The 501,179-nt window shown below is 48.8% G+C and overlaps 14 protein-coding genes and 2 long non-coding RNA genes across 51 annotated transcripts; 10 read left to right on the top strand and 6 right to left on the bottom strand.

Annotated features, from left to right (window-relative positions):
* Nucleotides 1-2,274: 2,274 nt before the first annotated feature.
* Nucleotides 2,275-5,567, top strand: PCYOX1L (prenylcysteine oxidase 1 like). Of its 2 annotated transcripts, none has more exons than XM_029998462.2 (6): nucleotides 2,275-2,380; nucleotides 2,721-2,927; nucleotides 3,415-3,589; nucleotides 3,679-3,890; nucleotides 3,989-4,129; nucleotides 4,746-5,567. In XM_029998462.2, the coding sequence occupies exons 1-6, from the start codon at nucleotides 2,290-2,292 to the stop codon at nucleotides 5,402-5,404; spliced, it is 1,485 nt and encodes a 494-aa protein (XP_029854322.1). In that variant the 5' UTR covers nucleotides 2,275-2,289; the 3' UTR covers nucleotides 5,405-5,567. The 2 variants fall into 2 exon arrangements, with proteins under 2 accessions (XP_029854322.1, XP_029854321.1); XM_029998461.2 differs by having other exon boundaries at nucleotides 2,353-2,380; nucleotides 2,789-2,927.
* Nucleotides 5,568-6,090: 523 nt separating this feature from the next.
* Nucleotides 6,091-8,790, bottom strand: IL17B (interleukin 17B). Its single transcript, XM_029998072.2, has 3 exons — nucleotides 8,422-8,790; nucleotides 7,173-7,459; nucleotides 6,091-6,945 (listed from the first exon to the last, which is right to left on the bottom strand). The coding sequence occupies exons 1-3, from the start codon at nucleotides 8,440-8,442 to the stop codon at nucleotides 6,690-6,692; spliced, it is 564 nt and encodes a 187-aa protein (XP_029853932.1). The 5' UTR covers nucleotides 8,443-8,790; the 3' UTR covers nucleotides 6,091-6,689.
* A 33,591-nt stretch (nucleotides 8,791-42,381) lies between these two features.
* CSNK1A1 (casein kinase 1 alpha 1) lies at nucleotides 42,382-80,421 on the bottom strand. Of its 5 annotated transcripts, none has more exons than XM_029997756.2 (11): nucleotides 79,827-80,421; nucleotides 78,852-78,958; nucleotides 65,006-65,132; nucleotides 63,123-63,221; nucleotides 60,617-60,700; nucleotides 57,082-57,221; nucleotides 53,661-53,739; nucleotides 52,568-52,642; nucleotides 51,256-51,362; nucleotides 50,261-50,409; nucleotides 42,382-45,076 (listed from the first exon to the last, which is right to left on the bottom strand). In XM_029997756.2, exons 1-11 carry the CDS (start codon nucleotides 79,947-79,949, stop codon nucleotides 45,069-45,071), a joined length of 1,098 nt encoding a protein of 365 aa, XP_029853616.1. In that variant the 5' UTR covers nucleotides 79,950-80,421; the 3' UTR covers nucleotides 42,382-45,068. The 5 variants fall into 5 exon arrangements, with proteins under 5 accessions (XP_029853616.1, XP_029853618.1, XP_029853619.1 ...); XM_029997758.2 differs by having other exon boundaries at nucleotides 50,297-50,409; XM_029997759.2 differs by lacking the exon at nucleotides 60,617-60,700 and having other exon boundaries at nucleotides 79,827-80,419.
* An 18,320-nt stretch (nucleotides 80,422-98,741) lies between these two features.
* On the top strand, nucleotides 98,742-118,082 carry ARHGEF37 (Rho guanine nucleotide exchange factor 37). 4 transcript variants are annotated; one of them, XM_029998281.2, is made up of 14 exons: nucleotides 100,563-100,807; nucleotides 102,477-102,618; nucleotides 102,958-103,175; nucleotides 103,598-103,721; nucleotides 104,136-104,283; nucleotides 105,204-105,403; nucleotides 105,943-106,073; nucleotides 106,623-106,727; nucleotides 108,799-108,909; nucleotides 110,146-110,475; nucleotides 111,433-111,561; nucleotides 111,920-112,115; nucleotides 112,554-112,726; nucleotides 113,126-118,082. In XM_029998281.2, exons 3-14 carry the CDS (start codon nucleotides 102,972-102,974, stop codon nucleotides 113,333-113,335), a joined length of 2,061 nt encoding a protein of 686 aa, XP_029854141.1. In that variant the 5' UTR covers nucleotides 100,563-100,807; nucleotides 102,477-102,618; nucleotides 102,958-102,971; the 3' UTR covers nucleotides 113,336-118,082. The 4 variants fall into 4 exon arrangements, with proteins under 4 accessions (XP_029854142.1, XP_029854141.1, XP_029854140.1 ...); XM_029998282.2 differs by lacking the exons at nucleotides 100,563-100,807; nucleotides 102,477-102,618 and adding an exon at nucleotides 98,742-99,047; XM_029998280.2 differs by lacking the exon at nucleotides 102,477-102,618 and having other exon boundaries at nucleotides 100,563-100,806; nucleotides 102,956-103,175.
* LOC115334268 lies at nucleotides 114,146-118,082 on the top strand. Its single transcript, XM_029998284.2, has 2 exons — nucleotides 114,146-114,772; nucleotides 114,813-118,082. The coding sequence occupies exons 1-2, from the start codon at nucleotides 114,146-114,148 to the stop codon at nucleotides 115,443-115,445; spliced, it is 1,260 nt and encodes a 419-aa protein (XP_029854144.1). The 3' UTR covers nucleotides 115,446-118,082.
* A 16,336-nt stretch (nucleotides 118,083-134,418) lies between these two features.
* Nucleotides 134,419-188,998, top strand: PPARGC1B (PPARG coactivator 1 beta). Its single transcript, XM_029998225.1, is given in 13 exon segments — nucleotides 134,419-134,602; nucleotides 170,747-170,920; nucleotides 173,485-173,697; nucleotides 175,583-175,699; nucleotides 176,520-176,750; nucleotides 176,752-177,673; nucleotides 178,295-178,331; nucleotides 178,760-178,824; nucleotides 179,270-180,041; nucleotides 180,532-180,607; nucleotides 181,463-181,584; nucleotides 182,019-182,173; nucleotides 183,871-188,998. Coding segments are annotated over 13 exon segments (3,072 nt in total). The 5' UTR covers nucleotides 134,419-134,518; the 3' UTR covers nucleotides 183,975-188,998.
* Nucleotides 188,999-194,645: 5,647 nt separating this feature from the next.
* LOC115334150 (probable E3 ubiquitin-protein ligase MID2) lies at nucleotides 194,646-202,520 on the top strand. Of its 3 annotated transcripts, none has more exons than XM_041119347.1 (6): nucleotides 194,646-195,459; nucleotides 196,097-196,192; nucleotides 197,262-197,495; nucleotides 197,606-197,628; nucleotides 198,671-198,813; nucleotides 202,437-202,520. In XM_041119347.1, exons 1-6 carry the CDS (start codon nucleotides 194,824-194,826, stop codon nucleotides 202,451-202,453), a joined length of 1,149 nt encoding a protein of 382 aa, XP_040975281.1. In that variant the 5' UTR covers nucleotides 194,646-194,823; the 3' UTR covers nucleotides 202,454-202,520. The 3 variants fall into 3 exon arrangements, with proteins under 3 accessions (XP_040975281.1, XP_029853863.1, XP_029853864.1); XM_029998003.2 differs by lacking the exon at nucleotides 202,437-202,520 and adding an exon at nucleotides 200,219-201,013; XM_029998004.1 differs by lacking the exons at nucleotides 197,606-197,628; nucleotides 202,437-202,520 and having other exon boundaries at nucleotides 198,671-198,807.
* Nucleotides 201,339-209,648, top strand: LOC115334151 (E3 ubiquitin/ISG15 ligase TRIM25-like). 8 transcript variants are annotated; one of them, XM_029998005.2, is made up of 9 exons: nucleotides 201,340-202,989; nucleotides 204,913-205,008; nucleotides 205,584-205,817; nucleotides 205,935-205,957; nucleotides 207,139-207,275; nucleotides 207,727-207,757; nucleotides 207,997-208,028; nucleotides 208,848-208,898; nucleotides 209,245-209,648. In XM_029998005.2, the coding sequence occupies exons 1-9, from the start codon at nucleotides 202,354-202,356 to the stop codon at nucleotides 209,289-209,291; spliced, it is 1,287 nt and encodes a 428-aa protein (XP_029853865.1). In that variant the 5' UTR covers nucleotides 201,340-202,353; the 3' UTR covers nucleotides 209,292-209,648. The 8 variants fall into 8 exon arrangements, 6 of the variants coding, with proteins under 6 accessions (XP_040975282.1, XP_029853865.1, XP_029853867.1 ...); XM_041119348.1 differs by having other exon boundaries at nucleotides 201,339-202,989; nucleotides 208,848-209,648; XM_029998008.2 differs by lacking the exon at nucleotides 208,848-208,898 and having other exon boundaries at nucleotides 201,343-202,989.
* A 5,519-nt stretch (nucleotides 209,649-215,167) lies between these two features.
* SLC26A2 (solute carrier family 26 member 2) lies at nucleotides 215,168-233,560 on the top strand. Of its 10 annotated transcripts, XM_029997773.2 has the most exons (4): nucleotides 216,227-216,490; nucleotides 216,802-216,925; nucleotides 221,591-222,244; nucleotides 224,606-233,560. In XM_029997773.2, the coding sequence occupies exons 1-4, from the start codon at nucleotides 216,486-216,488 to the stop codon at nucleotides 226,109-226,111; spliced, it is 2,289 nt and encodes a 762-aa protein (XP_029853633.1). In that variant the 5' UTR covers nucleotides 216,227-216,485; the 3' UTR covers nucleotides 226,112-233,560. The 10 variants fall into 10 exon arrangements, with proteins under 10 accessions (XP_029853635.1, XP_029853638.1, XP_029853633.1 ...); XM_029997775.1 differs by lacking the exons at nucleotides 216,227-216,490; nucleotides 216,802-216,925 and adding an exon at nucleotides 215,168-215,246; XM_029997778.2 differs by lacking the exons at nucleotides 216,227-216,490; nucleotides 216,802-216,925 and adding an exon at nucleotides 216,028-216,214.
* Nucleotides 233,561-233,688: 128 nt separating this feature from the next.
* LOC115334043 (sulfate transporter-like) lies at nucleotides 233,689-259,219 on the top strand. 3 transcript variants are annotated; one of them, XM_041119287.1, is made up of 9 exons: nucleotides 233,689-234,656; nucleotides 234,858-236,926; nucleotides 237,228-238,668; nucleotides 240,554-241,184; nucleotides 242,024-243,791; nucleotides 252,212-252,436; nucleotides 252,575-252,641; nucleotides 255,572-255,856; nucleotides 256,806-259,219. In XM_041119287.1, exons 3-5 carry the CDS (start codon nucleotides 238,646-238,648, stop codon nucleotides 243,617-243,619), a joined length of 2,250 nt encoding a protein of 749 aa, XP_040975221.1. In that variant the 5' UTR covers nucleotides 233,689-234,656; nucleotides 234,858-236,926; nucleotides 237,228-238,645; the 3' UTR covers nucleotides 243,620-243,791; nucleotides 252,212-252,436; nucleotides 252,575-252,641; nucleotides 255,572-255,856; nucleotides 256,806-259,219. The 3 variants fall into 3 exon arrangements, with proteins under 3 accessions (XP_040975221.1, XP_040975220.1, XP_040975219.1); XM_041119286.1 differs by having other exon boundaries at nucleotides 237,228-241,184; nucleotides 242,024-243,659; XM_041119285.1 differs by lacking the exons at nucleotides 252,212-252,436; nucleotides 252,575-252,641; nucleotides 255,572-255,856; nucleotides 256,806-259,219 and having other exon boundaries at nucleotides 237,228-241,184; nucleotides 242,024-244,149.
* Nucleotides 259,220-261,282: 2,063 nt separating this feature from the next.
* On the top strand, nucleotides 261,283-410,537 carry HTR4 (5-hydroxytryptamine receptor 4). Of its 6 annotated transcripts, none has more exons than XM_029998258.2 (8): nucleotides 261,283-264,667; nucleotides 307,736-307,817; nucleotides 331,756-331,881; nucleotides 332,865-333,065; nucleotides 347,553-347,706; nucleotides 349,631-350,199; nucleotides 376,768-376,843; nucleotides 407,613-407,699. In XM_029998258.2, the coding sequence occupies exons 2-7, from the start codon at nucleotides 307,792-307,794 to the stop codon at nucleotides 376,826-376,828; spliced, it is 1,137 nt and encodes a 378-aa protein (XP_029854118.1). In that variant the 5' UTR covers nucleotides 261,283-264,667; nucleotides 307,736-307,791; the 3' UTR covers nucleotides 376,829-376,843; nucleotides 407,613-407,699. The 6 variants fall into 6 exon arrangements, with proteins under 6 accessions (XP_029854118.1, XP_029854119.1, XP_029854116.1 ...); XM_029998259.2 differs by lacking the exon at nucleotides 407,613-407,699 and adding an exon at nucleotides 380,352-380,924; XM_029998256.2 differs by lacking the exon at nucleotides 376,768-376,843 and having other exon boundaries at nucleotides 407,613-410,537.
* On the bottom strand, nucleotides 404,018-418,548 carry LOC121232529. The gene is made up of 3 exons (XR_005931138.1): nucleotides 418,126-418,548; nucleotides 408,707-408,872; nucleotides 404,018-405,067 (listed from the first exon to the last, which is right to left on the bottom strand). It is a non-coding gene; the product is annotated as an uncharacterized LOC121232529 (long non-coding RNA).
* A 3,175-nt stretch (nucleotides 418,549-421,723) lies between these two features.
* Nucleotides 421,724-448,678, bottom strand: FBXO38 (F-box protein 38). The gene is given in 24 exon segments (XM_029998160.1): nucleotides 421,724-422,369; nucleotides 423,692-423,805; nucleotides 424,078-424,181; nucleotides 425,023-425,168; nucleotides 426,343-426,509; nucleotides 427,563-427,665; nucleotides 429,989-430,089; nucleotides 433,141-433,860; nucleotides 435,673-435,852; nucleotides 438,082-438,201; nucleotides 438,896-439,103; nucleotides 439,105-439,119; nucleotides 439,990-440,132; nucleotides 440,387-440,557; nucleotides 440,875-441,005; nucleotides 441,433-441,526; nucleotides 441,951-442,088; nucleotides 442,393-442,530; nucleotides 442,879-443,044; nucleotides 443,445-443,608; nucleotides 444,744-444,877; nucleotides 445,758-445,899; nucleotides 446,545-446,651; nucleotides 448,641-448,678. Coding segments are annotated over 22 exon segments (3,564 nt in total). The 5' UTR covers nucleotides 445,886-445,899; nucleotides 446,545-446,651; nucleotides 448,641-448,678; the 3' UTR covers nucleotides 421,724-422,190.
* A 211-nt stretch (nucleotides 448,679-448,889) lies between these two features.
* Nucleotides 448,890-485,365, top strand: LOC121232535. Its single transcript, XR_005931152.1, has 4 exons — nucleotides 448,890-449,066; nucleotides 456,955-457,006; nucleotides 484,496-485,126; nucleotides 485,238-485,365. It is a non-coding gene; the product is annotated as an uncharacterized LOC121232535 (long non-coding RNA).
* Nucleotides 462,299-469,007, bottom strand: LOC115334336 (ovomucoid-like). The gene is made up of 4 exons (XM_029998428.2): nucleotides 468,893-469,007; nucleotides 466,733-466,752; nucleotides 464,407-464,534; nucleotides 462,299-463,874 (listed from the first exon to the last, which is right to left on the bottom strand). Exons 1-4 carry the CDS (start codon nucleotides 468,954-468,956, stop codon nucleotides 463,829-463,831), a joined length of 258 nt encoding a protein of 85 aa, XP_029854288.1. The 5' UTR covers nucleotides 468,957-469,007; the 3' UTR covers nucleotides 462,299-463,828.
* On the bottom strand, nucleotides 475,798-488,593 carry IL12B (interleukin 12B). 3 transcript variants are annotated; one of them, XM_029998426.2, is made up of 8 exons: nucleotides 488,331-488,592; nucleotides 485,820-485,901; nucleotides 483,661-483,942; nucleotides 482,386-482,503; nucleotides 481,167-481,360; nucleotides 480,237-480,382; nucleotides 478,824-478,945; nucleotides 475,798-477,449 (listed from the first exon to the last, which is right to left on the bottom strand). In XM_029998426.2, exons 2-8 carry the CDS (start codon nucleotides 485,899-485,901, stop codon nucleotides 477,446-477,448), a joined length of 948 nt encoding a protein of 315 aa, XP_029854286.1. In that variant the 5' UTR covers nucleotides 488,331-488,592; the 3' UTR covers nucleotides 475,798-477,445. The 3 variants fall into 3 exon arrangements, 2 of the variants coding, with proteins under 2 accessions (XP_029854286.1, XP_040975324.1); XR_005931151.1 differs by lacking the exon at nucleotides 475,798-477,449 and adding an exon at nucleotides 479,047-479,633 and having other exon boundaries at nucleotides 478,866-478,945; nucleotides 488,331-488,593; XM_041119390.1 differs by lacking the exon at nucleotides 475,798-477,449 and having other exon boundaries at nucleotides 478,830-479,633; nucleotides 488,331-488,593.
* Between the last annotated feature and the right edge of the window lie 12,586 nt (nucleotides 488,594-501,179).

The raw sequence follows: 501,179 nt of genomic DNA, 5'->3' as shown, positions 1-501,179 counted from the left end.
TTCCATGCCTGCTTCTGTGTCTGTTCCTAGTAAGTCTCCTCACGGACCATTGTGTAGAGAAGTGCTCTCTGCCAGCCTTTGGTAGTGGTTCATTCTGCAGAACTCTGCCAACAGTTGCAGTCTTGATACCTGGTTTTATTTTAGCCATTCTATTCTCTCACAGCTTGGCTTTGCTGCATTTTTGCCCTTTTGCACGTGGTATGTCGTAGCAGGCATACTGTATGGCAGCTGAATTAAGGATGGCTTAATATACAGTGTGTATTAACGCTTGTGGTATCTGCAGGCGGGTTACGATTTCAGGGATTTGTTGGAGAAAAAAACAGGCTTTCTCTGTAGGGGTGTGATTGTAACAGATCTCATTATCCCTTCCTGCATCCTCCACAAAAATAGCCAGGCCTCCATTCCTGGTTTTGCCTTAGTTTCGTAACAGTTGGTGCTGTGTCGGTGGGCCTTGCTTGTCTTGTTCTCCTGAAGCTCTGAATGCTCCATGGCACTTCCCACTAGAAAAAACCTTTGCAAAAGACAATTTACAAATGGCCTTTCTGGGATGAGCTCTACATTTTTGTGCTAAAGATCTGCCAGCGAAGTCCTCTTGTGATTGTGGACTCGTTCTGCCTAAAAGCAGCTGTGGTGGCATTGCTCGGTGTTCGCTAACCAGACTAGACCAGGAAATACTGCTGCCTGCTGCTGTGTTAGTAATTTCTGGCTCTGCTGGTTTTTCTCTGTAGCAACAGGGAGAGTTGGGAGTTTTCAAACCACAGCCACCGCCATCTGCAGAAAAGCATCGGAGGTTGTGAGCAGGGGGAAGAGCATTTTGCTTATGGCACGGTATTGCAGAACGCCTGCATGCAGGGCATGGTCTGCCGTGAGAGGGAGGCGATCAGGAGCGGTGCTCACCCGGACTCCTAGAAGCGTTGCTGCATGTACAGCCAGATTTTTTGTCGCCCACAGCCATGGTGAAATCAGGCTGGTTAAGTAAGAGCTTGTTAAAACCTGAGGCGTGCTGCAAAGATATTTGTGTGCTGTGTCTTAAGCAGCTTTGGGAACGTAATCTCCCCATCCTGGGTGGGTTGATACTGCCCATTGTAAGGGCTTGGGTGAGCTGAGCTATGGTAGTTTTTGTCTGTGGCCCTCCCCTCCCCCCAAATGTTCATGCCTGAGTTTCTGGGTTGTGCATGCTCTCCCATGCGGGAACTCTGAAGCGGTTGCTGGCTGGAGGAAAGGAGGGGGCCTGTGCTTGTGTTGTGTTTCTCCTGAGACAAAGTTCAGATGACGGATTCTCAAACTAAATTTTGTCCCTTGGTACAGAGCCAGCCCTGGGCTACAGCAGGCTCTGGGTCTGTCATTACATGTCCTACCTGTTCCAGTTTTTGCTTAGTCTTTGCTATCCTTTGTAATCTGAGTAGCACCAGGCTCTCGGATGGCATGCCCATGGCACAAGCTGCTGGCTGTTGGGCACCTTGTTTTGCCCAGGGCAGAAAAGTGTAAGCAAAAGCTTGAAATGCCCTTGCTTGATGCATGAACCACCGCAGGATGCAGCCTGTTCCCCTCCGCCGGGTACTGAGCCCTGCGTGCCGTTGCCCATGTACAGACTGAGCATGTGGAAATGTGCTCCGGCAGCAGCTTGGCCCGAGTACTGCCCTACGGTGCAGCCCCAGCACGCTTGCGGCGGGACAGAGGTGGTGCTGGGGGGGGAGCTCCCGGTTTTGGGCCCTCGGTTCCCCATTGGGTTGATTGCGAGTGGGATGCCGCTGAGCATCCTGGTGGGTGCGCAGCCGGCGTGCGAGGAACAGAGGGCACTGAGGATCCTCGCTGCGGCCGTGCCAGGGGTTGTTCGCGTGCCGCACCCAGCACTTCTGGATGTTGAGGGTCTCCTCTGACCCCCAGTGTCGTTCTCGGAGGACGAGTGCTGGGAGATAAGTTGTCACAAGGCCTGCTTTTATGCTGCTGCCGTGTCTCCGGCGAGCCCGGTGCTGCCCCTGTACCGCTCCCCCGAAGCCGGGGAGCAGTCCGAGGCTCCCCGCATCCCTCCGGCTCGGCGGGAACAAAGCCCGCTCCCCTCCCCGTGCTCGCCCCGCTCCTCCTCGCCTTGCCGCCGGCGGCCGGGGCAGGCCTCCCTCCGCTCGCCAGCAGCGGGCTCCCTGCCCGGGCCGGGCCGGGCCGGGGCGGCAGCGGGGGGCCGAGCCTGCGGTAAGGGGCGGGCGGGGCCGGGGCGGGGCCGGGGCGGGGCGGGCGCTGCCGCTGCCGGGACCCGCTCTCCGCGCCGCTCTCCGCGCCGCCGTCCGCGCCATGGCCCCGCCGCCCGCCGCGCTGCTCCTGCCGGCCCTCGCCGCCCTCCTGGCCGCGCCCGCCGCCGCCCGCGCCCCGCCGCGCAGCATCGGTAGGAGCCGGGGGCGGGGGGAGCGTACTGAGGTGGGGAGGGGGCACCCATGCCGGGTACCGGCGGCACCCGGCCTCCTCCCTGCTCGCCTGCTGCCTGCCTCCGGGGGCGGGAGAGGGGAGCTCCGGCATCCCTCCGCGGCGGGAGCAGGGCGCGCTGCCGTGCAGCCCTGCGCCGTCCCCGCGGCATCCCCACGCTCGCACGGGGCGCTGGCCTCTTCCCCAACCCCCCCCCACCGCGGCCGGGGAACCCGGCGCTCCGGGCGGGGGGGCAGCGGCGTCCCCCTGCTCTCTCGGGGCGCGCTGCTGACCCGGCCGCCCTCGCCCCTCTCCGCCGGCAGCCGTGGTGGGCGCCGGGCTGGGCGGCTCGGCCGTCGCCTATTTCCTGCAGCAGCACTTCGGGCCGCAGGTGCAGCTGGACGTGTACGAACCGGCGGGCGTGGGCGGGCGGCTGGCCACCGTCACCGTCAATAAGCAGCAGTACGAGAGCAGGGGAGCCTCCATCCACGCCCTCAGCCTCCACATGCTGGACTTCGTCAAGATCCTGGGTGAGCGCGGGCACCCCAGCGCTTGTAGGGCCTCCCTCCCTGAGCCGGGGGGCTGGGGCGCCCCCCGGGCCGTGCGCTTGGGGCAGCGCGGAGGGCTGCTTCCAGTCCCCCTCGGCACCCCAGGCTTGCGGTCACCCTCTTGCTGTCCCTGCGCCCCAGCCCTGTTGTCCCCTGGAAGAGAAAGTGTCGAGGTGGCACAGGATATCATCGGGGCGAGGGGTCCTGGTGGAATTGGGGGGGGGGGGTGTTCAGAAACTCCCACCAGTTTGTCCCAGTAGGCAGCAGCAACTCCATGGGATGCCTCAACATATAGGATCTGCCTGGGGTCCCAGTGCCCTGGGGTCTCACACTCCCTGATGCTCCTCCGAGAGCGTCTTTGCCCGCATCCCCACCGCGGCGGTGTTTGGCGCTGGCCTTTCCCAGCAGCCGGCCAGCCCCAGGGAGGCGTGCCAGCCCGGCGGGGCCGGGGCCCCTCTGCTCCCTGCAGGCCTCAAGCACCGGCGTGAGGTGGCAGGGAAGAGTGCCATATTCAGCGGGGAGCATTTCGTCCTGGAGGAGACTGACTGGTACCTGCTCAACCTTTTCCGTCTCTGGTGGCACTATGGCATCAGCTTCCTGCGCCTGCAGATGTGGGTGGAGGAGGTGATGGAGAAGTTCATGAGGTAGGAGAGCCTGCGGGGCTGGGGGGATGCAGGGGGTCTTCCCTGGCACCGGAGCATCGCCAGGTGCCCTGTGCTCCTGTCCCTTCCAGGATCTACAAGTACCAGGCGCACGGCTACGCCTTCTCCAGCCTGGAGGAGATGCTGCGCTCGCTGGGGGGAGATGCCTTCGTCAACATGACGCAGCGCTCAGTGGCCGAGTCCTTGCTGGAGGTGGGCGTCACGCAGCGCTTCGTGGACGACGTCATCGCGGCCGTCCTGCGCTCCAGCTACGGGCAGTCGGTGCTGGTGCCCGCCTTTGCAGGTTAAACCGGGGACTCCCTCTCCTCCCCGTGTGACTCTCCTTCCTGGCGTCCCCTCCGCGGGCAGGCTGTTGAGCCACCCTCCTCTTCCTCTCCCCAGGAGCCATGTCGCTGGCGGGGGCCCAGGGCAGCACCTGGGCAGTGGAAGGAGGCAACAAGCTGGTGTGTTCAGGTCTGCTGAAGCTGACCAAAGCCAACGTCATCCCGGCCAGGGTGACGGGCGTCTCTCTGCACAGCTCGGGTGAGCCTGGGCACGGGGTCTGCTCTGGGTGCTGCTGGCCTGGGCGTGGGTCTGGGGGTGCCAGGGCAGGAGGTTGGTGGTGGCAGTGTGGGGATGCTGGGGCAGAGAGCGAGTGTTGGGAGACTGGAGAGCATCCTGGTCCTGGTAAAGCATTTGGGCGAGGGTCTGGGAGTCTGTCCATCTCCTCCCCTTGTCTGATGCGGTGGGGGCCCCGTGGTACGGATCTCGGCCCTGAGGTTCCCCTCTCTCCCTTCTGAGGTCCCTCAGGTCTCTTCTATGGTATCAGCCTTGTTGCAGGCTTGCTCCCCTGTCCAGCACAGCAGAAGGGCTGGGTAGCTGGGGCTTGGGGAGTGGGCTGTGCTGCCCCAATCCTCCTTGCCCCACTAGGCTGGGCAACTTCCCAGCAACTAGGCTGGAAACTTTCTCCCACAGGCTTGATAAAATCTTTCCACTGCGCTAAAGCATCAGCAATTCATCCGTAACCATCAGATGCTATGGTCCAGCACTGGTGTGTACTGGAAAACCAGGGGATGGAGGCCATGCTAGAAAAAAGGGGGCCAAGGCAATACCATCTGGGGCTCAGGGCTACTCCTAACTGTCCACCATATCTTTTCAGAGGGGAGAGCCCTGTACCAGGTGCACTACGAGGGTGGTGAAGGCCATGGCTCAGCTTTCTATGACATGGTGGTTGTGACGACTCCCCTGCACCCCAGCAGGAGCAACTTCACCTTTGAGAACTTTGAGCCGCCCATCGCCGACTTCCCCGGAGCCTTCCAGCCCTCCGTCACCTCTGTGGTGCATGGCTACCTCAACTCCTCCTACTTCGGCTTCCCCGACCCCAAGCTCTTCCCCTTCGCCAGCATCCTCACCACCGACACCCCTGACCTCTTCTTCAATGCCATGGACAACATCTGTCCTGTCAACATCTCAGCAGCTTTCCGTCGCAAGCAGCCCCAGGAGGCCGCGGTGTGGCGTGTCCTCTCCCAGCAGCCGCTGGACAAGCAGCAGCTGAAGACCCTCTTCAGGTCCTACTACTCGGTGCAGGTGACAGAGTGGCAGGCGTATCCCCGCTACGATGCTGCCAAGTCCCTCCCACCCATCGTGCTCCACGAAAACCTCTTCTACCTCAGCAGCGTGGAGTGGGTGGCCAGCTCCATGGAGATGATAGCAGTGGCGGCCAAAAACGTGGCCCTGCTGGCTTACAACCGCTGGCATCAGGACCTGGAGAAAATCGACCAGAAGGACTTGATGCACAAGGTGAAGACCGAGCTGTGACGCCCAGGGGAGGCGGTGGGCTGGGAGCTTCTGCGTGTAGTAGCCTGGGGAGTATTTATTGCCTTGGGGACACCAGGGGGTTTGGGGCTGGGGGAGAAGGGACGGGCTGTGTCCCACATGACTTGAACGTGTGTCACCTTCAGGAATAGAGTCCTGCCCAGTGTTGCTGTGTGTCTGTGCCACGTGCCTCAGTTTCCCTGTTACCCCTCCCCAGGCTCTACTGGAAAGGAGCCTGTGCCTTTTCTGGTGAAAAAGGGTCACTATGCATCTGGTTTTGAGAGGGACCTCAGGGGGCTTTCAAGGATGAGGCTGGCTGGTATCAGCAGCAGATGGGTCCCCCCCAGTAAGCTGCCTGGCTCCCACGGCAGCCTCTCCTGCCTTCCTGGCTTTGTCCCCGGGGAGCTCGGTGGTAAGGCTGGCTCCGGCTGGGGCACGATGTCCCGTGGCCTCTCCCGTGCCATGCGTGCATGGATCCTAGCCCCGCTCGCTGGCCCAGCACCCCGGGAATGGGCGTGCGAGGTGGGCTGTCACAGGTCCTGGCTTGCAGGGAGAGGTGCCTGCTGCAGTGCGCTCCCTGTTTCCAGGGGTGTCCAGGCTTCCCTGAGCAAGGTTTTGGGGGGTGGAAGAACCTCGCCGGGAGAAGGCTGGGCAGCACCCACCCCCGGGCAGGCAGGGCCGGAGGGGCAGCGCGATGGGCCGAGGCAGGGGGCGGCTCAGACGGGGGCCAGCAATGCGCTTTATTGAAGACCTCAGAAGCTGCCAAACCACCGTCCGCTTGCCCCGCTCCCTGGGCTGCCTGGCCCTGCGCAGAGGAACTTGTAGGTGGGCTGGGGAGGGTTGGGCGCTCCCGGAGCTGCTGCACCGATGAGCGAACAAAGGCAAACAGGGACTTTGGGGAGGGAGGAGGCCCGATCCTGCCCAGCCAGAGGGACTGGCGGGCAGCTGCCTCCTTCTCTCCCCCAGCCTGCCCTGCTGAGCTCCTCCCTGGAGGTGAGGGGGCTCGGGGCAGTGTCTTGCTGCAAGGCCGGCCGTGGGAGTGCGTAGCTGGGTGACTTGCAGGGGCTTCCCCCACACTGGGTGTCACAAAGTGGCTGCTTGGTCTGAGGTTGATGGAGTCTGCAGGGGAATTTTGGGGAACTCTTGTAGCTGGAATTGCCTTGCACAGGGGCTCTTCTCACCCTGATGCTCAGCTGGTGACCCTCTCCGAGAGGGCTGGACAAGCTCAGGAAGCAAGAGCAGGCTGGTTAGATGCCCACAGGTAGCTGCAGCGGTTAGTTTTGCAACCTCAGAAGATGCAGGTGCAGCCCACAGCGATGGTCTCCATGACCATCTGGTACTTCTTTTGACACTTCTTCCCAGAAGGCTTGTGCCCCACGTCGTCCAGCACCTGGCAGAGCAGCCGGCGGACGGGCAGCCGGCTGTAGATGGGAATGCTGGCCATGGTGCGGTCCTCCTGCATCGTGAAGGGGTTGATACAGCCAGTGCAGAGGCATCGGGCCTCAGGGATGTCTGCCGGGATCCGTGTTGCGTCGTGGTTTATGCTGGAGGAGAGGGAAAGCAAGATGATGCTGGAGAGACGGTGAGATGGGGGGCAGTGGGCAGCTGGGGACAGGCAGGGCAATGCCTCCGCAGGGTGAAATGGGATGCTGCGTTGCATCGCACTCCCCGGCAGCCACCGCAGCCCCATGATGCTGGAGCCGTGGCCACCGCGGCGCTTGCTGGCACAGAGCCACCGTGCGTGTCCCCGAGGTCCCTGCCCCAAGCTCACCTGTAGGCCCAGGGGGACAGGCTCCTCCGGTTGGACCTCCAGAGCCTCAAGTTGACCTGGCACTTGGTGTCGCCCGGCTCAGAGCTGTTCCTCAGCTGGCGCACCATGTCCTGGATGCTGCGCTCGTAGTCTGCCATGGTGGTATAGGGGTCGTCCAGAGCCCAGGCGAGGGCAGGGGCAGCCGTGGGGGGCCGCGTCAGACCCCTTCTCCTGCCCTTCGCTGCCTTGCTTTGGTCCTTCGCTTCGGGGACCAGGACCATGGCAAAGGTGAAGATGCAGAGGAGAAGCTGAGGAGGAAGGAGGATGGTGCATGGCTGCCCGGGCTGCAGGGCTGGCACAGAAGGGGAGCTCTCCTACCTCCCATGGGTCACTGGCTGGTGGCAGGACCGCATTGACTTTGGGGTGGCATGTGCAACCCCCAAAGGGCAACGCTGGCCTGTGGGCGAGACCCGTGGAAGCACGCGAGGGCAGTGTGCAGGGGTGGTGGGCACACGGTTGTGGTGAGACCCTAGCCCAGGCCCCAGCGGATGCGTGTGGCTGCAAAGTCCCTTGTCCTGGTTGCAGCTGGCAATCTGCATTGCCCAAAGTGCCCCTGCCCGAGCCATGCCCGGTCCCTTCCCTGTCCACCCCGAGGCAGCTGTGTGCTGGGAGGGATGGGGACGCCCTCGGCTCAGGCTGTACCTGGGCAGCCTCTGGTTTAAAAGGAGCTTTAGAGATGAGACAGTCAAGAATGGCATCTTTATCCAAACTCTCCTCTCCCTCCCTCTGTGCTCCGAGGACGGTGAGAGAGAAAAGAAAGATGCTTTTTCCTTTCCTTCTCCCCCTGGCGTCGCAGGGCCAAGCTCCCGTGTGCTGACACCCGGCACGGTGCCCAGCGGCAAACAAAGTTGCTTTCTGTAGTGCTGCTCCCTGCTATTCGTGTCCCTGTAGCCAGCCGCAGGCAGCCCCGCACCCTGCCCTCCGTCCTGCAGCCCTTCCCATGGGTGTGCGGTGCCCCGGGGCAGGGACCGCTCAGCGGGGCCGTTTTCCCCCTCTGATGCCAGACTGTCCGGTCGGACTGTCACGGCTTTGCTCTCCGAGGCTGTTGCATCCTCACCGTGCCAGGCGTGGGAGCGATGGGCCTGGCAGGCCACAGCGTGCATCTCCAAAGCAAACAAACCTAGGTAGCCACCCGTAAACAAGCGTGCAAATAATTACATTAAAGAAGGAAAACGAGGAGCAAGCCGTTAGCTGCCATGCAGTCACCTACCAGGTTTGGAGCCCGCTCCATCGCCGCGGAGGGGCTGCCGGCTGCCGTCCTGCAGTGTGGCTGGCACCAGCGAGCCGGGGAGCTAAAAAGGGAAAGCCTCAGCCCCTGGCTCCGCTCTGCCGGAGGTGTGTCCGGTCCCCGAGGTGCCAGCGAGCCTCGGCGCCAGCAGGGCGAGGGGCCAGCATGGTCTGGGACTCGGCCACCAGCCGCCTCTCCCCGGGTGCTGGCTCCACCTGCGGCTGTGGCTGTGGACGGTGGCGGGTCCCCTCTGGACCAGGCAGCCCGGAGGGGCTTGCTGCGCAAAACCTTGTGCCGGGGAGGGGGTTTGGGCTCTGTTGGTGCCACCAGCGTGGTCACAGCCCTGCTGGGGCCAGGAGGGACGTGGCTGCTGGGCTGGAGGAGCAGGGGCTTGCGGGAAGACCGGGGGCGGGATGTGTCCTGCGCTGGCAGCAAGGTGTGCAGGTAGCCTGGGGCTGTCCTGCTGTCTCTGTGGGGACAGCTGAGGGCCTGCAGTCATCCGTGTGCCACCGCCAGCTCTGCTGTCCCTAGGAGCCACCAGACCCTTCTGCCCAGCGGTGAGGCTATGGCAGCCATCACTTCTTGGACCCCTGGTCTGTCTGTCCCAAACCCTTCCCCTCCTGCTGTCCCCAAACCCGTCCCCAACCCCTGGCAGTGGGGACAGACCAGCTCTGCTCACAGCCGGCCTTGGGGCTGGGTCCCAGAGCTGCAGGGTGGCTGGTGTTAGCGGTGGGGTGCTGCCCCTGCCGTGCTTGCCCCGGCTTCCCGGGGCCAAGCATTGGGATGCAGGCTGCTGCGGTGGGGGAAACTGAGGCACGGGAGGTGCCGGCTGCGACGCCCCGTCCCAGGGAGGGGGGAAAAGGGGCCTCCTTCGGGAGGGGGCTGGCCCGGGGCGTGGACTGGGGGCTGCAGCACCCCGGCATTGCAGCCCCTCCCCTGCCCTGGGCTGTCCCCGTCCCTGCGGCCAGGCAGCCGCTGTGCCACACGATGGTGCTGTCTTCCACGCAACCGCACCGCCAGCCCTCCGTCCTTGCCCTCTGCATCCCTCCTCCGCAACTTCCCTCCCTCCATCCCTCCTCCCCTCCATCCATCCCTCCATCCCTCCTCCCCTGCCAGCCCCCGCCGGCCGCGGGAGGCGGCGGTGCCCGGTGCTGCTCCCCACGCTCACGGACGGCAGGGTCTGCCCCGCTCCTTTGGAGGGGCCCTTTACATCGTTAGGGCTGCTGCCCCCGGAGGCCGGGCGGCGCTGGGGGGCTGCTCCACCTCTCTTTGGTGTTTTCTGCCTCCCCTTTCATCCCTCCCCAGCACCACCACCTTTTGTGGCAGCACCAGATGTTGAGTTTCCCTCTGCCTCCCGACTTGCTGTACATCCCCAGGGGTTTGAAGGCCCTTGTGATTTGTAGGGCGGCGGGAAATTTCCACCTCCTTTTCCTAGTCCAGGAACTGGGCCTCTAGAAAACTCCGCAAATAGGGTAAAACTCACTGCACCCCCAATTCACACCACCCCTCTCCTCCTCCCAGCCCCACCATCCCCGGGATGCAGCAGGGAACGCAGCCCAGCTACTCCCACCCACAGGGGAGCCCCAGCCCACGTTAACATCTCCAAGAACAGCCCCAGAACAGCATTTCAGGGGCTTTGCCATCCCCTCGGGTGAGGTCTGATGCTGTGCATTGAGCACAGCATGTCCCTTTTGTCACCTCGGGGATCTGGCCGAGGGGACCTGGCCGTAGCAGGGGTCCTGCAGCCACCTTGCCTTCGCTGCACCGGCTGGTACGGCAGTGCCCGGCCCTCCACTACCAGCCTTTTCTGGGGTGCCGAGCCAGCCCCTGCCTGCACCCCAGCAATTTCACCCCCTATTCTGTGATACCCCAAGAAGGACCAGCGAGCAGCCCTGGGCCCAGGGAGCCCGGAGGGTGCCGGCCGCCTGCGTGTGCCGCAGCCGCCTGCGTTGTGTCAGCACTCGGCAATGCTGTTTACACATGAGAGAGACTCAGAGGCATCTGCGCCGGCAGCCAATTACCCAGTTTTGATCTTTTTTGGTGAAAAGGAAACCAGGGCTTTTCAGACATGGCCAAATTTGATAAGCTGGGGGAGGCGGGGGCGGGCACGGGCGGCTTTTCCCCACCAGCCTCATGCAAGGGAAGGGGCTGGGGTGCGTGGGCGGCTGGGTTATGGCCAGCCCCTGCCTCCCGGCTGGGACAGGGCAGCCAGTGGGATCTGTGTGCCCGTGCCAGCCGTGGTGTCGCCCCTGTGGGAGTGGGGTTCGCTGGGGTCAGTCCTGTGCGGGGAGGCAAGGGAGCAGGTGGCCAGGAAGGGCTGGAATCCCCCGCATGGCTCTCCTTGGATTGGGCTACCTGGGGGGGAGAGGGGAATGTGCTTTTGGGTTTTGTTGTCTGTGCTCATCCCTGCTACCTCCCCACCACATTGCCCCACTGCCACGGGAAACTTGGGTGGAAAGCAGAGCCTGGAGAGTGGGAACAGGCCCCCAAACAGGGCAGGAGGTGCTGTGAAGATAGGCTCTACCTGCCCCGAGTAAACGCAGGCACATATTTCCCAGGGTCACCGTCACAGAACCTGCTGCCATGCCCCAAGGCAAGCCCGAGCTCCTGGGGTAGGGGGATGCAGGGCAGCTGTGCTGTGCCATGCCATGCTCGGCAGGAGGGATGCACTGGCCAGGGAGCCTGTGGCAGAGCACACGACAGGACCTGCAAGTAGGGGAATGGGGGGAATCAGACCACAATTCCCACCCTGGCAGAAAATAGCTTTTTGCCTTTTTTCAGAAGAAGGAATGGCCCTGCCAGAGCGGGAGCCACTGGCGTGGGGTCTGTGGTCCCCTCCACCTGTGGTGGGCAGTGGGCAGCATCACTGCTGGTGCCACGCTACAGGGCATGGCCACTTCTCCGGGCACCAGGCTGCTCCCGAGCCCGGATCCTCCGTGCTGGGATCAGGCCCCAGCACACCTGAGCACACACACACCCATGGACCCGGCGGCCAGGGCCGGTGGGAGCTGCCGGCACAACCACGGCACCTCCCATCTCTGCGTGAGCAACATTTTCCACTCATCAAACATAAGCATGCTCCAGTGAGCTGGCCTCGCCAGAGCCAGCCCCGCGCCACGGCAGGGAGGAGGGCTGGGGCCGGGGACCTCCCGTGTCCCCCCACCGCTCCCCGGCAGGTAGCACCCGGCCGAGCCGGCAGCGCGGTGCTCACATCCATATTTGCACAAAGGCCCGCTCAGCGCGTGAGTGGCTCCGCAGACGCCTGGGCCAAAAAGGCTTATTTTAAGCTTGCTGGAAAAAGAACATTGTTTGGTGGGAATTAAAACTCCTCGTTCTCAAAAAAGGGAAAAACAAAAAGTGCTTAATTCTGCCGGCTCCTGCCGTTGCATAAACACAGAGCCACAGCCTGGCTGGCGAGGGTGGCCAGGAATTCGTTGCTGGCATCGAACGGGGTGGGTGCCCTCCCCCGGGCAGCTGTCATGGGACACGGACCCATCTCCTCCCATGCCCCTGTGCTGCCGGCACTGTCTCCAGAATCCCCTCCCTGGTAGGAAGGGTTTTCCCGTGGGAGGGAAGAGGCATCCCCCCATGTGGGTGCTGCGGCTGCAGAGCCACCCTGAGGTGCCGGGGTGCCGTGGGCAGGAGGGGTGACCGTGGTGGCTGTGAGAGGGGCTGGACGAGCTGTCGGCAGCCCGGGGTCTTGCCGCACCTGGGTTCTACATCGAAGGACAGTATTATTCATATAACCCTCATCCAGCTGTCTCGGCGGCCCTTCTGCCTTCTTGGATGGGGAGCTGGGTGACGCTCTGGGCTGTCTGTAAATCACGCCCTTTGGATCACACGTGTGAGATAACAGCCGGGCTTTGGCATCGGGAGGCAGAGCTGTGCAGGGTTGTCCTTTGGGGCTGGGGGCCGTGGGGGCAGCAGCACCCCAGCCTGCCCAGCCCTAGGCAGGAGGCTCACGGGGGGCCAGAGGCGTCGGGAGAGCAGCCGCCGGCAGCGCCGGGACGGCGGGGCGGGAGGGAAGGTGCACGTCCGGCACATCCTGCTGCGGCCCCGCCGGAGCATCCATCAGCCGCCCAGCGTTTACAGCACGTTGCTGGTTACACGATCCAGATGCACAGGTTCCTCCTGCCCCGCTCCTCTCCTGCTTTTTGTTTTCTTTTGCTTTCTGCTCCTGGAGATGGACCTGATGGAAAAAGGCTGCTCTCCCACTCCCTGTGTTGGAAACACCCGCTTCCTTCCGCCCCTGCCCGGCACAGCGCCCGGTGCAGTGCGGACAGCTGCCCCGGCGGCTCCCTTCTGCTGCTGCCCCACATCTGGCTCACCCTATGGCAGCTGGGGCGGGGGGGGGGGGGGCGGTGTGAGGGCACAGCAGGGACAGACCCTGATCCCAGCGGGACCCCTCTGGGTGCTCTGCGTGGGGCAGCCCCAGCTCCCCATAGGATGGAGCAGGGCAGAGCTGTGGTCTTCTCCAGGCAGGGAGGCTGCAGGAACCGCCGAGGCACTACCCGGGCACAGATCCCGTCAGCCTACCAAACCTGATGGGCACCTGGCCCTGTGCTCTGCTCCCCCCATGTCCCCCACGCTTACCCTCCTGCCTTCCCCAGCCCTTTGGGCTCCTGGCCTCAGCCTGTACTGGCTGTGCCCCACTGCCCACCAGCACACAGCATGGGTGGGAAGTGTTGGGTTTCCAAATAACTCGGTTTTGCTTCCCCCTGCAGCCTAAGGCAGCCACCGTGGTGGTCAGACACCAACCCCTGAGCGCTTTGGAGGGGTGGCTGCATTTCGTGCTGGATTGCAAAGGTGAGACACAGTCCTGCCAGGACACCCTCTGCATCCCAGCTCCTGGCCACGGGAAGGGCTGGCCCTCCAGCCCCGTGTAGGAGCAGCCTGGAGCCATCCCTGCTGCCCGCCCTGTAAGGCCACGGGGCTGGAGGGAGCTCCCAGAGATGTGCTTCCAGGGCAGTGATGCCCTCCGGGTCTGCGAGGAGAAAGCCTCTTATTTTTAGGGCTTTGGTGACTTTTGCTTGTGGGCAGGCATCCAAGTTCCCAGTTTCTCAGGGCAAGGCAGAAGGCGGAGGTAAATGGAAAGTTCAGCGGTGACACTGACGTCTGCCCTGGCAGGTCATGCTCAAGTCAAACCTCTCCTCCCTGCAGCCCTGGGCACGCAGCCACAGAGTCGTCACCGGGGGGGAACTGGTAGTTTGAAGTCAGGGCAGAAAGTCATCTGCCCTGGTCCCCATCCTCTGTTCCTACATGCTGCTGTTTCAGCAGTCCGTGGAGAGAAGGGATTTACAAAGCAGCACAGGCCAGTCCTGAAGGTGACCTTCAGAGCTGCTCCAGCCCAGCTTGCCCATTAATCACACCGTCCTGCCCCTGCAACGGAAACGGCGCATGCATGAGGGCGAGGGAGGCAAGGACTGCCTGCTCTCGGGTGTAATAATATACGGGCTCAGAAATGCCCGCCTGCCCCCCAGCAGCCCCCTCTGATGTCAGGCAGCAGATGAAAAGGCTGTATATTCGGTGTGTTTGGATGTTAGCAGGGCTCATGGGAGAGAGGTTTCTCTTATTGCTCCCTGGGCTCTCGGGAAGGTGGGAGCAGCCCCGCAGAGCCTGCCCGGGGGCTCTCTCTCCATCGCTGCCTTGTGGCATCACCCCGTGCACGGCAGCCAGCGGTCCCCTCACCACCTGCCTGGGACGGGAGCGGGGCTGTCCGGGACCACTCGGGCCCTCACGCCCAGCCAAGGGGGCTGGAGGTTGATGGAGGGTGGGGAAAAAAAGAAAATCACTTTTGTGGAGATACTGAAACTGAATCTGCCATGAGGAGGGATCGCTGGGCAGCATCTTAGAGAAGGAGTAACAAAAACAAACCCGCGCCAAGGAATCCTGCTTTGCCCCAAATGTTTTTCTTATGGAGTTGTAATAAGACAAGAGTTGTAAAGATAGTAACCTCCTAAACATTACCTTATTAAGGCTTCTCAGAAACCACAGGGCACGACCCCTCTGGGTCATGGAACAAGAGAGCAGCATCCAGCGAACAAACAGAGGCTAACGTTACATTTTTCACTTCATTTAGGAAACCTGGTTTCTAATTATAGGGTTTGTTTAATGGCAGCAGTTAGTTGTGCTTCACTCAAAGCCAGCCCACCGAGAGCAGGGGCTGTGTGGCCATGCGGAGGGGAGAGGGGACTGAGGGCGGCGGGGACCAGGAGTTGCCGGCTCCGTGCTGGCTCCCAGTGAGGCTGCTGGGCTCCCAGGGCACGGGATGGGGATGAGCTCGGTACCCTTGGGCATGGGGTACCCGACACAGCAAGGGGTATGGGGGTCGGATGCGGCACGGGAGGGCTCCGTGCCCAGGGAGGAGCCCCAGCGTGTCCTGGGGACACGCCACACGTGCTGTCCTAGCTCTGTGCCGCACACCAAGGCTTATCTGCAGCGGAGGGAGGGGGATGCCCCTGCTGCGGGGTGGCATGCGGCAGGGCTGCGCGCTGTACAGTTCCTTTCACATGTCCAGCCCAGCCCGGGCTCGGCCCCGCACCCCAGTGACTGCAGGCAGACCCGCTGGGAGCTGGCTGCTCCTGGGCCATGGCAAAATCGAGGCTTGTCCTGCCACGGGGCTACTAGATCTCTGTGCGTGCAGGGATTGAAACAAGCAGGGTTGGGGTTTTTTTTCCAGTCTGCTGCCAGCAGCTGCAGGAAAGTCCTTCATATTCCTGGCCAGGTACCTCGATGATGGCTCTGGCTCCTTGGAGGACACCAGCTGCCTCTCTCCCTCCTCCCCGGTTTGGGCATGCTGCGGGCAGGTTCAGGCACTGCCACTCCAGTCCCTGCTCTCCTGGCAGATGCTGAGCATCCCCCGGGGCTGTGCTGGCATTTGCTTTCCCATGTTTTGTACTCACCCCCGCCGGGTAGTGCTGGCCTGCCAGCCCTGCGGTCCCCACTGCAGAGAAGGGAGCAGGGCTGAGCACATGGTAGTTCCCGCATTTCCCTGTTTTGTGATGGCCTGGCCGTGGTGTTCATTGCTGCAGGGTGTCTGGAGCGGAGAGAGATGTGAGTGTGTGCACGTGAGTGTCTGTGTGTGTGTAGTGGTGCAAAAAGCACAGTTTGGTTCCCTGCTTCTCCTTTACCGCAGCTGGCAGGGCAGCAACCTCCCGGACGACTCGCCCCCTCCCTCCCTGAACCCTGTTGCTGGTACAGCTCCTCTGCACTGGTTTTGCTCCCCACTGTCCCCCCGCTCGCACCTCAGGGCACCGTCCCCAGAGCCAGCTGGCTGGCTGGGTGCTCCGCAGCAGCCTGGCCAGCCGCTGCCTCTCCTCCTCACCTCTTTAACTCCCAAAGCGACTTGCCCACGCTCCCTCTTACCAGCTGTGGGTGTTTCTCCAGCAGCTGAACAAAACCAGGCTAGCCAGTTCAGAGCTGGCTTTGCCAGCTTGATTGCTTTCACCTCCCCCAGGTGAGCTGGGTGACTCTGAGCACCCATCTCCCTGCCAGCCGAAGGCAGCAGGGCTTCATTTCCAGCCCTGACCCTCCAGAGATGCCTGCAGCCATCCAGAGCTGTGCTGGGCCGGTGGCCACCCAGTTTGCAGGGGCGCAAGGCTAGTGGGGCGAGGGGGCTGGTGGCCAGCCATGGCCTCAGTGTGGGAGGGATGTCTCGGGGCGGGGGAGGGACACAGAGGTGCTGCAGGGATGTTTGGCTCCTGTAGCAGGGGCTTCAGTGCTGAAGTGGTGCCTAAGTCTGGGGCAGCCGGAGGGATGCCAAGCACTCCACACCATCCCTGTACAAAGCCTGGCACGAAGGCAGAGGGGCCCCGGTCCTGGCTTTGGGGCTGTCCCCAGCTCCCAGGCTTGGGGGTCCGGGGACGGTAGGGCCCCTCTCCTTTCCTGGCCCCTCCGGGATGTGTCGCTGGTGGAAGTCCTGCCCCACCAGACTCTTACTCTGTTTGTCCCCCCTGAGACTAGGGCAGTGCATGAACGTCCCCAGGCACCAGGAGTGCTCAGCAGCCACTGCTGCCGCTGTGCCTGTGCATGGCTCAGGATCGAGCTCCTTCCCACGAGCCAGGGGACCTCTCAGGGCATGAGACCCCAGAGACCAGCTCTTTGCTCCCCCCAGGGAGTGACACCACCTTGGAAAACCCGGAGGAGAAGCTGTTGGTGCCTCCCCCTGGCTCTCCCTCAGTTATCGCTCGCTGCAGAGGACCCCGCAGCGGCTGCTTCCTCCTCCTTCGGAGCCGTGCTCCGCTGCTGGCTTCACTGCCTGGGGGGATCCCAGCACAGCCCTGCAAACAGCTGTATCACCCGGAGAGCCTCGGGGCAGGGCAGCGGTGTCCGGAGCAGAGGTGACCCCCTTCCCTGCCATGCTGGGGGCTGGAGACCAGTGCAGGAGAACGAAGGCGCTTCGGTGCCAGGTGTTTCCCAACTGGCCAACTGGCCGCTCGTTAAGAGGGCCCCAGTGCCGGCTCGAGGCCATACATGGACTCACGGGCCAGGAGGGGCCAGGAGGGGCCGGGGCCGACGCAGCCCCGCGGTGATGGAGCTCGCACGCCGGCTCCCCGTGCTGCTAAAACCTGGGGGAAGGTGCCACACGCATCTGGCCCTGCAGCCCTGGCCCTGCCACCACCGTCCCATGGGGGTCCCAGCCCCACCGGCACCCAGGGATCTCACCCTGCACACCCAGGCAGCCTGGCGAGAGCCCCGTGGCCGCCGAAATGCCTTTTTTCCCAGGCCAGATGGAGCTTTTCAAAGTAATGGGAATCACGAGCCACCTCCAGCCGGGCCAGGGAGCATCTCCGCTTCCTTCCCCCGGCCGGTGGGACAGACGCCAGCGCCGCCCCGGCTCCCCAGCCCCACGGCCGGCCCGCCTCGCCGGACCCCCACCCCACCGGCGGTGGGATGCGCGTGTCCCCCCCCCGTGCACGGTCTCGGGGCCGGGAGGAAGTCAGTTATTGCAAACAACTTTCTCCGGGTGGGATGGCCTGGGTTCCCAGGCGCGTCGCTGGCAGCCGGCACAGCCCTGGCCGCTCTCCTCCCCCCTGCTCCCCCCAGCCCTCCTTCCCTCGCTCCCCCTCTCCGACTTAATGACTTCCACATGGGCCTCTGGCATCCCAAGCCAAGCCTCCCAGCATTGTCTGAAATCTCCAAATTTAGAAGAAATATGAAAATTGTCAAGCAGCCCTTCCTTAGGGGGTAAAAGCAACACTCGGCTGCGCGGCGGCGGGTCGCGGCGGCGGGCCCACGTGACGGCACCCCAGCCAATGGATCCCCTCGGCGCCCCTGACAGCGGTGCCCGTCGGCAGCCTGGCCTCCTCCTGCAGCTCATATAAGGTAAAAAGAAAAAGGTTTTCCAGCTTCTGAGCAGCCTGGAAGGAGTTTTTTGCCGAGGGCTCCTATGCCAGCCGCTTAAAAATCCCCGGCTGGCGGCACCGGGGTCCCAGTGGCGGGTTATAATGTGCCGGGAGGAGGTGGCCGGCGTGTGCCCACGTCCCCGCGGTGCCCCGCCACAGGTGCGGGGTGGCAGGTAGGTGACCGTGGATGGAGGGAGCGGGTGGGCACGCGGGTGGGCGCGCTGGTGCGCGGGGTGGCTGGCTGCGTGGGGCGGGGGGGAGGTTGGTGCTGAGGCTCCGTGGCGGGATGGGTGCTCCTGCTCTGCCCGGTGCCTGCCCGGGCGTGGGCAGGGACGGGCAGGCAGGAGGCGGGGGAAAGCATGGCTCCTCCAGCATCCCCCTCTGCCAGCCATGGGATGCTCGGCCCAGCTGGCTGCGGGGAGGTGGGCAGAGGTACCCCCACCCCAGGTGCATGGATGCTGTGCCTGAGGAGGGAGGGAGGCGAGCGGAGCACGGCCACAGGGTGCCGGTGGGGAAACCCCCTGGGCACAGAGCTGGCGAGGAGTGACCAGAGCCACCTCGGGGCCAGGCGGTCCCGAGCAAAGAGGTTCCCCAAAATATGTCCCCGCAGCTCCATGCTGGCCCTGGGAGAGGGGCTTGGTGGGGCTCACCCAGCTTTTTGGAGGTGGGCAAGGGCCCTCCCGGGACTGGGGGAGGAATTGCTTTCTGCTCTGTGTACATCTAGGACGGAAAAAACGGGAAGCCGGAGGCGAGCCCGGGCAGGCTCCCCGCGCAGCAGGGGCCGTGGCCCGCTCGCTCAGCTCCTCTGGGCGGCCATGCTGCTGCCACTTTGGGGGGAAAACAGGCCGAGACTCGCCGCCAGACGCTTGCAGGGTGCCGAAGCCCCCCTACTCGGTGCACTCGCGCCGACCGAGAATATTCCGTGGCCCGCAGCTCTTGGGACCCGAATGCCAGCCCAGCCTATGCCGCTGCCTCACTCTGTCCCCCTGGCCGCGGCCCCTAGCTGGCACCGCTGGCATGCTCCCAGCCGCTGGCCTTCCCCGTCTCCATCGCTCACTGGGTGAACGGTTGCTGCGTCCTCATTCCCGTGGAGTTGCAGCAGTGGCTGCGGAGCATGGTCACCCTGTGGGAGCCAGCGGCTGAGCCCCGGGCCGGCCACGGGGCTGGTGGGGAGGGCACGGGGTGCGCAGCAGGCGATGGCAGGGCTGCCGGCCCCATGTGGTGTGAGGGGATGGACGCGGCTTGTTCCTAGACAGCCTTGAGCTTAGGCATTGCAAAGGCTCCCCGAGGCTCTCCAGGGCATGCCTCCTTCCTGCCCATCCCTCGCAGGCTGCCGTGCTGCCTTTGCCTGGGTTATGGCTGGCTCCGCACCATCCCTCCGCTCCCAGGGCGCCAGCAGTGGCTGTCCCCTCCCAGCAGGTCACTTGGGGACACCGTGCCCGGCGGGCATGTGGCAGCAAGCTGCCATGTCCCCCTGCCTCCTTCCTCTGTAGAACGGCTCCCACCGCTACAGGGACAACCTCCAGCTGTCACTCGGGTCCCACACGAGGACAGTGGGTCCAGCCAGGGTACAATGCCATCCCTGGGGGTGCAAGCTCCTGTATGGGCTGTGTGTCCCTCTGCAAAAGGACGGTGACAGTAAGCAGGGCACTGTAGGCTCTCAGTGCAGCCCTGGCCACCACGGTCCCAGTCTGTCCCCATCCCGCTGTGCCTCAAGGGCTCCCTGCTGTCACTGGCTGCTCCCGGGGAAGTTGCGGCATCTCGGCACTGGGATGCTGCACATGGGGATGGGGAGCCACCAACGCGACACGGCCTGCATCCCCGTCCCAGCGGCGGTGTCCCCGGCACGGGGCTATCCTGCCTGCGCCTGTCCCAGCTCCCCAGCCTCTGCGCACCGGCCAGGGTGTCCTGCTGAAGGGCAACGCCATTGACTCTCCACTGCCGGCCAACGGGAGAGGAGTTAATTTCCAACAAACAGGCAGACGCCTCCGCCAAAGATTTCCCAAGCAGTTATCAGCAGGAATTCAGGGAAGGCTGTGTCTAGACAGGCTGCAGCTCTGGGTGGCTGTTGGATAGAGTGGCATTTCCCTCCATGCTTGTCAAGAGGCAGTCTGGAGATGATTAAGGGCTTTTTTTTCTTTTCTTGGTCTCCTTTTCTATCTGAGAACCAGGTTTGTTCCTGATCAGGCTTTTCCAAGGCTTGTTCCTCCACACCCGGAGCGAAACCTGCCTTTGCTCATCCCCGGCATCCCACTGCTCCTCTTCTCCTGGGGCTGAGCCGGGGACAGCCAGTGCCTGGGGCCCAGCGGTGCAGCCTGCTGCGGCTCCCGGTGAACGGGGCCACGATGAGCCATACCATCAGCCTGTGGCACGCTTTGCCTCCCGGCAAGTGAGGGCTCCTGCCAGCCGCGGGCAGGCGCTCAGTCACTGCTGTGCCTTGGTGAAGGTGATGGGCAGTGGTGTGGCACAGGCATGCTGCAGGCAGGAGCGCAAGCAGGAGCACAGGCAGTGCAGGGGGCTGAGCGCTGGGCTGGGGACCCCAGTGCACTCTCCGGGGCGGCCCCAGCGCCTTAACCTGCGTGGGGCAGAAGCAGCGAAAGCTTGTCTTCATGAGCAAGCCAGCTTCGAGCAGCGAACAATGAGGCAAGAGGCTGGAAATCTGAGCTCTGGAGCCATTTCACCATCCTTTGACCTTGGCTGGGAGCACACAGAGGAGGCGAGCAGAGCAGATCCTGCACGGGGGGAGGCTCCAGCCAGGGGGGATGAAGCCCAACACACGTCCCGTGGCTGCAGGCCAGTGGGTGCTGGGGAAGCACTTGCCGCTCCTGACCCCCAAAACCCTTTGCCTGCCCAGGACCATGTACGTTCACAGGGCTCATCTCAGCCCTGCCTCCACGCCTGGCTCTAGCCCCCCCCGGGCAGTGGGGACGTGCTGCCTGCCGCACTTTGGGGATGTCGAGGGGAGCCGGGGCAGTGTCTGCCCGCCGGCAGCACCCCCCAGCCGGGCTCAGGGGGGGCACAGGGGAGTGGGGCCGCCTCCTCCTCCCCCACCAGACACCAAGGGGGTCACTGGCTGGGAGGTGCCGGTGCTCCCCCAGCCCCTCGGGGCACCCTGTCCCTTTGGCTGCGGGCAGGGACAGCAGGTGTGGGGCCAGGCTCGCCTGGCACGGTCACGGAGACAAAGGGCAGAGGCTGGAGTCAGACCCCATGTGGAGCCAGGGACACGGTTACCTGGGGAGGACCGGGCTTTTCTGTCCCACACCCCACCGATGCCAGCCTGGGCAGAATATGGGGCCGGTGGGTGCCCCGGGCCATCCCAGGGACGAACAGGGACCCTTCCCGGCAGCGGCAGCCAAATCCCTGCTGCACGTTCAGCCCGTGCAGCTGGCGGAGCTGAGCATGGAGCTGATGTGGCCATGCAAGGCCGTGCCAGCTCTGTCCTGGCGCAGGGAGAAGCAGCGGCATGAGAGCAGAGCTGTCCTCTGCAGAGCAGCACGGCGAGAACCCATTGCAGTGCCGGTGCAGCAGGCCCGGGCTCCATCCAGTGCTTGGGCTGCGGCTGCTGCGAGCAAGCACCTTCCCGCTGCTGGGTGAGGGACGAAGCTGCTTTGTGCTGGCGGACAAGCTGGGGATGGTCACGCTGCCCGTGGGGATGGGAAGGGGGCTTCTGGAGGGCTGGCAAGCTCCCGGGGCCAGCCCTGTGCCCGCATTAGTTGCGTGCTGTGTGCGGCTGTCAGCTCGGCAGGTGAAGAGACACACGTGTGGTCAGGCTGAGCGAGAGGCAGCCAGCCTGCCCGGGCTCTGTTTGATGTGAGACATCGAAATAGGAGGTGCTGAGCACCAACGTCTTCCCTGTCGCTGAAGCAGGGAAGCACGGTGCTGTGCAGTGCCAGAGCTGCAGGAGATGGGCAGCGTGCTGGTGGGACTGCCCGGGGCACGGCCAGCCCTGCAGAGCACCGTCCTGCTCCAGGCAGCAGGCAGTGCCGTCTGCCCCGGCAATCTGCCCCCCCGTCAATCTTGGGGGGCTCAGCCCCAGCTGAGGCTGTGTTGGGATGGGGGTGCAACAGCTCTGTTAAGCTCCTTCCTCAGTGGCTGCAGGGAGATGGGACGTGCTGGTAATGCTGGGGGCTTCCCACCCCAGGGCTGGAGGGTCTGTGGGTGCCGGCTGGCAGCGTGCAGGCAGCCAGGTCTTTGCCTTGAGGCTGCTGGGAGCGAGTGCATCTCCCCTGCTCTGCAGGGACATCCCTGTCATGGTGGGCAACACAGGGCCAGGAGGTGAAGGATGGCGCTGCCTCTCCCTGGGCTGAGCTCTGCTGGGAGGTGGATGAGCAGCTTCCCTTGGACAAGGAACGGCAGTGGACAGGGCCTGGGGATGGGGCTGTGGGACCCGCCGTGCCACGCGTGAGGCAGATGCTCCGTGGTGACCAACAGGTCACCCTGGTGCTCACTGTGGGACCGACTTGCTGGTCGCTGGTCCATAGGGCAACGTCTCTCTCTTCCAGCCTGGCCTTCTTACCTGGGATCCCTCACTGCAGATTTGCCCTTCCTTGTTTTCCCCTTCCTTTTCAACCTTATTTTTTAAATTTCATTTTTATTATTTGCCGCCTCCAGCCCCCACGAGCCCGCCGCACCTGAGCAGAGGAGCGGCACCGCTCACCCCACCGGCTGGGTGCTCCCTCGCCAGTCCTGCCCGAGGGTCTGCCGGCACGGGGGAGCCCAGCTCCACGGTCCTGCGGGGAAACGGCACCCGACTGTCAGCCCTGATGTAACTTTTGTGCTCGATCTTTTTCTACATCTCATCTCCTGCTTGCTGGGAGCTCAACCCATTTAGGGCATTTTCTTTTAGTGTCTTTTACTGCTCGGCTGGGCGGGCAGCAGGCAGGGCTGGGAAAGCTGGGGCCTGCGGGGGAAGTGATTTACTAACTGGGCTCCTCTCATGTCCAGGCGATGCTGCACACACATCCCCACTCCCCCTCTCCCTTGCTGGAGCAGAGATAAGATGATAAAGCTTGGATAAGCAGCCAAGAGCGCTGGCAGCTTAATGAGCTCCAGCCACACCATGGCTGTGCCTCTGCGAGAGGAGAGGGAGCCTCGCTGCTCCCTGCCCGTTCCGGCTCCAAGCTCTTTGCTGGCCTCGTGTGAGCTCCTGCATGCCCGCCATGCTGAGGAGCATCCCCTGCGCCAGCTCCTCCGGCCAGCTCCAGCTGGGAGCCGTGCAAGAGCAGGGTGAGGAGCAGAGCCCAGGGAGCAAGGACAACGCTGGAGCAGCCGCCCCGCACCGCTTGGGAACAGTGTCCGTGGGGAGCTCTCCCCGCGGCGCTCTGGGTTCCCACCAGCCCTTCCCAGCGAGGGCTGGAGGCCGGTGACGTGACGGCCTGTCCCCGCTGGGACTTCACCCCTGCACCACTTCCTCCAGACGGGGAATGTGACGTGTAAACAGAGCGGGAGCCCTGGTGCCGGCACTCGCTCCCACGCTCCGTGTGCCCCGGGGCCGGCACCGGGGACACCAGGCGTCAGCCCTCGCCGGCGTGCTCCCTGCACCCCCAAAACACCTTCCAGCGGTGGGCTGGGGAGGGGGGCCAGGGCCGTGCTGCCCCGTGGAGGGGGACGCCGCTCTGGGAGAAGGAAACCAGCTAAGGATGGGGAGATGGTGGTCAGCGGGCTGGGGGCAGCGGGGGAAGAGCTGAGGCCGTGGGAAAGGTGATGTTCGGGCTGCTGCGTGCCTTGGCTCTTCCTTAGCCGTGCTTCTTCCAGCCACGCATGGCCTTCCTGCCGCTCCTGCCCCTCTTTCTCACCCCCGAGCCAGGCTCTAGTGTTGCTGGAGGGTTGCAGCCCCTCGCCGCAGCGGCTGGCACCGGCGGCTTTGCAGGAACCCGTGGGTTCTGCATGGCGGCACAGGACTGGGCGCAGCGGTGGCCAGGCAGAGACGGTGGGGTTGGTCCGCTGCCTCAGGGTGACAAACAGGGAGATGCCAGCTTGCGTTTGCAGCCCGGAGGTGGCAGAGGCCTCGTCTGTCCCTGGGGTCCCTCCCACCATCCCCACCGTGCCACCACCCTGCGCCGCAAGCGGGGTGCGGAGGAGCCTGGCTCTCCACAGAGACACCAAATTAGGCGATTTCTCCCTCGCTCTGGCACCAGGAGAGGGGCCGCCTGCCCAGGAGGAAGGAGCACAAACCAGATGCGCTCTCCCCTCTGCATCCATCCCCTGCTCTCAACCCCCCAAACCTGCTCCTTTGTTCTTGGCATAATTTATCCCAGCAAAACCCGGCGAGAAAGAGCAGCATCCCCCTGGGCCCCCTTGGCTCGCCCCCAGCATGGGAGATGGGGGCCGCTCGGTCTCCAAATCTGCCTTTTTGACCATAAAAGGGCAGGCACGCCGCAGCCCCGGCGGGAGGATGGGAAAGGGAAGGCAGAGCTATTTATAGCTGAGCATCAGGACCTCAGCCTGAACTCGGGGTTAATCAGCCTGCGACCAGATTAGGATCTCCCTTGGCCCCTCCATTTTCTCATAAACCTTTGATTTAATACCAGCCCTGGCGAGGGAGGGAGGGAGGAAGAGAGAGAGGAGGCACCTCTCCTCCACAGAGGCCACCATGGTCCATGGGGGACGGGGTGGAGATGCTGGGGGACAGGATGGAGATGCTGGGAGAGCTGGAAGGCCCCGGTGGGATGGAGCGTTGGAGCTGTCCTGCCACCAGCTTGTGCTGCAAAGCGACAGCGAGCAGCATCCCCGTGTGATCCCCTGTGAGGGACACCCAACAGGCAGCAGAAGCTGCCCTGGGGTCAGTCCCTTAAATTTCTATGGAGTTGAGTGAGTCCTTCCAGCAAGAGCACGTTTCCCTCCATCGCCTGGGCAGGGTTATCTGGGGGGGGTCCTTGGGCAGGATTTACCTTGCCTGGTGTGACCCAGCAATGAGTTCCTCAGCCAGCGGGAGGTGGCATCAGGGCTGCTTGGGCAGCTGATGACCAGAGCTGGATCAAAGCTCGGCTGGGGCAGGGATGGAGCCCCGGTGGCTGGTGGAGATCAGGCTTTTGGGGGCCAGGAGGATGGGAAAGGGTACCCGCATGGGTCTGAGCATCACCCAATGCCTTCCGCCCTCCTCCAGAGAGCAGGGCAGCCTGGAGCCACTCGCGGCAGAGCCCTCCTGGCCGGGCTGTTCAGGCTTTCCTCAAAAACCCAGGTCTGGCCTTGCGCTGGCCTCGTGGGGCCGAGGAATTTCAAGGAGGAAACAAATCCCAACTGCTATTAAAAAAGGACATTTCCTGCAGCGGCAGCCTGCCTGGAGAGGGGAAAGGGCGCTGTGTTGTAACTGCGGGGAGGGCTGAGCTCTGACTCAGCCCAGCACCGCCGGGGAGGCAGCTCGCAGCCGCCGAGAGCTCTCCCGCCTGCTCCCATCCTCCCAGCACCCACCGGCAGCGGCAGGGCAGGCGAGCGGGGGAAGCGACTCGGCAGAGGAGGTGAGCAGCGGGTAGGAGCAAGGGTAATGCCGGGCAATGCCAGGCAACGCTGGTGTGACTAAGGAAGGAGCCAGGGGACTGCCTTGGGTGCGCACACTGTGCTCCGGGCACCCTCCGGAGAGCCTTGGCCGGGGATGCGGTGGTGGCCAGTGGTCCCCCCAGCGTTGGCGGGACCATGAGTCCAGCCATTTGTTATTCTGGTTTCTTCTTCTGAAGCCATGTGGCATGTTTGTACCCACGCGAGCAAGGGGGTGAGCAACCTGGGGCCATAGCTCTCCTCCTGGCAAGCACCGCTCGGGGGACACTGGTGTCCCCCAACACAGAGGTCCCCCAGCAGCAAGGTGAGCGCTGGGGAGCAGAGGGTGATGGCTGCATGGCCCACTGGTGGCAGCCTCCTTTCCTCGGGAAACCAGGACAAAACAGAGTGGAGACACGGGGGAAAGGGCAGGCCCTGCAGCACTGGCTTTTTTGCCCCATCTTGGGGACATGTGATGGGGACATTGGAGGGAGGATGGGGGGTGCCTCCTCCCCCCCCCCCCCGAGACCTCCCCTTGGGCAGGGCAGGCGAGCCCCAGCAGATGTTTTGCCTCCAACCTGGCGCAATGCGCAGCCCGGCGCATTCCTCCAGCCTTTCTCGATGTTTCTTTCCCCGCCGCCACCTCCCCAGGGATGGCAGCTGAGGTCTCCCAGCCCCACACCATGAGGGCAGAGAAGGCTCCATCCTGTCTTTTCCCACCAAGGCAGGACAGTGGCAGGGAGAGGACAGGGGCCATCCCCAGGGTCCATGGCAGGGCTCCCCGTGCATCTGGGGACCTGCCAGCCACCCCACACGGCTTCGAGCAATCAAAGGGAGGCCTTTGAGTGGCTATCGTAGGGCTTCTTGTGTGCACAGAGGTGTTGGCATTGCTGTCCTCAATCCCGTGGGGTGCTGGGCACCCAAGGGGGCCCCATAGCAGAGGACTTGTGGCTCCACACCAGTCCACACTCGGCTCTGCACCACCACGCTGACTGCCATCCTCTGTGTCTTACAGGCTCAGCCGTGGGAGTCCCTGGGGACATCGAAGCTACCGAAGGCACATGTTGACTGTACAGCCCCAGAAACATGGCCAGCAGCAAGACACGGGCAGAGCCAGCATGCTGCCAGCACAGGCACCAGCACGTGTCCTTTCCTTGGGCACAGGCAGCCGCACATTGAGGGCAAACCTACCCCTGTTCCCTGTTGCCCAGCCGTGTAAAGTGGGGCTGTCTCCTCGGGCACACTGCAGTGCCACACATCGCTCCCTGCTGAAAGCATGGCAGCCCCTTCGGGGGGGTGTGCACGGGGCCGGGGTGCTGCCCAGAGGGCCCAGCAGCGGGGCAGAGGCTCTGCAAAGGCATAGGGTGGCATGAGGGTCCCTGCGGGACCTCCCCTTGCTCTGGGTCTCTGTGGCTGTTCCCACACTTGGCCGGAGCTCAGGGCTCTCCTGGCCATGGCCGGGATGGAGATAACCTCGCGTCGGCCAAGGCTGCTCCCAAACCTCGTTCCCGACTGACGGATGCCGCAAGCGTGGGGCACCACGGGGCTCTTTTCGCCACTCTTTCCTACCAAGAACCAGGGACAGCTGATGGGGGAGCCCGGCACATTGCGCAGGATGGTTTCTGCCCCGGTTCCCAGCTGGGTGCACCGGGCCGGGAGGGCCGGATGCAGGGGCTCACGCTGGAGATGCGCCATCTGCTTCTCGTCAGGCTGCTGGGAGCGCCGCAGCTGCCGGGGCCCAGCAGCGGGACTCGGTTGTGATAGATGGTCTGTTTATCACGTTTCGGCTCTGCTCAGGATGTTAGTGTTTGCCCGTGAAAAGACATTTTTGGGCTCGGCCGCTCCCTCCATCCTTCCTCTCCTCTCGCTTCCCCCTGGATCCTCGCCCCTTGGATCTGGATGGGCTTCAGCCCATCTGAGGTTGAAGGTGCAGGCAGCATCCCTCCCGCAGCCCCTGGTCCTTGCCCATGGGAAGGGCTGGGCTCAGCCCTGCCACCCTGGGAACGGATCAGGCTGATGTCTGATCTTGGGAAGCCAAGGTGCTGGCCAGCTGCAGGCTCTCCTCTGATGGGGACTGGGACAGGGACAAGGGTGGGGAGGGACGGGAGGAGCTTTCACATGCTCCTCATCTCCCCAGGCGGGGAAGGGGCAGAGGGCAGCAAGGGAGGGATGTGCTGTGTGACACCTATGGCCCCACACCATCCTGGGGTGTCCTGGCCCTGCTGAGTGGCAGCCCTTGGGGGGGACTCTCATCACCCTCACCCTTTCACCCAGCTCTGCACTGGTTCTTGGCAGGGGGGTACACGGATTTGGGGGCAGAACCACCCCCCCAGTCTGCCCCTATCCCTGTCTGTCCCTGCGGAACTGGGGCCATGCTGAGCTACCAAGCCCAGGTCTGTCCTGCCATCATGTTAGGACCGGGCACGGGGGACGCGGGCAAAAGGCTTTGGGGGCTGGAAGGGGACACCTCTATGCCTGCACCCAGGGGGCAGGCAGACACACAGCTTTGCCGTGGCACGACCCACGGATGCGTGCCAGCCACAGCGAGGGTGACAGCGGGCTCCTTCATGTCTCCCAGCCCAAGGTGCAGTGCTGCATCTCTGGTCAATTGGGAGTCTGAGATGAAGCACTGTAGCTCGGGAAGGGAGGAACTGCACACCCTGGGGACCTCTGGGCCCACCCACCTGCTGGGACGAGTGACACAAGGAGAGCTGACCTCTGGCTACAGGAAAGGGCTCACCCCAAAGCGCCAGATCCCTGCAGAGAACAAGGGTGGAGAGGAGGGTAGGGAGGTTTCTCCTTGCAGCAGAGGGACCCCTGTGTCTGCTCGGGACCCCCAGCCCGGTGCTGGGCACCAGTGGGATGGGTCACACAGAAATGTGGGAGCCTTGTGCGGTGCGGGGGGCAGCAGGGACGCGGCAGCGGCACCCCCCCATCAGCCATGTGTGGAGCCCGGTCGGCAGCGAGGACGTGTGGGGCTGGTGGAAAGCCTGGGTCGCCGTGCCCTCAGGGTCCAGTTTTCCCAGGAATCCCTTAGGCGCTACGTTGGGGATTCCTGGAAATACTGTTCTTGGGGCCACGGCTTGGCAGCTGGAGACGGCCCATCCCGTGGGGAGCTACAGCCTGTGGAAGAGCTGTTAAGGTATGGGGCCACTTGGTGGGCTGCGAGTGGGAGGGAGAGCCCCCTGGCTACCCCAAACATGGGGAGGTGGGCAATGCAGCCCCAGCTGCCCCACACCGGGGGGTGATGGATGTCCCCGTGGTCACCACTCACTGCAAGAGGATGCGGCTGGTGGGCAGATGGCCTTGCACACCGCTCCTGCTCTGCATGTCAGGGGTCAATAGCCAGCCGGGGGTCAATAAAGGTTTCGACTCCCAAGTGACTCTGTCCTGGCCGATCCTTTGGGGCTGGGAGCAGGGTGGGAGCTTACAGCCTGGTGCCAGCACAGTTTGGGTCAGAAAGGGGGGACAAGAACCACCTGTGGAGCATAGCCCCTGGGGGGGGGGGCTGCTCTCTCCCTCCTGCGCTATCCCCTGCCACGTTCCCCCCCCCACCTCCCGCCCCTGCCATGCTCCTGCAAAGGGAACTGATGCACCGCGTCCCTGTCCCGGCTGCCGCTGGGCAGCGTGAGCATCCCGGCCAGCGGCTGCCTCGGCCGGGAGCTGGGACCTCTCCCTGCAGGTCCACCCCACACCGATCGCATCCCTGCCAGCGCCGCAGCCCCCGGCCCGCCGACCTGACCCGACCTGACCCGCAGCCCGGTGGGCAGCGGGACCACCCCCCCCCTACACGCCTGCTCTGCCCTGCGGCCCGCTGCCCGCGCGGGGCCCCTGCCTGCCTGCACGGGGGCAGGTGCAGGCAGGTGCAGGCAGGTGCAGCAGGCAGGGGCAGGCAGCGTGGCCGGGCAGGGAGGCCGGGGCGGACGGCAGGTGGCGGTGCTGCCTAGGCGGGAGCAGGCGGGCTGGGCTGGGCTGGGCTGGGCTGGGCTGCCCACCCCGCCAGTCCCACCAGTCCTGCCCGTTCCTGCCTTATCTGCCTGCTCCTGGAGAGCCCCGCCAGCCCTGGAGGCGGGGAGCACCCAGCAGGCAGGCCCTGCGGCTGCCTGGCTTCCCCCCCCCCACCCCACGCAATAGCAGAACCGTCCCCACGTCGCTGGAGAAGCAGCCGGTGTCCCCTCCTTCCCCACGCACCGCTGTCCCCGTCCCCCCTCTCCAGCTCATGCCCGGCCCTGACCCGATGCCAGCCTTGGGTGCGGGAGATTCAAAGCCTGTCCCGGGTGGGTGCCGTGGGGACAGGGACCCCGCTTGTCCCCGCTCCGCTTGCTGTACACGGCTGAGCAGCGGATGAGCCCCCTCCCGGCTGTAAGAACAGTGTGGGGCGAGGGGCAGCACTGGGCGCCAGGGAACGTTGCGGGGTGGCCGGGCTGGTCCCCACGTCCCGGTCAGGATAGGCCAGAGGCCCTAATCCTCCAGCCACCCCCACCCCCAAAGGCAGCCAGACCCATCCACCCGCAAGGCGGACAGACACCCGCATCAGGGACAGGTCCCCAGGGACAGCCACGCGATGCCGACGCAGCCGTCGTGCCGCGCCGCCGGCGTGGCGCACCCTGCGCATCACGCAGCCCTGTTCCCGCCCGGCCCGTTCCCGGCACCCCAGCCGGTGCCGAAACGCCACAGGGCTAACCGCCTCCGCGCCCGTCCCGCTGACTCAGCGGGGTGCAGCCAGCAGCACCCGGCCCACCCCGCTGAGGCTCGCCGCTGACGCAGGGCCGCGCATCGCCCGCGCTCCCCGTGCCCGGCATCTCCCTGCGGGCACCCTCCCACACGTGCTGGCGTGTCCACCCCACAGCTGGCAGGGAAGAGCCGGGCAAACCATGCCTGCGTGCGGCTGGTGCTGCCTGCGGTGCCGGCTGCCCGCTCTGTCGGGACCCGGAGGCTGGCAGCCCGTTTGGGGAGCTGGAAGGCGCACCGGGCTGTTGCCGTTTGGTTTCCTGAGGCTCCCAGTGGGGTTTTGGGGTGCCTGGGTAGGTGGATGAGACAGGGGTGGGAGGGTGAGGAGATCCCACCCCAAAACCCAGCCAGGAGAAGGCAGGGGTGGGGAAAGTCCTTCCCATCGCTCACGAGGAGGAAAAGTGGAAATCGCAAAACCTGTCTGGAAATGACAAACCAAAACCCACACCCAACCTCCCCCCACCGTGACAGCACTGTTGGTTTGCCATGGCTCCAACTGCTCTGTTTCAACCTTTTCCAAGCAGTTTGTTTTGATTTTGGTTGTTGGGGGGGGGGGGGGGGGTTACATGACATGCCGGTGCAGGATGGAGAGCCATGTCTCTCTCACACACACCCAAATTAAAAAAATACAGCACTTAGTTCAGGAAATGCCAACTCAGAGATTTTTTGATTGTTTCCTTCTTTCTTTTCCCCCCTTTTTTTCAGCCAGAAAATTTATCAAGGCTGACCCTGTCCCTGAGCGAGATTTAGGTTTGGACAATATTGGCAATTTCTGGCCAAAAAAAGCCCTTTAACTGAAGAATTCCTGACCTGCCTCCAGCCTGCCCATGAACCAGCTGCCCCCGCCACTGCGGGGAAGCACAAGTCTCCTCCTTGTCACCAAAGCAGGGCTGCGGTTCAGCTCCCCACCTCTCACTACCAGCTTTCAGCCGGGCAGTTGCCAAGCCCACCCGAGCAGCAGCACTGGTACCAGCAGCTGTGAGGGGAGAACGGAGACCCCACGCTCAGCAAATGTCCCCCTTGGGACTCGCCGGGTGCCCTCCCCAGCCCCAGGCACATAGGGTACCAGCAGCTCCAGGAGCTCTGGGCATAAAGCCTGGAGCGCTGACCCATCTACCCGATAGAGAAACTGAGGCACACATCTCCTGCCTGTCCCTTGCCTCAAGAACAACACAGACAGGGCTTCGCTACCCGCCCCAGGATGGTGAGGATGAGGATAGCTGGGGTGAGGACGGCCGGGTCGCGTGGGATGGGGGAGCAAAGCCTCTCCCCTCCATGAGGCTCAGCTGGGGCGTCTGGGCAGCGCCGGGGTTTGCAGAGCGGGCACCGGGCAGCACCGGGGCCCAGGGCTGGGTTGGGGCGGGCAGCCATGCCGCTCCGTGCCAAGGGCAGCAAGGGGAGTCATGCCGCCCAGGCAAGACGCCACCATGGCATCAGTCACCGGCGTTGCACGCTCCCTGCCTCGGTTTCCCCACTGGTGAGACGGCGTTGGCACGGAGTTGCTGGGTAGCGCTCAGACGCTCAGCACAGCTCAGCCTCCGCCGGCTCAGTGCTAGCGCCGGCCCAGGACCAGCCCACCCTGCGCCGCCGGCTGCCGCGGCGAGGCCTGCCATGCCGGGAAGGGTGTTGTCCTGAGTCAGCCGGCACAGCCGGCACCACCTGGGAGCAGCACCCGCTGGCATGGCCCCACGCCCAAGCATGGAGGAGGGAGTCGGGACGCGGCAGGAATGGCAGAGCAGGGCTCCTTTCCCCAGGCTCGCGGGCAGACATGCTCATTCCTCCCTCATTCCTGGCACGACAAGCCCCCCATGTTCCCCGCTCTCTGGAAGGCACCCAGGAGGGGAGGCCGAGCTGCCACACTCCCTTTTTTGGGCAGCTTTTCCCCCTCCAAGAATCCTGCACAGTTATTGTCTTTGCAGAAACTCGGCAGCCATAAATCCTCCTCTGCCCGCAGGGACGGCCCGCTTGTGCTTCCCTGCCTCCTCTCCATCTCCTCCCAGAACCATGCGTGGTGTGCCACATCCCTCAAAAAAAATATCGGGGGTCTCTTACTCCCTAGCAAGAGAGAGAAGAGGCACCGTGCTGGAAACCAAACCCCAGCTCCCGCAGTCATCCCTGCCCCAGCACAGGGACCCTCATCCCCGCAGGTGCCCAGGGTGGAGGTGGGCAGGAGGCTCCTACGAGTGTCCCACCAGGCCACTGAGCTGGGGCAGGACAGGGACCGGTCACCCTCACTCCTAGAGGCCATCGGGCCGATGAGCCCTTATAAGCTGTAGTGGCAAAAACAAATGGATCGGGGAAGGGGCAAAACCTCCTCCTGCCCCACCGGGGTGCGGTGCCAGCCCCACGGCGGCCACGCTCCCCCCGTGACCCACCAACTGCTGGGGGAACCACAGCCGAGTACCTCAGCACTTCCCTAACGGGCAGCAGCAATCGGCTTAAAACTAATCCCCATGGCCTGCGCTGGCCTCCGGTGCAGGGCCCCCGCAGGGGCCGGGTGATGCCACCCGCTGCCAGGGTCTGAGGGGAAAGAGGGTGATTTTAAGCAAGAGGGCGGTGGGTGCTGGCATGACAGCCCTCAGACGGCCACTGGCATCTGCGTGCCTGCACCCCATCAGCTCCACCGGCACCCACAGCAGGGCATCCCATCGCCCTCCTCCAAGCTCCCACAGGCTGGCATGGTGTCAACATGCCGAGGTGCCAGCCCTGAGTGCCCAGCATGCTCAGCATCGCGGCTGAGCACTGTACCACCATGCTTCCGTGCTTAGCCCCAAGGGGGTTTGGAGTACCTCGGCTTATCTCCTGCCAAGGGCAAGACACCCCTGAGCTGGGGAAAGGCTCCCGGGATTAGCGCTTTTTGCATAGGCAGATTTTCAAAGAGCTCAGCAGAGCTGGGAGGAGACGAGGGTGCGTGCACATGCACACATACGCACACGCACCCAGTGAGAGGCAGATAAGCAACGGAGCCCACCTGCATCCCCAGGGGCCCTCCCACGCACCCCTGGTCCTGCCTGCTCTGCGCGGCCCTTCCAGGCGCCCTCCACGGCGCATCCCCCCTGCCCCACGCCCCCCACCTCCCCGGAGCTGTGCTGGAAACACGGGGGTGTGGGCTTGCAGCTCCATGCAGGCAGGATTGCGTCCTTCGGATCCTGGGGGGCTCACGGTATCCCAGGACCCCCAGCTCCGGAGCTGCGCCCGCAAACGCAGCCCCGCCAGGCTTGAGCCGCTTTCGCTGAGCCACTCTCGCTGCTGCAGCAGGACGGGATTAGCGTGTTCGTGGGAAGCTGGAGGAGGAGAGGAAGGGGGCAGGCACGGTGCCCTGAGGAGTCCAGCCGCGCGGGAGTCACGGAGGAGGGTACAAGCACGGAGGTGGCTGCCAGCCCACGTGCGGGGCCGGGGGACGCGAGCGCCTGTGCCCACCGAAGGGCCACACTAGCTCCCAGTCTGGGCTCGCAGCCGCCCGCCCCGCTGGGTCAGCACCCAGGACGGTTGTGTCGGCAGCTGGTTCTCACCAGCCTGCCCGGCGTGCCTGGAGCCCCGCAGCGCCAAACCCGGCGGGGTGAGCTCAGCGGCCACGTCCCGGTTGAGCGAAGCGTAGGCAAGCAGGCAGGGTGCTGCCAGCACCCGCATGGCCAGCCCCCACGTAACCCTGCTGGGCTGCGGGGGGGGGGGGGGGGGGGGGCAGCACGAGGGGTCTCGGTGGGAGCCCCCCACGGCACAGACCCACGGGCGCCCTGAGCCGTGCCCAGCCCAGCCCTGGGGCAGGAGGCACGGCCCTGCACGCTCACCCCAGACCGACGCACCGCCCGAAAAGCCCCTCCGTCAGCAGCTCCCGGCCCTCCCTGCCCCGGCGAGCAGGCCCAGCAGCTCCAAACCTGCTCGGCGTGGCACAGCACCCAGGTGGGGCCGGCTCGCCCTGCCCTGCTCCCCCCTCTGCCCCCCCGGCAGCCTGGGAAAGCAAAACGCACCCAGAGAGGGACGAGGCGGCGCAAGCCGATCGCCAACAGGGCAGTTTCCCACCACCTTTCCCTCCTCCCCCAAAGGACTGGCTTTGATCCTCCTCTGGCTGGCCCTGCCCTGAGCGCAGAGATCGCGCACAACTCGCTGCACAGGCTCAGCCCCGGAGGGCAGGCGGGCAGCAGCTGCCTGCCCTGCTCCCCTCGTCACGATCGCCCACAGGCTGTTGCGAACCAATATCGATTCAAGGCGCACCCCAACCTCGGCGCCACAGGCTAGGCTCCGGCTTTATTTTGCCTCCTCCTCCGGGGAAGCGGCCCGAGCCCTTGCGAGGCTGCGTTAGCCCCTACCCTGGGGCTGGGGATCAGCTCCTGCGCAGGATAAAAGCTCGGGGCTGCTTCAGCCACCCCAGACCATCCAGGAGCAGGGTAATGCCATAACCAGGGTGGCAGGACCCTGAGCCATGGCTTGTCCCGCTCCAGCAGACCTCTCCCCGGGCAGCAAAAGGTCCCGCAGCCGCCAGCGGGCTGTGGCTGTGCTCCCAGCTGGACTTCGGTCCATGGGAGCCGGGAACAAGGAGCTGCAGCTGGCTCCCTCCGTCCACCCTCGTTTACATGGAAACGAGCAGGGAAAGCTAAACACACACATAGAGACTGGGAGTCAGAGCCTGCGCCGGGCAGGAGCAGGCAGCTGCCGGGATGGGCCCTGCGGGCTGCCCGGCTCGTGGTGCCCAGCTGCCCCAGGATCCCCTTACAGCCGGGGCACCTGTGGGGTCTGCACAGCACAGCGACAACACGCCATGAGGGAGGTGAAGAGCAAAGCTCACGCTGTCCCCTTTCCCCAGCACCGAGCCCGTGCTGGGGTCGGCACCCCCGCTGTCACTTCCCCCAGCACCAGCGTCCCTATGCTGAGCAGTTTTCAAGGGCAGGAACACATGCAGCACTTGCCTCCCCTTTGCCATGGACGTGTACCACCCCATCCCACCAGACCAGGACTCCTCCCTCTCTCATAACAGCCACCACCCAGACTCCTGCTTTTACTATCTTCTTCCTGCAAACGAGCAAGGGTCAGGCTTTTGCGTGGCTGTTGAGAAAGAGTCAGCCCCAACCTGCCCTCCCTGGCTTCACACACCAGCGACCAAAGTCCTGGAGCTGGAGAATCCAGCCGGAGCTGCAGCAGCCACGGAGGATTTCATCACTCAGCCTTGCCCCAGGTCTCACAGCTTCTGAAGTGGGTCTGTCCAGCCTAGGAGGACTAGCAGAAACAGAGCAACTTTGTACTTGCCCTCAATTAATGAGTGACCTATTTAGAAGAAAATCTGGGCTAAGTGGGATGAAGGAGCTGGAGGTGGCTGCTTAGGGGTGGCATGGCACAAAACAGGCCGAGCCCAGGAGCTCCAGATTAGTATGGGACAGAGAAGCCAGTTCAGAGCATTTTAAGAAACGCCCTAAAAGTTTTTATAGCTGGGGAAGAGAAAACCAGTCTGGAAACACCCTCACACTGCACCCTCCTTCCTGAGCCCACCAGCAAGGGGACATCCCCTGCCACCAGCCAGGGCTCAGCCAGCCCCAGTGCCTCCAAGGCAGGCAGAGGGACCAGGAGAGAGGCACAGAGAGGGTGCATGGGCAGGGGCAGCCCCCCCAGCAGTGGCAGGGAGGCTCTCAGCTCCTCTCTTGCCAGGGGCCATGGTGATGCTCTCAGCTGGGAGGTGGGGGCTGGAGCCTCCTCGCGTGCAGGAGCAGACGTTCCCCAGTGGGTAGAAGAGCCAGAGTACACGTTCGCCTGATGAAATCCTGCCGACAGCGGGAGCAGTGTTTCAACTCGATGGCAGCTTTGAAAGGTAGGCGTTGGTCCTACCCAGCAAGTGCGTTAAAAGAAGTGCTTATCTAACAGGACGTGCGAGTCAGATGCGTATCTCTCCTTCTAGAGACGGCGCTGCCCCGAGCTGGCAGCCTCCCCTCCTGCTCCAGAGCCTGGGAAAGCCAACTGCCCCGGACCGACCCCGGCAGGAGCAGACACGGCACCTGGAGGCCTCTCCGCAGAAAGGAGACTGGGTGGCAGCTCGCATGTTTTAAGCCAAAGCACTTCCCACGCTGCACTCGGCTTTCCATCAGCAACACCTCCATACTCCAGCTATGAGGCAAAACCAGGCCAGACACTAGGGATCTGCCACACTTCTCCTGATGCAAGCTGAAGCAATGAGCAGCTTATTCTCTCCCCATCTGAAAGAAAAGCAGTGCTACTTCTCAAGCTGGACCGTGGGGACCCAGGAACTGGGTGGGTGGATTTGAGAGGGCCGCCAGACTGAGCTTCGTTAACCAGCAGATACAAAAAGGTCTCTTTCAATACTTCATTTTGAACCCACATGGAAAGTACCACAGACATTTGCCTATGCCCCAAATGGCAGCAGCAGGTTGGCCAAGCAGGCGGAGACACAGCCGACCTGGCAGACCCAGAGAGGAGGCAAGCCCCGACCCGGTTCTGCCATGCTCTGCCCATTCTGCCAGACCACCCGTGTCTCCTTTACAGGCTCTTGCAGCAGAGCTGTTAAACACTTCCACCAGCCTCCAGCACCATTGCTAGCCTGGCACAGCGGTACCCCCAAACCCCCTCCACACTCAGACAAAGCGCTGCAGAAAACCTTTTTCCTGGGGGGGAAAAAGACATGGCAGGTCCCCCAGCAGCCGTCCCACTTGGGGCACAGCTCCGTGGACTGTCACAGCCCTGGCAGCCAGGCACAAGGATGATCTTAAGGCTTCAGCTGCTTTGTGTTCACCTAAGATTATCCATGGGCGGTTTAGCAGAATCAGGGCTTTTACCAAAGAGGCTGCTGGCCTGCAGCTGCAGGTCCAAGGACGGCTGGGCAAGCCCTGTGGAGCCGGCCCTGCTGAGGACATCCCCAGCTTTCCGTCCCCCCAGGCACGCTGACATGCAGGCTGGGAGCAGACAGAGCTGCTGCAGCAGTTTCAGTACCATCTCCACAGCAGCTGCCCCCACGCAGCCAGGATGCTCACAGCTGCTCCCTGGCACCAGGGTGAGGACCCAGCTGGGGCCAAGGGGAGCAGGGTGCAGACGGGACCAAGCTCTGGGCTGGGCCAACACTTTTGAAGCCACTCCAGAGTAGACATGCAGGTCTCCAGACCAGGGCAACACCCTCGACGCCAGCAGTAAGCTCCAGGGCAGCTGGAGAGCTGTCAAGAGAGCTGACGTGGAGCTGGTTCAGCCTTTAGCTCCCAGGATGTTGGCAGAGAGGCTGAGATCAGGACTTCAGCCCCAGCTCTCAGTTACTGCAGCGAGAATAAAAGCAGCTATAGATCCACACAGGAGGCTGCCCTGCCCTTCTAGAAATGGCATTTAGGCACAAGCACTTCTTTCCTGGAAAGTGTTCACTGGTGTTTGGGATTCCTTTCCATCCCACAAAGCTCCCCTCGCAACACTGATCCCGAGTACCCCACATTCCCACAGTTCAGCCATGTTAACAAACACCAGCAGCTGGCAAGCTATTTAGAGTAGCAGGATTGCTCCCAGCACGGCTTTCCTCTCCCATTACCTGCCAGAGGCACAGCCTGCCAGCACTGGAGGCGACAGCCCCACTGGAGCCCCGCACGTGCTAGAACCTCGCAGGCTTGCCACACTCCACGCAAGCCACCGTGTCATGCCTAGGAAGAGTTAAGCGTGCAATAGGCTTGTCTGTGCCCCGCTTGCTCCAGCATCTTGTATTTAAACGTCTTCCTAGAGGTTACAGAGAAGCTGCTGCAAACTGGGTGTTTGACCCGAAGGGATGTGGCAGCTCTGGGACCCTCTGTGTTGGGCTGGCCAGCCCCAGGGAGGCTCAGCACACGGCTGCTCCGGCAGTGGAGCTCCTTTGGGCAGCCAAACTGAATGCTGGGGCAAGAAACAAGCCTCCTCCCGCAGCCAACAGCCCCCTCGGCTGGGGCAAGGCGCCCTGCAGAGGGTCACCAGCGTGTGCCGCGTGCCTGGCTGGGGTGAGACAGGCTGCTCTCGCCCGTGAACGGAGGCTCACCGTGCCCCAAGCGCCGGGCCATGTGCCCCTCAAGCCAGGTCCCTCGCTGCCACCCCGGGTGCCGGGCTCCGCTGGGCACAGCTGTGCCCCGGTTCCAGGAAGGGGGGGGGCAAAGGGCAGCCAGCCCCCCCGCCGCTGCCTTTGCTGTGTTTACCAGTCACCCAGCAACCCTGCCGAGGAGAGCAGCCCTGGCTCTGCTTTCACAGCCTGCCCAGCTGCTGAGCCCCCAGGAACAGCAAGGCAGGGGAGAAGGGGGGAGGCCAGCAAGCAGGCAGCACCAGGCTTTCCCTTGGCAGCGGATGGGGGCAGGGGCCGGGCAGCTCCCCCAGGACTTCCCGAGGCGAGGGACGCACCAGAGTTCTCTAGGAAAGAGGAGCAGGCAGCTGCCTGCACGATCTTGGCACTGGGATCCAGCTTGTGTTAGAGCAACTGCTTCCTCCCCCTGCTCCCGGTCCTGTGAAGGGCCATAAATACATCTAAACACACTGCACATCCTGCAGACGCCCAGGTGTCCCTTGTCACCCATGTTCAACTCCTTCCTTGGAAAAGCCAGCCCTGGAAGAGCTGCCCAGCCGCAACTGGGCCAGTCTGTCCAGTCCCATGATTCCATCTCTCCGCAGCCACAGAAGGGATCCTGCCCACGCAGCTACCCCTGCCTGCAGCTGGGGTTTTGGGAGACACAGGAGCGGGAGCAGCAGGCTGACAAACCCCGACAGTCTTTCACTAGGAAAGGCTGAGCGCAGCACAGATCGGACCCCGCGAGCCGTTTGCATGTTGGGAAGCAAAAACAAGCCACTTCCAATCAGCGTCAAGTTCCCAAGCCCGGGCTTTGCCTCCTGGGAACGCGCTGCCAGACTCTGGCAGAGCCTGCTGGTTGCTGGTATGCGAGCCAGCCCTGGCCGGCAGTGGGCAGAGGACGGCTCCATGCCCAGCTCACGTCCCACCTGCGCTGCCCCGCGGCTGGGAGCCCCCCGCCAGCAGGTACGGGGAAGGTCAAGAGGCACAATGTAAAAAGCTGTCAGTGAGAAAGAGAAAGGTCACCGAGCAGTGACTTACGCCCATAATCAGTTTATGGGATTTGTTAGCAGCTTCAGGCTAGCTAGCCGGGAACTTGCTACGACCGCATCAGCTTGGCTTTAGCACAGCAGCACCTTCCCACGCAGGAGGAGCAACGCAAACAGGGTTTATTGATGCTCCTCGGTTACCCAGACACAAGCAGCACAGCAGGGCCATTGTAGCACGAGCCCATCTAATAAAAGCCATCAATTAATACTTCCTGGGCAGCCCAAGGGAAGAATGGCCACAGCTGGGTTCCTTGCCTTTCCTCCCCCAGAAGAAAGGAGTCTCAGGGAAGGAAGGCAAGCACTTCCAGGATGTGAGTCAGCAGGAATTTCTGGCCATACCTGCTGTTCAAACAGTGCCATGCAGCACTGAGGTCCAACTGGTATAACGCGAGGTCCGACTGGTGTAATGCGAGTGTCAGCCCCGAAGGAACACGAACACACGCTCCACCGTGCAAACACTCCTGATGCTATTCGCAGGCTTCGCCCCACCAGGTAACCCCGACCCAGACACGCCTGCTGCAAACAGTCCCAGTCCTGGCCAACACCAGCTGCTGCCACACTGGCAGCCACCAAGGAGGAGGAACGAGCTCAGCACAAGTCAGAGCTGTGCCAGCTGGAAGGCTTCAGCACACAAGAACAAATCTATTTGCTGCCCAAGTGATTTTCTCAGCTCAAAGGACTTGCACCAGTTTCTAGCTTTACCTCTCTGCTCTCCTCCCCCACTGCCTGACTGTACCTGCCCGTATGCCAAGGCAGGCAAAGGCTTCCGTGCTCCTCTCGGGTGACCTGGGCAAAGCCCTACCTACAGCTGCCACCAGATGAAGATCTGGTAAATCCTATCAGCAGAGGCCAGCCAGCTTGGTCCAGCTGCAGGCCAGCCATGAGAAACTGCTTTTGAACACTGGAGCCAACTGCAAGCCCCAAGCTGGGCCTGGGGTCAGCCCACTGTACCTACCTGGGGACAACAGGATTTGTGAAACATCAGTCCTTGTAGTCATCTAGAGATGGGCACGAGGCTCTTTAAAACTACCCACGCTGCTGATAAGCAGTTACCAGTTGGTGTACAAAAACCACGAGAGAAGCGCGTGCAGCAGCGAGGGCCAGCCAGCCAGCCATCGCGGTAAGCTCTGCCAAAGAACCGCGGGGGCTCTCAGTTAAACACATCTGATGGTCTCATTGGGAAAAGTCCCATTGCGCCGCTTTGGCGTCGGTATGTGCCACAGCAACACAAGGGACTCGTTCAAGGTCTGAGGAAGGGAAAGGGACGATTTGTTCATCACGCCCCTGGTCTGGGGAACCATGAGGTCCCACAAAGCACAACTGAGTCATGCAAGTACCACTGCCCCACCTCTGCCAGTTATCTGAATTGTGCTGAGTCAAGCACCTGCCCTGTGTATTTACAGGGCTGTAAAGGGTTAGGCCAAGATTTATCATTACACACAGGGGCTTCGACTGCAAAAATGAAAGCTCAAAAGCCAGTCTACCCTGTACGACAGCATGTACACTCCTTCAAGGTCTTCTGATGATCTCAAATTGCTCTCATTCAAAAAAAAATTCAAAGTCCATCACCTGCAAAGTAGCTCAAGGCTTGCTATTATTTCAAGGGTGGTGAACAGGGAGCAGCGCAGGCATCCAGGAGCCTGCTCTTTGGGACACAACCAGTGCACACAGTAACTCTTAAAGAGCTTCTCCACCAGCTACACATATTGATGCTACCCTTCAAAGTTGGAGAGAGAAAGAAATGAAGACCAGCTGTGTTTACAGAAACCAATCTGCATTATCAACAGGAACAAAAGGCTCCTTGGGAGGGGAGGGAAAACAAGTTAGGACTGAGTGTGCCCAGGTACTTCCAGAAGCAGCCCCCGATACCAAAATGCCAAGCTGTTCTCTGGAAAAGGAGCTACATCACCTTTGCGGTTACTTTATGGACAAAAATACTTGGAAACCTATCACTCAAGCCTGGTGTGAGAATACTCCCTAGCTCCTCCTGATTTCCAACTACCCGAATTCAGCACTAGCAATAGTCACATCTCACGTGATGCAAAAAGTCAAGTTAGCATCTTAATTTAAAAGATTGCACACCTTTAGTACTGAGCTTTGCAAAGCAGCCGAGCCCACTGTGGTTCTTTTAAAAACAAGGACACAGTGCTATGTTTTGGACACAGGCTTCCCTTAACACACCACCTTTCCATCATGGCTAAGGACAACACAGTCCTGGGTCCGTTTTGAAAAGCTTCATTAATGCAGCTGTGAACGATGAACATCCTTGCATCCTAGCACAACAGTCAAGCTCCATTCTTTGCATGCAGACCTGGTACCACCCTCCCCCCCTTCCTGTTTAACCCTGGATAACAAGGATTACATTAAAGAGCCATTTCCACATTAGAACATGCCATGAACACAGTCCTTCTGCTCAGGCCCTATTAGGAGGGTGGGCACTTCCTCTGTGTCATCCCTTGCCTCATGCTTCCAGAGGCATTAGTGCTCTGAGCAGACAGCTCTTCCTCCCAGCCCACTTTTCCTTTTTGTCTGGAGCCTGCTGTGCTCATAAACTTGTATTATGACATCAAACTGATATGAAATCATGATTTCACTGCGATTAAGGAGCAGATGGGGCTGACGGAGCTGGCTAAGCAACAAATCTTCTAAATTGGAGAATGCTGTCAAGAGAAATTAAAGCCTTATGCAAAAAAAGCCAACTTGGGATCACAGACAAATTCCAGCTAGAAGGGACTGCAGGGAAGCATCTAGCCCAACCTCCTGCGCAAAGCAGCACAGATACAACTTGGGCACCTTCACCTCTGCTGCACTCCGTTTTAGGAAAGGCAAGCACACAAAGCACGTACAAGTTCCTGCAAGTTGTAAGCAACGCACCTGAAAAAGCCAACTGAGAGAACAGGCAGAACAATGCAGGAGCAGAGCAAGCTGACACATAAGCTTGAAAAATAACTCCTATACAGATAGAATTCAATAGAAATCAGCCAAAAAAAAAAAAAAAAAAAAGGAACCAGTATGCTGCACATGAGCACTCCAAATTAAGCAAGCATTTAAAAGGTGGCCTTGGGACACCTCTCAGAATTGTTAGGAGGTTAATAAATTTCTTTGAAACCCCGTACACAGCTTAGTAAGATGACTAAGCACCTGTTGTCACAGCCTAATGTCATTACCTGAATTCTAGCACTTTCCAGGGAGCACGAGGTTGTAGTTCTTGCGCTTTACAGCCTCTGTTATAATGATAATTACTTGTAAAGGGCCTGGGATTGCTTACAAGAGTTTTTCACTTTGCATCAGGACAGCAGATAAGAATAAACCTCCCAACACAAAACCTTTGCAGAGCTGCAACCAGAAGTCAAGATCCACATAGTTTTTAATGCTTTCAGTTTTAAGTCTGTTACAAACCAAATAGATTATACAGCAAATGAGTGTTCAGTATCACAGCATCTCTTTAAGGAAGGTTGCCATCTTCTTCGTTGTTCAGCATGTCTGGTGCAGGCTGGTTTTCTGCAAAGCAGCATGACACAGCCGACAGTTTAAGCCCACACTTCTGTGCAGAAGTAAACTCTATTAACACACCATGTCTGAAAGACTAACTGGACTCCACGCTCCTCCGTAGGACAAGACTTGCAGTTTTAAGAACTACAAACCAATGCATTTTGACACTCCAAGCATATGAACTGTTCTTGCTTACAGTGCTTATCAAGGGCAGTTTTGTTTCTAAAATTTGACAACCCTCCTCAAAGTCATGAGTAAATTTAATGGACAGAGGAAAAAATTTCTTCTGAAACCAAATCATTTCCTCCGACTTTCGAATATCTCATGTCAAAGCAAGAAAAGTTGTGCCAAAACAATTCCAAGCAGCCACTCTGAAAACAGCTGCCAAGACATTTCCATTGATGCTTCTTCCCCTTCTGCCAATGCATGTTGTCAGATGCATTGCCTAGACAGTAGAAATCATATATAAGGACATAACATAGTATTCTAGATACCAGTTCTTAGAAACATACCAGTTTTCATATGAAGCATTGCTTGTAAAGCATCCTTATTCGGATGGGGTAATACTCAGAGTCTAGAAAAACACCCTAGCCAGAAGAATGAGCTACGTTTCTTCTTCCACCTTCCAGGTAACAGAGAGAGACCGCTCTGACTCAGAAGAGAAGTTTCCAAATGTGCACCGGTATCTCTGAAGCCCGGAAGACTTTTTGCCTCCCTGTACTCCCAGATTATCTATACAAATGTTTATTAGCACACAATGTTCTCCAGCTAAAGTTTAACATCTTCTCAGGGCAGATCCTTCTCGTAAAGAGAGTATGCATAGTGACCGCAGGACAGTGCGGCCTTGATCCAGATTACCACTCCGTGATGACAGAGAGTGCACAGTGTAAATATTATGATCTTGAAGAAATGGTTTTAAAAATGAAAGACCTTTTCAAACAGTAAAAATATGAACTGTGAGCAGGAACTCTGCTACATGCATGGAAACTGTCTAAAAAGCTAACATACAAACAACATTTACACAATAGGCATCTGGCAGCATTTTCAGACATTTTTTTAATTTATTCTGACATGCTATAAAGGAATAAATTACACTGTTAAAGAATTACCAGCAATAAAAGTATTTCTTTCTTTCAGCTGGGCTAGAATAGGAGTGAGAAGGAAGACAGCCCGGGGCAGTAACCAATGTGAACTCTGCATGGTGCGAGGCTGTCCCCAAGAACAAGAGTAAATCTGGTCATATCCACTTCACAAGAACTTGAAAGAAAATGCCTTGGTTTAAAACCATCCAAATACTCCATTCAAATTTTTCTCAAAACTAGCAATCACAAGTCAGTCCAGCCGATGCATGACATGGCAATGCTCAGAGGCTGCCAATACCAGGTCTGCAAAAGATGCCATTTCATTTAAAAAAAATCCAATCTTAGTATAGAGGGCTGGTCTCAAACAACAAGTTATAAAAATGCAAGACTGCCCCTTCCCCCTCAAGGGAAAAATACAAAATTTATTTAAAAACAAAATGAGGAAGAGTTACAACACTAAATCTAAAATGATTTAGAAAGAAATATGACTTCTTTTGCTTAACAAATGGCCTCGAAACTTGGTTTAAAAACAGGGTAATGTAGATTTCTTAAACTGAATTAACAAGGCAAATTAAAAAAAAAAATCTCATTTCCTTACAGAAACAGTTTTTAGTTTTTAATGAACTTGTAAACAAAAAGCTCCCGCTTCAAAATAAAAACAAAATCCCAGATCATATAGATGTTTACAGTGATTACATTTATCTAAGCAACTTACATACAGGTTCAGTTGTAAGATGTTAACTAAATTTTGTGACAAATATGCTGTTTTTCCTTTTATACCAAGAACATTATAGAGTTAATGCAGAGTCCTAAAGATTATCTAGTAGTCGCTAAGTTTCTCTTAAGTCTTCACTTTAGATGCTGTTATTTCTAGCACAGGTAAGCAGGCAGAGTCTTTCATACGCTTAAAAACTGGAATCTTTGGTTACTACCATGTCAGCTGGCTTGGTATGTTGCACATAGAAGCCAACAACTTTAAGAATGTTTTAAGTGTACAACTTTCAAAACCCAGGGAGGAATAACCAGAAAAGAGTGCACAATTGTGAGCATTTACAATTATCACAACTGTTGCCGAAGACTGTTCATGCCATTCTTCCAAAACAATGAGATCTCATAAGCAGTGTAGTTCAAAGTAAAAAGGTAACAAAAATTGGCATATGCACAATTTTCTCCACTTGTGTGTCAACCATTAGTTAACTTTTCCACTTGAAAAAAATGCAATAGAAAACTGGACACCATGTTTCACTATCTCAGTAATATTCACAATTACAGCTGCTACAACTCAAAGTGCAGCATCACTGACACTGCCCAGAGCCAGTTTATACTGATAGTAAGTTCTTTACACCAAGTAAATGGTTGCCCACAGCCACTGGCAAGTGTACGTATGAACTAAAATTTCTAGGATTTGGGGAGTGACAAGTCCTGCTCCGATCTGCTCTGCTTTGTCCCATCCTCGCCATGCTCAGAAACCTGCAAGATAAACACAAGGGCAACTTACTGATATGGGATGAAAATGAGAAATAACCTTCACAGTAGGAGAATTAAACATCAGTTATGGTCATTCAAAGGGGAAAATGCTCCTCCATCTCAGAACTGCAGAGCTCCTGGCATCCATTTCCAAAGCTAACTAGCATTTGCCACCAGCCTTTAGCTCAAACACACACCTCTCACTCACACCTACTGCTGCACTGGAAAACAGGCTTATGCACCAGCTGGATGTCACATTCCTCAAATAGGAATTCAGACCAACAGTTTGAAAACAAGATGTGTTATTGCCACTAGGAAGCAGGATGTAATTTCATAGGATTGTTTTCTACTTGTCTGCAATGTCTCATGTTTATACCCTTGAATGTCAAACTGTCATCTGATTGCAGTGGTGTTCTTCAGAGACTCAGTACAGCCATGTCACACAGACAAAAGGAAAAGGAACAGGAATAACTTACCTTACAGTAACTGGTGTTCACTACATGCTCACATGTATGACACTCTGGGCAACCAGAACAGAAGCGAGAACCTTTGACAGCAACTAGGAACCCAGCATACCTTCTGTCCTTGGAAGGACAAGAGTAACAACTCATGTGACGTGGGGGTGGGGTGTCACATCATGGAAAAGGGAGAGTGAAGGAATATATATGCAGATCTCAAAGAACCAGTTACTGCAAGCTAAGCCAGTCTTCTCTTCATGTGACTGCTTATATACTCATTTCTGGTGACTGAGGTAGTAGCACTGTGCTTTAAAGAGGTAACAAGAGTCTCAATCAAAGACTACTTTGCCAAGCAAGTTTCCGTTCTGGATGCCCTCCAAACAGCATGGTATTCTGTCAATGTATGAATTCATCTGAGCAACAGCTCTGAGTTTTTGCAACAGAAACCTCTTCAGAGTGAAATACAGACAAAGCTGACCTCAGCTATAGCTTGTGCTGTCATCCAGAGAGAAGCAGGTGCAGACAAGTCTTAAACATAGCCTGACATTCAATCAAAAATGTATCTGGATAGTACCCAGAAGACAGTTTATATCTTCCAGAATAGGCTACAGGTAATTTAGAAGAGATTAAATAGCTTTGTTTGAACCCAATCTTAATGCACTGATGGACAATTCTCTTTATTGAGCTCTAGTAATTCTAAAAAAAAAAAAAAAAAAAAAAAATTCCTGCACCAGAATGAAGACAGTCATTCCCACTTGAGTGCAAATTCTCACAGAAACCCTAGTGGTTCCTTAGTTCCATTGGCATAAAGTTGTCCATAAGCCTTGATGCATACAACCAAAAGTTACACCATTTTTCCATTTAGTGTGTTGAGTAGTGAACATTGATTCATCATTTGAACCACTTTCTCCATCAAAGAAGCCAAAACTAAGTCCACAAAGGAGGAGTGTGCTCCCAGTGTGGAAACAGATCAACTCATTGCTTTAGAAGCCTGGACTTTTCAAATGAAAATGGGATCTTGAACCTGAGGACAAAGGACATGCTAACAAATTATATGCTGCTATTTGTTAGAATACCTCAAATTCAAGGTATTATGGGCAAGAGAACGCCCAACTCTACAGAGAGCAATAGGGAACTGGATTCAAACCACAACATCCCTTTCGAGTCCTATTAAGACTACATAGAAGTGTTCCCAAACACAGCCTAACCACAGCTGTCAGATGTTGAGACTTCACATAGCACACAAGATTTTGCCAGTATGAAGAACATGCTGAAGAGTTTATGCCAGCGTCTCTTCACTATATACAGGGCCAGCTCAAATCTGCACATTCATCACTCCTTGTCCTTCCGGGGTGTTACCCAAAACTTTGATAATCTCTATGCTATGTCAGGGATACTCAAATTGCTTTATTACTACCATAGCTGGAGATCTGATGAACCGGGGAAGAGTAACTGTACTGTCATACTTTAAGAAGCACCTCTACTTGAGAAGTGTTCAAACCTTTTCACTATTAAGTAGCTGTAGAGACAAACAGTGAAAAGTATTTAGTTGTCAATTGGCTAAATCTCAAGTAGTGAACTAATAGTCTGTTCTGAGAAATACTGCCACAACCATAGGCGTCCAGTGAATGCTAATGGCACTGCTGACAGGCTTACAGAACTCTACACTGAAGTGAATTAAAAACACCTCTCACAAATGGAACTGATAGACTTTATTCTGGAGATAGACTGCTTGAGTCAGTTTTATGACTGAGGGAACCTGACTGTAAGCATTGTAACAAATCACACCTGAACAACTGCTTCACTGTCAAGAGATCAAGAGCTAAACTTCCCAGAGTCAGCAGAGAAGCTCTGTCTGTTCAAACAGTTCACCCCTCCCAAGTTAAAAAAAACAGCTGACCTTGCTGTTACAAAAGACACTGCACAGGGTTCCAGAGAGCGACAGGAAAAAAAAAAAAAAAAAAAAGAAAAAAGGCCATTGACAGAACAGGCTACCCTGGAACCAAACAGAATATTCAGTCTGAATAACCTATAGGATTCAGTGAGATGGTTTAATATGGATCTGAGTTAAGGTAGCCAGGAAGAGCTATAAATGAGCACACTGTCCAAACAACCTAAGTCAGGTAAGTCTCTGGACATTGTTTGAAAGAATTAAGGTTTCACCACCCTCCCCAGATACACATCTTCAATAGTACTTGCACTTTATACAGTATATTTTAAGATCTTAACCAATAAATGCACCTGTAAATTGCTATTTCCAGTACTCTTGTTAAACTGGATATGGTTACCAGAGGGGTATAATTTGCTATCATGAAGCCTTTTAAGCCACTTCAGCATAAGCTTTGCTACAGCAACTACATGAGAATTTAACTGAACTCTGGAAAAGATAACCAGGTATTTCATTAATCTTCAATGTGGCAGCAAAATATAAGCCATACAGCCTCCTGCTTGAGCTTAGCTGGTTTCAGAAAATCTTCATTAACAGGCAATATTCCCCACAAAAAGGCATGTAGGATTTTAGAAATCTGGAATCTTTACTTTGATGAAGAGACTAAGGTAACTATTTCAGGAAGCTGAGGAAGTCTTCAGATGTTTGACAAGCACTACTTTAACGCTTTGCTGACATTACAACTTGATTGATCCAAAGGTCACAAGCCTTTTCTTCATGATGGTGAGGGGAGAGAAGGGAGTCATTCCCCCAAAAGGCTGTTACTTTGTGAAAGAGCCCATGAAATTCTGCTAGAAAAACAGCAACTTCTCCACAGCTATAGTGATGAGCCTTGTTACCAAAGGACAGTGTGATGAGGAATGTCCATCAAGAGAGAGAAATAGTCTATAAGGTTCAACTGCAAGACCACTTCCCCGTTACTCATGCTTGTCAGTCAGCTGCAGCTTTGTACTCTGTCACTAAATCATAACTACAAGGTGGAGGCAGGTAATCATTATAATGACTTTTTCTTCACTTATGGTATAGCACTTGGTCAGAGACCACCTGAGCCAGGAGAGTAGCACATTAAACCTTGGAATACTTCACCAGCAAAACAATATTTCAAGTGCATACAACTTGATTTTCAGGGCAGTGTCCATTTACAGATCATCACCTCCTGTAAGACCTTCACTTCAAGCACGAGCTGTTGTGAAGAATCCACATTTTTTCTCAGATTATTTCCTCCTGCTCTAACAGCCAACCTCTCCACACCCCGACATCAGGCTGGGTTCAGTAGTGGGTTTTGAACACCAGTCAGAGCTTCTTTATTTCAAGAAGCAGCCTAAGCCTGGGTGCTTAATCATCAAGTCTGCTACATACTGGCTTTTCAGCTGAAGGAACTGGTTTATAGCCTTCAGTGTTGTAATACCTGTCAGCTCCAGCAAAACAAGTTGGATTCTTTATGCCACAAAGCATCTGACATTTAATGGTATCCTATGGAAATTTTTTTCTTCAAGAAACCATTTCAGATTGAGCCTTGGGAAGACCAGCAGGTTATTTCACTTTATATTTTTCTGGATGAAGCGTTATATTTTTGGATAGCTATTTTGACTAAAGCCACCTGGTAATGTTCGAATGCTGCCACAATACATGAAAAACAATGTTTTGATAAGTTTATTGTAAACACTTTAGCATTTCTTTGACTCCCAAGTCTGTCATGTTAGCTTAATATATAGTTTTATACATACAAAAATGATAGTCAGGACAAGAATGTCCTGAAGAATAGCAAGTACTAGCAATACCTCAGTACATAACTTAAATCTAGCTTCTCTATTCTCACTTGAACAACCTCAATAGCTTCAATTTTATCCACAGCTCATCTTGAGGAATCAGTTTCATTACAAGACTGGCTGTAATAGTCACTAGCTGTAGCAGTTTCATTCTAGTGACTTACTAGATTAACACTGGCAGATTTACAACACAAAAAAATTTAAAAAGCTTCTAGAATGTGTTAAAAAACCAACAACCCGTGCCTTTTCAGAACTCAGTTTTCAGTTTTTGCACAATTACATCTTGAACATTTCACATTTCCCTTTGAAACCATAACCTACAAACATTAAAAATAGTCAAGAAACCTGAAGCCCCACCCCAGAGCATCCAGATACTTGAGAAAATTGTGACTTGGCAGTCCACAGCAGTTCCTTGATTTAGGCAAGACATTTTGATCTCACTAGTCCTCTCCTTTAACTCTGGACCAAATGCCTGAATGTAAACCCACTGGAGGAAGCCAGATCATTCACAATTTTCTGTTTACAATGTTCAAGACATACAGAAGCAAACTCACAGCACTATACCAGCTGGAACACAGTAGAACCCAAAGTCTCTAGATCCTTGCCTAGTTAATGAGAATTATCCCTTAAGAAGTGTTAGGTCTAGGATTTTGGATTGTATTATATATTTATATATATATAAATATATATGTATATATATATAAATAAAAATGTCACATTCCCAACACCAAGTCAGTTTCTTGTTTTTGGAAAGTGGTTAATGCGGGAGCAAAAGATGCAGTGGTTAAAATGACCCAACATCCCCAGAAGAAATGATATGAAGAACAAGGACATTTTGGTATAAAGTTAGTAGTCAAATTCTCCAAGGACGTCTTTTGTTTTTGCTTTTTAAATTAACAGCCAAATACATTTTTTAAACCACCTCCTTGATCTAACACTTAAATTGCTGACATTGTCCAAATTAGTGTAATTTTTTTTTTCCTGTAACGTCACTTGGTTCTTGGCTACTAACCTTTCATGTTACTCTTGGATTTGTCAGTTTGCTTGCCTGTGGGGGTTTGGGCCTGCTGCCCCTGCCCACTGGAAGAGGCTGCCTGCTGTGCTGCTTTCTGCTTTAACATTGTCCAGTCGAATGTGTAGTCATATTGGTGGTTCAAGGTCCTAGAAAAGAGTGAAATACTTTGCTGTAATACATCATAACTTCCTTATTACTAATACCAAGCCTTTGCTGAAAACCCAGAACTAGAGGTTAACTCTTTTTGTAAGCTGCTTTGGAGATTAAGAATGCTATACAAATGCTAAGTATTACTAACTTAAAGGTTTCTTGAAGCAAGCCCAAATACCATCAAGCAGTGTTTTCTTTACTGTTTACACAAAAGTCTGTAGAAGAAGCACTTCCTCACAACCCAGCTTACACATTTGTCTGCACTGAGGTTCTCAGCTTTTCTTTTTTCTTTTTTTTTAAATATATATAGTTTTAAAGAGAGACTGCAGTATCGTAGAACGTAGAAAAAAAATTGCTTTAGATTCCAGAAACCTGGGGGAAGACTTTTGAGAGATCAGTACCAGCTCTTCTTTTAACAGATGCTGTTCACTCCACAAGGCTCAATGAAACAGCACTATTTCCCTCCATTGAGATCTATCTCCTGGGCACCACTGCTAGTCCCATCACCAATCTCTAAACACAAAAAGCCTCTAACACTTCTACTGAGGGGTTGATTTCTTAAACTACTTGCAACAGAACTTGAAGCATGGGCTCAACCCTCTAGCATTAGTGGTCAGATCATGCAACACAAAAACAAGGGAATCTTTCCCTTCATGTTTAACATTGAACAATATTTTTCAGGTCCTTCAAACAGCTTTTCTAACTGAAATGAAAGAAAGTCCCAGAGGAACTCCCTACACCATACACATATGGAGCAGCTTTCTGCAGTGCAAGTCCCACAGAACAGTTACCAACTGGTAAAGCACTAACAAATTTCTGTACTTTTCCACTTTGAGACTGACCTGAAAAGAATACGGAATAATTGCCTCAGATACATGTAATCTGGTGCCTCTTCAAAGCGCAGGCCACGACAGTAGTTCAGATACATGGCAAATTCTGCAGGGAATCCCTGTAAATCAACAATGTTAATCAAGCCATGGCTTGCAGCAAAAAGCTTCTAACAACCCGTAAGAAGGCAAAAAGCTGTATTTCTGTCTATATGGCAGAGAAAAAATTGGCTGAAGATTCATAAGTCTAAGTTCCACTTTGCCTCTAGTTATTCATTTATTCTGTATTTCAGGAAGTGGATTTGATCAGCAGGTTACCAGGTACACATTCCTTCCCCAGAATTGTTACCTGATGTATGTTTTGCAGTCGCAAGTCCTCTGCTACCAAAACCTTCAACATACAACATATTTAAAGCACTTCATTCGTCCTAATTAAACCTAGTTTTTATTAACTAGGTCTCTGAAACAAGTACTAATTGTCTCTTAAAAGATTCCACTTATGTTTCCTTGATAATCTACTTCAACATACTAGAGGCAAGGTCAGTTACCACTATAAAGTGTGAAGACTTAAACCATAAAAACCTTTTTCAAAGATTCCCTGCTTTACATATTTGTACATTTAATGCTATATTAAAGCCTACACACGAACAGGTAATAGCATGCAGCATAATGCTGTACTACAAGAAAGAAAACACAGGGTATAACAGTTCAGCAGTTTGGAAGATGCTGTCAGACTGTAAGGGTGTATAAATGTGCCTGACTATAAAGTGCAATCCTTGGTGCTGCTGTTTGATGTGCAAGAATTACCATGTGTTCTCAAGGACCTTTGTTAAGAAGCACGTGGCTGCCACGGTTCAAGAGAAATCTTAAGACCCAAAGGATAGCATTAGAAAAATCATTCTGTGACATGGCTTTAAAGATCACTTGACATCCAATTTCACTACAGCCTCTATTTGAGATACAGAAGACAAGATGAACAATCTTGAAGAGGCAGAAACAAGCATATACAGGCAAGCTATACAGCTCTATCTTGACGAAATGAACAAGCCTCACTTAAGAGAGCTGGAGAGCTTGCACAGCCAACAGTCACCAAGAACTGGTATGATGGTGGCATGAACTATGCCAAGAAACAGCAGCGAATGCCTGCCCTGTTACACACATACAGTCTTGCTGGGTGGCCAAACCCAAGGCACCCATGACTGCCAGAGAAGTATTATTCAGCAGCAAATGCCATGTGAGACTATCTAATATATTGGCTCTAGTTTTAAAAAAACAATAAAGAAAAGACCTTCCATTTCACAGTATGACATCATTTGGAAACTCTTACCTTACACAAAACCTCAACAGGAGTGGACATTTTCTTTTCACTAATCTTTTCATACTTTTGCTTCTTTGTTGCAGCCTGTGGAACATGTAGGTCACAATATAAGAGATATTGTGCAACACTGGATGAACAAGGACAGTAGCAAAAAAAAAAAAATGACAAAAATCCTTTGGTCAACCGTAAGTATTTTATGTGAAATCTCCAAGTCCCACACACTTATTGCAAAGGGAATGAAGGTCAATCTGGTATTAAGATTTGGACTCAGTTTAATACCATTTGTTGCAGACTAATGCTTCGATCACATGGCACAGCTCGTGTAGTTCTAGCTGCTGCTTTTGTCTGTTAAACAGACCAGACTTGCATTTACATTTGCCAAAGTTCTATTAATTCCCACTCAGTACCCCATTCAAGGGTTGCCTGCGTGTTTCAGTAAGCAGCCATTACATTCATTTGCAGACGAAGAGTTCTAGTGCTTCACAAGCTGCTTGCCTTTTTAGAAAACTTGCAGCTGCAACACCATTTGAGTTACACAACTCTCACATGGAGGAAGAAAAACAATTACAAACATGAAAACAAATCACTGAAGTCTATATAACAGAAGAAAGAAATATTTGCCATGCTTGTACTTGGCTACCATACATGCAAATACTTGAAACAAGTCTGTTGTGGCTAATAATTATTCAGTTGTGCCATAAACTGGACTGAAGATATCGCTAAAGCTGAACTTGCTAGGCGAGAGATTATTTCCATGCTCTCTACATCAATTCAAAAAGCCACTAACAATGTTATTCTCTGCTTCCCAAAAAGGGCCTCAGCCTACAAGACGACAATAATAATTTGCAAAGATGACGTAAGCTATTGTTTAGTATAAATTTTAAGACAGTCTAACAATACACATTTTGCCTGCTGCATGAGAAGCAGAAAGAACTTTTCTTCTACATTCTATAAATATCATGCCTTGGGAAAAGCCGTTTTGTATAACTGAAGCTAAACATTATATACAACCACCTATCCGGACCAGCAGGCAGAAGCACAATACCCAAACACTAAAAAAAAAAAAAGGAAGAGGGGGGGGTGGGAAGGCAACATAACCTACCTTTAATCCTTGCCAAGGCAGACTGGTTCTGTTAAAGTACATCAATACATAGCCTAGAGACTCCATGTCATCCCGACGACTGGAGAAAGAGGAAGAACATGATGAATTACAAATTTCAGCATTTCATACTTTTTTCCAAATAGTGCAAGCATTCCAAAATTAAAAAAAAAATAATAGTAATTAAGGAACAAAACCTAAGCTTTGGTGCAAAGGAAGGTCTCTTTCTAATACAGCTAAGACATCTAGGTGTTCAGGATTCCACTGGCAGGCACGTAACAAGTCTTCACAAGCAGGAAGATCCTATTCATTTTTCAAGCAAGGAATAGTCAGTAGGTATTGTGTGTGGTAAGTTTCCATCTGCAGTTACATTAGAATAATTTGGGAAACATAAAAACTTTGGAAAATAAAAAGTGAAACGTTAAATGTCTTTCCCATTTAATTAAGTAGCTTGGATAGAAACGGAAGTTTTACCTGTAGGAACCACAGAACACATTTTAAAAGACACACGATGTTAGCCTTAACTTTGTTAAGGAAGATTTTTCCCTGAACCTTGCCTCAGTCTGGGACCAATGCTGAACATCTAGCCTCAGAAGGGCATAATTCCTTTCTTTCTTCACTTCTGTTAAAAAAAACCTGAACTGTCTCTGTGATTTTTGAAAGAAAAGCAGTATTAAGAAAGGTGCATGCATCAATCTGAGAGGTGCCTCTACTTTCTTCCCATATGAAGCCTGTTTCAAGGCAGCTAGAGAACTCCAAAGTTATCCATCCATAGACTTCAGTGAGAATTTGCATGCAAACTCTCATCTAAAAGGCTTCAAATGTCTTCTGTACTGCATATGCTCCAGATCCACACTTCAGCCACATGAACACCATCATACTTTGCTACACAGCTTTCGTGATTACTAAGGCTAGTACAGTTCACTGAAGTGGAAAAAACACTCCATGATTTTTTTCCTCTTGGCAAAGTTGCCTCTTCCCAGCTGTGGCAGAATCAGATTTTTCCTCTGACTGCCCCTCTGCAGCTGACATCTATTTAACAGGAGACAGAAAAATAACTTATTTTTCTCCTCCCAGCTTCCTTATCAAAAGAACCTGACGGGTATTGCCGCTGCTTTGCCACCCAGGCAGATCTGCAAGAAAAGCATTTAAATGGTGGCAAGAAAGACTACGCACCTACTACCCCCACAAGGGAGCAAAAGGCTGAGAGCGGTATTGCAAACAGGATTATACATATGGGTGAGAGTAAAACAGCTCCCTTTAAATGAGAACAATCTGTAAAAACCTGGACAGATCCACCTCCAGATCTTGGTATGAGAGGAAAGAAGTGGTAAGTGATGCTTTATGTTATAGCCAACCCAGTATAACCACTAATAATCACCAGAATGGCCTGCCTGTCAGCCCCTCAACTCATGTTCCAGCTCTCTAACCCTTTCAGGAACCTGTTCAGGGAGCTATCCAAGAAGAAAATCAGCTTGGCTTCCTAAACTGTTTCACCACAAGGCCAAAAAAGCACTAGCTGTGCCCAGGGGTCAGGGAAGAGAAGATTGCTTTACTTCTCTTGACAGCAGCTAGCTCTGAGGTCATCTCAGCTATAACATGAAACCACAGCCAAAGTGAGGGATGAAAAATGATACTAAGACCACAGATTTCAGCCTGCAAAACTTGCTAATTCTATTAGAATTGCAGATTTTAATCAACAGGATTCAGTGAACCAGTATGGGGTCATGACATAAAATTACATTTTCTGAGAAGGCAGTGGTAAATTCAGAAGCAATAAAGGGATTAATAGTTTCCATCCCCCATCCAGTTCATTGTTTCAATGTTTATTTTCATGATTTTTTAGTAGGAAACATTTAGTTCTGTAAATCTGTAATGGATATATTACATTTGATCATATATTGATAAAAGTGATTTTCAGGATTTGGAAAACAGGACAATACTGTCCATTACTAAAACATGAAATGGATAACACTGCAAACAGCTCCCCGAGAATAGCTGTCATCTCCCCGAGAATAGCTGTCATTACATATAGGAAAACATGTTCTGTAACAGTTGAAGTACAGCACTAACAGTTGAAATATTCTGCCATAACCTTCAGGACTGGTTTTCTCTTGATTACAGGAATATTATTTGTTTGCCTCACTGTTGGCTTGATCTAGACAGTCTAATAGCTTACAGCATGCACCAAGCTACATTTCTAATTATATTAGAATTCCCAGTACCAGCAGAAATGGTACAAAACCTCCAACTAAATTAAAAAACAATAGTCCTTTGCAGTTCCCTCCCTTCACTGTAAGGTGCTAACACACCTATTGCCTTACAAGAAAGGCTTGGGTTCTATGAAATGTACTTACTTCAGAAATGACACCTGTCATTTATTCTACTTGACCCACATGTTAAGTAGGCTTAAATAATGACACTGACAGACAATAAAATACACTTAAGGAACCTTAAGGAAATTAAGGCAAGGAGAAAGCATGAAGCATTTTAAAGCACCAAATATTTGTAAGTCACATGTTCTGTTGAAGTTGACCACTAGGAATTTAGTCATTCCTGTCCTGATTAAATTGAAGGTCAGAGGCACAGACATTCATGGAAGTTTTAACTATGTCTAAGCAACCTCAGTACCACGTGGTAAAGCCACACTATTACACTTATACATTACAGTATCTAGGCATATAGGTAAGGAAGAGAGGCATCACTTCATATCTCACGAGTACCTAACATACACTTCCAAACAACCCAAAGTACTATCACCACTGGACCACTGCTAGGATACTGTAGTAGCAATATGCTTTTGATCCAGATGACAAAAATGTGTTTGTTGATTAAGCAAAGCTGAAACATATAAACATATATATACACACATATACATGTGTACATATATACATAGAGCACCACAACTATGGTTGCATGTACCAGAAACCAAAATACAGTATGAGTGAAGTAGATCTTTAAGTCTTGCTTGCAGGCAAAAAGATAAACAATAGTGTACTCACTTGAAGGGAGAGTGAGAAAACAGGACACAGACACCAGCTTTAGAATACCCTTTCTGGCTACAGAATTGCATCTCAAGCCAGTCAGCGGTGGCATCAACAGGTACCAACACAATCAGGAAAGTGCACCATTTTATTTGTGAAGGTCCTCTGACAGATCCACATGAAAGCATAGCTTATACTTAAAAAAAACCAGAACAATATGCAGAATATCCACCTCATGCCTGCAAGACTTAGACTCTCTTCAAGAAGAAAATTAGGTGCTTGGATTTTCCCCCCACCCTTGTTTAGACAGCCAAAAAGAAAAGCATTGCAAAGGGATAAATACACTTATTCATATAAAATTAGTTCAGACACTTCACAAGCTTACAAATAAGATCATCTTGCAGCCTCCAAAAGCACAGCAGTAATCTCCTTGAACTCACCTCTGCTCAATGCCAAGATGTGCATTGATACTGGCATATCGAGCTGTGCCAGTGAGATTTTTGTCTTCTCTGTATGGTATGTGTTGCCTTGTCCTGTTGTCCCGGTACTTTTTGGCCAAACCAAAGTCAATAAGGAATAACTTAAAGAAAAATGAAAATAGATTATATTCCTATACAGTGCAAGGAATCCCCAACCTCTTTCACTAGGCATTAGCTCCATTTAAGACATCCACACAATGTAACAGCCTACAGTTAAGAGGAAGCAAAGTAACAATGCAGAGTCACAACTAGCTTTAACTAGCCAGTTCAAAAACTTAATAGTGAATTAGTTCAAGCCTTTTCTCAATCCAGTGGAATAGATTAGATTGTGCTACTCAGCATCTGTAGCCTAGTTCTACAACTATTTTATGTTACTGTTGTAGTTTGTATCACATTAGCTCAATAACTACAGTGCACAATTTAGGAAGGAAACTAGTATGTGCAAAAGCACACTTCACAAAAACCCACTCACACTAGCAGTTTACACATACAGATAGTTAATGGCAGCTCAGCAGCTTAATGCAAATGATGCACATCCTGTATTCTTCTCTATGTCTCAAAGAATACTGGCCATTCTGCAGAGCATAAGGCCAAAACCTTCAACAGCAAACAAGACACCTTGCTTTCAATCATATGCTCATTTTAAAACTACCAGAACACTACCACAGCAGCATGACACACTTGCTGATGACATTAATACAGCCAGGAAGCTAGAGCCTTGTACATGGAATCCAGTTTAGGTTTCTAATAACCAAGCTTGCCCAATGATGTGATATTTAGCAACAACTGAGTGTGTGCTAATTAGTGTGCTAACAGCCAGCCTATCTACAAAGGTTAATACAGACTGTACCTTCTTGCGACAAGATTTCAGGACTAGGCAAAAAAAGCTGAGGCAGAAGTACATAAGGAACATTTCAAATTCTAGCAATCAGTCTTCAAGCTACAAATCATCAGGCTGAGCTCCCGATTCCAACGCTGGATTAATGCTACAGGATCAGGGACTACAACCCCTACAGATTAATGAATACTGCAAAAGTAATTTGGGTGGGGGAAGGAGATGATGGAAAGAAGACATAAGGTTCAAGAAATTCTCAGTAAAAACCTATTCAGTAACACCTTAAAAGTGATTCCAGAACGGAAGATGCAGCTTTAAATGCAGACAAGTACTAGAGATTGATATGCAGGTACACCTGCATCCAAGACTGAAACAAAGGGTCACTGGCACACTGGAAGTGCTGTGAATGATAAAGTGACACTGAACATGGAAGTACCAAAGATACTGAAAGACTGAAAGTTTCCAAATTGAATGGTAGGCATGTTTTAGAATTCTGGTTGAAGAAAATTTTCTAACTATAGTAATCTAGACAGGAAAAAAACAAAGCTAAAAACCTCTTAAACTACTGATTTTGGAGCAGAAAACCTTGAGTTGATGTCTTGCCGTGATTTATATGCAACCACAAAGCACAGCAGTTCTACCTTTGCTGTTCTACTGAAAGTCATCCTGAAAATCCAGAATGCTTTGAGCAAGAGGATGTAAAACCAAGTTTTTAAATCAACTACACTGGTCAGACAGTTCAGGGAAGTGGAGGGTCTTGTCTTTGCTGCACCCACCACAGCTACCACTAGAGGTAGTTATTCACTTAGTGAGCACGGACATGTTCTCCATCTACCAGGAAATTAGCTATTTTGATACTAAACTCCTAAAGCAGATAGTATAAAGCTTCTATGTGATTACTATACTGCAAATGCAACTTTCCTAGAAGCAAAGCCTGAGCTCAAATGCAATCCCTTATTTTCTGATTAAAGCCTTCTGATCTGATGACAGACTGAATGTATAGTTTGCAATAGCTACTTTTACAGGGCCTTTGCCCACTAGTTTAAGCAAAATATTATGCCTTGATAAGGAGGGAAAACCAAACACTATACACATCAGTCAGAATATTTTCACTGCACATTTAGTTACAAACACTTTAAACAATTCATTCTTTACATGCTTTTGGTAATTCTGGGGATCTTGCTGTTAATTAATGGTATGAAGGAACGAAGTCACAGTTCATGAATCAAAATAGTTAACACTGGAAGCATGCCTGTAATACATAAATAGCTGGTGCCTAGCCCTGTTTAGCACAGACATGGTTAGACTACTTTCTTCAAAAGTTATAAAAGTAAATGATGCTCTGCCTCTTCCACAGCTGCTACAAGCTCTCGATACTAGACCTGAATAAGGTAATTCTGCCTTCTCTCAAGAGGTATGGGCAGAACTTCTTAAAAAAAAAAAGAATCAATTCAGCAACACAGACCTGCTTTACGCTAGTCAAGTAACTGGATATTATTTTACAGCACTGATTTCTCTGGGGAATTTTACTCTGTTCCCTAGCTTAGACTCATTCTGTATTTCCCACTCTAGATGGATGGAAGGCAAAGGAGTAAGTCCATCTTGCAAAGAGTTAAGTTGGAAGATGCAGCCTGATTTGGATGAGCACAGAATGTACCGATGCCAGCCAGCAGGAACACAGATGTATTCCCACAGATAACCTCGTACCACCTTAATTCTGTCTGTTGCATGATCAGCAGGAAACTGGAGAAGTAGGGCAAGATTTTTGCCAAGAGCAACTAGAGAAGTAGATCAAAGTCTCTGCTTCAACTGATAAGAAAGTTTCAGAAGCAGACAACAGAAGCCTGTCAACTTGCGTACAGCAGCTAGCTGCCTGGAATTTAATACACGAAGACTATCATTGTGGAAAGCTACAGACTGATTCTATGGCCAAACTCCTGAGCTATGATTCATATTCAGCAATTTCCAGGTGTCCTGCTACAAACTGGCATATGTCTTCATTTCTCTCCAATTCATCTTCTCTTAAAGAGTCACGAGTACTACATTTAACACTACAAGATAAGCTCATGCTTCTCCAAGACCCAGCTTGTTGGAGTAATTTCATTTTGTAAGCACAATGGATGAAAAAATGAGAGTCCTCATTACACATTTGGAAAGATTTTTAACAAAAACTGCAAGGGAAGGAGTCTGGCTGAAGCAATAACAGAACTTCTCCATGTGCATTCAAAGACACTGCAGGAACCCTACAGCAAGGCAAGCAGACAGCCCTATGCAGAAGCCCTGCTATTTCACTAGGGTGGCATGTCTATCCTTCAACACATTCAATAGACTGCCTTTAAAAGTCAAAGGACAAAAATAAAAACTGCTTCTGCATATGAAATCAAGCACGTACATTTAGCCCTTTTTAATATCAAGTTTAGAAATAATTCCACGATTTAAACAAGCGCCACAGGGAAACATCTTAGTAATGTTACATGTTTGCCAAGTATGTCTGAATAATGCCAACATAAGAGGTGCTTTTGCAAGGTCTACATTCTCCAGAAAAAAACAAAAAAAACCAAAAAAAAAAAAAAAAAAAAAAAAAAAAAACAAAACCAAAAACAAAACAAAAATAAAGCACATGAATTTGGGGTTGAGGTTGGAATAGGAGACAGTTCAGACCTGGTTTAATCCTGAGAAAGATGGGTCCTGAGAAGTACTAACAGTCATGCTTCTTTTCCTCTTCCCCACTGGAGATTCTAAACACTGAACAAACAATAGAGGGTGGCAGTGCATCAAACAGTATTGCTTACATTGCAACAATGGCTGGCGCAGACAGGCAACACCGAGGCGTTCGAGAAAGAACAGGGTAGCCAAATGCCATCCTTCTTCCACCAAGCACTGTAGTTTTCAAAAAACTATGTATGTTTGGGGTTTTTTTTGGTGTTTTGTTTTGGTTTTTTTCCAAGGAGAAAATTTGTTAGATGTGACAAGGTAAATTTCAACTGTGAGCCGCTCCAAAATGGCACTGCCTTGACCAGGGATAACAATGGTGACATTTGGCTCTATTAAAAAAGGAAATTGAAGTTTTGCTTACAAAAGCATCCTTTGGTTCCACAAACTGCCCTTCCCCCAAAAGACATTTAGAAAAAGTAAATCTTCAGTAAGGAAGAGGTAGAAGGCATTTAGTCACCTTAAAGTTTACTTTCATAAGCATGCAGGGCTTACTTCTAGCAGAGCTGAAAATTCATCTTTTAAGGTGGGAGCAAAATTTCTCCCAATCACCAAATCAAAATTTGAAAAAAATCAATTTAAATTTTTTAAAAAAATATAACTGACAGGAAGCTACTGGAACAAGATTACCATACTATTCTAGTCTTTGTGGCTGATTTTCTTTGAACTGTGTATAGTCATCTCTAAAAAAACTACACTTAGTTACAAAAAGAAACAAAGTAAATTCTGTATGGTGGCAAGTGTTCCCTAGATAAAGCACTTGGTTCCAAACTGAAGCAACCCATTCCTCATTTTGCTCCTTGTAAACCTATCAATTTGCACTTCAGTCAAGAACTCACTCCCTAATCTCTAAAACCCTGCAACAGTAACAAAGCCCATGCCCACAGACAGTGTTTACCACCATATCATTGCATGGCTCCCTAACTAGTCTACTAATGGGGGGAAAAAAAAAAAAAATGGTTTACAGGCAATTTTGTTTTTCATTTCAGCTGATGCAAATCTAATGTGTTCCTCCACTAAAGTAATCACAGCAGCAATTTCTAGGCCATTAATCCACATCAAGATGAAACAGAGTGCAGCAATGCCAACCTAGCATGACCGTGCAAAAGTATAGAAAAATGGCCCAAAAAGAACAATTGGAAATCAGAAACTAAAACTAGGAAAAAAAATTAAAGTTTTCAAGTTATACTCTAAGTCATGCCAGAAAATTAAGGAGCCTAACTGCTCGACACAGCAGAGAAAAATAGAGTGAAAGTATGAAACTTGGGAACAAGCAAAGTTTAACAGCAACAGGATTACATAAAGACTGCCTTTCAGCTGGACTTACAAGCTTTTCCAACAATGGTTGTATCTAAACATTCAGTGCACTGCACCTCTTCAGACAAGAGCTGTTATCTCATGTTAATCAAGCCTTCCCCTTCTAATGTTCATGGCCCTGAAGTTGGCATTCATACAGGCAAACAAAGGTAAACATTTTAAATACTAGTAGTGCCTAAAGAGATGAGACATTCTCAGATGGCATATAGAGAAGATAAGTGGGAATCTTGCTTCCAATAAACAGCTTGATCACATACATTTGTCCTGAAGTTAATTTCTATTAAGTAGCATGCTTAATGCATTGCCAATGCTGCCTGTCTGCCCGAGCTCGACATACAAATTGCAGAATTAAGCATATTTCACTCAAGAGAACTAAAAATAAAATGAAAAAGTTTTTTCTATATAAGGTTTTCAACAGGAAACATGCACTTCTGACTACGTTTACCCATCCAAACAAGTGCAACACCCTCAGCCCACCCCTCACCCTGCTTTTTTTTTTTTCCCACAAAGCAAATTGAGAGCAGTTTTTTGTTGTACAACATATTTGGGTACTCTACAACTTAACAGTTTTCCACCAACATATTTGCATAATTTCATTTATTTATAAAGACAATTGATTTACACGCTGGCTATTAGTCATATCCACAATTCTGATGGCTGAAGAGTTCTCTTTGCCAGTCTGTCACTGCAAGATTTAATGCCCTGATGACCTGTAGGTCAGGAGCTCCCACATTGGCATGAATTCTTTTTATCCCAGGAAGTCAGCCCCAAAGCCAAAGATAAGATTTTACTTTATCATTGAGGAAAAAAAATGCTATTACAACAGTCATCTCAATAATGAAACTCCATCGTTGATAAAAGTAGCTAAGTATTCTCTAGGGTTAGTTTATAATCTTGTTGCAAGCCTAGAAATCATCTTGCAATCAAGTGCATCTCACAGGGTGGGTCAGAGACCCACATGTGTATGCCACTGCATTTAGAAGCAGACACTGAGAAATCCAAGTTCTCACATCAAAGAACCATGGTTTAGCATCCAAAACATCAGTTTTAGCAACGAGTTTTAAAAAGGTTGTGCAGCTTGAATCAAGTAACATAGTCATTCCCTTTGGATCTTTTAAACAAAGAGCATTAGACTAACCTTATTACAGTGACGCCCAATACCCATTAGGAAGTTATCTGGTTTAATGTCTCTGTGTATAAAATTCTTTGTGTGCACATATTCAATTCTACTGATCATCTGTAAAAAAAACAGCAACAACAAAACAGGTAAGATTTCAATGAAAGCAATACAATTCACTTAAACCTTCAATGAAAGCATGAATTTTTAGTGTTACCTTCCTCTGCAACTTAAGTTTATGAATTTGCTTAATGAAAACCAAGTTGTTTTTTTTTTTATGCTGTTCAAATTAACATATAAGAAAGATAAATTTAAATCCCATAATGTTGGTCAGGCAATGGCAGATTAAATACCTGAAACTATTTCTTAGACATTCACGTTCATGTTCTAACTATAGCGTTCCATTAAAGAGTAATTTCTTTTTCTTACTTCAAACAAAGGTTTTCTATACCTACTACAAGACAATTTTAAAGCTCTTTCCCTCCCCCTGTCCCAGTTATTCATTCATCTGGTTATTCATTCATCACCAAGCATCACTTTTCCAGTTAACAGTTTTCACAGAGCAAGGAACAACTTGACTGTGGCCCACACTGTCATATCTAAGCTACCATGTCCAGGAATAACAGTCGGCAATGAAGACACAGAGAAACCCTGGCACACCTGCATCATCGTATACAGTCATGCAATTTCCTGTGCGTGAGATCACAGCACATGCATTTATGAGGTAAAGCTTTCCAGCTACTAAAACACTCTTCACACAGCCTTTATTGAGTTGAACTGTTACAACATCATACCCTTGATAGCTGTTCTACTGGACTATGCCCTAAAAGCCAGTTCCATGCACTGATATCATACATCCCATCTATGTTTCCCAGATGACAACTAATTAGTGTTTATCATCTAAAGGAATATGGCACAAAAACCATACAGATTCCCTGGAGATGCTGTAACACCCGAACTCTAGCTAACTGAGCAGGCAAATGGCTCTCTACAGCAAGCGTACCACTCACTTAAGGCAGCTGAGAATAGGGACAGCTGACCTTGTCTCCATACAAATGCCGTGAGCTTCCTTGGCCAAGAGCCTGGGATTCTACGAGCATCTGGCTAAGTGACAACTTGGTACTAACATCAATTACGTAATATTAGATGAAATTTAAACTACCATTGAATATTCAACTCGAGAAGCCCTTACTGCCTTTCAAGTAGCTGAAGACAGCACAATCAAGCTATTTAATAAATAGCGAGAAATAAATATGGCTGGCCATTTCAAATGCTGCACTCTGACAAAGCTGAAAAAATATCAATTGCTAGAAAGAGACTTAATGGACCTCAGTTTTAGAGGCCTTGATTGAGTTTGAGGTAGAGTGGCATCTCCACCAACAGCTTTAAGAACTGTCTTTAAGCACCACAACCACCAAAACAGTTTATTAGCTTGTGGTCTGGTACTAGAAGTTACAGGAGGTTGTCGGTGCATAGCGACATTCAGTAAGAACAGACCCGTAGACTTGCATGTTGCCCACCTGTCACCGCAGCTGGCCAACACGTAGCAGGTTTCCATTGAACCAGATCAACCATAACCAGAGACTGCTTCAGACCTTCTAACACCACCCCCACGGCTGATATTGGGAGTTAATCCACCCATATTAGTCTCGATACTTTAATAAAGTTGCTCTTGTTAGATCTGCAGCATCAAGAAGCTGGTACCTGCGCTGTCGTCCCACTACAGGCCTACGTTCATTTTGTATGTCACAGCACACAGAAACCACTACTACTTCATTCCTATATAGGTCAAGTGTTCACTTAGCTATACACAACACTGGATAACACATTAACACACTTAGAGAACCACACCGCACAAAATGCTTTAGGGTTTTTAACTTTCTCACAGTGAGATTTGTACGTACCTGGTCTGCTAACATAAGTACTGTTTTCATCGTAAACCTGCGAGAACAGAAGTTGAATAGGTCTTCGAGGCTGGGACCAAGAAGATCCATAACTAGAACATTGTAGTCCTTTTCTTGACCATACCACCTACAACAAAGAAAATTATTCAGCATTAGCAGGAATCCTAATGCAGCCCAGGATACCATTAGCCCTCTCAGCTACAAGGGTACATTGCTGAGTAAAGTTCAACCTCAAAAAGCTAACTAAAAGCTAAGGCTAGTAGCATCTTACTTTCCCTGGAAGGAAAGTCTGAAGACAAAACAGAATACACATGTTGGCAAGTGTGTGCGCACATGTTTAATTTACCCTTAAGAGGAAACACCACTACACTTTAGCAGCAACTGAAATACCAAACACCAAAATCAAAATGCAATCAAAGTAGAAACCACTACATGTCAATATACTGAGGTATGTGTACAAAGTCTGAGCTGAAACTCATCTGCAGAACACCTTACACGCCCGTCTGTTTCCTGCATTATTTGACTTCATAAAAACATCTTTAAATGCTTTAAGCTTTGTTTTCAGGTGTGACTTCTCTGCAACAGACCAAAGCAGCTCATTCAGTTAACTCATACTACCAGTTTGTTCGTTCACCCAAATTCAACAAACGGCAATCAAGTTCTACTGTCTATTAAGTAGAAGATAAAGGCTCTTTACCACGTTTTCAACATCATAAAGTAAAAAACACTTAAGTGTCATAAAAGCAAAAAGAAGAATGTAGCAAAATATCACTTGCAGCCAAACAGACTGTGATATCCGCCCTTAAGTGTCGATAGATCAATTTGGGGCAAAAAATTAAATGTTAACCAATGCTGTGAGGACAAGCAGAAGGCCTCCCATGCGTATTTTTCCTTCCAATACACATCTAGCATTTCCATCACAGCATTGCTTTATGTTATCTGCAACTTGGGGATAGTATTTCACTACCTAAGCTACCTGAGAGGACCTGGAGTCACACCCTTCACTTCCGCAAATCTCAGCTGTGAATTTCCATATTTTAAATGGGCACTGAAAGACAGAACCTGAATATTCTTCTCTACAGTCCTTCTGTACATTCCAGATACCTACAGTTAAGTGTGAGGTGTGTGTGAAAAACTGTTCATGAAGCTGTGCTGAGTACTAGTAGTACGCAACAGTAAAGATCCAACACCTTATCAATTGGAAGGCTACATTTTGCCTTTGCTAGGCACCTAGTCCTTACAACAAGGACCTAGTACCAGCAGTCAATGGATAAGGCACTGACCAGCTCTCTCCTGGAGGAGTATTAAGTTTCCAGCAACAGAGGTGCAGACAAGATACACCAAGAATACAACAATATACCCCACAATAAGAGCATGCAGGTAAAAAAAAAAATAAAAAAAATCAAGATTCAGCTCAAACACAGTAGTAGCTGAGGCTTAAACATCTGTTGTATTGGGTTTGCGTGGCAAGGTTTTGGTAGCAGGCGGGTTGCTACAGGGGTGGCTTCTGTGAGAAGCTGCTAGAAGCTTCCCCTGTGACTGACAGAGCCAATGCCAGCCAGCTCCAAGACAGACCCGCTGCTGGCCAAGGCCAAGCCAAGCCAACCAGCAACAGTGGTAGTGCCTCTGGGATAACAGATTTAAGAAGGAAAAAAAAATGTTGCTGCAGCACAGAAATTGCAGCCAGAGTGAGAACACATAAGAGAAACAACCCTGCAGACACCACGGTCAGTGAAGAAGGATGGGGAGGAGATGCTCCAGGCACCACAGCAGAGATTCCCCTGCAGCCCATGGGGAAGACCATGGTGAGGCAGGCTGTCCCCCTGCAGCACATGGAGGTCCACGGTGGAGCAGATATCCACCTGCAGCCCACGCATGGCCCCATGCCAGAGCAGGTGGATGCCCGAAGGAGGCTGTGACCCTGTGGGAAGCCCACGCTGGAGCAGGCTCCTGGCAGGACCTGCAGATCTGTGGAGACAGGAACCCACAGAGCAGGTTTTCTGGCAGGACTTGTGACCCCACAGGGGACCCACGCTGGAGCAGTTCACAAAGAACTGCAGCCTGTGGGAAGGACCCACGTTGGAGAAGTTCATGGAGAACCGTCTCCCATGGGAGGGACCCTGTGCTGGAGCAGGGGAAGAGTGTGAGGAGTCCGGCCCCTGAGGAGGAAGGAGCAGCAGAGACAACGTGTGATGAACTGACCGTAACCCCCATTCCCCATCCCCCTGTGCTGCTGGGGGGCTGGGGCTAGGTAGAGAATTCAGGAGAGAAGCTGTGCCTGGGAAGAAGGGAGGGGTGGGGGAAGGTGTTTCAAAGATTTGGTTTTATTTCTCATTACCCTACTCTGGTTTGATTGGCAATAAATTAAGTTAATTTTCCCCAAGTCGAGTCTGTTTTGCCCGTGATGGCAATTGGTTGAGTGATCTCTCCCTGTCCTTATCTCTGCCCACAAGCCTTTTGTTATATTTTCTCTCCCCTGTCTAGCTGAGGGGGGAGTGATAGAGCGGCTGCGTGGTGTTTAGTTGCTGGCTGGGGTTAAACCATGACATCTGTATAGACATTTTATTTCCACTTTAGGCAATGACTCCAGGAGACTAATGCACAGTTGTCCGGAAAGTAGTTACCACTGGTAAAGCTGACAAATTCCTTGTTACTCACAGGATTCCAAGCTTACCCAGGATAGTAGAGTAAAACGTTTAAAAACCACAGAGGAAAGATTCTATATTTCGGTTTGTTTCAGGAACTACTGGCCTGTACCTTCCCACTGTCAGGATTCTAGTAGAAGCCGTGCACTTTGTAATGCATTGTTATAAATTTGATAAAAGTCATATATGAGCTGTGGATCATACTTGTTGTTTTACAGGTCAGTCTAGGACCTTTATTCATTCCCTACATCAGGAGAGGATGGATAAAATACATATTTTGAAAGCAGTCATTCAAATGAAATGTCAACAAAACAGTTTTCCTCGAACATGTTAATGATCATACCAATACTGTAAGTACTATTTATCAGTTTTTACCTTGTCAAGAGTCATTGAATGTACTATGATGTACAAAACCCCCCAACTTACAAGTGACTCAACTAAGAAAGCATGCTGATGGTATTATTTGATAAAGTCTGCAATTTATGAAAAGGTTAATATTCACACTGCAATCTGACACCGAGCCATGAAACGTAAGCATTTTGAAAAGACCTGCCTAGCTAAGGCCTTTTAAGGAGTGATCAGAAGCTAGTTTCAACTGCAAGAGCAGCCAAGAAGAGTATTTTAAAAATGCAATGCAGGGATGGAGAAAGAGTCAAAATGAGATGCTGCTGAGAAAAGTTCTTAACTACAAACCAACTTCAGTTCAAGAATTACTGACTATGCCTGTAAATCTACTTCTTGGTTCCTATCAAAGTCACCTATGCAAACGGCTGAGTAGTTTTGACAAGGCTTTATAAACAACTCAGTAGGTCACAGCTGAAAATTAAACATTATGGTCACCTAGAGTAATGAAAACTGGACCAAATGACCTGCCTAGTTGTTCTGTCATATGAAATTTAGGTTTGTTGTGAAAAAGTCTAAAGAATAACAAGCCGAATTGAAGCAGAGGAGTAAATCAAGATCTAGATAAACTAAGATTTTCTTCAAGAATTGAAGTCCAATTCAAATGCTGAGCATAACTGTTCAGTACAGTAAAGGTTCAGTGCCCAAGAGACTACAGTATAAGGGAAAAGAATCAAAGACCAGTCTTCAACTGAGCTAAGAAAATTTAGTTATAGCATCACAGAAAAAGTGAAGCTGATGAAAAAGAAGTCTACCCTGGGAGCTGTATTTTAAAAAGCATTTGGTTCCTCTACAGGGATCTCTGCTTAGTAAGTGCAGTAATTCAGGTTGATTGCACAACCTCCATTTGGCCTACTTCTACATATGCACGTGAAAATTTTAAGCTCCTGACCATTTTGCACCGGTGGAAAGCAGAATCAACTCTGCAAGACAAAGAAGTAAGACAGGACCTCTTAACATTTCATTTTCATATCTACCTGCCTGTAATTCCTCACAGAAGACTGCTACATCTATTCCTTTCAGTACTGGCAACTGAAACTTCTGCTAGGGTATTGGAGTAACTTGTGCTTTATTTACTTTGCTAACACTGGAAGTAAGTTTTCATTTCCCTTGGAACATTTCCACGGAAAATGGGATTAAGAAGTAAGGCTACATCATGTCCATTCAAAGTCCAGTAGCTGCTACTACTGGCAGCTCTGAGTAAAAATGTTGGAAGTCTTGGCTCTTCTTAGGAACCTTGGATATTATGATACATAAGAGCTTGGCAAGTACTCCTTACTCCCATATTTGCATAATCAATTTAAGATGGCATATAAGCACACATTTTGGATGAACACAAATTCAGAGCACTTTGGCATGCATGTTTTAACACTACTGGGTTAAAGTGCAAAACAACATGGCAATGAAGTGAGCACAACTCTAAAAAAAAAAAGCTAGCGTCTCAGAGAGAAATCTTCAGGAGTTCTAATACTGCATCAGCAATGAAACTTGGAGTGAACTTCTAATATGAAAGAATGATCCATACAAAGCCCTGGGCAACTATTAGAGGACACTAGCATCTCAGAGCACAAGTGTCCCACGTCTGTTAGAGCTCCATGGACTTGTTTTGTTTTGAAGAACAGTTGGAACTACTCACTCATACTAAAGTTGAGGAAGCAAGAGCAGCAATACCTTTTAAGCAGGGAGAGTTCTGGAGGGGAGCGGAAAGTGGGGGCAAGAGATTTACCTAGACAGTTCACTTTGGGTAGGTAATGACATCGCATATAGTTACATACAATGTATTATTTCAAAAAGAAAAGCTGAATTACTAAACTAGGAAAACTCATTATTTCTCCAATTTGTTCCCACAGTGCTGTATGTCCCATTAGCACATATTTCCTAAATGGAGAATTTTGATTCTGTAGCACAGGCCCATTTATACCTCCTTATGCCAAAAACCCACACCAAGTACAGATTATTATCAGCTTTCCTGAAGAACAGCAGTAGATGATCTTACTGAAGACTACACGAAACACTAACAGGACAACATTATTATTGAAGAGCTAAGATTTATCCTTGAACTGGCAGTGTAACACTGTAACATCTGATACAGCTGTTAAGAACCTTAGTCCATATTCAAGCTCTAAGGCGTGCCCAAGCTCACGCATGCATAAAAATGCTTCGTCACTCTCCCTTGCCTCATCTGTTTAAAGCTACAGATCAAATTACTACAGATCAGTTAGAATACAGTAAATATCCTTTATGAAGCTTTCTGTCAAAGCATGGTTAAAGATTGAACAGTGACCTTAATTTGACTTCAGTGACTTGTCTAATGTGAAAGACCAAGACTCGCCACATCAACAAGTTGTCAAATCAAGTGGTTTAGCCGCCTGATATATTGTCCAGTATACCTATACAGCTGAAATTTTGTAACATCTTGAATTTCAGTATTTGTAGCTCTATGCTGAACAACTAAGTCACATGGCACAGTGGTCTGAAAGTATTCAGTTTCCAAATCCCATACAGTAAAGTGGGTATGATGCCAGATCACATGACAAGTGAATGTTTACTTGAACTCATGTGGGGTGTTTTTTTAATTCTCTTGACTAACCTTGAGACAAGCAACTGAAATACCGACACACATCTAGCACTTAGTAGCAAATACTGTAGTCAGGTCTACCCAAACTTAAAATCCCTTTCTGTTTTCAGAGCTGCATCTTTCAAAAATTGTATGTCTATTTCAGCAACTGCATATTTCATAAATGTCAATGACAAAAGAAATGTTTGAGAAAATTTGTTAGAAAACACAAACAAAAGCTATTAACTGAGAAAACATTTCATTTGGTTATTATAATATTCTCTTCACATCTCGTTTATCATCCTTTGAAAGGGTCATATTGAGGTAGGTCAGCTAGCAAAGAAAGGTAGGCAAAGGGCTAACAAAATTCAGACGCAGGCCATGAAATTATAGGCTCAGTTTCAGACTATGGTACCACTTACACAATTTTAATAGGCAACCAGCAGTTTAATCCATTACACTGGCACTTGTAATTACAACAAGATAACAAAACCAGCGCAATTATCAAAGCTGTGTGAGAATAAAAGGATTCAGAAGATTCACATGAAAAAAAATCTCAAATTTAGATCAAGAAGAACTAAATTACTGAATAACTGCACAGCTGCTCATCACTGGTAAAGAAACCCCAAATACCATGCATTCTGAAACCATGAAGGCAGTAAAGGCATTGTCACCATTAGCATAATGGCATGTCATTTTGTCAACTTATTATATACAAAACCAGAACATCAGCTCAGTGCCACAAGAAAGTGTTCCTACTAACAGAGCAACTATAACAAGACTATTTCATTCCAGCTGAATAAAAGCTCTCCTTGACCAACATCTGCTTTGCCAAGTAACCTATCCTCCTCTAAGGCTTCTGTCAGTTAGATCACTGACCATGCCAGTGGAGGCTGTGGCAACGTGAAATTACAAACAGAACCGAAGAAGGTCAGGCTTTCGTAAGACAAAAAAAAAAAAAAAAAAAAAAAAAATCTCCTGGTGTCTCACTGCAAGGAAGTACAATGCTTCTGTGACAAGACCTGAGTAAACTCAAACCTTTAGACTTCCAGAAACCTTTGCAGTCACATAAAAAGAAAAAAAAGGCCAATTTCAACTTCCTTCAGATTACATAAACTTTTGCCACTTTCATAATTCATGATATGTGACCCTATGATTACCCTGTCCTATGCAATTAGTCTCCCAGCAGTTGGGCTTTCAAACACTAAGTGGAAGAGTTCACATAACAAAAATGGAGATTGTCAGAAGAACTAAGGTGGATAAGAAAGCTATTAAAAGCATACAGTGAACAAGCAAGCTGGAAAGAACTTACTACTAGAACTACCTGACATCACTTAGAATTACCTGAGATCACCTTGTTAATAAGTTTGACAAGTCAGCAGGCACATGAGGGTGAATATGCAAGTCTGGAAGGCCTCATGAACACAAAGGATTCAGACATCCTACAGAAAACCAAATGACACTGAACTGATGAACACTCTAGAACTGTATTCCATTTCTGCAAGCACCAAGTCATTTATACAAGTCTCTGAACTAGGCATTAGTCAGATGATGTGACTAAAAAGAAAACACAGACCTCCCTATAATCATACAGTTCTAGTACCAGGCATCACTGAAAAATAATAAGTAATCCTAACCAGGAAAAGTACAGGTATTCTACACAGAAACTGTGAAGCAATCTATATCAATGCTTAAGGCACTGATGTGCAAGCCCTGTCAACAACATTCAGAAAAGGAAATCCCAATCAGAACAGGGACGGGAAAGAGACTTCAAAAAAGATGGGAAGGTGGTGACCTCTGTAATCATGTATTCAAACAGCTCAGCAAGGCAGCTACGGAGTTATACAACTATTCTTTATAGATACAGAAGGACGGTAACTCGGAGAAGTTTATTAAAAAAAAAAATTAGGGAAGAAATAAATAGGAGCTGACTGCCTATAGGTACAAGCATTTATCTTTAGGCACAGAAGCTCTCCCTCTGACAACAGAATCATGAGTGCTGCCATGCTAGCCTAGAAAGTTTTAACACTGCACCTGACTGATTCACAGAAAAAATAGCATGTTGTCCAAAACAGGTGCTGGATTTGGACCAAAGTGGTTCCTTCCAGTCCCACATTCTAGACTTCTCAGGACAGACATCTCCTGACAAATAATGAAGTTTCAGACAAATTGGGAAGTATATTCTGCCTGTAAAAATATACTAATTTGAGTCTTAACAGATACTGAAGCAACACATATAAGAAAGGTAATCTAGCATCATAAGATTCATGTCTAAATTGACACATATTTTGTATTTCTAGTTTATTTCCCCTGAAGCTGGAAAAGCACTTCTTAACTGTTAGCCAGCTACGAGTAATATAAATGAACTTAACATAATATGGCATGACTGAAATACTGAAGTGGAATATTTAGCAGATGTCATCTAATGTTAGTTGCCATGGTGAGTATGAATTAGGCCACCCAAGTACTAAAGAAAGAAACAGCAATGAACACCCTACGCTATGAAGTTAGATAGACTCTATAAATAAAATTCTGTATCATTTTTTGTACAGTTATGAGAGAAACACGAATACGTGAAGTATGCCAGTGCAACTCATCTCCTAAGCAGTAAGGTCATTTCATCTGTCTAGTCTTACGTTGCATACATACATACTTCCATGTAGCTGACTCGCTGTTTTGCGAGCTGTTTAATGAGGTATACTAACACCTGGTAGGAAGCGAGAACCAAAGTCAAGTTTCTTCCATCAAAGTCAGAAGGTTCAGTTCAGTTGAGAAGGTAATCCATTAATCCACAGTAGGTACAGGGAACATTGTTGAGGAAAACAGTGTTTCAGTAGTACCTCTGCTCATCACCTATTCCAAACAGTAACACTGAATGGAAACTGCAGACTTTTGCAGCTCCTTCTGCAATGGCTGAGCTAAGGCAAGGAGAAAAAAGAAAAAAACCCCACAAAGTGAAAAAAGGGTAGCCTCATTTGTTTTCAAACTGTGGTCTCTCTTGGATGCTTCTAAGGGGTCCATGAAGACCAATTAAGACAGAAGTTTAGATTGTTATAAAACATGAAATATATTTTGTTTCAAGATACTCATTCTCTCAGTAGAAAAATTTTGGCTATCAATTTAAAAGACTAGCTTCCAATTTTACTTTTAGCTACCAGAACAACAGGCTTCCCCTTATCCACTACGGTGGTTCTGCCCTTCAGTATGCAGCCTTAAGTAATAACAGAAGGTTAATTAATAGGAGGTTGTATTGCTAGAACCTTCCTCCTCATTACTTGCAGACCTAGATGAAAGTATCAGTCTTACCAATGAAAAGAAGACAGAAAACTTTTCAGACTTTACCTGACTACTAGTTTTGGGTTGTTTTTTTTTTTCTTTTTGTTGGGGGGGAAGTGTTGGGGGGGTAGGGTTTTTGTTTGTGGGTTTGGTGGGTATTTTTTCAGTGGTGGTTTTGGGGTTTTGTGTGTGCACGTGTTTTGGTTTTTTTATGCTGCAGGAAGTTATTGGGAAAACAGTTTAAAACTAAGGTGTTTGAGAGGTATATTTACAGATTTTTAAGCACTGCTGAAAGAGATCAAAATCTGAAGTGCTGAAGGAAAAATCCATTGTGAAAACAACCCTAAGATTACCAAACTTGACCACATTTTTTTCTATTACATGTATTACTTAGTGAAGGTGAATACAGACACAGTCTGTTATTGATTATCCAACACCATGGCAGTAAGCAACCAGAAGAACAAAAATTGTAGATGCTTTTATAGATATTTTTTTTTTTGCCACAAACTTTACAATGTTTCACTATTTAGAAGATTGCGTAGTGATGCATGGGTGGCAATACTGAATTTCTCAACATCAAAATATTTTGCAAGACATTACTGCATTGAAAAGTTCAGAAACCTAAGTATTTACTTGTTCAGTTTGCAAGAGAAGGTTAAAAAAAAATCACTAAGTTAGTAGCTTTTGTTTTTTAAACTTGCAAAATTACTAAACTTAAATATCACCTTGATTAGCCTCACATGCTGTACAGTATCTCTTTGGCCTTGCCCACACAAGAATACATGCAGTATCTGTTTCACATTCACTAGGCTCTCTTCCTGCTCTTAAGTGCAACACTTCTAATACATCACCAATAGCCACAGCTGGTTCCATCATAGCTGTTTTCCATTTGAAACGGATGATAATGAAAACAAGTTATTCCATGATACTGTCAGGAGAAAAATCTGAAGCCCACTTTTCTTTCAAAAGTATGTCTAAAAGAGTATCTAAAGGTAACCTTTGCAAAGGACACAAACAATAGTCGATAAACACCATAAATGGCAAAAATCAAGAGTGGCTGTAACAGATAACTTGAAGAATTGCTTTTGTTAAGAGTGGTTTAACACTTACAGTATGAACAGAACAACATACAAAATCAGCAAACACTCTGCTGCATTCCTCCAAGCCAGAACCAAGAATTCAGGAATAAAGGTAGATAGTCCAAACTAACAGGATCAGTGCCCAGTTAACAAGATTACAGCTAAAAATGCTGTGCCACTGAAAAAGAGAGGAAAAAAGAAAAAGACAGCTGATGGCTGAGAACAATGAGAATAAGCCCAGCAGAATACTGCAGACTTTGCATTGGGTCCTAAAGGCAGATCAGATTGTTAGAATGTTAAGCTTGGTTCAAGAGCCTTTTGTGAAAAATGAAGGTAATAATTAACCAAAATTTGTACATCAAGAACAAACCACAGCTTAAAAATCTGTAGAGCATTTATATAAGGTTTTGTGAAACTCTTCAGACAAGTTCCAAAACTTTGCTACTGTTCCAGGAACCAACAGTAAGTAATAAAGTCAAAGATTTGCAAGTCTAAAAGGGTTTAGAATATTCAGAAAATAAAGACACTCCAATCTCAATTTTTACTATTTTATGTGCAAACATGTTCTGTTACAGTGGGAGTACCAAGGCCCCTTGTTCACCCGTCATGACAAGTGAAGGCTCACAGCTGATTCCACAGAAGCAATATTAAAAAACTTTTAACTCCAAACCTGAGATTTTCCTCATTAGCTTTCTTGCAATCAGCCAGAAAGGCCATCAAATCAACCTTAAAGACTATAAAAAAAATTGCTTGGTTCTAGATAATTTAAGTGACACTCCAGATACACTACCTTATCATTACCAAGTTTGCAATCACATCTAAAGGGCAGAATTCAGAACAGGTGCCCAAAATGAATGAGCAATCCATACCTCACCTATTATTTCAGCTTTGTGAGTCAAAGAACCACAGCAGACCACTTTAGTAATCAAAGCCACATAATGCAACTTCTAGCACATTGATTTTGGCCAATGCATTACTCAAGTAGATGAAAAATAGACAAGTCCCTCAGCCTTAAATGAGGAATGCAAGATTATGTGGCTCTGTTTGCCACATGTGTAGCACTGAGATAAAAATGCTGCTGAGCCCAGCTTACACAGCATGGCAACGGGAAAAGCTTAGAATGATTCCTCAATTTTCTATCAAATGCTCTGTTTGTGCTGCTGTTGTTTAAAGGTGTCACATTACAGAAATTTTAACAAATGTATTGAAAGATTTTCCTTCAACTTGATTCATCCTTCTAAACATACTGAGCCAAGAACAGCTTATTCCAACTTGACAGCATACCATTATAAAACAATGGCAGAATGTGTATTATCAATTACACATGCAAAGTGACCTAAGTACAAAGTCATACATTCTCCCAGCTTAGCTGCTGCCAAAAATGCATGTCAGAAAAGCTTGAATTGTCTGAAACAATATGCACAGTTATTTCACTTTGGTCTTACTCTTTGTAATCACCTATTCAAAGACATATCCTTGTTAAGCACCACAGTGATACATCTCATTTGGTAGGCCAAATCCTTCTCCTTAGATTCACAATACCATGGATTCTACTTCTACCGAACACATCACATTTTAACATTTGCCACAAGAACTGTGCTGGGTACTCTGCTCAGTTTCCTTTTAAAGAAGATAAACGTAAAAATATTATTTTAGATTTCTTCAAGCCTCACCAGATGCCACACAGCAAGACAACAACTAGTAACAGAAACCTAGTCAAAGAACCTGTCAAGCAGCATCTGATACATACAAAGATTTAAAATTCATGCTGCTTCTGAAGACAAAAAAAGGTGTTTCCAAAAATTTTCTGAAAGACACTTTTCTACAAGAATACTACGAAGATTAACACTGTGAGAACCTGAAAGTGAAAAACTTTTAAGACTCACTGACATTATTAAACAGATCACATACCTTTAGCACAATGAGTCTATGAATCAATTTCAGTTGTTTTGAGTATTGCCTCAGTTGTCTGTTCTTATTCAGAATCTTGTAATCTTGTATTATTGGGGGGGGGGGGGAAGGGGGGGAAGTGTGTGTTAAAGAAAGGTTGTAGTTCCCCTGTGGTGGTGAGACTTCTAAACCACGGTCACTGGTTATACAGAAAACAAAGTCTGATACAAGAACATCAAATACAGAGAAAAGAAAACTTAAAGGTGACTGCTGTAACTGAAGCTAGAAGCAAGTTTCTCAACATGCAAGATTACTTCCAGTATTTCAGCATTAAATAAAACACTCTCGCAGGGCATTTTAACCAAATCCAAGAACTTAAAATAGTAGTTCACTTCTGTAACATGGAAAAGTTGAAAAGTTTGCAACTCAGGCCTTGTTATAGCACCAAATGTTCGTTTACTTTTTAAAAAAAAAATTTAAGAATGTCTGCTTTTCCAGTTTTGCGATGAAACACCTGATATCCACTTGCTTTGGCTGTTTTCCCAGTTATCCCTGGGTTTGCACATTAACTATACTGTGATAGCTTTCCAAAATGCAATTTCTATTCTTTCAGTTGTGAAATAAAGGCACCCATTTGAAGAAAAGAAGGAAACTGTAGTCTAAAATAAAGACTAAATCTGTTTTCACATAAGCAACTCTGTTTAAGCTGCAAGTATTCTGCTTAATTCAGGTGTGTTTATTCTATTCCTGCAAAAGGCTGTAGTGAATGAGGACATATGGCCAAGACAAGTCTGCTATATAGCTCCAACTTACATTCAGGACTACAGCCAGTTGTGTTGGGGGAGGGAGGAGGAGCTATTAACCTCAGAAATGCAGACTTGTTTTAGGTTTTGTTAAAATTAATACATCATCTAGAATATGTCATCACTATGACCTTACAGTAAGACTCTACAGGCCACTATTGATATAGATGCACACACAACAAAGTCAGGGAAGGGTTAACAGATTAAATCCACAGTTTGACCCAATATCTAAATTGAAACCATTTCTGCAGCTCATGGAAAAAAAATCCTTTATGCCATAGCGCAAACATAAGAAATACTAACTTTAAAACCAATTATTAATAAAGTTTAAAAAAAGAACAACTTCTTGTACAAAGTCTTTCTGGAGAAAACTGAAGTTTTATTTAATCTATTCTGATGCATAGATTCAGTAGTTGGGAACTAACCCAGTATAACACCTCAATAATCTCAAGAGAAATAACTCCTCCTAGAGTCTGCTGCACCACTGATTTTCTTCCAGATCAGGAAATTATTAAACACTATCAAAAGTTTCAGAGAGAATATGAAACAAGGAAGCTGCATAAAGAGCAATTGGGAGGGATTAATCTTGGCACTTTAACTGTATGGAAATCCTAGTGACGCATCTGTTGCGGGTCACAGAAAGGGGCTGCCATTTCATTCCCGGTTGAGGTTCTCTGTAGTCTCAAGCCTTGCAGCACATAACTATGAAAGGAAAAGATACATGCCTGAGCACGTCCCTTGTCCCAACACGAGAAGGGGGAGGGTTAATCACGTCCATCCGCCATTTTCTGAGCGGAGGAGGAAGACATGTTGGAACAAAAAAAAAAAAAAAGAAGAAAAAAAGCAAGCAACAAAAGAAAGCAGCCATTTCCAGTACCGGCTCCAAACTCTCTGCCTTCATCAAGAACATTGGCTCTCACCAAAACAGTCTCACACTTTGTTCTAATCACGACAAGAATTTCTCATAGCTCAGGAACTGCTGAAGATCTCACTTTCAAAGCACAGTATGTACGGGTAAGAAAATACAGCAGGCTGGTGTGGAGGATACCCAACTAGTTGTACAGCTTGGAATGAAGCATTTTCCCCCCCAACAGCTCAATCCCTCCCACATAAATCTCTTTTTAATGGTGGTGTCCTGCCTCACACTAACGTTAAAGAAAACTCACTGTACTGGCATACGTGAATGATTCCTACCGTATATGTGGGATGCCAACTCCTCCCTGCAGAATCTTGTATAGTTTGCTTTCATACAGCAGCTGGGGATGTCTAGCCTTCTGAGACTCCAACTTTACAGCAACTTCCTACAGCGAAAGGGAACAAGGAGTCAGAGCAGAGTGTTCATCAAGCACAGCCTTGCCACTGAGGTTTAAGGGGCACAACACTTCAATATCCCACACACACCCCTGCTGCAAATGCTTTGAAGTATAATTTTTTTTTACGCTCTCAGTGCTCAATGTCCTGCATTTTGTAGCATCTTCAAATAAAATCCATATCCTGATGATTTGTACATAAATATCCATCCCAGGTCATGAAACTGAGCTGGAGATGTAAAGTCTTCAGATCCATATAACTGAGGAAGAACATACGTGGGTGTTTCTTCTTTACAGCTCAGAGCCGTGAGGGGGAAGAAGATAAAAAAAAAACCAAGGAAAAAAAGCTGAATAAACAGGGGATCTTCTTTGTTTCTATTACTGTTGACGAAAATGAGATAAAAGTGTTCCCCAGCTGAGAGAAAGGGGGATAGGTGATTGGCGGGAGAGGGGCGACTTTGGCTGCTCATAAAAGACAAAGTATGTTTTCCCACAATGGTGTTCTCCTCTCCCTAACACTCGCAAGCAAGCTATGCAACTGCTGGATGGGGGAGACCAAGATCGCACGGCTCTGCTATCGGAAAGGGCAGTGCCCCCCCCCCCGGCGGTGATGGCCCTCGGGGCGGAAAGCCCCTCAACCCCGGGGTACACACCTTCACTCCCCCACCCTGCGGAGGGCGGCTTAGCCACCCCTGGCGAGACGGGGCCGCCCGGTGCCTCGCAGGCAGCGGTAGAGGGGGCAAAACCAGGCTTCAAGTCGGCCTCGGGAAGGTTATCGCTGGTCTTCGGTTCCCCCCGAGCTGCGGAAAGGACCGCGCCGACGGGCCCGAGGAGCTGAGGGAGTGCGAGCCGCCCTTACCTCCCCGTTGGTGATGTTGATCGCCAAATAGATGTCCCCGAAGGAGCCCGACCCGATCTTCCGCACCAGCTTGTATTTGCCTCCGACAATGAACTCGGCCTTGGAGCCGCTGCTACTCGCCATGGCGAGGGGCGGCTGAGGGGCCCTCCCGGCGCTGAGAGGCTCGGGGGGAGAAAGAGGGCTCTACCGCCGCCCCAGAGCAGGGGAAAGGGGCAGGGGAGGGAAAAGAGGGGAGGGGAGGGGGGGGCAGAACAAGGAAGGCTGGTCCCCGCTGCTCAGCTCCAGCCGGGCCCCTCCGGCGGGCGCCCCCCTGCGCGGCTCTGTCCCGTTCCCCGGCCGGGCGGCGCTCGGCTCTCGGCGCCCTCCAGAAAAGACGAGGGGCAGCCACCGAGGTGCTGTGAGGGCAGGGGTAGGGAGAGGGGGGAGGGGAAGGGAAACGCGAAGCCCGCTGGCTCCGCCGGGTCGCGGCCGCCGCCGGTCCCTCACTCGGCCGCCGCCGCCATCTTGTCTCTCAACCGCTGCTACCGCGGACACAAAATGCCCCCAGCCTGCAGCCGCCGCTTCTTCACCGCGCGGGGCACGCTGGGAACGGGGCGGGGCGGGCGGCACGCATGCGCCAGGGAGAGGCCGCCTCCTTCCCACAGCGCGCCTGCGCGCGGGGCTGCGCGGGTGGGGAAGAGGGAGGAGAGAAGGCGGCGATCCTCCCTCTGCGCATGCGCACGCACCGCCCGCCCTCAAAGCCAATGACCGGCGTCGCTCTTCACCCGCCCCGGCCCAGCGACTCGTCGCGTGCTGGCTAAGCGCATGCGCACCACTCCCAGCCGAGCCCGGGCGGAAGAGGAGAGCGAGAAGCATACGTGCCCTCACCCGCTTCTTAAAGGGGCAGGCGCCCCAGCCCACCGCCTGGCGGGCCCTGATAGGGCCTGCTCCGGGCGCTGCCCCACTTGGGGCTGGGAGCCGGGGGGCCTCAAAGCCGCGAGGCTCCTGCTGAGCCTCCCGGGTGTCTGCTCTGCCCACCTGCCTCCGCGTCCCTCGGGCGGTGGGGAGCTCCTCGCCAGCCTGGGCAGCGGGGCATCCGCCCTCGCTGGCGTGGCCTTTGCGGCTAGGGAACAGGAGATAAGGCCGGGCCGGAGTCACCGCTGTGACGCACGCTTCACGCCTCTTTTCTGCGGGGTTGTGGCTGGGCTGCTGGCACTGTTTCAAGGCTCTTACCAAATCCCAAACCCCGATCTGCGTGCACATTAATGGTCTGGTTCTGTATATAAATGAATCCGCAACAAGCTGTCTCCTGTCCTTGTGCGGTGCCAAGGCCCTGCGGTATCCGCAGCCCGGTGGGGTGTAGGGCTGAGCTGAGGGACAAGTGGCGCCTTCCCTACTTCTGTGCACACACAACATCTGCTTCATTACCCTTCCCTGCTCGGCCTGCCACGTCTGATTTATCCCTCCGACCTTCAGCCTTGGCCTGCTCGGATTGCAGCGCACAGCACTGCAGATCCTGGACGGGCCGCGCACGTTTCTGCCAGGCATTTCTCAATCCAGGTGAGTATTCAGGAGGAACCTGAGGAGGCTGTGGCCCCCCCATAAGGACCACATCATGGGCAGAGCCACCTGTCATAGCCACATCTCTTGGCCTTGCGGCCCCCACCTTCACGTGACTGTTACACTCAGTTCCTCTCCTTCCCTAGATTGCTTTGACCCAGCAGCTCGTGCTCCAGGAGCTGTTTCTTGCTGTCTGTCAAAACCGAGATCTCCTCCGTTGCCCCCCTCACTTGGCGCTGTGAGTTCTTCCTTTGCAGGAACACAAAACTGTGAATTCCCGGTGACTCATCATCACTCCCTGTCAGAGCAGCGTCTTCTGCTGTGCAAGCCTACATTTGGGAAATGATTCAGTCTGCAGAAGAAAGCAAGCTCCTACAGTAATGTAGCTCATGTATGTAGAAGGAAAGCCTACTCAGGGTGTCTGCTTTTAAGGGGAGCAGTCAGAGAAACTGCTTTCCAGCCTGCTGGTGCATACAAAGCCATGAAAATAATAAAAAGTTTGATTTTAAGACTGGTCTGCGCACAGATTTTTTCTCAATAGCTAACTATTTTGGAGAAAAGTGAGATTCAGAGGTCCAGGTTAGGACACTGCTATATTGGTAGGAAGTTGTTCATACAAAGGTAGAGGAGTCCTCTTAACAGAACAGCATCCACGCGGTGATAGAGGCTTTTATTGCACTCACCATGTTGCTTTCTAGCTTGGGAAAGGCATTGTGGTACAAACACTTTCTGTCTGCACAAGTGCAAAAAAGTCCTGGCTTGTGTCCATCTGGCTGTCAGGCAGTGAGGGAAGTCTGTGATTTGCCGGTGTTTCTTCCTGTGGTGGCCTCAGTCAGCTACAGGATGACTCCATAGTGAGAGACCAGGAGGAATGGAGAGGGAAGATTGGCAGCCAGCAATGCCCTGAACTGCAAATATCAGCTCCAAGTTCCCCTTGTGTTTCAGGGAGCTTAGATCCAAGGTTTTACTACAGGTCTCTCTGCATCTCTAATAAAAATAAAATGTGAAGGATTCAAAATCAGCCCGGACTGTGCCAGATGCACCAGAATGAAAATGATGCTCCGAGAGCAAGCTAGCCTCCAACTCATTCCCACCTCGGTTCTGTGAAGGAGCATTTGCGCAAGCAAGAATATCTGCACTCTTGTCACTCAAAGGGAATGTGGATCTTGTGCGGAGGAGCTCAGATACATTGCACACTAGTTAAGGGGGCTGGAGTTTCAAGGGCAAATGAGGTATCTTTAAACATCACACTCATTTCTAAATGCAGAGCTCCTGTGTCCTCAGTTGCCCTCACTTTGCTGTTAAGGGTGATTTGCGCACAGCTTAGGACTGATGTGCACTTAGCGGCCTTTGGGGTTTAGTTGTTTTTAATGGTTGCTCTGGATGGGATTTGAGCAGTTTGGAGGCATTTGGCTTGAGTCACGTATCCTTGGAGGAGCTGGAAAAACAGGTCTGCAGCTCCTGGCCAGTAAATAGACCATGCATGGGTATGCAGGAGAGCAGGATTTCCTGGGCTATGCAATGCTGCCACCTCCTGCCTGCCGGGGGACATCTCTGTGTCCAGGGGACGCTGCCGGTGCCTCGAACCAGGGAACATCCCACGGGACAGAGACTGGCAGAGCCGAGCCCTGTGCAGACGCACCCAGGCACACATCTTCCCCAAAGTGTCTGGAGTCTAGTTGGGTGTTGTGAAAAAAAAAAAAAAAAAAAAGACCAGCAATCAGCATTTGGTATTTTTTTGTCTTGGTTATTTTTAACAGGCATTCACTAATGGTCCTGCAGGAGGGATGGGAATGGGGGGATTCAAAGGAGGATCAGTCTAGGCAACGTGGGAAGGACTGCAGGACAGGCTGGAGGGTAGCAGAGAGATGGCAGAAGTCAGCCAGCATAAACGAGGCTAAGACCAGGACACAGAAGAGAAGAAAGACCTACCAGCACACCTGCAGCTCCATCACCCCTGCCCAGGAGCAGTGAGGATGCCTGTGAACACCCTCCCGCACTGGGACCAGGAGTGTGGGGAAAACCACCCCATCTCCAGCTCTGGCTGCTCCGTGACGGAAGAGCTGGAGAGCCCCGTGCGCCAGTGTCCCACTGTGTGCCACACCAAGATGACCTCAGCCTGTTTCCCATTTCCTCACTCCCGTGGTTGCAGACCACATCTGTTTGTGGGCTGGGGACACCATGTTGAATCCTACCTTTCAGATTTACATCTCAGCCACCCCAGGGCTGTTTACATCTCCACAGTAGCAAAGAGACCTTCGTTCAGTTTCAGAGAAGAGGGAAGGTGCATGTGTATTTCTGTGTGGGCAGAATTTAACCCGGGAAATGAACAGCACTATTCAGAGCATGAAGTTGGAGAAGACTCATAGCCTGATGGATCCTAGATGCCCAGAAGGTGATCAGATCTGGACGTGGGTCTCACCTGGTGTGTTGTGCCCTCCTGTGTCAGGACGAAGTCCACCTGTGCAAAAGCTTTTGCTGTTTTTCATTTTGGCCAACAGATCTGTTCTGTCTTCACGCCATGGTGCAGGAAAATTCCCCTTGTAGCCCCTAGCAGAAAACCACATCCTATGGCACCGTGTTTGGGGTTTGCCTTGCTGAGCAGTGAAGATAGTGACAGTCTGAAAGCAGTCCTGGCCTTGTAAAAATCCTGCCACAGCCTCTGCCTTGAGGTTTGTGTCCTGAGTCTTTAGGAAAGCACAGAAGTTGGTGAAGACAAACACGAACAATAGCAAGATCTGCACAAACATAAAACCCACGGAGATACCGACTGGATTAAAAATGATACCAGTTAAAAGCACTGAAAATGTAAGTCAGAAGGGGAATTTTAGGCTGTGGTTTCACAGCAGCTGGCCTGATCTAAGGACTCACTGCTGCTCATACAGGGTGGTCTCACTTCTGTGTCCTTCTCCCCTCCTACTCAACCCGCTCCCAATGCCCAGCTTTGGCCACTCGTCAGACTCTCTGTGGTCGGTTGAGTGACTCAAGTGGCTCAAGTTGTCCCCTGTTGGCAATGACATGCTGTCAGCCAAAACACCAGACTGGAGTGGTCAGATGGGAAAACTGAAGAAACATCCCCTGCTGCCTGGAAAGGCGCTCTGCAGACACCCAGGAAAGAACATGAGAATCGTTGAATTCACTGCTAACAGGGAGAACACCAGCCTCAGCATCACCACCAAAGAAGACAGGGTGAACTGGACAGCTAGAGCATCTGCAAGCTATTCTTTAGCTCCTGTTCATTATTATTTTTCACATTTTTCAGGGACACTGGGAGAATGAAAACCTGTTTATAGCTGCATCACTTGATAAAGTGAAAAGAAGAAATCCCCTCTCTTCTCTTTCCAGAAGATAGGCCAGAAGTTCTGCTGCACGACCAAGCCTCCAGCGTGACCAGCCCTCCTTGATCCCAGCGTTGCTCATCCTTTATTTGTGCCTGCTTTGGAACTGAGCATCCCCAAACCTCTTAATTTGATCCCAGCAAAGGAGAGGAGTGTTTTCGGTGTAACAAACCAGTTGTTTCATGCAGCACTGATGGAGCAACATCCTCTTTGCATGCTTGTAACCATGTCAGAAAATATGTGCTGCTGTGAAGCTGGAGCAGGAGGGAACTGCTCATCCTCCTGGGCAGCAGGGATATTCTGGGCTTCTGTCTAAAGGCTCCTGGGGTGGCAGGAACAGTGAAATGACAAGCTAAGCAAAGTCATGATTGGAAAAGTAAAAGAGCATGGAGCACTTCTGCTCCGGAGCAGTCAACTCACATTCAGGTCAAGTTATAATTTCAGAGCCTCTCTGGAGTGGAGCTACCATCTTACAGGGCTTTCCTCCTGCTGCTGTGGGTAGGACCTAGGAGCACCAGGGATGCACAGCCTGAGCACTTCTGCAATACAGACCGCAAAGGGCAAAGTTACGGACCGCAAAGGGCAAAGTTACATGCCACAGCTGAGCTGAGCTGACAGACCCCATCCCCTGCCCAGCAGCAGAGTCCTGCTCACTCCTGGCCAGCCGCTCCAGCAGTCCGGCCCCTCACTGAGATGATGCACCTCGTAACCTGGCAGGAGATGATTCCCTTGTTTTGCCAGGCTAGTTTTCTGATGGTTTAGGGAATCAAATTGTCTCACAGCAAGGTTCAACAAAGCTGGAGCTGATGCAAGGAAAAAAGAAGAGTGGGATCAGCAGTAGCCCAAGATCTTCAGAACTAAAACTGCTGTCTTCTGTCTTTTGACTTGTCCCTCCAGCCACCTAGCATCAGCCCCTCTCCAGAGGGGCATGTTCACCCTGTGCACCCTGCATAGCCAAGAAAAAACAAGGTCCATATCTTCAACCCGAGGTCTGCTCTGCTCTCTGAAGCATTTATTGTCTCAGGGAGATGGAGAACCTGTCCTGGTTTTGGCTGGGATAGAGTTAATTTTATTCTTAGTAGCTGGTACAGTGTGTTTTGGATTTAGTATGAGAATAATGTCGATAACACACTGATGTTTTAGCTGTTGCTAAGTAGTGCTTATACTAAATCAAGGATTTTTCAGTTTCCCATGCTTTGCCAGTGAGGAGGTGCACAAGAAGCTGGGCAGGCACAGAGCCAGGACGGCTGACCCAAACTAGCCAAAGGAATATTCCATACCATAGGACGTCATGCTCAGTATATAAACTGGGAGGAGTTGGCGGTGGGAGCGGATCGCTGCTCAGGAACTAACTGGGCATTGGTCAGCAGGTGGTGAGCAACTGCGTTGTGTATCACTTGTCTTTTCTTGGGTTTCATGTCTCTCTCTTTTTTTGTTATCTTCCTTTTCATTACTATCACAATTATTATTATTATCATTATTATTATTATTATTATTTTATATTTTATTTCAGCTATTAAACTGTTCTTATCATCTCATGAGTTTTACTCTTTTTTCCGATTTTCCTCTCCATCCCACCAGGTGGCGGGGGGGGGGAGGAGTGAGTGAGCGGCTGCATGGTGCTCAGTTGCCAGCTGGGGTTAAACCACGACAGAACCCAAGGCAGTTTTGCCCTTAATTTTCCCTGTAAGTAGCAAAACCTGGGTGCAGATGAACAAACCGAGACACCACCAATGGGTTTCACTGAGTCCTGGGCAGCCAAAGTCATGTCAGTATTTCTTTGCTCTTTGGCAGGAGGGGCAAGTGAGCTTCTGGCACAGCTGAGGGATTTGTGTTTTAAATTAGATCTGGATTGCAGGTTTGTAGACACAGCAGGTTGCTTGTCTGGGGACACCCATTCTGCTCTAGCATCTCCTCGCAGTCCCCCTGCCCACGCCGTCCCACCAGCAGCGTGCCCTTCACGCAGGGGCCTTTGCCCTCCCTCCTGAGCCCCTGGGCTTCAGCTTTGCGCTGACCTTAGCTGATTCTGCATCCAGCTATTTTTAGCAGAGCTTACAGCGTTTGGGAAAACAGTTGGAGAGGAGCAGCTTTTGCCAGTAGGAACCAAACCAGGCTTGTTCTTGGACCTCACATGAGGTAGGTCACCTTCAGACAGTCCTGTCTGCGTGCCCGAGGACACCTCATGGCGTGGCTTTGCCACCCATCCAGCCAAACCCTGCTCCCCCGCAGGTGCCTCTGGCAGAGCGGGGTGATGTGGCACTCACCGGGGCATTGCAGTGGGGTGGGAGGGATCCGGTCCCTCCGCATTCCTTGGGCAATGTCCTGCCTGACACCCACCCACATCAAGGGCATCCACAGGCACCAAAGAGGTGCTGCTGGCCACCCCTGCCAGGGCCACTTGTCCCTGCCCTCCCGCTGCTCCTTCCCTTGTACTGGCAGGGCCAGGCACGGGGCTGCGGGGAGCCAGCCCAGGGAACTGGTCCAGGTTGAAAATAACTCTGTTTTTCCGGAGTAGTCTGACACTGGCTGCATTTGCCAGGCTGGCGCTCAGCGCAAAGCTTCAATGCCAGTGCTGGCACAAGCCAAGAGGCACCATTATTTTTGGCAAGGGTGCCTGCTTTAAGTGTTCGCGCATAACCCTCAGAAAGTTGTCATATCCCTTGTAGTCCAGGGTTACAGCCAGCACAGGTGATGCCTTATTGCATCAGAAAAGATATGAAGAGCTGTGCCATGTCTGACCCAGAGCCTGGGATTTTGTCTCTGGCACTGCTGCAGGAGAAAGACAGCAGCGACAGGCAAGGCTGGGGTGAGCCTTCCCCACTTAGGCCAAACACTTGCATTTAACCACATCATGTCTCCAGACAGACCCCGTCATCTGCAGCCACGACAGGATGGGTGTAGCATCATGCCTTGCTCGTCCTCCAGCAGGGAAGGGACATGGGGGACCTTGGAGCTGGACCACGGCTCCGACTGTTGGGGCAGAGCCTGGAGAAGGGCTGGGACAGTGGGACAAATATCATTCCTGCAGCGCTTGAATTGAACCAAAGGTATCTGGGTCTGGGGAGAATGTGTCTGTGAGCTAACAGTGCCATTTCCGAGCCTTCCAAGAAGTTGGAGGGGAATTCTGTGGTCTGGGACATTCCTAGCTGTTTGGAGAGGGGGTTTTGTTAAGTACTGCAGGAAAAGGGGGATTTTCAAGTAATTTTGGTGATTCATAGGAAATGCCGTTAGTGCACAGCTGAAGCTCTACCAATGAACTTGTTCCCTGGAAGACTCTTTCCTGGAGAGTTTCTCTACTGAACATATTAGTGCCAAGCAGCAGTGTCTGCAGGCTGCTGGGATTGCCCCGGCTCTGCTGCCGAGGTTGGACTATCCACCCAGGCAAAAAGGTTCAGAGACATGAGATCCCTCAAAGTTTATTTCCTGATGGAGCTCATCTGATTTCCTTTGGGATACCTTGTTTTACCTTGCCTTAACTCTGTGAAAGTCCACGAGATTTCAAAAGCAGGTTCCTTCCCTAATGCAGTGCCAAGAGGCTGTGCAGCACCAGAAGTGTTTGTCGGTAGATAGAGGAACTGCATCTCCTTCCCTTTGGCACAGCCTCAATTTGCTGAATGGGGGTGAAGCTGAGGTCCAAACTTTCCAGTGATGTCAGACTTGAAATTGCTTTGGGTACTTGAGCAGATGCACTGGGAGGTGGGGCGAGATACTCGAAGAAGTCATGGGCCAAAAAAGATGTAAATGGCAGCACAGCTTATTCACTGCATGTCAAGTGCTATGGATAAGTCTTCAGCAGCAGTTTCTCCAGTGCGTTTGAATTAATTACCCTGCTAGTGCAGAGTGCTGGTATTTGGCATCCAAGGCACATTTCTTCTGTGAGACTGCTTAAATCAGTCAGGTTTAAATCACGGAGGTGAGTCTCCTCTAACACAAAATAATTCAGCTTGTGGATGACGGCTGATGCACCTGGGAGTAAATCTTCCCCCTAAGTATAATTTCTTGAACTGTTTTAGGGAACATGGGTTTTATACATGCCATGTGCTGTGGTTTAGGATGCCACGGAGGATAAGAGGAACAAAAGCAGGTGGTGCAGAGTGTCTGCTGCAGCAGCAGAGCAAAAGCCTGGAGTGCAGGATGTGGCCAGCTTGGTCCTGTCTGCCCAGTGCAGGCTTTGGCTGTGCTGGGTGGACGCTGCTGGTCTCTGGTGGCAGGAGCCAGCTAAGCACAGTCTGTTGCAGTGGGCTCCCCATCACCCTCTTCTTGGGATGTGCTGGATCTCTTTAAACATTGGGGGAGAAATGTCGCAGAGGCTGTGTCCCCCTGTCCCCCAGGCCCCTCTGCAGCAGGGATGCTCCCTCTGCCTCCCACCTCCTGAATCTAAAAACACTTAGAGGCTGCCTCTGGATGAGGATCAGCACTCGAGCAGATTGCAGATGAGGGACCCAATCAAGGGCTGCTGAGTCCAGTGATTTTATTGCTAACAGCACATCATGTGGTGGCTTTTATCAGCACCTCCTCGGGGGTCATGGAGTTAGTCCTGTGGAGTCAGGGCATTACAGTTCCTTCCATTTTTTTTTAAAGCAAGTTGCTTCCTCCCAGGGTTGGAAAGCAAAACATGTTTGAGAGCACCCCAGAGAGCCTGCAGAGCATGGCACAGTGGAGAGGAGTCCCAACCCTCCAGGAGTTTGTTTGTAAATGTCTCCATGATTTTAAACACGATATTTCCTAGGCCACCCTCCTGATTTCTAAATCCTGGGGGAGATTTTCACTCTGACGGATGCTGAGTGCTGTCCCATCTCCCAGAAGCCATGCACAAGGGCATGGCACTGGGATGCTACTGGGCAAAGTATCCCAGGATTTGGACTCAGGCCAGAGCACCTGATGCCAGACAAATCATGGCTGGAAACCTGAGGCTCCAGTGCCTTCATGAGTGTGTCCTCCCAGGGGTAGGATCCACTTGTGTCTTGTCCCTTCTAACAGTCACCTGCAGGCCTGAACATCTTCTGTACTCAATGGAGCAGCTTTTCATGTCATTCAAAAGCTGATTCTTATTGAGATTAAAAAAAAAAAAAAAAACCATGGGCTGAGAGATGCTGTTTGATTATGCCTAAATTTTTTCTCTCCCATCCTCCAAAGATCATCACGAGCTCCGGTTCATTAGCATTTGTGAAAGGCACAGGGCGGAAAGTGCCAGATAAGGGGAAAGGCTCATCACATGTTATTGTCACCACAGTACTGGAAATATCACTAACAAATCAATCAGCCCCTTGATGCGCAAGGCCCTGCTCCACATCTCCTCTGGAGTAGCAGTCACGCCATGTGGGTCCCACTTTATCATCTGAGGAGCAGAGTGAGCTGATGAAAAGGGTGCAGGCTGTCCCGCTTTGATGCTCTTGAGAGCGAGCTCTTTCAAGGGTTCCTTTATTGATGGGCCTTTGGCTAATTTTAGCACCAATGAACAGCAGCTCGGCACAGCTCAGGGGAGCAGGGGCCATGGTTTGCAAAAGCAGGTGTCCGTGTCAGACGCTCCAGCCAACACGTGGGCAGCCACAGAAATGGCTCTGCGGGATCTTGCGGGCAGCCCTGAGCTTGCCGTGCCCGTGCTCCAAACCAGCCGGGGACATGCCAGCTTCGGTCCCAGAGCTGGGTGGCAGGGAGACCCTGTGGGGACAGCTTAACCTGGGCTCTGTGACACAGCAAGGCAGCTTTTGGCCACCTTGTTTTCTGGCAGTAGACTGAATTGCTGCCTGCCGCTCAGATGCGCAAGGCCAGTCATCTGAGTGCCCTGGGAAGTAGCTGGGTGCCTTGAAGAGCAGGGTGCTTTGCTGACACCCACGATGCAATTTTGGGAGCAGCACCAGCTAGGGGCGAGCCTCCCTTCTGCTCTGCACCGACTGCAGCTCTAGCATGAGCGGCACAAGCTCCCTCTGCATCATCCTCCACGGAGGGGGAGCGGGTGCTGGTGGGGACTGGTCCCTGCTGCGGGGCAGGAGGGCACCTCCGACAGCCCGTGACCAGATTCAGCTGCAGAGCAGCTTCATGAGGGGAACACAGCTCTGCTAGTCGCTGCTCTGTGCCTGGTCTTGTTGGCATTGAGACTGAGTGAAAACACAGGAGTTTTTATTATCACTGCGTGAGTCTCCGGGTGTGGAGCTCTCGTACCCAAGCTCCTTTCTGCAGCCATCTCCTTTGGGTCTGTGAGGCCACGTCTGTGCGGTGGTGACTGACACCTGGCACAGGAATGTCACCCAGCAAGGATGGCTCACCGTGATTACAGGTGCTGCTGGCCTGGTCCAAAGCCCTCTAGTACCTGGGGAGCAGACTGAAATCTCGTGTGGCTGAGGCACAAGACTCATCACCTCTGTCCTACGTGAGGCAGTTCCCCTGCTGTCCCAAGGTGTCTTGTGATCCTGCCTCCGGCGGGACGCAGCGTCCCACTGGGTCCCCAGAGGAGGGGAAGGCATGCAGTGGCTGAGCTGTGGCTCCCCATGGCAAGCCTGTGCTACTCGGGCTGATAGTGCCAGGCTCCTAGGACTGGCACGCAACCTGCTGTCTGAGACAGGTGATTTACATCACTCTGAATCTTCCCAGGAAAATTCAGACATGTGGGACCTGCTTCCCCTCTGCAGGGAGACAAAGAAAGGTCTGACACCAGAGAGGAAGGAGTGAGTGTTTGACATTGACCCAAGGGTGGAACTGCCGCAGCCATGGGGTGCAGCAGGTGACAGCGTTCCTCTGTCCTGTGTCACCGCTGGCCAAAAGGTGGGCAATGCATCCAGAGCATCCCTTGGATGCTGCAGCACGAACTGCAGCAGCAATGCACTAAGTCCAAACAGGCACCAGGTCCTGGCTGGGAGCAGCTCTCTGCCAACCACAGTGCTGGATATCCCCAGCATCTCTGTGCTGCTGTACCAGGATAGTTTCTCGTGGGAGGTCGGGATGGGAGCTACAAAAACAATCATTCCCCCCGAAGTGTCCTGTTCACTTCCCAAGGGTCAGGTAGCTGCCAGAGTGACCCACACCCTGACTGGTGTGTTCAGTCTCTGGAGGACATGATGCCCTGTCAGTCAGCTCTCTGAAAAATTATCCTGAAAACAAATGTTTCTAAAAATAGAAATTTATCCTTGTTTCACCTCTGCTGGACCCTCTCTCAAACAACAGAGAAGACAGACCAGAGTCAGATCTTCCTGTTAAAGCCGGTGCAGTCACATCTCCGTACCCAGCAGCTGGTACCCAGCTGCTGAGAACTGGTGCATTGCAGGGAACTTCAGGCACATGACAGATCTCTCTGCATGCCCTTGCTGTGAGATTTTCTTTATCACCCTGGGGAACTGGAGATGGTGGTCTGAAATCTCCAAACTCAGACTGAATTCAGTAGGGCTGCCTGGCTATCACAATGATCAGATCGTATCATCAGACCGTGTGGCAGCAGGCAAACAGAATACATGGGAGTCAGCCACTGTGCCCGAATAGCCAGTTCCTGCCACCTCTGAGCTGATTAAAACTCTTGTGAGCATTAAGCAGCGGAGGGGAGATGTGCACGCAGAGGTGCGGGCTGGTGAAAGAGGCGGGACTGGGTTCTAGCAAAAGAACTTTTTTAAAATTATTTTTTGTGACCAGAACATGTATTGTGGTTTCCATGAATTCCCAGGCTGTTTTCCCCTCCTCTGTCTCAAGGACAGCACCAGATGGCTGTTAGCAGCAGATGTATTTGCTTTTGTTAGTCTGTATGCTGCCTGAAAATCCAGAGGAGACCGGGCAGAGGGATGTGCCCTGTGGTGAGGCATTCCAAAAAGTGCTTTAAGAAAAACAGTGAACTTCAGTTGATTATTATCGAATATTCTCTTAAAACCAAAGGGAACAGGACCATCTCATGGTGGCATGGCCAGTCCAGCATGTGGCACGGGTAGGGCTGAGCCCCCCGCGTGGGGCAGCCTCCCTGCAGGGCTTGCGACCGGAGCAGCCCAGGCTCCCCTCGGGTGAGAACACGGTGTGCCATGTTCCCGGGGAGCTGCCCAGTCTGTGGCTTCATCTCAGGGCAGTGGTTTGACAAAATGTAAGAACCATGTGACAGCTCATCTAGGCCAATATCCTGGCTCCAGCTGTGGCCCATGGCAGATGTTTACAGGGGAACAGAGTAAGGTGCAACAAGGCTTCCCGAGAATAGTCCCTCAGCTCCCACCAGTCCGCCAGCCTTAAGGAAGAAATGGTGTTTCTTTGTATTTAATAATCCAAAGGATTTTTCTTTCATGAATACATCCTGTTTAAATGCTTTGCATCTGTCACATCCTGTGGTGAGGAGCTCCACGGTTTAACTATACGTTGCACTGAGAACCACTTCCTTTTCCTTGTTTTAAACTTCTCTTCAGGTAGTTTCGTTTGGAGCTTGTACTCCTATACTGGAAGAGATGGTGAGTAATCACCTCTCCATACCCTCATGTGCCTCCCAAGATGGTGCAGATCTGTATCACACCCATTTCTGTCATCCCTTTTCCTGGCCATGGAGCCATTCCTCACACAGAGGCGGCTCCAGAGCTTGGGTCATTCCAGCTTCCCTTCTCAGAGCCTCTTCCGTATCCCTCTTGAGATGGAGGCAACAGGGAGAGCCAGACCCGCATGCAGCCTCCTGATCGTGGGCACATTGCTGGCTTATGCAGCGACAGTGTTTCCTTTCTTGTCCTCTGTTTCTGTCCTACTTGCTTCCAACATTCAATTTTCTGCTTTCTCTGCTCCAGACATTTTGGAAACATCGCTTAGCACTACCCCCAGGATCTCCTTCCTGGGAGGAGATGCACTGGTCAGAGCCCATCACAGGGCTACCAAGGCTAGGACTGGTTTCTGTGTGTTTGCTCTGCCTTTGCCTGCATGGAGTTTCCTTGGCTGCCTTACTGTCCCACTGCTTGGTGAGAGGGACCTGGCAGCTTCTCACAGCCTGCCCTTGTCTGTTCTGCTCTGAAGAGCTCGCTGCTGGTGGCAAACATTGTCACTTTGCTATCCCTGCCTTTTTTCAGATCATTTCTGGACACACTCAGTGGTTCTGCACAGGTAACCTCCCGCTGCTGTGAAAACAGACCCTTTACTGCAGTCCTTCCTTTCCTGCCCATAACGACTGATCTGCCTAGCAGGTCTTTCCTTTCTCCCTCCCGTACAGCACCGTGTTCCCGAGGGCCTGTGGTGGAAGGCCTGGATGGACATCTCGCTGGACACCCCAGCAGACCACATGAACCAGGTTTCCTTCCCCGCATCCTTGCTGGATAGCCCCGTGATCCCCCTTGGCCGAGAGCAGGACCCGAGGCTTGGCAGAGAGGTCTCCACCTGGAAGGTGTCAAGGCTGGTGGCTCTCCACCATCACGGCCTGGGGAGGAGACCTGCAGCTGGGGCGTAGGCTGGTGAGTCAAGGTGGGTGGAAGAGCTGGAGCTGGCATCTCATCTACACATTAATAATGGAGAGGTTCCTCTGACGCTGCAGTCATCTCGTGGCTGGAGGGAAGGAGATGAAGTAATGGCTGCTGACGCACAGGGGAGCTCTGCTTTCAGCCGAAGCGATTGACGGGCAGAGCTCGCCTCGGCTGGGTGCTGCCACTTTGGCTGGAAGCCCCACGTCGCCGGAGCGGGGATAACCCGACAGGTACGGGGGGGGCTGAGCTGTACGGGGCCCCGGGCTCTGGGCAAGTGGTGCCCAGGCTGAGCGGGAGACTCTTCTCTCAGCCGCCAGACCTCAGTGCTGCCAGCACCTGGGACTCCTGGCCATCATTTTATATTCCATGGTATGAGCTGCTGGGTTTTTTCCACGGCAAACTCCTCCCCAGTAAAACCTCCTCCTTGCTAAGATGTGAGGAGGTGGGTAGAGGAGGACACATGGGCAACGCTGTGAGCTGGTCCTGCAGCCTCTCTGCTGCTGCTGGGGCTCCAGGGACACCTGGACCTCTCCTTCCACCTCAGCCTCTTTTCACCCGCTCTGGGCTTGTTTGGCCACATCTGCCTTCTCAGCCTTGGCGTGTGGCAGCCCACCAGCCGTGTCCTGCCAGGGATCTGCAGTCAGACCTCCATTAATACCAGGCAGCTGCCCATGCCCAGCTCTCCACAGCCTCCAGTGGAGATGCCCCGTTCTTCCTGCTTGGTTGTTTATCTGCTCGCAAAATGAAGGGTGACCCCAGGCATTAGGCTGCTCCCCTGAAAAGGCTCTTGGCTGTGGGCTTCCCCAGCCCATCGCACAAAGCTTGGGGGCTGCCCGCCCCTGCCCTCCTTCCCGGCAGTGCATGGAGCTGGTGGCCTACTGCAAGGTCTTTGCTCCAGGCGTCCTTACTATGCTGTGAGACGCGGCACGCCAGCTAAGATTCCCGGGCTGGGTTTCTGCCTGTGAAGCAAGCACACAATGATCCCTCTCAAGGGGGCAGCTGTTACGCTTGCCTGTGGCAGAGAGAAAAGCCCTGTCAAGGCAGAGGCACTCCCAGTTGCATCAGTGGAACAAGGGGTGGAGAGCTTGCACACGGACTGGCTTGGCAGCTTCAAAGGGCTGCTCTCGCCTTCCTCCCACCCTTCGTTTCTCTCTCGAGCAAGAGAAGTCAGCTCCTGCAACGTCTCCCATGCAGGCAGCAGCTATTGCGGTGACTCCAGAATAACCACTCTTGCAGGAATTTGCCTGGAGAAGTGGGTGCTGGTGGGACTCAGGAGGTACCTGGTCCCAGAGGAGAAGGTGAATCTTGAGGGGATGTGCCTCCGCTTATCTTCTCGCGCCCTCGCCTTGCGCAGGAGAGCAACTGCACCCTGGGGTGGGTGCCGGCAGCGGGGTGCCTGGGTGCGCGGGCGTGTGGGTGGCCCAGGGCGAAAGCCTGGTGTGCCGCTGGGAGGAGGTGGTGGTCACGTGGAGCTCCAGCTCTGCGCGTGGGTGGTGGTAATGACTCGTCAGGAGCAGAAACTGTTCAAAGTCAGGCAGGGAGAAGATGTTGGTTTGATCAGTGGAAATGACTGATCAGCGTAAACCACCAGAATTTTCTAAACAATTCTTACCTTTCTCGTGTCTCATTACCTCCTCGCTCCGGGCAGAAGGTGCTCAGTGGGATGGCGTGCCTGCCCTGTGGGATGCTTTGGGCAAGGAGTGTTGTCACTGGCACTGCCCCGTGATGGGGTGTCTGGGGCTCGACTGGTATGGAGACATTTGTCCTTCCTCCAAGAGCTGCAAGGTCCTGCAGACACCTCCATCCCTCCCTGGTGCCCCTGCCCAGGTGCCCATGGACCGCGCACACCTCTGTGTGCTGCTCGGCCATCGCCTTCCAGGCCGGGCCAGGGCAGAGGCAGGGACTAAGTGCCTGTCCTGCTCATAGGTTTGGAGACACCAGCACCCAGGAAGGGTCTGGTGCGTGGGTCCTTGATGGGCAGGGACGGGAGACCTCGCAGACCACAGCCCTTATGAAATAACCTGTTTGCTAACTGGGAAACAGTGCTCTCCAGAAAACTGTTATCCTTCACCAGCAGCGAAACCAGCAAGAAAAGGAGCCACCAGCATCCCTGCATTAATGGGAGGAAGAAAAGAATAAGTATCAGTACTGCTTGGTTCGCTGAGCAAGAGATGGCAGAGGGCTCCCAGCAGAGCACTGCTCCGCACTGGTCCCGAGAGAGCAGGCACTGCTGCCTGGGCAAAAAGGCAGATACCTCAGCATTCAGTGCTCTCAAACCAGCATCTTGCTTTCTCCTTGAGCGGTCCTCACCATCAGCTTGCTCAGTTGGTTACAGGGATGTGGGACAGATGGGTGAAAGGCCCAGAGTCACCAGCCCTGGGAGACAAAATGAGATCTTGGGGTAGGAAAAGCAATGCAAGGCAGCAGGGACTTGGTGGGGAGAGGGAAGGGCCACAGAGGCTGGTGGACATGAAACTTCAAGCACTAAAATACGGATACAGGAGACTTGAGCTGCTGTAGCCTCAGAGAGGCTGAGAGGTGCTGAAGCCTCCTCCGCAAAGGAGTTCTGCCTAAGGTCCATACATAACCCTCTTAGAAATAAAGAGCTGACTCTCAATTTATTCCACTTGGACCAAACTCTATCTGCTTATTTTTAGGCTGTGCTCTGCCTTGTGGTGCAGGCAGTGCCCCCCAGCCATGAGGCTGGAGCCTACAACTCCTTCCAGACTGCTGGAGCTAACACAATTTCTACCTGCTTAGGAGCAGACTCTTGCACAGCCTTGGCTAAGTATGTGGATGGGGTTATCCCAAGCAGGTATGCACAGCCCTCTTTCCCTCCCACAGATGATTTAAGCACAGGTTACATTAGCTGGGAAGGGAAGAAGGAAGAGAAAGGAATGGCGTCTATGTGGTTTTTCAGGAGTTGCTCTTGCTGATGGCCAGCTCAGCAGAATGAAGACCTTTGGTTTCGCAGGCTTTTTCCTCCTTTCCCTAGCACCTTAGCTTGAATTCCCCTGCTTTGCACAGCATGCACAAGCACTGGTGTTGGAGGCAACGTCCTCTTCCTAGACCTGCAGTGTGGGAGGAAGTTTTGCGATTAGGATGCACCTGCAAACACATTCTTGAGCTGCTATTTTTTTCCCCATGTTTTCATTTCCACCAGGAATGGCTGATAGCGGCGTGTAGTCACGAAGTCCTTTCAAGACGGGAAAGAAATCCAAAGAACAGTAATAATGGAAAAGATTAAATAGAGGAAATGTAACTTTCCTGTGCAAACCTTGTGCTTGGAGAGGAACCCCCGCCTGCTGTTATTAGGCATAGCCTGAACTGTCGTGCTTTGCATGGCTGGAAGTTGTGTTTATTTTCCGAGCAAGGTCTGTCTGACTCAAAGCTTATCTGGTTTGTTCCCAGAGAGCCCCCTGATGGCTTTAGCTTTCATCCAAATAGTCTGAGCTTTCAGGTTTTAAGTAGTTGGGAAAATCCTTGTCGACAGCAAATGGCTTTCCAGGAGGCAGTAGAAGCTCAGGCTAAGATGTAGGGGGGCAATAACCACCTTGGCTGAGATGGTACCTTCTCCCCAGATGGCTGCATACACACTAGGCAGCTGCGTGTTCCTGCCTGAGCTTGGCTCAGGCAGCCGGCAGCTTCCTGCCCTGCAAACCTTCCTCCCTCTTTCTGATGCTTTTACCATGATGCCTATTTTGAGCCAGAGCCCAGCACCATCAAGCAGGTGTTTCTCCAGCCTCCGGACTGGGCGTGTGGTTGTCACACAAGGAGTGTCACAGGGGGACCTTGTCCCACCAGCAGCTTGGGGTTGGTTTTTTTCTTAAATACTGCCAGAAAAGAGCCGGCAGAGCACTCCTGCTGTGGCAGTGGGTATGAAGAGGGCCAGGTGGTGCCATGAAGGTGGCTCACTCTTGCCCTACAAGAAGCATCCTGTAAAAACAGTTTTGCAATGAGTTTACACAAACCCGGCTCTGTTGCGGGAGAAGGCAGTCCCACGCGCGGTCCCACGCCCTGCCACCCCCTGCCAGCTTTCGTGTTGGCAGGGTGGGAGTGCTGGCTGCCCACAAGGGTGCCGATGCCAAGACTGCCAGGGGACAGCCCACCTCGCTGGGACCCTTCAGCTTAGCTTAACCTGAGCACAACACCTCGCCCCGGGACACAAACAATTGTGCTCGACCAGCCAGCGCCTATTTGCTTTTCCCTTGTAAGGAGAGCCAGGCCAGGGCAGCCAGCCTACTCTCGCAACTCCCTGGGAAGCCCTGGAGTGGTGACAGCACTGTGACGCTGCTCCCGGTCCCCGAGCCACTGGAGTGAGCCAAGCGGAGCCGCAGCAGCCCCAGCCCCGGGGCTGGACGGGAGGAGTGTGGGGCCAGTGGCACGGCAGGAAGGAAACGGCTTGCACCGGGGGGAAGGAGGCGTCAGCCACTCCCGCAGGTCTCGACAGCGAGGCCATCCTGCAAAGAACTCACCAGAGCCAGGTTACCCAGTGTCTGAAAAAACGGACTGGAATGGGAAATATGCCCGAGGCAACGCCCATGGTGTGAGCCGGCCGGGGCGGAGCGGGTGGCCAGGGATGCTGCCCTGCTGTGCTGTCCCCAGCGAGGCGAGGACACTGTCCGAGGCGGGACCGCTGCCCTGCTGGGACTCCCTCGGCAGCCGCAGGAGCGTGGTTCCTACCCTGGCGTGATCAGCCGCAAGATGCTGTTGGGAGCAAAGTGGCAGTGACGTGCCTCCAGGGGTGATGGCTTTGCTGGATGCAGCAGTAAGAGCGCCTGCCCAAGGATGGAGCTGGGGAACTCCTGACGTTGCTGCGATGCCAGCCTAAAGGCCGCCTGGCCAGGTGTTTTGCTGTTTCAGAAAGCGCCTGGGCGAGGACTGAATCCCTGCTGCCACCTGCAAGGGAGGAAGGACAACATCTGTGTCCCCAAGGCCACAGCCAGGTAAAGCTCTTGCTACCCAGCCATGTGCGGATCTCTCCCATGGCCGCTTGTTTCTCCCTAAGCCCATACAGCATGGGCCAGCCTGGGAACCATTCTTGTGGGGTGGCTTTAACCTCAGCCACCCACCCAGCCAGGGGACATCGCTGTGCGTCGGCTTCTCCCCCAAAGACCTGCCTGGGTGTTAATGCTTCTGCCTCTTCCCATCATTGGCTCTTCCTGCCGTGTTGCTGCCCAGCTTATCCAGCCGCAACCGCTCCTGTGTGCTGCAGCATCCCTCCAGCGCAGGGACAAGGGAGGGTGGTTTCATGCTCTTGGCTCAGGGACCCCGGCACAGCCCCATGAGCTGCACCCAGGCTCTCCGCGGGCAGGATGGGATGCAGGCAGGGAAGGCAGCAGGGCAGGCTGGCCTTCCTGGCACCAGCAGCACTGGGTGGGAGCCAGTGGGGCAGATGTGTGTGGGCCCCCATGCTGCCCTGCCCAGCCCACATCAGCCCCCACACCTCAGCTGGGGGGGCTGGCTTGCACCCTCAGAAATGGACCCAGAGGAAGGGCTGCGCTGGAGAGCTCGTCCTGACCTGTGGGGTGGTTTGGCTCTAGACACAGACATTGCCTGTGACCTGCGTGAGTCACTGAACGACTGAGTCCTTTTTACTGTGACACTTTCTGGACACTGTCGGTCAGCCTGAAAAAACACAGGTGCCACTGTCCCCTCCCTGTGGCCAGGCCGAGGCTGAGCTCCCAGCTGCGGGAGCTGGCTGCACATCAGCCTCTCTCCTCTCAATAGCTTGTTTATAAGGATGCAAACACCTCAAGAGCAAAAAACCAACTTCACACCAAAGAGCAACTAACTAGCTCCCAATGGCCCAATCTGTGCAACTGGTTCCTCAGTTATATATTTTTGCTTCTGTTTGCTCCGAACCCTCTTCTGCGGCTGAGCAGCTGGGAAGCGATGGCAGAGCAGAGGGGCCCGTGGCCAGGGGTGTGCCTGCCTGCGGGATAACGAGGGGGAAACCTGTGCATTCATGGATGGGCTGTGGGAGCACCAGGGCACCAACCGGCCTCCCTGAGCTAGTGCTGAGGCGGCCACACACCGGAGCCATAGCAAGGCCATAAAAAAGACACAGCGGACTTGTCCCTGTTTATTTAGGGCAGGAGCGAGCCGGTGCGTCCCCTGCCCTCCAGCCAGAGCTGCTGCCCGGCCGCAGGCCACCAGGACGCCGGGGGCCGCGCTGCCCCACGGTTTGAGGGCGGACAACGGGGGAAAGGGGGGGGACGGGGGCTGCCGCTGCGATGCCAGGGGCTAACACAGACCCAGGCAGGGCGCTGGGGGGACCACCTGCTTTTGCAGCTCAGAGCCCTCCCCCGCGCAGCGACTGCCCCGGCTCGCTTTCCCCAGCTCCCCGTCGTCGTGTGCCCCCGCTGCCAGCCCGGCTGGACGGCTGCCAGCCCCCCCCCGCCCCCGCCGCTGCCGCCGGGCTTGCGCAGGGAGCGCGTCGCCGCTCATCTGACCGGCGCTGCCGGCCTGCCCGCGCCGGGTGGGGCGGCGGGGGCCGAGCTCGGCGGCGGTAAAGGAGCCCGGGTGCCGTCACCCGGTACCGCGGGCTCGGCTCCGTGCCGTGGGCTCGGCCCGTCCTGCCCACGCTCGGCCGTGCCGCCCCGGCTGCGGCGTCAGCGGGTTTATCATTAACTTGCCGCGGGCAGCGGGAGAGCGGCCGCGGCCGGGCACGGTTCCCCGGCGCCGGCCCCTGCCTCCGCCGCAGGTAAGAGCCGGGGCCGGGGCGGCGGGGTTTCGGGGCGCGGAGGTGACGCCGGGGGGGGGGGGGGGGCACGGCCGTGCCGGAGCCTGTCCCTCGGGGCGCAGGGTGGGAGCTGTGGGCCCGGAGCAGGCAGCCCCCCCCCCCCCCCCCCGCCCCGGCTTGCCGCGGCATCCCCTGCGTGCGGGTCTCGGTGCTGGCTGGGGACGCTGCCTGGGCCCCCCGTTCCAGCCGGGGACGCTGGGAGCCACCGAGGCGGCGGTGACATGTCGATGGCAGGCAGCTGCCTGGGAGGAGAGCTGTGGGAATGAAACCTGCTCCTGCTCTCTCCACCTGGTCCAATGCTGCCCAGAAATGATTCCTTTTAGTTTTGCACAATTCCCTTGCTCCTCTGGTGTTTCAGGCCGGGGCGGGCGGGGGGGGGGGGGGAAGAGGTTTCCCCAGCTGGGGGGCAACCCCCCCAAAGCAGCTGTGTGCCCTGGGGGATGCTGGCGCAGGGAGCAGTGACGCCCCACTGCCCACATGCCCCCAAGCTGCAGGGGATCTCTCCAGGACTCAGGGGGTGTCTCAGATCACGGCTTTCCGCCTGCCTCCGCTGCAGCCCTTCCTCTGAGCAAGGACTTTGCTGTCACCCCCAGGCAGAGGATGCTGGGCTTGTCCGACAGTCCTTGATGGGCATCCTTCTCGGAAGCACCCAAAGGGAAGCAGGAAAGTGTCTCCTACTCCCCATGTCCCATAGCAGCCAGTGCCATGCCACAGGCGCGGGCAGCAGCCAAATCCGCAGAGGGCAGGGATGACAGCTGACAGCGTCACGTGCCCCTGTAAGGCAGGCAGAGGTCTCATACCTTCTCACACGGCGTTTGCTTGCTGTGCCAAGCCCAGCTCTTCTCCAGCGCAGCAGTGGGCATGTGCCAGGAGAGGACACTCACCCTGCCCGGTGCTCACAACTGCATCACCCGCTTGTTAACTGGACCCTTCCCCAGAAGAGGCTCGGGCTGTCCTGCCAGCCCCTCTCCCTGCTCCCGCTGCAGGCACCTGGGGCTGCAGCCTGCGAAGCGAGCACCTGGCGTGTCGCAGTCTGGCTAATGGTTGGGTGTGGATGTTGGCACTGGCTGGGCAGGCAATGGAGGGCAGAGGCAGAGCCTCCCTCCCTGTGCCGCTGCTTGTGCCGTCTCGCTTTTATCCTGCCAAGCCATCTCTACCCTGCCTTCGCTCTTCACCTCCTCTGCAGCCTCCACAGGCAGGCTGCCTGGCAGCATCCCTCCCTGCTCCTGGCTGGGGTCTGGGTCCAGCCAAGCTGTGCGCTGGGCTGGTGTGGGCTGTGCCGTGTCGCTCTCTCAAGGCCTCCTGCCTGGGACTGAGCACTATCTGTGATGCTTTGGGAGCTGCTCCATCCTCCTCATTATCAGTGAGAGCAGAGGATGTTCCCTGAGAAGGAAATGGCATGAATCAGCTCTGATTTTTCAAGCTCTCCACAGGCAGAGAGGAGAGGGGAGTGGGCTGTGCTGGGCAGGGCACGGGCATTGTGCAACGGGGGCTGCCAGCGTCTCTGGCAGAGGCGCCCGCAGCTTCGCCCACTTCTCCCCCCATCCCCGTCACTTCTAAGCCAGTTCTCCGTGCCACAGAAACGTCTCTTGTTCAAGCACTGCGAAAACACTCTTTGTACTTTGAATAGGACTCTTGAACACAAGGCAACGTGCCAGGCACCAACAGCCGAGGCAGGGAGGGAACAGCTAGCCTCGGCAGCGAGGAGCAGGGCAGAGGTGGCAAACCCCGCTCTGCCCTCGGGGACCGGCCCCTGCGCAGTCCCAGTGAGGGTGTGTGCTGCCAGGCCCCTGCCTGCACCCTGGCCCTGCACGTGGTCGTCGGAGTTTGGGCACGTGTGTGTGGCAAGTCCTCGCCTGCCACGTGTGGGTGCCTGCCCTCCACAGCCAGCCCGCTCCTGGCTTGCAGTGCTTTATGGTTTTATGGTTTTGGAGCGTCATCCACACCTTGCTTGTAAATGCAGATGGCTTGAGTATCCCCGGGGATGTGCTGTGGGGTCCCCACAGCACAGGGGAGGGAGCACGGGCGCTGAGCTGGGTTAGGCACTGGAGCACCAGTCCCGGGGCTGCCCTTGCCACAGCCTGTCCCTAACCCCCTGCCACCCCCTGCAGAGCGTGCCGCCAAGATGGCGAGTGCCCGTGGGGCAGCCCCCGATGCCGAGGACGCAGCTGAAACCGAAGAGGCCATCTACGAGGAGGTGAAGCCCTGCAACAGGATGGAGCTGAGCCAGCAGCTGGCCGTGGAGGAGCTCATCACCACCGAGGCCAGCTATGTCCACAACATCCAGCTCTGCGTGTCGGACATCCGGGCACACCTCCAGAAGAAGCAGGTGAGATGGGGTACGTCTCCCCACCCAGGGGCTGGGGGCTGTGGGGTGAATCTGTCAAGAGCTGTGAGATGCCCAGATCATTCCAGGGAGGTCACGCTTGCTCACCTTCCACCTTCCTGGGCTCCCCTGATCAGCCAAGGTCTTGAATTGAAGGGACATTGGGTCTGACCCAGTACAGCTGTCGTACGGCTTTAACCCTGCATCTGTAACATGAAAAGGCCTCATTGCCCAGCTCGGGAGCACAGCCAGGTCTCAGCATCTGCAGTGCCTCCTGAAACAGAGCACCGCTCCAGCTCCTCAGGTGTCGCGTGGGGCAGCTGGAAGGACACCAGTGCTCAGGAGGGCGTGAGTGCCTCCAGAACACACGACCCACCTCTGTCTGTTGTATTCGGCTTACCCTGGGGCATCTTTGTTCCCTTCAGCTGCCTGATCTTGACCTGGAAGGACTTTTCTCTAACACGGACGACATCCTCCATGTCTCCAGACGGTTTCTGAAGGGTCTCGAGGCCACGGCCACTCAGGAGCACGAGCAGCTGCTCTGCATCAGTAAGTGGTGCAGCGCCGAGAGCTGACCCACGCCCACCAGTGCCTTTGCTGGTGCTGACAGTGCCGCTGCCGAGCGCTGTGCCTGGGTGCAGCCCCCAGCCCACCCACCCTGAGACCTCCTGCACCTCCCTCGGCTCTGGGAAACGCTGCTGCCTGCGCACCACCGTCCATGGGCAGCCACCCACGCTCACCCCACAGGGGCAAGGCAGACCTGCCCAGCCTGCAAAAAGTGAGGTGGGGGGCAGCATCAGGCCCAGCTTAGCAGAGATGCCTGGGGTGCAGGGCGCTGCCCCAGCACGTTTGGCTGGCACTGCTCTGCTGGCTTCACCCTTCAGGCAGGCTGGGGAGAAACCTCCACCTTTCTCTGAGGCAACAGAAAGGACCATCCTTTCCAGCCTTACTCTCCTTCTCCAGGCGCCCTGTTCCAGGAGTTCAAGGAGGAGATGGAAACCGTCTACAAGATCTACTGTGCCAGCTATGAGCATGCCCTCCTGCTGGTGGAGAGCTACCGCAAGGACCCCAGGCTGCAGGAGGAGATCTTGGAGACCCTGAATGCAACAGTGTAGGTACCTGCTGCTGAGGCAACCACCTTCCTCTCCCTGTTTTACCTACTGTCCTGGCCCTTCTCCTCTCTGGACAATCTGCCTGCACAGGTACGTGCCACCAGGCTGAGTGTAATATCACAGCCATCACCTTTGTGGCATTGCCTGGTGTAGTCCCTGGCAGACTGTCCTGCATCCTTGGGGCCACTTGCCCCCAGGGCACTACAGATTGGTGGTCTTTTATGGTGGACCCCAAAACAAGGGATGGGGTGGCACCCGCAGCTCCTGCCTGCTCCACAACCTGAGAGGCTGTGCCCACGGAGAGCACATGATCCCCAGCTTGACTAGAGAGATGGGCTGGCCCCGGGAGACCTGCCAAACCCCTCCTGAACTATCGAGGGGGTCACAAACACTGTTGGAGCCAGGAGAAGCACGAGTGGCAGTGGAGGAGCTGCTGGGATTTGCTGCTCTCTGTTTCAGGGCACAGGCTATGTGACTCCCAAATGAGCGATGCCTTGTGCGCGGGTAGAAGGGGAGTCCTGCCTGCAGCCTGCCTGCACTTTGCCCACACCCTCCCTCCCCGTTGCCCCAGCGCAAGCGCCGATCCCGTGCCTCCTAGCTAGACAAGCGCTGCACTGTTCAGGGAGGCAGGGTGCCCGCCGGGGGCTGGCACTGCCTTCAGGGCTGGTGGGGACAGCGTCCCCCTGCCAGCGCTCCTGGGGGGGGTGGCCCTGCAGCTGGCGGGGAGCAGGGATTCACAGCCAGAAACCCCCCCCCAGCTGCTGGGCACAGCTTGCCTGCGGGTCCAAGGCAGCAAATCTCCCCTGCAGCTGGACAGGCGCTGCTTTCTCTCCAAAATGTTTGCAGAGAAGCTGGGAGGAGCAGCAAGGCAGGAAGGCAGATCTCCATGCCCACCTCGAGCAATTCCCCTCTCCATCAGGCCTCACACGGGTGCGTCAGACCTCAGCTTCTTCCTGGTGATGCCTGTGCAGAGGGTCACCAAATACCCGCTGCTGCTGGGGAAGATCCTGGAGAACACCCCCACCAGTGCCAGCGCCTACCCGGCCCTGCAGGCAGCCGTCCGTGCCATGACCCAGGTCAACGCCAACATCAACGAGTACAAACGGCGCAGAGAAGTAGGTGAGCGGGCAGGGGGCACAGCGTCTGGGAAGCCCCAGCCCAACCCCAGTTGTCTTCCCTTGGTGTTGTGCTAATTCCTACTTAAGTCAGTTCAAAGCTTTCCTGCCCTGCACCCATCCTGCCCGGTGGAGCTGCAGAGTCGTGCAGGCAGCTCCTGGCACTGCTCTGGTCCTACAAATGCCACTCTGGGCAAGACCTGAAGGCTGCAGGAGAAGGGTGGCATGGGGGGGCTGAGCACAAAACCGGTCTGCCTGCATTCCTGGAGCTGGGGAATGAGAGGAACAGTCCTGCCCTTGGGACAGGAGAAATCAGGCTCCCCACAAACAGGAGCTTGCTCTTCTTTTTGGTTTTCATAGTACTTTCCCCCAGGCTGCCCTTCTTTGATGTGGGTTGTGCTTATCCTGTTAATCACGACTTGTCAGCTCCGGGCCTCGGTGCTGCTCACCCGCATTGCCTGCTCAGGCTGCTGAGGATGCTGCCCTGAAGTTTCCTCTTCTGATCTTTTTTCCTCCCACCTCGTGTGCCCCCACCCGAGGCAGCAACCAAATACAACAAGGCCGAGCACCTGACGCTGCGGGACCGCTTTGCGCGCCTCAACACGCACTCCATCGCCAAGAAGACCACACGGCTGAGCCGGCTCTTCATGCACGAGGCCGGCATCGTGGCCAAGGTGGGCAGCCCTCACCCCACCGCCTGCGGACCCACTGCCTCTCCTTGGGTCATTTCTGGGCCTTTCCGCTGCCTCCCGACCGGAGTCGAGCTGGCCAATGCTGACACCCAGTGGCCCACGCTGTCACATGAGCCACAGTCCCATTTTCGAGCAGCCTAAGGGTAGCTCCTGGTCCCCAATCCCAAGGACCAGCAGGGTAGGAGAGATGCAGGTACACACCTTGCTCCCTGCATCAGAGCGTTGCAGGGGAGTGCTTTGGCCCCCAAAGGACCCACAGGATCCTCAGGCACCCCAGCAAAAGGAAAGACACCCTGGTGTTCCCCAGCACTGCAACCACACCAAAAGCCGTGCGTCTGCACGCATCCCAAGCACCCTAGGTCTTGGCCCTTTTCAGATTCCTGGCGCCTCTCAGGGTCTCCCCTGCCTGTCCCCAGCACTGTGAGCTTCAGGCAGGTGCCTGGCTGCTTTTTACGTTAGCACCCAGTGAGGAGCATCAGCCCTGCCCGAGGCATTGCCCGGGCTGGGGATAAGTTGCCTTTTGCCTTGCAGATGGAGGACAGGGAGTACGACGACCTGGAGGAGAAGTTCCAGTGTGTGGTGTCCAGCGTGGCTGTACTGAAGGAGAATGTGGCGTCCTACCTCGGCCATTTAGAGGTAAAACCCTGATAACTTGCAGGCGGTTGGCCCCATTCAGGCCTCATGGCCTGTTTCTTGGGGTTGCAGAATATTTTCAAGCCCTATGGAAACCAGTGTCAGCTGGGGATGTTCAGTGACTTGCATCTCTCAGCTAAAGATGCTGTGCTGGGGCCTTGCCCAGTGTCCAAGGATCGCTCAGGTCCAGCAGAGCTTAAAACAAAGTCAAGGCTTCGTTGATCCAGTCTGAGCTGGTTGTCATTTGAGAATAATTGGTCCTTAAACTGATCATTATTTCAAGGCATTAAATAGCTGAGAAGGCTAAGTGTTGTTCATCCTGGGAATTCTTGCATAACAGGTATAAGGCAGAAGTGTCCCCAAGTCAGGGAAACAACAAACTTCCCTTCTGAGATGACCTGGCTGAGTAGCTGGTGTGGTTTTCTCGTGGAAATCCCTTGGGGCATCTGAGGGAAATGAAAGTATGAGCAATGGCCGAACTTGAAATCCCCAGAGACTATATAATCAGGAAAGTCTCAGGAAATGGCAGAGGGTTCAGAAAGCAGCAATTCAAGGGCTGGACACACCTTGTCATGAAAATATTGACAAGGGCTCCCCATATAGGATTGGGAAGGAGGAAAAGGGAACAGAAAGACTCCCTGTAGCCCAAAGAATGGGTAAAATAGGATTAGAAGAAAAAACATGAGGATGGCAATTTGTATGACAGTGAGATGTGGCATCAGCTAGGGGAACAGGGTGTAACCATTCCTTGGGACATCGAGGGCTTCTGGGGACCTGCCTGGCACTGCTCTTCGGTAAGCTGCATCTCTGTAAGCCAGCTTCTTGGCTTCAGCCAGGACATTAAGTGTCTGCAAATAGGCTGGGCAGCCTAGAGAATAAGCTGTGGTTAGGAGTCATGCTGGGGCTTGGATGCAGCTTCAGAGGAGCTGCTGGTGGGGGAAGGTGGGGCTGCATGCATGCCCCATCTCTCTCCCTCTGAAAGCTTCTCAAAGACATCCTGAGGAGCCGATGAAGACATGTTCTCATAGGGCAGAGACAGCCTGGCCTCTGTGCTGGCTGGCAGTTCCCTCCTGTGCATCTGTCTGTACCAGTGCCTCCACCACAAGGAGAGGCAAATCTTGGTGCGTACAAGATCATCACAGCCACTTCTGCTTGTGTAAGAGCCCCTGTAGGGCTGAGGAAAAGCACACAGGTCTCAGAGCTGCCGCCTTCTGCTCAAAGGGTCAATCCCTTTCCCCTTCTATATTTCTGTCTCCAGTCCCTCCTGTGGTAAGGAGGACTACAAAGAAAGGGTCTTCTAAACATGACCACAGGCAAAAAGACAGGATTTAGGACAGAGATCAGGGCACTCCAAAAGAGGCCCATGGCAGCCATGGTTGAGGAGAATCAAACAGAAACTGCTCCTGCTGCTCCAGGACTGACTGCAGGAGCAGCGCTCCAAGGGGCAGCAAAGCTAAGCCCGGGAAGAGCCGGAGGCCAGGCTTCTCTTGGCAGGCAGGGGCTCTGGGAGCTCAGTGCTCCCCTCCCCGGGTCTAGAGGTTTTGGGTCAAAATCTACCTCCAGGGAGGAAGGAGGCTGCTGCCCACAGAGTTAACATTAGAGCAAAGCCTCTCAAAGCAGAGGAGGGTGTCCACCCAAACCATCCCTAGCTGCTTTCCTTTCCCACCAGCCTCACTCTCCACACAGAGGCAGGGGGAAGATTTTGTACACAAATACAAGAAATTCCACAGAGCTACTGGATCACCAAACCCAAGTGTCAAAGCACCAGGCAACATCAAGCTGGGGCAGACTGCCTGGGGCCACAGGGCAGCCTTGGCCATCTTGCTGGGGTAGGAGTGCTTTTGCAAGCCAGTGCATGACTCCTGCTCAAGGGGAGAGGTTTGTTAACACCTGCATGAGCTCCCTGGCTTGCAGACAAGAGTAGCCCAGAGCATCAGTCCCACTGGGCTGCTAGCACAGAGCACCCAGACTGGGACATTGGCACATCTTTGGGAACACAGGGATCGGTTACAAATGGGTTAGCTCGTGTTGGGCAGCTTCTGCAGATCAGGTCTGATGGCTTTCTCCCTTTCAGGCGTTCCTGTTGCCCACCCCACACAAGTGTGAGCTGCAGATCAATGAGGGACCCGCCCAGCAGTACCAACGCTTTGCAGAATACCTCCATTGCACTGTTTTCCCAGAGTTTGTGAGTGCTCCTTCCCTGTATATCTCCTTCAGGGTCACAGCCAAGCATTGCCAGGTTACAGCAGAGGCTGGCTCCAGGGCAGGGCAGCCAAGAGCTGAGGGGTTCCCAGAGCAGGCAGTGTCCTCACCGATAGACACAGTCTCCTGGGGCCTGAACACGAAGGGGCAGGTAACAGGGTCCATCAGCAGTCCCAGACACATGAATTGAGGAACCAATCCCAGGGTCCATCCAGGAAACAAAAGGAGACAGGGCCAGAGACATGGCTACAACACAGCTCTAAAGTCCATCCAGGGCTGGAGACAAGCTGCAATGTCCATCTGAGGGGTCCATCCAGGAGCTGAGCTACCTACAGCAGAGGTCTAAGGTCCACCCAGGAGACAGAAGCAGAAATCAGCTCACCCACAGCAATAGTCAAGTAGCAGCCGAAGGCCCTTAAATGGCCTGTGGGCAGGGGTGTGGGTGGAGGTCCCAGGTGAGACTGGTCTGGGCCATTAAAGACTATTTGTGCCTTCAGGGCCCTGACATGTTCACGGCCAGCCATGCAGGCAGGGCTGCAGCGGAGCAGAGGATGGTGGGAAACCAGGCGTACTGCTTATTTGACTCACACAAGGCATTTGCTGCCAAACCCCAGTCCAACCTACCCACACCTTCTGGGCATCCGTCCTCGCCTTTGGGAGCCCAAGAGTCCCCCATCTGTCTCCTTCCACTACCCCTGCTTGCTTCTCCAGGACTCCCTCTTAGGTGCTGACTGCCACCGTGAGCGCAGTCAGGGAGGTTTTCCAAGCAGTGAGGAGTGTGGCAGGGCAGCCTGAACCCCACACCTGGATGCGGGCATCCCCAAGGAGCGCCAGCATGGGGAGGGAGGGTAGCTACCTGGGATAACCACACAGACCCTGGCCTGAGGGCCTCCGTCAAACCAGGACACTGTGACCTGCATGGGACGGTCACTGCAGCACCCCCGTTGGCCCATGGGACCTTGCGCGTGAGGGTCCTACCTGACCATTTGCATGGAGCACAAGTTTTGAATCGTGGCATGCGTGACTGCTCTCTACCAAGGGTTTGCTTTGGTTGGCGTCCTGTGTGCCTTCAGGGAAGGATGCCTCAGATGCTCCCCACTCTGCACAAGCCCTTCAACAGGTCCCCAAGCCTTTTCTCCTGTGTAAGACAGTGCCCCATGCAGACAGCTGGGCCTGTCTGGGGGGCTCACATGGAGATTTGGGTTCTCTCGCCCCACAGAAGCGACGGCTAGACAGGCTGGTCTGCCAGCCCCTCTGCAGCCTCTCAGACATGCTGGTGGGGCCACAACAGCTGGTCAAGAAGCGCCTGGACAAGCTGCTGGACTATGAGGAGATCCAGGAGCGGAAGAGCGAGATGGGCAGCGTGACGTACGACGAGGAGGCAGCCATGAACACCTACCTTGCCATCAATGCCCTGCTCGTGGCTGAGCTCCCGCAGTTCAACCAGGTGGCTCTGCAGCTCCTGGGGGAGATACTGTGCTCCTTCAGTGCCCTGCAACGGGACTTGGCTGCCCAGGTCCTGCAGCAGGCACAAAAGGAGCTAGAGCAGGTGAGAGTGACGCCTTGGCCTGCGTGCCCGAACCGGCGCACATGCTGAGCCAGACCTGCCTTCTTCAGGCTTGGAACACCACTTGGATGTCAGGGCACTGAAGGTTTGCTGTAGCCCAAGCCTGCCCTTGCAGACACACAGCTCCCTGTCTAGCATTTGTAAGGGATCTCCCCTTAGGCTGGGGAAAGCCAAATTGTCTCTTCTTCAGTGCCAGGAACTGGCCTGCTGTCTCTCTGAGGACACCACTGGTAATCTATTGATGTGCTGCCTGAGAGATCAGTGTTAACTCTGAGCTCCCGAGAGCTCTGTGCTGGGAAGGCTAGGAGGAGAAGGACGGCTCCTGGCCTGAGGAACGAGCATCCCTAGAACCTCCATCCCCTGGGAGTTATCTCCCAGGACTCCTCACTGCATGGCACTCACTGAGCCTGACATTTGCAAACGTGGTGGGTCAGGCCAGTCCAGAGCCCTGGGGTAAAGCATGGCCCTGGCCTGACCCATGACCAAGATGAGAACAAGATGCAGCCACGTGGAAGTATCCCGTCAGGCACTACTTGTACATACCTAGTCGTGAGGGTGGATTCCCCTTGCTCAGTCTGGGATGCTTACACTGCAGACATCTACCCCAGAGCTACATCCACCTGTCTCCCTTTTTAGTCAGGTGGAAAGGACTCTGGGCTTGGGGCAGGACAGCAGGACCCAGGGATTGTTGTGGTGGGCTGGGTACGGCCCAAGAGCCCTGCATGTGACTGCCCTGCCCGGGGTAGGTGGCTCAAAGCCAGAGGGCAGCAGCTCTCCTTGCCAGAGGGAACCACATCCTAGGTGCAAGATGCATCTTTAGTGGCCAGGTCTGTTCTCTTGCTTTCTCACCTCTTTTCTAACTGTTCCTTTTCTTTTGACCCTACCTACAATTCTTCCCCTCCCCAGGGCCTTCTCTGATCTCAGGGTCTGTCTTCACAGATGCCCCATGGCCGCATGCCTCTGCCCAGTTTCTGGAAGATGGTGGAAGACACCTTGCAGCAGTCTGGTGCTCAGCTCCGTACCTTCTGCCAGACTTTTGAGACTGTCACACCGACCCCTGCGACACAGGTAGGAGCTGGGAAGGGGGTGTCTCAGGCCAGCTGGACTGTGGCTTCGCAGTGCAGAACATCTCCTTGGGGTGGAGGCTGGCTCAGAAAGTGGCACGGGGGGGTTGCCACAGCCACAGTATTTCCCCCAAGCCCCCAACAGCAGCTGGCTGGGAATAACCAGGGATGAAACAGTCTTAGCTCTTCTGGTTCTAGACACTCATCTCCAAACCATGAGGTAGAGCAGATAGTGTGAAGGAGTTTCTCCTCTAACCTCTCACTGGGGTGTGATCCTGCAGAAAGGAGAGTACATGTACATGGAGGGCCTCAATCTCCTGCCTGTCTCATCAAGTGCTCCTGTGTCTCTTGCTCCCCACCAGCCTCTGAACCCTGCTGAGGAACGGAAGGTCCTTTCCCTTGTGAGCAAGCACGGCCCAGAGAAACTTTACCAAGTGACAAGCAACATCAGTGGCAGCAAAGACTTGGACCTGACCTTGCAAAGGGGACAGATTGTAGCTCTGCTGCAAAGTGTGGACACTAAGGGGAACACGAGCAGATGGCTGGTGGATGCTGGAGGTACTGTGAGCGCTACAGGGAGCCTCTCCCCGCCTCGGCACCAGGGTCAGAAACCAAACCCGAACCACTTCCTCATCTTGGATGAAACAGTGGGCCATTGCCTCCCGAGTCCTCCCTTCCAGGGTTTGCTCAGCCCAAACCCACCTCTGCTTTGCCAGCTGCACCCATAGCCATTAGCTGTAAAGTTCAGGTTTCCCTATGAGGGAGCACTCGTGGCTCATCATGGCTGGGAAAGGAGAATCCCGTGCACACAGAAACCACTTGAAACCCCTTTTTGTGGGGTTTTGCTGCTGGATATCCCCTAGTGATGGACCGCTTTGAACAGGGCTGCTGTGCCATGCCAGGCAACAGCCGAGTTGTCATTCCTCTCTCCTCCAACCAGTCCCACATGTGCCAGGCAGCGGGGCCCCATGACCTGTGTGTGTGCATGTCCTCCAGGTCCCCGAGGGTTTGTGCCTGCTGGAAAACTCCAGCCCTATTGTCCGGTACAAAGCCAGCAGCCTGGGATGCAGATGCCAGCCCTGGAGAGCAGCACAGAGGGAAGGCGACATTCATATGCAGCACCTGAAGCTCCCAGGCCCCAGGTGGCCACCTTCACCCCAGCTTTCCAGGTGAGAGTGGGGGACACCCCCCAGGGCCATTCCTAGCAACCCCACCAGCTCCATGCTAGTCCCTGCGTGTGCAGCATGTGGGTGGGAAGGTGGACCTGCTTTTCCAGCACACACGTGGTCATACATGTGCAGCCATGTGCCTAGCAGGGGAGTGTCGCAGCCCCTGGCCGAGTACCCCGTGAGGCTGGTGTCTGCCTTGCTGGGACCAGGGGTGGACAGAGCAAGAGAACTGTGCTCGGTGGGGTCCCCAGTGTCCCTCCATCGCTGGCAGTACTGCGCTGCCCTCTTGGAAACAACCTCCATGTCCCTTCTAGGTCCTGCCCTGCCAGGTATGTCCTTTCCCCCTTTGACTCTTGCATCCAGCAAGGGCTTCCTCCCTCCTTCCCCTGCCTTTCACAGGTGGTTGCCGGCTTCTCCTTCGCAGCCAGGAGTCCGCAGGAGGTGAGCCTCCAGGCAGGGCAGCCCGTGGTGGTGCTGGAGCCTTACGACAAGAAGGGGAGCAAGGAGTGGAGTCTGGTGGATGTGAACGGCCAGAGGGGCTATGTGCCCTCCAGCTACCTGGTGACAGTCCCTCTGCAGAAGCCCATGGGCTGGAGCTTGCCTGTGTGAGCCCGGCCAGCCCGGCACCCAAGGGCACAGGCTTCGTTGGATGAGAGCCGTCTGCTTGGCACCCGAGGGCTCGTCACGGGCGATGCTGGAGGGGGGCGGCTGTGGTGGCCCCAGGCTGGGAAGGTGGTGGGAAGCAGGTGGCAGAATACGGCCCGGGGGATGTGGGTGCAAGCGACAGCAGTCAGGAGGCACGTTTTGATGGGTAGGCGTGAGGGTGCCATGTCCCATACGTGTTTGCACAAAGGAGAGGCGTATGAGGGAGTGAGGGCAGGTGGCTGCAGTTTTCCAGGGATTTGCTGAAATCCATATCAGTGACAAAAGTGTCCCTAGGGGTGACGAGACAGCATTGTCCCCACTTAGATCAGGACCAAGCTGCAAAGAGTGCAGTGCTGCAGAGGGGGTCTTCAGCCTGGCACGGAGCATCTGGGGCTCTTGGGAAGAGGCCCTCAGGGGGATCGCTGGTTTGAGTGCGGAGGCCGATGCGGAGCAGCCCCAGAGGCACGGCTCCTCACCGGGGTGTCACACCTGCCTGGGTGCCCACCCTGATGTGCCATTGTGGTCCCTTCGGCGGCACAGCCTTCGCGTCCTGCTAAAGGGCACGGCAACGTCAGCGTGCGCCCGGCCGCACCGGCCGCGATGGACGGGTGCCGGGCTGAGTGCTGTGTGTCCTCCCCAGCCCTCCTGGCCACCGAGCATCGCTCCCGGCCTCAGTTTCCCCCCCCGCCGCCGCCCCGCAGCGGGGCTGATGCCGCTGACCCATTTGAGAGGCGCTTTGAGCTCTGGTGACGAGGAGCGCTCTGTACACCACCGATGCTATTTCGTGTGACCGATAGGCTGACATTATACTATATCACACCGTCTCTCCGCCCCACCCGTGCTGATGGGGGGGCTGCGCAGCGCCCGTGGCAGCCCGGCGCGGTGGCAGCGCGGCCGCGAGGTGGCAGAGCCGCCCCGCCCGCCGCCCAGCGCGCCTCGGCGGCGGCACTGGGAGCACTGGTTTGGGGGCGCTGGCAGGCCGTGGAGGGGTTTCGCCGCTGCGGTGGAGTGTGCGTGTCCTTGGGCGGCGTGGGGACAACCCGAGGCGGCGGGGCTGGCGGTACCGGCGTGAGCACGGCTGTGCCGGGGCAGGGGCTGAAGGCGAGCTGCGCGCCGCTTCCCTCCCAGGCGGTGCTGCTCGGGGCTGGGGGTGAAGAGCACGGCTCCGGGGGTCCTCGGGACACCCCGTCCCCCTCGCCGACCCGCGCAAATCTCCAGCGGTTTGACACACGCGTGCTCTCTAGAAGCACAGCCCCCCCTGGAAGAGGTTTTGGGGAGAACCAACCTGTGTGGGTTGACCCTGACCTAAGGCTCGGTCTGGGGACGGAGACGTCGCAGCTCTGTGCCTCAGTTTCCCCATGGCTTGCTCTGATGCTGTGCTGTTACGTGATGCTGATGGGGCTCAGGTCAGGGAGCCGTGCCCACGGCAGTGCTGACATGGTGTCAGAGGGGAATTCGGGAGCTCCCGGCTGCAGCCCTCAGGGACTGGCACCGTGCTCCCTCCATGGGAGAGCTCAGCCCACGGTGCCACGCTGCCCACCCTTCACCCACTGCCAGCAGCGGAGCGTGGAGGCACCCGCCGGTGCAGCAGCCTGGCGTCGTCCCGGCTGCCCTGGGCACCTGCCGCTTCCCACATCAAAGGTGCAATGGCCTGACTGGCGAGCGCTGGCATGCTGGCTCCTGCGCCCTGCCTGGCAGGGAGGCGGCAGGCTTGGCCACCCACGGGCTCCCCACAGGACGCGCTTTGGTGACTGGGTGTGGGTTCCCGCAGTGCTGCCCTGCGGCTGTGGCTGCAGACTGGGCAGGGGGGGGGCAGAGGTGGCGTGTCCTCACTGAAGCTTGCACCGTGTGGGGAGGGATGAGGTGGGTGCCGGGCAGGTGGGGACAGGCCCCAGATGCTGCTGTGCACCCCACACGTGGGTCCAGGTGCCTGGTTTGGGGCAGAGCTGTCTGTGGGGCTCACCCTCTTTTGTACCTGCAGGGTCCTGGGACTTTTTATCTGTGGGGAGGCTGGGGGCTTGCTACCTCCTCCCAGGTGCCATTGAAAGCCCCAAGCAAATGCTCACCCACATGAAACCTGGGAGGGGACGGCAGCACCGGAGATGGGGACATAGCCTGGGGATGCTCCCAGCCTGGGGAAAGGCCGATGGGCTCCTCAGGAAGGGAAAGCGGGCAGGGTGTGGGGACGAGGGCCGCTGCGCAGGGGCTGTGTTTCTGAGGGTCCCCTGCCCAGCCCCAGCCCTGCAGCAGCAGGGCTTACACCTCCAGCTCGCTGCTGATGGCTCCTCCGGATTTTTCCGTTCCTAATCAAATCACATCAGGTCGGATTTCCCTCCCGAGTTGCCTTCCTGCGAGCTCAGTGGGGCGCAGATGCAATCAGCCCTGCGCCAGTGCAGGCAACAGCAGGAGTCAGTGGCTCGAGCAGGTCCTGCTCTGTAGCCCACAGGTGCCTGGGACCCTTTGGAGGGTGAAAGGTGACAGCGGGACAAGGAGCGCTGAGAAATTGCTGCTGCCTGTGCCCTGATCTGCCCGCTGGAAGGAGACCTGTGGCGGGCAGGACTTGATAGGCAGCTTATAAAACTGGTTGGGCTTTCTCTGTCCCACTCATCAGGACTCTGGATTTCATGTGCTCTGAAACAACAGCTCCCCTTTCCCTCCCTCCAGCCACCGCCGGTGCTGCCTGTGTGTCAGTGCTGGCCAGAAGCTCTTTGCCCTGCCTGCAGCCAGCATGGGGGTGCAGGCTGTTGCGAGGTGTCCTAGACCCCCGCTGCCTCCCCTGGGTCCCCGCTCTACCCATCAAATGTCCGACTACCAGCGCTTGCTAGGGCTGACAGGCATGAAGGGCAAGGTGAAAGAGCCCACGCACATCCCACCGGGAGATGTACATGAGCCACACACCAGTGCTCTGCGGGAGGTGGCAGCACACCGGGGACACGCTGCTTGTGTCAGGCACCGGCTGCCTGCCCCCTGCCAGATAACGCGGTTGTGCTCCAGGCTGGTTCAGCCGAGGCACCAAGAGGCTCCTCTGAATGGTGCTGAGGCGGCCAGCACCAGCACCCTGCTCAGCGGCTGTGGCACTGGTGCCCTGCCTACCCTGAGGTCCTGGCGGCGGCTGGAGCGTGCTGTGGGTGTCCCTGCTAGGAAGAGGGAAATTAGCTGTGCAGCTCCTCCGGTCTTTGGACCCAAAGGGCTGAGCTGGGCTCTGCAGTACCCACCAGTCCTGCTGCCAACCTCGACGGCCGTGGGACCTTCCCCATGGGGTCTGTCCTCAGGACATGGCCTAGTACTTGGCTGCAGGACACGGGGCACCGACATCCCTCTCTTCTCCCATGATTTCACCCAAACTTGTTCCACCTGCTGCTGCCCGGAGCCTGGAAGTGCCCCCTTGGAGTCACTGGAGGGTACGGGGCTCTTCCAGCCTAAACACGAAGGGGAATAAAGGGCAAAAGTGTGCCTTTAAATAGCCTGGCAAGGACAGGTTCTCCCGGGAGGAATGCTCTGGCTGGCCTGGCGGAACATGCTCGTGGCAGGGGGCATGGGGGGTCAGCTGGGCAGCGATGGCTCCTCGCCAGGAGGTCGGGTCAAGGTTAGGCATCACCCCGGCCGGGCGCCGCTGTGCCGTGTCTCGGCACTGTGGGAGCAGAGCCATGCAAGGGGGAGGGAAATGCATGCCAGGCCGGGGTCTTGCCGTGCCCGGGGCTGATCGGCAAGGTGGCAGCGGAGCCGGGCAGGCGCTGCTGACTGCAACCTGCCTGCCGACCCGCAAGAGGTTTGGCACCAGCACAGCCTGGCTGCCGGAGCAGCCTGCCGGGCAGCTCGGGTTGTCCAGGAGCGGCTGCTGCACTCCCGTCCGGGCTGATTCATATCCTGGACGTGCAGGCATTTGGATAGTGTCCACCCGTGGGGTGTGACAGCGCACAGCCGTGTCCCCAGAGTGCAGGGCGCCAGCCCGGCCACATGCCGGAGAGCAGGATGGTGGCAGGTCAGACTCCGCTCTCCCCTGCTTTGCGGGGACACGGCGGTAGCTGCGGGCAGGGTGGGGAGCCGCAAAGCACATCTCCAGATGGAGACACCTGGATCGCGGGGAGGATGGCTGCGTGCCCAGGTGTCGATGTGCCCGCTGGCTCTTGCTGGGGCACCCGGGCGGCAGGGAGGCGCGAGAGGAAAGCAGCTGCCAGGGAAGCCCCAAGCCCAGGCTCCCAAACCCAGACCCGTCCTCTCACCGCGGGGTGCCAGGAGGGGAGTACGGGTGCAGCAGGGCTGCGGTGGGCAGGGAAGGAGGGGAGCAGGGGAACCCAGCGGGAGCAGGGTGGCTGCCCTGGGCTGAAGGGCACAGCCAGCCCCAGCGGAGCTGTGCCTGCAGGCATGGTGCTTGAGTTCACCACCACTGCCGGGCTGAGCTGGCTCCGAGCAGAGCCAGGCTGCCGGCTGCACTGTTCCCAGGCGCCCGCCCGTGTGTGGGAGCAGGGTGGCCCACAAGAAGCAGCCTCGGCACCCTGGTCCCCTGCCGCCCACGCTGGTTCCGCTCGCCATGCTGCCAGCCGTGATCAGCATGGTGCTGCGTGGCCTGAGGGAGGGCTGAGCCCCACGGAGAGTGGCCCTGGGGCTGCGAGACAGGAGCGGAGGTGTGAGCAGCAGCGCTCGCTCCAGGCTTGCGCAGCCAGCACCTGAATTGTCTAATAAAGTGTGAAATTGCTTTCATGCTCTGCTACCTTTGCTGAGATGGACCATCATTATGCCCCCCCCTTTCCAGCCGGCAGCCGTCTGCTGCCGATGTCCCTGCTGTCACACTGCTGCCAGATGAGCCCCTGGCTGGAGCTGTGCCTGGTGTGGCCCCACAGGACCACTGTGCTGGGGGCTGCCAGGTGGCACCCGCCATCCTGGGGATGAGCACCCCTCCCCTCCTCAGCCCCTCCATTGCGCCCACCCCATGTAAAAGCACAAGGTGCTGCATCACCCTGGATGGGGGTAAATCTCTGCCATGGGGCTGGGGGCTGCAGACCCTCTGCCTTCCCCCCATCAGATGGCCTGGGGGTGCGGGAGTCAGCTCAGGTCCAAGCCCTGCCCTGGCGCTGCACCGCTGTCAAAGCCCTGCCCTTTACCAGAAAGGGCTGGCAGGGAGCGTGCCCATCAGATACAGCCCTCGAGGAGATAGGGCTCCCTCCGGCTGTGCCGGGAGTGCCAGGAGCTGCCTTTGACCCTCGCTCGGGTGATGGAGGGCTCCCACCTCTGCAGGGACAGAGGGGCAGCCTGGCCCCCACCTCGCCAGTGGGTGACTAATTGCTCCTGAACCACCTGGATGTGCACAGAAACTGTTCTCCAGCCTTAATAACGATAATCAATCATCCTGCTCTGGGCAGGGGTTGTGGAAGGCTTTCCAGGGCTGGGGAGCCGGCAGGGCTGGCAGGGAGACTGTGGTGCCAGCAGTGGGGCTCCCCTCAAGGGGACACCGAAGTCTCTGCTCCCGCAGTGGCTTTCCTCCCACGCTGCCCGCTGCGAGGACAATCTGTGCCCAGGTACACCCTGCAAGGGAAAGTGCCGGCTCCTTGATGCTGGCACCGTGCCGGTGCACCTGGGTCTGTGCAAACTGTGATTTTTGGAGGGAAGATGGGGCCAGCTGGGAGCCCAGGCCATGCATGGGGCACGGGGTGCTCCCTGCCCCAGATGGTCCCATGGGTCCCTGTGCTGAAGGGCCAGACACAAGCGCCAGGGAGCTGCAGCCCAGGAAAAGGAGCCACATCTGGGATTTCTGCAGGGATCAAGATACTTTGCACCAGGAAAACGGTGCCACATTTTTCCAGACACTGATAAAGTTAAACCCTTGATCTGGTTAAAGATTTAGCCCACAAGGCAAGCCTGGGTAGGGCAACAATGCTGTTAGTGCCACCGACTTGGTGACACTTGCCCAGGTGGAGGGGACTAACCCCGCTGCCCCCCCCGCCTATGGCTCAGCCCCACTGTTGGAGCACACCCCTGCAGCCGGACCCCACTGCTGGAGCACATACCTGCAGCCGGACCCTGCCATCCCTGGGCCGCATCCAGACATTGCACGGGGGATGGAGCTGGAGCATCCTCAGGCGCCGAGCTGAGGCTGGGCAGGCGGATGGCACGCAGCTGGGGAGGGGAGCATCCCGCCGGGAGCTGCTCTTTCTTCAGCGTAACCTTATAACCTGTGCCCCCCCCGCCACCTGCCCTGGCCACAGCTCGGCCCAGTGCCACCGGTCAGGGGGAGGCTTCATGCCGCTGGGAAGCCAGTCTGGCCCTGACGTGACATGAGTCAGCCGGGGCGGCCAGGCAACGCTACCCACGGCGAATAGCTCAGCCAGCATGCCAGCCCCTGCACCATGCGCCTCTGCCCCGCCATGTCTCAGGGGGTCCCCAGGCGGGCAGACCCTGAGCCGGTGGTCCCGGGGTGATGCACCCTTTCCCTTGGGGCTTCCTCAGCCCTGTGGCACGAGGGGCTTCATCTGCCTGGCAGCAAAAGGCAGATCCTTACAGGCTCATCCTGTCCCCAAGGTCACTCCGCTGGCAGGAGAGTGCTGCGGGGCTTTCCAGAGGCCACAGGAGTTAAGGAGCGAGCGTGGCACAGAGGAGGTGCGGAGCACCCTTCTGCCTTCCCGCTGGTCCTGTGACAGCCGCCTGTCCCACTGCCCAGCCTGGCAAAGGGGACAGACGCCCATGGCCGCAGGTCTCCTCCCACGACCCCGTGCCTGCGTTCTCGGGGTGGCTGCACCTGGTTGGCGCAAAGGTACTTGAGACTGCAAAGGCTTCCCAAATACATCCCTGCAAAGGCACCCCAAATACAACCCTTTGTTCATCTGGCGTGCTGGTGCCCCCCAAGTTGCAAAGGCAGCGCTGCCTCGAGCCAGTTTGGACACAGGGGCTCTGGAGCCCCAGCTCTGCTCCCCTCTCTGTGGGTCAGCAGATGGCCTCCCCTGCCCGGACGGGCTCGCCGCCCCAGGGAGAAGCTGCGTGGGTGATTCTCGTGTGCCACCAGGCGCTGCCATCGTCCCCTGCCGCAGCTGGAGCTGCCACGGCTGGTCCTGCTCCCGAGCCGGGGGTTTCCTCCCCAGCCTGAGCCTTGCGGCTGCAGCCCCCTCGCCCTGCGGCTCTGGGCCCGGGTTTCCCTCCTTATCCAGGGAGGGCTAAAGGGGCTGTTGAGTCCCAGCCAGCCCGGCCCTGCGGTCTGCAGGCACCGTGGCTCAGTCTCCTCGGCCCGCTCCCAGCTCAGCTGGAGGCACGGCCCCAGCTAGCGCACGTGCTGTGGCGCTGGGGAGATCCCAAAGGCAGCTTTTTGCTGGAGCAAAGGCGGGTGGGAGGCAGGGATGGAGAAGCTCAGGCGAGCACCAAAGGGAAGTGCCCCTGCCCGCGGGCAGGGACAGGGCAGGGGGTCAACCCGCCTTCTGCAGGCATGGGACTCTGGCGGGGGTGCCAGCTGGCATGCCACAGTGGCGAGAGCGCATACCTCTTCTGCCACAGGCCCTTTCAAACGGGCCACCGATTGAGTGTCAAGAGCCGTTTCATGGCCTCTTCTTGCATCAGGCACCAGAGGCAGAAAGACTGCCTAATTCCCACCTCACGTCCCCACTGCCCAGAGCCATCCTGTCGGCTAGAGAAAACCAGGTACTGGGAGCAGCCGGGCGAGCGGCACTCTAACCCAGCAGCGTTCCCAAGCCCTCCTTCATTAGCGTTCCTCCTCTCCCAGCCTGCACAGCCTGTTCCCAACGCCCCGAGTGTTAATTGAATTACTTCCCCCAGAACTGCTGCAGCTTTGGGGATTCGAGCATCTGCATACACCACGGGCAGCCTGCTCCGTGCCGGCACAGCCCTTCCCTGCGCTCCCCACTTTCCCCGCAGGATTAGCCAGCTGCCGGGGAAGAAAAACAGACCTGGCAATGGCAAGTCCAGGTTGGTGTGAAGGTGCAAATGACCCCATTGCAAAGACTCATAGAACAAAGGGCATGGAGTCAAAGTGTAAATCAGAAGCCCCAAGGGCTGTGGGAGCCCCCCAGTAAGGTCTGCAAGCATTCAACAGGCTGTGCAGCGTTGGGAAACGTCCTGCTGCTGCTAAAGCCATCGCTACACCCACTGTTGGGCAGCGGTCCATCAAGCCGTCAATCCAAGATTGTTGCTGCATCTCTACCTGAAGGAGGTGGTTTGTGGGTCTAAAATTTGTCTCCTTTGGGCTGCACCTGACTGTAGCTACAAGCTGCAGACACGAACCCCCTTTGTGTGCCCAGCCCACATCCTGGCTGGGATTTACCTAAAACAGCCCCGGGGAGGAACGGCTGGGCGGGGATGGGGGGAGGAGAGGGAGGAAGGCTGCCTGGTGTTTGTTTTTACTAATGAAGGCCTGTAATCAAATAATTTCAATTTTAATTGTAAAGCCAGCAGGCAGATTTCTGTCTCCAGATGGGACGTGATAGGAATAGTTGAAGGCTGGGCACGTTCTGCCGCTCACCTTACTACTTGGAGCAAGGCCGATGGGAGCAGCCCTGGGGAGGCTCCCACCCTGCCTCAGAAGATCCTGGTCCCCAAGGGGTGTGGGGACTGTATAAGTGAGGGAAAAAAAACCTAGGGAAAGAGGGGTTCCTGCACGCCGAGCCATTCCCGGGTGGAAGCGGAGGCGCATCAAGCTGCGGTGCCAGCAGATCCTGGGGCTGTGAAGCTGAACCGCAGCAGTGAGATGTTCCTCGGAGCAACAGGCCAGCAAGCCGGCATCCTGCCTGCACCAGCCTGGGGACCTCGTCTGGTCCAAAACTCCCCACCCTCGGGTGCAAAGAGCACTGGAGCCCTTGGGGTTGGACAGGGGATGGCAGCTTTCCTAAGCAGTTGGTAGGCAACGTGGGACTTGAGCTGGGGTCAGCCCCAAAGCCTCTCCTGCCTCTTTGACCCGGGGAAGCTAACCCCGGGGAGGATGTGCTGCTGCCGTACCAGGATCTGAGCAGGGGAGGAAGGAGCTGTTTCCCCTGCTTTCATCTCCTGGCTCTGTCAGAATACGTGAAATCTATTTGTGGCTTCCACTTACTGCCTCATTTTTTGGGTGCTTGGACTTTGGGAAAAGAGAAAAATAAACTGGGTCATTTTCTATTTATTTGGAAGAGCTGAGATGTTAGCCCTCCAGCTGCAGAGAGCTCTGCTCACATCTCTGTGGGGCTCAACAAAACTTGGAAGCAAGAGATGAGGGAGAGGAGAAACCTCCTTCTCACCAAAGAAAATGCATGTTTTGCCCAGCTTCTTGTTTAGGCTGGGGGGGAACTGGATGCAGTGAGATTGGGATTGCCTTCCCAATCGAAAACAGCTAATTCAGGCTAAACACATCTGTTTGTTTCTCGTGATGGAGAAATGCAGGCAGGAGGGGCTGGGTTGCTCTGGGACTGATTAACTCCCCCAGTCTGGGGGCATTCCCTGCTGCCTGCCAGGCCTCTGCAATGGCCCAGGGGCAAGGGAGTGGCAGCCAGGTTCCAGCTGGAGGTGTCAGGGGAAGGAGAAGGTCTGCTCTCTTCCACAGCAGATGTTTATTCCTCCCAGAAGAGGATGAGGTCAGAGGGCCGGGGTGGTACAGCGCGATCCGGGCAGGTCATACCAAGTACAAAATACCTAACGCTCTTGTTAGTGCAATTGCCATAGCCATAACAGGGCAGAGCCCATCTCTTATCAGGGATGGCTGCTTCTGCTTTCACCTCCCCAAGCTGCTGCCCTCCCCATGCCCATGGTCCCACTCCCGATGCTGACAGCATTTCTGGAATCCCCTGGAAGGGATCCAGGCTGGGGGATGCTGGGCACTGAGCAGCCACCAGCATCCCTCTGGCCGGGCCTCTTTGCTCTTATCTGGTCTCCCTTTTTGTGCCTGAGTCATCAGAGACAAGAGCATCAAATCAGAAATAAAGTCATTAACTCACTAAGCAAATACAGATGAAAATCCTCACTTTATTTTTTGAAATCGGAGCCCCGGCTCCACGGGGCTTTAAGTGGTGTCTTCCCTCCTCCAGCCTTCCCGCAGCCGGGTCTGTTCCAGTCCCACGCACATCCCGGGGGCGAGGAGAGGAGGGAGACGCAGGCACCCACCCCGCAGGGCTCGGCTTGGCCCTCGGCAGCCCATGCGCTTGCTGTTGATACGGCTATCCAGCCGGGATGGGGGGGAGCCCCGTGCCTGGTGTACTCCATTGCTGATGGGCTCCAGCTACGTGAAACTGCAGCGGCTCTCCCAGCCCGGGCTCGGGCATGCTGGGCACATCCAGCGGGAGCGATGTGTCCTTCTCCTCCCCCTGCAGCACCCATCCTTGCTGCCAGCGCAGCATCCTCTGCCCGGGGCTGGGCGCATCTCTGGCAGCTCGTGCCTCCCACGTGGCTGCAGCTTGCGCATCCCCATCCCAGCCAATCCATGCCGATCCGTGATTTCGCTCTTCTTCCTCTTTTTTTCTTTTTTTTCACCATGTACAAATGGGAATTAAATTGAGGCCACTAAACTCATTCGCGCTCGCAGCCGTAAAGGGATTGCAGGCAGCGTTTCACCACCAGCTCTTCACAGCAGCTGCCTGTCTCCGGCTGGAAAACCGCAGCATGCTCGCTCCTGCTGCCGATGCCCGGCGTGCCGCCGCCTGCTCCCTGCCGGGCCCTCGTGCCGGCAGCCCGCGCGGGAAAGCAGGGCTGGGGTTAAACCCAAGCAGACCAAAACATGCAGGAGCAATTTCTCTCATGTGAGCGCACGAGGGGCCAAAAGGCACCGCTCAGCTCCTGCTTGGGGTCCCGTGGCTATGCCTGGCCCAAAGCCCTGTCTCACCGGGTTTACCCGGTGTCCCGGGAGTGCGCTCCTGTCTGCACCCCTGCCCCGGGGAGCTGAGCGTCCTTCGGCACAGGGGCCCGGTTCTCCCATGGGAGCGGTGCTGGAGGGGGGGCTGGGCGGCCGCCCCCACAGCGTGGCTCAGCCTCAGGGGGTGAGGCACCATCACGAGGGAATGGGAAAGAGCCGGGACCAGGGAGGCAGCCGCGGGGCACCCGTAACCGGCTCAGGGACTGGGGGTGCTGGTCAGCACGTGGGGCTCCTGCTGCACCGGGGCAGGGGGGAGGCACCATGGGGGGGGGCTGAAGCCCCGGTGGGTGCAGACCCCCGAGCTAGGAGCAGCCCCCAGCTATTGTACCCGCAGGGCTGGCCGCTTATTTTTAGGAGGCGGGAGGAGGGATGCTGGTTGCAGGTGAACTCGCTGGAAGACCCGCTTCCCTACCACCCTGGGAAAAAGCCCCCAAAAAGTGCCTTGGACAGCAAAGGAGGGCGGGCATGAGTGTGCTGGGAGGGAACAGCTGCTGGGAATTTAAATGACTGCCCGTGAATGCTGGTTTTGTTTTGTCCCAGCCGTGGCTGCACTCTGCTCTGGCCAGGCAGCATTCAAATGCAGCCGCTCACAGGGCTTGTGCCTGCAAATAAAGCCGGTTTGGAAAACCTGGGCAGAAACTGAACTTGAGAGGAGCCCTGGTGCAGCACCCTGCCCCTGCCCAGCCCTGCCAAAAGCCACGGCCCCACAGGAGAAACCAGCAGAGCCAGCCAGAGCAGGCAGAGCCGCAGTGGCAGGGGCGTGCAGGAGCCGGGATGGGCTCTCCCTGGGGCCTCCGGTAAGGCTTTATTCCTGTCTCCCAGAAGGAAGAGTGATGGAAGGAGAAGAGATGCTGAGGAAGTGAGTGAGGTGCGCTTCCTGCTCGCTTCCTGCACGCTTTCTGCTCGCAGGATCTCGGCTTGGCCACCAGCCTGGGACATGGAACGCTGCCCTGTGACCCACCACTGCTGCCTGGGCAAATGGAGATGCCGCTGGTTGCCATGGTTGATGGTCTCGGCCACGTACCGACTCGACGCATGCTGCCAGATCCATGCTTTGAAAATCTAGTTCCATATGGATAAACAGCATTTCTTATTACTGTTGCTAATGTGGTGTCAGCACATTGCAACATAGATATTTTAATAATACATAGTTCTTTCAATGAAGGGGCTTAAAAAACTAATTTACTTTCCAACATTTGTATATGTCATATTTGCTCATTTATTCATGCAATAAATGAAATTAAAATTACTAGACATTTAGAAAATAACAAGTATGCATAAGAATTGCACCCGTGTATTAAAAAAAAGCAGGCGCTGCTTTTCCTGGCACAAAGGCTGCCCACAGGCACACGCTGCCAGGTGTTTCCTCCTCTGCCTGTGCAGCAACACAGGCTGGAGGGGAGCGCAGCTGGGCACTGCCAGTCCCCCATTCCCGGGGATGCTGGCAGTTGTGACAACCACTGCATTTTTATTTTTCTCATCCTAACAATGTTGCTGTTTAGATCGGCTTTTATTAAAAATAAATAATGCTTTTAAAACAAAGCTGGCACTGGGGCACCAAACTGTGACAAAGGCTGGGGAGGTGGCACTGAGGATGATTAATGTGATTTTTCCAGCAAAAAACTGTAGCAGTACTCCCATGTTGAGGGCTCTGCTGGGAGGTGCGGGAAGGACAAAGCCGCTTGGTGCCGCTTGCAGCCTGGTGGCTTGTCTGCAGAGGGCACAGCCCACACTTGTGAGAGGTCTGACTGTAGCCTCATGCTCTCCCCGGGCCAGGCTTTGGTGGCCATGTATCAGGCAAAGGTGGGAGGTTGAGGCACGGAGCCTTCCCAGCCCCTTCGCAGGTCCTGGCTCTGTATCCATCCCTCGTTTGGTCATTATCCTCCCAGCCTGCCTCCAACAGACCATCTTCCCAAGCCCAGCTGGGTGATGAACACCGTTCATCTCCAGGGTGGTTATGCAGGGCGTACAATGTACCTTGACAAGCGTCCTACGAGGTCCCTGGGGCTTCGGTGATGTCATATATCCATCACTTCACCACGCTGCACAGGCACAGAGTGGCCCACGCCAGGCACATCTATATCACATATGGAGGCTTCCCCTATATCACAGCCTCCAGGTAAAGCTGAGCAAACTTCCAGTGCCCCGGGAAAACTGCCGAAGGCTGTGGAAGGCCAGGCTCGCTTCGCCCGGGCAGACTCAGCCTGCCCGGGATTCCCAGGAGGGTGCACCCCATTGATCCCAGTGCAGATGCGTTTTGCTGCACAGAGCACTGGTGCAATGATATAGCTGCCTCCGCTTACGGCCATAGGGACTGGGCTGCAGCTGCTGCCCTGTTGTGACAACTCCAGTTGCAAAACCCCTGTAGCAAACGAGGTTTGTGGCTGGAGGGCTGTAACCCTTGTTTGGAGCTTGCCCAAGAAGTGCTCAACGCCTGAGCTTTCCCCCGCTTCCTGCTCACAGTGACCAGAGGGAGAAGTAATGAACAAACATTCTGGGAATCAAAAAATGTCACTCGCTGAGCGCGGTTTGGCTTAACAGCTTGATGGGGGATGGCGTACGCTCAATGTACAGATCGGGAGACAGAGACGCTGCCCCACGGAGCTTGCAGTTATCTGCTCCGGCAGGGGAGGGAGAAGGCGCTGCCGCACATCGCTTTGCTCCTTTTATCCTGGTCCCTCCCCCGCCTTTCCAGGCCAGAGCATTTTCCAAACTCTGCTTTATCCCATCCCTGCTGCTTCCTTTCTAACGCTACCAGCATGGCTAATAATAACAGCTCTAAATTCTCCTCGCCTGGCGCTTAGTCGGTGGCAATGGGTGCTGTGCAGCCTCGTTGCATCTCTCTGTGCCTCCATTCGGTCTATGTCTGTGTGTGCGCCCTTAAATACATAAAATGCGTGGGCAGTTGCACACCACTCCCTCCTCCCCCAGTTGTGCAATTTGAGTGTTTGGATGCAATATCCAGCCCCCTGGCTCTTTGCTGATGGGAATATCGTGCCCGTCCCTGTGGCAAGCAGAGTAGCTAGGCGGCTGTATTCCTTACCTCTCAAAGGAGCCGGGAGTGCGGAGAGAGCTGGAAATAGCCCTGGCTGACACAGATACCTGTGCAAAACAGCAGGGGCCTGCACTTGCCTTGGTAATTGCATACTGCATGGCGATGAGTCACCCGCAGCCCCGCTCCGGCAGGCAGCACGCTGCCTCCCTGCCTCCCGCTGCATGGCGCGGGCAGGATTCGCCGGGCTCAACTTGGTACCGTTTGCCTGGGAAAGTGCTGCGCCCCCCCCCCCCCCCCGGGAAGGGGGGCCCAAAGCAGAGGCAGTGAGCGGCAAGGATAGCAGGGAAAGGATGGGAATGAGAGCATCTTGCAGCTTTTTAAGCTCTCCAGATGCTTTCAAGTGCCAGGAAGGCTGTGTGAGCTGTGATTTTGCTGCATTATTTCTGTTGCCAGCCATCCCTGCACGGGGAGCTCCTGTGTGCAGAATAACTGCTTGCAGCAAGCAGGCATTCACAAACTGCCTGGTCTGGGGGCGGGGGGGGGAGCCCCTCAGCTGGCATCACCCGCAAGGGACCAGGGACTCCCCTGCAACCAGCCCTCAGCATTTCCCAAGACGGGGACCCGGGGACTCGGAGATGGGACCCCCTTATCTTCGCCACCGGTACAACCATAACCGAAGCAGCCGGAGAAGGAAGCGATGTGTCGGCTCATCCCGAGCTCCTCGGCCACGGCAAGAAGGCTCCACCAGCAGAGCTCTCCATCTTCCTCCTCCTCCTCCTCCTCCTCCTCCTCCCCATGGCAGGGGGCTTGGGGGCTGCCTCGCTGCTGGCGATTGCACTGTCAGGAGGAGATTAATAAATAATAAGCCGGCAAACTTCCACCAGGGACCTTTGTTTCTTCTCCTCCAGTGGTGCCGCCTATTCAGAGAGCAAAAACCAGGGGAGAGCGGCTGTCTCCGGGGGAGAGGGCCTAGAGGGGGTGGCATTTTCCCCGCCAGGCTGGCGGCTCCCCGAGCTCCTCCGCAGCTGACTTCACATATCAAAGGGACGCAGGAGGGAGGAGGAGGAATAGGTAAAATCAATGAGAACCTATCTGGTGGGATAAAAGAACGTGGTTTTATTTATAGCGCTGGCTGGATCTGAAGTGTGTCCTGCCCAGGGACACGGTGCCGAGGTGCTGAGGAACAGCAGAGCGGTGTCTGCGCGGGGCCAGGAGATGCGCCAGCGCCTGCAGCCCCACCGAGCCCAGAGCCCCGTCCCCGCAGCTCCCCAAAGTGCTGTGGGTGGCTCCGCTCGCCAGGCTGGCAAGGGGAGCAGGAGGGGGTGCCTACGGAGGGGTTTCAGGGCCGGGGGTGCAGTAGTTGGGGATAGTGAGAGCCAGTCACCCGTGGGGAGGCGACTCGGAGGAGAGCTAGTGAGGAGGGTGGGCGGGTGTGGAGGGGGTGCTGCGGGATGGGGGCCCCGGGGACAGCCAGGGACAGCCCGGCTGGGAGCCACGAGGCAGGGAGATGCCCACGGAGGTCCCTGCCAGCAAGAGCTGCTCAAGGAACAGGTCCCTTCGCTGCTCGCCCCCTTGGCCAGCTCTGCTGGTGCAGGGGGATCGGGACCTGCTCGGGTGATCGTGGCGGGTCTCCGGGAGGAGGCGGTTAAACAGAAAGAGGAAGAGAAAACAGTGATGGTAGCACCCAGACTCTGACCGGCCCCCGGGGAGAGGCAGGAGGAGTCGCCCTGCTTGGGGCCGGGGTCAGCAGAGGAGGATGAGGTCGGTCTGGGTCTCGGCCAGCCTCCCACCTGCCCCTCGGTCCTCCCGGGAGCAGAGCAGAGGAGCGGCTGGCAGCAGGACGATGGGGATGGAGGAGATACCCCAGCTCCCGGTGCTGTCCTGCCGGGCAGGGAAGGGAGGCCGCACAGCACCACCGGGACTGCAGGCAGCCCGACAGGCAGGGACGAGGCAGGCGGGCTGGCGAGGGGACAGCGGGTGACATTGATGGGCTACGACAGACACCGTCAGCGCAGCGTGAGAGCCGCTAGTGGCACAGTGCGGCGGGGAAGCCGAATTCAGCCAGAGCGAAAGAGTAAGCACAAGGGACACGTGCCGTACGGTGCAGCTCCCTTCGGTCCCCGCACACTGATGGCTGGCTGGTGCCGGCGTGCCGGGCCGCCTCTGGGACAGCGTGTGGGGACACGGCCGGTGAAAGAGCAAGGGGAAGGCTGGGGTGTCCATGGCGGGATGTCAGTGCAGAAAGAGCAGTGCAGGGTCTCTGACAGGGGATTTCTTCCCCCAGATAAAGTGAGGTACAGGGTGAGCCACGTGCCCTGGGCTGGTGCCGGGCTCTCGTCCCCAGGCAGAAGGGGCCGGCTGGCCCCGCTGTGCCGGAGCAGCCTGGGGAGGAGGACAGGCTGCTTCAGCTGCTGCGGGTGAGCTGCTTCCCGCGGACAAATGAGTCACTGGAAACGCCATAAGGAGTCAATGGGCATCCTGGTCTCCTCGCTCAGCCCACACAGCTGGTGGGCAGCATGAGCCATCGTGCAGGAGCCTTCCCTACCCTCTGCTGCTCTGGCTGGCCTCTGCCGCTTGCTCTGGGAAATTCCCATCTGTTTCAATAGCTCATTCACAACCCCCTTCTCACTCCTTTGCCATAGGTTTCCTCTGCAATAACTGCATGGCTGTAGCTCCACAGCATGTGCAAGGCTGCGGTTTTGGAGAGGAGCAGGCTGCAGAATCAGGCAAGCTGGAGCCCTGTACATCACCCTGCGTGTGTGCATCCCCCCAGCCCTCAGTGCCGGCCATGGGCTCCTCTGCAGAGCCGGAGCAGCCCAAGTGCCTGTCTCTGCTGCGGAGAAAGAGAGCTGCAGCAACCTGAGTTTGGTGGCACGGCGTGGGGAGTGACCCTCTGCCAGGTGCATTCCAGAGAAGGGACTGGGGGGGCTTTGCCATGGCACAGGCAGATACGGGGCCCATGTGTGCCCGCACGAGGGGCTTTGCCAGCACGGTGGAGCATTGCTCCCCAGCGATGCCTGGGTATGCTGGAGCAGGAATAGCAACCTCTGAATAAACACAGCCACAGCCCTGCTCCCTGGACAAGCTGGAGCTCAGAGCCAGGAGCCCAGGCAGCACCCACTTGTTGTCTGAAGCCATTCTTGTTTCCCAGGTCCCCTCCAGCCCAACAGGCCATGTCCTCAGCCCCGTGGCAAGGAGGATGTCAGACAGAGAGCGGAGGGGCAGTTTCCACCCAGGCTTGTGGGGAGTGAGGGGCCACATCGCCCAGCAGTGCATTACCAGAGGTTCACTCCTTGCTCACCACGGAGCACCACAGAGCCCTCATGTCAGAAAACGAGGAGGAGGAGGAGGAAGAGGAGGAGGCAGGAACTCCCAGGTGAACACTGCTGATCAGGAGCCACTGGACACAGAAAGTCTGGAGGAAAAGCGACACTAGGTCCCTGTGCTCGGTGACTTCAGGTGAAGGACAAGGCTGAGCTGAGTGCTGAGTGGGACTGAGGGGAGAGAAAAGCAGAGCTCGTGGAAAGGAGCCAAGCAAAGAAACTCAGTGAAACCCAGGGGCACGGCACTGCTAACCACTGCTGCCCCGTGGGGAGCAGGGCCTCCAATTAGCAGCCCACATGAATGAAGACTGCTTTAGGGGAGGACTTTGGGAGAGCCTCGGGGGCATCTTGCCCTTTGGCTGTCCCCAGCTTACCCAACCGCCAGCTCAGAGAGACCCAGCCAGCGCAGATCCCCCTTCCCCTGGGTCCCCAGGGAGGGCGGCCGCCGGGGGTGGCCATCCTGGCCACCGTGCCAATTCCCCCTGGGGCTGCATTAAATTTTAGTGCCAAGGAGAGCGTGTCACAACGTGGGGGGCTGGCGAGGACCCACCGGAGGCTGGGGATGTTGTAACTCAGAGGAGCCCCATTTGCCGCTGCCTCTCACTGCCCTCGCTGCCCGGTCCTCAGAACATTTTCCCATCCACAAACAGGGGCAGCTGCAACATGAAACCGCAGGCGGGAGTTTGCACAGTGCGGGGTGTCTCCTGTCCAGCCGCCGCTCATTGGCTCCTGCCCCTGTCCCACATTTGGCCTTTGGTAGGCTAAGGGTACCTTCAAACCCTGTCCCCTCCTGACCGCTGGCCTAATGACATTACTCACTCTCTGCTGTTTTGAAAGGGCATTTGCAGACTTTTCCTGTTATATTTTACCTCGGTAATATTATCCCCAGCCCCTCCAGGTTTAGCATCGTGTTGCCACGGCTGGCTGCAGCGCCGGCACGGTGCCACGGAGCGCTCCGGCTTAGCCAGGGCCGGCAGGTGAGGGGTGGATGCGGGGGGCTTATTTCTGTCCGACTGTGGCTGACACCTCTTCGAGTACATAAACACAAAGAGCAGCAGAAGCTGGAGCTCTCCTGCTCACAAAGCTCAGGTTCTGGTTTAGGAGGAAAGCCCTGAGCACTTAGCGAAACTGCACGGTCACTCTGTGCGCAGACAGAGAAGGGTGGATTCACATGGGGAATGTAACGTCCCGTTCACACCATTGCACTGAAGTACCATGGATCAGACGCCTTCTCTACCCACCGTGGGTATTTCTGAGGCTGCTGCATCACTGACTTCTAAGGAGGTAGAGACAATGCCAGCTATAACATCTTGTCCTCCTTTGCCTCTCTCCTGGTGCTTTCAAAGTCCTTTTTATGAGCGTTATTCAACCAATCCCCCCAGAAGCTCCAGGGCACAGGGAAGTGGTGTGATGTCCGTCCTATAGGTGAAAAAACCCAAACGGCATAGAAAAACGCTTGGACTGTACAAAAGTCCAGAGCAGTCAGGAACAGAAGTTGGAGCATGTTAACACCGACTTGCAGCCACGTGAGCAACTGTACTTCGTCCTCTGGGATTCCACTGAAACCCCGAAGTGGCAGCAAGTCCACCCCTCTGAGATGCCCCCATTTCGCTCCATCGCTGCTTTCCTCTGGCCCCCTCTTGGCACAAGGGCAGCCTGACCCCAGTGTCCCATCCAGTTTTGCCCACTTGGCTGAAAGAAGCCCTAACCCATCTCTGTCCAGAGGAGAAATGAAGCAGCGCAGGCTGGGCTTTGCTTTCCTTGTGCTCCTTAGTGCCGCTGGGCTGCCTGGCTGAGCCGCACCGTGCGGGTGGCTGCAGCCAGGGTGGGCGACTCACAGGCTGCTGACAGCTGGGGACTGGAAAGGGCTCGTCTTCTTGGGTTAGAAAGCAAGGAGGGAGGAACTGTGCTTGCACACACACCAGAAGGGAAAAGGTATTTCTGAAACACATGGCTATGCATAACTTGATTTTAGAACAACCGTTCACAAGTAATTCCTATGAATGGTTACTTCCTATTTGAGTACAACTGGTATAAAGGAAATCACAAGATACTTGAGTGAGAACCTTGCCTTTTGTGCAACAAATTCCTCCCAAAAGACTACTTTTATGGTGAGGCCTGCCAGTCCTGCTTTTTCCCTTCTGGGGCAAACGTCCCTCCTGTTCTCACCTCACCTCCTCTCTCTAGCACCGGGGTGGGGGGGGGGCGGGTGGGAATGCACTCCAGATCACTGGCCAGCGGGGTCAACTGGGAATTCGAGTCTTGTTCTGCAAGGAATTGCACGTGCCCCAGAGCAAGGCAATTTCCTTCCCCCGGCCCTTCGGATGCAGTCCAGCAGCGCTGTGCTCTGTGCTGTGCCTGCTGTGAACTACAGCTGTGCATCCAGGCAGCAACGCTTCTGGGCCCAGACCTCCCACCCGTGGGAAGAGAAGTTTCATTGCTCAGGGAACAGCTTGAAAAGCACCTTAGGTAACTGTTTCAGCATTTCATAACAGTAATTAGTAATAAAGCGCCACAGCAATGAGGAAGAGTTGGCGGCAGCTTCTCTCTTGCTTTGTCCCATCCCAGCAGCGGAGCCACCCCTGCCCCCAGTTCTCATCAGCCGTATGATATAACACACGCTGCCCACTGACAACTTCTTTTGGTGCAGGGCTCGGGATGATCAGGGAAATCCAATGTTGCTACATCGCATGGTGTTCACAGCGTGTCCTGAACCAAAGGGAGGCCAGAGGATATTAAAAAGTGGCTGGAAACAGCTCTCCCTTTGAAACAAAAGCAGGGCAAGGATGGGCAGCAGGCCTTTCCTACCAGAGGAAGAAGCACCTTCTGTTCACCCATCAGAGCCTGACGCAGAGCTCTCCACGTAGATTGCTCCACATTGCTTTGCTTCATCAGCCATTTACACTGATACTGCCTGAGCCATCTGAGGGGATTTTAGGATCTGGAGCCATTAGGCTGCAGGTGTTGCCACTTGGTTGGTTGTGTATCAGCTAATTCAGGCTGCAGTGCCAAGTCCTGCTCTTTCCCATGTAATTGCTACGCGTAAGTAAATAGAACATTCATGAGATTTTTGGTCCCGTCATTAATTATTTCTGAAAGGGCTTTTAGCGTACGCCTCATAACCCCAGACAGAAAAATGACGTGCGTGACATCAAGATGCTCGCAGCAACAGTGGGATGAGCGTTGAGATGAAAATGAGGGAAATCTGAAGACCCTTCCTTCCTTGTTACTCTTTGCTCTCGGCCACCTGGCCCCACTCCAGTGCAGACCCACTGAGCCTGGAAGTGACCCTCGGCCTACCACGCTGCACTCAGGGTTTATATATCTCAATACGGGGTGATCTAGGGACTCCTGAGTGGTGCCCGGTGACGCTGGCTGCCCCCGCTTGTAAGGGCTGGCACTTTTAAGGTGTGCATGGCACTGCTTAAAGTGGGTGCCCTGGGTGGGTGCACGTCCTGCAGGAAGGCACTCGTGCCCCACGTGTGGCTGCCAGCCCCGTGGGGCACTCTGCAGCCACGGGTGTCTCTCTGTCCCCCAAGCCCGGATGCGACCCTCAGCCTTTACACGCTGCGCTCCGGGTCTACGTATCTCAACTCGGGGCAACCTAGGGACTGTCGAGCAGCTCCTGGTGATGCCGGCGGCGCCCCAGGTGCCCCCCCTTTCAAGGGCTGGCACTTCTAAGGTGCGCGCAGCGGTGCTTAAAGTTGGTGCCCTGGGTGGGCGCGCGTGTCCCGCGGGAAGCCGCGTGTGCCCCACGCCTGGCTGCAAGCCCCACGGGGCGCTCTGCAACTGCGGGTGTTCCCCCCCCCCCACACCATCCTCCCGCCCCGCTCCCTCCCACCCCCCCCCCCCCCCTCCCCCTCGCTCCACCGCCCTCCGCGGCTCCCGCAGCCGGCGGGTGGGGGCTGCGGGCGGCTCCGCCCCGCCGGCCGCCCGGCTCCCCGCCGCCGCCGCCGCCGCCGCCGCCGCGCCTGCTGCATGCTCGGTGCCGCCTCAGCCCCAGCCGGAGGGGGAAGATGGCGGAGCCGGGGCCGGATTGCAGCTCTCTGCTCGACGAGGATCTTTCTTCCTTCGTCTTCAGTTACCTCGCTGACAGCCAGGTAGGGAGGGAGGGCGGTGGAGGGGATCTGCTGTCCGGCTTCCCAGCGCGGCTTGCAACTGGGGAGGGGGAAGCCGGCAGACCCCCCCCCCCCCCTTCCTGGGGCACCTGGGGAAAGGGGCACCGAAGGGGGGGGTGCGGGGACCGGCCCTTTCCCCAGGTGCCCGGAGGATCCGCGGGGGTCCCGTTTGCTCCACTGATGCGCAGAGTGGGAAATACGGGGAGGGGGGACGCGCGGAACCCCGCCGCCCCCGCGGCTCTCTCTGCGGCCCTCCCCGTGGCTTCGGGGCGGCCCCGGCGCGGCAGCAACCCCGCAGCCCCGCCGGCGCTTTCAGCACCACTAGCACGTGGACTCCCGCGGCCCCCCCCTCCCCGGTTTCTGCAGGGAATTTGGGGGGGGGGGGGAGAAGTTGATGGGTTGATCGGTTTTGGCACATACCACCCACCCCCCCTCCCCATTGCAACAGCCCTTCCCGCTGCAAAGGTGGGGAGGGGGACGCCGCGGTGCAGGGCGGCGAGGCGGGGGGGGGGCTCCGCAGGGGGCTGCGCGGTGGGGGCTGATAAGAGCCGGGCTGTGGGATGAGTCATGCCGAGCGTCAGTTGCACGCATACCGGCTGGGATCTTGGGGGATGGAGGTTTGGGGAGGGGGGGGTTGGCAGGGAGAGGGGTCTCGGTGCTGCGAGTCAGCGGCTCCAAAATCTGGATGGGCTCCCTTTTGGACGAGGCTGGGTATTAAAATCAGATTAAGGCTCCTTGGCAGCTCCCGCACGATCACGAGAGCGAGCCGTGCTGGCTATAGGGCTCGCATGCTTTTCCATTTTGGGGGGTGGAAGAGAGGCGCTATACAATAAGCCGGGCAGTAGCAAGAGCCGTGACTGATCCGGAGCACAACCGCGCATTTCGCAGTCGGATTGATGAGGCTGGTGCAAGTGGGAAGAGTTTTCTGTAGTTACATATCATCCCTCCAGCCCTTCACTTTCATAACCACGGATTACAAAATAGCTTCGACTGAGAAGCTAGCGCGTTCATCCCAACCCTTGCTCTCTCACCAGTTTAGCTCCGGGATTGCAAACGGCAGGAGCATGTGTGTGGGGGAACGGGACGGGGACTAATCCCGCTGTTTGGGTTCAAAACAAATAAGGTCTCAAGACTTGGTAAATCAGATTTGCCCCTGGTGCGTGTGCCAGACAGAACCAGGCAGGTCTTGCCACCAGCTGGATCGATGTAGTCCCAGCACCCCTCCTCGCATGCACCAGTTCCAGAGCGCTCCGGCTTGGCTTGGGACCCGGGCAGCTTGCTGGGGGCCGAGCAGGAGGGAGGTGGCAGCTTCGGTTGTTAACGAAGAGCTGCTGACAGGTTGATTACCGCAGGAGGGTCAGGAAGGGTGAGAAGTGGGCCGAGAAGATTTTGTAAGCGGTTTGCGTTTTCCGATTTGGATGGATTTATTATTGCTGAGGGAACCGTCAGCTAGAGAAGAGGAGGCTGGTTGTGTGGGATGCCATCCCTAGGAAGTATGGCAGAAAGGCTGCAGCTCCCACCACCCCCATTGTTCCCTGGGCAGGTGAAAGTTCCTGGCTCCGCTTCCCCGCAATAACCTGCCTGTTCTCTGCGTGCTTAACATGAAATGAAAAGCTCGTGTGATTGCAGCTCGCATCTGAAGGCTCGTTTCTTTTTTGCTTTTTGGTCAGCATTTGATGTGCCAATTTAGGAATCTTATTCCAAAAAGAGACTGCGAAGGGGGGAAAAAAATCCTGCGAATTGTCATCCTTCTCTGGTGCAAAACCACCATGTTGTGAACATCCCCTGCAAAATTTGGGACTGTGAAATGGCCTGTGATGAAAGACGACTGTTTTTATGGCATGTCCTAAAATCCAGTTTGCTGTGCCTGTCCCCTCTTTTTCTCTGCCTCTCCCATACGTGCACTGTATTGGAGGGAGCAGCGTAGGTACACACACAGAGTTAGTGCTAGCCTGATGTCTGCGGGGTGTATAAGATGAAGAGTAGCAAAGGGATCTTAGCAGCCCGCTGCAGGTTCCTTCGGCAGCCGTGTGCAGCCTGTGTTTGCTCTCCCACCCGGCGCCTGCTTTTGATAATTGCATTTCCTCCTGTCCCCACGTGCGCAGAGGGGTTAAAGGCTAGGGTAAAAAGTAAAGAAAAAAAAGGGGGGGGGGGGGGAAGCGCCCCCCCCAGCTATGATTTGCATGCATTTGCTTAAGAAACGCCTGAAGTTGTAAGCGTGTGTTGTGCTTGTACCTTAACCTCTGATGAAACTGCAGGGAAGGCTCCAGCCCTGGCTGCTGTCACATGCCCGCTTTATAACTCGGAGCGGGAGGCGGTCCGGGGCTGGCTGCTGACGTCTCTCCCCATTACTACTGTACGAGCCTCTGCTTACAACTGGGTTACTGACTTCTCAATGAAGCCCAAAAGCTGCTTCCACGAAGTCCCCAGTGCTCCAGCACAAGATCAGATTATTCTGAGAGGCTGCAATGTCAGGAGGCCATGAGATCATCAATATTAGCCATTTCCTTCGTGGAAATCTTGAGGAACTCTGACTCTCCTCCTCTCTCCCCCGTGCTCCTCCCCAGTCCTTGCTTTTGCAGTAGGTTTTGAGATGGGCGCAGTTGGGTGCGGGCAGGTGCCAGGTGATCGCTTCCTCGCCAGGGGAGGAATCCTCAGGAGGGCTCTTGGGGAGATGCACGGTGAAGGTTTGACATGGATATTTGCATCAGTCCCTTAATTACATGGGCTTGTGCTGAGGATGCCTGCTAACCTCTATTTACATATCGAGGACAGCGATGATTCACGTGGTACCTGCATTGCTACAGAAAGAAAATCAGGGGTTTTCACTTGATATCTGCCTTTCTCCTGCCAACTCCTTTTCCCTTTTCAACAACAAAAAAAGTGATTTTGTTTTGCTGCGACTCAAAATGTGTCATTTCTGGGCCCGCTTAATCCATTTTGTGCAACTCTTCGCTGCTCAGAGGTATGAAGCTGGTTGTAGCTGGTTCGTCTGCTGGCACCAGGCGCTGCAAAGTGCCAGCCAGGCAGCTCTGCCGGGAGCACCACGGAACAGCCGGCGACTCTCAGCATCCCTGCTAAAGGCAGGAGCAGTTTGACTCTTACGGCTTCAATTTGTTTCAAAACCCCAAATGAAGTGCAGCAGGGGGAAAAAAAAACAACCCAGAACCAAGCTGCTTCTCAGAGAGATGCTTAAGATCACATGAACTGAAATACAATATTCTCTCTTTAACTTCTCAGCCTCCTGCTAACAGCTTAATCCATTGATGAGTACAGGAGGCACAGTGAAGCCCTTGGTGGAGAAGTGGTCCATTGGGTGAATTGTTACTGCCAGTAATGAAGTGGGGACGCATCCCTAATTTCTGATAGTCCTCACCGAGCAGACTGATATTCTGCTTTTTCCGAGGCTTTTCTCTCAAAGATTTTGCAGGGGCAGGGGGGGGGCGGCTCTGGATGACCGAGACAGCCCAAGGGCCTGTGCAAAGCGTATCTCCAGCCTGGCTGCATTGCTGCAGCTTGGGTCGAAGGCCGCTGCATTGCTGGGGCTGGAGACCCCCACCCCCTCCCAGGAAAGCACTGCAAGGTGGCTGTGGTGTGGTGGCTGTTACTGACGGTGGCAGTTAGCAGAGGCCACACGGGTACGTTTGCAAAGTGGGGGGCGGCGGTTGCCGGGGATGCCGGCAGCTGCCCGCGCCGCAGCGGTGGCTGCGGGAGATGGCGAGCGTGGCGTGCTGCTGAGCCTGCTTCTCAGAGCCGGGAGAGAGCAGCCGCTGGGAGCCGTGATGGGGGAAAGGGGGGGTCCCTGAAATCTGGCCCCTCGGAGAGCCTCCCCACACACCTGCCTGCCTTCACCCCCTGCTTTTGACCAGATACCGTGGTGCTCCCCACCCTGGCAGGGCACCAGGGCTGCCCCACGCTGTGGGCTTTCCTCCCTCCTGCCTGCACATCCCTGCCCTGGTCTCATGCCGTAATGGAAAGGCACCTCTCCAACAGGTGAATAATTAAGGTCTCAACCTAGTGCCTCCAGCAAAGGGAGCTTTGTGAGGGAGACGGATCTCTCTCTCACATTAACCTTTCCAATGTCAAAAGCCTCTTTGTAGTTAGAAACTCCACTTGCTCCGGCACTTCAGTGCTGGTGGTTGTCCAGTGAAAAATGCCCAGGGGATGCCCTTCCTGCCCCAAACCCCTTCCTGGCTTTGAGGATTGGGTCCCACGGTCCCTGGCGTGGGGCTGGAGACAGGGATGCCACGGGCTGGCTCCTGGCAGGCAGTTTGCTGTGCTGCCGGCCGCTGCTGCCTGCTACCGCTGCCTGCTGTTCCCGGGGTGCAGGAACCCGCCAGGCTCTGAAATCCCCTTCGGTGGGGCTGGGGGCCAGTTCGTGGCAGAGCGTGGGAGCCCCGCGTCTGCGCTGCCGGCAGGCAGAGTGGTGGCAAGGGCACGCTTCCCCCTGGCCGGCGTGTGCCAGCACCTGTGGGAGCTCGGGGACGTCGCCCGTTGGGCTGGGGCAGAGGCATTGTGCGGGGCCAGTCTGGCAAACGCCACCGAAGCCGCCGCTTCTTCTGCCTGCCCGTGGCCTTGGGGAGGTGGTGAGGGGCACCGTCCCTGCAGGGCGCCCAGAGCTGCAGCACCCGTGGGGCTCTCCAGCGCGGAGGGGGCCTGGCTCTGGTGGGGAAGGGAAGGGCTGTCCCCAGAGATAAGGCTGTGCTGGGACCAGGCACGTTGTGCTCGCTCGCCGCCACCGAGGAGCCAGGAACACGAGGTTCCGGCAGCGCCTGGGTCGGCAAACGCGTTTGCCGGAGGAATCGGCTTCGGGCTCCCGCGCCTGAGCCCCGCTCCATGGCAACCCCGCGCGGGTTTATATTTCTCGTGACTGCTTGGCAGCCTGAAGTGATTTAGCAGAGGGGGAACTTTGTACATGCCGGAGCTGCCGCTGCCAGCGCGGCCGTGCTGGGCTGACGGCCGCGGTCCTGGCCATGCGGCGCTGCTCCTCCCTGGGGGGCACGGGCTGGGGCAGCCTCTTGCCTGCACCCCGGGAGCGGGCAGCCGGCTCCCCTGCCTGCATGCCATGCTGGGAAAGGCAGGTTCTCACCACCTGCCTGCTGCCTGGTGAACTACCCTCTTGCGAGCATCTGGAAGAGGATGTTTTAAGCTGCCTCTGCTTGTAGTAATGAGCCAGAGACTAAAGGTTGAAGTTAATGGGGCGGGTGGTCAGGTGAGGTAGTGACCTACTGCCAGGGACAGCCGCACCGTAGGCACCGGGTGATGGTCCAGCCAATGTGTTTCCCTTCCCTTATCGCTCGGCTGTTCTACGTTTCAGCACTTTGCCTGAGCTCTGGCTCAGAAATTATTATTTATTTATTTATTTATTGTTTTTTTATAATGGGAGCTTCCAAGAAATGCCGTAGGACTTTGCACAGATCTGGCAGCGCTCACGGTCTCATCAGCCACGTCCTTACCCTGCTCTGTCTCGCTGCACCTCCCCAGGCAGATGCAACAGCCAGGGTTGACCTGCTGCAAATTGCTACATTAAACTGGTTCACTTCAGAATTAAGACAAGGAAAAATAAAAGCTGGAAATCTCCTTTGGCCCTGTAAGAGCTGGAAACCACCCCCCCACCCCCGGCGAAGGGTTCTCCATGTGGCAAGTCTGGTATCTGCTGGTGGGGGGGTGTGGAGACTGTGGCAGCCCTGGGGGCTCTTTGAGATGGCCCCATCCAGTAGCCAGACTAACCTTTGATCACTGCTGGCTCCCGGGCTGCAATGTGGGGCTTAGGGAAAATACTTCGCTTATCTTGCATCCATGCTGTCCCGAGGCAAAGCCGCCAGGCACTGGGTGCCGGATGCCTCCCCAGTGCCCCCCCACCCCCTTACCCGAAGCTTCATTGGGGGAGCACGATGAGGGTCCTGCTGAAGTACGACAGGAGCTTTTTATATCTGCCTGTGCATACCCACCCTTCCTGCAGCACCCTGCCCGCCCAGGCAGCAAACAGGCAGGCGTCTGCCCTCGTGGCTGGGAGCAGGAGGCCTCTGCCCTTGGTGAGGGTGAGCCTGTGGGATGGGGGCTGAAGCGGGAGAGACCCCGGTGCCCCAGGAGGGCTGGTGTGACACTTCTCCCCTCCCGTGGGACGGAGCGGTACGTGCTTTATATTGATGCTGGAAGCTTTTTGTGCTGAGGTGCCGGAGAATAAAACGAGTCCCTCGAGCTCTTGCAGCGACTACAGTTGCAGGGCAGCGTATCTTTACTGTGATGCATTTTCTAAATTCTTCCTCTGCACTGCTTCTGCGCCCTGCGGTCGCTGCCTGCAGCGGCAGGGAGCACGCTGGCCGAAACAGTCCCTTCTGCTGAGCCAGCGCCACTGGTCAGGCTCCTCAGTTCCTGTTTCAGTTTGCAGCAAGTTCATCACCGCTGTCGCTTCTGCTTCCCCGGCCTGTGTTTGGGGAGGCTGCAGGACCCTGTTCGATCCCAGCATATGGGGCGGCGGGCGAGGGGTGTGGGAGGTGTCATCCTTTCGCCCCGCCAAAAGCTGCCTTCCCGACCTAGTCCCCGAGGAACCCTCATTTCCTAATTTTCATGCGCATCAAGAGCAAGGAAATCCTGTGGCGGGGGGAGATGGAGGGGAGAGGGCAGAGCATCCCGGCGCAGGCGGGGGGCTGAGCTGGGGCTGTGCTGCAGCCAGAGCAGCGTGCTGGGGCGGCCGGCTGTGCCTTGCGGACGGAAGGAAGCCCAGCTGCCTCTAATCGTGTTTCTTCTCCTCCCTCCTGCCCGGGTGAGGGGGGACGGCAGGTTTCGCTGCCTGCGAGTGACAGCTGGGGACCTGGTTGTCCTACCATGAGGGGACCCGCGGCCGGAGCAGCCCCAGCTGTCCCTCGGCACACAGAGCTGGGGTGAGGGGAGCTGCTGCCGGCAGCAGGCAGCGTGGTCCATCCCCCCAGCCTCGGCAGCCTTCTTGCTTAGCCCTTTCTTGCTTTGTTTCTAGCCAAAGCGCCGAGGTAGGAGTGAGTTACGTTTGTGGGTTTTTTTTTTTATGAAGAAAGTGCAAATGTAGCTGTAGGGTGTTTCAGGAAACATCCCAGTGGGACACTGCCGCGACCCTTCGCATGCACACGGGACTGATGGGGCAGAGCTCCAGCCGGCCCCGCGGCGGCTGGGCTGGGTTAGAGCAAAGAGTGGCGCCGATCGCGGCCGGGGTGACGGTTGTACGTGTGCTTGGATAACAGCAAGGAGCTGGAGGCGTAAAACACCGCACGCTCGCGCAGCTCCCCTTGAAGGCCGAAGCAGGGGCAGGCTCCGGCTTCGCCCAGGCAGAGCGTGCGCTCCCTGGGCTCGGAGCAGGGGGGAGAGCCGCTGCCTGCGTGCCGGAAGGATCGCGGCTCTGCCCGCTCGCAGGCAGCGCTGGCGGAGGGCAGGGCAGGACACCGCGTGCTGCGCGGTGGTTTGTGCCAGGCGAGCTGGCGGTGCCCTTTTCTGCCGCGCAGAGGTTGCTCACCTGGCACCCGGCACGGCGGGGCTGAACTTTGTTCCAGCTCGGGTCCCTCTCTCCCGATTTTCCAGGACTTGCACGGCCTCAGTGCAAATGTTTGCAACTTCCACGGCCCTTGGCTTCAAGCTAATTAAACTTTGCATTCCTGTCGGCTCCCTTTAAACTGCGGCTGCTTAGCTGCTTTCCTTTCCCCCTCTGCTCTGGGGCGTGCAGCCCTGCCTGCGTGAGGTGTGTGTGGCTCAGAGCCACCTTCCAGCATTTTAATGACAGGAGGATTTTCAAACCTCCCCTTGAACAGCGTAAACCCCAGAGCTCTGCATAGCTGGAGCTGGAGACTGAAACCAACCAGCATCATTTCTCGTTGCGAGCAAGCTTGCACATAAATAGTCACAACCTAACCGTGCTAATAATGAAAAGAAAAAATTGCAAATGTTTTTCTTAAAAAGGAAGTTTCTGTCTCTGTGTGGGCCCCACCAGCAGACTGGCGCGTGTCGGTTTTGGGTGCTAAAACCCATTTCCCAGGTAGCAGAACTCAAGCCTATGAGAACTGTGTGGTTTTCTCAGGCTGAAAGGTTGGATGGTATTTGAGCTGCCTTTTTTGTTTTCTTGTGGCCATGTCCTTTTAGGAAGGCATAAGTATGTCTATTTATATATATTTTGAAAATGAAAGCACGTGGTACATGTCCCCAGAAACCCCCATGGTGCGTGTTGTCACCTAGCTCTGGTGGGGACACTGCTTTGCTGACGACCAGCAACCAACCGTTCCCAACAGCTCACGCCAGCAGCTGAGCTGGAGAGTAGGGGTAGCCCCTGCCCTGCAGCCCCGGGGCTTGGGGTGAGCAGGGGTAGGTGTGCGGGACATGCTCATGCATGCACGTCTCCTCTCCTCATGGGACCAGAGGCTTTAGGATGTGAAAGTGGATGCAGGAGGAAGTTGGCAGCTGAGCAGGGAGGGATGTCGCGGGGGAACTGTTAGGACAGGCATGGATGGGGAGGGCTGGAGCTGCTCGGTTTATTTGCTTCTGTTGACTCCTCCTGCCCGTTCTTTCAGTCGTGCTGTTTGGCCTTCCTGCAGCGATGGCTCCTCCGTTCCGGTGTTAGTGCATCCGGGATGTGGGGTACTGGCAGCCCCTGGGCCCCCACCTCCTTGTGGTGACCGGGGGCTGCCCGTGAGGGTCTGCTTGCCCAGGGTCCCTCGTCTCAGTTTGCACCGCTCGCCTGCTGCCCGTCTGCCCAGAGGAGCTGGAAACCCATCTGCATATCCAGCTGAGTCAAAAATAAATGAAAGGCAGGTTATTGGGGGGAGACTGTCCCCGTCTCTGCTGCTCACTTATGGCAGTGCAAGGACCTGGAAACACAGCTTTCAAGTTTCTCTATGTATTTATGTAACCCAAACTAACTCTTTTTTGGAAAAAGCCACTCTGTCTCATTTAGCTACCTAAATATAGCAGCCACTCCGGAGGGAGGATTAGCCTGTGAGTGCCCTGGTGGGTATGGGACCTTTGTGGATGGGTGTGAGGGGGAGTTTAAACCTTGTTCAATCAGGCCCGGGGGGGTTATTCCCCTGACATTAGCAGGGCAGGCTTGCAGCTGTCCCGGGGCAGCGGGGAGCTTGCAGCAGTGACCGGCAGGGAAGCAGGAACCTGCAGAGATGTGGACTGCAGGGTGTTTTCTAAATGTCTCAATGCCTTTTGAGGCCAGAGCCCATCTACGCCCAAACATGCTGTTTGCTAACATGCCGTCGCCTCCCCTTGGAGGAAGGAACCATGCTCCAAAGCACAGAAGCAGAGCTGAGCTACGGGCGAAACCTCCACATCCTGCTCTGCCAAAGGGCCCCGTGGGGCTGTGGCACCTCGGCGTGATCATTCAGGGCTGCCGGAGCAGAGTCACCGCTGCGACGTGGGGTTGGGTGGAAAGGCGAGCAACGGTGAAGGTCCTTCTGCCCTTAGATGTACGGGGCACCGCAGGCATCAAAGTCCTTTGAGCTCCTTTGGTGAAAGATGTGGGACTGACCCTTCGAAATGCCAAGATGAGGGATGGCCCACGGGTGCCGTTTCCCCTTGCCAGGGACGTACGCTCCCCACCCTCGTGGGCAGCGGGGCCTCTACGCTTGGCCGAGATGCACCTGCGTCAGGATCCGGGCACTGTGCACATCCCATGGACCCACTTCTGCTTCTCCATACACACGAGGCCCCTCATTGCCTTCGGAATGAGCACAAGAGATGGGTTTGCCCGAGTGGTCTGACCGCCTCACCGGCTTGCCTGCGTGGCATGGTGGGGCTCTCTTGTACCACCTGGGATCAGCAAGGCTTGCGTGTTGCATGAAGTATTGATGGAAGCCAAGTTTCTTGGAGGTGCACAGGGTGGCCCTTGCTTTTGTCTTTTGACATCTCCGACTGCCCTGCGATGAGGGTGCCATGCGTCCCTTCCAAGAAAGCGGGGAGCAGCCGTTTGTGCATGCTGGTGTCCCACGGACACATGCTGCTTGAGTCTCTGCAGCTGGCTATTTGTAAGCGTGAGGAGGGGACACCCTTGCGTGCCCCCTCTGCTCTGCCCTGCTTTGCAGCACTGACAGCAAGAGCCCGGCTCCTTGGCCCAGCGCTGCTGCAGGGGCTCCCTGATCTGTCTTGTGATTCAGGCCCTGATGGAGATATGCAGAAGCTGCCTTGCGTTTTCTGTGGGAAATGAGAGGGTCCCTCCGTTATTTGAGCCTTCATCCCTGTGCTTTTCTTGTTGCTTCCTCTGCACGCAGCGGCTCTGTCTCCTTGCACGCCTCCACATCTCCCTGCTGCCCACCCCTGCCTGTCACCGTGCCCTCTGCCCTGCTCGGAGCTGTGCAGCCTCGCGCCAGGGCTCACCCTGGTGTGCAGGGTCTTCTGCCGCCCCTGCCATCCCACCGGGGCAGGAGCCACCTGGCTAAGCGGTGGGACCCCTGGGGAGGTGTTGGTGAACACATGCACGCTGCTTCCACACGGTGCCCTTGCACAACCTTGCAAACCCCAGTGCGATGCCCCCTCGGCTCCCATCGCGTGGGCAGGGACCAGGCAGGTTCGGCGCTGCCCCGTGGCAGCCCCACCGGTCCCTGCTGGGTGGAGGCGGCCTGGGTCTGAAGGAAGGACCCTGCCGTTTTGGTGATGCTCTCCTCAGGTCTGTGTTATTTGGCCCTAGCAAGGTGGAGGTGAAATAGAGAAGGTAAAGGCTGCACACTGAAATGGGAGGAGGCAGCGCAGTTGAGATCCGCCTGGAGGGCTCGCAGCATCCCCAGGATCCCCGAGCCGCTCCGGCAGATGGCTGCAGCCCTCCCGCCCTGCTCTAAGGAATACAAATGTGCGGCAGATACGGTTACCCAGCCCCGACAGCGGTATTAGCTTTCATCTAGATCGATATCCCTGCCTGCCTGTGTCTAAGGGAGCACTCAGCTGGCAACCCAAGCCTGGCCAGGAGGAGACACCCGCCGAGGCTCTGCTGCCCGCTCCAGACCCTGCCTGTCCGTCTGTCAGTCTGCCTCGGCGCGGAGGCAGAGCCAGCGCCGACCGCAGCGCCGTTGCTGTGCTGTCGGACTCCGTCATGCGTAAAATGTAATAAATAGGGCCATAAGCCTTTTACGAAGTCTATTTCCACTCTTGGATCCGGGATTTAATGCATGGCTGCTTAGAGAGGCTGAGGATTTCAGGGGTCAGCAAGGCTAATTGCACTGCTGGAATAAAAGGGCGCTCGGCAGGATCCTGTGCGCGGGTGGGAGGGGGTGCCGGGGGTCCCAGCCACCCGCCGCACCGCCCCAGCCCCGCGTGCTCCCCGCCAGCAGCCTGGGAAAGCAGCAGCCACGCGCGGCGGCTTGGCGAGGGATGCGGAACCTGGGGAGCGCTCCTCAGCTGGGCACCGGTGGCTTTTGGGGCTGGGGGGACCGTGCCAGCTGGGGAGTCATATGCTGCAGGTGTTCGGTTCCCCACTGCTGCGTGGTGTCCCTGGGCATCTGACCGAGCACGTCTGGCTGGAGTGCTTGATCTCAGATTACCTGGAAGCCAGGGAAAGCCTCCGTGGGGGGTGAGGATCAGGGCTGTCCCGGCGCAGGCTGGTACTGCCGGGTTTGGCTGGTCCTGGTGCCAGCTCAGCCCCAGCCTGCAGCATCTCCTTGAGCTGCAGAGGGGAGCTGGGTACCGCCCTGCCAGGCTGCCCGCTGTGCCGGCTGGCCCCGACACCGCGAGCTGGGGCTTGAAGGGATGTGTGTGCTCGGTGGTGGTGCCACCGGGGAGACAGCCCCACCAGGAGTGAAAATGCAGGGCCGGGGCGAGAGCCAGGGGCACAAACCTGGCCGGGTGCTCCGGTGGTGGGAGTCGGGACCCGGACTGCGCTTTCACGGAGGTGTCGGGGAGGGACCGATGGGATGGGCAGGCTCCGCTTCACGGGGACAACTGGCAGCCAGCACGCGCCCGGTAAGGTGAGGGGGACCCAGATGCCCGGAGGCTCCCAGGGCTTCTCCCCGTGCCAGCCGGCCGCGCAGGGCTGGCAGGGCTGTGCCTCCGGCCGTGGCAGACGGAGGACGCCAGGTCCGCTCAGTTACTTTCCTGGCTGATCCCCGTCATCTCCATCTCGCGCCAAGTGCTGAAGTCGTCATGGAAACCGGCATGGCGGCAGCCTCGCCAGCAGCTCCCGCGCGGGATCCTCGGTCTGAGCGCCCGACCGGCGCTGGTCTGCCGTGGCGGCGGGTGGCTGGCTCAGTCGGCCACTTGCTGCTGGTCCTGATTCCTTGAGGGCATCGGTCTGCTGCTGGGCTCCGGCGATGCGCACGCATGGTTGCTTCCCTGGCCTTGTAGCAGGGCCCAATCCGTTAACGTTCACCAATCCCAGAGAGCGCCTTGCAGAAAGCACAAAAAAAGCGCCCTATAGTATTGCTATTAATAGTACCTGTTCACAAAGTTATCTTCAGCAGCACTGTTCCCACCTTCATTCATAACAGCCATCGCACGGGCCTGATTCTTCTCCCTGTTGCCCAAGTGGCTTGGAGGTAACCCCGACCTCCCAGGGTGCCCCACTCACCCCGCGCTTCCACTGCTCACCACCGTTTCATTTGCCTGTGGAAAGAGATGGTCTGCAAACCTTTCCCTGTAGTGGGAAATGGAGCAGGATTTTTTTTCCAGGGTTAATTTTTCTCTGGTGACTCTCTGTAACTCTGAACTCTGCTTGCCTTTGCCTCTCCTCCCACGTCACTCTGGTCCAGCGGGGCTGTGTTGTGCCAAAGGCTTTCTCCCTGGAGCATCCCTGCTGGAAGTCGGTGCTGGTGCTGGCATTTTGCTTGATCAGCGGAGGAGGCAGTGCCTGAACTTGACTGTCAGGGATGGAGTATTTTCCACTTGTATTTTAGTGGGTGTTTTCATCGATTTCAAGCTATGGTCCTCCCTTCCCGGCATCTTCCATCTTCAGAGCTCATGCAGACTCCTGGGAGGGTGCAGGGCTTTGAAAGGGCTTTGAGGATTCATGGGTTCAGCCCACTGCTTTGAGGCAGCATCTCCTGCCACTGCCAGGGAAAGGCCTATTTCTCCTATTCTTGAACTCAGCAGTCACAGAGTTCCTCAGGTTCCTGGGCTAATCTGTTCCTGCCTTTAACGAGCTGCCTCATTAAAGTGTTTTTCCCTAATAACCAACCCTCTGGGCTGGGTGAGAGGCTGGTGATGTTCAACTATAGAAAACTGGAGACCTGCAGGCTGCAAAGGGCTTTTCCAGCTGCTTGCAGGGATGCAGGATTAACACCAGCCCTCTCCTCCTGTGCAGCGCTGGCAAGGCTGTGAAAGTGGCAGCAGCCCAAAGCACCCCAAACCATGCCTCTCCTGGGCTCCAGCTCCAGGTTTACCGGACCCAAAAACCGCAGCGGTGCAGCTGAGGGGGGCAGGTTGCACTGAGAAAGGCATCTGCCCTTGGGGTGCAGCAAACTGGGGATACTGGGACTAAAGTGCCCTGCTGCACAGCCTTCCTGCACAACGTCCTTACCCGGTGATGTGTGCTGGGGCTGCTCAACATCACCCTACGAGCCAAACCCGCGCGTGCACGCTGCCGAGCGGGCATGCCTCTGCGCCTCGGGCCCAGGAGGTGTCTGCCCAGCCTTAATGAGGGGGTTTGAGCTTGTTGCCTTGGTGCTTGGGAGCTGGGGCGGCTGGTTTCGATGAATGGAAGCGGAAACCTCCCTCCTGGGGGCCAGCTCTGTGTGGCGGAGTACGCACGCCGCTTGCAGCCGTGGCCTCCTGGGAGCGTCTGTCCGGCGGACGTCGGTCCCACCGGGTCCCCCCGCCTCTGGGGTGGCTGCCCTGGCCAAGCGGGGCGCAGGGTTGGGAGCCCTCGGGGCGATGACTGCGAAGGAGCAGATTCAGCAGTGCCTCTGGCGACGTGGCAGCATTTCACGGCTGCCACAGCCTGGGCTGAGCCAGCCCCTGTCTCCAGGCCATGGTTTTTAGGGTGGCAATGATGCAAGGCAGGAAGGTGCCTGGTACTGGTGCTGCTGGGGCTGCTCCGTTTATATATAGCTGACCCACTTGCTGAGCGGGGGCTGCCAGCCCCTCCTGGTGCCGCACTCGGGGGTGCCTGCACGCACCGGGGCTGCACCAGCATCAGCCTGGGGGCGCAGGGCTGCGGGTGACTGCCCTGCAGTCCCTTGCAGCCTGCTCTGTGGAAGGGCTGCGGGAGCTCTCCGCTCGCAGGCTTCGACTGCGCTGCCCGCCATTCAGGGGGTGCGGGCTCTGTAGCCTGCCTGCTCCCTCGGCACACCTCCCGGCCTCCCCCACGCACCGGCACCCCGGCTCTCCCGGGGAAGGAAGAGCCGCCGGTGCCCCAGCAGGGACAGGACCGGGCAGGGATTGCTGGTGGAGGGACCGACCCGAAGCTCGCCCGGCTGTGCCTGGGCTGAGGCAGGATCCCAGCCCAGGGCAGTGCTCGAGCCCCCCTCCCGAGAGGCAGCCCCACGTCCCGTGGGCTTAGCCTGCCCTCCCGGCCACCCCCTCCCCTCCAGCCGGGCCCGAGTGTTGGGCGCTCAACAGGCTGAGGGGTTTGGGTGCCGGAGCAGCCGCCTCGCTGCTAGCGTCGGGTCTGCGTGAGCAAGCGTGCACGGGGCGTGCGGGTGCACGCAGGGGTGAGGCGGGACCCGCGGCACGCCTGCCGGGGCCAGCTCCCGCCACACGCGCTGGGTGCGTGCGGAGCCCCGGCGTGCCCTAAGCCGCCGGTGCTGCCGGCGCGTGCCGCGTCCCGCTGCCCATCCTGCCCTGCCCGCCCCGGGAGCGGGGCTGCAAGCCAGCGGGCAGGCAGGAGCGCCGGGGTGGGTGGGATAGGGTGGCAGAGGCGCAGGTACCTCGTCCCCGTGCCCTGGTCACTGGGGTGCTGCGCTCATCGCAAAGGCACGGTCTGGTGCAGCGTGGTGGTCTCCCAGGCTCGAGTTCCCGCGGGGGGACAGGGTGCAAGGACCGTGCCGAGCAGAGCAGGTGGCGAGAGGAGAGCGGGCTGTAAGAGGCAAGGACGCAGCCCCGCTGTGGGGTCACGTTCCCTTGGGCCGGAGGACCCAGGAAATAAGGGAGCAATAACCCACCAAAATTCATGCCCTGGACCACTCCAAGCACAAATCTTGCATCCCCTCTCCTGCTTGGTACCGGTGGGGCTGTGCTGATCTGCAGGCACCCCTCAGCCCCAGCTCACCCCTCCAGCTGCCTGCTGCTGCTTGTAGTGGGTGCTGCTGGTGTACGAGGGGCTTGGGGGAACTCTTGGAAAGCACTGGGCTGCCAAAGCAGTGCGTCTTGGTGCCAAGCACCTGGGAGCCAGCCACTTCCCCAGGACGGGAAGGAGGTAAAAAGAAAACCTCTTTCGAAGTGCAGCGGGTGGGACACCCCGCCATGTGATAGCCGCAGTGCGCAGGTCACCTGGGCGAGGGAAGGAGAAGGCAGCGGTGCTCCAATGTCTGCACCCGTGCGGGCTTCAGCCGGTTTCTCAGGGAGGAGACGGGGTGCATGGCCACCCCATGCCACCCCTGGTCAGGCATGGGGTGAACTGGGAAGGGTCAACCCCTTCTGAGTGGGCTTGTACTGCTGCCCCTGTGGAAAGGGGGTCAGCCAAGTGGACTGCGGTTTGGTAGGAGAGGAGCTGGGAGCTCCCAGAGGCAGCAGTTGTCTCAGCTGCCCCAGGTGGCTGCAAGGAGCCATCTCCCATGCCGCCCCGTCAGTTTTCTGCCCGCCCTGAGCCCAGCCCTCGGGGCAGAGCATCGCAGGGGTGCCGGCAGGTGTAGGGACATTGTCTGGTGCCGAATCACCCGTCACATGAAGCTGCAGATGACAGCATGTCTGAGCTCTCGCCCGCAGTGAGCTGCTCCTTGGCAGGACGCTGGCACTGGCACGGGGAGGTGGGTGCCATAAGAGGCAGACGTGGCAGCGGGCAGCATGGGAGCACGGCAGAATGGACCTGGAGAGACTGCGGGACTCAACCCTGTTAACGCTGCAGCTTCTTCCCCAGAATCGAGGTGTCTGGCCAGGATGCTTTCCTGAAAAGAGCTGTTATCCACATGTAGTTGCCTCTGACAGGCTAGAGGGGACATGGTGTTCCCATCTGATGGCCTCTTGAAGTCCCTTTGGCTGGGTGTTTGCAGAGCTGTTGTGGTTGGCACACCTGGAGAAACACAAGTCCCCAAGGTAGGTCAAAGCAAAACACTTGCTGCGGAAAGGGAAATTAATTATAGGCGCTTTGCTGCACTCCAAGCAACTGCAAAGGCTGATGTTTCTCCTGTTGGCTGATAAACTAATTGTAATGACAAAACCTCAACAAAAGCAACGCTCTTAAATGCTTTCTTAATTAATAATTTTCAATAATTACTTGACGTCAATGACCAATAAACATTTCGGAGAAGGGAAGTTGCTGTTAAGTGCCCAATACCTTTGCTCCTCCAGTTGCTGTGCCTGGGTTCCTGCAGCTCTGATGAATCCCACAGAAAAGCACAGGGAAGGCCAAGCCCGATGTTTTTAAAGGAAAACATTAAGCAGGAAAAAAGTGATTATTCACGTGCATGTCCACAGGGAAAAGAGGAGGGAAGCTGAGCAACCGCTCAGCCCTGCTGCTCAGCCCTGCTGCTCCCCGCTGAGCAGCTAGCAAGGGATGGCAATGCTGTCAGGCAGGCGCCCAGAGGGGTGGCACCCATGGGTGCCCCTTTCCTGCCCCTCTGGTGCTGCTGAGCACCCGGTGGGGTGCTTTCCTGGGGGCAGCATGAGCGGGAGGGCACTTTTCCCAGGGAGTCCGTGTCCGAGGGGTCTTCGAGGCATTGCTGAACATCCTGCACCCGTGGAGGGTCACCCGCCTCCCGCAGGCATCGGCCGCGTGCCTCTTCCTCCTCCTCCTCCTCCTCCCCCTTCCCACAGCCTGTCTGAGGGCAGCGTCTCCCAACTCAGCACTGCCAGGCCTGAAAGCATCACCAGCTGCATTTTATTGGGTGGGAGTCAGGAGGACCCCGGTCCATATGCTGTTAAGCGGAGCCTCGGAAAATCTGTCATTCATCCTCACCGAGGTGCTCCTGGCTGCAGCGCAGTGCCGGGAGGGTTAATGTCCTTCTCCTCCTCCTCCTCCTCTTGGCTTCACAGCCATCTTAAAACCGCTGGAGCTGGAGCTGTGCAGTCCCTGTTCCCACTCCTTTTACAGTATGGGCCGGCCAGCCAGGGAGCCCAGCCGGCTCCTCCATCCGTCCGACTCCTTTCCTTCTTTGGATGTCCCCTGCGCTCGCCGCCCGGGCGCTGCCTCCCTCCCATGGGACCCGTGCCCCTGGCGAGGGGCTATGGCTGGGACAAGGGGCTGCCCGGGGCCCTGGGGCAGCAGGCACGGGGTGTGATTTTTGCAGAGGTTTCTCCAGGACGGCGCTGGGTGCCTGCCAAGACGGATGCCAGCCGGCTCCCGGGCACGGTTAGCACTTAGCGAGCCCTTTATACCTGCAAATCCCTTGGCAGGCGTTAGCAAAATCCTCCTGCGGGGAAAGGTGGGAGAGGGTCACTGTCGTTAGCAGCGAGGAGGGTGGCACAGCCAGGGGACGTGAGCTGTTCGGGGTGAAGGAGCCTGTTGCAGAGCTTCCCACCAGGGATGGAGGCAGGGCTGCTTCCAGCAGGACGGCAGCAAAGCCTCACCTGGCACATGTCACCATCCAAAATAAGCTGCAGTCCTGGCGGGGGCAAAAGCAGGGATGCCACGGGAGGGTCCCCCAGCCCAGAGAGCTGCAGGCAGGGAGGGCAGAGCTGCGGGCAGGCAGGCTCTGCTCCCCTCTGAGCTATTCCCCCATCTGCCACCCCTCACATCTGGACTCGGGGGTCCCGGGGGGTGTTTGCTGGTGGCTGTGGGAGAGTTGCTGGAGCATGCGCGGCTGCCGTCCGTCAGGACAGCAGCAGCGCGTGCTCCTGGCTCTGCGTCCCCAGTGCTCTGTGGCCTGTTACCCAAATACCAGCTACTGCCCAAGGGTCTATGCCCCCTGTGAGCCTGGGGAAAGCAGGGGAAAGGCTTCTGGGGCTGAGGGGGGAGGCAGAAGCAGGGCATCCGTGCGTCCCCTCTCTGCTGCTTCAGCAGATGGCAGCACAGGGAGGAGGAGGTCATCCAGAGATCACGTTTGGGGTTTTTTTGGGTTGCTGTAAGTCTTTGTGCATAGGATGGTCCCTGAGCAGGGAACAAGGGGAGAAGGGGGAGCAGCCCCCAAAGGCATGGGGAAGTCTCTGACGTGCTCCTGCCGCGTGAGCCCGGACATTCCCCCAAAAGCAGGGCTGTTGCCATCTGTAAGGTCTGGCTGAGGAATGTAGCATGGACTGGCCAGCTCACCCCGAGTGTGGGGATGCGGTGACGGTCGAACTGCTTCAGGTTTCTCCTGCTCTGAAAACATGAAGATTGGTTAGAAGATGGTGAGATCTGGGGGGAAGGGGTCAAACATATTCCCCATCTCTGGTCCCCAAGTGGGGACTGAATGGGAATTTCAAGACTGGGAGCATCCCATTGTATCCAGGGTTGGGCTGAGGGATGTTTGTGGGCACGGGGCTCCCACGGGCTTGCAGAGCCCCAGCTCCCTCCCTGCTGTGCTGCTGTGGGTCCCCACGGGCCACTGGCAGCAGCAGCCTCACTGCAGCCCCCGTGGCAGCAGGGACACTCCATGGGGGCCGAGGACCCGTCAGTCGGAGAATGGCTTTTTCAGTTGCCCTGCGTGAGCCCCTCGCCTTGTCCTGCCTGTTCCTGCGTGGGGACGGCAGCCTGGGGTGTGAGCATCCCTTATGTCCGGGGACCTCGGGCTCTTTCTGCAGCCACCCAGCTCAGCTTCCAGCCAGCGGCTGAGACGCTCAGGAGCAGGGGAAGTCACCTCTGCCCCTGCCCAGGGGATGCTCTGGGTGCCTGCATCGCACCCTCCGTGTGCCGGCGATGGGCGGGAGTGCGGCAGCAGAGTGTGCAATGGGTGGGTGTGCGGCGGGAGGGTGCGTGATGGTGGGGTGTGCTGGGTGAGCGTACGGCGGGAGGGTGCGTGATGGTGGGGTGTGCCGGGTGAGCGTACGGCGGGAGGGTGTGTGATGGTGGGGTGTGTGCCGGGTGAGCGTACGGCGGGAGGGTGCGTGATGGTGGGGTGTGTGCTGGGTGAGCGTACGGTGGGAGGGTGCGTGATGGTGGGGTGTGTGCTGGGTGAGCGTACGGCGGGAGGGTGCGTGATGGTGGGGTGTGTGCTGGGTGAGCGTACGGCGGGAGGGTGCGTGATGGTGGGGTGTGTGCTGGGTGAGCGTACGGCGGGAGGGTGCGTGATGGTGGGGTGTGCGATGCGGGGTGTGCAGCAGGAGTGCCGTGCAAGCCCAGCGGCTTCCCGGTCCCCATGTGAGCGGTGGCACAGGCGCAGTGGGTGCCATGGCTGCCTTTGCTGCTACCACCGCGTGATCCGATTCACCCATAGGAGCGTACGCTGCCGGCCTGGCAGCCCCCAGCAGACCCCCACCACTCTGCGAGACCCATGGGTGGTCTCAATATCAGGGTGCATGGGAGTGCAGGTCTGGTGCTTCTGTGGGTGCCAGGGGCCCTGGGTTCAGCCGCTCTCCAGCAGGGATGGTTAATGGCTTAACCCCTTCCCTCCCGCCACTTCCCAGCCTCCCATTTGGCCAGCGGGGTGGCTGTGGGGGAAAGGCCGGGTGGGCTGGGGAGCCGGAGGGCTGTTTCCTCTGGCCGGTGCTGCGGTCACGGGGCAGGAACCGTGGCCGAGGCCGGCAGTGCTGGCAGCAGGGCGCCCCGGCCACCCGGGGAGCAGGTGTCCTAGCGTGAACCGGCCGGCCGGGAGCGCCGGCGGCAGGAGGCAGGATGCCTGGAGTTCCCGTCCTGCTTGGCCCCGTCTCAATGGGACTCGGCGCCAAGAGCGGGGTGGATGGCTGCTGCGAGCAGCCAGCAGCGCCTCGGCCCAGCCTGGCCTCCTGGCCGCGTCGGGGTAGAGGCTGGCTTGCAGCGCGTCCCCTTTTTTTACCCATTTTTCCCAGATGTGGTGATGGAGGCAGCAAGCGCACAGCCTGGGGCTTGATGGCACCCACGGGAGCGTGGCTCCCTGCCCCTCCTGCCTCTTGCGCAGGGTCCCTGCTCTGATGTCCCCACCAGAGAGCAGCAGGAAAGGTCCGGGGAGCTTGCTCTGTCCAGGCGGGAGGCTTGCGGGCAGCTCAAACCAGCCTCCCGGGACGGCTCTGATGGGGCCGTGGGCTGGGGTCCGTGCTGGGGTTTTAGCGGGAGCACCTTTGGGGTCCCACTGAGTCCCACCCCCTCGAACGCTCCCCCGCGGGAGCTCTGGCGAAGAGGCCGCGCAGCTCGGCCCCGGGTGGGGAGGCAGCGCGGGGTCGGCTGCCAGGGGAACGGTGCCGCGGCACGGCAGCTCGCAGCCGCCTGTGAGTGTGGGCGGCAGCCAGCAGCGTTTTACAGCATCCCGGGCTTCACCCCTCTTGCTCCTGCCCGTGCCTCAGCCCCATGGCAGCTGCCTTCACACCATGTCCCAGAGCTGAGCCTGGCAGGATTTTGTGCTCTCCTGGATATGCAGGATGCGATCTCCATCCTCCCCTGCCTGCCCTGCCCTGAGCATCGCCTCCTTCCCCCGCCAGCACCACGTTTCCCATTGGTGAACAGGGTCTCTCAGGAAAACCTTGGCAAGGCATCACAGAGGCTGCAGTTCCCCAGCAAATTTTGGGGCACGTCTCCTTCCCTCCAGGATGCGCAACAGAGGGACAAATCCTGGTGTGACGTATGAGTGTTTGGCAGAAACGATCCCTCACCCGTGGTCCCAGGGAGACAGCCGGGTCGAGCGCTGGCATCCGTGGCCGGTTTGGGTGAGGAAGCATGCCTGTGTTTCATCAGCAGGGAAGCCACAGGGAAGCTGCGCAGCCTTTGCTGGAAGGCCTGGGTACTGCCGCTGCTCTCGCCAGGAGCAGGGGGAATCCCTTCCCACCCAGGCAGGACCTGCTCATGCCAGCGCATCTCTAAACCCCTCTGGGATGCAGAGTGGGGGTTTGGACCCACAGCATTTCACGAGCAAACCGGCCCCATGCCTCGGGAGACACCTGGAGGGAAGGCTCATGTTTATTTTATGCTTTGCACCCTGTTTCAGCCAATGAGAGCTTCTGCACTGGATGTGTACAGGCAGTCCCCAGGCAAGGGGGAGCATCAGTGCAGCCCCCTGGCTCCTCTCACACCAAATCCAGCAGCCGGCAGGATAATAAATGAGGAGTCTATATTTAGATGCAGCGTCTGGAGAAGCGTCACGGCGTTGCCAGCGGCTTTTACTATTCAGCACAGGCAGGTTTCCCTGTTCCTCCAGCTTGATGCCACCTTTGCGGAAAAGCTCATCAAGGACATCCAGCACCAGCTGGAAAAACACCCCAAACAGAAAAACTGACACCTGCGACAAGATCTTGGCACCCGCTGAGGGATGGGTAGAGCGGAGCATCCCAGGGAGCCTTGGCAGGAGCTGGCTCCGGGCCCGTTTAGTTTGGCAAAGGCCTTATTTTGTTGCACAGAAGTTTGTAGTAAAGAAACATGTTGCAGGGATGGAGCCATCTCTTGTGCCACCCCAGCCCAGTGTCAGCTCCCTCTCCCAGCGCTGCTGCTGGGTGCAGCCCGGCCGGCGTCTCTTTTCTCCGTGCACTGGGCTGGCTGATTCCCTTTTCCAACAAGCGGTACAAAGGCTGGCTCTGCAGCGCTTCTCCCTCTCCATATTCCCACCTGGGTCAGACACCGTCCGTGGCAAGACCCCACAGTCCTGGTGCAGGCAGTCTGGCTTCATCCCGCTTCATCCTCTGTTTCAGCACAGCATCAGCTATCGCCCCACGGAGCTGCTAATCCATACGGTGCCTAAACCTCCGGCAGCAGCCCGGCTGGCCTGGCTGTGCCGCTGGAGCTGCTGGGAGCAGCTGGTGGTGGTTAGGGAACATTTCCCTGCTGGAGCCAGGGCTGCCCAGCCTCCGCTGACTCAATCGTCGGCATAAGAAGTTCCGTGCAATCCGTGTTGAAATTTAAGGAGAGGCCGAAGTGTTGTGCAAAGGACAAAGAGCCCTGTGCAGAGCCAAGCTGCAGGTTTCCTGCTATCCCAGAGCGTGAGGTTAGTACCAGCTTGGGAAGGATGAGATTTGCATGAAGATGCCTGGTGCTCGGATCTGGGTTTTTTTTCCCCTGTTTTGCAACATATCGGAGGCTGTTTGGAGCAGATGCTTTCCACGTGCTGGCTCCTCTCCCCTCTTAGCCTGGGGAAAGTTTCTTCAGGCAAAGCCAAACACTGAGCCATTGCCATGAGACGTGAGTGTGGCTGAGCCAGCTGGTGACAGACATGGTGACCGGCTGTGCCAGAGGCCTCCTTTGTGGCTCACAGCACCTTGACTGTTTTTTCCTGCACCCCTCCAAATTTTGATAGCAGCAGGTCCCAGAGAGCGGTCTGCTTGGGTTCCTGCGTCCCACCAAGGATGCAGACAGGGTGGGAAAAGCCAGCACAGCCATAGCGCTGGGCAAAACTCACCAGCAATGGGGCAAGCGGCCCCTTCCCCGCCTCTGCTGCACCCTGGGGCTTGCACGGCCCCGGCTCCCTGCTCCCGTCTGAGCACGATGGGAGCTGCGCATGGACAACCTTTCCTCTGATTGCCCGTGGTGCGCGCTGTGCATCGGCAGCACGAGGGCACGTGAGGACACCTCAAGGACTGTGAAACCCGCTGACGGGGCTGGTTCACAGCTGCGCTGGGGGATAGCAGCGCATCGTGCTGAGGGACAGTGAGCCCCCGTGCCTGCCCCCACCTGCCGGGGCACCCCAGGGAGGGAGAGCCCCTTGTTCGGAGCAGGCACGTGGCATTCAGCGTGGGGACGGAGGCACCCGCAGGAGCCTGGGCAGCTGCCCACAGGGGACTGGCAGAGTTTCGGGAGGAGGAGGAGGAGGAGGAGAAGGCACCTGACTGCCAGGCAGCGGTCCAACTCGTTGAAACAGCTCCCGTTGTGGTTTGCATAACCAAGCACAGCTCGGCTGGGTCTGGGGACGCGTGGCTCCACCCGGTCGCCCACGGTTGGAAGCCGCGCTCGCAGAGGAGCGCTGGATGGAGAGACCCGGGAGTTTGCTTGCTGCGGTGCCGTGCCCGCGCTGCCAGGGGCTCGGAGGCACAGGGGTGGCTCGTTCGCCTGCGGCAGCGGCGGGAGGGCGTGAAGTCAGCTTCACCCGCGGGCTCTGCCTGCGTGGCCCGGGCAGGGTCCCCGCGAGGTTCCTCTGCCGGTGCCGTGCCGAGCGCGGCCGCGGGCCTTGCCGCCCGCCTCCTTGGCGGACCCGTTGCGCTGCCCTGCGAGGTGACGTTGGAGGCTCTGCCCAAGGACGCCTGGCCGCGCTCCCGCACGGCAGCCCCCGGCACGGGGAGCGGAGGCGGCCGAGGGAGATGGATGGCCTCTGTGGCGCAGGGAGGTGGACTGGATAAAAGCGAGGCGCAGAGGGGCCGGTGACTGGAGCTGTTCAAAAGGCTGGGGAGCTGCTGCCAGGCGCTGGGACCATTCAAAGCGCGTGAAGGTGGCACACCAAGCAGGCGCCTTAATCCCTGCGAGCCCTCCGTGGGGATTCGGGCCGTCTGGGACATGGCACTGCCAGGGCAGAGGCGGCCGCCCCCATGCCGGAGGGGACCCTCGGCTCTGGTGCTCCTGACCTGGAGGCGAATGCTGGGTCAGACCGGTTCCTGGGCACCAGGCTGTCAGATCCAGATTTCGGGTCTGGATTTCAGGCCAGCCTGCCCCGGGGTCTCTAGCTTTATGTTGATCCCAGGATCAGCTAGGGTCAAAACCAGCGGGGAACAAGGCTTGGGAGCAGGCAAGCTCAGGGTAGGGTCGTGAGGGAGCTGGCACAGGACACGGAGCAGGTAAAAGGGTCTGATTTAAGCGTAGGAAGTCATGTTCGCGGGCTTCACCCCCACTGGTTTGGGGGGGGGAGAAGTGCCAGCCCCCAGCCGCCGCAGCAGGGAGCGGCCGGACCCCACCTGGGCGTGCAGCTCCTGCGCGCCCCACTGGAGCCTGTCGGGCTGGGGTTTTGGGGAGGGGAAAGGCGTGGTCCCTCGCAGCGGGGAATTTGGAATAGCGTGAAGCTTTGTGTATGTGGGTGATCGCCCGGGTTTGCATGTGCTCCTGAAGGAGCGTTTTGCCCTCGGAGGGATTTTTCTATCTGGAGATCTCGAGCAGTTTCTTTCCGGGGTGAGTCAGTTGTTTGCAGTGGGGGGAAAGGTCCCAATGCTGGGGAAAGCTCGGAGGAGCAGCCAGGTTGGCAGTGCCAGCTCCAGGCTGCGGCTCCCAGAAATGCTCCCTGCCAAGCCAAAAAGCAGGGACAGAGTCCCAGCCCCGGGTCCCCGGGGGCAGGTGGCCTGGCTGGGACACCCACCACTTCCCGGGACGCTGGCAGTGCTCTGGTGCGGACCCAGGCACGGCAAAGCCTTGTGCCGGTTGGTGTAGCACCGGGAAATCCCCAGGCCAAACAGGTTGTGCTAGTGAACGTGCAGCGGGTGCTGGCAGTGCCTGCACTGCAGCCCCGGAGGTGCTGCTCGGGGATCACGCCTCCACCATCCACACTGAGAGCTGTGTACATAGCCCGTGGTCACGGGACCTGCTGTAACCTGCTCTCATTTCACCTTCCCGTGCCTCAGTTTCCCCACTGTAATAATTGGAATAGTATCAATACTTTTGATCAGTTAATACCGGTGATTTCCTAGCACTGACGATGCCCACCTGGCAAACACCCAGCTGTTCAGCATCCCCCTTCCCCACCACCTTTTTAGGTGGTTTGTGTCACTGAAGGGGTGATGCAGCTGTGCCAGCTCTCTGCAGTTTTGGGGTGCTGGGGCTGGCACAGCCCTCCCCTGGCAAGCCCAGGAGGTGCCTGTGCCCGTGCCGTGCCTGCCCACCAGTGCCCAGGCTCCCCCACTCCCCCCTTGCTGGCTTTCCTGGGGAGCGCAGTTAGAGTCGTGCCAGAGCAGAGCCAAGCGGTGACCACACCGGGTGGTGACGCATCTCCTCTGGCCAGGACACCTCCAGGCACTGTGCAGAAAATGGGCATTAATTTAATCAGGGAGACTGCAGTGCCCAGCTGATGGGCTGTCAGAGCGGGGAGAGGAGGGAGCCCCCAGTTCAGGAGAAGGGGTAGGGGGGGCCCTCTCCTTGCTCTCACAGGGGACCCTGGTGATGGGGAGCGGTGAGATGCAGGCAGCATGGCCATGCCATGGGGTGCAGGGCAGCAGGCAGGAGCTGGTGCAGGCAGCGCTGCCCGTTCCCCTGCAGCAGGGGGACGCAGCGAGGGGTGGCTGGCAGCGCTCGCCCGCCTGGCAGGGAGGGCCGGGCAGGGCTGGCACTTCCACCCCTGCCGGGGTATGGGCCTGGGCATGCATGTACAGGCCTGGCGGGAGGGTACGGACAGATCTGAGCAGTTTTGCCCTTTCCACAGCGGTTTTCATCCTTCGAGGCCTTGCGCCTCCAGCTGAAAACTTCATTTTCCACATGGGAGCTGGGCACAGCGGGGGATCCCCTAGAGACCCCCAGCAGGACAGCCAGTGCAGCCAGGGTCTGGCAGGAGAAAGGGTCTGTTGAGGGTCACAGTGGGTCAGGTTTGGTGATGGTGCCCTAACCCCTGGCAGGGCACAGCGCATCCCTGGAGCGTGCCTGTGGCAGCAGAGCATCAGGGCTGGACCCTCTGGGAGGTCAGGCTAATGCAGGAAGATCCTCCTTGCACCTTCTTAACCCCAGCTTGAACCTTCCCCGTCTCCTGCCTCGTCCTGATTAGTGCTAAGAGGGTGCTTTGCTGCCGGCGGCGCGGGCAGCACCAAACTGTGTGGGACACTGCACTGTCTTCCATGGTGGGGAAAGCCTCAACACCTCTCTGAGTGTCAATACAAAACCTGCAGGCAGGCAGGCAGGCAGGAGACATGCTTTCCTCCCTCCCCTGCCTGCCACCTCCCTGGCAAAAGGGACTCGGAGTGCTCCCAGAAGGGAAGAGGCTGCCCGGACAGTCCCTGCTCTGTACGGGAGCATTGGCGAGGTCCGAAAAGGTGCCTATGGCTCGGGGAGGTGAAGAGCATCCTGCAGATGATGCTGGATCACAGACCCGGCAGAGGGATAACACCGGGCTGTGGTGTCCAGCAGTCAGCAGGTTTTCTCCACCCGCTCATCAGATGTGTATGTAAAGGGGCAGGATTCAGGCCGGCTTTAACCTCAGCTCCCGTTTCACGGCTGTGGATCCGCTGACACGGCGCGCCAGAACGCGCTGGGAATTACAGCCCCCCTGCCGAGTGTGGCAAAGCCAGGCTGCCTGCCGAGCCGCTGCCTCCTGCTAGCTGCCACCCAGAAAGCCCTGTGTTTGGTGTCCCGAGCCAGGGGAGGAGAATATTTCAGTAGCCATAGTTCACCCGGAGCTGGTCTTCCCTCCGGTGCCATTTCACAGCCTCAAGGCAACAACCCCAGAGCTGGCGGCACCGCGGGGCGAGTGGCTCTGATGCAATTGAGAGTCTGCCCTGCTGGCACGCTCGCTCCCTGCCGCTTGCCCGTGGACCCCGAAAGCCTCCTGGCTACCCCACGTTGCCTGTGCCAGCCCCCAGAAGTAGTTCAGGGATTCCCAGGACCACAGGCTGCAGCTGTGGCTCCTGGCAAAGCCAAGGGGAGCTTTCCAAGTACAACACCGCAGAAGATCCCAAGGCTGTGGCTGCGGGTAGGGAGCACGGCTGAGGCTGGGCTCACCGGGGCAGCTCTGGAGCTGGAGCGGGAACCCGACATGGCATGACACAGTGATGTCTACCATGCTCCCTGCGGGCAGCGGCTCTGCTTTCCTCGTGCTACTGCGGGTTCAACCTCACTTGGAGTGTGGGGAGCTGGAGGGACAGTTGCTCGCTGCCTCTTGGCAGGGATTTGCTCTTGCAGTCACCTGAGAGGGGTGAAGGGCTGCCGGTGCCAGGGCGAACAGTGCCCACGGACCTGAACTGGTGTTAACTGGGAAGGGCTATGCCATGGGAAGACTTTTGCCATATCCTCCAGACAGAAGGGGCCTCGTGGAGCCCATCAGCCCGCAAGCTGGTGACCAAACCTCCGAAGGGGCCGGTGGCCAGAGCAGGGCAGGGGCAGGACTGCTCCTCCTCTGGCCCCTGCAGCCCCCCTGACCCCGGGGGAGCCTCCTCGCTGGCGTCCCTCTGCCCACAGCCATCATGTGGCTGCTGGCTGCCAGGGCATCAGAAGAGGAAGGTCTGAAAATAGTCGCCCCCTCATGTTTTCCTTTCAAAAGGAGGGAGTTGCCATCGCGGGGGATTTTTGTGACCAGCAGAAGCTGGCTAATAGTCAGCTCCTCGGTGAGTCAGGTGCTTGCCCCCTCCCACAGCACAGCCTGACCCCCCTGTGCCGCCAGCCTGGCTGGAGCTCGGGGTCACCTCCGCTCCCGGGGCTCCCCAGCCTGTCTTGCGGGGCCACAGCGTTTTCTGCCACCTCCAGCTATAGGTCTGCGAGTGGAAGCAGTCCCGAGAGTTGTGGGGTCTTGATGCCCCCGCTGGCCTCGGCCATGGCCCCCGCTGCTCCCTGTCCCGCTGGGCATCATCCTCTGCGTGGAGCCTCTCGAGGTTGCAGGGCTTGTGCCAACTCTTGCTCCGTCCTTGCCCCGTGCAGGCTGTGCTGCCTCGCTGGAGAAATGCTGCAGCGAGGAGGTGAGCGTCGTGCTGGAGCGCAAAACCTGCCTGCTCCTGCCTGTGCCTCTCTCCCCACGGCCAGGGGATCGCATGGCAGGGCTGGAGACCTCCCGAGCTGATGGGACATCTCAATTCCCACTGTGCTTTTGTACCTGGCTCGGCACGTGCCGGTTGCTGTCTGTTGGCCTTGCCTTTGGTTTTGGGGCAGATAACAAGGAATTTCTTAGAAAACACCACCAGGGTTCAGGACCAGGCCCGTGCCCTGCCCGGCTGATGCCATCGAGCGGTGCCAGCCCCGCTGCCTGCAGCAGCACCTGTCGGTGATGGGAGCAAGGCTGGCAGCAGCCGCTGGCACATGCATATTTGGGGGTGCTGCTCTCTGCTGTGCCAGGATCAGCCGGTGACGGGCGGTGGTTGCTGGGCTAGCTCCTGGCAGGATTGGCATGGGTGCCGCTGTTTGGCTCGAGGGGTGCAGGATAAAGCTGTCACTTCTCTTGCAATGGGAGACAGCGTTATCAGCACGCTGTGTGTGCCCGAGCATGCTGGCACTGCCCAGACAGCCCTCTGCCTGGCAGACCGTATCCCGGGGACACGGCAGCAGCAGCAGCCGGCACGGCATGGTGCTTGGCTGCCGCCACAGTCAGCGGGTGCTGTTTCCATTAGCTGGTGTTGAGAGGAGCTGCATCTACCTGCTGCCCCCTCTCCTTGCGCGGGGCGAAACAACCGTCGGTTCTCCTTTTCTGCCCTTGCCTCGTGCTTGGCGGTGCTGCCCTGGCGGCAGCGGTGCTGGAGGGCGACAGCAGCGGAGAGGTGCTTTGGGCTCTGTGCGGGGCGGCTGGGGCTGCGGGGTCTCCCCAGCTCTGCTGCGGCACCAGCGGGTCCTGCAGCCCTGGGCTGGCCCATCCCGGAGCTCAGGCAAAAATAAACTGGACTCTATTTGGAGCCCAAATAAACAGCTGCCGAGTATAGTATGAACATGCAGCTCTCTAACCTGTGATATACTTTGCTGCTGCCCTTCTTCCTAAACCTGGCACACCTTTGTTTAAAGTGTTCCAGCAGAGCGTTGTTTATTCAGGGCATTATTACCAGTATCTCAGGCTCCTTTTTTCTATCCTGTGACTCAAGGATAGCTTAGTGCAATTTCTTCCATCTTTCCTCCGTATCAAAGATATCCTGGCAAGTTCATGTTTATTGTTTGCAGTTAATGTTTAATATTTCCTATTACTGGCATCTCATGGTTGATCTTAATTACACCTTTCTAATGTAAGACAAAAGTCAGCGAGCGAGACTGTGTTCACACTCGGGCCGTGGCTCAGAGCCTGGCACCGAGCACCCCTTGGGCTGCTGGTGCCGCTGGGCCGGGTACCTGGTGCCGCCTGCACCCCCTCCCCTTGCCCGCTCTGCACTTCACGGGCTGCGTCCGGAGGGCGGCTGCTCCACGCGTGTCGGTGCGGGGCGTCTGGCGTGGGGCCTGGCACCGCCGCGGCGGCTCCCACGTGCCACGGCGACGCGGACAAGCAGCAGTTGTTTCTGAGCAGCTCGAGTGGAAGAAAGGATCAACCTGCTATTTATTTTGTCCAGGCTTTAAATGCTAGTGCTGGTTTTTCCTCCCGCTGGCTGGGCTGAATCGTTAAAACAGATTAGTAGGAATTAAAAAAAATCAAAAATCAACAGAGTGCAGAGGGCGAAATGCCCGGCTCCTAGCAGGACGGCGAGGTGTTGCACGCCTCTGTGCAGACCCTGGGAGCCTGGGAGATTCCTGTGCTCCTTTTGCCCCAAAACCGGGGAGCTGGATGAGGGAGCGGCAGCCTGCTGCTGCACAGCCCTGCTTCGGCGCTCCTCGTGCCTCCCACCACCATGTCACATCGGTGTGTTTGCAGGCAGGGTCCCCTCCGCCTTCGCTGCCCCACGAGGAGGGACCGCTCACCCTCCGCTTTGGGGCTCTCAGGCTATAAATATCGGGGGGGTGGCGAGGGGCGGCCGGGCCAAGGCATAACCCGACACCACCTCTCCCTCATTCACAGTGACATTTTGTCAAATGCCAGCGGGGAGGGGGGTTGCTTATCTGCTGGCATACACTCCGGTGACCTTCACAGCTCTGGCCAGGTGCCTTCTTGCTGTATTTACACTTATTTATAGCTCTCTCCTCCATCCTCACCTCTGCCCTCCTCCCCGCTACTGGAGGGGGTATGCCCGCCCCACATGGGTTCCTCTGGGCTGGGAGGGCTGGGAGGGAGCTGATGTGTCCTTGGGGATGCTACGGGGCTGGCAGCACCCGGCTTTGCCATCCCAGGTTGCTGGTGGCCTGACCGCGTGGGGACCGCGTCCCCTGGGTGGGAGCCGTGGGGACAGCAGGGTGCACCCCGGGAGCGGACGGGGCTGGGTTTGGCCCCGGCGTGGGTCGCGGTGGCCGCGTGCCCCCGTTGCCTCCCCGCTCGGGTGCTGGGGCAACCCGGGAGGGTGCTGGGGATCTGCAGGCGCCCGTCCCTGCCTGCCCGAGTGGGGCTCCCACCTGCCCGAAGCCGCTAGCGGGGCTGGGGTAGCCACGCCAGCTGCCGCACCAGCCAGCCCGCTGCCGCCTGCCCGGGGAAGAGTTCATCCCGGTGAAGCAGCCGCCCGGTGCCCGCCTGCCTGCATGGCTGTAATCCCCGTTGCAAGCAGTCTGTGATTACGGATTTCCCTGATAAGCCCGGACGGCTCTCTCCAAAACCCCTGCCCAAGGATTTTCTTTCCTTTTTAGAGACAAGCCTGGCGTGAGGGTGAGGAGGGGGAAACTCCCCGGCCAGCCACAAATGCGGGCACCGGGAGCCAGCGCTGCCCGTGCTGCCGCGGGGGGGGGCTGGCGGGAGCCGGCACTTGATGTTCTCGGCATTTCTCACCTTCTGCTGATTTGGGTCCCAGCCTAAATGCTACTGGCTAATTTGGGGCTCTGTCTCCAGCGTGTGCGGATGTATATTTATCCCTTAATGCTTTGGGTAGGCACTTGGCTGTGGGGAGGGAGGAGGCTCCGTGCGGGGCTGAGTCACCGCTTCGGCTCCTCAGCGAGGACATGGGCTGCCTGTTTCTGGCCGGTTCCTTTGGCCCCTCTGAGGTGCTGCCGCTTGCTTTCCTTCCTTTTTTCCGTACAGCAAAGTGGCATGTGAGTGACAAGGCAATTGCAAAGCATCCTGGGGCCGTGTATGCAGGTGGCAATGCAAATCTGGCCTCCCAGGCTTAAACAGGATTAAGTTCCTGCGAAGGCGCTGCGCCCGTCCAGCAGCGCTTTCGCACCGGCAGACTTCAGAAGCCGAAACTTTTGCAGCCTCACTAAGCATGAGCACAATGCGTGTGCCATGGCCCGGTGTGCTCAGAGCCTCGCTGCAAAATACTTGGCCACAACTTCAAGGGGCTGGACCCAGGGGTTTTGCAGATAAGGGAGATTTCTACCAGTGCTGTTGTCGGGGGTATGACAGAGGAGAGGACCTGGAGGTTTCTTTCTCATGGTCACTGCCCTGTCCCCAGCCCCTCTGAGCCAGCTAAGCGCTGCAGGCAATGGCCAGCTGAGCTCTCTTACTTGCCCTGGTTTAGGTTGCGATTGCCTGGCAGCAGAGCTGTAGTTCCTCCAAGATGGTGTCCAGAGGTGGCATCACCCCTTTGCTTCTTTCCCAGGCTTGCTGCAGGGAAGGCAAAACCCCAGAGCATCAGCACTTGCCTGAAGGCTGCTGAGCTCTGGGTGGTAGGTGCCTGTTTTCAGGCTGGCAGGCAGGAGGGCTGTGCGCTGCCTGCTCCCCGGGCAAGCTGGCCGCACACATGTGGAGCCAAGGTCTGCTCTTGGTGGGCTTACTGGGTACGGCTGCCCCTGGGAGCCAGCAGCCTGGCCCCAGCCGGGCTCTCCAGTCCTGCTGACTGCGGGGTTTAGTCTGCGGAACCCAAGATGACACTGGAGAAGAGGAAAACATTTCCTGTCTCCTTAATCCAATATTTGAATTAGAGTTGGGCTTGGATAGGAACCTCGTGTCTCTGCAGAGGTGAGACCTCACATACTCCTGCACCTGCGTTAACACTGCCCCAAAGCAGGAGAAAGACCTGAAAGGGGAAATGTCCCACCTGCCGTCCCCACGATGTCGGGAACCAGCACTGAGCTGTGCTCAACGGGGCATCCTGGGATGGGGCTGCAGCCAGTGGCTGCCCTCATTCTGCTGCAGGTCCAGCCCAGGACACGTGCCGGAGCTGCTGGGGACACTAGAGACGGTTGCCCGCGACGGCCACCCTCACGATCGGGCAGGGAGATGGAGCTAACCCCCATGCCAGGTCCTCGTCCCAGTCCGCCTTGCCGCTGCCCCGGGAAGGGCAAAGATAGGGGGGCTTTGCAAAGGGATGGGGAGTTAGAGCAGCAGGTGCCCTGGTGGGTGCAGTCCCCGGAGCACCCGGGAGCTCGTCCATTCGCAGCCCTGGGAGACAAAGGGATGCTGACCAAGGAGCCACCAGAAGCTCTTAGACTGATTTGCTCCCATGGGGTTTCCAGGAGAAGGCATAGCGCAGGCTGGGGTTGGAGCTGGCCCCTCCTCACCCGCGGTGGTTAGGGAGAGGCCCTGCTGGTACTTGTCTGGAAACGCTGGGTGCAGCCGAGGCTCCCCGGGACAGGAGAGTTGGCGAGGTGACCTCTGGACGTCCTTGACTGCCAGCTGGGAGACTGTCCCTTGCGCTTTCTCGCTATTGCCACCTCTGCCGTGGTGGACATGGACGGTGGGGCTGGCAGCGGGGCGGTGTGGCCACGGCGGGCACAGAGCCCTCCTGCTCTCCAGGCTGTCCCCAGGCAGGCACAGGATCCGGCCAGCCTCGGCAGGGACACGAAACGAGCACAAACCCGTGGCATGAGGGACCCTGCCGGCCTCCCGGGGCAACCCCTGCTCCCACGGTTGAAGTTAGAACCCCCCCGCAGCGGGGAAGGGCTGCCGAGCTCAGCAGTAAATTAATAAAAACGTTAATGCTCTGTCCTCCCAGCAAGCAAAGCCTCTGCAGAGGCGAAGCGCCTTGCAACACGCAAGCCAGTATCAGCTGCCTCTTTGTCCTGCAATTGCAGTTGCGTTTCTGCTAGGGCTGAGGTCAGAGCTGGTTCATGCTTTAAAGAAAGCCGAGGAGGATGTCTCTGAATAGAAGCCGTTCCCCCAAATGCCCTCCACCTTTTAGCTTTGGCTTTCTGTTGCAGCTGCCCGCGCGGTGCTGCTGCGGGGTGCTCCTGCTGCTGCTGGAGGGGATGCCCAGGCTGGGATGTAGGTGTGTGGCACAGGGGCACGCACGTAGCTGCCTGGGCATCCGTCTTCCCCGGAGCAGGGATTCATCAGACAAGTCGCAATGAGCCGCCGGCAGCTTTCTGGTCGCAGCCATGCTGCAGCGTGCACGGGCCAGGTGTCTGGGCTGGAGGATGCCTCTGAATTTTTGAGCATGTCTCCATGGGTGTTTGCTGGCTGCACACCAAGAACCCATGGCTGATCTTCCTACAAACTCCCGAGTAAAATTAGAACAAAAGTTCACTCCTCTCCCAAGGCAGCAGGAAATGCAAAGGGTGGGAAAAGGGAAAGTCAGAGCAGATGAGGTCCAGTGCCCGCAGGCAGCCTCCCCATCGCCACCCCCTACCTGGGCAGGGGGCTGCGTCCTCCCCCACCCCTGCGGCCAGCCCAGAGGGGCTCTGCTCTCAGTGCTGGGCTAGTGGTGCTCAGAGGGACGGATTCCCTCCAGAGACTCAAGTCCTCGGTGGCTAGGCCGGTTAAATGCAGAGGGGGCTGGCTGGAGCTGCGGCTTCACGCTGGGATGCCCTGCCGGGTGCCTGTGCGGGCGACCGTGCTGAGCAAAGGCTCTCCCTGCTTTTTTCCGAGGAGGAGGGGGACAGATGCAGGCAGAGCTGAGTTTTCAGGCACTCCTGACCTGTGCTAGCTGGGAACCTGGGAGCATCCGCTGCCAACCGCTGCCTCGGGATGGCTGCACGCAGCGTGGCAGTGCCGGGGCACTCCTGCCGCTGGGGTGCCCAAAGAGGGCAGCTCAGCAGCATTGGATCGCAGGAGTTTATTTTTACCCAGCCCTGTTGCCAATGGGGACATGTCACATCTGTGGAGTTGATCAAAAGACATCCCGAGCACTGGTGTCAGCTGCTCCTTGTGATCTCAGCACCAGGATCTTTTCCCTTGTGGCATATCAAAAGGAGCAGGACAATTTGACTGCTTTGCTATTTTTAATTGAACGCGCGCACTCACACACACACATATATATATATGTATGGCTTTTCTAAAAATAAAAGTCTTTGCCTGTGTTCCCATGGGAAGATTTGGGGAGAAGGGGGAGCCGGAGTTGTTGCAAGACTTTTTCTGGAGCAGGCGCAAGAGCAGTGGCAGGAAAGCAGGGACAAGCCAGAGCAGGTAAGGGACACATCTGAAAGGCCAGAGGCTGTCTGATCGCAGAGCAGCCCAGGATGCCCCTGAGCAGAGGGGACAGGAGAGCTACGGGAAAGGTAATATCTGTGTCCCCCAGAGCTGGCAGTGATGAGGATGGGGACCCTTGACCTGCTACATGCGCTCTGACCACTTGGGGAGCAAAGGTTTTTGCAGAGCAGGTTTGAAGAGCCCCAGCCTTGGGGGGCCCACGAGGGGTATCGGTATCCCGGAGCCGTTCAGGGGTTTGCATAGACTTTTTTTGTGCCCGATATGCTTGGTGGCACCACGCTGGTGGACGTCAACCTGATACACCTCCCTCCCGCAGCAGGGTGGAGGGAGGACGCCGAGGACAGCATCCCTCCAGCGCAGGGGCAGCTCCCCAGCCCCTCGCAGTGCTTTGCCTGCGCCGGTGAGGCTGGGGCAGCGTCAGCAGCTCCCCACCGTCCCCAGCCCCGCTGCGGCCATGGGCACGGCCGGGCTGGCAGCCCGTTGCTGGGACATGGCACTGGCTCGTTACTGGGCCGTGAAGCTGCTCTCCCCTACCCTTGCTGCATCTTCCAAACCGCTCGCCCTTTCTTCCAGTGCCCCTGGGACGGGACAGAGCAGAAAGCAGGCGAGAAATGCAAAATGGGAGTGGGTGTGTGCACAGGAGTGTCCTTTGGTGTGGCACAGGGTGTTCTAAACCGGGTGGGGAGCATGGTACACAGGCGTCTCAGCCTACGGGAACACAATCAATAATCCCAGATTATCCCAATTAAAAACAAAGGAGAAGAGAAAGAGAGAAATGCTGTGTTTTCCATTCCTGCAGCTCGGTTTGAAATCCCTTTTCCTTCCGGTTCAGTGTCGGAGGACACCCTTCCAGGGCACTTCAGGAGGGGAGGCCCCCACGTTCTCCTGCCCCTGCAGCCTCTCTCACGTGCTCAGATGTTTGCCTGCTCCAAAATCCATTTGCTCTGTAAATAAACTTGCTTCCCTCATCGCCAGAAAACTCCCCCCGGGCAGCCAATACCGGGAGGAGTCGCACCAGACCTTTCCCCTCTGCGTTTGAACCTGGACACCAGCGGCAAAACCAAGCAGGACCCGAGGGCTCGGTGCAGGCAGCGAGCGGCGGTGCAGGCAGCGAGCGGCGGTGCAGGCAGGGCCACGCGGGTGCCAGCCCTCGCTCCCATGGGTGCTGGATGCAGCCGCAGGGCTTTGTGGCTGGGCAGCGGCTGGGAGCCAGGCAGAAGCGGGGCAGGTCCCAGCTCCTTTCTGTGGTTAAATGGAGATTTTTAAGCTCGGTTCCTAGAGCTCGCATCGCCCCACGTGCACCGGGACATTGATTCGTTTCCGTGCTGTTTTTCTCATCCCGCGTGTGCGATGCGGGGACCAGGGTCTGTATTGCCTTGGCGGTGCCTTGGGACATGCAGGACGCGCAGCTTCCCCAGAGGGACTGGCCCCGAGCGGTTCAGTGCCGTGCGGGGGGGGACGGGGACGGGGACGGGGTGTGGAGCAGCCAGGCTGACCGGGCGTGAGGCTGCCCACCGGAGCCTGGCCCCGTGGTTTCCTCTCACGTGCGCCCAAGTCTCTTGCCTCGCTCTGTTATCGCTGATCCCGAGGGCAGCTGGATAACCCTGGATGTCACCCTTAGGGCACCAAAGGCAGGAATGGCTTCAGTTCCCCCTAAGAGCACCAGCAGCGGCTTTGCTACAGTCCGGGTGGCTGTGCTGTGCCCGGAGCTTCTGCTCGCCAGAGGAGATGAAGCTCTTCCAATGCAGATGCTGCTGTTTCGACACCTGCCATGGCGCGGGACGCAAGGAGGGGGGGTTGTGCCAGTTGCGGGGCAGCTTTCAGTAACCAGCAGTGCCAGTGCCAGGCTGTGCAAACCGATTTGCAGTAAAGAGGTGCTCTCTGCGCTCTGCACTGCTGTGTAATTGCTCCTGGAGCCACTTGCCAAAGCTTATTCGAAAGAGGGTCTGAGTAATGGGCTCGAGTGGAGGCGACAGCACGCCGGGAGAGCGGCCGTCTCCTTGGGTGGTTGCTGCTGCCTGTTGCTGCCTGCCCCTCTGGCACGGCGGCGGGCTCACCCACCCCCTTTCTCTTGTCTCCCCAGTACGAGGTGTCTGGCGAGGAGCACCTCTACTCTGACTTCCCCGAGATTGATTTGTCTCAGCTGGATGCCAGCGACTTCGACTCGGCCGGCTGCTTCAGCGAGCTGCAGTGGTGCGGGGAGCACTCGGAGACCGACTCCAGCCAGTACAGCACCGACGACTCCGAGCTCTTCCAGGTACCCCCATCCTCCTGGCACAGGGGACCCGAGGACGGAGGCAGGAGAGGGCAGGGGAGGGGGAGAAGGAAGGAGGAAGAGGGGGACACACACAACTATTAATAGCTCCTCCCCAGCTGATTAGTGCTCCATTAATTTGCACGCCGGCTCTAAATGGGGCAAGCAGAGTAAGGCTAATGAGGAGATGGACGAGCAGAGGAGGGCTGCTGAGCCAGCCCTCCTGTGATGTATTATTAAAAGGGAATTACAGCTGGTGTGCAGCGCGTCCTGTTCTATTCCCGGGATGGCAGGGTGTGCCAGGGCGCCCGTGCGGGGGTCTCAGGGCTGTGGTGTGGGGCAGGAATATTTATGTCCCAGGAGCAGAAAGCAGCCCCTTCCCCTGGCTCTCCAGCTTTGGCATCCTCCCTGTGTTTGGGCCTGGGTTCTCTCTGACAGAGGGCGGCTGGTTTCTCTCCTCACCTTTGTGCTGAGATGGACCCATCACGGGACCGTGCGGTGCACAGCAGTGCCGGGGCAGAGGATGCTCCCGGGTACAGGCAGGGCTGGTCCTTGTCCCTCAGCACTGTTTTTGCCTCTCCTTGCAGAAGATCTGAGCATCTCATGGAGCTGTGGTGCCAGGGCAGGGCTGTGAGCACAGCTCAGGCAGGTTGGAGGCAGAGAGCTGCGGAGCCTGCCTGGGGACCGGGCTCAGAGCAGGCTGGGCAGCCCGCTCGCCTTTCCCAAAACTCATGCCATGCCCTGGATGTGCCCCATCCTCGGGGCCTGAGGTCTCTGTGCCTTCCTGAGCAGCACCCAGGCCCTTACCCCCTCGGACAAGGAGGCTGCAACCCACTGGTGCCTGCTAGTCACCAACTCTGCGTTACATTTTGGGAGGGAGGAGGATTTGTATTTAAACAAAGGGAAAAAAAAATAAAAAGCCCCAATATTTTCTAACCTGGCCATAATAACAACCCTCTGGCTTTTATGCTGTGCTGATGCTGTGCTTGAAAATGGTCCAGTCCAGCTGAGGGACCTTCATCACGAGATGCATATTTTCCGCTGAACTTCCTGGGGAAAAGATAAACAGAAAAGAAATGCAAAAGACAGGCCCATTAGGAGCAGTGGAGTATGATGAAATGTATCCCACTGAACTTGTATGCACAGCGGTCTCATGCCAATAACAGGAGGAAAAGAAACAGAGCCAAAACTGGAGCATCCTGCTGCCTCTCCCTGGAGCCTGCTCTAGTAACTGCGAGCAAGGTTAGGGCATGGAAGAAAAGATATGTAATTTTCAGACAAGATGAGAGAAACACAGGAGGCTGTGTGCAGTCAACAGTCCTCCTTGGGAGCCTGAATTTACCCCTGTGCTAATTTTATAGCTGATGGTAGCCTGCTTCTTGTTGGACATGGTTTACATTCAGAATATGATGGAGGAGGACCGAAAAGAAGGAACTCCTGGCTCACTTCAGCCATTCCTCAGCTTCTGCATCCTCTTCTGGGCTTTTGCACCATATTTCCAGATCGGAGCGGGACTCGTGGGGCTGTGTGGGACTGGGAGGGCACTGGGAGGGCTGGAGGTGCGTCAGCCGAGGCAAAGCCCAGATGGAAAGAGGGGCCGGAGGGGGCATGTCGGGGCGGTGGGCAGGTCGGAGGCAGGAGCAGCCCGTGGCCCTGCCTGGCCCAGCGCAGCCCTGGCGCAGCCCCAGACACTCACAAATCTCCCATCAGCATCCCCAGATCATGCCGTTCACCAAAAAGAATAGATCAGGGGAGCTGTAACATACGGCCCATCTCATTCTGGGGGCCGTGCTCTGTTGGTAGGGTCCCTTGCAGAGCGCCTGGCGCAGCCGGCTTAAGCGTGAGGGCTGAGAGCCCCCGTCGAGCTGGAGGTGGCTGTGTTTGAAAACACAGTGAAAACAAAAACCACACTGCTTGTTGCAAGCTGTGGCATGTGGCCAGCGGTGCAGCCCGGGCTGAGCTTCCCCTGTGCCCTCCCAGGGGGCCGTGCCCTCTTGTCCACTTGGCAGCCCCGGGCTGAGCTTACGGCTCTTCAGATTTTATTTGCCTTCCCCATCAGGAGAGCTGCAAATAACCAGCCGTGCCCTCTCGGGCCTCCCCAGCCCCGCGGAAGGCAGGGGGCTGTGCCTGCCCCCTCCCTGGGCTCCCATCCTGGCTGGGTGCTGTTCCCAGCCCCGCTCCGCAGCGCTGTGATAGCCAGCGCTGGGGGGACTTGCAGCCCAGAGTCAGGAGGATTTGGGCAAGGAGCCTTTTAATCACAGATCCTTTATCTGCTGCTGTTTGCCTCATGGTGGAGTGGAGGCGACTATTGGGAGAGAAGATGCTCTGATTCATTACATTCCTGCTGGGGGTGCAGGGGGACAGACTGATCCTCCTTTTCCAGTTGGGTCTCTCTCCTCCTGATCCTAGTGCTGTGCTGGGGAAAAGCTCTCCCAGGTCCCCTGAAGGGTCACTGGGAAGTGTGGGTGCTGGTGTGGCACTGCCAGCCCCTCTTCCTCCCTGCCCAGCATCCCCCAGTCCCTCTGCCCAGCCTAACTCCCCCTCTCTTCTCTGCCTGCTCCTTTCAGATAATAGACAGCGAGAATGAAGCGCTGCTGGCAGCCCTCACCGAGACATTGGATGATATACAGGGAGATGACATGGGCCTGGCTGCCTTCCGAACTATGGAAGAGGGGGACACGCTCAACCATGCCTACACCTCGCCTGCCCCCTCCCCCAAACCCACCGCCCCGGTCACGGGGGGGCCGCCCCCGGCCCCCGAGTTTGATGAGCTGTCTCTAGTAAGAACCCACTTCCTACTGTTTAAGGTGGATTTGGATGAGCCCCTGATAAGCCGGCTGCATGGGTATGATAGGAAGCAAAGGTCTGAATTTTTTCATTCTAGGCTTAAAACTCTCTTTAACCGTCAATACCAAAGCATATACTTGTATTGTATACGTATACATGTTCTGCATCATTGCCGTCACCTCCATCACCATCCTCACGGGAACAAGCTCTGTGTATACAAATATATCTTTGAAGGGGTGGGGGCGGGTGTCAAAGGGGTGGGGGCTGCTTTGGCAAGACCCACACCTGCTTTTAATCGGACGTGCGGCTGTGGGGCTGCCCGGGGGTCTCCCTAGCGCATCCCAGCCCCGTGCCCATGGGCAACGGTGGCTGCTCCCTCCCGGCTCTGCCTCGGGCCGAGCTCCCCGCTGCTCTCGCAGGAGGGACAGAGGGGGCTTGGCCGGAGTGTCAGAGAGCCCATGCCCTCAGCTTTCAGCGGGAGGGTTTGACCCCCCCACGCCTTCCACCACAACCCCTTCGGGGGCTGCGTGCCCTCCAGCCCCTACAGATTTCGTGACTGGAGCATCCCTCTTGGTTCACTGCAATGTCGGGGCTCCAGCCCTGCTCCCCCTCCTGGCCAGGACTAACTGGCAGCATTTGCTGCAAAGCACCACCGTCCTCGGGAGGTCCCCTGGCACAGGGGCACCCAGCCCACTCCCTCCCGGGGCTCACGGTCCCCCCCAGGGACCCCCAGCCTGGCCCCGAGGTCTCCCCAAAAGCCGGGGCTGTGGCAGGGAGGAGTGACATCCAGTGGTGAGAGCGTGCATTTCCACCGCCCACGCCCTGCGCGGGGGGGTATATATCACACACAATATGTATGTGTATATATAGGATGTATACGTTGCAGGGGTGGGGGGGGAAAGGTGCTGGTTGCTTGCACCAACCGGAGCTGCACGCCTAAAGCTGTGGGTGCCCCGGCTGACGTTTCCCGGCAGACCCTGACCTGGGCACCCCTTATTTCTATCACCCCTTAAAAGCCCCCGCGCCCGCCCCGGGGCTCCGTGCCCGCCGGCCAGCGCGGGAGCCCCAGATCTGTCTCCTCCGTGCAGTCCCCCGGCGCCTACGCAGTCGTCTTGCTGTTGAGCTGTTGTCGCCTTTGGTTGTTAGCGCGACACGGGCGGAATATGAAATGTTGTTGCTGGGTGTGGAGTTTGGTTTTTTTTCCCCTAACCAAAAATGGTTTTGAGCAGAAGAAAAATGTTATGCTGACCTTGCCATCAGAAGTGGTGGCACTGTGGGTAACCCAGGGAAAACCCTGCTCCCACCGCCCGTGATCCTGACAGAGCGTGTTGGGGAAGATCCTCAACAGGTCCCACAGGGGCTTGCATCTGCAAAACGCCTTGAAAGCTCATTAATGAGTCGAGGCCCTATCTGGATGTTTCAGCTAAACGAGCCTTGCACGGGGACCCGAGCGAGCTGTCCAAACCTGTCACTCATGCCAATGTAAAGTCTCTGTCACCTAAAGGCAGAACTGATGGAGTGAGAAGTTTGGATGCCACGACAGCTCCTGTGTGTCTGACGGGAGCAGGGCTGCCCCTGGGAAGTAAATTCCCTCATGTCCCCACCTCCCCGACCTGCCTGGGGGTCCCTGGGGACGTGGGTGAATGCTGTGGAGACAGCCCCAACCCCCTCAGGGCTGTGCGTGGCCAGGCGCCTGGCCCCGCAGCCGTGGGGGAAACACCTCCCTGCCTTTTTATTTTTCTTCCCCCATTTTTGGGTCAGATGCTCAGCAACGGACCTGCCTAGCGCAGGCATGAGCCGAGGGGCTGCAGCCCCACCGGCACTTTCTCTTGCCCTCGCTGCGATGCCGACTCCTTTTCTTGCCGCTTCTCTTTGCAGCTGAAGAAGTTGCTCCTCTCTCCATCGCACGTGCCTCCGAGCTGCGAGGCTCAGCGGGACGGGAGCGCCCGGCGCCCGGGGACCCCTAAGTCCCGACCCGCACGGCCCTGCACAAAGGTACTTTCTCGGCGGGCAGAGCTCGAGCCCGTCCGGCGCCCACCTCTTGGGAGCCATCCTAAAGGAGGTCACCGAAGGATGGTGTTGGGGAGCGTGGGCAGCCCCTGAGCTGGGCCAGGGGCTGGGGACAGGCGGGGACCGTCACCGCCGGCAGAGCCGCGCGCGGCGTTCCCATCCCTGTCTGCGCAGGGGCTGTGCAGTCCGGCCTCAGCAAAACCTTCGGGCTTCGTGCTGGGCTGTGAAACATCTCGATCTCATTTGGACCCAGTGGGGTCAGGCCTCTCCCAGCTTCCCTGAGCGCCGGTTTGTGAAAGCCTTGCGTGCTCCCTGGCCGCCCCCTCTCCCCCCTCCCCGCTGACTCACAGCCCAAGCCGGGAGCCATCGGCCGGGGAGAGCTGCATGCCGAGCTGCAGAGCCGACCCTGTCACTTAAGCTAATCTCCTGAAACCCAGCAGAAGTTGCCATCAAAGATTTTTCTACTTGGCTAATGGTAATTGTGCGGTGCATTAGGCCCGGCAAATTAGATTGCCTGGGAAAAGCAGCAAATCCCTCCTGGCGAGAAGGAGCATCATTGCGTGCCGGCTGCTGGAGGGGCAGCGCTCGGGGCGGTTGGGCTGCCAGCTCCGCATGACCACTGGAAACCTGCTGGGGTGTGGGGCCGACCCCCAGGCACGTCGGGATGCTGGTGGGCTGGAACCGGGGGTTCGAGGATGTGGGGTGGCTCTGTCAGCCCAGGGGGCTTCTCCCCCTGTGCTTGGTACATGTGTCAGGTCGTGGCTGCGGGGCTTGGGGCTGACTTTCTCCTCTCTCCTCTCCGAAGGTGGAGGGTCCCCGGGACAGGAGGGCGAGCGTCCCGCAGGCGCAGAGCCGCAGCTGCACCGAGCTGCACCGGCACCTCACCTCCACCGCCCCCTGCCCCCAGACCAAAGCCCCCCGGGCACCTGAAGAGTGCCCCAGCGGCCGCCGCCACCGGTCCCCGGGCGACTGCGCCCATCACGAGGATGACAGTGACTCCAGTGAGGACTCGCTGAGCTCCGGCGACTCGGTGACCCCCCCCCTCCTCGGGGGAGGATGGCTCCGGCAGCCAGTTCTCCTGTGAGGGGGAGATGCACTCGGTGGTGGAGCTCATCCGCTACATGCACACCTACTGCCTGCCACCGCGGAAGCTGCCCGGCCGCGATGCCGCCGACGCCAAGCCCCAGCCCTGCAGCAGCCCCTTCAAAAGAGCCAAACCGGACTGCCCCGCGCAGCCGGGCCCCCCCGGCAGTGCCCAGAACCGGCCGGGCTGCACCTGGCAGGTGGCCGGGGGATGCAAGAAGCCCGGAGCATCCTTCTCTATCCTGAAGGAGCTGCTGGCGCGGGACCTGCTGTGCGACGTGAGCAAGCCATACCGCCTGGGCAAGCCCGTGTACGCCGCCCTGGCCCGGCCGCCCGGCTCCCGCTCCCCTGTGCCACCAGCCCAGGATGGGGAGGATGCCGGTGGGACCTGCACATCCAGAGCCAAAACGGCACCGGAGAAGGGTGAGCCGTGGCAGAGCCCCGGGGCCGAGGCAGAGGCACTGCGGGAGCCGGCTGGCCTCGAGGACGATGCTGGGAAGCGTGCGGGCACCCCGGGCGCAGCCGCAGGAAAAGCGGCCCGCAAGCAGGAGAGCACCGTTTACGCCGTCCGCCGGTCCAAGAGACTCAACCCCGAGCTCGGCCACTGGCTCTCCTTCCTTGACGAGCCGCCCCCCGAGCCCTCCGTCCCCCGGGAGGCAGGGGATGGCCGCGGCCCCCGGGACGCCCCGGCCTGCAGAGAGCCCGCACCGTGCCCAGTGCTGGAGGGCTTCTCCGCCGAAGAGCCCGCGGCCGAAGTGGAGGTGGGGGGCCCGGCACCGCCGGCAGAGCCCCAGCCCCTCTCCCTGGGCTCCCCGGGGGACGGCGAGGCGGGTGACGGGGCTGAGAGCCGGCGCTGTGCCCTCCTGGAGCAAGCAGGTGAGGGGGGCCGGGGGGTGCCGCTCTGCTCGCCCCTCCCCGGTGCACCCGCGCTGCCTGTGCCGTCCCCGCCGTGGGCGAGCACTGCCGGCCAGGCGCCCGGCGCTCAGCTGGCGGTGAAGCTGTGAGCAGCCCCGAGCACAGGCGAGCCCTGACCCATGTGCCGGCTGGCTGTGGGGTCCCATGCGTGGGGAGTTGGGGGGCCTGTTCTGGTTTTGGGGTGCTGTTTCGATCCATAGGGGCCTTCTGCCTCAGTTTCCCCATCCTTATAACGAGATGAAGGTGTCGGTGTAGCGCTAACCCAGCAGGGACCGGGCTGCCCCATCCGTCCAGGTCCCCCTTCCCTGCGGACTCACGCTGTGCGTGGGTACTGCAGTTCAGCTGCACCAGTGCCCCAAAATCGCAGCTATCCGCAAGCGCTTTGTGAGCACGAATGGCTCGATCCTGGCAGTGTTAGCCCTCCCGCAAATGCTGCTGCCTCGCAGGCAGGCAAAGCCCGCCGTCCCCAGCCCCCTGCCAGGCCAGGGCAGGCAGAGGGGCCCCAGCTCCCACCGCGAGCGCTGCGGGCACTGGAGGGAGCGCAGCTCCGCTGGTAACCCTGCTTCTCTCCCTGCCTTTCAGAAACACCCAGGTGTCTCACGCTGTCCTTGGCACAAACGTAAGTGCGCATGGGGCTAAATGAACTGCGCTGGGACTGGAAAGCCGCCTCGCTTTGTCTGGCTGGGCATGCATCTGCAGTGAGCAAGCAAAGCTGCTTTTGCAGAGCAGACTGAGCCGTGCAGCTGAGCGCGGGGCTGTGGGGAGCTGCGGCCATCGCTCCGGTGCAAGGAGCTCGGAGAGCCCCAGGCTGAGGGCAGGGCATTTCTGCATGCCAGGGGCAACATGCCCCGGAGCTCTGGCTGGGATGGGGAGGGCATGCTGCTCGCCCTGCTGCCCCTTGCACCCCTCCGTGGGGTTAGTCTGCCAGGCACTAGCCATGGTGGGAGGGCTTGCTTGTAGGCGGCGTTTTCTCAGCTTCCCTTTGGTTTTTGGGGACTGTGGTTCACCTAAACACTTTCTCTCTCCTTATCTTCTGCTCTTCTCCAGTGACCCAACCTTTGGGAAGAGAAGCTTTGAGCCGATGCTGACGGTGGAGCTGTGTGGGACAGCAGGTAGGACGGGCTTTTAATTTTTTAATTTTGCAAAAATACTCCCTGGGAGGGGGCAAATAAACCCTAAATTCAGCCTGGAGTCACCAGCTCCAGCCGAGGGGGCACGTTCATCCCTGGCCCAGAAACCCCCTTCCGCACCACAAACGCAGGAGACTTCCAGTGCACTGCCTCCGCATCCGAGCACTGCGAGCAGCTCAGGGGGATGTTTGGGATGGGGGCTGTGCAGGGGGCCCCTGCGTGAGACAGGAGGGAAGGGAGAGTCCTCTGGTCCCTGCTGGGATCAGGCATCCTTCTTTTTCCTCACGTGCTGCTGGATGGATGAGGCTCCGGGGGCTGAGCAGCCTCCTCCCTCGCAACGCCTGGTGCAGCCTAGGCGCTGGGGTGGGACAGGGCAGGACGGCGGGGTCAGAGAGCTGACTCCTGCCCTTTGTTCGGGGGGCTTCAGGTCTCACGCCGCCCACCACTCCGCCGTATAAGCCCGCCGAGGAGGACCTGTACAAGCCAGACATCCCCCAGGAGCCAGGGAAGGAGGACGGGACGGCCCCCAGCCCCGGGGGCGCAGGGGACGCAGCAGCCTCCCGGAAAGCCCCCAGGAAGCACCCCGAGAGGACAGAGCTCTTCGCCCACCTCAGCCGAGCCGTCGGGCGCCCCGTGCTCCCCGAGCAGCAGGGCGTGCTCAAGCGGCCCTTCTCCCGCTCCTTCGGGGACCACGACTACTGCCAGGTGCTGAAGCCCGAGGCCGCCCTGCAGAGGAAGGTGCTCAAGTCTTGGGAGCCCCCGGGCCAGGTGGAGACCGAGCACAAGAGGAGGGTCCCGGCCGCCCACTACCAGGGGCTGGACCTCGGCGGCAAGGAGGCGGGCGGCGAGATGCTGTGGAAGGACGGCGTCAAGCAGCTGAGAGACCAGGAGATCAGAGCCAGCTTAACAAAGCACTTTGGCTTTCTGGACAGTGCTCTCGATGACGAGGACATGGTCTTCTGCAAGACCCCCGAGTACGACACTGTCTTTGAAGACAGCTGCAGTGAGAGCGGCTCCCCCTTGGAGGAGGAGGAAGAGGAGGAGGAGGAGGAGGAGGAGGAGGAGCACGGCGACACCAAGCTGTGCCTGCGGAGAAACCCCCTTTCCAGGACCACTTTGCATTACTGTTCCCGGAGCAGGTCCAGTTCAGGGTCTTCGTGCTGCCGGTCCCGATCGCCCGCAAGCAGACGCACCTTCAGGTACAGGGGGGCCATGGGGAGGGCACTTGGGACTGTTTTGCCCCCTGCGTTTTTGCCCCAGTGCGTGGCAGCTCTGGCTGTCTCTGCTCTGATGGCCCAAGTAATAAAGATGGTAATTAATGAAAGAAAAACTATAGAAATAATTGGTACTACATCAGCAGCTGCTGCAAACACCAGCCATGGCCAGAGAAAGCAGCACTGGGGCAAAGCAGCCAGGGGTTTCCATGGCACTGGGAGCAACGGGGCACGGGCAGGAGCCAAAGGGGTGAGTGCCAGCTGGGAACCGCTTCTGCCATCTATCAGAAAAGACTTTCCAGTGTCCTTTCCAGTGTTTCCAGACCCCCATCTCTCCTTGGCTGCTGGTGCTCTGGAGTGCCCACCTGCCCACTGTTGCAGACACTGCGTGCCTCGGCTTCTCTTTGATGTTTGAAGCTTTCCCCGCTGGATGCTCCCAACCCCCCGGGCTGACCTCCTCTCCCTCACTTCCCAGGTGTGAGAACAGCGAGCAGTGTCAGGGCGGGAGCGGGCACCGGGGCCAGCTGGAGAAGAGACGGGAAAAGGCCATCGTAAGTGAGCGGGGACCCCACGCTGGGACAAAGCAATCCCCAGCCCTCAGTTCATCTCCCGCTCCAGAAAAGCAGCAGTGGAGCCCATTAGCCCTGGCTTCAGCATCCCTTGGTGCGAGGCCAGTGTTAAACAAGGCCGTGGGGATGGAGCGGGGAGAGAAAAACCCAACGTGAAGCGGAAGCTGCCGGCGATTGGCAATACACGGGGTCCTTGGCCCAGAAATGCCCAGAGCATCCTATGCCGGTGCTTCAGCGCAGTTGGCATTGGCAATTAGCGGAGTGAGCTGGGGAATCCCTGAAGCCGCTCAGCCGTTACAGATGCGGTCCCGCTGCGGCGGCAGCCTTGTGCACTGGGAACCTGGCGTGTGCCCATGGGTGGGAGCTGGGTGGGGGGTGGGCGTGCGGGGAAATAACTTTGTCCTCTGTACTGTTGTGCGCACACACACGCATGCTCACACATGCTCCTCTGGCATTTTTTTCCCTGCAACGCAATTGAATTTTGCCCCTAGCAATTATTGGGAATATTTCCCAGTATCTTCACCAGGAGAAGCTGAAAAAGCTGCAGGAATGCAGGAGAAATTTAAAAGAGAAGAAGAGGGCGGTGGCTGCTTCAGCCTGGATATGGCTGTCCCCTGCAGCAGTGGTGTCCTGGGGGTGACACCTGTGAGCTAGCTGGAATGGAGACGGCCAGACCCTGGAGATGTCAGGCTGTGCCCACGGTGGTATTGCCCCGCTGCAGCCTGATTCCCGGTGCTGGTCTGCAGGGGCTCCTCCATGGCCCCACATTTCCAGTACCCATCAGCAGCCCCGAGGTCCAGGGTCCCGGAGCCTGAAACCTTTCACTTGCTTTGCCAGGGGGAAGGCCGTGTGGTGTATATCAAAAACCTCTCCAGCAGCATGAGCTCCAGTGAACTGAAGAAACGCTTCGAAGTGTTTGGTGAAATCGTGGAGTGTCAGGTCCTGTCCAGGACTAACAGGTGGGTGGGGAGCGAGCTGCGGTCCGGGGCTCCAGTGGCTACAGACAAACCCTCTTCCCCAGGCAGCATCAGCACTGCCAGGCAGCGCAGGGTCACCCCTGCATCCAGATGTGCACGTGCGAGTGATGCGGTTGTGCCGGTGGCGTGAAGTGCTCTGCGTCACGCCAACCCCCTCGGTCAGCCGGGCCCGTGGTCCCGGCGCTTTGGGTGAGGAGATGCAGTGTGTCCCCAGGTCCAAGGGCAAGGGGGGGGAGCGGTGGGATGGAGGGACAGCGGGATGGAGGGACAGTGGGATGGAGGGCTGGTGGGATGGAGGGGCGGCAGGATGGAGGGACACGGGGGGGATGGAGAGCCGGGGGCGTGGTGCTGGGCAGAGCCAAGTCAGAGGGGCTGCGGGGCCCATCGCATCTTGAATTCTTTCTCTGGTTGCTCAGGGGGGATAAATATGGCTTGATCACCTACCGGTATTCAGAGCATGCCGCCTTATCTCTGAAGAACGGCACCTCGCTAAGGAAGAGGAACGAGCCTTCGTTCCAGCTCAGCTCTGGTGGCCTCGGGCACTTCGTCTGGACCAGATACACTGACTTGGGTAAGAAAGCAGGAGCTGCTTTTTCCGAATCATCTCGTTTATCAGCACAGAGCTGTAATGGCACATTGCACTGCTGAAACCTAGTCACGCAAGGATCCTAAACCTCTTTGAAGCCTGCAAGAAAAGCCCACCGGCTCTCGCATGGCTCACGTAGCTGCTCTTAGCTCAGTCAGTTGGCTTGGGAAACTGGGGGGAGAGAAGAAAAGCAACTGGCCTGAGGACCCAGAGTGTGTTGGCTGCAAAACATAGCATCACGCCCGAGGGCTGCTGGGTCTCAGCTGACCACAGCCCATCCTGTCTCTGCTGCGTTTCTCCACAGCACTGGACGCTTTCCAGCAGAGAAGTCCCTTCCCAGTCATTAGAGAAAGCAGTCAGCCACATCTCATTAGCCCAAGAGGTGATCTGGGTGGTTTGCTGCTCTGCAGGACAGATTCACTACACTGCATGTGCACTTTTGAGCCAAAATGATGGCACTGTAATGTGCTGTGGTCGCATTAACTCCTTCTGTGCTGTATGGGCTTCTGCAAGACCTCCTGTCTTGCTTGGCGACCGCATTAGCCGGGGTTTTGCTGGACCCCCTCCCTCCCTGGGTGGTAGGGCTGCAGCCTGAGCTGAGGGACAGGAAGGAAACACTGTGCTAGTCCTGCAAGAGAAATGTGATCCAGGCTTCGCTCAGCCCTCGTGACTGGGATCTTCATGTGTTTCACAAACACGGAGCATTTACTTCTGTACGCTCTGCAGGGGGTGAAGTGATTCTAGTATCCCACTTCATGCACGAGAGACTGAGGCCCAGAAAATAAAGCCCTAAGTCTTGACTTATCTGTAGATGCCCAGTCTGACACAAGTACCGCTTGATCTTTTAGCACCTTATAATATCTCATCTGCTCAGAGCAGCAATCCCTCTGACTTTGGTTGTGGGCGCAAATGCCCATTGTTCATCTACAGAGATCCCTCTCATTTTGGGCACAGAGAAGATAGGAAACAGCACCCTGTGATGAAGATGTTGGCACGTGGCTGTGCAGTGCTGTGGGGAGGGGGGCCAGAGCTGCCCCCCTGCATAGGAGAACCTCCCTCAGTGCTCCTCACCTGCAGATTGCTGCAAGGCCAGCAGTCAGCCCCGTACTGCACAGCCTGGCTCCTTCCTAAAACCCCGCTCGCCCTGGTGCACGATGAGAGGCAAAGCCCACAGGCAGAGGTGAAATGCAACCGTGCCATTCATGGTTCATTCAAAAATATACACCCAAAAGCTGCTGTTAAATTAGGCAGCCTTATTTCTGGCATTTGCTGAATTTCCCAGGCTTTGCGGTGGCACTGTTTGTTCAGCTTCTGACGGACGGCTGGGTTGCAGGCAGGCAACCTCCTCCCCATGACCCGCACGGCTCCTGCGGGGACAGCCCTGTGTCAGCACCTCAGAATTCAGCTGCATCCCGCAGATTTTTGCGCGCCTGGAAACGGGTGTCTGTGGTGTGTGACCTGCCGGGCTGGGCACCGCTACAGCCCCTCTGCCCAGCAGCTCCTTGTCAATGAGGGAGAGACAGCACCGTCCCCGTTCCCTTTCGCCGTCACCGCCTCGGCCAGGCTGGTTTTGCGGTGCCGGGATGCAGCGTGCCGGTAGCGGGGGAGCAAGCAGTGCCCTGGCGAGCATGCCTAGTGCCCTGCTCCCTGACCCATCTGCCTTGTATCCCTGCCGTTCCCAGATTGCAGCGTGGAGGAGTCCTCCCCAGCTCCAGTGAAAAGCAAGTACGAGACCATGGATTTCGACAGCTTGCTGCAGGAGGCCCAGCTAAGCCTGCATCGGTAACAGCCTTAACCTTGGAGGAATACCTCAATACCTCAGTCAAGGCACTTCCAATATGTTTACGTTTTCAAAGAAATTATTCAGTCTATGGAAAGCGAGAGAGAGCGAGAGAGAGCGAGAGCACGCACGCACGAGAGAGAGACTGCTGTCCCTTCCGATCGATGTTTACATTGAACAAAGCTGCTTCTGTCTGTGAGTCCCCATGGTGTTGATGTCTCACTGCCACACGTTAGTCCCCCCCGCTTCTGACTGGTTGTTTTAGGGTGAGCCTAGGAGCCCCCCACCCCCTCTCCCCCCTCCTGGCCCCCCCGGTGCTCCCGCCGCGGAGTTGCAGCTGTGTTCACCATAACATTTTTTTGTCCGTAGTGTGTGATGATGAAATTGTTAATTGTGAATAGAATCAGGATTATAAACTAATTTTTAATAGAAGAAGAAGAGAAAAAAAAGTATATACTTAAAAAATGTATTTATGGCTCAGATGTACTGTAATTCAGATTTATTGTACCGCTTCCTTGATTTTTAACTATGCACTGTAATGAGGCACTTGCCACTCAGCAAATGGGGGGTCAGAGCAGAGTCATGGAGCCAGCATTCACCCGTCAGCCGCGGAGGCGCCCGCCTTCCCTGCCGGCAAACCGGGGTGCTCGGCAGTCGCATCGGGGTCACCCACTTTGCTATCAAAGCCATTCTTCTTGCTCGCGTGGCCCGAGTCCCCCAGCCCCCAGCCCCCAGCCCGCCTGGGTCGCGGGACCCAGATGCTGAGCTCGGTCCTGGCGCGCGACGGAGCCGGCGGGCGGTGGGGCACGCCGGCCCCGTGCCATTCTTGCTGTGGGGCCCGGCAGCTTTCCAGGCATGAAGGAGAGGGGTGGTAAAAGGACGCACTGCCCGGGGGGCTGCCGGCGCTGCTCCAGCCCTCCGCTGCCTTTGGAGCCAGGAGAGAGGGGCCGGGGGGCCGGAGCCGGCCAGGCTTGATCCGACGGGTCCTGCCGGCACAGCCTGGGGGACGGATGCCTCCGGGTCCCTGCGAGGGAGCTGGCTTCTCTCCGGCTCCTTGGGCAGCTGGGAGACCGGCCAGGCCGAGCGGCTTGCTCCCCGCTCGCTTCCACCCCCTGCAAAGCGAGCGGGGCGAGAAGATCTGTCTGTGATCCCTGCCCGGCAGCCAGCCCAAAATCCAGAGAGGCAGGGAGGCAGGAGCGGGGCACGGCAGCCGCGCCGAACGCCCACCCTGCCTGCGCTCTGCCCGGTACCTGATAAGCCATACACTTCCCCAGCACCCAGGTTGGCACCCAGGACCTGTCGCCCATGCCCACCAGCGCCCCGTGGCACGCTTGCCCGCTCTGCCTCTGGCCGGGGGCCCTTGGGGCTGCCTGGCAGTGCTGGATTTAAGGCGTGCTCAAGCAGCACCCCCACGAAATCTGCTTGCAAACTTGCCCTCCATCTCCGGGCGAGGAGGGAGGGGGAGAGAGCCCACCACCGGCTGGAGCAAACCCCGCCGCGTGCTGGCCAGAGGCACTGTTTTCCTGAGGGAGCGGGAATCTGGCTGCTCCTCAAGCCATCGCCATCGTCTCCATTTATTTTTCAGGCCCAGAGACCACTAGGGATTCAGCCATCCTATGTAGATAGAATATTATAGCCTTAACTCTGCCAATAGATAGATTAGAGTCTCCTGGGGTCTCCCCTCAACATGACTTAGGGGTTTTATTCTCATTTCCCTGGCGTGGGTACTCTTTCGTCTTGCAGGGAGCGTGACCAAAGCCTCTGAAATTGCGTGAGGTGCGATGCCGAGAGCCTGAGTGCTGCCGAGGTGGCCCTTGGCTCCGGGGCCATGCGTGCAGCTGGTCTCTGGCGGGAGCAGGAATGCCGGCAGCGCCGATACCAGCACAGTTACCTGGCTATTTCTCTCCGCTTTTGAGGGAGCCGTGGTTCTGACGACGACCAGCCCGGCGGCGCGAGGGCCCACGGGCCACTGCGGGGTTTGAACTGCGGGTCCCCAGTCTGCCGCCGGCGGCGATCACTGTCAGGGAACAGTCCTCGTGCCGTTGCAGTCTCAGCAGCGAGGTTCGGCATCTCTCCTGCCACGAGCTCCCCCCAGTTCTCATCCCACCTCAGCAAACACGAGTAGCTCTGGCCGAGACTGAGCATCTGCTATTGGCAATTGCCTCATTGTAGCTTTGCCTTTTTCTGTCCTAGTATTTCCTCACAACGATGATGTTTACATGTGATTGCTATAGAGCTTATGTAGAATGTATATAGCGACACATTTAGGGTGGGTAGTACTGTCCTGTGCTGTGCTGATGTTTTTCAGAAAACGATCAATCCAAAAAAACCAACAAAAAAAAGCAAAGTAAGTGGAATTCTTCCATCTCCCGCTCAGCCGGGGGCACCGAGCCCCCACGGCCGGGCCCCGCTGGGGATGCATCAAGCGTGGCAGAGGGGTTAGTGCAGAGCTGGGGGGAGCCCTCTCTTGGGGGATCACTCAGTCGCTTCCCAAGCATTGGTTTTGGTGTACCCAGATACAAAATTTCCCATTGTTTTCCTGCGGCTGGGCGCCCCAGGTCGTCCCGCAGCCCCTGCCCGTGCCTGGCTTCTGGATATCAAGGCCGGTGCTCGGGAAGGGGAGGGCTCGTCCTGCACAGAGCCGATCAGTACTGCACCCGTAGGGTAGGAAGAGATGCAATAAGTGGTCTTTGTGGTGCCTGAAGCCTATAAGTGGGGTTGGGCTTTTGGTTTTTTTTTTTTGGTTTGGGGTTTTTTCTTTTTTTTTTTCCATTAAATCGGGATGGTTTGTTTTCCCTCCTCCCCCAAGAAATTTCTCCAGGACTTACGCACTATGCACAGAGGCGTGCAAGGCGCAGAGGCACAACTGTGGCTGGGGCAGCCCTCTGCTGCTGCCCGCGCCTGCCAGCCCGTCGCTGCAGCAGGGAAAAGCAGGGGGCACGCGCCGCCAGCCCCAGGGGCTTCCCCTGACTTTTAGGACTGGGTGAGAGTCGCGGGTGTTCAGCTCAAGAAGCACAGGTCTGCTGGCTTTAGAATTCCTCATGCAGGGTTTGTGGTGGAAAATAAGTTTCTGCTTGATTTTTTTTTTTTTTTTTTTTAATATAAAGGTGTCTGTAGCTCACAGTGCTCGAGTCTGCACAGGGGCAGGAAGGAGGGCTCGGGCAGAAGGGGCAGGTGAGAGCTCACTCCCTCAGCGACCTGTGACTATGACTGTTTTGGATGCTAATGGGGAAATGGGGCAGGAGGCAGGGAGAGGCAGCCCGCACCACCGGGGAAGCAAGAGGCACCCAGCGCTTTGCGGGGGCTGCGGGGGCTGCAGCTCAGAGCTGGGCACCCCGAAAAGGGAACCCTTGCACCCCGGTCCCCACGGCAGCCCCGGGAAGCTGCCCCCCGCCGCCTGCGAGGGCCGGGGCTGCGGGGTGGGTAGGAGCGCTACTTCAAAGAGAAACTGGGAGCAAAAGGGTATGTTACGGTAGGCAATAAGTAAGGAGGAGATTTATTTTTTTAAAAATATATAACTATAGAATGTCCCTCAGTAGTTCCCTGCAGGTACTGTGGGGAAATGCTGAATGTGAAGAGTTTCGTGACAAAAAAGCCCCTTTGCTTTTTTTGCACAGATTTGCCCCAGAAAAGCTCATTGTTCAGGGTAGGGTACCAGGTTTCTGGTGGGAATCCTGTGGGTCCCTGGGGCTCCGCAGGAAGGAGCAAATGTTTCTGAGTGTCTGGGCTGAACGCAGAGGACAATCCCGGGTTTTCGGTTCAGTGCTGCCCCAAAGAAAAGGTTTATCCCAATTCCTACTCAGCACAGCTGGCTGGGCTGCACATCTTCTTTCACGAAGTGGCAGTTCAGTCACCACATTACAGTCTTGAGTGTCTGATTTCAGCACTGGTCCGTGCAAAGGAGTGTTGCAATTGCAGACCAGAACTTTTTTTTCTTTTTTTTTTTTCTGTTTTGGTTTTTTTTTCTTTCTTTTTGGAGGTATGCTGAATACTGAGATACATTGTTGTTCATAGCTGAGCCCTGATACCCTTTCTGTTCTAAGCGTCGTAGTCCATCCCCGACAATCTCAAGCAATATAGAGCCAAATGCAGCCTTTGGGTTTCATTCCTCTTCCCTCGCCCACCCTGGGGTCAGGGGTGGCAGCGGCAGCCTGGCCGCAGCACCCACGGCCACGGCCACAGCACCGAGCCGAGAGCCACGCTGCGGTAAACGCTGAGTTAGGGAGGGAGTGTGTGTATGCATGTGAGAAAGAGAGAGAAAGATTAAATTGATGCATTTCTTGAGAAAGGTGTAAGAATTTCACCTAAAAAGGGGCACATCTGCTTTGTTATTTATAAAAAAAAAGCTAAATTCTGTCTTTTTCTTCTTTTTTTTTAAGTAAAAGGACACTGCTAATAATTATTAGGGGCCAATTCTGCCTCCCTTCCTCATGCTGAGTAAGTACTACTTAACTCTGCAATTTTCTACTTGCAGAGTAAGTAGAAGTAGCAGAATTGATCCCTCTGTGATTAAGAATCAAGTTTTTAGTCTGGTTTTTTTTTTTAATTGGTAGTGGTTTTTTATATTTTACTTAATTTTTTTCCCCAGTTCCGTTCCGTTGTGTCCTTATTTATGTAATATACTTTAACCTTAAAAGATGGCATGGATTCTTATGCCTTTCCTTTATTATTATTGTTATTATTTTTAAAAAAAGAGATTTATTTCTAGTGTGATTTAACTGTCTACCTTCTAAAACGAGAGAACGTTTTCTTGTATTTTTACATTGTCAGATTCTATAGTTTCATAGATAATTTAACCAAATCGCTCAATGTATTATCTATATCTATCTGGTGGGTATAAAAGTTCTATTTTAAATTGTGTAAATACTTCAGAACTGGCTTCTTTTTCCAGACTCCCCTGCTGTGGAGTTACTTGTTTACATCAAAAAGACTGTAGAATCTCTACGCTCATGTACTGTAAATAGTGAAGTGATCTGCCTATAACTAAATGATAACGTATATACTATAAAGTGGAAAGAAAAAAAAAGGAACAAGTCTGTGCTGCTAATACTTTAGTTTATCAGTGCAAGCCTGCTCTGGGAGGAGGTGTTTTGCTTTGCAGAAGGTGCTCTCCTGCATCTGCCTGGCCGGCAGTGGGATGGTGGGGGCACGGCTGGGGCTGGGGGGGGTGGAGCCCCCCAGCTCGCTCACACCAGTGCTGCACCACTGCCAGGGATGCGGCTCCCACGGGGGAACATCCCTGTATATTGCTATTTTAAGTGTGGCTTCTTCCAGTTTAACTCGTGCAGGAGAAGCCTGGGCTCCATACTCTGGACTTTGGGAGCAGTGCCACTGCCGCAAGACCCGTCCAGAAGAAACCCCCCAGACTGGGGGGGTTAAAAATGAAGTGGGGCACCTCAAATTTGCTTGAGTGGGAGTAAGACAGCAAAGGGCTGGATTCCAAGAAAAAGTGTGGAAAAGACTCCAGATGGTGATGCGGCAACCGTACGGCTCAGGACGGCACCTGGAGAGTCCCCCCAGTACCAGGAGAGCAGCCCCCGGGAGCCAGCCTGCTCTCCCAGAGGCACGGCCGAGGTGGCCGAACCGCTGTTTCCCAGCACGGGGGGGTCCTGGTGTCCTGGTCACTGTGGGAGCCCAGGCTGTGGAAGGGATGGGATGGAAAGCCCGGGGAGTTGGCAGCAGCAGAGGGGCAGCTCCCCAGCAGCACCCGGCACATGGGAGCCCAGCGCCAGCCATCACCCCTGCGAGGGCTCGCCAGGTCAGAGGTGTCGCACTGAATTTATCCGGAGCATGGCACGGTGATGCTGCCAGGCGGGAGGACCTCAGCAGCCCTAAAGGAAGAGGTCTGCAAGGTGCTGAGCTGTCCCAGCTATTTTTTTTTCTGCCAATTTGCAGCGATTTAGGCAGCTGCCCTAGACCTGCCCACCCCCAGCACAGCACAGCCGGAGGCAGCCCAGCGCAGGTCCCTCCGCCCAGCCGTAGAGCCAGAACCAGCCTCCTGCCCCCAACCCAGCCCCTCGTCCCTGCAACTGCTGCACCCCAAGTGGAGACCTGATGGGAAACCCATTTCCCTGCTGCTTTCCAAAAAAAACCCAGGCTTTGGGGCCACCAAACAGGAATATTTTTCTAAGATACATAAGGGTGCAGTGACGCTGCCAGTGCCGGGACAGATTAAAACATGAAATTGCAAGGAGGAAATGTGGGGATGCAGCTGGGGCAGCCGGTGTCAGGGTGCCCGGGGTGGGTGCAAGCATGAGCAGAGGCACGGGAGCGGGGTCCCTGGCTGGCAGGGCTCCAGGATGGAGCGGGGGCACACGAAGGAAGGGTCTACACGGAGGGACAGACCCGCAGCTGACGCTTGTCCTCCCAGCCTGACCTGCGCCGTCCGGCGCTGCATTCCCAGGCAGCTTCCTGGAAAATCAAGGACTGATACTGTTGATGGAGTATTATCCTGCAAGCAGACCTAGAGACTCAAGGGAGCTGTTGGTGAATCACAAAATCAATTCAGCAGCTCCATTAGTCCAGCAATTACTTCCAGCCATTTGGAAAAAAACCCAATGCAACAGTTTCCATTTTGGTATAACTTTGAGATAAAACAGCTTCTTTTCACACAGATGGGTGCTACTTTTGTAGTAGCTTATATGGCTGCTCTCCAGCTGCCAGAGGGAAGGGAGGAGGCGTTATCTCCTGTACTGGACATACCATGCCTTGTGGGAGGGGAAAATAAGTCAGTAACGGGCTTTTGTGAATAGGGACAGCTTTTGTCGCTGACCTTGGCTGAGTGGCACCTGGCAGGCAGCGTGGGCGGCAGGTAGCGTGGGCAGCGCACGCAACGCAGGCACCGCAGGGGCTGCAGCGGGCAGTGTGGGCAGCGAGGGCAGGGTGGCAGTGCCCGCATCTGCCCGGCTGAGCTGGGCTGGCTGAGACCACGGCTGCCCCGGGCTCCGCCGGCTTGGTGGGATCACCCCAGCCCCACGGGCGAGGGCCCACAAAAAGGCCCGTGGGTGGGCAGGGGAGGCAGGGGCACAGCAAGGCAATGCTTGGAAACGCCACGCCAGGCTCGTGCTCCCGACTGGTGTGAAACCCCTGTTGCTTGGGATTTATTTCACTGTCCCGGTCTGCCCTTTGGAGTTGCAGCTCCCACCAGTGCCCTGGGCAGTGACATCTGACACCAAATCCTGCTCTGGGCTCTTCTAGGCACAGGAGCTCCCAGCTCCCCGACATGGACTTCAGCTTCTGGGGCACACACAAAGTCTGTCCAGGAGGCTCTGGAGGTCATACTTCGAGTAATGCACACATCTGCACACTCTCAGCATTTATCAGTCCCAGCTTGTTGTCCAGGTCCATCTAGGTGTCCTTGCAGGGAGAAACAGGGACAGGTCTGGTTTCTCTGCTCCCTGCCAGCTCAGGGACCTCTCTGCCTCCCTGCCCGCAGCAGCTGCCTGCGTGCGTGCCCACAAGGGATGCCTCCCAGCTTTCCTTCCCGCTCCCTCCCAAGCTTTGCATCTCTCTCCCTAAAGAACATGCAGCTCCTACCTCCTGTGCTTGCTGTGTGTCTTTAAATGCTAGTGGAGAGCTTTCTCCAGGTGCTGCTGGTTTTGGGTCCCGCAATCTCTGTTCCCTCTTTCTCTCCCCCTCAGTCCTTGGCTGGATACGCTTTAATTTTTCATGCACCGTCTCTGCCTCCAAATACCTTTTCAAACTCAGACTTGGACCCCTCGTGTTTCTCGGCAGCCTCCTGCAGGTAAGAAGGCACCATCCTCTTCCCACCGGCTTTTCTAGCACTAGCCCCACTCCACTAAAACCCCACCGCCCTGCTGACTCTGAGGGAGCGTTTCCAGCTCCTTATGTCTGCAGGCTCTTTATGTCTGCAGTGCACAGTGGGCCACACTCGATGATGGCTGAACAGACCCTTTGATGACCAGGGGAACAGCAGCAAATCTGCCCCGCCAGCAGCTGCGATGGGTGAGGTGCTGGTATGGGGCTCTCAGGAGGCAGCCGGCTCCGCGCAGCAGTGCCAGGGCTGCCGCTTCTCTCCGTTTCTAAGTGTCTCTGCTTCCCTTTCAGCTTGACGTCCACAAGGACCCCTCCTTGCTCCTGCAGTCGTGCTTTGATCACCACGAGCAAGCAGCTGCCCAGGCGGAGGCTGAGCACTGAAGGAATAGCAGAGGGCTGGAGAGAGCAGGGCAGCTCAGGTTTGCCGGGAGCTGCCCTCTGCCTGCCTGCCTGTCAACAGCCCGTGGAGCAGAGGGAAGACACCTCCTCATCGCCTTAATAATAGCGATGATTTTAGAGGAAAACTGTTCACACTGCAGTAGTGCACACAAGCACACGATGCCCTTGGCTCTCAGTAGCCCCCGAACCACCGAAGGCTGACTGCTCATGCAGAACCTGCTAGAAGAAGGGCACAGAGAGGGGTTAGATTGCCCTGGAGCCTGGCACATGCTGCCTATCATCTGTATCTGCTTGCGCTGGTTTCGGATCACTCAGAGTCTCCATTGCAGTGGGTCTGCAAAATAGCGGTGTCTGCCCAGAGAGAGGCAGGGAAAGGATTTAGCTCACCACTGCTAAATGGGCACACTCTTGGGTGAAGCCCTGGCTTTCGTCACCACCACCATCTCCATTCATCACTGCCAGCTACTGAAAGTCAGCTCCAGGCAGCAACTCAGCAGTCTGAGGAGAAAAGACAACTTGTGCAATCCCCCCGGGATGTGGGGCTCTCCCTCGCACACTCAGACAGTGGAGGGAGGGATGCTGCTCCGAGCATCCTCACTCCGGGGATTCAGCTCACCTTCGAGTTTACTTCCAGGAAACAGAAGTCCATGTTTGCTCTAGTGGGTTTTTGCAATCAGTCAAAGCCAACCAGCACTGAAATACTGTTGTATTTAAAAATTATACAGAAAAATAAATGCATCTGGCAACCAGCTATCGCTCTCTCCACAGTGCTTCTGGTATAAGATCTATCCCTGCTCCTTAATCTACCCTCCCTTCAGTGCTGCCGGTGGGGGGGACCCCCACATCAGTGTAGCTGTGAGGCCAAAGGGAAGAGTTAAAAAGCCTGTTTGGCTGCAGCCATGCACCATTTTGCCATGCAGGCTGCCCACAAGCAGCCCAGGAGATACCAGCAGATTATTTACAGTGGCCGTTGCCTGCAGCTTCCAGCATCTACTGGCTATCTAAACTCCTGAAGGAAATTAAGGAAACTAATTTTTCTTCAATGAAAGGATTAAGAACTTTAATTAATGAAGGGTAAAGAAAGATTTTAGGCTAGGCAATTTGCAGGTAGCATGTGCAACAGCAAGGGTGCAGCTGGCCGCAGCAGCATGCAGCGGTGGAGCAGCAGCTTGTCTCAGCCTGTGTCTGCAAGCAGGGCACAGTAAGTAACCCAGAGCAATCCACAAAATCCCCACAGGCTCCCGTGTGGAGCAAGCCCTTCTGCAGCCCTTGTAGGCTCCAAGCAGGTCAAACAGAGGATTTTTCCTATGCAGTACCAGGTTTGGAGGTTGGGATACACACAGCAGCATGGCAGTCAGCTGGTGCCATGTGCACTAAGGGCAGTATTTGCAAATGCAAGTTCTGCCATGCTGGAGGAGGTGGGAAGGGCAATGGAAAGCAGCAGGTTCATGTGCTTTGGGGGAACAGCAAAGCCAGGTGAGCACTGCATAGTGTTAGTCATGTTCGAGACAGCTGTGGAAAAGGTATTAGCAGTAACGAAGTGTGAAGCCCCATGGAGGGGAGAAAAAATAATGATAAAGGACACAGTGGTTAGGAATGAGAATAAGAAACATCACTTAGAAAGTACAGCTGACGTCTGAAACATCCACATTCAGTGGGCCGAGGTCATAAGAAAGCATTAGGGAGCAGGTAATAGGCAGCAAGCTGCAAATGAGCTTGTGTTCTGATACGGAGGGAATAATTCTACCTGCCCCAGGTGGGTAGCATCATGTCAGAGAGGACGGAGAGGGAAATACCATCAGGAAGAGATTTATATGATGAATTCTTGCAAAATAACCAAAATAACTATTGCTTCTCTGGGCACGTAGCCAGGTACAGAGTCCTTGCCCGGACAGTGGCTCGGGAGTCTCGCTTGGTTCAAGTAATATGTGTTTAACAAGTCCTCAGGAACCCAGGAGCAACCAGAACAGCCCAATAACACCAGCCTCTGCAAACACCGCAGGCAGCAAGGTCTCTGCCACGGGGGGGGGACACCATTTTTTGCTAGGACGCTTACTGACAGCGTGCTTGTGCCAACAGCTTTTCAGAAGCTTCTCGACAGCGGCTCAGAGTAACGGGAGAGGGAGAAGAGGGAAAGGAGTAGCTTTTAAAATATTAACAATAAGTTGCCTCCACCCTCCTCTCTCCCCCGCTCCTGCAATGAAGGACCCTTTTATTCCCTCCTGTTTCTAGGAGAAGCTAAGGCTGCGCAACCCCAAGGAGCCAAGGAGGGAGCACCCCCGAGCAGGTCCCGGAGGAGGGCCGGGCCCTGGCATGGCCGCCCAGCCGAAGGGCAGCCGGGGAAACTTGCTTTATTCTTCCAGCTTTCTCCTCCGCACTCAAACGCCGAGGGCAGGTGAGAGCCCGCCCAGCCGCGGACCGGTGGGCGCGGGGGCAGCCTTTAAGGATGGAGGATCGCCCGCGGGCTGGCGGTGCCCCGCGGCGGCCGGCGTGGCGGGGGGCCGGCGGGCGGCGGCGCGGAGGGGAGGGACGGCCTCGCCCTTGCGAGGCGGGAGGAGGCGGCGGCGGCAGCTCCCGCCTCAGGGCGAGCGAGAGCCGCCCCGGCGCTGCCGCTTTCGGTTTCTTTGCCGCGTCGGTACCCGCCCGCCGGCCCTCGGCCCTGGGTGTTCCCGCAGGCACCATGGCCGAGCCGGGCGCCGTGGCCGGGCTGGAGGAGGAGCTGACCTGTCCCATCTGCCTGGGCATTTACAGCAACCCGGTGTCCCTGGGCTGCGGTCACAGCTTCTGCAAGGCGTGCGTGCAGGAGGCCCGCAGCCACCGGCCCTCCCCGCGGGGCCCCTTCACCTGCCCGCTGTGCTCCGCCTGGGCAGACCCCGCCATGGAGCTGCAGCCCAACGTCCAGCTCCGCAGCATAGTGCAGAAGTTTCTGGAGGCTCCCGCTCGTCAACAGGAGCAAGAGCGCGAAGGACAACGCGAAGAGGAGGGGGCAAGTTTGGGCCAGCGAGACGGGGTGATCCTGTGTGACTTCTGCCTTCAGGAGCCCCAGCCAGCCGCGAAGACCTGCCTGAGCTGCGAGGCCTCGCTGTGCGAAGCCCACCTGAGCAAGCACAGCACAAAGAGCCCCCTGAAAGACCACGTCCTGATGGAGCCCTGCAGTGCTCATCTTTTGGCTGAGAGGAGGTGCCCCCAGCACGGCAAACTGCTGGAGTGCTACTGCAAGACGGACTCGGTCTGCATCTGTGTGCTGTGCTGTATCGTTAGCTCCCACAGAAAACACAAGATCACCACTTTGGAGGAGGCTTTTGGCCAAGCGCAGGTAAGAGACTGCCAGGACAGCAGCCCGGGCACGGATTGCGCTAGGAAAACCGCTGGGGTCTGTGGCGTGGAGAGCTGCCCGCAGCACAGGGATGAAACGTCTCCCGAGTTTCAGATCTGCAGACTCAGGATGGGGCTACATCTTCATCTTGGGATGTTGGGCTTTCAGTCCTAGTTTTGCCCCAGATTCCCTCTGAGCTTGCCCCTCGGGATATAAAGCAAGATGTTATAAATGCTTTCTTCCCATCCCGAGGAGCCAAACTGGTCGGACTGAGTGCTTGTGGCTATGCTTTTAGTCCTTGGTGCGCTTTCAAGCCAGAAGATCAGCCTGAGCCGCATTTACGCAAAGAAAATTAATGACAGAGTAACAGAAAGGAAGCTGTCAGCACTGAAAGTAGCTTTATGTGTGGCTATTGCATGTGAACAGTTTTCAGTTTCAAAATGTCTTTCCCATGCTCGTAATTGTGGTATTTGTTCGGGGTAAAATCTTACAGTAAACCTTTATGTATTGATTTGTCCTGAGAGCATGCAATGAACAACCTTTTTGCAGGTCTGGCTTAACCCATTTCCATAAAATTGCTGATCTTGTGCACGTATGTCGGTCCTATCCTCATACCTCCCTCTGGTTATCTTTATAGAGTGTTCTTCCTGAAACTCTGGCAACAGTGAAAGAACACAAAGCTGCACTGAATCAAAGCATAGCAAATCTGCTGAAACAAGAGGAGGAAGTAAAGGTTTGTTCCAAGTTTCTATATCCCTTCGGGATGGTTGCATGCTGGTAGCTGATGAGATAAGGTTTTCTTTTGCGCTTCCCCAGATCATGGATTCCAAAGCTTTTTTTAGTTCCAGGGTGGTTTCTCAGATATTTTCTAGGTTTCTTCTTTGAAGGAGGATGATGAACAACTTTCTTATCAGTCTGGCAAGTACATTCATAGTTTGCAAAGGACCTTTGACCTTGAAAGTTGCTGTTAAGTCCATGCCTCCTGATTGGTGGGTGGTGGTTGCTTTTTTTTTTCCCCAACGTTACTCAATTTGCAGACTCTAAAATACTTATGGAAAGGATACAGACCATGTTAGAGTGATTTTATTCCTCCTTACAATAAGAAATCCCTTTAGGTTAGACTGTGGTTCTAAGAAGTTGGTAGGAATGAGGTTAAAAGATTGCCCCACAGTGTCTGGTTTTTGCTCCCAGCATGCAAATACCTATCTAAAAGCTCTGAAGGAGCGGGGAATTTAACACAGGTCTCCAAATCCTCATTCATTCTGCTTAGGCAGAATTGGCACTTGCTTTCCTCCACCAGTAAAAGTGATGGGACTACAAGTCCTGGCACTGGGCAAAGGAAATGTTCCCTTCAAGTCTGAAGACAAAACTGTACTTGTGGGCCGTGTCCTGTCTGGCAGTGTAGCTGCTTTCAAACAGTGAAGGAAGCTTGGTGGAGGCAGTAAGCAGAGAAACTTTTTCCTCGCCCGTCCTTAAAAGGATCAAAGTCAATGTATCCATAGAAAAATACCAGTGCAGAGTAAGGAAATACATGTATAGTGGAAAGTCTTCAGCAAGCATCGTGCAAGAAGCACTACTTTTTCATCTTTTTCTGGTCGGGTGCCAGATGCTGGGGAAGGCCACTTATGTCACTTGGCCTTTCTGCTGTCGGTGGGACATCTTGGTTTGTTGTCATATAGAGAGGCACTAAGTTAGTAGTTACTTCTCTCAGCCCAGAAAAGACCAGGCTCTTTCTGAGTGAGAGTTACCGTGGAAAATGTAAGATTCAGTCCCTAACAACTTTGAAAGTGTTTTCTTAACAGGCTAAGGAGAGCCTCCTGAGAGATCAGCTGGAGACCCTCTTCAAAGAGATATGTCTGCAGCTAGATAACAAAAAAAGAGAGGTCCTGAAAGCTCTCAGTGACTACAAGGAGCAACAGCTTTCTCAGATTAAGATGGAGGTACAAAAACACAAAGAGGAGAAGGATGCAGCCAGCTGCGATATACAGGAGCTGGAGGCTCTGAGAGATCAGAAGGACTTACTACTTTTCATCAAGGTACCTAATAGCATCTCCCTTTCCAGAGATGCTCAGCTCTTGGGCTGGCAGTGCTTAATTCTGGCTGGCCTGCACTGTGCTTAATTCTCCTTTCAAAATGTCTTTTACAGAGTTTTGCAGCAATTCAAGCCAGGTAAGCTCTTCCCGAGGTGGTCTACTATTGCATTGCATGTTGCTTCAGGTGACTGATAGTCCAGTGGTGCGGGTCTGCTAGCCCAGCCTGCATGCACTGCAGGCCCACAGCTCCCTGGGCTTGCCCTGGCTGCCCCTTGGGCATGCTGACTGCACATTCTGAGCCTGGCTTTGTCAGGGACCTGGAGAAGCCCCAAAATATTAGCAGAGGTCACATGTGACTCTTACATGGCTCATTTTTCTGTATCCTCCGCACCCGTTCTCGAGACCCGTTCTGAGGGCAGTTCCTGAATATTAGGTCCCTGGCTGGGCATGCAAAGGACGGATGAGCTTAGATATCCTGAGTTCAGGATAATATTGTTCACACATTTCTCGTACATGGAAGTTATTGATAAACTGAGTCCTCCAGTTTGCATTGCCTACTGCTTGTAAGAAGCAAATGCGGCAGGAGCCGAAACATACACTGAAGTCATGAGTCTATGAAGTTCATGGTTTTTCTCCTGAGCTGCTCCCCCAGTGCCTGCCCAGTGCTGTTCCTCCACCACAGCCCACCACTGCATGCGCACAGGTCCCCCAGCCCAGCCTTTCCCCAGCCCTGCATTTCAGGTGCAGCAGTTGCCCCTTGGCTGTGATAACACAGCACTTCTCGTTTGCTGTCTCAGCATGCCAGCGGTTGCCCTTGACACCTCATTAGCTCCTTCTGTGGGGACTTGAAGACCGTAACCAGAAACGTGATGCTGGGGTCCTTCCTGGCAAAAGCTGGGGCTGAGGTGGCTGAGACAAGGTCCTCTGGGGACAGATATTGTCCATGGAGTGAACTTCATCCTAACGATGTTGAAGAGATCAGGGGTTCTGAGAAAAGACCTGTCAGAGGGAGAGTCCCTGGTAAAGCTGCAGAGGGAGGGGGTGATAGAAGCTGCTTTCTTGTGCCTCCCATCGAGGCTGGGTGTGGAGTGGGTGACGCAGTTGTTGGCTCAGGGATGGGCTTGGTGATGGTTTTCTGATGACTGGCTGCTCTTCTGATGTCTTTCTGCGTGTTTTAGGAAACGCAAGCCACTTACTAACAAAGATGGTATAGAACTGCCAACGCCACCCATTATTTTGGATAAATTAACAACAGACGCTACTCTAAGGCTTTTCAAGCAATTCCTCTCAGACATGCAGTCCTTATTTGAAGTACCACCTGGTAAGTGATCATGTCACTATGTGACAAGCAAGACAGAGAAGCTAACAAAACATGTTTAAGAAAGGACTGTAATAGGACGCAAAGTGCCTCTAGAAGAACTGATTACTAATATTGTATGATTATTTTCACATATGTGTACATAGAAGGGTGCTTGACCTGGTCTTCAGCGCTTTGGGAACATGCCTTGAATACATCCTGTTAAAATGGGCTCTGGGTGAAGAAATGTGGTTGTCCTAGGAATTTTCTGGGAGGATTAAGAGAAGAGAATAGCAACACCTCTTCTGTCTGTAGCATCACTTTGATTCAAAGCATGGGGAAAGCTGTGAACTCATCACAGCAGCGCCAGGCAGAGTTTGTCTTACGTTGTAAATAATTCTACTCTTTTGTAAAGTTTTGTAAGATCTACAGTCCCGGTGCTGTGCACGGTGGGATGCTTTTCCAACTGCGTTTAAAAAACTAGGGTTCCCTTGTTATTGGTCTCTTGGTGGTGCTTGAGCCCTTGCTGACAGTCAGCCTAGGGACAAGACTGACAGACAGCTGGGGTGGGAACGCTCCGTCCAGAGCGTGTGCGACAGTGTGCGATGTGCACACCTAACTGGCCACCATCTGTACAGCCTTGGGTACTCTAAGAAGCACACCGTGCTAACGGCCACTCCTGAGTTCAGTCTCTACTGTCCCTGTAAGCATAGTCCAGACCTATTCTGGCTAAAAAGCCTTAGATCCAGGTTTTCCTAATTATCTATGCCATCTGATCAATTTTGGTTAGTTGCCCAAGTCGCTGCTGCTGTTCCAGTTTCCTGGAGGAGTAACTTCCGGAGCAGAAAATGCCACAATATTGAAATGCATTACGTGCAAGAGAAGGTCTGAGTAAAAACATTCTGCAAATTCCTGAGTGTAAAATTAACTTCATGTGACTGGCCATGCCAGGAATTGTTGAGAGTTCTAGAAAATAACTTCTAATCATGCTAAGTAAATAAGCGTTTATAAAATGGCTGTGCTGCTGTTCACACATTTCTCGTACATGGAAGTTAATCTGGGAAGTTTTTAAAAATGCCTAATGAAGGTCTGCAGGACAATGATGGAAAACTAAAATCTAAGAGTTGCTGTAGTTTGAAACAAAAAGCAAAAAGACACTTTAAAACTGTGAAAGAGCAGCATTTCTTGAAATGTGGTATCAACCTCCTTTAGAATTACATAGGAGCAGCAGAGAGGTGCAGAAGGTGTTTCAGTTAACATATGCTTTTAATGACTTGGGTGGGTTGGACTTGAATTGGATGGCTTGGATAGGATGACTTGGATTGACTTGGATGACTTGGATTGGGAAATACAGCTTTCAGCAGTGGGGATGTATGCAAATCTGCACAATTATCTGTTAATCATAATGTGGTTTTTTTTCTTTCTGTAGTTCAGGAACACCTGACTTCTTCAATGCCTCTAGGACTTAAATTTGGTTACAGTGCCAACGTAGTCAGTGCATCCTCACGCGGTCTTCTCCACTTTGGGGTATCAAATCCATCTGATGCCATCCAACACGTAAAGAGCAACCAGAGCTTCTCACGGGGCTGTCACTTCTGGGAGGTGGACACCAGCAATGCAAGCTGTTGGAAGCTTGGAATCATTAATCCCAACTTTGAGTGCTACCTGCAGATGTCTCATGATTCCCTCCATGTGTTCCTAGGTCAAACAATGATCACAGCAAAGGGCTTTTCTACAGCCCTCAAAGTGGTCAGGGTAGAGCTAGACTGCAGAAGAAATACACTGTCATTTTATAATGTGTCTGTTGAGGATGGAGATGCTGCTGAGAGCCTCAGGCTTTTAGAGACAGTAAGCATCCCTTCAGACTATCCTGCCTATGCTACCTTCGGCGTGCTTGACGGCTCTTTGAAGCTCCTGTAGTGATGTGGCGACAAGGTGGTGTTTTGTGTTTCCAGGCCTAGGTATCGAGACTGCTGCTGCACGGAGGCTGCGCTAAGCTGACATATTAGAAATTGGATTTTGGGCTGCTGTGACAGCTCATCTGTGTGAGAGCAAGGCCTCTCTGGGGTATATCGCAGCACACTGCCGTTTACTGCAAGAGCTCCTATCATATTTATTCTGCTAATCACAATGGAAATACCGTTAAGTTGTGCTTTTTTGCTTGGCTGTATCAAATGCTGTGTTGGCTGCATGTGATTAAAGTAATTCAGTTTGCAAAACTCAATGGCAATTTAGTTTATAAAAAAGTTGACAGCACAACATTAACTGCTACAGAACTAAGCAGCAGCAATGCTGATCTTTGCTCTAATGCATCAGCTTTTACCTCTGCCCTCCTCCACCTGTCCGGCACAACCTATGCCATCTGTTGCAGAAGCAAAGCTGGCCTGGGAGGCAAGTAGACACTAGGCGGTAAGACACCTGGTTTCCCTTGCTCTCTGCTGCTGTTGTCCCCTGTGAGCATTCTGATAAATCAGTTACCTACTTCTTGCCTCGATTATATTATATTAATATTATATTATATAAAATATTATATTAATTTTCTCCTCACCTATGCAAAAATGTCACAGCAAAGGGAGTAATAAAGAGGAAAACTCCTGTGCCTTTAGTCTGTGCCATATGGGGCCTGGATTACTTCGTTCTTACGGTTGTCCAAACACCTTGGAGATGATATTCCTGCCTGCTGCCTGTGGTTCTGCTGCCTTCAGACAGAGCCAGGGTATTTGCATGAAGAAGTCCAGGCAGGAGCTCTTCACCCCAGCAGGGACAGTGAAGGACCTTGAGGGACACTACAGTTTTGCATATGCTAAAAGAAATCCTTGTTCAGTCTTAGAATAAAGCATCTGTCTTTTCTATTTTGTCTTTTATATACCAAAATGATACAGAAAACCATGCAGGTAGATCTGGTTCTCCCAAATGCACCTGCAGTGGCTGCTTAGGTGGTACGGGTGCAAAGTGAGATAAGCAATGCTCGTGACGTGGTATGGGGATATTCCTATCCTAGAGTGCCTTTCCCAGTGCCCATTTCCCTGTCAGCTGGCTACAGGTAGGAGACCAGCCTCAACAAGTCCCAGTAAAACTTTCCCCTAGGTTCTCCCTATTTTACCTTTAGGGGAGCATCTGTAACTGTTGTGGAGAAGAACCAGGCAAAGCAGAGGGAATTCCTGGCTTACCCCTGCCAGGCTCATAGTCTTCTTGTCCAGGGTTTATCTTTAATTCGCTGCCCCTGGCATGGGGTGGAGGATTTTTCCAGGAGGGCAGAGGGCTGTAGAATTGTCCATCCCGTGCCCTCCCGAGCACCCCCTGCTCCCACCAGCCTGCTGGAGGCTCACACACGGAACAACGCTGCCTGAGACCGAGGGCAAATGTCTGAAAGTGGCTGCCACAGCTTCCAAGAGCTGCTTCCAGGTGGAGCCTGGGACGGGGAGTGTATCTCTGCCGGCTTGTCAGAGAGCAGAGAGGAAGGACTTGCAGCCTGTGGGCTGGGTCTCCAACCAGGGCACGATGCCAAGAACGTCTTCCTAGTTTCGTTTCTCACAGACTGGTTAACGCACCATTTCTGCAGCCATGGCAAAAGCAAAGGAAGAATTTGGAGGGGGTGCCAGCCTGGAGGACGAACTCAGCTGTCCCATCTGCCTGTGTCTGTACAGGAACCCAGTGTCGCTGAGCTGCGGTCACAGCTTCTGCAAGCAGTGCATCCAGAAGGCGCTCGGTGCCCAGCAGCAATCCAAGACCCCTTACTCCTGCCCCATGTGCAAGCTCCAGCTGGGGCCCATCCTGGAGCTGCAGAAGAATTTCCAGCTGTGCAGCATCGTAGAGGCGTTTCTGGCCAGCACTTCCAAAGGACAACAGGCCGAGGGCTCTGCAGAGGGGAAGGAGGAGGAGGAGGAGGAGGAGGTGGTTCCCTGTGACTTCTGCCTGGACTGGTTCCAGCCAGCAGCGAAAATGTGCCTGAACTGCGATGCGTCTTTGTGCCAGGCCCATCTGAACAAACACAACGCCAAGGCTTCCCACCAGGACCACATGCTGGTGGAGGTGGGCGCAGGCGATGTGGCGGAGGGGAGGAGGTGCCTGGAGCACGGCAGGCTGCTGGAGTGCTACTGCCAGGACGAGGGGCAATACATCTGCACGCTCTGCTCTGTTGTGGGCTGCCACAAGGGCCACAGCATCATCACCCTGAAGGAGGCACATGAGAAAAAGCTGGTAAGGGGGCTCTCCTCTCCCCACGGCCCTCGCAGGGTTTGCTCCAAACTCCTGACCTGGAGGAAGGGGGGAAGCCGCAGTAAGGCTTTCGCCGGGGAGTGGGGACGGGGGGTGAGGGCAGGCAGGCAGCAGCTGGGGGGATTTCATGTCCGCACCCAGCGGGGACTGGTGCATCGTGCTGGAATTTGCTTTTAACTTCCTTCTTTGTGTTGCCAAAGCAGCCTGGCAGGCTAAGCAGAGGGAGAAGAGCAGAGAAAGGTGTTTGGGGCTGACCAGGACAAGGGTGGGTAAATCCTGTAGCGTGTGCCGATGGGGACATGCACGCAGGAGAGCAAGCGAGAGGCAGGCGCGGGGCTGCCCGTCCTGTGCAGCCCCAGGCAACTGGAAACTGCGGATGACAAGTATATTCTCGCCTGGGTTTAAGAAGTATTCCTGCAGGGATTAAGAATTCTCTTCCTTTACAGAGCCTCGGGGACCCCACTACTGCTGAATTTTGGGCTGGGAAACATGTTTTCCCACTTGAGGCCCTTCCCTCTGGCTCCCTCCTCCCTCGGCCCTAAGTTTTGCAAAGCCAGCGTCCCAGCAGGCAGAGACATGGGGCCTCGACGTCCCTGCCTTTGAGTCCAGCTGCTGTCCTTGAAATGCTCCAGAACCAGCTGAGACTGAGGGGATAAAATGCATTTTGCTATGCTCACTCACTGCCTTGCATTTGAAATTTCTGGGCTCAATGTAGCGCCCAAGCAAAACACCCTGCAGGAACCCAGTGCATGGGCAGGAAACGCCTGGCTCGCTCTGGACCTCGGGACAGGTCACAGTCTCCTCTGGAATTAGCAGGAAGCATCCATTGCAGTTATACTTATCACAAACTAACTTCCTCCCCCAAGTTATGTGTAGAAAATTCAGGGCTGCCAAACAGAAGTGGGCTGTGTAGGATAGTAGCCAGTTCCTTCATCCCTGGAGCTGGTAAAGGAGCAGCACTGCTCTGCCTATGGGGAAGCCATCTCCATGGATAAGCTGAGATCTCAGTTGCATATTCCTCTTGGTTGTCTTTTTTAAACTCCCCAGGATAGCCAGGGAAATCCAGAATACAGCTCTTCAGGAGGAATTATAAAAAGGTTTTGGTGCAAGGAACCTTGGTCAAATTTGATTATTTGTCTTTTAATTTTCCAAAAATCAAAACTTTCCAACTGTGACAACTATCTCATGGAAAACCTAAGCTTTCTGGCATAATTTTTATTAAAGAAACAGGAATGTTTCTGGCAGCTATGTCTGCCATGGCCATTCATGGGTGCTTGAGGTGTCAAAACACTGCTGGACACAGCCAGGAGCAACCAGAACTGTTCAGAGACTATCTAATCCCCAAAGAATGAGGTTTAATGTCCCTCTGAAATGTGTTACCGTGCAGTATAAGAGCACTGAATGATTGTGGTATCCATTAAAATAAACAGCTGGGTGAGTAAGCACTGCTGTTTCGCTGATCTTCAGAAAAGATGGTTGCTTATTACCTTATCCTCAGATCCCACAGCTGCTGACAGATGTGAAAACTAAGGTTTTGGATCACATTAGGTCCATGCAAAGATTCTGGCAGGAACAGAGCTTTAACAGATAAAGTGAGATTTATTCATTTAAAGTGAAATTTACTTATTCAAAGGGAAAGTTGTTTATTAACCTACCACATAGAAAGTTACACATATAAAAACTAAACATTGTCTTGAAAGATTTCAAGTTCATGTCAGTTTTCTGTTATGCCCTATCTTTATGAGGAGGCAAGTGAACACGGTTTATTCTAGGACTCACTGGTGAAAGTGGGCAGGTAGAAAGCACCCATGCCATTTCACCAGCTCCACAAACCGCCAGTCTAGTTTAAACCTACCTGTGCTTCTTCCCTGCTATGAAGTTCAATGCTGTCTTTCCTTCTGCTAGGGTGAACTCTCAGACATTGTGACGTGGCTGCAGGAACGTAAAAGTGCTTTAGCTACTGCCCTAGAAGAGCTTCAGAGAAGCAAGAATCAGCTCAAGGTTGGTACCCAGAGCATCTTTCCTCCATAATTTCCCAGAAATAAGTGATGGCAACTATACTGTTAGAAGCAGATGAAAAGAAAGAGATATAGTCCAAAGTAAGGAAAACACTGGTGTAAGAAACTGGCAGAAGCCAAGCTTTCTCACAGCCTCCCAGCATAGCTCCACAGGAGGAAACAGCTGGGAGACTGTTGCTTGTGGTTGTGGAGACTTATGCTATGTGGTTGCATAGACAAGGCTGCAGGACTGGCAGGCCACAGACTGTACATATAATTATGTATTTTTAAAGTTTTCTATCAGTTAAATAAAAGAAATACAATTTGAATCTACAAGTGGGATTTTCAGGGTGTACCGATACAGTTCTCACATTGCTAGCTGAATTTTATCTGATTTTGTTACTATATCAGCATTAATTTTCATAACCCTCTGTTTAATCAGATATTCTAAACAAATGCCTATTGCCCGCTTCCTTCTAAAGCCAGTGCAAAGGATAGATACAATCCTAATTAATAGAGCACTAAGCTGAAGTGTTGAGTTCCGAAGCCAGTGCACCATTTTCTTATCTGTTCATTTAGACCAATACGAAAACAGTGACTTCTCAGCTGCAAAAGCTGTTTGAAGAGATGAATACAGAGATGATGCTGAAAGAGAAGATGATCCTGAGTGACATTCAGTTCAATGAGAAAAAACAACTGGCAGTCATTACCAAAGAGAAGCAGGAAATGGAACAGAGGAGAGATGAGGCTGCGCAGCATCTTCAGTCTTTGCAGAAAATGAGAGAGCAACCAGATATTTTCCTCTTCTTCAAAGTAAGCAGCGGTATTCTGCTTTTCTTCATGAATATGCCTATTTCTCAGCCAGCTGCCCTTTCTGGAAATCGCACTAACTACTTTTTTCCTTTTTTTTTTGGGCAATCCTGTTTGTAGGAATTTAAACTGACCATGGACAGGTATGTTCCACCTGAAAACACTTGTTTTCTTCTTTGAAAAAATATGGTGTTGATAACTGGGATCAAACCCCGCTGCCTGTGCCCCTCTGTCCTGGCACCCTATGTTGCAAAGCTGCTCCCTATTCTAGCTGAGCCAGAGGGCACCATGTCCACACTATTAACAAGGATGGAGAGATATCTGCCTGCTGTTCCAGTGGTCCCTTTAAGTTTCAGTTTTCTTGGCAACTACATGGTTGCTGGATTCTGATGAAAACCACTGGCTTTTATTACCAGAAAAATGTTTTTATCAGAGATGAAGCCCATAGGGTTCAGTTTACAGCAACACTGTCTTGGATGCGTATTGGTGACACTCCTGCACGTAAGTCCCAGTGAACAGCCTTTGGCTGCAGAGGTAACTGGCTCATTTCCCACCAATCTTTGCTTCTGCTTGTGGACAAGCTTAATAGCTAGACAGATTTATTATCCTTTCTCTTGCGACACATTTAATTTATAACTTCTTACTTCCTAATTGACGCCTGGGTGTCAGCTGTAATGCAATGGTGCAAAACCACACCAACGGTAAGTTACAGAACCACAAGAAATTTTGCTGCAGCACTAAACTCCCCAGCCGCATGAAGGGCTAGCTCAAACATCTGGCTGGATTTTAAGGTGTCATCTCTGTAACTTGTACGAATACAACTGAGTTTGAACTTGGATTGTAAGGACAACTTTGAATCACCGTGTACCTAGGGGCTGTGCTGGCAGCAGCACAGTCCATTACTCACAGCTGTGCCGCAAGTCAAAATCTAGCCTGTGGGATCAAAGTCATTTTCCAGGAGCCTGGACACCATTTACTATGTGTGGCATTTTCTTTCTATCACGATGGCGGTTGTGCTCAAACAGTAAGCACCTGCCTGCAGCAGGCCAAAGCACTATTCGCACAAGGGTATTAGCAAAACGCCTCCCCCTTTCTCATTTTTAGCATTTGAAAGTTCCCATCCAGGTTTCGTAAGCAAAAGGCATTGCTAAATAAATAACAATATATAACAATTGCAATTCACTTAACCTTATCAGAGAGCTGTTTACCTGATGCTTCATGTTGCCAAAGCACCCTCCTCTTTGTAGTGTCCTTCCTAATGAAGGAGTTTGTTAACTTTAATGCTAAATGATTTTCCCTGGTGAAATGGCCGCTTGCACCCTAGGGTTGCGAGTCAGAATTTCGGCACCAGCAGGATGGACGTGGGGGTAGTGCAGCTGGATCAGGCCAGGATCGACCAGTACCGACGCCTGACGAGGGACTTCATGAGTCGCCTGGACTCGCTGCTGCAAGGCGTGCAGGGTGAGTGATCTGCCCCGACCCGCTGGCCACGCACCGCTGACCCCGAGCGGAAAACAGCAAGCCATGGGTTTCAGTGAGCTGGGCTGGTGGCCACCGAATGCTGGCTCCTTTATACGGGGCGTGTGCATGGCCTTGAGAGGCCGGTGAGGATTCAGACAGGATCTTGGGGGTGTTGGAGAGGGGAGGGCGAAGGGGGCAGAAGGACTGTTTCTGGGGATAACAAGGAGGAGGTCTGCTCCTAACCAGCATAAGGCCAGCTTCTCCTCTGTCTGATGTGCTCTCCTCCTCCCACCTACCTCCCGAATCTTTGGGTGCTCAATCATGCTTTCGAGAAATGTCCTCTTTGTTTGCCTTTGTCTATCCCTGCCCTTGACATCCAGGGGCACAGTACCAAGTCCCAAACTTCTATGCATTGCCAGCTTTGTAAAACATTCTTCTCCATCTTTCTTAGGTGAACTCACCAACCAAATTAAGCGGAACAGGTAAATACTTTTCTTTACTCACAAAATGTTCCCTGCAAATTTCTCCAACAGTTGTTCGTTTAAAGACCGTGTGTCCTGTGCTCCTCTGCTTCAGTCTCAAAGAGAGCCAAGCAGAGTCTAGAAGGCTGTCCTTCATCTCAAAAGAGGGGGTCATATCCACTCACGTCTCTTATTTTGTTATTAACACGGTGTGATTTGTGTTTTATGAGGCACTAACATTCAGCACTGTTTCTTTACAGTGGGGCTTCAGATACTGGTGCCTCTTCAAACTGTAAGTGTTCAAAATTACTAGTTATTCCTCAGGACTCTGGCCTGGGGCTGTGAATCTGGCAGAGAAAATCTCGCACCTAAAAATGTGAGCAGCATTTTGTTGCATGCGTCTCCTCTCCTTGCCAGAGGTGAGACCAGCAGGAGTGCAGCCTCAGGGCACAGTTCTCAAAATCTGCAGTGGGCAGAAATCTCTGGGAACTCACCAGAGAAATCATTTATCTTCAGTGTGAGGGAGAGACTGGGTTTGCTTCAGTACTCAGTAAAGGTCTGAGCCTGCTCCTAGGAAAGACCGTGGAGGGGTTCTCACCAGCTGAGCAGAAGCTGGAGCAAACCCAGTGCCCGAAATGATTCCCAGACAAATCCAAATGCTGCAGGAGATATTAAATCTGTAAACAGTGTTTCTCTTCAGATAGCACTAGTCCAATGCTCAAATAGATTTCTGCTGAGTACAGTGGTGCATTTTTTCTACAAGCTTTTTTGAAGAAAACTTTTTTAGAAGTTGTTTGAAAGACTTTTTGTATTTTTTAATTGCTGCAACTGAAGTTCAGTTTGCAAACAAGTTTTTCTTAATTCATCAACTCAAAATAAAATCCTATTTTCTTCACCACTTTTTAATTTTGGAGGGGAAAAACATTCTCTTCAGACAAGCATTTCTTAGGGACAGGTTAGTGGTCAATTTTACTTCAGAAGAGTTGTGTTTGAGAACAGCTGTTCAATCGGGGCATTGAGCCTTGTATATAGCCTTGCCCTAAAAGCAAACATATTTGTTTTACCAGACACATTTGAAAAACCAGAAAAAAATCTTGTTTTCTTTTTTCAGTAATTCATGTAGCTGATAATGGATGGAAAGTACAAGAGGCATGCAGTGCAGGCAAGCGATTAAATGGAGTTTTAATTTCACAGCTCAGCTTAACAATACAGTTGCTTTCATTTAACGTAATACCAGCCTCAAATCTAGAGGTATATTTTTAAATCAGTGTAAATGGCCATTTATTCGTCTTGTAAGCTCAGTCTTCTACAGACATATTAATGTCTGTGTTCTATAGAGAACCAGTTACTCAAAACCGGGAAGGGAGAAGAAAGATTTTTGTATTTTTTCTGAGGCAATGCAAAGCTGTACTTGGAAGCAACTTGTCAAATATGTTATTAGCATAGCAATAAAATATTACTTTATTATTACAGTAAGTGAAACTCTTCTATCTTGTGTATTCCTACAGCACAAAACCAACTGAAAGGATCAGCGCGCTTCAAGTGGCAGATGTGAACAAAGTGTATGGTCCACATATGCCCAGAAGTAAGGGGAGGTAAAAAAAAAGAAGTCAGAACTGAGATGGAAGGACAAAGTTAAATATTGTAAAAAATGTCCTCTAATAATGGGGACTGGCCAAGTGTCTTGACCTCTCTGGCATACCTGCTTTTAAAAGCAATTCTGCAGCATATGCAAATTTAGAAAAGAAGTGCTAAGATTTTAATATGAACATAAGAAAATCTCCAGCTGCTGCTGGCTTCCGGACTGTGGACTGTATCATCTCATGGTACTAATGATACTTGGGTACTATTAATTGTGGTGACTATGTTGTCATTATGTGGTAGGATAACCAAATAAATGGCTATAGATACAGATACGCAAGGCTGGCTGATTTCATACCATCACCAGGAATTAATTGTTGAGAGAATTGTGGATGGCTGCAGTAGGAAGCTGTTCAGGACCATGCCACAGATTTGGATCATCACAAGTGATCTTTGTAGCAAAGAATTAATTATCTTTGTTTGAAACCAGCTTAGTCAGCCTCTAAGCCACATTTTAACACTTCTCCTACAGAGCGCTTAGAGCTGTGCAAAATACCTCAGTCAGCAGCGTACAAAGATGCTTTAGTGGCCACATCTCTGTGTGTACAGATACTCTTTTCTGATCAAGCACATGCTGTGCTTTCCAGATGTCGTGCTTATTGCACGTCAACTGCACAAAGGGATTTCATGGACACTGCCAGGCAGATAGGCTCACTCTTTGTTGCTGTAGGCTGCTCTGTGCCTAGCTGTGGTTCAGATCCAACATGTAGGTTCACAACCTGGGTGTTTCTTCTCCAAATGATAAAAATATTCTACTGCAAACCAGGGTTGCCAACATAAACATTTTTAAGAAATAAAGGCTAAAGTTCTGGGTGCTTCTATATAAATTCAGATTCATGGCTACTACTCTATTCTGTCACTTGTGATAATCAACATATACCTAATTGCAGGGATTAAAACCAATAAACTCAGCAAAATCCACCTCAGATTTAGAGTAACGTCTCCCTTCGTGGTTTAAACAGACTCGCCAAGCTGTAATGGAGCTGCAGCCCTTGCTCTGCTGCACACATCAATTGTCAGCATAACAGAAAGTGTGTGGCCAAATTTTGGGAGCTCAGCAGTAGCTCAAGGTGACTTTGCAAATATTCCCTACTGCTTGAAGCCAGCGAGACACGAAGGACAGCTGCTCTCAACCACTCAAATGAGGCAAAAAAAATGAGCGTGTCCTTCAGCACTTTTATTACCTGGGCTTCTTTCTGGCTGCCAGGTAGTTACTGCTTTCACCCCAGGTGAAGGAGCCGTGACCAGCCAATGCAGTTCAGTGCTGCTGCTGCAGACAGCAAGTTACTGCGCTTCTGCAAATCACTACAGAGAGCAAGAGATTTACTTTAGGCATAGTATTTTAAGTCACTCCCTCTCTCCCATCTCACCACATCCTACATTGACTACACATCGGAAATGTCAGCACCTCTGTAGCCCCCTCTGAAATATTAGTTGAGCATTTCCTCGGTGAAAGCCACATTACAAACGTATTCCCGTGCCTCCAGCCACAGGCTGCTGTGGGAGAACCAGAGCACTGCTCTCCCCCTTGCTAGCAGAGAGAAAGGGCAAGTGGCAGCAGTGTGCTGAGCAATTCCTGCGCTCCTAGGCAGCTGCCCTCACCAGCATGTTTCTGGATATATGGCAACCCCCTTGCCTGCAAGCAATTCTCATTTTTTTAACGCCATTTCTGACAGTCTTGGAGAAGCCATGGTGATATTTTCTTTCCCCAGGGAGGATGAGGTACTGAGTTCACCTTTCCTCCAATGCAGCCATCAGCTCCCTGAATCTCTGAGCCCCTGGCACATGCCTGTGACCTGTTTAGAGAAGGGTCCTCCCAGAAACCTTCACAGCGGATGACCATCCAGCTCTCACGAATGGAGTCACATTCACAGGAGGCTTTCAGAAGGGCTGGGAGCAGTTGAGAAGGGAGTATGTCTGCAGCAGGCTGGGTAAAGGCCGTTCGTGCTTTAAGGACGAGCTCTGCAGCCCTCACTAGACAGTTGTAACGCTGCCTTTGAAGCATCGATCACAGGTAATACAGTAAGGCACTAAGACTGAAGTACTTAGCATAACTAAAACCCAGGACCAATGGGACACATTGACCAAAACAAAGACAATAATTGTCTGGATGGAACTTGCCTAGCATCTAATTTGGAGGGAAAAGTGCATGTAGCTCTTCACTGCTAGGCTTATCGGACTTGAATCTGGGGCTGATGTAAATACTTGCGAAAATGGAGCAAAAGAAGGTGACTACTGTAGGCAAAATTAATGTGATCCAGGAGATAAGGTCTTTATAATTGCTGCTATATGGCAAAAGCAAAGGATTTCATTTCAAGTAGATGGAAAAAATACATTTTTTAATACTGCTGCAGGCTCACAAAGCTTTTGGATGAAAATTAATATCTAGGAAGGTAGATTTTCTGAGTTAGATACTAAACTGATGGTGCAGTCTATTTCCCCCATACATTTGCCTGCTATAATATTAGCAAAGATAGACTCCTCTGAATTTGAGACTTGTTGTATTTTTAATATTCCATGCATTAGCCTTGAGGAAGCAAAGAGAGGTAAAAGACTATACAAAAGCAATGTGAGAAAACACACTGCAGTCCAGCAATTATTTAAGTAAGCCTTCTAACCCACAACACCACTCTGAAAATTTGAACACCTAATTAGTTTTTGACTCTAGGAGACAATATTGGACCATGGCATACACTGAGAGTGTAACAATTCTGCGCAGATATTTGTGCAGAACAGTCTTTCCTGATAGCAATATAATTGTGAGATATGTAGTCCTGAGATATGGACAAAGTCTATTTCTTTTTGATATCTTTATGGTTTAAGTATTTTGATTACCTAAGGACTCTGATTCATTGCATCTTTCATTATTTATTATGCTCTCTTCCCTCCACCCACTTCATTTTTACTTGGCATTTGTCTCATCCTTGATGGAAACCTTTAGAGGGGAGGAGAGTGAAGTAGCTGATTTTATGGCTCTTTTTTTTGCTTTTGCCAAGCATTGCATGATGTGGCTGAATTTATAATCAAATGCATAAATAAAATGCATTTCAAAAGCCAGGTCAGGCCTCTTTCTGTTACTTAGTCTGATGGGTTTTCTAAATAAGTCAGACATGCCACATCTAGACTTTTATGTGTCTGACACTAGGGCCTTCTAAGACCAGCAGGATAAACACGAAACCCCAGGGGTACTGCTTTGATTTTGCACACTGGACACTGCAAGAGGTCTTGAGGAAGGTTGTCCTAAGGCTCCTGATTGCTCCCCCCAAATGTTCAAGTTCAAGCAGTTCAGGGTAGCTTAACGTTACTTCTGTTTTGTCCCTATTTCCTGACTATTAACGTTTGCCTGGGTGACCAGATAAGCTGCCCACATGGGGAGGCACGTTTGTACGAGCTCTGATACGCAGATAAGATCTCACTTTCTGGGCAGCAAGCTAGGCAGCTCCCATCTTCTCCATCTCCAAATTTCATGCAACATTTTGCAAATGCAGGCCCAAATCTCAGTGGACGGCAAGTTGTACAAGGAAGGAAGGACAAGGAGAGAAAATAAAACATGTTTTTAGCTGCTTTCACTGTAGCCCACCTGTCTTACCACGGAGCCGTACAGCCGGCAGGACCGAGGCGGTGGGCAGGGAGGTAGTAGGAGGGCACTACCGAAAGCAAGAGGCTCCTTACACAAGGCTGGGAGCCAGATGGCATAAACCAGCTGAGAGCTGGGGGAAATGAGAGGGTGCTTTAATCTGCTGACTGAAAAAGCAGAGCTGGAAGCCTGGAGAGGACTGAGAAGAACCAGGGAGAGCCGCCGCACAGGGCTTTCATTGACGGGGCAGAGAGGGATGATAAGACCGTCCTGTGCCGCCCATAGAGCCCTTTGCCGGGGGACCGGGGCGCAGCGGGGCTGTACGAGAGCTGCCGGGTAAAGAGGCAGGGCGGGAGGGCTTCCCTCCGCTGCAGTGCGCGGGGCTGCCCAGGAGTATGTGCCCGGTGGAACAAAACAGAGCGTTTTTCAAGATTATTTTGCAGTCTGAGAAACTGGTCTCTGGAGATTTGATATTATAAAGATGATGGGGCAATGTGGAGAACCGGAGGCCGCGGGTTTGACAGGTAGGCTGAGTGGGATGGGCAGATGGCACATGCTAGCGTTTGTATGTCAGCAAGCCCCAGCTCACCGTTCCTTGGCAGGAGGTTCTGGAGTGTGAGGAGCCCAGAGGCACATTTCTCCAAGGCCAAAGGTTCCCTTAGCCTTGTACAGAAATACATTAACCATAAAACTTAATATACCTCGAGAAGAGGAAAGCAGCTGGAAGTTGAATGATTTACTTATCTTAAATATTTACTTGGATTTTTTTCCCCTACTTTTTAGAAAACCAGTGTACAGTAAAAAGAAAAAAAAAACCCTAATAATAGCAGTGATTCAGAAAAAAATTAATGCTTGGGAATTTTTTTAATATCATGTTCTTTATTTGCACTCCAATAAGATACTGCTTGGTTTTCTTGTTAGGTTTCTGCAGAGTCCCCACACAAAAGGCTCCTCTTAATGCTTTTGTCACAGATGTCACTCCTCACAAGGATTTGCTCTGGTAGTCTTGGAGTCACCATATACTTCAAACTCAATTAAAACTCCTGTGGAAGTCCCTAAGAGGATTGGGAAGTCAGAGCCACTGATGCTTTTGACAGTGGGTAGCCAGGGGAGAGGGAGAGAGCTCTTTTATTTCCTTTGCAACCTGCCTGTTCTAGTTACCATGACATCTAGTTAAACCCTTGTGGAGACGGTAAATGTTTACTATTGGAAATATTCTGTATTTCTACAGCAAGATTTACAGCATTTGCCTAACACCAAAAGACGTGAGCATGGATTCTGCAGGCTTGAAGCTGGCCTTGCTTTCTCTGATCATGTATTGATGGGCTTTTTGGCAGCTCGAGGTTCCACCCGAAATGCAAATATTAGGCAGCGTTCGATTTCAGAGAACGTCTGCTTTTCTGTGCAAATGGCGAAGGAAAGGCGGACGAGGCTGGGTATGGCCCCTCCGACCTTGAACCTCCAGTCCAGAGATAAAGAAAGAGTACTGAACAAAAACCTGCTATTTTTCAATACTGACATTGTCAAAGATCCTCTGTCCTTCCCACTTGGAAGCACCTCCCAAACAGATCTGGACACCAGAGCAAACAAGACTGAGGGATTTTAAAAGACTATTTTTAAGGAATCCTAGTGGTACCCCAAAGCAGAATGACGCCATTTTCTGTCAGAACTTGTTACGGTTTCCCTGTCTGTGACACGGGTGGAAAGTTAAGGTCTCTTTACCTCAAGTTACCAAAACGTAATTAATCTTTCAAGCGTGAGTGTGACTTAATTAACGGAAACCCGGATTCTTCACTAGAGTTCCTCCGCTTTGTTTTTTTATTTCAGGGCGGTGGCTTTTCTGGGGTAAGGAACAGAATCAGCGGGTCGCGCTCTGCACCAGGCTTTTTCAGGCCGCTCATAATTCAGAACACGCTTGGAATTAATTAACTGGAAAGTAAAAACTGAAGCGGGGGGGACGTGTGTGTGTGTGTGTCTGGTGCGGGCGGCCCGTTAGGCCAGGCCTTGCCTGCCGCGCCGGGCCGGCTCCGGGCCCCCCCCCGAGGCCTCTCGGGCGGCGCGGCCCGGCCCGGCCCGGCCCGGCCCGGCCCTCCCCTCCCCGATCGGCGACGGGCGGGCTCCGCGCTGCGCCGAGGGGCGCGGCGGGGGCGGCTCTGCCCTCCCCTCCCCTGCCCGCCGCTCCCGGCCCCCTCGCGGGGTAGGCGGGCGGGGGCGAGGCGCAGGACCGGGAGCCGCTGCGGCCGGTGTGTCCCGCCCGGCCGAGGTCTGCCCGGAGCCGCCGGCGGCCCCGCGGTGAGTGGGCGCCTCAGCGGGCGCTGCCGGGCGAGGGAGGGCGGCGTGGGGGAGCGGGCGGGCCTGGGGGGCGGGGGAAGGAGGGACGGGCAGGGCGGCGGGCAGCGGGGCGCCGGGCGGCGGTGGCGTGTTGCCGTGGGCCCGCCTCGGAGCCCCGCGGGGGGTTCCTGCTCACGGCCCCGCGCCGTGGAGCGGCTCGCGAGGCGGTGCCTCAGCGTAGGAAGAGGAGAGTAGAAAATGAAAGCCGGGGGGCCGGGGGGAGAGTGCTCGGTGCCGGGGGGGGGTGTGTGAAGGAAGTCGTGCTGAGATCGATGGGGCGAAACTGAGTGTTGCATTAAAAGCGTTGTACTTCCCTTTCTCTATCCTGGAAACTTCATGTTGGGTGGCTTCCGAAGTGATACACAAGCGCTCAGCAAAAATCCGTGGTTTCAGGAGTACAAGAAGTGCGTGGATTTCTTCTTGCTGTGTGTTCTTCTTGCAGATTTTAATTTAAAAAACCAGAACGATTTTTTGAGCGCTCCCTCATGCAGTGCAAACCCCGTGCTTAGCTTTCCGCTCAGAGGCGGACAGGTCTCTTGCACAACCCTCTGCCCTGTACAGGCAGCCCACCGCCGCGGCCGCCCTCCCGGCTGCGAGGCCAGGCAGGCGGGCAGCGTGGCTGGGGCTGGCGGCCACTGCCCAAGGAAACGCCTTTGGGGCAGCGGTTCCTCCACCTGCCCTCACTGCCCCGGTACAGCGCGTCGGCAGTCAGCCTTCGCTAGCTAATGGTAAGGGCGGGAGGGGGGTCCTAGCGGAGTAGTGACTTGCTGAAAATACTACTTGGCAAGCCCTCTGTGGCAAATCCGGTTCGGATGGAAACTGCTTGAGTACTGTGTGAGGCCGCAGCCGGCTATCTTCACGAGGGATCCGCTTCAGACGGGGCAGGGCAGTGTAACCGTCACACTCGATGTGCAGCTGCTTTCTCGGAGGTGAGCTGAATTTCCTGGAAGGACTGGCTGCGAGCGGGGCTGCCGACTTCCATGGGACCTTCCCCGAAGAGGCTGGGGGCTGTGCGAGGCTGGCGGGCAGCTTTGCTGCCGCTGCCGCTCGGGAGAACTGACATTTGAAGTAGGAGGAGATCAACTATTTCACGCAAGCAAGGTTTGGTTATCCGGCTTTGCAGGTTTTCCTGCTTGAGTTAACGGCTGGTGATTATTGTGCCGACAGTAATGTAGCTTTGTTCCCAAATGTGTTTCTTAAATGTGGTATGTTGTTTTATGGGTCTTAGTAAGATTTCAGTATTCATATGATTTTAAGTCTCATGTTGAAATAAAAGTTTGTAGCTTGAATGTTTTATTGGAGGGTGTTAAGGATTTTGTCAGAAATCTGAATTTTCTTCCAAGGTACATGCAGTGCCGTTCCAGTGCCTATCTCGGTGTTATCATGGCAGTATTGAATTTCCTTGTTGCTCCACAATAGTTAAGAGATTATTTGGAAACGGCTGTTGTCCAGCAAGAGTGAGGACAAAGATATAGTTATCAAAATGTTGTGATACGCTTTCCTTTTTTATGCTTAGGGTGAGATTTTCCAAGGACCCAGAGGTAGTAGCCTACCTCTCGTTCAGTTCATGTGGAACTTGGATTTCTGATTCACCTGCTTCTCCTTTACATCTCTTCAGAAATTGTTCATGTCTCTTTAGATTATGTGTTTATGCATTAGTTTTTAAGTGCATGCATTTAAGTGCATGCAACTTCTCATGTCTAGCAAGTGGGTACGTGAGGGTGGGTAGTGATCACATACAGTGACGACTTGTGCACCTGAAATGCAGAAAAATAATCTGGAAAACTGAGATCGGTGTTATAGAAAGAACACTTTTGATTTAGTTTCTACTCTTAAATCCACACGTCTTATGTTTAAGCTTGTAAATATGTTATTTCAGCAGGTGAGTAAGCTTCACAATCCATTATTCTCATACTGTCAAGGTGACTGTGATCTGCAACAAAGAAATGAAGTCCGAGCCAGCAAGGCCCTGTGCTGCAGGTAGTGTTTCCCCAAAGACAGACGCTAGACGGGTGATAGCTCACCTCTGCCATGTCATGGGATCAGTAAGAAAGGCCCAGACGGGATCCAGAAAAACAGTCTGTAACAAGAATGCAGTACCTCCCCATATCTTTATTTTATGGCAGTCACTTGATAACAGAGAGATACTGGAAATTTCCTCAGTTCTGTGTTGTAGTCTTTTTCTTTGTATCTTAAGTAAAGCTTTGTGGCAGGTGGACACCCCCTGAAGATCTTCCTCAGGCCAAAAGGAGCTCGTAAAAGTGAATTCTAGGCAGACAAATTAGTTGTACGTAAATAGCAGCTTTCAAAATAAAAAGCACAGTAGCTCCTTTTCCAAGTTAAATATACAGAATATCGTTCAGTATACCGAACCAAAGTCTGTTTTATTTTTTTTTTTTAAGAACAAAATCCAGTTTTACTAAGTAAGCTTGGGCTAAACGGTTACACAAATAATACAGAGCAACGCTTTCAGGCAGAAGAGGGTGAAACATGTTGGAAATTGTGTCATTTCCTGGTGTCCTGACGTGGCAAGAGGCAGTGACTGTGTGATGAAAGGCCCTTTTCATGCCACATAGTGAAAGCTGTCATGCAGGTCAATACAAAGATCCAGTATATGCTCAGAGTTTAGTAGCCAAAAAGATTTTTACTTAGAACATTTCTCCACTGTCTAGACACGACTGAAAAAACCCGGTATCATCTACTATGCAGATGCTTGATGGCACTGCACAGAAGAACTAAACAACTATCTGGGTTTTGTGTCGGAATTCCCTGGAATGTTAAGAAGAACTCCCAGGTTTGAGTGAGCTCTCTACAAGTCCTGGATGAGGGAGAGAGGAATCGGAAGGGTTTTCATTACTAAAATCTTTGCTAAAATCTCAGAAAACAGACTCATTCAAGTAATTTGCTACACATAAAAAGTAGTCTGGGGTGAATTTTTCCCTCAGCTTTTACAGTATTGATTTGTAACTCTGTGCTTGTGAAATCAATAAAGCTGCTCAAGCAAATACAACTACAGAATGTGCTTATGCAGAGTACTGCAGACACATGCTTTTGTACACTATATTCACTTCATTCACTTCATTCTCAGTGTATAGTATTTGCCCTTTTTTTTTTTTTTTTTTTTTGGTAAGTGCTATAAATAATCCCTGAGCGGACTTTGCAATACTGTACGCGTGGCTGAGATTTGATACGTGGAAGGTGGGGATGGATTCACCTCCAAGCGTGATCACTACGTGATCTTGAGTATGTCATTTCTTGTAGTGCATGTTTCCTCGTTGTAAAGATCCTCATTCTTCATATGGCTCTTCTGAGCCTATAATTATTCTAACACACATTAAAGATACTGAATTGGAAGGCATTAGCCAAGGGAAGCTTGTCATTATAAGGTGTATATAGGTATGTGATACAGTAATACTGTATGGCCAGGAGGCTGTAAGATAGAAGTTTGGAATAATCAAGAAGGCAGGTAGCCAAAACTGAAGCTTTCTTCTCTTACCTTCTATCGTACTAAGTGATTAACTTGTCTAACAAGAACAAATATAGAGACAAAAAAAAAAATTTGAAAATTTAGCCCTAAAAATGTATACATATTAGAGTTCTGGGTGCACTCATCTTTGGATCCAGAATTCTCAGTTCTCCAAGCTATAAGGGCCAGGACGAAAAGAAGGACATAGATACCAGAAATAGGACTTGAGTTCAAATTACGGAATTTTTCACTTAGGTCTCACCTAACCTAGCAGTGCATTAAAGCTTCATTTTTCCTTTTTTTGGAGTGTGACTTTAGCGAAGCAGCACTTCTACCTGTGCTCAGAGCAGCATCCACAAAGAGGCATGTTGCCCCCGTTGTGCTTAGAGCTATTTTCATCTTGCTGGTTTGCAGACCACCCTGCAGACCCCACGCGTGAATTAGGCATAGAGTTGGAGGTATGGGAGTATGGAACAGGGCAGGAGCTGGAGAAAAGCATTGATGCATTGCTAGAAATATCTGGTAGGTACAGAGAACGAGAGGTAGGTATTAATAAAGTATCTTGCCCAGAGCATGAGGCCTGGCAATGCTCTTCAGTCTGCCCCAGCATGTAACAGAGCATGAGTTGTATAGATCATGATATCATAACAGGAAGGCATACAGCCCCTATCTTACGCAGAAAATCCATCCCTGCTGATGCTATTGTGCTAGTCACAGTTTTGGAGCCAGGGAGGTCTCCGTTCGAAACATGGCTCCCTTCCAGTCCAACGGCAGGCTAGCAGAGAGCTGTGTTCAGTTATTTGAAAGGATTCAGGAGCTTACCCACCAAAGAGACGCTTACTGTCTCTGGCTCTGTCGTGAATGAAGACGCCTTTTGGGAGTCCCAGCATGGAGCAGAAGATAAAATGTGAACCTCTGCCTCTGCTGTTCTCTGTTGGCTATCTGTTGGCATCTGTCCTGCGTGTTGACTTTAGATAGCCCTCTGCACGCTGTAGCCTGGTACCTCTAGGGAGAAGCATGCTATGGTGTGAGGTGGAAGAGTTGGATTACTTGGGTTGAATTGCTTTCTAATTGGAAGGCTCTTTTAGAAATCTCTGAATATTTTTATCTGGAAAAAGAAGCCAGTCTAAACATTAAGTTTTGTAGCTGCTTCTACGCTCATGTGGGTTCCTTTGATATGGTTAGGACCATTTGCTTAGGCTGTTCTAAGACAGTAGGTACTTGGGTTGGTATTGTCTTTCTAGCCAGAAGAACCGAAAGTAGTTCATCTCTGTCTGAGCTAGCAGACTGCTGGAGGCATGGCTGTGCGTAAACCGTTATATAGGGCTGGTGCACGGCAGTTTGGATACCTCCATATGACAACGTCAAACCTGGAATGGAGGAATGGAAGTCGTATGCTCCAGCCAGCTAGACCAAGGTCTAAGAGAAGGCGTTTCCTCTCTGCATAGCTGTAGGATCAGTGCCTTGCAATGGTCTGACTGCAGGGGAAACGGATGGTTTGAGCACCACGCTTAAACTCACTTCACTCCCTTCTCCCCTCACATGTTTTTGAGAGACTTACACTGAAGTGATAGTAGCAGTGAATGTTTTATAGCTAGTTGTGAAATGACTATTAAGTGAACAAGTTTTGAGATGGACTTTTCAGGGACATCCTCAGCACTGCTAGCTCCAATACCGATTTGGTGATTAATTCAGTCATAAACATTGCATAGAACGTTGGTTTGATTGATGTTTGCCCTGCACAGAGAAGGTGTAATTAGCACATAAGGGATATGTTGTTATAGCACTCTGGGACTGCAAGGTAGTCTTTGAAAGGGAAACCTGGGAGTTAGATTTTTCAGGGTTCTGCTGCTGTCTCTGGCCTTGACTCCACTGTAGCACCAGGCGAATGGGTTTCTGGCTGAAATCTATCAACTTCAGTGTACTAGTAGTAGTAGGTATTGTGGCTGAGTTTTCTGGAGGATTCTGGATTTTTTCTGGAAACCGGGAGTGCTGTATGAATGCTGGCAATCACTGTTGGTATTGTCAAGTTTCATTAGGGCTTGTTTCGAGACTTTGCTCTTTCACAGTCAGGCAATATGTTTCCAGTATTAAATGTGTTTTGATACAATCAACTTGTTTTACTGTTTGTAGGCAGCCTGTACTAGAGCACACATTCTAGCAGAAGCGTTCCACCTACCTTCCATTGTGCCCATTAACATGCTTTCCGCTTGTGTGTATTGTTTTGGTCAGATGTAATTTACTTGAAAACCGGCTTTTAAAAAGTGTGAAGAGCATTCTTTGCAGTATGTCATAGGCTGAAATAAAGCCACTGTGTGAAGATTGCATCTTCTTAGGTAAAAAATCTTTACCATATTTGGCAGGTGTAATCACTGCATTTTTTTAAAAAAAGTACATATAAATGAGATTTAGACCAAGCTGTGCAATGTTAGAGATATACTAATTGTAGTTAATTTTCAGCAACTGAATTGAAGTGAGTGTTGTACTACAATAAACTCTGTGTCTATCTTTGCACGGTGGAACAGGCTGCAGACAGTGATTTTATTAAGGAAGCCTCACAGAGGGACAGTGCTGCTGCATTCTTTTCCATTTCACAACATTGCCAGCAGCAGGTTTATTCTATGGGATGTCAGCTTCCCTCCTAGGGAAGGTGATTCCTTGCTTAACAGGGATATAATGGGGAGGCTCTTTCCAAGTTTGCTTGGAAATTGCTTTCTCTGTGCTGAACTAAGACTTTTAGCCCTTGCTTTTCATAAATATTGTATTCACTCTATTAAAAAGTCTCATGTAGCACATTCATTTATGGTTTAATGCAAATGGTCCTTCTTTGTGTTTCCAGGGAGTCCCTGAGATGGCAGCAATGGTAGAATTCAACAACGTCCATTCAGTGACTGAAATGCCAGAAGGAGACGATGCTAAACGTAGTTTCCATCATAGAATGTTCTTGGAACCCCAAGAGAAGAAGAGGAGCATGAAGGCTCTGATGGTTAAGCAAGCAAAGAAAACTTGCAGCTGCACTCCAGCCAAAGTTAAAGACTATGTTTTCAGTTTCTTTCCTGTCTTGCAGTGGCTTCCTAAATACAAACTAAGAGAGTACCTACTGGGAGACATAATGTCTGGTGTGATTGTGGGGGTGTTACTAGTCCCACAGTCAATTGCCTATTCTCTCTTGGCTGGGCAGGAGCCTATTTATGGCCTTTATACATCCTTTTTCGCCAGCATTATTTATTTCATATTTGGAACCTCCCGCCACATCTCAGTTGGCATCTTTGGTGTGCTTTGCCTGATGGTGGGACAAGTGGTGGATCGTGAAATACAGAGAGCTGGCTACGACTTAGAACCAGCTGCGCTCAGTGTCCTCACAGATACAGCAGCGTATGTAAACACCACCATTTCACCTGTGAATCAGACATTGCAGAAGCTGCTCTGTGATAAAAGGTGCTATGCAATTACAGTGGGAGCCACCATGACCTTCATAGCTGGAGTTTATCAGGTAAGAGGAGGTGGGCAAACAGGTTTTCTGTGGAAATAGTTTTAATTCTTTAAGTGATTGTCCACATGAACAGCCTGCTGGGCTTGCTTGTGTCCTCAATCTGCATCCCAGACGAGTGGACACAGGGAGGACTGGAGGTCTCCAGTTACTGTGCAGTTACTGCGGTGCAAGAAATTCCTCTGTGTCCTCTCCTTTTTTTACTAACTTTTTGTGCTTGCATTGCTACTCTGTTGGGGACTGTAAGGACCTGCACATAACCACCTGCTGCTCTCACACAATCTGCTCACCACCTTCCTCTCTGTGGCCTGAAGCTTTTTTTTTTTTTGCTGGCTTATGGCTTAGGCCTCCATTTCATTGGGCCAAAATGTGGTGTGTCAGCTTTTCATTCCAGACTTCAGTCACTTGCCTTTTCTTTTATCAAAAAATAATCTGGACAGTAGAAGTATCTCCAGTTTCTTTTTATTTATCACTGTGCTTGTAAAACTTTGCTGTTTGCCCATTCAAAGCCAAAACAATGCCATTGTATGAGAAGGATACTAGTGAGATGATAAAATATATTTGAAATAAAACTTTGAATTATTACCATATTAAAATATATTACTCGACAATATTTTACCACTCTGTCTCTAATTACTTCCTAGAATTAACTGCTTGCTGAAATTAAAGCAGGTATCTTTGTTTTTAGTGTCATGCATTAACCAGGATGGATTTAGTTTTAACAGTGCTGCAGAGCTGTGGTATTTTAGTTTGTGAGTTCACATTCATTTGTTCTTACAGTGACCTCCAGGGTGATAGCTAATCAGACTGTATAGGAGCAGAAAAGGAAACATACCTGTGATACTCTAAAACACTGGGTTTAGGCACAACCTGGGACTACTTCTTGTACTGCAAGTCAGTGTTGAGTAATTTCAGAAATATTCTGGGACTCTGAGGTACACTGGATTTTGTGCTTCATCACTGTAGCATGGATGCAGTTTTGGAGTTGTGAATTGTGCTTAATATTCTTTGCAAGTACGAGTACGATTAAGTTCATTTATATGAAGAAGTCAGATTACTTTATCTTAAGTCCCTCTGAATGTTAGGCATATTCTACTTGCTGTCTCTCTGCCTGCTAACCAGTAGGTCTTCACACCCTCATTTTTTTTTTTTTTTTTTTTTATTGGAAGCTCTAACCAAAATCACATATTCTTTGTATCAGAAACTTTACAGTCAAATCACAAAAAGCAAGCCTGCTCACACTAGTTGCCTACAGCATAACTAGGTAAGACAATTACTGCTAATGTTTTACAGTTAGAAAAACCTTTAATTAACTTAATTACCAAGGCTGTGAGGGAGACTTTTTTAGAGCTTGGCTTTAAGCCCGTGTCCAGTCAGTCCAGCTCCCAAACCAACCTTCTCTTCAGTAATGCTTTGTGGTTCTTATGAAGTTTCCAGCCATGATCCTAGCCGCCTTTTTTTTTTTTTTTTTTTGCCTCAATTATCTAATAGGACATACCAAATTGACACTACTTAAAGTTTTAATACCTGTGAGTTCTGGCCTGCAGTCTTCAGATAAGAGTGTCGACATCCCTGTTGGCCAGCACAGGGAATTAAAAGGTTTCTAGCAAACTGCTGTGAGAAGGTCCATGCTCCATTTGGCATGAAGGTTGTCGGGGAGGAAGGGACATTTACCAGGTGCGAAAACACGTATGTAGAGTAGGTATCCATAAAACCAGTCATTTCAATGAGAGAGCACCAAGGATGTGTCTGTTCAACTAGCATTAATAAAAATGAATGACAAGGCACTTTAAAAATTTATCTGTATTTATATAATCTGCATCACAAGAGGTTACAGCTCATATACTTTCTGAGTCAGATGCACCAAACTTTATGCAGTGCAAAGTACAGCTGTTATGACGTAAGGTGTATTTTCATTGCAGGTTGTGAGCTCCCGTGTAAGATAGACAAAGACAACCAAAAAAGTTTTGGATCCCTGCAAAGTTCACAGAGATTGTAAGAACTTGAAAGAGAAATGGCAGAAGTAGCCAGTATTTCAGATGCTTTTTTTCCCAGGCTTTCTTTTTTTGCTTGCTAGGGTAACTAGAAGTTACAACTGAACCAATGAGCAAACAATAAACACAGGTTCAGAGTATGAAGACCCTCCCAAAAAGCTGGCTCTCTGTTAGAAATGCATTTTGTTTAAGTGTGGTGCGCCAGGAGCAGCTGAATGCTGGAGACTGTTTTCTCCATGCTCTGACCATGCCTTGTCCTCCAGGGCTGTGTGCAGTGGTTTTTTTTATCGCACCTCCCTCCAGAGCCCCACAGTGATGGCATCTGCAAGATTTGCATCCTAATCTGTTTTGTGTGGTTGATTCTTTTCAGGTGGCCATGGGTTTCTTTCAAGTGGGCTTTGTTTCAGTGTACCTCTCCGATTCATTGCTGAGTGGATTTGTCACGGGAGCCTCCTTCACCATCCTAACCTCACAAGCCAAGTATCTCCTGGGCCTAGACATTCCACGGAGCAGTGGCATCGGCTCCCTCATAGCCACGTGGATAAACATTTTCAGAAACATACACAAGACCAACATCTGTGATCTCATCACCAGCTTCTTGTGCTTTCTTGTACTTATCCCAACCAAAGAGCTTAATGAATATTTTAAATCCAGGCTCAAGGCTCCAGTACCAGTTGAACTAGTCATGATTGTGGCAGCTACTCTGGCATCTCACTTTGGGAAGCTGAGAGACACTTATGGCTCGAGCGTTGCTGGACACATCCCAACTGGGTTTCTGCCACCCCGCCCTCCAGACTGGAACCTGATTCCTAATGTGGCCTTGGATGCTATCCCCATAGCTATTATTGGCTTTGCCATCACTGTCTCCCTCTCAGAAATGTTTGCCAAGAAGCATGGTTACTCCGTGAGGGCCAACCAGGAAATGTATGCCATTGGCTTCTGCAACATCATTCCCTCTTTCTTCCATTGCTTCACAACAAGCGCAGCTCTTGCCAAAACTCTTGTCAAAGAGTCCACAGGTTGTAGGACCCAAATGTCTGGCATGGTGACTAGTTTGGTAATCCTATTAGTCCTCCTTGTGATTGCACCTTTATTTTATTCCCTTCAGAAATGTGTCCTTGCTGTCATAACCATTGTAAACCTCAGAGGAGCCCTGCGGAAGTTCAAGGACCTGCCAAAAATGTGGCATTTGAGCAGAGTGGACACAGTGATCTGGCTAGTTACTATGGCAGCCTCAGCACTCATCAGTACTGAGATTGGTCTTCTGGTTGGTGTTTGCTTCTCTATGCTCTGCGTCATTTTCCGAACTCAGAGACCGGAGGCACCGCTGCTTGGCTGGGTGGCAGAGTCTGAGACATATGAATCCCTGTCTGCTTACAAGAACTTGCAAACCAAGCCAGGGATTGTCGTGTTCCGATTCGAAGCACCCCTCTACTACATCAACAAAGAGTGCTTTAAATCCACCCTGTACAAGCAAACTGGAGTCAACCCAGTCTGGGTGAAGGAAGCGAAGAAAAAGGCAGCAAAAAGAATGCTTAGAGAGAAAGAGGTGGATTCTAGTGGCAACCAGACCAGCATCTCCATGGATTTTGTCTCTGAACCTCTGGGGTTTCACACAATAGTGATTGACTGTTGTGCAGTACAGTTTCTGGACACAGCAGGAATACGCACGCTCAAAGAGGTCTGCAAGGACTACAGGGAGATAGATATCCAGGTGCTACTGGCCCAGTGCAATCCTTCGGTGAGGAGTTCCCTGATCCGAGGAGAATTTTTTAAAGAGGGGGAGGACCACCTTCTCTTCCACAGTGTGCACCAGGCTGTGGACTTTGCATTGGATGCACAGGGGCACAGTGGGACCAGCGCTTCTAAGAACTAGCAGTGGAAAGGCAGCAAATTGGAACAAAGCTTGGGAAAAAATGGCTGTGGGTCTGTATGTCTATGCAATATATATGCACTCAGACAAAAAGAGGCAGGGTTGTTAACGCACTGGTTACTATGCAGTCTGTTTTGATGCTTTAAATTTGCCTGCCTGGGTATAGTGATTCAATAGGTGGTACTGAATGAAGGAAATTTCTTAACTTGATTATGGCCAATCTGTGAATCTAAGAGTTTTCATATGGTTGTTCATCTCATTTCTCTTCTCTCTTGAGCTTTCTGTGTCTCAGTTCCCCTCTGAGTTTTGATTGTCAGCATTGAAGTCTTTATTGCAACCCTGTCTTTATGGATGGGACAGAATTTTGAAGTAGTCTAGGCATCCTGTCCAGCCAAATAATGAGAGGCAACTCATTTCTTGTCCCTTGTTCTGGCATTGCTTTTCCATATCACCACAGCCTTGTGTTTTCTACAGAATGACTGACGGGAACTGTTTGCTCTGGTCTTTACTGTGGAGTGATTGGTTGGTGATTTTGTAACCTCCCTGAATTTGAGACAGATAGATAAATAAAATCTAAACATGCATGAAAAGGTCTTAATGAATAGCTTCTAACCATCTATCACCTCCAGAGGCTTTGTCATTGTCTGCTGAAAGCCTAATGCAGCCAGGCAATGGGGACATGGTTATCTCATTTCTGCACAGGCCTTTACATGCCAGGAAAGTTTGCCTCTTTAGCTTGAATTTTTCTGGAATTATTTTTATTCAGAGGTGGTGTTTAGAAGTCTGATTCATGCTTATGGTCAGTTATTTGTTTTCCTAATGTTTAGGAGCTCTTTAGAATTGTGGACAGTAGATACGGAAAATCTCTAATTCTTGAGTTTCAAGAGAAAACAGTCCCTTATAGCCAGTTTTATATGCCAGGCAGACAGAATCACAGGCACCAAAAGGAAAAGGGCCAAATAGATTATCCAGCATCTGTCCAAATTTGTCCATGTCACACAGACTTTGTGTGCGAATGCAGGTGTTATTGACCATAGACCCTTTACACATATTCTGTCATGGACTTTATGTAATGGGGATGGACAGGCAAGGAATACAGCCATTAGAAAAGGAGCCAGAGAAGTTCTTTGCTGAACGTTATTTCACCATGTTAGTGTAAACAAAACTTTGTACTTTGATTTTACATTATGCAGAACAGTGAAGAGTACCTGTTCTTCATGCTAGAATACAAGCACCAGGTAGGAAGAGGTTCTCTTTTCTTACATCAATAGAATACGATTATGAAGGCAGAATTGAGACATGAACAGTTTTTACTGAGTACCAGCTATACATAGCGCACAGTACATCCTTGGAAGATGGTGGTTTCTCCCAGGGGAGCTTACAGTCTGAATTGCAGGTTCTTCACAGCTTTTAAAAGGGAAAAGGTGTTGTATACAGACAATATTCTCATCCTTAATGGTTCAAAAATAATGAGTCAGGAGTCAAAAAAGGAATAAAATGCAATATGAATCATGAAACGTTCTAAATAGAAGTATATTTTGAGTTTAGGTTTGTTTTCATTTTTTTTCTGAGCTAGGACCAGTAACTATTCTCTTCTTTCTGTGAAAGCTGAAATGTCACGTGTCACTTCACTCTAGGAGCTGGGACCTCAAGAGAAGGGCTAGATAGCAGAAAGATGAGTCCCAGGACCTGGCAACCTTTATATATTAACTCATCTTACTACATTTTTTAATCATCACAGGAGCATATAGAAATACTGGGGGAAGTGGGAGGTGGCTGTAGCATATACTGAAAAGGCGCACATAACTGAGATCCATGCATTATGTGTTCTAGAACTGGCATTGTTAAGGCAACAAGTCTCCAAGTATCGGAAAGAAAATGCTTAAGCTTCTGCAGTATTCAAAAACCACAAATATTGTTCTTTCTCAGCTTAAGGTGTGTTTATACAAGGAAGTGAATCCCAAATAGCTACTGCTGAATTTTTTCTTTCTGTGTGAACTTTTTTATTCTGGGTTAAGAATCCCGTATGCAGTTTGGATAATTATAATTACTGAATTGGTATTACCAGAGTGGATTAGCCTAAGCCATATAAAAGCAGTGAGTGGGATTAACGCCTATGTAGGGAGTGAGGGCAGGATGGAAGTTATGTTTTAATTCCTCACCATACCTGTTTTGCACTGAGTTGCCATTCAGAGCCTGTGGGCTGGTGTCAGGAGAGAGCTGGCGCACCCACGGCGGCTCCTGCAGCTGGGTGCCAACTTGGGAAGGCTTGTCACCGCAGGGCTTTGCGCCCAGCCAAACTGGCCACCGGCGGGCTGGCTGGTGGCCGGGGAGCGGAGCAGACCTATGCACGTGCATTCAGCTGATGGCAGTGCCGTGGCCTGGGGGAGTCCCTTTTCACCACGGTTTGTTCACATTACCAGAAGGCATCTCTAGGACTTTGAACGAAAGCCTCGATACCACTTTTAAACGCTGATTTTAACTGGTATTTTTCAAGAGGGCTGAACAGTGCTAGAAGCAATGCCGCCTTCTCAAAGCCCCAATGAAGAATTACAGCACAGCAAACAATAAGCAGTGTACGTTGTTGTTGCAAATGTTCCTGCCTACCCGCAGCTACTTGGTCTCACCCCTTTGCCCCTCAGGCACGGGCAGCTGAGAGGGGCAGGAGGAATGAGCAGCTGGCCGGGGGAATTCCTCTAAGGCAGGTCAGCCATGGGTGGGATGGAAGTAGAGCAGAAATTGCTCTGGGGGATTCTTTCCTCTTTACACTCAACTCCTCTCTCCTGTACTCTTTCCACGCTGCCCAGGTGGAGATTTTTTGACCTGTGACCATGCACAGGTTTGTGTAGCCAAATTCCAACCAAGAAGGGGAAAACAGTAATTATTTATTAAAAGATGTTTTTTCAAATCCATTTCTACCTGTGCCAGAAAGGGAGGAATAGGAGCATTACTTCCAAGAAGTACACACTTTCCACAGCTTACAGGACATGTATTTGTAGCTCCTGGGTATTTGTTTACATAAAAGCACAATAAAACAGCCATAAATTGATTTTCAAAGAATTAATTTAGATTACAGCTAAAAGATATACTGAAGTGATTTATGTTTAGTTAGAGCACATTGAATCTGGCCTCAGTGCTGTTTGTGCAGCCACGACTGGCAATACAGCCTCCAAATTCCATTTCAAGCGAGACACGAGAAACCGTATTAAAATGGAACAGCAAAGGCAGCCAGCCAAGCAAAAGAACAACTTTTAATGTTCTTATTTAAGATAACGTCCAGAGGTCATAGTATTAATAAGTCTATATTAATACACACAGCCCTGGTTAAAAGGGAACAGAAATAAATGCTATTTGCCAGAGAGTTCAGTATAATAGAGAGTCCTTTGGAATTAACTGAAGATTAGAGCTTGTCATGGCTGGAATTTCTTAAAACAGTGGGTTTTCAGCTGTTTTCCTTTTAGAACTAGAACCATTTTTTAACAGAGGCATGAATCTGATTTGAGCCTACTGGCAAGAAGCATGTTTTGCTTGAATATGTTTATGGACCCTTTAGAAGTAATCCAATTTCACCTTTAGGAATCAAGGACCACTGATTGAAAACTGTTGCCCTAAAGAATTTGTTTTATAAAGGAATTTCATATATATATATACACGCACACACATATATATGTGCGTGTATATATGTGTGTTTGTGTACACATATATATATATATATATCTTTTGCTGCTGTATGATGGATGCAGCAGCCATATATATCCAGTTACACTTTTGTGATACTCCTGTTGCTGTCCGGGAAAGGGCTCTTCTGCCTTCTACTGTTTTAAATGAACAGTGGAAGACATGTACTAGATTTTATAAGGGGAAATCTGCCTTCTGTTATCCCTGCCTCACAGCTTAATTTGTAATCTATAGGAAGAGGGAATCTCAGAATGACTGGTTTTGGGTTTATGCATCTGTCTGGAACAGGAACGTTCATCCCAGGTGCAACCTTCAGAACCCCAGGCCAGACTGGAAGATGGTATAAATCAGTTGATCTCCATTCCCAAACGTACTAATCAGCAATTATCACTCTAAATGAAGAATTAAGAGATCATTAGCGCATTCATTAATGGCAACAACACAGCATTATGGAAATTAACACTCACAGTCTCAGCTATACTAAAGACAACTGGAAATGTCTTTAGTAGTCTCCTGCTAAATGTCAGGCTCTTTTTTTACGTTTATTGCTGCTATAGATAGTACTGTCAGTTCCTCCTAATGTGGCAGTTGCACTAATAAATGTTTTACTTCTGTGAATGTTTTGACATGGAAACAATTTTCAGTCCACTTCATAAAATAGGGAAAGATACTGCAGTGGAGCACATGGTGCTTATTTTTGGATTTATAATGACATTGCCAGCATTAGCCTTGTGCGATTTAGTGATCTTGATTTTCTTGTAAGCCATTGCAGCTCCATCTGCTCCTCTCTAATTCATTGCGAGACCAATGTCCACCTTCTTGACACTTCTTTCTGTGTTTTGCCGTAAGATATTGCATATGATTGACTGTAAATAGAAGAATCATTGCCTTTGTGTATGTTGCTATTACGTGTGACCTGCTACTCAATTTTCATGCCAGATCCTTTGATAAACCTAAAGCTCCTGAACAGAGAGTGTAAAACCCAAAACCCCACCAGTCGTCTGGGTGCTGGAGCTGGGAGAAAGGGGACTGTGGACCACTGTGCATGTCCCCCCACGAGCAGGCTGGAGCCTTGGCCCGATGTGGGGCTGTGCGAGGGTTTGTGTAGCTGCAGGAGTAACGGTGCTGCCCAGGAACAACAGATTAACCTGGAGATGTCTTTATTATGGGGCTACTGTGACACTGTGTTACGCAGCCATGTGCCTTTTTCCATAATGAGTGCAATAACGCAGGACCTAGTTCCTGCTCAGTGCTGCTGCATGAGTCACTGTCCTGAACTATATACATAAAGGATTTCTGTTTTCATGCTTATTTATTTTTAGCTAATTTTAATCTAAGTCCACACATGGCTCTCCCAGCCAGGACAGCAGAGCTTCCATGACTGCTGTGCTCCTTCCCCGTCGGGCTGCGGTGATGAACGGAAAGGTACTCTCTCTTGGGAAAAAACAGCCATTCCTTTGTCTCTGCTTGCTTCTGCTGGCTTGTGCCACGAGACATTAAAATCCACTGCTGATCGGTCTGAAGTGCAGAGGTGAGGTATTGCAGGTAGGAAAGCATCCTGGCTGCCGCACCGGGGTTTTAAGCCAGTTGATACCCAGCTGCCTCCCACAGCCTTGTGCTGAGGTCGACCGTGAACTCTGCCTGTGCCAGGTCCTAGATCTAGGTCTTACCTGGTGGGATGCAGTCTTTCTGCGGCCGAACCTCCCTTGAGAAGACCAGCAACACTGTGCGTCTCCTTGGGTCCAGTTCCCTGAACCTTTCACCCAAGGGCTGTGCTAACTCGCTGTTCCCCACCACGCTATCAGCTCCAGTGCTGCTGGTGCAAAGAGCTTTTAAGCAGGTTGAAGTCACGTCACCCACGTGTCTCCATTCCAGAAACGGTGCAGGAACACCCATGCTGGCCCTGCACACAGGCACGCAGGCAGGCGCGGGCTCACCCAGGCTCAGCGCTGACCTTAACCTCCCTGCGCTCCCAGCGCCGTGAGGAGCACGGCTGGGCCGTAGGAGACTGCTGGTCTAGAAGATCATAGAAACTGGAACAAGAGGAAACCCTTTGAGCTGAGGATGAAACTCTTCAGGCAAAAAGTTTGTTTCAGGGCATTATCTTCTGTTGTGGTTTTTTTTTCACGTGCTTTGGAAAGGTGATTTACGTTCTTTAGATTTTTTTTTACTGACATGGCTAAGCTAATGAAGCTGTGAGGCAGATAGCAGTCATCTGCTGCTCATGCCATACAAGGTGCTTTGTGTCTGTAGCTTACTTTGCTTTACTGAGTCTCAGTGTAGGATATCGTTGTGAGACTTCAATATTGATGTAACTGTCCACACCAGAAGGGCTTTGCACTTCTACTATGCTGGCATAGGTAAAAAGAGCAATGTCTTTAGTGCAGACTTTGCACTGTGAATGACCTTGTTAAGTCCCAAGAGTTACTTGCACTTGGTTATCATATTTGTAAGCCTTTGTAGGATCAGCTGCTCCTGTGAAAACTACCTGATCTTAACTGTTTCAGACAAATTCCACCTGAAGTGGAAATAATTCTGAGTCTTGCCTTTTCTTTTGAGATCATTACAATGCTAAAAGTGAGGCCTCTGGTTAGGTAAAATGGCAAATATTTAATATATATATATTTAGTTCATAGTATAATTAATACCTTTCTATTTTATTTTCTAGAGATTGTATAAGCTAAGGCATATTGCTGTTCTCTAATGTGCAAATACACAAAATATTTCAGCGTTGGATGGAGAATCAAATCTTCATTGAGTAAATATACTGCCAAAAATATTTGAATTCCAGCTCTGTCCAGCTCTGAAAGCACTTAGCTCTTAGTCTGGCTCCCAGATGATCTGAGGACTCCATAGGAAGATAGGAAGCGAAGCATTTAGCTGGACTTGGGTCCAAGTTTTTTATGTCTGATTTTTGACTTAAGGGAGTAAATTTTATGTATATTTGAAATGCAGCTGAAACATGCTTAAGGAGAGGTAAAGCCTCACTTTTTCTGGAAAGCACACGATGCTTTGAGTTCATCAGCCTCTTGAGTCCCTGAAGATCATGTCTGGTACCTTGGTATGTTCTGGGGTATGATTTTTGAATTATTTTAAATTCAGAATAATTTTAGATATTTGTGACATAAAGTTTTCCAGAATAAACAAAATGGCAAATTTTGCCTAGAGTAGCTTTTTCAAGTTGGAGAATCAGTTTAACCAAACAGGACCTCAGGAATGGAATATATCACATCAGTCGGCTGACGTAACCAGTTTACAAAATAGTTTATTTGAATAAAATGTGGAAAAGTTGTATAGTGTGTGTAAAAAATAGCCTTACTTTTTACTGTGACTTATCTGTGCAGTAAAAATAAGGTATAACTTTTCCCCCAGTTTGGTGGCAGAATCCAGGGTGCTGGGAGAGCCGTCTTGCTCTGTGGCATCAGTCCGTGCTGGGTGGGTGTTTGCTGACGCGGACCTTGCCTTGCGCCCAGCGTGGGGAGAGATGTGTTGCCGTCAGCTCCTTGTTGAGTGCTGTGCTCACCGACCAAATGTTTGTGATGAAAGTTGTGTTTTGTCAGTGTCCTTCTTACGTCCTACCATCGGCTATGGGATATAGCCCGTGCATGTTGTTGACTCTCCTTTACGCTGTCTCTGTTAGATCTGTATCAGTTGTCATTTTTAAACACTAATGTGCCTTATTGTCATTGTAGAAGATTTGTTAGCACAAGAATTTTCTTTCAAATGTGGTAAAATCTTTGGGATTTCTTTATCACCATTAAAAGATGATATTTATGTTTTTTCTGTTGTCGGCCATATGCTTGATACCTTAGAAGATGCTGCAGCTATAAACTTTAAGAAGAAAAGCCACACGTATTTGAGCAGTGAGTCCCCAGTCCCCGTTTCTCCTGACAGTTGTGCCCACTCCCCGTTGTAAAGCACAGTGTATACACAGCTGTGTGCACTGTTCTCCCGGACTGTGTGTGGTACACACGTTGGCACGCGTGGAAGTTTCCTGCCAGTGTAAACCAGGGCATTGACTGACGATACGCGGCCAGCAGCAGGCTTTCTCCTCGTTCTGACTTCGGTGCTCTGTGCAGCCAGGCTGCAGTTTGTCTCATGAATAATAACAAGTAATAGGCAATGTGATGACGGCGATGTGCCATGTGCCGGTGAGCAGCACCCTCCTGTGGGCCAGGTCCATATTCCTAAAATGCAAGAAATGACAGATTTGGTCAGGTTTGGTGCTACTTGTACTTTACATTAGGTGTAGTTATAGCACATGGTATTACATATTCAGCCTTACAAAATTGCTGCAATGTGTTTCAGTGTTATTTGACATAACAGGTTATATGACTTAGTCAGGCCATGGCCAGTAAGGGTCAGGGCAAAAATTAGAGCAGCTCTGGGTGCATTTCTGGTCAGTTACTGGGAGCATTATCTCTGCATACATGTCCTTGAGTTATACAAAAGATTTTCTTGATCCAGCACGCCTCAGCTTTTACCTGAGGATGCCTTTTACCTTAGGAGACCTCAGCGCACATGCTGTAATTTTTGTGTTGGTGCCAACAGAGTGGTAGGAGCACTCAATTACGGAGAATGCCAGCAGGAGCTTTCTGGTCTCTTGAAAAGCATAGGACAGCCATTGCCTTCAGCAGCGTGACTCTGATTCCTGCCGGTACAGAGCTGAGATAACGGATTTCAATCAGCAGGACCCTTTCACCGTGCTACTCAAGGCTCTACCTTACCTGTGGACAACTAATTCTCGCCATACGTGCTCCTGTACTAGATGAGACGCCCCCAGCCCCGTCTCCAGGGTCACAGCCTGGTGGACGCTGCCTGGGAAAGCTGTACCAGAGGTCCGGCCCATTCAGAGCCCTCCCAGCACCCGGTAAGCAGCAGGCTAGAAACTTCCTGAGCACTTAGACCTTTGTTACAGCTTTTGCAGCACTTCTCTGTAAAGCTTCCTAACCCCTTTTCTCGAAACAGTTGACTCCCACCACACCCTGTGGCAGTCCATCCCAGTGTTTGTGTTGTGTGAAAAAGCTGCTTCTGTTGAAAATCTAAGAGACCCAATCTTGTCATTTGGCAGGTAGTTGGAGATGTGCTGCAGTTTCTGGGCTTTTTACCCATCTGCTGGAGCATCTTTCTGTCCTGTGGCGTTGAGATGTGACCTCTGTAGGATCCCTCTCCACTGCCTCCGTGCACGATGAGCTGGTGTGGGATGGCTGCTGGGAGAGCTCGGGAGCCAGCCGCAGAATAGGGTGACCCTGTGAGCCAGCCAACAGCTACAGGGGGAAGCAGCATCCCACCAGCACGGCCTCAGTGCCGTGAAGGGCTCGTAGGCAACACACACAGGTCAAGCCTGAAATGATGCCAAGTAGCCTGGGCTGAATGCCAATTCAGTATGAAACAGAAATGTGTCTCCCTGTTTTTATTTCACTGTATTCATCTGTAATCAATTTAATCTGTTTACAGAGCCATTATAGCATTTTTGGTTATTAGCTTGATAATTTGGAAAAGGGTCATAAGCACTGGACATTTGTCATGCAGGGGAAAACATGAAAACAGCAACAAAGTGCCACAAAAGTTGGCAAGGAGTCATTTTCACCCTCCTTATATAAACTGGGAATGCTCCCCAAATCCTCTAGCTGACGTACTTGGAAGTGTACTTTTTTTTCATCTTCTAGGAGTGGGGGTCAGTGCTGGGGAAGGACTTGTAGCAGGGTACTTGCAGGGTGGACCTAGCATGTGGTATCCTCCATAGCTGGACAGTTGATGTGCGGTGTATGACTTCTGCAGCCGAAGAAGCTCTTCCATGTCCTTTTAGATCTGCTACCCTTGCACTGAGTCTCTTTCCAAGGACGTATGCTGCATGTCGCATCTTTCAAAGTACGCTAAAAGCCATTCCTTGCATGTCTGTCTTCATGGCTCAATGCTGGGAGCGAGCAGGAGTTTAAATAGATGCTCTTTATCATTATTTGTAGGTTCCTTGGTCCTCAAACTTCAGAGTGGCATTACCATGTGCAGTCACAGGGTGAGCAATACTTTCAGCCTCGCAGTGTTTATGTCTGGAGAGAACTTCTATCTTTGCCTGGCATGCTCTGCTGTTGTGACCCCTGCATGTTAGCATAAACTGCCCTGCAGAATAACAGGAGGCTCCAAAAACTTTTATTTCCAGGGATGACCTACTGTACTGCTTCCACATTCTCTGGTGTTACCTCTTGCAGAAATGTGAATAATTGCTTTCCATGAAACCATCAGAGAGGTTCTATTCAGCTTTTTTGTCCTCAGGTGCTTTTGTTGCATTTTGCCATATCTCAGCAGTGGGACCAGTTCTGGGCTTGTCTCCTTTTCCTTCTTTTTCCCTTAAAGAATGGTGATGTTCTGCAGATGTCTACATGTTGAAAATCCATTTCCAAGTGGAACTGAACCAGCAGCCGTCTGAAAAGACTGTCAAGTCCCACGTCTGAAGGGAATGAAGAGCATCTCTCTTAGATACCTGGCACCGTTACCTGGCTCACTTGCCTTTTTTGTAAATAAAGTTGCATGCGATCTAAGTAGCTGTGGAGCAGTGGGGTGCAGCCATGTACTAAGCTGGGCTGGTCCCTTTATGGAACCAAGACATGTGGGATGCTACTTGAAAGGCTTCCAGGAGCCAAATAGTCGTAAGTGTATTTACAAGCCTTAAGGCAAGTCAAAAATCCTTGTACAGTGCAGTTAGCTCTGTTCCAAAGAAAACGGGAGATGCCAGCTCATCCTGTTAAACACAGGTGATGCATTGACACAGCAGCAGAGACTTGAATTCGCTACACTTACCCATTGCAAAATGCCTGGGTAACAATCATGGACACAGACAATTTCATAATTTTTTTTCTACTTAGGATAGAAAACCAAAATAGCCCGCTACTACATTTTCCTTGGACCTGGAGCTTGGGTTTCCACTGCTCTGTTTCTAGCTGGCTGCAATGGCTGTTGCATAGATGGACGTTACATTGCTCACATACTATGCCATAAATGAAAAATTTGGATTTCATGCTTTCTGCTTGTCTTAAAAACAGAGGGTGCCATGTTACTGGCAGGCAACATCCTGTCTACACTTGCGTTGTTCAAGATAATACCGTCTGTCCAATCCAGCCTTGCCCAGAATGGAGCTAAACAGTTAAGTGAGTTTATAGTGGCAATAAAGAACAACCCTTGAAGAGGCATGTGAAAACAAAGAGTTTCAGCAGTTTGCTGTAGTGACCTTGCATTTGGAAGGCAGTGCAGCCTTAGCCAGCTCAAGGTCACATGAAGTTCCGTTGTGGGTTTCTTTTTTTAAGCTGTCTGCTATACATTTTCTAGAGCAAATGTGAAATGTTTGGAGTTTCTGCCATTGCCTCACCTCATACAGTAACAGTAATTTCAGAGACGTACGCAGTGTTCAGTGTCACCAAGTATGTTCTTACCTCCTCTCTGCCAGGATGGAGAACATAAAATTGCCTGTCCTCAGTGTCTATAGAGTGAATTTCCAGCACAGAAAGGACCACGTGGAAGCTGCCATAGCATGAAGGCTTGCTGTTTCAAAGAGGTCAGCACAGAGAACTGAATGCACAGGGAAGCCAGCTGGGACAAGGAGCTCGAGAACATAATTCCAGGGAAAGTATAGAAGATTTTTAAGTTGAGTATACAAAAGCAACTGGGAATTTGCACACAAGAAAGGGGGGAAAAATTGTAGGGAAGGCTTCAGACTTAATTGAAAGGATAGTCACATTTACAAAGGATGGCAGGGGAGGCATGGAGACAGAAGAAATGGAAAAAAGAACTGCTCACCAAAACCTATGCTTGGGAGAGGTGGAAAAGCATGGCTGTATCAAGGCTTACCAAACTACATCAGGTAGTAAAGGAAATAATAACAAACAAAAGAGTTCCAGAATATATAACTGAAGATGGAAGTTGGAAGGAAAAGCAGCAGCAGGCGGTGAAGGCAGGGTGGAAGTTAAAGGTAGCCTAGGTACTGTCACAAATGGGAAAAGTGCTTTGTCCCATTTTCATGGTGGACAGGTCAGGGATCCAGAACTGGAAATGAATGCTTCCTAAATAAGGTCAAAACCCAAAGATGGATTGTACTCAGATGTGTTTCATCCCAGCAAACAAGCTGACTTAAAAGATCAGCCTGGCCAGCTTTTCAGTGACTGAGTCACCAGTTCTTCAGTGACTGAATTTCAAGATGAAGGAATCATACAGAAAATGGAAATTTGGGTCATTTGCTAAAGAAGAAGATGGAAAAGGAAAATGAGTGAATAGAGACAACATCAGACAGGCCAAGACACAAAATGAGTTTTGACTAGGAAGGATTATAAAGCATATGAAGGGATCATCTTTTAAGGACAGGAGAAATGACAAGGCTAAGGAAAGATACAGTCCATTACTGAAAGAAGGGAAAGGGAAAGAGGAGCTATCAACAGATGTACCTGAAAATAAATGAGCTGTGGAGAAACGGCAGAGAATAAAGAATTTATATAAATAGATAAATACATTGAGCAGCTGTCTCCGCTACCATGTGCTCTCATTTTTTCCTGCTGCCAGAGAGCACTGATGTTTCTTATTTATTTACTTCTAATTGCTGAGATACAGACTTCCACTGATGAGATAAATGTAGCTCAGGATGCTCATCTTCCCCTTCTCTTCTCTCAGGGTGTCTCCCTAGCATCTAAATCATCTCTCCATACCTCACACCATCTCTCCAAATGCTGTGGGCTCTCAGCCCCCTTCCCAAGCCCAGAAAACAGTCAGTGCCTGGAGCAGAGGCCAAGCTTCCTGACTGCCAGGTGTTTGTCCGGCTCCACGGGGCAATGGCACATCCAGCAAAATCTTGGAGACTAGATCGACGGAAAAGAGATGGAAAAGGAGAGGAGAATAAGGTGAGACTGGCAGCCGGGAGTGTGTGCTGAGAGGTCTGATGTAGGTTGTTGGCATGGATCACAAGGGCAGAAAAGTTACAGCTGGTATTTATGAGGCTGCTGTTTCAATTCAGGATGATGAGACATTTTTCCTGCCCACTAATGCAATTGTTCACCTTTACCTACAAAAGAAACGCAACCCTGCACTTTTTGCCAAATTGTGCTTACTTCTGCAAAGCAAAATCCCTTGTTATTTGTGCTACGGTCTCCAAAAGGCACGTGCGAAGTGTGAGTTGTGCAGATTTGACGCACATCGAGTTCTTCTATCTACCTAGAAATAACCTGTGTCACCACAGCTTTGCCGTCAGTGCAGACCTGTGTGTACAAAGTCCCAGTGAAGCCCAGCGTCGCTGGCTCCGTGGAAGCGGGTGAGAGCAGAGGTGGAGGTGCGCGGGGAGCAGCCGGGCGGGCGGCTGAGCAGAGCACAGGGGGCTGGTGGCAGCACGCTGGTGGAAAAGCTACCAGGAAAGAAAAGTCATTCTGGAACAAGTTTTGCTTTTTGATTGGTTTTTTTTTGAACGAAAGCTTTCCAGAATAGATGAAAACCTGAGCGGAGAAGCTCGGCAGGACTCAGGCAGCGATGCGCTCTCAGTTCAGGGAGCGGCAGAGCAATAGCACACGCAGGAAGATTTCTTTGCATTGTTCCCCTTGTTTAGCAAACACATCTCCAGATACCAGCAATACTGTTATCTGGCAGGAGCACTTCTCTAAATCCCTTCAATCATTCTTAATGGCCAGAACAAGTTTTCATCAAAAATACTCTCACAGAACAGTGTTTGTTTTCAAAATACAGCTCTGTTTGGCCGGCTGCACCGTCTTCATCGGCTGGAGTGAGATAAAAGGGCCGATCGCTTGGCTGAGTAGCTCAGATCTCTCCTCAAGGGAAGCGGCACATCGTCCGGAAGGAAGGCAAAGGAAACAGGTTTGCAGTTGTTAGCCTTGTGCTTTCTCTCTTCAGTGTGTGCTGCGAGGTGAGGAGACAGGTCTGTCCACAGGGAGAAGCTCCAGGTGGTGAGAAAACACCCAGTGTATCTCCTTGCAGCCAGAAGTAAGAGATTTGGATTGGGACTAGTGATGTGAAATGAACCTGTAGGGCAGGGGAATGGGATTTCTCATCATCCCAGTTCATTTCTGAACTGCAGCCACTCTAGGTCTCCCGTCAGGAGAATTTTTTTCCGTGTGTACTGTTCAGTTTTGACAAAAAGGTGTGTTTGTTACAGCTGCATTTTGACTGAAAAACTTGGAGTAGCTCTGGAAAATATGTATGTTACTTAATCAGACTGAAAAAGTAGGATGCTTTCATTCTGCAGATAGGAGCCCCTGTCATGGACCTGTTTGATGCAAGCCAACAATGTAATTTAAAATTTTGAAATGTTAAAGGAAAAATTATTTTGCCAATTACCTCCCTTAGCCATGTGTTAGGTTCCTAAAGCATCACTTGGAATATCTCAACGTTTTCAAAATAGTTTTTGCTTAAGTGGAAGTGTCATCAAGAAACATTACTTTCAGTGAAATAGTGTCTGATCTTAACCCATTCTGCTGTCCTGTTTCAAAACAAGAGGTATGTTAGGAAGGAGCACAGGGCTCTCTGTAGCTCTGTCCCTGATGTGGGCATCTGTGCCAGTGTGAATGCAATTTAAACCATGGTCTCAGGGTTGTGGTTAATCAGGTCCATAACTGAAAATGAATCAACCGGCACCACAGGAAGGTGCTTTTCTGTTTGATTTGTCTGAGATTATTTTCCTTTATTTATTTATCCATGCAATCTGCATGAGCCCTGGAGCTAAGCAAAGCACATGATGTATGTGACTGCAACACCTCATGGCTGCCTGCTCTCCCGCCTTAGCTCTCCTGGTGCAATGGAGGACACGTCAAGCCAGAAGTCAGGACAGAGCAAAGAGGTACTGAGCTCCCAAACACCAGAAGAGAGTCCTGCCGATTTTGTACATGTCAAATTGGAGGAGTATGAGCCCGCAGACTTCAGCACCAAGGATCTCATCCTAAAGAAAGCCAGAGAGGTCTGCACATGCAATCATCAAACCATCATCACCTTCTTCTGTCAGCTGTTCCCAGTGCTGGACTGGCTTCCCCGTTACGACATCAAGACGCAGTTGCTTGGGGACGTCGTATCTGGGCTCCTGGTGGGGATAGTTGCCATCCCTCAGTCCATCTCCTACTCCCTCTTAGCCAGCCAGGATCCCATCTACGGAATCTACACCAACTTCTTCTGCAATATCGTCTACGTCGCTATGGCCACGTCGCGCCATAACTTCGTGGGCTCCTTCGGCATCCTGTGTCTGATGGTTGGGCAGTCTGTGAACCGGCACCTCCAGCTAGCAGGGTACAGCGGCGACAGCTCTGGCTCTTCCCTGGTGGGCAACTCCACCTCCTTCAGTAACGGGACAGGTGCCTGTGACAGGAGCTGCTATGCCATCACTGTGGCCCTTTCCTTAAGCTTTCTGGTCGGCCTTTACCAGGTACAAATGTTTGCTGTTTCCTCTCTATCCTTTCCCTGCTAGGGACTTCTCTAAGCTAAAGAACTCTCTGCTGCAGTCTTGGTTCAGACCTGCAAGTCATGAGAAACCTTTCCTGACATGAGTAGACTTCGACACCCTTGAATCAAATGTAGTGATTTAGAAACCCCCAAACATGGCTGAATGTGGGGGTTTCTTCCCTGCCGTGTGATAGGCCATGTCCTTGGATGTGTCTGAAACATCCTTTAGGATTAGACACAGCAGGGGAGGAGAGGGAACTGTGAGCCACCTTCCCACCACACCAGTCTTGGAGCTGGTCTCGCTCCTGGTGCAGGTTAGAGCAGGTTTGGGGCTGGCAAGAGCAGTCCTCAAGGACCCTGCCATCAGCAGGGACTCTTTCTAAGGCCACGCTCCCTGGCAATGTCCCCACTGCCTAGGCTTAGCTGTCACTGAACAATTTCAGGCTCTTTCACTGGGACAACTAAAATTCAGTGCATCGCATGGATTTTGTGCCATCAAAGTGAACAGCTGCTTTGGTGTGGCTGCTGCCTGGAATTTCAGTGTTAGCTATGCACCCTTATTGCTTCTAAGGAGACAGAAGCAGGGACCATATAGGCTTCTTTGTATGGCATCTCTAGCCACAGACGAGTCTTATAGGCAGGTCTCTTTAGTTTTCCATACCCTAGATTTACTACTGAAGACAAAGTCCTCTGTCTCACACTGAATGCTCAGCAGACAGAATAGCCAGAGCTGCTAAAGTGGAAGCAAACTGACATAAGTTGCCAGCCACCTCTCCCAGCCCTTCTCATCGATGCTAAAGGTATCGCTGGCTTGCTTTTCAGATCCTGCTGGGGGTTTTACAGCTGGGTTTTGTGGCTGTCTACCTGTCAGAACCTCTGCTCAGTGGCTTTGTGACCGGCTCCAGCCTCACCATTATCACCTCCCAGATGAAGTATCTCCTGGGACTGAAAATACCTCGTCACGAAGGGGTGGGGTCCTTCCTCCTGACGTGGGTTGACCTTTTCAGATACATCCAGAACACCAACATCTGTGACCTGGTCACCAGCCTGGTTGCTTTGGCTATCATAGTGCCTGTCAAAGAGATCAATGACCGGTATAAGGAGAAGATGAAGGCCCCATTCCCCATAGAGCTGCTGGTGGTCATTGTAGCCACAGTAATATCTTACTACTTTAACTTCGAAGAGCGATACAAGTCTTCTGTTTGTGGGGATATCCCCACTGGTTTCAGGAAACCCACTCTACCAGATATAAACCTGTTTTCCAGCCTGGCAGTTGATGCTCTGCCCATTGCTGTTATTGGTTTTGCTATGACCGTCTCCCTGGCGGAAATCTTTGGCAAAAAGCACGGCTACGCTGTCCGTGCCAACCAAGAGATGATTGCCATTGGCATGTGCAACCTGATCCCTTCTTTCTTCTACTGCTTTGCCAGCTCTGCAGCCCTGACCAAGACTCTGCTGAAGGAGTCCACGGGGACCCAGACCCAGGTGTCCGGCCTGGTCACCTCCCTGGTGCTGCTGCTAGTGCTGCTGTGGATCGCCCCACTCTTCTACTCGCTGCAGACCTCCATCCTGGGGGTGGTCACCATTGTCAACCTGCGGGGGGGCCTGAGGAAGTTCCATGATACCCCCCGCATGTGGCAGCTCAGCAAGCTGGACACGGTGGTGTGGTGGACAACCATGCTGTCCTCCACACTGATCACCACAGAGATTGGGCTCCTCGTGGGCGTCTGCTTCGCTCTGCTCTGCATCATCTTCCGCACACAGAGACCCAGGGCCACGCTCCTGGGCAAGGTCAGCAACACAGAAATCTATGAGGACCAGTCCACTTACAAGCAGCTCAGCAGTATTGCCAACATCAAAATCTTCCGCTTCGAGTCATCCCTCTACTATGCCAACAAGGACTATTTCAAGACAGTTCTCTACCAGAAAACTGGGGTAAATCCTATCCTGCTGGCTGCTAAGCACCAAAGGGTGGAGGCCCAGGCAAATGCAGACACAGGCAACAGCAAGAGCTTCTTTGGCACCAGGCTTGACTGCCTGAAACCTGCCAAGCAAAGGACTGAGAAGCCTCCAGCAGATGCCTGTCCTCCCTCCATAGATATGCACACCTTAATCCTTGAGTGTGGGGCAATGCAGTTCATAGATACTGTGGGTCTCTCTGTGCTAAAGGAGATACATCATGACTACAAGGAGATTGGCGTCCAGGTGCTCCTGGCCAACTGCAACCCTTCCATCCGCCACCGGCTCCGGGAGGGAGGCTGGGCTGGTGAGACAGACAGTGGTGGTCAGCTGGCTTTCCACAGCGTCCACGATGCAGTGCGGTTTGCTGAACGGCGGTACCACGTGCAGCGGGAGAGCTTGGAGAAAAAGGATGCTGTCCTGGACCCCGAAGACCTGATCTTCCAGGGGTCTTTGTAGACTTGTGTGTGAGGAATGGTATCTAATGGGGCTGGGCTTGGTACGTACTTGGGAGCAGTTTTAAGTCTTTGTGCAGTCAGAGCATGCCAGAAAGGCTTTAATGAACTGTCAGCAGCAGGCGTGGGGCAAAAGGTCCGGGGACGGTGTGGATTTCAAGAGAGATTGCCAACAGGTAAATAATCTGAGAGGCGTTTCAAGGTCTGTCCTGTCGGTAAAGAGGCTGGGTGGCTTTTAACGCTTCTCCGTTTTGAAAAGGGCTGCGACGGCAAGAGACGCCGTGCAGGGAGAGGGGACGCCCGGCTCCCGCCAGCAGCTTCCATTAAAGCGCCTCCCCCCAGTGCTGCCCCCCCCCCCCCCCCCCCCCGCTGGCTTTCCCCACGGAGCACCCCGCGGCCGCAGTGACCCCGCCAGCGCCGGCCGGGCCTCCCTGCCGCGCTCCCGCCCGGCCCCGTGTCTCGCGTGGGCACTGGGGGGCACGAGTGAGCCGCGCTGCGCCGCCCGAACCGGCGCTTCCCGGCCGCGGGGCCGCTTCCCGGCGCCCTCCCGCGGGGGACCGGCCCCCGCTCCCCCCCCGCCAGCCAGAGCCGCACCCCGCGGTGGGAGGGAGGGTTTAGGGCTGCTCTGTGAGACCCTCCTCGGCTTTCAGTCGGGGCTGAGGCCGAAGCGCGGCATCGGGGGCCCCCGGCCGCCCCGGGCAGGGCCGGCTGGGTCGGGGCTGGGTCGGAGGGTGCCGCCGGCCGATCGAGACCCCCTTTGCTGAGGCTTGGGGAGCCCCTGGGAGCTCACCCACCGTCGAGACACCACTCGGCTGCCAGGGTGCGCGAAAGCAAGAGGTGAGCCGGGGCCGCCTCCCGGTCCCTCAGGGACCGGGTGACGTTCGGTGGGCTCGGGCCCCACGCTGGCTGTAAGGGCCGGCAGCAAGGGACCACCCTGCCCTTCTGCGTTACGGGGGCTGCCGCAGGCCTTGGGGCAGCAACAGGGATCGCTCTGCCGCAACGGCAGTCACAGGAGGAGGCTTTGCAGGGGTTTATCCCCGGAGGTCTGCGAGTGACCCAAGCTTTATGCCTGAAAATCTGGTTCCCCGTGGCACCCTGGCATTAACCACCATCCGACTGCTTTTTGGGGAGAGGGAGGGTCGAGGCGGGACGCTAAGGCAAAGGAGAGAGGAGCTGTAGGCAAGGTTTGCCATCTGCTCCTCCGAGGAGCGCTGGTCATGCTTCCCACCTGCCCACGGGGCGGCATGGCCCCAGCCTCCGAGGCCAGGCGTGAAGGTAAGCAGGTCCCCTGTGCTGTGCCTCTTGGCTGTGCAGCTCGAGGCGTGCACCCCCAGACAGCGAAGGGGCTGCAGCCAGCTCGGACCCACCAGGAAGGTTCACAAATGGAACTGGAGCTTGTTACGTGGAGTTCCCTTCCATGTGTAACTCCAGCGTGCATATAGTGGCCCAGCACAGAATAACTAGGGAAAGAGAAGGTGCCAGCATCCTCTCTTGTGGTGCAGTCCCTTGAAAATTGCATCGTGGACAAGTGCACACCCCAAGGCATCTTTAGGCACCAGACAGCAAGGCCACTCACCCACCTCCTGAGATGTGCAGCAGTGGGGGCTCTGGCCTGATTGCACTGGGATGAGAACCACCAGTCCCACTCACTAACATATATTCATCTTTTGCCACCTTTATTTTGGACTGCCCTTCTCTTCCCCCACAGCCACTCTGAGTCAATGCGGGAAATGGAGTGCAGAGGCTTATTTATTTTCCAAACACCCTACGGCACAGAGTTTCATAGCCCCCTCGATGGCCACAAAACAACAGCAACAAACTGGCAATGGTAAAGCACTTCCCTTAAAAACAAACAAAGTTTCAGAAAACTGGTGGGAGTTTGTTCAGCTGATGGTTCTTGCTCAGGCCCTGTGTGTGGCTCAAGACAGTCTGCGGCAGGGGAGGAGAGGCACTTTCCCCTGCTGTTAATTACAGACTGGAGTTTATGTGACTTCAGTGGCTGAAATGACAGATTTCCTCCCCCCAAAAGGCATCTGAGATCACCAGCTGCTCTTCATAAACTGTAAATCAGGAACACCTGTGTCACAGCTTGTAATGGCCACAGTTCTCCCAGTGTTTAGCAGGATCTGTACTACCTTCTGCATGCACGGCTGGATCCTGACAGCAGCTGGTGACACAGCGCTATCACTTGTAGCGGTGGGGCAGGGTTGCCTTGTCCCTGCAGCACTGCCAGGCACGCAGCTGGAGGGAGCCTTGGCTCCGAAGCGGACATGGGGACCTGTCCTTTCTGCTGGGCTGGGAAAGGCAGCATCCTGCTGGCTCTGCGTCCCAGGGGTGAGTCCTTGCTCTGAGCTATGAGGCTCTGCAGCATTGCTAAGTATCAGAATAGCTTTTCTTCTGTGAACTCCATCTGTAAAAACACCTTCTACGTTGCATATTTAATATGTGACTATTCCCTTGGCCTCATCCAAGAAATACGGCACCAAAGATATCCCGGTGAGGGCAACTCTAGCTTTGGCAGTCACTCGGGAGCCCAGGGACAGGAAACTATTGTAAATAAAGTGCATGGAAAAGGAATCCTACTGGCTCTGCTCAGGAAAATCTCTTCTTGTGGTCAAAAGATTAATTCAAATGGATTAAAGAGCATGGTACGCCCAGCTGCCTGCAGGTTCTTGGAACAAGGTTGTGAGTGTCAGATGACGCTAAACTGACTGAAGAGGCCAGTACAAGCCTTGCAGGGCTGGACGGACAGGCGTGCTCGGCATGCCCCGGGGTGCGGGTGCGAGTGGGGTGCAGCTCCCGGGAGCTGCAGCACCTCTCTCCAAGGGTCCTCGCAGGCCATCGCAGCATGAGGCAACTCCCCAGGGAGGTTGCATCAGCTGTGGAGCAATGAGTAATGGGGCAGTTTTGTGTCTGAACAGCAAGTCAGTGGAGAAGGAAAGTCTTGTAACCTACAAGGATTATGACCTTCCTTCCCCTTTGGAATTGTGTTGCCGTAATTTCCTTTATAAGAACGTTTATTGAGAAAATTAAATTGTTTTGGTTAGACTTTAGATGCATTTATGATCTCAGTGGGGTCATAAAGCCACAGCAGAAAATAAAACCAGTGCTGATAATTCCTGGGCACAGCCTGGTGCAAGATAGCACAGATGAGATTACTGTCAGAGCGGCGGTTCCCATAGCCCTCTGCGATGGGAAATGGCTGTTTGTATGAGCAGTTTCTGCTCAGAGCTGGGAGAGCTGTGAAAATGCCAAAGAGATACCTGGCAGTTTTTATGGGATGCCTTCCCTTGGAAAGGAGTACCTCCTTTCCTTCCTCTCCAGCCCAGAGCAGCTGGGATCTCGCTGGCAGTCCTTGCACAGGCTGCTTGCCCAGATCGCCCAGCCCGTCGGCTCCACATCCCTGTGACCCAGCATTCCTCTGTTCCCCACAGATCACCAAGGTAGCTCAAGCATAATTGCTATTTTTATATCAGTTCCTGTGAAGAGGCCCTGGGTTGTAAATGACACAGAGGAGAGATGAGGAAGGACAAATGACACAGTCCAAGGTCAGTTTATAATCAGTGTCATGGGAGATGAGGCTGGCCTCTCACCACCTGCATCTCCTGGTGAGGCAGATGTGAGCAGGAAGGGACCACAACTGTGGGCCAATTCCCTGGTGAGGGCACAGGGCACTCGTCTGCCCCCAGCACCCAACTGCAACAGCCCGAGTCCCCCCCCGAAGGGCCTCAACATCTCAGCTGGGGGGTGACCCACCGCATCTCCCACCCGAGAGGACCTGCCGCTCTGTCCCACTGCCGACACGCTGCACCCCAGGGCATCTCGTGTCCCTGTCCCCTAAAGCTTCACCATGGGCCAAGGAAATGCCATGCAGCTGAAAGCAAATGTTATCCCTCCTGGTAAGCAGCTCACCTGTTATTCTCCTTCTCTCTCTCCCCCCTGCCTTGCTGTGGATCTATAAATACTCCAGGAGCGTGATAAATAGAGGATTGCTGCTAAGGCTTTGTCAGCTGCAGTTGGAGCTGACTGTGCAACTGTTAATTATGCCTCAGCAGCAGCCGGACAGGTTTAAATCCTTTTGATGCTTTGAAATGCTCCCTCTGGGGAAGTTTAAGGAATAAAGGTTGTCGTGGCTGATACGTGTTTGCTTCCCCTTCTAGAAAGCATATGAGACACTGATTGCTGCATGGAGGGCTGTTCTCCTCGCTTCCATTGCCTGTTCCTGGAAACACACACTCTGTATAATAGCAAGAAGCTGCTTCTGCAGATCTATAACTGCAATAAAGCAGTTAGTGTGCTGCCAGCACGTGCATAGGGTTTACCCATGTAAGCTTTCCCTAGCAGACAAAACCGAGTTGGAAAGAGAAAGCAGTGAGCTGCAGGTGATGGCACTGGATTTCCTGGGGAAGAAAAGGTTAGGGCCAGCATTAATGCCTCACTGGAGATAGCCTGGTGACACAGGAATCACCGGACAGTGCCTTGGGCTAACACAGTCCAACTGCGGGTGAAAAGCTCCCAAGGGGTTCAGCACAATCCAGGGACTCTGCTGGGCCCTCTTCTCCCCTGACTCCCTGGGAGCTTGCCAGGCTGAGCTGTGTGGGTGTCTGTGTGCTCACCTACAAGCTTGCTGCTCTGGATTGCTTTATGGGTTTGCTGTGCCATATTTCTACTTGTGTTTCTTAGAAGAAAGGCTTTGCTCTGACACATTCATGGCAGCTTCCAAATTCTTCCACTGAGTAAGGGGCATGCACCCCTCAGCCTAAAATCCTGGTCTAAAACATTCAAAGTCATGGGATAGCCACATCAGAAACCATTCCTAAGCCACTGGATAAAAATCCCTTCCTTTTTCTGCCACTCACCCCTACCCTCTAGTACAAAGTGCCCTGGGTGCTGTGCGTGTACCCTGTGTAGAGGTGTCACCACAGATGATGCCCTGGCAATATGAAAGAAAAATCCAAGCTGCAACTATCAGATGGTGATTGCGGGCAAGTGTGTCCAAAGCTGTGTGCAGAGCTGGGACAGAGCCAGACCAGGAGCCCCAGGGCTCGGGCCCCACACACCCTGCTCGAGCTGTGTGCTCAAGAGAAAGAGAGGGAGAGGTAGGAGGACAGGTCTTCTTTGGCCCTGGCTGTTGCACTAGCTGTGCCAAGTTTTTATTACATGCACCAAGTTTACTACTAACCTGAGCTCCACATGTCTGCTTAGGAAGTGCGTATTCTCCTCTTAGAAGATTGCTCTGGGACACTGTAAAGCACTGTAAAGTCCTTGTCATAAACAATAGCCTGCTTTCACAGGTATTTCCTCCTTGACGTAGTCTCCTCCCAACTGTGATGACTGCAGACCGAAGGCTGGGTATGATTTCTGTTGTGCAATCAAATAAATGATGTTGCCGGCAAAGGACGCTGCCTTCGCTGAGCTGGCAGTGTGCACAGGTGTGGATACCCAGGCACACCAGCCCAGGTACACACTCGTGCACATGCACTTACATGCCCAACCTTGCAGGTGTTCACCCAGGCACAATGCTGCTGCACCACTTCCAAGCCCCAGCTCTCTGACTCAGGTTCCCCAGGCGGAGCTTTCAGCGTGACAGGGCTGTGATAATTTGCCAGCAAAGCCTGGGGTCTTTCCCTGCTACAGTCACATGGAAAAGAGCCTCCAGCCCCCATGATTCCGAGCCCCTCCACGAAGTTTGCTATGAAGGTGAGAGCCTGGGGAGGGGGGAAGGGACCACAGCACTCTGTTCCCTGCTCCATCCTTGGCAAGTTACTGAGCATCCAAACCCCTTTTGCCTCGAGTTCCTTCCCTCCCTCCACCTGCTGTAAAATGGAAGCGATGAGATTCACATCCCTGAAGAGAACTGCTAGGGCTCAAACCAGACAGCTTTGCAAGTGACATTTTTGGTAGCGTTTCCAGATTTTCAGTGGCCAGAAACAGCAAGGGGAAGAGACACAGCAGCTTTTGAGATGCAAAATCCCCCATATTACTTGACTGGGAATGGGCTCAATTTGTTTTTTCCACAGTGAATCTAAGAGATGGGGCTTTTCTAGTGATGTTCTTGTGAAAACAGGATGTTTTGGTCTTTTTTTAATGATATGGCTCAGTATCCTCGGTTTAATCGGCCACCCAGCACCCCTGAGAGCACTGGAGAAGCTGCGGTGACAGCTGTCCATCAGCAGCGGCTGGGCTCCCAGCAATCCCCTTCTCCCCTGCTTACAAACAGCCTCTCATCCAAAGGAGAGCAGATTTACATTAACAGCATGAGTGGCACCTCTTATCTCGGCAGCACCTGGAGCGATAAGGGCAGTTGCATGAGTGATTAACATTAATGTCTAAAGAAGCAGAGCAGCTTCCTGGAGAGGCTGAGAAATGCTTCCTTGTGTCTACTGGAGGAGCCAGCGCTGGCAGCAGGTTCCTGCTTCCCGCATGCTGGCTGTGTCAGGCTGGGCAGTGGCGCTGAGGCTGCGACAATGTCTGGTGCATAGCCACATCCTCCAATTTTAGACATGCAATGGAAATTCACCTTCTCAAACCCTCCTGATCAAGACACAGATGTTTCTCCAGACATGGAGTTGTTTCTCTAGAGGGGAGTTCGGAGCCCTTGGGGGGAGCCTGTCTTTTCCCATGGCTATAGAAGAGGTCCAGGGGGACAAGTCTAATGTAGGCATCCCCAGCGGGTGTCTAGGGAGTAAATGTTGCAAAGAGCCTGCCCATTCTGCCGCAGGCATAATGACCTTTGTGTTACACACCCCATGCTAGGTGCTTTCCTGAGCGCTCAACAACCATTTGCCCAGACAAATTAGCAGCTGACACATGCGGGTAATTGTACCTACAAACTGGGAGATGGCCGCTTTGGAAAGATAGACATAAGGAGAATCATCTCACCTCGCTCAGGTGATGCAGAAGTAAATGGGAATGGTAGCATCCTGTGGCACTGATGAAGAGAGAGGATGGGAGCTTCATCCCGACTGAGACAGGTGCCAAAAGCAGAGAGGATAACTCATGGCTGGACATACCCAGGGGGTCCCAGCTCATTGCACACCCCAGGCTGGCTGCAGGTAGGGAGAAAGGGAAAGTTGTGCCATTACCCCACCATCCGCACTGCTCTACCAGTAACAGCCACATACTGGTTCCCATAGGGACCAATGCCACTCCGAAGGGAGAAGCTGTCAGCTCTCATGGAGGGAAGGAAAAGGAGGAAGGACAGAGATTAAATGAGCTGAAGAGGAAAATTACTCTGGGCAAAATTCTTGCAGTGTCCAGGATACTCACAAGTAGCAGCAGTAGCTGCTGGTCTCTGTGATCTCCTACAAAATAGTGAAGTCAGCCTGGTGATTGGGAAATCGTTCCGCAATTGCCATTTTGCTATTGAACTAGCTGTACTCTTTGCCCTTTATTCATCCTTGCCTGGAAAGGAATCGGATGGAGTCAATTTGCTCCACTTTGTGTCTGATCCTTTTCTGCCTTTTAATCAGAAAGTCTGTCAGGGAGGGGAGGCAGATCAAAGCACCTCTATTTTACTCATCACTGGAAGCCCAGGGCCCCGTGCTGCCCCGCCAAGGCTCTTTAGTGACAAATAATGCTGCCCTCGGTCATTGCCCAGGAAATGACGATCCGCCCCACTCGCCTGGTGATGCTCCCTCCTAGTTACAAGTGGGGTGCTCTGCTTCTTGACGTGCCATCAGTCACTTAGAGGCTCACATCTCACTAGCTCTTAGGAGACCTCACTGGGGAAAACAGCTCCACAGTTCTGCCAGCTCCATGCAGGAATGATGGATCTGGCTGAAAAACAGTTTTGCAGGTTCTTTTAAAGAAGGCGGCTCCCTGCCCTGGCTTGAAGGGTCAGACGTTGCTGCTTCCCCAGGGATTGCTTAGCAAAGAGGAAAGTAGTGTTGCCAGACTGTGATGTGGGTTTGTCATGACAGCCACGGGCCAGTTCCTGGTTAGATACAGTGTGTTAGGGGAAGAGTAACCCACCTAGGAAAATGTGACGGTAAGTTGGAAAAATAAAGGTCAGGGAGAATCAGGGAAGACCAGAGCTCTGCTGGTCTAGCAGGGCCAGAGCAGCTCCTGAGGAGGGGACACGCACTGGCTGGCCACCCGAGACATCCCAGCTATTAGCTAATGAACTGGCTCAGCTGCTGGCGATTACAATTTGAACAGTCCAAGCGGGGAAGCCTGTGCCAGCGGGACTGAGGAAAGTGAGGAGGGGGCAGGAGGGGAGGGGGCAGACACGGACACGCATGGCAGCCTGGGGAGCGCTGGGCGCCGTGCTGCCTTCTTGGCAGCCGCCATCTGGCTGGCTAATTAGTGCACTTTATAATGTCCTTTGAGAGTTTGAAGTACTTGTTAGTAATAATAACAACAATGATAATAGTCAAGATTAAAAATAATTAAGGAAGCAAACCGTAGAGGAGATTGGATGCTCAACTGCACGGATAAGCGAGGGGACTCCCCCAGGGTCCTTCCCTGGGGACAAGGCCAATGTTACAAGGTGACAGTCATGGTCCACCTGAGCAGGACAAGGATTTGGAGAGATTTCAGAAGCGCCAACAAACCTTCTATCTCTGATACATTGGTATTGTCTCCTCCTTTGCAGGCTGTTTGCCCAAGAATACTTCAATTTCAATGAAAAGACAGCAGAAGAGTTGACAAGACTCCTGACCGTGGGGACCTTATTACCAGAGCTGGAGAAACTGGTGAGCACCTCGGCACAGGTAGCTCTGCTTGCTCTGAGTGTGGCAATCAGTAGGTGACAGCTTGCTGTGATCCGTGGGGGTGGCAGACGTGTCATGCTGGCACAAAGTGGAGGATATCAGAAGAGGTGAATGATAGCCCAAATAATCTGCAGCTGGTATCAAATCGAGCTGTGGAGGCAAATGATGTTCCACAGAGGGCTTAAGGCAGAGGCTGGTGTTGTGAGCACAGCTAAATGATGGGGTTTCTGATTTTTTTTTTCTAGTGATAATACACGTCTCAGAAACTTGGACAGAAACTCTTTTCCTTGGTGCTGTCATCACTGAAAAAAGGTGAGGAGAAGAAATTGTTTTTCAACGCACCCCTAACAGCCTGTAATCCCAGTTTCTAGCAGCCGTCAGAGATGTGGCACAGGGACGGTGAGGACAGGGCCTCAGCTCAGGCGGGCAGGAGGTGGCATGGTGTTATCACGATGGGCAAAATAGGAGCAGAGAGCTTTGTGCCCCGATGTTTGGCAGCAAGGAAAGCCTCCAAGATTCTTGGCTTTCAGGAAATTAAGAAAAGGCTCAAAACAGGGTGGGAAGGTGGTAGAGATAAATGGCAAGGCAGGGAGAGGAACTGAAATGAGCTTCATTTGCTTGGTCTAAAAAAACCTGAGACATGGAGGAGGCGAGCTTAAGAGCATGAGCATTAAGCTGGGCTCTGGTTCCAGCTGCACTGGAGCAGCTCTGGTCACTTGCTGCCCTTGGCCTCTATGGCAAAATCCTGCAGTTTTGTCAGGTCTTGCAGTTTTGGGGCTCTTTAGTGGGTGCCCCAGCTCCTGGGAATCACTAAAGTCTGTGAAGATAGCTGTTGCATCTTTAAAAAAAAGTATACAGCCCACATAGTTATGGAAAAAAGTACAGAAAAGATGCTTTTTTAAGCCTAAAGGCTGAGAAAAGAGAGTCCAACAAGAAGAAAATATTTTCTTATTTTTCTTTCTTTAGTGACTGAGAAGTGTGTTTCAGCAGGTACAATTGTGGCTTCTTTAGAAAGCAGAGACAAGATTGAAAGTATTGTAAAATACATGCCAAACCAGACAGCAGCTGAGACTCACAAAGCAGGTAATGGATAACAGATACTAAAGTTCAATAAAGCAAAGGAGAAATAACAGTGGTGAATGCTGACATCTCAAAGTTGTTTCCATTTCAAACCATCCTTGCCAAGGAATCTGTTCGTCGCTTTTCTATGTTACGCTAATTTTTTTTTTTTTAAAGAAAACAATTTCCAAGAAATGCTGGCCCTCTCTTCCAAATCAATATTTACTCTAAATGCAAGAGTTGGCAGTGCCAAGTGTCCCCTGCCACCACTGCTCTGCCCTGCGAGCCGGTGGGCAGCGTGTGGGCGCAGGGCAGCTTGTGGGGGACGGGGCTGCTCCGCTTGGTGTGTGTGCTGGTGGGAAAGCACTTGGGCACCGAATATTGACTGTGGGTATTTGAGTCTGGAGGGTAGTTATTTTGAGACGAGGTAGTATGCCAAAAATAAACGAAAAAGCCAAAATCGAGGCAGGGAAAAGTTGACCCGGTTGCGGTGATGTGCCGAGGGGAGCGCGGGCTCACCAGCCACTGGATGGCATTGTTGTTTCACACGGATAAAAGCTGTCGAGGCTGCCCTAGCCCCTGGCCTGGAGCACCAATTTTGAGGAGTTTTGGTTCCTCTAACCATGACGTGAAGGCAGCCGCGGCCTGAGCGACACCGCGCACTGGCAGATCTGCCACCGCAGGGTTGAGGGCGTTGGGAAGAGCCCGGTCTGTGCCGCGCTCAGCTGTCCCCGTGCGTGCCACCGCTGCGGCCGGGCTGGTTCAGCTCCCTGCCCGCAGAGACCGGCTGGAGGATGAGAACAGTCCGCGGCACTGAGCGGGGGATGCCCTTCGGTGGGGCGGCCGAGGGTGGCAGAGGGTGCAACCTTCCCGCGTGCCCTTTGCCATCCTGGTGCAGACCAAAGGGAGCTGACGCCGCTGCTGAATTACGCTCGGTGTGGTGCGTTTGGGAAGAGGGAGGACTTGAGATCTGGGAGGTGAGCAGCCATGGCTTAGGTCAGTCAAAGGTTAGGGGCTGGTGGCGTTCGCATGAGCTGTTGCAGACACCCCGGAGCCCTCTGTGTTTACTCAGGTCCCGTGCTCACCTCACACCGTGCTTCCTTCCACCCCTGCCCGTCCAGGCCACCGTGCCTTGAAAGCAATGGGGTCATTCCTCCCTGTGCTCCTCTCACGGGAAGGGAACGTCTCACCCTTTGCCGTGGGGAAGAGGCAGCTCAGCCAGTGCGGAGGGAAGAGCCCAGTGGGTAGGAAGGTCCCTGCGGCGGGTGGGAAGGTGCCTGCAGCAGCAGTTGCAGCAGACGATGCCGAGCAGGTAACATTTAAAGGAAAGGAGACTTGCTCCTCTGGCTGCATTGCAGAGAACGGAGGCACACAGCTTGCACCTTCATGTGCAGATCGGGAGAAAGGAATATTTGAAAAGAAAATGTTAGACTGGAGGTCTTGATGCTTTGTTGGTGAGGTGAGCTCCTAAGAGTGCTTCCTTGGAGCGTGTGGGCAGGCCTGCTACCAATACTGCTTTTTAACTACCTGCATAAGCATCTCCCGCCTCTCCAGCCAAGACATATACCTGTTTATAGGCTCTTACAGCTGTCAAGATCTATGCAAGCACTGCTGACGGAAACAGGAACATTAGTGCGTATTAAAGCATTAGCTTCAGGAGGAGCCCCTGGGGGTGCCTGTGCGTTTATGTGAGCAGGGAAGGACTGTTCCCTGCTTCTTTCCACACAAGGAGTAGAAAGCACCAGCTGAAACAGGCGTGTGGTACACTCCAGATATGCAAAAGGGCGCTTCACACAAGGGGTGATTAATGCAGGCACACAGATGCCAAAAATGTGTTCGTAATGTGGTGGGAGGAATTAATGGAAGAACAATTAATTGAGGCAGCGGTGTCCTCTCTGGCTGAGGGACTTCTATAACCGCACAGATCACTGGAGGCTTGGAGAGTGTCCCGGGGACGCAGTATGCTTGCCTGAGCCTACATGCTCAACTCCCTCTTAACCTCTTCCTTAGGTATCCACTAGAGCCACTATTGAGATAAGGTATGGGATTAGATGGACCACTTCTATTCGCCAAGCACTACAATAACTGGGCTGAATACTGCTGGGATGCTTCAGGCTGCTGTGGCTAGACCACAGGCAGCCATTTCTTTCTTTTCTTGTATTTTTTCTCTTTTTTCACCCTAGAAACTGTGTTCATGCAAATAACTCACTGTGTGTGGCCTCAAAGAGGAAGCACAGCAGCTGCTGCTGGTGAAAGGTGATTTCATCTTGCAGAGCCCTTCCACCCCTCTGCCTGGCCTGGCCTACTGTCCCCGTTATTTGGCTTAAAATATCTGCTGTGTTCGGGAAGCTGCATAATGAATTTCCCTTCAAAGCTGTATGAATGTTGCAGTGTATTTTGCCAAAACCAGTGTGGAAACTGCAGAAAGGAGAAGTGAAAATGGCTGAAGATTGAATGTGGCACAACAGGTGAGTTAAATTTGGGTGGGGAATTTCTAGTATTTGTTTCTTGGAAGCGAAAATACTTAATTGTATTCTGCATTTATTAGAACTTGAGCTAGTTCTGCAAATCCCAGCCGTGGCTTTCGGTCCTAGCCATGGAGGAGGGCTAGCCACGTGTCCGTCTTGTCAAAGCCCAGCTGGAACATATGGGTATCACAGCTCTGAGATGGGCAGCTCTAGTTTAACTTTTGCTCTGCTGAGCTGCTGCAGATCACTGAGTGTCATCCTGGAAAAAACCATTCTGGGAAGTGCCAGCCATGGTGGCTGCCGGCGCGCAGGAGGCTGGCCATGGGCTCACGCACTTGCTGCACTTGGGCCAACGCTGGCTGTAACTGTGTGCTAACCAAGCACGTGATTGCCAGAAAGGGTTTGCAAACCACCTGCAGGCTCCAGTCTGTTCTCTCTTTGAACAGCTCTGAATAAAGAAGTCTCCTTCTTTTTTCTTTTCTTTTTGGAGATTTTTCTTGGGGAATTAACTGCCAGAAATAATGTTGCTTCACTAAGCAAGTAAAGGACTTGGAAATAGGTTTTCCATCTCCAAGAGGGGCCTTGATTTTCCTTCCTGGGGAGCCGAGGGCACCCCAGAGCAGTGGAAGGCTGCTCGCTCTCCTCTCCGTTGGGACCAGCCTCCCGCTTGCTAAATGGCCTTGACTCCAGCGGGCTCCCGTCTCAGTGCTGACCTGAGCCGACCTGGCTGTGTTTCTGAGGCTGTGCAGCACAGCGTCAGCATGCGATGCCCCAAACACCACTCCTGCTGTTCACGCAGCTCCAGCAGCCCCAGGAAAACTCAGTGGCAAAAGCCACAGCGGCAGCCTGAGGTTTGCAGCATGGAGCAGAGGATGAAGGCTCCCCAAAGGCTAAGGGGTGGGAAGGAAAAAGTCACTCTCCAGGTTTATTTTTGTTTGTATTTTAATAGTAGGGCTGCTCACAAGTGGAATCGTCTACATGCTGCCATGGAAACACCAGCCTTGGTCCCCAGCGCAGTTTGAAGCCATCTGCAAGGGAACAATTGTTGGCCTGTTTGTATAAAATCATCCGGGGTGGTGCCGGGTGGCGTGCGGCTGGCCAAGGGGAAGCCGCACTGAGACACGACAGGACGTGCTTGTCACACTGAATAATGGGATGTACAAATGCCCGCAGACAGGATCCACAACGTCCTGTCTGGAGAAGAGCTGATGTGCAAAACCAGTGTGAATCAAATTGGTTTGAATGAGTTGGAGTGAGCGTTTGATTCCCAGGGGCTCCAGCACTTTGCGTGCGATGGTTATGGGCGTTCACGCTGCCAGCTTTTCGGTTTGTGTGAACACGGGGACCTCCATGCAAGCAGAGGTCTGTGTGTGCAAAGAAAAGTCTTCTGAGAGGCAACAGCGTGGGAGCCCCCAGCAGGCTGCTGCTCCTGTGGAGCTGAATTTCAATTGCTCCAGGGTGGGAAAGGGAGCCAGGTTAACTTTCTGCATATGAACAGCTCGACTGAACACACCGGGCTTATGAAGCTCTTGGCATGAGGCACGTGCAGAAGACTGAGCATCAGCCAGCATTTGCCAAAACTGCTGGGGAACCAGCTCCTGTCTTTACTCAACCATGCATTGGGCTTCAAATCTGTGAAGAGCAGGTTGTGTTCCCAGGCAGTTGCCCTACCCGAAAAGAGATGGACATGAAAAAGAAAAGTACATGAGAAATGGCAGAGAATAACCTGATCCACACTAACTTCCTCCCTTGCTTTGGCAGGACTGCTAAGCCCAGGATTGCTCTGCTGGTTCATGTCCTAAATGTGCTGGGTACGCGCTCTGATGTCATGAGTGTGTGTCGCTGAGATCTCACACCGATGCCACAAGGAAACCCACCAGAGAGCCCTGCCAGAGGAAGGTGTCCTTTCTCTGCTGGGAATGGGCGAGGGTGCAACCTGCTGGCTGCCAGCGGAGGCCAGCTCTGCCCTCCACCCTTCAGAGGTCCTTCAGCGCCAAGAATTTGTTTCTTCTTACTTGTGATCCACCCTGAAGGCCAGCACAGGCAGCGCAGAGGCTCAGGACTTTGCCTGAAGAGTCCACGGAGGAGCTGATTTCTCTTTGTTGGCAGAAAGAGGAGCTCAAACAGCCTCGTAGTGTGTGTGCATTGAACCTGCCGAGCTGAGCTTGCACGCCCGCAGTCCTTCCCCCACCACCCCAGCAGCCCAGCGCAGCCCTGCCTGAGCCCGAGCCCTGCCTGACACAGCCGGCAGTCGTTCATTCGAGCTAGCTTGTAAACCCCCTTCATTTCTGCTTGTCCCCTGCTTTGAGCTCATTTTCCTCTGAGATCCCCATGACTGCACTTTACGTTTGTGAACGTTCAGGGGAAAAGATTTTGAAGCTTCTAGGCTGAGATGCCAGAATAGACTCGCTTTCTGGGAGAATTTGCTGTGGTTAACCTGACTACAAACATCTCATTCAGCCAAGCAAAGAGGAGAAAAATTACTTGGCTTTAATCTGGTTCATCTTCAAAAATACTTAATAAAAGAGGGAAAATAAATTCAGGGGGGCTCGTGGGCATCCTGAGAGCAGAAAAAGAGGTAAAATTAATCCTATCAATAATCCATGATGAATGATTCACTCAGCTCTTTTATTCACGGTTGCATATAGTTATCCTTATTCACGCAGAGATGCAGTACTCATGGAAATATATACAGACTCATATGCATATAAATTACGAAGCCCAGCGAGGGCTCCTACGCAGCCGGGGTTACAGCTCAGCGTAGCTCGCACATCGTACACGGCTGCACGGACCTCGCTCCTGCTGGGCTGAGCACAGGTCGCCGGGCAGCCGCCGGGCTCTTTGGAGCTTCAGGAGGTTTCTGCACGGCCACGTGCCAGGGCTTGGCTCCTTGCTGCTTGCACTTTCCCAGCAAGTTCATCCATGTGCTCTAGCAGGGATGAGGAAGGGAAGGGGTCTGTGTCACCCTCCCTCCTGGCAGGGGGCACTTATGGGAAGAAGGGCTATAAAGCCAGCACGGCCCAGTGTCCAGCACGCTCCATGCTGCCTGGTGGGAGAGGTGACGCCGGTGTCCCCAGCCCTCAGCTGCCTCCACACAGCTCCCCTGCACTGAGGCTTCCCTCTCTTTTGCCAGTTTGTACCAGAATCTTTTCTCTGGTTTCAGTGGTGTGGTCCCAACCCCCCGGCAGCAGCAGCCAGTGCCTCCTGCAGCGCAGAAAGACAAACACCCGACCGCCCCAGGGTGCTGTGAGCTGAGAAGCTGGCTCCTTGCAGCACTGGGGGGGGGGAGTGGCAGGAGGCAGGAGATGTATTTCTGCTTTCCAAGCAGCTCTTTTTCTTCCAAAACTTCTTTGCAGGAGAAAAGAACCAAGTGGAAAATTTTCATTAGAAATAGGATTTTTTAAAAAACAGTTAAAAGAAAATGATGAAATTTCTGTCACAATTCTGTGGCCTGCAGAGAGAGGATTGAGGTGGCCCAGCACTCCGAGACCCTCTCCCAGGAGGAGTCAGAGGAAACGTCAGACGATGCTGAAGAGCAGAGGACACAACCCCATCAAACACCGGTCTGGCTCGAGGAGCACCGTGGCTGTGCGTGCTTGAGAGGAAAACCCAAAACGTACCCAGAGCCAGCAGCCACGCCAGCCTGCGAGGACAAGCGCGGGGACAGAGGTTACTGGAGGGAGGAGAAGAGGCAGCCTGGGAGGACGCAGCCCCAGCACAGGCACTGCCTCCTGTCCTCTCCAGCAGAGCTACAGCAGCACCAGCACTTCTCCAGGTACCCACGTCTGCTCAGGCTGAGGTTGCTTTATTATCAACTGTCATTTCGCCCTCCATTATCCTTACATTTCTTATGGATTGTTTAGTAGCTGCCAGCCCACAGACTGTGAATGGGGAATTTGTCTCCAAAAAAATTGTCTCCCATAAAAAAGACAGACAAACTTGTCCCCTGATGTCAGACTTATTAAATATTCCACCTCGCATGACTGGAACCAGGAGAGGGGTAGGTGGTTTTACATATGTCTGGCCATTTAAAAGTTAGGGCTGTTGATGGAGAAAGAGGTTTTTGCAAAAGCCAGCTCAAAGCCACCCATCGCGGAGGAGCTGCCCTGCTCTCCGGCGGGGAGCCCCTGTCCCGCGGGCAGCAGGCAGCTGCCTGGCCCTGCTCCAGCTCTAACTCTCTGGCTGGTGCTGACATGGGTGCCCCTTGCTTTGGTTTCTTCTTTGGTCTCGAGATAGTAAATACCTCAAAGGGTCACTCTGGGAGGGCTTTTTAATGCTTGCAAAATAATTTTGCAACCCTCAGATGAAACCTGAAATAATGATGTCTGTGTTATGAACAGCGATAGTTACACTGTTAAAAATGAATGCAAATGTTCTCCTTTAAAGATAAAAGTCCGACCTGTCTTAAACTAGATTTTAGATTCATATATCCAGGTAGTGTTATAAATAAAGTATGGTGAATAAATCAAGGTGCTCTGGAAACAGTGAGATTTCATAACATAGATGCCAGATTTTGATTATTTAAAGGCCTGTCTGTTTAGGTATCACTAGTGTGACCCTCTTCCTTTTGATCGCTTCAGTTTTGAACTGCTTCCCACCTTAGCTAGGCTCAGCACTTTTTTCATTAGTGTGGGAACCTGGATGCATGGCAATGCTGCAGCATCCAGAGCGCTCCCTGGACCAAATAATGAATAATGTAAAGAAAGGAGGTGGTGGCAACAGTGAGATATAATTTTAAGTAAGGATGAGCACCATATCAGCTGATGCTGTAAATCAGATGTAGACCAGAATTTTCCTCCTGCCTCACCTCTTCACAATGGTTTCCCTTGCAAAATGGTCTGGGATGCAAACCACTGAGAAATCCGAGTTGTTCAGTTACTGCATCTGTACTTTTCACCTTAGGTCTGGGTACCAATAGATGCCATGGCCCAGGCAGAGTGCTTACTTCAGAGGTTAACCTCCCAGTGAGAGTGGGGAAGTTCGCATTTAAAATGGAACAGACAGAAAGAAGTAGTTCTTTCCCAGCAGAGTGGGAGGACTGCATGATCTAATGGCAGGTATAACCCTAAGAAACTTAATTTATTTAGGCTCTCTTTTTAATAAAATACATCCCACACAACTGGGCAAAGGAGACCATGCTGTGTTCAAAGGGAACATGCCGTGCACACCAAAAAGCCTCTCTGTTAAGTTGGTTTTATCTCCCTCTCTCTGTCTTATATCTGTGCCTGAAAGCGCAGCCAGTGATCTAAAGCGGCAACGGAGTTACTACTGCAGAAGCGAAGGCAGCGAATTCCACTGCATAGTGACTGTGATTCAATCCTGATGAATCACTCAGCCACTTTTTTTCTCAACTAGATCTTTGGCTTTATTATTGTTACAGAAGGAAAGAAGGAGGAGGGAGAAAAAAGAAGAAAAAGCCACTGCCTTATCTCCCTCTCTAATCCTCTCCAATTTTTCTTTTTAAAAATTTAATTAAATTTTTGTAGGCATCCCATTCAGGCTGAATAAACTCTTTGATAATCCTGGAGGGGAATCTGCATTAAAAGGACGTGTGATGTAGTATGACCAAAACTGATGACAGCATTAGGGTTCAGCATGACCTGTTCTCAGGGTTCAGAAACACCCAGCGATGGAAGGGTCTTGTACGCTGCCTCCTCCATGCATCAAAATCCACTCCCCACTTCACGGTTTGCACCTGGTAAAGCAAAGAGAGTGCCAGGATCCTGAGACCAGGACTGCAGAGGAGCAGCGGCAGGCAGCCTCGCTCTGCTCAGGCACTGCTCACATTCAGGCATCTTTACACAAGGGGATCTGTTTTGGTCAAGCTTCCACGAATGACTCCCTTGGCTCTCCATCCACCTGGACCACTCTGCAGGCAGCGAAACACTTTGCTGCTGTAGGTTCTGCCTGGATGGAGAGATGGCTCCGTATACATCTGGTACTCGTGGTGTAGAATATTACTCTCCTCCAAATATCGGCGATACGGGCACACCAAAGGGTCAGGAGGTGAGGAATTGGGTGGCAGAGACAGCGCAACGAGGACCCACTGCTCGTGCAATGGGTGGGCGCAGGCTGGGATCACTGCCCCGTCCTCCGGCAGGACATAACCCAACTCCTACCAGCACAGCGTGCTTTACCCCTGGCTCTAACCACTAACCACTGGGGCTGGGGAGATGGGGGCCTAAGATGTCAAGACCCTCCTCCAACTGCAACTTTTGAATCTGCCTTCTAGCATTCAGGTTTTCAAAGTGCATTTCCCTAAGACTGCAGTGAGCACAGCAAGGCTGGGACAGGAGTTTGCTGCAGTGCCAGCAGGAAGGGGACTGCTCGGTTCTCTTTTCCGTCACTCTCCAACTTGATGGATGCAGGTGAGCAGCTTTGATCCTGACCCACCGTGCTGCTGGTCTTCGATCCAATGAAGCATTTAAACACCTGCTAGGAAAGCGCATAAACCCGTTTGACTTCAGTTTGCCTGCTCGTGTGCAAACTGCAGCATGTGCTTGGCTTAGGGGTCCGCACTCTGATGTTTTCCCTTTTATGCTATCAGGCTCATTAGTAGTAGCTGCTGGAGATCCTGACTCAGAACAGCAGCAAAGGCAAGTGAGCAGCTGCTCTGAGGACTCAGATCTTGTCAGGAAGAGCTACAACTGCTTGCTCCATGAACAGACATCAAGCCACATATGTATATAAATTCAGTATTAAAGCTAGAGGCTATAATAATGAGTTGTCCAGAAAGCTCACGTTCGTACTACAGAGAAGAAAATGAAGCCAAACCAAAATTGTTTCAGGAATGCTTTAACTTCCAGTTTTAAAATGACCCATCTCAGCTCCACCCAGACCAGCCTCATCCACTTTGTCCTCAGTGGTGCAAACCTGAGAAAATCCAAACTATGACAAGGTGTTTCTTCACGGATTTGATCCCAGTTTTACTTTTCTTAATGTTATTCTTTATCTGTCTTTCAGTTACTATAGTGATGAACAAATGCATGCAACAAACACGAGGCCTGGCAGCCTGGGAAGGCGTGTTTGCCTGCAATGGCTGAAAATACCGCCAAATTTTTTGAGAAATCAGTTGAAAGATCTTTGCCAAAACCCCTCACATCTTTAAAAAATGGGTCCTACCAAACAAGTTGATAATAAATTGTGTTTAATAGACATTTATTTTTTGAAACTTTGTGTATCTTGTCAGCAAGAAACATACATTGCAATTTGTTGGCTGCTCTGGTTTCTCCTGCATCTACACACCATCAAAGGCGTCCCTTTTCCAGGTGCAAGGACCTAAACTGGGATTAAAGGGCATGAAATTGATAGCTACAAACCAAATTTCTTCTCTGAACTTGTGTGTACTTTGGATCACCCTGTTCCAGTGCAGTTCTGCTCTGAGAAACGACAGCCTGAAGAGCTCGCAGTGACGTCCCTCGGGGTCACCCACAAAGCCCGAGAGGCATTGTATGAGTGCAGCAGTGTGCCTGAATCCATGCCATGGATCTCACTCAACAAACTCAGTCTCTTGGAGTCAAATCTGCTGACATTTCTAGCCAGAAGTTACATCAAGACGGAGAGGCCAAGCTGAAGGGCCTTGCCCTGTGGATGGAGTTTCAGCGTGGGCACGGAGCCCACATAGTTACACAGAGGGAACGAGGAGCCTAGTCTCATGCAGACCTGGAGGTACTGGCGATGGAGGGAACCCTGGAGCTGCAGCCGAAGCTGAGTGCTGGTAGTTGGAAAAATATCACTTCATTTCCAAAAGCAGGTCTAGTCAGAAATCCTCCCTGCAGCTGTCAGTACCGAGCCTCATGTTTACATGAAATGTTTACAGGCACTTTCCAAAGGAGAAACTGCACAAACGCACTGTAGCTTTGAACCCCCAAAATACAAAATGCAGTTCCAGATGTGGAAGGTTAGCATACCTGAAGATGGAGCTGCTCAGATCCTGCTTTTATCCTCAGTCCAATATTGCAATAGTTATTTTAAAACTTCAGATGATGAGCTGGTTGTGGTGCCCACCTCTGCCAAGACCGAGGTTTGTTAAGGGTCACAGGGTCAGATTTTCAGCTGCCAAAGCTCTAATGATGTCAAAGGAACCGGGCTGACACTGCAAGCGAAAAATGCGCTTGCGGTGTGGCTCCACTTCCCTTCTGCTATTTTCGCACACAAACAAACAGACAAACGCACAAATCCCTGAAGTTGGCTTTCAAAGCCGAGAGGGAGAGAAGCCCTTTGCCAGGATCAAGGGGGATTTGCCCTCCCCAAAGCGCTCAGCTAAAAACCTGGCGGACGAGGGTCGCAGAGCGCTCCGGGAGCCGGCTGAGGGATGAGGCTGCCGGGGGGGGGGGGGGGGGGGGCGGGCAGAGCCACCCCCCACCTGGGCAGGGCAGGGGCAGAGGCGCAGCCCCCCCCCCCGCCCCGGCCTGGCCCGGGCGCATCGCGGCGGGACCGACCCAACTTTTCTCGGCTCGGGGCTGGCAAGGGAGAGCCGGCAGGAGCTGGGGGGGGGGTGGTGCGGGGCCGGGCAGCCCCTCTGCTCCCGGGGCGGGGCGGGAGCGGGGCGGGGGCGGGGGCGGACGCTCCCCGCGGCCGCGGAGCGGCGGGGCGGGGGCAGCGCTCCCTGCGCTGCCGCCGCGCCTCGGCAGGCAGCGCCGCAGCCCCGCGGGCGGCGAGCGCGGTGTGTTCCCCCCCCCGTCCCCTCCCCGCACTGCACCGCACCGCGCCAGCATCATCAGCACCGAAGACCGGCCCGGGCGGCCCCGTCCTGCCCCGCCGCCGCGATGAGGAGGCGCGCCGGGGGAGCGGGGCTCCGGCACGGCGATGGTAAGGCAGCGGCGTCCCCGGGGCGGCGGGGAGAGGGCGGAGAGCACCTGGCCCCCACCGGGCGGTCCGGCGGAGCGGGGAGGAGAAGGTGGTGGTGGTGGTGGGGGGGGGGGGGGGGGGGTCCGGGGTGCGCTGCCGGCAGCGTCCGCATCCCCCTGCGCCTCCCGGCCGCGCCGGGAGCTTGGGGCCGCGCTGCGCCCGCCGCTCCGAGGGTCTGACCGGAGCTGGGCTGGCGTGGCGGGTTTCTTACTCTCTTGGCTCGTTGCGTGCCCGTCTGCGCTGCTGCGGGGCTGAGCCCGTGGGAAACGCATGTGGCCGGGCCGGTCGTGAGGGGGCCGGTGTAGTGACCGGCATCCCGGTCACGGTGGCACCTCGCTCCGCCTCGGTGCGTGAAGCGGGACGGGCATCTCGAAGGGGCTACGGCTTTGGCACAGGCTGGTGCAGGTGCTCGTGTAGAGGTAGCTGGGGAGGGGGAGGTCGGGGTGCGTGGAATTGCACGGACAGCCGGCCAGGGAGAACGGTTTTTTGTACTGGTGTTTGTTGCCAGCGTGTGTGCCTGCCAGCTTCGATGCCACTGCGCCTGTTCAACCAGCGGTGTTCAGCAAACTGCTGAAATTGTCAGTAGCGATCTGCTGGAAGGCAAGAAACGTTATTCTGGCTGGGACAGAGCAGGAGCTCGGTGCCACTGAGAAAGTTATCAGGCGGAGAAGCTCATCTGGCGCTGCAGGAGTAGGAAACTTCACTTGAGTGAAGGCACTGAAGGAAGGTGTTTTCCAGGAACGGAGCTATGGGGAGTCAGACAGGTTTGTGCTCTGACAGTCGCGTCCCAGGGTCCGTAGTGCAAAGCTTTCCCTGTCACATCTGAGCTATCCAAGCTCTGTGTCTGTTCCAAGCTCGTGTCGCTGAGGCTAAGCATTTCATCGCTGCTGAACACCGACCTTGCTCAGACTTACTCCAAAGCCGAGAGAAGTTAGCGGGAATCTTGCTCATGCCTAAGTGCTTTGATTCAGGTACTGGGAGTGGAGCCAGTTTGTGGATCTGACGCCAGGAGAGACAGAGCTGTGTCTGTGAGTGAAAAACTAGTGTCATTTCCTCAACCCCCCGAGGCATCTTTCCTAGCTCCAAAACAAACTTCCCCCATGGAAACTTCATAGAAGGGTGACTAATTAAAACATTACACAGCTGCAAGTTTCTGCTGCTTCAGGGCAGTGAGGAAGGAGCTAGGTCCTGGTTTGCCAGCTCTAAGCTCCCAGACAGTAGTGGCAGTTGGCCTGGACTGTGCTTTGAAGTGTGTGATGTCATTATGACTTCATTTCTTTTTAAAAATAAAATACTTTTAATGGGAATAGTGCCCCGTGTTTCTTGAAGAAGAATTATTTTCTCTGTCCTGTGTTACAGCAGTTGACTATTTTTGCTTGGGATAGCAAAGGCAAGGTAGATTTTTTTTTAGGAGATTACTTGGATTTTGTCATTGTAGCAGCGGATGATGGATAGCCTGGCTGAGGGCAGTCTCTGGGGGAGGCAGCTCGGGATTTGCAGCAGTCTGTGCAGTACCTCTCTTTGGGGGAAGACCAGCGGTGCAGGAGCTGCAGGTGCGCCCACCCCTGCTCCCGGGCAGGGGGGACTCAGGGACCCGGCCCCCCGTGGTGTTCCCACCAGGAGGGGGAACTCCTGCCATGTGCGGGAGCAACAGCAGCCGCCTTCTCCTCTGCAAAGCTCTTCACTGCTTCTTTTCTGCTCTCCCAGCCTGACCTCGGCACTGTCAATACTGTCCAGTAATGCTGTTGAAAAACAAACATATGAGTGAACCTGTGTGTTTGCTTAAATAATAAGTATTTACACACTAAGGTATGTTTATCTTTTTTCCTTAAACAGTCCCCTACTGGGGATAGACATAAATAGTTTAATTTCCCCAGGACTTTGTAAACACTGATTTAAAAGTAAGAGGAGCAAGTGCACTGACTGTGCTTGTTGGCTCATTAAAGCCCTCTAGGAAGTCTCCAAATCGTACATGCAGCTCCTCTGCACCGCGTTCCTGTGAGTGCCATCAGTGGTTCTCCCCACCTCCTCCTCCCCGTCCTCTGGAGCCAGCTGGCATGCCTCGAGTTTTCCACGTTTGCTCCCCTTTTCCAAGTAGTCCCTATCTCCAGGAAATCTGAGGCAGGACAAAGAGCAAGGTACTCCTCCAGGTAAGGGTGCCTGCCAGCATGGGTCTAAGTCCTTTGGGTGAGAACTGTCTGTTTGGACCTGGTGGAAGGGGTTGCCAGATGAATGCAAGGGAGATACAGCTTGACATGGGACAGAGGACCGCAGGCAGCGTGTGGTGAGAGGGGTGTGAAGAGGAGGAGGTGGGGAATTCCCCACCTCTCCGTTGAGGACACCTCAGGTCTCTCCTGCTTTCCACACTCCTCTGCTCCTGGGCTGGAGGCAGCAGGAGGCAGTGCCTGGGGGGATGCGGAGGACAAGGGGGAATCCGGAGGACAAGGGGGAATCCGGATCCTGGTGCCGTGGTGCACTGGGACAGAGGAAGGAGCTGAGCACCTTGAGGTGAGAACCACGGTGTCCTCTGTGGGGACTGACCATGCTGCCTACTGTCTCCCTGTACTGCTCACTGTAGGAGCAGTGAGCGAAGGGTATGGAGTGTATGCCAAGAAGGCGCGAGGAGGCGACATATTGCCTTGCACATCCAACTGTCACACTACACAATATGGAAATACTCGTTGTGGGTTTGTGTTTGAAACCAAAGCTGTCATTTGAGTGAAAAGCAGGAGAGTGCCATCCTTCCAACACTTGCTGGTGTACATGAGCCAGAGAAGCAGGGTAGGATTGCCCCATGCCTGGCTTGGTTCACAGACGCAGATGCCCAGCTTGTGTAAATGGAAGTAATCGCAGTGATTTCATTGAGGAGCCACGCTGATTTAAGCTGCCTGGGGATCTAGCACAAGGACTGCAGTGCATGTTGGTATAAATACTGAGAATGCTGCAGCTAAACATCTGGGCTGACAGTGTGCCAAGTCAATAGAGCCTCCTGTGTCAGGGCATGACGATCAGTAAGCTTCTGAGGGTTAAAGAAAATCTTCCCTCATGGGAAGACTACTAATTTATTATCCACTTATGTCTTCCCTAGCCCATTAGCTAAAAAAGACGGTGATGAGTGCCAAGGTAGAGACCATCCTCTGTTCTGATGTTGTCATTCCTGTGCTTCGTTCCTCAGGTAGTCTCTCAAAAAAATTTGCAAGTCTAAGAAGACTAATACACCAAATTAAATGGTATAGGTGTTTCTTTGGAAACCCAGTTGATTGCTCTAGGAAGCAGAGTTTTTCACTCTGAACACTGACTATAAGGATGCTGAAGAGCAGGGGGACCCTTTCTGATTGCCCTGCACTGACCCCCAAAATTTTCACCCTACTGGGCTCAGCTGGTGATGGCAACTTCTACCTTCAGGCCTGCACTTGTGGCCTACACTTGCCCTCAGCTCTTATCATCTCATTCCTCCCCTGCGCTGATGTAGGAAAAAAAAAAGTGTGGCATCATTTCTCACCACACATGAATTACATCTAGGGTGGGAAAGCAGGGCAGTTCCTTCAGGTCTCCAGAGGACTGAACACCAGCATGTTTTCTGCTCCTGCCACCTGTCTCTGTGTAGGAATAAAGCCATAGGAAAGGTAAAATGCACATTTAGCTTAGGGTGAGCTGCAGCTCTGAGGGTTGCTGCCATGCGGGCACACGCAACCGCTGGTATTTAGCTGGGCAGGCTGCATTTAGTTGCGAAGAGTCTCGTTGTGGTGCAATTTATGGGGAAGAGGGGGAAAGCGCTTCGTGGCTTTCACATGTCCTTGCACTACTGTTTCCTGGGGTTCCCTGTTCTCCCTGGTGCATTTTCTTGTGGGGCTGCCTTTTTTCCTGAACAAGCTGGTGGTTGTCAGCATGATCTAACCTTTGCCTCAGCTGGTGCAGAGGGTGGATTACCTCCCACAGGAGCCTTAATGTGTGGGTCAGGAGATGGGAGAGGGATGAGCCATATGCTTGTTCTCTTACATAACGTGAAACCGAAACCAGTATTTTCAAAGCAGCTAACTTTAATCTGGTCTTGTTGTGTAATTCCATTAGACTTATTTTTATTAGAAGAAATAATCTAATTCGGGCCCCTCCTCAACCCTAATGCGTTTGAGTGGCTGCAGACACATGGGTTACAGTGAGAGACACAGCCAGCAATGCATGGTGGAAAGCAAATTACTCTGTAAGAAGACAAATTGAACTTTGGCAATTTTATGTGATTAGGGGAACAATTAGAGAAAATAGCTGGAGGTGCACTCGCCCAGTGGTTCGTGCGCTGGTGGGGATGGGTGGCGGGGTGGCAGCTGCTCTCCAGGGTGGGAGTCATCCCTGAGCACAGGGCACGGTGGTGCCGGGGTGCCGCGACAGCCCCCCTGGGTCCTGTCTCCAGCCTGGGATGGGAAGATAATAGTGAAAAGCCGCTTGCTGACCTTCTGTGCTGGTCACCAGCAATACAGTCTTACTCACAGGTGATCTGGGTTTTACAGAGGCATGGTTTGGTTTTGTCTGGTGCAGCAGGGGTTGGATCTGGACCTGGTACACAAGGTCGAGCAGGGGGAGCGTTTTCTTCTGGGTTCTCCTCTTTGCTCCCGAGATCCCTGGATCTGTATTTCATAGAGCCGAGGCAGGAGTTCAGTGCCCTGCCTTCAGTATATCTCATCCCCACCTACTCCACCCTGCCCTCGTCTCCTCCATCTGTAAAGGTACTCACACCCACAGTATTGTTTAAAGTCATTGAGCTCTGCGTAGGCTCAACACCTCCGAAAACCAGGCCTGCGTGGTCCCACTCACACATGCACCCATTCCTGGCTGCATCCCCACACTCCCTCTGCCTCCCTCCCTAACTCGGTGCCTGTCTTCTGATCTCCGGCTGGGCGAGACTCCTGTTCAGCCACACGCTGCAAAGCTGAAGTCGTGGTCGGTGGCTGCTGTTCAGCATTTGCATTGCAGCGGCACGGCTTCCAGCTGCAAGCACCAGAGCTGCTGTTGGCTACGGCAGAGCAGCAGGGTAAGGACTTCATCCCAGCTTAGAGCAAGTGAAGCAAAGGGCCGGCGTGGGATGATGGCAGGGCACTTGCTCAGCCATCTGCTCGGGCTCCGTTTGCTCAGAATCACATTGCTGTGAGGCTCGTTATTTTCTTTGACTTTTTTCCCCCCTTTCAGTTTGAGATGGCACAGACAAGTTCTGCCCTTATTATAGTTCCCATGGAGACAGATTTGATGCCGTACATTAAAGTGGAGTGAGGCGCAGTCAGCTCTTGCCTGGACCAGCAGTTCCCCCCATTCATTTGCACAGCATCTCTCCCAGCAAGAACCCAGGCTCAGGGTCCTTGTCAGGTTCTTTGTCTTCAGAAACAAAACCCTAAACCATGTCTTCCTCTGTTATTCTTTGTGCGTGGGGCACAGTGAGAGTGTGCTCTGGGGGCTCTGGCACCCCTGGGGACACCTACGCTGTGGCTAGTCCTGAGTAAACTTTGACATTATCCCGTTCAGCATCTGAGCAGCCACTCTCGTAGCATCCATGAAAAGTTCACAATACTGTCTTCAAATGCAGAAGAGTTAATTTGGACTGATGGACGGCAACAAATGAATCCATCAATTTTATGGTGTACCGTGGCTGCTTTAACATTAGGAAGGTCACAGATGGTTAACATTAGGACGGTCACAGACCTTTCTCAGAGGTCTCCCTGAGAAGATTTGAAGTATGCAGGTGAACGTTTGGATCCAACAAATGAACTCTTCCATGCATGAGTCCTTGCTCATCAGGCAGGAAGGTGTCCTGAGGTGTCCTGACTCTAGCGGGACACCTCAGCTGAACAACAGTGTGCACGACTGGGCCCTTGTAGTGAAGTGAATGGCAAGGTGAGATCCAGGCTAGTTTCATATGGACCAGAAAAGTTAGAGAAGAATGTTTTTGAGAATCTGCTGAAGTGCTGGCCTCTTTTCTGGTGTGCCATGGCTGCTTTAACATTAGTGAAGTCAAAGCTGCCACCATTAAAGCCCTTCTCAGAGGTCTGCCCGAGAAGACTTGAAGGATGCAGCTGATTTTAGATGAGTCAAAGCAGTGGAACGTGCTTCCTTTTTATGGGCCCTCTGTGGGGATGTTACAAAAACGTTTTCCCTAACAGGAAAAACTACTGAGCAAATTGTTTGTCATTCAGCAGAGAAGGGAAAAAGGAAATAAAATAACCCCCCAAAACCAGTCAATGTTGTACCCAGAAAAATAAAGTGATAGGAATGAATATAAATTAGAACATGTAGGTGTCTGATGAGGGAGGCTAAAGAGATCAGTGAAACAGTAATGAGCAGGAGGATTAAAGATGAAGAGAAAGCATCTTCCAAGAACATCAGGATCACTAGAATGCTATATCTAGCATAACTTCTTTGCTGGGTTCAAATGGTAGGGTCATAACAGGAAAAGGGAGGTTTAGATTAAACTCCAGCATATGGGTTATTCACCCTTTCCCTGGCAAGAAGTACTGTCTGCCATTGCTATCACCAGACTTCCAGGTGAGAAAAAGTATTGGCCAGGTAGTCAAGGAGCATAAGTTGTCATTATAATAATGCTTTGGTCTTCACCTAGTGCATTTTTTACTCTGCACACTTTACTGAAGACAGCAATGCCGTTATTTCAATCTTTTAGAAAGGATGCTAAGAGAAAAGGGGACTTCTCTAAATTGGTGTTGGTGATTAGCAGCAGGACCAGTTATAAACCCCTGTTCTGCAGAGCCCCAGCCGCTTGCCTATACTCTACGTTACTGTGGCACTGCATTGATTTATGCCAGTGAAAGGGGACTCGTCCACGGAAAAACGGATTCCAAGTTTGAAAACCTTGCCCACCCTGAAGCTGATGGTAATATTATCACTAATTTAATCTGTGTTTTTTTAAAGCCAGAAAAGGACTTCTCTGATTGTCTTGTCCGCTCTCCTACCTACAAAAGAAAGACACAAATAAAAGAAAAACTGTAGCTAAGGAAATGTCTTCGTGATTAATTCCAAAATATCAGATGGGGCATAATAAAAAAGAAACAAACCAGTTGTTTTCTTTAATAATAATAGAAGACCAAAAAACCCCAAACCCTGTTTAAATCCTCACTTGACTGTGAGGATTTCCAAACAGCCCATATAACAGTATCTGGAAGGACAGAATGAAAGGAAATGATTTCAGGCAGTGGTTTGACCCCTTCTTTGCCTTTGTGGGGCAAACTCCAGGCTGTTCCTGGGAGTTTTGTTCTGTGAGAAGACACATGGTCTTCTTCTGGTTGGTGCAGTGCCAGGTGGAGTGTGTACAGGGAGAGAAAAGAGTCAGGGCTCGCTGCTGGAGACCAGACCTGTCATGCTGCATCGTGCTTCACTTTGTGAGCACGGCCGTTCGAATCAGCAGGACACCTTGGGAAGTCAGGTCCCATTTACCGGGCAGATGAATAGGGACCCGCGGGAAGAAGAAAAGGGGACTCTGGCACGGTGACATCCCCGGGGTGGGCAGGGCACTGGAGGCTGAGTGTGCTGCGGAGGAGCTGGGTTTCTGGCGTGGGTGAGCTCCCAGAGACGAGCCAGCCTTCAGAGCCACCCTCCCGGGCGGCGATGCCGTCCTCCCTGCCAGCCGGGCAGCTCCTTTCCTTCGCTGCCTTCCCCATCCCCGGTGCACTTTGTGCCATCGTTCACGTGGGGCTGAGCTGACTTTTAAACCAAATTTAGTACAAATGTGCGTATGCTAAGCGTTAGAAACCGAAAGGTCCTGACGGACAATTAAAGAAAAACCTGCCTGTATTGAATGGATTCCAGGATTACTCTGAAGCCAGTGTTTTCTGGGATGAAACCAGGAGAGTTAACTCATTGCCACGGGGATGCTGTCCGCTGGAGACACAACCTGCTTGATGTCTTAGGAGGATATCACAGGTCTGTCCTGCCTAACCTTAGGCAAATAACTGGTATCCTGCTACTGCCAGTGAGAAGAAATAGGAGAACTTCAATGCTTCAGCTTCTTGCTTGAAATGTGGCAGGAAGAGCACAGCAGCTCCCCAAGGGTGGTGGGTGCTGCTTGTCCTGCAGGACAGCACTCTGCATGCCCATGCTGCATGTTCACCTCACAGCATTGTGTTATGCCATAAAGCCCCAGAGCATGCATGGGAAACAGACAGTTTTCTTGGCTTCCGTAGGCTACATAAATCAGTAAATACTCTGATGTGCACAGCCTTTGTGCCTGGAGGGGCAAAAGAGGGAGCAAGTCAGAGGCTGGACAGGGCATGTAGCAGGTGACTGAATATTTGGGGCTTGTAGTGCCCTTCTTAATTTTAGGAGGTTTCTAGAAGAAGAAATATTTTCTAGAAAAAGAAAAGGGGCTTATTTTTGAGAAGGGAAAATACAGTCAACGCACTGTGGGACGCTTGTAAGGTACAAGAGACTCTTTTGGACTTGATTTGCTTGTGATATGCAGTGCTATGGGTCTGGATGTCAGCCCTCTGCCCTCGCTTCGAGGAGGGTGGGTGAGAATTTGGTGAAAGTAAAACAGGACCTGTGGCAGAGAGACCCATTGTGCAAGCTTGTAAGAGCCAGTTGCTTGAAGCCAGTTGCTGCTGGTGGAAGATGAAGTTCCCTTTCCCTCTTCCTCTTTACCTTCATCCACTTTCCATTCTGGAGTTATCCATGTTCTCGGATCTGACTTTCAGGTCATGTTGCACATGGACCTGCTCTCAGAGACACAGACAATTTAGGATCTGCAGCTTTGAAAGTCTTTCAGTAGGAGCCAGGCTAAATAATCTACCCTGTCTTTTACCGGAGGGGCATGTCAGAGAAGTGCAAAGTAAGCATCTCGTTGCTGGCATGAGTTTAAGAGCCTTGCTGGTCAGGGGAAAATCACAGGAGCTGATTAAAAACTAATTGCAAAGATGCCTTTTATGAGTGCATGATTTTCTGTGCACTCTGCTTGGCTGCATTATTTTATTGATTGGATCCCTTATTTTATAACTCATGAAAGAAAACAACCAGCCCTATCTGCACTTCTGTTTACATTTAATATAATAAATCAAGCGTTACTTGCACAATGATGATTAAAAAAGAACCAGGAAATTAGGAGATCAGAGGAAGAAGGGAATTTCCTTTCTTCTGCCCATTCAGTTCAGGATTTCCCTGATCCATCGAGTAACCTAACCGTTACCACTGAAGGAGGTAACTGCTAAGAGAGGAGAAGGATAGGCTCTTTGTGAGACACAATGGTGTGTGAGACCTGTGGGTGACAGTCTGTTGTGAAGTTGAGGCAAAGTGAGTGCAAATGTCTGTGAAGACCTACGTGGAAGGTAAATTATTAGCTCATAGAAGCAAAGCATGTCAGGCAGCCAGCACTGATCTTTGGCTCTCTCCTTTCTTATATCCCTCTCTCTCCTTTCTTGTACCTGTCACAGAGCCTTGACTAAACTCCCCTTAATACCCGCAGCAATCCCTTGAAAAAGGGGCAGGGTGTTGTGCTGTGGAGGAAACCAAGTGAAGCAATTTGCCCAGGGCAGCCAAGGATACCAAGGGCAGAGCAGAGACTCCAGTTCTGTCTTTCCATAATTAAAACTAGTCTGTGACCCCTGAGACCCTCCTGTGTCCATGGCTGTGATTGTCCTGTCTTCCAGGGCCCTTCCCTGGGCAGCTGCTGGAATGCCTTTCCTAAATGCTGAGCATGCACCAGGCTAGTTTCAGTTTGCATCCTCCTTTGTACTTTGTAAAGCGCTCCAACGAGGAATATCTCCTTCCCCCATGGCTCCCTAGAGCATCAGCTCTTGTCCAGCTCTCTCTTAAACTGTATTGACCTACGATGGGTATGAGATTGTCAGTTCAGTTTTAGGTCAGGCACTATGGGGACAGCAGAAGGAGGAACGTGGGCTCTGGTAACGGGGGATTTTGCAATTCAATGCAACACATCTTGCATGTGATGTTTTTGGTGTCATAACCTTGTGCTTTCCTGAGGTGTCTATTTTTGATTTATATGGGCACATTAGAAATGCTGACATTGGGATTTGGGTTGGTTTTGCCTGGAAGTGTTGATATCTTCTTCAACAGTGACTTTAAAGTTTTTATTCTGAAATTATCACAGTAGGGGGCCTACAGTGACATTTTAAGTTACAGTGCCATGATAATGAGATGCCAATAAACTGCCATTAAGTTCACCATAGTATCATTGTTTGGTGTATAAAAGCTGGTTGGTAAATATACATTACATGAAAAAAAACTACTCAGCAAATTGTGCTTCCAGTGAATTACATGGGAGACATCAAAGGGAATTAGGGCTATATTAAGGTCTAGCTTCTTCAAATTAACTATTTTCTAAAAAAGAAGGATTTGGGGCAGGGACTTTTTTTCAGTGTAAGAGCTGAAGTCAGGAAGGTAGAACTCAAAAAAAATGAAGACCTGACTAAGTGCATTTGCATTTGAAATGGATTAGTGCTAGCTGGCAGCTTGAATCCTGAAGTCCAACCCAGCTGCAAAATGTGTTAGTCCAACCTGGCCTGCTCAGGTGGAGAGGGAAAGAGCAGAACACTTGAGCATCTTTTTCACCCCTTGCTTCTCTGTTAAATGAAGATTTCCCTTTTCCTTGAGCTACCAGCTCTTGTTCCATTACATTGCTCTTGTGAGGGCTCAATCCTGACCCAGGCCTACACTGCTGGGGATGCAGCCCACCGTCCCTTTGAGCAGGCGATGCTGCTGGATCCTGCCAGTAAGGAGCGTGGTGGGCGCTGGGATAAACAGGTCTTTGGTGGAGCGGGGAACAGCAGCTCACGCCATCCCCTTGATCATCCACCACCATGGTCTGGAGCAGGGCTTTTCTCCTTGTATTTGAAATGAGTCATTATTCAGGCAAAACTCTTGGAAAGGAGGTGACGCTGCCAGTTCCCACCTCCCACCGGTCCACGACTGGGGCAGAAGAAATGTATAGATAGGGCTGCTGCTGGGTGAGGAGACAGCAGTGCCGGGGAGCCATCGTGGCTGGAGCAGGGGGAGCAAGGTGCCAGGGTGTGGGAGCTGCTCAAGTGGTGGGAACAAAGCCTGTGTCCTTTCTTGTGAGTCCAGAGAGGTGTTTGAGAGCATGGATTAGCTCAGGGAGGATTTCGGGATGGACCCTGCACCACTGTTCCTGCCATCCCTTGTACATGGGGAGGTGGCAGCTGCTTCTCAGCAGCACGAGTTCCCTCCTACCCCCTCTCGTGGGGTGCACCCACGTCCATGGTGACCCCCGTGTCTGGAGTTGGGACCCCAGGGTTTACTTTGCTTAGCCAGGACATTGTCCTTCTTCTGCTTTAAAGCTGACAAGGTCACAGGGACCAAAAAGGCACTTGGGCTGCCCTTGAGAGAGGAAGGGATTTTGGGCTAAGGAGATAAGGCAGGTAAAGCTCCAGTGTGCTTCCTGGTATCATTCATACTTCGCCAGAATGATGGACATCACAATAACTAGGAGAGGTGGTAAATGAAGTAACTCTGATAGCAAATATTGGCAGGGAAATGCTGGTGAAAGAGCAAATGTTGCACCTTGGTGCCAGGAGATGGACACTCTATTAATACTGAAAAAGTAGATAGAAGCAAGGGTGTTACATGTGGATTTTGATTTGGGTTATTATCCTTCAAGATAGTAAATGAAGGAAGATAACATTTGGCAAATAAATTGGATTTCAGCTCTTACACCAGCCCTCAGGCAGTGCCTTGAGATTTTTCCAGAAGACCCATCTCAGGAAGTTTTCAGCCTGGTTTATAAACTGCAGAGGCGATGAACAAAACTCACATGTCTGCAGATCTGGTCAGGGATAGATTCTTATTGCAGTCTAAGCAGGAGACTGGGTAAATAGAGAAAGAGTTGAAATTAACTGATGTAACAGAAATTTATTCTGCATTGAAAAAGGTACGGTTACTTCTGCCCAGGCAAACCCAATGCCTTACATTTTTGGCTATTGCTTGGGAATCACATTTTCCTGTCTTTAAAACATAGTCTTTGGTGAACACTGCAAAAACTAAGAGATGGACCACCTTACAAAATGGTCCATCCCAAATCCCAGCTTTCCAATGCTTTATCATTTTTTCGTTCAGTTTTGCCATGTGCAACAATCTATCTCGGGCCTTTATTGAACACCAGCTATTTACAGCCATCTCCACAGATTTTTGCCTTGCTGTGATGATGCTGTTGCACAGGACTGACTGCTTGATCTCCTCTCCCCCTACCCTTCTGTTCACACCAGCCTCGCTCTTCAGTGTCTGTGCTTTGTGTGATCACATCTATTATTGGGGAGGAAGCCGCTAGTAATAGTAGTACACAGCTATGACTATAATAATAGTGGGTGTCCCAGAGGCACCGTCAGTCCCTCACAAAGGCGGATTTATGGCAGTGCAGACATGGGTCTGGATTGCTCTGGGTCTCCCTTTGCTAGTTCTTCCCAGGCTGAAGTGCTGAATGCAGAAAGTGAAGGAGCTGTGGTTTGCTGGGGTTTTCTGGAACAAGTGCAGGCATTGCTGAGTAGTTCTAGGAAAAGGCAAAACTTAAAATGTGGGGAGGAGATTGTGCAGAGCATGGGCTGCGTGTGGGTGTGCGGAAAGCTCTGAAACCTCTTGGAGGGATGAGTAAGTGCTGGGACGTAGCAGAGGAGATCCTCAGCATGGTCTGCAAAGGGGAAGCTGTTCCTCTTGAAGACACAGCAGCTTTCTCAGCATCTCTCACACTTCCTAAATTATCTCAGGGAAAATGTCCTGGTCAAAAGAGGGTTTCCGAACACATTTTTGCCTAGCAGTGCTGAAAGCACTGTGAGGTGAAGGATGAGAGGTGGACAGGCCTGAACCAGATAGTGCCAAGTTTAGCTTCCCTGCTCAGTCTCAGGGGTTTGGACAAGGCTGCCAGCTTTGTCTTCAAGGAAGAGTCTTCAACTTTGCTTTAAGCCCATTTGAGGGAAGAGCTTTTAATTCCAGGACAGGCTTTAGGGTTGTCTTCTCCAAGGGAGAGCACTGGGGACCCAGCTGGCATCTCACATGTTTCCAGGTTCCTCCAATTTGCAGCACCGGTTGGGTGTCAGGGCGTGTGTTCAGTAATCACTCTGAGCCAAGCCTGCAAGCCAGGGATGGTGAAATTCGCTTGGTGAGGAATGAAACAGGCTCTGAAAGCTAATTTATATTTCAGGTTACTTTGTAGTTCTTGGGTAAATGGATAATTGCACATTTTGCATTTGACGTAACATAGTCCCAGACCTTCCCTGTCTTCCACCTACACTCAGTGGGTCCCCGGGGAGGATTTTGGAGCCCTTGCCTTGGTGGGTGGTTGCTGTGGAGGGTGAGGGGGCACAGCCCACGTGCCCCTGTCTTGCTTTGCTAATCCCTGTGCTGCACTGCGCTGCCAGAGCCAGCACCACACCAGGATTCACTTGGCCAGGCAGAAGGGCAAGGGAAAGGCTTGGGGCAGATGAAGGGTTACCCGTAGCCAAGCATTCCTGCTGCATGGCACTCTGAAGATGAGAAGGAGTGTGGTCTGTGAGCACACTCCATTGTTTCTTAATAGCAAGAATGATAACAGTGGCAGCTGATTGACTGCCTGTCTTTGGCTCATCCATGTTTATCCACATCCCGAGAACTCCCTGCCTTCCCCGCTCGGCATCGCTGCCTGACAGATGAGCTGTGAGGTATTCTGGGATGTTTGGCTCTGCAGTGTTTCCCAGTCAATTCCTCTCTTTTCCACAGCCACATCCCTCTTCTTTAGCAAACATCTGATCCTTCACTACTCCTTGGGTCCCTGGACATTTATTATTACAGCTTTTGTTTATTTAAAAACAAACACCAAAAAAAATTAGCGATGAGAGCCCAGATCAAGGATCCAAAAATAGGGAACCCAGGAGAGACCGAAAGCTCTAATCTTGGCACATGAAAACATTTTTAGGTGATGAAGACTTAAAAAAGCCCGGCTAAAAGCAACAACAGCAAGAAAAGCACCCCAAAGACGTCTGCAAAGAAAAATGGCAAACACAGCACACACTGATTATAATCCTTCACTGAAGTCAAACCCCAGGCAAAAATAGTGTCAGCCACGGGATGCCACGCACCATAGCTAGCACTGCATCAAGCAGCCAGCACAGCGAGATGGCACGGGGCAGACCTTCCCGGCTCCACATCGCTGCCTGTGCCTCCCGCCTTACCCCTCCAGGGAAAGTGTCCCGTGGGGGGGGCCGTACAGTGGCAGCCCTGACCCTCAGCACCCCGTGACGGCAGCCGGGGCCAGATGCGAGGCACCCTGGGGACTGACGGCAGTCGCTGCAGCACGGCCGAGCGAGGATGCAGAGCGGGAAGGTGGGAAGATGCATTCCATCTCCCCAGAGAGCTGCGGCTCAGGGAGAGGCACGCAGGAGGCTTTCTGCAGCTCTCCCTCCCCCTTGTCACAGCCTGCACATGCAGACATCTGCCCTGGCCGCTGGCCTGCCAGCCACAAGAGGTTGTCTTCCTCCAGGAGTTCGTGTCCAACCCATTTCAGGTGGACCTTTGTGCCCCCATAAAGCACCTGCCAACCTCCATGTCCCGGGGAGACCTCCCCAGCTCGGCAAAAGGAGGAGGGCGAGCACCACACGATGGTGGAGCTCATGGAGGAACCTGCTTTTAAAGGAGATTTTCTTCTTCCCATTAAATAGGGAAATAAGAGTTGGGTGGGCAACACCAAAAAGGATTTACAATTTAAATCCCAGAGAATTTGTAGGGATTGCTGTGGAGCATGGAGCAACGCTACTTCCCTCCTTTAATGGCAGTGAGATGGATTATCCGCATCGCTTGTGGAGACTTCGTGGGGAAAGGTCTTCATCCCTTCAGCTTTCCTCTGGCCATCCCTCTACAAGAGCATTACTTAGATGGTAAAAACCTAGCTAGAGTTTAAATTCCTTTGCCGCCCTGTACTTTTTAAACAATGAGTGAATTAGGATTTCTATGCTACTTGGCTAAAGGAAGGCAGGGGCTCCTTATCTGCTCTGCTGCTCTGTTGTTAATAGGAGAGGCACTACCAGACTATCTGGAGCCTCTTCTCTTGTAAACTTGTCTCCTCATCTATATCTGGCCTTTGTGAGCAATGCTAAGCCGTAGCAGAAGCTGTTAGCCGCGCTCAGAGTGGTTGAGGGAAGAGCATGGTCCAGGGAACACTGTCTTCCAAATTCTACAGTAAACAGCTGTATGTGAAGTTACGTCTTAACGTAGTTATGTGTGGTAAAGCTCCCACGTGAGGACAAATTCAGGCTGACAACAGAGAGTGCCTGGTCAGAAACATGAAGCACCAAGTTGTTGCATGCCCTCTCTCAGTCATGTAGGCTTGTCAAAACACTCTTAAACGGAGTGGTTTTTGTCCTGGCAGGCTATGTGCTGGAGCAGGTATTGTGTGTCCTCGAGCCAGCGCAGCGCTGGGGATGGAGTACAAGACTGGCGTAAACGTGGTGTCATGTGCTTGGCCACATAAGGAGGATGAGATCATGAGCTCCTATCTCAACATCAAGATGCCATTTTCACTGCGGGGAGCGCACACATTTCATATGAATGAACATGAAGCCACAGTCGTACATCCAGGCTTGATTATAAATACAGACAGTTTTCCTAAACACATTTTAAGATCACACTGCGTCATGGTTTCTGCTGAGCTTTCCCTAGCACGTGGCAGGCTTCCCTCTGGGGAATCAACCATGTTTGCAGAAATCTGCCACTTCCACTGGCACGTTGGACGTGCGATGGCCTCTGCAGTGTGGTCTACTCCACTTGAATTCAGTCATGAATCATGAAAATTTGCAGGAAGTCACTATGAGCACATAGCTCTTGGTGACATGTTTTCATACCCCAGGTGGCAGAGAGGCACGTCTCCTGTCAGGAACTGGGTGCAGAAAGTCTGCTTCCTATCAGCACCTGGTGGGGTCAACCTTATCACACCCGAGTGGCTCCATCTCCTGACTGAGAGGTTATGAAGATGGATCAAGTGCAAAACTCAGAAATCTCTCTCCTGAGACTTCCTCTAGGACTCATGCTATATTCATCACAGAGTAACTGTTGGGGAAAGATCTTCACATGAAGAGCCACGGTCCTGATGACGATGAGCTGTGCTTAGGCAGGAATCACTGACTGCACAAGAAGTGGATGGAGAATGATTGGGTAGGAAGGCATTGCGTGGGACAGGACGTGAAAAGTTAGACACAGAAAGCAGGGAATCAACAAAACCCACCAACTAATGCTGAAAAAGAGCAAACAGGGTAGCAGCCCTCATACAGAGGAATGTGATGGGTAAGGCAGGGGAAGGAGTCCTTCCTCTCAGCACTCTTCTCAGGTTTGGAAATTGCACTTCAGGAAAGGTACGGGAGAGACCAGGGAGAGCTCTCGGGAATCAGCAGGAGAGAAGAGCAGAGCTGGGGCAGGCCGGCCTCTGTGTCAGTGTCAGCGCGGCTGGGAGCGGATTCGTGGTACTGCTCTGCAGACGCAGGAGTCTCTACAGAAAGGAGAGTAATAAACAGATCTCTGTTGTGGGTAGGAAAAGAAGTCACAGCAATAAAATGCAGCAAGAAAGATTTAGGATAGACCCTAAAATAATCCCTACATGTACTCCCCCTGGGAGACGGCATAAGGAGAATGTGGAAACTCCATCCCCAAGTGCCATCTACAGCAGGTTAAAATATAGTTGGGTCTGATTAAACTGCTCCTCAGGGTCTCTCCCAGCCATTTTTCTCCATCTGATTTTTCTCTTCATGGCCTAAGAATCTGTTTTACAGTCTGTCTGAAGAGAAATACAGAGCTGAAACAACTAAATGACAGACCTAGCAGATTTTCTTGGTGGTGGGTTTTTTTTTTTAAATGACAAATGGAAACTCCCTGTGGGAAAAGTCTGTTTTCAGTGTAATCTTTTTTTTGTGAAAAAGCCAAGATCGCAAAGAAAACTCATGGGGAAAAACTGTTTACTTTCTGGATCTGCTGACTTGATGGTGGTCAGAGATTTTATTGGACCTGCTAAGTTGGTGCTGATGAAAGATTTTGATGCTATTTTCCATTAAGATGTTCTTCCTTCGGATCAAAGGCATGGTTAAATATAATAAACCAAAGATACAGATAACGGGAGGAGATTGTCTCAGTGCAGTATTTCCTGCTTCCCTGTACAGAAGCAGTTTATGCTTGTTGCCACGGGTGTTTTTAAAGGGCACGTTGTAACCACAGGTACTGTGCCTTCTTCCTGAGCGCATCCAGGATGCATATCCAAATACCCCTTGGTTCTTACTCAGCATACGTTTCCTAGCAGCTTCCCCTGCCCTGTGAACCCAGGCCTACCCAGGAGGTAGAGAAACAAAGACAGACTTAGTGCGTGACAAGGGTTAATCTGATTTGTGCCGCTCCTTTTCATGGTGGGCTTTGGCAAAGCCATTCTTCGTTCTGCCCTCGGCTGGCTCCTGTCCCAGGGCAGGGCGGGCGGCGAGCAGGCGGCTGGGGAGAGCTGGGGGCTGCAGGAGCCACATTGCACATGAGACTGGTGCAGCAAAAAGCTGGGGAGCAGAGCGGAGGCACTGTTTGTTCAGTCAAGATAAATGCCGTGATAAATTACTTTCCATTTCTCTCTCTCCTTGTAAGATGGATTTTTTTTTTTTTTATGTTCACCATCATTCATTAAATAGGGGGCTTTTATAAGAACACGTCTCTCATTTCTATCATTAGTGACATATGTGCAGACGCAAGGTTTTGGGTAGTCACCAATCACACCACTTACTCCTTATTGTAATGTCCCAACACTTTCCCTCCTCCCTCGCCATCCCAAAGCAATTAGCAGGAAATTCAGCTGCTGCCTGAATGGACACATTTTCAGCAATCTTCCTTAATTCTTTATTTACTGTAAAATAAGCAGGAAAAAAAAAATATGCAAAATCAGTTCCTCTTCCGAGGATGGATTAGTTCTCTCATCACATCTCAGACTCTCTCTCCCCTGCCCTTTCCCCAACCGTATCCCAATTTCTGATGAGCTGTGATGAAAAGCAGGCAGGAAAACATCTGATTGCTGGCCATGAATTCCTCGAGTGAACATGTTTCAGAGGTAACTAGCGTGACAAAAGCTGAGCTATTCTCCATCAGTGCTTGGAGCTGATAGTGTCCCTTCCTGCATTAGACAGTGACTTGTACTAAGTGAGCTGAAACTTCGCTTCTGGATCATTCATAGCAGGAACTGATGTAATTTACTGCCATGCAAAGAGAAAATTAAATGCCCAATCTATTGCTTTTAATAAGGAAGGTTTTTAGCAATGGGGATGGGATACGGTGAAGCAGTAGAGGGACTGGCTGAGGCAGGGAGGAGCAGCAGATTGATGGAGGGGGCGAAGCGAGCTAGTGTCTGCTGTATCGACCAGTATCTCCCTCTTTAAATGGAGCTTTGGACATCACTGCTTCAGGAATAAAGTACTCTCTGCTGTGAGCACAGACATCAAAACCTGGCCTCACAGAAAAGAGATCTCAGAGATCTCGCTGACATTTCCTTTTGATGCTCTGCGCAGTCCAACACACAGTTCACAGGTCTGTGCAGACGTGGAGTTACACCTGAGGGAGCACCTTGCCCTGCTTTCAGAAAACAAAGAGGGGATGGGGAGGAAGATGTCTGTGTTGCTGAAAAGCTTTAAGGCAGCTCTAGACAACTGAAAGGCTCAGAGGGCTCTCTCTTTCCTGGCTTTCAGCCTGCCCCCCTTACCCTCCACTGCCTTTACTCCTCAGCCGGAGCCCAGGCTGGAGCAGGAGCAGGAGCAGGAGCAGGAGCAGGAGCAGGAGCAGGAGCAGGAGGAGGAGGAGGAGGAGGAGGATCAGGGCTGCACCACGCACAGCGGTGCACCAGAGCAGGGCTGCAGGCTGGCACCGAGGGCTTCCCAAGGGCTTCTCGGGGAAAATTGGGACCATGCTTGTAATTCAGAAAGGCACTTCTGGCTGTCTCTGCTGAACAGAGGAGACCTCAGCTCAGAAGGTCTTCTCTTTGTTGGACTCAGAGGTATATTAAAAAAAAAAAAAGCAAGCTATGAAAGCAGTGTGATGCACTGTGTGGGGTACAGCCCACCAGTGCCTCAGCCCATAACTGGAGTCGTCTTCACCTCCTTCCCCCTTTCCTTGCTCATTTTAGATTTGCCTTTAGACATGAAGAAGACTAAGTCATTATTCCCAAGGCAGGGAGGGTGGGAAGAGTTGTTTATCTGAATGAAATACGCAATTTGGAGTTAAGCAGCTCGGGTTTATCCTCCCGACTGTGTCTCAGCCTCCATCTCTGAAACACGTACACTCCTGAGCACCCTTCTCCTGGCTGTTTGGCCAGTCCGGCAGAGTGCTCTGAACTGTACACTGATAGTTAGGGGTTGCCGTTATCACTTACAGCTGACTAAAACCCCTCCAAAGAATATTACCTTTGTTATAGAAATGCAAATAGGTAGGCATTTTGATTAACTGTTCTCTTATCGCTCGTGGCTGTTTAACAGGTTTGTCTTGGCTAGAGCTTTGTCTTTTTTCTGACCTGTGTAACAGGTCCAGGTGGGACGTCCTGGGAAGGGTGTTATTCCCCAGACATGTTCCTAACCATCCACCAAATCAACAGTTTGTTTTCTTGTAATCGGAGTAGCTGAGAGAACTGTATGAAAAAAGACATAAATGGGTTAAAAAAAAAAGACACCCCAGAATGCCAAAGCTCAGACCACTCGTGCCTTTGAAAACCTTTGGTCTGCAGCCATAAAATAGCCATATCGCCATATTGCTGGATAACTTATCTGTGTATGAATGCTTTATGGGTCTTATGTCCTATGTCTCGTGGTCCCCCTGTAAAGATTGGTGGACTAATTACCTAAAGCTTGTTACCTGTACGGCTTTTGCACGTGACCAAGAGCCACATGTACATCCAGAGAGAGTGCAGAAATAAAACTGGTTTGGGGAAGTTAGTTCAAATGGCGCCGACACATTTGGGATCTCCAAGGTCAAGGGAAGGAAGCTTGCGCGCTAAGGTCCAAAATCCCAATGAGACACATGCACAGATCATGATACTCATAAATTCACAGTCCATGTGGCTCTTCTTAGTCATATGCGAAAGCCCTACCCATAACAAGCTGCACTGCAAGTGATGTAGTAACCTTGATGACCCGTTGTAGTAAGTTTTAACAAATCCTACAAAAAATGCTTTTGTGCGTCAGTAGGGATGTTAGAAAAGATCCTAGGGAAGTCAGGTGTGCAGGAAGGTTTATAACAGAAAATCCAATCAGTTATAAATCCACATATAAATTTAACAGCAAGGTGCAGACAGTGTGACCTTCCCTGTCCCTTCCCAGCCTCTGCTGTACACCATATGCTCTTCAGTCTTTTTTATTGTTATTTGTCTTTTATCACAGTTGCTTTAAATCATATTGTGTTTGTAGGAGCTTCCTGAGCTAGAAGAGAGTGGTGTGATTGTTTAAAGGCAGCTCCATCGTGCACCAAAGTGTCAGAAGGTGAGGTTTGCTGTACCGTGGGCAGGAGATAGCTGGTGGGCAGGGCAGGCAGCGTTACCTCTCAGAGGGCAAAGGGCTAAAGGCTGCACCAGAGAATTGTCCCTAATGCAGCTGAGAACAACATTCTTGTCTTTTCGTTGTCCTGAAAGTCAGTGAAGAACAATTTTGCTAATACAATAAACTGAAGCATCTGATTCAGTTCGCTGTAACTTAAGGGGGCTGTTATTCATGAGCATCTTCCAGAAATCTGGAAGTTTCATGCATTAGCATGAACTGATTCTGCATCTGAAAAAAATAATTTGGGAAAGAACACTAGTTATGCATTCTGTCGAGTTTACCTGCATATCTTTACTGTTTTACTATTTCTTTATTTTCTGGAAATAAAAAAAAAAGTTTGAGGCAACCAGCTTAGTTACTGTTAAACTGTTTTAAGCTCCTGAGCACTAGTGGCTTGTTAGGATTCATGTATTCTTTTGTCTTTACCCCTTCCATGCTGCTGAGCACAGAGAACAGACACAACCCAACCTGAGAAACTGATGAATGAGAAATGATGAATATGAAAGTTAAAGTGAATATGTAGTGCTTTGTATTCACATGAAACTTTTGTGATGAGTACATAATATTAACATCCACAATTATGATAAAAATCAATACACTGATACCAGCACTCAAAGATCTGTGAGCTACAGTTAATTTCTAAGGGATTCACAGAGAGGTTATGGCCATAGTACTGTTAGCTGGGTCTCTTGTGCTGGTGGAAATCATATTTAATTCTAATGAAGGAAATATAGAATTAATTGATGTACTGGGAGAATCAACTCTATAGTTAAGATTTTTATTTTTTTTCCCCAGAGGAATAATTTCTTGAAAAGGCAAGTTAGGACCCACTGAAAAAGTGCAGTATTGCTAGAGCCAAAAGATTTTAGGGTAAAATAAACTTTAAGCAGAAAAGTATGTGACAATAAATATATGAGTATGGAAGGATCTTAAAGGATTGCTGAAAGCAAACAGCTCATGTGCTGCTCAGGGACAAAGGTGATGGGAGAAGATTCCAGAGAAGCATAAATCAGACTTTCCTTGGGCCCATCTGTAGAAAATGACAAGTCTCATCCTGAAGAGTTTTCCCAGGAATGACAAATAGGAAGGAAAAAAAGACCAAAATGACAAATTATTAGTTTTGAGTGACAGCAAAGGCTTGCTTGGCTTGGAAGTCATTTTTACAGATGGTCATTTTGTCTGTGTCCCATTGAGAGACCATAAACTTGTGTCATGAACGTACAACAAGCCTTACATGACCTTCTCTTTTTTCGACTTTGTATTGTAAGGAAGATGTGGCATTTTTTGAACTGGTATCTAGTAAAAAAAAGTGAGATGAGCGAGAGCACGGTCATTGGAGGACTGCCATCTCCCACTGCACTTGGCAAATCCTCTGTAGAGGATTATCTATTTCTTGACCCTCATTCAACCTTCTGCGAGGTCTGGTGTTTCATATTGTCTAGCAGGGACCGAGCCAGCTTTTGGAAGCTGATGGCAGTGTTTCCACCAGCTTGGCTGGGAAGGGAGTGTGGCTGTTCTTGCTGACTTTGCAATGAATGGTACAACCCAAGGTGAAACTATCTTTTGAACTTAGACTCTGGGAAACAGCTAATGAGCCCCAAGAAGGGTCTGGTCCCATACTGCAAACAAGCAGTCCAAGAGTGTACCTTAGTATCAGGATTTACCAGCTTTTCAGGTGTTGCTGCACCAGAACACAAAACCAGAACAGCAGGACAGATTCAGCAAGCTTTTTAGCTATGAAACATAAAACTAAACCGTATTCAATAATCTATGCTTGAAGGAATTGTTCGTGAAGCCAATCTCCTTGATCCTTTTTATCCAATCTCATCTCTTCCAAATGCAGTGTGATTCCTTCCACTGCAGCACAGCAGTACCACTGAGAGCTCATTACCCCGCATCTGTAATGGAGCTACTGGAAGTGTGGTGGACTTCAAGAAAATGATAGGGTTTCTTACCAAAGGGGAGGATTAAACTTTTTCCCCTTTACACATGCTGTCGTGAGGAAACGCCTTTCTTCCACATTTTTTGGTTTCTCCATCTGTGAGTTTTGGCAGGTCTTTAGGGCACAGGAAGCTGAGGACACTGCCAAGAGCTTATGAACTTAATTCGTCATGCTGCCACTCATATGCATGTCCACCAGCCTCCAGCTGTGTAGGAATGTGTGCGTAGAAGCACACTTATAATAGAAGTTTACAAAGTCTTATAAAAGATTCTTAAAGATAGACAAGTGTTAGCAGCCGTAACTGTTCCAAAGCACAAGTTCATTTGCTCACAGAGTGAATAAACATTTTAACAGTTATAGCCATCAAGAGCTGTGCTGGTATTTAGTTTGTTTATAGTCGTTCGATCAGATGGTGTTGAGTTTGGAAAGACTTTGCTTGGTGCAGCAGGGTAAGTTGTAGTCACCACGTGGCTGGAGGGCGTGAGCTGTATGGCAATCAGACAGCAAACCAAGAATTAGAAATTCCAGTTGTACAGCGTGAAAAGCTCTGGTAGTTTATTCTGGCATCCCATGCTCTAACACTGGGTGGCAATTTAACACAGAGATTTACTGCCGCACCTCTGCATTGCAGGAGAGGAAAGTTCTGATCTTTTGTTATTTTGGGTCAGTGACAGACCCATGCGCAACCTTCCAAGTTTTTAATTTTGGGGGACAAAAACTACCTTCAAGCTTCAAGTACCTGCCCGTTGGGTCAATGGAAGTGAAGCTCTGGGCAGGTGAGCTGCACCAGGGAGCATCTTTTGTGGCGTCTCTGGAAGAAGAGCGGCCAGCTCACCTGGTGGAGGAGCTGCACGTCGCAGCCTTGGACAGGAGAGGCAGACTGTGGCTCCCAGAGCAGTGCTGCCGAAGCCACGCAGAGCCGGCCACAGGCTGCGTTGGCTGCCAGGCTCCTGTTGGCACAGCTCTGCTGCCGTTCATGTGGCATAATCCTGACATGGGAACCACTTCTGAACTGCCCAGGAGCCAAATGTTAAACACAGCTGATCTAGAGGGTGCTAATAAAACTGTTCTGCAACTGTGGCATCCCATTTTTCCAAAATCTGGAGTTCTACTTCATACTCATGAAAGGAGAGGATGTTACCTTTTGGTAATGGGGATGTTGTGCAGGCTCAGAGTAGGGAAAAGCTGATTTCTAATCCCAGCTTTACTACTAGTTTGATTTTGTAGTCCTGGTCATGGCCTTTAACCCCCCTGAGTCTGGGTTTCGCATAGTCCACATGAATGCAGCACTGTTAACTTCCTTCACTTGCTAATTGTGTGGTGAAGTTCCTGTCTGTAATCCTGAAATTTGTTTAAAATCATCTTTATGATTGTCGTTATGCTTTGTGTGGTGCTGGAGATGGGGGAGGGTGTAATCCCTTCTTCCCAACTAAGAAAAACTTAGTTATGAGGCAGGCAGGATGGGGAGGACAGGCTGGAGAGGAGCTGTACCTGGTTTGCCCCTGCAGCTCTTCGGGAGAGCACTGCTTTTGTTTATACTTTTGAAGCTATTCTTACTTTTCTTCATATCTTTTAAACACTGCAGTTTCCTCTTAGATAATTTATCCAGACACATGAAAAAAAGATTTCAACCACTGAGTGGAGAAGGCTGGCATAGGTTGGCTCCAGGGCAGTCAGGCATGAGATGTGCGTGGTCCCAAAGCTGCCTCACTGTACTAGCACGAACATACCTGGGAGGGTGGTCTTGGGTGAGCGCTTCCAAAAGTTTCAGGACAGGATTGATGTAAACCCAAGGGCTTGAGCATTATCAGAGCTAACAGAGTCATGCTAGTGCTTCGTGTTCTGCACTTAGCTGTGTGGGCAGCAGTCGTGGGGGGAGACATGGGGAGCTGGAGGTGCAGCCGGAGTAGATGCTGTGCCAGGTCATGCCCAGATGTACATCTTGGAGCAAACAGAGCACACCCAGGCTGGCTCAGTGTGCACCCAGGACAGCCCTGGGCTCACCTGGAGCAGCTCAGTGTGCACCCAAGGGCAGCTGAACGTGCAACCAGGGAAGATCAGAGCACAGCCAGGGCAGCACGTGCAGATGCTTCTCTTGCACTGACATCGCTGGGCTTTTCATGTTATACACAACACCTCTTGCAGACAGATCTGTAACTTTCCTGTCTTGTATGTTATACAAACCAAGGAAATAGGATTTTAAAATTCACTTTGTAATAACGCTTGTTTAAGTTCTCTGTATTTAAGCTGACTGAAGGTCGAATGAATGGTGCCAACAACGCAGTCGCTTCAGAGGGTAGGTTGTTCTCCCCAGATGCCTGTCTGCAAACAAGCTCACAGAACCACGGGAATGAGTTATCTCCAGGATAACAGGGGATACCTCCGGGAAGGAAACTTCTCTAAATGGCAAAGCAAAAAGCTTTTGTACTGAGCATAAAGGGGCTCATCCTGGCACTTCTGGGGCTTGCAGACAGATGCACACCGATCATCTCCTGGGCAGCAACTGCGACACGCTACCAACAGCTCCCTCTGAACCGAGCACACCTCCACCTCCGCGGGCTCAGGGGAGCTCCAGCCACCGTACTGGTGACATTGCAATGCAGACCCTGGGGCATCTCACACTCAGTGGCAGCTTCATGACCTGTACCTCCTACACCACAAACTGTGGAAGGGAAACTTGGTCCGTGCAGGACCTGGACAGGAGCTGGCAAGAAAATTTGGGTCATCCACTGCCAAGTTTCAAGTCAGAACCAAGTGTGGGAAGGATTTGTATCTGCTGCCAGATCAATTCCGGGGTCTAGCAGCAGGTATAGATCCCCCCCAGAAGAGAAGCCTTCTCTGTGCCCAGCATGGTGTTGGCTGGCTCAGGTGCCCCACAGCCTCCTCCATGTAGACCCTGTTGGTAACTCTCCCCGTAACAGAAACCCAGAGGCCAAAATCAGAACCCTTAATTCTGCTACACACAAGCAGAATAATGTGATTAAGGAGCAGTAGCTGTTACGGGAACTCTAAGATTAAGGTCCCTGCCTGGGCCACTTTCATGGAGGACTTGCAGGTTGCCCTAAGAGCCCTTCTCAGGCCTGATGGATTCGCTGTGTGGCCTGTTTGGTTTCTGGTGCTTCAAGGATGCCAAGGTTGCATTAAACACTGTCCCATCCCTAGCAGGTTTTCATTCAAATGGATAAAAAAGATGGAAGGGGAGATAGGCATCAAATGCATAAATTACTTTCCTAAGGGTGCAGGAGGCCCATAGGATAGATATACTGTGATAAGCCTGCCCTTGTAATAGCAGGCGATGGAGGGAGGAGGAGAACTTCTGAAGGAATTGCCCATCTGGTAACTTAGCCACCTTTTGCCAGCAGCAGTTCTTGGCCGTGCATAAGGAAGGTGCACATGCAAACCCTCCATTTTCATTCTTTCCCTGTGGCTCTTCCTCTGGTGTCCCAACTCTGCTCGCACCCATGTCCCAAAGAAGTCCTGGCAGGGACTCCAGATTTCCCATGAGCAACGTGTGAACCAAGCCCCCGCTGACTTTTCCTTCCAGCCCTGGGAAACACGTCCAGGGAGTGTGGATAGAAATACATCTCAAGCAATTATCTGTTTTTTTTTCAACAACAGTGTAATTTCTTTCCTCGTATTCAGGCTGCTGTGTTGTGGACCCTTAAATACTGCAGCTTTGGATGGAAGGAGTCTGGCAGACACATCTGGAACTTGTTTCCCGACAAGAACATTTATTTTTGGCTAATTTAGTAGCTTGCAGCTTCTTAGGACAAGTAGGTTTTTTTATTTACTTTATGATGGACTGTGTAAGTATGAGTAAAAGTTGGCTGTTTCACTAGCAGTCAAGAAAATATAAAAAAAGATCCTTTGGCAAACACCCACATAGAAGATTTTAAAAGCAGTCTCAAAATACTAAACTGCATCTATAGGCTGCAGCTACTCCTCCACCATTGTGTATCCCTGTACTCCATAAAGGGAGTACAAAGTGACAGGAAATCACAATAGCAACTTTTAAAGCCACTTTTTGTGGTTTTATAAATAGCTACACAATTTGCAGAGCAGTGCTGTATTGTCCCCATGCATTTCTATACATGCTGTACTGCCATGTATGTGCCTGGAAACAACAAGAAGGAAATGATATAGGCTGGAGCATCCTACAGATGTGCTGGGCAAGGTGTAAATTCCCCTCTGCATCTTCTTAAGGGAAACTTGCCAACTATTGCTTTCCTGTTCCTATGGCACAATTCAGAGTTGTTCAGAGCTGGTCACACTTAGACCCCAGCTGATGCATAGTCAATACAACGGTTTGGCATAACTACTGAGACCATGAAAGAACGAAGCTCAAACAGTTGGGTGGAAGTAAGGGAATATTAGTGAAAAATGACAAAAGGTAGCTTGTAAATTAAAAGGGTTTACAAACTCCATGGCCATCAGAAGCTCTTTCCCTGCATCAGACTTATGCCCCAAAATGAATCCATGAAGGATATGTTGTATATCATATTTTTCAGAGACAAAAAATGAGAAATTTGAGGTCTGTCTTAAGCTGGCTTATCTGGTTGTGACCAAACCTTTTTCCTGTTTAAAACTACAGAATTTCAAATTAAAGACCTTCATTGATGCTGCTTATGCCCTGATGCCAAACTCCCTTTCTAGTATCACAGACCATCCTGTCCATATATCCCTGCAGTCTGACCATGTTGCAACCTCCAAACTAATTTAGCACAGGAGGAATACACCATGAGTCCAGATGATCGCAAGAATAAGGAATATCTCACTCACCAAAACTATGGATGGTTTATGATTGAATACCTATGTTTATACTGGATAATTTTAGATGTAGATTAATTTTAGATTAAGAAATATGAATGATAAACTTTGCTGACAATATGCAGATTCTTTCCTATACTTATTTTCCATTAGTGGACCATTCATTGCAATTTTTTGGTTGCTGATATTACAGATACTTTTAAGTTTCATCGGATTTTTGAGTCGCACAGTGTTGATTCCTTCACCCAGTTGGATTATCTTAGTGACTAAACCAGGTTTTCATTGCTAGTCCTTGCCATTGCAAATTCAGAATTTATAATTAAGTAGTGCACAATATTCAGTTAAAAATCTGCTGTTCCCATTAGCTTTCTCACCAGTTAATTTATTTGCTAGAATATTTACAGTGGTGGCTATAACTGCCAGAAAGTCTGAGACTCTTTGTGCTGGGGAATAAAAAGTGGAATTTTCATATCTTCTCATAAGCAACATGAGAATTGCAAAATGCTTTCAAAATGATTTTTAGAAGTTTCTTTTTGAAAATTTCAAAATGAAATGGAGTGTAGCAGTCATCCCTGCTTGGGTGGTGATGTGGTAGGAGATTGGACATCGAGAAGCGGTGGCCAAGTGGAGCCAGGGTTTTAAGGACTCCTTGCAGCAGTAGCTTCAGAGAGGCTGAATATGAACTGGACCTTCCAGCCTCTGCAGGAGATGGTCCAGAAAGGCTGTGATCCTTCAATCTGAGCTGGTTGCCAGGGAAAGTGGCTGGAGAGCATGCAGGGCTGGACCCGCCAGCCAGATTTGATCAACGGTCTTCCCAAAATGTGTATGGTAGGATGAAACATTTGGTGTTTGATGATATTGGTGCATTGCCTCGAAAACATCGTGTTCAGAAACCCCCAGCCTGCTCCCAGACCTCCGGGGCATGTGGGATGCTCAGCACCTTCCTTGCGGCCACGTCAGTCCGTACTTCCAGCTCTGAGGACCTCAGCTGAGCTGGCGGTTTGTTGGCCAAGGTGGTGGCTGTCACATTTGCTCAGCACTCGTGTCCATCACTCGCTATTAATGTGTGAGGCAGGGCTCCCCACCCGCAGGGTCTGACTGGAGCAGCTGGTGTCACTGGGGGCTGTTTACAGCTTTGAGTCAAGGCTGAATGGGAAATCAGTTCTGTAAACACTGCCAGAGGAGAGTGGATATTATTTATTTAGTGTGATAATACAACAGCAGTGGGTTAGTCAAACAGTAATTAGCAACAGGTCATGCTATAATTAGAGAGTCTGTTGCAGTTGGCCACCTCTTACTGAATGCCACCAGTAAGTCGTCAAGTATCTGGGGTAAGTAGGGGATTAGTTTGGGAAGCAAGTGCTTTCAGGCACAGTTAGGACTGTTTGGGAACATGCAGATCCTTTTCTTTGCCTCTCTTTATCCTAGCAATTAATGTAACACAAGGCTCTGAAGTGGCACTTGCTTCTCTCTTAGTTGCGTGAAATCTTGAACAAAAGCTCCAAACAGCTCTCGAGTGATTAAATCTCATCTGAAAGAGCTTGAAGTCTCAGGGGGTACAAAGGAGTAATTCTTCTCTCTCCTCTTACAGAAGGGGAAGGGGGGGAAGTTCTGCTCCTCAAGCACAGGTTTATATTTTACATATGTCTTTTTTTTTTCCTTCTTCTTGCTATTTTAAGAATCAAATTTCCACAATTCTATTGTCTGAACAGCAGAAGTTTCTTTTGCTTAGGCAGGTAGTGAGATTCTGGCGCCTTTTATGTGAAAGGAAAGAAAATACCTCAATCAGTTAACTGCATTCACGGGTTTTTGCTGAATCTTCCTTCCACTGAATGATTTGCTGTGTTTAAAGAATGAAGGACTGAAATCAGTAACTAGAGACGGCAAATAACTACTAGGTAAATGCCACGCACATCAGTCCGGATATATTACTCAATCTTCACACCCTTGGATGCTCCTGCAATGCCTTCACATTGCAGTTTCATCTTTTCAGTCATAGCTTTCTCCTCCATTAGCCCAACTGTCTGGAGTGGCTCCCATTTCTGCTCTCAGTTCATCAGATCGGCTCACAGATTTTGCCTTGCCATTATCTGCAGAGATTTGCCTCCTGATAGGATTGTGTTTGGTTGTGCTGCGCTGCTTGACTGTGGCAGTTGTAATCAGTACAAGTCAAATATATGCATCTTCTTGCTTGTCTGAATTTGCCTGGTTTCAACTTTCAGCCCCCAGAACGTCTTCGGCCACCAGGATTGTCTTGTCACCAGTGTCCTGTTTCTTGAGTATCTACTTGCAGGACATACTCAAGTCCTTCTTCAGCCTCTCCTGGGATAAACTAAATAGATTACTCTCCAGAAACATCCTATGGTAAAAACATCTCTTCCAGTTCTTTCATAAGGCTCATGGCTTTTCTCCTACGTATTTGCAGCTCTCCAACATCTTTCTTATATGTCAACATAAGCATGGAGTAAGGTACCATAGCAGCCTCATACCTACTTTCTCATTTCAAGATCCTCCTGAGAATCGTGTTAGCCACAGCAAATGGCAGCAGGCACTTGCATTGAGCTGACAATGAACAGGGACCTCATTTCCTTTTCAGTCATCTCTTTCCAAGGCCAAATTGTCCCAGTCCTGTAAACACTGCCTTTATTTTGGCTTCCAAATATGTTGCCTCACCTTGGCTATACTCAAATGCATATTGTTTCCTTGCAAATTGTATCCAAGCAATCCAGATTGCTCTGTGTCAGTATGCTGCCTGTTAAATTTATCAATTCCCCTGATCTCGGTCACCAGCAAACTCTTAAGTGATGATTTCAAGGGATTTTTCCTTGACATGTGTAAAAAACTGAGTAGCAATAACAGATTCCCAGAGGACCACTCTAAAACCAGAACTGTTAGGCAGCATTTTCATGTTTGCATGTACATTTGAGCCCTCTTGCTATACTGGGTTTAACTGTGCTCAAAAGTCCTGTAGGGAGTTGGTATTGTCCTTGCTTCTTTATCAAAACCTCGTGTATTACCAAATCAAATGCTTTTCTGAAATCAGAGAATACAGCAGTATTGCTGTTGATTATCACTGAAAATATCAAGATGGCAAACTGATTCCCCTCTAATCTGCACTGATTTGACAAATTCTATTCCCCATCTTTAATTCTTGATGAATTGTATTCTTTGTGAGCCATTTTGTTATTGTGCTGGAGAGCAATCTTGGATTGATAGGCTTATAATTACCTAGGTTATCCACTTTATTCTTTCAAAATATTGGTACATTTTTTTTGTGAACTCTGATTGTCCAAGTTTACTGGAAATCAAGACCAACCATGTATAAAGTTCCTTATCCAGCTCTGTAAAAGGTCTTTTTAAAGAAAAAGATGCCATTATCTGGACTTGCTTATTTTGAAGTGTCTAGCATTAGTAAGTGCTGTTTAACATTTTTTTAAATGTCTGCAGGGATGGAAAAGTTCATCATCACATAATATGGCTCCCAAAAATAGAACAGAAGTATTTATTGATGGCATCTGTCTTTCCTGAATCATGGTCAACAACTCTACCATTTTTGAGCTGATCAGCCTAACTTTTAATATCTCTTTTTTTCCCAATGTGCTCAAAATCAACCTCTTCTGCAGCCTACAGATTTGTCTGCAACTGTTACTGCTTTCTGACCATTCCCAAGCTTTCACTATATATCCACAGCTACGAGCTTCCCCTTTCTTCTCATTACAGTATTTTTTGAAAATGCTACACAGCTGTGACATCCGACTTGTGCATCCCTACAGGGTTGTTGGCATGAAGGCTTCTCTGTGCTGCAGGTCTGTGACCTGGTGGTTATCACTCTTCTGTTTACATCCTTCCTTCTGTTTTAGCTCACTGTTTTCAGCTGTGTTAAAAACATTAGATATTGTCTAAACTCTTTAATGCACATGTCTGTCTCTTCATATATTCCCGCTTTGGCTTTTTTTTCTGTTTGCTTCTCAGAAACATAAAGAGCTGCCACGATCACCATTTCTTAATCCAGTAAATATTTCCTCTTAGTGTAACACCATGATGTCCCATGTAGAAGCCTTGGCCAAATGCACTCACACTCATCCTTTCTTCTACACGATACATCAGGATGAGGGAATAACCCACAGAGCTGGCTCTGTAGAGCTGACGCCTGGTCCAAGGTAACCGTCTGTGCTTCAGCACATCTCAACCTCAGTGGGATGCACATCCGAGGGTCCCTCCAGTATCACCAGAAATGAGGGGTGAAGCCTTCTGCATTCAAGTTCTGCCAAATTTTCCATTCCTTCCTTCCTTGGGGATCTGCTGATTCCCTGCAGAGCTAAAGTAAACAGGGGGATTAGGAAGCCTGCACTTCACTAGCAATGCAAAGCGGGATGCCATTACCATGCTTCCCTCACGAGGGAGGCAATGGCATGGGGTACGTCGTAGACAGCCTGACAGAAAACAGCCTGAGGACATTTTTCAGGGAGTAGCAGCCTGAAATGAGCAGAATTTAAAAAATGCACTTGTTCAAAATATGTGTGCTGGTAGAAATAACTGTTCTCTCTGAAACCATTGAAAATGAGCCACATGACATCTCATAGCTGCCAGGTGTCTGGTGCCAGACGCAATTAGTGTCTGGACAGCTTGTTTTACCTGGAGAGTCTGGCTGATGAGAACTCACAGCCCACCTAAAGCATGTTCTGTCATTCTTACTTTGGAAATAACCATTTGAAAGCAGCTTACCCTATGAGCTCATTTATCCTTTTCCCCCTTCCCATCAGGAGTGCCATAAGGCTTGCAGATTTAGCCCACCAAAAAATGACCTTCAGGGTCAACCCTCAAGGTCTCATAGCTCCGAGTTTATTTTGGTTTCTTCACTTTTAATGACGTGAGAAGGATTCAGTAATTTGGTAATTTAATTTAAAAGAAGCAGAAAATATCAGCAGCATCGTGGAAGGTGCTTAGCTCAGCATAGTTTGGCAGGGAAAGACACTTCCTCCACACGCGTGCTTCCTCAACAGCGAAGCACCAGACCCCACTTCTGCTCAACCCCTGCCAACACAGCTCTTGGCCCCATACTACCCCTCATAGCCCAGCAGACCTGGGCCTGACGTACAAATATCTGCTCCGTGATGGGATCCCCTCTTGCTTCCGCCTGGGATGATGAGCTGGCAAAGCCTGCAGCTGGCACACAAGCTCTTGTTTGGGTACCCTTGCCCTGGACTGCTGCTAGCAGTGCAAGGGTAGTGGCATGACTGCCAGCACAGCCTGGTTAGATATTGAGCCCACAGTGATTGTTTTAACTGCTTTCTCTCAAGAAGAATGACATACTCCAGTTGTTCTTCTCTGACCACCACCAGGTCACTGCTTTATTGCTGCAATATGTAAGTACCTACAATCATCTCAAAGTAGCTCTGTTACTGCTATGAAATATTTGGAGCAAACTCTTTTGTAGGTAACATCAGAGCCTGTGTGCTGAGCACATTCCCTCTTGCATCATCTCCATCTTTTAAAAAAGTAATTAATTAATTAACCTTTTGACTTTCCGTGATGGTATCAGCTTCTTAACCAGAAAAGATGATGGCTGTGCACTTTATGTATTTTGTACAGATCTGAAGAATCACATGGTCTCTTGGGGACCGTGATTATTTTAGCTTGCTGCTCAACTAACTAATTTTTTGACGTGAGCCAGAGGCAGATCAAGTTTGAGATGAACATACTCAGCCAGTTTTCTCTCCGGAAGCCATCATCTTTTAATGGAGTGTGAAGAAATGGCAGCAGAGGCATGAGTCGGTTGGGTTGGTTACATATATCTGCAGCTCAGAGCTCTGGGGATTTTGTCTCTGCTTCATTTTCTGAAATGTCCTGTGGAGTCATGGCATTTCCACCCCAGTGCAGGGGCAGCAGAAACCTTCTGGCTCTGGTCCGCCTGTGGCAATCAAGAAAATTGGTGAGAAAGTGTGAATGTGATGCAATGAGTTAAACTGTGTGGGATCAGTGTCCTTGCTCAGAGAGATGTGTCTGTTGGCAACAGCTTCACATTGCATTAGTTTATTTGTCTTAACCCCCCATGTGTAGAGAGTTTTGGGGGGTTTTGTTTGTTTTTTTTTAGCAAGGACAGTGCTCATGTCAGAGCAAGTCTGTTGGCACCCTTGGGCAGGAGGGGGTAAGGTCTGTGCCTGTAGGCTTTCATGCCATGTTATAAATTTCCAGCTAAGCCTCTGTGAGATGTCCTCTGCTACAAAGGTATTCAGACAGATGCACCCCAAAACTTCCCATCAATAGTCAGTTTGGTCAGACAGAAGTAAAAGGGAATCTTTAATGCTTGAGAAGTAAAGCTTCACCTAAACACTTTTCGCAGCTGAAATCACAGAAGATGTAATTCAGCACAACCCTACTGATTTCTTAGTCATAGTTACACAGGAGTAATTACAACAAACAAAGATACCTAGGCCAGGAAATACTCTTGTTTCTGCTGAAGTTCAGGGGTTGCAGAACCATAAACACAGCGACCGGCGTGTCTCGGCGCCGGGCTTCAAAGCAGGAGGTTATTTCCTGCTTGCATTTCACAGGCTACAAAACCATCTTATGGCAGCAATAAAAATAAAGCAGAGGAATTTTATTCCAACACAGTAAAGTTATAGTCATGCATGACCTCCAGATGGGGAGTGGAACATGTCCACCACACAATGACCCATGTAGGAAATCGGGCAGGAGATGAAGGTGGTGGAAAAGACGAGTTACGCTTGAGTCCCTCTCGTTGTGCTATGAATGAATCACGGTGCCCGCAGTGCAGTGGCAGCCTCGGAGGGCTCCTCTCTGCAGAGCACGATGAGGAATCTTTCCCGGCTCGCTCATCTGCTTTGACTCACGGTTCCCCTCCTTGGCCTGGGTGACGCAGTGCTACCCATGTGGGTTTGCAGGCAGGACGGGAATCCAAACAAGGAACAAAAACAGGTGAAAAAGGCTTGCCTGCACAGCTGGCAAAGCAAAGCATAGTATCATGTATTGAAATGTGGTGGCTGGGAGTGACTCCAGGCTCTCCCTGTGACATTTCGGCACTCGGTGGCAGGAGGGAGATGGTTCCTTTCACTGCTCTTTCCCTCGGCTGTCTCAAGGTGGCAACTGCCAGCGTGTACTCATTAGCAGAGCTCAGAACAGCGCAGCAGTGTATCTCTGTGATAAGATGAATGGCCATGGTAATGTGCGTTTTCCACGGGTCATTTTCTGTTTGCTTTGGAGCAGAGTAGCTTTTTAGCTGGAGCAGTGACAGACTGGAGCCTAAGGCTATTGTAAACCCCAGGATTGCCATTGAGTGCCACGGTCACTGCCCATTGCTGCCTGCAACGTTCTTGTTGGGGTATGAGCTAACCTCTGCCACGAGACCACCAGCACTTGCCTGTGAAGTTCATTTGCAGTAGGAGGGCACTGTACTGGCTAGTAATTTATTAGAGAACTGGTAAAACCAAGGATCCCCGGTAAAGTGTAGAGCTGCTCTCAGCTGCAGCCAGCACCGGGTTATGGTGTGTGTGCAGCTGTCTGCAGAGGCAGAGCTGAGTTAGTGACGGTGCTGGGTGTCCCGCAGCTCATCCAGCGAGCTGCGAGTTACCTTCAATACCATCACAACATGTCAAAGCTGAAGGATTTCTATATTTCCTAGCACTTGTAGTGTACATTTCTCTGCTGTGCAAACAAAGTAAGTTTATTTGACTGCAGGCACAGAAAGCAGAAGTGGTGCCTTTCTGGGGCAGTGGTTTCCATACCCTGGGTCTGTGCTGGTGTGAGAACGAGAGTAGCTGGAAAGTATGTTTTCTAGGGAGGGAAAATTTACAGTGAATTATGGGGAAGTTTTATGACGTGAGCAAGAAGGAAACGTGGTAGCCCTGTATAAATCCCCATCAAACACATGTATGGTTTCTAGTCCTTTGTAGTGATGAGAAGCACTAACATCGTGGCTTGTCCTTAAAAGAAAAACCACTTTGTGGCAGTGTCATGGAAATCATGCCTATCTGTGTTTCTACCCACACTTCTGATGCACTTGTTGAACTCAACCACCCTTCTTACCTTCATTTGTTGATTGATATCTCTTACTGTATCTTGGTCTTTTTAAGAGGCCTATGGTCTTATGCTGGATTTTTCTCTTGACTTCCTATGCTGAGGGTTTGATATTGCAGTCAAAGACTTGGAGCGTTGGTTACCAACTGAGTAATTGCTAAAGGTGAGAGCAGCGAGTTGTGAAATTTCATACTACTACTGTCATAGTAAATAACGCCTCAGGTTTTGTAGCTGCTTTCTCTCCTCAGACCTCTTATACAAATGTACCATGGTATAGACAAGGATCTCATACAGATGTCTGCATTGGAACAAAGTCACCCTTGAACAGCCCATAGAGCCTTTACAGCTGTAAATATGTGGTCCAGGAGAACAGCTAGGCAGAATTGCTTCCACGTGCCCTTTCCAAGGGAACAGCCCTTATATTGTGCTGTCTGTTAGTGTTTTTTTGGTAGTCAAATGTGGAATTTAAACTTTCTTTTTTGAAAGTGTAGAATACCTTGCTGTAAGGTTGAAAAGGCACAGAGGTTACAGCTGAGAGGCCGTGAAGGCCAGATTGACATGAAGAAAAGCCCACCTGCCTGCAAACAGGCGAGCACAAGGTGCTGGCTTCCGCCGTGACCTGCACGCTGCCTGCGACTCCTGCGTCCCTTGGGAACACGAGCCTGTTAAACTCAGTGCCTGTGGTTTGGGTTGTCAAGCCAGAGGCTCTCTCCATGAGTTTAAAGAGCTGTTTTGAAAAATAACCCTTCAATGAGAAGACATTTCTTGTGTCTTTTTCTATTTTAAAGCTGGACTCCATTTTCTTTCTCAGGTGATGTGTCATGTCTATCTTTTTATTTTTCTCCGTTTAAGCAAAGTGCTGCATTTTAACCTGCTGGGATGACATTTGATTAAAATAAGTCCAGCAATCTGTCTCTGCTGACAACTGAGGGACTTCTTATCAGATTTGTCCTTCGTGGGGAGAAAAGGGACAGCAGTGACAGAGAAGGCAAGAAGTGCTGTGGGAGCGGGCAGTGCCTTTATCAGAAATGGGTGGTGGAAACAGAGCTATTTTATCTGGGAGCAAACAAGTTGGATCACTCTGGTATTTCCTACTCCTCAAGTGTTGTCATGGGCAGGATATTCTCTTGCAACACTTGGAGGGTTTTGGACTGCTCTGCAGTGATGAGCAAGAAATTATCTTTGGATTGAGGTGACTGTCACTCCGCAGCATCAGTTTAATGTGGCCTGGGAAGATCTTGTCCAGCTAGCCTCCGCTAACAACTTCTCTTTCTCTGATAATGATGAAGATGGAGCTATGATAAAAATCACAACCCCAAATGTGATATGTGGTAGGAATTGAGCAACAGCTTTTTTTATTCAATCACAGCTTTAATTTGGCAGATGTTTACTACAGCAAGTGAGGAGCCTCTTGAAATCACAGATTCAGATAGTAGTAGTAGTCTTTATTTATGTTAGAGTGATTCCTCTGGCCTCAATCAGGAATCACAAATACTGGGTGAAAGCTAAATGACTCCCTGTACTTCCAAGAACGTATACGTTGAGATGTGGAGGACAGCAATTTCTAGGGGTAGGCTAAACAGGCTTTCCAAACATCTGCGACATCTTTTTTTATCAGTCTACTGCTCTGTGTTACTCAGTAACAATGGGTGTCTGCAGGACATCTATGCTGAGGTCAGAGGCTGGATCAAGTCATCGTCACTGCACACCACACTCTGCTCTAAATAGACAAAGCTGGCAAAGGATGGAGGAAAAGGGCATTTTTTTTTACCTTACATTTATAAAGAGAAGAGTGAAGTTGGAGAATAGCAGTGATAAGTCCAATTCTTCACAAAGAGCATGAGACACTCAGAAACTGAATTTAGGGGTTTTTTTATATCCCACTCCCTCCTGTGGTGCAGTAGAGCAGAAGGAACAGTATGATATTCATCTGTAGGTAAAATGAAATGGGCTTTTCAGACTGCTCAGTCCACCCTAGATGCAGCTTCATTTAAGGTGTCATAAATGATGAAGCAGCACAATCCAGCGCTGCAGGAAAGGGGGTTGTAAGCTTTTCAGAATGACTCAACTCTTCTGTTGTCATCAGCTCAGCAGTGACAGAAAGTGGAACTAGATGGGGCTCGAGTGGGATGGAAATAAATTGGATGAAGAATGTGTCAGTGTCTCAGTTAATCAGTGCCTTGCAAAGAAAATGTCTTGCAAGACTGGTGTGGCTATTGCTGTCATCTGGTGGGACATTTTCATTTCTACTGGGCAGACCAAGGCCACCACATAGAGCAGGCAAGTTTGTGGTCACTTAAGAGACAGGATCAGCTGTTGGCCACCAGCTAACTCCTTATGGTCTCTGAGAAGTGAATTCTTTGTTAACACCTACCGTGTAAAGTTTCCCTAGGAGTCCCTACAGCTTGGTTGAGAAGATATGTTGGTTTATCCATCTCCTCATTGGGTTTTTCGTTTCCTACCCCCCACTGTGGAGGTGAGGAGGAGAAGGGGCAGAGGTAGGGGAGCATCTGCTAAGGTGACTTGGTGGTGTGTCAGGTGAAGGAGTGAGGCACAAGCACGCAGCTGATCTAATCTTGACAGGTGGATGGTTTCTGATATCTCTGAATGCCATCAGCACAGACTTGGTGAGGCTTATTACTGGATTGCCTTTCCCAAGTCAGAGCCGGTCTCCTCTGCAGTGATGACTATGACTAGTCATACACATGTGGTATATCTGTCTTGCTCTTGGTGGCAGTGATTAGTGGAGAATAAAATAAGGTGAGGAGTTCTTGCCTCACAAGGGAAGTCTATGGAGCTGTCATGTCAAGCCTGCTGGAGATGCTGCACCTGTATTTTTTTCCATTAAAAAAATGTTGTGCTTTGCTGAAGTGAAAATACTGCCAAGAGTACTGACTTCAGTTATTTTCCTTTGGGTGAACAGTTTTTTGCGAAGGCCTTTTGTTTGGTTGGTTGGTTTGATTTTTTTGTTCAAGAGTTCCATGTTTGATTTTTTTTTTTTTAATTCTAATATAGAAAGTTTCAGTTATCGTGGAGGTCTCCATGACAGCATGATGGTACAGATATTGTGTAACTTCAGTGCACATTATGAAATTTTGCAGAAAAATAAAGCAAACAAGATGGCCCCAAACTGGAATTTTGACATACAAAATAGCTGAAAAGTTTTTCTTCCATTTTGCAGGAGTTATCAAAATTAATTTTGTGCTGACACCTGAAAAAGAGAAACCACTTCACTTCACTGCCTGAATTTAGCCCCTCATGGTAATCCAAGTCCTTAGGTGGATTACTGTGGTGAGCTTTTCATTGCAGTCCCTGGTACCAAATCTGAAGAGAACGCATATGAGAAGACTCATTTTGAGATGTATCTGGAGTGCGGAGGAGGCTCAGCCTGACTCTCCAGTCCGGCCAGCGGAGCCGACCCGTGTCTGAGCAGGACCCTGTGCTAGAAGCCAGGAACCAGATTTGTACAAGAAACCAGACCCAGAGCCGCACGTGGGTTCCCTGGCAGGTTGTGAGCGGGTCTGCTCTCAGCAAGCCCAGGACGGAAAGGCTCTGGAGCCCAGGAGAGGAAGACCATGGGTTTGCAGGACTGTTGCCCTCAGCCCATGACTGCTCATGAGCTGTTGAAAGCTAGACATTTACGTTCAGGAAAACATGACCTGGCTGCAGTGATGTGCATGGCTCCATGTGCCTGTAATCACCATCATGCACAAAAGCAGAGAAGCTCTTTTGTGCTGAAAGGAATATATATATATATGATGGGCTGGATGGTATAAGGGTTGAGTTAGGAGGTCAGTGTTATCTTTCTGAGGCAGAGAACAGCTTCTTAATTGGGTATGAGTAATCACTTTAATAACAAAGAATAGCACCAGGCCCTCTGTGTGAGCCAGATATATTTACAGAATAACTCATGAAGATTTTTTTTATTACATGGTATTGACGTCATTTTTCTTTCTTTGTTGGGACTCCAATGACTAGAAGTCTAACCACTGCGGTGTCATGGGGAGAGCAAAAGGGAAGGAAGATCCAATTTTAAAATCCATCATGGAAAAGCTGACAAAAGCTAAATAATGTCATTGGTTTAGTCTCCTTTCATTATATGTTCATTATATGCTTCCTCATATGGGGCAAGACGAAAGTACTAACAGCCCTTAAAACAGTGCAGGTCTCCTGTACAGTGGTGGGAGGTTTCCGATCCCGGCGGGCTGTGGAGTATGGGGCATTGTATAAATGCATTGCCCGTTCAGACCCAAATGTTGCTTGTTTCTGTATTTGTGGGGGAAAAGATAACATGTTTGTGGGGAAAAAATGTTCTTAGGGCTGCAGAGCTTAGGAATATGCAAAGCTTTATAGGAAAAAATAAATTGTGAGGTGCAATATAAGAAATGTGGTCACTGCCTGTTACACTGTGTATGGGATGGCTGCCAGAAACACACCTAACAGCACGGTGAGATGTAGCTGGGTGTTTGTACACAAGATTCCTCGTTTTATCAAAATCCTTAAAACCTTCATTTTTTCCTATTTTGTACCAAAAATATTATTTCTACTGTATAAATGAACACAAAACAAGTGAAGAAAATACTAATGGAAACAAAAAAGTTTTCCTGTGTTTTTAAGCATGTTACACTTGCTGTGACTGAAGGAACAGTAATGCTGGTGCCTACATAGAAAAGTTGATTTTGATGAATAGGTAGGAAAGCAGTTCTGATTGTACTGAAACGGTGAGTTTTGCTTGTTTTAGAAAGTTTCCCAAGGTGCCTCTTAAACTCTGGTACTGAAGGGAGCATGGGGGACTGGGATGGTGCAGATAGGTCTGTCTTCTCTTATTCCTACCCTCTGCTCTCGCTGGCTCCCCCCCCCCCCACGTTTCCCGTGTAGTTCAGAGCTATAACAGGCATGAACTGCAGCAAAGCGGTTTCATAACTTCCCACTGTAGCAATAAGTACTAAAGCCTCTCTTCTTCTGCATAGGAAAGGAACAGTTTCCCTTGAATCAGTGTCAACAAAATTTGACCGGATTTTCCTTGTGGCATATCTGTGCTATCTCAACAGTAAGACCAGTTTAATATCTATATCTTATGTCCAGGGGCTGTTTCTGCCCTGCTCCGAATCCTCTTGGTGGGGTTTAGTCAACCTCTTTGTGCCTCCACGGTAAACTGAGATGACAACCAGTTTTAACCAGTGCTCACAAACTATGCTGGCAGGCAGAGGAGATGGGTCAAGATCTCATGTGTTTTGACTGCAGTTTATAGAGTGTTCTCTTTTATTCATATTTATCCTTTTTGAAATGACAGGAAAGAACGGGTTCCTGTCTCCATTGAAACAAAGCACCGTATCAGACCTATTCTGATATATTTGCATCTGAATTAACTGAAAATAATTTAACCTATTTGCCAAACAAATGATTTGAAGTAAGTGGTTACTTAAACCTCTTTGGAGATGAAATAATTAGGTTTCTTTCTGTCTGTTTGAGCTCAGAGACTATTGATTGTATTTTCACATCCCCAAGACCATCTTCCAGGATATTCTTCCTGCATCTTTGACAGGCAGCTGTCCCAGCAGCTTGCGAAGAGTTTTGTTCTGTGGAAGAAATCCAGAGAAGGAACACAGGAGAGCTTTTTTTTTCCCCCAAATTAAAGTTGGAGGTCAGGTCTTAGTGACACACAGGTGACTTGATCAGAAACTCTAGACTGCTCACCCTTATATTTGTGAAATACAGCAGTAGTCATTTAAGTCACCAGATTCCAGAGTGCCCTTAGAAACATCAGTTGAAGGCTTAAGCTGTAAATAGTGGCCAAATTCTGAAGGTTTCCACCCTCAGATAAAAACAGCCTTTTGACTTGAGTAAGTTTTGCTTGCACAACTATGTATAGTCTATACCTGCTGAAGTACTAATTCTGGTAAACACTAAACCAGGCTTGGGTAGTGGGCGTTCATTTGCGGCGCAAACCTGGCATTGTATCTAGGAAGTCTGAGTCAGTATTATTACAATCTTTTCTTTGAAGCCAAGTAACCACAGTGGCATTATTTGCATTTGAGTTGTTATTAATAGCACCATAGTGGTGGCATTATCCTTGGTTCTCTAGAGACACAATGCAAGGGACAATCAACAGTCTGAAGTGCTCAGAAACTTATCCTATTTTTTCCACTGGATTAACAGCAGCAAACCCACAAATTCTTTATTAAGATGGTGCATTCATTTCTTGGGAGTCATGATGGAATTTTGATAGAATTAAAAATCCCATTAATATTTATATCAGTGTTACTGGGAGTAAGTACATTTATTTTAACTTGAACTGCAAATCACTTAGTTCTTTGTAATTACAGTGCTGCTATTAAGTATTCATAAGGCTGTACAATATAGTGTCACAGGAAACCTATTTTAATTTAGTGGTAAGTCAATGTTTTAATTTTGTGTAAAAACAGAAACCAATTTACCAAGCATTCTTGCTTGTGTTTTCCCAGCCAGGTTTTGCAAGCCTTCTTCAGTTGATTGTATTTAAACTGCTTTTTGTAGCTTTGAAAGTTTGGAAGTTACCATGAAAAGTCTTGGGTCCAGTGCAGCTTACATGTGTGCATGCTGTTGCATGTAATTTTGAATGTAAGCATAGGTGGAAAGAGGTAATTTATATCACAGTGCTCAGCTCCTCGGTGTCACCAGAATTGCAACATAACATTTTTTCATAAACTTCATAAAAAGTTGGTCTTGGAGAACAAGTCTCAAGAATGGTGCCTGTATTAGTAATTTATGTTGCTGGCATTTATTTCTAGAAATAAGACTATTATTTCAGCTGTGAGAGTCTTTGGTAATATATATAGATAGATCTCTCTGAGGTCATTTGGAGTTTTAACTTGCAGAAGGAGAGGATGGATTGACTAAGGGTATTTTTGTGTGTGCCCCTTCCCACACCAGCACCCAGAACTCACTGGGTACAGCATGGTATGCTGTGTGCACTGATATAATGCTTTGGGTTTGTCTTTTAAAATTATTTTCCTACTAACTCATTTGTGGTAATTAGAGGGAAGGAGCTGGTACTATATGAGGCAGCACTACACAGAATGGGAGTTTTCAACAAGTGACACAAGATGTCTGCAGAGGACTGTGACAAATACAATCTTAGATGTGATGTGTATCCTATGCATGGTATCATATGACTTCTGCCTATGCAGCTTCTCCTCACCCCTATGGAAACCAAATATTTGTCCAGAAGAGTCTTTTCTCTGTGCCAGTGTAGCAGTCCTTACAGTAGTTTACTACCTTGCTGCAGTTGAAACAATCCTCTGGGAATCGAAATCCCAGAAGTTCCCAGGAGAAGTGATGATCATGGAGTGGATTAAAGGTTGATCTTAGCTTCCAGGTGAAGACCTGGAAGCTCATAAAAGGGGGAATTTTTTTGTTCTTTTCAGTAGAGCCAGTGTCCCACTGGGACCTTGAAGCACTGTTAGCCCTAGGTTATGCATGGATGGGTGGTGTATACACAACCAAGAAGGGTTGTCTATCGCTTCAGCTTGATTTTGTGCCTCCAGGCATGCACCTTAGTGTTGCGAGATAAAAATATGTCAGGGTAGATAACAGAAAATTGTGTTATGACAGCTCTATGCAGTGGTATGTCTTCATTTTGACATGCCTAGATAGCTTCTGTTTTCAAGAGGAGCCAGGCCAGAGAGGCAAAACGCAGTGTATGGGTGTCTTCACTGGGGTAAACATGCACCCATGAGAGATCCTTTAATTTATAACTGTCCTTTCTAACTCTCTCCACTGCAGGACGAGGTCTCTTCTATGGACATTGAACTCCCAGCTACCTATGCCTATTGCCTGTGATGGAAGAACTTGATGTTAATGTGAGGTAGGATAAACTACACGGCTCCTATACCGCGTCTCATCCAGCTGGTGAGCTGCAAGGGGCAGGGGCTGTATGGTGTGTTTGCAAAGCTGCAGGATGGTATTTTCTGTTTGCTTGTAGATGAAGGTCTCTGCTCATGCAGCAATGCCTGATTTGGGGTTTCCTGGGGGTTCCGTGATGATGTAGTGTCGCCCTGTTATTTGTATAAATATCAGATGTGGCATAGCCAAGACAAGGGCTTCCTTGCAGTAGGATGGATGGGGCCCTATCAAAGACCAGGCACAAGCCCATCTGTGCCTGCTGAAAGTCTGATCCTAGGTTTTTTTCTTTTTGGTGCAATGGTCTAAAAACTTACAACCTCATCTTTGATGCCTTATAGTGGGTCAAGCAAAAAAAATGACATCTCTGAAGTCATTTCAAACCCCTGGGCACACTACTGGTATCAGTGAGAGACAAATTTCAATATGGATCGTTTTGATCCTGGAAATGTGATGCCAACAGAAATTGTTCAAAAACGCTGGAGATCCTGTTTGCGGTTGTCCCTGGGACACAGGGCTAGCATCAGCTCTGCCATTCTCCCTCAGGTGTGATCTGCAGGGTCTTTCTGAAGGACTAGGATTTGTACCTTTTGTTTCTTGGCCTTTTGACTTGCCCGGCTGCCGGTGATGCTGAACTGTGTGGGGAGCTGAACTAACACCCACCAAACCCACTTCACACAAGGACATCAAACTTCTGACCAAACCCATGTTGCTGGCCCAGACAGAGAAGGAAGCAATATTCCAGTTGCAATGAGAGGTGTACATTTCCACAAAGAGTTTTCTTAAAATCCACACAGGGTGTATCTTTTCAATGTCTCACGTTTTTATTTTGGAGAGTGATTCTTTACCCTTGCCCTGCCTGGACACTAAAGTAGCAAGTACCTGAGGAAATGTCTTGGAGAAAATTGCTCTGACAGAGACAGATCAAATGTATGTGCTCTGCTCTTCCAGGAAACCTTTCCCTGTGGAGTTACTGAACAGAGATCAGGAGGAAACGCAACACAGAAAAGGGGGGAACAGGGTCTTACACCTCAAAGGGGATCCTGTCATGCCACCCTGTTCTCACAGCTTTCTAGCTCTTCGGCTTTCAGGTTGGGATGCGCCTCTGTGCAGCCACAACCCACTCTCTCCAGTTGCATGCACAAAGCAAGATGATACATTTTCAAAGACAATTTCTGTTCTTAATGAGCCTTCTCAAAGTGCTATACTATCAGAGAGAGCGTCTCTGGTCTTCATTCACCTACTCAAGTGTCAGGAAAGTCACCAGCAACTCCGGGTTGCTGCTTTAATGCACACTTAGCAGGTCACATTTATAACCCGGTAATCAATACGGAGAGGTAATGTGTTTTGCTTAATGAAATTTATCTTGCCTTTTTAATACCAGAAGTGTAGTTAAATGCGTAGGCTACTGCTGTTTCTCTGTAAAGGGAATTAAGGTGCTGACACCAGGCAATTTTCCCTACAATCTTTTCCTTCCTCTAAAAACACTAGGAAAAAATCTTCTGTTTCTCACTATGGTGAAAAAAATTCCCCACTATACATTTCGTCATTCATAGAAGGAAAATCTGTCAGTTCATAAACACCAAGGGGCACAGAGAAACTGGCTCAGCGAGTGTCTGAACCACAAGTGCCTGGGCACAGGGAGGCTATACCAGGAGGGAAGTGTGACATTTTCTTTACCTAACTCATATATTTTTTTTCAGTAACATGGTATTTGCCACTGGTGGAGACAGACACTGAATAGGTCTGACCAAGCGTGGATGTTTTGAAGTGATCTATTGGAGTTTTGTAATTCACTATTTGTAGCAACCCACAGATCATTATCTGTTTCTTCCTAATTTTGAATTTTACTGTAATTCTTATCAGCCCTAATCCTGCTCCAAAAAAACCCAGCCAAAACCCCACCCTTCCTCCAACCCCCCAAAACCAAACCCAAATAAAATTGATTCCTATCAGAATTAGGCTTTCTCTTCCTATTTGTGATACTTTCCAATACGTGATGTAGTCTGAATGCAATGAGAAGTGCCTGGGAGGAAGGGGGTTTGGGGCGCTTCAGGGGTGCCGGAGTGTGGGCAGAGCTGGGGGGTTTCCTTCAGTCAGCTTGCTGCAGAAAATGCCCATTGCACAGGCCTGGGGAAGGTTTTTTTGGAAAGAGTCCCTCAAGAGACTGCTTTCTCCTGGAGACTGGTTAGTGCGGCTGGCTGGTGACCCTGGCAGGGCAGTGGAAGAATCTCTGAGGGGGGAATTCTTGTTTGGTGAATTATTTCATCCAGCTTCCCATTGAGATGTTAAAAGAGGCAACACAAGGTGTTCCTGGGAATCTGATGAATGAAAATCCATGGGAACTTGAAAGCTCTCCTGAATCAATATTGATTCACCGTTCCCCAGCTGTTTTGATCAAACACTGTGGTCACATCTCACTTTGTTATACTTCAGGAATGATTTTATTCTTTTGTTCCTAGGGGATCTTTCTGAGCTGGACTAAGGCAGTCCTTCATTTTGTGTGATTGGTTGCACAAACAGACTTTGTGGTAGGCACATGATTTTATTTTGACTCCATGCTTTTCCAAACCATGAATTTTTGGTTTCGAGACCTTTGCTTGTCAGCTACCAGTAAGTAGCTAATGTTTCTCCTTTATCTGCCCTGATTTCAGCTTTTTTTTCGAGATGTGAAATACTGAATGTTTTCTGTCGAAACCAGGGGCTTCCCTGTGTTGTTTACCAGAGCTGCGCGTGGTGAGCCTGAGAGGTGGGAGCACTTGAGTTCCCCCTCCCCATCCCTGCGGAGCTCAGGGATGCTCCAGTGGGAAGTCTGGACAAGAAGGGGAGCAAAGCTGGGGGAAACGGGAGATGCTTTGACAATATGGGGACAACAGCGGGATGGGAGGAGAGAGGGACAGTTTGACTTTGTTTAGAGCTGAGCCCTGTGGAAACAGCATGCTGCTTTTTGGTTCAGAGCAACAAGTGCTGCAGTTGTCCTGCGCCAGCCAGCTGGGATGGGCATGGGTGCAGGCCTCCCGCCCTCGACAGGTTTTGATGAGGTGCCCTAGAGAATGCCAAGTGACGAGCGGCTTTACATCTCTGTAGCTACCCAAAGCATTGCAGGCACATTCAACTGTACAAATGTTTTATTTCTGTGGAAAAATTTGCTTATGAATTTTGCAAAGGCTGCAGTGTGAGGTTAGACTTTCCTGGAAATTTTAGACAGTCTGCTTTGGGACTTGTATTTATCACAGCCGAGGGGGGTGGCAGACCTCATTTTCTCTAATTCTAGAGTAGAAAAATAAATGGCCTCGCAAGTATTTCCAATTTGTATTTTATAGAATTTTTTAATTTCGTGTGACTTGGTGATTGTTATTGGATGCATTTATTATAGGCAGTAGGTTAATGAGATACTGTCAAGTGGTTTGGAATGAAAACTCGAACCCTTGAATTGGTTAGAGTATGGAAAAAAAAGCTGTTCCCTTTATTCTCTTCATTTCCAACAACTTTATAAAAATACTAGTTGGGCACACTACAAACAAGAGTACAGTGGTCCTTCCCACTGACCTGCTCTAGCACAGCGTGCACGTAGTGAACTGTAGGCTGTTTGCTGCTGATGCCGTCCGGCCAAAGGGCAGGAGCTCCTGCAAATGCCTTCACTGCTACCCTCAGTGGCACAAACCTCTTCCTCCACCTGAAGGCTGCGATGTACCACTTTGAATCTTCTGTTTGGAGCCAGACCTGGTGCAAGGGTTTTAGCAAGCAGGCTGCTGCCCTGCCTGCTCATGACAAGGTGTTTGCCCGTGGTTCTTGTAAATTTGTACAAACCTTCAAAACGTGTTTGCACTTCTCTTTTTCAGTTTTTCTGGCTTTTGGTGTGTTAGACAATTTCACTTTCATACGAACACAATTATTTTGACACCCTTGGAGAAAGTGGGAAAAGGCTGAATCTCTCTGGGCACAAAAGGAAAATATGCACAAAGATGGCTTTGCTGCAGTTTGTTTTACTGTGCCTACGCTTGCATTTCAGTGCAGAACAGCAGTAAGATGAATCCCCCAGTTATCCCCACATGTGGTATATCAGTTTAGATCACAGCACTTAGCAAGGGAACTTGTGAACTACATTCCTCTTGGAAGACATTAAACCATCAGCTCCGCACTACACACTCTGCAGTCCACAATGAGGACTAAAGGCTTTGAAGCATGGGCTCAAACCATGCAGCTTCCACATTCAGGCGTGGTGGGGAAATTTGGGCAGGGAGACTGGGCTAAATCTAATCCAAAATATTCCCCCATGTCCTGCATAGAGTGGACATGTAGGGGCCACAGTACCAACTGTTTTGACCTACTCCCATTGTGCCAAATTACCAGCTAAAATAGGCATAGTTTGTGTGTACAGAAGTCACCTGGCAGTCCATGGACTCTTGTTTTTCTGTGTACAAACAAGGCAGTTGGCTCTTACAGGCTGTGAGTAGGTACATAACTCTGCCCATGAAAACTGTGAAAGGAGCTTCCGCATACCAAGAATGGCACCTGCGGACCTCGCTGAGCAACCTGGAGAGGCGCAAACAGGGAGGACTCTGCTTCTCTTGGGCACTTGCTAGTGTAGGTTGCAAAGGTGTTGTGCACAGGGCGTGAGCAATGGCCTTATTAAAGACTGTTAAAGCCTTCCTTGACCTTTAGTAAGACTTTGATCATCTCACTACAGAGCATTCCCTGTAGCCAGGAATGAAGTAAAGCTTCCCGTTGGCATGCTGGTCCCTCCTTATCTTGTAGCAGTTAACCTGGCTCCTTTACATTGCTGGGAGCACAGGTGACTCAAATCTATGCCAGTTCTGAATGGCGTGGTTGGCCATTCATGTGCATTTTCCCTTTTTTGAGCTTCAGCACTCATTGTTCATTCATTCATGCCATTGCTATGGGTGCTGCATGGCAGCATTTCTAGCTCCAGGGCTGCCTCAATTTTAGTTGACCAGGCACTATAGAGGACTCTTCATGATGCAGCTCTGCAAATCTCTCACCACCCTGGAGCTGCAGGGTGCTCAAATGCTTTATTCAGCTAACTGCTCGGAGGTGCTCTGCTGACACAGTTTGAAAACCATTGGCTCAAGCTTTTTGAAAGAGCTTTGGCACAGGCAGGCTCTGGTGTGGTTTACAACAGTAAAACAGGTTGGGAAGTTGCAGTTGCTAATGAGAGGCAATCTGAACATTTCTCAAAAGCTGCAAACTGATCTTCATGTGCTGGCTGATGTTTCCATTGGCCGAGGACCCTACTATTGCATGCTAAATACTGACCGCACAATTGTGTTTCAGGCAGCTTTTTAAACATTTGTTAGCATTTTAACCCAAGAGGCTGTGCTCTGGCTTTGAGAACTAGGTTGTTTTCCAGTTCTTACACCAAACTCTTTGTAGGTCCTTGGGCAAATCTTCAAGACTGATTCTTCCTACTGTGACAGCTGGAGTCCCATACAAGCTCCAGCACTAGCAGCCCTTGTTACTCTTCAAATCCATACCTGGGAGGGGAGAAGTGGAAGAGCAGCTGCCTGGCATTTACAGCCAGGACCGGGTGAGCAGAACTGTGATTCTGCTGGCTGGAGCGCTTCTCGCGCTCTTGGGCAACAAGGAGAAACCTCTGCTCTTTGAATGGGTACTTCTGAGTGTGGGCAGGGCTGTTCTGTGTACTTCACACTGCACAAAAGTTTCTTGCCTCCTCAGGTGTTGGGGAGAGGCTGTTATGCTCATGAGAAATAAGCTTTTGAAAAAAAATCACGAGACCGTTCAGTGCAAGTAAATAGCTTTTATATAAGCCTTTTTGTTGTAGCTGTTGGTAAAGGCAGACTCCCTTTGCTAAATCAACCATGGAGAAACAATGTATTATTTCGGTCCGTCACAACAGTAATTGCCTTTTATTTTTAAGCTGAGCCCCCCAAACAGCTGAATTTTAGATTGATGTTAATTGCTCCCAAACTTGGCTTTATCAGCTTTAGTTTTCTCAATTTGTTGCTGAAACTATTTTTGCGGCTCGAAGTACTCTGAAAAACGCAGAGCCCTCCAGCAGTACTGTGTGGGGTTCATTAATCTTGTCTTGACTTTGAGAAATGAGAGGCAAGGTGAAGGAACAAGGAATCAAATTGGTTGAATTAGTTGTGTTTGTTTGGAAGCAAAGAAAATATTCCATTATTTAACCAAGCTGCTGTTCCCAAAGTCCTCATACAGAGGCATAGCGAATGTTATTTCTGACAACAGGCCTTCTCGATGATATGCCCTCTTGCATCAAGTTGTATGTTTGAGTGAGCCCCAAATCTGGAGCCTTGCTGTGTTGGCCCAAGAGGTTCCTTTCTCCATGGACCGCAAGAAGCGGTGCTGTCGATGGCTGGCTCTGACACGGGTTCGTTACCTAAAGCCGGTACGCCGGCAGGATGGCTGACTGCAGAAAGAGGCAGAGAAGGTCTTAGGTCTCGTCTCCCCATCCAAACCTGGGGGGGAAGCAGGAGCAATAGCCAACGGTGGGAGAGAGAGGGACCCAGAGCTGCGTCCCTGAAGCCCCAGAAGTAGCTAAGGGATGTCCGAGGAGAGGATTCCAGATGTGTGCCTGGTCCCTGGGCTCCCCGTGCTTTTAGGACACTGGCAGCCAGCAGTGAGCACCGAGGGGGCCAAGATCTGAGCTGTGAGGCAGGACAGGCAGGAAACCGGGCTGAAAGCAAGGCTTTTGGGTTTGGGGGAGGCTGTTTGGGCAAGGGGGAGGTTGTACTGAGTGGTTGGAAAAAAATAAGCATCTGATTTAGTGACCTAAAGTGTAGAAAACGGAAGGGTTTTGCGAAAGAGTTTGTGTGCTCTGAATGCCTTGCCAGTACGGATTTGTGGCAAGCAAACAGCTTAAGATTCCTCCAGCAGGTTGCAATATAAGTGTTTATTCTTATATATATACAAGCTCTTTTCAAAACCTCTCCAGCTTCTACAATTTGATTCATTAAATCATTGTTTATCTCAACTTCTTCGATCACATTTCTGTTTAGGTGAGAAACACCAGGCTAAAATGTCATTTAACAGGCCAGAATTGGCCTAGAGCACTCATCTTTTCCTAGTCCCCTTTCTAAGGGAAGATCAACTCTAATCCTCCTGTAATACCTGCAGCATCCATCCAGAAAGGTATTTGCTCATGCATTTCTGTGGAGACAGACATACTGATTGAGAAGATTTTCTACAGAGCCTTGTCTTCTCCGCCTGCGTCCCCCAGGCAGGAATGGTGCAGCAATCAGAGGAGCACGTAGATGAGAGCTGAGTGTTTTCATCCCTTGGTATACAAGTGATATAATGTCCTGTTCTGCTTGCTGAGCTGATGTGGATGAGTGCACTTTCTCCTGAGGATAATGGCAGGCAGAACACACAGTGACAAAAAAGAGCGAAGTAAACCCCTACAGATCCCTTACGAGGCAAAACTTAACAGTATTGATTTACATCAGCTGTAGATACGACCATATATAAGCTGTGCTGTTGAACAAAATGAACCATTTTATAAGTAGCCATTTGAAAGTCAGCCGGTTGTTGGTTTGTAGGGTTTAGTCTCTGCGTGCCTGGGGGTGCTGGGGTGGTTGGGCACAGCAGGGGCACCTGGGAAGGAGTCCACAAGCTGGGAGCGCTAAAATGCATAGGGGCATTTCTGCATCTGCAGCCATAGACTTTGCAGAGAATTCCCCACCTGCCAACACTGGATGCAAGAAGAGAGGCGAAGCAGGAGGGCACAGGGAAGCAAGGCACGGTGTAGAGGTTCACTTTCATATTTTTGTGTTACCAGTCAAAAACCCTCGGTAGCCAAAAAAGCCCTGCAAAAGAAGTTATCTCTGCCAAATCCTCCTTATAGCCCTGGCACCTCTCAGCAGGAGCGATAGCTGTTATCAGCCTGGGTACTTTTCATATTGTTCAACTTTTTTCTCAGTTTCTAGGGAAACACTTTATAGCACTATATTTATCGGAACGTCTTTCCAAACACCTCCAACAACACTTAATTAATGGAATTTTTAAGCCTGGCTCCAGCTTCTGCAAATTAATAGTGTGCTCCCTTACGGCAGCTGTGGAGCAAGTGAGACATATATACTCTCTGAAATAAGTTAGAGGGTGCAGAGGCAGAGGGGCAGCTCCCCCATTTGTCTCTGTGTGCTCAGCCCCCCCAGAGAGGTAAAGCTGTCACGCACTTCTGTGATGTTTCACTCTGCTTTTATTAGTGTGCCCTGAGGAATCTGCACAGATGAAAATGCCCTTGACAAAGAGCTGGGCCATAAAAATTAACTTTTTGGTGTCTTTCAGCACATCCTTTCTTTAGCTTCAGTTTCTCTGCACAGAGTGGCAGCTAGTGAAGATCTGGAAGAGGCTGTGGAAGGCTCTTAAAACAGTCCCAAAGCCTGGGATATCCTGGGGCAGACCTGGCTCTAGGGCTTGGCAAAAATGGGCAGCTGCCCTAGAAAGCAGCAGATTGCCCAGAGCAGGAAAATGGGCTGGACCTTGCTGCCAGCTTTTGCCCACACCAGCTGCCTGGGAGGGCAAGGCTGGCAGCTGCAGCACCATGGGCTTTCCAGGACACTCTCCTTGACTTTTCAGGGCTGACCCTCACCATTAGGCTGACAAAATTCAATTTGTCTCCATGTTTGGGGTTTCTTGAGCCAGCCGTGCTCAGAGGTTGTGAGTAAGGAAGGTGGGAGGGGGTATTAGGGTGTCTTTGGAGACAGGACTGCTGCAAAACTGGAGCTGTGCAGCAGACACAGGACTGGATTAGCTGTGTGAAGGTTAATAGGGCAACGTGAGTCATATTGACAGAGCTGTGTTTCCTTAGAGAACAGACACAATGTTCTCAACAGACATTTTGTGTCTCAAAACCAAAAGGTATTGGCTGTAGGTGGAAATCTAACGGCTTTTGCTCTCCTCTCAGTGAGTTAAAAACCCCTGAGTTGCTTTTGGAGAAGTGCAGAAAGACAGTCCCAAGGTCCTGGGTAGACATCTCTTCTGGGAATGCTGCCTTTGGAATAGGGCTGCGATGCTGATAGCTGCGGTGAGCGGTTACCTACTCCAGATCCTGCTGTAATAGCGTCTGCAGCTGCAGAACAAGCCATTGACTGCTTGGGAAAGAGCATTTCTACTATCTCAGATATGACAGGTGCCGCAGCAAAACATTTTGTGCTATTTGCTTGGCCATGGTGTCTAGGACTTGCTATCGGGTAGTATAAATGACTGTTGATAGACTATTACCCTGGAGCAGAGTGCATCTATGATGCAGATAAGAAATGTGCTCCTCTTCTTACCTAGTTCAGTCTTTCCACTATTTATTTTGCTCTTACTGTACAGTGACGATGAATCATCAATGATGTGACTCCCTGGTCTGGCAAACAGTCAGGGGTCTGAACCTCAGTTGCTGGCTGAACTTACTGCCTTGCTCCATCTGTTAACTGAGGACTTGCCATCTTGTGTCCTCTGAGCAGCAGCCTCAACCTCCAAAAGTCAGAAAGTTAAGTAAAAGTGGCCATTGTCTGAACACAGGCTTTGCCATCTGATGGACAGGAGCCCTGTGGAGATGAAGCTTTCAGGGAGTCTTTGGCTGTTTGGGGGAGAATCCATTGTAGGGCAGGTTATTTAAAAAAAAAAATAAGCAAAAAGAAAAACCCCAACTCGAGGCATACTGAAAAATGTAGCAAAGCAATGCGTTCCTCCTCATCTCATGGGGAAACAAAGTGCCATTAGTGCTGTGAACTGTTGGGCTCACATTTGCAGAAGGACTTGAAAAGAGGCAATTTCAGCTCTTGTGCTTGAATCCCTCGATACAAACCAACTGGAGGCCAAACTACTCTACCTTTAAGCACATGCATAGGAGGTGGGGAGGTGAAGGGTCTGCCTGTTGCAGGTGACTTTGCAGTTGATGCAGTTTCTGCTCTCTGTGGAATCTTTGAAAGCTTAATACGGCCTTGTGCAACTCAGGTCCTTCCCACCATGTGATGCCTGGACTGCAGGGAGAATTTGATCTCACACTTGCCAGGTCCCCTTCTATTTCTCATATTTGAGGAACAGTAAATCTGGAAACTTTAACAAAAAAACAAACAAACAAACAAAAAAAAGCATCCTTGCTGAAAAAAACATTAGAAACAGAATATCAACATTGGAAAGGGCTGTTGGGGACAGAAGCCAGGTTTCTGGCTCTGTGCTGGTGTACCTGTGATAAATGGGCCAGCAGCTGACCTTTTGACTGCACATTGGTGTTGCTGTAGGCTCAGAGAGGAGTGAAGGAGAAAGAAAAGAGCTCTGCTTGCTGCTAGTGAGGGATGGGATGGGGTGAGCAGGATGCTGTTAAATATCTGGCTACCCATCTGTTGATGGGTCAGAGTGAAGGAGAGAGAGTGAATCGAGCAGGGCCCTTCCCCTCCCGGGGCACATGAGCTCATGCAAACAGGAGAGCAGAGGAGACGTATCGTGGCTGTTTTGGGGTCATATCTGTCTTCTGTCACCCCTCTCTAGGTTGGGCAGTTATAGTTCATCTCTAACTGTGGCTCTGAACAGTAGGCACAGACATTTTCCTTGCTTTTCCAGTGCCCCCCAAGCTCTAATGCAGCCAGTATCTACTTGTTCATTCACTACGTAACTTTCCCAGCCCAAGCGCCCTCCCCGTGGGAATATTGGGTCACTGCTCCAGCAGGGTACAGATAGAGGTAAAAGCAGACTCCAGTGGTTATAGTGCTGGGCAAGAGCATGTCCTGATGACTGAGTTGTTTTAAAAGAAGTCAGTTCCAGATGTCAAATGTGTGTAAATAGTTTACTTCACTTAGTCCCCACTTCCTTAGCCTAATCTGGAAAATCACCCGAGCTCCCACTTGGCTTGTAGAGCTCAGATGATTTTTTTTTTTTTTCCATCTCCGTATCTCCATGGTTATACCTATTGGCATTTTAGTTCTGTTCAACTTTGCCTTAAAGGCCAGGACCTGAAAATACAAAGTCTACTTCTTTCCAAAGCCTTCTTTCCACAGTGAGAACATAGGGCTGTGGTGATGGGCCAGCTCATTGCTCACTAGTCTGGAGACCTGTTCAGGGCTCGCTCTTCTCATGAACTTCCTGAGAGCTCTGAGGACTTATCTGCGAACAGGCTGTTGTCTACTCAACAGGGAGTGTAATAGGAGAATAAATAAATCCAACAAAAGAAGATAGGCAGGAAGGACCTGGTTCATGTTAATTTAGTCAAGAAGTTCTCAGGACTGAGAGCTGAATGGTGAGGAAGCTGCCCAAGAGCTGTGACATGTTTCTGAGCAGACTCAACCAGGGGCTCGGGTATTTGGACAACTAGGGTAAGTAGAGGATGTCACAGGAGTTCAGACAGATTTTGAGTTTCTCTGTGGAAAGGAGATGGTGGGAGGCATGGGCCGTTCCCTTTGCAGCCTCTGCTAGAGAAGCTTCTTTGGGGCTTGTGCATCAAGATATGAACCTCCTCTTCGCTGGTAGACATCCTTGGAAAATTAATAGACTGCCTTACTTCTTTGGATATTAAACTGATTTTGTGGTATTTTGGGCCATGCTAGAGTGGAAGAATGCAAATTTTTTTTTCTTCATTCCCAAGCAGCTGGAATAGATTTGGTCCCATTACTGCCATTATTTGCAATTTCCATTTTTATGGGCCATAATGGGGATGTGATTCTCAGGCAGAGCTGGCAGCTACAATGAAACATGGGGTTTTTATTTCTTGCAATTCAGCTACTGTTCAGTATGCTTTCCTGAGCCCAGCAGATCTGTGTCTAGTCCAATGCAGGCACCTAGTGTTTTTGTATTGCTTATACTTTTCCCTGTAAGCCATGCTCAGAGCTCTTGTTGATGCTGTGTTCTTGCAGCAACATGAGGATCTGTTTAGAATTACTCTTGGTGACACACCGTAAAACAGAAGTTTTCACTGCAGCTCAAAGCTGTAAACCGATTCAGCTAATAGCATCCCTCACCTGAAATACCCATTGAAGTTAGTAACAAAGTTTAAATAGCCAGAAAATTAATCACAAAACAAACTAACTTTCTGTACTCATCCTGTTAAAATGCACTGCACCAGCTTTCCAGAAATGTCACTAATTAAGACTTTCAGTGCTTTGTGATTGGCAGGTGCTACTGCATTTGCAACAGCCTTGCAGACCCCTAAGCAGAGAATTTAAGCCCAATGGGAACATGCTTCCCTGGTTACCCCTGGACGAGCAGCCTGGCTGCTCAGCACTACTGCCGACCCTGGGTTGGGAGCCAGTTTCCCTGTTCTGACTTGGAACAAATTACCCACAAAACCAAATGGTTGTTGTATTCTGTTGTCTTTTTTTTGAGCCTTGTGCCTCTATGCTTGGTCATTCCCTTCTCTGACACTTGAAAAGATCATCGTGTTTTCAGTGTCATTTTCTAGGTGTATCCAAGATGCTGGGTACAGGCACCTTACCTCTTTCTTCTTCGCTTGTCTCAAAACTTTACATATAGGACCACATGATACCGCTGACATGCCCAGCCTTTCTTCCTCACTAGGCTTTTAAACCCTCAAACTGATCCTGTGCTTCTACTCTATTTTATCAAATTTCTGCTCTCCAGGCCTTTGGTTGTTTCCAAGTATGTCTGGGCAGTAAGTTTTATTTCCAGTAGGGCTCTTAGTTTGTCATCCATTTTGATATGCAGCTTCATGGCTTATTTTCTAGTCTAAAGAACTTACCTGGTGGTGCTGACCCTTGAACCAGGACACCATAAGCAGTATCATTGCGGTGCCGCTGGCTTTCTCTCTCTGTTTTCCCCTTGAGCTTTCCTTTTTGTCTTTTTACCCCTCACAGTTCTTGGACCAGTTTCCTCAGTCAGTGGCAGGGAAAATTACAGACCTGTGGTACCCAGCATATCAGGGTGTAATTTATTTGCAAGTGGTCAGTTATCAAACTAAACCAGATTTTTAAAATCAGCCTGCACTGAGATAGCTGGGAGAGGCAGCAGCTAGCTCCCGGTTGTGGATCAAACTTGAAGTTCATAGAACCTGTGAGTGGACAGTCCATACCTGATGCCATCAAGAAACCTCTAGGCCATTTCAGTCCTTTGTGGGGAAGAAGGTCTCTCCCTTCGCATTGCTCTCTTTTCCAGGAATGGCTCTTTCTAGGAATCTTTGTCAAGGCCTTCTGCAGATGTGCACGGTGAGACATTCCTCCTGGAAGCTCTTGCACTTGTTAGCCAAAGGAAATCACGATGGAACAAACACTTCCAGAGCTTCTCAGGCTGGCCTCAGAGGCACGTGCTGGTATGGACTCCTGGCTGGGATCTGGGCTGCATCTGAGCTGAGTGTCTGTGCTTACCATCTACAAAGCAGTCCCAACTGTTTGCTTTTCCTCTGTCTTGCTGCTTGCCCAGGTTGACATCCTCTCTTGTTTATTTGAAGTGAGAAATGTGATGAGGCTTTTGTGGAGAGTATTCAGAACATGCACTTAGCTGGGGACATAGAAGGAGGTTTAAATAAAACAAGAAATCTAAAAGTGCTCTGTTCTTGAATCAAGGACTTTCCATGTCCTTGCTTAGAAAGAACACCCATCTGGAACCTAAATACAAGAGTGAGGTTCATACAAAATGAGCTGCTGAACACGTACTCTGGGAGTGGAAGGTTTCTGGCTGCCACCTCTGGAATTAGCTTTACCAAACTCTGGTCTTGATGGTAAAGCTCACATGGAGGTAGCAGAGTTGGAAATGCATGACATCTCAAGGATTGCTTTTATCCCACTTGACTGATGTGTTTTGTGTCAGGGTGCAGCAAACTGGTTGGGCAGTGCAGAAATCATGGCACTGGAAAAGGGACTGAGGAGACACACCATTACCCAGGGACACAAGGCAATCACTCGGTCAAATAGTTCAAGGGGCACACTCCTTGGGAGTGGAACATATAAACTCCACCACACTGTGCCTTAAAAAAACTCGTTGGGACAAACAGTCCTATGTTGTCTTCAAAAAAGAAGTGGAAGTACCTCCTGCTATTATTTGGTAATGAATGAGCTGGGAACTGGTTTCGTGTGGCTCAGAGGCACACGGGGTGTCTCAAATAAATTGTATTCCAGAAATCACTGTATTATCTTGTCTGTGCCAAGTCTTCCATTAGCAGGGACAACAACAAGAAATTCTTTCATTCTTCTGGATTCTTGAAACTGGGAAACGATCCAGGAAATATTAGAAGTTAGACAGCCAATAGCTGTATTTTAATTTTATTGTCCAAGGTGTAAACAAGCAGTGGGAGAAGTACACAGCCTGGATGTTTCAATATACAGCCTGATGCCAGGACTTTTCCACCAGTCTTGACTAAATGCCTCTCATTTAACAATATTTCCCTGACTGCAAATATTGCTTGCAAAAGCAGAGCAGGACCTTCATGCTTTTTGATTTGAAAGTCTTGCAACTTCCAGGCTTTCAGCAAAGATGGCAACAAAGGTTTTCCCTGGTTTGAAAGTGAGAACTCAGTACGAGAATGCCCATAAAGACTAAGAACTGCCATTACAGTGTTTTGATAAAGAGTTATCTTTGGGGAAACAAATCTGTGGGCATAGGGCAGGACTATTATTTTTTTTTTACAGGAAAAGTTATAATAAGACAGGGAAACAAATGCTTTTAGCATCCTTTTAGCCCAGGAGCAGCAGCTCACCGTTGAAGAGTACGGGCTCTGCTTGATCAGTCTCGGCGCACCCCAGTTTTGTGCCTGGTCGTTGCAAGAGGCGTCACACAGATTTCTGTGAGAAATCTGGGCACTCAGAGTATGTTTAGCATGAGTCTAAACCTTGATTTTTCCAGCTCACTCCAGTGCCAGAGGAGGTTATGTCACAGATTTGCATCAAGTTACTCTCTGTTTCTAAACTACTGAGATGATAAAGCTTGAGATAGTTGGTACGTGTAGGTGTAATGGTGATGTTGCTTATGTCTCTGTAAAGTAAAAGTCTTTTGTACAATAACTGAATTACAAACATTCTTGTTCGAAAGTACATACTAGTCTCAGTCTTCAACATTTATAGAATATGGAAGTGAAATGAATGACAATTAATGGGAATGCTGGTGGGAAATAAAGTGCTTCATTAAATCAGATCTCCTGAGCATAGCTATGTTGTATTTGTCATTTGAACACACAGCCTGCTCTGTTTAAGACTTCTGTATGACATGAGATAGGCAAGAGCCACTTACCTGGAAAATAGAGGATAATCACATTATTAACGTCAGGTTTATTTTTGTGCTTCTTTCATCATCTTCTGTTCTTCATTAAACTGACATGTAGTTTGGTAGATGCAGTGGGCTTACTTCTGAGGAGCAATTCTAATTAGGAACTGATCAAGACATTTCTGATTAAAGGCATGTTTGATCTTTGGTTTTATTCAGCATTTACAAAGCAGAAATGATTGTTACAACATCTCTGCTGCACTTTGTAGTATACCTAAATTCCTACCTATGCCTAAGCCAGAAATTTGATTTTTTTCATAGTTGTAGAGTATTTGGTAATCTCGTTAAAATAAGTAGACCCTACATATCCGAAAAGTATTGTTATGTTTATGTGAACATAAAAGGGGAATATTCAGCATTTGAAGGGGGCATTGGGAGTAAAATTTAGAGACTTGAAAGTATATTATAAGGAACAAAACATATTGCCAAGGTCCTGCAAACTCCAGGTAGATGTATGATTGCGATTTGTGATTACACAGGGCTTTGCACGAGAGCTCTCCTGTGGTAGTTGTTAGTGGATCCCAAACAAAGTAATTGCAGCAGCTGCCCTTCCTACATATAAATACCATGATCTTAATCTAATGCCAATTTTGTAAGTTAATTTTAGCTTATATTTTAGGTGACAGTCTAATGGTTTTTAAGGATTGTACTTACATGCATCAGCCTTGCAGCAATATCCATTCATATGTGGGTGGAATTGTGTAACGCTTGGTCTGCTGCCTGGGAAGGAGCAGAGCCAGGGTTTCATCCTGCCTTGTATGAAAAGCAGAGAGGGATGCGGCTGCTGGACTCCCACCTAACTTCCCCGCAAGGGGAGAGGCCCTAAGGCTTAGGCTTTGTTTCCTACCTCTGTCGCATATTTCCCACGTAACCGTGCAAACTGCTGTCTCTCTCTCAAGCTCTCAGACCTTCATCTGTATGAAGATCGTGATAAAGCATTGCATTGTTCAGGGTCAGTTTTCAGCCCCAGATCCAATTTCCATCCAGAAAAGGCAAGAACTTCTGCTGGTGTAAGCTAAGGAAATTGCGTGGACCAGCAGAAAGCTGGATTTTTTTCCGGGTTTGTTACATGGAGCCCCTCATGCTTTGCCTGCCAGCCCGAATCCGGGCAGTCTCAAAGCCTGAGGTGGGTGCAGAGGTGGAGCCATTGCTCCGGCCCCGATGTCTCCTGAGGTCCCACAGCGTCTGGCAGCTCCAGCACGCACCTGCTCCCAAATGGGAGAGCGCTCCTCACACGTACTGATTGACTGCGCAGCCCCCACACGGCAATTTTTAAAACATTTAAATAGCCTGTCTTCTTTGCTTCATCTTGACAATTGATTTTAATCAGTATTATCAGCTGCTTAAAGCACTTAATTCTCTGAAGCGCTATAGCATTCAGCCGCCAGCAGATACATGGAGCAGAGGTGCAGGATCAGTGATGTTATCAGTAGTTTTGTCCAGGAGGAGGTGGCCTGAAGTCCTCGTTTCATCAGTCATGATCCTGCTTGGGCTGCTGCTGTTTGCAGTAGCGTGGTGTGTTTTCAGCTGCACACCATCAGCAGAAGCAAGTTCTGGTTTGCAGAACGTTTCTGAGGTTCAAACCAGCACAAAAGGAGAAAACCTCATGCCTTCCCACCCACCCCACCGCTGCAATCTATTTGGTTAAAAAAAAGAAAAGCACTCAAATAAACTAATCATATGGCTGAGTTATTTTGATACATGGTATGCTGTTTATTTCTGGCTTGTCAATACTTTAATTTATTTCAATCTGTTTCTAAAACAGAAGCGAAGTACATAATTGATTTAAATCTGTTAGAAGTTGTCCTGCCATCTGCACAGTCTGAAGCAAAGCAGCACAGGCAGTGTGGCATTTGAAGGCATTAAAAGAAGTTGTATGCTTCTGGATTAATGCTGACTTCTGATTAATATTTTTAGGTGGCAATAGAAAAGAATATGGTAACAGCTGGAAAGCCATAGATCAAATAATATATTCCCTATTGTCATGTTTCTGTACTGAGACACGCGTTGTTAGGTTTACTCATAAAATAACATATCTTGATTTTTAAGTGTTTAACACTCAGCCTCTGATTTTATGCCTAGGAATAATCAGGGGAGTAGAAAGGAGGAGATGCAAATGACAGCTTATTTGTAGTTAAAGACCTACATGAAATATCGTGTCAGCTGGAGTTGCAGAGGGAAAAACCATGGCTTGGTTGAAAACAAAGCAGACCAACTCTTCCATGTATTCCCCATACACTGAGGCCACTGTTAAATCAAGAAGAAAGTTCTTTTCTAGGCTACCACTGCTCTGAGCTTTTAGTCTTCTTCAGTGAGACTTACACATTATGAAGTGCTCACTATGGTCCCTGGCTTCCTCCAGGAGATGCTCCAGGTTACCTCTGCAGGCAGAGTTATTCCCCTCCAGTTTGGAAATGGGCCATCCAGCCTCCTTTTTGTCAGCTGCACTCCTCTGAGTCCCCAAAGCAAAGTCTTACTCTCTGTTCCATCTCTCTTACTGCCGCAGGAGGGTCTGTGCAGTGCCCAAGGTGCTCGCAGCACTGAGCTGTTTATTAGTGACTTTTTCCCACTGCAGTGGCAGGGAGGTCAGGGTGTGACATGTGTAATGAAAACCAGAGGAGCAATGTGCGTGGTGTTACCAACATGACTCATCTGTGCAGTTAAATTGCTGCATAAAATATGCAAAAGCACTTCAGGTCATTTAGAAAAGTTGGGGTGTTTACAGGAAAGTAAAAATTGAGCTTGAAAAAATAATTACACTTTTTTTTCTTCACATTAATAACTATACGGAAGAGCCTTTTGAATGTGTCCATATATGGGTTTTAAGCATTCATTCCACATCAGTATTTCACCTTTTTCCTTAAGTGATTTCTATATTCCTACTAACCAACAATCATTTTGTCTGAATCTCATTTCCTCATAATAGCAAACCCATCAATCTCTGCTTTATTAAACAGGGAAGCATGCTTGGAAGCCAGAGCACTCAGATTTGATCAAAGATGTTATGCAAACCATTGATTTTAATTTACAGCAATATCTACTTCTTCCATTATTAACAGCTTTGAATTACTGAGACTGAATAATTAACAACTATTCCTACTTGATTATAGATTATTCAAAAGGCAGATGTACAGACACATAGCCCTGATGAACATCCTTCCTGCACCCCCAGTGATGCATATGCCTATTTAATGTTCCCCAGGGGAGCAATGCAACATGGCATGAGAGAAATACTCTTTGGAGAGATCTCCCAAATGCTTCCAAAACTATTACCACAGCAAATGCTCCATAGACAAGCATGCCGGTGCGTGTTTCTGACCTGCTGGCCTCTGTTCAGAGCCCTGGGCTGTGGCCAGCCAAGTCAAATGATGCAGACCGGGATGCCACCACTTTCAGGGCTGGGTTGCCTGTGCACGCCGGATGGGAAATGTGGGCTTAAAATATTGCCTTGCTTCCTGGCTGAAGTTGAAGCACCCCTCAGTCTTCAAGAAGGGCAACATTTGGTGAAAGGTGACTCAGTGCTGGCCTCCTTTGGCATTTCCAGAGATTGTTTTGATGAGTAAAACTCAAAATCTCTGTGCACCAAAGACGACCTGAGGTGGGTAATTCTCTTCAGCGTCTGTTCGCTTGTACAGCTCTTTGCAGCCGACGAGGCCGGAAGGGATGGAGGTCTCTGTACCAGGCAATGAGCTTGTTCGCTGAGGAAGATGTCTGGGAGCACAGAGCAGATCTAAGTCTTCACCTGCTATTATGGTCCCTGTCCTTCTTCACGAGCCCAAATGAGAGGAAAACATCTGGGATTCTTACAAAAGGAGACAGCCGGTACCTGCCTTGCAAGGACAAATCTCCCTTCCGCCCCAAACCACATCCCTGCTTAGCAAAACCCAGCTTAAATTCAGTGTGAATCTTCCTCCCCAAAGCACCAAACTTGGCCAGTTATAACTTCTAACTTCAGAGTTATAACTTCTTTGCAGCTGTAGGAGTTTTCTCTTCAATGCAGAAAATCCTGCTGCTAAGGAAGAGCATAGGGGTGTCTGCAGCTATTTCTGTCCTAGCCGCATGGTGAAAATCATCACGTCTCTCCACCTCCAGAGCCCTTTTCTCTGGCATCCCTCAAGCTCCCTCCTCCCCCCGGTCCCACAGAACCACCTGGGCCCCTCGCGAGAGGAGCAGCGCGCTCTGAGGAGTCAGCAGCACGTCGGGGCACCCGGCTTGCCCCCGCTGCCCAGCTGGGCGGCACATGGGTGCTGTCACCGCCGGGGTACGCCTTGACGGAACGCATGCGGTGCTCCCGAGGAGCGGACGCGACGTGAAGAGCCTGCCCTGGTGCCTGGGGACAAGGCCATCCTTTCGGTGGCAATGGCAGGCGGCAGCCTCGACGTTTGTCGGGGTTTCCTGTATAGGCACGGCTGCTTTCCAGCGGGAGATGGGTGGGCAGTTCAGTTCACCCATGCATTTACTGTGTGCTGTATTGATTACTGTGAAATGTTTATGTCCAAGTGCAAGCCCATTGCCTTTAGGAGCAGAGCAGCTTATTCAAGGAACGGGTCAAATCGAAATGCTTCACTCCTCCTCTCTACCTCCCTCGGTGGGATGAGGCCCCAGGGCGTCCTGACACCAAGTGCCTTTCCCTGGGCAGCACAGCCACCAGCCTGAGAGCCAGCGTCCCCGCTGCGGGGAGGGGACAGGGATCTCTCAGCAGGCAGCCTCAAGACCCCGGGGCTTCCCCTAAAAAAGAGCCAGCAGGCTCGTTTGCCAGCCCCCCTCCCAGGGTGCCGCATGGTGGAGTGAGAAGCCCCGACCACGGCCGATGGGCAGCTCACCTCCCCGGGCAGCGCTCAGGGACAAAGAGGTGTCTCTGCCCCTCTGTACGTGTTGCAGAGTGCAGATGCAAGGTGCTCAAATAATGCAGTGATGAAAATGGTTTAGGACAGCAGAAGGACAGGCAAAGCTAGATAAGACAAAATATAAATCTAACTCAGCCTGGCTCTGCGTAAACTAAACCATCATCATCCTCTTTACCACTCTGCTAGCATGTACGTGCTGCCATGCTCACTCGGGAGGAAAAGGAACATCTTTTGTATGGCGCTATTCAGTGTGGTTTGACATTTTGTTTCGCAGATGCAGCCACGGAGCAATGTTAGTCTATTGTGAAGGTTTATTTAGACAGGTACAATTACAGCTCGGCAGTGAAGGTGCCTTTGATCCCGGCATCCCCATTGTTCCTGAGGCTTTTCGTCCCGCCCGGTACCCAGGTAGAAGGCCTGTGGCTGAGACCTGCCTTTGAAGTTGTTTCTTTTCCATTTCCCCTTAATTTTCATGGTGTCTTCTGCTGATGAACATTATTGATGAAGGCTCTGGTATTCAGTTGTGCTCAAAATACTGATGCTTGGCAAGTGTCTGCCCTTCCCCAGCTGTGCAGCAGCCACGTGCAGCAGGAGAGCAAGCGGTGGGCCCAGAGCGGTCTGTGCGGCTCCAGCAGAGGAGAATCCCCTTGTGCATCCCCCTGTGCATGGTGCCCACGGGGAAGGACCCGCTCCTGACTGCTCATCCTTTTGCAAAGGACTTTGCTGCAGTGCAGGTTCATGTGTCAGCAGCTCCCAGCTTCCTGCCTCCCAAAATCTCCAGTGCAGGACTTTGCTTTTTGGGAAAATGAGGTCTTTCAGATCCGATGTATGTGGAGATGAATGGGAGAGAGGGAGAGTGAGTTCTAGCAGGGGGAAGGAGTGACGTCCTATTCTAGGAGCAGCTGTGTGGCCAGTGACAGGTTCTGTAGGGTAGTCTGGGATTTCAGTGTTTTAGTGTTTAGTGCTGGATTTTGCATTTAGCTTGTTACTACGAGACCAAGGAGGAAAGATGCCCAGAGATAGTGTTCACCATGTACTGGGAGTTCGAAAGACAGACCAGTGAGAGGAAGGCAAAGGAATCCACCAAAAGCTGTAGAACACAAGCCCACTGTGACGCACACCTTTGCGGCATGAGAGAACATGCAAGGGAGGCACTGCTGTGTGCGTGTAAGCATTTCGTCTCCTACAGGCCACTGTCAGACAGAATGATGGATGAGGCAGATCCTTTTGATCGATAGGCATTTTCTTCTGTCAGATGGGAGGAAGTATGACTGGACCAGTGTAGGCAAATTGCAGGCAGCAATTGCATTGTAATTGCAAGAACTGCAGACACAAAATCCACTTGTTGCAAGAGCTGTCCAAGAATTAATGACCCAAGGTGTTAGGAAGCAAAGTTCTCCAATAAAAACTGGGAGAGCCATATTTAGTTCAGACAGAGCCTTGTCAACATTTCTGAATGCACTGAAGGATTTGTCCAGAGCTACCAGCTTCTTTGAGCCTTAATTGCCCTCATTGAAGTTGTGCTAAGTTCAGTAGACAGCTCTTTCTAATTAAGTGCAAACTCTTGCAGATGCTAAATAAAACCACATCTTGACTTTGCCTTTCTCCTATCTTAGCACCTATAATGGGTTTGCACAAAAATAAGTGTCTTGCTGGATGCAAACCCATGGCTATGTCTGACCCCTTCAACATAACCCCAGAGACCTTCCTACATTAAGCAGGAGCAGATTTACTGACATTAGCACTGAAAACCAGCAGGGCAAAAGAAAGAGTCATGCCTTTGCCTTTGCCTCTGGGCTGGGATCATTCATTCCAACACAGGAAAAAACCTGCTTCCTTATCGGGTACCCTTTGCCCTCTCCTGGTACACTGGTACCCCAGCAACCCACCTCCAGAAGGACACGTGCCTGGCAGTGCTCAGGGACTTTTTGCCTGAAAACCTTGTAGAGAGGTGGGCTACACCCAGCTGTCCACTCTATGTGACATTTATTAATCTCTTAGTTTTAACACAGGAGATTATCTGGAATTAAAAGCTACCTGTGCTCTCGCAAGTGAGAAAGCACTACTTGGCATATGGACATACGTTTATGAAGCTAGGATATGCAGTTGCCTTGGACCTCTTTCTTATTATAGCCATAGAATTGCACTTGCTTTTGAGCCTGCATATATCTGCCTAGTGCTGTGTTTTTCTATGAAACTAGTGTGAGGCCAGGGCATCTCCTTTCCTCTTCTTTATTTGCTCATAAACATCCTCACCCATCTGGATGAACCTATACCTAGTGATGTATTTCCTTGTAAAACACTGAAAATCAAGGAATTCCTAAGATATTGTTCCTACTCAATACGAGGAGTCCAACTTCAGCAGGCTGCCATCTCACCCACTGGTGCAACTGGCAGCAGGCAAAAAAGTCATACTCAAAGTGGCATCGCTTTTAGGGACAAAAATTGAGATTGTGATTAAATGGATGTTCCGCAATGCAGGCTCAGGGTGAAGTCAGTCGCTAGAAGCTTATTAAAATGGCACAGGTAGTGGAGGCAGGACATCAGCAGTCTCTAATCTTTTTTAGCTTTGCCAAAATCAGGAGAATTCAGTGAGATAAAGTGTAAAAGTCTGGAATGTACTTAGTAAATAAAAAGTGACCCCAGAGGAAGTCAAAGTAAAATAGAATAACAGTTCAATTTTTCAATTACCTGAACAATCTCACATCATTAATCCTGGGTGCTGACTACCAGCTCCGTATGCTGTGAAGAAATTTCCCTGCTGAATTAGTGTCAAGTGCTGCTCTTAATGCCAGTTTATTTCTAGCCACACTTGATAACATGAACAAACACCCATTCTCACCTATATAATGTAATAGGGAAAGTTATACAAGCAGGCAAAGGTTTAGGATGCGTTTTGTTATGGATACATAATTAGAAATAGCTATAAAGGAAAAGTGGCTCAAAATTTTGTAATAAAACCAGTTCTATGAGGAATTGAACACTATTTAGTGCATGCTGTGTGTTACCTTCCTGCTTTGCAGGCTCTGAAAAAAACCCCAACAACTTTTTTTGAAACATTTAACAAGATATTTGTCAAAATGCAGACTTAAAATATGTCCAACATTGTGTTTTCCTGTTATCCTTCCTTTTTCTTTTCTTTCTCTTGATTAACTGAAAGAAATTATTGATGTCAAGGTAGGGGGAAATTGGGCACTTCCTTTTAAAAAAAATTTATTTCCTTTTCCCTAATTCCAGAAAAGTTACCAAGTGAAAAAGAAAAAAAAAAAAATGCCAGACTGCCTCTTGTTCTCTGGCAGAGTGAAGAAAAGAGAGAACAAGGGAAAAGATTATGTAGATTTCAAAATTCAAGATGTAAAATGCTCATCCTGAGGAAAAACCTGGGGAAAAAACGGAAAAACAAAAGGAAAGAAAACCAAAATACTTCTGCATAGAAAATAACATTATTTATTGGGATGAAATGAGAATGAAAACATTTTCATCCAGAGTCTCTGATTTGGAAGGGACTTTCAGAAATGAGGCAGAGTTCACTCCAGCCCTCGGAAATGGGCTCCTCGACCGTACGTGTCGGCTTCTCTGCCGCTGGGAGACCTGGGTGGCCATGGATGTTGTGGGTATCCTCCACCTGTAGCCTTTCTGCTGATGAACACGAGCCTCGCAGCTCTCCGCATAAATACGGAATGATCTTTGTTAAAGGTCTTGGTGGGAAGGTTGCCTCGCCGCGGCAGGCGTGGGGATGCTGCTCTCGCACTCGCCAAAACGAGCGCCCGTGCCTGGCACCTCCGTGCTGCCCGGGTGATCCCCTCCCAGTGCTCCTGCAGCTTCTTTTCTTTTCTTTTCTCTTTTTTTCTGCGTGCTCCCCAGTTCGAGTGAGGGCTTCGGCGTAGCGGAGAAGATTGTGCTGCTCACCTTCATCTCCGCCGTTATACTGATGGCCATCCTGGGGAACCTGCTGGTGATGGTGGCTGTGTGCCGGGACAGGCAGCTCAGGTGAGCCCACCCAGCCCACCACTGCCTGCCCTTCCGCGGGGAGGCACGGGGGAAAATCCCTGCCTAAAAAACCCCATGCCCACAGCTGAGGGCATAAACTGCCGCGACGAAGGGTGTCTCTGGCCGTGCATTGCACCACGGGCAGTGTCAGACTCTCACACTGGCCTCTGTGCATCTCCGCTCGGATTTACACTGTGGTGGTGGGATCATGTTAGTATCCATCCTCTACGTCTTTAGTGTGCTCAGTGTAAAAATACAGATAAATCAGTGAAAAAGAGAGCTAAGCAGCAATTCCTTGGAGAAGCAGTTTGGCCTCTACCCCTTTTCCATCTCAAATTTCCTAACAAGCCCATCAGAAAACCACACAGATCTAGGTCCTGTTGCAGTTGTGCTGCACTGCCACAGCTTGGCGAATGCTGCCAGTGATTTGAGGGGGTCACAGGCAAAACTCCTGTCTCGAGGCTTGCTGCTCCCCCTGGGAGTTGTCAGACCAGCCTCAGGAGCAGAGTGAGGTATTCAACAGCTTCTATTCAAATTCTGCGTGGGATTTTTAATGGATTTAATTCTATTTTATTGTTATGATTGAAAAAGTAGTTTTCAAGTTAAAATTACAGCTTCAGTCTAGATTCTTCTCAATGCTTTCTGGAAGGATTTTCTCAATTTACTAGTTAAAATAAAAACCCCCTCCTCCACCCCAAACTCCAATGCAAGCTGTGAGGCTGAGCCACATGCAGAGGCCTGTGAGCATCTATTTGCCTCTTCTGTGTGAGCAGAAAGATGCGTTTATGCAGGGAACACAGTGGATATTTAGCTGTAAAAACCGGAACAAGCTAGGGGTGACCCTATAAAGTGAGGAATCATTAGAGAGGACCTTTTAGTGTGATGGAGCAAATTAGACCCAAACACAAGCTGAAATCTCTGTCCACATGTAGAGGATGCTGCACTGAAACTATTCCACCCTAATTTTGTGATCTGCCTTGCAGGAAAATCAAGACCAATTATTTCATTGTTTCCCTTGCCTTTGCGGACCTGCTGGTGTCAGTGCTGGTGATGCCGTTTGGAGCCATTGAGTTGGTTCAGGACAACTGGATCTATGGAGAGATGTTCTGCCTGGTCCGAACGTCCCTCGATGTCCTGCTCACCACAGCATCAATCCTGCACCTGTGCTGTATCTCGCTGGACAGGTATGGACAGAAGAGAGTAGACAATAATTATAGTTGCTTTAAGTTTCTTCAGTGATGTTGCTCATCAACAGTAGCCAAAGGGAAATACGAACCCGCCGGAAACCATAGAGCAATAAATCTCTCTCAGTAGCTGATTTTGGAGAGAGCTCTCTGAATCCTCATCGGTGTAGAAAAACTTTGAAAGGAATAAGATTTATATCAATAGAGCAAGCCAGGTTCTCAGCTGCTTTGCGGCACACAGCTCTGTTTGCATTACTGATCAGACGTGGCAGAGTTTCTTCTTTAAAGTAAAGAAAAGATGCCTTAAAGATGTATCCAAAGGAAAGACCTGCAGCTGTTGCAGACGGAGGTGCATCGTGCACAGGCTGTTTTTTGAGCAGGGATGTTGTTCTCCTTTGCAGTGTCAGGTGTCGCTCACTGCCAGGGGCTGCAGGGGAGGCTTGGCTGGTGAACGGCTTCATGCGTTGTGCTGAGCCCCCTCTTCTCAGGGAGTGAAACACTAAATTCTCTGGCTTTCTCTCTCTTGTCAAAAAAATATTTGGCATATCTTTCAAGTGCTATCAGAACTGCTCTTCCTGCTGCTAGCAGTCATGCAGGCAGATGAAAACCAATACCACTAAATGACACATTGTGACATATACTACTAGATTATATGGAGAAAGAGCAAAAAGAGCAACCCCCCCATATTTTATGGGCTGCTTTTCTAAGGCATCCATTTGCACATCTCCACTAGTGACTACTAACGAGGCAAACAAAGCTGGTGAAAAGGGTGCATAGGCTTTGTGGGAGGTCCTAAAAACTTTCTTTTCTTTCAATCTTTTCTTGCAAAATTAAAATGAAGCCAAAATCCTAAATAATTTATGGCAAACAATTCTGTTTTACTGTTGTCTGCAGTTTTTCAGGGTAAATGGCAGGACTTTCCATGCAGAATAGCAAGAATTTTTCACAGGATAAATACTTAGAAGAAAACATTTTGTCCGGCTATTTTAATAAGCAATATTTAGAGCTTTCATTGAGTTCTGTGCAGAGATTTCAATATCTTTAAAAATACTATTACTTAGTATTACTAATATGGCCAAAATAACCATAATCATTCTCGTCATCATGACAACTGATATTTAAATAGCATCTTTCATCCAAAGAGTCTGCACCCAGCCAGACTTCAAAAGATACTTGATTAACTTCTCCATTGATGGGCAGCACTCCTTTGTTGTGGGAGAGAGGGGCACTGGCATACGCAGTATTGTATCCAGAGAGAAGCTGACATGCAACAGCCACAGTGCGTTTCCTCCTCTGGAAGTTTAGATGGCTGGAACACAAATAGGAAGCTCATTATCTTAAAAACGTTGACAAATTGCCACGTTGAGCCAATAACCCGTAAAGCAGATGTTAGGCACTGCGCTCTGGATGTGGCCTTGTTATATAAAATGTTGGAGTTTGATTCTCCAGGCTCTTAATTAAACATAGGGGGTTGTGTAGAGAAGGGGACATGCAGGGAAAATATTGGTTTCCCCCCTGCCCTTCCGCCCCGATCTCTGACACCCGCAGGGGAGGAGGAACGTCCCGTGGGGGGTGCACAGAAGGGAAGCTCCCCCCTTTCTCCTGCCTAGGCCACCCTGGTGCAGACCCCCGCCACGTCACGACTCTTGCTCCCGCCGGCTGTCCCCATCGGTCCCCATGCTCCCGGGACAGCCTTGTCGGGGGGTAGCGAAGGGGTTGGGGGCAGCCTTGGCTCTACCACTGTCGAAACGCAGGGCTCAGGGTTAATGTATTAGGGACATAGAATAGAGATCACAGTTTTATACAGGAAGATTTTCTTTCTGTGAACAGACCTGAGGCAGAGTTTGCAAACACCCAGCTGAGTAGAAGGAACTGGAAATGAAAAAAAAAAAACCAAGCCAACAACTTAAATAAAACCTAAAATGAGATGGATTAGATTATTCTGTACTAAATGAAACATCCAGAGCAGAGTGTGAACACCTGTAGAGGACTACAGCTCTGCTCCTGCTTCTATGCTCTTTTATTCTTGGCTCAGGGAGTCTTGAATTCTCTCCACCAGATGCAGAGCTGCTGTAGCAATGGGCGAACATTGCTGCCTACAGTAACGCATAGATGATTCCCCTTCTTTTGGACAGAGGGAAATGGGGAGCTGAGTCTGGGGAGCCCCACTCCATTCCCCCATCCCAAGCCAATGCTTTAATCACTAGAATACTACACAAAAGGGGAGAACGGCTGTCTTGAAAGAAAGCAGGAGCTGTAACCGTGTTTGGGAGGAAACTAATTCTCTAAGCTTGTTCCACATGTGTTCTGAGAAGGTTCTGGGAAGGTGCAGCAGCCCCTGCACTGGCATCTGCGGCTGATGGGCACTGCACTTGAATGAGTCCCATATCAGCATTGTTCCATTTAATTGGCTCCACCTTGTGTGATAAAATTATCCTGCTTTTAAAGATTTCTGCTTACTGAGTGTGTATTTGAACCTGTTTCTGGTACAGGAACATTCTTCCTATTTCTTCAGAATTAAAGATATTCTTTAAAGTAGAATGAAAAAATGACACACACACTGGCTAAAAAAACCCCATCCACCAATCTTGGTGCCAAGCTGATCAAAAAAAAGTGTTTAGAGCTCTGAATTTGAAGTTCCCAAGAGCTGGAACTCATCTTAAGTGTCACAGCAAAAAAAAAAAAAAATCTTTCAGAAAATGCCTGTAAACTGTTTTGTCATGAATGCACTGACAGAGAGAAATCCCCCAATATTTGCCATCCCCCCAATATTGGTGAAGTTAGACTAAACTGCAGTCAAATTGCTTGAAAAAAAAGCCAAGGATTAATTCATTAATGAGGGATGGGTGTGTTGAAAACCTCTGCAAGTTCAGGGGTGAGGGAGCAGAGCCGTGCTGTCTGGGATACAGAAACACAGCAGTAATTTTTGACAGCTGACAAACCTGAAATTGGCAGATGTCAGAGAATTATTTAAGGACACACAAACGCTCTTTCTCTTTCACATGTGTTTACCATACATGTGCTGTTCTTTGCTCTCAGGCAGAGAGAGAAAAGGTTCTCCAAGCTGGTGGCTGGATGCAGCCTGACATGGATAATTATTGCAGCCTTTATCATTTGCTTGTTGCTTTCACGCTGAAGAATGATGCCTCTGCGGACTAGCTGCGGAGCTGATCTAAATTTTAGGTAATTCTCTGGTACTGTGTTTTTCTTGTTTCTCTTCTCAGAATGGCTTTGAGTGCTTGTTAGAGCAATGACCACCACACACGCCACCACTGGCAGAGCACTAACAGAAACATCCCTCAGACAGGCTGCTCCTCTCCAAAGGCACTTGAATTTGCCATAGAAACTTTTCTCTATCGTCTAATCTCTGCAGGGCATATATAGCTCTCCTAGCCATTCAGTCTTGCTGCGGAATTTCATCTTGGATGCTATTTTGACTCCATGGGTAATCATTTGTAGCTTTGCTACTGACATGAAAAAAGCCAGGATTTCATCTTAGACATTTCAAAAGGTATGTTTCTTCTCCCAGTACAAGAAGGCACAATTATGTCTGTGTTTGCTGACAGTGAGTGTCAGCTGAAAGAGGAAGCCCAAGATCTCTCTGTCTCATGCGAAGAGGAGAATTCCAAGTCAACTGCGTGGCTTTCATCACTTTCTGTTTCATCAGACGCCTCAGTATGAATCTCCTTGAGTCTCAAGATTACGGGCTTCTGGGTTCTCCCAGGACCAAATGTGAAGTTCAGACTACCCACCGTGGTGCTCGAGACAGACCAAGGTGCCTCCTGTAGCACTGGACTAGCTCTCCTGAACCGCTGTAAATGAAAATATTGTGGAGGTGGGTCAGTCCCTAGTCATCTTTCTCTCTTAAAGCTGTATTTCTTCCTCTGATTGATTGACTGACTGATTAACATGATTTTCAAAATACAACTTAAGGACACCACTAGGGTATTGTAGCCATCACTGAAGTTGTTTAACATCCACCTGGACATCATTCTTGAGCATAGAAACAGTCCTAATCCAACCAGGAATTTCTGTGCTAATTCATGAGCAATTTTGTGTCCCAAACAGTCTATTAAAAAGACTTTCTTTCTTCCTGAATTACCACTGTATATGTTATTTCACATTTCTGCAGTGCTTGCTCACTGGCATGCTCTGGCAGCCTGAAAAACATTGTATAAAAGCAATTGCTTTCCACCACACAAGCAGCAGACCTTGATGCCTGCAGATCCAAAACCTGATACCCCTTACCTAGCAGCACTGTCAGGTCTAAACATCCACAAAGACCAAGGACATGAAATTTTTTTCCTACTGGGCCTGTTTAATAAACCATTTTCTGATTGAAATGAAACATGAGGTCTTTCCCTCCATCTCTCAGAGGAGGCATTTGGGTGGAAGAAGACAGGGAGAACATAGACATTTTGATTTTGGCCCTTACCACATCCCTAAGGACATGCCATGGTCTCTTCCTTGCTGCATTGAGGGTGATATTACACTTGTGCCATGTCATGCTGTGGGTCACCTGAAGTCCCACTTCACTCCTGTGTCCTCTTCACAGAGATTAATTCACTTCTGCAGCCATGAATTTGGATGCTGTTCCAAACATCCTCAGCAAGCAGGACAACAGGGATTTTCAGCACAGCTTGGATGGAGTGGTGGATACAGAATAATAGATTCATCTTCCATACCAAAAGAAGGCTAAACCCCACCTTGTAAATCTGCCTTTTTCTCCTTCCTGATCTGCCAGGCCCTTGCTGTGACTGTCCTGGGAGCATCACTTCCAGATGTGTCTTGGTCTGTGATCATCCTGAGAAGGGCAAGGAGAAAATTCTGACCTCACTTCATGTCACTGCTAGAGATGAAAAGTGAAAATATCCACACTTTAGTCACATTTGAATAGATAGGAGTACAAAAAAATTTCTAAATTCCACCTATTTCTTGAGCACTTTGCCAATTTTTAAAATCCTTTTCCTTTTGCAGACTGAACTCAAAATTTGTGCAGTTCCTGGTGCATATTATTTAAAATGTGGGTACTTGACAGCTCAGTCTAATAGTGATTAATGACTTGACAGAGTAACCATCCTCTAACCCAAATGAGCAGTGTACCCAGCACGTGCTGTTCACAGCCAGGATTTAACAGGCTAGCAAAGTCTCCTGATTCCCAACTGCTGCGCCAGATTTTCCTTTTGGGACTGGCACTACAGGCTTTCAAAGTGTATCTCTCCCTTGTCCAGTGCAAACATTAGTTGAGATTTGAAAAGACTTCCAAACAGTTTAATTTTTGTGGTATTCTGCAGTCATCTCCAAGCAGCTTTCAGGTCAGCTCAAAATACTCACTCTGATATGAGTAAGAGCAACATGTCTTTCTTGTCTGCAAAGCCTCAGAGCTAGGCTTTAAAGGTTGCTGGCAGAAACTTGAATTTCTGTGACAATTTTGGTTGGTTTGGGGTTGGTTTTTTCCACAGTGAGAACTGACTCCCAAACAGTGTTCAGAGAACAGAACAGATGAGGAAATAGTGGTGGATGGCTCTGAGAAGGTCAGAGCAGGTAGATGAATGCCTGGGTTTCTGCGCAGGGAAGGGTGACTCAGCCCATCATCGACCAGTTCTCCACCACCACTGCTTCACCCGTCCTGGCAGCTGGGTTGGAGGAGCACTGACAGCATTGCTTCCTTCACAGTGTTTTATGTAATTTTTGCTAGCTGTTGCCCTTGTGTTCATTCAGGCTTTATGGGAGTATGCTTCTTCTAGCTGGTGTTTTTCCTGTGATTCATATATTTCCTGCCTTCTGTTTTATTTTAGGGCATACAACTGTGGGTTTTTTAAGAAAACTGGGTGGTTAATCTAATCCTCAGGACTCAGTTTGGAAAGTCATTCTCTTCAGCATTTTCAGAAAGTGTTGCTTGAAAAGACTTTTATCTGATAATATCTTGTATCTATTTCCATTAGCGCCTCTGAAAAAGAAAAAAGAAAAAGCATTCAGGCTTTAATTCTTAAAGGCATTTGAGAAAATCTGGAGAAATCACCACAGGATAAACTGATCTTAACAGTCAGACACAGGGAGCAAACTACTGCAGAGACTTAGAGACAGTCTTATCTGAAAAAGTGTTTTTCTGAGTATCAGAGGTATCTCAGGGCTCACTGAATCAAAATTTTGCTGTTGCTGGGTTATGCTTTTGCATCATCTCTTTGGTATTCTAATGTAAAAGAAAGATTTAGCCTTGAATTATTTACTTATTGCATGTTTTATGCATACATATCCATTCTTTATGCCTATGCAATAAAAATAATTGCACTGCATATAAATAGACCAAGAAGCTATGATAGTCTCCAAATACAGTTAGCCTGTCAGGAAAGGCAATTTTCTTCTCCGATATTTGCAGTACAATTTGCAATACAGTTACTTCTCAATGTCTTGGGGAAAAAAAAACCAACAGAGAAACAAACAGGTCCTAAATGCCTGTATTCTTGGCCTTAGATGCACATCTGGCACCTCTGCTCTTCATGCAGCCAAAGCGTCCTGCACCCCCTCTCTGCTTGCTCCAGCTCTCCTGGCTGTGTCCCAGCCCGCGGAGCTTTCCTCCAAGTCTACGTCTCTGCTGGGCACTAGGTACACTGTTTGCCTGGCGTGTTCGAAACATTTGCAGATTTGCTGTGTAACAGGCAACAAAACAGACCTAACTGTGTGTTTGTATATTCAACGCTAATCTTACTGGAATTCAAACATACCACATAATCACTGCTAAATAAAGGCTAAAGCAAAACAGATGTATCCAAAGAGTGTTGGAGCACCAGAGTGACAGATGCTCGTCGCGCCATTTACAAACATTAATTAACATTAATGTACTGTTCAGACATCAAATTAGCGCAATCCCTTGAGAGAGACAGCGTTTTAGAGATTCCCAAACCCCGGTGCTCTGCCGTGGCAGCCTGTCTGGAGAAGAAGCCCTCTCCCTGCGTGGGGGACGGTTGGGCGGCCGCCGGCTCTGCCCCCCCCCCGCCTGCTGCCTCCCGTTTCCAGCGCTGCATCGCATCGCTCTCCGCGCTCGTCTCTTCTGCACGGTGCTGCAGCCCACGCGGCCGAGGCACGGGGCGATCGGCCGGCTCGCCAAAGGATGCCTGGGCCACGGTGGGGCTCGAGGTCGGGAGCATGGTGTCTTTCTCAAGGACGGGGAGAAAGGAGCTGTGCCCAGCGGTGCTCTGCGGAACATCTGCCGGCTGGCCAGGGGCAGGGAGAGGTTATTAGTGGGGAGACTTATTAGGTTTTAAATAGCTATCAGTAAGTAACGATTAGGCAGTCGGCAATCTGATTATATGACACAAATTCCAGCTATGGTTTTGAACCGGGCCGTAAATCCCCCGTGGCCTTTTCAGCTGGAAAAGCATCTGATCTCGTGCAGCTCCCAGGTGCCTAGGTGGAGGGACAGAGAGGCAGCACAGGAAGGGGCTGAGCAAGGGCAAGTGGAGACCCTCCACGAGGGCTGCGAGACACGACACGTAACTGTGGAGTTATCCCTGTCGGCGCTCAGCTTGGCAAGAAAGCTAACACGGGATTTGCAGAATTCAGGTCTGAGAGCATTAAGAAAAATAACAGAGCAGATGGTCACGGCACAGCCTGAGGGATGCACTGTCCTTTATTAATCTTTACAAACCCTCTAGAAATATGGTAATTTATTTTGCCACTGTTGCTGCCAATAACCCTCCACACACACCGACCCACACGGGGACCATGAAGGAGTCCTCTATCTCCGTTTGGCAACATACATTTGTTTGTATTACTAGCTAAATTTATCCAGTTCCAATTAACTGTTCTCTTTAGCATTTTTCTCGGTGTAATTATCTCAACACCAGCAGGCCGTTGTTTTTCTAATAAGAATTTAATTTTGTTAGATATGATCATTTTAGGACAATTTTTTTTCTGGACCAGCAATGCATAACTTTGTTTTATTTGGCACTGTCAGAGACCATAGCTTATTTGCTCAGTGGAAAAAAGGAAAAGAGAAAGAGCTGTTGCCTCCCAAAAAATGTAAAAATCTGGTTATGCAGAGGCCAGGATCTGGTTTCACTGAAATATCAGCAAAGCCAGTAGTGCTGTTTTAATTTCATGCAGGCACAAATAAATTGAGATCCTAGCTGGTTAGACTTCATCACTTGGTCAGGGTTCAGCTGAAGACTCTGGCCCAGTCTGGATTCACTGAGGGAGAGGAGGAGCGTGCAAAACCACGCTCAGTTGTGGGTTTTGTGGAGTGCACCAGAGTAGAGCTCCAAAAAGACTAAGGGGATCTTCCAAACTAGCCAAATCCTTATATATAACTTGTGTCCCGCAAGGAGAAGCAGCATCTCTCTTCTGAAATAGACATCCCTGTTGCCTGCAAGAGTTTTCCATCGGTGCAGTTCAGTGTCTTCAGCATCTGAGCTGGCTGCCCGGGCAGGCAGCCCCCGGAGCCCCTTGGCCGGGCTCAGCCTGCTCCCGGCTGTGGGGTTAAGAGCAGAGTCCCCTGCGGTGACAGCTAGCCCAGTCTGGCTGTCTCCTTTTGCTTTTCTCTGGCCTCTCTTTCCTTAGGAACTCACAAACAGATCATTCCCACTTTGGTGTTTAAGATGTGCTTCAGCAGACACATACAGGCACAGAGCCTGTATGGGCATGGTTGTTGCACCCCAACTTTGGGAGGGAGCTAATAGCACCCACAGTTATCCCACCCTCTTGTCTTCTTTTTTCTGGATTATTTTAGGGGGGTAAAAAATTATTCAGTATGAATATTCAGTAAATTTTCCCTGGCTCATTTTGGCCCCAGTGATGATAAAACATATGGTATGTATATAATACATGCACATGACACCAAATGGTTTTAAATGTGGGCCACCCACAGAACCAGTCTGTTTAGTAAAGGTGGGTGTGTATTTGTCTGTCTGTGATATCCAAGGAGCTTCTTGCAGGGTACTGTCTACATACCGGTAGCTCAAACAAAATTGTATTGCAAACCAGGGAGATACTTTAATTTTTCTCCAAGGGCAAGGAATTACCTAATGCAGCTAAGTAATTATATTTCTGTAATGCTCAGAAGGCAAGGAAAGAGCAGCAGTGTGGTTAGAGCATCACTGATCCTGAGGCAGGAGCTGAGGACTCCAGGACTGCTCTCTGGAGATGTGCCCACGGCAGCTTTTCCACTGCCATGGGCTTGAGGAGGCCCTTGGATGTCCAGGCTGATGGGTGGCCAGATGTGCTGGCTGCTGTATCACTGCTTGCTTCTGTTTAACCACAGAAACTGGTGTATGTTAACGTTATTGGCCCAGCTGGTCATGTAGATTCTTGGACCTTTGATTTCAGTCCTAACCACGGATCCCGGTCACAAATGGAGTCTCATTGTGTTCGTGCTTGATGAGTATGCAGACAGTCACTACCACAAATAGCTGTCCTTGCCACGGACCACAGCTAAATTATGCTGCTGTCAGATCTAGGTCACTAGTGTGTTGAAATGCAATGCTGTTTCTCAGTCTCAGTCTTTCCTTTCTTGTCTGCAAGAACCTAGAAGCTATAAACTTGTAATATCTACAGGTGTCATCACTTAAAAGTTGATGTGCTTTTCAAGAATCTTTTTTTTTCTATTTTTTTTCCTGGAGGAAAGGCAGGGTATGATACAAGGAGTGTGCATACATGTGTGTGCATATATGCGTGGGATTTTTCATACAGGCAAAATGGCAACAGCAAACACCCGTGTTTTACAGCACTTACATTTCCACAAAAGCCTTGGGCCACCACAGCAGATTCAGCATTCAGTTGTACAAGGCAAGAATATAACTGAGGTTCATTTTCTATTTTCTCTTTGGCTTCACAGCTTGCCTCTTATCTGCCCTTTCCTATCTTCACATATACACAAGCTTAACATTAGGCAAGCTGTCCATGATCCTGCTGCTGAGCAATGTGATATTATGTCTTCTCCACCCAAGGTGCTGAAGGCTATTAGGTACCAATGTGTTGCTGATATACAGTTCATCAGGCATTTATAGCTGCTTTCTGCTTTTACACGTAGCGCTGACTGTAAAGAGGAGCTCGCCAACAGGCAAAGCGCCAGACTTGTTGGGAAGGGATAAAACATTTTGCTCTTACAGGTCGTGGACACTGTGTATATGAGTGACTGCGGCAGCTCCTGCTGGTGATGCGTGTAGGAATAGGGAGGAAATTGCCCTGCAGACTGGGGACTGCGTCACTGAACCTTCAGCATTTTTAATAGCTTTCATGAACATAATAGACGTGCACCTGCATCCCCTTGGAGGTGCTGGGAGAGTGTTCATAACACGAGGTCCACTTTTGGGAATTGATCCACTTGGCACTAATTGGTCCCCCCACATCTGTATCGCTGGAACTTCCACTGGAAGACCAGGGAGCATCACATTCATGTTCCTTGAGACGGAGTCTGGCCACTGCACTGTTTCACGGAGTGACCAAGTGACGCTGGGCAGGTCGCAAACCCTCGGTAGCCGGACATACCTGCAGTGGCCATAAGAGCCGTAAGTAAGGCCATAGGAGCTATGGATTTCTTCTTTTGAGCCATCTGTAAAATGTTAGCACTTGATTCATTCATGTGGCAAATGTCTGATATGGGAAAGGAAAAGTATTATAATAACCTTTGCTTTATGGAGCTACTTGGAAGATCTACAGCTCCAGGAAGGGATTCTTGTATTTCCCCTTCAGCAAAGAATGGTGTAACAGGGGCGGGGGAGAGCATGTGTTTCACATCATCTGCTCTGCTATAGGTAACAGGGAAGTTAACGTTTTCAAGAAACTGCAGAAACGTGGGTCTTGACTGATAATAGTAAGAATTAATATTTAATTAAACCTGGACATCATATTAATCATGTGTATGTATTACATTTTATATTCATCCATCACACTGTCATACTGGTACATAATAGATATTCTTTAGGAGCACAGGAAAACAGCTTTAGCTTGAAAGGAAGCAGAAATGTAGAATAAGAAAATGTCTTTATTTCAGCTTTTGACTAAAACTATTGATAATCTTAGAGATATAATTACTTTTCTCTCAGTGAATAAATAGCTGCTTAAATGCCCAAACCATCACATACATCAAATCACCAGCTACTGCAAAAAATCGGTGTGACTTCAATGACTTCTGTTAGCATACACAGATTTCTATTATCTGACTCTTGGGGCCACCGAATGGAAATCCTGCTGAGCTGTGGAAAAGTGGACGGTGTGCTTCTCTGCCTCCCTCGCCATCAGCAAAATTGTCACCCACACTCCAATTGTGGAACCCTGTCACTGATAACAGTGTTGGGCAGGAGGAACCCAGCTCGACTTTCTGAACACAAGGGAAGTCATGGCAGCAGCAAAAAAAAAAAAAAAAAAATCTTTTGACATGTAAGTGGAGGAAAATTGCTGCTGAATCACTGGGAGGGAAGAAATATGAGAGCTTAAGATGTCATTTTTACAGGCATAATTTTTACTCTAATGGCCTTTAGTAGCATGTACAAGTCAGTGTAATGCTGTCAGCTGCAGCAGAGATAGAAGTACAGAAATGTAATAACTCAAACTGCCTGGAAGAATTGTTTTCCTGCTCTAGTTAATTAGCAATGTATCGTGGTTTTCCTTTTCTGTTTGCTTATTCAGCTTGTGAAATGGTAGCTGGTGTCTTGGCTGTTCTTTCCCATTTATTTATTGAATTTCTTCTTCTGCCTTTTCTGCAAATAAATGTAGTCTCTTGTGACTTGCAGTAACTTGCCATCAGGCATGTTACAGGAATCCTTTGATGTCCAGCACTGGGTAGCACTTTCCAGTAGGTGCCTCTCAGATAGTAAACAATTAAATATGCCAGATATATCTCCCTTGTGTTTAGAGTCAGAAGAGCAGTTGCACGTAATGCCAACAGAAGCACCATCTGTCCTAATAAGCAGTCAGAAACATTACTGAAAATACCTGTTTGAATTCAAAGGTCAGTTTATTACCTGCGGGAAGGAAATCAGGAGAGCAGGGGGAAATCCAAAAGCAATAAGCTCTAGCAACAAAGGACAAGGTTACACAAACACATTGTGGCTGTCATGAGGAAGGTAGTTATCCTAGGAACAAAGGAAATATTTAGTCTATCCTCTGAAATCATTAAGATATTGAAATCTGACGATGATGGTCCTCATTGTCTGATAGACTCAGAAAAATGTAGGTTGGAAAGGACCTCTGGAGGTCTCTAATCCAGCCCTCCTCTGAAAACAGGGCCAAACTCAAGCTTAAATCTATCTTCCTTTAATTAGGTCACTCAGGGCCTTAATCAGTTGAGGTCTGCATATCTTCGAGGCTGGATACCCTCACTTGTTCAACTCATGATCCAATGAAGGCAAACTCCAAAATTAAGTAAATCCTACTCCTGTAAATTATTCAGCTTCTCCTTCTCCCTCGTGGGAGGGATGTGAGGACCATGTTAGTGGGGACAGGAATCAGACCCACTGACTGCCATGGCTCTTAGCATGAGCTCCACGAGAGGAACGTTTCACCCAATGCTCTAAAAGAACAGTTACTGTCAAATATACCATTTCTTTGAAAGTGAAACTTCTCAGAGGAACAAGCTGATTTTCCTGCACACGTGAAACCAGAAGAGAACGTAGACATGATCAAATTGAAATAGTTGAATGCTTGTTTCAACATTTTTCCCCTGTGACATTTTGAATCTTGTTTCAAAGAGACTTCTAAAAAATGTTTTCTTTTGACACTTTGATATTATTTCAACCCTTTGTGTGGAATATATAATCTGATTTTATCAAAATAAAGCAATTCAGTTGACTCCACATGACTTTTTTTAAAAAAAGTCTTTAAAAAATTTGGAAATTCCTAGATTTTTGTGCCTGTTTAGCACAAAAGTTTTGGTTCCCACTCAAATCTTGATGAAATAAATTGCACACCTCGAGGACATCTCTCTAATACATACACATAAACTGTGTATGGGTGCATTCACATATGTCTTATTTTAATGTGCTGATGGCACTTAGAAATTCTCACAGGCATCTCCTCAGGTTAGTAGTCCAGCTTTAGTGTGTGTTTGCTAATTTAATGTCTCTCATGATTCTGCTGACCTCATAAAATCAACTTTTATAGGCATTCAGCAGTGAGGCTCGCTCTAGATATATATTATACCTTGATGTTGAGGCTTGACTCAAAAAAATCTCTGACAGAGATTATTCATTCCCTTTATAAATAGTTATTGAAACTGTGGCCACTTCTTCAATGCAATGCTCATATCCTATGGGGCACCATATTGCATAATTTCTGTGCTTGCCAAATCTGGAAACTACATCTACCAGATAATCATTATTCATTCACTAAGAAAATGTATTAATCAGGCACATAGCTGAATGATACATTCAGTTATTTAGAAGACCTGAGAATTTATGGGCACTTCTTGTGTCTCTGGACCCCAGTTCCCTGTCACAGCTATGGGGACATCAGTACTGGCCTGTTTCTACAAAGTGTGCTGACATCCAAAAATCTAGAGATCAAAAATATTTCATTGGGAACCTGAGACAGACTGTCAGGTCAGGACCACCAAAAATCTGCAGTAGGATGATATGGTTGCTGATCTGCTATGCTTATGGGCATATATTAATTTCAGAGCAATGAGGTTTCCAGTTTTAGGTTTGATATACCTTTCTGATCTAGAAATCCGCTACCAGGTGGGTAGCACAGGGACCAAACAAAGAGAAAGAGTTCTTATCTCTTTGAGAAGATTTTTTTAGTTTATAGCTACTTGTTATTTTAAGAGCAGGGACCTGTTGTACTATGAATATGTTGGATGGATTAGGAGGAGAAAGGAGAGCGCAGGGCACGTCCTCCTGATGGTGAAAAGACTAGAAGCCCCATGCAGACGGTTGCCCTGTCCTTGTGGCAGAAGGTTAAAGCCTGGCCAGGCAAAAGGCTGATTCCTGGGAGGTAGAAAGGGAGCTTGGTTATGGGAAAACACACTTCATTTTACTGACATTTTCACAGCTTTGAAACACTTTGTTAATTTGCAATAACAGCTTTTGCAGTCTTGTCAAAATAAATGTCCATTGCAGTTAGGAAAACCCTAACAGTTACTCAGTTATGGCTACATGGAAGGAAGGTGTACTCATTCACCGCGGTAAGGAGGGTGCAGACAGCTTAGTGACTAAGTGCAGAGGGAGAGGAGGGCTGAATATGAAGTCACTCTCTTGCTCTGCAACCTCAGACAAACCACAGCATTAATCTGTGCCTCATTTTCCCTAGCTGGAAAACAGAAAATACTGGCTTTCCCCTGCAAGGCACTATGAAACCTTATTTACTCATGCTGTGAAAACATCCTGAGCTCCTTGTGTGAGAGGCAGTCAGTGGAATAGGCTATAGACTCATTTTTTTCTCTATGTGGAAAGGCAGGAGAAACAAGCTGGAGAAAATGCTTTACAGTTTTATTTTTAGAAGACTTGGAAGTCTCCTTTGATGACGGTCGTTCTCTCGCTTTTCTCCTTGCAGGTACTATGCTATCTGCTGCCAGCCTCTGGTTTACAGAAACAAGATGACTCCATTGCGCATTGCTGTAATGCTTGGAGGGTGCTGGGTAATCCCAACATTTATTTCTTTCCTTCCTATCATGCAAGGCTGGAATAGCATTGGCATCATTGATCTGGTGAGTAGCAAAGGAGGTACACCAACCTGGTATCAAATATATTCGGTGCTGTGTATTCTTCTTTAAAAAGCAATATTCAGAGAAAAGAAGGCAAGAGAGGCTCAAGGAGAAACTTCTTGTTATCAGTGCAGAGGGGCTGCTGAATTTCTGGAGGATGTCCTCAAGGGGGTTTGAAATGACTCTGTCCTGGAAGGACTGTCACAAAGACAGTGGTGGCTCTGGGAGAGAATTTTACCCGCATCTACTAATCAGTTCAGTGAGTAGTACTTTGAAAACACGCCAAGCTCCAGCTGGCTCCTGATGGGCACCTCAGGAGTCCTCGGTTCCCCTTGGCCTCTGCAGCTCTCAGGGAAGTGCTGGCCACTGCCGGCTCAGCCCGAGGGTCCCTCCTTGCTGTGCTAGCGATGTTTGGAGAGCCAGGAAACCCAGACATCCCCAGAAGGGATGGTGCTTTGGGCCAGTCCCATCAATATCCCCTGTCTTGGTGTGAGCCTTGAAACGGGGGAGAAGGTGAAATTCCCCCATGCAAGTCAATTTTCCCCACTGCAGTCTGGCTTCACTTGCAGGATCCCGTCTACAGGACAAGACGTTAAGAGCTGCAAATCTGTTCTCCTTCCAATGTAGAGATGCAGGAATTAAAAATGGCAAACTGTGAAAACACCTTATTTAGAATAGCTTGTTTAAAGAGTTGTGGCATCTTCTATGCCAAGTCTCAGTCAAGGAGCTATGAATACTTTTTGGCTCGTGGAGAATAACAGGTGCAAGCTGCCAAGCCTCTAGACAAGGTGATAAAGCCAAAATTGCTTCCAGACAAGCATCTTTAGGACATGCAGCTGGTAGAAAAGGGAGGTGCATTTTGTTTATTTAACAAACCATGTCAGCTATCTGGTTTCTTCCACTAATTTCTTGCCCCCCGCCTTTTCAGAAAAGGCTCAACACCCAGCTGTCTGTACCAGCTTTTCTAAACACCAGTGCGAGCCCTGTCCTTCCTTGTAACTTGCTGGCATTCACCATGCCGATTTCAGTAGCTGCATGCTGAGAGGTAGTGCAGGGTTCAAACACCACCTAGTGAGAATGCTTCATAGTTTACTTTAGAGGAAAACTTCCTTACATGCCCAATTAAATAATTTTGGTATTATAGTTTTAAGTAGGAGACGGGGTTATTCTCCTGTTGGAATAAACACCAAAAATTATGGGCCTGATGAACCTGCAGTGATATTGTTTTGTAGCAAGAATAGCCTCAGAGAAATCCTGTCTGTCCCAGTTATGCCCCCTGCTCCCCAAACTCACATGCAAGACGCCTTTCTTCTATGCTCACTCTGTTTCCATCACAAGTCACTGACTAGATCACAGCCTACAGACTCAACCTGCAGACTTCTGCCCGGGCTGCTGCCCACAGCTCCTGTGCCTGGGAAGCTCGGTGTCACCCCCAGCCCGGAGCTGCCCCCAGATGCTGCAGCCCAGTCCCTTCCCTGTCCATCTGGTCCTTCTCTAATACCCCTGTGGGACTCGGCTGGGTGAAACTTGTGCATCCTTGCTGTAAACCCCACGCCCTGATGAACAGAGCAGCGAGCACTGAAAAAAACGCATGGCACAAAGCGAAGTTATCCCCCTTCGCTGTGTCAGAGCTGGGGAGCTAGGCTGATTTTCACCGGCCGGGTTGAGGCACGCTCTAGGAAGCCAGAGCTGCAACGTGGGCTGATCCTGCAGACCTGGGGACCAGCAGGGCCTGAGAGCCCACGGTGTGAGCACAGGCAGGGGAGGCAGCGGTGGGTAAGGCAGGTACCGCGGGTGGGAGAGGGGAGGCAGCAGAGAAAACTGGAAAGCGGTGGTGAGGCGTCCTGGCAAACAGACTGCTGCTGTCGGAGGAGCGGCGCTGAACTTCTTTCCTTCTTTGTCCTTGTCCTTCCTCGCCCTGCCCCAGATTCAGCAAAGGCAGTTCAACAAGGCTTCCAACTCCACTTACTGCATATTCATGGTCAACAAGCCATACGCCATTACCTGCTCCGTGGTGGCCTTCTACATTCCCTTCCTCCTGATGGTGCTGGCCTACTACCGCATCTACGTCACGGCCAGGGAGCACGCCCGACAGATCCGGGTGCTGCAGCGCGCGGGGGCCCCCACCGACGGCCGGCAGCACCACCCGGACCAGCACAGCACCCACCGCATGAAGACTGAGACCAAAGCTGCCAAGACCCTGTGCATCATCATGGGGTGCTTCTGCCTGTGCTGGGCTCCCTTCTTTATCACAAACATAGTGGACCCTTTCATAAACTACACGGTGCCGGGAAAGCTGTGGACGGCTTTCCTGTGGCTGGGCTACATCAATTCAGGGTTGAACCCTTTCCTCTACGCCTTCCTGAACAAGTCTTTCAGACGTGCCTTCCTCATCATCCTGTGCTGTGGTGATGAGCGATACCGAAGGCCTTCCATCTTGGGGCAGACGGTCCCCTGTTCCACCACCACAATAAATGGATCAACTCATGTACTAAGGTGAGTGTTTCTCGGATGCTGCAGAATGCCTGGAGTCACTAGAAAGACTACTTCTCCAGAGTTTTCGTAAAGGATTGGTTTCGCTTTGCATTTGAAATATCTGATGGATTAACTGTTTAAAAAGGGAGGAGGCAAGAGAAGCGTCCAGTAATCCTGAGGGTGCTCAAAAAAAATGGGTTTGTAGGTAACGGATAAGTGTTGGCATGCACAGATTCTCCAGAAGTGTGTTCAGGAAAGAGTTGGGAGAGCGCAGAAGTCATGTATGCATTTTGGCAAGCCCCGTTGTTTGGTCTGAGGGGAACAGCTTGACCCCACGGGGAGCACCTTGAGGGAGGCTGCCTACTCCGTCTTCTCTAGCAAAGGGATCATGATGCCCATTGCCCCTTCTCAGCTTCTGCCTTTGTAGCCCCACCAGCCACTGCTGCGTCTGCTGAACTAATGAAAGGCAAAGGATGAACTTCCCCAAACGTCTTGACCCTGCTGGGGCACTTCAGTGGCTCTCTGGGGGGAGAGATACTTGCGGTTGTGTTTTAGCAGCTCAGAAAATGCTGGGGTGTCTGCCTTTTACTATAACCCAGTCAAAGCCTGCCCCTGTGCAAGGTCAGCAGCACCCAGCTCTGCAGGAGCCCTGGGAGCTGAGTGTGCCTCACACGGGCTACAGGACATAGTCCTGCTGGTTGGCAGTTTGGGGTCCCAGTGAATTTGAACCCCGCACCTCACACACCCCATCCTTCACTGAGTACCACAATGTGTTCATTGCAAGACAGAGCGTGTGGGCTGTGCACTGCGGGGCCGCAGAGGGATTCGGAGGGCTCTCAGTGGTATGAGGCACCCTCTGTGGTCTTCTCCTCACCGAGTGGAGAGGTGGGAGGCAAAGCACAGGAGGAAAGCAGGGAAGAACAATTATCTCCCATAATATCAGAACAAACTGCAATCTATGAAAGAAAAACCATAGGTGTTTCTATGCAACTGTCTAGAGGAGATCTGGTTCCTTTAGTAGATGGATTCATGGCTCTTCACATGCAGATGAGGACTCGGTAACCATATTTGTGTTCAGAGCTGAACTTATCTGGAGACTAAATCAGATACTGAGCACTTCCCAGCTGAGTCTGATCTGCTAGTTTGCCCCGAGCTCCCTTCTGCAATGATCTCTGAAGTTTTGGAAAGAGTCCTGAGCTGTATAATGGATGGAAGATGGGGCAGGGCTTGTCACAACCTTGAGACAGACCTCTCAAGCTTTTTAAGTCATGAAGGACATTACAACGTATTTATCTTCTGCTGATTAAAACCTGTTTGGGGGCTATGGTCCCAGAGCCCTCTGTCTGTGATGGATGCATGCCATGCTCAGCCTGTATTTCTGTCAGAGCTGTGCTCCCGGGGACAAGCCAGATGCTCCTCTGCTGCGGTTAGAAGGATTGGGAGATCAGCCGGTATTGGACGCATTGTGCCATCCCGCAGCGAGCGAGGCAGTACCTCTGGCTGGGGAGCTGTGGGGGCGAACGCTGGAAAGGCGTCCCTGCGTGGGGAGAAGGGGAGGGAGGGCTCGCTCCCATCCCTGCTTAACCGGGACGGCTCCGTGCTCTCACCACGGGGCCAGCCCGGCGGCCTGAACACAAAGAAAGAGAGAGTGGCATCTATTTTGGCTAGTAAGCACAGCAACAAGGTACCTTTTGTTAAGTATACAAGGCAGAGAGAAGACAGGGAGCCTCTCTTCTGTGTGGGTTTGAGATGTGGAGGGCAGGGAGCCCATCAGCCCAGAAGGTGAATTCCTTCAGTCTGCGCTGACGTTTGACCTCCAAGCGTTGCAGATGGCAATGCCGGTGGCTCCTCATGTCTCCAAGTTGTCTCGCTGCTTTTGCACTAAGTTATCTTGCTGTGAGACCTCATCATCCTGCCTGTGCCCTGTGGGACAGGCAGGCTCAGGCCAGCACTGCCCTGGGGACGCTGGGCGGTGGAGAGGGGCTCCCAAGAGAGCGAGCGGCCGGGGAGGCTCTGCGCACCTCCAGGAGGGCTGAGCTGCTGGGGGTTTCCTTCATTCTGTGCTGAGTGTCCCTGAGCTGACAAACTCCTCATTTTGAGACTCTTTTTAAACATATCGATGTCCCTGCGATGGCCAAAGCAAATGTGAAGAGTCACCTCTGCTTCAAAGCTAGAGGTGGCCATGGTCTCGGCCACCCCAGCCAACTAGGGAGGCTCTGGTGGACTGCAGTAAATGGTGGATCCCACCATGGAGTTGAGATCAGGGCTTCCTCATTTCCAGTTTCACCGTCCCACTTGTACCACTCTGCTGCCCCATACAAGAACCAAACCTGCACAGGGCATCTTGTCCACTTCCAGCTTTTATGAGTACTTTTATGGATAAGAGCACATTGCCTCTCTTCAACATGCTACAAGCGCAAGTCAGATTATCTCCCGCCCTTCCATATCACCCCAGCTCCGCAGAAGGGACTTGATTCCTGCTGCCACATCCCCTCCTCCCTCCGCGTGCCGGAGGGATGTGGTTCTGCACATCAGCACTTCCCAGAGCAATTGTTTTCCTCAGCTTTGTAACCAATGAGAAAAGCGTGACTTCTTTCCCTGGTGCAGATTATGCACTGGTGATGATAGAGGTGTGGGGATTAAAGGAAAACTGACTAACTGTAGTCTTTGGACAGTTAACCTCACTTGAGGAATTTGCATTTCTTCAGTGCTTCTCTCTTAAATGCAAAAAAGGTTGGACTCGGCATGAATGGAAGAGAAATTCAGTGAGGCAGATTCTCTCAAGGTATGACATACATTTGCTTTACTAGCGTGGAAATACAAGGGGTTTGTGCCCAGCAGCTGAAATATTGAAAGCTTCCTGGATGGGTTGGCTTCATACCAACCCAACTGAGAAGCTGTGGGGCTGGACCTGGCTCACACATTTCTTTTCCAACCTCAAAGTTGTTTCTTCCTGACCAAGAGCTTCTGTAAATGGGGAAGTTGTGCAAGTGGGATTTTACAGCTGCTTTTTGTACCCTGGCAGGGAGAGACAGTGAAGAGAAGGACAGACCTTGTGCTGATCTAGGGCAGAGTTCCTTCCCCAAAACCCGCAGATTTGCAACTATGTATTAAGCTGACGTGAGTCATTGAGCCTCAGAGGGAGTCAGGAGTGGTTGACAGTAGGTCTGGGATTTCTAACTCCTCTCCACTTCCAATCTTGAGAAGATCTGAACTTTCCTTCAGCTCTACCTGTCCAAACCATTCTGTCCTTGCTCACAATCATCTCACAGGTGCATTTGGAAGTGCAAAAATATGTTTGTCACTGTTAAAATTCAGGCTCATGCTCTTGGATGCATCTGAGCCGTGAGAGTGCCTTCCAGGGACGGAAGGCATTTCTTCTTTTTTTCTTTCGATAACTTTAGTGTCAAAATGTTCTGACATTCCCATTTTGGGATTTTTCACATTTATATTAGGAATGGGAAAAAAAGAAGAAGAAGGAACAGAGTGCAATAAAACACGGCAGTGAGAAGAGACAGACGCCCTCACCACACACAGACTGAGACCACTTGGGAGATAGTTCTCATTCCTTCTTCTTTTAAAATTTATTTTTCAAGTGAACTGTGAAGACTGTGGTGCTCTGGGTGACCCAGGTAGGGAGAGACTTTTTGCGAAACCACAATGGCTATGAGGCAAGGGAGCAGACTGCACAGTGGCTTGACCGTGATGTGAGGGTGACCACAGCTTGCTTAATCCCCTGGCAACCACCCCACTTTATCTCTGAATTATGAACCAGAAGATGGGGAAAGGATTTCCTGTCACCTATTTTGTTCTTGAACTCTCCATCAGCTGGTGTGAGAGACACCCATTCCTTGGGTGGGGTAAGATGTGGTGCAAAACGTGTTTTGAAGATATCATGAACAGCCAGGAGATAGGATTTGGTTAGAGCTGGATCTATGTGTATGATGGGAAAGAGTATTAGAATTAAATATTCAGCTTTGAAAGAAAATTTTGATTTGCCTGTTTTCCAAGTTTGCTTTCTGCAAGTATAGGAATTGCCAGAACTGCTTTTTTTACCCCTGGATATTCACCTATTTCAAATCTGATGTGTACCGTTGACTGCAAAATTCAGGCAGGACACATACAAATGGTGAATTGAAATCTGCAGGTGTGGCTACAATCTGAAATTCACGCCCTATTCATTTTTCAATGGCTGAGATTGCAACTCACATGTCATATACAAAGGTTTGTTTCTCTGGCTGCAGTACAAGTTGTGTAATTCATTATAAATATTTGCAATTCATAGTTCTAATAACCTATGGTTTGAAATAGCTTTCATTGAAAGGACTTGGGAATCATTCTGAATAACGAGTGGATAGGAGAATTTACAATGAGCACTCAACTAACGTATGGTAAAAATTAGTACAATAATTAACTGCAATAGATACGGGTTTCTGGATGGCTGTAGCATGTGTTCAGGAGTTCTGCGAACCACGAGACTGAAAGCAAAATGCCATAATCATCTGAAAAATGCTGTCTTCCCCTTTAAACATATTGCTTGCATATCTTTTGTCATGCATAGATATTTATTCAACACAAACTAACAAACTCATGCCTTCATGAATCATTAAACTCTCGTACTGCACAAGTGGATGGGAACCCAGATCAGCATTGCTTGAATTCTTGGATAAAACAAGTTCTGAAATTTTGCCACAGCAAAGAAGTTGACTTTGGGTAAAATATATTTGAGCAATGATCAGAGTAGACAAACTCCGGAACGTTTGGGTCAAGGAGGTCACTTTGGTGTATTCCCTATTTTCTCTCAGAAGTGCACTTTTCAGCACAGTACAGTGTATTAGTCTCTTCGGGGAAAGCTATAGTGAGTGGTTTATTTACTCATTTTCCATCGTAGAGAGGTCTTCTCAGACAGGGCTGATGCCAATTTTATTTCTCCAAAGTAAAACACATCCTTAGTTTCCTTTTAGAAGAGCCAAAAGAAACAAAGTGAAAAAAAGCACGCACCTTGGGGGCTGGAAGTTCATTGTCTTCATAAATACAAAATTAAATAAATAACCCAATCAGCCCACACTCATGTCAGCACTCTGAAGGTGCACAAAACGCTGGGAGAAGTGTGCAGTAAATCATTGCGTGCAGCCAGCACTCAACACCAGAGCATTGCTGTGGAGTCCTATTGGTCCCTATAGGGAACATGAGTAATTGTGCCAGTAAATGTCCTGAACTGCAGTGAGCCCCAGTGCTTCCTTGCTGCTGTTGGAACAGGCAATGCAGCACGTCGGGTCTCCAGTTTTTAGTAGTTTAGCAACTCCACGGCTTACAGATCTGTTGGAATACAAATAAATCCACCCTGGCTGTAGGGAAGAGGTCAGAGCTGCTGTGGAGCGAAGGAAGAAACGATGTGTGCGACCAGCGATGCTTCCCCAGAGGCTCTGCACAGGGGTGGTCCTGCCCCACGGCTCAGTCCCCTACGCAGCCCTCCCGCAGAGCTGCCCCAGCTCGGAGCTGGAAGCCCCTCCTGGCACACGCATACTGTGAAACGTCTGCTGGAATTTGGGGGGAGACCCGTCGCAGCTCTGGCGGTGTCTGCGCAGCGAGGGGAGCTCCACGGGTGCTCTGTGCACCCACTGCCCCTGCTCCATGCAGCCAGACCCTCCTGTTGCAGGGGGCTGACATGCAGGATTGGCAGGAGGGTTGGGGCTCGAGGGCGAATTTGCACCTGCGTTTAGCTTTGTATTGCCACTTCCAGTCCGTAAAGGCAAAGGTACGAGCTCTGCCTTTCTCCTCGCCTTTTCCAGGCCAGGAGCAGAGCAGCCTTTGGGCTAGAGGCCACTACGTACAGGTGGGATGGGTGGGCTGATGGCATTGCATTACTATATGCAGCTTTAAAACAGTGAATAAGTTAAAGAGACTTTCCCCCTCTGTTTAGCTTTTCACAGAAACAAGCAGCCATCCTAAAACCCTCCTGGCTTTGCAAGGCTCCCAGCTCGGAGCCCCATCTCCCCTTGCTCCTGGGGTGTCCCCGACACCCTGACACGGAGGACCCCCCTGCCTGAGCAGCAGCCTGGGTGCTGCCTGCAGCAAATACCCATCAGGATGCCCACTGCTGTGGAAGCAAAGCAATTTGCGTATTTTCAAAGATGATTTTGAATGACCATGCCTTCTCGACAGCCTTAATTTCACAAGGTCATGAATTCCATCAGTGCTCAGTCACTTCCTCGCATGTCAAACCCTGGCTGGACTGGTGTCCCTGTACCACCACACACCGTCCCCTTCTCCTGCAGAGTTGCCTTCGGGGGAACGGGCACATTTGGTGGCTGCGGTGTTACAAATCCTCCAGCTGTTTCCAAGCTCCTGGGCTCAGAAATGGCTTCACAAGATGGGTTAAATAGTGCTCTGGCTTCCCCACGCACCTAGGCAGTGAGCATGGGCTGAATCACGCAAGCAGGTTCAGTGCCCGGCGTGGGTCATTTCATTTGCGTTCATAGTGCGCGGATGGAGCGGCAATCCCGTCCTGCCTGCGATGGTGGGATTTCGTGGGCTGCAGTTGTGGCTTGACTCAGAAAACACAGAGGTTAGTCACTCAGAGCTGCTTTCTGACGGAGCTGCCAGGTGTCTCTCAAGGATCTGGGTTTACAAGTAAAGTATCTCCTCCTGTTCTGCCTCCTCCTGTTCCTCTTATCTCTTACCCTCCCTTAGGCAGTAAGACAGCGGTAGAGACCGCAGACTTTCCTGAGGCAGAATAACACACTCGCTGCCAGGGGTAGGAAAGCCCCGGGGCCCCGCAGCAGCAGCAGCAGCAGTCCTGGGCTGGCACCAGCAGTGGGGCTTTCCCACCCCAGCCCAGCCGAGCCCCCAGCCGACGTTCTGGCCAGTCCTCTGCTCGCCTGCCTTTTCTGCAGCTCTACCGAGGCAGAGCCATCCCTTGGCGTTTGGCAAGCCAAAAGCTCTCCCTGCATGGGTGCTTCGTCGGCGAAGGTGCATTTAGCCTCAGACTGGGGGGACGCGTGCCTTCGTTACCGCATTTTCCCACGGGACAGAGCGGTGGCCGCTGGCACCAGCAGAGGTCTTTTGGAGGAAGGAGGGACCGCGGCAGCGAGCATGGGGGGACAGGTCAGGCACAGCCAGGACAATATCTCGTCCCTCCCTGCTGAAGTCCCTAAAAAGTCTATCAGTAGCAGCAGAGAGGAATCTGAGCCCAGGTCTGCTGCTGCTACATGATGCTAAATATTTGTCTCCCCTCTGTTTTCTCTCTTTCTCTCTCACACATGTGCAGACATTCGCAGAAACAACTAATTATGTAAACCAGAGGGAAGTTATTTCTGGAAGGGAGATGTTTGCAGGCTGTGTTATCAGGGAGGTGTTACACCCTGCTGTGTTTGGGATGTTGGAAAGAGGATGGTGCGCAAGGGCTGCAGCGAGAACCAGGAATTCAGCTCCAGGCTGCAGCAGCAACCAGCTGGGCTAGGCAAGGAAGGGCTTCAGTGCTGCTTTGAAAAAAAAGCAAAAAATGAAAGAAAATGAGACATTTCAGTACATGCACAGCTTTGCTTGGATAAACTCACAAAAGGCTCTGATCTGCAGCTGTCCCAGAGGTGAAAGATTACGGTTTGGGTTCAAACTCAGGGTCTCAGGACTGCTCTCAGCTTCAAAGCCAGCTATTTGCATTCCTCGTTCACTCTGCTAGGTTGCCTGGAGGCTCCACCAAATTAGTTAAAAGGGTAAAATCCAATATTTATTGGTTCTCCCAGAGTTTCTGAAAGGTTTTTTTTTTTGCTTTTGCTCTTAAGAAGGAATAGGCAAGTGGCAGGTAGACACCTGGATGCACAAAACTCACAAACAGACCTAACAAGGGAACAAAACCCATCAATTACAAACATGCTATTTTAGCTTGGTTTGACCAAATTTCAAATTGATGTGGAAGTGAATCTTCACTGTGACTCAGTTTTTAAACACAAAGGATGCAGGTCTTTTTGATTTAAGTTGGAGGGGGTTGTGTATTTTAGCACTAACTACAACATGAGTACCCTTCTAAAAGGTTTTTTTTTCCCCTTTACACAAACTGAACAGATTTTTCTGTAGATGTTCTGTGGTTTTTTCTTATCACTAAAGTATCAGTTGGAAAAGAATTCCAGTGGCAGAATACTACTGCCCGAAGCTATGCAGTTGTTTAGAGCTAAATCAGACCATGAGGGTTAAAATTTCTGACTGACTGGCAGAAGCTGCCTGGGAATTTTAATGATCCTACAAGATGGATCAGAGCTTTGACATATGTTATAATTTTCACTACAAAGTCATTGGCCCCAAGACGGATCATTCAGACTTGGTCTGCTCTTTCCTTCATTGCCTCATCGCTCGCTGTTTCACACTGGATTTCCACAGGTCATTTTGGAGGCACAATGTAAGCAGTGTATATTTTTCTGTGCTTGTGAGACGTGGAGCAATTACAGGCTACTAAGCTTTAGGACGTGTGTTGTAATTTCTCCAGCAGTCTCCTTATTAATGGGACCAATAGGCAAGAACTTCACCCCTTTGTGAATGTGCTGATAAAGTACATTCCCACTAAGCTCTTTTTAGGAAGTTTCTGAGCAGAAGATTGAGAAACACAACAAATGATGACATCCCCCTGACATCTCCATGCCCTGCAAATTTTGCTTTTCTTCTCTTTTTGACAGGAGTTTAGCGGAAACTTCCTGTTGAGAGACACAAATAATTTTTGTTTTCAGAGAAGCTTATGAAATACTGCTAGGGTGCAGCTAATATCTTTGCATATGTTTGGGCTGGGATTTTGATTCTTGTCCCTGGTGGTAGGGATTTATTTTGCTTCATCATAGCAAATAGATGCAAACATCATGTTTGCATGCAAACCATCATGCTCCTGTGATTAAATTACTCTGTTTAGCAGGACTGTGAGCAGCCACCCTCAGCTGACTGTACCTTGCAGGCGCATTATCGCATTGCTCTGTGGTGGCTGGAGGACCTGAAGGAACGTCCTCTTCTGCACCTGGGAGGGCTCTGTCCTTAGGGACCCTCCAGTGCTCAGCAAGAGGCACAAGAGAAGCTAATGAAATTTTTCGTGTAATAGACATAAATCTTGGTGGACTTGACTTTAATTGCAGCAGTGTCATTTTTCATCAGGTGCAGGTGCCTGGATAAGCAATGCTGACATCCTTGGTGCTGTCAGGCAGCGCTTTTCGTACACTTACTGTTGTACACTTTCCCCATTACAAGTCTGCAAGCACAGCATTAGGCATGGCCGAAAGCGTGCCCCGTGGCGCAGGAGCGCTGCTGGAAGGGTACTGAGGGGGTAGCTCCATGCATCAGTCTGGAGACTGCTCATTCCGCCTGGTACAGAGCCATGCCGAGGAGAGAAACCTCGTGACAGCTCTCCGTGCCAAGGCGTGAAATATTATATCAACCAAAACATTTTAAAATCGTGACTTCAGAGGTGACAAAGAGCATTTCCTTCATTTTGGCACAGCCCCAGGGCTGAGCCCTTTGGGCAGTGCAACCAGAGATGGCTCAAGATGTGTTTTCTGCTCCAGTAATTTCAGTTCAAGTATCAGTTCCCCGTGCCGGCAGAAGCGGCACCGCACAGCTCCGTACCACAGCCCGAGTACAGCTGGCTTGTTTCATCTAGCAAAATGGAGGCTGAGATGGGATCTGATTGCTGTCTGTAAATACATCAGGGGCGTGAAGACTGGGAAGGGAGAAGAGTTATTTAAACTAAGGAATAATGCTGTCACAAGAACAAATGGATATAAAGTGGACAGGAATAAATTTAAGCATGGAATTAGATGAAAGTTTCCAGCCATCATGGCAGTGATGGTTTGAAAACAACCTCTTCCTAAGACTAGTGGGGGAAAATATCCAATTTTTAACAAGCTGAAGCTTGATGAATTTACAAAAATTATCTCATTATATGGTATAACTGTGATAGCAGGAAACTGCCTCAGGACCACACAAAGCCCCACTTTTGCCTTAATTCTGACCTTTGTGGAAACCAGAAGCAGAACTGAACTGCTTCAGGTCTTGTTGATACCTGACCACCCCGCCTACGTAAAGTGCAGCTTTCTCTCCCACCCTGCTGATTTTGCATCCATCAGGGAACATGGAGAGAAACAGAAATTGTCCCAGTTTCCCAAAAGACCTCACGGGCTGGGTCCCTGTGCTTCCTACCTCACTGTTCCCCTCTGGGCAGTGGCTGCAGTGCAGTATTACCTGCTGGCTGGCACGTGGGCTTTTCAGGATTGTAACCCTCTGTATCAGCATCTTGGTATCCTGAGGTTGCCTCTGCCTCATTCCCAGAATCCAGGTTTGGCACAAAATTGCACCCACAGATAAATAGGAAGGAAGGACATGGTCCTTAAGTGATAGCGTTTGATCTAGAATATCATATAAAAAATCTGAAAAGACAGAGTAATGTTTGTATCACTGGTAAACATGAGATTATAAAAAGTAGCTCTCAATTCTCCAAAATAATTTTATTTTATGAGGTTGCAATTTGCAGGAAGTGTGACACATTTGACTTGGTACCTACATCAGCACGGCATGTATTAACTAGATCACCCCCATAGTTTGTAAATTATAATAAAATTACCATCTTCTAGTGGATGTATTTCTAGTCAGGACTCTAAAGGAACAGGTCTTGGCCATAAGCTGTTTACTTTTAATCTCCTCTCTGGAGAAAAACAAATAATTGCTGATAACATATGCAGATAGCACAAGATTAGAGGACTACAGTAATAAGAGCGAGCAGCACAGGGCTAGTCTGCTCTCTGAATTACTTGATTAACTAGGCACAAGCAAAATGTTTCCACAGAGTTACAGAAACATGGCCTTTATGGCTGTGCCTCTTGGCGTACTGAACACAGACCACAGGCTAATCTGATAAACAGCCAGCGTGAAACAGGCTTCGGTGCTGAACATCAGCTCCCGCTTGATGCTGAGCCTGAAGGGTGAAGGGGCCGTTCCCACAGACACGGAGCCAGTGCTGCTCGCGCACCCAGCGCAGGCAGGGCTGGCAGCGGGCTACCGCGCTCCAGGAGGAGGCTGGAAAGAAAGAAGTGTGATTAAAAGTTCCAAAAGGAGGCTGTAACAAAATAGTCCTGGCACATGAACTATTTATCTTGTACTAGAGAAGGCAGAGAGGTCAGTGTCTGCTTGGGTACAGAAGTCTAATGCACAGATGTGTAGCAAGGGGAAGACCTGGAAGTTTAAAGTGCACAAAATTGCTTTAGAAACACAGTGTTCATTTTTAACAGTGAAAATTGTAAGCCATGACAACAGATTATCATATGCAATTTTCTACCACTGTGGTGGGTTGACCCCAGCTGGACACCAGGTGCCCACCAAAGCTGTTCTATCACATCCCCCCCCAGCTGGACAGGGGAGAGAAAATATAACAAAGGGCTCGTGGGTCGAGATAAGGACAGGGAGAGATCACTCAACCAATTACTGTCACGGACAAAACAGACTCAACTTGGGGAAAATTAACTCAATTTATTACCAATCAACCAGAGTAGGGTAATGAGAAATAAAACCAAATCTCAAAGCACCTTCCCTCCACCCCTCCCTTCTTCCCGGGCACAACTTCACTCCTGGATTCTTTACCTACCCCCACTGGCGGCACAGGGGGATGGGGAATGGGGGTTACGGTCAGTTCATCACACGTTGTCTCTGCTGCTCCTTCCTCCTCAGGGGCCGGACTCCTCACACTCTTCCCCTGCTCCAGCACGGGGTCCCTCCCATGGGAGACGGTTCTCCATGAACTTCTCCAGCGTGGGTCCTTCCCACAGGCTGCAGTTCTTTGTGAACTGCTCCAGCGTGGGTCCCCTGTGGGGTCACAAGTCCTGCCAGAAAACCTGCTCTGTGGGTTCCTGTCTCCACAGATCTGCAGGTCCTGCCAGGAGCCTGCTCCAGCGTGGGCTTCCCACAGGGTCACAGCCTCCTTCGGGCATCCACCTGCTCTGGCATGGGGCCATGCGTGGGCTGCAGGTGGATATCTGCTCCACCGTGGACCTCCATGTGCTGCAGGGGGACAGCCTGCCTCACCATGGTCTTCCCCATGGGCTGCAGGGGAATCTCTGCTGTGGTGCCTGGAGCATCTCCTCCCCATCCTTCTTCACTGACCGTGGTGTCTGCAGGGTTGTTTCTCTTATGTGTTCTCACTCCTCTCTCTGGCTGCAATTTCTGTGCCGCAGCAACATTTTTATTCCCTTCTTAAATCTGTTATCCCAGAGGCACTACCACTGTCTCTGGTTGGCTTGGCCTTGACCAGCAGCGGGTCTGTCTTGGAGCCAGCTGGTGTTGGCTCTGTCGGACATAGGGGAAGCTTCTAGCAGCTTCTCACAGAAGCCACCCCTGTAACCCCCCCGCTACCAAAACCTTGCCACGCAAACCCAATACAACCACTCAAAATTAAAAAGTGAAGATTGGCTTTCTTTGTAATAACCTCTCTTGTTCAAAAACAGGTATTGGAACATAAAACAAGAGTAAGTTCAGGGAAGACCTGCAGCCTGTTTTGTTCAGGAGATACTGGGTGATGCCAAGGGTCTCTGCTGGTTGAGTGACCTGGTCTCCAGGACAGGGATGTCCTCAGCCCTTTTGCTTTCAATCCACTGTGCTGTTGTACTAGCACTGAGGGCACCCAGCCAGGAGAAAATTCACCATTTTGCCGGGTGCCACACAATTTCAGAGGGGAAAGGCAGCCCGAGCCCCCAGCAGCTGTGTCTAGGAAAAGCGAGGGACAGGGGGAGCAGAGGGACACCGCGGCACTGAGCTGGCAGGCTGGACCACAGCCTAAGCCCATCAGCTCTCAGCAGTGTGTGGCTTTGTAAGTAGCCAGAGTTTTATCGCAGCCTGGTGGGGGTGATGAGTGCAAGAAAGGAGAAAACAACTTCCACCTCTGTCCCTCAAGTATTAGCGGAGGCAGCACAAGTGTATTGGTTTGTGTTTGGCTCAGCATAAGGGCTCTCAGTGACCTTGAAATAACCTCCATTACTTCTCTAAATACATTTTTTTTCTGCCTTTGCTCTTATTTCCCAGTTTCTTCTTCAGAGTGGGTATGTGATGGCATGTACACTACATACATCTCATCTCATTCTGCCATTCAAAGCTAGACTGGACAAAGTAGTTAAAAATAGTACAGGGGGACAATCTTGTACCAGGAAAAAGGCTCAGACTGGGGAATTAGAGTATAGCACTTATCAGGTCTTCCCCTTTGCTAATGTTGTTAATCTTAGTCAAGAGATAATTTGGTTTTCACTGAAATCACATTAGCTGCAAACCTGAAAAGGTTTTCTGTAAAAGTATAGAGATCATTAGACTCAATAACAACTAAAAAAAGAGTTTTGTAATTTCTTGGAGGAGCTTTCTTGTAATTTTTTATGAAGCTTTGCCAATATTTACAATCAAATTTGTGTTCCAACTTCCCTGGCATGATTTTATAACTTGGCATCAGTCTTCTCCACAGTAACAGCCTTCTAGTGTAACATTCACAAATACTGTGACTGGGAGTTGTGAAGGATCATGAGCAGCAGAGAATGTGCTATAAATATCGGGAGGTACATGATAGCTCAAACAGGAGATAGGGGCTGAGTCAGGAAGTGCAGGCTGAGATTATACACTCCGCTATGCAGGATGCAAGAGTAGAGAAGCCCTCGGGTCTGGGAATTTAGATGTTCCACAACAGCAGAAGTTAACACCATAAAAACGGAGCGTTGCACACGTGGCAAAGGGCTTGGCCGTGTGCTGTTCTGTGCAGCATCAACCAACCTACAGACTAAAAGATGGGACATCATCGTCTGCACAACTGTCTTGTCCTTCCTCTCCCCTCTCCCTCATCTGAAGAAAGATACACATGTATTTCTGTATCTCCTGCCTTCCACAAATAGGTGGCTGCACAGGGCACCTTGTGGCAGCTAGTGGCACACCACGCTCCTCCAGGCAGCTGATGTGCTGCCCACGGAGGCTGAATCCACCCTGGGCAAAAGCATTTGCAATGGCCAGGACATACTTCCAGCATGGCAGCGCACACAGGGATGTGTGGAGGGAAAAGCAGCCGCAGCCACAGCCGAGCTGGTGGGAAGCTGCAGTAGGGGCTCCTTCCATTCCCTTCCCTTCACTGTCCGGACACTTCCCCACGCCGGTCACCTGCGCTCACCTTCCACTGATGCTCCCACCGCTAAGCCCTGGCCCACTCAGCCTTCTCAGCTCTCCTCCAGCAGCTTTCTCCTCACTGTTGAAGTGCAAGGGTTAAAAAGGAAAACCGGGGAGAAAGGGTAGAGAGCCGAGGCCAGCGCTACAGCCCGGCCGATTGCTTCAGCTCGTGAAAAATGCACACGCGCTTGCAGCTGTGCGTAAACAGGAGCCGGTGCCAACAGAGGTTTTGGCCCCTTTTACTTGACAGTGACACAGACACATCTCCAGGCTTTTTCTGTCGTACTGTCACGTCACCCCAAGGGGAAGGGAGCGGGAGCTGCTGAGAGCTGCCGGGCTGTTTGGCATGGCGTTGCCTTTGGGCTCCCGCTGCACAAACACCCCCGGGCAGGCAGCGCGATCACGGGTACCAGCCGCTTCCCACATCACTTAAAATCCAAACATCAGAAAAAAGAATCCCAAAGGCCAAGTGCTGCAAAAGAGGAAGGGAGACTCCAGCACAGTCTGGAAAATAAAGAGCAGGATTTGCACCATTAATTGAAGCCGGAAAAGCTGGGGCCGTGGTGGGAGCTTATGGCAAGACATGGTAGTTGGGAGCCTCTCCGAAGCTGTGCTTACTGCCTAAGATAGAGCCCCTGCTCTGCCCCTGTCGTGGTTTTGGGAAGGCAAAGCATGCCTGTGCTTACCGAAGCAACCGCCAGCATTGCCGCACACAGCGTACCTCCAGCTTGCGTGGGGGCGGACTTACTTTTTTATTGTGGGTGTTTTCTAAAGTTATTGCTGAAGCCTTTCTTTGTATTTGTACATGCAATAGGCTTTTTATCGAGGTTAGGTTATCCCCAGGGTAGGAAGTCGAGACACTAATTTCTTTTCTCTCAGCTGTCATCTGTGAAGCCTGAGGTAAAGTTCCTCCTCCCACCCCTTCCCTGCTTTTTCTTTCCTAGGGTTCTGTGCTAAATTTAAAAGCTGAACAGTTTTAAGATTTTTTTTCTTTTGACACTTCAAAATCCTTCTGCAAAAAGGTTAAAGTCTAGGGAAAAGGCATGGGGTGACCTTGGCTCCAATCCCCCCCCTCCCCGGCTCGGCATCACACCAGGTCCCTGGGATGATGAAGCGCTGCCGGCATCACGCTGGGCTGTGCGGGCAGCGTGTGTGCGCATCGTCCCTTCCCTGCTCCTCGCTGACTGCACACCGGTCCCACCTGCCAGGCAAGCCCTGCGAAACCCGCCGCCAAAGCAAACCACCTGTCCCAGTACAAACCAGCTCCCACAGGGACTCCTGCCCTCGGGTAAGCTGATGCTGGCATCTGCGCTGCACCTTGTGTCAGAGGAGGCTGGTACCTTCCTTCACCCAAAACCCGCTTGTCTTGCCAATAATCAGGACGCTGCTGAAGCCTGGTACACAGCTCAAAAAATGCCTCACCAGAGGAAACTGAGAACTTTTGATAAGAGAAAAGCTTCTTGTAATTGTACCGAGTGAAATCAAGGTATTTATCTTATTTCTTACAGAGGAAAGAGGGGATTAGGGTTTTAAAATACCACAGTTTCCTTCAATTTTAGTGAGGTAATCTCTTTCAATATGTCTGTATATTGGAAAAAGAGATTAGAGCTAAGATAAACCCCTTTTTGTTATTTGGCCTAATACAAGATTCAAGATCAGAACTTCTCTTCTGCATCAGTTTGTTTCTGGTAGGGGAGCCAAGGCACTGAAGGGCACCTTGAGCTTAGAAGCGACCAAAATATCAACTGATTTTTGTCTATTTTTAATTGCATGACTTGTGCTTTGGGTAACGAAGGCAACTGATGTATTCTGATGGGGCAGGATCCCAGTTAAGGCTTTCTTTCTGGTCTGAGATTTACTTTTGCTGATGTTGCCCCGGTTTATATCTCCCTAGGGAATGCCCAACCCCTGGTTCAGTACCTCCCCATTTGCAGTATGACCCATATAATTTGGAGGTTTCTGGGAGAGCCTTTTCTGCAGGAAACAGTGGGGATTTTGTACTCTGTGGGCCTTCCAGGGAAGCTGGGCTCAGTCCAACAACCCCAGGAGCTGCCTGCCTGCCCATACCACCCTGCTCAGTCTTTGTATATATCACCAGCAAAACCTACGTAACCAAACTCCTGGCTTAGCCCCGTTACTCTCTGCAAAGCCTCTCTTAATCTGTTTATTGTTTATGAAAAATGGAAAGCAATCTGGTTTACAGAAGTTTGCGGTGATCCAGCTGATGGCAGCCCCTCCAGTGCTGTTGGAGGACGGTGCTGGAAGGAAGGGTGCCGTTAGGAAAAGCAGAAGAGGGGAAGAAGCCACAGGGATGACTAGTCCTGCTGCAGGTCAACATTTCTTCTCTGTGCAATTATTGTTGGGTTTCACTTCACTGTCTCTCTGATTCAAATGGAAACTTTAAGTAACTTACATTAATTGTTGTCTTTTCCAATTAAACCTCTCTGGTCTTTGACATGCATGACTGTTTCTTATTTCTCTCCGCTTTGCGCAGCCAGTTTGCATAATGAACAGTGTGTCCCCAGGATTTTGCAATCACTGGCCTGGAACATGATTGCCACGCGGAGCCTGGGCAAGCTCTGACTGTGCTCTCCCAAGGGCTTCAGAAACACCTCCCTCCCTGCAAAGCCTCAGCACCTACTGCCGTTCCCCCATCCGCTTCCCTCCTGTCCAGCATCTGCAGCTTTCCTCAAAGTTTCCTTTCCTCTCTCCTGCAAGATAGTGCAGGGAAAAAGCAAGGGAGTGCATGACGAAAATAGGAACGTCATCTGTCTGGTGGGACTCACTCAGTAAAGATGGGCTAGATTTCCACACATTTACTTTTTCATCCTTCTAGGTCTCCTGACAGTAAAAGCAAGCAGCTCCTGTTGTATACAAAGTGATTTGAATGATAATTTTAATTGTTTTGGAGGCCTTGATGAAAAAGCAGGACATTATCTGTTGGGAAAAGCTCTAATCTGATTTCACTTGAGTCCTTACCAATACTGAGCACCATTATTGGACTGCCTAATTTAATCCCAGCTCTGCTTCCTGAATCAATGATATGGTGCTAGATATTTATTCAGGTTTACACACCTAAAGCAGAAAGCTCCTGCTGAGAAATGAATTCCCTCTCATGTAATGATATTTAGCTGAGATTCTCAACGGCAATGTGTCCTGTTTTGGGAATACAGGACAGGCTGAATAGCTGGTGCTGGAAACGGTGTGATGAGATGGACAAAGACGTGTGTAATTATCTGCCTTCCAGCTGTAATTAGGAGTCCGTTGCCTGTTGCACCAGGAGCTGGTACTCATTGCCCGGAGAGGAGCACTGCTGGCCATAGCACTGCGCTCCCTGCAGCTGGACTGCCTGACATCTCCTCCTGTCACATGGCAAAGCCCAGACCTATTGAAAACATATCACTTAAATAATTGAATGCAACTTAAACAATTACATTTAGGTAAATACATGCATCCCTCATAATACATGCTGACATATTGAATCTGATTCCAAGACCTTTAGGACTCTCTCCATTCATTCCAGAGGGACAAAACAGGGTTTTAAACTAATTTTGGTACCTGAATAAATTCTATTATGGATAGCAATTTACTATCCACTCCCTTCCCTTCTGTTTCAACTGCATAGCTCCCAACCAAGACCTTTGCACAGCTAGGCTGAATGTGTTGGGCTGTTCCCCTCCTCTCCAGAAATTAATATGTTTTATCAGGCAAAGTAGTTTTAGACAATGCATATCAGCATTTGCAAAGAGCTCCACATGCCTTAGGGCTAGAAATGCTATATAGATCTAAGCAATTATTGCTATAGTCTATTATTCGTTGTGGCAGAAAGCATCTCAAACTCAGGGCTAATAGTTTAAGTGCATTTTAATTTTAGGCTAACTTCTTTTTTTCTTTTTCATTTTTCAATAACCCTCTTCCTTTCTGACTTCTGTAGGAGAATTTATGTAAGCATTATATGCACCGCCTTGCTCTGTAAACTCACACTGTGGAAAAGCTTCCTCATTGCAGTAGTTAAAAATTGCTTCTAAGGCTTTTGGTGTGTCTGTGGGAGAGAAGAGCCCTGTTTTTCTCAAGACATTTTGGCCAGCTCTTTGGTATCTCCAGGAAGGTGTCAAGGACTTTGAGCACATCTTCTGTGATTTGATTGCCTTTTACCATTTTGCCGCTTTTTGGATCCTTAACCGTTGCCTGTATTTCCGATTGCTGGGTGGCTGCTAGTGCCAGCCTGCCTGGTTCACATGCTTCATCAAATTCAGATACCTGCTAAGCCTGCTCTGAGCCTGTCTCCAGTGCTCATCCACCTGTTATTTCAGTTCTTAGTCAGCTGTAAGCGTTTTTCCATCTTAAACTGCACATTTCAAAACAGTAAATCAGCCATTTTGAGGTTTTTGGTTTTATTTATTTGACATAGCAAAGATTATAGTTGCTAACGTCTGCTGCTCAGTATGCATTTGCATCCTGAATTGATGACCTGACCTGTGAATTGATACAGATGTGGTTTTGGTTTGGTTTTGCCACCAGCAAAGATGCAATATTTCTCTCTGTATGCCTTTGGGAGTACATAATGTCTTGCAAATACTACATCAACCATTACAAACAGCTGAGTAAGGCTATATCTGCATTAGCTGATGATTTCCAGGCCTTACTTCTGCATTACTCTTTCTGTTCTTTGGCTATCCCAGGCTACGTCAGCATTACTATCATCCATCACAGAAAAAAGCATTTTTAAAGTTTAGGAAGCCACGTTTAGGAGGCAGTTCTGGAACTCATCTTTGTTCTTGTTGCTATGTTATGCTTTATGGTTGCATCTTTATCAATGAGATTTATACCTGGCATATGATGCCTTCATTGATCACAATCCTATCAATGGGGGATTTTTCTGAATTCTCCCCTTGACCCTATGTCTTTATTTAATCCCGATTAAACAACATGATTTCTCTTGCTTAAAGAGCTCATTGAACCACACATGTTGCCTTTCTCTTACTGATGACAAAGTGTAGTCCTCTCCTTTGAGATGTACAAGCTCCTTGATATCTGAAGTCTTTTTCTTACATTGCAGGGATAAACCTGGATGTATTTTCTTACTACTGATGTCAAACCATCTGAAATCCTGTAATGTGAAGACTGGTTTCACTATGAGCCTTCATATTTTGCAGGCGTTGTAATCAGAAGACTAGTCATATCTTAACACACAAGATTAGTAACTCCTGGCTGGGGGAACCTGACTGACACATGTCAGAGTCCCGAGTCTATTTTCAAATATGCAGAGACAAAGCAGATTCCTAACCCTCTGTAGGGAACACTTCCATGATTTCTAATAGCTTTCACTGTTAGGTGTTTTTTAAGTTCTGTTCTTCTTTAAAAACAAGTCTTTCTTTAATTTCTCCTGTTACATCCAGTTAATTCATTTACTAAAAATTCCTCTCTCTTGATGTTCATATCCACGGCATCTTATACCTAAAGGCTACAAAAGTAGTTAGTACGAAGCAAATTAACCACCCTCTATTTTACAAATTCATATTTGAATTTAACCTATAAACATTACTTCAGATTCAAAACCTATGAACTTCCCAAGAGGTCACTGAAGCATAGAAAATGTTACTAGCACAGTCCACATCCAGTGTAATTAATTGCACTGTGAGATGCCAGAAGAAGGAAAGGCTGGCTGTAATCTCTGTGCAGCTAGAATGAACTTTTCTAGTAATGTCTCCTGTTTTGTATGAATTTAACTTCTTATGGACCAGAGGCAACAAGTGAGCAGGAACAGCATAATAGATCCAAGTGTGAAGGGTATTTGAAGGATATTATGAGGTGCTGATCTACATTAAAAGCTCAGAACTTTCCTGAGCAATGTTTGGAGGTTGTAACTGTGCTCTGGCAGGAGTCTGCTGCAGGGCTCCAGACCACCAGCAAAGAAGTTTGAGGGTGGACTGATTTGTTTGGATTAGAAGAAATAATATCTTCTGGAAGCTTAAGAGATCTCTGCTGGTATCCCTGATGTCAATGGTAACTGATAAATCAGATAGATAGATAGTGGGACTCAGGCATCACTCTCTGTGGAGAAATGTGCATTTTTTTTCTGAAAGATCATTCTGAGGGAGTGGTAACATGTAAACATTGGTCATAAAGAGGCGCGCTACTTCCTCCACAGATGTCATATACTTGGATCAAAGTAAGCTTCAGCATTTTCTATGTAAAATGTTTATAAATTAATTCTCAAGCACAGAGGCATTCTAACCCTGGAGGAGAAACGGCATAGGCACTGTCAGATGCAGAGCTGGCTGAAATTGCCTCAGTCTCATACTTTCACTGCAGAAAATGTGGGGATTTTTGAGAGGACAGCTCCAACAGTTTTGCCTTCTTCCTGTGAAATGAAAGTATGTGCTATTAATAGAGTGAGGAGTTAACTAGCAGATAGGCTCACTGATAATTTTCCTCTTTTTCTTTCATCAGGGGAGGAAGACATGTTAGCTCTAGCAGAAGCTCAGTTTGGCTTTGTGTGCTTCCCCATATAGCAGAGTCAGGGACTCCTACCATGGAGTCTTCAGCTGGGCTTTCTTTAATTCCGGAAAACACAGACACATTACAGGCACAGGTTTTGAAATGAGTTTTGCACAGCAGAGCAATCCTTAGGATACAGCTGAGCTGTATTACTTTTCCTTGCTTGAAAAGTACTGTGCTGGAAAGGAGGAACATTGCTGCGGTCCATCCTGCATTCTTCCTTTCTCTGATGCTGCTTTCCCTCGCAGAAGTCAAAGTAACTATCTTGCTTTGTTAAACCTTTCTTGGCAGTGACTGAGCCAGTAGTTTCAAAGTCAGTCATGTCCCTCAAGGAAGCATGTTGATCCTGTCTGACACTTGTTAAGTGTCACTGTCACTAACAGTCTTTGAAGAGATGTTCTTGCAGACTTAACAGAAGGGATGTTAATTAGGCTGTTGATTTGCATTATTCCATAGGCCCATCAAACACAGTGCAGCACTTCAGTAACTAGAGAGGCACATGGTACTAAAGAGCATTTAGCTTTATCTATAAAGTGCTATTTATTACCTGGGAAGAATGTCAGGTATAAGCTAGTATTTGTTAGATGTTGTTGCAGCAGCCTCCTTTAAATAATGACATCAAATGCCCCAGCGCAGTGGGAATGCGCTCTGAGACTCATGCAGGCGGTTGAATCACCTGCAAATGCTGCTACCTCTACTGTGAATCCAAGTGCAGCTGGATGCGTTTGCTTTCAAGATTGTTAACTTTCTTCTAGTGCAGAAGGATGCTCTTCCAGGTCAGTTGTTGATCCTTTTGAAGCTAATTAGAAGTTTTGTTAGTGAGTTCATTCAATTCCAGGAGGATTCAGTGTTGCAAAGGGCCACTGACCTATTGGTCGCTAACCAAGCATTAGCTTGCCTCTGCCTGAAAACAGGCAGGTACTCACGTGGCCCATAGCATCAGCCAAGCATTGGCATGGCATTTGCAGGGGCATCAGCCTGCATTTTGCACTCTCCTGGAAGAAGGCAGGCCAAAACAGCTTAGGAAACACCACTGTAAAGCATAACCCTTTCTAGACTGCTTTCCAAATCATCCAACACAAATATGTGAATGTAGACTGAATTTAGCTTATCTTCATGTACATCCACGTGTATGAAGGGAAAAACGAAAAGCTAGTTCACATCCCCTTACATCCCATCATATTTTTTCTCCATTTCTGTGCTTTGCCTTGGCATTATGTCACACATCATATAATGTGACATCCTCACAGGAGCATTATACTGCTCTGAAATCCTTACCTCTCTCAAAATGAAGTATAGAAACTCCTCTAGCCTCAAAGTCTCCGAAGGTCTGAGTCCTAGCAGTGCTTTTTCCACCACTGAAGTGAAGCCACCTTTGGAAAGACATGTAACAACCATTTAAGTGCAAACCACAGAAATAGGTGTGGGGGTTTTTTTGTTTGTTTTGGTTTGGTTTTTTTTTAAGAAGTGAAGGAAACACAATATGGATTTGTCACTTTGGAAGGAATAGAAGGATGAAGCATTGCTACATGAAACTGAGTGTAGCTAAACAGGCAAACTTGAGTACTAGTACCAAAGAAAAGAAAAATCAATAAGCCAGTCATATCTTATGTTAATGTTATGTATGAATAATTTTATCATTGATTGATCTGTAATCTGCCTGGTAGTGCACAGAAATGGTAACAGTTTACATTAATGTATTAAAGGCACATATAATTTATTCAGTGAGATTCATGCCCTATGGTGCTTTTTTGACAAGTTTTTATAGCACTGTAGTTAGTATTTACTAGCAATGAAAGCACTTTATAACACTTTGATACAATATTTGAGACAAGAACTGCACAAAGCAACTACTTCATAGGCAAGAAAGCAATTACAAATGACACTTCAAGAAGTTGTTACCAAGAGATCTTCAAAGAGCTCAAGTTTCTTAACCATCGACAACACAGCACCCGGCAATGGCACGGTGCTGTCAGCGCAGAAGACGGGAACATTTGCTCAGCTCCACCCCAGCAGAAATGTCACATCCACCTCCCCAGCAAGGAGATGCACCTTCTGCGGCACCTCGGGATCCCTGGAGCTCCGTCCTTAGGCACAGCCCCCTGTTCAGCTTCTGTGATCATACGGGAGTGAGGAAAACAGGATGCAAGAGCGCAGTCCATAAAAAATAGCTCAAAGAACTTAGGGAAACGAGGCACTTTAGTTACACACCACTTCTTTATCTGTTTTTGAAAGAATCTCTGTTCTTAATAAATTTTAAAACAAGCCCATAAAATTCCTTCAAAATAAGCTACAGGCTAAATTAATTTCCTTAAAAATCTCTTTCCCTTATGCACAGGTTCACATGGGTTTGCCTTGGAAGATTTGGCTGTAAAATTGTGTATGCGTATGTCGGGCTGCTTATTAATCAGCTTAATTAAGGGTTAAGCAGAACAGGCTGCTGAGCTCCTCTGGAGCTGTCCTGCCTCACCTGCATACCTTGTTTGAAGTCAGGAGGCACACACACACAGAGTTTTACAAGCAAGTATTTCAGAGTGCCCCGGACAAAACAAAAAGGCTTTGACTTTCAGCAGTGCTTCTCCCTTTGGCTTCCAGTACAGACCTGGGTGCCGAGTGTTTTGGAAGCAATTAGATCCTCAGTGATCTGCAAAATCCATACATGCCTTTAAGTAAAAAATACATATATTGGGAGGCAGCAGAGAGGCAGTTGGACAGAGACTGATCTTTGGAACGTCACTCGGAAATGTCAGACTTACATTAAGGGACAACTCTAAATTATAGTCTCATGACGTAAGGAAAGTTGTCTAATTCAGATGAATTTTTAGATGCCTGAAATTTGGTTTCTTCACCAATCCAAATTCTCAGCTGTTGTTGCCACAGTTTTTGTCAAACTATTACACAGATAACATAAGCTCAGAGACACCCCTTGTGGTTAAATTAGCCTTACAAAGCTTTCATGCCCAAGCAGGATAATTTTCAGCTATTAATTATGTTGTCACTGCCACTGACGCTACTTACACGACTCCTGCAGCCTCTTAAGCCAATTTAGTGGCTTTTAGGGGAGGAAAACCAGGCAGCTCAAGCAATATCCAAGCGTCTGGGTGTCAGAAACACGTCTCTTCTGTAGAGAAGGCAGAGGTCTGAGATAACCACGAGCCTGCAGTTACCTGGGGCGGGTAGTCCCACCGCCCCGTTGAGGCATCTAAACTGGGACATCCCTCTTGCCCCAAAGAAATCAGTGAAGACAAGCTCCTCCAGAAGGCAATTCAGGGCAGTGAAATGCCTGAAGCTGGGCTCTGAGGGTACTCCACCTCTGCAATCAAGTGTATCACACAGGTGTATTGCAAAGCCTTCCCTCCAACCCCCATTTTAAGTCAGCAGAAGGAGAATAAAACCCTGATCTAAACATCATGCAACTCCCAGTATGATGCTCTCAAAATACTTCATGGGCAGACGCAGGAGTACAAGGGTATTGTTGGGCTGAAAGGAAGAGGCTCTTATTAAACTAGAGATGTCAATAAAAAGCAAGGGAATGCAAAAAATAAGGCAGGTCTGTTAACTGTTTGTGCAAATCTTTTCCTTCTTCTCACAGTTGGCCCTAATGTGTAATTCTTTTCTTCGTCATTCAGTGGAGCTGCTAAGTCACTTGTGTTTGCACTAACTTCCATGTCCACAGCACGTGAAACCTTCTTCAAACCTGCAAAGTACGTCATGTTTCCTGACTTGTTCTGTCCTTTTCTGTTTGGCAAATAGTTTCTACTGCACAAGCCTCTTTCCATATATGCTGCTTTATTTATCATTGTATTTTTATTTTTTATAATAGTTACAGAATAAGGTCTAGATCTGCTACACCTCAGAGAAATAAGGGCTACAGCTGATGCTCACATTTTTTAATAAGTATGGGATAAAAACCCCCACCTTCTCATCTCATGACTTTCAGCTCAAGTTCTTGGAAGTGTCCCTATAATGACCTGAATATATGGGTGGAGATATCCCCCCAAGGCTGGAAAGGCAAACATAGGTAATCTTCATTCCACTGCAGCTAGATTTCAGCTACCTGCTTGTCTTAATTCCCCAAAACTCCCTTTTTGGGCAGGTGTTGGGGGATTAGAGTCCCCTTTTCTGATCCCCATGAGCTGTTTGTAAGTGGGGGTTTGTCAGGGGAAGGGATGGGTCTGCAAAGGATGAGGCTTGTGTGTAGTCGAGGATGAGCAAATCTGGCAGCTCAGCACATCTGTGGGTCAGGAGGGCAAAAGGTTCTCTCCTGTCCACAAATGAAGAAATAAAAGGAATATCAGGTAGAAATAAAGAAGTGACCTCTGTACTTGACATGGTGTACTCACAGGCTGTAGCCTGTTCTGATGTGCCCAGATCAGGAACATGAAAAAAAATCAGAAAATTCAGGGGGAACAAAGCACAAAGTAGCTGAAATATTTGAAAGCCTGCCTTACAGTGAGAAATTCACGGATGATCTCATTCGGTGCCTAAAGGGGATGTTGGTCTTTAAGGCAGTGAAAAGAGGATCCTGTGACTGAAAGCTGAAACTAGAATATTTGTACTGAAAATAAGGCACAAATTTCTAATGTGAGGGTAGTTATTCAACAGAGAAAATTACCAACTGCAGCATGGCTTTTCTTTTACTTATATCTTAAGAAATTAAAGATTTCCCCCCCAGGGATACAACTAGTTGAAACATCAGCAAGGTCCTGTGCTATACACAGGCAATAGGATGTTTTTCATGCCTAGGGCAGCCCAGGTGAAGAGAACAGTGACATCAAAATCTACAACAGGGACCAAGGCCTGCCTGTAAATCTCCAGGCGCCTTGCCAATGGGGAAAAAAACAAAACAAATCCATCAGATCCAAGGAAATCCCCATTTATGAAAAGGTCTAAGAAGCTCTTAACTTCTCCACATCAGAACTACTGCTGTTTATATAGGAAATTTTTCTTCTCCATTTGCACTTTATCAGCCTCTTGTTGGCTGGTCAGGATTAAAATGCAAGACTAGGAACAGGAGTTACAACTGTTAAGTGCATTAAGAGGCACTGGTAATTCTCTGTTACACTTCAGGGGATTGGTGAGAGACCCATAGTACCTTGTTCACAGCCAACAGCAGTATATTTTTAAAGTTAGTACCAGGTGCTGGCTAGCAGCCAGGTATAGTTATAACTTTACAAAAAATTAAATAGTAACTGCTGTATTCCTGCACTGCAGTCTAACAAAATCAAGGAGCTCAACTATTACTCCCCCGTCTGTACTTAAAAAAGCAGACCGACATTTCCAGCATACTAGAGCTGTCAAAAGGCTCAAGGATCACCAGCCAGGAATCTATGGCAGGACCGCATTGCCTCCATAAATCAAATTTCTCAGCAGTGAACATGTCAGTTAGCATGGGTGGAAGTTAAGTGACCTAGTTACTACTCCCTAGACTTTTGTTTAAGAGATACAGGTGGCTTCCTCAAAAGAGGATCCTCAATCAGACCGAATGGGTTGGTGGTACTCGTGAAATTAGCAGGAGAAAGACGGTATGTAACTACCAAATCCCCTCCTAGAGCAACTGAAGAGCTTTTGGAAAACAGGCTCAGCAGAGCATTCCTGCCAAAAAATCGTATCAGTGAGACAGGAAAAGGATATTCTTGAAAAGCTGAAGGATTCCCAAAATGGCTTATGGAAAAAAAAAAAAAAACAAACAAAACCCACCTGATGGCTCATACAGTTCTAACCCAGTTACCACCACTACTGTAAAAATCAGGTTTCCCCTTTACTGGGAGGTTTGGGGATGTAGCTCTAGCTTTGACACTGTTGGAATATAACTTCTTGGTGTTTAATGTCAGGCTAGCTGGAAAGCATTTTCCTATTAACTATCTCTGTGTTTTTTCCTTTCTCCCCTTACTACCTCACTGTGTCTGTCTTTCCTCCTTTCTGCACTAAAAGTGGCTGTTCCTCTGTCTCCAAGCTCCTCCTGCTCTTCTGCAGTAGACCGGCTCCTGTCTAACCATGAACATGCTCTGTAAGTCCTTTCTTTTATTACTGCAGCTCTGTGTGCGTGTCTGTTCAGTATTTATTGTAACACGATTTAAAGCCTCATTTGATGTATAGCTTAAGATTTGTGGGGTAGAGGCAGAAACCCCAGCTGAATGGGGATGTTTCACCCCAGGACACTGAGGGTGGGCTCCAGCCTGCAGGATGCTGCAGACAGCACGCAGCAGGAACGCTGCCTTTGGGGGATGCTTGTTCTCACTCAAAGGACTGTGTTACAGTAGTGCAGGGTCTCACCAGTAGGTACCACACAAAGGAGTAGAACAAGTTACAGAGGACAGTAACAAACTGGGATTAATTTCACATTAGAGCTGCACGACACCATATATCACAGACTGCGCTTAGGACAGAAGAGCTCTCTGCAGCCCTTGGCTGGACCAAGCCTGACCCATGCATAAAGCATACAGGACTTTTTTAATAATTCCTAGAGTTTAGATACAGCTATGAGAGGTTCTCATAAGGATATGGAAGACTCCAGTAACTCCAGTACTTAAGTCAGTTAAACCTTCTGACAGCTCTGAGGCTTTCTCTTCCCTCAGGTGGTGTGTAGGGTTCCAGCTGGCTTCTTCCCACAGTGGGACAAGCATCACAGGAATGCTCCAGGGGCCAGGCACTTCCAGGCATGCAGCTCCAATTAGCTCAACATTAAAAAGCGAATAAATATAAAATTGGTTTCCTGCTCAAGATGTTTTTGGAAAGAGGGTAGGGAAAAGAAGCAGAGCTCATTCTGAGACCAAGAAAATCCTGGTGGTCACAATTACAATCTCCCTACCTTCAAACTGGGTTGACAAGTCACAAGAACTGATAGTTGACCAGACTTTTGCATCTTCCATCAGGAGACACACAGAATGCATCTGGCCCTTCAGTGTCACACACCCACCCACAACTGCTCCAGCATCTCAATGTTACCAATCCCTCCGCCTGCTCTCCAGACCATGCCCTCTGTATCCAGCCCATGAAGCCACAGACCCTGGGGACATTGCACCTCCCAGTACCCACAAAACCTCCAATTATCCCAACAGATTTGTGGCAGGCAGGGGGTTTCTCTCCATTTTCCCTTCAATGCTTTTGCTTACTCCTCATTAGGACACTCAGATATCAAAGAGAGGCAGCAGATTTCAACAGTTGCTTTAAGACAGCAGAGTTCAAAGTGGAGAACACAGTTTCTGTTTCTGCCATCTGTAACTTTCCGTAGCCAGGTTCCCTGGATAGGATGCAGCACACGCAGAGTCAGAGCTGTGATCAGGCCACAATCTGCTCCCTGTATCGGCACTCAACCTTCTTTTGAAGTTTTGCACTGCAGAACTCCCAACCACCGATGGAGAGCTGGCACCATCCCTTCAAAGGCTGTACAAAATAAAGGACATTCCTCAGCAACAAGGGGTTGCCAAAATGCCTTTCTGAAAGCAGCCAGTGGAAACTGCGTAAGCTGCTAATTTAAAGTAGCCTAACACGAAGTAGGGACCTCAGGCACAGAGAGAACATCCCTGGCTAAACAGGAAGGGAATGCTGAGCACTTCTCAGAAAGCACATTACTAGAAGAGAAGAAAAGCCTAATTTTCACCATTCCCCAACTCCTGGCCATCACTGAAACTTGAAGGATTAGGAGGAGACTCTGGGGTATTTCAGAGCCGGTTGGACTATCCCCTGGATACACTTGCAGGAACAAAAGCACCCATGGAGCGGAGCTCCTCAAAATAGAGATCTTCTTGCCCTTTGCAGTGTCCAGGACAGGGAGAGCAGTCTCCCAGCAATGACTGTCAGCATCACCCCACACCATTTCATCCCCGATGGACTCGGTTCCCAAGCCTCAGAAGCTATGAGAAGCAGCTCTGGTTTTCAGCAATATTCAGGTCCTTCCGCAGCCTCACAGCCACTTACAGCTAGAGAGGAGAGAGGAAAGACAAAGGGAAGCACTTGGAAGAGCCCAGGTACAAACCTCATAACTCCCAACCCACAAAGATTTCCTCAGCTGAAATAACTGTCAGTGAGAACAGGATTAGCACCAGCTGTCACTCCCTCTCATAGCTATCTTTTGTAATATCTTTCCCTCACCTTTTCAATACTCCCCAGGATAACAGAGCACTAATACAGCTCCTTTAATCACCACACCCACTCCAGCACCCAGAAGTGCTGCTCTCCCACCCTTGCTCTTTTATTTCCTCCTCTCTACCAAGGCACTCGGTGCTAATGAGGCTCATTAGGCTTCCTGCTGCCCTACCCATCTCCCTGCTGGGCAGGGACAGCTGTCTCTGGTAACCCTCTCCTGGCCAGACTCTGTACACAAGCACCCTCAGCCACACTTCAGCTATGAAAAAGACACTGTTCTACAGCATTGAAGGAGACCGCAAACAGGCAGTATCTCAGTTCAGGGAGAGCTCCGTTGCCTGCTCATGAGGGTGAGCTCTCTCACTGGGGATTATAATTTTGCAATTTACTCCTTTACCTAAAGCCACTGCCTGGGACCAGCTGACTGTCATCTTCGACTCATTTTTGAATGCCTGTTAATAAGCATGCACAGAGTGCAAGTGCAGTCTCAGGCCATTGGACCCTTTCACCACATCGTGGCACCTTCTGAAAGGCCCCTGGGCTCCTTCATGGGTGGAACACGAGCTGTGCTGGCCCACAGGGCAATGAGAGTGAGGTGGGGTGAAAGAAGTGCCTCACTCTGCTGGTCACACTCCTTTGAGATGTTTTTTTTTGGAATGAGGTGCAGAGGGCAGGTTGTCCTGGTTGTTCTCAGTTGTTGATGTGCTACGTGATACTGCCGTATTTAAGCAGTCAGTGGCTTAGAAGATGGCATTCACCTCATCTTCCTTTTCCTAAGCAGAGGCATTAGCCACAGAAGTTAAAAAGTCTTCCTGCACTGCATGTGTATTTAAATACTTGTGCAGAATGGAAAAATTCCAACAGAAAACACGAGTGGGAATCAGTACTCAAAAGCAGTTACTAGTCTGGAGGTGGTGGGTCATTGTAGGATGGGGGAGAAACTAGTCTGACTCTCAGTGGGAAAAAAGAGACTTGAAGGCTGAACCCCAAATCCTTTTCTGCTCACTAAGCTGCAGTCACCAATGCCAGCCTGCCTGAGCCGACGGGATGGGGCTGGAAAGCTGAGACTCCCTCAGACCTGGGTTAGGAGGCTCCTGCAGTTTTTGCACGAGGCAGGTTCATAGCTCTTCTGGGTTCTTTGCATTTAGGGATCTAAGAGACTTTACTGGGTGCTCATAATTAGATGGGGGTTGAGCACAGAGTTCAAAGGTCTGGATTTCAGATGTAGATGGCTAACAGATGTGTCTGTTACTCCTTCAGTTCTTTGTGTCAGGTGTTTGTGAAATGTCCTCATGTGAGTTTTGTGTCTGCTTTCCTCCCTCTGGCAACTTCTCCACTGTCATTTCCCATCATATGGCCATATGCTCTTATCCCTACACAAATATCACTCGGCATGTCCGTCACTTAATTGTAATCCGTCTTGGCTGCAGTTCTTCCAAAAAGCTCAAGTGAAGAGAGCAAGCAAAAGGTGATCTACAGTCTCCATCTCGGTGTGCTGCTATCTCTGGTTTACAGTGAAATAATTGACTCTGCCTGGAACAATCCAAGCTAACTGAGGTGCTGCCAAATCCTGTGACCCACTAACAGTTGAACATAACACTTGCTCTGCTAGTCACAGAGAGGAAAATCATGATTTTCCGTAGTATAGTCAATTGTATCTATGCTAGTTACAAAACCTTACCAGTCTGGTCTGGTAGGATTTTAACTTTCCTGGTCAAAGTGAAGAATAGCTCCCTAGAGGTCAGGACAACAGCGAAAGTAGCTCAGTTTCAGAAAGCAACGAGGAGCAAGGACAAAAAAAGCAAACTGCCACTGGCACAAGCCAGTTCATGCTTGTTTAAATCAGTACAGTCCATTGCCTCTTAGACTGCTCTACCTAACTAGCAGCAACAGGGGACCTGACCCCATGGCTTGGCAGGAACCTTCACAGGATGGACTCCTGCTAGCCTGGTTGTGAGATGTGCAGAGCTGTATTTCACCATCTGACATTGGTAAGACCAGTCCTTATTTATCACAGTCTTTAAAGTCACCACTACTTTGATGAGGGTCTGCAAAAAAAAAAAATCCATGCAGGCTGCCAAGTCAGTCTCTGAACCACATGATTCATTCAGAAGTGAATTTAGCTGTTCCAAAACATGGAATTGTGATGAAATGAGAAGCCCTGGCAGGCTGCAATGGTAGAGTTAGTTAGGAGCAGTACTTTGGTTGGGGCTGCCTCCCTGTTTAATGTGGAGTGCTCCATTTCTTTTGTTAAGGAGATGAGTGACTGTGGCTGGGACAGAGTTAATTTTCTTCACAGTAGCTGGTATGGGGCTGTGTTTTGGATTTGCACTGGAAACAGTGTTGATAACACAGAAATGTTTTCGTTACTGCTGAGCAGTGCTTACACAGAGCCAAGGCCTTTTCTGCTTCTCCCCCCACCCCACCAGCGAGCAGGCTGGGGGGGCACAAGGAGTTGGGAGGGGAAACAGCCGGGACAGCTGACCCCAACTGACCAGAGGGATATTCCAGACCATAGGATGCCATGCTCAGCAATAAAAAGCTGGGGGAAGGAGAAGAAAGCGAGGGACATTTGGAGTTACAGCGTTTGTCTTCCCAAGTAACCATTAAACGTGATGGAGCCCGGCTTTCCTGGAGATGGCTGAACACCTGCCTGCCCATGGGAAGTGGTGAATGAATTCCTTGTTTTGTTTCGCTTGCGTGCGCGGCTTTTGCTTTACCTATTAAACTGCCTTTATCTCAGCCCACGAGTTTCCTCACTTTTACTCCTCTGATTCTCTCCCCCATCCCACCCGGGGGGAGTGAGCGAGTGGCTGCGTGGGGCTTAGTTGCCGGCTGGGGTTAAACCACGACACTTTTCCTTGGTGTCACTGGTGAAAGACAATGGGAGGTTCACTTTGTGAATCAGAGCAGAGAGCTGGAGCATCGGGGCAGAATGAACCCGCACTACAATATTTTGGTACAAGTATCTGCTGTTAAAAAAACCTTGCTAGCTCCTTTGGCCAGGGAGCTACACATTATGGGGTCCCCAAATGGAACTCCACAGGGATGGCCAAAGGGAGAAGTTTTCCAACAGACTCATTAAGCCATTGCTGAACTTAGGCAATTACCTACAGAGCCAGAGCAACACACACACACTCCTACATTCCTGGTCCCTTAAACAATTCTTTACAAAGTTTTGACAGCATACATTTCCTGAAATACTAAAGAAAGCAGATCCCAAAAAACTGTAGTCAAAAAGGAGGATTGACTGTGCTGCTGAACAATGATTTCATAAAACAATACAGCACCTTGCTTAAATATATTCCTTTCATGGGCCAAGTAAATTCAGAGTATTGCCAAGTCTTTAAAATCAAATTGCCACTTAGAAAATCCATGCTCAAACCTATGCAGATGTTCTCTCTGAGATAGTATTTTGCTTTAGAGCCCTTTATATTATAATCTGAATAGAAAATTAAGTTGTTTATATTTCTATAAGATAAATGGACTCCCTAAATGCTATTTTAGCCCTTGCATTAACCTTGCTCTAAAAACCTGAGTTACTCGTGATGCCATCCTGAATTGTTAAACTGAAGGTAAAAAATGTACGTGGTAGGATGCTCTGTGTAGGCGAGGATGCAGAGCTTAGGGAGGGCAAGCAGCTACTGCTAATGAAATGCATGAGAGGCAGTGGGGTCCTCCAGTCAATCCCCAAGGCTGACATACTGTGCTGGAGCTGTCGTGTCCATCCCAGCTGGCCTGAAAGCCAAAGTCAATACCCAGAAGGCTGTCCCAACCAGTGGGCACCTTCGCTTTCCTTCGCACGGCCATGGCACAGGCAGCTCTGCCAGAGCGTGGCAGTAGTCTTCTGGCCAACCCCATGAGCCAGTGTCACCCCCGCAGGTTATACCAGCTCTGGGCCAATTTAGCACGGGCTAGAGACAGAACTGGGATGATAAAACTGCTTCTTGTTCTTCTGCTTTTCTTTTTGTCCTTGTTTATGTACCCCAGTTGATTTTGTCACAGTTTGTTATTGATGAGATAATCAGCAAGGCTGCAGAAAAGTTATCTGAGATCCTGCTGCAGTTTTTCGAGGCTTAAAAGCACTGAGAGGAAAGCTGTCAGCACCTGTCATAGAACACGGCTGATTTAAATGCTTCAGACATCAGAAAAAGTATTTCCAACTTGTAACACAAACCTTTTCCCACAATCATCCTTGGGGACTGCAGGTAGGATGCCACTGCCAAGGAGAAGGAAAAGTTAGCTCCTTTTTGTCTTTCTTCCTACTTTAACAATGCATTAATGTGATAAGGATAATCTCTGGTGGGAGTTATGGCTGCAGTCATACAACAGTTATCTTGGAAAGATGTTTCAGCAACACAAATGAGGGGCTGCACAATTTTCTAAAGGATAAATCTTTCTGTTTTGAGACTGCTTTCAAAGAGCGACTGGAAATACCCAGCCTAGAACTGGCTTCCAGCTGGAAAGGGCAATAATAATGATCAATGCTTCATTGCAAGCAGCACACTGGGATTAATTGCAAAGTGGAGATCCAGCAGTTTGCTTGGTAGGTGCAGTGTGTGCATCGTGCCCTGCGAATGCCACGTGCTTGTTCTCCAGGAGAAATTAACGTCCAATGTTGTGCAGCATTTACTAACTAGTCCGGGAGGGAAGTGCAGTACACTTCCACTGCAACATCTGGACTTTAATCAAAAGTGAAGGAAAGAAAATGTGCCAGTCATGGGGGGAATCAGGAAAGAGAGGAAGGCTTTCCCTTTTTTTCCTGTTAAACTACAGGGTGGAAGAGGAAACTGGCACACGTGTGTGTGCATGTGCGTATGTGCCTGTGCCACTGTATTTCCCTTGCACCACTGCAACAGCCTCCTTAGCATTTGCAGGGAATAGCGTGGGGGGGCCGGTGCTTCCCCCGACTGCCAACTGTACCAACAGCAGCAGAAGACTGTGCAGCCAGGATCTCCTTGTCTTTTCCTCCAGAAAACCACAACGGGACCTTCAAGGGTGCTTTTCTTTAAGATGGCAGGGATTTCTCAACCAAAACAGTGCCTCCATTCTCATTTATTTCAACTAATGACCCGGGAGTCGTGCTGTGTTTTAGCAGGACACTTGAGCACATAGAAGAGCAGGGCACAGGACGGGTCCTGCTGCAGAGTCGCGTCCTGGGGATGAGAGCCGCTGCACCATGGTGCAGATGGCAGCGCCATTTTCAGAGCTATAAACAGTATCATTGTCATAGCTCTTTGAATGGTACTGCCATATGTACCGGAAAACCAGCATTTATGCTTGTAAGGGCTTTGGGCCAGCTGGATTTTCTCCCCATTCGGATGAAGCCGATTCCTGAAGTATGAGTGAAAGCTGCATGCTGCTTTGGAGTAATTCCCCCTCAGTACTTATTTTTGAGTCTCCAAGGATCATCATGTTCTCATCAGCCTCCTAAACTGCAAAACCCAAGTGTCCTGCACACGGAGAGATTGCTGATGCATCTAAACCTCCCTGCTCAGTTCAAGAAGAAGCAGAAAGTTCATGGAAATTTTGATAGCAAACCAGTCAGGCCCTGCACGTTTTTCTTTAGCAAGCATTGTACTTTCACCGTAAAGTGTATGACTGAGTGTATATGTCTGTGTGAGTGGGTGGGTGGCTGGAGAGAAAGCGTTTGTCTTCGGGGGTTGCATACCTCGCCTGGTTGCCAGTGCAGCTCACGTTGTGCTCCCCTCCATTTGTATTGCTGAAGGAATAACAGCCGTGTGCAGCAAAGTGAGAAAAGCATGACAGCAAAGGGTGCCACAAGTCGAGTTGATGAGCAGAGCAGAGCCCAGCAGTGCAGCAGCATCAGGGCCACGCTGCCCTGGGAGCTCGGGGGCTACAATCTGCTCGGGGGACCCCCCTGCCTTTGCTCAGCTTTGTCCTTGCTGCAAGAGTTTTGCTGTAATGTTCAATTTTTCACTGACCCAGCTTCTTTTTGGCAAAGAAAAGGGGAGGCCAGCAGCTCTGGGCTTTGTTGAAAAAAGAAACTAGTATGGCCCTGCAAAGATATGCAAGCAGGTGGTAGGGAAGGAGATTTCCCATTTGTCATAAAGCCATCGCAAACACCGAGATGCTTTTCCAGGAGCAGTGGTCCTCCATTGCGCTGGTCCTGCTCTGGCAGGAGTTCGCACCCGTGTATCAGATTTCCCTGGGCAGTCGGTCCCTTTTGAGAGGTGGCTCAGACCATAGACCATAGCTGGGGAAGCAGAGGGGGGCCAGTTCACAGGGACTAAATGTTTATGGAACAAGAGCAAAACCGTAAACTCTCCTGGGCTGTGGTCAAGCCTTTCAGCTGACAAATGCCAGATATCTTTGTTTAACATTAGTCTGATTCGTACTTCAGAAGAGGCTACAGAGGTCTGAGAGCCACGGAACCGGGCAATACGTTTCTGATTATTCTGTGTATATAACATCAGCAATAGAGTACGATGACTAGTGAGTCCAGGCATTTGTGACAAATATGCAGTTTACCTGGCCACCCGTTTAGAGACATATTCTAAGAACGAATTAATTCTTTCAGTTTCTGGATTAAACTATTGTGCAAAACATCCCATCAACCAGAGAACATTATATGGTATGTTACTGTAATTAAAGAAAGAGATAATTGAGCTCGAGAGATGCCCACAACACTTAATTAATTAAGCAACATGATCTTCAGCTGGAGAAGGTGAAACTGAGCAATTCAAAACTGGCTAGACAAGGTGGGTGCGACATGCTAAATTCATGAAGGCACATATCGGGAACATGTTGTTCAGTAACACTGCTATGGCAGCCTCACCGACCCAAGTTGATTTAATGAGGTTGTGTTCAGTGCCTGGAACACACCCATTTTTTTTGGCCAAACACAGGCACGCCTGTTACACAGCTAAGAGTTAAGACGTTGGTGGCTGGAGGCTTGGTAGCACAGACAAAGCACTGCCAAAATATACGCAAGATTTCCTCTACAAGCCCTCTCTGAGACAGCAACTAGATTAGTGTGTTCTTAATTTCTCTGATCTTTTACTCTGATAGCAACACAGTTTATCTGTGTAACAGAATTATCACACTTAAGGCAGACCAGCTGTATGAAATGGGTGGGAGAAAATAGCATTTCTTAGCCTATTCAGAATGAAAGGATAATTCCAGTAATCGGTGTCATCAGTTCTTGCTTCAGGAGAGAAATCCTAAATTGTCCCTCCCATAAAAAGAAAGCAAGAAGCTTAGCTGTTCTGGGTCAAATTAAAAAACCAAACCAAAACAAAACAACAAACATTAAAGCAAGCTAGAGATTTTTTTTTACAAGAACTGGGGAATCCCTCCCCAGAAATCTCCATTTGACCTGTTACAGTGTCACACCTTTTGTGCCTCAGCTGTGATGTTCTCTTGCTATATATGAGCTCAGGGCATGCCCATGTTCCAGGCAGAAATCTGCAGCTATTCTTGAGTCTCCTGATACATCTTTTTCTCAGCTGCTGGTTTTGCAAACCTAATGCCTATATAATAGATGATCTCAGTAGGTAGTCTCTCTCCATACTTTATTTCTCAGCCATAACAGCCTCATTTTTTTAAATAGCTGTTTCATTAAGGCATGCATCCTCCTAAATAGTCTGAGGTCTCAGTACTGCAATGTCCTGATTTTGTGTCCTCATGGCATGTTCACAGCCAATTTGGGAATTCCCACCAGAGTTAAGTGGCAGTATATTACCAAGTTTTGTAGCTGAAACCATGTTTTTCAGACTGTTGTTAATCACTGTGAGATCTTGCTTAGTGCTTTTCAATCACTCAAAAGCTGTAAAGCTCAGCAAGAAAAACACTCTTTGCACCAATATAGTCAGCTGAAATTACTTCCATGTTGGTAACTGAATTGCTTTTTTGGATGGTATATGAGGTGACGAGTCTATCTGCAGCCACCAGATCTGTGGTCCTGTTTGAAAGTAATTTCCTGACTGCATGAGAAACACAGGGACAGTACAGTCGCAACCTCCGCTTGCTAAATAAGGTTATTTTTCAGGTAACCCATCCTAGGCTCCTCTGCTACACTGTTAGGGAAATCACAGAGAGATTTGGCTGCAAGCTCAGTGTGGGGATCATGATGTATAAACCCATTTTATGGGTCTGCAATAGCAAATGGTCTGGGGGTGAAGTAAGGAGGTGAGCTGCTTGTTACATGAATGATGTTTGTGATCAAAAAAAATTGCTTGCTGTTTTAGGGTGTCAGATCCTAAAAATCTTTTGTTTCCCTGACATAATTGGTGTGATTGAGCACTGAAAACCGTGAGTTTTATGATCATCTGTTTCCTTCTAATCCTTCCCATGACCATGCAGGTAATCACTGAGGCATCCCGGGGGCTCGTTGCTCCATGGCTTCCAGAGAAAGCGAGAAGGTCGAGGCTGGATGCTTTGACAAGGTGGCAGGAGAAGCTGCCATCTTGGGCCAGTGTCTTCAGCATCCCGAGTCCTTCACAGTCTTCTGTCTTTCCATGTTGGTGAATTGTAAGGGGGAGACAGCAGTGAGCTCCTAAGGCTCTTTTACTTGTTGCTTTACCCTTACTTTACTGCAGTGTACTCAGCCCAGAGGTTTTAAGTCAGCTCACCTATCTGTGAGCTTAAGAGTCAACAAGACACATGTCATGAAAACAGGTGTACTGAACTCTGTAACAGGTACATTCAGCTCTTGTCATGCTGTCTTTCAACACCTCCCAAGCTCCAGGGTCCCTTCTCTCTTGTCACTTTAATTGCATTTATTTATTTTTGTTTAGAGAATACTAGAACAGAGAGAGGGATAGACTAGGTGCATCTCCTTCTTCAGATCAGCATTAGCATGCATAACTCTCTCCTCTGTATTTTGTTAGTGCCTTCAAACCAGTACATGTTCCTTTATTTTCTTGCTCCATAGAGTAATAATTAGTTTTTATTTTCTCTGTGGTAATCCTATGTTCAAATCTAACCAAAATATTTCCTTCCTCCTCTCACACTGCAGTCACTTGTAGTCTCATGCCTCCCTTTCACTAGAATAGAATAGAATAGTATATTTTCAGTTGGAAGGAAACTATTCTATTCTATTCTGTTCTGTTCTATTCTATTCTATTCTATTCTATTCTATTCTATTCTATTCTATTCTTTCAGTGTGAGCAGCTGGAGCAGAAACTCAGAGCTCTCAGGGTCACATCTAGCTTTGAAACAGGAACATTTAACCAGGAGGTCAGTATTAATATTCTCAATATCACAGGGGATGTTTGGAAACTTTTAATTTCATTGCTATGTATGGTTGAAATCACACTTCTCAAATGTGCTCATTAGCCAAGGGTGTGACAATGCCCTCCCCAGATAATGCTGTTCTCAGATATTAGTTTTAAGATAGTGCAGTTCTGGATGGAAACCAGTGCCACAATTTAGATACCCAAAGGTAAATATTTTGGTTTGCTCACTTATAAATAACGAGTCATTACTAGCACAAGTGAAGGGCTTAGAGGCACAGTGTGTGGAAACCATATGCTTTGGCCAAATAAGAGATCTCCGCTCTAGAATAAATCATTTACTTTTAAAAATAATTAGTACTGTCAGACCGTTCTAAGAAGTGCAAACATTGGTAAAATAATAAACAACAAATGTCTGCAAAGTCCAGCACACCTCTTGCTATTTCTCTTGTAAGGGCTAATACACCTTCCCATTTTTTCTAGAAACAGAGATGAGTTTACATAAAGAGAGGGCAAAACCTTGTTGTATTTTATACATGTAGCAAGTATCATGCTAATCATGCAGGAGTGTGACCTTTTGCTAAATTATTGGACAAAGTGCAATTAGATTGCCTCAATGTAACACAAAGAATTGCAGGTACAAAATTGGGTTTATTTCGTAAGAGGATGGACCGGTGATTGTTGTAGTTGAGCCAAAACTTAAGTCAGTTACATTCGAAACTTGCTGGCTAAAATGCAATTTTCTGTTCCATTTGCTACATGTATCATTGCTTTGCTTTTCCTGAAGAAGAGGAACAAACATAAATCTCTGCAACATTTATTTACCAAAGCAGAGGCTAAGGCAGAGATTTATCGACTACGTCGTCTCCTCTGAAGCAGAAAATACAGAGGCCCAGGAGCAACCAAGGAAAGGGATATCACAACCTTCAAAAGTTTGAACTCGCTTGCTTCTGCACTTTAAATTTAAAGGCAATATATAAAGCAATGGACAGGTAGGGTCTGCCAGTTTTGTGATCCCTGAAAGATACTCATAACAGCAGAAGGACTAAAAGAAATCACAAAATAGCAAAAGTAGCCTAGTGTTAACAGCAGGTAGATGCAAATAAAATATTTACACACACAGGCACAAACATCAAGAGACACAGACAGAGGGTGACGTTCCACCAGCTTATGCCATGGCTCAGAAAGCTGCAGTATGGGGGGTTCAGCGATGCATCCGAATTACTGAAGGACTGTGGTGCTCTGGACATCAGGTCCATTGGTTGAAGGGTTGGGGCCACCAGTGAGAGATTCAGTATGTGAGAGGGGAAAGAAATTGCCTCTGTGGTTAGCCTGGCTTAAGAAAAACAGCTCTGCCTGAAGGAATCAACCTCCAAGGCATCACGTGCAGATATCCTCACTGCAGCAGCAGACAGGACAAAAAGACACAATCTGATCTCCCCAAAAAAGTCCTTAGCTGAATGTTCCCAGCATGCTTTCATAGCTGTGTTTGACTGCTGGAGCAGCATTTTCTCTTTAAACATCCTCCTTCAGTCTGGGAATCCCTCGGGCAGCAACAGCCTCTGAGATGCCGTTAGTTACAAAGCCAGGGCAGAGCTCAGCCAGGTAAGCAGATGTCTTCAGGGAAAATGCTGCAAGGACGTGGTCAAGGTCCCACCCTCTAAAGCAAACCTGACCAATACAACCTCGCTGGCTCAGGCCGAAGGACCTAAACCAGCATAAACTGAGGAAAAACACAGATGGGGTTTTGCTTACTTTATGTCTGTTTTCGGTTTTATGTTTTAAGCATTCTTTGTTTAAATAAGATACTGATATTTCTTGTGCTGGATAAACTATAAAGAAATTCCTTAAGTAAGCTAACAGCAATTCTCATGTAGACGGAAGTTTCATTTGTGGATTGAAGGGAGATTTTGCACCTGGGACTTGCTGGGAGATCTACTCTTCTTCCCAGGCACCTGTGCTTCGGTTCTTGTGCTTTCTGAACTACTTGTGCTGTGGAGAATGGTTGTACCTGTGCTAAGAAGCGATGAGACTTTGAGAAAGCTGATCTTGCAGAACAGAATTTGCCATGAGATTTGGTGACTTTGGGCTTATCTGTCCCATCTGAAGCAAATCAGTCTCTTGATTCTGAACCTGTGTGACATTTAAAACATACAATGACTATTGCCACAGCACAAATGACAAGTATATTTATGATCCGTCTTGACAGTTAGCATTCAGATTTATGTACCACATATTGTTGTGGTTGTTCTCTGTCATTTGCAGGTGTAACCATGATATGTGACTTGAATGCCCATGAAAATATATATATTCTACAGACCCATTCCAACAAACTCCAGAGCTTCACATGTGCTTAAAGGACTCAAACTTGGCTGAGTCAATCCAAAGACTCAATATACATAAAATATTTTTGGATTGTTTTCTGCCAGCATTTCACTTTATGTCAAGTAGAATAAATGACTAGTTTCACCTGAAGCTTAATTTCCCCACCTTGTATTTCTGCAAGGAAACTGAAAACTTAATTGTGTCAGCAGGGGAAGTAATATGACTTAATCAGCAATTATTGTGTGTGTTTCTCCCAGCTGATTGCCAGATAGCTTGATTGCACAAGTTACCTCCTCCTATGATCAAAATCAATACGCTGATCAATACAGCTCTTAAGTGTCATGTTCCAATCTATAAGGCATTTGTGTAACAGAGCATCTCAACAGGGATTGCTTAGGGCTCTTTTTACTTTATGAAACCCACCAGAGCATAAATGTCTGCTTGATTATGCTCCCTAGTTTCCTGGATTCTCCTCACCCTCCCCCAGATTTGTTTGCAGCTATGCTCGTTCCTCTTCAGACTTTTTGCCTCTCCTGACACTTGGATAAGTGTCCTTGGACGTGGTGTATTCGAATGTTCAGAATGAGCTTGACATTTTTCTTTTGGACATCTTCAGAAGAGACAAGGTTCTGCTTTCTATGATGCTCAGATGAGGAAATTGTTTCCTTGGGTCCTTCTTGCACACAGAAGTTCAGAGGGTCCCTGAGTCTGGAGGGCAGCAGTAGCTGGCATCACTCCTATGAGATCCTCACTAGCAGATGTCCAGGAACTACTCCTGTTGAAATTGGAAAGGCTGAAGTCAGATAACAGGCTATCATCACAGGATGTTTGGGGATATAGCTATCAGAAGATGGGGACTTAGCAACCTCTGAATCATATTGAAATGAAGAAGCTGTCAAAGGCACCTCCTGTCCTCCCCAGCACACTCCTGAAGACGATCTAACCTAGCTGTGAAATAGCTCTTGGCAGGGAAGGCGGATGAGCAAATGAAGCATCATCCTTCCTGAAGAACAACAGGGGAATGAAAACACAGCCACCAAGCAATATGTACTTATTGGCTTATTTTGGTATTGGTTTTAACCAAGCTAAAAATGAGGAGCAACTGTCTTTGAAAGTGATGCAGGGAATTAATGTTTGCAAGTGGGGTGTATATGGGAAGACAGAGTAGGATGGGGAGCACAGAGGGTCTGCTGCTGCCCTTAGCGCACTGAGGGAAAATGTGGTGTCCGTTTATCAAACCAAGGCTGTACAGAGGAGAATATGGAGATTTTGCTCAAATTAGGCACCCACTTCCAATGTCACCATCTGTGGTATGACATTTAATCCTAATAAAATGCTTACCAAATAAGACTAGTTATGAGCACAGCTCAAAAATTTGCCATGTTAATATTTTTCATAATACGATGTATAAAGTTTTACAAATTCATACACAGTGGGCTGTAAGAGAGAAGCGGTCTAAAGTCAGGAATGTGCTAGTTAATGCATATCATAGAAACACTAAGTGAAAAACCTTGAGAAAGAAGGAAAGACAAGTGCAAGTCCCCTTCAACACAACATGGTGAAACATGGTGTATGCTATCTGACCTGTCCTTCACCGGGAGCAGGATGGATAGCTGAGAAAAGGCAGCAGCTACTGTAGCTAAAGAAACTTTAACTTCAGTTAGTCAGACTTACTACAACTTAACCTAAAACAAAGTAGATACTAGTTGAGAGGTTAAAGGCACCAACAAGGATCTTTATTATTAATTTTAATCTTAATACTGTCTTTTGTTATTTAATTTTTGTGTCATTGTTCCATTACCAGAAAATATAATTTTCAGATCTTACCATTAGGTGCCTTAAGATATGTAGATTCACAACACCACCTTCAGCATATTCAGAAGTTAGCAGGATACAAACCCATAGACATTGCATGGGCACGTGTGTGAACTGGCCCTACAAAAAGCAGGAAAGGATGATATGTACCCTGGTGACCAGAAAACTTACCGGCAGGCTGTAGAGTAGGAAGGACCATGCGTGAGCCCCATATGCTGTGAGGGAGGTTGTGATAGTTTGCTATTCAGAAAGGAACTTAAACTAGTGACTGACATTAACAATGTGCATATGCTAGACTTTTGTTATAAAAGACATAATTCTTTATAGAAAGTCTTGTTTTGACACAAAAAAGTTCTGCTATTGCACACACAAAGTAGACACATGAAATGATGAAGAATTTTTTGCCAGAAGATTTCAACAAACTGCAATTGTCGTTTTTCACTGGATACTTCACTGCAGAAAAGGCACCCATTTCCTAGATGGCTGCAGTTCTAACACTGTGGCACGTTTGAAGCCTGACAAACAAAAGTCAGTCTTGGAGCTCATGGCTGCTGGTCTGCAACACATTTGGAAATCGTGGTATCTCCATTGCACAAGGAAACAGCTCCAAGTGTTTTTGCCACTATTTCGTTCCACAGCTTTGACTAATGGCTTGTGGGTTTTTTTCCTAGCAGATGAAAGATCTGATTATGCCAGTTGAGAGATCTCCATTTATAAAAAACCATTCATTATGTTCCATTTGAATATTCTTAATTGATCCTGCTTGTACTTCAGTAATTGAAACACCTTACTTAAAAAACAGAAGCCTATTATGAGCTATCCCATCTGCGGGTAGTTATAAACCGCTCAATGTGATGCTGTGTATTTCTAACGTAAGTGAGCACTTCCAAGTACTCTCCTAATTATCAGATTTGGGCCTCTTATGAATGTTGCATTAATTATGGTGCAAAAATGAACTGTAGGCCAAAATCAGCAGGTAATTAGAGCATATAATGTAGTGCCAAACTTAACATTAATTAGAGAGGAATGGAAATACAGAGTTAATGTGAGAAAAAGCGGAAAGTGCCCGTCTTCTGCAGCATGGCATTGAATGGCTTCACTCATTGCTTACTTGTTTACCCTGGTGTCTGTAATTAGCAAATAGATTTAAATCACTGAAAACAAATAGCTGCTTTGTTGATTTTAAAGTTAGTTTAGTTTCTGTCCTTCAGTGCCCAAATTTCTGTTTCTCTTGTGGAAACATCAACTATTGTATCACTAACTAGTTGCAAATCTGTGATGGAAGACGTCAACATCTCCGGACCGACACCATCATCTCGCTTGCTGTGTGCATCCCATGTTTTTCATCACCAGTCATTGTCACATTTATGTTCATAATACCCAAAGTCCAAGGCCTTTTGCTAAAGTTGAGCAGAATGTCCTGTAGTGGAAAATAGGGAAACTTATAAACATCATTCAGGTCAAGTAGCTGAAAGACAGAAGCTTAAGGAGGCTGCGAAAAGAGAGAACTCCAAGCTGGGAGATAGGAGAAGTGTCATTAAGATGAGTGTCAGCAAAGTCTGTCAATGATGACATCTGTTAGCACATGAAGTAGTCTCTTGAGGGAACCACTGTAGAAAAACCCGTCAGATGACCAAAATTAGGCTGGATAAAGTAATGGCAAATGGTACAGCCCTGTATCAGCAGAGAGGTTGCGGGGGTAGCTGATAATCTCTGTCATATCTCTAATGCCTCCACTGGACTTGTTAGAATGAGGAAAAAGTACCTTTCAGCCCAGGTGCCTGGGGACCTTCCCGGTGATGCCTTCTTCATTCCCTGGTTCACTGTGACATGAGATCCAAGGCTGCTTCTCCAGACGTTGTCTCAGCAGCTCTAAACAAAAAGCAAAGCAGGCTTATTTTAAAACTGTTGCACAATATGCTGCTATTTTGCAATAGTCAAGTTCAGCAATCAAGGTGAGGGGGGGGTCTTCAACCCCTCCAGCGGGGTCAGGAGTGGCATTAGCTAGCATCATCTTTCTGTTTAAGATCCGCAGTGCTGCTCAGCACCTGGAGCTGGGGGGGAGAGAGCTGCGGGTGCCCGTGCCCCAGCAGGTCTCCATGAGCTGGCGGAGGGGAGCAGAGAGGCGGCATCCCTTGCGCATCCCGACTCGGGTGTTTTTCCGTGTAGGGGTGCCTGTGATTCTCATCCTTAGACCCAGGAAGAGGTGAGATACAAACTGCTAATCTTTCTAGCAAGGGGAGAGTGAGATGCGTTTGGGATGTGCTGGAGAAACGTGGCAGCTATTGTTCTGACAGGATCAAAACTGCTAATGGTATAATGAGGCTCATTATTTTTACAATGAGTTTTGCTGTTTGAAAGCTGCCACGCTTGACAGCTCTGGAAGGCACAGGCACCTGCTTGAGCGAGAAAGGGAAAATGTAATCAGGCCACAGGAGAACAGGGGCGACAGCTACGAGGGTTTATCAGCTCCCTGGGAAACAGAAACTTCATTGTCAGTTGAGCATTGTTGCTTGGGTCAGGCTGACAGCAGAGAACAACTTTGACAACAGCGATGGCGTGTTTTGTGTATGTGGTTATTTGGTTTATTTAAGGTCCGGCTGAGCCCTGTTGACTCATGTCTGAAAAGCCACCGAGCCATCAGCAGTTCGGTGTTCTGGCTCATGGAGGAGATCTGGTAACCATCTCCCAAAGTATAAACTTTCTCAATGGTGACACTGCTTTATGCCGAAAAATTTAACCTGTTCAGCTGCTTGCTACTGAAGGTTTGGTTTCATAAGACAAGAGGTAGGAAACGGGCAGACAGGAAGATATACAAGCTGTACAAACACAGTCACAAACGTATATGCTCAAGGGATCACGTGCTGCATTTCTCGCCTCTTCCAGGCCCCACTCAGAGATTGTTTGCTGTTCTTACTTTAAAAGTTATTAAAAATCTCAGGCATGTCTTAGCAACATCCATGTTACAATTAATAACCGACCGACAGTGACAAACATCAGATGGACGTTCAGAGCAATCTCCACTGGAGGCAATGGAAAATAAACCCGTTCAGTGTGAGTCAGGGCCAGCAGGCACAGTGCCTGGCCAGTCTCAACCATTCCCTCTGTCTGAAATTCTGTCGGGTAAAACTGAGATGCTGAAGTTTAAAACAGGGCAGCAGGATTAAATGGTCAGCAGAAGAGAGGACAGCTGCCGGTGGGTGCTGCTCTGCGCAAAGGCAGTGTCCTGTCCCAACGCCAGCTCAGCATCACAAGCACAGCGCTGCAGAGCTGCAGCGTGACCATTACAGCGCAGGGAGGCTTCAGCCTTTTTAGTAAGCATTGCTAAAAGAACCAGAGGAAAGGTGGAATGTAATTATTGTGACTGTGCAATGAGAAAAAGGAGGCCCAAACCAAACTCAGTCATCTCCCTGTTTTTATTTTGCCAGCCTGAGAGCACCATTACGGTCAGTGACAGAGAGGCAGGATTTCCCAGCCTCTAAGGGTGTGAAGGATTTAGTGGAGGAAGGAAGTTCTTGAATAAATAAAACACCTTTCCTACAGCTGTAGGTTGTTCTGTCCTGGAAAGCATTTCTGACATTTTAAAATTGAAACAAACCATTTTTATGTAAGTGATTAATTGCTCCTGCTGGAGCACCACAGCCCTGAACCAAACTATGATTTAGTTGTACCAGACACTATTCATATCTGATGTAACACAGTGCTTGTTCCAAAGGGGCTAAATTCCAAAGACAAGGCATGCAAAGGAAGTGTTATTGCCTCTATTTTATCCACAATGAAAGAAGGCTCAGAGAAATGGCATGGCTTGCCCACAACCAAACAGAAATTGTTGGAAAAAACACCTCTGCAGTCTTGAGGTGTCCCACGTGCCTGGTAATCTTCCGTCAACAATTTCTTAAAATAGCTCACTGAAGAACTTAGCTGATCTTTGTTCTTATTAGCACGTTTAGCATTTGTCTATTTGCTTAGCATTAAAGTATCTGTAGTCATGTTCCTGTTTTTAACTTTTGATGGCTATCAGGAATGTAATTATCATCTGAAGAGGTTATTATTCAATACAATGAGACTGTGTAACATCATGCAAAAGGTTTTAGCCAGTACCCAGAGATAATGACATAGAAAAATGTGTTCCTTCAGCCTTATTTTTTATTGAATTGGACTCTCTGCTTCTTAGCTGATCTATGTGAAATGCCTTGGCTGGCTCAGGCCAGGCCCCTAATTAGTTATCTTCATTAATCAATCTCTATCCAATCTATTTCCTGTGCCAAGTGAAGGGTTGCGTTCAGCACTCTACCAGAGACACCAATGTGATTTTCCTGCATTCATGGAACAAGAGTCTTCTGAGCAAAGGAGCACTGTGCTGGGATTAGCTGTTGAAGTAGCTTAAATGTGTTCCTACAATTTTTCTTAGACCAAATTCATTAATAGAGCCTGGCAATAAAAAGAATAAAAAAAGGAAGATATAATGAGCACTTGCTGTTCCAGGGAAACAAACTGACTGGGTCAAATTCAGCAATTTTTTTCAGCAGGAGACAATGAAAAGGAAAAAAGACGCTGAAGTGTTTTGACATTTTATTTCAAAATCATATTTTAGTTTATTATTTGCCTGCACTTTTCAGAGGAGTTAAACATCCTCCTTAAAAAAGATACGCTTCTACTGTAAACACAAAAATAAATGAACTGGAGGGGATTTTGGTCTTGTTTTGCCAGAAAAAAACTATGAAACATTTCTATTGTACATCAGCCTAAAGCACTGGGGCCTGTGTGTCAGTGTGGTCACGTATCCACTAAGCGGTATCTGCACACCTCCGCTTTTGGAGATGAGGACGTCCCTCACGTAGCTACAGTCGCTTTCCTGGTACTGTATGGGAATGCTTTGGCCCCCGACTGACTGAGCCGGTCTGGGAACGTGTCCTGGAGCTGCAGGTCATTAGAGCAAGCGGCAGCCAGAGCTGGCTTGGAAGAGTGAGAGAACAGGCGAGCATCAGCTGAGGAAAACATCCTTCAGGAATGATGGAAAAAAGGACAAAGAAAGGAGAGAAACAAATGTATTGATAGATGCTTTCTTTGTTTTCTGTGACTTCTCAGGTACAAAGAAAGTAATTTTTTTTCCAGTGGTATGTTTCTCTCACTCAAGGGCTTTGCTTACTTGGAGAACTGTCTGCTAATTTTAAATCTGAGGAGGCACGTAGAAGTCTTACAAAATGTACCGAAGGCTGGATTATGTGGGCTGGAGACAGCTGTTTTTAAAACCTCTAACTGAAATTTAGTAAAGAATGATGAGTGCTTAATTCCAGCTCACAAGGTCTGAACAGCATTATTTGATTTAAAGATAATTAAGATATTTAGCATAACTGCTCAAGAGTGAAAAAACATAAACACTTGTCATGAGATAGAGACAAATTTGTATTTACATTTGACTAGGAAGGACTTTAAAATCAACATTGCTGTCATATCCATATAAATAATTTAGCAATCCAAATGTTTTCCTGAGATCTGGATTTTCACCATTCAGCTGCAATGAGAAAATTGAACTTTTGATGATATTTCTGTGGATTTTACCCATGTTTTCCCAAAGGACTGCATCATCTCTAAGGAGGAACGGTCCACTGATATTTACTCCTATTTTTTAAAAAAATAATTAAATAGTAAGACTAGGACAGACTTCAAATTTGGCTAGGACATTTTAAGAATTCAGGAATATTTTCTCTTTGGTGCTGATGCTGCTTGAGACATCAAGTCCACTGATTAGGTGGGTTTTACACACAGATAAATGATGCTTCCTCCCCAAGATTGGAATAAAAGACGTTGAAGGCAAAGGAATATTCCTGTTGTAAGGCTCGTTGCAGAGGATGGATTTCATTTTCTTTGCCACGTTACTGTGCTTTCCTGGGCCTGGCTGCAACGGGACAGACAGATACCGCCCGTGTCTGGCCGGCTGTTTCTCCACCAGAGTTCCAATAGGCGATTTAGCAAATCATCTACCCCAGCCACTTTACTCAGAAAATCATAACATATCTTTGTGGGCCCTGCAGGCTGTCAGCTTGCAATGAAGAGAAATAGTCACAGGAGGAGGGGATGGAGACGTTCGTCCGCCGTCCAGACTAACTCTGCTCTCCCAAGCAGAAGCAGCAGCTAACCCTAATGACGGCTTCACCATCCCCACGCCTGGGTTCGTCTGGTTTGAAATCCACCTTCCTCTAGCCCGCTTGGGTGGGAGCCCTGCGCTTGAAAGCACACAAGAGACAAACATTAGGTATATCTCTACAGAGTTAAAGGAATAGATCTCATATTTGAGGGAGTTCTCTTGGAGCGGTTCTCATTGTGTTTTCTGAGTTCATACACTCCTTTTTGTATCCATTGGTTTCCCATATATTTAGAAGAGAAAGTCTCTCTGAATTGGCTTCTGTTGGACAAAGCAGATCACAGGTAGTCATGCGCAGGTGCAGTGAAAGACCTACCTTTAGTAAACTCACCTTTGATAACACGCTGGTCTCCTCTGGGTTGCAGGTCAATCAGATGCAGCACAAGGATGATTGATAAACAATAAGCTTAAACCTTATTGCTAGGAAACCTTGCAAGTATCTTGCTCATCTCAGAAACAAAGAAATGAGAAACCCACAGAGAAACAACAGGAGCTATTCGTCCTAGAAGTATTAGATATATTGCTAGTTTTGCAGAATTGAATATGAAACCAATTTACGTTGTTTTGCAACGTTGATAGATATCAACAAAAGGGCAGAATGAGCTTGTAATTTCTGGCTGCATTTTGCCTCAGGAATCGCATTGAGTAGGTAAGCAGTATTCTTCTTATCCTGCTATAATGATTTCTACTGATGGACAAATGTTGAAGTTCACTTTACTGGCTGGAAGCATGAGTCATTCAGCCCAGAGATTACAGAGTTACTAGAAAGCTTTTAATTTTATGGAGTCTATGAACCCAGTAATTGTGAGAGAGGGACAATTCTGCACTGACCTTCTGAAAATTAAATATGCAGCTGTATTAAAATCAAATGTTTCATGAAAATACATTTAATTTGGATTATGTGTATTCATTTTTTTGAACAGAAAATGGGAATGAAACAACATATTTTGTTCACCTTTTATTTTGACATTTTGTGTATTTCAGATTAAAAAAAATATTTTTGCCTCTTTCAAAATGAAAAATGTCACAGATTAAAATAGCAAATTCCCGAGATTCTTGGATTTTATGTTTACACTCTTCTTAACTTTCTGTTTCCCAAGATTTCCCAGTTTTCCAAAACATCAAAAGCATCTTTTCAGGGAAACAATAGCATTGTCATCTTTACCCTTAGCTCCTGTAACCCTGCATGGCACTCTAACACCGCAGGCTCTTTCCTGCTCTTCTGAAAAACATACTCACAGTTGATTCCTGGCCCATGTGGATACAGGATGGTCTGTGTGATCTTTCTTGGGTGCTTCAATCATAGACATGCCTAAATAATGATGCCAACCAGAAACTGTATTGCACTTAACGACATCTCTATGATCTACAGGCAATCATTTACTGTGGGTTAGTAGCTGCCACAAAATACAGAATTAAAAGACTCTTTTCTAACTGCTTCTGAAACAGGAATAAAGTAAGCAGATGCATCACTGTCTGGAATAACTAACAGTGATCCTAAGCTGTTCTCTCTTTCCCTCTCTTTTATAGTGCATTTATGAATTATGTTGTTTGCATTTATAATTATGGGACTGGACAGATGGTGGAAGGCTTATTTCAGAATGATGTGTTCATTAAAATAACCTACTCTGGTCTGCCAAGTGATTGTTAACTGTAATCCCAATTTGATATTGAAGAGAGTTACTTATTCTTTCTCTGTAAGTCCATCTGAAAGAAATGGAGCTTTGAGAAATGGATGCTATATTGAGTGTGAAGCTGCAATAGTGGTGCTGCAAATATTCCAGGTGGGAAACCACTGAAGAATTTTGCAGCTGTGAGAGAAAGAAAAATGCAGAGAAAGATAAATTGTGGACTACCACAATTTTCAAATCTAAGGAAAGTTTCAAGTCTTTATTCAATTTGGAAGCTCAGTTCCACTTACAATGTGGCTCCAGCCAGCTTCTACCTACGAGCACACACTTTCTACGGTCTGCCGTCCTAGGTAGTTGAGTACAATAACGGTAGATTCCGTTATTAACAATGGGACTCTCTGCTCAAGCAAAACGTAAATCTTCACAGTTTATCACATCTTTCATAGTAACATCTTGTCTTCCTCTAGTCCCAACAAGTGCTTACTGGGTGCTTTGGCAAATAACAAGAGGTTTCGTGATGTAACTGGGAGTGATCATCACCTATTTGCCTTCCTTCTTGGGAATCTTACTGTACCCGCTTCACTTTACCAGCTTCATCATCTTGCAAGGCGTGATGGATCTGGAGACAATTCTTTGCACTTCACCTCCTTTGCAGCATTTTATTTTTGAGATCTCCTGCGCCACTATTTTCACATCAAGACTTCAGGATCTGGTCTGAACATGGACGAAAGCAGAGACACAGTGTCAAGGTTTCTTTGTTGAGATTGAAGGAGTCTCTATTGCTCCAGTTGTGGCCATTATCCAGGTTCTAATTCCTGGCCTTCACATCTCCTTGTGCATACGTCCTATCCAGGCTACCTCAAGATGCCACCTGTGGCAGATCTTCACTCAGTGGGCAGTCTGAGGGCTGCGCTGCTGGTGAGCTGCTCAGAAATGTAGTTTATAGCTCTCCTATGGCTGAAAGCTTTGCTCTTCTGCACCAAAGCAATTGGCATCACTTGTACCCCACAGCTGTGGCACAACCATGGGGTCATCAGAATTTTGCAGGCAAAACTCAGAGAAAATAGTGAAGAGTGAGATGCAAAGGTGCAGGACTCCTGTCTGCCTGTCTAAGCCCATTGGGAGCAGAACCAAAGTTGGGAGGAATGGGAGAGCAGTGGAAAAGTTGATTGTGTTCACTAAAAATAACCAGAAATATTTGTGTTTTCTGCATTGCCTCTGCAACCATTATTACAACCTTCAAAGATGCAAATTGGCTGTACAAATACTGTTACTGAGAAGCTTTCTGGGGTCCTGGAGAGAGTTTCTAGTTGCATATGAAGGAAGAAACATATTTTGAAATGTTTCATTTGGAGTGCTGGCAATCAACAACTGGAAAAAGGAGAAAATGAAAGAGACAGGCAGGTGAGTGCTCACTCATACAAAATTACCAATATGACAGTGGTTAGATCAGTCAACTTGATAAGAGGCAGAAAAAGGCCTTGAACATGAATTGGAGTCTGCTTTTTTTTTTTTTTCTCTCTCTTCTTTACTTTCTCATGAGAAGTTGCAGACTTGCTCCAGATCAAAGTGGGGAAAATATTTGAAACTGTGAAAACTTTTGGAGAATGGGAAAAGCATTTTCTATACCACTCTGATTTTAGCTTGAAACTCACTATTTTTTACCTAGCAAGTAAGTCTTTATAATTGCATGTTTTTCAGACACTCTGACCTCCCTTAAACATCCACTCCAACCTATTATATGTCCTAGCTGTAAACTAAATTAGCCTGTACATTTTTTCAGGGCATGCATTGTCTTCAAAAGGAGCTTGCCAGAGCTCAGCACAACAGATTTCTGCTGTAGTTTGGATACAGTGCGCTACTGCCAGGAAAACATGAATAGATTTAGACTTTTCAGAGTTTTGGTTTTGTTGAAATTTAATGCTTGGTTTAATTTGAAATCTTTCATTTGGAATGCAAGCAGTTGACAAAAAAAAAAATTAAAATAAAAATATTAATAAAGGACACTTCCCAAAACCAATAACAACAAATTGCAATGCCTTTAAATGAAAAATTTCACTTGTCATTTTTACAGAATTATTGCTTTTTAATTTTTTTTTTAAAGAAAAATTCATAGAAACTGGCACGGACACAAGAAAACTTTCAGTGCCACAAACCCTGCAGATTTATTTCTTTTCTTATTATTTCAAATTTTTAAGAATGTCACAATTAAAACTTGCTCCTTGCCTGACTCTGCCATGCCTGAGTTCCCTCCATCAGTCCAGTAGGGAACTACCAGCAACAAACCCCAAATCCCAGCACAGGGATGTCTGAGGACCACAGTTTCGTTTCAATTAGGGGTAATTTTCCTGATTTGTGTGAGTGTGGGTTCAGCAGGAGACTCTCACAGGCTAGCACATCTGTAAGGTCACGGTTGCAGCCAGTGGTGGAGCATTATAGTATATTACAGGCTTCAAAGAATTTAATGCAAACAGCTAAGAAGAGCACTTATTTCAAAGAATCTGAGATGAGGTTTTTATCTTCTATTCTTGCATTACCGCGGGGTATTTAGAAACTGGTAGTAACTATTCTGCGTTTATGATATAAAGATTATAAAAAAGATTTGCAAATACAATGAAACTTTGTGCTTATCAGCTTTTGTATAGTTCATATTTAAACTTCCCCAGACGTTGCGGCCATTTGTGTACCCAGCTGAGATCCGAGCTATCCTGGCAGTACCAGTAACAGACATATATACCATAAACGCACCCATCCACCTACTTCTGCAGTAACATAGACCTCTCGGTGTCTGAATGTGCGTACAAAATCTCTGCTCTACCTGGTGACGATGTGTCCTTCATTTTCTGGGCAGAGGGGGAGTGGATTTAGGTGGCAAAAGTCCCAGGGAGCAGAATTAACAGCTCCCGATATCCCCCCCTCACAAAAGCAAACCCTTCCCAACCCAGTCCAGGGACACCGGCAAAACCTCACCTCAGTCTCCAGTGAATGTCAGGAGAATAGGAACCACCTTCTGCCAGTTCAGAAATGGAAGCAATTAATAATGTAAACAGGTGTATTGGGAAAGGATTACTAAACAGAGAGCAAAGACAGCTGCGCACCTACAGCGTGTTTAGGATGGCTGCGGCTCCCTCCATCAATCTGCCTTCAGCCCAGCTGAAAGATTCACCGTGCTTGGACCATCGTGGGCATTTATTTTATTCATTTTTTTTCTCTGCTATTATTATGACCCTCTAGGTAAAATTATTTCTCCTGCCAGGGTTAAAGGGACAGAGCTTGCTGAGAGAACACTAAGCCCAGCGTGTGTTCAGAGGCTTTGGAAAGTGCAGGAGATGCTGCCACACAAGTCCTTTAGCCCATTAGGGATTCAGCTGTAGCTGGGAAAGGCTGTCTTTGCTCTCTCTTTGTCAGTTTGTTATTAATGAGCAGTATCTATTAACACGATCCAAACCCTCACAGAGTTTCTGTACCTGCGAGGAGGCCCTTGCCCCTCACAGCAGCCACCAGGACTAACTGCCTGCAGGCTAATGAACTCGAGTTTCCAGGGAGCTTAGGGAAGAAGGATGGATACGAGTGTTCAGAGCAAGGACTACAGTTAAAAGCCAGGGTGGTAATTCACGGGTAAAACAGCTGCAAAACTGCAAACTGTGCTTCCCAGGCTGGTGCAGAGGAGCCATGGGTGTGCGTAACCAGTGTAGGCAGCTTTACACAGATACTGCAAGCATGAAGGGTTGGTAGGGGGCATTTTTGGGAAAGAGTAGATACCTTCCAATTCCCGTCTGTTCCCTGCTGTCCAAAGGACCCCAGGCACCGTCTCTACACAGAGGAACCCTTCTGGAAACTGGACTGGTGGCTGCGAGCTCCGATACGGGGGTGGCACACACACCATCAGGGTACGGCTTCCCCTCCTCCTGGGTCGTGCTCTGCCGAGGAAATGGATGCAGTTAGCTTTTGTGTTCAGAGCCAGGAGCCCTGCCCCAAAATTGCACTGCTTTCTGCTTTTCAGCAAGACAGGCATGATCCCAGGGGACAGAGATGGATGCAGGGGGCTTGCTTATCAGGAGAGGACTAAGCAGGGACCTCAGGCTCCTTGAAAACAGTGACTGTTTTTCATTACAGTTGCAGAAGCCAAAGACCAGCAATTTTTTGGCTTTGCTTCCTTAATAAATTGTACAAGTTGGCGTGGAGGATAGCTCCGCAGGGAATGAAAGCAGGAAGATTACAAACAGCCACTGCATCCCCTTGGTGTTTTCTGCCCAGCTCTTGCCGAGATCCCAGAATAATGCTGGAGCATCTTATTCTGGTCGTGGGCCTACAGACGGTAAACGCACACAGCTCCCCTCTGCTGTGCTGAGAGCTAATCCAACCAGTTAATTAAAGAGTCCATTGGACTGTCAGAAACAGCAGGAGATGCAGAAGCAATTATCTCCAAATTGGTCATCATCACAATTAAAGTACCATTTGGCAAGTATGTGAACAGCCTGCAGCAGGGTACCTTTATAGGTGGTAATGCCTTTTCATTATTGGGCTTTATTGCTGGGTGGTGGTGTCTATGATATGAGTAAAGCTGTCAGGTGAAATGACAGCAACACTCACCCCCAGTTCTGGGAGAAGTCGGATGCAGAGGGCAGAGGCAGCCTGGGATGGTATTTGTAAATGAGCTTGGTAGCTTAATGTGCCAGTGTATACAAATCCCACTGAAGGAAAGCTGAGCAACTAATTTGCTGCAGATAATTTATTTAATGCATTTAAAACTTGTAATTTTTTTTTCCTGCTCACTATATTATGGCTTCCTCGGATGTATTCATTACTCAAACGTACTTGATAAATTTCTCTTGAAACATTCAGCCCACACAGGCAGGGTCTGAGTATCGTTTTCTTCTTGCGGTCGGTAAGATAAATCCTGTGGTGCTTGACTTCTCAGCTGGGTGAGAGCTGAGGCACATCAAGTGTGCGTTCGTGTAGGTGAGGCAAAAACGAGTTTCAGGTGCAGCTGTGCTGACTCTCTGAAACTTGCTTCCCATAGATACTGATGCCTGAAAAATTAATGGTACTTTCAGAGAGCAGATCAGTTAAGACATGGTGGTGTGAAAACAAGCAGGGTTGTTATAATCCTCTCTTTTATCCAACACTAAATTGGCGCCCTGTAACTGGCAGGTAGCTTTGAACCTTCATTTTAAGGGAAAAACTACGGTGTGTGAAAAAAATCCTGGTAACACAAAAGCCCACCGGCGGAGGACGACTCTAACAGTTTCCTGGAGATGTTGGTAAGATTTTTAGGAATGATGTGCCAGTACCAGAGCAAGCCATCACCCCTGCAGCGCAGCTTTCACACCCTGCATATGAATGCTCTTTCCTCCTCTCCTACCAGTCCTCTTTCCCCACAGGGTAAACAGCTGGAAGTGTTGAGCTAACTGCCAGAGGCTTCAGACAGACACTTTGAGCCACAAGAGATCTTGGGACACCTTAATGACTTCTCTTTAGCTTAATGCATCTTTGTAACAAACGGCATCACCTGCTAAATTGCTGATCTTGCACAACTGTTTTCTGACTACCGCAGAAGAAGAAGAAAGGTTTGGCTCTTTGGATGTCCTGTATGAATTCAGCTTTCAGTGCCTGTCTGTTGTGGTTCTGAGCAAGTTCTGAGTTGCTCTGAACTATGTCTGCCTTGTTCACAGAGCAGGGGGTCTCCTGGCTCTCATCCTCTGTATCACCATTTGTAGCAGAGACTTTGCCATGCTAAAGGTCTCTTTGGTGGATTGCCTCACACAATGTGCCATGTCTGACTTAGTATATAAAATTCAGATTACGTTATGACTTGTATGCTTCATGATCATCTATTTGGAGTGTCTGTTCAGTGTTAGATGCAAAATGTCTTTTATTGTTTCTTACATCAAGTCTGTATCTTGTTGGTAGAACTAGCACGCTTTTTGAAATTTATAATCATTATTTAAAGCGTTGGAGTATTAAGGGAGTACATTCAATGGATATATCTGCACGTGCCTGTATTAAGGCAACCAAGCCTGACCATGTTGAAAACCAGCATCTAGTACATTGCAGGGTAAATTCCTCCAGGAATATTCACCAGGGCAAATTCAGACAGGCAGTATAGTTTATAGCCTGGCTTTCGAGTCCATGGCTGATCTACTAGAACTAACAGATACATCATTTGTAGGATATTCAGATCATCTACTTCAGGCATTTTAGTGGCATTGTAAGCACCTTAATTAGGAGCCTAAGTCCCAAGTGTACTCAACAGAGAAAGAGATGCATCCAGATTAATAATGATTGATGCCATAGTATCAGTTTTTGAATGTGTAGACCATGAGGAGTTCCTGACCTTTTTTCTAATGATTATTCAAACAAATCCTGAGGCTGATAGTACTTCTTTTCCCTCTGCTAACAGCAGGAGAATGGTTATAGTCTTCTATTTTCTTGGGCTTTTTTCTTTTTTTAATCTTTATTGGGATGTGGATATTTCAGGTATGTCTTGCATATTTGTTACTAAGAGAAATAATATATCTACACCTGTGAACAGTCAGGAGAGGAAAGTCTTAACAGAGACCTGACTTCCCTGATATGCATTTGGACTAGGGAAAAAAATGTTTTTACAGTTATTTTTGCAGCTTCCTACTTCTGGACCTGCTCGAAGGATGGTTTGGTTCAGCTTTAGTTTAAATGAATGGACTGCCAAAGGAAGATACCTGGTTTGCTCTGTACCCTTCAGGGGTTTGCAAACAAGAATGATTAGATGTGAAATTCTAGAAAGATGTGCTAAATTGGTTTTACTCCAGTTAGCCAAAATTTTTGCTATCACCTCAGATCTGCTTATTCCTACTAAGCATTCAACACCACTCAGGGAAAAGAGCTGCATGTCATTAGCAAACAAAATCAACAGTTCTATTCAGAAAGCCACGTTGAGATGGGCCACAGGAAATGGGCTGGTAGATTAGGCACAGGGTAAGAGGTAATGTGGAATTCCTTACAACTGAATTCTGCTTTTCCATATCTGGCCCAAAGCCTGGAAAAATATCAGAAAGGTATACACATGATACGATACCTCCAAAGGACATAAAACCTGAACACCACTGGTTTGATAAAACATACTAGAATTGGCACTAAACCCAACTTTGCAATAAGAAAAACTTTTCTTTTGTAAGTGGAAATGCCCTGAAATGTTGGTCTTGGTTTCATCTTAAACAGCATTCACTTCCTAAGCTAGTCTCAAATGATTCTTTAAAAGCTTGCATTGAAGACATTAACTGAAGTGCCTTCAGCTTAGTACATCCACAGATAATCAGTGTTCCTTAGTTCTTTGGTCTGGTTTCCTCTCGTTACCAGCTGTACTTTAGATACAGGAAAACCAACAGGTTCTTGGTTTTCAGGGATTGCCTTGACTGCATCAAACTGGAGCTTTGGTTTCCTGTCATGGAGCAAAGTAGGGATTCACATTCGCTTAATGTAGGCTCTGGATATTTGGAAGATGTACTGCCTTAAGGGGGTTTTCAAGAACTCATTTTACATAAGCTTGTCCTTTTAACTAGCACTAACAAATCTTGCTTTATGTTTTTCCACTCCCAGGTACACTGTTTTACGTAATGGGCATCATCAGGAACATGAGAAGCTTCCCATCCACAATGACCCTGAATCCCAAGAGTCCTGTTTCTAGTCACGGTCCTAGAAGAGGAATGGCCCAGCTGAAGGAGCAGATTCATTTCAGGATACCTAAAGGATTCACGGACAGCAGGACTTTATGAAAACTCATTCATCTGCATTGTCATGGTGCCTCCTGCACCGACTTCACATGAATGTCCAGCTGCACATGTGTATCTACACATATTGATTGATGGGGGCATGGGAAGGTACACGAGCAGAACAGCTGAGGAGACTTTCCTGTATCTGCAAGGACAGCTGGACTGTATGACTGCATCAGAGCCTTACTCCAGGAGTGAGCTGATTTCTGTCAATGTGAGGAAACAACACAGATACAAACCACCCAGTGCAGGAGTTCTGTTATTCCTTTCCAGCTGCCATCTGTGTACAAGCCACCTCTCTGTCCTGTGGTATCATGATCTTAAAGATTAGAAGTTCTGGCTAAAGCCCTAACACGATGTGAGACTAAATGCCTGCTTTACCTGCGCAAGATCCTGCCCGCCGGTGATCGGATGCTGTCAGGAGAGAAACAGCACTACGTTTTCTTCAGCAAAATAAGAGGAAATGTTTGCCCTTTGATTATAGTTAGTGGTGAAAGGTCAGCATGAGCTGCTGATTCACCCTACCCTGCAGAGCTTTCTTTGTAAATGCTTTTATTGTGTTTCCTGGCCAAGTTCATTGGTAGAAGACTCATAGGGTATATATAGTGCCTGACAAGCTGGAGTGGGACCTACAGGGACGTTTCACTGCTACCAGAAGGCCCTGCAAGCACTGCTTCAATCCAGCCCAATTGCTAAAAGACAGTGGCCATCCTCTGCCATTCAGAGGCCAATGGACAGGATGTGGCCCTTAAACCCCAGGCAAGCTGACAGTGCTGTCCTCATCTGAGCAAACTTTGGGCGTTCTTACCAAGAAGAAAGGTTGGCCAAGAGACAGAGTCAGTCTGTAATAGATCACTAAGTGCCATCTTGAAAAATATACCATCTTTCCTAGCTACATTAGGAAGACAGACTTCTACTTACATTTTCCACCTTTATTTTTCTATTTGTTTCTGTTCTCTTCCAGTTGAGGCAGGAAGTTTCAAGACTTTCAAATATCACCACATGCACATCTCTGTTTGCAAAGATCTCAGTTCTTAGCTGCTTCCCGCATGTAGATGTTGCTATGTTCCTTGTGAGCTGCTTTCACCTTTGCATGGAAAGAGTAGGCAAGGCTGTAGACTTCGCAACTTTGGGACAATTATTATCATGCAGTGGGAAATATGTAGGATCAAGACTACAAGCCTCTACCCTTTTTAGATGAAGATCTAACCCAGAGATGCCACCCTGAGCCTAGAAAATAAAATTGTACTTTGTTATATTGTGTAATCATGTACAGATATTTTTAATGTAAAAAGAAAAGTGACATTATTTATTATTTTTTATCAGGAATATGTGGGTTTTTTCATTAAAAGCTTCTAGACCCAGGAGCTTAACATTATATGTATTATTATTTAGTAATATTTCTGTTGCTATGTGACAGGTATTTACTGTAAACAAACAAACAAATCCTGCTTTGAACAAACAAAAATGTTGCTCAGTAGGAAAAAAAATTTGTGCATGATAAGAACAACTGGCTTCCTTGCCATGGCGTCTGACTTCTTTAAATACTTCTTCCACATAAAAGTCACTGATAAAGCTTCACATCGTTTTCCTTTAGGATTCAAAAAGACACTGGGCAGAAACAGCCCTAATTAGAAGAAGCCAGACACTTACTAATGTAGAAAATTGTTAGCAGTTAGGAGACAAACTATTGGTGTTCGTGGTGATAGGTGCTGGTGGGATGGGAAGAGCATGAGCTATTTGAAAAGAGAGGGTGAGAGAGTTTGAGCCAATTCCTGGTTCAGTATTAGGAACCATTTGGCAATGACCAGTTTTTACAGGGCTGTGTTTCCAAAAGAACTCATTATCAGTTCAACTCTATTGTTAACACCAAAACAGAGCAGTGGGTGAAAAAAATTGGCCGTTATTGAAAGTTTGGAAAAAATCCATCCAGGGCCACTTCAGTCCTGTGATCTACACCTCTGTGGAACTGCTCGCATGGGGTTTTGTCTGGATTTGGGTATGCAAGACTGCAGAACAGGTTGTCTTGGTTTCACCTCAAAGTATCAAATTTCTTAAAGAAATCCTAGAAAAGCTTTTCTCTGTCCCCATTAAAAGGCATCAATACATTGGTGTGAAATGTCTCAGAGTGATATGGAACCAGCAGCATGGGGATGCTATAGTGATGGTGTTCTTTGTTTCTGCTGTTGTCCTTGAAGTGTTGTCTTCTCCTATATTTTTTGTGTGCTTTAGTAATAGATCTCTTCTTAATTTAAAATGAACTTCTCAACACTGAGTTTTACTCATGGGCAATGTTCAGAAGGCTCTATCAATGGGATCAGTAGCTCACTAGCCAAAATGGTCAGCAGCTCTGATTGGAAAAAAGTCTCCAATTTCAAACACCATATTGGAATGAAATACCAAATATGAAATGTCCATGTTCTGTGTCATCTCTGGCTAATTGCTTGTTGGACTCAGTAAGCCTGTCATGAACCACCTGGCAGCTCCTGCTTAATAAGTCAATCTCAGCAATGCTTCTGTGAACCCAGAAAATGACATTGTCCATCATCAATAATGTTAGAATTTCTATGGAAAAGAAGCTGTCTCATGGAAAGGACCCGTACTTGATTTCCTTTGCTAAAGGTAGCTAGTCCTGCAGCCTCTGAGTTCATCTTCTCATTGACCATTTTGGCTAGCAGTGTCAGAGTCTTTGCCTGTGCTGAATAATATGTAACGCATTGGCTGCTTCTAAAAATAAAAAATCCTCTATGTACATTGCAGTAAGCTCCAGCTCATGCTCATTTCTTTTACTGTTTTCACTCAAAACATAAGATGCTACCAAGGAATACTTTCCACCTGCCTCACAATATACTCAAACAGCTATAACAGCAAGAGAGAATCTGGCCCCATTGCTTTGAAAATACGGATGAGCTCTGTAGGATAATACAAATTCCTAATGTTTATCTACCAGAACAATCCTGCCTCCTGCACCAAGTTCTCGTGCACCAGCTCTCTTTCTCCCCACACTTTTGCTTAGATTGTTACTGAGCCCTCTTTCTCCCTCACCTGTGCTGTGTCCACCTCATCTCTCACTGTGTACATTGAGAGATGTCACTGCTATGGGCATCATGCTCAAGACAGATATTTGCAAATGGGGAGTCAGATATAATTTTGTGCGGCTCTATTTCTCCAAGTTTCCTAGTGAATTTGACTGAAAAAGGATGCTCCTTTCTTCCTTCCTTTACACCTCTTTCCTGCCATCTCTCACAGATTCACTCTAATAACAATATTATTTATTTCTTCACATAAATATACTAGCACTCATCAGCAAATTATCACACCATCACATTTATGGCCTGGGAACACGTTGTATTTTTTTCAGTGCAGTAAGCCTCAGAAGTGTTAAGCATGATGCCTGCTGTAGCTGTTTTCTTGGATTACAACTGATCACACTTTTCCTCGCCAGAGGTAACGTGTTAGCAGAACAGCTAGCTAATAAGAAATTGGCTGTCTGCACCTTTGCTAAACTGTCTTCAGGAGACTGATCTGTCAACACCATTGTTTTTCCATATTTCTGTATTCTTCTAGGCTCCAGAAGCATTCCTGAGATCTTGCATGACATTTGATAGCAGGGCATGTGCCCAGACAAGCAAATCCAAAGATGCACTGAGGTTACTTGTGCTGAAAGAAGGAAGCAGAGCAACAAGCTGACTACTTCCACAGGCAGACTGAAAAGCTAGCCTAACACTAAAGCTGTAGGCCATCTGACTTCAAGCGGGCCCTAGACAGTGTCAGGTTGCACAACACCACAAGGTGAGCCATCCTTTCTACTGAGCAGCCTTCCATGTCTCTGGTACTTAGTTTACTCAGATAGAAACTAAGTCACAGTCATGCTGCAAAGTAAAATTCGGAGACAAAATAAACAGGTCACCAATGGGAAGCTGTGTTCACAAAACAGAAGCTCCAAGGAAGAGTGCAGAAGAGGCCATACACTTTAATTAGCTGATGATCAAGACTGTCTGGAGGGATGTGAAGCAATAACTGGATGATACACGCTCTGTAAATGTCAGTGCTTGAGGCAGTCAGCAGCTGTGTTGCTTAGTGAGATGCATGGAGATATGGCTGCAGCCCAAGTGTACTAGCAGGTCATGCTCATAAACACCATGCAGACAGATGAATCCTTATGGGGAAATGTCCGTTCCAGATTTATCTTTCACAGTTCTTTCAACACTGAATATATTTTCAGTTTTTAGTCTTGGAGAGGGCAATGAAAAAAAAGGAGAAACAGCATCTCAGCAGAACAATTAGAAAAATACTTTCAATAAATTCTCAAAACCCTTTTCATTTAGTTCAGAAATGTAATACATGACCTGCTTCTATTGCAGGATCTGATGCCTGTCTAAGCGCAGTAAGAAATGAAAACATTTACCACAGTGGCTTAAAAATGAAGGCAATAGCTTCCATTTGCATTACACCACAGTACATGGCCTTTGTGCCTACACTCCAGTTGCAATGTATTAGCAGAGCTGAGAAGGGGCTCACAGTGGAAACAGAGGGACTGACAGTGTTGGAGCTAAGGAGTATTTGTAGAGATGCGTGGGAAGCCCTTACTTGCTTCTCACCCACACAGTGCCTGGCTCCAATCTACATTTTCCACATTCAGCTTGTTTGAAGGCTAAAATCCCCCCCGATCTCAATATAGAAGTGTATGCTTCAAGGAGAGGCCATGCACACAGTATGCACATGCGGAGCACTTGAGTGGAAAAAACAAACTTGGCGCACTGAAAACCTCTTTCTCAATGCTCTGTTCCCTGCACATTCCTAGTCACAAGCAGATAGCGGGGCACATACAACCACCATTTGCTTACAGAGATACTGTCGTTTTAATAAGCTTAATCCATTACTTGTTATGATTTACTTGCAGTCACAGGAGCGCACACCTTGGCCTAGCACGTCTACCTGATGGGTCCCAGGTTCGAGGCTCACTGTGGTGCTGGTGTAGCTTGCAGAATGAGTGCAATCAAAATGGACTCACATGAGCAATGAAAACCATTATTAGGGTCATCTTGATTTTGAGCATTATGAATCCCTGGCTCCAGAGAGTCTCTCTCTTTTTGCAAACTCTGGTCCTCCATGAGTCTCTGTTATAACAAAGGACACTTCAGGGAGAACGTACATTGGAAATGTGTTAGGTAACCACTGAAAACTTGAGTGTGAGTCAGAGCTGAGAGGGCTAAATGATACTCACCTTGCCTTTGACTTCAGCTCACTTCAAAATGGCTTTTACTTTACCCTGCCTTCTCCTACTGTCCCCTAGATGGGATCAAGAACTCTGAATAATCAGGAGTAGTGTATTAGTGGTACTTAAATGCTTTTGTGCATCTCAGAATACCTCTCAATTTACGTATTACTAACAATATCTTCAACCTAAAGATCATCTGACCAAAGGATTGTGGCTTTTGGACTGGAATACACTAAAAAACGGCTCTGCTCAGCAAAGATGAGGAAGAATCAAAAGGTATTTAAGGTATTTATTGGCATCAGTCTGACTTAATAGTGTGCAACAGAACTAACCAATTTGGTCCAAATCAAGTCCATTTAATTCCTAGCACAGATGAAAAATACATAACAATGCCAGTAAAATGATGGTTTCTTGGAGCAGGCAGCCCACATACGGCAGACTCTGAGTCATTCTGAAGAGTTTTCCTCACCCATCTTCATAAACGCTAAAGCCAAGGAGAGCATTTTCATTCTGTAACTGTCAACTGTAAAACCTTCAGTAGTTTAGGATCCAATCTTTTTCTCTGCATTAGATTTCCTGAGCCATCTCTGAGTACTACCATGCCAAAAGGCAATAAATCTGTTGGGTTTTTTCTACTAATATGAACTCAATAAAAATATACAAGAGCTTTTAGTTCTTTCAGTTTTTGTATAGCTTAAATCTTTCTGAATCCAAAATAATCACATAATCACTCAGGGCCTTATAAAGATTTGCCTTATCACAGAAACTTTCTCACCTAATTAAAAAAACAGATATAATTTAATTAGAGTTTACCCAACATCTGAGTTCCACTACTTCCTGTTAAACTGAACTGAAATTGCCTACGCTATTAGGAAATCTAGCAGATTCCCTGTCAAATATAAGCTTATTACTTAAGGAATTTCAAAGATTTGGCAGAAGAGCTTAACATTATTTTAGCATACATTATTTGACAGTTTACAGAATTCTGTCATTTTTAAATGCTTTTCATTGATCTTCTGAAGTTCTTGAAACCAATCATTAAAAAACCCCAGAGAAACCCTAAATATCTTCCCTGGACCACAAAAGAATGGGAATGCAATGCTAACTAATGTTCCTTACACAACAGCTGTAGTGCCAAGGTCTGTACTCTCTACAAGATATCGTGAAGGGGGCTTCTCAGTCCTCTGAGACAAGAGGAAAATTTATTTCCTTGCTGAGTAAGTAGCACACTTAACTTCCTTGAAGCTTTCTTCCAAGTCAAGATTAGGGAGGCCCCAAATGAGGGCCTCCAGCTGCCATGGGGTGCGTTTCAGTCAGGCAATGATCCAGACAGCGTATCGGAACTAAATCCCTTTCCAGAAGGCTCAGTAATGAATCTGTTTTCATATTCCTGACAGCTGAATCCCACCCACCAAACAGGGCTCTTGACATAATGAGTATCTGAAAGGGCTGTCAAACCATATCAACGGTCATCTTCATATCACTAATCTCTAAATTCAACTCTATTCAAGGGCATCCCTGTATCTGTAAAAAACCAGAAAACCTCAAGGACAGTCTAGAGCATTATTGCAATAACTACTGCCAGTGACGGAACAATAGCTATTAATCCAGAGGTTACTTTAAGGACTACATAGATTAACACAGATATGTTTACTTCATACCAGCTTCCATGACTGTACCCCACTATTACACTCGATCATTACTCTCTTTAAAAGAGTCAATTCACTAACTACCATCTTTACAGTCCTCAATGGCAGTCCCAAGATCATTATTGGTAATCATCTTCACACAGAAATTCAAGCTATGAACATCTGTGCTCCTCCTGCATAAGCTTAGAGCAGCCAAGAGAGGCATTATCTACCCCGAGAGCCTACACCAAGTTCTGCATCACCAGCCCCGGCTCTCTGTGGACAGTCACCCCCAAGAGCACAGCTCATTTCCCACTTCAAACTGCTAGATTTTTTGCCCTTTGCTAGACCAAGCGTGCTTAAACCAATAACCTCCACTTGCTTGCTCCCTTCCTTGCCCAACTAACAAGCTGGAAAGAGGAGTGCAACAAAGCTAGAGTCCAACTTTAACATAAAATCTGTGATTTTTGTCTCTCTTCACTCCTGCAGGAAGAAGAGATTAAGAGATAGATAAGGAGATTAAACTACATCGGGAAATATTCTCAAGCAGAAATCCACCTCAGTTAGGGAGCTGGCCAGCGTACACCACTGAGAAACATGATCGTACGTTTTGAAAACTGAGTGAAAATGTTGCTGCTCATTTTTACGGCAGAAGTGTGGCCCTCACCTAATAAACCCTAAAAGATGACCCCTGTCCTCCCGGTGCAAACAAGCAGCAGTAGCCAAAGCAGGACTGTCATTATGGTTTCTCACTACTACCCTCAGACTCTTGTCTGGAGACCTCCAGTTCAGCCACAGATTTGGTAGTTTGTCCACAGATCATAATTATAAGCAAGAGATAAACCCTGCCAACTCCTTCTTCTATACCAGAGTTCCAATGTACAGCTTTTCTAATGTCCTTTACAGCTCTATTTGTAAAGGCTCACATATAAACTGCGGACCATCATTGGAAATATTTGCTGAAGGGGAAAGCTGACCTATCCTCTGCTTCTGCTTTTGATCCATCTGTCCTGTGGAAGCGAGGACGTTTTTAAACAGCCCATCCTGCCACAATCCTGAATATTTTCTTGCAAATGACTGTGCTGCAAGCACCATCCTTACCAAAAATACTTCCATTTCTCAGGCAGCACTTCTTCAGAATGGCCTATCCCTGAAATCTGGGTGTTGCTGTGGGTCTTCGTAAATGAAGCACTTCAAAACAATGAGTCACTGTACTGAAAGCTCCCAGCCAAAGGTTTTCTCCTGGGATGAAGCCAGGTTTTGGGGTGATATCTCCAGAAAGGTTAAGCACTTCTTGTGCTGCTTTACTAACATGTTTCATCTTCCTGCCTCACCTTTGGAAGTGTGTGATACAGCTGGACTGGCTAAACTCAGGTCAGCATCCACAGTTCAGGTTAGGTAGTTCCCAACACTGAAATGTCTCCTTACCCCTTGTCACAAACGATGTACACCTATGCATTCATACGTATCTCACGATCTCATACTAAATGGTGTGTTTCCAGCTTAGATAACTCCTTTGGAGACATCACACCATAGGAAGCAGAAATTCTTCCCTGCAAACACAAAGTTGGTAGTTTTGCTCTGTAACAAGTCTGCAGTGGAGAAAGCTTATCTCATCTCAACACCTAACGACTGTTAATGAGCTAATGGAAACTCTCCAGTTGATGGGGCACTAGTTTTGGCTGTCCTGTTAACATATGCAGTGCATACTTGTACATACAAATGCCCTGTCTTCCCCCTGTCAAGGGATTAGGCTTGGATTGCTTGAACTAGTAACTCGGAGCAGAAATCATGGGCAAGGACAGGAGTCTGCAGCTGCTTCTAACACACTGAAGAGCTCAGAGACTAGAGTGAGGGTAGAGGCAAAATTCCTGTGTCCATCAACTCCTTATAGCTTTTCCATAAATAAGAACATATGTTCAAAATCCTTTTCTTTTCAAAACCCAAACACTGATTTTGTCTTTCTCCTAAATCAGAGAAAAAAGCAAGAACTGGCACACTGCCCATCTCCGAGACACAATGTTTTGCGCTCCTCTCTCCACAGTGCCCACATCCCAAGCATGCTTTCGGCTTTATCTATTTACCCTATGTACTCTCTATTTAGATGACATTTCTTGGGCACTTAAGCAACTCACAGCCACTATCACCACATCCTCTTTCAGGAACAGCTGTTACCCCTACCTGCTGTGGGCAAAGAGAGACACAAAAGGAGTTCAAGCACTTGCCTGCAGTGGTGTAAATCATCTCAGTCTCACTTTCCAATTAGTGGGGAGCTAGTCAATACCCACCTTTGGCCAGCTGAATCAGACCCTGGAAGCACTTATTTCACTTCACTGACTGCAAGAGGAGACCCCTCTGACCAGTGCATCTGCATGAATCTGCACTAGAGACATATAAATATAACAAAGGTGTAACCCATCCAGGAAGCGTATTGTTGAGCAAAGACTGTTAAGTCAGAGCTAACCTAGGGAAGATAATCCTTTCCGTTTTATTCTTTCCCTGAAGCTACATGCATGCAAAGCACATGAAGAAAGAAGGGGACAGAAATTATGCAATCATATCAGTTTCCTTTGTCATTTTCCTTACCTATCAGATTTAGTATTTGCAAAGCTGCCTTTGAACTCCAGCAAACAGCTTGCTTTGATATCCAGATGCATATATCACTGTTTGTTAAGTGGGCTGTAAATGGATTTCATAGTTCATTCCAAAGCTGCCACACAAGAGCACAGTAAAGCTAAAAGCCCCAACTGGAGTTTTCTCTGTTGTAGAAAGATGAACAGAGCAGGATCACTCAGCCATCTTATTTGCAGTGACAGCAGCCTGCTCCTCCTGCCAGAGACCAAAAGAGAGGTGTCAGACTGGACTTCAGTGTGAATAGAGAGGGAAGCCTGTCACATACAGACAGAAGGCATCTGGGCTGCTTCCTGAGGAAAGCTTAACAACTAGGCAGACCAATGGAAACCCTTTCTTGCCCTCCAGGACAATTGAATAACAGACTGCTGCTTCCTGAGGAAAGCTTAACAACTAGGCAGACCAATGGAAACCCTTTCTTGCCCTCCAGGACAATTGAATAACAGACTGCCCCAAAAGGAAACAAAATGGAGAGACAGGGAGAAGCTCAGACACAAAAGATCATATCCTTTTACAACCTGGAGGCTGCAAACCAGAATTTCTCAAGCCTAGTACCTCTACATCTGCTTCTATAGATGTGGTGACAGTTTTCCAAATGCTATATAGGATCTTCTGGAGATATATGTAGGACTTGAGAAAAGTAAATGAACATAAGTATCACCTTTTCTAGATACTATGTCAAACTCTCTTAAAAGAGATTGTTAAAACACTCTGTGGCATGCAAGAGATATGGCATGGTACAATACATAATACTTTTAAATGTCTAAATATACTCTGTTGTACCTTTTGTGACCTCCTGGAATCGAGTTGCTTAAGCACCAAAAAAAGGAAAGGAAGTGATTGATTTCTACTTAGTTTACCTAGACCTCTGATAGAAGGGTATTTATTTATATAGATGTTCTTTGCTGATCTTGGCTCAAGAAGAGGTTATGAACCCATGCCATGAAAAGGACTTGCGTCTCACACAAGGAAGTCAAAAGTGTTTCTGAAAGAAATAAAAAAGTCAAGTTCCATTTAAAGTAAAAACAAGAAAACAATTCTTGACCGCAAATGACTTCATTCTAAGCCTTAGTTTCCCCAAGTGCTCAAAAAATTTATGGCAGAATTTCATAAGACTAAAGTACCTGAAACTTTGCAAGAGATACTGCTTTGTATAGAAAGCGCTCCTGAAATAGCCTTTGCACGTGAACCTGCCTTCCAAGAAACCGGATTTAAGCTGGGGCCCAGTTAGGCGAAGACGCGTCAGTAGGACAAAGCCAGCTCTTACACCAGCTCGGTAAGCTCTACCCTAGGCGGCAGCTCTACCCTAGCCCGCCGCAGTAACCCCGGCCTCCTCACCGCCGCGGACGGGACACGCTGCCATCCCCCGCCAGCTCCTCCCCCGGCCCGGTCCGCAGGCGGGACGCACCTGCCCGCGGGAGGAGGAGGAAGGAGAGGAGGAGGAGGAGGAGGAGGAGGAAGGAGAAGAGGAGGAGGAGGAAGAGGAGGAAGAGGAAGGAGAAGAGGAGGAGGAGGAAGAAGAAGAGGAGGGGGAGGAGAAGAGGAGGAGGAGGGGGAGGAGGAGGAGGAGGAAGGAGAAGAGGAGGAGGAGGAGGAAGAGGAAGGAGAGGAGGAGGAGGAGGAGGAAGGAGAAGAGGAGGAGGAGGAGGAAGAAGAAGAGGAGGGGGAGGAGAAGAGGAGGAGGAGGGGGAGGAGGAGGGGGAGGAGGAGGGGGAGGAGGAGGAGGAAGGAGAAGAGGAGGATGAGGATGAAGAGGAAGGAGAGGAGGAGGAGGAGGAGGAGGAGGAGGAGGAGGAGGAGGAGGAGGAGGAGGAGGCGGAGCAGGAGCGCGGGGCAGGCCGAGCCGCTCCCGCGGAGCCGCAGGCCGTCAGCCTTGGCGGGCAGCGCCCCCTGCCGGCCGCCGAGGCCCGCGCTGTCCGCCCCGGGCCGACGCTGCCGGCCGGGCGGCGATCGTCCCGTCCCACCTCCGTGTCCGTCCGTCCGGTCACTGGGGTTCACGGCCAGGCGTTGCCAAAGCGAGCCGAGCGCCGGTGGGCTGCACAGCCCTGCCCCAGTGCAGGGGAGCGTGAACCAACCCGACCACTTCAGCTGGACGAGACGGGCAAACCATCTTGGAAATTCCAATTAGAGACCTCAAATACAAATACTGGTTAGGTTCCCAGTCCTGCAAAGGAGAAGTAACCCTGATGGGAAAAGATTTCACGTAACGTAAAGATCTCAGAGATGGCTTAGCACACAAATGAAGGGTATGTCATCAAGTTCATGCTCCTTACCAGGTTTCACTTCCCCTGCTCTTGCAGATAAGTCTTTTGATGGAGTTAACCCTCCTCAGTTGACAAAAATCAAACACAACTCGCAAAAGAAAACGCTCGTGACTACTGCACACCCCATCAGCAAATTTGGGCTGATGTCAAAGCAATCTTTACTGTAAACACAAGTCCCCTACTGCAGTGACTCAAGGATCCACGAAAGAAGAAATCGGAAATCCAAATGAAAACTGCAACTTTCTGTTCTTCACGGTGGAAAACAAATCAAGACATTTTCAGCCCTTACAACTGGGACAGCTTTTTAACTGGGAGCTGATCGAGTACTGAGCGTGTACACCTGCCACTAGCAGAACATCACTGAAGCCAGAGACTGGCAAGCAAATAATTGTTTGTACAGCATCTCCTGCTGACACAAGCTATACCCATTCATGTACTAGTAATGATTTTTATTTATTTCTTTAACTAATGAAGTTTAGGCAGGAAAATAATTCTTTTCATCTGTTTGGCTCCTTTCCTCAATTTCAGATACTGAACATAGAGCGCAGGTTCGCTGGCCAGATCCCAGATACAATCTCAACACAATCTCAATCACCCAGAGCTCTCATGAGATGGACACAACGAATTTAGTCACTACATTACCACTATGTGTAAAATGGGTGTAATGTTTAAGAGATTAAAACTACTCCAATGTTCAATTGCCTACAGAAAGAAATACTGAATACAAATAAGTGCATTATTTGTATAAATACTTCTTCAAAAGGCTAAAGTTAGAGATACCAGATGGAGATCGGGTGCGACACTGCAGTAATGTTTTTCTGTACATGCTGTATTAAAATGGTAAACATGACTGAATCGATGACTCACATTACTTGAAACACTTCTAGGAAGGGTCACAATTACATTTTGTCTGAATATCATTGAATATATGATCTGTGGTTAAATATATTTGTTACAACTAAACCATTAACTTTGATCCTGCATTAAAGCAAATTTAACAGCATTCACATCATTATCTGGTATTTAGCACTCCACCTCCAGTGAGAGTAGAGAGCGCAGGTGTGAAAAAATGCTACTGTATCAAATCTCTTGCTGCTTTCATCAGGCACCATTCTCTTCCTCTTACCTAATATATTTCTAGTTCCACCTTACCTCAAGAATTTCCACAGAGGGACAGATGCAGAGAAAACTAACAGTGGCTTTCCTGCGTTGAACAGTTTTGCCTCTTCAGTTCTACTGAGCTAAATGTCATAGAAATCCCCATTAGTCACATTTATACCAAAGTTCAAAGAATTAAAATCATTAATAATGATGTTTAAAATTGTATAATGGTATAAACTAATCTGCTCTACAGCTTTTACCACAGTAAGTTAGTAAACCATCATTTGTTAGGCTGGTAACTCAGCAACTTTAAAAAAGTATGAACGATAGATGAGGCCATAGTTGATCATATGGCACATCTAAAGGTGCATTTGTGCAGTCACAGCTGTGTATGCATGCAGACACTGTTTCACAGCACAGCAAATTAGCCTTTAGGAGGTCTTCCACCCCCACAGGGCACATTACTAACAGCACACAAACCAGCTAGTTTAATACTAACTTGTGCATTTTTATACCTGTATACTGGACTTGCAGCTAATTCTGGACATACACACAAAATATCTGGATACTGTGAGAACCAGAGACATTTTCTATATACAATAAAAACAAGCATCCAGGGGCAAAGAGCAGCAGTATTTACTGACCGTATGGAAAATCTGCATTCATGAGTGAGCATGAATCAGCCTGAAAGCTCACTGGTTGAGTCAGATGGATCCTGTACTGACACAGCTATAACTGAGCAATTACACATCCCTTTTCCTGCCTATCTTTAGGGAAAATTCAGCTTTCACCCAGTTAGTATGTTCAGATTTATGTTAAAGAAAGTGGCACCAACAATTAGCAACTTATTTTTCATATTGGAGAGTCAAATACACTATTAAAACGAAATCTAACGGTACAAAATGCTTTAGAACATATCTTCTGTTTCCAAGGTGTTAAATGTGGGGTTTTTCTTTCCCCAAAAATGTTTTTAATGAACTCTGGAAACTACCATACATTACCAACTTCGCTACTTTTTCTCTGCTTTTGGCCTCCTTTTCAACAGCTGTAGAATAATTCTCTCCCTTTGAAAAATGCACACAAGACACAAAGATTGTGCTCAACAGGTTTACTCAGACTGGATTCTTAAATGCTCAAGAAAAAGGCACAGATTAAAAGAGACTCTGATGACTCTTTTGAACACAGAAAATGGGATTTTGTTTATAAGAAAAAAAAAATACTGCTATGAATTGTATGGGCTGAAAAAGTCAAATATTCTTCCCTGTTCCTAATTATTGGCCTTCATTAAAATGGAATTTAAATTAAATTGTATAAACATATGAAATAAAGTCTCAGTATTAGGAACTTTTTCTTTTGTTTCCTCTATGTACAAATCTTAGTATACAATTTTTACTTTTCATTATACATTTACTACATACTCTTTTCCAAACTGTGTGAGAGCAACTGCAAAATATGTGTTTCAAGAAAATGCTTTGCATTCGGAGAGAATCCACGTGCTTTCTTGGCTGGCAGTGCCAATCAGAATTTAGGAAGAGATGACAGGTTAGGGAGAGTATCCACTCAAATGTAATCATCCTCTACCGGTTCACCATTGACATCACAGTAATGGATGAAGATAGCCACCACACGTTGGAATACACCTTTTTTCATCTGGCGCAGTTCAGAGATCTCTTCTCCTATTGTTTCCATACAGATGTCTGCAGACAATTGTCCTTTCCTTCGGGGTGCATAAATAGTAGCTGTGGAAGTCACATAAGAACAAAAACTAGAGTCTTTCCCATAAAGAAATTCACAAGCATATCTGTTTTGCATTAAATGAGATTAAGATTGGAAAACAAAGCAAATGGAAAAATCTTCCATTGAGCAACCATGTTTAAGGAATATTATTCAAGCAGAAAAGGTATTCTGCCTTCCCCATGTTTAAACCTTTCGATAGCTCCAATACTCATTTAATGTACGCAAAATCCATATGTCTGTGAGTGAAGGGAATCCCAGCGCATAACAAAGCCTTCCTCCTGAGACGTATCTGACATGCTTTCAGGTTATCCGTTTCAGTGATCACTTAAATGTTTTATAAACAAGAGCAATTAGGGATAAAGCAGCAGCCTTGCCTTTATTTTTTATGGCTTTAACATCATGTTTAATCTAATTACTCTTTCAAATCAAATACATATCAATTTTTTATAATTCAGACTACGTACTGAACTACAAGCATTAAGTCTATGAATCAGTTTCAAATAAAATAAAAATAAAAAAAAGAAACCACAGAGAAAGGTATAGCCAAAAAAGATTTCTTCTTCATCCTCTTGAGCTTTATCCCCTTGAACTGGAGCTAGATAAGAATATCCAAAACAATGTCAATTAAAAATACCTCTAATGAAGAAGATTACAAGATTTTCCTAATTAAGTAGTGGAAGTACCTATTTTTCCCTGCTACCAAGCAAGGTTCTTAATTGAGCCCTAGGAACTGCTCACTGTAATATTTTATAAGATGAGCTCCTAAATAGAACGAGGTATATCTATCCTAAACTCTAACCCACATCATCTCTGTTTCAGAGTTTTCAAGTCCAGTTCTCTCCTCTTTTCTCCCAAGTTTCTGTGACTCTCACTTCTCTTTGCTGGACTCTCTTCAGCCTACCTTAACCACCTTTCATGAAGCAAAGCCAGAGGCAGTAGTCCAGCTGAGCTTTCATGCCAGTAAACTCCACAGAACATGAATTGCTGGGACTACGCATCACAATGTTAGTTTTGTATGTCTTTTAAATGCACTCATTCTTCTGGATATGACAATCCCATCACGTTTTTAGGCTAAGCACCAGACTGGCTCTCTGATTTTGTCAGTATTAGGTGTCTCCAGCTGGTCAACACCCTGTTGTAGCACTATGGACCTTTCCTCTGCTGGACGCCCTCCTCATCCAGCTCCCAACACTGCTAGTAGTTATTTACAGTCTACCAAAAATAGCATAAGAATTAGAAAACTGAAAAATAAAGGAATGCATTGTCAGCTTGGGACCAAGCAACAAGTTAAAGTTCTTTGAACACATCAAAAAAGATTACTCACTTCTCTCATCATCTTCAAAGTCATATCTAGCGTAGCTGTTTGGCTCTGCTGTTCTCAGTGATCTCAACCATGGGAAGTCAGTAATCATGGAGTAAGGGGCGCCATCCACAATGCCTAGAAGACAGACAGGTTGAGGATACGAAGAGGACAATGTCACTCCTGCAGCATCAGCACCCTTCATCAAGTAAAATCCACTGATATCACATAGACTGGTCACTCTAATGCAGGAAAAGCACCTCCTCACTTCAGTTCCCCCACTCTGTGCCAAAGGTCCTCCACTTTCCTCACAAGTATTACTACTATTCATGTCTCTTGTAACTTGATGCAAAGTTACTTATCTTAGTAAGAGACTGATCATCAGCTTTCAGCTCTCTATAAACACTCACCTTCTAAAGTGTAAATATCTCGTCCCCAAGGGTACTTAGTGTATTTCTTCAGGTCTTCATCAGTTCGTGTAGCTTCAGGGAAGAATTCATATTTAATAAGCTCTCTAGAGAGAAGAAGGAAGAGATTACAGCCAGTAGCAATAGGAAATGTGAAGGCAGAAGGGAGAAAAACTAAATGGGAAATCCTATTACACAACCTTTCCTTTAATGAGCCTGAATCCATAGAAACACTCCTCTAAGACCCTCACATAAACTCAGTATGCAATCCCTTCACTTTTGAGAGTAACTGCAGAAAATACATATGGTTTAGATGAGCAACCAATTAAGCTACCTTTTAAGCATAGCTTTCTATCTGTAAGGAACAATCCAGCATAGCTGCAACTAAACAAAACTTCAAAAGTAAATTTGTTCTCTTAGTCATTTTAGTGAAAAACCAGGACAACAAAAACACTGGTTTAACACAGTTGGATGAGAGCCACTGTATACAATTCCCTGCTGCTGGGAATTTTTGCTCCTCAGTAAGGAGCTGATAATGATTGCACATCATCTTCCCCAGAAACTAACATTATTTCTTGGAGTAAATCAGTCTTTCTCTTTTTTAATAAAAGGAACTTGTTCTCAGATTTGAAGATATTCCTCAGCCATCCTGACTGCTTCAATGTTCAATTGCATTACTGCTGGATGGAATAGAACTGGAGAATTCTACAGTATTTTTCATATGGTTAGGTTTATTTAATGTACATTTTGTATTAGATACATCTTGACATTGAAATTCTACACTGGACCATCTAGAATTCAACCTTTGCTAGTCAACAAACTTTTTTTTTTTTTTTTTTTTTAATTTGGCTAACAGAATACAGCAAGTCTACAGCTTGACTGAAGCTGTAGGTGCTGAATCAGGATTGAATACCTTTTCTGTAAAGTTATTGAAGGGCAAGTACTCACTGGTTGATATTTGCTATTGTGTCCATCCAGCTCCGAATGCGCACCTTATTGCGGACATTAGGTGGGTTACTGAATTCATGTATTATGCAAATGTGGTATGGATAAGGGCCACTAAATATCTTTTGCTCGAGAGTCAACGTGTCTACCTGTGAAAGGCAGCAAAGAGATTTGTAACCAAGAGAAACAGAGATGTGATTTTAGAGTCAAGAGCAGACATCTACCAAATCCCCCAAATTCTGGGGGAAAGAAATTTTAACAGCATACATAATCAAATACGTGATAAAGCAGAGTACAACTTTCCTAGTGCAGCTTTGCCAATGAATCTTCTCAAGCAGTGGAATTTGATGGGAAATGTCTGTTTTCTGATTTCACAACTCCAATATGTAAGTAAACTTTCATAAAAATCACATAATTGTCTAAACTATGTTCACTTTCTCAGAATTTGTCTCTGGCTTAGGGGGAGGGGTTGTTTTTTGGTTGTTTGGGTGGTTTGTTTTGTTTTGTTTTTCCTAACAGTCTTACCACTGTCCTCTAAGAGCTAAAGCAAGAGATGTGGTTTCAAAGAAAAGCCAGCTTTTATGTCAAATCATTGTTTCATCATTGGTCAGGCAAACCGAGCCAGAAAAGCATTACTTTGCATGACAGAAGCAGCACGGTATAATACAGAATGCTCTGGTGAGAGTGATAAAGTCAAAAAAACATTCTGGATCTTAAATTAAGCCCTCTTAATTACTTGCCCAAATGACCTCAACAATTCACTAAATGTCAGTGCTTACATCTCCTACACATAATCTGGGGGAGGAAAGGGTGGCTGCCAGTACCACAACTGGCTTGCAACAGTGTTTAGCATCAGAAAAGGATGCATCTTTCAGCAAAGTAGTATTCAAAACACTACCTGCTGTTACTAAATCTAATAGGACATGGGTTAAAGATTTCAGATACCTATGCCTACGTCATGCTTCTGCTTATACAGAACTACAAGCTGACTTAGTAACATCTAGGTTCTTACAGTTACTTTTAGTTATTCAGTTTGGAATGAATTCAATGCATCATGATTTTTTACAATATCTTCTAATGCAATGAATATTGGAGATGGTAACATTAAGTCTTAAAATTCAGTATCATCCAAGTTCCAGACTCTGCAATAAAAGCCTTGACAGGCTGAAGTTTTAATAAACAAGTTTCTCAGAGTTGTGTTATTGTAACATTTACATTTCTTGCATTAATTGAAAAATACATGAAGCCAAGAGTGGTGAAAGAATACAAGCAGAACTTCAGATCTGTTCATGATTAAATGATAAATCGAAGTTGGTTGTGTACCTGTTGCATTGGACGAAGATAAATGATCCGGTTTCTTTCTGGTGGCATCCTGAGAATCTGATCCAGAACCTGATCCATGTTTAACTTCTTGCACTGGGCATAGTCAAACCGATTGACAACTGGTGCATTTTCTACTTTTAAGTGTTTCAATACACGGCACCTTGTAGCTATAAATCAGCAAACAAAATTATTAAAAGAAAAGAAATACAATACTGAAAAGACCTTAGAAGCCTCCCATCAGAGATTTTCAAAGTCAATTGTTTCAAAAGAAGGCAAACAAGTAATGTAAGTAACAGACAATTACTGAAGTAGTTTGGATAGCTGGCAACTTAAGTCTATCAAAGAAATAGACCAGCTGTTCATTTCTTCCACATTATGATCAAACTTCTAATTTGTGAACTTGTAAGAAGAGTCCTTTTAAAAGGGCATGTCCAATTTAATCTAACAATAACCTTTTTCTCTCTTTTTTCCTTTCACAAAGCCCCCTGAAATGGTCTATGGACTGCCACAACTGAAAACCACTGACTTCAAAAATCAGATCAAATACAGAGTATTGTGAAGCCACACAATGTAAAATAAAGCTATTTCCTTTCTAGTAATGATGCTCACGTAATCAAAATTAGTTCAAAATTAATGTATGTTCTGAAGTATTCTGGAATAAAGAAATAATTTCTTCATTCTCTGCTAAGTAGAGATACCTCATTTCAAAAGAAAAAGTGTTATTTATCGTAGATGTTGCAGAAAACAATAAATGACCCAATGCTTCAATACAAAACTAGTCACATACCCTGGCATGTGAATCTAATATAGTCTAAGTGCCATAATTTAAAACAGATTTTTATCATGTCAAGGAGGAAAGTATCATCATGTCAGCTAAACAATCTACAGAAGCAGGAAGAAATGAGAGAAAAAACAAGGTACTCTGAAACTCATTTCATCAACTCCCAATTACTGTATTATCACTCTTCAATAAACATCTCATCTTCTTGTCATGTAATTTCACCTGTTGATTTTCAGATATTAATCTTTATTAAACCTGTTACGACTTATAAGGGAAGAGGCATTCAAACTGAGAAGCAGAAATATTTGGTGTTCTAAGCATCAGTCTGATATGTAACAAAGCAGCTGATGAACACAAAATAAGCAGTGGACTGACTTTAATTTTCAGAAATTTCTAATAATGCTAGGTGGAGGAGGTACGCATGACATCAACTACATACCATGTATGAACATCATTTTGGGACAGTCTTTCAGTACCAAATCTGTTATTCCACAATTGGTCAAGGTGATTCCAACAAGGTTTTTGGATTTCAAAGTCAGTACCTGGTGAAAATTAAAAAAAAAAAAAAAAAAAAAGAAATCATCTATCAGGGTAAAAACAAAGAAAAAAATTAAAATAAACTGAATTTTAAAAGATATTGCCAGATACAGAAGGATATTATAGAATCATAGAATCATTTAGGTTGGAAAAGACCTTCAAGATCATCGAGTCCAATCGTCAACCATGCCCACTAAACCATGTCCTGAAGTACCCCGTCCACTCGCTTTTTGAATACCTCCAGGGATGGTGACTCAACCACTTCCCCGGGCAGCCTATTCCAATGTCTGACAACCCTCTCAGTAAAAAAATTTTTCCTCATATCTAACCTAAATCTCCCTTGCCTCAACTTGAGGCCATTTCCTCTCGTCCTATCTCCAGCCACCTGACAGAAGAGACCGGCACCCACCTCACTACAACCCCCGTTCAGGTAGTTGTTTGTAGAGAGCAATAAGGTCTCCCCTCAGCCTCCTTTTCTCCAGACTAAAAAACCCCAGCTCCCTCAGCCGCTCCTCATAAGACTGGTGCTCCAGGCCCCTCACCAGCTTTGTTGCCCTTCTCTGGACATGCTCCAGCACCTCCATGTCTTTCCTGTATGGAGGGGCTGAAAACTGAACACAGCACTCGAGGTGCGGCCTCACCAGTGCCGAGTACAGGGGAACAACCACCTCCCTGCTCCTGCTGGCCACACTATTTCTGATACAAGTCAGGATGCGATTGGCCTTCTTGGCCACCTGGGCGCACTGCTGGCTCATATTAACTGGATACTAATCAATATAATACAGCTTCTGTTTGCAACACGTACTTGAGACAACTAGGCTACTGACGGCAGTGAGAAAAAAAGATTATGCTGCTGGTCAGATGATGTTGCTGATCAGCAACATCACAAAACACAAAAGAACAAATTCACAAGATTAAAAAGAGAAGTCATATCAGAAAGCACAATTTCTATCAGAAAACCTAAGTATCATCTGTCAGGAACTTCAAATTCTCTACTGTTCAATTTCTGTTTTTCAACCACGATGACAAAAATGGCAATTCTGGACAGTTACATTGTTTAAACACAAGAAAGAAGGTATGGCAGAGAATCATGGTTTGAACTTCCCGTACCAATGTATTTTACCAGTGCTATCTCAGAGGAAAACGTCACATGGAGGGTTGAAAATTATATACGTAAATTACTTAATCCTCTAGAGATAGAAAAATAAAGCATGCATCAAACTCAAGCAGAATAATTTCCAATAGCATGAGCACAGGGAGAATGTAATAAGAAAGGATTTGGGGGGTTTTTATCTAAATTTTTCAAAGTTTTATCACTAAAAATTCTAGCAAAACTTTGCAGCCCAAGAATGAAGCTGACAAATTATACAAAGAAGATTAAACAGTGTTCTATTAAAACAAAGTAAACACATGTAAAGAGAAAAAAGAAGCACTCTGCAATGGCTTCTTTCAGTTCCAGCAATTTAAGCTATTTCTTGTAACCACAGGTAGTTAAAAAAATTTAAAAAAATAAAATAATACTGTTCTTTCAAAAGGGCATATTTTAAGAAGAAAAATCACGTACACAAAAATATCTTTTATGCTAATTACAAAAGCTGTAATGCATCCTAGTAGCCAGAAAAACATAATGGGACACATTCACAAAAGCTATCTTAAATCAGCATGGCTAAGTTCTTCACTGGACAGAGAGGGTAAAATAAATGCAGGAGGCTCCTCTACAGCAGAACTCAGAAGAGAAGTTTAAGTTAGATGTTCAGAGTCACTCTCTGAAACAACCTCATGCTCGGCTAGAATGTAAGGCCTTGGGTAAACAGCCTCAGTACAGTGAAGCCAGACCTTGCAATTTTGCCTCCCATAACTGATCTTCACTGCAGAAGAATTAACTCATGTTACTTATATACTAAGAGAACCTCCAGCCTGCAAACTAACAGCTGAGTTGCTATGTCCAGAGGTCATTATGTATCCCATGTTTCTTTTAAGAGCAGTAGCCTATGCTGTCATTTAAAAAATATATGCCAGAGAATAAATTTTTTTCCTGCATATCAAGAAGGACACTGTAGGAAGGCAGGACTTCATGCAGCACTATAGCCAGGAGCATCTGACAAACTTCAAGTTTAGCTTTAGCTTATACTTTGCTCCTCTCAGGCCAGTCAGAGTATCATTGCACCTAACAGAGAAATTTCCTGTATATGGTTAAGATCAAAGAGAGCAGCAACATCAGTTACAACTCATCCGGCTCTACACGGAAGACAAGCTTGTATAATTTCATCATTGTCCATGAGCATCCCCAGCTGATAAACCGTAGCAAGTGAAGAAAAAAGACCTTACTTGAACATGATCATCTTCAATAACCGGATCACTTGTACTTGTGGACTTGTCAGCTGTCCTTTTCCGCTTTGTAGTTTGCCGTGGCTTTGGCTTAGCCACCTCTGGAAACAGAAAACCAGAAAAATCTTTCCTCCGTTTACATTTCAGGATAACAACAGAGGCACTCCCTAGCTGAAAACACCCAATAAGAACATACATTTCTTACATAAGCAGATCAAAAAACCTGTCTGGCTTGAAAACAACTATATCACTTTTCCTTGCACAAAAACCAGTTTCAGGTTTGTTGCTCAGTATCATTCATACTAAATAACTTGGGGCAGGGGGGTGGGCTGTTTATAGATGAAAACACAGGAATGCTGAACCTACAAGTTCAGCATCACAGAAAGAGGCAGAGCCAAGAAAAGAACAGAAGATTGTTAGGTTACACTTGGTTCTCTGCAGCAAACAGAACATTCTTGACAAATACAAGAATCAAAGTAGCTTTAATGTTTTAAATAGTAGAAATAATCTCAAGCTGCTCAAAAGTCTGCTCTTTATAACTGTCACTAAGTTTTTCCTAATATGGCAAAAGATGCCCAGGTATAAAATACTTAGATGTTCCCAAGCTGCTTCTTACTCCATTTCATGCACCAGTGACATCAAACTCCTGCTTGATTTAAGCTTTGAAGCTTTGGAAAGAAATTATGATAGATGACCACCCTTACTTCCTACAGTAAGAGAAAAAAAATGCCCTAGAATTAATTTTCTGTGATTAACAGATCAAAATGAGAAATTATTTTACTGAAATTAAGCTTCCTTTGACTTTTTTGTTAAAACATATGGCATGTTCACAAAGATTCACAATAAAGATAGAAGTGCAAAACAATGGAGACTATATATGAACTACTCCATGCTATGCTACCATTAACATTAAAAAATATCTCTTTTCCTATTTAACATCATCAAATTCCACCAATACATGTAAACTATTAATTAACATGTGACATTCAGTGGGCCTATGAGCTCCAGAATTCAGGCTACTGCTTCAGGGGATCCACAGCTTGAAAGATGTAATATTAAGTACTCAACTTCGTGGCACCCATGAATCATCATCCCCAGGGAAATTTTTTGACAGTTCCTAGAGTATCTACAGATAGTGAAATACTTTCTAGCTATATTATAGGAAAAACTTGCCAATTTTGTGTTTAATTGTTCAAGGTGCAACCCAAGGCCAAGCAATCTTTACAGAAGGTTTAATATAACATGCATTTTAAAATGTGAAAAGCTTGCTTCACTACAAATACAGACTAAAACAAGTTTAAAAAAAAATTTATTACAAGACAAAGTGTGGCTTACATTTTTACTTAAGTAAAAATCAAAATTACACATTTGAGTCATCCTTTAGCCAGCTACTCTGTGGTGATAATGCTTTCAAAATTTCACTGTCTTTAATATTTGACTTGTTCCACTGTTTAATATGAGTAAAAAATTTATGAGGGAAAAAAAATACTTCTACTATCAATTACAGGTTTGTTACAGAAGCCGAAAACCACAATGTCATTTATGCTAGAATAATACAAAGCAGTCATATTCAAGGCACATTTTTAGACTATTTATGGAAAAACATTTCCATCTCTGTAACAAAGCATTTTCAGGTTATACTCTAATGAGTTGTATATCCTATCCTAGTGAAGAAAAGCACTGTAACAGCCAGGCAGAAGAAGCCTCACTGTCCTATGTATTAAACACAGATTTAAAAGATAAAATGACACATCAAGCCTCTGCCTCAAGCATCAGCTAATATCTGATGCTTCAAAGAGGAAAATAAGTGCATAAAGATATACACCTAACTGCATGGGGCTGGGCAAACAGTTCTGACTTGTATAGGCTAAATATAGGAAATACTGAGACATTTTTCTCCATGAGCAGAACAGATCTTTTTCCTAACAAATGAAACATGAAAACAGAGATACTTTCAGAAAGATACCCTAGCTTAATGCTTAGATCTGACTGACTTACTTCATGTTTTTGTAATGGATGAGGATAGAGAAGAAATATTTTCTTTTCATTTTTGTAGACTAATTACTAATCATAATGGAGCAAGGTAGAAAACAGACATTTTAAATTTAATAGCAAGATCATTTCTTCAATCTGAGATGCATCTAGCTACAGAACAATATCCTAGGTGATTTAGGTTTTGTTAACACTTGAGAAGATTAAGATAAACTGGAAAGACACTAGGACGTATTGTGTTTGAATCATTGAACGTTAACAGAGATACGAATTTGCTATGAATCTCTTCTGCCTCCAATGCATGCAGCTCTGTAACTAGCACTTTTCATTTTTCAGTTTCATTTTACTTGCTAGATATCTCAGCAAAGAATCCTGGATATATGACGTAATTATAAAGTGTGCTATGCCAGACTAAGATGATTATTTTGGAAAGCAAGTATATTTGGAAGAAACAGCAAGTGTCCCTCTCACATGTATTCTTTTCTCCAAACATTTCTGGCTTCATTCAAGCCCTTCAGGATTTTGGTTTTATTTTATCATTTTGTTTAGTTTACAGGATGTGAAGCAAGAACCTATTTAATAAAAAGACAATCTTCAATAAGTTCGATCACTACACCTTATACGCTTGCAAGTAGAATTGAATATGCAGGTTCACAAGCTTGGCTCAATTATAATTATGGCTTTCTTTATTGGTTGATAAAGTATCAGTTACTAACTTCTGCCTTCTTGCTAAGATCTGAGCATACCTGCTGTCTTCTTCCTTTTAAAGGGAGAATTTTAATGGGGGAGACAGTCTTATGTTTCAATGAATAACAGCCTTCACAGGAAGAGAGAAGCTGTCAAAAGAAGTTGCATTTGGTTTTCAAATGAGTAAATCAAACACTGTTTAGTATGTACGGATAACACATACAGAAATACTTGCACGGAGAAAAAAGTCACTGGCACTCTTTCAGAGAGATCTGTTATTTTACCTAGCTATGGCAGTGAAGTCAGGCATTTCTGTTCCATCAATATTCTGACCCTTTGACAAACCAATTAGTTTTAAATTATTAACCAATAAACTTCACGTTTAACTTCAGTATTATCTGTGGGTGTTGCGGTTGTTCAATACTGTCTCATGCCAGCACAGTAGTTTACTCAGATATTAATATAGGTCATACCTGACTCTGACACCAGAGGGACATGGGACAGCTTGCTTCTAGCTCTTGTTAGTGGTCGGCGAGGATACTCTTCCTTATACTCCATTTCACAGCTCCTTCTCTGTGAGACCATGCTCTCCTCCTCACTGGCAGGCCCACAGGCACTCCCACTAGTCCTCTCATCACTTGTCTCTCCTGGAGGCCCACAGTTTGGCAGAGTCCTAAGTGCAAAATCTGACCCAGCGCTGTTTGGTCCATTCCTGGAGGCTCCACTCGTAGATGGGCACTCCCCATCGCAACACCCACTAGTCCTCTGTTGTGCATCCTGTGGCTTGTAGCAGGAACACCTGGAACAAACAGAGCTCTCCTCAGTCTCTCTTTTGCTGGAACCTTCACTTTTACAAGGCGAGCAGACACACTGCCTGGATTCATCTCCAATTGCTGGACTGGTGCCAGCAGAGTGGCTATTAGCTGTCTGTGCACAGTCAGGGCTAGGAGAAACAGCACTGCAGGAGCTGGATGTTCCCGTTGATCCTGTAGCATTACTGCAACCTGGGTAAGAATCTTTGCTTTTGTTCCTTTCAGGCATGTCACTTGCTGCTTTCATGTCTGCTTTAATCTGCTCACTTGTTACTTGACAACCTTTCTCACAGCTGCTTTCCTCAGTATGGAACTGCTTTGTCTGGCCCACTTGGCTGGCACTACATCTCTTCCGCAGTGGTGTCTTGCCTTTACCCCTCACTGTAAGAGTTAAGCAAGAGAGAACAATGAGACAACCTAATACACAGTTTAAATAAATGCTGAGTGCTACTCTGTTAGAGACTACTTAAAACAGAAAGCAGCCTAGAGGCCAATGACAAATCTTGTCAGGACCATGCCACTATTCACATGCTATGGTAATTAGTAGTATTTCTAGCAGTTGCTGAATCTCTGTAATGTCTTGCAGCTATTTTTGTAGTGATGTGCTGGGGTGTTTGTCAGTAAATGATATACATATTTGCCAGAGAGACTAATATTTTCACAAAGCAGCTAACTGGTTAAAAAGGCCGAAGCATAAAAATATGAAAAGCACACTGATAATAGGCTCCTGTTTTCTTAAATATGAGGAATAAATCTGAGGAATTAAATAGTAACATAGACAGGACTAAAGTTTATGCTTTCAAGAGCAATCCTTAGCTCCCCGTCCTGGGTAGTGAAAGTGGTGTCAATAGGTTAACAGTAGTCTCAGTTTATAGATGAATAAAAAACCATAGCGAACAGTGTACAAATAGCAATTGGAACTTAATGTCTACTGTCTTAATCCTCTCAGCTAATTACACTAAACCAAGCCTGGAAAAAAACATTATTGGCACTATAAAAGTTTATGCAAATTGTCTCCAAACACAGGTTATTTCAACCCTCAAACCACAACTGACATCTACACTATAAGCACAGCACTCTACAGATTTCCAAGTTCAAACCACCAGCCTTGAAATGTACTAAAATGACAGGGAGGCTGATGTGTAGGGAGTATACTAGTTACAATAGGAAGATACTTGATCCATTACAGCTTTGATATGTCCTAGGCTTTGCAGAAATTAAACCAGTACTAGACCAGTACATTTCTCAGTCCTTCACAATGCAAGATCCTTATGTTAACTGCTTCACTAAGTATTTGTTAAGGCCTAATACTATATGTACTTCATCTGTCAATTACTTATAGATCAGAAATCGACTTCAACTTCCTCCTTTCTTGTGTACATAAGAAACTACTTCACTTCAAATACAAAATTCAGGAAATAGCATGTCATCTCTGTTGCTGGCAAGGCCGTACATCATATAGCATCGGAAGCAGGATTCGGACTTGATGCCACAGATGTGCAGGTTATAGCTGTAAACTCAAAAGACCGGGAATGTCCTTTTCTATGACTCTCTATAGCTGTCATACTACAAAGAAGTTCTAGACCTCTAACTCTGAATAAGTCATAATAATATATATACACTACTACTACTACTAATACACATACACATGCTGTAATAGTAAGTGTTGTTCAGAAGTGAAGACAGTACTGAACATCACCCTGAGAATTCTAAATAATCTCCGAAGCTCCCATCAAAGTAAAGTTGATCTTAAAGTGCCCCCTTCAGGACACTCCCACAGGGCCCCCATGAACCAAAAGATGTCTACAACTCTCACGCATTTGCCCCAATGGTCACATTTTGTTTCAGCAGCAATGCTTTGACAGATGAATCACATAGACAACATAGCTGCAAATTTGGCTTCACAGACATGATAAATTCTGTGCACTTGGAAATCCAAGAGTTGCAGGTTTCTGCATGCAAAGCAGCGCAGCAGCACTCTCTCTGTGTTTCTGTACAGCAACTATGTGATAGGAGCTCAGAGAGATGTGTCCTTACACCTTCATTCTAGATTTACAACAGGAAGAAAAGAGTAGGGGGCAAACAAACAAGACTGCCTGTTACAAAGCTAGAAATAAAACTGAACAAGGTGGAAAGACTGAACTTAAGAATAAATTTTGCTTAACAGTGCCCAGGAACCAATCTGTTCCACACCTGAAGGTTCTCTAGTTTCCACTGGATCCCTGCTTTTCTCTTCACCATCTGAGTAATTCTGTGCAATGCTGTTAGAGATGCAGGCTCTTGAAGTCCCCATGTTTTCTTCCTCATCCTCACTGTCTGAATCATGGACAGTAATAGGTGCTGCTTTTACAACAGGCTGAATGCCACTTGGTCCTGAAAACAGTAGAATACCAACAGTTCACGTAAAAATAAGCCAAGCATGGATTAAAGGGCTGAAGAACTTCTAGAATTGCTTTAAAAAATTACAAGAGATGAATTTGATTGAATTTAGCCAACCATTCAGTGGGTCCCTCATTAAAATCCAAATACAAGAAGAGCAAAACACTGTATTTCAGCATTAAAGCATTCTAGTTTGGAAGGGGAAGAGTGTCACAATTTTAAGACAAAACACAGGTTTTCTGTAATGTTTCTCTACTTCAGAACAGCTTAAAGGTTCTTCCACAATAGTATGAGTAACTGCACAAGTTCATATTATAAGCAGTCCCTGAAACCTCCACCACAAAGACAGAAATGTTGGTCAGAACATCTGCAATTATCCTGCTAAATCCCACCACTAGAAGTGGAAAGGAGAAGCATGAATTACCAAGCTTCAGTATAAATGTGCTTTGTTAGTTACCTCTCTTGGCTACTAACTGAAGGCATTAACCAATCACAATGATGTATCTGCCTGTGAGTAACACAGGAAATGAACATGAAATTAAATAACCTTTTCAGGAGCTATCTTGAAAAAGTGAACAGATCCAGCATACGTGTATGTTAATGTTGTTGGCATATTTAGTAGAAAACTATGTTGTCCAGCAAATAGTGGCTATAAAAGAAATCAAGACTGCCTTATGTCACTAATGTGTGTCACTAATGATGTCACTAATACAAATTAAGTTAACATTGGAACAAATTGTTCTGGCTTAAAAAAGAAGAAAAGGCAAAAAAGAATCTACATGCTGCAGTGAAAGAAGTAAGGTCGTGAACACCAACATAGGAACACGACAAGTTCATTCAGGCATTCTGTCGTGGTTTAACCCCAGCCAGCAACTAAGCACCACGCAGCTGCTCTATCACTCCCCCTCCTCCCAGAACTGGACAGGGGAGAGAAAATATAAAGAAAGGCTCGTGGGTTGAGATAAGGACAGGGAGAGATCATGTACCAACTACTGTCATGGGCAAAACAGACTCAACTGGGGGAAAATTAATTTAATTTATTGCCAATCAAACCAGAGTAGGGTAATGAGAAATAAAACCAAATCTTAAACACCTTCCCCCCACCCCTCCCTTCTTCCCAGGCACAGCTTCACTCCCAAATTCTCTACGTAGCCCCTCTCCCCCCCCCAGCAGCACAGGGGGATGGGGAATGGGGGTTACAGTCAGTTCATCACACGTTGTCTTTGCCATTCCTTCCTCTTCAGGGGCAGGACTCCTCACACTCTTCCTCTGCTCCAGTGTGCGGTCCCTCCCAAGGGAGACAGTTCTCCATGAACTTCTCCAGCCTGGGTCTTTCCCACAGGCTGCAGTTCTTCATGAACTGCTCCAGCATGGGTCCCTTCCACTGGCTGCAGTCCTTCAGGAACAGACTGCTCCAGCGTGGGCTCCTCTCTCCACGGGGCCACAGGTCCCGCCAGGAGCCTGCTCCAGCGTGGGCTTCCCACAGGGTCACAGCCTCCTTCGGGCATCCACCAGCTCTGGCGTGGGGTCCTCCACGGGCTGCAGGTGAATATCTGCTCCACCATGGACCTCTATGCGCTGCAGGGGGACAGCCTGCCTCACCGTGGTCTTCCCCACAGGCTGCAGGGGAATCTCTGCTCCAGTGCCTAGAGCACCTCTGCCCCACTCCTTCTTTACTGACCTTGGTGTCTGCAGGGTTGTTTCTCTTACATGTTCTCACTCCTCTCTATGTCTGCATTTTCTGTGCCCCAGCAACTTTTTTTCCCTTCTTAAATATGTTATCACACAGGCGCTACCACCATTGCTGAGGCTCGGCCTTGCCCAGCAGTGGGTCTGTCTTGGAGACAGCTGGCATTGGCTCTATCGGATATAGGGGACACTTCTAGCAGCTACTCACAGAAGCCACCCCTGTAGCCCTGACACTACCAAACCTTGCCATGCAGACCCAATACAGCTTCGGAGTCTTTTATTACACTGGGCACACAAATAAGGCTTTAAGATCAAGATATTTTACTCCATATGCAAAAGAAAACTGGGGACTGTGAAACACACTTTAAACCAGAATAAATTTCTTTACAGCAGTAAGCTGTGCTAGCATCATTATTCCAAACACAGCAGACAACCCAGTTGAAGAAAACCATCCAAAACCAGCCTTACACTGAAAATCTAGCCCCTCAAGAAGGGGATACCAAAAAGGTAATTTCTTCCAAAAACAAGAGTTACCTGCTTGCTCTTCGTCGACCTCCATCGGAACAACAGCCTGGCTGTGAGCCGGGAGCTCATTCTGGCCCTGCCCAGCAGCCATCCCTTCTTCCTGTGCCACCTCCTCCATCTCATTCAGTGCTGAAAAGATTAAGATGAGGTCAAGAAGAGGAAACAGAAGGAACAGAGCCCATAAGCATAGGAGGAATTCAACCAGTACCCACAGAGAGTCAGAGAATCATCAAGAAATAAGTAATAGCTGCCTTGATTCCTTCAGTGAGTCTCTAGGTTGCATGAAGTCTCTCACAGATTTGTTCTACATCTCTTTAGCCAAGGCCCCAGCCTAACTTCTGGGGTTTACTTCTCCCAAATCTGCCACTCCTCCTCAAAAGTCTTGTTCTACTGCAGTAAGCAGCATAACCAGGCTTTACATATTCACTCCGTCCAATGAATTCTGCCTTTGCTGGGTAAATTTAAAAATATACCATGAGACACTGCGATGTACTCCCAGCTCTGACCAGAGGAGCCTAGAAAACATTTCACGCTTCCACAGATGAGTATCACACTGAAACTCTACACGGCTAAGATCTGTACTGACATATATCACTGAATTGTAATGTGCCTATAACAGCTATTAGATACAATACAAAGACAGCTTTTATCACACAGGTTATCAGACATGTGCAGACAGCCCTCAGAAAAGATTGAAGTTACATACCAGAACTGAAAGAGCAACAAGCTTTCAATCTACATTCGTATCTTCTCTAGGACCCTATGTAAGTGACAATGCAAACAAAATCACTCCCTACAAAAGTTCACAAAGATCAGAGATTACCCTCAGCTGCAATCTGCTGCTCTTCAGCTTGACCATCTTGCCGCAGCTCATTCTCCTCATTCTGGTCATTTGGGTGCTGGTGATTGTTGTGGTGGATGTTTGGGTTGTTGTTATTCTGGTGGTTATTGTTGTTGTCATTGTCATTGTTAGAGTTTTGATTGCTGACTAGGGCAGATGAGACACCAATTCCTGTGCCTGCACTTAGGCCCCACACGAGCACAACCCTGACAACAAAGAGCAACTATTAAGATTTGAAAACACAGATACATTATCTCAACAACGTATTCTAATGCCAACAGAAAAAGCGTTCTGTCAGTAGTATCCAGGACAGCAGAACAATATGCATGTGAAGAACAGGGAAATAGTTGCTAACACTTCCTTATGCTACACATTGCAGAGATCCATCTTAAGTTTGGCAACCCAGAAAACTAACACTCTGTTAAACTCTTAATGAAAGGGAACTCCACAAAGCATATAATCTTACTTTATTAAATCGTATTTCATTTGCTATGAGATCATACAACATCAATACAAATACCAGATTATATAGTCTTCCCAGAACACTGTAGCCTCGAGATAAAATTAATGATCAAAGTATTTTTTTTACATAGGCTATTTTCTTATATTGCAACAGCTGTTACAAAGATTTGTGTTACAGTGTGGAAACGGGACAACAAAAAAATAAAATTCCTAAGCTCTGAAAGCACTCCAACAGGGGAACAGTACCCCCATTTCACCCACTACAAAATCATTAAAATGCCTTAACATTGTAAACAGATCCCTAAGCCTGAAAAAAATCATATAAAAAGCAGTAGCAAAACGAAGTAGCACCAGAGACCTCAACAGAAACCCAGAATCAATGTGAGTCTTATTTCCTGGTCACATATTCATACAAGATCATACCCTGCCACTGCTCCCATCTGCAGAAGCAGCATCATTCTGCCTAACATATGATAATAGCAACTGCAAACCAAAGCCATTTATTTACCAAGCTATTTAATTACAACTTTTAAAAGACTGCATAACAGCTGGAGCTTACCATATTTCCATTGAGCTGGCAACAATAAAAAGCAAAACTGTTCCGACAGACTCACCTTAGGAGGTTCTCGGAACATCTGGTCCAGAGAAATAAATTCTAAGCTTGGCAATAACTCAATGAACTGACTAAAAGAATCTAGCTTTATCGCATGGCATCGCACCAGGGTGAGGTCAACCAGTCGGGTCCACCTTGAATGATCTGCGGAAGAGAAGAGATGCATTTCCTGAAGGATTCCTATCTCACTTTTTTTCATTATACCCTTTTCAGATTTGAGAGTAGACATCTTCTGTATCTCCATTCTGACTGTTACCAGCATCTTTCTGGTTCCAAACCAAGCATCATCTACTGTACTTAATAAGAAATAGAACAAGCAGTACTATGAGCAGAAAAACTCCGGTTTAGTATCACAGCAATTCATGTAACATCTCTAAAATTTCAAAGGTGTGCAATACCTGTGATCCAATTATTTGGGTTATGTAGATGTGGGCAGTTGTAAATGACCAGATACTTGATGCAAGAAAAAACTTCATTTACAGCTTTCATACCAATATCTGTAATAATTCCTGGATTTTCAACCACATCAGCCAAGCCATACTTCACCAAGTCTCCATTCGTCATTTTACCTATGAAAAAGGTTGAAAACACAGCAGTAAATTCCAGAAACTTGCCTTTTATAGCATGATTTTCTAACTCCCTATTTTAGTTCAATTTTGCAAAAAGGATCAGATTATTACTTCAATTCAATAAAGCTAAGACTTTCCCAATTTCAGTAAGAGTTTCAGGAAGTGAAGAAAAACATATTTGGCTGTATGATATCACCAGTCTCAATATGGGTATGTTAATATTCTTTTTAATCACTCTTAGAAAATTATTGAAAACACACCAACTTATTTAATCCTTGTATTTGTCAAATAATTTATGTACATAAAAAATGTCATACACTGTAATAAAAACTCATCAACATATCCTAGATGAAGAGTTTCAAACTGTGGAAATTCCAGTTCAGCCATCTTCAGAGCAGAAAAAACACCATCTTTGGTCAAGGAAGGCTGGATCCGCACTTCATGCAACCTGAATGCAATTAAGAATTGTTCCTATTAAAAGGCATGCCAAAACACAATCGCCATAGAAACCACTCAAGAAGCAGCCCTCTCATAATAAAAAGAAAATATTCTTTAAAAAATGGCAGGATTAAGAAGGTATTTGTTGTATCTTTATGGCAATATTAGGCAGTTACATAGCAATATAGTTGTGAGACTAACAGCACCACACTTTTCAGACATAGGTCTAAGAAAAAGGCTTATGACACAAAGTGATTCAGAAATAGACATAACTCCAGTTATTTTAACCACAGAATACTCCTGTTATGTAAAGTTTAAATGTTTATTCCTTCAATTTTTGAAGTTTGTTCTATTTCTTCACGTTCTTTGACTTCATTACTAAGATACTTACTTTGAGAAAGGAGAAGGGGGGAAAAGAAAGATCTAAAGGCCCATACCTTCGTGCAGCAGTTATGATGAGGTAGCCAAGATCCACTTCGAGTGCATTCTTGCAAGCTCCCAGAACTATAGTGTGCAAATTCCTAAAACCTCCTGGCAAAAAAAAATAAAAAAATTATTTCACTTCAGTCACCCATCACAACCTTAAGCCTTATACATTTCCACCAGTGTTGTCTTGACAAATGAATTAACAAAACACATCTTTGCTAGCAAATCAATAAAACACATATTTGCACCCAACTCCCCTCCAATCCTGCTAGTTCTACTCACCAGCAAATGCAACTGGAAGGTTAGCTTATCAGTCAATAGTTCATTGCAGTTAAAAGATCAAAACAATACTCAATACGGAGCCATATTTAGCACCATAACCATAGTTCCAAACTTGATACCTTTAAAATAATGATCAAGAAAGGATATGCTACAGACAAAAAAAATGCTTCACATGCCTCCAGTATTTTGTAATATTTTTATTTATCTGTTTGTTTGTTTGAAGTACAAGGGATAAGAAGTTTCATACCTGATCTCCAGCTATCTTCTACCACGTGCTGGATAAGTCCTCCAAGAAATGGAACGCGAACCAGTTCTAAATGCTCCAAATTTCGAGCAGAAGCCAGGCCTGTCACTAGGGGAACATACTTCAAAGAATTTGTGGGTCCTACACAGAACAAACCAATATAGACAAAGAAGGTTGCTCACTTAACAACATTGAACGTATCACACTAAAGAATTTTTAAATGTCCACATATATCCATCTAGATCAGGAAGTCAACAGAATTACATAACACCAAATAATTTACAGGAGTGGGATACATTTCTACCCAACACCTTGAATAAAACAATGACTGTTTTCAGAATCCTGTGTTCCGAGATTTCCGTTTACAGTTGGTACCTATGCAGCTTTAATAGAATTAGATTTCCTACATGCTAAAACATCCCCTCCATATATGAATCCCTCTTACCGGCACAGTTCCTCATGACAAAAGCACGTAAGCTGATACAAAGGAAATCTTTAAAAGGCTGTGGTTTGGTGAGTCTCACCCACTTCAAATAAAGGTGCCTCAGCATTGGGATACAAGGAATCTCAGGGACGTTCACCCCTAATAATACATAAACAAAACAAACATTTTAAACAAGGTTTAAACTATAAACTCTAGGATAGATTTCTTTGGATTAACATTCTGGCTTTAAAAAGGAAGTCTTGTCTTTACTATGTGGCATGTGAGAAAAACTGTAAACATTTTAAACACAACTTCTTCATCTTAGTCTGTCAACACAGTTTTTTAGAATTTGCCCTTTGGGCCTGCTATCATATATATAGCACCTAATATTTCAAAAATGCCACATGCCAAATTTCCTCTCTTAAAAAGAATTACAATCTTGCAGAGTTTCAAAGCCTTTAAATTCACCTGTGTTGAAACCAACTACTTCACCATTACCACACTCACCTACTAAGTGCAAAGTCTGAATTTTAGCTCCTATAGGAATTTTCAGCTTGTTCTCAGGAGGAATTGGAAAAGCACCATTACGATTACGAAACTTCCCTAAAATGTGAACTTGTGGCATGTATGTCCAAATAGCTTCCACCAGCTCTAAATGAGAGGTCTCAACACCCTGGATAAAAGGAAGCAAAGCAAATGCTCTAACACCAGTTCAAGCAACAACATCCTCTTAACCACGTAAACTTCTCAATAACACACAATACATAATGCAATGTGTTATTTCACTTTTAATTTGTAGCCAGACCTGCCTTTTTAAAAGCAGAGGGATCAGAGTTTTAATTCATTTCTGGACTTAAGAGCACCTGTCATTCCCACTGGTGCAACTAAAAATAGTACTGAATTGCAAATATTGTCACAGCTAACTGTTACTCTGTACAGCCAGATCTGAATAAAACCCCGGGTCTGAACACAAAGCCCTGTAAGCAATGAGTCCCTGCCACATTTCTTCTGCTCTGTTAATATGCATCACCTCAGCTGCTGAAGGAGGTTCTCTCTTGAGTCTAACCACTCACCAGCAGATTTGGACAGGCCTGCAAAGCCTCTAAAACTCCAGGAATGCTGAAAGCTTCATGGCCACGGACTCTGCGTCTTTCAAGATACCTGGGATGAAGACCATAAAGTTGTTCAATGTCTGGCATCTTCCTCAGCAGCGTTAGGAAACTGGAATCAGTGAAACCTAAGATGACAACAACAGATTTGGTATTTGTGTGACAGTAAACACCTAGCTGTAAAGGAAAAGCCAAATACATTGTTCTTTATATGGTAGTATAAATTCTACAATGTCGAAAGATATACTCAGTGAAGCAATAGCTTGTCTTCTACTTCCAGATTCTAGAAATCATGACCTACATACTCTTCTGCCTTGAATTTTGCAGGCTTGCTATAGGTTTCCTTCAGTGGAGTTGCATGGCTACAGGGTTAACTATACTTTCTCCCTTCTCAAATGAAGCACCTCTGCGGACTGTCAGGCTTTTTATCTCTATCTTTCCTGGAATTCCATTTATCAACTACATGGCTCAAAAATGCCCAGCTGGATCAGTTATATGCAGTTCATCACTATTCACCACAGCTCACAATTCTCAAAGAAATAAGACAGTTTCTTAAAGCAAAGGATTATTTTAATCTAACATAAGACAACACATACAAAGGATTTTAAACTAGTAAGTTACCTGTATTTACATCTATCTAAGGTTAGGTCTAACCATCTACCTGATATTAGCCCTAATAAATCTAACTTTGCAGATCCTCTAACTTTTAGAATTCACTCATTTTATCTCTCTCCCCCAACAAATCCCAGCAGTGTAATTTATATCCAACAGAAATCCTAATACTCACAGGGTTGACCTAGGTTGCCAAATTTATCTATTGATCTGAAGATGGCTTGAGGTGTGACATCAAAACTTATTTATTCTTACATTGTTAAGTGTTGGCAGATGAGTTGCTCTCTCATTCCATTGTATTTTTTCCTGCCTGCATGCAAACAGCCTCTTCTTGGATTAACCCTTGGATTAACTCCCTTACAATAATCAGACAAACACAGATTGTATTTACAGATTGCTACAGAGAATCCCCATTTCTGCTACAGTAGTATCTAACATATATATCTATACACACACAGAGATAAATTTTCCAAACCACATACACAAGGAAGCCACCCAAATCTCACAAAAGTCAAAAGGAATTAAACATCTAACTCCTTTTACTGCTTTTGAAAATTTACCCTGCATATGTCATTATAAATACCAGGATAGCACAGACAGTTTTGCTCAATACCACTTTAATGCCATATCTTGAGTGAGTGCATTACTCACCAGTGGGCATGTATTCCCACCAACGGCCTGCACATAGATCCACAACCTTCACTACTCGCAGATAAAGAGTGACTGCTTCCTTCAGCTTCCGGGACAGGCATTCCATGCACATGATATCCTGCAAGGGAAGGTACCTTTGGGAGAGGAAAAAACACCCCTCTGATTTATCAAAGGTGGATCCTTTTCGACTTTTTCCAAACTAAAGAACATCCCAAGCATGACTACACAAATTCATGTATTTCTAACACCTAATAACATTAATTCAAAAAGAATTTTCACACCATGCTTTAATATAGTGTGAAATTTTGCTAAGCACAACTCACCAGTTTTTGACACTGAATATAGGATATTTAAGGTACAAATATAATATAAAAATGGAGAGATGCTTTAGTTCTCTAATAAATACTGCTGACCGAACCATTTGCCACAATAGTTTCTACATGGTTTAATTAAATGTACTTTCACTTTCTAGTACATACTAGCATGCTCAATCTGCAAACATTTTGGAAAGCTACTGTTTTTAAAGAACTTGTCAGTAAGGCATTATGTTTTGAATATAATAGGCTTAAGCGAACATCTTGGAGAAGGACTGTGCTGTAGGGAAGATTATATACTCATCCAAGTTCCCTTCCGCACACTATGAGGCAGATGCAACAATTTCAAACCATGCACCTCAACTATGTACTACCTGAGATACATTTCTGCACTGAAATCAATATTTAAACACTTGTTACCATACGCTGGTGAACAGAATTAAATCACTTATTTATTTCTTCTTCATTCTACCATTCATGATATTCACATAAATTAATTTTCAAAGTATCCAAATGAATTCTGGGACTGAAAAAAACATTTACCACCCCTTTTTATCCAGTTTTTATCCACCAGTTCACTCATGGTACATCTACACTTTCTGAATACTATGTGACACAAGCATCAATGCAGGTAAATTGGGAATAAAATAGAAAACAATATAATAATAAACAATAAATTGACTTCCAACAAGCTGCTTACCTAAAGATGTGGCAAAGCACTTCATGAGAGAGTTGGTTCATGTAATCTTTTGGCTCATCAGCTTTGGTAGACTCAGAGCCTTCCCTGTTCACTGAGCATGGTTTCACATTTTTCCGCCGGGGACCCATATTTGCAATGATTTCTGATGAAAGGAAATGTTCACAATGTTATGCAAATTCAGTGCAACTGAAAGAGAAAAGGGACAGAGTAGAGGAGGACACACCAGTTAAGCTTTGTTTGCTGAAAAAAACCCAGCAAAATCTGCCAATAAAGATGAGCCCCAGTACAGCTGAATTGAGTTAACTAAGAAATAGAAGAATTCTTCCAACAAGTTATAGTTTGCCTAGCACAGGAGGTCTCAGACATAACCTGACAATTATTAGATGAACTAGAAACTAGAAAGTTCCTCTAAGCTAAGGGAAGTTAACAAAGAGGAAAATCACCACAGGTTTCATCACAGATCAATTCTTCTGTGTGAATAATATGTCTTCAGGATACCATCCACACACTAGTTGACCAAGACAAATCACAGGAAAGCTGTGCAAAGACTACAGAGGTTACCAAGCAAATACTAACTAGTCATATTCCAGTGAAAAAGAAAGCCCAAAGCCTCTGTCTAGCAGAAAAATAAATAATTTCCCTTTTAGAAAAAACGGGCTTCTACTGATCATTCCCCAAAAATGCCCTATTAAATGTCCTCAAACTAGCTCTTCTTAGAGGTTAGAATACCAAATAAAATATTCATGTTGCTTAGTTAAAGATCAAAGCTCCAGAAAAACTGAAAGACCTTGCCTCAGCAGCAATGTGCAGGATATCCTCTCCTCTTTTCCCCTTACTGAATTAACGTGTTCGCGTCTACATTGTTCCTGCAGTACGCATACAGACACAGGAGGACTGAAATAACAATAATATATGTTTCATTTAAAAACATACAAATTGATTACAAGTAGTAACAAATAAGTAACTAAAATAAATATTAACTTAATGTTAACATTAGAATAACTGAATTAACACCTCATGCAGATGAACAGCATGAGAAATGTCTTCACTACTGCTATTTAGCTGAGGAATGCTTTCTAGTAAGTAGGGTAAAGCATCATTAACTCAGTAAACCTGTTTAACAGGTTGAATACCAAAATTCAGTGGATGAGAAGAAAGAACTTTAAAAAAAAGACAGATTTTGGAAAACTTATCAGAGATGTGTCTGTTACTGCATTTACTGTGATGTAAATATACCACAGTGTTTGCTTCACATTATGGGAAGTGGCAACTGGGAAGACAAAGTACCTCATAGAAATGAAAAAAGAGAAATTTTGCCTTCTCCAGCACAAAGTATGTATATACTACCACAAAATTTGTAATATTGATAGCTTCACTGTGATCTAATTGTTGACAAACGTGCTTTCACACATTTTTTTATGCATTTTAAATTAACAATGGTATGTTGTAATAATTAATTTTATTTAAGATGTTATTATAAAAATATTAAAATAACTAAATTAGCACCTTCTGCCCATCAATAGCATGAAACATATCTCTACTCCTTTGGACTGACTGGGACTTCTCCAGCGAAAGCTAGACACTGAGTTTGCTGCCTGCACACATACTACTATTCCTTTTGGTGCACACTGGAAGGATTTAGTATGTTCATAATACTGCATTGTAATGTTGTTCAACTTCATGAAGCCCCAAATTGACTTCAAGCTAGTTATGAGATTGCATTCCAACAAAAGTAAGTATTACACGGATCCCCAGTGAATGTCACCTGATGACTCAATTTGAACAGAAGGCAGGATACAACGCAAAAAATTCTAGATTGATGCAGACACATGACGGAGTATAATACAGCAGTATTTAAAGGACAGCATTAAAAGGACTGTGATATAATGTAAGAGAAAGAAAGATATTAACAAAGAGAGCAGCATATAGGGAAAACGTCTGAAAGAATACCGTAAGATTTAAATGCCATGAGCACAACCTGCCCTCTGAGTCTGGACTGTAGCTTAGTTTGGCTCCTGCTATTAAGTAAAGGGGAAAAAGAATGACCTAACCTCTTATGAGGCAGCAGTTTCTGCAAAATACATGCTCCTCTTGACGCTATTTTGAGCTAACGCGTGCAGCTTTAACATCTCGTTCTACATTAGGAAGCTGACCCCATTTAAAAAAAAAAAACAACCTTCAGATATTTAATAGACCTGACAAAAGAGTTTTTGCTCTTCCCAACTCAATTAATTCAGGAGAGTCTTTGTATGAAACAACAGCTCGATGTGTTATCTTCTTGATTAATAACTACTACACTGAACCCAAAAAGCTTTAAAAGCCACGGGGAGACCCACACCGCCCCACCGAAATGACGGCTTTAGAGAAAATTTGGGAGAGGATAGCTAGGGACGGTCTGGCAAGTGCTAATTTAAGGGGCGTGTTTCCTTATGGGGAGAATGGAAAATAAAAAAAAAAAAAGGAACAAGTTTATTTTTGCTTAGATAAGCGATATAAAAGCAGGTTTTCCCACAGCCCTCTTCGCTGCAGCCGGCCCAAACGCCGCCGTTCCCTCAGCGAAGGGGGGGTGGGGGGTGCAGCCGCCCCTAACGCGGCGTCTTAGGGCCTCCCCTCTCCCCCGCAGCAGCAGGAAAGACGGCAGTTTTCCTCAGGGCCTGTCACGGGGGGAACGGCCCTCACCGGCCCCGGGCCGGGCCGCCCCGAGGCCCCGGTGCCGGACAACGACAGCCCCAGCCGGCGAAAGGGGACAGCGGCACCGCTCCGCCCCACCAGGCCCACCCGCCGCGAAAGGACGGGAGGCGGCAGCCTCCGGCTCACCGAGCTCCGCCGTACCCCCGCCGGCTCAGCCCCCCCCCCCCCCACCGCCGGCCCGTCGCTCCCTACCTGTCCCTCAGCGCCGCCCTGTTATTGTGGCCGCGGGGGAGGGCCAACCCCGGCAGCCGCTTCCTCCGCCTCCCCTTCCGCCAGCGCCGCCGCGCTTCCGGTCCCACTTCCGGCGCCGGGCGGGGGCGGGGACGCCCCGCCCCGCCCCGCCGCCATCTTGAGGGCAGCGACGGGCGGGGCTTTCCTGCCGACATCTTGAGTGCGGCGTCGCGTCCGCCATCTTCAATGCGTCGCCCGTGGGGCCGCCATATCGGTGGTGGCTATAGTGCAGCCGCGGCCGGCCCCTCGCCGCCCACGCTGGAGGTCCCCGCGCGGCCTCCCACGGCCACGGCCGCCCTGCTCTCACCTCGCCCTGCTCTCACCTCGCCCTGCGGCGGCTGGCGGGACGTGTGTCCGCCGACCCGCTGGCTGGGCAGAGATCCCCAGGTCAGACTCCTGAGAGCATTAAATGCCTTCTGAGGTGCAGGGACATGAATTCGGTATTGTGAAAGAGAAGGAACTGAGGAAACCCTGAAAGATTGGTGAGTTCAGGCAGGACAGCAGCAAGCACGCACATGTGGCAGTGTACCCTTGAGGTGTGGATTAAAACAGCTCACAGGCCACAGTGAGACTCTGAGGTCACTTTGCACACATATGGAGAGGAGTGTAATTTACAAAAATTATACCCCTCCCAATGGGGGACAAGCCTTACAAGAAACAGTGCAAGTGCAGCAGTGACCTGACCTGACCTGAGCTGGCTTTGGTGCCCAATAACTCCGAGCAACACACCACCTCTCCTGCCCTGAGTGACCGCCATAACAGATGGAGCCCAATGTCGTGGGCTAAATGAACTCAATGGACATTTTGTGGATATTTGTGGACATTTTACAGGGGTGGTCCATAGACCAAGGGAATGATACATGTGTGTTATATCACAGGATGGGAAGGGGGGGTGGTGGGTAATGAGAATGTATTGGATACTGTGAGACCTGAGCACGATGTAAATGGCATGGAATGATGTGTGGAGAATGTGCTGGTTTTGGCTGGCATAGAGTTAATTTTCTTCATAGTAGCTAGTATGGGGCTATGTTTTGGATTTGTGCTGGAAACAGTGTTGATAATGCCGAGATGTTTTCGTTACTGCTGAGCTTACACAGAGTTAAGGCCTTTTCTGCTTCTCACCCCATCCCACCAGGGAGGAGACTGGGAGTGCACAGGAGGCTGGGGGGGAAACACAGCTGGGACAGCTGACCCCAACTGACCCAAGGGATATTCCAGACCATAGGACATCATGCTCAGCATATAAAGCTGGGGGAAGAAGAAGGAAGGGGGGTATGTTCAGCATGATGGCGTTTGTCTTCCCAAGTAACTGTTACATGTGATGGAGCCTTGCTTTCCTGGAGATGGCTGAACACCTGCCTGCCCATGGGAAGTGGTGAATGAATTCCTTGTTTTGCTTTGCTTCCACATGCAGCTTTTGCTTTACCTATTAAACTGTCTTCATCTCAGCCCCAGAGTTTTCTCACTTTTACCCTTCTGATTCTCTCCCCCATCACATCAGGGGGAGTGAGTGAATGGCTGTGTGGTGCTTAGGGTTAAACCACAACAGCAAGGAAGCACTGAGACCATCTCTTTTGAAGGATCATATAGCAAATGCATGCAGTAACATTCACATTTAGTCTGATGTTACTCTTATTTACCCCAACTGTGAAATGGCTTCAGGAAATGTTTCTGTTTGGCTTTTCCTCTTGCGTATTAGAAGCAATTCTCATGACTGCAAAATCAAATAACTGCTCTGTCCAAGTCTTGTTTCTCTTTAACCCTCAGCTAACTTCTCACATCATCACTGCTACCTACAGCGAAGACAGCAGGAACATCTATTGGCTAATACCTCATACAATCTACCCAGTGTGGCACATTACATTCCTGTAAGATTCTTTCAGTACAGAAGAAAAAGCAGGAGAAGGCAGCATACGCCAGGAAAAGAATGACCCAGTGACAGGAATTCATGCAGGATAGATTGAATTTAAGCTGGGCTGCTGAAGGAGAGGAACTGGTGCCACTGATGCTATTGCTGAACATAGAACAGTTGGTAACAGCTGTGCAAAACAGGGACAGACCCTCTTCTGGGCAATCAGTGTGGATTTTAGATGTGTCAACAGCAGCATCCAAAAAATTTAGATCCCAAAATATGAGGAAAGTAGGCCAGTGAGGCCTCCTCTGAAAAGAAAACAAGAAAAGGGAAACAGTAGTTCATTCAATAGCAGGATTCAGTCGGGCGCACGCATTTAGTGGCAATAAGAGAAGACTGCAGGAAGGACACAAGAGAGACTGAATTAAGGAATTTGGACAGGGCAGTTTGGTTTAACTGTCATTTAAACTTGTGTGTAAACAGTCATGAATGGTTAGGTGGTTACAAGATAGACAGCAGAAACCAAAAACACCCTCTTTTTTTTCTTAACAAAAAAACCAGTAACTTATCACATAGATCAGTTATACGTGGATCTTTGAAGGTAGTTCAATGGTTCTATTTCTTTCTCTCTCCACTGCTACATATGAGAAAGTTTAGAGGTTGAGGCACACTTGAGGATATCTAAACTAAAAACCAAAGCAAAACAATGAGAAACTAGAGATGCTGAGCAGCTATCAATAAAAATACTGTTCTGGTCTTGATCAAATTTTAAATGAAATAGGACACTGCATTACATATAGCACACTACTGAGAAGTTTACAAAGTTAAGAGGCTGTTGTTTCTTAAAGTAATATTAGAGCCTTGGCTTTGCTTCCTTTTATCCAGGGTGTTGAGGCCTCACATTTAGAGCTGGTAGAAGCTATTTGGACATACATACTACAAGTTTTTATTTTAGGTAGGTTTCATAATCTTATTTGTGTAACACAAGTATTATTGAATCAAAGACCCGAGGGAATTAATGCATTCTTTTATGCTTTAAAGAAAAAAGTCTACAACCCACAGACTCTCAATACTTACCAGTCTCCCAAAGAGATGTTTCTAAGCTTTAATATTCTGAGACAATGAATACTCTCCATCCCAACTGATGACAAAATTAGGCACTAACTACATATGAAGTGGCTAGCAAAAAATCATCAACATTTCAAAACTTAAAGCTTCTAAGGGAACAACTTATTAAGTACCCATCTAGTTCCAAACAGAAACTTCAAGCTGAGAAAATCTTCTAAACCCAACACATTTACTGTATCTATAACTCCTCATTAACAATTTATATATCACTTTTCTTGTATCTGCTCCTACCCCATCAACATAATTCTTAGAAAATATCTTAGCATACCCAAACCCCCAACATACCATTATTTTATTCCAAGAAGAGTCGTTCTCTCCGTATTTATAAGAAATCTGTGCCTAATGTGTATCACCTTCATCACTGAGTGAGCAGTTAGTATTTTGCTCCTCTCTCCACAGCGGATATCTGATAAAAGTGAATCAAAGGGATTCTGACATACATGATTCCTCTTACATGTCAGTAGTACATTCCCCAAGGTTTAAATATCTAGTCTCACATTTTTGTGTCTTTTTCACATAGAAATATTCTCTTTTAACAAGGTTAAATGTTGAAGGAATGAGTTCTATCTTCTGATGTGCACATGTCCCTCTTCACCCTGAAAAAGCTCAAGAACATTTTATAAAAACTTTGGGATTAGCATGGCACTAATACTGTAAAAATATTTACTTCTTATTGCTGATACTTGCTGTTGTCTGCCTGTTTCACTGAAATGCCACCATACTGTCTGTATCCACACCTGGATGTTACAACTCATATCTGCACTGGCTGTATGTTTGGTCATGATACATACTTTAAATATAGAGGATTCTGGGACTACATGTCTCATCCTTTTAGGGAAGGTGGTTTCAGCTTGGACAATTACATACCTGTTTGCAATAGTATGAAGTTACCAGATCCATAGTGCTCTTGACAGTCATGGAGGTTTAAAAGGCATGAAATAACTTCTCACTAATTCTTTAATTATGGAAGGATTTATGGAAAAAAATGATGCATGCATTTGTAAAACAAATTTGCTGCTGTGAACTTGAAGTAAGTTCATTCACAGGAGAAAGTACCTCTCTAGTGGCACGTGGACCCTTCTGAATTATATTTGCAGTTTCATAAATGGGAAGTCCATCTGCTGCCAAGGTATTTTGGTTGCACTGAGTGGAACTGTCTTGTCTTCTCTGATTATAAGCCACCCAGGGCTGACTTCTGTTGACCTGGTGTGGTGGGTTGACCCTGGCTGGATGCCAGGTGCCCACCAAAGCCGCTCTATCACTCTCCCTTCTCAGCTGGACAGGGGGGAGAAAATATAACAAAAGGCTCGTGGGTCAAGATAAGGACAGTTTAATAAAGTGAAAGCAAAGGTCGCGCGCGAAAGCAAATTAAAACAAATTATATTATTCTCTACTTCCCATCAGCAGGCGATGTCTGGCCACTTCCTGGGAAGCAGGGCTTCAGTACGCGTAGTGGTTGCTCCGGAAGACAAAAATGCCCCCCTTCTGTCTCCCTTTACTTAGCTTTTATATCTGAACTGACATCATATGGTATGGAATATCTGTTTGGTTAGTTTAGGTCAGCTGTCCTGGTTATGTCCCCTCCCAAGATCTTGCCCTGCCCCAGCCTGCCATTGAGGCGGGGGCAAAAATGTTGGAGAGACAGCCTTGATGCTGTGCCAGCACTGCTCAGCAGTAGCCAGAACACTGGTGTGTTATCAACACCTTTCTAGCTACTGATGCAGAGCACAGCACTACGAGGGCTGCTATGGGGAGTATTAACTCCGTCTCAGCCAGACCCAATACACCTGGCTGATGGAAGCTGTTGTGATTTCCTCCAGCAAGAAAGAGACAGTTTAGCTGCCCGGGGAGCATGTTCAGAATAGCCACATAACATCCTTTGGTTGCTTAAAAACATGGAGGCATTGCTTGGCTGTTTAATTTCACACAAGTGACAAGGGTTATCCGATTTTGCCTGTTTGTGGGAGGATTACGGGGAGTCCTTTGTGGCAGAATGTGCTGGTGGCATTGAGAGGTGCGGTCTGCTAACAGTCAGCAATGCACCTCTCCTCTCCTTTAAGAGGGTGCAGAGTCTGTTAAAACAACAGGCCTAAGAGGCTGTGCTGCAAGACAGAGTTCAAAAATAAAAACAGCCTCCAGAAATATAATAAATTCTTAGTAAGGTTGTCAGGGTTTAACCCCAGCCAGCAACCAAGCACCACGCAGCCGCTCACTCACCTCCCTCACAGTGGGATGGGGGAGAGAATCAGAAGGGTAAAAGTGAGAAAACTCTGGGGCTGAGATGAAGACAGTTTAATAGGTAAAGCAAAAGCTGCATGTGGAAGCAAAGCAAAACAAGGAATTCATTCACCACTTCCCATGGGCAGGCAGGTGTTCAGCCATCTCCAGGAAAGCAAGGCTCCATCACATGTAACAGTTACTTGGGAAGACAAACGCCATCATGCTGAATGTACCCCTCCTTCCTTCTTCTTCCCCCAATTTATATGCTGAGCATGACGTCCTATGGTCTGGAATATCCCTTGGGTCAGTTGGGGTCAGCTGTCCCGGCTGTCCCCCTTCCGAATTCCTTGTGTCCCCCCAGTCTCCTTGCTGGTTGGATGGGGTGAGAAGCAGAAAAGGCCTTGACTCTGTGTAAGTACTGCTGAGCAGTAACGAAAACATCTCGGCATTATCAACACTGTTTCCAGCACAAATCCAAAACATAGCCCCATACCAGCTACCGTGAAGAAAATCAACTCTATCCCAGCCAAAACCAGCACAAAGGTATCTTTCAAAAAATCAAATAGTACAGCATCTCAGTGTCTGCACTTTTTCCTCAGGGGGGCATGGGGTGAAAGGCAGTGGGTACAGGGGTGATACTCTGTTATTTCACAGATTTACAAAGGGAGCAAGGGAAACTGTGTCCTCCCTTCAGACAGGAAAGCTGCAATAAGCATTGGATTCAGAAGGGAGCTATAGTTAAATATATGTTTGGAGTTGAGATCTGGAAAGAAATTCGCAGCCCCCTGCTTCAGGTCAGTTAGGGTTAGGATTGGGGTAGGGAGCTGAGGGCCTTCAAAGCTGGAATTAAACTGGGGTCCTACTCATTGTGGGAGACAGGTGAGGGCTGGGGCCACCATGAGCTATAATGCAACACTTGTTGGGAACGGGGAGGGAACTCACTTGTTTTGTCATTCCCCTGTTTGGAAGGGTGTGAGTCCTTCCCTATCGAAATCCTTAAGCCCTCCTGTAAAGTCACACTGAAGTGTAGTCTATGGAAGTAATGCAGCTTCAGTCCTTGCAATGATGGTCTTGTTCACTGCAGGAGTGAAATCAGCCACCAGAGTGGATACAGCAGCAGAAACAAACATGTCCTTCTTTTATTACGCTCTGTGTCACATGAAATCATCTTCCTCCCAGCTGTGCTCAGAAAGGGTAGAGGTGTGCTGGTGGGAGGCCAGCAGCTGCAGATGTGCTGTGCTTCTCCCAGGAGGTGGCACCTCAGTGGCATGGATGGAAAAAAACAGTCTTCCCCATGCCCACGTTCCTCTACCTTCAGGTGCTGCTTCTGGGAGGTCTGAAAGGAACATGGTCACAGCTTGGCTAAATTAGCATAAGGTTTATGTGATATACTTCTCTGTCTAGGGGGGGCTGCTGTTCTTTGAGGAATCATTAACCTTTGGGAATGAGATACTAGAACTGTCAGGCTTATAGCTGTTGCATTCTGATTTCCTGCTATATCTGAAAATATCTAGGCCTAACAAGGGGAAAGCTGCATAATTAGTGATGCCTGTGACCATCTTGTGCTGGATTTTTAAAATCCAATTAAGAAGGGTGTCGTGGTTTAACCCCAGCCGGTAACTAAGCACCACACAGCTGCTCACTCACTCCCTCCCCCCAGTAGGATGGGGGAGAGAATTGGGAAAAAAAAAGTAAAACTTGTGGGTTGAGATAAGAACAGTTTAGTAGAACAGAAAGGAAGAAACTAATAATGATAACAGTAGCAATAATAATTAAAGGATTGGAATATACAAAACAAGTGATGTGCAATGCAATTGCTCACCACCTGCCGACCAATGCCCAGTTAGTTCCCGAGCAGCGATCCCTCCTAGGCCAACTGCCCTCCCCAGTTTATATACTGGGCATGATGTCACATGGTATGGAATATCTGTCTGGCCAGTTTGGGTCAGCAGTCCTGGCTGTGTCCCCTCCCAACTCCTTGTGCCCCTCCAGCCTTCTTGCTGGCTGGGCATGAGAAGCTGAAGGAAAAAGCCTTGACTTAGTCTAAACTCTACTTAGCAACAACTGAAAACATCAGTGTGTTATCAACATTCTTCTCATACTGAACCCAAAACATAACACTATACCAGCCAAAACCAGGACAAAGGGAAATAAAATTTTTTAGCTCTTTTCAGTTTTTCAGTTTTTAAATATGTATCTCTATATGTTTGCTTGTGTCTCAATAGTTTAACACACCTCACGTCCCACAGAATTGAAAAAATAGCCCTTTATGGACAGTTGATAAGTTAATTCATGTAACTCATGGTGTATATAACTTGCATACAAAGCTTTGCATTACTAGAAATTGTCCAAACTGTCAAAGCTGTAATACAGAAGTTGAAAAATCTTGTTACATGCTTATGAGTTGTCCAAGGAGAGATAGATGCACAGTTTGGATTCCTATTTGAATTTGATCATGCCTCCTTCTGAGTGATTCCTGAGGAAGATTGTTACTGCCTCAGTTTCCCAATTCCTCAAGGAACTGAATCCCAGAACCCAACTGTTATCAGACTTCAGTTGTTTTGATTATGGTCCATTTATCTTCTGCAAAACAGAGAGGAAATTTTGCTTCTTTAATGATTTTTGCGAGGAAATCTGTAATATTTGAAACTGAGGAAAGGGGAAGAAAGCAGCCAAAAATCTATATATGGAATTTGTTCAGGCGTTAGTCCAAAAAACCAAAAGTCATCAGGTACATTAGCACAAGTAAGGATGGTAAGTTTGAATAGTGTTCTCTGAAGAATATCAGAGTTCATTTCATTTCAATTCACTTTAGTATTAGTCTATTTTGTTTTACATTGATGGTTGCCTCGGTTGAATTGGAGAAAAAAAAGTGAGACAATGATTAGAGTTGTCATGGTGATAGATGAAGTATGAAAGCCTAAACAGAACAGAAAAAAACTAGAGATAATGAGCTCCATGCCACAGAGAATGGTTGGAATAGCCTTTTGGGGAAAGATTCCTAGGCAAGTCTGTCTGTCTCACATTTCTTGACAATCGTCATGACTTTTTGTTTTGTTTTGTTTTTCATGACAGATACATATTTTGCTCCATGTGGCTTGTTGAACTCAGAAGAGGACCCTCTCTTGTAAGTGAATATGTAGAATGCTATAACCATTTGTTCTTTTAAAAAATCTGTATTTCCTCAGTCCCCAGTTTCTTTTCCTGCTCCTTGGTTAATATACTATATGTGTGTTGATTGTTGCTTATTACTGAAATACATAGCTTTGGTACTCTGATGTCCTGCATTGTTATTTTTAAAGCTTTGGGGAGAGAGGGCAACATGTCTGTTTAAACAGAGCATGTGGGAGTCTGCATGTTTTGTGCAAAAGTAATGGGATAGCATTCCAATCTCCTTTACTGTTAAAGGTGTCTAATCTGATAGGAAAAATTATTTTTTCTATCTTTTTCTAAGCTTACATATAATGTGATCAGAGTTAATTTAGCACCGTATCTTGGTTGTTTACCCATTCCGTTAGCACAAGACCTGCTTTTGGTCCTCTCCCATGTATTTTTTTATATTGGAGCCAGGTGAAGAATGTTCCAAAGCAAGAGATTACCATGAAAATGCATATTCAATAAAAACTTAAGCTTTCGAGATGCCTTCTTCTTGAGACATGGCTGAAAGAAAGAGTGCTAAGTGTTGGGAACTTCATTGATATTTCAGTGGTGACTTTTTTTTTCACCAGTTCCCTTTGCAGCCACAAGTTACAGACTCTTATGGAGTATGACCTTATGATCTTAAGATCAAATAGTTGCAAATGTCTTCTGCTTACATTCTCTAAGTTGTGACACTAAGGGCCTGTTTTTTTCCAAATACTTAGTATTATTAAAAGATTCAGAAACACCGAATAACTGTAGTAACTAGAAACACTCAACAAGCATGAAATAACCTTTGAGCTATTTAGTGTAAACAGCCTGAGCAGTATCACACTGGTTTCAGAGCAGGGTTAGAATGCAGCTCTCCAGGCTGACCAGACACTGATACACCATAATGAAGCCAGCTGAATGTGAATTATATTCCATTATAATTCACCAGTCAGTCACCTGGTATTATCTTCAATCCAGAGACGTGGGATTCTGGTCTGATCTAAAGAATGATTTATGCAATAGCAACTGTAGAGCACAGCTGGCAATTTTTCATCTTGCCCTTGATGTCTTTAAGAAGGTAATTGCTAGTGTAGGAGTTAGGAGTCCTGGATGTTGATTCTGGCTCACCCATACATGTCTGATGTGTAAGAGGCTTTGATCAAAGTGGCTACATTCCCCCTCAACAGTTTGCTTTCCAGGTCAATCTCTGAGGTCTTAGGGGCAGGGTCCATTTCTTATATTGAGCATGTGGAGCACCAGTGCTCTTCATTGACTGTACTTACGTGCTAGAACAATGACAGCAAAACAGTATCAGAAAATGACAGTAACAACAATATCAGAAAATCCAGTGCAGGCTTTATGGACAAGTAAAGTAGCTTTATTATAGCACTGGCATTTTCTTTTTCGGGAATCCAACCCATCTGTTTTTCAGGCCTGTGTTTCATCACCTCTTGTCATAGAAGCGAAAAAGAAAATGTCGTAAGACCTTACTGTGAAAGCCCTTCCTTCTCCTCCACATATAAATAGATACATCAACGATATACGATTACCTTTACAGTGCAGAGTTTTGAAAACTCTAATCCTCAAAGAGTACAAGGAGATCTGTTCTATTTTTCCATCCAATGCCAATATCTGGCTACCTCTGTTTTATTTTCTAGCAAACAGGATCTGAGGATGTTTCATCAGCTCACTCAAGCTACGCACAATTTTCCTTCCCCATATTTCTATGTCATTGCTCCATCACACAAACTTGACTGTCCAGATTGTCCAGCCACTTCAGCATTTTCTTCAGATGTCATTTACAGCAATTTGCAAATCATGTTCTTTGCTCTGGTGTGTGGCAAAAGCTGGTATGCTTCTCAGCGTTATCTGCAGCTATGGGCCAGCACATGATGCTAGCAAGAGCTGATAAAAAGCACAAGCACTCCATGTTGGAAAATATTGCTCTCCAGCTGCTCTTGTCTACCATTTCGTGTCAGAAATTATCAGAAACAAATTAGAGTCCCAGGGGTCTGTGGTAGATGCAGGGGTCTGTGGTGGACTATTTCAGACCTCTAACTTACAGGGCTTTCAATTGCCTTTGTGGATGTGCATTGGCTGTATAGGAAACTTCGTATCTTAGGTTTGGTCCACAAACACAGTCAGTTAAAAAATCTCAATAACTAAAGCAGATGGTATGAATATCCACTTAGGCTATAACAAGCCAAGCTGGACGGCAGAAAATACCCCCAAATTGTCTGCTGGATTTTCTGACATCATGATGAAACATCAGAGTTTGGCTTTGTTTTCTCAGTTTGATCTTTGCTTTCTCATTTTGATCTTTCTCAGTCAAGACACATTCAGGGCAAGATGACCTGTTGTGAGAATTCTTTTAGGTTGACTGTCCAGAGCCACAAGCCTTTGAGCTATGAGAAACTTTTACAATCTTACCTTGCTCATTTGCATTCCTACTGCCTAATCGCTGGGACCTGCTTTCTGGATAAACAGAATTCATGATAGTGGTGGCTTTAGTCTGTCTCTTAGGATAGACAGAAGAATTTTCTGCCAACGTCCTCTATTAATCTCTCTCATTCAATACTAAGAGAATTAGATTCCTTACCTTTCTTAGCTTGTCTCTTTTAACAGGAAACAACTCCAGCTGATGAGCAGCAACATTCCATACTGGCAGACTTTTTGCTGCCACTGATTTATCTTTAGTTGCAGTACCAGCCTACATCCTCATGCTAATACATGTCCTAATCCAAAAGATAATAGTCAGAGCCATCTGACTAGCCTCTTTCACCAGCCCATGCACACAGCCCTTAAGTCTTGCTGTTCTTGTGCCAGAGGTCATGAGCACTTGTGGTTCTAACCAACAGTTTCTTATTACCTTAATAAAGATTTACAATTTATGTCTTTACGAGCAACATATCTAATTAATGCCGGAGGTGCTAATGCGAGCAGTCTAGCTAAAGAAGAAACTAAAAATGCATTGAAAGTATCTGAATAGTCTGGTGACCCAATGGAGGATTTTTATTGCAATGCTTTTCTAGTCAGCTGTTTCACCTGTAACTTCAAGACATGGCAACTTCACTAAACTCTGATAGTTTTTTAGAAAATATTTCAATGGTAGGTAATGTCCCTATCTTTGGCCAGAGAAAAATAGAAAAAAACTCTAATGCCATTTTACTTCAGTATTTTCATAATATATGCCACCATTCTAGTGTTCTCCATCATTTAGTCACAGAAGTTCATGCTGGGTTGAAAGAGAGTGGGAAGATAACCATATAAACCACTAAAAAAGTCAACATTACTTTGTTTGTGTTAGAATTACAAGAATCTCCAGCCTCTTTATTTCATAGAGAAGAGAAGAGAAGAGAAGAGAAGAGAAAAGAAGAGAAAAATGCCATCTGTACCTAACCCCTTATTAGTGTTTCAGTTAGCCTGCAGGATTCTTGAGTACATGGCTTAGCTGAATGCATGGAGTCTTCTCCACCAAGCAATCATGGGAAAAGAAAGAAGGCAGCATGGTCAATGTGTGTTTCACTACAGATTTTTTCAGCTAACAGATGCGTCCTTACAAATTGGCAAAGATTATATTGTTCTGGTTTGTGCACTAAAGTAAGCCTGAGACAATAACGAGGAGAAGGAATGGACAAGTGCTCTCCAGCTTCCTGCTTTAAAATCTTCCCTGAGCTTTTTTCTCCTGAAGGTTTCCTCTCATTTTTTCCTAAGATTTGTAGTATTTGTTACATTTCACCTTTAACTTCCCTTGTTGTGATAATGTATTTTACTTTCCATAAAAAATAATCCTCTTTGACTTGAATTCCATTGCTTCTCAGCATTTGATATGTTCATCTCCAGTATTGTCTATCTACCTTCTGTCTTCCCTTTCCCTTTTCGGGGTCAAGGTGTGGGCTAATGGAGAGGAAGAGTTGAACGCAAGAGATCTTATGGGATGTTAAACTCTAGTCTATATGTGTTGATCTCTCGTAGATTCCTGTATCATGTTAAAACATTGTTCATTGGTTCTGTTTGATATTCACCTATCTGCCCATGGTGCTGCCACTGCCACCATCTGAAAATGCTTGAGCATGACAACTTTCATTATCTGTGATTTGTTGCATCCATTCTTCACTAATGTAGAAGGAAGGTCTGCTTTCCAAAGCAACCATGAGTGTAAATTACATTTGAAAATGTGCCATTCTGATAACTTGCTTCAACAGTTGGGACAGTCTCATGAAGTAATTATTTTAAACATATCCATCAGAACATAGTTCATAGTAACGTAAACTTCCCACAATCAGAAAATGTTAATGATAGAGGGACTAAATAAAGAAATATATCTGATAGAAACCTGGTTACTGTCTGTTGAGGCTCTCTTTTTTCAACTATGAAATGAACATTTGGTTTCATGGAAATAGCCTTTATTAACTAAGCCTTTGTTAACAGAGTGTGAAGATGAAGAATATAAATGTGATCTGTTCTGCCAGCTTTTCTGGAATAACATCAGTGAGTTGGCATTGTAGGGAACTACAATGCTTGCTCTTAATGAACTGTGTTTTTTCTGTTTCCTGAAGAACATGGCCCCTGGAGATGAGCTCCTCCACCACTTCTCCCTACCCACACCATACAGAAAATCTGAGTTTATTGAGAGAAATACACCAAGCAGTAACACAGTCTGGGAGGAAGAAAGTGACCACAGTCCTTGCTCTAGGAGCTTTATGTTCCTCACATACTTGTGTGATCTGGCATTCAGAGCAGTAGTCAGTCCTTTGACATGTGAAGATGCTAATTAATCCTGCCTTCAGTTACAAAGAGAAGTGGGCTGTGGTCTATGCAGAAACTCTTCATCCATCTTCATTAGTCTCAATGTTTAAGCTTCCGATTTTATCCTGCCACTTGGCTAAAACTGTTGTTCTAAACTGATAACCTCAATAGAACATCAAAGTGAGTATCTTCTGCTTATGCATCATCTAGAAAACAACATGCCCATTTTCTCCTTTCTGAAAGAAGGGAGTTAAAGCCAAGGTCACAGGTAGCCTCCCATCAGTTTCAGTGGCCTTTGAGTGATCCAGAGTGTTGAGCAGGTTTTTGATGTAGTAAGAGCACCACTGTCCCTTAGAAAGGAGTCTGAAGGAGTCTTTATTCCTCCACAGTGAGGAATAAACACCACTCCATCCCAAAAACAGTCCCTAGGCTCCTGTTCTGCTATCTGTGGTTTCATGGGACACACCAGTGACTGGGAAAAGCATATAATAATGTTAAAAAAATCCATCTGGCCAAGATTTACATAACATTCAGTAGCTACTGCTATCCAAGACAGGATCACGGCAGGGCCATGCTAACAATTTCCAAGTAAAGATGATGGTGTTCCAGTGCTCACAGCTGTGTCCTGGCACTGTTTAATTCCTTGGTAAAAAAGTAGCCTGTGAAAGACTCTTTCTCTGATTGGTAATCAGCATCACAAAGTCCAACAGCCTCTTCTCCTCTACAGGGAATGAGGGTGATGTTCTCGCCTCTGCCAGGAGGAAGAGCACATACTAACACTGTGGACCAAAAAATCCTCTTGGTCCTTCCATTACAGAATGCAGTCTGCCTGATGCTACAGTGACATTTAGCCAGCAGTGGAATGGCTAGGCTTTTTGCTGTCTTGCCTTCAAAGGCAAGGACATGAGCTTCTTTCCTCATTTTCCATTCTTTTGAAGTACGAGTCTTACTCTAGCCCAACTACAGTACCAGACAGAAATGATACCCACATTCCAGTTCCAAAATTTTCTTCATGTGTAAGCCCAGTAAAGTCAGTCATTCATAAGTTTTAATTCTGGGAAAATGTATTCCGTTAACTGACTATTCAAGTGTAAAAGACATAAACTATCTTAAAAATAAAGATAATAAGGTTGTAAGAACAGAACAGAAATTTCTTCAGGTCTGAAAGCTGCCAATTTATCAGACTGTAGAAAATCATTAATGATCACATTTAAATGACAGGATTTAACAGAGACACTGCTATGAAGCTTACACAGTCTTACAATTTACCAGAGTTGTTTCATTTGAAGGAAAAAAGAGCCACATTGTAGGGTAAATTACAGTAACATGAGGCCATCTAGTGGAAGACAACTTTTGTCTTCCAGGCTTTGTTTCTTTTGCCTCTGGCCCTAGCTCCTGCTCTACGATTATTTTCTGTAACTTGTGAAATCTCATTTGTGAATAATAGATGCAATAAACTTATTCTCTAGAAAGGTCACCACGGGGAAAAAAAAAAGAGTCAACGTTTATTTTAATAAACATGCAGACTAAGTAGCTAAACAACATACATGAATCAAAATTGTACAAAGTTAGCAGAAAAATGAGCATTTAAAATTTAGCTACAAAACTGGAAGAGTCAAAGCACTGCCTAGGAAAGCTGAAGCCTTTGGAAAAAAAAAAAAAAGTATCTGGCAAAAGTTTCTGGGAAAATGAAAGAAAACACTTCACCAACAAGGAAAATGGAGGCAATGCCTGCACTGACTTGTGTCCACTAAGATCAGGTGGCATTGTCAGAAGATTTGAACTTAAACCGTGGAGACAAATATATAATGAAGGGCTCGTGTGAAAACGAACTTGCTACAGAAATGGGAATGCTCCCGAGAATCCCGAGGAAGTGCTTTGCAGGGAGGACAGAAGTGTCAATCCCAACACTCTGGAGCAGAGAGAAGCAGCAAATGACAGAGCACAGCTGAAAAGCTACTTTGTGCCTTGTTCACCATCATCAGAACAGGCAGGATGAATGAAATTAAGAGATTGTGATACGGCAGTGTAAAGCTGTTCTCAGCACTCTTCTCTGTCATGCAGAATTCATTCAGCATACCCCTGCTTGCTTCATATGTAAGGCACCTCTACTTCTCCTGCAAAGGAAAGGAAGGACATAGACATTGCAGACAGCAAGCATAACTTTATGCACTAAAATCTCTCTGAAGTTCTCAGCTAACAACTTGCTAACAGAGAATACACTATAAACGTTTGTAGCAGACAAGAAGACATTGATCTGTAAAGAATTTTCTTTTAAAAATTACATGTTTTACCCATAAAAAGCAAGGTATTTCTGGTACCACTTTTGAATTCTTATTCTTATGACCTGACTTGGGTCTAGATGCCTTGTTAGCCCCATGTTGCTCATTGGACTCTTCTCTTTACTGTCCGACTTCTACAGTTTCTGCTAGAATAGGAAGTTGCTCACACAAATATCAAGCTTATTTGTTTAGATCTATTGGACCTTATGGTGGGAGAAACAATTTGTCTATAAAGATTAAACAAAGAAGCAGAGGAGTAGCAACCCTGAAAAAAATGATAGCATTTAGGTGGAATGTAAATACCAGATAACTCAGCTCGTCTCAGATTTTGGTTTATTCAGGAGTAGTTATGTAGTATTGTACTTACAGGACTGCTTTGCAGAAAGAACATTTGTTGTTATATGTTTTCCCATCAGAGCCACAAAAAGGTTGATAGAGTCTTTCGCAGTAAATAGGTCTTCCTCTCTCTAACCTCTTGTATTCGCTGCAGTCTACCTGCAAATACAGTATCATTTTTATCTGAATCCATCTTTCTCACATTCTCCATTCATCTACAGAAATAATGAATGTATTAAATTTTTGGACAAGCCTGTCAGCTGCTCAAGAGCAGCACAGTCAATGGGGGTCCACCACCTATATTAGCTGAGCCTAAGCGTCAAAAAAGAAATGTCCCTTCTGACAGAAATGTGTGTGGTGCTACCCATGTCAGGTACTGAGCACCTTTAGGGACTTTGCTATCTATCTGAATAACATTACCGTCACTGGAAAAAAACACGGCTCCTTTTCCATCTACAGAAAAGTTGAGTCTTAATATTTTTTTCTACCTGATTACAATTGTCAGTAAATTCAGGTGAGATTAGTTCTTAAGGATGTGAAGGGTTTCTGTCTCTTTATTGCACAAGTATCAGCTCTTGATGCTTTTTATGCTGGTGAACGGATCTGCCCAGACAGAATTAAGTAAAGTCCTATTTAAGTATTAGCATGAAAAGAAATTGTTGAAAGGCTCTCATCTGATAGTGGGACTGTATTGATTACAGACTTATATATGAAAATGGGAGTACAAACTAATAGAAGAAATGACTGAAAGTGCTCCTGTCCTCGTTTTGGAGCTCAATCTTCTCCTGTCAAGTGAATGTCATTCCGGGTATTTGACAAGCAAGGAGTTCCTTGTGCAGTGCATATATTCTATTTAATGTGCTGTTTGTCATCCTCAAAAGCCTAGGGTTTGCTTGCCTAGGAAATCACCTGTCCTTATAGGTGCCTTTGTAACTCAAATTGGTGCAGCTCTTTTTGCTGCTAGTCTAGTGACAATTTGAAGCATATCAGTCTTTGGAGAGACATTATGACTGGAGCTTATCCTTTCTGAATATCTAACCAAAATATGTATCATAAATGTATATATTTAAAACAGAACCTAGTCTTGCTGTTCTCTTGTTATGGCCTGGTTTTTTTCCCCTTCATTCCAACTCTTAGTGAAGGACAGGAGTATTACTTCAGCCAAACCCTGGAATTTATTACAGATGGTATGATTGGGTTTATGCTAGTCATTGCCCAGGGTCTGCAGGTGGGTGAAGTGAGGAGCTGTATGTGGTCAGCCCCTTCAGCAGCCCAGCCCCTGCTCTGTGGCTCAGCACAGAGTGAGAGATCTCCACTGGCAAAAAGAGTCATTAGCCGATCACTCTTTTGGGTATTATGGGCTTGAATCCAGTGTCCCATTAAAAAAACCCCAACATACGGGATGTTAGTTTACCTAGGTTTTTCCTTCATTTGGTCCTTTCCCTCTCCTCCAAAGCCCTGGCTGCTCACACATTTCACTCTGTGGCTGGAAAGCAGGAGGCAGCACACCTAGCCCCAATTGCAAAAGCAGGTCAGAGACCTGATATAGCTGACAGGTTTCCACAACATAACCCAGCAGAGGCAGTGGCATGGAAGGGAATCTCTGTAGCTTGTAACTTATCATTTTTAAGCTTTTAAAACTTGTGAGAGTTTGGTTGCAACTTGTGAGAGGCAAGGGCCAGCTAATAAAAAAGCTAGAAACTAGATGAATTTGCCCCATATGTGTATGTGTAACAGCTGGCAAAATGGGAAAGACACTTAGTTTGGTATGGAGAGTGGAACATGCTCTTCCTGGAAAAGTATTTATGTCTTGGTGTAGTTTTAGGCATCAGAGGCTGTATATGTCGTGCTAGTACGGGACCAGCTGTGTGTGTGTGAATTTCCACTCCCGGCTACTGTCTACTGGACTGCAAAAGGGCTTGTCTCTGCTCATCCAAGTAAGGATTTTTATTGCTTGGTACCTCATTTCCTTCAGAGGTTGACCCCAGGATGGACACTCCAGCATAGTCAGGGAGAAATTAAAATTTCTAGGTACATGATTTAGGATCTGAAAGTCACCGAGAAAGCCTTATAGTGTCATCACCAGATAAATATAAAAAAAAATAAAAAACCAACTTGATTTCTCTGACTTAAAATTTAGCCTTGCCCAATTTCTTGCCCAGAATGCATTACAGGTAAAAACATCTGGAAGTTGTCAGGGCAACTGTATGGAAACCACATATCTCAAACTCAGGGATTTCTCTCTGAAATCTCAATACTTTGGCAGCATTTAATTAATGTTTAATGTGTTTTTTTCTGACTTCATGTTGCTACAAACTATATATTTTTATCCAGAAGTAAAGGATAAAATTACTCACCTCATTCGCTTTGGCAGCATCTGCAGTAGAAACAGAATAACAAAAGATAAAATAAAAAAAACTGTTGATAAACATTCAGTTTGTAACTGGGATGATTTCATTAGTACCAGCCCTTCCAGCAATACTAAATCTCTTACCTCCTTGAAAGTAAATACTGACATAGTTTTTCAGTGTTTAATAAGATACAGGTGTCAGAACCTATTTAACAAGTGGACCTTATTGTGTTGTTGTGTTACCTTAGAAATCTGTGTTAGCAACTAGCATAGTCTTTGTTGTGGGAGGGAATGGAGGCTATTGTTCGTTCCCCTTTTCACCAGAAAAAGATTGAAGACCCAGGAGCCAATATTATGTTCAATAGCTAGTCTGTTTAGGATGAACTAGTTGTTAAGCATGACTGGGTTTTAATTCCCAAGTTTATAAAAAGAAAATCGTATGTGGCTGTAGGCAAAACACATGGTCCTTTTATACTTTGATTTTCTGTCAATAATAAGGAAAATATCTTCATTAAAATATTATACTAAATATATATAATAATGATAATGCAATTTGGATCATAATACCACTTTAAAAAGTGTTTTCCCTTGGTGGTTGGTATGGATTCTAAACTATTTGGCAGAAGGATTGGCTCCTATTTTGTATACAAATGGCATCTAATCTGGGAGCCCTGTTCTCAGGTGGGGCTTCAAAAAGCTCCTTCAAAACAATGATAATTACGCCTCCCAGAAAGTAATCAAGTAACATTGGCATGTCTCCATTATGGTGACACATTTGTTACTTTCTTTAGGAATGTATTTTGTTCTTCTCCTGTCCTGTAATCGTCATTCTGTGGCTTCCAAGGGATAAAAGTTATCAGGCAGAGGCTTCTGTATAGAAGGAGCAGGAAGAAAATATATTATGATACAAAAGGCAATACAGCTCTAGCAATTGTCTTTCTGACTCAGTGTAGCTTTTTTTGATCTTTAAAGCCATTAAGCTTACCACTGAAACTTCCTTTCATGGAGCTATTTACATCTTCTCATCAAATAAAGTTGTCCAAGGTAAAGAAAACTAGCATAAATAATGTTCCATGTCAAGTTTCAGTCTATGTCACCCAAAGTTTGACTGAGTTTTCATTATTCTGGAATCGGGTCAGATTTAACACACTTCCACAAAAACATGTTATTTTTTCTCTGGTAACCTTTTAGTAGCCAGTATGTATTTGGGAGTGAATGCAAAAAAGATGTGACTCAGAAGGTATTGATCCATGAAATTTTAATGCAGACAAGATAAAGTAGAAAGTTCAAGGAGAGGATTTGCTGGAATTCTTATGAAAGCAGTATTTATTTATTTTTCTGCAGTTAATGAAACACTGTTTGAAAGAACAGTTTCTACCAAAAGTGGCCATTTCACTGAAATGGACTTTTTTCATAATAATTTTGATTTTAGAGACAATTTTCAAAGTAAACTTTTCAGAGCTATTCAAAATGGAAACAGATTATTTTGTTTCCTAATTTTGGTTTTGTTTTAACTTTTTCATCATTTTGCTTCTTTAACGTTCATAATACTATTGAACTGCTATACTACTAGCAGAGAAGATTTGGACTCTCCTCTTTCAGTTATTCTAAATGTACTTATTTTTCTATCTCTTCCTTTTTTTTATTGCAATGTTGTGTTAAAAAAAACAATTACCAAGTGAAGGCTCAAGAATTTCCTGCCAGCTGCCTATTTTACCATAGAGCAACCTGCACCTCAAAGCTCTCTCCAGCCTGGCAAACTAACATCATAAAGAGGTTATTCACAGCCATGTTATGTGGCCTGTGCATAATCAGCTGTCTCCTGCTTGCTCAGTTTGTCAGGAGAAGGACCTCATCAGGTCCAAGCTCCCTGCTCAGATGTAGTAAAAACCTGCTTTAGTCCTGAGGCTTTACAGTTCACTTTTTAGTTACAATGCAGAATACAGGTCTGATTCATGCCATCATCAAGGAATAGGTTTCATTTGCTCAAGTTGGCAACTGTAAAGCTGGTGCAATATTGCTTGCTAAATAGTACACAAGCATAAAATTTCACTTGCTTTCTGCCACCCAAGTCCAGCAACCATTGCTTTACTATCCCAGTAGACTGAGAAGCTTGCAGTGTTTGAACATTAGAAATATAATATATCAGGAAGTAAAGGTTACTCACTTGCTAAGCAAAGAACTGCCAGGGCGAAGAGCACAAAGGCGCCTGTTATCTTCATGGCAGACATGGGTTCTTGACTTGTTTCACAGCCAATCTGTGGTCTAAGTAGTGCGGTACACTTAGCTTAAATGTGTATTCATGTATCTGTGAGAGCAGATATATATATATATATATATATGCACGCACAAAGAGCAGGAACCCTGATGATGAAATCCCCCTTGTAGAGAAGGTAATTAGAAGAAGGTGTTGCCCATGGGTAGTATCAATAAGAATGTCTTCTGTACAACATGAAGGTCATAAGTACAGGACAAAGATGAGCGTCACAGCATGGATTGTGTTGATAAAGGAGATGTATTGTACTTTAGCTAATCCCCTTGCCTAATTAACTGTTTCATCTCCATTAGCAAGTTCAATGAGTGACTCAGTAAGGTGGTTACTTATTGCTGTTCTGCTATTGCCATATTGACCCTTAGAGCTGAACACAATTACTGGAGAAAGAAATAATTCTTACTGGGTGCATGCCAAAAGATTCATACCAGTAGAGCTGAAATGCTTAATTCCTATTCTCTTGAAATTTTGGAGACCCTTGTCACTAGCTGTGGATAGAGGCGATGCTGGTTGCACTGAGCTTTCAGACTGCTCTGTGGTAGTAGTTGCTGCTTGGAAAAGTCTATGTTTCACATGAATATCCTCACCTTCACACACAACCCAGAAGATACCCCAGTCTTTCAGTGTTCTTCTGCCTTTAAAGTTCCACTAGTTTAGAGATCAGAAACAATGCTTTGTGGCAGGAGCAAAGATACTGCATTGCACTGCCTAGCAAAGAGAAGTGATGAGTTCACAACCATTGTGCATCGTGCCGAGTTACTGCCTAGTTTGCTGTCATCGATATATGGAGAAGATCCTCCTGTCTGCCCATCTTCTCCTTTGTTGCTATTTCCAACCCAACAGGTATCATATCATGTGAGATTCTTTAAACAAATCCAACATACCAGTGTGTTAGTGACTTAATCAATAGGCATGATTTTCTGGCTTTTATTATAGAGACCGGGGGTAGAGTCATGATGGGAAACTCACATCTGAGTCTTAATTTTCACAAAGTTCAAAGTAATGTGGAGTTTTGAGCCTATAGTTTTGTTTGAACCCATCCTTCCAGAACTGCCTTCTTTTTAGCAATTTACAGTGCAGATGTGCAAATTATCTAATATGAAAGATCCCTGCACACCATTACAATTCACAGTATTTCAGTGATCACCTTCCCTACATTGCAAGGAAGGCTGGGGCTTTTTCCCCATGCAGGAGTTAGGGTCATATATGCTAATTTCACTAAGACAGAGGGACTGAAAGTTCTTACAGAAAAGGTTGTAATAGGTCAAGTAGACCTTGGGCCCCACTAACTCACCCCAAGAGGGATACAGATCATCTTGTCTTTAAAGAATGTAGGTTATGAATAAATGGTTAATTTCTCATCACTTAATGGGATAAAAAAATATAGATGCCATCAAATTCCAGTTCCAGGATAGGTAAAGATCTGGTTTGAGGTGGAGGCCTGTAGATTTTTTTTTTTTTAAACACCCTTACTTCAGTGATTTTATTTTAAATTTTTTTTTGTTCTTAAATTGGACATCTATGCATATTGATGTGAGGTGAAGATCACAAAAGACATGCTGTGATTTAAATTTGTGTTGGTCTGGATTCTGCTGCTTTGGGATGTCAGTGAAATTTTTGTTCTGGAAAGCCCAAAACTTCTCTGAAGAGCCTAGCATAGAGCATGCATAAAGTCATGGAGAATATTTGGGACACGTTCATTGGTTGATGGACAATTACCAACACTAGGCAACAAGAGCAAAACCCAAAACAACGCAGAGGGTAGTCCTAGTCTGAATAGTTTTGAGCAAACAAGCCTCTTGAGGATATCTTGAAACTCTACAGCTGCAGCTTGACAGAACATGTAGGTTCCTTGACACTGGTATGAGGAAATCTGCCACTTTAGTTACACTCTCTTGCCTAATACGGTGCTACAGAGTGTACTGTCTGATGCAACCTCAGTATCCATCCCATCCCTCTAGCAGAAGAATATAAAGAATATAAATATCTGTTTGCAGTCTTCTGAGTTGATGTAGGAAGATTTTCTGAGGACTAGTGTAGAAAGGAAGACAGGACTTTTGGAGGTTGGAGGGGCCTAATGAGGGAGGCAGATTTTGTATCTGATTTTTCTTAGCATTTGAAAATCAGCTTGCTATTGAAAGGATTCCTGATGCTTATTCTATGCCCCATAGCAGGAAAGTCATGGTGTGAATGTTTTCTTTCTGGTAATGTTTAGGTGTTTTGATTAGGGCTTTTGAATCAAATGAAGATTCATTTTCTGAGCAGTGGACCTTAAGCTTTTTAGGGCTTGCCCAGACCACTCAGGTAGGAGGGATACAGTTCTGATGAGAAACTGTGACATATTGTGGGGTGTGCAAATAGCTACTCACTACAAGCGAGGCATAGCAGGGGTCAGCCGAAGTTCTGGAGATCTTTGTATTTTGAAATTTCAAAGCTGTCTTGAAGCTTTGAGAAGAAAAATGCCATACACAGAAAGCAAGAATCTGTTTCACTTTCTGCTGTGAGGTAACACTCATATGCAGAATCTCAAAATGAAATTTGGTAAAAAGCAATGCCACAAAGCATTTTTTTGCAATTTAAAAGGATATTGAAGTACCTCTGTATCTATATGCATAGCTTTAAGAATGGGCAGAATTCACATTAGTCAACTGGAGGAAATAGTCACTCATTGACTGAAAAAATGGTTCATCTGAGGTGCCTTTCTGCCAAGACTTGCAGAGGCTTGTTGTTTGCCCTGGTAGTCTTCATACGGAGCTGGTCTGACAACCTGAGACCTGTCATCCTCAGGTAGGCCACAGGTTTGTTTAGGTCAGAGTGCTGTCTTCAAGAACATTCAGTGGCAGATTGAGAGGAGAGTAGAGTGGTTCTTCTCTCGGTGGACAAGCTGAACATGAGTCAGTGGTTTGCCCCTATAGTGAACAAGTCCAGTTCTGCATAGTGGGCTGTATTAGTAAGAATGTAATTATCAAGTCAAAACCATCATTGTTTCCCCCTGTTCAGCTCTTATGAGGCTGCATATGGAGTTCTGTGTACAGTTCTGGGCTCCCCAGCACAAGAAAGACACTGAAATACTGGATCAAATCCAGCAAAGGACCACCAAGATGTTTAGAGGGATGAGGCACATGTCATACTAGGAAAGATTGAGAGAAGTGGTTTGTTCAGTTTGAAGAAAGAAGGCAAAGTCTCATTGTTGTCTTCAGCTACTTTGTAGGGGCCTACAGAGAAGACAAGAGCCAGACTCTTCTCAGAGGTGCACAGCAAAAGGAAGAGATAGAATAGTGCAAATTGCAGCAAGAGAAATTCCAATTAGATGTGAGGAAAACAAATTTCACAATGAGAGTAATCAAGCATCAGAACAAGTTGCCCAGAGCGATTATTGGAGACTAAAAAATGGATCTGTTCTAAACTGGCCATGGTCTGGTGGTGGGACGGGGATGTGGGGAACCAGGTGACGTGGTCCATTCCAACCCGAACTGATTCTGTGTTTCTCATAGGTGAATGACAACTGTTGCTGGCAGTCAGTTGCTATGGGACTTTGTAGCATATTATATTTGTCCTTATGAGTTAACATTTCTAGACTTGACAAAGCAGACAATAGAGGAGAACATTGAATTGATTTTAGCTACTTGAAAAAAACATTGTTTGTTGGAAAACAAGTGTTGAGATCTGTTTAATAATAGCTGCTTCCCAGAGTTGGATAACTAAGGCCTCTTTACCATAGCTAAAACATTCTGAAATTTATGGTAAATACTCTGTTTGGATTGAAAAATTATGAGTGAAATTTTGGCCTCATCAGTAAACTTGTACTGGTTTCCATTGAGCTGGGAGGTACTGTTTGAATACATGTATGTTAACTGTGGGCCTCCGAGAGTTTCTGACTTTTATCATTGTGTCTTGTCTTTCCCCAACTGCTTACCTCTCCCAATTGTTATTTTGAAGAAGAAAAAGCAATTACTTGATGAACAAATGTTTATTCACTTTAATGGGCCTGTTACATCTGAGAAAATATTAATGCATATTTTTCTGAGTGAGAACATTTGTCACAATTATTGATATATTGCTTTTATTTTTGGAGCCCCAAATGGAGCACAAATGTTATGCCAAATATGCTGCTGCAGCACATCATTAGTTAAGTGCCTCCTTTATTCTGCATGGGAGGATGTTATGTGGCTGCATTCCAGAAAGCATTGATGGGCAGTAGCTTGTTCCCATTCATATGATGGAGTACCTCACATTGAGGACATCAACAGTGCTGAAAAAATGGCACATGGAATAGCTGAAAAACATATTCTCACATGTATATCTGGGAAGAATGTACAAGCCAAGACAGATACTGATATGGTCATGAGTGGGAGTTCAGACCTCTTAGTGATTCCAGTGCATGTTTATACACAACCCAGTACACAGGCTCCTTCAATTTTATTCTGTGTGGGTGGTTAGGGTTGTCCACCCCTGCAATTAATGTATCAGACTTTTAAAGTCTTGCTCAATGGAAGATTTTAGAACTAAATGAGGTATTTCTTAAGGCATCCAACTGTGCCAAAACACTTGGGTATTTGCCTGAAGTTTTCCACACCTTAAGAAAGATCAAAGGAGCCTTTCTTTAAAATTGTAGGTATCAAGCTGGGACAGATCCCAGCTGAAGGTTTCATATGTTATTTTAGAAAGTAAAAAAAAAAAAAAAAAAACAACACCATGACTCTCTGCAAAGGCTGGAGCTGATATTTATTCTTTTTCTTTGTGTCTTCTAATCTCTTTAAGATAAATTACAAGGCTGTGAGACCTACTGTTGTGCAACTAGCTTGTGAATCCTTTGAGTTACTTAGTGTCATACCATTGACATTTCTGAATGACTTGATTCTTTACAGATATATGCAAAACAGGCATTAACAGCTAAACACTGAATGAATTGGGCAGTGAGCATCAAATAGGACTTATTTAAAATTGCCTTCTATTTCATATTTTAAGATGTAATTTCCAGATGTTTAGCACTTTGAATTTCTGTCACACTGAAGTCGGTTCAACTGAAATATTTGAGGAAAGGTTTCTTAGTTTTTTTCATGTCTCTGAACAAGGTTAGGGGACACGTATTGGTTTTGCCTCTATTAAAAGTATTATAACTTTTATAAAAGAGAAGCTACAACTTATGAAGAATTGGGAAAAGATGAAGGTCAACATGGAAGGAGGGGTGGATATGAAGCATTTGGACCTGAAATCTAATATGTGTTCTCTCACAGAACTTCTAATTAGACATAAGCCTTTTTTTTTCCTTTTGCTGTTATCAGGTGCCTGCTTACCCAGTTCTAATGGCTGAAGCACTTAGAGGACTGCAACCTATTAGTGCCTCATTAAGTACACCAACTATTTGTAAAGCATACTTTAGGATGAGGAGCACCCACAAAAAGCCCTGGAGGGAATTAGTCAGTCTCTGTTCAGTGCAGATTCAGGGAGGTGTGGTAGGCAAAACCTAAAGCCACATGTTGAATGATGAGTATGAATAGAAAGCTGGAGGAGCTGCCACTGCCCAGAGAACGGTGGGTCACCAAGTAAGACAGGGGTCCGTCCAGTAGAAGATCTATTATGTCCCTATGTGATTAATGACTCTCATTCATAGGGGCCTCAGGAGTAAACTTAGTTCTATCATTGTGTTATTTCAGAAGCTTTCATTTTGCAATCTAAAGGTTTTGGGGGGGCAGTTTTGTACATTGTGCACCCTGATTGAGTCCATGCATTGTGACATTTATAACAAGGTTTCCAGATTATTTGCAGTGCAACAAGGAGAGGAATTAAGAGAGAAGTACAATGATTAGCTGATACATCAACTATTATTTTCTTGACTGGATGGAGTATGTTAGGAAATTATCTCCAGCGTATGGAGCCACCATAATGAATATTTGTGCTGTGATATTATCACCTTTTTATACAATCTACAGAGTTTCTCAGAGATGGGAGACTGTCTGACAATTTCTAGAGCAGATATTCAGAGGCACTTAAGGCCCAGGAAATGGACAATCAAGGACTGAAACCAACTTTATGTCTTAGAGAGCAGCCATCTTACAGTTAACGATTTCTACAGAAAAAGAGACAGTTTCAAGCTGTGCTTTGTTATTTTTCTGAAGAATCTTAGACAATAACTTTCCTCTCTACCAGCTCCTCATTACCTCATGATCTATGCCAGAAAAGTTTCCTGTAGGGAGGTTTCACGCACCTTATGGGATCATGGTACAGAAAGGCATATTCCTCTAAAGGTAATAGATCAATATAGTCTTTGTCAGAATACTTGTAAATTTAGCCTCAGAATGAAAACTAGGCTGAATCAAGTTAATGAGAGGTTTCAATGTTTGGTTTCAATGGTGCCAGGGTTTCAACCCAGATATCTGAAGAACAGGAAGGTCCTACTAATTCTGAACACTATACCAATAGTATTAGAGAGAAACCTCAAAGACCTCAAGATATATGTCAGCCCGGTTTCAGTTGCAAACCTCCTGACCACAAAGGCCAGTGAACTTCAATGTACTCTTAGACTGCAAAAGAAACAATCACTTCTTAGCCTGCAGAAGAGGATTTAGAAGAGACTGCTGACTAACAGACCTCACTTGTTTGTGTTGTCCTGTACAGTTTTACAGGCCATGAATTTGGCAGCATTGATCAGGAATATTACTTCTCCCTACAAACATTGGCTCAGAAGTAGTGTATAATATTCTGGTAGGAAGTGAAGAGTGATATTAACCATATTTCTTAAAAGATCACAAGTAAACAAAATTTTCTTGTTTTCAGACCTATTTATTATTAGCTCCTTTGTAAAACAAGCACAGTAAATTGCATTTATAGCAGAAATAAGATGCGTACACTTAATAAATACTAACGGCACTTGTAGCTAGATTATCAACAGTTTTCTGAAATATCAGATACTTCCCACATTTCAATGTTTAAATATCTTAAATTACCACCCATTGCTAAGACTGGAAAAAAACGAAGCATGGTCACAATGGAAGTCTTTCTTTAATTTCAGTGATTCTGTATCAGGGATTAAGGCCTAAATACTCAAAGATATTTTAATGTATTTTGCCCTCTTGAAAGTCAGGACTTCGGTGGTTTGACAAAAATGTATAGGCTTCAACACATGCTTCTGCTTCTTTCCATGCCTGGGGGCTTACACTATAAGCAGTTCAGAACCAGGATTTGAGGTTTTTTTCCTAAGGTTCTGTGAAGACACCTAGCATATGTTGCAGTAGTAGGGAAATACTTTCAAAATGAACTATAAAAATCTGTATTCTAAAGCTCTAACTTTAATTAGATGCTTAACATCCACATATAAAACCAGTTAGCAATTGCTTGCTGAAATATCAGATACACGGCAGTTAAACTTTTAAATAATTTAAGCTGCCTTGGTTTCAGTTGCAGATTCCTGACTGCTTGTGCATTGTGGTTTTGCCTGTGGCACAGCAGGTCTGAATTAATTTTATTGCCAGAAAACTCCACTGCGAGAGATGCACTGGGTACACATGAGTACTGAATAAAGAGCATCTAGTGATCACAAGCATGAAAGAAAGGGAGTTTTGTTTAGGAGATGTTATATTCAGCTTCTGGCTCCCATTTCCTTTCATGTTCATGAGAGGTGGCAACAGGACTCTTTCAACCACAGCACCTCAAAGCTGCCTAGACACTAGCACTTCCATTGCTTCCACTGCAGCTTGGGTTCAGCTGCAAGCGCAGAGCTTTGAGAGTGGTTTATCTCTCATGCAACAACCATTTGCAGTGTTCAGCAGTTGGGCATCAACATGATGTAAGCACAGACAGCTGACAAAATGCAGCAGCTAACATTTCTAGGACTCTGAACTTGCAATTCCTTCTTTTACTAAAATGACTGCCATCAGATTGGAGGATGAGGATGGCCCTGATACATGATACATAGCTGCCTCATGCAGCCAAGGCTTTCTATGCTGATACATTTCAACAAAATAAATAAAAATAAATAATTAAATAATCAAATAATTAAACCGTTAAATAATGGAATACTAAACCAGTTCTTTCAGTAAGTTACTTTCTAAATAAATTAACACATGAAACAGTTTGAATAGCAACTGCCATAATCTGGCATTGCAAGTCATATCAAGTAAATAATAAATAAATAAATAAATAAATAAATAAATAAATAAATGCAATAGAATAATACGTGGAACGTACAATAATAGCTGACAGCAATGTATCAAAATACTATACATGTTAATATAACATGATGTATGCTAAAAGTGTTACTCAAATCTGGGGAATTTAAAAGAGCTGCCAAAATCAGGACCATATTAATCTATTACAAAAAAGTTATGGTATGGCTTCTTAATAATCTCAAATGCAGATTTTTCTTCTAATTATGCTTATGTTCTTGTGCTAATTCATTCTTTGCTTTCTTTAGGAGCATTGTGCCATTCTCCTAGAAGCTCTTACTGGTTATCTGTAAAATAAGAGAAAGGAAATTTACATAAGAATTATCTTTATTTTCCTCAGACCTAGATTTTTAATCAATTTCTTAATAAACCTTTGCTGGTCTAAGCCACCTAGTGAAATGCCACCACTCAATTTCTCTAAAGGACTCAGGACCACATAATGCAAGGCTCAGAAGTTCCCGTGTCTGATGGGGATTAGGGATTCAGCTTCATCTGATGAGAGTTAGGCACCTGTCCAGCTATAGCCGTTTTGAAAATTTCCTTCATTTCCCATTGGTATCTATAAATGCCCCTGTACCAATGAAGACTGGATCCACGGAACAGTGTTATCTTATTTCAAGTGTTTCAACAGGGCTACAAGTTTACAACTTTTCAACAGTGTGAATCAGGAAACTTGGAGGTCAGAGAGATTCGCATCTACATCTAATTGAAAAAAAAACCACCCCAAAATTACAAAACAGAAGAGAGGAAGAAGATTAAAAAATCTGCATAATTCTTTTTGGTGTTGCTCTGAAGGAGGCTATTTCTGTATTTAAAATATGTTCCAAACTGGAAAACTAGGCTGAGAGTAGTTTAGAGCTGTCTAAAGTATGCTAATCAATTCACAGAATAAGAAAACAGCCATTCCTAGGACTAGCAGAAGCTGCTAATAGATTTTCTTTCTAATAGCAAATATCTCCTCTCTCTCTCTCTCTCTCTCACTCCCTTTCTCATTTTACTGGTAAAACTTGGCTGTATATGGAATGTCTGCTGTATTTGGATGCCCAACATTGACTCAAATTATCAATGAACAGAAAGGATAAAAATCAGCATGGGTTACACTAGCAACGGCCAAATGCTCATATATTTCTTAAAGAATATTTTATAATTGCCTAGTTAGGTAGAATGCTACCCATGTCCATGAACCTACATCCATTTCAGATATTAGGGAAAAATTTCTTTACTGAGAGGGTTGTCAGACATTGGAACAGGCTGCCTAGGGAAGTGGTTGAGTCACCATCCCTGGAGGTATTCAAAAAGCACATAGACGGGGTACTCCATAACATGGTTTAGTGGGCATGGATGATGGCAGGACTCGATGATCTTGAAGGTCTTTTCCAACCTAAATGATTCTATGATTCTATGATTGTTTCCTCTCTGATTTAAATGGAATCTAATTGTTTTATCTCTTTTTTTTTTTAAGAGAATCATCATTTAGACAGCCCAATACATTTACATGTTTATTCTCTTATTTCATGAAAAAATGTTCAGGAGACAAAAATGTTTATGAGGAAATGTGAAATAAATGAGTATTTAAGAAGCAGAAGTAGTTTGTAGACTCCTTACTCTCCTAGGTAAGGAATCATCCCTCCTCCTCGAGTAGAAGGTTCCTTAAGCCTTACCTGCAAAGTGAAGACCACTCACTCCAGGATGAATTGTAATAGCGATCCCTGGCCTGCACAGAGATCTTGTCTTTTGGCCCAGTCATTGGAATCTGAATAGACTGCTCATCAGCATCATAGACCTACGAATAGGGCACAGCTCCATCAGCGGATTGTAAAGGTCAAGCAGAACATAAAATGAAGTGCCAGATAGATTGCAACAAGCACATGTAACTTAACCTACTGGTAGGCTGTTGTTTCAAAGGCAGCAATCTTCACCCTCAGATACCAAAGTCATGACGACTTGTGAGAACTTGAGCCTCAGTAGAAACAAACTAAAAAGCCCACTTTCCACTGAAGTTAGTGTTGTAAAGTTACCCAAACCCCAAACTGAAACAGTCGTTGAAATAAAGGGTTTGTTTGTTTGTCTGGGTTTTTCTCTTTTTGCTTCTTTTCCCAGAGTGGGAACCCTAAAAGACAGAAGTTGCTGCCTTTCAGTCTCAGTGAAATTTCCACTGAGGACTTGTGGCTGATACAAGAAGCGCTCTGTAGAGTCGCTACTAAAATCAAGGAGTCAGCACTAAGGGAACGGCCCCATCTGCTGGTACAGGCTTGCTTATTTTTTTCACATAGAAAAAGTCGTCTAGTGTCTGGTTTAATCAGTTGACAAACTAGAATGATCATTACATTTGTTTACTTTTCTGACTGCTGGAAGAGGAGCACTGCAGTTAAGGACCTGCACTGTGGTCAACTGGCTTGTATATTTCTTTCCAGTTCTGCTGTTGATTTCTTTGCCAACCTAGGCAAACCACCATACTGCTGTCCTGTACTCTTTAGTGTATCCATGAGCATTAGCAAAGGAAGCAGAATAATTTTGTGATTTAAAGCTAATACAGAGTAGCAATGTTTAGTTAACAATTAACTAATAATTGGAAAGTGAGTGGCAAAGGCTGTAGTGTTCATCCAGTCTCCACAGAAAAGCTACCAAATGAATCATTGATTCCTTATTTGCCAATTCACCTATAAAGAAAGTCTGAGCTACCCAGGTGCAAACAACGTACAAGGAAGCCAGTGCCACAGATCCTAGACTTCTTGATTTGGAAATTGGGATTTTCCCACATTAGGACCCACACAGCCTACTAATGAATTAGTAAATACTTTTCTCACGCTAGCACAGCTATGCAATGCTGGGCACGATTTTATCTCCCCAGTTACATCAGGGTTGCATCCACCCCACAGTGTGTTGTTTGGATCTTACTGCTCATAGAACTGGGAAGGAGGTCTTTTTCTGCCAAGACAGAACCTTGCCACATTTGGGTCTCAGCACCCTTTTTTTAGTTTTTGTTTTAGTCCATGATTCTTGTATATGAAGCCTATATTATTTATACTGTCTGTTCAAGCAAGAAAAACGTGTTTCAAATGTTGTATCTCTACCTGGCTTTTGTGTTTCTTTGTACTTTCAACTTTGACCCTGAAAGTCAAAGGGAAGTAGGACTTTGGTGTGCTCCATGTTCTGGGATATGTCCAGGTTACTGTTCCATTTGTGGCTGCATACTGACATTGGGGTGGGTCGGGTTTTACTGCAAGAGAAAATATAGAAGAAATTAATTCACATTAGCAGCATATCAGGTTTTGGTGTACTACTGTTGATAGTTTTATAGGAATCAGCTTTGGGAGCCTCCATGAGATTAAGAGAGGAGTAGGCATGATGTGTAAGAACTGCCTTGTATGCTCCTTATGGAAAATTAAGCACACTCACAGAGTCTTTTTTTGCCTGAAGGGTTGCAGAGGGCTCTGTTGGACACAGAGGAATATCTTCAACCCCTGCTGACAGGTAGGGTGTTTAGCAAAACATCTGTTTCTTTAGGATGCTGCTTAATTTTCCTGTGCCCTGTGGCATCATGGTCACAACTGGTCCTCTGATTTCCTGTCAGTTTCTATTAACCTGCCCTGCATGCCCATCTGTAAGAATGGGCCAGGAGGGAAGCATACATAGTGTTAACCATATGTGAGTAAATCTGCAGTTCTCAAAGAGCCTGCTGGGTTATTCTCTGACTTCTCCCACATACCCCTTCTAAAACATGTCCATCTAATAGAGAAGGCTACAGAAACTTCTGGGAGATGTGGGGGTGAGAGGGTTGGAGGTCACAAGCTAGGGAGATGTTGCTTCTTCACTTCCTCATCCTCTTCCAGACTGCTGCTATGATTTGTTTTCCCCTGTTCCTGTAACTGGGGGCTTGATACAGATTTACAGTAGAATAGGGCAGGGATTCCCAAGCTTGGTTTGATCAGCTACCGTTGTTAGTTCCACTATCAATGGCAAGAATAAAGCTAAGAATTAATCATGATTCCTCGTCTACTCACTGATATCTCTGATGAAGAAGCTGCTAGTGTAGTTCTCATATTCCACCTCGTCAATGACCTCCAGGAACATCTCAATTGGCTGGTGCTCTTCAGCAAATGGGCAGTAGTTTTCTTTCTGGCACTGGGCTGTGTATTCAGTCACTGATTTATCAGTGTGAGCTATAGGACTGCTGCAGGTTACATCTCCTTGAGACCTGAATACAGAACAGAGAAAAGTACTGGAAATGCTAGTTTGTTCTCAGAATTTGTTGCCACAACAATAACATGTAGTTGGTAAGGCAATGTTTTGATGTTGCCTGTATCATTTTATGGCTGTGTTTCAACAGCTACAGAAACAGTATAGTGGGAGATCTTACATTTTCAGTATTACATATTAATGTAAAATCACAAAAGCCTTCCTGCCTTAGCAGAAGAAATTAGTGTTTAAACCTAACACAGGATATAATCTCATTTCTTATTACTGCTGTCCCATGAAAAGCTCTAGTATCTTACTTTGTTCCTTAGCCCTTTCTAAAACCTTGCTGGAAGAAATAAGGGCAGGTTAAAATGTATTCATTGGGAAATAAATAACAAAAGCCATCTATAAAGTACTACCTGAATCTGGTTCTATTTTTGCATTCAGCAAAATAAAACACTTTGCAGTTTTTTCTTCTTTTACAAACTGAAGTGACCTTTGCTCAAGAACTCCATGTTTTGGAGAAACCCCCAAGAGTAGTGGGAGGTAGGAAATCCCCACAAGGTTCCCCTCACATATTTCCCTCGCAGGTTTCTGCAGTGTTCCTCAACAGAGACTGGTCAGTGGACATGTGGCTTTTGCAGTGGGTGCAGCCTCCCACTCCCTTAATTCCACTGGATCTGCTGTGAAGGGACTCAGTGCTATGATTGTTTCTGCTTTTGGCTCAACTTCCTCTCCCCTGCATGAACTGTTTTTGCTATTGCTTAAGTTTTTCTGTGGCTGTACTGTAGCAGCTGTAACAGTCCAGTGGGGGTTGTTCCATTTTCAAGTCTTTATTAATTTCTGAGCAACATCCATGCCCTTATTAGTTAAGTTAGTCCCAGTGATGGCTCAAACATTTTGCAGATGTTCTGACTCTGGAAGCGGGATTCCTCGCCGTCTACATGTCCTCAGTAGCCTAAAATCCAGATCTCCTACACAGAGTAACACAAAGGGCTGTTCCAGCCTTACTATGAGGTTGTTAAGGAAAGTACAAGCTTTTACCCTTTTAGACTTCTGATTGTGAACTTCACATTTGGACTCTCATTTTCTGTCATCCATGAACACATGAAAATTCCAGAGTAGTTCTTTGCCTCGCATTTTAAAAATGTCCTGTTTGGTTCTAGATGGAAAAAGAAAGGAAACATGATTTATTTACTCTTTTTGCCAAAATGGTCAAAGCAGAGAGAAAATAATAATTCAATAGACTCCCATCATTTTTGGCAGGTGGTGGGTACGTAGACAGAGACAGTCTCATACTGCCCATTGGGCAGCCACCTGTAGTTAAAAAGCCATATAACCACAGTTAGTGGCTGAAGGCTGGTTTACATGGCACCACATTAACCACATCTATGTGGCTATTGACAGAAGCTAGAGTGTACGCAAGCTGTTGCAGATAGCTGTCAGTAAGAGATTTATATACACAAATCCATTGTTCCTTTCACAAAGAAACATTGCAGCTATTCAGTTGGCAAACCTCTGTATTTGTTACCCCACGCATGAGAGTGCACGCAGTGGATAATCTCACATCTTCACACACTGGGGCACTTGATGGGGAATGTTTCCAGTGTGAGAAATGAATGAGGCTTCACTATAAGTGTGTGTTTCATTTCTGCTGCCCAGCACTGCAGACTCTCAACAACTCTATATTGTACCCTGGATGTAGCTGACTGGCGGACCAGCCTACTGTATCTGATATGTGGGTCCAGGAGCCAGGGAAAAAGCCTTGGAAATTCATAAGTTCCTGGCACTACAGTGAGAGACTGCAATATGAGACATAGATGAGTGAGGTTCATGCAGAAAATGCAAAACATCACAGGCTTGTCCCAGTGTGTTAATCATGAATGGAGAAGCCCAAATGACAGCACTTAACATCTACATCAGTCCCTGGTTCTGTCAAATCATGTAGCCCTGGTTTTGCAAACCCTCTCCTGAGGGCTGGGTCTCTGAGATGGAGGCAAAGCAAGTCAATTGCTCCCCCACCAGAAAAGCTATGGTGTGGTACTGCTGTTATCCTGTATCTAATCATTCTTACCATCACTCCATCCTATAGGTCTAAATTAATCCCATGGCAACCAATTCCTATGCAGCTCATCAGCCGCACCGTATACAGACCCACAAAAGTAATCCTTTGCCTTTCACAGTCAGTAAAGCATTTGAAGAGGACCCATTTTAAAGTGGGTATTTCTCATGCATTTCTCCAGAGAGCTCCCTCTGGTCCTCACAAAGCTCCAACGCACAGAGCTGAGCAAGATGCATCACATCATCTTATGACCATACCTTTAAAGCTTTTCAGAATTGATCTTATCATTTGCCCATTAGAGTCTATTTTAGTTATGAGGAAGAAATCATAGCTGATGATTTCATGGGTATTAGCAGTCAGACAGGTATAGTTGCCAGCATCTGGGAACTCTTTCACTTCGGCAATCAGAGTCTTTCCAGTTCCTTGCAGTTCGCTGCCCTTTTTCCAGTAAACTGGCAGTGCTTCATCAGATGTGTTACAGGTGAGCTCCACTCTTTTAGCTGGTGTCTCATCATTCCACTGTGATTCTATGACGTACACTGGACATTGCAGAGAGAGACATGTGAGCAGCTACTCATACTTAACAGTGTGAAGATTGAACTGAGCCCTTTTTTTCAGCTCTGCTCTCCAGGAAAACTGCTAACAAATCTCTGGCTTTCTTGCCCAAGGCCTCACCATCGCCTGGAAATCTTTACTACAAGAAGAGGATTGACTTAGAAATTTACAGTGGATCTAGAACCTGCTGATCAATAGGGATGACATTTTAATGGAAGAAGTGGGTTTTTTCCCATGTTCCCAGAAAATCTCACAGCAGTTCATAACTGTGGGAAGTAGGCAGGTACCTTTGTTTTAAAGGTGAGGATGCCAGGACACACTGCGCCCAGGTATTCCTCCCGCACATGGCCTGTGGCCTTTCCTCACAGAATGGCATGTAAAACCACTCTGTACTTTTGTGCTTTGCTATGGTGCAAGGCTATAATGCTTTGCCCTCTTCAGCATCAAAGGTCTGTGAGTGAGCAATGGGAAGGAGGGAAGCTCTGGGTAAGTGGTTTGTATTTGCCTGTAGCTGATGCTATTTTCCATTTTCTGCAGGGAACGATCTGTACTCCTATCACCCTGGTCCCAGTGGAGCAACTACTAAGAGATGGGCAATCGCTGAGCTACAGCAGAGCTAAATGGACTGCAACAGGGAGATGTGGACTTCTAAACGCCATCTTGTAACTCTGAAGTGCCCTGCTGGTCTTTCCAAATTAGAAGACACAACACGTAACAAAATAACTTGAAACAATTCCATTAAAGAAATATTATCTTCTCTTGTCTCTTTTGCTGTGATTGACTGAAGTACTTCACCTACACTTCTGTATGGCAACAGTTCTCAAATTTAACTGTCATTGCTCATGTATACTACTGCCATCACAGGCTCCCTAACCATGTTCAGTGCCCTCAGAGACTCTTCTACATGCAAGAAGTGGCAAAAATTTGTGTCTTAGTGTGTCGACACCACAGCAAGCACTCAGCTCAGGAAATCAGAGTTCCAGGGAGCTCTTAAATCCTTTTCACCAGAGCATTTCACTACCAGAATGAGAGCATTAAGACTTTACCACAAAGAAGAAACACTAAGAAATACATGTCAAACACTGAATCTAAAATGGCAGAAAACATGCAACTCTAGGAAGCTTGGAAGCTTACCAAACTGCTTATTGATATTTGAAGCACAGGCAAGGTAAATCTTACAGACTTCAAACACAAAGATTATTCTCAGTACTGGAAAACATATTTGCAGTTTTAAGCACGAACACAATCAGATTGTGAATGCTTTTCTCATGTTGATTAGGGTCCTTCTTTTTGGATAATCACATTGAAGACAGCTTGGATTATGGAGCTACACTAGGTGAATAAGAGAAGCAAATTTGATTATCTGAATTTAGCCCAATTTTCTGGTAAGTTATTCAAAAGATTTGTTTGTTTATTACTGACCCTGTGTTTTTACAAATGTATTTACTTTTAAGTTATTTACCAGAAAAGTTTGACAAACTATTTCTATGTTTTAGGTTTTACTGTAAATTATTCTTTTTGACAACTAATTCTTCACTTGTTTTTTTGTGGGCTTTTACCTAAGTCACAAGATACTGTTTCCGCTTCCAGACTGCATGACTGACACTTTTGAAACAAGAGAACAGGGAATAGGAAATAAAGACAGTTTCTAATGCTAATATTCAGAATGGCCATTGTACGACATTTTAGGACTTCTAAATATTTCTTCCATTAATACCAATTAGTTGGCTAGTTATTCACAAACAAATAGGAAGAACCTTGGCCTAAAATACTGTAGTTAAAAAATTCTGCACTTGTGGACACTGAGATAGCCTCGTGTCCTACAGTCAGCTGTAGGTCTCAGTAAGTGAAGACTGCTTACCATTTTCCCTCAGTTTCCACTGTGCTTCCAGAAGGGCAGCAAAGGAAAATAATGAAAGTAAGGCAAATAGTAGGTGAGACATCTGTAGGGAAAAAATAAATTACTAAACTTCATTGAGGATTGCTGAGTTGTACTGAAATTGAGCTCAATGCTGGACAGGATAATAAGACGACAGAGTCAGTTCCAGTGAACTAAGAAAAATTCTCTCATTCTAAGAACTCTTAGACTACATAAAAATTTAGTATAAGGTTTGTACTGGAGCTTAAGCCAAGATTTTGATCTGCTTGTTATTCACACTGCAAACCAGTTTAGAGAAGAAATTATGGAACTTAGAGGAAATTTTTGTGTGCATAGTTCTTATATGGTCAGGAGCCTAGAAGCATTCCCAGGTTCCTCAGTCAAATATTTCTCATGCAAGAAAAGCCCTGCTGATGCAAGTGAGGCCAGCTGCATGAAAAAGGCATTGGACTAAAGGACCAATGGACATTAAATTCCAGTCATACAAAGCTTATAAGTATATTCCTTGGTTTAAGCATCTCAGTGGTCCTATTAAACCAAAGGACTGTGAATAAAATTAAGGACCTGCTGAAGTGTTTTGCTGGACTGTAGTCTTCACCATCTATGTGAGAACAAGTGACAGCAGTGCCAATAATGCATTGTAGAGCTAGCATGAATACTGACACTTGCCTAACTGTTACTAGTTCTAGTATCCACCTGAGTTTGCATAGTCTAATTAATTTTGTAAGCAATTTCAGGCAAAATTGCTACTGGTTTCAGTGCCACAGCTATATTTGCAGAAATGGCTGGGTATGTATATCATTGTTGCTGCGTTCATTTGAAACATATCCATATATCTCACTTGAGATAGCTGTATATAGAATATATAAATGTATATTTGTCCTGAATTCAAAATACAGCTAGAGCTCTTCATGAAGCACAAAACATATTTGCCAAATATTGTAGTAACTACTGGGTGCATAAAAAACTTCAACAACAGTTGTTTAGCTACACTTTCAGACCTTTTTCAACTGGAGATGAAGCCAAATGAATAGGAGCATGAGTTAGAAAAAGAGATTGGTGAATATATCTTTCAAAGTCTATTCTGACCACAGTGGGAGTCTGAATGCACGTGAAAAACACAAAATTAAGTGGTTTGGATTTTTTTCCCTCCCAAACCAGTCTTTTTCAGTGAAAGGAGAGTAGTCCTCCTGATTTCTTCTCATGTGTTACAAAACATTTTCATTTTGGTTCATGGAGGAGGAGTATATGTATATTTCTATGTGCACCAAATCTGTTACTCACTGGCAGCTCCTGCTATTATTAGCAGTCCTTAATCTTGATCAGAAGTCAGCTGTCTCTGGACCAATGCCAAGAAAGTGTGCCATCTGATTTTGTACACTGCACAGCACTGCTATTAATGGGACCAGAAGCTACAAATGTAGTATCTAGAGAGAGTATCTAGGACAGGAACCAGCTCACATTGCATCTGTGCTCAGAGAGAGGCACGAGCCTCAGTGAAAAGCCAGATACTATCAAGCAGCCTATCAGCAGTATATTGCTTCATTAAAAGGCAAACATGCTTAGCTCCTGATGATTTTCTACTGCAGGCAGGATTATCTGTAATTTGCGAAAGAAAAATACATTTTGCAACTTTCTCAAAGATACTAATTTCTTTCATTGTAACATGGCATTCATCACTATGCTTCATAAAACCAGTATCTGAAATATCAACTAAAACTTGGAGGGAAAGAGTGTAAAATGTGCCTTCTTTTCCATATCAACCTTTCATCAAAATTGAAACCCTGGAAACAGAAAACTTTCTCCTGGTTTTAGGGAGCAGCTTCATGATTCAGGTTTTTGATGAAAAAAAGTTTAAAATTTTCATGGAAAATTATTCAGTTTTTGAGATGGAGGGAGAACACCCCTTCCCCTCATCTCAAAATTTTATTGAGAAATTAATGAGAAATAAACTCAGTTTCTGAACAGCACTAATCTGTGCAGTTGCCCCAGCACTTCATAGATGAGGAGAGTGTACCAACATCACATGTTCCCTGTGATCTGCTGTAAATCAGCACAGATTCCTTTACTGAGAATCACAGAATAATTTATGTCAGAAAGGACCTCTGTATGTCATCTGGACCAGGCCCAGCTCAAGGCAGGGCCAAGTCAATGGTGTTGCATGTTTTTTAAAACAGAGGATGGTCTGACCATAAAGACGTATTTGTTGATGCACACACACCAGCAACATGAATATTGGTAAGATAAAAAAGATTATTACCTTATAACATTAGCTGTCCTGTTAGTTAGAACAATTCTGTGAGCTATATACATATATACATTGTGCTTAATTTCAGGCACATAAGCGTATAAATAACTGTCCTAAGAAAAATGTCACAACAACTATTTAAATACACTTTTAAATAAATAATTTTAAGTTTTCATTAGTTTCATCTGAAGCAGCTGGTACCAGACTTGTGTTGCCCCAGTGTTAGAGAAGAAAGGAGTTCTCACCTTTTTCCGTGATGCCTGTTAGCTGAAGTTGCCAGGCAGGTTGATTTTGTGATCTGAAGGAAGCAAAATGCTGTCTCCCTTATAAATACTTCTAAACTCTGAAAGGAAAGGGATGCTTCATTTCACCGCAATACCACAGAATTGCAACACGTGGCTTGAGTTCCTTTTTTACATAGTGACAGAGCTAAGGCAAAAAAAAAAAAAAGTTTGGGACTCCCAGGTAAACTTTAAAGAGGAAATGAGATTATGAGATTGTTACAATGACCTTTATGGTATGCCAGAGGCATTTCTTTTCCTGCCTGATTTTCTGTCTCTCTCATACTGCCCGTTCATCGTCTGAGGAAGAGTAAATACAAACTAAATAAACTTCCAAAACTGTCTGATGGGAAATACATTATGAAGACAGAAAGAGAAAGTTAAATAAACTAAATCTATTTCTACCTGGTAAGCACAAAAGAGATAATTATATGAAACAAAATCTCAGCTATCACATCAATCAGAAATAAAGCTAATGGAAAATGAATTTTTAATTGCTGTTTTAGAATTGTATTTATTCTAAAAATTGAGACCTAGGTCAACCAAAAAATAAACAATTATTTCTGGCTTAGAGATAAAAACCTGAGATTGTCACATCATTTTATGTTGCAGTTGTTAAATATAACCAATTGTTTTTTCTTTATGAAGTGATTTATAGACACGTACTCAAGCATGAGAAAAGCGCCATACATAACATATACTTTGAAAATGAGGAAAAAATTTCTATTGATTTTTTTATTATTTGTGAAATAATAGCAAAGAATTCCCTTTATTTGTCAGGCAAACCAAAACTGAGTTGTTCTTCTAGCCCTGTTCCAAACCTGAATAAGATGACTGAAAAGTTATAAGCAAGAAGAAACACATTGCTTATAAAAGCAAAAAAAATGGTTTGAAATTCAACCTGACATGCTCTAGGAATTCATAAAGAGACACAACTCTATCTTGTGTGCTTTCTAGTGACTGGAGTATTCCCACAGCCCAGAGATCAAAGCTATAATGTAGTAATCCAGCAATGAAAAGATGGTGCCTGTCCTTTCTGCTATAGTCAATGGTCATTCAGAAGTCCTTCACACAGATGAAACAACACAAGCATCTGCAATATGTTGCATATTTGGTGCCTCCAAATATGGCAAGAACATAAAACAAAAGGAGGAACAACTTAAATTAACAGTGAGATAAACATTGTGAACCACAGCAGTTCCCAGTGCATGGGGTTCCTGTTTATTGTCACACATCTGAGAGGCAAACAGCAGAGAGGGTGGCATGCTCTAATTTGAAAGAGGGCAGTTTCAGGATTCTGGATTAATCGTGCTGAAAGCTTTACACAAACGTACAGTATTGCCAGTGGAATCCTTTTCTTTCCTTAGCCATCCTCTTCAAAGAAACATGGCTTGAGTAGGATCACAAACACCTTTGGCAGCTGAGCTTTAACTCCTTTCCATCTGACAAAACACAAAACTAGAGCATTGCAATCTCTGGTGGGCCTGACAACTTCCCTGCTGAGTCCAGTGTACCCAACCTGTTACTCAAATGTCAGCCCCAGACTTCCCTTTGCTAGAGCTCACAGCCAGGGCTGGGCAAGAGCAGAGTGAGAGGGCTGCAGGCTCTGAGGGCAGCTTTCTGAAGCAGGTTTGAAATGGCGGCTCTGTCACAGAGAAAAACTGCTCCCTTCGCATACTGTATAATAGGTCTGGATCAAAGTGGTTTATTGATTTATTCATGACACAGAATTGACTAGCAACCAGTGAACTCTTCATTTGAGATCCATATCAATAATATAACAGATAAGCCGGAGTACTAGACACTTCCAAAATGTTAATATCTGTACATCTCCACCCTCCACTTATCCCAAAAATATACAAGAATATGTCCCACACATATACACACGGTCTTACACACACGCATCGAGGGGACGTGTGGGTTACAAGCACATGTACCGTCTTTGCATCTGACTGATGCTTGTCTTCCTCTCTTACATGATCATTTGGGACAAATGTCTTCTCAGGCAGTTTTGGGTCCTCCATTCACATACACTGTTTATATTCCCACTCCTATCTTAAAAGCTGTTGTTATCCAGGCCATTTTGCCAAAGGTGGGCCATGCAGACACTGACGCTTCTGCAGTTGTTTCACGGTTCGGAAAGAGAAAATGGCAGTCTGAGAAAGCATGTTGAGAAAGACGTGGCAGAAGCAGCTGGGGCACAGGCAAATGAAAGGTATTCAACCTGTTCCAGGCGACAAAATTGTCTCCTTCTGATCCTGGTTCCTGACTACCTTTGAAATGCATGTCAGAAGGAGGCTGGGCTGTGCACGGTATTCCCATTCATCTGCTTCTCCTCCCAGGGGAAACCTTGTAACAAGGGCAGGAAGGAAGCCTCAGTGAACAGTGTCACCCCTTTCCCCCTGTAGTCTCAGCCTGTTCTAATTGCAGCCTCTGGGAAGCGCTTAGGGCAGCTCTCCTTTCACAAATGAGAAAGAGCCCAGGCTGAATCAAGGTTAGGCAACAGTTTGTTCCCATTTAAGACAATTTCCAATTTCCAAAATTCACTTCTGTGATAATGCACAAGTTTAACAGCAAGCCAGCAACGACCAGGAAAACTGGAGAGGTGCATTCAGTCACTGAGCAGATAAATAAGGGCACAAGTAACTTTACATACATGTTGCCTACTTCTTTCTCAACCCATCTTAGCTTGCCTATTTGCTTATGTCAGCCGTGTATTATGGCTTTTCTTTTTTGATTTTGATGTCACTAATGCATAGCTTAAACATCTGCCCAACCTGATGGTAATCTTTAAATGCCTGCTCAGTTCTGGAACATGAATAGTTAATGATTAATATAAATAAATATACATTTTCAGAGTGTATGCTTGCACACACATGCATAAAGCCTACATAAATGCCTTAGCTCAGTTGTTGTTACAGGACAAATGGAGTAATATGGTACCCAAGCTTTATGTCAAGAACCCTAGATGCCAGTTACGGAGCACAGACACATCTGTGTGGAACTTCCATGATGGGATAGTTTGCTATGATCCATCAGAGGAATTTTTAAATATTAAAACATAGAGATTATGAAAATATCCTTTGATGACAGTCTGGTTTTCCATTATGAGCTCATATATTCTTAAGGGGAAATTTGGAGGAGAGCAGCTTCTCTCCCATCATTTTATCCTACTTCCCCTATGACACTGAAAGAGAATGGTGGAAACTCTATGTCCATGTTTTGCTTTCCTCTAATGCAATGGAAACACTCCTTTTTGGCAGAAATGGCCCGTCTCAAAATGGTTTTTCTTTCTTTTGAAGGACAGATGATTTTTGCTTTGTGGAATGACACAGTTATATCACCACAATCCAGGAAAAAACCTGCATAACATTAGTAAAAGGAAGATTTATATTAACTGTATAATCAGTATGATTCCTCTATATGGAATTTCCTTCAGCATCTGTCTAGTTTTGAGTGGATGTCGATTTGGAGATTAATGCCAAAGATCAAATTTTATTATTGTTATTATAATGTAGTAGCAGTGAGAAGGGAACTCTGTTGTTTATATATTATTCACTAAACAGTGAATTTCATCAGGAAATACTACGTAATATTAGCATATCAATGAACTTTCCTAAAAAATTCCAGTCGCAAACTACTATGTGGAATTACTGAACTAAGATCAAACCTTGAGAGAAATGCAAAACAATAGAGGGGAAAAATACAGCCCACTTCTACTAAAAATCAAAAAATCTAAGCTTTATACAACAGTGATTCATTTGCATCATGAATCAACTAGAGCAGCCATCCAAGATGGGGACTTTGGGTATCTCTCCTTAGACGGAGAGGACAGTAAGACATTATTTACCTCATTTGCACTCCATCTGGTAGACCATTCACTACCTCCAGAGTAGAAATTGCACAATAGTATTACCGTGGCCTAACCTAATCAATTGGCCAGTAGCTAATGTAGCTACTCAACTTTCAGATTACAGCTAACTGTTGTTCAGGGTAGGGTTGAATGTGGATATAAAATACGTGTAGACATAGAGCACTAGCTGGTGCTAAATAAGAGAAGTGGAAAGAAGGGGTTTTAATCTCTTAGTCATAATCCCTTCTCCCCTGGTAAATCCAGATCTGCCCAGTCAATTTGTAACTCACAACGCATTGGGTGTCTTTACATAGACTCCATTATACATAGAGCCTGTATTTAGAGACAATATTAGAAGTAAAAAAAAGAATGCGAGGAAGGAGATAGTACTATCCTGCATAAGGATAAGAAAAAGCAAAAAGAGCTATGACATTTCAAAATACTTTTAAGAACCAAATCACATTTTCTACAGTAAATGACTCCAGAGAGTCAATGGGATTTGGGTACCTAAGTCTATGATATGCTTTTGCAAATCTTCATAGTCACTCAGAAAACATGGGGCAGAGATACAAAAGAAACTGGTATCTCTGAAAGATTCATTGCAGAACTATAGAGATACCAGTCCTCTTTAACGCAAGAAGCACAGAAGTTCCTCCCCCAGAGTGTGCATATGAAGACGGTTCATTGCTTTTTTTAAGTGCAATGCAATGCAGTGCAATGCAATGCTTCCTATTACATCAGTCTGCTGTTTCCATCATAAATCTGTTGTTTACATTTGATAAATCTGATATGCTACACTCAACTGTAGGATCTAGATGCAAGTTGTTCACTTTACGTGAAGTTCACTCATTTCTTGAGTGTGATGTAGCAACTATTTGAAATCCACTGTCACCATTACTTAGGCCAGGATATAGTGCTGGGGGTGGGGGAAATAACATATCAAACTGAAAGTAAAGGGAAAAACCCAGCAGTAACTTAATGACTTAAATTCAAGAAGCATTTTCTTGTTTGTCAGGCAACTTCTATACAAAAGAGACTGGACACTTGATTTCTTTGCAATTCTAAAATTGCATATAGCATTTTTTCCAGGTATTCACAATAAGTTAGTAATAGGCAAGGATAAAATCCTTGGGCAACAAATTCAGTAGTTGAGCATTTGTGCAGAGAACCTGATGACTTACTTGTGATTTGTATTACACTAATAGGAATTTCAGTTGATTTAAGACATGACAGGGAAAGGTAGATAGGTAGGTAGATAGATTGGTCACAGTTTTTAGAGCCAGTGATTGTTAGCAATGGATGTGTGATGGGGTCAGATAGTCTTTTAAAACCCAAAATCACACTATTGGACTGGGATCAACAAGTCTACAGGAAACAACAGTAGCCTTTCTACATAAACTTGAAGGTGACAAAGGAGGCAGCAACCAATGTAGTCCATCACATTACTTTAAGCCATAAGAACAACCCTGGAAAAGTCTGTATTTTCAGTACTAAAAGTCTGTATTTTCTTTACATAAGACTTGCTGTTGGTGTTAGGATCAGGCAATGTAGGAAAATCATTTCAATGTGGACAATTACTAGAGAGCATCTATTGTATGGTCTGGAAAATGCTTTGATGCTCTCATACTGCTCTTCAGTTATTCCTTGGCCACAGTTGAAGAAAGACCAATGCAGGAGAAAGATAAAGTGGAGAACTATAGCATGACATTGAAGAGAAGAAAAAACATCTACACTAACATACAGTTAGAGAAGAAGTTACTGAGAAATCACTCTCAGGTTTTAGAATTGTATTAACCTTCTAAAATTAATCAAATACTTTTCTCGGACATTAATTGATTTTCTCATATGAAATACATCTATTTGATTAGATATTACAAAAGATACTTGTTGATAGGTGGGGATGAACTTTGCGATACATGTCAGTTTTGTACAGCAAGTGACATGCTTTTAACGCACACACTTAAGACAAAGTGTTCAGAGAGTGACTTTAAGCAAAATAGTACCGTGTTCAGCTCTGGGGCCCCCAACATAAGAAAGACAGGGACCTGTTGGAGCGAGTCCAGAGGAGGGCCGTGAAGATGATCGGGGGCTGGAGCACCTCTCCTATGAGGACAGGCTGAGAGAGTTGGGGTTGTTCAGCCTGGAGAAGAGAAGGCTCCGGGGAGACGTTATAGCAGCCTGCCAGTACCTAAAGGGGGCCTAGGAAAGATGGGGAATGACTCTTTATCAGGGAGCATAGTGAGAGGATGAGGGGTAATGGTTTTAAACTGAAAAAGGGTAGATTTAGATTAGATGTAAGAAAGAAATTCTTCACTGTGGGGGTGGTGAGGCACTGGAACAGGTTGCCCAGGGAGGCTGTGGATGCCCCATCCCTGGCAGTGTTGCAGGCCAGGTTTGGATGGGGCTTTGAGCAACCTGGTCTGGTGGAAGGTGTCCCTGCCCGTGGCAGGGGGGGTGGAACTAGATGAGCTTTAAGGTCCCTTCCAACCCAAACCATTCCAGGAGTCTATGATTCTATGAAAATAGAAGCAGAGTACAAAAGAATTGCAAAGGTTAAGCATGCCTCAGAGAGAGAGGTGTTATAACAACACCTTTTGCAGAATTTTATATTTCAGGCATCATTATGTAGTAATTTTTGTGGAATTATGTGGTATATTCTATTTTTAACCACTCATCTACCACTTAATAACACAGTATTTGAAGGACAGTTTACTTTTTTTAATTATTCTATTTCAGCAACTGTACGAATTCATTTTGGCACTTGGATCTGCAGTCTCAGAGGTGCCTTTGATGTCTCAGAGGTGAAACAAATAATAAGCTGTTGGCAACATGAGACATTGTTCTCCTTTAATGCAGTATGAGCTTGTTACATCCCTATGGCCACACGCAATATCAAAGGGCCTTACAAGGAACAGGCTGCTCATGAACTATAGATGAAGGACTGATGTTTTTGCACTGGCTAGCATAGCCCATCCTGAGTGATCTGCAGCTTTGGTAAAGGGAAGAGCTGGGGGAAAAAAGTGCTGTTCATTTCCTTCTATTTTGGGGGGAAAGGGAAAATTGTTAAAGGCACTGAAAGACATTTTGAACCACTCTAGCCTTTTGGTAGTATATTGCAAAAACTCACATAAGTTTCCAGCTTTATCTGGGACCCTCATGGCCATTCTTTTCCAGCTGCACCAGAGCTGGGTTCAGGAAATCTAAAACAACACCTGGAGTGTTAAGAGGATGGTAGTGGTTAAAAATTCTCACCTTTTTTAATAGTAAGAAATCTGGACATAAAGGTAATGGTTCTTTAGGGAAGAAGAAGGGAGGAAAATAGGTCTTTCTGCAGAAATGGCCCAAGACTTCTGAACGACATGTTCCAGGAAGTCAGAAAACATCATTGCCTTCTGCTCTAAATGCACCTTTTTAAATTTTTTTTTAATTTTTTTTTTTTTTTACCCTGCGTGAATTGTGTCTATAAAGAACAAACAAACACTCCTTTTTGCCCTTCTAATCTGCACACACTTCCTCCTCTGGGGAAGACAAACAATCTGTGCTGTATACGTGCACATTGCTCAGGCACTAGCCTGTTATCAGGGCATTGATGAGAGCAAAGTAGAGCAGAACAGACGAGTTATTCTTGCTAGTAGTTCCATTGACTAAGTCTACGTTTACATGGTATTCCACAAGCAGATCTGAACCTTTCTTAAGAGAGCACGTTGTTCAGGCTTGGGACTGTGCTACTGCCATGCAACTTCTGATCAAGTTCAGGGTCCCAGCAGAGCAAGCTGACATCTGTGTATGAAATACTGTACTGACAGAATTTCAGTTGTACTCTTGGTGCATGTATGTCAGCACAAAGTGTAATCATTATGAAAAATACTTCTCTTATCTGGCTTTATTGCTATTTTGAAGGGAAAGATGGACATAAATTAAAGTACTCAGGGATATACCTGGAAGAAAAGGGAAGTCATGACAACTTCCTATTTTGCTATGTGATTATTAATGTGTATATATTCATTTTATGCTAAAGCCTAGAGACTCAAACTGAGAATGGGACCCCATCTTATATGGGATGCCAGGAGCTCATAGTAAGATCCAGTGCCCAGTCATGGTCTAGGCATCTTGTTGCATCATTTTTTATCTGTCAGAAAGTTCCAGGTTCCTGGAGGTGGTGAAAAGATGTTTTAAATTATGTAATAAGAGCTTTAACACTTCCTATGACTGTTAATGAATGAGGTCATACAAGGCCTATTTGGAAAGGAAAGATGTTTCACAAATGAACCACTGAAGCATCCCTCAACTTCTGAAAGTCAAAGGAAATTTCTGAAATGACTCCAGTCGTTGCTTTGTGATACAATATTCACTTCTGTAACTTCTGTGAATGTTAGCTTTGCTAAAGTCATGTTGTAATAAGTGGGACTACAGTGTTAACAACCCTGAGTGCTAAAAATTCAGGAGCTTTGACATGTGATGGTTTCTAGCAACCACAGTACAATGAGGAAAAGAGGGGGACTGTGGTCTGACAAATCCTCCCTGCTGTTATGTACCAGATAGATAACATTTGGAATAAATGTGCCCAGGAGGGGCTACAGTCCTGCTAGTCTTCCATAGTCCCCAGATACTATCTACTCCAAGAAGTTATTTTTAAACAATATTTTCTGTCTTCTGCTGGTATTGTATTTAGGATTAGGGTAGAGCCAAGGTACACTCATGAGGTGTTCTTTGCAACCACAATAGCTAGAAGCTGATTTAGTAAAAAATGTAAGCTGAGAAGTCAATCTTATGTGTTACCATGTAAATCTAAGCCTTAAAATTAACTGTCATGTTAAGAAAAGATGAGTCCCTGTAAAACTGTGAGAGTTGTTATTACCATAATTAGAGAAATAATAAGGTTGCTTGGTACTAGTCTAGGACTAATTAAAACTACATAATTCAAAATTTACATAGCTTTTATGTTAATAAAGTGCAAAAGGTAAACTAATCTGTGAGCGGTTTCTGGAACTTTGCAGCACGCTCTTAAAAGAAAGCTGAAAGAAAAGCCTTTTTTTGGCTTTTATTTTCTATTCCTGATAGAAGACAAATTTGGATTAATGAGAATTTATAGAGTTTGTACAGTAGAAAAAGGAATGTTCCATGTTTAAAGAGAAAACAGTACAGGCTTAATCGTCCCTCTAATATAATGGGTGTATCAGTGCAGACGTCAGTGAAAACAGCTTTTGCACCAGTATTAACAAAAAAACCTCTTGGGTACTAAAGCTACAATGCTTACACAGGAAAACTTCTTTCAGACTTCTCTGAATCTGACCAAGGTGCCTGCAGAAAGGTTGCCCCATGTGCACAGGCTTTGGCTGAAACAACCTGGAACCACTGGACTCAATAGGAAAAACTTCCACTTTTTTTAAATGGGTCATGATCAGACCTGAAGTGTGCTGCATGCCTTCTCAAAGAGTGGGCCAGGAGACCTAGGTCTATCCTCTGGCTTATTTAGGGAATGAATGCAAGTGTTAGGCTTTTTTAATATATTCTATGCAACAGAGGTTCGCAAACTGGCCCACAGCCTGTTTTAAGATGCTTATAAATGAGTGTTTTAAAGAGTAAGGACAACACAGTAGTCTAAAATTCTCAACAGACATTTGAAATTCCACTGGAAAATTTGAAGAAATATGAAACCCAGGTTTTCAATATCCACTTGAGTCATATATCATGGAATTTCAAGGACAGAAAACTAATATATTCTGTTCTCTCTGTGTAGTTAATTTCATATAGTTAATCACGCAGCAAACCACTAGGGAGACCAGCAACACATGAGTTTAAGCTGGAAGTGTGCAATAGAATTCACACTCCTTAACTTTGTCCATTAAAAAGGTGTTCAGAGTAGACCTGAACTCTAATAGGGAGCATACAAATATTTCAATAATTTCTCAATGTATTTCTTTGTAAAAGAAAAAATGGAAGCCCCAAAAGTTATTTTTACAGTGTCACTTCTTTGAGTACAAAACCACACTTTCTGTAGTACTGCATTGTGCTGTAATTTTGTATTATATTTTTCTACTTTTTAAAATTATCGTCCCTGAAAAATTGTCCTTTATTACAGAGTTATTAACTGTAGCCATGAAACAGGAGATCCATATGTATTTTTTTCTCAACAGTATCATCTTTCTTTGTTATTTTTTAAACTGCTGTAGTAACAACAGCAAGTTCTTGTTGTTACAATGTATATGATACGACTCAGTTAACTGTATTTATCTTGTTTTTATTTGAAAGGGGGAAGTCTTTTAAAAATTTCTTTTACCACTACCATGATGTCTCTGCAGCCAAAAGTAATTCAACAGGCAGACGAAAGAGACATAAGAAAGAGTCTCTTGTTTTTAACTGTATTTTGTCTGCCTCATTCCCAGCGGCATTGACATACAGACTGTTACAAGATTAATGGGAATTACATTGTTTCATACTTAACCACAGCAACTCCATTTCTCACCACCCCACATTTCTGAATGAAATCTTTGCAGAAGGCTTCTTGTTCAAGATAGAGGGGCAGGTGTGGGTGCCGATATACCAGCTGTAAGAATGGAATAATAATGACAATCTGAAGTTGCATCTCTGTACGCTCCCTGTCCTGAGCTTTCTCAGTGTTGCCACCTCCATTCCTTACCAGGAATACGTCGCTTCTGTTCATGCCAACTGAACGGCAGTTTTGTGGTGGGTGTAAGTGACTCAGCTGTTGGTTGTAGCCCACCGCTCTGCTGCTTTTCCCTGCTGTGTGCTGTATGGCCCGTGGCTTTCATTTCATTTTGTGCCCCCAAAATTCACTACCTTATTTGCACATAGGTTACACAAACTACAGAGGGCAGGAACACGGACAGTCTTTGTGACCACAACAATGCAGCAATGGCAGGTTTTTGAGTCCATATGGACACACAGAGAGTCTTGATCTCTGACTCAGTTCCAGATCCTGTAGAAGTCACTCTTTTGCTGGTAGATTTTGCTGTGTCATACAACATTTTTATAAATAGTTCATGGTTTAACAGTTCTGATCTCCCCTTAGGTTTCTAATTAAGGAAAAAAAAAAAAAAAGTAAAATTGGAAGCAAAGAATAAGAATGTATGGCCCAGATCAGGCCAAAGGCCAGTTGAGGTCAGTATCCTGTCTCAAACGGTAGCAGAGAACACAGGGAAGACTTTTAGGTCAGTTAAGACCAAGCACACACTGGTACCTAAAGAGAGTTTTTTTCGTATTCAGCTGCTGACTGATCCATATGCTGGCCAGAATTGCACTCAACAGTGTTACATATACAGATGCTAGAATGATAGAAATGTGACTGGAAATAAAGAAACAAAAGAATGTAATTTGGTTTTGAAGTATTGCTTCTAAAAATTCTGAGAAATCACGGATTTTATTTCTTATTTTAACCTTGAAAGATCTGAACATCTACCTGACCCCAAACACTATGGCAGGGGAAAAAACAAGAGGATAGTTCCACTGCAGTGTCCTGTGTCTTTGTGCCTATGTGTGGCACAAGACACAAAGTACATTGCAATGTGTTGTCTCAAGACTTAACAGCAATGGGACTAACAGACATTGTCACATACTCCAGTGTTGTTTTTATTGCTATTGTTCTGCAGTTTCTTAAAAAAGCTACTTTCAGGGGATACAGCATCAACCAACCAGCTAAGAAGGTGAACACTGAGCCAGCTGGTATGGCTCCTGTGTTCAGATGCAAGGAAGAGAGTAGGAGGGTTAAGACATTAAGATCAAGCTGCTTCATCCAAGGAGCAGGTCTCTATTGCCTGAGCTGCACAGATGCAGAATGATGAGGAGCAGAGGGAGTGATCACTGTTCTTCAGTTCTTACTCCCTGCGAGCAATGTAACTGGACTGGGGCACAGAGGAAGCAAAACAGCAAAGGAGGTAACTGCTTACATTTTTTTTTGATCAAAGCAAAAGCAGACACACAGCTTTTCATGTCATTATGGGTGCCTTTTGAGATTTTGAGTGTGAACCTTCCTACTGTTCCTTATCCAGGGGAGATTACTGGTTGGTCAATAACTGTCATTCAGCAAACAATTTAGGTGTCGAAGTGAGGAGAAAGCCTTGCATGAGGGAACTTCCACTAAGTACTTTCCCAAAAGAATGATGAAACTGTTTGCATGGAGTGAACAAATTTGTTTCTGCTTACCATCATGCCATGGAGTATGAGGATGTGGGAGTTGCTCATATTGGGAATTGTGCTCTCTTGCTCCTCCCTTAGCTCTGACATCACCCTGAGTAAATGCACCACAACAGGTCTGACACAGATGAAGTCATTGACCAATGTCAGTAAATTCCTGGACTTGAAGAGGAATGAGATCTCTCTTAAATTTGTTTGAGGAGACATAGAAAAAAAAAAAAAGAAAAGAAAAGGAAATGCTTCACATTTAAAATGTTCATGGATTTGTACTAAGGGTTGGTTTTTGCCAAAAATGTAACCCAGTTCCTTTTTTTTGGTGCCTTCAGAGTTGCAAGCAGAATATCAATACTCAATTCAAGTTAAAATTGACTGATTTTGCACATGTGAGAGCCCATTTGATCCTGTGCCAGAAGAAGAGTCTTTAATGGGTTCGGCTCTCCTTATAGGCAGAAAGTATGAAGGTAATGAAACCAGGACCTTCTAGATTACAGGGAGAAAGAGGATGCTATCCTGTTAAGTAAATAAATAACCCCTGCAGCTATCACACAGTGATTGTTGACTCTCCTGTGTCACTTCCTAACTCTGCTCTTCCCTGAAGCTTAACTGTGGTTTTTAAGGGGGTAGTCCTCACTCTATCTAGCTGGAGAATGAATGAACAGGATGGAAATTAAACTCAGTCTCCAACCCCACAGTGCAGAGCTGCAGAGCATAAAGATTCATTGGCCCCCAAATTCCACTTGACTTTATAAGCTATTTGAGCCAAAATTGTGTCACTGCATTTTTAACTTTCTATCTTTAATTGGCTT

Source organism: Aquila chrysaetos, chromosome 22, assembly GCF_900496995.4.
Source record: "Aquila chrysaetos chrysaetos chromosome 22, bAquChr1.4, whole genome shotgun sequence".
In the NCBI taxonomy this organism is placed as follows: domain Eukaryota; kingdom Metazoa; phylum Chordata; class Aves; order Accipitriformes; family Accipitridae; genus Aquila; species Aquila chrysaetos.
This window is presented reverse-complemented; position numbering and strand designations above follow the sequence as displayed.

What these genes read in the sequence shown, in the direction of transcription:
- CSNK1A1 (XM_029997756.2), bottom strand. Translation starts at nt 79,949, where the DNA reads ATGGCGAGTAGCAGCGGCTCCAAGGCCGAGTTCATTGTCGGAGGCAAA. An exon ending in TGCCTTGGCAAGGATTAAAG is followed by an intron (nt 52,643 to 53,660) that starts GTAGGTTATGTT and finishes CATGTTCCACAG; the next exon opens with GCTGCAACAAAGAAGCAAAA. An exon ending in CTGTTGAGGTTTTGTGTAAG is followed by an intron (nt 51,363 to 52,567) that starts GTAAGAGTTTCC and finishes GTTGATTTACAG; the next exon opens with GGATTCCCTGCAGAATTTGC.
- PCYOX1L (XM_029998462.2), top strand. Translation starts at nt 2,290, where the DNA reads ATGGCCCCGCCGCCCGCCGCGCTGCTCCTGCCGGCCCTCGCCGCCCTC. An exon ending in GGACTTCGTCAAGATCCTGG is followed by an intron (nt 2,928 to 3,414) that starts GTGAGCGCGGGC and finishes TGCTCCCTGCAG; the next exon opens with GCCTCAAGCACCGGCGTGAG. An exon ending in GCTGGTGCCCGCCTTTGCAG is followed by an intron (nt 3,891 to 3,988) that starts GTTAAACCGGGG and finishes TCCTCTCCCCAG; the next exon opens with GAGCCATGTCGCTGGCGGGG.
- HTR4 (XM_029998256.2), top strand. Translation starts at nt 307,792, where the DNA reads ATGGAAGAACTTGATGTTAATGTGAG. An exon ending in GAACTTGATGTTAATGTGAG is followed by an intron (nt 307,818 to 331,755) that starts GTAGGATAAACT and finishes CGTGCTCCCCAG; the next exon opens with TTCGAGTGAGGGCTTCGGCG. An exon ending in GCATTGGCATCATTGATCTG is followed by an intron (nt 347,707 to 349,630) that starts GTGAGTAGCAAA and finishes GCCCTGCCCCAG; the next exon opens with ATTCAGCAAAGGCAGTTCAA.
- LOC115334268 (XM_029998284.2), top strand. Translation starts at nt 114,146, where the DNA reads ATGCTATTTCGTGTGACCGATAGGCTGACATTATACTATATCACACCG. An exon ending in GTTACGTGATGCTGATGGGG is followed by an intron (nt 114,773 to 114,812) that starts CTCAGGTCAGGG and finishes GTGCTGACATGG; the next exon opens with TGTCAGAGGGGAATTCGGGA.
- IL17B (XM_029998072.2), bottom strand. Translation starts at nt 8,442, where the DNA reads ATGGAGCGGGCTCCAAACCTG. An exon ending in TGGAGCGGGCTCCAAACCTG is followed by an intron (nt 7,460 to 8,421) that starts GTAGGTGACTGC and finishes CTTCCTCCTCAG; the next exon opens with CTTCTCCTCTGCATCTTCAC. An exon ending in CTGTCCCCCTGGGCCTACAG is followed by an intron (nt 6,946 to 7,172) that starts GTGAGCTTGGGG and finishes CCTCTCCTCCAG; the next exon opens with CATAAACCACGACGCAACAC.
- ARHGEF37 (XM_029998282.2), top strand. Translation starts at nt 102,972, where the DNA reads ATGGCGAGTGCCCGTGGGGCAGCCCCCGATGCCGAGGACGCAGCTGAA. An exon ending in CGAGCAGCTGCTCTGCATCA is followed by an intron (nt 103,722 to 104,135) that starts GTAAGTGGTGCA and finishes CTCCTTCTCCAG; the next exon opens with GCGCCCTGTTCCAGGAGTTC. An exon ending in CCTTCACCCCAGCTTTCCAG is followed by an intron (nt 112,727 to 113,125) that starts GTGAGAGTGGGG and finishes TGCCTTTCACAG; the next exon opens with GTGGTTGCCGGCTTCTCCTT.
- LOC115334043 (XM_041119286.1), top strand. Translation starts at nt 240,504, where the DNA reads ATGATGTATGTGACTGCAACACCTCATGGCTGCCTGCTCTCCCGCCTT. An exon ending in TTCTGGTCGGCCTTTACCAG is followed by an intron (nt 241,185 to 242,023) that starts GTACAAATGTTT and finishes CTTGCTTTTCAG; the next exon opens with ATCCTGCTGGGGGTTTTACA.
- LOC115334336 (XM_029998428.2), bottom strand. Translation starts at nt 468,956, where the DNA reads ATGTCTGCCATGAAGATAACAGGCGCCTTTGTGCTCTTCGCCCTGGCA. An exon ending in GGCAGTTCTTTGCTTAGCAA is followed by an intron (nt 466,753 to 468,892) that starts GTGAGTAACCTT and finishes TTTCTACTGCAG; the next exon opens with ATGCTGCCAAAGCGAATGAG. An exon ending in TCTTTCTGCAAAGCAGTCCT is followed by an intron (nt 463,875 to 464,406) that starts GTAAGTACAATA and finishes TTTCCTTTGCAG; the next exon opens with GAGAAGTAGAGGTGCCTTAC.
- SLC26A2 (XM_041119281.1), top strand. Translation starts at nt 216,794, where the DNA reads ATGCTTAGGGTGAGATTTTCCAAGGACCCAGAGGTAGTAGCCTACCTC. An exon ending in ATTGTTCATGTCTCTTTAGA is followed by an intron (nt 216,926 to 221,590) that starts TTATGTGTTTAT and finishes TTGTGTTTCCAG; the next exon opens with GGAGTCCCTGAGATGGCAGC. An exon ending in TCATAGCTGGAGTTTATCAG is followed by an intron (nt 222,245 to 224,605) that starts GTAAGAGGAGGT and finishes GATTCTTTTCAG; the next exon opens with GTGGCCATGGGTTTCTTTCA.
- LOC115334150 (XM_029998003.2), top strand. Translation starts at nt 194,824, where the DNA reads ATGGCCGAGCCGGGCGCCGTGGCCGGGCTGGAGGAGGAGCTGACCTGT. An exon ending in AGGCTTTTGGCCAAGCGCAG is followed by an intron (nt 195,460 to 196,096) that starts GTAAGAGACTGC and finishes TTATCTTTATAG; the next exon opens with AGTGTTCTTCCTGAAACTCT. An exon ending in TTTGCAGCAATTCAAGCCAG is followed by an intron (nt 197,629 to 198,670) that starts GTAAGCTCTTCC and finishes TGCGTGTTTTAG; the next exon opens with GAAACGCAAGCCACTTACTA.
- LOC115334151 (XM_041119348.1), top strand. Translation starts at nt 202,354, where the DNA reads ATGGCAAAAGCAAAGGAAGAATTTGGAGGGGGTGCCAGCCTGGAGGAC. An exon ending in AACCAAATTAAGCGGAACAG is followed by an intron (nt 207,758 to 207,996) that starts GTAAATACTTTT and finishes GTTTCTTTACAG; the next exon opens with TGGGGCTTCAGATACTGGTG. An exon ending in TACTGGTGCCTCTTCAAACT is followed by an intron (nt 208,029 to 208,847) that starts GTAAGTGTTCAA and finishes TTCTTTTTTCAG; the next exon opens with TAATTCATGTAGCTGATAAT.
- IL12B (XM_029998426.2), bottom strand. Translation starts at nt 485,901, where the DNA reads ATGTCTCACCTACTATTTGCCTTACTTTCATTATTTTCCTTTGCTGCC. An exon ending in CTTCTTCATCAGAGATATCA is followed by an intron (nt 480,383 to 481,166) that starts GTGAGTAGACGA and finishes TTTCTCTTGCAG; the next exon opens with TAAAACCCGACCCACCCCAA. An exon ending in CAAAGAAACACAAAAGCCAG is followed by an intron (nt 478,946 to 480,236) that starts GTAGAGATACAA and finishes CCCTATTCGTAG; the next exon opens with GTCTATGATGCTGATGAGCA.